Source organism: Talpa europaea (assembly GCF_964194135.1).
Source record: "Talpa europaea genome assembly, chromosome: 12".
Classification (NCBI taxonomy): domain Eukaryota; kingdom Metazoa; phylum Chordata; class Mammalia; order Eulipotyphla; family Talpidae; genus Talpa; species Talpa europaea.
Window position 1 is genome coordinate 53,693,320 of NC_140079.1, and position 576,716 is coordinate 54,270,035.

Sequence of the window (576,716 nt, forward strand, 5' to 3'; positions counted from 1 at the left end):
GAAGGGGGTTCTGTGAGCTGGAGGTGGGGTGGGGGGCAGGTGATGAAAAGTGGTCTGTGAACAGTTCCACATGAACGCAAGCACATGTTGTCTCAGGGAAAAGAAAAAATACCCCAAAGAAGTCAGTTTCAATAAAATCCAAAGTCCCTTTTCATCCCTGCTGGGGACCACTGTCCCTGAGGGAGCCTGCTGGCCTGACCTGGTTGTAGTCAGGTGGCCAGTGCTGTGTCCTCTCTGTTAACCGCACACATACATCCACTTAGATCCAGCCACACTGGGACCTGACCTGGGGTAAAGTGAGGAGTTTGGGGGCGGAAGTTTGCCAAACTTCATGGCGCACAGGAACATGAGTCAGACACTGAACCCCAGTTACTATGATATCCCTCCATCTAGTACCTCTGTACCCAAGTAGAAAATGAGGCTCCTTCCCAGGGCTCCCCCTCTACAAACAGTAACAGGGCTTCTGGGCAGCCGGGAGTTGGGGGAAGGACATGTAAGGGGATGGGGAAGTTTAACTCTACCTGGCTTGATCGTGGGAACCCAGGCTGTAGGACACCCCCAGGAGGCCAGATACCCCCCAGGAGGCCAGCTGGGGTGCAGCAAGCTCTCAGCAGGGGTTACCGGGCACTAGCCTTTGCATGTCAGCAGCCAGCACACAAGGACTTCCACAGAGCAGGCACTGAGAGTCATGGCTCCATTCTTAGGCTATAGGAGAAAGGCCCAGAGGTGCTGACATGCAAACATCCAGCCACCCAAAGACATCTGTCAAATGCATGGACATATCTCAGGGGGAGGAGGTGACACAGTGCCTCCTGCCTTAAAGAGGCACATTGGAGCCAGACCAGGTGCAGAGAAGGCTCCCTTCCTCCCTCTGCGAAGCTGGAAAGAGGAACTTTCCAACAGTAAACACTCAGTGACTCACACCCTTGACCACCCGGGGCAGAGATCTCTGCTGTAGCCTCACAGCTCCCTCGGAGGGCGGTTTGGGTCAACAAGAGCAGGGAGGAGCCCAGGAGTAAGGCTCTACAGCCCAGGCTCCTTGGCCCAGAAAACACAGGGGCTTTGATGCCTGTGGAGAGCAGTGGCTCTTCCCGCAGGGTGCTGTGGCTGCTCCTGGGCAAGGCCCAGACTCCACATGCCTCAGTCTGGAGGCTGCTGTAGAGGTGGCACAGCTCAGGGTTTAACAGAATGGCCTTGAAGTTTAGCAAAACCCCCAGGGCTGCTGCTGTCTAGGAGCTGTGTGAAGGTGGGCAGACGAGTTACCCCTTTCCAGCCTCAGTTTCCCGGTCTACAAAATGGAAGAGTATCATTATAATGGCCTGGTCTGTAATATCTGCTGTGCACTGGGGTTCTCAGAAGGTTCCCACTGGACCACAGCAAACTTAGCCCTCTCATCAGAAATTGCCTTCCTCCTCCGGGAGAGTCCCTCATTCCAGCCACACCTGAGACATAAATCACTCATGCAGATAATCCTTCCCAGTCACCCCCAGCAGGCTTTCACTGTGTCATCAAGCCGAAATAAAATCAGAAAAAACTCAGTGGCTCCCTTGTCTCAGGTCTTTCTGTCAAAACCCTAAGGCCATGCTTCTCAAGTGAGGGTATGCATACCCCTGGGGGCATATGGGGCTTTGCCAGGAATATATGAGACCACATTAAATATTGTGCCTTTGGTGTTGTGGGGGAGGGATGGGGTCTTGGAGGGGAGAGGGTATTAAACAGTTAAACTGAAAGGAATTTCAGACTCTATTTTTATATTAAAACAAACAGGGAATGTGCATTCACGTGAATGTTTATGATGAAGCAATATTTCAAAAACAGATCAAGCTTTCAGTGGGTGTTCCCTTACCCCCAGGAGTTAAGGAAGGACCCTAGCAATTTTAAGGGCTCTTCATTACAAAGGCCTCTTGTGCAAAGACTTAAGCAGTGAGTGGCAGCTGGGAATGTTCTTGGAACATGCTGGGGTCTTTCTGACTTACCCCATTCTCCCAGGAGCAGCATCTTGTCTCTGGAAGAGGTGACCCATACAGCCCAGTGCCGGGGAGGGAATCTGAGCTGACAACATCTCAAGATGGCAGAAGGCCAGGCTGGTTGTCCTGGAAGGAGGATGTAAGAGACCTGGGGGGAACTAGACCTTGCCTCCACCCTCTCACCTCGCTTTCCCCTATGCTGAGAGCATACACCCAGCCAGAAGTTAGGGTTTGAGTCCCCCAACAGAGCAGGGAACAGCTGGCACTCAACTAATGTCCTATTGTTGCCCTCCCTGACAGCGCTGTCCCCTGGGGCTTCTAGCAACCCGAAGGGATTAAGAATGGCAGTGTGGATGTTTCAACAGAGCCCAGCTCCATCCCCTGTAAGGTGCAACAATATGGCCGTTATGCCCTCACACATATCCATGGCAACTGACACAGTGAGAGCCGAGGCCCTGAGGTCATGAAGGTGATTAAGCACACTCTTAGTGATTTCCTCTTCAGTTCCTTTTTTCAGGTATCCTGAGCCCAACAAAGGTCCTATCCAGGAGGTGCAGGAACAGAAGTGCCTGAAACCATGGCCCAGGTGGATCCCCAGAACAGGTTGGGTGCAGTGTCTCTTCTCTGCAGCTTGACTGAGGAGGCTCATGCCCCCCAGATGCTGAGCATCAACTTGGAGAGTGAGGATGAGGATGGTGGGGAGACAGGAGACAGAGGGGGCAGCAGTAACCTTGATCACCAGCTTCCTCCAAGAGGCAGCTCCCAAGTGACAAATGACCATTCCAGTTTGCCATGGCAGCACGCACCTAGCAAGGAGGAAGAGAAATTTTCTGACTCCGTTAGTGCTGAGGGTTTTGGGGGAAACCTAATGCCGATGCCTGGGAAGAAGGCCAGCTGGGGAAGAGATGAGTCAAAGATCCCCCAGACCCAGGCCTTGCCAGGGGCAAATGCGGCTCCAGGTACCCTCCCCAGCAGCCTCTCACACAAGTTAAGTCAGAGGCAACCTCCTAGAGTCATGTTAGCTACTGATGGTGATGATGAAGACTTGAGGGCAAACCCGCACACCACCACAATCGTCCCATCCAGCTTGCCTGGTACCGGAAGGTACTTCTGCGCACAGAAAGGTGTAGGCACATCTCCAGACAATTCCTCTCCCGTGTGTTTCCCCAAGCCTGGGGGCAGCTGGAACCTTTCCACGCTGGAGACGCACACACCAGCCCAGAGATCCGCCACCTCTGCCAATGTGGCAGCGGCTGCGATGCCCAAAACACAGACAAGAGGCTGGAAGGATCAGAACCCCTCAGGCACAGGTCAGGGGGCCCAAGGGGAGGCAATTGCCTACAAGTGCTTGCGGGACGGGAGGGCCTTGCAAAAGCCCAGCAAGCCGCTGAACCCAGCCCAAACTCGGGGCAGCAAGCCTTATGCTTGCGAGCTGTGCGGGAAGGCTTACTCCCACCGCGGCACGCTGCAGCAGCACCGACGCCTGCACACTGGTGAGCGACCCTACCGGTGCCCCTTCTGCGACAAGGCCTACACGTGGTCCTCTGATCACCGCAAGCACCTCCGCACCCACACCGGCGAGAAACCCTACAGGTGCCCGGACTGCGGCAAGGCCTTCGTGCGCTCCTCAGATCTGCGCAAACACCAGCGCAACATGCACAGCAACGACAAGCCTTTTCCGTGCACTCAGTGTGGCCTGACCTTCAACAAGCCACTGTCGCTGCTGCGCCACCAGCGCACGCACCTGGGCGAGAAGCCCTTCCGCTGCCCCGCCTGCGACCGGGAGTTCGCAGTGGCCAGCCGGATGATGGAGCACCAGCGCGTGCACTCCGGGGAGCGGCCCTTCCCCTGCCCCACCTGTGGCAAGTGCTTCACCAAATCCTCCAACCTGCTGGAGCACCAGACGCTGCACACCGGCCAGCGGCCCTTCAAGTGCGCAGATTGCGGGGTGGCCTTCGCACAGCCCTCACGCCTTGTGCGCCACCAGCGCATCCACACTGGCGAGCGGCCCTTTCCCTGTGCGCAGTGTGGCCAGGCCTTTGCCCGCTCCTCCACCCTGAAGCGGCACCAACAGATCCACTCTGGGGAGAAGGGCTTCCTCTGTGCTGAGTGCGGCAGGGCCTTTCGCATTGCTTCTGAGCTGGCGCAGCACATCCGCGTGCACAACGGCGAGAGACCCTATCAGTGTGAAGACTGCGGCCAGGCCTTCACCAGGTCCAATCACCTCCAGCGACACCAAGCCAAGCACAGGTGCAAGAAGGAGCCCATTCTTGTTTGCTCTGACGAGTGAAGGATCCACCAGAAAACTCTCAGGGAAGGTGAAGACACTCTTAACCTCAGTGCCTGGAGCCCTCCTCCGTGAATGAGCTGCTTACACGATGTTGCCAACTAGTCTCTCCTCCTTGGAGGTCACCAACCATGTGGTGGTGCCTTTGATTTGCTACTTGACCTCTCTGGTGCACAACTGGAGGCTTTCTTTCTTTTGCATCTCAGAGGCCGTATTTAATTAGAAAAGTATAAGACAAAGTAGGGAGAGCAGCTCTCGACGCCACCCCCTTGCTTGCAGGATCTCAAATCAATTGGAAATTATAGAATTATAGGATGGATCCTATCTTGGGCACAGGAAGGGAAAAAATGGTCATGTCCTGTCCTTAAAGTCACAAGCTTTAAGACACAGAGCCGTGTTTACAAGCATAAAGAAAACCACAGAACATTCTCTATCATAGATTCTTCCAAAGCTACAAAGCTCCACCCAGAATAACTCAGATTCAGCCAGCTAGCCCATCTTTTTTTCCTTTCCTACGGAAATGACTTTACCCTTGGGGGATGTCTTTATAAGTTTTGGCTTTGAAGTAAAGACCTTTAACATAAAGACAAGGGAGATTTATGACCCATGTTTAGGAGCCAGTTACTCTGATGTCCGGAACAGCCTGAGCACCTGCTGAGGAAGTCCGTTCCTCTTCACAGCGGCTCTGGTAACTGGAGCTAACCTGACTCTCACCCACAAATGCACATGTGCCTCTTCTCTGGACACCTCTTTTCCTGTCCCCACCCGGACAGGAATATTAAGTAATAATATTAAGTAAATATTAAGTAATATTTACCAAGGAATCGTCCCACTTATGTATAAATTTCTCCATTTGGGCTTAATATGGTTCAGGAAAACTTTCAGTTCATTTAAACTTTCCAGGATCACTAACTCTGATTTCAAGTAAATAACACAAAGTAACCCCTTGCTGAACTGCTTGTTTACTTGGCTGTGTTTCAAAGTCCTTAGAACCAGGTTGAAAATCTATGTGACTCACAGTTACGCTCTAGTGAGCTTACTGGAAATTTGTTTTACCAACAAGCATTCTTAATATGTATCGATACATGCATTGATTTTATGCAGTTTCAAGTCAGTGGTTCTTCGCTTACACCTCAACTATGAGGAATCCATGACTTCAGAGGAAGAAATGATAGTCTTTATTGAGGATATCTTTAATATATTCCTAAAATTACCACCAAAGGGTGCCAAATCTAAATTTCTTTTGGATGATACCTGATTCAAATCCAGCATGACTACTAAGTAGCATTCACATATCTGATACAAAGAGAAGTGATATGTGTTGACATGCTTTCTTTGGTAAAGGTAACCTTAGGGTAAGAGGTCTGACTACATGAATGGAGGTTTTCTATGTTAAATCCCTTAAATACAGCTATATGTCCAAATGAGTTAACTTATTGTCACAAGACTGAGAGGCACCCAGGGATCCCTAACTGTCAAGGGGTGCATATTTAAAGGGGCCCAGACATCTACGACACAAAGCAAAGGGAGCAGACTCCTATTGTGAAAGATCTTTAAAAGAATGAGTGTGTACAGGGAGAGAAGAAAGGCTATTAACCCCCCAAATTACCCTTTTCCTCATGGGCAAATGCCCAAACAGTGTTGGCAGGATTGATGGTGCTGGAAAATTTGACACAAGTCTAAGGTTGCTTTTAACAGGGCATCATAAGGAAGGAGTTAGGCAGGTCCCCAAATGTGGGGACTGAGGAGAGATTTAGAATTCAAAATATACCAAATAAATAATCCATCATGAAGTCTGAACAGTCGCTGTCATCATCTCTGCCGAGAACTAGGAGCAGCCCTTCCACCATGTGTGTCTCACGCACATGTCTCTTCCAAGTATTTCTTCCAAATGTCTCTCCTTCATGTGTCTGTTCTTAGCCTCCTCAGAAATATCAGGGTACAAGTCAGAGCTGAAAAACAATGTCCCAACCCACATGTGTTCACTAACTCCACCCCTAGGTCCTAGCAACCCCCCACTCCATTCAGGAAGTCAGATTTATGGCATGCCAAGGTGACTGCATGTAAATGGGGCCAGGAAAAATGTCACCTCCCCTTCATTGAGGTGTATCTGTAACAATCTGGTTCTGGGTCTGGCACAAGAGAAGTGGCTATGTTCTTAGTTCATCCCCATCATCTATCAGGGATAGGAAGTTGGGCTTCAGCTTTAGCTTATGCATTGGCAAAACCAGAATTATAATAATGGGGTAATAGAAGGAGTCATCCTAGCAGAAGAAATTTGATCATTGCAAAGGCATTAAATTGGTAGAGAAGTCATAAGAATCAACCATAACCTTGTGACTATGAACAGAGTAAAAGCTAATATGTTTTTTTCTGGGTAAGCAAGGAAATATTTGAAGACTGGAGTTATGCTCTTTCTTTGTATTCTTTTTTAAATGATGGTTGTTAGTACAGTTTTTAGTAGTTTAAGGTTTTGGTTTGGTTCTATAACTTTTTTGAGACAGTTCTTAGAATGACATAGAAATTATGTGACCTGTTAGCCTTAACACTTGCTGAACTCTAGCCTTGAATATTGACACAGGTATGCAGTGCATCTTGGAACCTAATTTTAGAGCTTATCGTGTGCTCTCATGCACAGCCAGGTTGGGACCAGAGGTGATGATTAAATTCTATCATTAGTAAACAGATGATATAAGGGTAAGAAAAACAGACAATTTGAATGATACCACAATAGATCTACTAGAATACTTTCTGACTTGGATATGGTGGATTCAAATTAACAAGTAGGTCTTGATGAGGTCCTATAATCTCATTTCTACAGATGAAATGTAGACTCTAAGTATAGATTTCAAGTGGGTTTCCCACTGAGTAGAGAGTGAAAATACTTCTTGTTAGTAGGCAGAAAAACTAGATTACCTTTGTGCTGGATTTAGAACTGTACAATATATTTCTGGAATGTAAAGGAATAGAATGTAATTATGACATAACAGTGATACTGCTATTAGATATTTATCCAAATAATATGTAAACTCTAATACAAAAAGATTTATCTTCACCTATGTATAATGCATTACTGTCCATAATTGCTGAGTCGTGGAATCAACCTAAGTGCCCTTCAACAGATTTGGAATACATACTCAACAAAATACTACACAATTGTGAAAAAAGATGAAATAGTGGCATTTGAGATAAAATGGATGGGCCTTGAGTGATTATGTTAGGTGAAATAAGTCAAAAAGTGAGTTTCACTCACCTGTGGAATATAAATAACAAAAAATTATACAGTCAAAATACAGTAGGAATAAATCTTGAACTCAGTGAAAAAATATAGTGCTTAACAGAAGGAATAGGGGAGAGGAAGAAGGGGGTGGGAGAGGGAGGTAGATAGGATATTGGTATGGTGGTTTGTGGTGGGTAAATGGAAATGTGCACATAGGGAAGAACAAAAATGTAACCCCAAAAATTAAAATAAAAATTGAAAAAAGATTTTTAAAAAGAATGAATATACGATCACCTTGCTCTTTAAAAATATTTAAATATTAATGATTGTAACTGAGAGTTTTCGAATAAGCACAGACTATTTTATACCACCAATAAATTTTTTTAAGGTTTATTTATTTATATAAGAACTGGGGTACAGGCCAGCGGTGTGGGAGGTGAGAGGATTCACCAGAGACAGAATAGGGAACAGAACAGGCAGACTGACTGAAGTAAACTGTTGAGGGGAGCAGCGGGCGAGACAGGAGAGGTCTGCTCTGTGTGGGTATCTCCTTGGCCCGCTGGGAATCAAACCCGCGTTGCAGAGGATGTGGACAGCTTCACAGCGCTGCGCTCAACCCATTGCGCCACAGGGGAGGCCCTCACCAAAAAAAAAAAAAAAAAAAAAAAAAAAGCATTACAACATAATACATCGACTATATAATATATATAATGTATTGAACATATAATATAATGAAGAGAAACTCATCAATCCTGCAGTACCTATCACATAATCAAGTTACACTTTCAGGAAAATTGTCTTACTCTTTTCTGCAAATGTCTTGCTGAGTAGATACTAGGGGGAAGCAATCGCCTCACTGTAATCAAAAGTCACTGGACTAGAGCATGGGGCACAAGTGGATGGCAACAATAAGTGTACTGAGCAAGAAAAGCCAGCTGTAAGGTAACTTGGCATAAATTCTACCTGAAAAAGTCTGTCTGTCCAAAGTGGAGACACTTGATTTCTCTTTTTCTAATAGAATCAGTGCTAGAATACAGGTTATCCTGACTCATATTTTTACCCCATATAATACTGAGCTACTTTTCTATAAATACATTGCATATCACAGCAGACAATCTTATGTCCCTGTTATGTAATTAGAAAGCAGAATAGGGGGCCTCCCTGGTGGCGCAAGGAGCTAAGAAACAACCTATGAAGCTATCTGTAGCCACTGTGGCATAAGTTCGATCCCTGGCCAGGGAGTTACCCACATGGTGCAACCGACCTCTCCTGACTTGCCCACTGCTCCCCTCGGCAGTGTATTTCAGTCAGTCTGCCTGTTATGTTTCCCACTCTGTCTCTGGTGAGTCCTCTCACCTCTCACACCTCTGGCCTGTACCCCAGTTCTTGTATGCTAAATAAATAAATCCTTTTTAAAAAAAAAGAAAGCAGAATAAGGTCTTCTTTGTGAGAAAAAATTGAAAATTCCCCCTTGGACTAATGCTGTTTTCATAGTTTAGTTTGCCAAAACTCACTTAGATAGACCCAGTAAAAATGCTCATTTCTAAGTTTCTACTAAATAACAATTATCCTGGTGTATTTACAAGAGACTACAAATATCTGGATCCACATCATTTAGATAATAATGATAACAGTTCACACTACATAGTGTTATTGGATTCTGGAGCTGGAGCTCTCTGAGAAATAGAAATAATGGAGACTTTAGTCCCACAGCTATCAAGCAAGAGTTTATAAAAGCTTACACAATTCAGCATGAGGGGATCAGCATCGGGTACAGGATCTGTATTACTGCTTCTTGAAAAAGAGGTGGAGGCTCTATTTAAGTAGTTTTAACTCAGCATAATTAAAGGTTTGAGGTCCTTTCTTTGTTCTTCTTTCCATGAGGTCTTCCATCTCTTGAGCTTTTAATTTCCTTGTTCCTGGGATCTCTTGTTTTGTCTTGATGAATTCCAACCTAAAGATGTTGTTAGCAAAGAGGGTTTGTTAGTGGTGAGAACTTTATTTCATCTAAAGTGTGCGTTGGAGAGAGCTTCCTTCTTAGAGATAGGGAGTGTCACTATCAGAGTGTGGGTGGATGATCTTGCCTTGCATTTTCAGTGGAGAAAATGCTACTTTCTATTTTATAATAACATGATCAGCCTCAGCCTGAGTTAATGACCAGTATCAGGGAGGATCCCAAAACTCACAAGACCCTATCTCCTGCTTAATACAACAGTACCCATTGTGTTAGAAACTGTTCTATGTGATTTACATATATTGATTTTATTTTTTTAAAGCAAACTTATGGTGATTATTATCCCCATTTTAAATATGAGGAAATCAAGAAACAAAAAAGTACTCAGAGTGTTATAGCTAGAAAAGTAGTGTTACAGGGCATCTCCAGGAGAAATGGCATGACTTGGTTGTGAGTCTTCATCCACACACTTAAAAACTCGGGACAAGACCCAAAAGCAGACACACAGAGGGAAAAATTTTGAAAAGGTTTATTTACAAGGAGAATGGGAAGAGGGAGTAGAGAGAGAGAACGGTTAATTGATCAACATGTCCTACCAGTACCACCATCTGAGCTGAGACACCAGGGTTTTAGTTGACAGCCTGAAAAGCAAGAGAGGCCAAGCCTACATGTATTCAGTATAAACCAAGCAGCACTACCCCCATTCAGGAAGTCAGAGTCACGACATGCTGGGAATTGTAGTCTCTGGCACCTGAGAGCTCTTCAGATGGAGATGGTAATGGAGTCTGTGAAAAACATCAGGGGGTAGAGTTCATTCAGGGTGTCACTCACTGGCTCAGTTTATTCCTTCCTCCAGTAGTATCAAACTAATGATTTAGATTTGCTGCCTTCAGAGACTCTGTTATTTACTACTGAGCTAACCACCTCTGTTCGGTATATAGTAGAATACTTTGCAATACTTGATGACATGCTTTTTAAGAGTCAATGATCATAATTTCAAGAGGACAAAAAGGTTGAAATGCAGCATAGTGGGAAACAGGACATGGCTCGAAAGACCTGTGAATTACTTAATGGGTCTGGGAGAGCCTCGGTTGGCAGCTCTAAACCATTAATTTTATTTGAAAAATAGCAAAATTCACAAATTTAGAGGTCTAATTAGCTTTTTAATGATTCATGCATCAGGTAGCATCTTCAAGAGCTAACACAAAATAGAAGGATTTTATGGACACAAAAATATCCAGAAAGATGTCATTATAAGTGGAATCTAAAATAATCAAACTTATAGAAACAGAATAGAATGGTGGTTACGAAACTGGGGGGGGTGGAGGAACTGGGGAGATGGTGATACGAAAGGGGAGACATTGGCCAGTGGATACAAATTTTTTATTATAAGATGAATAAGGTCTGAAGACCTAATGTAAAACATGGTAAATATAGTTGAAAACAATATTGAATGACTGAAGTATTCTAAGAAAGTGGAACTTAAATGTTTTCATCAAAATAAAAGGTGAATATGTGAGGTGATAGGTGTATAACTAGATGGGTGGAAAATCCCTTCACAATGTTTTTGTATCACCTCATCACCGTGTACAGTTTAAATATCTTACAATTTCATTTCAAACATACCATAACAAAGCTGAATTTTTTAATAAAAACTGTTGAAATAAAAAATATGCCAACAAATTTTTTGACAATCCTCCCATCAAGAGGTGGGGTGGATATCATGAGTAGACTTATAGAAAGGCCCTTGTGGCAAGTTGCTAAAATCAGCCAATAGCCCCATCAGTGAGTTCGTAGGGATCCCTCCCTCCAGATGACTGCAAACCTGGCTGCTGCTCCACTGAAACCTCATGAGAAACCTGAAGCCAGAAACTTCCAGCTAAGCTGCTTCCAAATTCCTGAACCTTGAAAACTGAAATAATAAATGTGTTTAAGCTGCTGAGTTTGGGTTGGTAATCTGTGATGCAACAATAGCTAACTATGATAACAGACAGCGGCTTGCTCCTAATGAGGAAGAGCAGTCACTAGATGTCACCGTGAGCCCTGATTTCTGCCCTAAGGAATTAAAAGAGAATTGGAGCATATCTCTGTTTCCAATTGCTACATCCTCCCACTCCTCACTCCTGCATACCCCAAACCTCCATCTCTACAGCTCCCCAAATCCCCTCTCACCCCCTTGCATGGTCAATATAAGGCTATTTAGGTCGGTTGTCAGACAGCTCTTCTATTCACCTACCCCACTTTCAAGTGAACCATCCTAGCTCTAGTGCCCAGGGAGAGGGTCCCTCTGGGAAGGGGGGGAAGAAGAACTGTGGGAAGTTTCTCTACATTCGTTATACACTGATAATCCTGTTAATTTCTTCTTCTTTTTTTTTCTTTATGGCAATTCCTTCCTCATGGGATAAGGGAATCAATGTGTGGTTTCTCCCAAATCTGAAATGTTCTAGAATTTGGAACATAACTCAATGAAGGAGTATTTTATCCCAATTTTGCATATAAGGAAACAAAGGAGCAGAAAGATTAAGCAACCATCCAACTCAAAATTTCTAGTCACATTTGCAAAGCCCCCTTTTCCTCAGAAGATTAACACTTACAGTTTCCAGAGATTAGGATGTGGTATCTTTAGATGGCTATTTTTCAGCTGACTACAACACAACAAATTGTAACAGGCGGCATCTCACAACTGTGAATATCAAGTGATAATCACTTATTTTCATTCAAGTAGCTGAAGGGACAATAAAAATATAATTTTTCCTGTCACTTATTTTTTTTTAAGATTTATTTATTTATGCATGTAAGAGCTGTGGTGCAGGCCAGAGGTGCAAGGGGTGTATGAGAGGGTTCACCAGAGACAGTGGGGAACAGAACAGGCAGATCTACTGAAATACACTGCTGAGGGGAGCAGCAGGCAAGATAGGAGAGCTCCCTGGCCAGCTGGGTGAGCTCCCTGGTCAGGGATCGAACTCATGCTGCAGTGGTTCCCACAGCTTCATAGTGCTGAGACTTAACCCCTAGCACCACCAGGGAGGCTCGCCTGTCACATTAAAGAAATATTTCCTGTCACTTAATGGAGCTACAGTGCACCTTAGAGATGATGTATATTGCAGCAAACAAACTGCAAATGTCCAAGGAGAAAAGAAAACATCCATGAGAAGTCCAAGAAAATCTAAGCAACTCTACCATATAAAAGGTAACAAAATACACACAACAGCTAAATGCAATCACTGACCTGATCAGAAAAAAAAATTGCTAGAAAGAACTTATTGGGGAAAAGTGATGAAATTTTATAGCTCTATGTCAATGTTACATTCTCTGAATTTGAAATTTGTGCCAGTATTGCATAAGAAAATGACTTTGTTCTTGGGAGCTACATATGGATTTCTTAGGACAGACAAGTCATAATGTCCACAACCTGTTTTGCAAATGTTTCAGGAAAAATATGTTAATAAAATATAAATATATATAAAGGGAATGAGAGGAAGTAGAAAGAAGAGAACTAGGGAAAGAGAGGGAAAACAAATGTTGTGAAGTATTACTCATTGGTGAATCTAAATGAAACTTATGCTACAGGTCATTGTACCATTCCAGTAACTTTTCTGCTGGTTTGAAATTTTTCTCAACATAAAATGTTAAAACTAATTATCATGTAAAAGTTAGGAAGGATGTAGACAAGTGGAAAGTTTTGGACTCTGCTAGGTAGAAAGCAAAATAGTATAGTTATCTGGATAATAATGTAATAATACTAATGTGATATTATACTGTATCTGCATATTAATATAACAATATAAGTAATATAACAGCAATAAAGATATGATAAACAATGAACATGTCTATATCCTATAATCCAGATATTCAAATGGTATTAGAAGCAAAAATAATAGAACTTTGTATTTATTTCACCTGCTAAGAAAAATATTCACATTTTATAATGGATATTAATAGTAGTATGATGGGACATTGATATATTTATAAAGAAAGAAAGAAATATTGGGAATAGACAGTCAAATTTTGTATTGATAGGGCAGCTTAATCAGTAAAGTAGAAAACCACTGCTCTTAAGAAAATCAAACATGCAGGTTTCCCTGCTCTCCACTCTGTCTCTCAACCCCCCACCTCCATACCTCTGGCCTACACCCCATCTCTTGTATGCATAAAATAAATAAATCTTAAAAAAAGAGAATCAAACATCCACAAGGAAATATGTATATATAACTACAACATGATTTGCAATAGCAAAAAATTTGGAACATCCTAAATGTCCATCAGTAAAAGAAAAGATAAACTGTGTTTTATCAGTATGATGGGATATTAAATAGCACATAAAAGGAATGAAAAGAGTTTTTAAGTATCTACATGGTAGATTTAGACAATGTTGAGTGAATACAGCAAATTGCAGTACAATAAAGAAACACTGCTAAACAGTACGCATTCTGTGAGGCACATACATGGGTGCTTGCTCTATTATTCTTTGACATTTTCTGTTACTTTTTTCCCAAGAAGCAAAACAGACATGATGTTTTTTTTATTTCTCTGATAACTTGCAATTCCTATACATAAGCACCTGACAAGTCAGATGTGTTCCTACAAATTGCCACGTGTCTCAGCTTATGCCTACACAAATGCAACTTTAAATCAGAGCTTCCAGGGCCTCCCCGGTGGCGCAGCGGTTGAGCGCTGGGTTGCGAAGCTGCCCGCAGCCTCTGCAGCGCCGGTTCGATTCCCGGCTGCTCCCCGGCCACCGGAGGAGGGTCCCACATGGCGCGCAGATCTCTCCTGCGGCCCGCTGCTCCCCTCAGCAGTGTACTTCGGTCCTTCTGCCTGCTCTGCTCCCCGCTCTGGCTCTGGTGAATTCTCTCACCCTCCCGCGCTTCTGACTGTACCCAGTGCATGTGTAAACAGAACAAACAAACAAACAAATAAATAAATAAATAAACATGCCTCTTTAAAAAAAAAAAAAATGCTTAAAAAAAAAATAAATAAATCAGAGCTTCCAAAAGAAATGCTTATCAACAGAAAATCCATGTGTCTTATTTTCAAAATACATGTTCTTAATTTTATAGAAATGTAAACTTATCACTGCTGAATATCTAATTATCACTTATGGTTCCATATATTCAAGATATTCTGCAATGATAAGTTGTTGGTCATTTAAGCAAGGATTTCCAGGATACTGGAAATTCTCTCCAAGATTAAAAAATAACACCAAAGTTGTATGTTGCTGAGTCATATATATTAAAGTTCATTACAACTTTTATATAAAATTATAAAGGTCTTTTTAATGGCTCACTTGGCTCAATAGTTCAAGTTATGCCTATATATTGAAAGAACTGTCAGTATTCAGGGACTAACTAATTTAGATTTGTGTAATATTTGACTTCCTCATAGCATTTTCGTTTGCACCTGTGCCTATTCTATCTCTATTACAGAGAAAGAGTGGTAAAGCTTAATATTGGCCTATTTAACTATTTTGGGGAAGAATGAATTACGCTTGAGTGATTAAAAAACAACAGACACTATTCATTTAAAGGAGACTCAAGGATTACCCCCAATGTTTCACTGTAGGAACTTCCTTTCACTCTCATTTGCATTAATATTTAGGAGATGCTTCCCATATTATTGCTGCCCAAAAATCTGTAGGACAAAAATTTCCAAGGGCAATCCATGTTCTTTCCAATAGACCTGTCCATTATTTTAAGTGCTGAGCTGGAAAAGCTGGGGAGTGTGAAGATAAGATATCTGTTTGAAGGAGTTTGTTAGGCACTCCTCTTACCATTATTTTTTTTTAATGTGTGCAGGATCCATAGTAGTGTCTCTTTTCTATCCTTACATTAGATATTTGGTTTTCTTTTTCTTTCCCTGAAAAGTCTCATCAAAGGCTTATCAAATTTTATTAGTCCCTTTTTTATTTTTGGAAATCTATTTTTTATGTTTGTTGATTATCTGCTATATCTGTTTTTTTATCTCATTATTTTCTTTTTTCTTTTTTTTTTTAAAGGTTAACAAAAGGTTTATTTACAAGGGAAGGGGAATGAGGAAATGTACAACTCAGGGAGAAAAGAGGGAGAGAAATTCTTTTTTTCTTTTTCTTTTTCAAAGATGTGTTTATACATGCCGGGGTATAGGACAGAGATGTAGGGGGTGAGAGGATTCACTAGAGACAGAGTGGGGGAACAGAACAGGCAGGCTGAGTGAAATACACTGCTGAGGGGAGCAGCGGGTGAGATAGGAGAGGTCTGCTTCGCCATGTGGGTTTCTCCCTGGCCATCCCAGGACTGAACTCTGGCTGCAGAGGCTGCAGATTGCTTCATAGTGTGGTGCTTAACCCCTTGTGCCACCAGGGAGGCCTGGGAGATAAATTCTTAAATGTGTCCTACCTGTTCTGCTGACCTGGAATCCCAAATGACCCACTGTGACCAAACCTTCCTGGCCAAGAGCACAAGCCAAATGTGCCAGATCCCACTAACATGACTGGTTTTTATTTACAAACAGAGAAAATGGCTGCTTAACTCCACCCTTAGGTCCTTGCAACTTCCCTTCCCTTCCCCCCTTTCACTTTTTGCCACCATTTCCAGGGTGTTGAAGATCAAATGTATGGATGCTGGGGAATAGTCTCAGATGAAAATTTTTCTCAGGGTTCCCATTGGAAAGCAAACCAGTCTCTCCAGGTATTGTCCATTGTGGAAAGCAAAAGTCCTCCATTCCTGGGAAATAGTTTATCAGATCAAGCCAAAACAAAAAACAAAAAAATCATACACACACACACACACACACACACACACATCTGGAGGCATTAACCAAAACAAAACAGCAAAGATATCAAATCACAGGAAAAAATATTAAAATTGTTTCAATTTATGCAAAAATAGGTTTTTTCAACTTTGATCCCAAATTGTTTCAACAGCGTAGCAAAAGTTTGCAAACCAAATCTACTTTTAAACCATAGTACCTATTTTTGCATAAAATCACAGGGCATAATAACTAAAACAGCAATTTTAGCTGCTTTGTTGGACTACTCCATAAAGGACCATAGTGAATTCTTGACATCTGGTCCAGGTAGGCTTCAAGAACAAAGTTGGTCTCATCAGACCCCACCTGAGCTTCCTCTTCTCAAGGGTACCAGGGCTTTTTCTTTTTTCAGGTTGTCCTGCCCATGGAGGCAGCTTCCTCACCTCCCTTGGAGGTCTCTGGAACCTACGGACAAAGCAACAGGTTCTCCTCTTCTTCGTTCAGCTCTGTTTCAACTTCCTGGAAGCTTCCATTCAAAGCCACACAATGACACTCATGTCCAATTGTTTTAGTTTAAGCAAACAAAATCCCTATGGAAGTTATGCAAAAATAGACTCTGAGATAAGTAGTAAAAAATACTACCACTATTTTCATGCTGTGTTGGTATCAAGAGGAGAGAAAATGTAAACACAAGTTAGCTTTGCTGGAAAAAATAATACAACATTGCTGCAGATCCTAGTCACTCAAAACAAGAAAACTTTATGAATTCAGAACAAAATGCAAAAAAAAAAAAATACCAGTATTATGTCAAAGAAAACTTAGTCAAAATCAGATGTATTTCCAGGTCTATTCAGTTCTTTGTAGGAAATTTTTCTCTCAACAGTTCCATCAATACGAATCTGTTGAGGCCTTTTCTCCCTATTTTCTCTAGAAACATTTTCTGTACACTATACAATATTTCAAGTCAACAATCACCATTGACAATTTACATACATATCAGGTATTGAGAGTTTGTATACATGTTTTAGAAAATCAAAGTGAACATTTCTGTACATGTCAAAGTGTTGCCCTTTTCCCAAGTGACAATGCTTCCCTTCCAGTTTTACTTTACTAGGTAAGCCAAATAGGATAAATTCATCTAATGCCTTTCCCAAGAGGAAAGGGAGAAATCTTGTGGAGTGTCTCAGGAGCTAAACTGAGGTTCCACAAAATTTCCTTCTATTAACCGAATGACAGGCTACCTAATTTTTACTTGAATTTAGATTTCTGGGAATCTTTGCCATAAATGTCAGAATACAGCGGAAACAATATTCAATCTCCATGAAGGCACCACCTTAGTTCAGTAGTACAATGTTGACAATCAAAACATAACCTTTAATTTTTTTTCTTTTTCTTTTTCTTTTTTCTCTTCTGGCTTTACTTATTTTCTGTTCTTATCTTTACTATTTCATTTCTCCTACTTTCCAGTGATTTTTAACTTCTGTACATGAATAGAATGCTTATTTAAAAATGTTCAGTCTTGGGCCTCCCCTGGTGGCACAGTGGTTGAGTGCTAGGCTGTGAAGCTGCCTGCAGCCTCTGCAGTGCCAGTTCCATCCCCAGCCTCCAGCGAGGGTCACACGTGGTGCGACAGACCTCTCCTGCCGTGCCCACTGCTCCCCTCAGCAGTGTATTTTGTCAGTCTGCCTATTCTGTTCCCTGCTCTGTCTCTGGTGAATTCTCTCACCCTCCCGTACTTCTGAGTGTACCCAGTGCTTGTATAAATAAATAAATCTTTAAAAAAATAAAATAAAATAAAATAAACATGTTTTCTTCATTTCCATTATATACCTTCAAAGGCTATAACTCTTCTCAGAATTTCTTTAGCTAAATTATGCAAATTTTTATATATAATATTTCCATATCACTCAAAATACTTTAAAATTCTGTTATGTTTTCTTTTTTGACCATAGGTTATTAACATGTGCTAATTTCAAAATATATAAGAATTTCTAATATCTTTAATTATTAACTTCTAACTTAACTCCAATAGTCCATAATGTATTTTATTTAGTTGATATGCATTCAATCATTTGAACTTCAATACAACTTGCTGTGTAGTCAAATTTGTAGTCAGTTTCTGTAGACATTTGATGTGTACTTGAAAGAAAATATATTCTGAAGTGCTTGGGTAGAATGTTCCATATTTACCCATTAGGGCAAATTTCTTGACTATGCATTCCTGGTATTATATCCTTTTTAAGATTTTGTCTCTTTACTCTATAAATTACTAAAAAAAATATGTGTTTAAAAGCTCTCACAATGATTCTGTACTGGACTGTTTGTCTCTATTTTTGACCAATTTTACTCTATATATTTTAAGACCATACTACCTTTCCACTGAAGATGTAGAGGGGAAGGGAGAAGGAAAATTGCTTGCAAAGATAACCCCAGCTCCTTCTAACAAATCCAAAGCATTGTTGGGCCAATAACATTGTAGGGCATTTTGATGTACAGTAACATTTAATGACATTTGTTATGGCTACGCCCTCCCAAAGAGATAATATTGGAGTCCTTACCTTTAATACCTCAGAAGGTGATCTTATTTGCAGGTAAGGTCTTTGCAGATTTACTAAAGTGATATCATTAAGGTGAGTCCTACTCTGATATCTTTAGTGTTCTTATAAAAGAAGGACAGAGAGTCCCTCTTATAAAAGAGTCAGATAAACATAGGGAGGATACAGCTTTCTACCGGCTATGGAGAGATTTCCCTTCACAGCTCTCAGAAGAACCAACTCTAGACATCCTTATCTCAGACTTCTAGTCTCTACAATTATGAGACAATAAATTTCTGCTATTTAAGTTGCACAATTTATATTTTCTTGTGGTAGCACTAGAAAACTAATAGAAAATTTATAATAAGATAATTTTATTTTTTTAATTATGAATTCAGCAGAGAATAAAGAAATTTTCTACCCTTAAAAATGTAAAACGAGGCCTTCCTGGTGGCACAAGGGGTTAAGCACTGCACTATGAAGCAGTCCACAGCTTCTGCAGCATTAGTTTGATCCCCGGCCGGCCAGGGAGCAACCCACATGGCACAGCAGACCTCTCCTGACTCGCCCACTGCTCCCCTCATCAGTGTACTTCAGTATATCTGTCTGTTCTGCTCCCCACTCTCTCTCTGGTGAATCCTCTTACCCCCTGCATCTCTGGCCTGTACCCCAGCTCTTATATGCATAAATAAATAAATCTTTTTTAAAAAAAGTAAAATGAGTACCAGAAGTTAAGGAGAAAAGCTAATCCGCTATTTAGTAGAATGAGCTTTTATATTTTAACAGGAAAGTTAAAATGTTTTATTTTATCTGGTATCAAGAGAGATTTTTGTTTAATTTTTTTATGTGGTATCAAGAGAAACTTTTGTTTAATAAACCTGGTAAGTCAGTCTTATTGAGCAAAAGAAAACAATTCCCATGTCCTCAGAATTACTTTTCATGATTTCCTAATTAAGGATGAGAAAGGCAATTCCCAAGTTTCCTTCAGAGAAAATTGGTGCAATAAACATAATTAACTCTAATAGCCTTAATAATAAATTACCAAATCTCATGAGCATAATAAGTACAACCAGGGAATTATTTTAATATGGACATAATGGAATCATCACAAATTCAACTTCTGATCAGTGCGAATTACAAATATAGTGTAGATATATTAAACTTTACTCAAAGTCATATTTTAAAGAAGCTAATTTTCTTAGTGCAGATCTTGAGTCATGCTATTTTTAAGGTCATTTATTATTGGAAAAAGAAGGGTGTGATAAATATACAGCCTTAGCTGTCTGAAGATAATGTCAGCAAGGATAACAATATCCTTATTCAAACTCTTCATAGGGAAAATTGAAGTTGAATAAAGCTCAGAATATGAATACAGCCTGAGAGAACTTCTTTAAGACTATCTTTAGGATTTTGTAAACACACACACAGGTTTTACTTATTAGCAATATGCAGATCTCTCTAATTCCCTGAAGTGTCCTGCTCGGATATTGTGAGCATTTTGAAGCTCTTGTCTCATATATTCAGACCTGTTCCTGGATATGCATCTGACAGATGCCAGCTGATAAATAAGATGAGACAGTTTAATATGTTTCCATCTTTATTGGATTCATAGACCAGGAACAAGTGGCATATTTGCGCATCAGTTGCAAATTCTTGATTCTGACATCTAATCTGACATGACAGATGTATAGAGAGTTGACTAGATCAATGAAAGTCTGATTTAAAGTACTTCAGTTTAAATATCTCCAAGTAAAAATTTTGATAAAAGAACAATTAATTCTTTTTTTAGTTCACAGTTTCTTAGAAATGGGGAAAAAAAGGCTTGGGTATCATCTTCAATCATCAACTTAATGCAGGAAACTCATGCAAATGACCATCTAGCCTCTTCCTAGATACTGCAAGTGACTTGAAAGTTAGAAAGCTCACATATGCATTAGATAGTCCATTCTACAATCTAACTTCTCCTGTTATTAGAAAATTTTCCCTAGAGTGAGCCCCAAATTGGCCTGCATTTAAGTCTACATTTAATTTTGCCTTAGGAAGATATAAGGAGTCCATCTTAGAAATGACAGCTTTTCTCTAGAGAGAGTAACCATGTCTCCACTATTTCTAATTACAAAACAAACACATTTCTCTATTTCAGTAAATACCTGGGATACAGATAATTTTCAATGATGGGATTAGAGATAAGTAGAGGCTGGGGCAAATGATTTAATTGCAGAAACTTCTTCAAAGAGATTTTTGACCCTTGACTCCAAGTTTGTAGAATCTCTCTGGTAACTCATGTCTGAGCTAAGTTTCATATACAGAGAGTCCAAGGGACATCTCCTGAAGGAAACCAGGAAGGCACCTGCAAAGAAGGAAGTGAAAGGAAACTTCAAAGGACATACAGAAAGAAAGGTCTTAGACAATTTTATAGTTTCTTCATGATGTCTGTTGTCTCTTTCCTAATATTAATATTTATATCCTTTTAAATTACAGGCAAAGAAGATCATTATTTTTTAAATAGTTATTTTATTTATGCATACAAGAACTGGGGTCTAAGCCAGAGGTGCGGGGATGGTGAGAGGATTCACCAGAGACACAGTGGGGAGCAGAACAGGCGGATCAACTGAAATACACTGCTGAGGGGAGCAGCACACCAGTGGCTGCGATAGCTTGATAGTGCTGAGATTTTAACCCCCGCGCCACCAAGGAGGCCAAAGGAAGATGATTATTAAATCATTACTAACACTAAAACATGAGATGTTGCCTCAATTCAGCCATGGTTCCTTCCCTCAGTGGTAAACAGGATTTGTGCATTGTCCTGCAAGTCTATTCTTCCCAAACTTAGTTCCAGTAAAGAACTCCAAGAAAGAAAGCGTGCACACTAGTTTCTATTAATTCTTAATTTCTGTAAAATCTTATCTCAATCTTTTAAGGTTTGGAGGCTAATCCTAAAAGGCAAATGTCCTGAGAAAGAGAACTGTAATAGCACATAGGGAAGAATTTAATAAATAGAAATCATCTTTCGTTGTTTTAATTTTTATTAATAGCAATCTCTCCTTATATGTACATAATAATAATTATTCCCTCAAATCTTCAGTTTCGATATGAACATTTTATATCCAGATTGCAAAATAAAGATTAAAACATTACTATTCTATAATGTTATTTTTTTTTTTGTCAAATAGGACCAAATTATATTATGCTTCTAAGAGTCACATAAAGAATGGGAGCAGGAAGCAATAGAAGGAAATTAAGGCCACATTCCTGGTGGCATAAAAATAAGCCCATATTTATTCCTACACCTGCCCTGGTCTTTTCCATGCTGGCTCACCTTACTTCTTGATGCAATTTCTGCTAATGCTTCCAGACTGTCACATGTGCACAGCCATAAAACATACTGCAAACCCTTTTTTCCCCTCTCCTACCTGTGATTATCCTACTTCTTACTAACCAGCCTTGCCCCAGCCTGTCTAAACCAACATAATTGTGATTAGCATGAGAAAAATACATCCCCACAGCAGCCATGTCTTTTGTGAAAGAGATTGCCAAAGTCTCAATTAGGTAGAAACACCAATTATACTGCTTGATGTGATAGAGACACTCTTTCTGATGGTCATTACAGAATCAAAATTATTCAAAAAGTAAAGGCAGAAAAAGAAAAATAAAGACCCAAGAAAAAAAATCTATCAATTACCAGATGGTAAAAGTCTTATATATGAAAACCAAACTCCTATTAAAGAAACCAAATCTCTAAGGTATACACAATACCTACATATACCAGTGAGTTCAAGGAACATATTTGAATATATCTTTAAATATATAAAACTCATATAGTTTGTAATAAATATATACTGGACATTCAGAAGCACAGATACACACAGATCCATTGGTTGAAAATAAACAGTGAAAACTTTGTGGGGTGATGGTGATATGCCATCTTGATAGAGAACAGAGCTCCACTGAAGTGTTTGGCAAGTCTCATTGAATGACACAATTAAGATTTAAATATTTTATACACACACACCCCAGATCTATCTATACACACACATAGGCATGTGTGTGTGCTAAGCAAAATAAGTCAGAAGGAAAAAGACAAAATGGGATGATTTTACTCATATATGGAATATATAAAACAAAGCAAAGGAATAGAGAAAACCAAACCAAAACATATGCTAGATATATGACTGCAGAAATGAGGCTTCCAGAAGGGATTCAATGGACTATGCTGGAGGATTATTGGGCTTTGGAGTGATGGCATATATTTTAGAGCTGTGAATGTGTACCCCTAAGACATATACAGTGCTGTAAACCAATGTTACTTCAGTAAACATAATTTTGAAAAATTTATTCATTTGCTCTGAAAAAACCATGAGTAAACATTGAACTCTAATTAATGTGCATGCTGAAGTATTGGGTGAAGTGCATAGATGGTGGCAACTTACTTTCAAATATTTTAAAAAATAAGATGGATTATTGGAAGGCCAGGTGGTTATGTATGTGAATAAAGGAAGTGTTTTAAAATAGTAAGACACATAACATGCACATATATACTTAAGTCAGGGCGTTTTATTAGGTACCAAGTGCACAATGCTCTCTTGTCAACAAGAAACATGGAGACTTCACTGTTTATTACAGAAGTGACATTTATTTCTAGGTCTTACTTTGATTACCTTTAAATGGTAAATTATCATCTGTATAGTGAAGTTAGAAAGATAATTTTTAAATGTTATTTGATCTAAGAAAAGTGAAGAAAGTATAACTAGTGACTTTTCCAGAAGTCTGGGTGATGTGGCAATAATGAGCTCAAAAATCTTAGCAGCTCACAACAACAGTTTTCTTTCTCACATGTATGTGGGTCACGTTCGACTCAGCATGTTTTTTTTATTCTAGAACCTGGGATGAGATAGAAGTCACTATCTAAAACATTTTTTAAGATTTATTTATTTATTCATACAAGAGCTGGGATGTAGCCAGAAGTGCAAGGATGAGGATTCACCAGAGACAGAATGGGGAGCAAAACAAGTGGATCTACTGAAATACACTGCTGAGGGGAGCAGCCAGCGGGCAAGACAGGAGAGGTCTGCTGCACCATGTGGGTTAGCTCCTTGGCTGCAGTGGCTGATGATAGCTTCACAGTGCTGAGACAACCCTTGTGCCATGAGGGAGGTCCATAAAACATAATTTTTCAATATTGGTTCAGAAGCATGCAGCTTGACTGGAGTTTAGCTGATCTTAAATGTATTCAACTGGGCTAAAGTGAGCTCAACTAGATTCAATTGGCTGCAGGTTAGATTTGATGTACTCTACATGATTCATTCTAGTGGCAACAGCAGAATTTCAAGATTTAGGACTTCTGTTCTTATCATGACCACTAAGCATTCAATATGTCGGAAGGAGAGTAGGTGGGGAATAACCACAAAATAGCTCTCTAAGCTCCAGGTAAGAAGTGGGACTATAATGTCCAGTCATGTTTCAACAACCAAAGCAAATCACATGATCATGCCATCTTCAAGCAGAGACATATCATGCTCCCATAGGCACAGTATGAGCAAAAATATAATCATTATAAAGTGTTATAAGTTTTAAATTTCATTAGACACATATTGAACTTGTGTCACCTCCAGGGGCGGCAGCATTGGGAGCTGCGTGAGATGAGAGATTATTCAACGTCCATGTGGAGCAATGAGGAGCCTAGAAGGGCTGCACCAGTGTAGGGTAAATGATTGTCAGGCTTTTCTGCTCTCCCACCATTAGATTAAATGCATGCCTGATGGTGGACACCTGGAGTAATGTGTGGGCATGCATTGGTGGGCACACCTGAGCCAAGATACTGGGTATATGTAGGATAAATGATGATCAGGCTTTTCTGCCATTCAGCCATTAGGATTGCATGCCTGCTGGCAGGCACCTGCATTTTGTTACATTGTTATAAGTTGTAGTGAGTGTTTTCTTCTGTGGGTCATTGTTGCCATATTGATGTATTCACCAAGAGAAGCAGAGGCAAGAGAGAGAACAGGAGAAAAGGGGAGAATGCCAGAGGGCCCAGTAAAGAGTGAAGGCTCACCAGGGCCTGGGAGGCCTGGCAGCCTCCCCCACAGCCCCACCCCGCACCCCTGCCTGCGGTGTACCTGGTTGCTGCACTGCATGTAAAAGCTCAATAAAAGCCTTAGAAAGCCACTGGGCTCCAGGACTCTCCTTTACCCATCCGCTCAGATCAGAGAGAACCAGCTCTGTGCCTTCCTGGCACTAACAGCATATAAGGCCAGAACACCAGAAGAGAACTACTAGAAGGAGAACACGTGAGAGACTGGAAGAGAACCAGCAGAGAAGCAGAGCCCATGAGAGAACTCCAGAAAGCCCAGAAAGAGAGAAGACTTGCTGGGGTCCAGGAGGCTGGCACCCAGCACCCCTGCCTGCTGTGTACCCGGTAAGCTCAGTAAAAGCCTGAAAAGCCACTGAGGGCTCCAGGATTCTCCTCCTTCACCTGTCTGCATAGGATCATAAAGAACCTTCTCTGTGCCTTCCCGCTAGAACCAGGAATGTGCAGCCCCCATCCAAAGGCAGTCTTGTATTTATTAGCATCAAGTACAAAGGTAAGGTAAGTATTCAGGGGTGGGGGAAACAATTATTGGGAATACAAGCTATTGAGTGACCAGGGGCTATTGCCTGGGGCCTCCATTATTCCTGCCATTCTAAACATTTTGTCTCTATTCTAATATCTGCCTGCTTCTTTCAGCAGCTACTGGTTTCCCAGTATGCACCGTATACCAAGAATTTTGCCCTTGGTGAGAGGCCCCCGTTTGACCCTACACCTAGCTGACAAGCAGGAGCTCTGTGCACCAAGACAATACCCCTGAGAACAAGGAGGGCAGGGGATCCCACAAATTTGTTTATTGGATTTATGTGCTGGTACTTTGTAAAGGCAGGACTGGACACAGTGCAGGTTTTCTGATCCCATGCAGACCAGGTAAAGGAGGAGTCAGAGTCCTCAGTGGCTTTTGCAGGTCTTTTATTGGGGTTTACCCGGTACACAGCAGGCAAGGGTGCTGGGGGTTCGGGAGGCTGGCAGGCCTCCCAGCGCCCAGCAAGTCTTCACTCTATCTGGGCTCTCCGGCCTTCTCTCTCTCTCGGCTTCTGCTGATTCTTTCTCAACTTCTCTTTTGGCTTCTGCTGGCGTCCCGTGATGGCGACCTTAAAAGCACTGTCTTAGCCCAGGTGAATCCCATCTACCTATGCCACACCCTATTCCAGGTGCCCGCCATCAGGCATGCATTCAGGACCACAAGGCCAGCAATCATCTATCCTGATGGCAGGAGGGCAGAAAAGCCTGTCATTTTTCCTTACCCTACATACTTCTATAATTAAGGAAATAGGTATTTAACAAATGTTCATTGAGGAATGAATGTTTCTGTATTGTCTCTCCAAATTTCTAAAGGAATCACAAATTATTCAATAGGATCCAGGAAAAAATGTAAAGAAGTGAAACACCAGGTTTAAGAGAGCTTGGAGTAGACTCCAGGAGTACAAGAGGGAGTACTTGCTCTATTCTTACCATCTTGCTTTGATGTGGTATCTTTATTGTAAGTGGTGAACCAATATTGAACCATTATTAGCAGAAGTTAAGAGTTTGCATGAGGGCCTCCCCTGGTGGCACAGCGGTTGAGTGCTGGGCTGTGAAGCTGCCCCACAGCCTCTGCAGCACTAGTTTGATCCCTGCCGGCCGGCGAGGTTTCCCACATGGCGTGCAGACCTCTCTTGCCACCCTCTGCTCTCCTCAGCAGTGTACTTCGCCAGTCTGCCTGTTCTGTTCCCCGCTCTGGTGAATTCTCTCACCCTCCTGTGCTTCTGACTGTACTCAGTGCTTGTATAAATAAATAAATCAATAAATTTTTTAAAATATATATTTAAAATGTTTAAAAAAAAGAATTTGCATGAGGGTCCATTCTTTGTGTTATACAGTTTTAGTTCGCATTATACAGTTTTAGGTTGCATCACCACAAAATCATACAGAATAATTTAGCTGCCCTGAAAAGACCATGCTCCATGTATTCATCCCTCATCCCACAGCCTGAGTTTCTGGCAAACTCTATAGTTTTGCCTTTTCCAGAATGTCAAAAAGTTGGAATCATACAGAATGTATGTAACCTTTTCAAGTTGACTTCTTCCACTTAGCAAACTGCATTTAAGCTTCCTTCATGTCTTCTGAAGGCTTGATGGATGTAGGGTAAGGAAAAATGTCAGGCTTTTCTGCCCTCCTGCCATCAGGATAGATGATGGATCCTTGCGGTCCTGAATGCATGCCTGATGGCGGGCACCTGGAATAGGGTGTGGGCATAGCTAGATGGGATTCACCTGGGCTAAAACTGGGCTTTTTTTTTTTTTCTTTTTTAAAGTTTTTTTGTTTTTGCTTTTTTTTTTAAAGATTCACCTTTATTCATCTATACAAGCACTGGGTACAGTCAGAAGCGCAGGAGGGCGAGAGAATTCACCAGAGCCAGAGCGGGGAGCAGAGCAGGCAGAAGGACCGAAGTACACTGCTGAGGGGAGCAGCGGGCGGCAGGAGAGGCCTGCGCGCCATGTAGGACCCTCCTCTGGTGGCCGGGGAGCAGCGGGAATTGAACTGGCGCTGCGGAGGCTGCTGGCAGCTTCGCAACCCAGCGCTCAACCGCTGTGCCACCGGAAAGGCCCAAGACTGGGCTTTTAAGGTCGCCATCACGGGGATGCCAGCAGAAGCCAAGAGAGACGCAGAGAACGCCGGAGAGCCCAGATAGAGTGAAGACTTGCTGGGGGCTGGGAGGCCTGCCAGCCTCCCGGCCCCCCAACACCCCTGCCTGCTGTGTACCTGGTAATCCCAATAAAAGACCTGCAAAAAACCACTGAGGACTCTAACTCCTCCTTTACCCGGTCTGCTGGATCCTAGAAAGCCTGCACTGTGTCCATTCCTGCCCTACAATGGCTCATTTCTTGTTATCACTGAATAATATTCCATTGTCTGGATGTGTCAGGATTTGTTAACCCACTCACCTCGTGAAGCACAACTTGGGTCAATTCTGGGTTTTGATAATTATGAATTTAACTGCTCTCATCATTTATGAAGGCATAAGCTTTCAATCACGTGGGTAAATACCTATGAGCATGATTGTTGGATCATATGGTTAGTCTATGTCTGGCTTTAAGTATTTACTTTTCTTGCTCACAAAGTTGCAACTTGACTGGAGTTTAGCTCATCTTAAATGCATTCAACTGGGCAAAGCTGGGCTCAACTAGATTCCATTAGAGTTGGATTTAGGGTTAGAGTTAGGTTTGATGTACTCCACATGATTCATTCTAGTGATCCAGAATATATTCTTCTCATGGCAACTGCAGAATTTCAAGAGGCCAAGCTAATCCATGCAGATTTAAGATTTCTGTTCATGTCATGACCACTAACAATCCATTTGCCAGCAAATACTTGGCCAAGACTAGTATCAGTAGGTCACAAATCAATATTCCAAGTATTCTACTAGACACTATTGCAGCATTGCTTTGCAGCATTTTGGAGGAAGGGCATAATGAACTGGGAAAAATAATTCCATCTACTGTGGTGATTTGTGTGACTACGAGAATACCAAATAGCTCTTTGGGTTTTAGCTTCTTTAGCTGTAAAATGAGAAGAATTTCAAGTAAACTTAAAAATCACTATTACAATCTAATGAAATTGTCTAGACAAAATATTTCCCAGTTTTATAAACACATGTAAGGCATTATTACATAACAAAGCTTGTTGCTATGAAAAGTACTGTTTTCAGGGACCAGAAACACAGAAATCAACTGGCTTAGTCTATACTAACAACACAAAACTTTAGACAATGTTCAAAAATAATCATACTAGTGAGAATTTTCATAATGCATATTATAATCATTATCTTTTTACTATTTGGACTAGGAATTAAGAAAAGTATTGGAGACAGAGAGATGGAAATGTTAGCAATTCCATTAGACACTAAGAATATCAAGCTAGTATTATCTTCTTACAAAGTGGCAATTCTTAACATTAGTTGTTATCAGTTATTTTCCAGTAGGAATAGTGGTTTCACCAAATCATCTTCAACTGTCTCACATCCCTTCCCATCAACCTCCTGGAGATCACATCAAGATCACTCCTAGGTATTTACCCAAAGGACACAGAAACATCAATTCCAAAGAAAACCTGCACCCCTATGTTTATAGCAGCACTATTTACAATAGCTAAGCTTTGGAAACAGCCCAAATGCCCAAAAATAGATGACTGGATCAAGAAGATGTGGTACATATACACCATGGAATATTACTCAGCATTCAAAAAAGATAAACACATGTAATTTGCAGCAACATGGATGGCGCTGGAAGAGATCATGCTCAGCGAAATAAGCCAGAAAGAAAAAGAAAAATACAGGATGGTCTCACTCATAGCAGGAATCTAGAAAACTTAAATAAGGGACCAGGAAAATGAATAACTATAAGAAAGTGAAAATCAAAATCAACAAAAAACTATGAACCAGAGACACTTTTTGGGGGTGAGTAGTGGGAGGGGAGGGATTGGGATCAGAATGGGGGGGTTGCAATTGTATGGGGAATATAAAAATAAAATTAAAAAAAATTAAAAAAAAATCTTTTAAATACAAAAAAAAAATTAAAAAAAATAAAATGATTTAGCTAAAAAAAAAAAAAAAAAGATATTCTGGTGTTTCCCCATCAGAGTGTCCATCAAGACTCACTCTCCAAACAAGTTTTACTTCAATCTACTCATTCATCCATCCCTCTCCTCCCACCAATATTGTCCACCCTTTTAGTTATCTTACTCGCCTGTACATCCATCCATCATCTATCCATCATTAAACATCTTCACCTCTATAAAGTATCTGCTGGCACTGAGCCAAGCAGAGAAATACTGAGACAAAGACATCACCACAACAATTTAGTACAGAAACAAACAGAAAATTACATCACAAGATGAAAAATGTCACCAAAGATAAGCATCACAGTGCACTATGATAGCACAGAGGTAAGGGTTATACCTGGAGAAAAGAGATGGGAACTTTCTAGGGGAGATGATATTAACAGAATTGTGAAGGAAATCTAGGCCTTAAAGTGAAGATGGAACAATATGTAGAAAGGCATAGATATAAGAAAGCAAGGTGAATCTGGTGAAACCGTGGCCTGGCTGGAATGTAAGATGATAATAAGAGATGACTCAAAGAGATGGACACAGACAAGAACAGATTCTTTCCTTCAGTTATGGTTTCTAATCCTATGAAAACAGCTGCTGAATTTCTATCGACCTACATACTTTTAATCACCTTATATGCACCTATTTCATACCTATGTCAAGGGGGAAGGCTCTAGTTGTATTAATGAGGAAATTAAAAATTACTGCACATTTTTAACTGTTAGCTTTAACATCCAGGCTGTGGTTGAACATTCCGTGGCGTCAATGGACTGCTTCTGAGTTGTTTAGGTGGATTCTATCACCTGAAATATATCAAGAAACAGATGATGTGGCCTGCAGCCCCTGTGGAATGAGGGGAAGAGAAAACTTCAGCGCAATCTCTCTCTGCTCAGTTGGAATTATCTTTCCTCATGTTCCCGTATTGACTCCAGAATTCTGCTTTGGTACTGATTAGTTCCCAGCCTATCCACTCTGAGGCTTCCCAGATCTGTTAAGGAACTTGATGAAACTCCATGGACCAGCAAGGAGCAACAGTGCCGGCTCTGAAAATCTGGGTCAGCAGTCCAGAGTTTCAGTGGCTGCTGCCGCAGGCTCTACTCACAGGTGAGGCAACTGACCTACCCCGAGGAGGTGCTACCTGCGCTGTGCTAGGGGTGCTTCTGGCTCCGAATACTCCACCCACCAGCCACTGACTGCCAGCCTGCGGAGAGCTTGGGGCTGGAGAGCGGCTCAGGGGCCACTCATCGCTGCCTGGCAACAATGGCAATTCCTGCCCCGCCCATCCACCCGAAGAAAAAGAATGACGTCCAGTCCCTCCGCGGGACTCCCAGCCTACCAAGATTCAAATGCTCCTCCTCTAGCCCCGACTCCCTGGCCCCACCCACATTGAGGCCCGCCCCCTGCGACAGGCTCCGCCCACAGCAGGCTTTGGCTGAGGACGCAGGAACCCTACAGCTTATTCCTTGAAATGCTTTGAACACCTATTGATGCTAAAGGTTAGGTGTGGAATGAAGGTGGAATATGGGGGCAGAGTGTGGGAAGAGTACAACTTCAGTCCATTGAGAGTGCAGGTTTCCTTTATAATTAGTGTTTTTGTGTTTTTCGGGTAGATGCCTAGGAGTGGAATTGCTGGATCATATGGAAGCTCCTTGTTTAGCAGGTTGAGGAATCTCCACACTGCTTTCCATTGGTGCTAGACCAGTCTGCATTCCCACCAACGGTGTTTAAGAGGATTTTCTGTTTTCTCCATATCCTCACCAGCACTTATTTCTTATCGTTTTGATATGGGCCATTTTCTGGTGTGAGGTGGTTTCTCCTGGCGGTGCTGATTTGCGTTTTCCTGATGATACTTTTCCCTGTTGTGCCTGTTGGCCATCTGTATGTCTCCATTGGTGAAGTGCCTATTGAACACATCTGTCCTTTTTTGATTGAATTATTCGTTTGCCTTTTGCTGAGTTGTATGAGCTCTTTGTAGATCTGGGATATTAGTCCCTTATCAGAAGTATGGTGTGTACATATTTTCTCCCATTTCAGAGGATGTCTCTTTGTTTCAGTTTATGATCTCTTTTGCTGTACAGAAGCTTTTTAGTTTGATGTTGTCCCAGTTATTTATATCCCTTTTTGTTTCCCTTGCTATTGGGGATGAACCACAGACATTTTGCCTATGTTTTCTTGTTTGTATGTTATGTTTTCAGGTCTTGGATCCAAGTCTTTTATGCATTTTGAGGTGATTTTTCTGTATGGTGTGAGATAGCAATCTATTTTCTTTTTTTTTTTTTTTTTTGCATGTGACAGTCCAATTTTCTCAGCAACATTTATTGGAGAGTTTTCCTTGTTCCAGTGTATACTCTTCACTCCTTTGTCATAGATTAACTGTCCATATAGGTGTGGGTTATTTCTGGACTCTCAGTTCTATTCCACTGGTCTGCATATCTGTTTTGAGTACAGACCCATTTTTGGATCATAATTTCTAGGTTTGAGTCTATTGGGAAGAAGGTTTGATTTTGTAGCACAATCCACCTCAGAAAACCACAGTGGTGGTCTCAGGACTCCTCCCATCAATACCCTTGCATCTGGTATAATGCCAAACATATATGCAATGAATGTGGAATCAAAGTCACCCATGAATGCACTATAAAAGAGTGGTAGAGGGCCTCCCTGGTGGCGCAGCAGGTTGAGCGCAGCGCCGTGAAGTCCACTGCAGAGCGGGTTCAATTTCTAGCCAGCCAGGGAGAAACCCACATGGCACTGGCAGACCTCTGCTGTCTCGCCCGCTGCTCCCCTCAACAGTGTTTTCCATCATTCTGCCTGTTCTGCTCCCCACTCTGTCTCTGGTGAAACCTCTCACCCTCCCACGCCTCTGGCATGTATCCCGGTTCTTGTATAAAAAAATAAACCTTTTAAAAAAATTTTTAAAAAAGAGTGGTAGAACCTGAGAAGACCTCTTCACCAAAAGTTCTTGGTATGTAAATCGGCTAGTCAGATAGTGACAACCAAAGTATCATTTTAATGACTGGTTTTTATTTTTCTTCATTTTTCTTATTTACTATGTGTCAAATATTATACTAGATATTTTTTTCATAAGTTCACTCAGGGTTATCATAACAACCTTGCAAAGAATGCACTTTTATTCTCACCTAAGAGATGAAAGAACTGAGTGTTATGTATTGAATTGTATCCTCCTCCCCTTCAAAAAATGACATACTGAAGTCTTAACGCTGAGTACCTCCAAATGTGATCTTTTATTTGGAAATAGGATCACTGCACCTAATAGAATTATTTTAGGCAAGATGAGGTTATACTGAAGTAGGGTGGACTCCTAATCCAGTATGACTGGTATCCTTATAATAAGACAGTCATGTGCAGCCACAAAGACGCAAGGGGAATGCCATGTGGAGACAAAGAATTGTAGAGATACACCGATGCATCTCCAAGTCAAGGATACACAGAAACCAAGAATTATAGAAGGCTTTGAACAGATCCTCCCTTAGAATCTTTGAGAATGTGACCCTGTGGACACCTTGATTTGGGATGTTTAACTTCTAGAATGTTGACACGATGCATTGCTATTTATTACTGTTTTAAGTTACCCAGTGTGGGGTACTTTGTTGTTATAAGAGGTTTTAGGAAACAAATATACTGAGACTCCAGGAATCTGACACTTGTCCTTGATCACCTGGCTAGTTTGGGACAGAGCCAGGATTCAAACCCAAGGCTCTCTGGCTCCTAAATCGATGCTCTTTAGATTACACTTGTGTGAATCAATCTTTGATTCTACTTTACTATGATGAAGTGATGTGAAATCAAATACTGATTCATATCAGAAAAATGATTTGTTCTCTTCTATTCTTGTTCTACAATATTCCCTATGAACAATATTTCTTTGTTTAGAAATCTCTACCAATATTGTCTTTATAAATGTTTCTAATACTGTCCTTTATAGTCACAAGTTGTAAGTTGTACTTTTCACCTTCCTCTTGCCCCACCCTATTCATTTTTTAATGTTTTTTAACTTAAATCAGCTTGACCCATCTATACTTGGCATATTCCTCTTTAAAAACTTGTCTTAAAAAAATACCTGGATGAGGGCTCGCTGGTTGTGCAAGGTGTTAAGAAGCAACCTAAGAGGCTATCCACAGCCACTGCAGCATGAGTTTGATCCCCAGCCAGGGAGCTACCCACATGACATGGCAAACCTCTCCTGATTTGCCTGCTGCTCCCCTTGTAACAGGGTGGTCCCTAGGAAAGGAGGAGGTTCCCTGCCCCACCCATGGGAGGATGGAACTGAGCAGGAAGAGGAGAAGTGGCAGAAGGGACTGAGGAAGGAAGCAGGATGGAGCCAGGAGACCTGGGGGAGGCGCATGGAGCCTAGACACACGTGAAGAAACTGCGCTTGTCTTTTGGTCGTGGACTGGGTGACACAGATGTGGGTGAGACCTGTGGGGAGGTGACAATGGCAGCTTTTATCTTGATTTTGATTTTGCTCTTTTCATTCCGGGCTTGTCTGGTTGTTTCTAACCCTTTTCTGTGGGTCCCCACTGGAAGATGCTTTAGACTTGGGGCAGGCTTTGGGGCCTTGCTCTGGGCCATTCCCATATGAATGGACTTTTACCCATGAGGGGACGGGTAACTGGGTGCTTCATTTAGAAACTAGACTCTTTGCCTTTCCTGTATTGTTTCCTAGTTTTATTAAAGTTCCTTCCCATTAAAGTCTCATATGTTTTGTGTTGATGAGGCAGATGGCAGAACCCATTTAGAATAGGCAGGTTTGCGGGGTTTGGGCTGCCCCTCTCCCTGTCCTATAACACCCTCAGCAGTGTGTTTCAGTCAGTCTGCCAGTTCTGTTCCCCACTCTGTCTCTGGTGAATCCTCTCACCCTCCTGCACATCTGGCATATACCCCAGTACTTGTATAAATAAAAAAATCTTTAAAAAAATACCTGGATAAAATTCTCTTAAATATAGTCAGTAAAGGGGCCTCCCCAGTGGCACAGTGGTTGAGCGCTGGGTTGTGAAGCTACCTGCAGCCTCCGCTGCACCGGCTGGATCCCTGGCCACCAGTGAGGGTCCCACATGGCGCACAGACCTCTCCTGCAGCACTCGTCAGTCTGTCTGTTCTGCTCTCTGCTCTAGCTCTGATGAATTCTCTTACCCTCCCGTGTTTCTGACTGTACCCAGTGCTTGTATAAATAAATAAATAAATAAATAAATATTTAAAAAATATATATAGACAGTAAAAATTTTAAGTGATATTTCCTGGAATTGAAAGACGAAAGGTGAGAAAAAGTAGTAATTGCTCCTTTTAAAATATTTTATTTCCAATTCTCATTCCAAGCCTGTGAGGCAAACATTATTAACCCTAGAAAAGAAACTTAGATTCAGAGAAGATTAAGAAATCTGCTTAAGGTCAAAGTTCATAGATAGTAGAGAAAACGTTTCTCCCAGAACTGTCTTCAAAGGCCATGTTTTCCTCAGATTACCTTAGTCCCATATGTTATTTCCCCTCCTTCCCTTGTCTCCATGGCACTATTTCCAAATTAACAATAGCTTTTTTCATTTCCTTCTCAAGGAGTATCTTGGAGATCTCATTTTCCATAGTCACATACATCACTGAATCCTTGCCTCCTTTTTCCAAAATTGGCCAGAATCCATATTGTGAAGTATGCAGAAATCCCATTAGGCTTCTTTTATCTTTTGGTCATTTGGAAAACATTAACAAGCTCTTATGTAATACATTGGAGATTGACAATCATACCCATTTTTTGGTCTTTTACTATATATTTTAAAGGCTGAGGTGTCCTATGTCATTTATGAGAACTACCCCTCCACCTAGGGCCTCAATCCCATTCCTTTCAGAATCTCCAGGGGTCTTTCTGTTTCAGAGCTATATCTTTCATCACTCCTTCCCCAGCTGCTTCCTCTCAGCTTATTAATATTCCCTTTTAAAAAGAAACCCTTCCTTTACCCCCATTTACTCCTTAAAGACACCATCCAATGGCCCTCTTTCTATTTCTTTCTTCCTAGCCCTTGAAAGCGTAGTCTACAGTTGTCAGCTCCATTTCTTCTTCAACCTACCAAATGCAGTCAGATTTTACCCTTACCCTCCACTAATCCTGTTCTAAGATTACATAAAAGCCTCTTATATATCAAAGTTAATGTATGATATGAGGTCATCATCCTGCTCCATCTCTCAGCTGTTGTTTCCATCTTCCTGTTCTGCTTGAAACTCTTCTCCTTTGGTGTCTGGAATATCGCATCTGTCTATGCCCCTTGTTTTTCCCCCTCTGCCTTATAGTGTGACTCACTAGTTGTCTCTCATTTCGTGCTGTCCTGAGAATTCTTCCACTCTGATAGCTTCAACCAACACCTTTTTTTTTTTTTTAATTTTTTTTTTTAGAGGCATTTTTTTTTTTTATTTACTTGTTTGTTTGTTTGTTTTGTTTATACAAGCACTGGGTACAGTCAGAAGCGCAGGAGGGTGAGAGAATTCACCAGAGCCAGAGCGGGGAGCAGAGCAGGCAGAAGGACCGAAGTACACTGCTGAGGGGAGCAGCGGGCGGCAGGAGAGGTCTGCCCGCCATGTGGGACCCTCCTCGGGTGGCCGGGGAGCAGCCGGGGATCGAACCGGCACCTAAGAGGCTGCGGGCAGCTTCGCAACCCAGCGCTCTACCGCTGCGCCACCGGGGAGGCCCTCAACCAACACCTTTATGCAGTTTTGCACCAGAGGTATATAACTGATCTTGTCCTCACCTGACCTTCTCTTCAATATATTCAAAGAATTTACTTTTTCTTAAAATGAGTTTTGGAGAAAAAGAAATTTGCTATCATACATTGTAGAGAGAGAGCATGTTTCAGATGAGCAGTTACAAAACCATATGCAGAATAAAAAGAGAGGAAAGATCCGGAGAGATTGAGAAGGTTGTAATCAGTTCAGTATTGCTGTTGTGAAGTGAAACTGAGGGGGAAAAGAGGGATGAGAGGTGAGGCTAGGCAGACAGGCAAATGAAGTGCCATGCAGATGGTTTGAGATGTTGCCCTCTGTATGGTGAGCCATTGTGGCATTCTGAGCAGAATACCATGACTGGCTTTGAATTCTAGAAAATTCTTTCTGTTAGGACAGAAAAGAAAGGATGAGATTGGAGGCAGGAGACCAAGGAAGCTGCACTATCATTTAAATAAGAGATAATGATATGATAAGCTAGGACAATGGAAGTGGTTCAGGGAGGAGGGATAATTGGCTTTCCTAAAGTGGAATCAAGGGTATTTGGTGATTAATCCACTAAAATTATATGTAAGAAGATAAACTCTAGGGTGATGGGCTTCCTCATTTGGGTAATGGGGGAAAGGAAAAAATATTGAGCACAATGGATTAAAGAGCTTGAAGTAGACTTATTGGTCAACAATCATTCACTCATTCACCATACAGATATTTACTGAGCATTTTCTGCATGCTGGACACTGTGCTTAGACTTCTAATGATTTACATTTTGGGCATAAGTTTGAGACACTTGGAAACATTCAGGTTTTAGATATCTAAGAAACAGGTAGAGAAAAGCATCTAAAACTCAGGAGACATATGTTCATTGTGTTGCTATTATTAGTAACCATGTGATAGGTGTTCTTGTAGGTACATTTTTCATATAATGCTTAAGTAGCTATTCTCTACTAACATTAGTGATATTGGTGATATCTACAATCCATTCCATATTATTGATATTAGTTTTTAAATAATGTTTATTTGCATTCTTATGATTAATATAATTTTCAAAAAACCACACATGTACACCTGTATGATTGGGCAGTGTTGACTGGTTTCTGCAAAATTGATGTCAAATCAAAGGTTTAAAAAATCCTCTTCAAGGAAATGCAACTGGCCAACAGGCATATGAAAAAATGTTCAACATCACTTGTAATCAGGGAAATGCAAATCAAAACTACCATGAGATACCATCTTACACCAGTGAGAATGGCACATATTAAAAAAACTAGCAACAACAAATGTTGGCGAGGGTGTGGAGAAAAAGGAACTCTTCTGCACTGCTGGTGGGAGTGCAAACTGGTCCAACCACTATGGAGAGCTGTGTGGAGATTTCTGGACCTACTAAACATAGAGCTTCCATATGATCCAGCAATTCCACTCCTAGGTATTTACCCAAAGGACACAGAAACATCAATTCCAAAGAACACCTGCACCCCTATGTTTATAGCAGCACTATTTACAATAGCTAAGCTTTGGAAACAACCCAGATACCCCAAAATAGATGACTGGATCAAGAAGATGTGGTACATATACACCATGGAATATTACTCAGCATTCAAAAATGATAAACACATGCAATTTGCAGCAACATGGATGGCGCTGGAAGAGATCATGCTCAGCGAAATAAGCCAGAAAGAAAAAGAAAAATACAGGATGGTCTCACTCATAGCAGGAATCTAGAAAACTTAAATAAGGGACCAGGAAAATGAATAACTATAAGAAAGTGAAAATCAAAATCAACAAAAAACTATGAACCAGAGACACTTTTTTGGGGGTGGGTGGCAGGAGGTGAGAGATTGGGGTCAGAATGGGGAGGTTGCAATTGTATGGGGAATATAAAAATAAAATTTATTATTAAAAAAAATCCTCTTAATAAGCATTTTTAATCACCCTTGAAAAATTGCTAACTTCACCATCTTTTGGAGTATCCTTTCACTTTACAACATTTTATATATGGTCACTACTTATTTGTTGGTGATAATCTTATGAATAAATGCAATCTTTTTTGAAAAATGGACAAACTTTAGAATGAGTTTAAATGTATATATCTATACCTTTTGAACCCATGATACTACTTTTGGGCAATTCAACTATTCTAAAGAAATAACCCAGGCAATGGAAAAAGCTGTATGCATGATGATGGTTATCATAGCCTTATTTATAATTTTTAAAGAAAAGAAAACAACCTTGGTATCCATAGGAGTAAATTATAGTTCATTTATATGTGCTCATTACAATTATGGTTAGGGAAATTATAGAAACACATGGAAAATGCATATGATTGAATGGTAAGAGAGAAAGGGCAGCAAAAATGTTTAAGTACACTATAATTACAATTATGTAAGAAATATATGGGGAAAATAATGGAAGCAAATTTTCCAAAATACCGATAATAATTATATTTGAATGGGAAATAAAGGGTGATTGTTTTTAAATTCCAAATCATCTGTATATCAGAGATTTATCACTTTTGTTTTCTCAGTGACCACTGTCCTTTTCCCAGTAAAAGTGCCCTGACTCTCTATGGATAATTGTTGGTTCCTTCTCTAAGTTCTTGTGGTTTTGGTGAGGTTGATGCCACCCCTTCCAGACATATAATCTAAGCCCAGATCCTCAGATGCAATTAGACAACACTAGAACTTTTATTGGTGTTTTTGGAAAGGATGCAGGCTCTTTTTCCACTGTGATTGACTAAGAGGATAGGATGTATGTCTGTGGTGAACTCTACTTGCAAAAAAAGCTAGTACAATGGAAACCATGGATATGTGATGAAAACTGGAGACTGAATCCTGGGAAGCCTGTTTGGACCCTCTGGGCTGCTCATAATCTCTTGTGAACAGTCTTTGAAATTACATGAGCCCATAATTTTGCTTTTGCTTAAGGCAGGTTGATTTTTTTCTCTTTTAATTTATAACAGGAAGAACCTTATTAACTGAATAATCACAGTATGTTATTTTATATATTTTTAAAAAGCATATGTAACAATTAGCATTATAGAGCTTTCTACACATTCTAAAGTTGGCATTCACTTCTTGACAATGCTAAAAATGTGAATGAAATATTGATATTAATTTCAGGGGTTCTAGAATTTCCAGAAATCTTGATGCAATTTTGTCACATTGCTCTTGTAAAGTTAGTGAAGGTTTTAATTGGGGTAGGGGGTAAGTAATTTGGAAGATCTTATTATAGATTGGATCAGTGTTTTTACTTTCAGTAATGGACGTCTTTTTGTTTTTTTTCTCTTTAGGGAAACCCCCTTCCCCCTACTGCTATAGCATCTGCTACTTCTTTTTGGGAACTATTTCCCTTTACAACTCTGCCAGCATGGGCAACTTATCTAAATTGGGTGTCTCGGGACCCTTTTGAGTTTTGTTCAAATAGAAGTTAAGGAAAAAGTTTCTCTTTTCTCTGGCGTAGAAGCTGAAAGTTGCTGGTGTCCATGATTCTAGCCTGTTGAAATTCCTGGTCTGAGGGAAGGAAGTGAACTTGCTGAGGAAAGCAGAGGCAAGAAAAAGAGCCCAAAAAGCAGATTTATCAAGTTCTAATCATCCTTAGAACATGGTAGCTACATTCCTCCCCAGCCCACAGTTTGATTAGATAAGCCAATAAATTCTCAGCCCCTCCCCACCACCACTAAGGAATTTCTCTTGGATTTGTGTGGGAGAGCCTGGATTAAACATATCTCTGGTGCAATGCCCCAGTAAATCTAGTTCAGAGCCTGCAACTTGGCCTAAAGGCCAAGGATTTTTATACAAACATAAACCTACACACACACAAACACACACACTTTTAAAGGAGACATGGTTTAAGAAGCTATTCACTATAATACATATGTAAAATATATGTCATATAAGTTTCATTTAAAATTATGAGGGAAAGAATAAAATACATATTTTACAAAAAGTAAAATATCCTGTTAAGGTAATTATTTTACCTAAAGTACAAAATCTTTCTTATAATTTTAAAGATCAATTTATTCAAAAATTTGAAAATTGCTATAGATAAAACAGTTATTTTGTTCCTCCGTATGACAGATGTTGAGAATATTTATGCTTAGTTTCCAAAAACAAAAACCTATGAAAAGTGTCATAGACAGCTAATTTATTTCAGTACATAAGTGAACATGTTTATGAATCTTGCTGGATTATTGCATATTGAAAGAACTAAGAGACAATAAATGTAATGATTTTTGTGTTTTTTTAAACATATTGGTTGAGTTGTAGAAAGTTTTCCTGACCAGAATTCTGGTACTTTAATTCACCTCTAATTTCCAGCTTAGTGGTCTTAACCTAGAATTTATCTCTGAACGCTCATCTGTATATAACCTTCCTGATAATTTGGTTCTACCCTGACTTTTGAGCTTCTTCTATTTCATCTCTTTGGTTCCCAGCATCCTCCTTTGCCTCCTCCAGGAACTGCCCATCCTGGGCTCAGTCCTGAGGAATCTAATCTAGCCACAGCCATTCAGTTGACTGTAGTGGCAGCTGGGAGCAGGGGTGAGAATGTGGACATTTTGTCTAATGTCTGTAGTTATGAGGCACTCTACCTGTTCCTGTGACAAAATTAATTTACCCATTGGCATATCCATTTTCAGTTTAGGAGAAACGCGATGCTCTGGATAGACAGTGTTCCAGAAACAGTTGCTCATGCCTTTGGCTCAATTAGCAGAAATGATGAAGGTGTGTTACCACAGCTTATAAACCTTATGCATTTTTGCCCAGTATGCCATATACCCTCCCTGGGTGTGTCAAACAAATAGCCACTTCTCAGGAAATGTTATTTTTTTCCTGGGCAATGGAAGACTTGCCTCACAGACATACATGACAGAGCTGCTGATTTCATGCTCAGAGTCTTTCTGAAGCTGTGACATTGCCCTTCACCACTATACCACATGAACTTCCACAAAGTTCTTTGGGTCCTTAATTTTCTCCTGAAAAAATAAAAGTATCTTCATAAGAATTAGTGGAGCCATAATAAGTGTATCCCATGTCTCCTCTGCCCTTTGGGGGAGCATTTGGCTTTGATGCTACACATTGTCCTGACTCAAAACTGTGCCTGCCAGCTAGAAACCTGGAAAAATATTATGTTTTACCCTTTCATCTCTGGTTCTGTCTTCTAAATTTGGTCTATCCAAATGTCCGAAGTGAGCACATCTTTTTTTCTCCTGAAATATTTGTGATTTGATATTTTGTTGTGTTCTAAATTTTAACTATCCAAATATCCAAAGTGAGCCCATCTTTCTTTTTCTGAAATATTTGTGATTTGGTATTTTATTGTGAAGTCCCTTATAACAATTCCCAGTGAGTTTAACCAAAGGTATTTTGTTTTTGTTTTGTTTGGTTCTGGGAATTTTATGGGGACTTTTACTTGAAATAAGTGAACCACAATCTAGGGCATGGAAATTTTGTGCCAAATTTGGGTTATATGAAGACTGACCTGGAAAATCTTTAAAAAAAAATAGTTTGTGAAATAAACTGCCCACCTAGTAGAACATGTATTCATTAATTTTAATTTCCAATAGTCGTTATAAATAATTTTTTTAAAAAAGAAAACTTTCTTAACTGGAGTCAGACAGAAAGTCAAAAGAGCACTTACAGTTTCAAAACTCAGAGATCCTTCTGTTCAAGCTCAATTCTAGTCTTCCCTAAGGGACTATTGGAACAATTAGTAATGTAAATATACATGTACCTTATGTAAAAGGGTAAGACTATTAAAGAATTATTAATACCATTAAGAATATATTAAAGGGTAAGACTTGAATCACTGAGAGAAGACAGGAGTAATAGGTCGAAACCATAAGGAATGTAGGTTTAACTCAGTAACAGAATGCACAAGCAATACAAAATTTCACAAAAAGAGGATACTAAAAAAAAGCTAATAAACATATGAAAAACAGTTCAAAATTATTAGTCACCGGAAAATGAAACTTAACACCAAAATGAGATACCATTAGACATCTACTAAATTGAGTACAATGAAAAAAGTCATACAATAGCAAGTGAGAGTGAGGATATGGAACCTTGAAATTCTCATACTCTGCTTGTGGGAGTGGAAACAGGTATCATCACTGACCAGTTGAGTTCTGTTACCCATCCAACACCCACGCAAGCCCAAAAAAAGACATTCTAAACAACGGTTCAAGCAGCAGTTTTTATTCATTTGTCAAGGAATAGACAAGGGAACTAGAATGCTAAAGACCTTCTCCTTGTACTGGAGAGAAGTAAGAACTTACATGGTAGAGTCCAAAAGAGGGTAAAGGCTAGAATCAGAGTCAGCAAGATTTAGGGAAATAGGTGAGCTGTAGTGGGAACTGATTTTATGCCCTTTTTTCTTCCAAGTTTGGTGTTGACCAGATCTGTCTTGGTGCTGGTAGATATGTTTTGTTTTTTTATTGTTTGCTTACCAGGGTAATGAGAGCTTGGATTAACCCTGTTGTACCTCTACCTCCACAGAATGCACAAGCAATACAAAAATGATTATATCCCCACAAAAGTCTCAGTCTCAGTGGGCCTTACTTAGTTTTCTGTGGGTTTGTATGCAAAAAGATAAACAAACAGGGAAGGGAGGAACTTAGAATTACTGGGCAGGTGACACTATAAATACTTTGGAAATGCAATAGTATTCACTAAAATCAAACTAGGCAGCCCTATGTCCAGTTAAGCAACTCCACTGCTCTTTACAGACTATAAGAGGTTTACATATGTAGATGTAGAAATAATACTAGTAGAAATAATACTCACAGCATAATGTTCAATATAGCCCCCAATTGGAAACAACCCCAAATGCCTATCAACATCTAGAGTAAATAAATAAGTAGTATATTCATGACTTAATGCTATAAAAAAAATGACAAAAGAACAGACTATTGCTACATGCAACTACATGAATAAATAGCACGAACAGGATATTTATCCAAAGAAACCATGCAAAAAGAAGACATACCTTAAGAAAAGAGAGAACTAATCTATGAGATAGGATATCAGGATAGTAATTTCATCTGTACAAGAAGGTAGAGATTAGGAAGGGACATGAGGAGAATGCTTGGATATTTATAACTCTCTATTTCTTGATCTGGGAGGTACTTACATGGGTACATGCACTTTGTGAAAAGCCACTAAGTTGTGCACTTAACATAAATGGTTTGTTACACTAAGGAACATTTTTTTTATTATTTTATACATTTTTTACATCATTCTTCATTTTTGTACAATGTATGCTTTCTCATCTCGAGTATAGTCCCCGTGAAGTCTCCACCACCAATTCACCAGTGCACCATCATGGTAAGGAACATTTTTAAATTGATATTTCATCTATAACACATGATAAGATACGTCAAAGGAATGGAATGCTCACAGTTACCCATAACTATTCCTAAAATTTGATTGGCATAGGATTTCTACACTCTCTGAGACTACAGGAATAGGGAAGGTGTTGGCCAAATTCAGAGACAGCAGTCCAAGCAGAGAGAGAAGCAGGAGAAACAGCATAAAGGTGAGAAAGTTCAGGTTATGTTAGTGACTGGTGAGGCCGGGGAAGGGGCCGAGGGGGGATTGGGGTCATGGTGTGGAAAAGTAGGCAGGGTTTGTTCTTAAATCTCATAGGCTATAGAGCACTCATAAGAGTTAAAAGAAGGAAGTAATATTCCCTTTCACAATTCTGTATACTTTTCATAGGATGAGGGGTGGGAAGGGTTTCTGAATTTATTCAAAAATATTTTTTTGTCTTAGACTTTCTCTCTCTCTCTCTCTCTCACACACACACACACACACACACACTTACGTATAAAATGATTATAACCCCACAAAAGTTGAAAGGGGTGGATTACTCTTATTTCACACATCAGTCAACTGATGCCTAGAAAAACTAAATAACTTGTCTGAGGACAACAAAGTGGGCCTTCTGTCCACAGGGGACAATTTTGCTTGCTTGAGTGACCCCGGAAAAAAGAACCTTGATGGATTCAGCAAGGGATTTATTCTCTGGGATCGGAGGTGGCAAGTCGAGAGAGGAAGCTAAGGAAACTCACTGCTGTCTGCACAGGAGGCCACCCTCCAGGGCAAGTGGTTTCCATGGCAATAGATGCCAGCCTAGGAAGCTCAGCCCTTGTAGTCCAGAGAGGCAGTTTTGATGATTTCACTCAAGCTGTGGAGTCAGAGCTACTCAACCCTGTGTCAGCTCAGGGCACTGTCTCTAGAACAATATTTTTTATTTTAGCAGGTCATTATTAATAATTTTTCCTTCTTGTCTCAAAAATGTTCTGCTGCTCAGTGATGTTCTGGGTGAATGAGTGTTTTTTGAAAATTTCCATCCTCTTCATAGCATTTAGATTTGCTTTATGTGAAAAAGAGTTGAAGTGGAAAATTTTCTTTCCGCACAGTAAGATTTACATCACCAAGAGTCTCCATATATGTGAATCTGTGACTGACACCTTCTTGTTAATGTCCAGTAGTAGCTTTAATGTAAGTTGCTAGTTTGGGTTCAATTCTCAGACCATCCTTTCCTACTTCTGTGATTTGAAGCAAGCTAATCGACCCCCCAGCACCTTCATTTTCTTATCTGTCTTATGGAATACTTTGCTAGGACTTGCTTTATGAGAAGAAAGTGAATATAAAGTGTTTAACACAGCCAAAAGCTAAATAAATTAGGATTACCCTCTTGTCTAGACTAGTTTTCTTGCCTTTCCATTACATAATGCAGTATTTAGTACTATTTTTTTTTCCTTTTTTAACAAATTGAAGTAACATTGAATTGCATTATAAAAGTTTCAGGTGTGCATCAGTAAAAATCAATAGTACTAATTTTTAACACTGATTATCCAAAGAAGCTGGGAAATGACATGCTCAACTAATATTACCAATAACTTAGCTGATATGTGAAGGATAGAAAAGGTCTCACACACCCCTGTGAGGAGGACGGTAGCGTTTCTGTGGACAGAGGGCCACTTTTGTTGTCCTCAGACAAGTTACCTAGTCTTTCTAGGTATCAGTTGACTAATTTGTGAAATATGCAAGAGGGGGGGACCATCACTTTGTTTCAAGGACCCAATATGGCCAGGCAGGTCTCGAGGTCTGGGAAGAGTCTTTTACCTACAGTTTCCTATCCCTTGGCAAGAGCGAGGGAAGGTAGTTCCAATGAGTCCGGAAATTGGAAAGAATGATGGGGAGAAAAGCAAGCTGTAGGGCAAATGGAGTTAACAGGCTGTTTTACGGCCCCCTGCTGCAGGCATGGATGCCTGGGGGGGGGGGGAGAATGGAGAGGGGGGTGCTTAAGCATGAGTGCCTGCAATTAGGGCCACCTGGGTCCATTGCGCATGTGTGAGTGTGGGCACTTGTGCCAGGGGCCAAGGATAAACAGGCAGCGTCCCTCTGAGCCAGGACTGCAGCAGGAGGCCAACTCTGAGGGGAGACCTGGGATCAAACAACACTGAGAATGCCAGAGAGAGGCCAGAGAAGAGCGGGGGGAAAAGCACCAAGACTCACAGGGCGTAATTGCCTGCCTCCCTCCCAGCCCTTCTTCCTCCGCCATGCCTGCCGCCTTGCATGCCAGCCCCCTGCCTGCGGTGCCTGCATACCTGGTTCCCTGAGAGCACATTAAAGCCTGTTATCACCATCGAGGGCTCCGGGACTCTATCTGTCTCCGGAATCAACTGTGAACCTCTTCTGTGCCTGCTTGCACAAGACATGCATACCTAATTCGAGGCCCCCTCTCCATCCAGTAAGGAAAAACCTTAAAAATCCTATTGCTTTCCTGATCAGTGCACCTCTCCTGCTTCCTGAGACTACACTCTGTGTCTTAGTGTTCTGTTGCTTCTAATAGACTTTGATGCTGGCTTCATTCTGGTGCTTTATGATATTCTTGGCTCCAGAGACATCAAAGACCCTCGGACGTCGCGGTTCTCACACATCCACGCTGACAACATCATATGAGACTAAGAATGTTTAGAGACTAAGATTCACAATTATTGATATGCAAGAGGCAATATTTTCACAAAACACTTGAAAGTCCAGATGTGAATCCAATTCACTAATTCCAGAGTCATAACGTTTAGGTTTCCAAAGATAGGAGCGTAAATACTTAGGCTGAGGTATTCCTTTTCCTGTACGAGCTTCTTACACCTGGAAACGTGGTCCCTCCTTACGGAACCACGAAAAAGTCATTGCAATGCTCAAGATTAATTTTCCTTTTATGAAAACAATCTTAATACCTTTTATTTGGGGGTGTTTTTAAGTTTAAACGAGACAATGAAACAGCTTAGCAGACCGTGTTTATTTAGTAGATCTAAATGGAACAGATTCTCTTAGCGCCTCTGGATCCTCTATATGGCTGTTTGTGTAGACTGATAACAATCCACAGCTGTCCCCACTTGACAAAGTAGCCCTCAGCCAAATACAAGCCTCCTCGCCTGGGAGGAAAAGTCTCCCAAGGCCCAGGGTTGACCTCAGCCAATGGCAACAGACTTAGTGGTACAAAAGGCCTCCCCGGGCATTAACCTTGCAGCACAACTTCCGGCCTCCTGTGGACTCTCACTGAAGCAGTAGACAGCCAGACCACAGTCCCTCATGCACTTTCTACTCCTGTCTCAGTGGACTTCTTTCATGCCTCTTATGCTGGGAACATGTTCCCCATCTCTTAGAAAAGTCTTCAGCCTAGGCCTGGTTGCTCGTGAACCGCATTTAAGACAACTGGCATCGTAAGTGGTCTTAGGAAGCCGACCCTGAGTATGGGATTCTGGAGTTGACTTGCTGACTGGTCATCTACGAGGATGCCTCAGGTAGGTGGAGAATTGGTTCTCCTGGTTGCGGTGCCCAGGTGTGAATGCTAAGATTTCCATGTACTGTGCTGGCGTGGGTCAGGTGCAAGGAGATGTGCTCATTGGTGCAATGTCTTTGGCATCTAAGAGGCGTAGCGAGAGAGTAACTATAAGGTGTCTGGAACTGGTTGGGTAATTGAGAGAGAGAACAATAGATGCAGATTTATTGGTCAAATATTAAAGTGAAGCTTTAATCGGGAGGCCTGAACTCTTGCAGCTGGGGCAGGATGGGGTGGAAATTGCTGAGGGCCAGGCAGAGCCTAATGGCAATAATGCAAAGCTCAGAGAAGGCTGAGTTCTCAGCTTACACAGGCATCTTATATAAAAGTCTGTTGGGGGAAGTGTGTGCCCCTGAGAAGTGGGTTGAAGATATCTCTGGCTATATCTCTTGCACTTTGAACTTTGATTGCCTTAAAACTTCTAACCCTAAAAAAGTGACCTGCTTATCACTGTTGAATATTTAGCCTATCACCACCTTGCTTGAAGACTATAAAGCGACTTTATAAGTCTTTATAAAACAATACAGGGTCCATTTCAGGATATGTCCTCACTTCCCACCTGGCAGCTCAACCTCCTAACTAGCATCATATCTCAACATTGCTCAATCAGAAAAATACTAGGCCTACCAAGGGGGGATGACACATGTTGAAGGAGCCTCAAGACCTACAGGAAATTGATTTGAAGTAGCTGGGGGAATGGATGTGGGGTGCCTAAGAGTACTTGGCCAAGGGCAACAGAATATTAAGTTAGCAAAGGGAAGGTTGTGGCTATGAGGCATTCCACCACAGCCCAAGCAAGAAGGCACCTAGGAGAGGATCTAAATTATGGTTGTAATAATTCAAAAGATTGGAAAAATCGATGACCTGCACAGAGTGAAGTAAAAGCAGGTGAGTGCTGTAGCAAATGTGGCAGGAAGGACTGACAAAGTGCAGAGAAGTGGCTGTATTGGGTTGGATCTGTTTTATAGACCAGAAAACACACTAGCCAACCAAATGCACAGGGGGCCAGAGGCCACTCCATTCCACCAGGCACTGAGGAAATGAATGCTATGTGGCCTGGGACTTCAGAATTGTTGAGAATCTCAGTAGTAGCTATCATTTGTAGACTAGCACAGGTGGGCACACAATTGAACTCCCATGAGGCAATGGGATGGAGGATTCTGGCAAAGCAGGGACCAGGTGTCGGGTATTTAACAAAGCCAAGGTGGGTATAATTTGATAATAGGCTATAAGGTAAAAATGGCCTAGAGACCTCAGGAGACTTCAAATTTAAGGGCACAAGTAGACTCAGTGGAGGTGTGGAAAAGGATATCCCATGCAAGCAGAGGCAGTTAAGAGCTACTTCCTTCACTGCCTCAACCTATTGTTCCCCCCCTGCTGTTTGTGGCCTGGTAAGTTATGTGCAAAGATGGTGGCATCTTAAAGGGAACATGGATTTCTGAGTAAAGACAAAGAGGAACAGCTTTTGTTTGCTTTGGATTTGGCATCAATGAGAAATAGACCTTAGTTGTCCTAAGTCATTGAAAACTGAATGTTGCTACAACAGAACCTGTTAGATTTTAACTAACACACCACCTTTTTCATAGCACTGTCTTGTTTCATGAAGGTAATATTTCGCTTCTCTTAGAATGTTCTAATAGTTCCTCTGGTCTTTGTTTCTTTACTGACTCATTTTTTTCCATTTGTCTAATCTTCACTTTATAGACTCTCACAAATATCTTATGATTTTTGACTATTTGGTTTTAAAACAAGGTAGTAAAACTTCAGTATTAAGTTTCATGTACATATATAGTTTCTGTGGGCTGTCGGGTTTCCCCATAGTCAATCAGGGTTTAGCTCTTCATTGGGAAATCCACTTGTATCAGTACGTGACCAGCTTTTTAGAGGGTTCTTTGATATCCCAGTAGAGGAATCCTCCAGTATCTTGTCTGAAGGGTAAAAGCACTCATTCTGGGCTCTGTATTCTAGGATTAAGGCAGGGAAAGGAAACTGAGGGTCGCATTGTTGAAAGTGCAAATGTTCGCTCAATTCCCCACCAGTGCCTGGTGTCCTGGAATTCTTTTATTCAATTCAAATGGAGAGTTAACTTCTAATCTTTTGTAGTGGTTGGTCATTTGGTATGTAGTTTTGGAAAAGGTATCTGGGAGGATCCAACTTCTCCTTAGTTTCCAACAAAGCTCCTTATACCCATTCCTGCATCTCTGTAGTACCTGAGTCTGCAATTGCTAAGTCTTTTCAGAAACATACTGGTCAAGTGACCTTTTGCTTGGCAGGCACATGGGCTGCTGCCTCTGTTAGATATTAAACTTGATTGAAATGAGATCTCCCATACTGCCAAACCTTAATGGTTTCCTTCCATTTTCTCTTGTTCCTTGTGGATTTATATATTTTCATTCCTCCACTGAGACTTTGTGTTTAGGGACAGGAGAGATTTATTTTAAAAGTATATGGTAGGGCCTCCCTAGTGGCGCAGCAGGTTGAGCGCAGCACTGTGAAGCTTTCCGCAGCCTCTGCAGCGCTGGTTCAATTCCCGGCCAGCCAGGGAGATTCCTACATGGCACGGCAGACCTCTCCTGCCTAGTCCAGTGCTCCCCTCAGCAGTGTACTTCAGTCCTTCTGCCTGTTCTACTCGCTGCTCTGTTTCTGGTGAATTCTCTCACCTTCCCATGCCTCTGGCCTGTACCCCAATGCTTGTATAAATAAATAACATCTTTTTTAAAAAAAAGTATATGGTAAACCACCTTGTTTACCTGGCAGTAGATTGCCTCTATAATGGAAAAATCTGGAACAAGAATGATAGAGAAATAACACTGCCATGTGTAACAGAATAGGTACAGCAAGAAGGAGCCAGCCTACATGATTTATTTGACCTTCCACTCTTCTCCCACCAATATCAACAAAGTTCTCACAGTGATGTAGGTGCTCATACAGATCTAGGTACTTGGAATATTAAAGTTTGGTGAATTGATTTCATAAATAATGATTGATTGAGAAAATCACATTGAACCCCTTTTCCAGAGTTGTTTTCTGCAGATTGGTACAAATGGTGCAAGTAGAAATTAATATTTTAGTTATTGCTTTGTTCTTTGGTTATTCCTCCAAGTAAAACTGTAAACATGAAAATTGACTATTTTGGAGGAAAAAGGAATGGCTATAAAAGTTATCATTTGGATGTATTGTATTGTAACATATAACCCCAGGCATATTAAGTGTTATTCATGTCTTTATTGTACCTTAGTTCTATTCAAGTTCTTGTTTCATAAGGTTAATTTATTTCTCTTCATATTCAACAGTGAGCCAGAAGCTGCTGATTCCCTGATCTTCCAACCCCCTTGCTTGTATCACCGTATCACCACAAAAATAAAAATAAAATTTGCCTACATCCATCCTAAGGAATCCATCCTAAGGAAAAATTCAAAACACAAGCCATTAGGCATTAAGATAATCACAACAATCTTATTTATAACAGAAAAAACTTAGAAACACATTTTTCTCTTCACCTAGCATGCCTGCATGCACACACTCACACACACTCGCACACACTCCCCCAGTCAGAAATTGTTACCTGCACTGGAATCTGGTTTTAGAGAGGAGCCCGGAGTTCATCTTTCCTAACAGGAGGAAAGGTGTGTGTGCATGTGTGCAGATGGTAGGAGGTGGGTGGGGAGCAAGTGGGAGTTTGTGGAAATGTTCTTGTGATTGTTCCACTTTTGCAGGAAAATAAGAACAAGGTCATCTGCTGAGCATGCGTGGGAGCAGAGATGTTGTATAGGTGACAGAAGGTGCGAGCTAGCCATCTCATGGAATGGGCTCCATTGCACCTGGGGCATAAATTTAAAGGAAATGAGGGCCTCCCCAGTGGCGCAGCGGTTGAGTGCTGGGTTGCGAAGCTGCCCGCAGCCTCTGCAGCACCAGTTCAATCCCTGGCTGCTCCCCGGAGGAGGGTCCCACATGGCGCGCAGACCTCTCCTGTCGCCCACTGCTCCCCTCAGCAGTGTACTTCGGTCCTTCTGCCTGCTCTGCTCCCCGCTCTGGCTCTGGTGAATTCTCTCACCCTCCTGCGCTTCTGACTGTGCCCAGTGCATGTATAAACAAAACAAACAAATAAATAAATAATAAAAAAAAACAAAAAAAATAAAGGAAATGAGCTCATGATTGTGTGTTTCCAACCACTTCCAGTTTCACTGAGCTCATAGGCCAGTGTGGCAGAATTAGAAATAATCAAGTTTGGAGTTTAGCCCAACAAATATGATGAAATGAGATATATGGGAAATGCTTGAACTACACAGAGGTTACTAGGAGTTGGCTGTGAAATCTAAGACAGCTACGGAGGGGTGTAGTGGAGACATAAAGTAGGTGGGAACAGTGAAAAGATGGTAGGATCACTAGATTGTGCATCCAGGTGGGGTTAAGGGAATTTTTGGACCTGGAACTCTAGAGGGAGGTAGAGGAAATTTAGGAGCTAGGGGTCAGGGAGTAGGTATGGCATTTGTGAGACGGAATAGTTGCAACAACTTGTTCCGACAAAATCTAGGGCTTCGCCATGGGAGCGGGGGTGCAGAAAGGATGGTTAAAGTGGGACATTGAGTGAAGTTAGTGGCAAGAATTGATAAAGCTTCATTTTCTGGTCTACTGAAATCAAAAATTAAGACAGAAGTCACACTGGAGGGAATGACAATGAGCCAAATGTCCGTTTGGGTAGTGGGTGACATAGGTCAATGATGTTGATTCAGAGCAGGGGTCACTGGGAAAGAGAGAGGGAAATTGAGCTGAATAAGGAGCAAGGAGGACCAGGACCTCAGCCTGCCTTCCAGAGACACGTCTGAAGGTGTGAAGCAGCCCCTCTGGGATAGAGGTGTGTCCTCAGGGAAGAGCCAGTTTTCATTAGAGCAAGAAAGGAAAGGTCTGTTCAGAGAAGGGGCAGGGACCTAGGGGATTATACCAATGATGGACCATGAAGTCAAGAGAGCACTACCATAGGTGGTTTGGGGAGCCAGAGAGGGATGACATAGGGGAATAGAATTGGGGTTATGCAGAGACCCATGTGGGAATGAAAAATGAGGAGGAAACTATGACTTTGAGGCTCCTTGGGTGACTGACACAAACTGAGGTAAAAGCCATAGTAAGATTGGTTTGGGTGGATGCAAGGCAGATGCTTCATTATTTACTAAGTTGATGTTTAAGCAACTTTGAGATATCTATAAAAAATGTTTGTTTTTAAAAAATAAAAAAATTGTTTATTTAAGACATACGATTGGATGGGCCCCCCAGCTTTATTGAGATATAATTGACATATTACATGCTGTAAGTTTAAGATGTGCAACTTGTTGATACAATTAACAAAGTGACACAGCATAACTAAGTCTGTGGGGACTGTAGCACCAGTTAACATCTCCATCCATGGTGTCATATAATTACCACAATTTTTTTTTTGTGGTGAAAACATTTAAGAGCTACTGTCTTAGACATTCAAAGTATACAATGTAGTATACATAGTATTAATAATAAAGTATATATAGTATTAACACATAGTATTACTAAATCATCCTATCCTACATTCAATGCCCAGAAGTATGTTTTCTAACTGGAACTTTGTACCGTTTGACCAACAACTCTCCATTTCCCTTACCCTTGATGTTTCCATATATATACATATCTCTCTATCTATATATATAGATAGATAGATATCTGTCCATATATATATATATATCTGTCTATATAAAATATAAATTTTATATTTTTGTAGTGATATGGTGATACATGGAAGGGGGTTGGAAGATCGGGGAATCCATATATATATATCTCTGTCTATATACAGAGATATATATATATGCCCATATAGATATATATATGTCTCTATATAGACAGATATATATATATATATGCCCATATAGATATATATATGTCTATATATAGACAGAGGTATATATATATATGGATTCCCCGATCTTCCAACCCCCTTCCATGTATCACCATATCACTACAAAAATATAAAATTTTATATTTCATTTATACATGTATGTTTATATTTATATATACATATATACATATGTATATGTATACCTTTATATTATATATACATATTTATATGTGTGTATATTTATGTGTATATATTTATATATACATATATACATATATAGCACATATATTACACACACATATATATTTATATATACATATATATTTATATATATGTACATTATGAAAAGGTCTCCAAAATAAGATAAATAACTTCTCTAACACCACTACCATTAGTTACCATTGTGTGTGCATATGTTGAAGATTAAAGATCTCTCTTCTTAGCAAATGTCAAGTACACACTACAGTTTTGTTAACTGTTCTCACCACGCTGTGCTTTAGATCTCCATAACTCATTCGTCTTGCCTAACTGAAATTTTCTGCTCTCTGATCAGCATTTCTTCACTCTCCACGCACCCCTAGCAAGCAACATTCTATTCTGTTTCTATAAGTTCAACTGTTTTAGATTCCATACATGTGAAAAAATCAAGTAGTTGTCTTTCTGTGTCTGTTTTATATCATTTAGTACAATATCTCCCAGGTTCATTCATGTTATCACAAATGGCAGGATTTAGTTTTTTTTTTTTTTTAAGGGCTTAGGCTAGATTCAGTTGCACATTTTCTCCATTTATGACATGTGGGCAAATTATTTTCATCAATTTATTTTTTTATATATTTATTACATCATTTTTCATTTTTGCACAATGTATGCATTTTCATCTTGCTTATATTCCCCATACAATTCCCATCACCCTTATTTTGACCCTAATCCCTCCTCCCCCTCCCCATAGTGTATTTCTGGTTTCTAGTTGCGTGTTGATTTTGATTTTTACTTTATTATAATTAGTCTTTTTCCTGGTCTCTTATTTAGGTTTTCTAAATTCCTGCTATGAGTGAGACCATCCAGTATTTTTCTTTTTCTTCCTGGCTTATTTCACTGAGCATGATCCCTTCCAGTTCTATCCATGTTGCTGCAAATTGCATGAGTTTATCTCTTTTGATTGCTGAGTAATATTCCATTGCGTATATGTACCACATCTTCTTGATCCAGTCATCTATTTTTGGGCATTTGGGCTGTTTCCAAAGCTTAGCTATTGTAAATAGTGCTGCTAGAAACATAGGGGTGCAGGTGCCCTTTTGAATTAATGATTCTGTGTCCTCTAGGTAAATACCTAGGAGTGGAATTGCTGGATCATATGGAAGCTTCATCTTTATTTAGCAGGTTGAGGAATCTCCACACAGCTTGCCATAGAGATTGGACCAGTTTGCACTACCACCAGCAGTGCAGGAGAGTTCCTTTTTCTCCACATCCTCACCACATTTGTTGTTGCTAGTTTTTTGTTTGTTTTGTTTTGTTTTAGTTTGTTTTTTTAAAGATTTATTTATTTATGCATACAAGAGCTGGGGCACAGTCCAGAGATGTGGGGGGTGAGAGGATCACCAGAGACAGAGTGGAGAGCAGAACAGGCAGACTGACTGAAATACACTGCTAAGGGGAGCAGCGGACCATACAGGAGAGGTCTGCTTCACCATGTAGGTAGCGCCCTGGCTGGCCAGGGATCGAAATCATGCTGCAGAGGCTTCAGATTGCTTCATAGTGTGGTGCTTAACCCCTTGTGCCACCAGGGAGGCCCTGTTGCTAGTTTTTTTTTTAATATGAGCCATTCTCACTGGTGTAAGATGGTATCTCATTGTAGTTTTGATTTGCATTTCCCTGGTTATAAGTGATGCTGAACATTTTTTCATATGCCTCTTGGCCATTTGCATTTCCTCTTTGGAGAAGTTCCTTTTTAGCTCTTCTGCCCATTTTTTGACTGGATTATTTATTTTGTTTTCGTTGAGACTCTTCAGCTCCTTGTAGATTTTTGTGATCAGTCCTTTATCATTAGTGCAAAAATTTTCTCCCAGTTGGTGGGCTGTCTCTTTGTTTTGGTTACTGTCTCTTTTGCTGTGCAGAAGCTCTTTAATTTGATGTAGTCCCAGCTGTTTATCTTTGCCTTCGCTGTCACTGCTTTGGGTGATGAGTCTTGAAAGATGTTACTGAGGTGTATGTCATGTAGTGTTTCACCTATATTTCCTTCTATATATTTTATGGTTTCAAGTCTTATGTCTAGTTCTTTAACCCATTTTAAGTTGGTTTTTGTGCATGGTGAGAGGTAGTAGTCAAGCTTCATTCTTTTGCATGTAGCAACCCAGTTTTCACAAACCATTTATTGAACAAACTTTCTTTGCTCCATTGCATATTCTGTGCTCCTTTGTCAAAGATTAGTTGACTGTAAATCTGTGGGTTTATTTCTGGATTTTCTATTCAGTTCCCTTGGTCTGTGTGTCTGTTCTTGTTCCAATACCATGTGGGTTTGATTATTATGGCTTTGTAGTATAGTTTGAAATCTTGGAGTGTGATGCCTCCATTCTCTTCTTCTTTTTTTTTTTTTTTTTAGGAGAGCTGTGGCTATTTGGTTTTTTTTTGTAGCTCCATATGAATTTCATCAATATTTGTTCTATTTCTTTGAAGAATATCATTGAAATTTTTATTGGACTAGCATTGAATCTATAGATTGCTTTTGGTAGGATGGCCATTTTGATAATGTTAATTCTTCCAATCCATGAGCAGGGGATGTCTTTCCATTTCTTTGTGTCTTCTGTTTCTTTTAACAGTGTTTTATAGTATTCTTTGTATAGGTCCTTTACCTCTTTTGTTAGGTTTATTCCCAAGTATTTGATTTTTTTTTGTTTCAATAATAAAAGGGATAGTTTTCTTGATTTCTTCTTCTTCAGATTTATTGTTTGTGTATAGGAAGGCTACTGATTTTTGTGTGTTGATTTTGTATCCTGCTACTTTACAAAACTGATTGATTAATTACTTTCTCTGTGGAATTTTTGGGGTTCTCTATGTATATTATCATATCATATGCGAATAGTGATAATTTGACTTCTTCCTTCCCTATTTGGATTCCTTGTATGTCGTTCTCTTGTCTTATTGCTCTGACTAGGACTTCCAGTATTATATTGAAAAGCAGTGGTGAGAATGGACATCCTTGTCTTGTTCCAGATTTTAATGGAAATACTTGCAGCTTTTCACCATTGAGAATGTTGGCTGTGGGCTTGTCATATAGGGCCTTCATGATGTTGAGGTATGTTCCTTGTATCCCGAGAATTTCAAGGGCCTTTGTCATAAATGGGTGTTGTACTTTGTCAAAAGCTTTCTTAGCATCTACTGATATTATCATATGGTTTTTATGTTTCTTTTTGTTGATGTGTTGGATTACAATGATTGATTTTCCAATGTTAAACCATCCTTGTGTCCCTGGAATAAATCCTGCTTGGTCGTGGTGAATTATCTTCTGGATACATTGTTGGATTCTGATAGCTAAAATTTTATTAAGGAATTTTGCATGAGTGTTCATTAGAGAGATTGGCCTGCAGTTTTCTTTTTTTGTGTTGTCCTTGTTTGGTTTTGATATTAGTGTAATGTTGGCTTCATATGTTGGTATTATCCCTTCTCAATTTTTGAAAGAGTTTATGAAGGATAAGCACTAATTCATTTCTGAATGTTTGGCAGAATTCATTTGTAAATCCATCTGGTCCTGGGCTTTTGTTTTTGGGGAGGGTTTTAATTACCATTTCAATTTCACTGCTCATAATTGGTCTTTTTAAGTGTTCTATTTCTTCTTTATCTAGCTTTGGGTGATTGTAGAGTTGTAGGAATTTGCCCATCTCTTCTAGATCGTTGAGTTTGTTTGCATATAACTGTTGGTAGTAGGGCCTCCCTGGTGGCACAGCGGGTTGAGCAGTGTGCTTTGAAGCTGTCTGCAGCCTCTGCAGCACCAGTTCGATTCCGAGTTGGCCAGGGAAAAACCCACATGGCGTGGCAGACCTCTCCTGCCTCGCCCACTACTCCCCTCAGCAGTGTCCCCTCAATGCTGTCCCCATCTGCCTGTTCTGCTCCCTGCTCTGTCTCTGGTGAATTCTCTCACCCTCCCACACCTCTGACCTGTACCCTAGTTCTTGTATAAATAAAAACAAATCTTTTTAAAAAAAAGAATCTATAAAAAAAAACTGCAGTAGTTTCTGATTATTCTTTTTATTTCTGCTGTGTCTGTTGTGTTTTCTCCTTTTTCATTTGTGATCCTATTTATTTGTGCTCTCTCCCATTTTTTCTTTGTGAGTCTGGCTAGAGGGTTGTCTATTTTATTTATTTTTTCAAAGAACCAAATTTTGGTTTCATCTTTTGGATTTTTTTTTTAGTTTCTATTTCATTTATTTCTGCTTTGATTTTTATTATTTCCTTTCTTCTACTGGTTTTAGGGGTTTTTTGTTATTCTTTTTTTAGTTCTTTGAGATGTGTAATTAGGTTATTTGTTTGAGTTCTTTCTTGTTTGTGGATGTGAGCCTGTATTATAATATATTTTCTTCTTATTACTGCTTTTGCTGCATCCCATACATTTAGGAAATTGGTGTCCTCCTTGCCATTCAACTCAAAGTATTTTTTAATTTCTTCTTTGATCTCCTCATTAGTCCAGTGGTCTTCCAGTAGTGTTGGTTTCAATCTACATGAGGTAGGAGGGTTCCTTCCCTTCTTTTTATAATATATTTCTAGTTTGATGCCTTCATGGTCAGGGAAGATGGTTGGTATGATTTCAATCTCGGTGTATCTGTTGATGTTTATCTTGTGTCCCAGTATGTGATCGATCCTGGAGAATGATCCATGTGCGCTTGAGAAAAATGTGTACTCAGATTTTTTTTGGGGGGGGTTTAGTGTTCTATAGATGTCTGTTAAGTCCATGAGCTCTAGATCCTTATTTAGAGCTTTAGTGCCCTTACTTATTTTTTGTCTCATTGAGCTATCCATTGTTGATAGTGGTGTGTTGAAGTCTCCTACTGCATATGTGTTTTCTATGATGTCTGTTTTCAGAGATGATAATAGTTGTCTGATATATTTTGGTGCTCCTTCATTTGGTGAGTATATATGTTAATGAGTGTTATGTCTTCTTGAAGTATTGTCCCCTTGATCATGATATAGTGACCGTTTGGGTCTCCTTTTACCTTTTTGAGTTTGAAATCTGTTTTATATGATGTAAGTATAGCTGTTCCTGCCTTCTTTTTTGGTCCATTTGCTTGTAGGATTGTTTTCCATCCTTTTACTTTCAGTCTATGTTTATCTTTTGTAGTTAACTGTGTTTCCTGGAGACAGCAAAAGGTTGGGATTTGTTTCTTAATGCAGCCTGTGACTGTGTCTTTTTATTGAAGAGTTTAGTCTATTTTCATTTAGAGTTAATGTTGATATGTTAGTGTCTGTATTTGCCATTTTGTTTGTCTTTTCTCTGGTTTCATTTTTTTTTAATTAATTTTTTTTGTCTTGTTTCGTTCTTATTCATCCCTCTTTTGGTTCTGGCTTTAGGACTCCTTGTATTTTTTGGAGTGGGGGTTTAGTCATAATGAAATTCTGGAGTTTCTGTTTGTCTGGGAAGGTCCTTCTTCTTTATTCACAGAGGAAGGAAAGCTTACAGGATAGAGTATTCTTGGTTGGCATTTGTTGTCTTGGAGTTTGTTGAGTACTATGTCCCTCCACTCTCTCCTTGCCCAAAGTGTTTCTTCAGAGAAGTCTGATTTCAGCCTGATTGGTTTTCCTTTGTATGTTATCTGTTTCTTCCCTCTTGTCAGCTTCATTATTTTTTCCTTCTCTTGGATTCTTGGGAGCTTTACTAGTATGTGTCTTACTGTATTTTTCCTTTCATTATGGAAGTTTGGTATTCTTCTTGCTTCTTGTATGTCTATTTTCAGCTCCTTCTTCATGTTTGGGAAGTTCTCTTTAATTATTTCCTTGAATATTTTCTCTGTTCCTATGTCTCTCTCTTCTCCTTCTGGAATTCCTGTAACTCTTATATTTCCTTCCTCATGGAGTCAGATAGTTCCTGAAGTCTTTCTTCATTCCTTTTCCTTCATACTTCTCTTTCCTTTTCTGTTTTGGTTCTTTTTATTTCTGTGTCTTCGAGAGTGCTTATTTGTTCTTCCATTTCAGCTATTCTGTTTTCACTGCTTTTCCCAGAGTTCTTTAGCTCCTCAATTAATCCTTTTATCTCCTGCATTTTTTTCATTTCCCTCTTTAGGGACTCAATTTCATTCTTCTGATCATTGATTATTTTTCCTGTATCATTTTCAACTTTTCAGTTTTTTAATCATGGCGATTTTAAATTCTCTATCGGAAAGGCTTTCTGGTGAATGAGTGATTTTCTTAGTGGTGTGTCTTTTCCTTGAGGAGTTTCTTGGTTGCTTGTATTTTTTCTTCTCCCTACTGCTTGTTTTCTAATTTGTCCTATGCATTGGAACACTGTGTCACTGGTACTGGCTGTCATCTTTTTGGTGTGCTCTTTCTGGGATGTAGGAAACTGGTGGTCCAATCGAGTCAAAAACTGTTATGCCAGAAGTCCAGTAGGGAAGTGGTACTATGAATATGTTAATGGTCGCTGTCACAGAAAATCTCTTCCTTCTGTATTTGTTTAATTCCAGAGGTGGGTCTTGTGGTCCCGCACACTGCCTTGGCTGTGACTGTATTGCCCACTGGGCTCAAAATTGCTGGATCCCCCTCTGGGCTCCTGCTGGCAGCCAGATGGGGCCCGGCTTGTGGGGGATTGCAGCTCACTTCTGGCTGTGGGGGCAGCCCTTTCCCAGTTCCACTCAGTCTAGGTGGTTCTGGATGCAAAGATACCTGGTCTAAAATCAGGATTTTCTTTTATGTAATACTGTATATTATTCCATTTTATACAGACCACATTTTCTGCCATTTTTTCCCACTCATCCATTACTAGACACTTAGGTTGTTTCCATATCTGGCTATTCTGAATAATGCTGAAATGAATATGGGAGTTCATTTAGCTCTTTGAGATTCTGCTTTTTTCCCCTTTGGTTATAAACCCAGAAGTGGGGTTCCTGGGTCATATGGTAGTCCTATTTTTAATATTTTGAGAAAATGCCATATTGTTATCCATAATGGCTGTACTAGTTATATTCTTAACAACAGCATATGGTTCCCTTTTCTCTATATCTCGTCTTCCCCAACAGGAATCCTTGTTTTGTTTTTTAATAATAGATATACCCACTGGAATGAGGTAGTATCACATTGTGGTTTTGATTAGCATTTCTCTGATAATTAATGATATTGAGTGCCTTTTCATGTGCCTGTTGTATATTTGTATGTCATCTTTTTTTTTTCCAGAAAAAAAGATGTAATAATCCTTATCTAAAGTAATTCTCTTAGGTTTTAAATGCAGCATCAGTATCTCCATAAAGATTTCTTGATTAAAGATTTCTTGAGTAAAGTAACACTCATTCTTTTAGGGAAAAAATTATCCAGTATACAAAGACTGAATAGTTCATTTCTTGGAAGATAAAAAGGTACCTCAAGAGGAGATGCCAGCTACACCCAGAGCTGATAGATTTGTAAACCTGTTTTATTTTCTATGCAGAAGCACTTCCAGAGACATACAGGTCTGGTGAAGAAGCAGGCTGCTACCTACACCCACCTCAGACAGGGACCCGTGGGAGTCACTACAGTCCCAGAGGGCAGGGCCTGGATGTAAGGGAAGCTGCCCCACTGTGGTTACTGAAAGTGGGAAACAGTGTCCTGTTTGCTGTTGACAGAGCAACGTTTCTTTGCTAAGCCAATCCTGTTACAGGAAACTTTGCTTAACTCACAATATCAGCTAAAAAGTATTTAAATCTGTACTTCAGCAATAGTACCACTGATAAAGTCATTTTAAATATTATCTATTTAATTTGTTGTATTTCTTATTAAGCAAAAAGGCCCAGAGGCTTTTACAATTTGCTATCAGTTATTTTCAGTATCCTCTTGTAAGTAACAACAACAAAAAAACCAAAAACTGAAACTATATGCTTAACATCAATCCAGAGTGTCAGCCTGTTTACGCCAACAACCTTTGGTAGCAGATTTTCTAAAAGGTGAGCTCTGCCTCTCCCTTCAGGGCTCATGCCCGTAGACAGTGGGATGCACGTGGTTAAAGGAGGCTCTGGAATTCATAGCTATTTTGCAGGTGACTGGAGTGACCAAAATCTTAGCAAAGTTGTCCTAAGGACACACAGTTCAAAATGTTAACATCATCTTTAAGAATACCGAAACCACCCGGCCTCACGAAGGTGACAGCTCCTTCTTACACACGTATGTCATCTTTTAAGAAGCATCTATTAAGGTCCTTTCCCCATTGTTAAAATCAGGTTATTTGTTTTTTTTGTTTGTTTGTTTTTTGTTTTTTGCTATCAGTTGTATGGAATGGAACTCAAATATTTTGGATATTAGCATATTAGCCCCTCCAGAGAGATATTTGGGAGGTTTTGAGTATCAGGCTGTGAACATTTAGGGGTATGGATACCTGGAAGATTCTGTTGACCCCTGCCTGTCATGGCAGGTAGAAAGTCGGGGGTCCTAGTGCTGGGACAGAACTTAGCCTGTCCCCCCTTAAAGAGGGAGGACCCTGATTTGCAAGTTTGGGGCTCCCCTCTTACCCTTGTTAATGGAATTAGGAATGGTTGGAGAAGTTAGGACTTAATTCAAGCATGCAGGATCCCCTTGTGACTCCCAAGATGATGGTTTCCATACCCCTTTATGTTCTTACTAAAGATCCTGGTGCCCAGCAAGTTAATCTGATAAATGCTTACTGATCTGAAGAAACAGACTGTTAGAAAAATGGGCCTAGTGCTAGAAGAATTTTGTCTGGGAGAAATAATTATCTTAAGGTCTTCAGCATAGGGGTGGTGGCTAAAGGGTTGGCAGTAAATAAGCTTTCCCAGGAAAATTATATAAATTATGAATTTTTAAAGGGCAAGGTGGAAATCTGGCTGGGAGAGGTGACCCAGAGGTGACCCCTTAGAGGTCATAAAGAAAGATGGAGAAGGAACAGAGTAGTGATCTAGAAACTGGAGGTGGGACTGGTCCATGTTTCAAAGAGAAGATGAGTCATCTTAGTGGTAAGTATCATTGAAAGGTTGTGTGAGTGCAAGGGGAAATTCCCCTATCCCTCTGGATTCTTCTCAGGCTGGCTGAATAAATTAATGTCAGAGAAATTAGTAGGAGAAGAAAACCACATTTAATTACATACATACTAAGAATTTACATGACTAAATTTTAGAGAAAGTGGGACAAACTGAGGATTTATACCTTGAGCTAAGGAATGGGATAGGGACCTGGGGGGCTCAGAAAAAGAGCATGTTGAGAAGATGACTTCATATGACAAAATCTTGCCTTCAGATGTTTGTCCTGCTTTAAGATAGTTTTAGTTCATAAAAAGTTGTTTCTGGAGATGACCCTAAATCTGGATAATCTTCATTCTTTAAAGTAATGGTACCAGTTTTCTTTTGAGAGCCATAGTGCTTCAGTTGACCCTATTTCCACATACCAAGGTGACCCATCTTAGAAAATGCTTATCTGAACATTTTTTGGTGCTGCTAACCTACAAAATCAAGTAAAATAGGTTGAATGGAGTTCTCTGGATCTGACCATTTTGAAGGTCATTGGTGACCTGAGCAGTGTCAGTGGAGTTATGAAGCAGAGATCATGACTAGGGGATGGAGAACTGATTAGGTGTTGAAGTATGTGTGATTCAGATTGTATTAAGACTTTGACCTTGGAGAAGTGAAAGAGGGTAATAGGAAATACAAATCTTATATGAACAAGTTTTAGACTTATTTATGTAATGAGGAGAATACAAAATATAAAAACAATCAATTGAACAATGGCAAAGTGAATAGGATTGAGGTGATAGTTAGATAGTAGGAAGAACTAATAATTATGGAGTGCCTTGTTTCCAGGGACTGTGATTTTACTTTCATTTGTGTCATGTCATTTTAAACCTAACATCTCCACAAGCATTGTATTTATACCTTATTTTAAAAATGAAAAAGCTAACCTTGGCTCAGAGAAGTTAAGTTACTTTCTCAAAGTCACACAGCAAATGAGTCAAGATTCAAAACCCGGGCCTCCCTGGTGGCCAAGAGGTTAAGTTTCAGTACTATCACCACCATGGCCCGAGTTCAAGGCCCAGCCAAGGAGCTAACCCACATGGTGCAGTAGACCTCTCCTGTCTTGCCCACTACTCCCCTTAGCAGTGTATTTCAGCAGCTCCACCTGTTCTCTCCACTCTGTCTCTGGTGAATCCTCTCACCCCCCTGCACCTCTGACCTACGCCTCAGTTGTTCTACACAAAATAAAAAAAAACAAAGACTCAAAAACCAAGCCTGTTTTATACCCAGATTCCTTATCTTTCTTCTGCATAATACTGCTTTACCTCTTTGCGATAAATGTGATTGAGGTAAAATAGGTAAACCAGGAGATTATATTTTTAGGATGGAGGAAAAGTTGAAATTTACACTTGAAGGCCTATTTGTTTATTTTCTTCCTTTTTAATTCAGATATTCATTTTTTGGGTCCTTTCTGCCTCTCTAAATGAGATATCATTCTAAACTTTGTGAAAGTCTTAAAGCTTCCCCAGATTTTTATCACTTCTCAAGGGTTGGCAGTTTCATGGGCTCCTCTAGGTCCCCATTATGGCGTTCACTAAATGGACTCAGTTGAGGACCTCCTTTCATCCTGTGTATCCTCTGATGTCTATGCCTCAAATTCTACAAAACAGCGTTTTCACGTCATTGTATTTGTGGTAGACTTTAGAGGCCTTTTGTGGGGACTGAGGGAGAGGTATTTATCCTAGCAACACAAACAGCTTTCAGTGGAACATAAAACAGTCTTGTTCTTAAAAGCCTTTTTGTTTTCCCCACTGGGGTTTCCAGTGGCTTCATCACCCAAGCATATCAGGCTACTTTGATCAACTTGTCAACTCCTCCCTTTTCTTCTCTCTCTCCTTTTTATTACCTCTCTCCTGTGTTGTTTTCAGGAGTGCTAATATTTCCTCATTCTAGTATGCCAAGCAACTGTCCCTAGCCCCTCTTCCCTTGGCTGGCCTAAGCCTTCCTTTGCAAATGCAACTTCGTGGAGCTTCTCCAATAATTAAAAGCAGTCTTCACTGGAACAAGATCTGTCTGGTTTTGATTTTATATTGCCGTGTATGATTAAAAGTGAGATTACCTGCTGAAATGAGGAGCTGGGCAGGGGATGAAGGAATAAGAAAGGTCTAGGGAAAGCAGGTGAAATGTAGCCTCTTCAGGGACAGGACTACCAGGGATTACAGAAGCTTCAATTGGAGAGAGATCTTTGGATTTTTCTCCAGCAACCAACTAGCTATCCAAGCAGACAAAAATTGGAAAGATAACTGGACTTGCTTGGGGTTAGATGTTTGCAGAGCCATTACTCGATGACCTTGTGAGGCAAAAGATGCACAGACAGCATTGTGTAAATGTGATGGGATGGTCTGGGGGTGGGGGCCAGTGAGGAAGTGGGTCCTAAAGGGATTGAGGGGGTAAGGGGCAGAAATGAGGTTCAACAAGAGAAAAATGGGTGGTTTGAGGAAGGGCAAGAGGGAGCGAAGGCAGCGCTCAGAAAGGGGATTTATAGTTCCAGCTCAGCAGCTGGAGGACCCTCCTGCCCCTCTTGCAGCCTGGAGGCCGGCGTGCTGGCATGGCATCTGAGGGGCAGGGCTCCTGGCTTCTCCCGTTTTGCCCCTGAAAGATGTTTCACTGCCAAAATGCCAAAACTGAAGAGTCACAAAGACACCGTTCCTCCCTCCCCCTCACTGCAGCAATCTGGGATGAGAAAGGCTCATTAGGGAACCTGAGTCCTTTCAGGTGCATTCAGTGTCTTCAGGGGTCCCCGAGTGGAGGACAAAGTATGGGGCTCAATAGCTGCGATTTCTCCCCCACCACTTCCCTCCCTAACAACCCACTCTTTTTAGGGAACAATGTTCTCTTTTGCCTGCTGTTAGACATACGGGGGTGGGGGAGTGGGCATTTCAGTTTCAGGTCTACTCTTGAGATCCTCTCCAACCTGCACGCGCTTTGGGTTATCATCTTGCGAGCCTGTTGCACATACGTGTCTTCCTCATCTTCCTCCCCACCCATAGTCTCCCCACATCTTTCATTTTTCTTTCGTTTCTATTTTCTTTTTCTTTTTTGCATTTTCATTTACCATCTTCCAATCTTTTGTCATCTGTTAACACAAAAGAGCAGAGCAGGCCAGTCTTTCTGGGTGTCCATGAAAGGTGAGCTTCTGGTTCGGAGCTCTTCCACCTGCCTTGGCGAGCCATCTGTCCTCCACGTGTCCCAGAGCAGCAACTTTTCTGCCAGCTTTTTCTCTCTTTAGCTTCTGCCTTCACGTTGTGTCACTGATAGCCCGATGTCATGTACTGTTGTGCCGATGGCACAGTTAGGGGCCACTTTAAAGCTGTAACAAATGTCCTTAGTCACGGGCCATATGGAGCCCCTGTGGGTGGTACCATTAGCTGTAAAGCCTGAGGCATATTTGCAGTTTCCTTATCCAGGAAAGAGAATTCCAAATTGTAGAAATGTTTTGATAAAATAGACCGGAACAGATTTTAAACCACTCCACTATCAAACAAATGTCTTTCTGTCCTCCATTCAATTTTATTTCCCTCAAATGATTTCAAACATGACAGTCATGGACAGATGCCCCTGATGCTATCAGCATGATTCTTGACGACGTTGCCTTATCCTATAATGCCCCATAATTGGTCATGGTTCTCCCCCTGAACCGGGAGCACACTCTCTCATCCCAGAATATGGAGGATTCTTTGGAAAAACTGTGACAGTTTCACATCAGTATTTTCCCACAAATCCTCATTTCTAATGAATGCACAAGGTAACAATAGAGGATTTAGGACCAGCACCTTGGCAGGCAATGAATTTGACTTTTGAGGCACCTGCTCACCTTTCCAAGTATGACATCAGCTAATTAGGCAGCTTGCTCTTCTGTTACACAGACCAAAACAGACCATGACTTTCAGCAGCTTGCAGGTGGGCCCTTGCCTCTTCTCACTCACCTGGCACATGTTTGGCAAGAAGCAGGCAGAACAGAGCTGAGTCTGGAGCTGGAAGGAGCCTGCAAGGTCATCTAGCACAGGTTTCCAAAGTGGGTTCCTTTGAACATTAGGAAGGGGGTATAGAGGCTTTTTCATGGCTAAAGGAGTTTGGAAAGTGACATGATCAACAAAAGTGCTTTTATTATTATTTTAGAACATACTGAGTCTTTAAAGTGCTTCTGAACCTGGTAAATGACTAAAATAAGTGAGAGAAGTGTTGAGTGTGAATTTCCACTGGAGTCAGTGTCAGCGCAACCCTCTCACTTTATGGATGAGGAAAATGAGGCTGAAAGAGGAAATTACATGCTCAGAAACATAACTTATTAGTAGCACCTCTGGGATTAGAGTCTAGACTGCTTCCTACTGTACATTTTCTATGCGGTATCTCCACATAGCCCCCTGCATCCTGGTTATAGGGAAGAAACAAATGAATTGGTGTGAAACAAGGATCTGATGCCAAGGGCTTGTTTTCAAGTCAACATTTCAAAGATAATGCCTTGGACTATCAAGAATCACCCCAAACCTCCTAGACCCCTAGAGGGGTAACAAATTTCCTTCATGAATCATGCAGTTCCCCCATTTCTGATAAGTGTAAAGGGATATCAGGCCTGCTTATATTTTATTCATGTTAGTCCAAGCCAACACTTAATCTAAAAAAAACAAACAAGCAAGAAAAATAAAACACAGGCAAATGACCCTTGCAGAAAGGACTTTTGGAGACAAATGCAAGGCCCTTAGTTGAAACACGATAGAAAAAAAGAAAATGCCAAGAACAGCTGAACGTGCGGGAACACTAGGCAGAGAGGTGTGCATGTGATGGAGTGGGGGTGTCCTCTGAATCATTTCCCTAAATTTAGCAATGCAGTCTTTAAAAAAAAAAAATGAGCCTTTAAGATCTGCTTCCCAGCAATCCTGTTATTTCTTTGCACATGTCTTATATAAGTCTGTGCCACAGGCCTGCAGAAGAATTTGATGGGGGCGGGGGGCACAGCCCTATTTTGAAAGAACCGCTGAGAGAAATCTAACAGAACTTGAGAGGATAAGAAACTCAGAAACTTTTGCTTTTTCTGTCCAGGCAGCGGTGAGGGTGCCATCTCTGGGAAGTGACGTCTATTAAGTGCTTCCCACCTCAATGTGATGGGTTTCAGATGGATTCATTTCTTTCCTGAAGACAGCTGTCACTGTGGTGGTTAATCATTTCTAAAGTCTTTATCATCACTCTTACTAAATCCCCACAGGAGCCTCTCTGTCACCCACCCTTGCCACTTGCCCCTCCCATTTTCCTTTTAGCAACACCACAAGAATGGTTCTAAAGCATCAGGACCCCAGAATTTTCCAGAATGCAGTCTTTTGATTCCTCTTCCAGCTTGCATTCAGTATTTGCTTACATGGTTCCTGTGAATTTCCTCTTGGCAAGTAGTATGGAGGGATGAGAATCCTGATGGTCAGGAAGGACTGCTCTGTATACCACACAGGTGATGTGATTGAAAGCTCATGTTTAATTTGGAGCCAAGACCCTAGTGTTTCTGGTGCCCCTCTGCCTACCTCTGGGAATTCTGTGTTTGGGGTCAGCTTTGAGTGCACCAGTGCAGAGAGTGAAAGTGGTCATCATGGCCAACTAGCTCCCCTCCAGAGCCATTCAGGCTACCTCACTTGCCTCTACCCACTTTCAGGCAATGTCTTCCCCATGAGGCTCTCTCTTTCCCCTACATCCCCATAACAAAACCTGTACCCATCTGCCATCCTTTTTTAATCATCTTGTTTCCCCCCAGAGCTAGTCATGAATCCCTGCTAGTTGCTACTCTGGAAAGAAACTGCTAAACAAATTCACAACTACCTATTGCTAACTGATAATAACTTCACAATTTCAAGCCTAGGATACTTCCCATTTTAAAAGGTGAGAGCTTGTTAATTCACAAAGTTACTGAAGAGCCTCCCAAGTGCCAGGCCTTGTTCTAGAGGTCCGTTCACACAAGGAAGATTCCTGGTTACACTCCAGTGAGAGAGACAAACTAATAAGAACATTTGTGATAGTAAAAAGTTCTGTGAAGAAAATAAAGCCAGTTAACAGGGTAGTTGTTTGTTGAGCTGGAGTGAGCAGGGCAGGTTTTTGTTGAGAAAATGTAATTTGAATCTTCACCTGCATAAAGAAAAGGAGCAAGATTTGGGGAAGGATGTCCAGGCTAAAGGAAGAGTTCCTGGGTGGGGAACAACTTGTATGGGAACAGGAAGAAGGCCAGTGTGGTAGTGAAAAAGGAGGGAATAGTGATGGGAAGGAAATGAGGGAGCAAGTCACGCGTACTTCCTAACCCATAACGCTAAGTCTGTAGTTGCAATGGGATGCCGTTGGCTTACAGAAGGGCATTGCCAAGATGTTTAAGTCTTGGAAAACTAGGCTCTAAGTTAATGGAAACACTCTGTACTTCAGATCCCTTGAATAATGTCATTTCCTTCAATATAGTTTCCCCATAATGTTGAAAAGAAAAAGAATCCCAACCATATTGTTAGAGGATCTGTTATCATTCTCTGCTGTTTCGTGTAAAGTCATAGTTTCTAAGAATCTATTGATAATGTAATCTATTGATAATGTTTCTAAGAATCTATTGATAATGAGAACTACTACAGTTGAGGAACTTTCTCAGCTATATTTTCTAATTTTCTTCATGAGGAAGAAATAAGGAAGGATGAGTTAAGAGGTGGATTCAGGGCCTCCCCTGGTGGCACAGCAGTTGAGCGCTGGGCTTAAAAGCTGCCCACAGCTTCTGCAGCATCGGTTCAATCCCCTGCTGCTGACGAGGGTCCCACATGGCACGACTGACCTCTCCTGTCTCACCTGCTGCTCCCCTCAGCAGTGTATTTTGTCACTCTATCTGTTCTGTTCCCTGCTCTGATGAATTCTCTCACCCTCCCATGTTTCTGATTGTACCCAGTGCTTGTATAAATAAATAAAGCTTTAAAAAAAAAAGAAGTGGATTTGGGAAGTTCCGACACTGGCCCAAACAACTGGCCAAGCTACTTCACCTCATTTACTTCCAAGGGTTTCACATAGAACATGATTAGGACCAGTTAGCACTCCCAACTCTTTCCACATTGTAAACATAGGAAATCCTATTTGTGAAGCACCCCTGGAAATAAAGGAGGCTCCTCAAGATTTCCTCAAGGGCTGAGGCATGCTTAGATACATGGGGTAGAGATATCTAGACTAGATCTCAAAGGTCCTCTCAGTCCTATTTTAAGACTTCATAACATTTCCTTATGATACCCCTCAATCTGTAATAGAAGGGCAGTACCAATCTAGGTGATCATAATTAGTGTGTCCTTCATTACATTTCCTAAGCATCAAACCCCATCCTAAACGATCAGCTATTGTCAACCAATGTGCTCTCTGCTCCCAACCATGCAAATTTTCCAGACTCAACATGTCTCAATTCCTTCATCTCTGCCATTTTAGTGGCCAGTTCCTTTCTTACATGGCCAGCCCAATTGATAGTTTCAGAATCTTCTAGTCAATTTATATTTCAAGCTATGGGACAAGACAGTCCACTACAATGGCTTATTGAAGTGGGGATATTTATCATTTTTTATCCTCTTTTCCATAGTCCAAAAGAAAGTTCTGATAGAATAATAGCAACATCTGGGCCTCCCCGGTGGCGCAGCGGTTGAGCGCTGGGTTGCGAAGCTGCCCGCGGCCTCTGCGGCGCCAGTTCGATCCCCGGCTGCTCCCAGGCCACCGGAGGAGGGTCCCACATGGCGCGCAGACCTCTCCTGCCGCCCGCTGCTCCCCTCAGCAGTGTACTTCGGTCCTTCTGTCTGCTCTGCTCCCCGCTCTGGCTCTGGTGAATTCTCTCACCCTCCCACGCTTCTGACTGTACCCAGTGCATGTATAAACAAAACAAACAAACAAACCAGCAAACAAATAAAGCATGCCTCTATAAAAAAAAAAAAAATTTAAAAAAAAAAAAGAATAATAGCAACATCTGATGTCATAAATAAAGCATGGAGACTGGAAGATAACTGTACCAGAGGGTCAGAAATCACTATACTGCACTCAAAGGCAAGTGTGCAGAGATAGCATGGCGTGCCTTCTACTTATGCTTCTCATCCCCTCATTTGCTTGACATTAACTAACAGTTATACATTTCTTCCTCTATCCTATCTTTTAACACAAGCTACAATTCTTTGTTTACATGTCTTCTCCCTTTCAGAGCTTGGACTGCTTTCAGCACTAAAAATGTTTCACTTGACTCTCTTCTTACTTGTATGGTTTCTGAAGAGAAGTCTAATTCACACAGCCTCCTTTCTCCACCCTCTCCCAGCTTGTTTCAAGACTTTTTGTTTGATTTTATTTAGTTTGAATATGTATCCCTAGGTATATTTTTTTAAGATTTATTTATTTATGCATACAAGAATGGGGGTGTAGGCAAAAGGTATGGGGGACATGAGAGGATTCACCAGAGACAGAGTGGGGAGCAGAACAGGCAGATCTACTGAAGTACACTGCTGAGGGGCGCAGCGGGCGAGACAGGAGAGGTCTGCTGTGCCATGTGGGTCAGCTCCCTGATCAGGGATCAAACTTGTGCTGCAGTGGCTGGTGATAGCCTGATAGCATGGAGACTTTAACCCCTGCAATAGAGATTTTGGAATTGCCAAACCGATAAAGTTAAAACAAGATTCCTTCATAAGAATTCTAATGTAAAAAGTAGACAACATTTAAGAGCAGGTGGGTAATACAAGAAGAGAGACAAACTCTAAAAAACAGTCAAAAGGAAATGCTAGAAATAAATACTATAGTAGAAAAGAAGAATGTATTTGATTGTCTCATCGGTAGACTGAACACAGCTAAAGGAAGAGTCAGTGAACTTGAAGATATGTCAACAGAAACTTCCCAAACTGAAAAGCAAAGAGAAAAAGTAAAAATAAAAGAACATAATTTCTAACAAGTGTGAGAAAGGCCCCCTCGGTATAATTTTTTTTTTAAATTACTTTGTTGTTTATCCTGCATGGTGTTCTCTGAGCTTCTTGGATCTGTGATTTGTTGTTCATGCTTAATTTTGGAAAATTTTCAGTCATTATTCAAATATTTCTTCTGCTTTCTTTCTCTCCTTCTGATATGCCATTTATCTGTGTGCTGCCCCATTTATAATTTCTCACACTTGTTCGAAATTATGTTCTTTTATTTTCACTTTTTCTCTTTGCTTTTCAGTTTGGGAAGTTTCTGTTGACATATCTTCAAGTTCACTGACTCTTCCTTTAGCTGTGTTCCGTCTACCGATGAGACAATCAAATACATTCTTCTTTTCTACTATAGTATTTATTTCTAGCATTCCTTTTGACTGTTTTTTAGAGTTTGTCTCTCTTCTTATATTACCCACCTGCTCTTAAATGTTGTCTACTTTTTACATTAGAATTCTTATGAAGGAATCTTGTTTTAACTTATCAGTTTGGCAATTCCAAAATCTCTATTGTTTCTGAGTTTGATTTTGATGCTTATTTTATCTCTTTATGGCAGAAGGAGGGGGGATTTTTCCTTCAATCTTTACCCCCAAAACCTGTGATGCTCCTAGAGGTAAAATTTATGAAAATCTGAGGTCTCCTCATAATGCTCAGATCCCAGGAGTTTTTTAGCTTTAAAGTTAGTCCATATTCAGTGTCCAGCAAATCATCAATCACTATTAAATGTTTCTAGCTGGCTTCGGTAGCAACTCCTGTTTTCAGACAAGCCATGGCTCTGTCTTTGCCTGCCTCTCCAGTGCTCAAGAAGGCAGTTTGCCCTGTGACCTCTATTCTCTGATCAATGTAAGAGCAATGGCTAATTTTCAATTTGTTTGTTTTCCTGTGAGTACAGGAGCAATGACTTCCAAGCTCCTTAGAAGCTTAGAGATGGTCAGCTGTAGACTTCTTATTCATCTTGGCAGTTCTCTGTAATGGCATAGTACCTAGAGATAGCAAATATTCAACAAATGTTTCCTAGGTCAAAGTCTAAAAAGAACAAAAGAAGGAAGCACTAGGATTATTATTCAAAAGATATGATTTCTTTGTAGCTGTATTATGAGAAAAGGATCTTCATTTCTTGATTTTGAACTAAGATTATGTTGGAGTTTTGTTTGTTTTTGATAAGCACTAAGTTCTTGCCAAACCTTCTGACCCATAATAAGATCCCAGCTTCTCAACTTACTCATTACTCACCTTAACATCAGTAGGTACCAGATTTTAGGATCTTATTGGCCCTGTAGAATTCCCAAAGAGAATTTGTAATTCTCAGCTTCAAAAGAAGAACTTGTATCTTATTTGTCATCTACCTTGACCTCCCTGAGTTTTACTTTCTCTCAGTCTTAACATTTATTCTTCTCTTCCTTTAACTAGGTAACATTTATTGAGCAGAATAATAACATTAGGTTCTATGCTAAGTGCTTTTCATAGATCTCATTGACTCCTCATAATTATAAGGTGGGTGTAACTTCTACTTCTGAAAGATAAGGAATTCTAGCTTAAAGATACTAAATAAATTGCATATCTCAAATAGTTAATAGGTGGCAGTGCTAGAGGATTTTGAGTGTCCTCTTTGTCCAATCTCAGTGCACCCATCCATTCTACAGCAATTATTGAGCACCTGCATGTTATGGGCACAAAACTAGATGCTTTGCTGTATAAAAAGATAGGTTACATGTTCTTGCTTTTAAGAGTTATGATCCCTACTTGGAAAAGTGGATAGAAGAGGATGAAGAAATAGTGGGAAGAGGAATAGGAAGAGTAGGAAGAAAGGCCGTTCATCCATAGACACCTGTTCAGTGCTTCCAATACAAATGATTATTTCTCTACTCCAGTAATAGACAGGTTTCAGACTTAGCTGTTTGGTTCTTAAGAATTTCAAGCCAGGGCCTCCCCTGGTGGCGCAGAGTTGAGTGCCGCACTGTGAAGCTGTCTGCAGCCTCTGCAGCACCAATTTGATCCAGGCCGGCTGGTGAGGGTCCCACATGGTGAAGCAGACCTCTCCTGCCTCGCCGGCTGCCCCTTCAGCAGTGTATTTTGTCAGTCTGCCTGTTCTGCTCCCTGCTCTGTCTCTGGTGAATCCTCTCACCCTCCCGTGCATCTGGCCTGTACCCCGGTTCTTGTATAAAAACAAATCTTTTTTTAAAAAAAAAAAAGAATTTCAAACCAAGTGAGAATATCAAGAATGTCTTCAAAAGATGCTAATGAAAGTATTCCCCTCTCCAAAACTTATGCTTACTAAACCTAGTCAAAGACAGAAAGGCAAAGTTGGGAGAGAATATCTTAGGCCACCTCCTCCTCCAGCTATGTTTCCAGAAAGAGTCACTAAACTGTGACCAATTCTGGGAAAGTAGCTTCTGAAGCTGCCAGCTTTGTATCCTGCTTGGACTCCTAGCAAACTTGAGATGGAGCAGACCAAGTAAGAGAGTTAAAGAACTTGTTTGTGTGCACAGTCAGGAATTAGCATTTTTATACCCTACTAGCTTTTTAAAGCTTCATATATGTCTAATTCTGAGTTGCAATGATTTATGTTTAGGGAACATCTCTAGCAAAGGATGAATATAAATGATAGAATAGGTAGATGGGTGAGAGAGAGGGGGGTGTGGGAGAAGGAAGAGGGGGTAGGAAGGAGCTATGACATCTTGGGGGAAGAAAGGAACCATAGAGGTCATTGAGAGTCACCTCCCCCACCCCAGCCCCCACCCTCAGCCTCAATTATGAATTATTGAGTGAGCCTAACAAGATCTCAGGAGCTATCCTGTTCTGCTCTGAAAGGATAGGTAGTAGTAGTTGACTTTCTAAGATATTCAATTCCTCCCACCAGATGAGTGGCTGACATACCAAGAACAGCTTTTACCTCTTGTTATCTTATAACCCATCTGCTACTGCTTTAAAAAAAAATAACAAAACTGTGGACAAATATAACACCTGTCTTCTAGCTTAAAAAGAACATTTCTATACAAAAACACCCCTCCCTGAGATTCCTAATGTGTCATTCATTTTATAAGCTACGATGTTTTTATTTTTCTACCACCCATACAGAAATAGCTTCTTGGATTCCTATCTCTGATATTTATTCTCTCTGTGTCTCCTGGGTTCTTTCCCATTTCTTCACCATCTACTTCCCTTTTATCTGAAGGCTTGGGACAGACAGACCTCCCCTGGCATGCCTGGGATGTCTGAAAGTGGACATTTTACTTAAAAATTGTCCTTTTCTGAAAAATAGGTTCCTGTAGTTATTATCAGATTAAATAAGGATAATATAGGTAAGATCTATAGCTCAGTTTCTAGAACATATAAGAACATAACAATCGCTAGCTGTTTTATTTAGCCCTTGCCATTGTTTTGTTTTGTATTCATTCCTATTTCCTAGTCTCCTCATTTCCTCTTTCCTACATTCAGAAAGCCATTTCTTGCTTTCCCCAGACTTCTTCTGTAAGGCTGCCCTTTTGACAAAATCAGAGATGCGCTCATACATTAAAATGTTTTCAACCTATGTTTGGAAGTAGCTATGACGAAGACAGATACCATAATGTTCTGACTGGGAACACTGAGACGTCCTTTGTAATTTCTTCCAGCACAAGATCTATGAACTGTTGACTGACTAAAGAGGCACCTTATTACCTTCTAGCCCAGACTCCATGGGCTTTGACCTCTGCTCTCAGTTATTATTTGACACAGGCAGTCTAGAAGGGCCCCTCATGGGATTCATGTTACCACCTGGGTCCTGACCCAGAGCAGGAACAAGGAGGACTTGGAAACAGTCCTGCCAGACGAGGCTCTCAGATGGTTCCAAGGGTGCCTCTTGAAATATGTATAACCTCAGTCACTTAGAAATACATCTCATTAAATGAGATATTTTTTAAAGAATGGGAAATAATTTATAAAGATAAAAATAACTCAGACTTGCCTCAAAAGTGCAAAAATAAATTCTGTACCTTCTCTGCCTGATTCAGGGATAGAGAAAGGGGAGAGGAGAGAAAGAATATGAGACAGAATATATTGTGATTGAAACTAGTAAGAACAGAAACTTGGTCAACCAACAAGGGTGCTCTGAGGCCCAGGCAACTTGGGCAAGAGAGTGGAGGGGGACTGAATTAAAAAAAATATATATTCCTTAGTTTAGAGCTCAGCAAGTCATTCCCAGCATGGTGCTTTGTTTCTAGATAATGGTACACCACAGGGGTACAGATCCATCCAACTCTGCCCAACACCTTTTAATTATAGGGTTCTGAAAACACATAATAACAGAACTCTCAAAAGGTCCTTTCTTTCAGTTTTTTAAATACACTGTATGGTGCATGTTCTGGTTCTCACATGATCTCGACTGCTGTGAGCCTGTCTCCCTGACCCCCATTATCTGCACTTGCCTCACTGCTCCTCATGTGGCTCCTTAAAAACAGCAGCTATGCTCCTGCCTCAGGGCTTTTGCACTGACGGTTCCATTTGCCCTCAAGCCAAAAAAAAATCTGCCCAGACAAACTTGGGCATCACCTCTGATTACTCCTTAGAATAGTCTGTTCAGAAAAAAAGATTACAGTGAATAACAGTAGCCCCACGTGTACTTTTAGAAACTGAAAATGGAATCACATACATGGAATCCTGAAGCAGTCTTAAAGTGACTTTTCCCCCTCTACTTATTTATGTCCTCTGCCTAAGGCCTAGTCAACTGCAGGCCTGAGGTTATAGGAGGTAGGGGCATTGCTTGAAGATTCTGTGCAAAGCCCCATCATTTCTCAATCTTTGTATTCTGTCCCATACTATCACAAGTTAGTAATTGTAGTTATAGTAATGCATGGTTCTGAGTAATTAATGCACTGTTGGAAATCTATCTTTCAAGTTGTCATCACATGCTGGGAGGCATCCTTCCAAAATCAGAGTGTGCTTGAAGTACACCAGTGAGACAAGCAGGTGACTTTCATGCCTTAGACCCATGTCAGGATATGTGGCTGAAACCCCTGCTTCTTGGTTCTGTAAGATTAAGAGAGTGCTTGAAGGTATGGTCAAGTTCATCTCTGAAATAAGATCACATTACTCACCCTGTATTCCATTGGGTCTTAATAATGGTTAACATTTATTAAGTTCTTACTATATACCAAATGATGCTAAAAGTTGTGTGTCTATTTATACATAAATTATGTTAACATAGTTAACATGGTTATATTAAAATAACAGAGTTATGTTAAAAATCATTGGGCTTTACACTTTAAACTTTTGTACTTCATACACATACAATAAAGTACAAAGTCTTAAGTGTAAAGTCCAGTGATTTTTCCATACAGTTCATAACTGTATATATAGTTCATAACTTGTGAAAGCACTATCCAAATCAAAATACAGAAATTTGTTAACACTCCTGATAACATCCAAAGGCAAGTTCTCTTTGACCTCATGAGAATAGATTAATTATACCTATTCTTGACCTTCATAGGATTCATTGCGGGAGGCATTCTTTTTTTCCTGATTCATTTCATGAAGTGCTATGTCTGTGACATTCATTCATATTCTATGTAGCAGTAATTTGTTTTTACTCCCGGGTACTCTTTCAGTTTATGAATAAATTTTTTGTTGTTCATGGACATTTGCATTATTTCTAGATGTTGTTATTATGCATAAAGACTCTATGAAAGTTCTTGAGCAAGTCTTTTTGGGGACATGTTTTCCTTTCTTTCAGGTATGTCCCCAATATCGAAGGTGCTGTGTCATGAATTTATATTTATCTTTAGTAGAGACTGACAAGTGGTTTCCCTATTTGATTACATCAATTTACCCTCCTACCAATAACATATGAGAATGCCAGTTACTATTTATCCACAGTAACACTTGGTATGGCCAGTAATTTTTTATATATTTTTTTTATATAATTCTTACATCATTTTTGCACAATGTATGAATTTGCATTTTGGTTATGTTCCCCATACAATTGTACCCCCCTTATTTTGACCCTAATCCCTCCTCTCATCCCCCGGCCCCCATAGTGTATCTCTGGTTTATAGTCATTTGTTAATTTTGATTTTTTTCTTTTTTTTTTTTCTTTTTTAAAATTTTTTATATTCACCATACAAGTGCAACCGCCTTATTTTAACCCCAATCCCTCCTCCCCCCCCCCATAGTGTGTCTCTGGTTCATAGTAGTTTGTTGATTTTGATTTTTTCTTTCTTATAGTTATTTTTCCTGGTCCCTTATTTAGGTTTTCTAGATTCCTGCTATGAGTGAGACCATCCGGTATTTTTCTTTTTCTTTCTGGCTTATTTCACTGAGCATGATCCCTTCCAGCTCCATCCATGTTGCTGCAAATTGCATGTGTTTATCTTTTTTGATTGCTGAGTAATATTCCATGGTGTATATTTACCACATCTTGATCCAGTCATCTATTTTTGGGCATTTGGGTTGTTTCCAAAGCTTAGCTATTATAAATAGTGCTGCTAGAAACATAGGGGTGCAGGTGCTCTTTGGAATTGATGTTTCTGTGTACTTTGGGTAAATACCTAGGAGTGGAATTGCTGGATCATATGGAAGTTCTGTCTTTAGTAGGTTGAGGAATCTCCACACAGCTTTCCATAGTAGTTGGACCAGTTTGCACTCCCACCAGCAGTGTAGGAGAGTTCCTTTTTCTCCACATCCTCACCAACATTTGTTGTTGCTAGTTTTTTTAATATGTGCCATTCTCACTGGTGTGAGATGGCATCTCATTGTAGTTTTGATTTGCATTTCCCTGATTGCAAGTGATGTTGAACATTTTTTCATATGCCTGTTGGCCAGTTGTATTTCTTCTTTGGAGAAGTTTCTTCTTAGCTCTTCTGCCCATTTTTTGACTGGATTATTTTCTTTGTTTTTGTTGAGTCTCATCAGCTCTTGGTAGATTTTTGTGATCAGTTCTTGATCATTAGTGTTGTGTGCAAAAATGTTCTCCCAGTCGGTGGGGTTTCTCTTTGTTTTGGTTATTGTCTCTTTTGCCGTGAAAGACATACAAGGAATCCAAATAGGCAAGGAAGAAGTCAAACTATCCCTGTTTGTGGATGATATGATAATATACATAAAGAGCCCCCAAAACTCCACAGAAAAACTAATTAATCAGTCAGTTTAGTAAAGTGGCAGGATACAAAATCAATGCACAAAAATCAGTAAACTTCCAATACACAAACAATAAATCTGAAGAAGAAATCAAGAAAACCATTCCTTTTATTATTGAAACAAAAAAATCAAATACTTGGGAATAAACCTAACAAAAGAAGTAAAGGAACTATACAAAGAAAACTATAAAACACTGTTAAAAGAAATAGAAGTAGATACAAAGAAATGGAAAGACATCCCCTGCTCATGGATCGGAAGAATTAATATTATCAAAATGGCCATCCTACCAAAAGCAATGTACAGATTCACTGCTATTCCAATTAAAATTTCAATGTCATTCTTCAAAGAAATAGAACAAATATTGATGAAATTCATATGGAGCCACCAAAACCCCTAATAGCCAAAACCCTCCTGGAAAAAAAGAAAAAAGAAGGGAATGGAGGCATCTCTCTCCCAGATTTCAAACTATACTGCAAAGCCATAATAATCAAAACTGCATGGTATTGGAACAAGAACAGACACATGGACCAATGGAACTGAATAGAAAACCCAGAAATAAACCCACAGATTTATGGTCAACTAATCTTTGACGAAGGAGCAAAGAATATGCACTGGAGCAAAGAAAATTTGTTCAATAAATGGTGCTGGGAAAACTGGGTTGCTGCATGCAAAAGAATGAAACTTGACTACTACTTCACACCATGCACAAAAACCAACTCAAAATGCATTAAAGAACTAGGCATAAGACTTGAAACCATAAAATATGTAGAAGTAAATATAGGCGAAACACTACATGACATGCAGCTCAAAGACATCTTTACAGACACATCACCCGAAGCAGTGATAGCAGACCTCTCCTGTCTCGCCTGCTGCTCCCCTCAGCAGTGTATTTCATTGATCTGCCTGTTCTGTTGCCTGCTCTGGCTCTGGTGAATTCTCTCACCTTCCCAGGCATCTGACTGTACCAGTGCTTATGTGAATAAATAAATAAATAAATCTTAAAAAAAAAAAGATCACCTAGAAGCAAATTGACATCTTAATAATATCGAATATTTCATTCTATGAATATGGTATATCATTCTATTTAGGTATTCTTTAATTTGTCTTAGAACTTCTGGGTATCTTCTGTTTGGTATCCTGAAGAGGAAAAACTCTGTTGGTATAAGTACTTTGTTTTTCTCATTCCCTAACTGGCATGATGTTTGATCCCTAATTTGTGCAGTAGATACATGCTGAAACAATGGTCCAGTCATAATAATAAATTTTGTTAGCAACAATCATGTCTTCTTAAAATAAGTCCTCCATAAGCAATGATCACCATGGCTCAGCAGAAATTTAGATACCAGTAGCTTAAATCCAAAAGAGAAACTAAACTGCCTATTCCAGAATTTAGAGGGGCGTGAGAGCAAAGAATGTGATCCGGAGAATGAGGCTCTTTTGGAGGATTCCTCTTCTCTGATGTATTTTTGAGTCACTGTGATGCTGTTTCTGTGTTGGCATTCCTGTTTGCTCAGTGGGTGTGCGAGTTAGCCAACACTGGGTCATAGATGAGGAGGAAAATTATTTCAGGTATTTATAAACTAAAGACTTTTTTTCTGTTAAAATGTCCAAAACCTACACTTATGGAAAAGTTTCTTTCAGAAAAAAATATCACAAAACTCAGTGCTAGTAACTCATGGGAAGGACTCTTTGTGTGACTTTTCGAGAGGGTTAAGGGGTTAGGATTCAAAATTTAAAAGAAATATCTACCTAATCACTCTTATAGAACTGAAAGTGCAGTTTCAGTCATAAGATGTTTTAGTGGCCTGTGAAAACTTTTGCCATCAAAGCAAGGAAAGGATACATAATAGTTGTCATGTTCAGTTCACTACCATTCACCCATGGGCCAACAGTGGAGAACCAAAGGAGAGAAACATCCAAGTTTTAAGGAAACAACTCATTTCTCCACTGCTTTTGGATATGGTGCATGTAGTGAATATGGTGGCGAGGGTGCATATATTCACACACGCATATAGCTTCTCACCATAAATTTGACCCATAAACACCACAAACACATGATATAATCCCCTCATTCATTTTTCCTGGCAGTCTCACGCATTAATGCTTTCTAAGATAGAAATAATATCTAAAGGTGGAGCTGAGGGGCCTCCCCAGTGGCACAAGCAGTTGAGCGCAGCACTGTGAAGCTGCCCACAGCCTTTGTAGTGTGGGTTCAATTTCCGGCCAGCCAGGGAGATACCCACATGACACAGCAGACCTCTCCTGTCTCGCCCGCTGCTCCCCTCAGCAGTGTTTTTGGTCTTTCTGCCTGTTCTGCTCCCTGCTCTGTCTCTGGTGAATTCTCTCACCCTCCCGTGTCTCTGGCCTGTACCCAGTTCTTGTGTAAATAAATAAATAAATAAATAAATAAATAAATATTTTTTAAAAATAAAGGTAGGGCTGAGAATCAAAGGAAGAGAGGGAAAACTTTGTAAATTTCGAAAGATTGCAATGGAATAAATGTAAAAATGAATAACAAGGCTCTTTGATTTAGACATGTTATTCCCCAGAAAACTCTAGCTTAAGTATGAAATATCCATTGGCTTTTTCTTCTTGAATTAGGAAAACACCAAGAAGCATAAGGAAAATGTATCTTTTTGTATTTAGTTTATGTTCTGAAGATGGATCAATCTTAATAGATTCCTCTCCGAATTTTTCTCACCAGCCCTCTGAAGTTAATAAACTATTGACCTAAAGAAGCACATAAGAGAATAATAATTAAGGTAAAAATAATAGCATTGATAACCCACCTTGAATTTATTCAAGGGCTTTCTTCTGCTGTCAAATGCAAGATGCTCCTCATACATCTTCACATTATTGCTCACATAAAATTTAAGCAATTTAGGAGCCGAAGCAATTAATGTCTTTACAAATGGGATTAAGTTCAAATAAGTCAACTGATGCACTTAACATTAGTTTCTCCCTATGAAATAGGTCAGATAATTCCCAATTCCTTCCTTAAGCCTCTTTCAAATAGATTATACTTTTCTCCTCTAATATACTTCTGTGCATTAATGTATTTTATACTCTAATGTGATATGAAATTAGGCAACATGTCTTTTCATATTGTGTTCTCTATTATTACTGCAGCAAGTTAGAAAATATCTGGTGAACAAATGATAGAACTTAAAATATACTGCCATCAATTAAGGTAGTTGCAAGTATTGTAAATATTTAAACAAAAATACAGCTTTTGGGTCTATTTAGTTATTGAAACTTCAAGCGTGCAGTGTGATCACTCAATTTTATTCTTATTTTATTAGCTCTAAATTTTCTTATGGTGGCCCTAAGTGCTTATTCCCTGTATATATACCTTTAAAATGATTGCCTCAAGTGGAAGTTACAGTTGTGTAAATGATGAGTCTCTATAAAAGGAGATATCAAATAGCATCTGGGAGGCTCACAGGGTGAACATATATTTGGGGATAATCTCTTCCAGGATTTAGAGACCTCAAGAAACCACTCAACCTCAAAAGGTTGAGCAATGTGAACTCTATGAATTAAGGCAAGAAACTCTTAAAAGGGAGCTAAGCTGAGATGAGACTAGTAAAATAAGGTTAAACATAGATAAAAGAAGATTAGCAAAGAGATTGCAATACAAGGTAAAATTACCTTGCCAGACATAAAGAGTAGAACTGAATTTACAGAGAATTGAATTAGTGGGAAAAATTGGGAAGAGTTTCAGAATTCAGATTAAAGGAACAAACAGAAAAATGCTGACCAAGAAAGTGATATATATGTGTGGTAGGGAATGGAAAGCCCAGTCTAGCATATAATAGGTGTTCTTGGATGATGGACCAGAGTAGATGGAACCAGTGCAACTGGCCAGGAATTAAGAATTTTTATTATCCAAAACAGGGGAAAAAAACCCTGTGCTTGCATTTGGACTTTAGGCAAATTAATAACTTTAAGAGGAAACCCATACCTACGTAGAGCCTAACTAAAACCTTTTTAATTAAAAAAAAAATCCTAAAGGTATCAAAAACAAACTAATAAATTGGAAAACAGAGTAATGGCAAAGACTTTTTTTTTTAAAGTCAGGCCTGGGGTTTAATTTTCAGCAATAATAGGCTGGGCTATTTTCTCTCTTAAGAAGAACGAAAAAATCTACATAATTTATTTGAAAGCACTGGAGAGATTCTAAAGCAGGGAGAATTTGTGAGACTAAGATCCTCAAGGAACAAGGGGAAAGGAAATAGAGGGAAGACCCCAGCATTTCAAGTCCCTTTCAAGGCAACTTTCAGGTTCAAAATCAGCTGCTGAGAGAATAGAACTGAGATTTCTATTTAAACCCATGGGGCTAAGGGGATAAACATCAGAGTCAGGAGCCCAGCCCCCCTGTGGGCTCTGAAGGGTTAGGTGTGAACATGTTACTGTGAATTAGGGATAGATCTGCTCACACAGGGACACAAAGCTAGCGCTGAATCACCTAAACACCTGATGGCAATAAATGATCTGGGATGGAGAGCCTCCCTGGTGGCCTAGGGCTATCACTACTAAGGCCTGAGTTTGACCTCTGGCCAGAGAACTAACCCTTATATGGTGCTGCAGACCTCTCTCACCCCTGCCTTCCTTAGCACCATATTTCAGTGAATCCGCCTGTTCTGCTCCCCACTGTGTTTCTGGTGAATCCTCTCACTGCTCCCTGCCCCCTGCACCTCTGGCCTAGACCCCCCAGCATTTTTACACAAAAATTAAATAAATGATCTGACATTGATAGTAATGCTAGCCTAGCCAGCTGAAGGAGGAAGTTGTCTTCTGGAAACTCAACCATCCATACAAGTTTTACTAACAATGTCCAGCACTCAGACAAATATAACCAGTATGTAAAATCACAAGATGACTGAAAAGCAAAAAAAATAAAACCAGGCAATAGAAAGAGATCCATGGGACATTCAGATAAGGGAAGGAAGTTATTAGGAGCTATAAATGAGTTTTGATTACTACATTGAAGAAATTAAACAAGAGGAGGGATTTTTGGCAGAAAACTAGAAATTATTAAATACATTCTAGTGGATATTCTAAATGGGGAAACACAACTGTAAAGTATGAATGGGTTTAGATACTGGAAGTTTGTAAAGTATGAATGGGTTTAGATACTGATAATGGAAGGTAAGATCGGTAAGAAGAAAACAAGAGTCAATTAAAGGGAAAGTGATAAAATCACAGATGAAAATGAAAAGACATAGGTTATCATGAAAAGGTCTGACTTTGTAATTTTAATGCCAAGAGAGGGGAAATGAGGACAGAAGCGATATTTGAAGAAATAATGACTGATAATTTTCTAAAACTGAAGACCTTCTGCCACACCTACTATAGAATGAACTTCAAGCCCGATGAGCACAGAGAAAATTACACCCAATAACTTCAAAATAAAGTGGCCAAAGCTGATGATACAGAGAACATCTTAAAAGGAAGCAATGTGTGTGTGGAGGAGGCAGGGGTGGGGAATAGGCTCAATCAATCATAGCAAAGGAAAAGAATAGTGCGAAGAGTTGATAGATTTTTGTTACATTAAGACCAAAAAATATTATGTGATCAGAACATCAAGAGTAAATGAGAATGTAAATGGGAAATGAGAATGTTCTTAACATATGATTAAAAGTACTGATTATCTTTACGAGTCAGGTAGTACTTCAAATCAGTAGAAAATAGGGAACTTGTAATAAATGTTTGACTGAGACATAAAAAAATGTGATTGAAAACAATAAGATTTCATGTTCATTTATTGTGTCTTCAGTATAAAAAAATCAATTTGGGGGCCTCCCTGGTGGCGCAGCGGTTGAGCGCTGGGTTGCGAAGCTGCCCGCAGCCTCTGCAGTGCCGGTTCGATCCCCGGCTGCTCCCCGGCCACCGGAGGAGGGTCCCACATGGTGCGCAGACCTCTCCTGCCGCCCGCTGCTCCCCTCAGCAGTGTACTTCGTCAGTCTGCCTGCTCTGCTCTCCCCTCTGGCTCTGGTGAATTCTCTCACCCTCCCGCGCTTCTGACTGTACCCAGTGCTTGTATAAATAAATACATGAAATAAATGAATAAATAAATAAATCTTTAAAAAAATCAATTTTGGCAAGGAGGTAGGAGAATATGTACTCTCATCTCCAGTCAGGGCAGCAAATTCAGACAAATTTTCCAGGTGGCAATTTGGCAATGTGTTGAAAGCTATAAATGTTCCTTTATCTCCTTGCGCAACCATCTTTTAAGGTTTGTTTGTATCTGAAGGAAATATTTAGACAGATATAACAAGGTACATTCAAAATTCTAATTGCAACATTAAAAAAATAGCCAAAATTGTGAACAACACCCATACCCAATTGTCATTTCAGATGTATTTCTCAAATGTTAAGTCTTATTTTTCCGAATGCATGCTGCAGTTGATATTAGAAGACAATCTAAATTGTTCAGTAGCATAGTAAGTTATGATGTAGTTGTCATTGCTTTCATATGTGGGGCTCTGACTCGAGACCATAACTGTGACCCAAGTGTCATTTCACTTGAGATAGTTACCTTCGTGTGACTCTAAGCGTTGCCTTGGGATAAGGCTGTCAAATCCCTGGTATGTTAACGTGCTCAGAACGCCTTTGTATTATGGCAGGGTTGAGGTCTTGCTATTGCCAAATATGGCACATTGACTATTGCAAGATGAAGGAATTTGTGAAATGACAGTTCAGGGAGGCTTTTCTGGCCTTTTTCTGAAATGGATCATAAGATCCTCATGTGAGAAACACTGTGCAGGGAGCATCCCTGTCTCCCAAGACACAGGGACACGCGGGGGGAATCTGAAAACAGGGAGGCCTTGCTGTTTTCCCCAGTTTCCTACCTTCAACTTACACCTTTTTTTGGTCCTATCACATTTCCCCATGATTTAAAAAAAAAATACTTTTTTATATTTTCTTGCATCGGTGTTAATTCTTGGACAGTATTTTGAACAATGTCAGGTGTAGTCCGCATAGTTCTCCCATCACCACAGAACCTGTGATCTGTCACCCTAGTCCCTTGTGCACTTCCCTCCCCTATTTTGACCCCCTCCCTTCACCTTCCTTGCTGTGTGCCTCAGATCTGTGGTCTGCATGCAGGTTTTGTCTTTTTTCCTGACTCTTTGTTCAGTTCCCTTATACTCCACAGATGAGTGAAACCATCCTATTTTTTCTTTTTCCTTCTGACTTGTTTCACTCAGCATTATCCATGCCAGCTCCATCCAGGTTGCCACAAATGGCATGAGTTTATCTCTTTTGATCTGAGTAGTAGTCCATCTCACACACACACACACACACACACACACACACACCACCCCACCCCACCCTACCCCACCTCCACTTCTTGACTTCTACTCTTCATCAGACCTTACATCAGGACTCCAGGTTTCACCACACCTTTGGGTCTTCATTTTTTTTTTTAATGGTTACAAAGACTGGTTTTATTTATTTATTAAAGATTTATTTATAAAAGAATGGAAGTACAGGTCAGAGGCATGGGAGGATGAGAGAATTCACCAGAGAGCAGGGAGCAGAACAGACCGATGGCCCAAAGACACTACTGAGGGGAACAGTGGGTGAGACAGGAGAGGTCTGCCATGCCATGTGGGAATCTCCCTGGAAAGCTGGGAATTGAACCTGCGCTGCTATGGCTGCGGACAGCTTCACAGTGCAGCGCTCAACCCGCTGTGCCACCAGGGAGGCCCTGGGTCTTCATTTCTTTTGGAGGATACTGTATCACATGAAATCTGTTTGCTTTTCTCTTGTTAATAAGAACTTAGAAAGGTTGGTGAAAAAGAGATTTTTTTTCTTCCCTTCATCTGCATAGAATGTCCTAAAAAGTATTTCCATGATGACGGTATTGAAATAAAAAAGTTGTCTCATCAATAAGAGGTTGCATGTTATAACTAGGCTGAGCAATACCAGCAGGTACTGTCAAATTCCCCTGTACTAAGTGAAGTTTTCAAGCCTAGAAGAGTTACGTATGACTAATTCATGTATCTGAAAGAACTACTATCACTCAAGCTCTGTCAAATCATAAGATTTTTAAATGACAAAAATTCCCAAATGGAAAACATAGTCAAATTTCCTGATATTCCTTGATTTGCTTTGAAATTATCTAGTAATCCTACTGGTGCTAAATAGATCAACATTACAAATATAGGTAAAAAAGCATACAATTAAAAAAGCATAAAATTGGGCTGCCCCAGTGGCACAGCAGTTGAGTGTTGGGTTGTGAATTTGCCTGCAGCCTCTGTAGCACCAGTTCGATCCCTGGCCACCGGGCAAGGGTCCCACATGGCATGCAGACCTCTCCTGCCACGCCCGCTGCTCCCCTCAGCAGTGTATTTCGTCGGTCTGCCTGTTCTGTTCCCTGCTCTGGCTGTGGTGAATTCTTTCACCCGCCCGCACTTCTGACTATACCCAGTGCTTGTATAAATAAATAAATAAATCTTAAAAAAAATAAAATAAAAAAGCATAAAATTATTGTACTTTTATGCATGACAGCTAATGAAAATGTTTCATCACAATCTTTAAATCTTAGATTAAAACTTTGATTTTAATGTTAAAAGAAACAAATGTGTCTTTAATGTTAAAAGAAACAATTAAATGTGTCTGTTAGTGAAAATGAAGACAGAAAAACAACTTTTATATCCTTTAGTGTCTCTTTTGCCCCCCCCACCACAAAACGTATTAAATTAATGGCATAAATTACAATCAATGTCATCTTAGAAATGGAAAACAATATCATAGATGTGAGACAACCTAAAATTATTAATGTCAAAGCACTAGATATGTTTATTGTTGGGTAATATTTGTGTACTTAAATTTTGTGTAATAATAACCACTTTCATTGCAAATTCCATAAAACAATGAAATACAGTGTGGAAAATTACATAACCTAAGGACTTTTATATACAGGCAACCTTTCATTCTTTGTATGTGAACAATACATAGATATTCTTAAATGTTTAGGAATTCAGAAAAGTTCCTACTTGTGTATACCTCATTTACTAACTACTTAATGATTTGCTCTAAATGAGGGAGCAAAATCAAAGTTGAGATTAGGAGAGGATGACATAACTGGAACAGTAGTGATTGCTTAATCTAGTTAAAACAGGGATGTCAAAATACTTCCTCTGTATCTGACGATAAAACTTTATGAAAGTGTAAAGCAATTGTAAAAATACAACAAAGAATATAAAATAATAGAACAATAACGATGCAGACATAAATTATTTTAAAGACTTTTTTTTTTTTAATAATGTTTTCTTTTTTTTTTTTTTTTTTAGAGGCAGGTTTTTATTTATTTATTTGTTTGTTTGTTTTTTGTTTTTATACATGCACTGGGTACAGTCAGAAGCGCGGGAGGGTGAGAGAATTCACCAGAGCCAGAGCAGGGAGCAGAGCAGGCAGAAGGACCGAAGTACACTGCTGAGGGGAGCAGCGGGCTGCAGGAGAGGTCTGCACGCCATGTGGGACCCTCCTCCTGTGGCCGGGGAGCAGCCGGGGATCGAACCGGCGCCGCAGAGGCCGCGGGCAGCTTCGCAACCCAGCGCTCTACCGCTGCGCCACTGGGGAGGCCCCATAAATTATTTTAATTAGTGTTATTTACAAAGACCTTGAAGCTGGTGATGACTGGTTTTGAGTAGGAAAAAGTGATGTCAGATGAGGGGGATTCAAAAATATTGTTGAATTCAGCACTTTAATTTTAAGGAAATAGGTTACAGAATACTTTAGAAATCTTTAGGAAACCAACAGTACATTCAATAATTGCTTATACAATATATATATAATTATGAACTACTTATATACCTCCAAACCTACAAATCACAAATGCAGAGAAAATAGTTTATCAGAGGGCTGAAACAATAAATAACAAGAAAATACCTTTTTTTAAAATTATAGAACACCCCCCAAAAGAAAATGATGAAATTTATAATTTACAGAAACATGTAAATTTATAAAGAAAAACTAAAGAAAATGGAAATTAATTCTTCTATTAAAAGAGCAAAACTTCTGTAAAAAAAAATTGCATTAAAAAAACCCTGAACACCTGGCTATATGCTATATATCAGAGACTTATTTAAAGCAGTCATAATAAAATTTATTTCAAACCTGACAAAAGCATTTTGTGCAAATTCAACTAACAAAACCAATGCCAGGGCCTCCCCGGTGGCACAGCGGTTGAGTGCTGGGTTGCGAAGCTGCCCGCGGCCTCTGCGGCGCCGGTTCGATCCCCGGCTGCTCCCCGGCCATCGGAGGAGGGTCCCACACTGCGTGCAGATCTCTCCTGCTGCCCGCTGCTCCCCTCAGCAGTGTGCTTCGGTCCTTCTGCCTGCTCTGCCCCCCCGCTCTGGCTCTGGTGAATTCTCTCACCCTCCTGCGCTTCTGACTGTACCCAGTGCTTGTATAAACAAAACAAACAAACAAACAAACAAACAAAATAAATAAAACATGCCTCTATTAAAAAAAAAAAAAAAAACAATGCCAGCATCAGTGATAGTGAACAGTGTGAATATCACACAGAATTTCTTCTTTACAATCATTTTTGTACAAAGAATTATTTTATTAATAAGAATATAATCTTAGTAGAGTTGAAACTATTATAAAGCTTTCAGTGCCAAATAACACTACCCCAAGTGTCCGGGCCAGCCGGGCAGATCAACATGGTACCCGGGGGAGGAAGCAGGGGCTAGGTAGGACAGGGGTACGCAAGTTGTGGAGACAAAGCCGGGATCATTGCTAGTCTCCTTTATTCAGGAATGTGTACAGTGTTATATAGGTTTAGAAGAGGAGGTCTCTCGTTATCTCGAACAAGGAGAGACCACCAATACAAACGAGCCACAATGAGCAAGCAGGGGGCAGGGTTTAATCGTCATAATAGGAAACTTGAAACTTAACTTGGGCTAACATTCAGTATCTGCTTCAGGCAAGAACCCGGATGTTCAGGTCAGGGCCCCTAAACCCAAGACAGATGTTAGCAATATGAGCAGAAACAAACACAATAGTAGTAAAAGATTTTGACTTATTTTCAGTTTTTAACCAATGAAATAGGTAATTAGTAAGCAAGGCTGTAAGTTAAAATGCATATTAAAATGTGTACATTATGTATCATTCAGTATTCTCCGGAGGAAATTGAGTCTTATGTCATAACTAGCAAACATAGCTTTTTCCCTTCTGTAATTGATAAACTATTTCATTGGTTACATATTAAACTGCAATATAAAACACAGTAAATTCTAAAATAAGACCACTCTCTCTGATTGAAATGCAATGAACTCAGCACCATTAGTCACTAGGAAAATGCTAATCAAAATTATAGTGAAATACTCTTCACGCCCACTGAGATGACTTAAAAAAAAATGTTGGCAAAAATGTAGAGAAATTGTTAGTGACTTTGTAAAATGATGCAGATGCTGTAGAATACACTCCTCAAGCATGTTCAGCAGTTCCTTAAAATGTTAAATCTGGAATTAACCATGCACCCCAGCAATTCTCCTCCGAGGTGCATACCAAAGAGGGTACAACATCTGTCAGTGGAAAAATCTGTGCACAAAAGTTGGTAGTAGCATTCCTAATAATAACCCCAAAGTGGAAACAACCCAAATATCCATCAGCTAGCTAGAGAGAAAATGTGGTATATACATAAAATGGCTTAGTGTTCAGTGATAAAAAGGAATGAAATACTGGTACATGCTACAGTGTAGGTAGGCCTTGAGAAGACTATGCTAAGTGAAATAGAACAGACACAGAAGACCCACATATTCTATGATTCCATTTATTTTTTTAAAGATTTATTATTTTTTATACAAGAACTGGGGTACAGGCCAAAGGTGCAGGAGGGTGAGAGAACTCACCAGAGACAGCGGGGAGCAGGACAGGTAGACGACCGAAAACACTGCTGAGGGAAGCAGTGGTTGAGACAGGAGAGGTCTGCTGCTGCATGTGGGTATCTCCCTGGCCAGCCGGTAATCGAACCCATGTTGCAGAGGCTGCGGACAGTCCCACAACACTGCACTTAACCAGCTGCACCACCGGGGAGGCCCTCTATGATTCTGTTTATATGAAATGCACTCATGGAGAGAGAAATTAGATCAAGTGCTGTTTTTCAAGGTGGTGAAAATGTTCTAAAATAACATTGATGTGATGATTACATAACTGAATATTCTAAAAATCACTGATAGAGCAATAATAATGTAGATATAATTTTTTAAATTAATGTTATTGTATTTGAGTTAAATACATTATAAAGTGAATTTTATGGTATGTACATTACATATCAGCAAAATTGTTATAAAAATGCAGTGGAACTAGAAATTAATAATGAAGTTTTTTTTAATTAGAAGTGAAAAGGTATGTTCTCAAACAAAATTTGATAGAAAATATTAAATGTCAATCATAGATTTAGAATTCTCCTAAAATTAAAACATTACATGTAAAAACTGACAAGATATAAAAGAAATCGGTTTTAAAGCTAGTCCACCACAAGGAAAACAAATTACTGACCTAACAACCAGTGGAATTAATAAATAACTGGCACAATCTGATGTTTGAAAGGTCAATAGAATAGACAAACATTTGGAGAAGCAGGGACTTTTAATTCCAGGCTGGTCTCCTATGGTTACTTCTGGATGCTGATCACATTTTTCATATAAGTCCTTTTATGGACAAGACATGGTATAAATCACACTTCTAAAGGTCATGAAGGATTGCTTTTTTTAACTTTAACGTAATGAAAATGGAGATTTATTGGATTTCTCCATAGTTCTGAAAGGGGCTTTGAATTAAGAGAAATGCTGGAAGGATTTAAAAAAAAAAAAAAAAAAACTACCTCTTCCTTCTCTTAAAGGAAAGGCAGACCAGCATGAGGACCCCAGAAGCCTTATATCCACATTCAAAGACTCCTAATCTGTGTGGGCCAGGCAGTGTCACAGAGATGTTTGAAAACTTGATAAAGTTAAATGACTTCTCCTTGGAAAAAATATACCCCTGTCCTTTGTGTCCTATGTCAGAGAGGTTGTGGTCTCCCCTGTGTGCCCTTCACGACAGATGTGATGGCAGGGACACTGTGACATTTCAGTTAAGTGCGATGGTTCACTCATGTTTTAGTCCTATGCCCCCTTACATTCTTGAAACTACAGAGGACCCCAGAGAACTCTGTTCATGTCAGTAGACAATATTTCTCAATATTTAACATTTTCAAAAATTAAAAAAAAATTAAATGACAATAAACCCTTGATGTGGTAATATAGATAATAACAAAAAAAAAAGTTTACAAAACAACAACAAAAATGAGATGAGTTGTTTTGTGACTTTTGCCAATAGGCAGCTTATATCTGACCATTTTGTCATGGGTGATGTAGCCCCTGGAAAACTCCAGTGTGCAATCAGGAAAGTGGGAGAATAAAAAGGCAAATAATGGCGTAATATTAGAAAAATCACTTTGACCTTGAAGACCCCTCAAAGACTTTTGGGAACCCCCCCCCCATATGGGTACCTAGACCACACTTTGTGAAAATTTTTTCATCATGAAGTTCCATAGAACACTTATCATTCAAAAGGTTAGCATATTAAGAAATCAGGGGAAAATAATAACAATAAAAAATAACAAAACAAAAATAAACAGATAACTATAAATCAGACAGGGGATCTGACAGGGAGAGGGGGAGGGAAAGGGATCAAAGATAGGGTGGGAAGAGCACAAGGGACTATGGTGATGGTGCAAGGGTGAATTTGTAGAAATTCTATGGGGACTACACCTGAGAAAAGAAAACAAACATTGTAAAAAAATGAACAATGATGTAAAATATATATAAAATAATTTTAAAAGGTTAGCATATTAAACAAATAAGGTAGCATATCCAAAGACTTTGGAAAAACACTTCTATATGACAGGATTTCTGAGACTTCAAGTTCAGGATAGTTGGGATTGCACTCCCACAGGAATATGGAGGCTCTTCTGCATTTAACAAGATGACCACTGGGTGGCACTGCCGTTCCACTCGAGATCGCGTAGATGCATGTTGGCATCTGGAAATGGTCCCTAGTTTGAGAAAGCCCAAATTCCCTGGAAAGCCAGAGGTTTACACTGTTCTCTCTCTCCTCTTAAGTATTGATTAAAAGTTGCCACGGATGGCAATATAAAGTCATTTCTTCTCAGCACAAAGGACATTTTTCACTTCACCCCGAGCAGGAGGCTCTTAGCTTGCCGAATCAGCAATGAGGTTTTGGGAGGAACTCCTGAATTCTTGACTTGATTGGGAATATGCCAGGGTCAGAATGTGGAGGTGACACGATCCTGGACCTCAGAACTCACCCAGAATATAACTAAGGGGACAGAGAAACCAGAGTGTTCTCAACCAAGATCCCCAGATCTAGCTCCTGCTCATTTAGTTTTATAGGAGTCCCAAGTCAGCTGGACTGGCTGCGTGTGTCTGCACTGAGAAAGGGCCAGCAGGTGCAACCACATTCCTGAGGGGCCAACAGCTCCATGGAGCGAGGGATCCCTTGAATCCGGTTGATTTGGTCCAGCCGATGTCTAATTTTACCTCCTCATCCTTCCTCATTAATAAAGTGGGAAATTGCCCCAAATCGCTAGTGATAAACCTCAACTGTGTATAATGGGAGCCTGAAGAAGGCGGGAATGTTCCTACAGTGGGAAGGGGACCAGGGAGATGGTGTAATGTAAAAGGTGTTTGTAGGGGTCTTGACCAGCTGAGTTTGTGTTGAAATTATCATGTGGGGCTGGGAGCAGGGGAGCAGAAGGACTTTTCAAACAGAAATAAGACCAGTCTGCAAAGATACCCAGGAGATCTGTGTCAAAACTGCAAGTAGTTCCCTTTGCACAGAATCTAAGGAAATTGTGGCCACAAGTAAAGCTGGACAGATAACAAATGAGCAGGCGAGGATGGGCTGGATGCTCCATGTGGAGAAATGAGGCTTAGATTGTTAGAGTCCGTCCACTTTTCCAACTTGTTCATACCATTTAGACACCTGCCTTCTCCATTCCAACTATTTTGGGGGTGGGGGTTGCAATACTTTATTTTTTATTTTTTTAAATTAGTGACATTTTACATCTTTGTTTTTTTCTCCCAATATAGGATTTCTCCTCCCAAGTGTGGTCACCATAGCTCTCCCACCACCAAAGCACCCACAGTCTCTGGCATCCCATGGACTTCCTCCCCACCTGTTTTTCTCCCCTCCCCCTCCTTCCATTCCAACTATTAATCAAACTTTTCAGTTTGGAAAGCACGGGGATTTGATAAAAATGCTACCATCCAATTCATGGTGAATCACAGTGACTCGGGACAGAAATCACTGAGGGCTGAGGCCTGAGTGACCACAACTGCTGGTGCTCCATTGGGCTTCATGCTGTCCCACATCCACATTTCGCCCATGAGGACAGCAGAAAGATATATATTTAATTGAAATCCCCTGTGTGCATGGCTTTCTCTTGGTCTCTCAATCTCATAACCATGCTGGATAAAGATGAAATATTATTTTGGTGTGACAGCTTCATGAATTTGTTGATTTTCTAATCACCATTCTTTTCTTCTCTAAAACCATCCATTTGAAAGCCCATTCTAGAATTTAACCAACAAGCCCTTATTCTATGGCATGACCACCTCTTTCCTTTCTGGAAACTACATCAACATTCATCCTTTTTAAGGTTCTCAGCTGCTCCTCCATTATCCAGGTACAGCAGTCTAATCTCATGTTTCTACCAACACCCTGGAAGCCGATCTGCCTGAATTCATGGCAAACAAGGGTCCTTCATCACCTGGATTCTGCTTACCTGTCCAGAATCTCCTCTGCATCCCAGGGCAACTTTCAGAATGCCCCACGCTGTGTGTCTCCAAGCTGTTTCTTCTACCTTGATGATATCTTCCTTCTCTGCATCTGGGAGATCTTATTCCTTTTTCCAATTTAAAGCATATGTAACCTATAAAGTCAAATACTTATAAGCCTTATTATGAAAAATTTTGTCCCCTGTACTTCCCCTACTCCCTCCTTCATTCCCACTTTCGAGCAGCAACCATTGCCAATTGTTCTTTGGGGATTTACTGCTAAATCCATGTTGCTAAATGTATTTCTACTACCAACTTTATGATTTTTCAGTCTTGGGAATTGCCTATTGAATTCTCACTAGGGAATATGAAGCTTTTGCTCTCTTTAGTACCTCCTAACCCACCTCCACAATTTCCTGGGTCTCCCAATAGACTTAAATCATCATTTTTAGTTAAATCAGTATTCAGTGTTTACATAATTATGACTATGTTCACAGCATGCCCATGTAGGAAAGCATGATTACATTTCCTTTCTTGTACAACTTTTAATTTTCCCTGGAGTTAGTAATTGTCTTCTTTCTTCATTTGTGTGGGTTTCTCTTCACCTACCACTAATTCTAGTACCTAGACATTCTGCCATGGGTGTAAGTTTCCTCTCAATATATTCCCACACATCAGGTAACCCATCAAGTTCATCTTCCTGGACATATTTTCTCCTCCATCTGTACTCCCTACCCATAAAGAGAATGACAGAAACAGAAACTATCAAATAATTCAAGAAAAGTGTTCGGGTCTGGAAAACATGAACTTCTAGTGTATAAAGGCACATCAGGGACCAACACAATGGGGGTCTCACACCAAGCACATCACTGTAAAATTTCAGAACATCTGAAATTGAGGTCTGCTGAGCAGCTGTCTTCCTGAGTTCTTTTCCTTGTCATCCTAGAATTAATTATTTTTCTCCTGTGCTGCATCCCTTTCTTCCTGGATTCCATATATTCTAGCCTTTATTATTCCTCCCCGTCACTGGCCAGTATTCTGAAATAGATTCTGAAGAAAGCATGTAGAGGAGGTCAATTCTTTTAAGACATGCATGGCTGAGAATATGTTTCTTCCATTTATGTTTGGCTGCTAGTTTGGCCACATATAGAATTCTGGATTGGAAGTTATTTTTACTGAGAACTCTAAAGGCATTGTTTCATGTTTTCTAGCTTCCTGTGCTGTTGCCAGTGGGTTAGTGGTAAGTGCAGAGAAAAAAACCTAAGCAAATTTCATGTCATTTTGGTTCTTGATCCTTTGATTGTGACCTACTGAACATTAAGGTCTTCTCCATCCCTGATGTTCTGAAATTATTTGTGCTATATGTGTATGTACAGATTCCTATACTGGGTATGGTGCCCTTCCTCTCCTCCCTAGCCCCTGTCACAGAGAGATGAATGGTTCAATTGTCCTGTCAGTAGAAAATCCCTAAATAAACATCTTTTCCTCACTCTTATTTCATCACCCTTAGGGAGAAGTAGTAGCGAAATTGCAAATGAAATGTCTCTTAAGGAATTGCCTTCAAAAATGGACCATGCAGAGGGCTTGTCACTTCCCTCAAGAATGGGATGTGGTACACACACACCATGGAATATTACTCAGCATTTGAAAAAGATAAACACATGCAGTTTGCAGCAACATGGATGGAGCTGGAAGGGATCATGCTCAGCGAAATAAGCCAGAAAGAAAAAGAAAAATACCGGATGGTCTCACTCATAGCAGGAATCTAGAAAACTTAAATAAGGAACCAGGAAAAAGAATAACTATAAGAAAGAAAATATCAAAATCAACAAACAACTATGAACCAGAGACACTCTATGGGGGGTGGGGGGGCGGGGAAAGGAGGAAATGGGGTCAAAAAAGGGGGTTGTAATTGTATGGGGAATATAAAAATAAAATTTAAATTAAAAAAATAATGGGATGATAAGGTTTGGAACTAAGGGCAATTTTGGGTCAGGACAAAATGGATTGTTTTGGTTGACAAGTCAGACAGGATAAGCATACCATCTTGGTTCTGGAAGGACTGGTGTTCATGATCACCCTCTCATGGGCAGATGGGGTGTGATTAGCAGTGAGTGTTATAGCCTCAGACTTTCTTGAATGTTCCCTGGCTCCAGAACCCCCTTATCTAGATCATTCTAAAGAAGGCAAAGTCACTAAAACTGGGCTGGATTAAGCCTCTTAACAGCTTATAAGACCTTTAGTGACAAACTAAGGTTTTAGGTTCAGCTCTCCCTTCTGGGAAGGCAACTAACAGTGAAGGAAGGTGTAGGACACCGCATTGTATAATTCAGTCAATAATTCTTCCTTCTCCCCTCTGGGCAGTAAATCGAGAAGCACAACCTGGTGAGTTGTGCTACACAGATTAGCTGGAATGTGATCTTTCAGCTGGAGAATCTACATTGTAGCAAGTCAACCTGGGGCAGCAGCCTTGGCCACTGGGATGTCCACTGAGTTAAAAGGACTTTGGAAGCAAGTGAAAGTGAGGTAGGGATGGAGGGAGGTGCATCTGGAAGCTCAAGCAGGCAGTGCCATTCTGTGTGGCAGAATCAAAGCTGAGAAGGACCAGAATCACAAGTAGGGGCCAATTTTGTGAGTCTGATCTGAGAAATGAGGTGTGGATGGGATGAGATGATGTTTAAAAAAGTTGGCTTGGACCCAACACCTAAGAGTTGGCAGTATTTCTCTCTGATTAGCTACTGTGGCTTCACGAGTGCTGTTTAAGATCCCAGCTCCTGTTAGCAGCTAATGGCCCCTGCGGTTTGACACTTCACTTCGTGACAGCTCACCACTCATTGTGGTGACAGTGTTGAGGCAGCACATCTCTAGGGAAGGAGAAGAAAATGAGAGAACAAGTGAAGGGAGTGGGTGGGATCAAACATCTGTCTGGGGAAATAAACCTGTCAGGAGTATGTTGGCCTATTTGGGTCACTGACATGATGTGAAATGCTGACATGGAATCTGGGCAGCCTTGTGGGCTGATGACTGACTGTATTGACATCATCAGATAGGCGCACGCCAGGAGGAATAGGTTCCCATGGCCACAGCAGCCACATTAGGAGGAAAAAAAAATTGCAGCTCCAAAATGGACAGGCATAATCCTCCTCCCTGTCTCTTCTTCCTTTGCTTATTTTCCTTCTTAGAATGGGTTTCAACAATAAATGAAATTTGGGCATGGATCTGGTAAATACATCAGTTACCCTTAGAAAACCATGAGACTCTCAAAGAAAAGGTCAAATGAGGCCAGAAATTTTCCAGGTGGCCTCTGAGACAATCTGAGTCCTTATACTCCTTTCAGTGAAGAAGACACTTGAGTGTCATGATGAGCACGTGGTGCAGGCGTCAAGCGTACTAGACTCAAGTCCCAATCTCCCTCCCCTTAGCTGTGAGCTGGGACAGGTGAACAGGCCTCTCAAGGCTCTTGTTCCCACACTTAGAAAAATAAGGAAAATGTAAGACTACCTCATTGGCTGGTTATGAGTGTTGCTCAAAAGCCTGTGACCAACAGGTCTCACACAGCCTAGCACAGAAGGACCCCACAGGGTTTATAAACAGAGGGCTGATATTAACTTCTTATTGAGGTAACATCACATTATAATAATAATTTACAAATTTCAGATGTACATCTTTATAATCAACATGCAATAAGTCCACCTCTCAACATCAGATAGCATCCTTCACTTTGTACTTGACCCCTTTTAGCTGATTTACCCACCGCCCCCTGCCACTTCCCTTGTGGGAGTCACTAATTTGGTCTTACAGCCTGAATGTTAGTTCTCTCTTATTTAGTTCATTCATTTATTTTGTGTCTCTACATACTGCATGCAAGTGAGATCACTTTGTATTTGTCTTTTTTCTGTTGACTTGTTTCACGTAGCAGAATTCCCTCTAGATCCATCCGCATTGTTAAAGATGACAGGATTTCATCTCTTTTAAACTGAGTTGTATTTTATCCAATCATCTGTCAATGGGCGCTTGGTTGTTTCCAGCTCTTGTCTATTGTAAGTAACTCTGCAGTGAGCAGAGGAGTGCCAATATCTCTTTGGACTAAAGTTTTTATATTATATGGGTAAATATCCAGAAGTAGATGACAAAATTGTATGAAATTTTTATTTTCACTGATTTTAATTGAGGAATTGTTGGTTTACCTCGTTGTTTGCACTTGGCAAGTAGAGAGTCCCCCCCTTCATGTGGTGTGACCATAGTGTGCCCTCCACAAAGGCTCCTGTGAAGCTTCTCTTCGTAAATTTTTGAGGGGTCTCCACACCGTTCTCCATGATGGTTGCACCACTTTGCATTCCCACCAACAGTGTACAAAGCCCCCTTCTAGAAAGCACTATTTTTATCACCATTGTCATGACTAGAGGGCGATGATGGGCCACCTGGTTTGCACTCTACCTGGGAGCAGGCAGCAGGAACCATTCCTTGGTCACTCTGAGGACATGATCTAAGCTTGGCCAAAAAAATAAGTCTTCCAAAGGGGGTTGAGGCAAGGGCAGCCTCCTAAAGTTCTAAGCATCCCAGCAAGAAATACCTGTGAAAGCATTTCATGAATTCTAATTCTATTTTCTGGGAAGTAATTCACTGGCATAAACAGGACATAGACTTAAGGCTACGGTAGACACGGCTTCCAGTTCCAACTCCCTTCACTTTGGACTTGAGGTACTGCGACGTCTTCACCTGTTGAAATGGTGCCATCAATACTTTCCTTGCAAGATGTGGCTAGGATTAAAGGAGCCATATGTGTGGAAATATCTTGCCTAATGCCTTGTGCTTAGAAGGCATTCTGTGATGAATGCTGGTGTCTTTCTGCCTGTGGTTGCTCTTCTGTTGCCTCTTCAAGAAGCTCTAATGCATAATTCAGAACCCAGATACCAGGGCAGAGAAAAAGATTGAGATGAAAGATGACAGAATCAACATTAAATAATATCTAATAGGTTGGCACTGCTCCGAGGCTAAAAAAAGTAAGCTAAAATGTAACAAGGATAGCTGTGAAAACTGGCATTTTGTTTCCATATCAGCTTAGTGCATGAAGGTATGAGGGATTGGTGTGTATGTGTGTGCACATAAGTGAGTTTGCATGAGCACAGTTCACATCTTAGTCCTTACTGAAATTGCCACACCCCAGTTACTGGAATTTAGGGTTCCATTGTGGCCAGAATGGTCAGACCATCCCTAGGGGATTCTGTCATGTCAGGGGGTTCTCAGATGGAACTCTGATACATCAGAGCCTCTCTGGGGACATGAGTGGTGAGTATCCTGAGGAATGACTGAAGAAAAGATGGAACTTTTGTATGAAATATAAAAGAATAGGGGAAAACATAGCAGCTATGTATTTAGTTAGTTTAGGGACTACTTTATGAAAGAGAGATCAGATATAAGAAACAGCATGAAGGTGGAAATTTCCAGAAGATAATTTTGACTCCTAAAACTTTTATTCACTCCTGTGTTCATTCTCTCACCTGGCAAACATTGATTGAATTGTTTCCTCTGGGCTTTAGACATCATTACCTATGGGCAGGGCTATGCTGGTCAATGTGTAATGATCAACTCTCTAGAAGACAAGGTCCTGATTGATAGCACCTGTCAATATCTGTGGTGTAAACACTCCTGCCAGCACTGGCCTACCGGCCACTAACATTAAAGTGGAATTGGGAAGGGGGTGTGCAGTGGATTCTCTGAAACTGAAGCGGGCTAGATTCAGTACACCCCTTCCTGCAGTTCTGAGGATGGAGATCGAGGCACAGCTTTTGACACCATGGAGGCCTACAGTTTAGTGGGGGAATCCACTTGAATTCAGCTATGATCTGGTGTATACTTGTTTGTAAGAGAAGACCCAAACCTGGTGGGGAGGATGGGGCTAATTGGGATTGGTTGAGAAGAAAAGCAGAGGAAAGGGCGTCTGACAGAGGAGCAGCAGCTGCAACATGCAGACATGTGGGGAGACAGCAAACATGTGGTTTTGCAAGTTGTCTGGTTCAATGAGAGTAGAGAGAATAAGGTTCACCCAAGAAGGCTGACGCTGGAGATCTGCCATGGCCAGAACATGATAATGAATTTTAGATTAATTTCAAAGGCAGCAAGTATGAAAGTTTTTTAACAGATACTGTGATACTTGCATTTTAGAAAGTTTTATTTTAGGAACGGAAAATAGATTGCATTAGGTCAAGATGGGAATAGAGGCGGCAATTAGAAACATACGTAGGTAGCTGGCACAAAATGATGATGATATAAAGGCAGTGCTAATGGCAGATACAAAGGAAGATACATGTGAGAGTGATGTCAAAAATATTAGAATAGATAATAGCTGGGACAGGTGATGAAGAAAACATAGGCATGATTATGATGGATTTGCAAAGCAAGGAAGGAGAATTAGGGAGGATGAGCAAGTGCAGGGATTATTGGTAGTGACATTCATCTGGTTTGGAAATACTTCTTCCAATATCTAACTTGGAGAGCTTTTTTAAATATAATATCTGGACACTCTCCCTAGAGAATCTGACTTAACTTGGAGGAACTGGCTCCATGACTGCATTTTGAAAGCACCGCAGGGGAGTCTATTGGACCTGGCTCTCATTTACCTCCTCAACAGATAGTTGTATTGTGCCAGGCCTCACCCTTTATCTTGGAATGCTGCAGGGAATGAAACAAATTCCCTGCCTTTGCAGACCTTTGAGTGGGAAAGACCAAAAAAAAAAAATTAAATGTATACAATAACATTCAGGAAGCAATGCAGTCAATAAAGGAAACACAGGATAAGCGGATGAGATTTGAGAAAAGGTGGGGCTCAGATTGCTGTTTTAGATAATTGGGGAACTTTCTGAAATGGTAACATTTTAGTAGGGCTTAAAAATAAGTGAAAAAGTTAGAGAAATACTGAGTTATAAAAATAGAGGGAAAGTAACAATATAATGTAAAATGGCAGGGATGAAGGTGGCAAGTTCTATTTTGGACATGAGATAAAGCTCTCTGTAGACAGCTGAGTGGAAATAGCCAATAAACTGAATATGTCACTTTATAGAGTAGATCTGGGTTCAGCATGTAGATTTGGGGGATGGTGCTGGTTGCCATTATGAGAATGTGGGGAATGAGAATGGAACTCAGAACAAGGTCTTTTTGGACAAGTAAAGATCCAGGGAAGGAAAACCAAAGGCAACATTTAGATAGGAGAAAACAGTTTCCAGGAAGGAAGTCCAAATTGGCTCAAGGGCTGCCAAGAGTCCAAGTGAAATAGGAGAGAAATCTGCCATTGCATTTGACAATTGAATGACTTTTTTTTTTTTAACTTAAGACCTTCAGTGGAAAAGAACTTAAATGGAATTAGTGTGCTATAGAGAGAAAGGAATTCATTCCCCAATGGAAAGCCCAAAGATACCCATCCCCTCATGGGTAAATGCTAGTCACACAGGGTTGGCGCAAAGGAGGGCCACTGAGTGCCCAAAACTTACTACAAGTCTAAGGCATCTTCTGGTGAGGACCCATAGGTGAGGGGCAGAGGGGCCGGGCAAGTCTGGAAGGAAAGGAGTAAAATCAAATTATGAGTCAAGATAAAGGCCACCATTTCCAGCATTCCCATGGGCCTCTCACCCACATCTCTTCCAAGTGTCTCCTTCAAGGTCCCCTGAGTCCCTGATGCAAACCCAAGGCTGAGAAGCAAGTGCAGCTTCTTCACATGTGTCTGATCCTTGACTTTTTATCTCGAGAGCAATTTCAGGATAGTTGGGGGGAGGGGTGTAGTGCAAGAAAATTGGAGGCAAAAAGTGGAGATAGTTGAGGCAAAGCCACTCATTAAAAAGGCTGGTGAGAGGAGAAATCCTGGAGCGGGGAAAGAGGACCTAAGCTGAGGGAGATGTTTTAAGACGGAGAGTCTTGGACATTTATGCGTATTAAAGGAAAAGAGAGAGACAGAGAGAATGAGAATGAATTATGCAAACAACACTGTAGAAGGAGAAGGGAGTTAGATTTCTTCCCCTCCAACTAGATGAGTACATGTGCAGGGACCCTTCTGCGCAGGTTGGGGAGACTTCTGTTGCTAGGAAGTGGTAGTTAAAACTGCTTGGGAAGAGTTGGCTGGGCATGTAGTCCAGGCAGAGTTGAGGTACATGGCAAAGGGATGAAATGCTTGTCCTTGTGTTACAGAGCAACCCCGATATAAAAGGGGTGCCTGACTGTGGGTCCTCACCCGCGCACTTAAAAGGAACTTATTAATACTCAACTGCAGGCACACACAAAAGATTAATAAAAGGTTTATTTACAAAAGAAAGGGAAATGAAGAAATGAATAACTCAGGGAGAAAAAGACAGAGATAAACTCATGAATGCGGCCTACCTGTTCCACTGACCTGAAATCCCAATGGCACACTGAGAGCTGGTGAAGAGCCAAGAGTCGTGAGGCCAAAAGAGCAACCCAAGGCCCACATGTCTGGTTTTATACCAAACCTGGCTGCGTAACCCCCACCCTCAAGTTCCAGCAGCCCTCCCTTTGGTGATGATGGGATTTGTTGTTTCCAGTATCTTGATGGCTTTGGTCTGGAGTGGGGGTGGAGTCCACAAAACCTGTCAAAACCTGTATGGAGTTTGCTCAGGACATCCCTTCCCCCTAACACTTGGAAGTTGGTTAGTAAGGAGACAGGGCCACATCACGATGGCTGAATGCAGTTCAGCTGAGTTAGCACTACTGCTTTTGACTTACAGCCGAGTGCCTGGGTTTGTGTGTCTGCGAGTTGAGGTCTGAGGGCACTTGGGGTCCTAAGTAGGGGGGCCAAGAAGGAAGAAATTGGATAAATCTAGTATTGGGGTTCCATCCATGAGTTTGGAGAGAAAATTAGCAGTGCAGTAAAAGGAGGTTCTAGTGCTTCTGGAAGGAAAGCTTGTCATGGGAAGACAGCTTTGGTCTGCTCTCCCTCGAGGAGGGTCTGAGCTGTTCTGAGACCCGCTTGCATCAGCATCCCCACCAAGTCTTGCTGTGCAGTGACTCTGCCCTCTCCGGTCTTAGGGGTTTGCGTTTTCACAAGATTCTCAAGTGATTCCAGAGTGTATAAAAGCTTAAACATTTCCTGAGGCCTAAATTCCTTTAACAAAACCCAGATGAGTCTCTAGCCCCATTAAAATGCCCCCAGATAGCTACTGAGGGAATGTCCACGCCCACTAGGCAAAGCAGACGTCAGAATTTCAACTTCCCCTAGCAACTCTGGCAGCTCCCATGCCAATATCAAAGCAATAGCAAGAGGGCAGCCCCAGCTCTGGCATCCTCCCGCCCGGACCCCCCACCCGCTCTGCCTTGCCCAGGCCTTCCCAGGAGGCCTGCAGAAATGTTGGGACCTGCTCCCTGGAGAGCTGGGAGGGCTCTCACTGCTGCTGCTCTCCCAGGAGCCCTTCTGGGTGAGCTGTCCATCCTCCTGCTGGCTCTGCCACCTTTACCAGCAGCGCCTGGCGGGTCCCACTCCCCCGCAGCTCCCAGATGCCCCTTCACGGACTGAGAGCGGGAATTTAAGAGCCAGAATTAATTAGGCAAATGTCAGGCAGGCATGAGTCACCACAGCCCAGAGTATTTTAGTCGCTTACAAATGGGAACCCGCACAGCTAGGAAGAGCCTGCAGCACTGTCAGCCGCCCCCACAGGCGCTGACTTAGGAGCGGCATTAGGGGGCGCTACTTCACGGGCGGGTTTTAGGTCTCTGCATGGTGTGGGTGTCGGTGTGGGAAGGGGCGATGTAACTCTCTGAGGGAATCCTTGCCGGGGTCTGTTCAGATAGTGGACACTGATTGATGCAAATATGCCAAATTGGAGGCCTGTTTAGGCTATAAATCCAAAGGAAATTCTCAGGGAATTTTAGGAATCAGCAACCTGCCCATCTTGAATGTCTTTTTAAATTTTTTTTTCTCAGACTCAATGAGCCAGCTTTGCACCTTATTATTATCTAAGCTGGGGCACACTAGGAAAGTAGCTGCAGTTTCTTGTAGGATGTCCTAGCTTTTAACAAGGGATGAGTCCTTCTTCCCCACCTAGACCCCAAACCTCCCCTTCCCCCAGACCAGATTGTTAAATAAATGTAAAAACATGTGGGGGGTTACCAGGTGCATTTTCTCCATTTCCTAATGAGTTTCATTCATTTATTCATTTGTTTATTCAAAACTGAAATGGTATTATGTCCCATACTGTTTGGTAGCAGACTCTGCCACAGCTCTTGGTGATTTAATCTATGAAGGGAGTCAGGGACATGACCCCTTAAACTATAACACAAGGAAGAGGGTAATCAAAGTACCATAAGAGATAAAGTAGATTGCATCAAATTGGGAGGCTAGGGAAGGCTTCCTGGAGGAGTTGGCATTTGAAGCATTGGCTGGTAAGCATAAGCATAGAGGCTGGGCCTCTGCTCTGATCTCAGAGGGTTAGTGAGCAGCAGAACAGGGCCCAAGGTGGAGCTGGTGTTTCCCGAATCACTTGTGATGTTTAGCCGTTACCCAGTAGGTTTTCCTCCAATAGGCACTTAACCTAACAAAATTTATGAAGTATTTGTGATATGCAGTATTAAGCTGTGTCTGGTGAGGTGTCTTTCCTCAAAGAACTAACAATAACACCAACAAACTGGGGCCAGTCAAAACTCCTTGGTCTTTCTTGTACTAGTAATGGAGCCGTCTTTTCCCTGCCACACAAGCAAGGCCTTTAGAGTGACTCTAAACTCTTTACCTCCTCACCCCTACTTCTAATTGACTACCAATTCTTGTTGGTTCTGCCTCATTAAAAATCAATCAATACGTATTTATTAGACATCTCTGTTAGGTTCTGGGAAACACAGATGAATACAGTACAGTCTCAGGAAACCCATGATTAATGATGAAAGCAGACTTAGAAACCAAAAATAGGGTTTAATGTATTGCATGAATACTTTTATGTCCAAAGTACTGTGGAGGCACAAAGGAAGACAAGAGCTCAGCATGGTGGGGTTCAGGGCAGGCACCAATAAATGGCATCCACTGCATGCCCAGTGCCACAAGTCCCATCAAACTCTGTAAGCTTAACTGAACAATTGCAAAGGCCTCAGTGTTCCCCTGGTCTCTGAGTTGGCCTTCTACCTATATAGTTTCCATTCTTCTGCCAGATCTATTAAAAGCAAATCCATTGGCATAAATTCTCCCCCCTATTTAAAGGTCCTCAGTAATGTCTTGTGATTTCGGCTAAAACCCAAACTCCAGGTCTAGCATACAAGGCTAGTAATTGATATGGCCCCTTTACCTTCACCATTCCCCAACCCTCCAAAAAGCCCTGTTAACTTACTTGTACTCACCTTTGTACATGTTACTCTCTTGCTCTAGAACCACCTTCTGCACATCTTCCTGAGGAAATACTGCTTTTCTTTTCACACTCCATACGTGCTCACCTCCCGGGCCCTACCCTGTGGTCCTCAGGCAGACTTACTGGCTCCATGTTTGGTCTTGGTACTAGGTGCCTTCTCTCCCATCTCTTCTCTTTGCCTCGGACTGCATGATCTGTTCGATGCCTGTATTCATCACCAGACAGGTAACATTCTGCAGGAAGGAACCACATTACACTCATCTTCCTACCTGTGCTGCCCAGAAGGGTACCTGGCTTGTAATGGGCACTTGATAAATGTTTATCACTTAAATAAAAGTATATATTTGGAAATAGGTGCATTTACAAACAGTACCTTTTTTTTCTTTAAAAATATATTAATTTATGCATACAAGAACTGGGGTACAGGCCAGAGGTATGGGGGTGAGAGGATTCAGAGAGAGTGGGGATCAGAACAGGCAGATCTACTGAAATACACTGGGAGGGGAGCAGTGGGCGAGTCAGGAGAGGTCTGCTGTGCTATGAGAGTTGCTACCTGGCCAGCTAAGCATCAAATTTGTGCTGCAGTGGCTGACAATAGCTGCAGTAGCTGCCAATAGCTTGGTAGCACTGTCTTTAACCCCTGCGCCACCAGGGGAGCCCTGCAAACAGTACCTTTTAAGAAAGCCATGTACAAAGTTGAGAAGAAAATTCTGCTGAAAACAACTCTGCAATTGAAAGTATGTAAAGGTGACTTGGTCTTGAAATTCCCCTAGTTTTCAGACAAAGATGATTCCTTCAATTCAGTTTCCTATAATGACTGGCCACACCTGTGTTGGACTCCCACTTTGAGCTAAAATAAGTAGTTGGGTATCCTCATGCCTCAGAGCATCCCCCTGAAATCTGTCCTCTGTCTTCTGCTCTGGCACATCTTTCAGTGGCTTTGTGATTTCAGTAAATTTACCTCCTGGAGTCTCAATTTCCTCATCTATGTAATAGGAATGTTAACAGGCTATAGTGATGAGTTGAAAAGTGGTCCCCAAAATATATGTCTGTTTGGAACCTCAGATGTGACTTTATTTGGATTAGGGTCTTTGCAGATAAGATAAGGATGAAAGGATGCCAAAGTCACCCTGGATTAAGTTGGGGCCTAAATCTAATGGTGGGTGTCCTATGAAACAAAGAAAAGGAGATGTAGACACAGAGGAGAAACCCAGAGAGAAAAGCCATGTGAAGACAGAGGCGCGCCTGGGAGTGCAGTGTGTGTAAGCCCAGGCACCCCGGGGACTGCCGGCAGCCACCAGAAGCCAGGAGAATGGCACAGAACGGGCTCTCGCTCAAGTCTGTGGAAGGAGCTACCTCTGCTAACACCTTAACTTTGGACTTCTAGCCTCCAACACTGTGAGAAAAGAAATTTCTGTTGTTTAAAGACACTGCTGAGATGTGATCATTTGTTATGACAGCACTAGGAAGCCAGGGCACAGCCTTCCCTAGCCCACTGATGTTTTGAAAGCAAATGAGCACATGTCTAAGGTCCTTCAGTGTTTGGTGACTATCACAGTGCTAGACCACAGGAAGGGGCGTGTGACTCAGACGAGGCTCTTGTCTGACAGGCCCGCTCAGACCTCGAATCTGAAGGCAGCCTATAGCCCAGGTGATCCTGTAGCCTAGGTAACCCTGCCTCTGCAGAGACCACTGGGCCCCTGGTGTTGCCTGGAAAATAACTCTCCTTTTTGAAGGTACTTGAGTTCCTGGCCACAGATGCCATGAAGACAGAGGTCCGTAGGCCCGAATCTATCTGCTTACTTCTCCAGGTTGTTTTCTTATATAGCTAGTTTCTGGCTCCTGGGCCTTGGTTAAATTTATTCAGTTTATACCAATTTTTTCCTGGCTGCTCAGGAAAAAATGTGCCCTTCTGAGTGCTTTGGCCTGAGATGGCGCGGGACCTGGCGGCCTCCATCCCCAGACTGATTGAGTTTGTGTTATTATATATAGCATCCCAGACTCAGGGAGCAGACAGGTCCTCTATAAATCAGCACGATTAGTACACTGCCTCCCTGCACCCCACAGAAGCCTATTCTGGTGCCAGTCTGGGCTTGACCTCCAGGGTCAGACTGAGGAGAAGCATCTGCCTCCCATGGTGCCCAGTCAGGTCAGGCACTGCCCCCACCCCCAGCATGGCTCCTCATCCTCTGAAGAGGATGACAGGTCTGTATCTGGGTCCACTTTGAGTTGAATAAGGAAGACACAGCCCACGACAAAGATTTCCTGTGTCACCTCTACCCCAAATGTGCCAGTTCCCTCAGCAGCAGCAGAGCTGAGAACCTCGTCTCTCCAATTTCAGGTGTGGAAGAAATCTTTGGACTCTTGATGACTGTGCAGCCTGCCCCAGACTGGGGGGCATCTACAAGGTCCTCCAGTGCCCTTAGAGACTTCGATGTAGGATAGGGCCTAACTTTGAGAAACACATTGATGTAAAGACTGTGTCTTTTTTTTTTTTAAGATTTATTTATTTATGCATACAAGAACTGGGGTACAGGCCAGAGGCATGGGGGCGAGAGGATTCACCAGGAACAGGGTGGGGAACAGAACAGACAGACTAAAACACACTGCTGAGGGGAGTAGCGGGCGAGACAGGAGAGGTCTGCTGCGCCAGGTAACTCCCTGGCCAGGGATCGAACTCGTGCTGGAGTGGCTGCGAATAGATTCATAGGTTGCATCTTAACCCCTTGTGCCACCAGGGAGGCCCCTAAAGGCTGGGTCTTAGCATTGACATCGACCAAGGTTTCAGCAACAACTCAGACACATAAGTCCCCGGAGTCTGGGCAAATTCTTTAACTTCCCTTAGCCTGTTTCCTTATTTTAATACAAGGATAATGCTAGTGTCCAATTTATATAGTTGTTTTCAAAGACTAAATGATTTTATAAATATGACCTTAACAGAGGTTCTGAACACATACTAAGTTCTCAAAAATGTTACTGTTCCTTTTGGAGCAGAGGGTGGGCAAGCAGGAGACAAGACAGATACCCCAGTGAGTAGGGGCAGCCTTGATGAATCCTGATTCCTCATCTGAGACATGTTTTTCAGTAATAGGACCTGAGCTGCCACCAGGATAGAGGTTCTGGTCTTAATTCCCTAGAGGGCCTTGCAAGGACATTGCAGGAGGCTCCAAGGGCCAAGAATAGGAAACTGGGGTGGGGGCTGTGCCTGTACAGTTGAGTTGTCATACATTGTACAGGGCTCTGCCTCTGTAAAAACCTTAGCCAGGCCAGGCCCAGCGACATGCCTTTGATATGCAAACTGGCCACACCTCCTCAGAAGGCCTGATAGTCCTGGAGGGAATATGGTTAACAGTGCCATTCACAGCAACAAGAATGGAGCTAGAAGGAATTATGCTCAGTGAAATAAGTCAGAAGGGAAAAGAAAAATGCCGGATAGTTTCACTTATTGGAAGAAAATAGGGGAACCAAATAAGACATCAGAGGAAAAAATAATACAAACAAAACAATAACAAACAGACAATTATAAACCAGAGACATCCTACGGGGGAGGGAGCGTGAGAGGGATTGGAGGGAAGAGAAACTCAGGGGACTGTGGTGATGGTGCATGGGTGAATTGGTGGAGGAAATTCTATGGGGACTACACCTGAGGGGGGAAAAAAGCAAACATTGTTTAAAACTGAACAATGATGTAATATATATGTGTGTGTGTGTATAAATAAAAAGAGGAAGGAAGGACAAAAAAGCAATGCTGTAGAAAATGCTTTCTACATCATAATATGCTTAAGGGATTACTACTGCCACCATTATTTGATGGATTATCAAATATGTATTTTGGTGCTACAATAATTGAGATGACTTACTGATACACAACACATCCTGTATAAGAGAATCTGAAGATAGCCTCTCAGTGACCTTCAGAAAGCTCATTTAATTCCTGCCTGGATACGTCTGTTTCCCCAATGATCATTTCAGAAACTTAATCAAGGCAAGAGAAAACTATAGTTGTAATGAGGGGTTAGCCATAATCAGTCTTTAAAAGTCCTGCCAAAATAAATCTCTGAAAGAGAAGATTCTGAAAGAAACATCTGCTAAGGCACTTCAGCATCCGGGTGTGGTATTCCCTAGAGACCATTACCCCACCCTCCACCCTGCATTTTATGGGCACTTTGAGGGTTCTTTCCTATTACTTGTGGAAACACACCAGGCTTCATCTGACTTGGGAATCACTGTAGTTGCTTATCTCAATAACCTGAGTGCCAAGAGATAGGCCAGCGATCTGGGGCACCTACAAAGTACCTACAAAGTAATGGCCTAAAGTCAGATTCCTCATCTCCTCCTGGCATTGCACTCAAAGGCTCTTAGTAGCTGAGCCCCGGCTGGACAGTAGATCTCTAATTTCCCACCAGAATGTCAATCAGAAGTGACAGCATGCCTCTTGGAATGCATCTACCAGAGCCTCCAACAATCTTTTTTTCTCCGAGTGAAGCGAATAATAAGATATTCTTTCAGTCCAGTCTCATGCATCTATCAAGCCAGCATATCAGAAGAAGACAGACAATTTTGGGTCCTTAGAAGCTGGGAAGCAGGATGTAGCAGACACTGAGTGCTCTGGACCAAACTTCTTTAGGGCAAGAACTGATGTAAAATCAGCATCATTGCAAATTAAAACAAAATCTTAATTTGCATCACCCCTGGGTATTAACTGGCCATTCTGATGACCCACTGTCAGGTTGTTTGATGATTCTGTGAGAAGTAGAACAGTGATTTTCAAGCCTGGCTGAACATTAGCATCACCTAGAGAATTTTTAAAATTATTGCTTCCCAGGCGACATTCTCCAAGACTCTGATTTAATGGTCTAATGCAGGGCTCACATATTGGTGTTTGCATAGCTCCCCTGATGGTTCTGATTTCTAGCTGGGTGGAGAACTTGTGTGAAGAACACATGCCTTTGGCTTCACTGTTGTAACTGTTAGGATGACCGGTGTGACTGGCTGCTGTTGGGTTTGATTGATTTCTCAGCAGCTGACCCACACTGGTTGGCTCAATTAGTTATTCATACATGACCTAATGATCCATAATCCCATCTGCAGTAGTTTACAGAGACTTAAACTTCCTTCTTCGAAAGAGGAAGTTATGTTTGATCCAGAGAAACCAGCTTCACATACAAAGATGTGTGCGTTCCAAGTCCACTGCTGAATTTAGATTTTTAATTCTTAGATGCAACTAAGAGAAAATGGAGTGTTCCAGGATGAGTCAGAGCCCTACAGTCTGGTAGAAGGCACTGAAGGAAGGAACTTGGGAGAGGCAGCAGGGAAGAATCCAGCAGCTCCCTCTGTAAGAAGCATAATTCATAGTTTCTGTACTTCATGCTTTGACATCTTGGGGCCTTGCTGGCCCCAGAGGGACTCTTCCTCCCAGGATCAGCCAGTTCCTAATGATGGGAAGGGACTTGCCCTACAAACCTAACTTTCTATGCAAATCAAGCAATCCAGAGCCCATATCTCCAGCCCTCTCCTTTGTTTCTCTAATCTGGGCCATGATTCCCCTGCCCTAATGGCTCAGGATCAGGTACTAGATCAGTAGAAACAGCCCTTAGTCCCAGAGCTGCCAGAATGCCTCAAACCTGCTTAGCCTCCCATACCACCCGGCCCTGCCATGAGGATCACAATAAAAGCTCTGGCTCATGTTTCCCTGCTGCTCCTGCTTCCCAGTGTGGCATCCATCTTTTTTTTTTTTTTCTTTAAAGATTTATTTATTTATATAAGAACCAGGGTACAGGCCAGATGTGTGGGAGGGTGAGAGGATCCACCAGAGACAGAGCAGGGAACAGAACAGCAAACTGACGAAATACACTGCTGAGGGGAGCAGCGGGCGAGACAAGAGAGGTCTGCCTCGCTGGCTGGCCAGGATCGAACCAGTGCTACAGAGGCTGTGGACAGCTTCACAGTGCAGTGCTCAACCACCTGTGCCACCAAGGGAGGCCCGTGTGGCTTCCATCTTAGCTAAGCTATAGAAGATGACTTCTGAAACCATAGGGGTGAGTTATTCAGTTATGCTGGGTCATTCTTGTTATCCCCATGGTGATTGTAGGGGGCCCACACCCTTTATAAAATGATGATCTTTGTTCAAATTTGTTGCATAACTTTGTGTTCAAATGATAGGTTTCCCACCTTGAAAATTGATTTCTAGAGTTTCTCCTCATTAACATCTGGGATCAAGTTGACATTTCTGTGCCTCATTCTCCACATCTATTAAATGGGGAATATACTTAACTCCTCCCTATTAAATGGCTTTATAGACATAAAGATTAAGAACAGTATTTTGTATTTGGTAAACATTCAGTCAATGTTAGGTCTCATTAATCACTAAGAAAGTTGTTAGGTGATAAGTAATTCATTTGATTTTGTGAAGTTAACTATTCTTGACCCTGTCATGAAAGGCGGAAGTTATCAGGTTCTTGGTCTTAGTTTCAGGGATGCTTAGAACCTGCCCCATATGTCTCAGAAGTTCAGGAGGGAGTTAAAATTGGATCATCAGCACTTATCTTGTCTCCCAGAAGCTTTAGTCTCCTCTCTGACTAGAAGCTTCCCCACTCTTTCAGAGGGAGCCAGGTTCTGAGAGCTCAGAAATCTCCAAGCCTGGAACCCTAATATTTGGTGGATTGGAAAGACATAGGGTTCCCAATCATACAGAGCCAGGCTCAAATCTGTTGAGACATAGTAATTAGCGTGGGGCTGTCTAGAAAAGTGCTTTCTCTCCCTTTGTCTGACTAACACTTCTGCCCTTCAGAACGAGTTTCACAGTCACTTGTTATGTTTCTCCTGTTAACATGTCTGTCCCTTGCACTGAGTTGCTTTGATCAGGAGCTCCTCAAGGTGAGGGACTCTGTTTCATCTTTTTATTCCCAGTGACAATCAGATCAGAGTGCTGATACATGAAAGATGTGATATGTATACACAGTGGAATACTATGCAGCTATAACAAAGAAAATCTTTTGCCATCTGTGACAACATGGATGGAACTGGAGGGGATTATATACTAAGCGAAATAAATCAGAAGGAGAATGACAACTAGGGGATGATTTTGCTCATGCAGAATATAAATAAAATAAAGCAAAGGATCACACAAAACTAAACCAAAACAAACCCTAGAGATCTAACTGTAGAATTGAGGCTACTAGAGGGATGAGCAGCAAAGGGGGAAGGGGCCCAGTGGACTGTGATGGAGATTATGGGTACTTTGGTGATGGGTGTGGTGTGGTAATGTATGTCTGCAGAAGTATGAACCTATGTCTCTAAATCATAGTGTCATAAGCCAACGTTACCTCAATTAAAAAATGTATAAATTTTAAAAATGGGAATAAGAAAAGCAATTATGAAAGAAAATAAAAAGATATAATTCAAATGGTCCTACTACAAAATGGAACTGAAGATTGTGTTAGATGTGCTAGTAGTCATAGGAGTTATAAAATACTGTTTGTTTTGGAAAAAATAAAAGCTAAGGAAATGTGAATGAATGCAGTTAGGAGATTGCATTGGTTTCAAAGTGGAAAAAGTTTGTATTCTTCGCAGCTTCACAGCATTGTTGCTTGGATTCAGGGAGAGACTGCCTGCAATTTATACAGGATAATCAGAGCTCAGATTCATCCTATGTTCTTGGTCTGCCACATGGAAACCTTCCTTCTCCCAGAATTCCCTGTGGCAGTGGTTCCCCATCAGGTCTCCACTCACTCTTCCAGGGCCCCTCTGGGGTCTGTAGCCCAATGACCTGATGGCTGGCAATGCATCATTGCATTGGTCCTCCCACTTTGCAAAGTCTCTCCTTCTGCCACCCTAGGCATCTTTCTTAGACTCCTCAGTCACAGTTGCCCAGAATTATTGTCTGGCACTTCATGTCTTATGGTTCCTTGGTGAGGATATTCTCAGGACTTGCAAAATTATTTTTTCCCCAAAGCTGAATCCCTCCCTCCCCCACCTCAAATTTAATATTAAATATTTTGGTGATGCCTCAAATTAGGCAGACACTTGTCAGCTCTAGCATCACCCCATGTGGCACACCTTTTGGCTCCAAGACTTCTAGGACAGAAAAAATAAGTTAAAGTCCTTTGCTTCCACCAGAGAGCACCCTGCTACTCTGTAGCTATTTTATCCTGTCAGAAACATGGGTCTTATTCTTTTCTCCCTCTCCACCCACCCTCTTCCAATCAGACCAGTTTTTTTTATGATCTATTCAACCTGGTCACCTGTCATTCCTGAAGACAGAAGTGACCAAGCTCCTGCTGAGGGGAATGCATCTCAGTCAGATATCAGTTCACCCAGGAAGGAAAACAGGGCTTGTATCAGGCATGGCGGTCTGTGGAAAAATCTCCATAATGGTGCCCCTGGGTATTTCCGGTCAATCAAGTACACTGCAGATGATTCTGCGCTGGGGTCTATAGTGCATGCTCCTCCTGGCCTTACGGGAAATCTCCAGCCTCAGCAGCTCTGCAGGGAGACCTCCACTGGAGAGCACTCTGCCTGCAGTTTGTTGCAGGCTTCCCAGTGGGCTGCAGATGGTGTTGCTGATTTGCAATCGCACCCACACAGGAAGATGCCACGTGCTGCAAGACGCTGCAAGACGCTGCAAGACGCTGAGTGCGCAAGAGCTTTCGAGTTCGCCTCCAGGCTCCAGAGGAGAGCAGAGTGATTGATTGTAACACAACCAGGCAACCCCAGCGTCTGCCGTGCACCAGTGGGGGCTGCTGCTGGGTGGTCACGTCATCAGGAGTGAGATGGAAACGCCTCCCTAGGATCCCGGGGCACAGTGCAGAACCGGGCTCCCGCACCCTTGCTGTGTTGTTTAACATGTGTGTGGTAACGTATTTCACTTTGGAAGCAGACGGTGCTGGCACCGTCTCACAGATCGATTTTACAAGGGAACCCCCGGCCCCAGAGCCACCCCCCAAAACCAACACATCATGCTCCCAATACTGTCAGCTGTTGTTGAGAATGGCTGTCACAGTCATCAGCCCAGAATTTAAGTCAGTGTTGATTGGAGGCTTTAAGGAATGCCTAAAGAGTCATATTTTGGACCTAAGTGTTCTGAATCCAAACTAACCTTTTGAATATCCGAGCCAAAAAGAAAACAGAAGAGCCAATAAAACAACAAATGATGAAGTCAATTGGTTGTGACAATAGCTGGAAAACACAGTTTGAAAACATTTGGTCTCTTCTGGAAAGTGCTTAAATAGCTCCGTGTGTGTGTGTATGTGTGTGTGTGTCTGTGTCTCTGTGTCTCCCACACAATAAAAACATTGTTATCATCCCTTTAGAACAAGGTTTGCTAGCTACAGCCAAATCGCTGGTTAATTTTAGTAAATCCTTTTTCCTCCCTTAGCTCTTCTTTCTCTCCATTGTCCCCAGTCTCCTGCTTTTAAGTTGCAAAGAGATTTCTAAAGGTTCAAAAATGTCTGGCATCAAAAGCACTACCATAAAATAACAATAAAAAATTGGGCTTCACCAAAAATACTGCTCTTGGAGAGACACTGTTTATGCGGTAAACAAGCTACACGTTGGGGAAAATATGGGCAAGGCACATAGCTGATAAAGGACTTGTAGAATTCTCAAACTCAGTAACAAGAAAATAAAATATTTTTTCTAAATTTTTAATTGAGGTAACATTAGGATCCCTCATGAGAAATCGCCACTGTAGTGCCCCTACCCTCAGATCCCCCAGTCACCACCGTGGTCCTTTGTACTTCCTCCCCTTACCTCCCCCGACTTTGGAAGCAGAGGGTCGACAGTCAGCTTTCAAGGGTTAGTTTTTAAGCTTGTCTTTCTCTGACCCTTAGTTTGACTTTTCTATATTCAACATATTATTGATGCCATTTGGTATTTATCTTCCTTCTTCTGACTTATTTCACTTAGTATTATCCTCTTCAGCTTCATCCATGTTGCTGCAAATGGCATAATTTTATCATTTTTGGATCACTGAGTAATTTTCCAGTTGTGTATGTATTCCACATTTTCTTGATCTCAACTGTTTTGGGGCACTTAGGTTGTTTCCATAATTTGGCTGTTGAAAATAGTGCTACACTGAACATAAGAATATAAGTCTCCTTTAGAATTAGTATTTTTAATTTTGGGGGTATATTCTGAGGAATGGAATTATTGGATCATATGGCAGATGCATTTTTAATCTTTTCAGACACCCCCATCCTGCTTTCCGTAAGGACTGGACCAGTCTGTATTCCCACCAACAGTATAGGAGGGCACCCTATTTCTCCACATCCTCACCAGCACTTAATAAAAACATATTTTGAAAGGACAAAATATTCGTACAGACCCATCACCAGGAAAGATATATAGTTGGCATTTAAGCATGTGAACAGATGTGCTGCACCATTTCATTAGGGAAATGCAAATTAAAACATCAATGAGATCCCACCACATGCCTTTTAGAATGACTAAATTAAAAAGACTGAGCAAGCTAAGTCTCAGCAAAGATGTGGAGAAACTAGAACTCACACTGCTGGTGGAAATGTAAAATGGTGGAATCATTTTGGAAAACAATATAGTAGTTTCTTAGACAATTAAACATAGCCCTACCCTCTGATTCAACTATTCTACTTCTAAAAATTTTCCCCAGAATTAAAAGCATATTTTCATAGGACTTCTTCATTGATCATATGCAGTTAACTTGCAATAGCCCCAAACTGGAAACAACCCAGATGTCCATCCACAGGTGAATGGGTAAACAAATTGTGGTATATCCAAACCACAGAGCACTACTCAGTAATGAAAAGGAATGTGCTATTAATACAGATGGTAACAGGGATAAATCTCAGAATAATTATGTTGAATTATAGAAGCCAGGAAAAAATAGTATGTACTATGTGAATCCATTTGCATTTGTCAATGACTATGTAGTGACAGAAGCAGATTCATACTTTCTTGGAATAAAGATGGGGAGGAGGGTGCAGGGGAAAGATGACAAAGGGGCATGAGGAAACTTTTGGGAATGAAATTTATGTTCACTATCTTGATTGTAGTGATGAGTGTATCATGAGTGTTCAAAATGTTAAAATTTTAATTTATTATATAAATTATGTGAATTGTACCTCAGTGAAACTGCTAAAAATTACCAGGCTCATGGAGCATCACATTGGGACAGCTCCAGAGTATTCTGAGTCTGGGGTTGGGACAGTGTTTGAGCTAAAGGAGTTATCTGTGACATTATTTTTCAATAGCTCATGCATCCAATCTAGTCCTGGAATTAGTGGTCATGGAAGTATGCTTTAAAGTCAAGGCAATTCTAGTCCTCACAGGAACTTACAAGTGTAATGGAAAAAGCAAATCAGTCTCAGCGTATAATATAATGATTCAATATAAAAATTAGATCATATAGTAGATTTAAATCTTAGTTCAACTCCATGACTTGATTTGGAATTATATCATTTATAAAAAGATTTATCATCCGTAAAATGTAATTATCCCATCTTATCCTGTTCATTGTGGAGTTGTTCTAAGCATCAAATTGTTTTAGGAACGTGTGATAGCTACTCATGGCAGATATTATTAAATGCACACAAGGAGAGGCAAGAGGGGAAGCCTGTAGTAATTAAAGATTGGTAGGCTTATCAGGTAGACTCTCCCAAGGTAAGTAGGGGAGTATAGGGGACCAATGGGGTTGCAGAAGGCACTTAGCTTGAGAATTATACCAGTGGAGAACAGAAAACCTGGACCCAACTTATTTTATTTTTTTTTACTTTTACTTTTTTTTTATTTTAAAAGGAAAGGTTTATTAGGAAAAAGTAAAAGGGAAAAAGAGGCACCTATGTAGACACAGGTGGAGAGAGAGCTGCCGCAGGTCCCAGCTTATTAACATTTGAGATCAAGTAAGTGGCAGATGTGTGTCATTTCTGACTGCTCAGAAGCTGCTCTTCCTGAAAGCATTTACATTTCCTTAAGGGGCACGAGAGTTCTCCATGTGGTCGGTATTCTTGGTGGAGAGGCACCCATTTGCCTGCCACTTGAACCCAAAGGGGCTGAGATTATTAACTGTGTGTCCAACATTCCTCCCTTCCTACAAGACCAGCATCTCCGTTTTCCTTGGAATTCAGGTGCTCATGTAGTTGGCAATAGGGAACTTCCTCGTGCTCATATAAGTCACCTCCATGGTGTTTACACTTTAAAGTCATATTTGAAGTGGCTTTAAAAGGAGGTACTGGCCCCAATCAAGACTATCAGGGTCTTTCCCAGTTATGACCCACATAAGCTGGCATTGGTGTAACAGTTGGTCCTCTGCAGGTAGAAGCTATAAAATATGAGGTTTGGGCATTGTCAGCACATGCAGTCATGTGGAGGAAGCCAAACTACAGAAAAGAGGAGAGAGAGGGAGAGAGAAATCCCTGCAGATGCATTCCTGACCCCTGTGTGCTCTGTTCAATTGACTCTTTCATTTACATGAATTATTTGTGTATTAAAAAAAAAAAAACACCCTCACCTTTTTGCCTAACCAGCTTAAGTTGGGTTTATGTCACTTGCAATGAAAATCTCTGCTTAATAAAAACAGAACATGAATTATGAAGAATTTTGAAGTAGGTTCAATTTAATTAACAACTGAGAACCTACTCTAATCCTATATTTGCCTAGTGCTTTCACCTAGAGGTAACTAAAACTGAGAAAGGATAACAGATCCAGCAACAGGGAATAAATCCAATAACAATGAGATTCAATCAAAATTTGTTGATTCCAAAGGCATCCACATACTTTCCTTTATACGTGTTCCCGTCCTGTGAACACAAGCTCTACCAGGACCAAAATCATCTGCCCTAGTTCTCAGGACTATGAAAATTTCTTGTCACCTAATGACTGTCGTATACATGCCTGTTGAGTAAGGGAAGTGTTAAGTTTAAGTAGAATTGTTCTGAATTCATTGAACTAGGATAGGGCTAAGCAAGATTTGATAGTCTCTGCAAATAAGGCATTTTACATAATTGATGTATTACTCAAAATGAGTCTAAAATTAAGTTTCCCTGAACCTAGTCATATTTTAAATACACAGAAGAACTTGTTCCCTAAAGGAAACTATGATAAATCTTTTTGAACAATAATTATGCCTCATTTTTATTTCTGCATAAATCTTGATTTTCCTATAGTAGGTTTATTTAAAGCAGAAGTTGCAGACAAGATACCTCTGGTTTAAATTTGGACAAAGCCAGAGAGATTAATTAGTCAATATGTCTGTCTCAGCTGAGACCCCGGGTGCACTATCAAAGCAGGAAAAGTCCAATGAACATAAATGCCCGTGTTTGGTTTGCTACTCCATAGCTGCTAAACTCCACCCTTAGTTCCAAGCAACCCCAGCCCCTTTCATGAAGACAAAAGTCGTGGCAGATTTGTGGTGTGATGAGAGTTGTAATCCTTGGTGCCCGGGATCTCTTTGGCAAGGAGGCAGTGGTGAGTGGAATGTGAAAAACATATGTGGTTGCAGTTCATTCAGTTCATTCTGTCCCTCCAACATCTCTGGTTGTCTTCCTGGCACAGGGAAGGTACCTTTCTTACTAGAACTGTGTGACCTGCATTTAGCTATAAATAGGGAGGTAACCTAGCTCATCCTATATCTCCTGTTTCTCAATTGCTTATGCTCAAAATAATCAATATGCCAAAGTGGCATATTTTGGGGCTCTATATTCTGATCTCTTCTGAATGATTTTAAATTCCATTTCTTCTAATTGTCTCCAAATTGTCTTTATTATAGTCAAAGCTCAGGGTCCAGAAATGTACACAATGCTTCAGGTATATATAATCATCATAGAGTCTAGAAAAGCTGCTAAATCCATCTCTCAAATACCACGGCTTACGTCATTGCTGCCAAAGTTGAATCAGTTCCTTGATTGTAGTTCATGGAATAGACTCAGCTTCAGTTTCTTGTCACATGAGTCCTAAAGTGTCTGTCCATGTGCTCTTGCTAAGCTCTTTCTCCTTTATCCTCACATATGCTTTTTTGGAGCATAGAGCTAACTCTGGCACTTCGATGGGTGTCCTTAGGTGTGGACTTTTATTAACTTGTTCTTTCATTCAATTTTTATGAACCCTCCTATCCTACAGTCAGTCTTTTGAAAATATAATTTGATGAATATGGTAGACACAGTACTTGTCCTCATGAATATTTCAGTCCAGTAAGGAACAGAACAATTAGTTCAATGGGTACAACTGAGTCAGATAAATGTTCTTGAACAGGAAGTACAGGATACTAACATAGATTTGGAGAAACAAGAAAGGTTTTGTGAAGGAAATTATATATTAACTAATTAGTAGTGGTTTATATAAGTGTTGGTCAAGCAACAAGAGAGGAATAGTGATCTCCCAGAGAAAACAATTTGAGCAAAGAAGACAGACTCTGCATGGAGATTTTGAGGCATTGATCATATTACAGGTACATGATCAAAAAGCAGCAGTAGAGAACAAGACAGTAGAGGTAAGCCATTCAGGAGCTTGAATTTCTACTTAAAAGAAATTGGGAGTTAAGTGATATAAAGAGGGGAGTAGCATCAACTCTTCATTCTAGAAAGAGCACTCTGGCTACAGAGTGAAGAATGAACTGGAAAGAGAGACAGTGTTGAAGGCAGAGAGACCAATTAGCTGTTGCAGTACTCTGATGGGAGATGACTGGTCTCAACGACGGTAGCAGCAGTGGTTATATCGAGGAGTGGATGGTTGCAGGAGATATTTTGAGGTAGAAATGACAGGACCTGTTGGAAGATTAGCCATAAGGGTGTAAGTTAGGGTGGTGGTAAGAATAATACCTAGGGTTTTGACTTCGAATATATGGATATAAACACCTGGCATATTCACTGAGAAAGAGAATCTAGTTGTTCTTATTGTTTATTTGTTTACTTAGGCACAGGGTGAGTGATAAATTCTGCTTTGCATGTGATGAGTTTGGAGATGTCAAAAATGCAGCTAAATACATGAATGTCCCTCTGTAGGGCAGATCCAAGTTTGAGTAGAGATTTGGGAATTATCAGTGTATTGATGATGTCCTAATAGTAACTGTATTGTGAAAGCATACCTTGTCAAATAACTAGTTGAAATCCAAATGCCATATGATTCACGCATTCTCTGATCTCCTGGGGTAGCAATATCTATGAATGATTTTCTACTCCATGTTAGATGAAGTGATTAGAATTAGGTTTAAAACTTCTCAGACATTTCAATTTCAGCCATGCAATTCAATCCACAGGTTATCTGCCTTGCGCTGGCTGTTTCTGGTACTGGAATACCATGATGGTCATAACAGACAAGATCTACGCTACTCACAGAATGTGGGGTGGGGTAGTAATTAAGAATTTAAGATCATGAAGGAACAAACACATCATCGTCCTTCTCTACTTCCACCTGAATAGGGATTGAGGGGAGGAGAAAACATGTAATTATTTTATGGGTTATTGTAGGTTATTTCTGCACAAAAGCCAAAACAGCAGTTTCACCATTCTAAATGTATCCTCATCTGTTGCAGTGGGTATGTGTAGAGGACAGATGATATCCTGATCTGTATCTAGGCAACTCTTCTGTGACAGCACAAAATTGAGGAGCGACAAGTGAGATCATAAGAAACAGAAACATTATGCTAAAAAAAAAATAAATCCTAAGGTCGAGTGGTATTGTCAGTGTCTCCTGGCAAGGAGGCAGGTATTAGAGCTGCCTTGGAGACAAGACTCCACAAGGCTGCTGTTGTGATGTTATTAAGGGAGCTCATCTAAACTCTCTGGGAGAGTCAGCAGCATTCCTTCCCCTAGGTGTCCCCATTTAAGTAGGTAGTGCTCTCCTCTCATTTATGTAACTTTTTTTAAAAAAATGCATCTAATTGGACCCCCATCACAGAGACTCTCTTATTTCAACAAATAAGAGTGATTGATGTTTAATTGACATACAATGAGCTTAAACCTATTTTAAATGCACAGTTTGGTGAGGGTTGACATGTGAACATCCATGAAACTGTCACCCAATCAAGAAAATGAACATTCATTGCAAATAACAATTTTCTCCTGCCCCTTTGTAATTCTGCCCTTACACTACTGGGACTCTCAGGCAACCACTGATACAATTTTTGTTATAATATATTAGTTTGCTTGATCCACTCTTACAGCAAATACTACTCAGTGATCAAAAGAGATAAATTCATGCCACTTGCAGCAACATGAATGAAACTGGAAAGGATTATCCTAAGTGACATAAACCAAAGAGGAGAAAGATAGATACCAGATGGTTCCACTTCTATGTGTAATGTAGAGAAACCAAACAAAGTGTAAGACCATCACAAACTTTAAAACTGACCCTTAAAATCTGACCTTAGATCTAAAGCAATCAGTTGGGGAGGGGGAGAGAGAGAGAGGAGAGTCGGGGAGGAAACAGTCTGTAGCCTCTTTACAGTCTCTTAATAGTATCTTTCAAAGAGAAGCCTTTTATTTTGCTGAAGTCTAACTTTCCATTTATTCCTGGATGGATATTACTTTTGGAGTATATCTAAAAAGGCTTTCCAATGATGCAAAATTGTTGCTCTCCTTTTACTCTAGAAGTTGTATTGGTTTTACATTTGCATGTATAATTCATTTTGATGTAATGTTTGTACACAATGTAAAAATGGATTAAAGTTCACTTTTTCTTGGAATATGGGTATCTAATTGCAAATGATCTGATATAATTTATATAAAAGACTTTCCTTTCTCCATTGAATTGCCTTTGCATCTTTGTAAAACAATCAGTTTTGATAGATGGTAGTAGATGGTGTAGGTCTATTTTTAGACTTGATATTCATTGATCCATTTACCCTTTTTGTTGGATAAATTTATCCTATATTGATACCAGTAAAATATTGTCTCAATGACTATTGTTTTATAATCTTGAAATCTTAGTTTTCTAATTTGTCCTTTTATTTCAGTTAAATTTGTGTTCTAAGTTCCTTTGCATTTCCTTATGAATTTTAAAGTAAGTTTGTCAGTATCTACAAAGAAACTTGCTGAAATTTTCACTTGGATGGCAATTAATCCACAGATAAATTTGGCAAAAATTGGCATCTAGTAAAATTGTTTTCCTATCTATAAGCATGACAAATCTCCATTTAGAGACTTTAGAGATAAAATATTTTGAGTAGTTTTCATGTACAGGGTGAAATGAGGATCCAGTTTCATTCTGCATATGTTATCCAGTTTCCCAACACTAATAATTGAAGAGACAGTCCCTTCCCCATTATGTGGTTTTGACGCCCTTGTTAAAGATTACTGATGGATGCATTTCTTTCTGGACTCTCTGTTCCATTTGTCTTTGTCTGTTTTTATGACAATACCACGCTGATTTGATTACTATAGTTTTATAATATAGCATCAGGAGTGTGATGTGCAATCTCCAACCTAGTTCTCCTTTGTTCTTGCTCAAGATTTCTTTTGTGACTCCCATTGAGTTTTAAGATACTTTTTCTGTATCTGTGAAGAATGCCACTGGAATTTTAAAAAGATTGTATTGAATCTATCACTGTGGGCAGTATGAGCATCTCAATATTAATTCCTGCATCCAGGAACATAGTCTATCTTACCATTTATTAGTGTTTTCTTTAATTCTCTTCATGTTTTAAAATATTCTGTATGTAAGTCTTCTACCTGGCTAGTTGTTTATTCCAAAATTTTTATTATCTTCTTGTTGTTTTCTTCTCAGATCGTTTGTATAAAGTCATGACTGATCTTGTCTGTTGATTGTGCATCCTTTACTGATTTCATTGATTATTTCTAACATATTTTTGTTGTTGAGTTTTTTGGGTATTATATGACCTCATCACCTGCAAGTAGAAATAATTGTATTTCTTCCTTTTCAGTTTATATGCTTTTATTTCTTTTTTAACATAACCTTGCTCTGTTATCTAGTATTATGTTGAAAAGAATTGGTGAAAGTGGGCGTCCTTGCCTGTCACCCAGTCTTAAAGGGGAGGCTCTCAGTTTTCCCCCATTGATTGTGGTGTTAGTTGTAGACTTGTCCTGTATGATCTTTTTTCTTTAAGACAGGTTTTTTTCCTTATGTTCTTTTTTGACAGCATTAATCATGAATGGATGGGTATTCTATTGCTAGTTATATATTCTTTGCTTTTAATATATCCCCTTCATCTTTTCATTGATGTGAGCATGGTATTGTTTTGTCCCCTTCATTCTTATGCTGTCTGTGTCCTTATAGGATATTCCTTGTAGTCAGCATATAATTGTGTCTTGCTTTTTTATCAACCACCACTGAGCTTTGCTTTTTATCCAATCACACAATCTCTGCTATTATTTGTGCTTTTTGATCATTAATAGTTAATATGATGTTGACTCAAATTGGTTATTTCTTTTCTTTTTGTTCCTTATACTCTCCTCATTCTGCCTGTTAAAAATATTTGAATAGTTTTTATATTCCATTTATTAGCTTATTAACCATAAGGTATTTTTTTATTTTGTTGCTTGCTTTAGAGTATATAATATGCTCCTGTACCTTAGCAAGACTAACTTGAAATGATATTTAAGCACTTGATGTGTGCCAAAAGAACTTTACCATAGTATATTATTTTCTGGACTTTATGCTGTTTTGTCAAATATTTTACCATTACATATATACAACTCTAATGAAGTAAATAGTGGTTAGTATTTAAACAGTTGTCTTTTTAAATTAATTAAATAGTAAGAAAAATCATAGCTGTTTAACTGTAGCTATCATTTCCACTGTGCTTCCTACCTTTTTGTAGATCCATCTTTTGCCCTGGTATCATTTGCCTTTTGCCTTAGAGACTTCCTTTAACATTTATGATAGTTCAGATATTCTATTTTTAAAAAGGTTAATAAAAAGGTTTATTTACAAGGGAAAGGGAATTAAGGAAATGTACAACTCAGGGAAAAAATAGGGAAATAAAAAGTGCAGTTTTGAAAAATTATGTACAATCAAAAAAATTTTGCTGGATTTTGTTACTGAAGGGTGTGAACATACTGCCAAACATTCTGGGATCCCCATTGCTCCCTGGTCTGGCAGAAAAGAAGACAAAATCAACTGTATGGACTGAAAGTCAGAACAGGCTCCATTCTGCAGGATGAGCAGGAATCGCTGTCAGATGGGAAAGTAGCCTTAGTCCTGCACTAATGACCAAAGAGCCAGGTGAGATTTTCACAGTGGGTACCTGGCCTTTGCACCTGACAGTGTATTCTTTAGACATCAGGACAGGACAGTGATTCAACTCCCTTGAAACCTTTTGCCTTCCTCTGCCCATTACCATATGAACAGCATTACCATATCTTTACATTTTATTTTATTTTTTTAAATACATTTTATTTTGATATTCCCCATACAATTGCAACCCCCTTATTTTGACCCCAATCCCTCCCCTCCCCACCCCCCACCCCCCATAGAGTGTCTCTGGTTCATAGTTTTTTGTTGATTTTGATTTTCACTTTCTTATAGTTGTTCATTTTCCTGGTCCCTTATTTAAGTTTTCTAGATTCCTGCTATGAGTGAGACCATCCGGTATTTTTCTTTTTCTTTCTGGCTTATTTCGCTGAGCATGATCCCTTCCAGCGCCATCCATGTTGCTGCAAATTGCATGTGTTTATCTTTTTTGAATGCTGAGTAATATTTCATGGTGTATATGTACCACATCTTCTTGATCCAGTCATCTATTTTTGGGCATTTGGGTTGTTTCCAAAGCTTAGCTATTGTAAATAGTGCTGCTATAACATAGGGTTGCAGGTGCTCTTTGGAATTGATGTTGATAGTTCAGATATTCTTGTAAAAATGTCTTTCTAGTTTTTTAATCTGAAAATGTAGTCCATCTTTACTTTGGAAAAATATTTTCTTTGGGTATAAAGTTCTCAATTGATGTTTATTTCTGCAAATTATGATTCCACAGTCTTCTCAATGCATTGTTTCCGGAGACATCTGTTTTATTCCTTAACTTTATTCTCTGCAAATCACTTATATTGTTGCTCCTGATTTTCTCCTGATCACTGGTCCTGAAGTTTTATTATGGTGTGACATTGTGGAATTTTCATATAATTTCTTCTGTAGGATTTTTAAAAATCCTTGGAAATGGTTTTATTATATTCATCAAATTTTAGGACATTTAAGTCATTCTTCAAATATTTATTCTGACACCTTCCTATGCATTGTGTTCTTCAATTATCTATTAGGCTGCTTGAAGGTACCCACAGTTTATTGATGATTTATTCATTTTCCACAATTATTTTTTATGTTTCATTTTTAATACTTTGTATTGCTGCATCATCACTGTTTGATAATCTTTTTATTTTGCTACATTTCTGGTCTATTAATCACAATCAGTTTAAATTTTTGTCTCAGACTTTGTAGTTTTTCTCCCTTCAGTTTGCTTCACATCTTGTTTAATATTTTCCATGTTTTGAGTTTTAGTTATCTGAAATAAAGCATATAAATGTTTCAATGCCCTTTTCCATTAATTCTAGTATCTGTGTTAGTTAGTTCTAAGTTATTTCCAATTATTTGATTTATCTCCTCCATATGGGCTGCTTTTTTCTTTCATTTTTATGCCCAGCAGTTGTTTTATTAGATGATAAACATTATGAATTTTACCTTGTAAAGTGCAGTATGATTTTGTACTCCTATACTTACTCCTGGGCTTGATTCTCGAACATAGTTAAGTTACTTAGAAACATTTAGATTCCTTCCTGTTTGCTTTTAAGATTTCTTCGGGAGAACTGAAGCATTCATCAGTTTAGGACTAATTATTCCCCACCACTGAAGCAAAAACCTTCTGTTTAATCTACCCATTGCCCTTTGAATCTTGAGGTTTTCCATACTGGGTGCTGAGAATAGACACTATTTTTGTCCCTGTGTGAGTGCTGGATGCTTTTATTGCTAATCTCTTCAGATGTTTTCTTTCCTCAAGCCTTAGATAATTTTCTTACATATATATGTGTATGTGTATATATATATATATATATATATATATATATATATATATATATATATGGGCTATTATTCTGAAAAATACTCAAGGGGAACTCTCTGCTGAGATCCAAAGTTCTCTCTCTCTCTCTTTGTAGATTTTTTTCTCTTTGGTACTCCCCCCTGAGCATTCTACCAACTTAATTCCACCAGATTCCCAGTTGAACTTGTTCTCTGGATTCCACATATGGAAAATTTATCCCATGGCTCAGAGACCACCATCCTTTGCTCCCTTATGTTGAGTATCTTGCAAACCATTTTTTCCAACTGCTTTGTCCATTTGGGGGGCCTATTTTCAATGGGAGATTAAACATGGTCCCTGTTTCTCCATTTTCCCAGATTGTTCCAGAGAGTCTCTCTTTATAAGTATGTGATTAGACTCAGTACATAGCTGAAAATCAACCAAGACTGAGAGTAACTGCTCTAGACCAACAAATAACCCCAGCAGAAAATTATATCTGTACTTTCCATGGTCAAATATACAATGCAGTTCATGGAAATCCTGTTTTTCTTTTTCCATAATCAAAAATTGGAAGTGATTTCCTTCCTACTACTATGGCCTTTGTCTAATCAATCTTATGTTATTTTCCTCTACATTGCCCTCTCCTTCCCTAACATAGAGTTACTGGTCAAGCCTACCATCACCCTGTGAGGAAGCTACATTGATTATGTTATTTGTTAACTCTACTTTGTGACTGAACAGTGGAGGCACAAAGGCCTGTGAATGGTAGAGGGTCTCCACCCCAATCAGAGGCAAATGCAACAAGAAATCTTTGGGTTCCCTGCGAGTCCATAGATTTTAACACTAGAAAGAAGGCAACCCTTAGGGGAGCACCCAGTGCTGTCAACCTGCCGCCTGAGACATGGAGACTGATGCCCCTTGTAATTTTTCCCAGACAAGTGCTGCTACAAATGCTATTATTGTCCTCAGGGCTCTAATTTGAGATTAAAACACTTGTCTTCTTGTCTAACTATCTTTCCACTTTAGCTCTCACTGGAATTCCAGTTAGAAGACATCTCTTTTTTTCACCTTCATTAAACTTATGGGAAAAAGGGACACCCCAAAATGGTTTCAACATCTTCTCATGGCCTCAGAATTCCAGAATTAGCGGAATCCACTAGATAAATCACTCACTCAGGCTCCTACGGTAAGTGCAAATGATATATTATCCCATTTTATGAGTGTGGAAATTGAGACCCTGAAGATTTTTATGGCCATGGGTATGTGCTGCATTAAGGAGAACTAAGTGAGTGCTTAGGACCTTGAAGATTCAAAACTTTTGTCTGTGGCTTCACATTAGACTAAAACACAGATAAAATCAAAGCACCCCTACCTGGGCATTTCAGCACTGTCATGTAACTGCCAGGGAAGCTATCAAACTCTGCCCTCTTATGAAAGGGACTCTCTGCTGGTTAAATCAGTTATAGCTCAATCAAGTTACGCGAAACAGAACTCAAGGATACTTAGCATAGCTGCAATCACAGCATTGGGCTGTTGCTGTCATTTTGAAACCACCAGAATTTTTATAACATTGTTTATATCATGCGATATTTAGATTTAAGAAATGTGATGTATCTGTAAGATCACATTTAGTGAAATATCAAACTTAGGTTATCATAAAAAATGACTACAAATAGAAAGGAATGTGCTGAGAACAGAGAATTTGATCATGCTATGCAAAAACACAAAGAAAGAATGGTCTTTAGAAGATGGTTTTCGCTCCTCTGACTTTTGCCTGAGTCCTGACCATGACTTCAAGTTATTTCTAATCATGTCACTAGTAAATATGAATAACAGTGATCAGGGTTCTTGGTATTTAGTTGGGTAGCAGCAAATGCACATTGAATGAATTACTGAAAAAAGAAATGAAGTACCTTAACATGATCTGGCCTCTACAGGGCTCCTGGTCTTCTCACCTTTTGTTCTTAGTCTTGAATACACTATCTTTCAGTCACCCTGATTTTCTTATTCTTTTTGAAGCATGATCTGCCCATTCTTTGGTCTTTATTTTTCCTTTGACTAAAAAAGTCCTTCTCCAGATCTCAAATTGATACTCTTTCTTATTGACCTTTCCTGACATCCTAATATAAAACAGTTCATTAGATATCATATCACTTTCTCCTTCTTATTTTCACTTTCATTTTATCACCACTAGGTGTTTGTGTATTTGTTTTCTATCTACTGCTGCATTAAAATGCAAGCCCTATAGGGCCTCCCCTGGTGGCGCAGCATTTAAGGGCTGGGCTGCGAAGCTGCCTGAAGGCTCTGCAGCACAAGTTTGAACCCCAGTGGCCGGCAAGGGTCCCACATGGCATGCAGACCTCCTCTGCTGTGTCCGCTTCTCCCCTCAGCAGTGTATTGTCATCAGTCTGCCTGTTCTGTTCCCCGCTCTGGCTCTGGTGAATTCTCTCACCCTCCTGCACTTCTGACTGTACCCAGTGCTTGTGTAAATAAATAAATAAATAAATAAATCTTTAAAAAAAAATGCAAGCCCTGTAATAACCAACATTTATATAGCCACATGCCCTTGTACCAGTCTAGGTATTTTGTGTGTAATAACATGCTTTATTCTAATAACAACCCTATAAGGTTTGCTATTTTTACCTTCATTTTATAGGTTATGAAACTGAGGCAAAGTCTAAAATGAAATTGCTAGAAAATGACAGCAGGGCCGCACTCTGAGATGAGCTGACTCCATGCTCTTCACTGCTCCTTTCACCCCTTCCTGCAGAGAGTTGGGGACTGCAGTGGGGCCTCCCAAGAAGCAGACACCAAGATGGAGCTAGACATGCAAGACACTACTTGAGAAACCCCTTCCATTTATCATCATGTATTCAAAGTAAGGGAATAGGGGAAAGACACCAGGAAAAGCTGAAAAAAAGATTAGACCATTGTGGAATTCTGATTGTTGTGAAGGAGACAGATAAGGAGGAAGATAGGAAGAACAGAGGAAGATCTAGATTGCAGAATAATCTTAAGATTGTTTCACAAAGGCCAGTCAGCATCACCCATCGGAGGAACCCTATGTCTTTCAGGGCCTGCCTAACTTAGTACCTTTGCATGTTCACACATTAACTGGGAGCAGCCTGTGGGAAGCACAGCCCCAGCAGGGATATGGTGATGAATTTCTGATACATTTCCGTATCTGACACCTAGACCCCTATCTAACACCCAGCAGGTGCTCAATAAATATTTGTCAATGAAATGAATTACCCCTTGGAACAGCAAACATACTCAGTGATTATTAACTATGAACAAATAAATGAATAAATGATCACACAAAGCTAAGCAGTCACCTAAGTCCTTTATGATTTTTTGTCACCTTTGCTCCTCTGGCGAAAAGGAAGCATGGGGGCACTGGCAGTTAGGGTCACAAGAGACACTTTAGTTCCCCCAGTCCCCTGGCAGTACTGTGCCTAGGCAATAATTTACAAAGACAAGTTCATTCCCCAAAGGAAAAGAATGACTCTTGACTGTAGTTTGGGCAGATGTACTTATGGACACTTCAGACCTACACATTTCAAGCACTTAATCCATATAAAATAATGGCCATTCACCCTCCTGAACCCATTCCAAGCTGGCTAGATGTATGATGCCTATTACAGAAGCTTCAGAGCAGGCTCTCAGGCTACAATTTCTTTTCCCTGTTTACTTTCCTTTTTCCCTTAAAACAACAAAAATGTATTCTTCCTCATAGTTCTGAAGGCCAGAAGTCTGGAATCAAGTCATGTTAGCAGGGCTGTACACCTGCTGAGGGGCCCAGGGGGGGTCCTCACCTGCCCCCTCCTGGCCTCTGCTGGTGACAGGAGCTCCTTGGCTTGTAGCTGCATCTCTCCAGTCTCTGCCTCCAAGAACACCTGGAGCTCTTGCCTGAGGAAATCCAAATTTTCCTCCTCTTTATTTTTATTTTTCATTCTGTAAAAGATATGTCACATACAATTTATCAGCTTAACCATTTTTTAGTCCCCAGTTCAGGGGCATTAATTACATTCACCTTGGCACAACTATCACCACATCCGTTTCTGGAATTCTCTTGGTCTTACATCACTGATATGCCACCCCCATTAAATACTGACTCTCCATCTGCTTCCCCTGAGAAGGCAGCCTCCTTGCTCTCTGACTTGATGAATTTGATGACTTTAGACACCTCAGGCAAGTGGAATCCTACAAAATCTTTTGTGATGGGCTCATCATTGAGGAACATGTCTTCAAGGCCCAACCCTGTGACAGCAGGTGTCAGTATTTTCTTCTTTTTGATGCTAAGTAATATTTGTATTTGTGTTTTAGGGTTGCCATCACAAAATGGAACAGACCGAGTGGCTCAAAGACTAGACATTTATTTTCTCATAGATCTGGAGAAGTCCAAGATCAAGCTGTCAGCAGGTTTGAATTCTTTGAGGCCTCTGCTGGGCTTGCTGATGGCTGCATTCTCCGTGTGTCCTCAGTCCACATTGTGTGCCCCCACCGTCCGCATTGTGTGCCGATCTCTCCTTTGAAGGACACGAGTCACATGGCTCTGGGGCTACCTGCTGAAGACCAGCTCTGGAGAACGGGGTTGAGGAGAGAAATCCGAAAGAACTGAGGAATAAAGATATGAGACACAAAATAGTTTTAAGAGAAACAGGACCCAGGGGACGCAAGACTTCTCCTTTCAAGCTCAACTGTCCCAAGTGCCCAGTGCAATTCATTTTTATTGATACAAACCACACCCCTCCCCTCCTTGTTAGTTACTAGACAATGAATCATTCTCTTAGTATTCAGCCTTGTCTGGGCACACATTCACTGCCAAGGCTCCCTTTATAATTTGGCCTGTTTCCCAGGCTTACCTTTGCGGACACAGAAAAGAACATTGTGGTCTGGACATGGGCCAGTCTTCCAGCCCGCGTTGACCAGTCTTCCAGCCATGACCTGGACATTCTCCCTGTCTCAGCAGCTAGGGGTCCCCAACAGCTACCCATATAACTTCATTTTACCTTACATCTTCCAAGGCCCTCTTTCCAAATAGTCGCTTTGTAAGGACCTGGGGCTGAGAACATCAACATGTGAATTTTGGGGGAACTCAGGTCAACCCATAACACTTGGATGATACAATTGTCCAAATCAGGGAATAAGCTTTGATACAAATCTGTTACATATTCTATGTACTTTATTCAAACAATGCCAATTGTCAGATTTTGAAGTATGTTACTTTCCTGATGTAGGGTATGTCCAGGAGTCACACAGTGCCTTTGGCTGTCTAGTTTCTTTAGTCTGGAATAGTTCCTTGCCTTTTTTTGTTTTTCACAACCCTGGCAATTTGAAGAATATGGTTCAGTTATTTTATGCAGTGCCCCTCAGTTAGAATGGTAAGTCCCCACGATTATATTTATGTTATGCATTTTTTTCTGTCTTATTCAAATAGTAATGTTTTATTTTTTAATTAATATTTTATTTTATATAATTCTTACATCATTTTTCATTTTTGCACAATGTATGCATTATCATTTTGGTTATATTCCCCATACAATTACACCCCCTCCTCATTTTGACCCTAGTCTTTCCTCTCCCCTTCCCTCCCCACCCCCCACCCCCGTGGTGTGTGACTGGTTTATAGTTGCTTGTTGATTTTGATTTTTACTTTGTATTAGTCTTTTTCCTGGTCCCTTATTTAGGTTTTCTAAATTCCTATGAGTGAGACTATCCGAGATTTTTCTTTTTCTTTCTGACTTATTTCACTGACCATGATCCCTTCCAGCGCCATCCATGTTGCTGCAAACTGCATGTGTTTATCTTTTTGATTGCTAAGTAATATTCCATGGTATATATGTAACACATCTTCTTGATCCAGTCATCTATTTTTGGGCATTTGGGTTGTTTCCATAGCTTAGCTATTGTAAATAGTGCTGCTATAAACATAGGGGTGCAGGTGCCCTTTGGAATTAATGTTTCTGTGTCCTTTGGGTAAATACCTAGGAGTGGAATTGCTGGATCATATGGAAGCTCTATGTTTAGTAGGTCCAGAAATCTCCACACAGCTCTCCATAGTGGTTGGACCAGTTTGCACTCCCACCAACAGTGCAGAAGAGTTCCTTTTTCTCCACACCCTCGCCAACATTTGTTGTTGCTAGTTTTTTTAATATGTGCCATTCTCACTGGTGTAAGATGGTATCTCATGTAGTTTTGATTTGCATTTCCCTGATTACAAGTGATGTTGAGCATTTTTTCATTTGCCTGTTGGCCAATTGCATTTCCTCTTCAGAGAAGTTTCTTTTTAGCTCTTCTGCCCATTTTTTGACTGGATTATTTTCTTTGTTTTTGTTGAGTCTCATCAGCTCTTGGTAGATTTTGTGATCAGTCCTTTATCATTAGCGTTGTGTGCAAAAGTGTTCTCCCAGTTGGTGGGGTTTCTCTTTGTTTTGGTTACTGTCTCTTTTGCTGTGCAGAAGCTCTTTAATTTGATATAGTCCCAGCTGTTTATCTTTGCCTTCGCTATCACTGCTTTGGGCGATGTATCTGTGAAGATGTCTTTGAGGTGCATGTCATGTAGTGTTTCGCCTATATTTCCTTCTATGTATTTTATGGTTTCAGGTCTTATGTCTAGTTCTTTAAACTAGACACTTAGAGTTGTTTTTTGTGCATGGTGAGAGGTAGTAGTCAAGCTTCATTCTTTTGTATGTAGTGACCCAGTTTTCCCAGCACCATTTATTGAACAAACTTTCTTTGCTTCAGTGCATATTCTTTGCTCCTTTGTCAGATTTATGGTTATGCATTTTTTTAAGAGAGCCACAGTGATGATAGTCCTCAGTGTATAATTCTCAGAGGCACATATGTTGACTTTTTCCACTACTGGTGATGTTATGGTTGACTAATTGGTCATTTGGTTAGAAATCTTTTGGGCTCCTCCATGTTTTTTTTTTTTTTTTTTGTCATAAGTATCCAATGCGAAGATTTGTTGACACCATGTAAATAATTTGTTTCTTGCCAACTTTTGTCAACCAGTTTAGCTCCTACTGATGACTCTTGCCTGAATCTCTGTCACTAATATTTGCCAAAGGCTGGAGCCTCAAGGAAGAAATTTCACTTATTTGTATGAATTTGGATTTGATTCTGTGAGTTACAACACAACACTGTGGTTACTATTTTGCTGTTCAAATAGTTCTGCATCTGATCACTGGGAGCTCACTGATTAGGTGTCCTTTTGTGAGAATGTGCTAATCTTTGATCTCACAAGATGTTCCAGCTTTAATGTTCCCTGCCCAAGCCTTGAAGTGCTCTTTCTTCAGGGAGTCTGGATTCCCTTTATTGAGAATCACATTTTATTGAATTTGTTCTGTTTGCTAGAGAAAGAGTACTAGGTATGTTCATTGATATGAAGTTTAACTTTATCTAGGTTTTCTCAGAAGGCAGAACTATGAAATATATGTATGAACACATACGCACACATATACATATATATACACACTTCTTACTATTTCTATGTACCTGTAAACCCTCCAGCTTGTACTGATGCCTCCAATTTCAGTACAGTGCCACAGGCCTATTCTAATCCTTTCCCTATGCACAGCTCCTTTCTCTGACAAAGAGTAACCCAGCTCTCATGATCCACAGTATGTTTGCTGATTCATAAAATACACCTGGTTTCAGAATAGCTAACTAATATCCTGGCAGAAACAATCCTACTGGTGAAATTACAATATTTGTGTACAGTTTATTATTCAATTTTCTTTTTCTCAGACTACGTGGTCAAACTGCCACTTTCCAAAGTTACTTTGTCCAGTTTATTTACCATTACCCCCTGCAGTGGTTATGTTGTTGGTAATAGGGTGATGTTACCCCCTTCAGTGTAGTTAGTTACATTATTGGTAAAAGATCATTTTTTTCTGTTTGTATTTCCTTTAGGGTCTTCTTCCCCACCATTCATTTTTATTATATATCTCTGGTTTGACTGTATGAGATATTACAAGTTCTAAGTCACAACTTTATCTTTAACTCAAGAAGTGTCACATTGCCTGCAGTCCCTTCTACCAAATTCTCTGTGTTTACCTAGTCTGCCCTCTGTCTTGGGTAACCAGTCTAACCACAGTCTAGCTCATCTTTTCAAATTCTTTTTTAAAAATATAAATGAGCACATTGTATATATTTTTCTATTTTTGCTTTCTTATACTCAATCAGCTTGCTGTCAGCAGGCTGGTACTTGTTGCTTCTATTCACCTAACATTATACCCTAAAATTATATTTAGTTCATGGATAATTTAATTTTCTCATTCTTTTCTGCAGTTGCATAGTACTGTATTATGAGGCTGTATCATAGTCACTTTGTAATATTTAAGTAGTTCCTAGTATTGTGAAATTACAAACTTGCAGTGAAAAATCTTGTCTGTATATTTTTATATTGCTGAGAATGTATTAGGGTAAATTCCTGAGGCTACTTTAGCAATTACTTTGACCCTTTCGCTAGGTCAATAGGTGAGAGCATGCATATTGTTTGTTATGTAATGCCAAATTCTCCTCCAAAAGAGTTGTTCTAGTTTATATTCGTACCAGCATCATATGAGATCATATGAGAGTAAATTCTTTCTCCATTGTATCACTAACAAAATGTGTTTTCGTCCTTACTACTGCATAAGAAATGGACTCTCTGTAATTTAATTTTCATTTGCATTAATTTTCATAAAATCTAATTGAGTGAGTTTGAACATCTTTTCCCATGTGTGTGTGAGGGTCATTTTTTTTAATGTTTTCATGAATTGACTATTCATAACTTGCCTATCTTTTGATCAGGTGTTTCGACCTCTTTTCTAAGTTTTTCTGAGTATACATATTGGGGGTATGTATACCTTTAATATTTTGTAAAAATTTTCTCCCAGTGTATCAGTTCCATTTTGTTTGTTTCTGGTGGCTTTTTTTTTTTTTTTTAAGATTTATTTATTTATACAAGCACTGGGCACAGTCAGAAGCGCAGAAGGGCGAGAGAACTCATGTTTCTGGTGGCTATTGCTGAGCAATTACTGTTTGATATATTCAAATTTATCAGAAAGATAGGTGATTTGAAAACTATGTCTTATAATGTGGTTAGACATTTCTAGGGAAGAGCTTAAGGCAGATCATTATCAATATTTTTCACATATTTAAATCACTCTTGTTTGGAAGAAGGAGTAGACTACTCTGTTTCTTCCTGGGAAAGAATTAGTTTAAAAGAGTTGACATTAAAGGCAGCAGCTTTAGTTATAATGCAATGAAAACTCTTCCTAGTGATGCATGGACCCTGGTTTCACAAGTGGCTTGTCCTGTATCACTGGGGGAGTTAAATTAAAGGTTCCCGTCATGGTGTGTGTTCTTCCAAAGGTTAGCTATTAGATTTGGTACCAGTTAAACTGGAGAAGTGAACCCAAAATGGATTGTCAAAGACAGGAGTGCATCAGAGAAAATTTAACATTAAGCCACAGAGCCAAACAGATAAGATGGACCAGTCCTGAATATGAGAGTTAGTATTCTTGATTTTTTGAGTTCTTGCTGCATACCCATCAGGTAAATGGAGTCAAAATGAACCATACTAATAGATGTGCTGGTTAATTTACATATTCTATAAATATTTATTGATTCAAGCCCCTGATACTGTTAGATATTCTAAATATAGCAGAAAAGACCATTTCTTGGTTTTGTAAGGCATGCAGTCTTAGCAACTGTTGCTTGCTGTTACATATTTACCATAACATAGTCTCAGGTCAAATTACTTCACCTATCATATACAGATGTCAATAAATGTCATCTCACTGAAATTCAGGTGACTTATCTGGCTATGGATTAAACTGAACCAATTACATACCCATACTTTTCATTCCAGATACTTGAAATATTTTGTATGATTTAGTCATCATGACTCTTCTAGGAAAATTGTGAGTTTCAAAAGATTGAGTAAGGTCTGAGAAACAATCATCCCCAAGTAGGCAAGTCATCTGAAGACCCAAAGCAGGACCAATGAACTCACTCAAAACTGCCACTCAGTGGCTAACTCCCACAGCATGACAATCTGGAAACCTTATACTTTTCTTCCAAAGCAGCATATAGAGAGGTCCATACAATCCATGCATTTGTGAAAAATTGCTTGAGACATCAGGCTAAGTTTTACTCTAAATAGCTATATTTCTCTCAACCTTTGATTTCAAGTTAATGGACCTCAGGGACATGTAATAATTAGATGTCATTGACATCTAAGATTCTTTGCAGTCCATCTGCTCTAACCTCTCCCATACTATGATGACTAGGATTGGTGAAGAAGTCTTCCCAAGAAATTTTATTACTGATTAACATTATTTCAGCATCTCCCACACTGACTTCTGTGTACCCTATCTTCATTTCCTGATATTTCCCCACATTTCTATACTTTTCTGAACATCCTTCCATTACTCACATGTATGATAATGCTCTTTTGCCTCTGAGTCTTGCACATGCTTCCCCACTGTTTTTCTCCACTGTTTCATTCTCCTTTATCTTTTTCTGGCTAATTCTCACTTAATTTTCTGATCTTAGCTTATCCCTTAGACTAAATAAAACTCTCCTCTTTTATATCCTGAGAGTCCCCTTTGTATCCCCCTTGGAATGCTCAACACAACCACAATTCCATATTTAATGTTTATCTTCCCCAGTGCATTTGTAGGATAGTTACATTTTATTCACTGATGTCTGTCTAGATGCTAACCCAACACTTTCACACATAGTGGTTCAAAAAATGCTTGTTAGGTTAAATGGAAACCAGGACACAAATTTAGTTTTTCTGGCTCCCAGTATCACACTATTTACACACTGCAGTCCTGATTGGACATCCCTTTCTATGGAGGTGTCAGGCACATTGACAGAGTTCAAGTATTTACTCTGAGGATCACACGCTTACTTGTGGTACTTAAAAAGTTTACCTGATGAAAGAAAGAGATTTGAGAGATTAAAGTGACTCAAAGTTAGGTGGATGTGACTTCACATGAGATAACAATGTCAGCAAGACAGTTTTCCAGAGTATATGACAAAAAAAATGTATCAGAGTGTCCTGGATTGTCCAGTCAGCAAGGTCAACTATCAGGCCTGGCATTTAAATTTAATGGTGTGATCATTTGCCTGTGTAGCTTTGAGTTCATGTGAGTTCAGGAATCCTTGAGGAAATTTAAGAATAATTAGGGGGGAAGAACAAAGGTTAGTTTGTTTATGGACATGTGTAATGTCAAATAGTCTTGTGTACAACTAATGTCAAATATTCTTTTTTTTTAAATATTTATTTATTTATACAAGCACTGGGTACAGTCAGAAGCGTGGGAGGGTGAGAGAATTCACCAGAGCCAGAGCGGGAAACAGAACAGGCAGACTGACGGAATACACTGCTGAGAGGAGCAGCGGGTGAGACAGGAGAGGTCTGCATGCCGTGTGGGACCCTCGCTGGTGGCTGGGGATTGATCCAGCGCTGCAGATGCTGCAGGCAGCCTCGCAGCCCAGTGCTCAACCACTGCGCCACCAGGGGAGGCCCATGTCAAATATTCTTGCCTACAAATAATAAATGATTAAACTGAACAAAAAAATTTTAAGTAGACTATTTCTTTATGTATTTTCTATTTAGTTTTCCTTTATATGGAAGTCATAAATAATGTAAGTTAATAAGAATGGAGTTCGAGATCATTTTGTTCATGCATGCATTTTAGAGTAGAGTGAAACAAGGTCCTGAAAAATTCAGTAGACTTGGCCTATGGTCACATAAATATTATTAGAGTCCTGCTGATTGTCTCTCTCTTTAAAATGCTGCCATAGTGGTATGTTTGGGAATATGTGTGGATTGAGATACACAATAGGCAAAATCTTTTAAAGAAGGGGGTTTCACATTTAGACATGTATAGACACTTACTTACACATGACAGTCAACTATAAGCACACCTTGTTTTGTTTGATGTTAACCCTTGTACATAAATTGTCACCACAAACCATGCCCATGTGTAAGATGGCAAACTTAGTAAATGATATGTGTTGCTGTTGTTCTTCAAACAGCCATTCCCTCAACCGCTCCCCCTCTCCTCAGGCCCTCCTATTCTCTAAGACAGAGTAATGTTAAGATTAGACTAATTAATAGCCCCACAATGCCCGCCAGGTGTTCGAGTATTTAAGTCAAAAGCTAGAAATGATTAAGTGTAGTGAGAAAAAAGGTCAAAAAGCCAAGATAGGGCAAAAGCTGAGTCTGTTATGCCAAAGCATTAGCCAAGTTGTGTATGCAAAGAAGCAGTCTCTAAGGATATTAAAAGTGCTACTCCAAGGTGAAGGTGAGGAGGGAGGAAGGGTCAAAACAGGGCAGGGAAGATCACAAACGATTGTGGTGGTAGATCACAGGTTGTTATGATTGTGGGAGAACACCAGAGGGGAAAGATCAAATGCTATCCAAAAATTAACATAGTTGTAAGAAAATACCTTTCAAAAATATATATAATTAAAAAAGAAAAAAAGAAAAATAGCTCTACTCCAGAAAGCACATAGACATAGTCACTCCTTATTTGCTAACTTGGAGAGCATGTCAGTGGTCTGCACAGTCAAGCCAACCACAACATTCCCTTAACCCAAAGCCTAAGCCTGAGCAAAGCTCTAACTCACTAAATTCTATGAAGGCTGAGAGAAGAGGAAGTTATTGAAGAAATGTTTGAAGCTAGCAGAGGTTTAAAGAAAGATGTTATTCTCCATAACTAAAATAAAAGGTGAAATTATAAGTGCTGAAGAAGCTACAGAAAATTTTTTAGTTGATCTAGCTAACATAATTGATGAATGTGGCGACACTGGACAACATTTTCAGTATAGATGAAATGATATTAGTGTTCAAGTTTTATTATTGAAGAAGTACATTTCATAAGGCTATGTCTACCACAGATAGTGATTCCCCTTATGGATCTGGGCAAAATCAACTGAAAACATGGACAGGATGGATAATTCTAGATGGATGGGTACTACAATTTTGTAAGAAAAAAAAATAAAATTTTTAAAATAGTTGTGATTCATGAGGCGAAGTCAAAATGTCAACATTAATAGCAGTTTGGATGACTGTGAGGTTTCAGTGGAGGAAGTAACTGCAGAGGTGGTAAAAATAGCAAAAAAAAAAAAATAGTATTAGAAATGGAGCCTGAAGATGTGACTGAATTACTGTGATTTCTTGATAGAACTTTAATGGATGAAGAATTGCTCCTTATGGATGAGCCAAGAGAGTGTTTTCTTGACATTGAAGCTACTTCTGGTGAAGATGCAGTCACAGATAATTATGTGCAACAAAGGATTTAAAATATACCATAAACTTAGTTGATAAAGCAGTGGAAGGGTTTAAGAGGACTTACCTGAATTCTGAAAGAAGTTCTAAAATGCAGTCAGACATCACATGCTCCAGATAAATCTTTTGTGAAAAGAACATCAAACGACATGACAAACTTGATTGTTGTCTAATTTTAAGAAATTGCCAATGCCACCCCCCTGCTAAGTCAGCAGCCATCCACATCAGGACAAGAAACTCAGCTAGCAAAGATTGTGACTTGCTGAAAGCTCAGGTGATGGTTAGCATTTTACAGAATAAAGTATTTTTAATTAAGGTATATGCATTGTTTTTTTAGACACAATGCCATCATATTAAACAGACTACAACATCACATAAAGCATAATTTTCAAAACCATGATATGCCTGTGTATTTGTGATACTCTGTGGCTCTCTGCTAACAGGGACCTTTTAACCTCATCATAATCATCAGTTTATGTTATGGTGCTGGTTATCCAGTGTTCTAGAAATCAAAATCAGGAAAGTGTTCTAGAAATCAAAATCAGGAAAGATAACATGTTCAGGTGGGAAATTATGATGGCTTGTGGTTTCCTTTGGAAGAAATCCACTTCATTTTCTTCTGAGTATTTTCATAGAATACTATGGTTAACTTGATACTCTTAGGTATTAATGGGGAGAACTGTTTATAACTCCAGTGGCAAATCTTTCAACCAAAAAGGTAGTTATTGGCCCTAGGCATGATTTAGGTAATATTCAATATTTCCTAAAGTACTGTTCTGCCATCCCAAAGTTCATCAGTTCTGAAGTTGTTTCAACAAGCCCTGAGGTCTACCTTTGATTTATCAACCCTCCTTTCACAGAGAAAACAATTCAAGTGTGCTAATAAGATTTCTGAGGGGATAATCAGTCTGCGGCTCCTGTTTTCTCTGAGACAACTATGTGTGTTACTTTTCTTAAGCACATCAGAAGTGCTGCTTGAGGGTGGGAGAGAACATGCAGTTTTTAAAGCCTACCATGTTGGTGGAAGTTTTGAGGATTATTTTAAGTTTTGAATAGTCGAGGTATTTTTTTTTTAAGATTGATTTATTTATACAAGCACTGGGTACAGTCAGAAGCGTGGATGGGTGAGAGAATTCACCAGAGCTAGAGCAGGGAACAGAACAGGCAGACTGATGAAATACACTGCTGAGGGGAGCGGCTGGTGTGGCGGGAGAGGTCTGTCGTGCCAGTCAAAGTATTTTAAAAGTAAGAGTCATGTTTTATTTTCTAAGTACCTTTATTTTTTCATAATGGAGGATTCCTCCCCTCAGGTGCAGTCACCATAGTTTTCCTTCCCACCACCAACATGTCAACAGTCCTGCACAATCCATTGCATTCCCCTCCCCTGCATTCTCTACTCTTTCCCTCTCTCTCCTTCTCTCCCTCTCCCTTGTCCTTCCTCTCCCCTCCTGAGCAGCTCAGATCTATGGTCTGCTTTTAAGGATTTTCTTAGGTAATATAAAAATGTAGTATGATTCTAACATTTCCAGAACTGATCCAACCTCTGTTTGGCTCTGTCACTTAAAATTAAGTTTCCTCAAAAGACCGAAGAAAGACTTCGGGAACTATCTGACTCCATGAGGAAAGGAAATATAAGAGTTATAGGAATCCCAGAAGGAGAGGAGAGAGATGTAGGAACAGAGAAAATATTCATGGATATAATTGAAGAGAACTTCCCAAACGCGAAGAAGGATCTGAAAATTGATATACAAGAAGCAAGAAGAACACCAAACTTCCATGACGAAAGGAAAAATACAGCAAGACACATAATAGTAAAGCTCCCAAGAATCCAAGACAAGGAAAAAATAATGAAACTAACAAGAGGGAAGAAACAGATAACATTCAAAGGGAAACCAATCAGACTGACATCAGACTTCTCTGAAGAAACACTACGGGCAAGGAGAGAGTGGAGGGACATAGTCAACAGACTCCAAGAAAACAGATGCCAACCAAGAATACTCTATCCTGCAAAGCTCTCCTTCCTCTTTGAAGAAAGAATAAGGACCTTCCCAGACAAACAGAAACTCTGGAATTTTATTACGACTAAACCCCCACTCCAAAAAATACTACAAGGAGTCCTAAAGCCAGAACCTCAGAGGGATGAATAACAACAAAAGAAGGCCAAAGAAAGTTATTAAAAGAATAAATAAATAAAATCAAAGGAAAGACAAACACAATGGCAAATACAGATGCTAACATATCAATACTAACTCTAAATGTAAATGGACTAAACTCTCCAATAAAAAGACACAGAGTTGCAGGCTGGATTAAGAAACAAAACCCAACCCTTTGCTGTCTCCAGGAAACACATTTAGCTGCAAAAGATAAAAATAGACTCAAAGTTAAAGGATGGAAAACAATTCTACAAGCAAATGGACCAAAAAAGAAGGCAGGAACAGCTATACTCATATCAGATAAAACAGATTTCAAACTTAAAAAGATAAAAAGAGACCCCAGTGGTCATTACATTATGATCAAGGGGACAATACTTCAAGAAGAAATAATACTCATTAACATATATTCACCAAATGAAGGAGCACCAAAATATATCAGACAACTATTGGCATCTCTGAAAACAGACATCAGAGAAAACACATACGTAGTGGGAGACTTCAACACACCACTATCAACAATGGATAGATCAACAAGACAAAAAAATAAGTAAAGACACTAAAGCTCTAAATAAGGATCTAGAGTGCTTGGGCTTAACAGACATACATAGAACACTAAACCCAAAAAAACCTGAGTATACATTTTTCTCAAGCGCACACGGATCATTCTCAAGGATCGATCATATACTGGGGCGCAAGACAAACATCAACAGATACACCAAGATTGAAATCATACCAACCATTTTTTCTGACCATGAAGGCATCAAACTAGAAATAAACCATAAAAAGAAGGCAAGGTACTCTCCTACCTCGTGGAGATTGAAACCCACACTACTGGAAGTCCACTGGACTAACGAGGAGATAAAAGAAGAAATTAAAAAATTCTTTGAATTGAATGACAAGGAGGACACCAATTTCCTAAATGTATGGGATGCAGCAAAAGCAGTAATAAGAGGAAAATATATAGCAATAGATGCTCACATCAAGAAACAAGAAAGAACTCAAAGAAACAAACTAATCTCGAAGCTCAAAGATCTAGAAAAAGAACAACAAAAAAACCCCAAAACCAGTAGAAGAAAAGAAATAATAAAAACCAAAGCAGAAATAAATGAAATCGAAACTAAAAAAACAATCCAAAAGATCAATGAAACCAAGAGCTGGTTCTTCGAAAAAATAAATAAAATTGATAAACCCCTAGCCAGGCTCACAAGGGCAAAAAGGGAGAAAGCACAAATAAATAGGTTAATAAATGAAAGAGGAGAAATCACAACAGACACAGCAGAAATCAAAAGAATAATTAATAACTACTATGAACAGTTATATGGAAACAAGTTCAACAATATAGAGGAGATGGACAAATTCCTACAACTCTACAATCACCCAAAGCTAGATAAAGAAGAAATAGAACACCTAAACAGACCAATTACAATTAGCAAAATTGAAATGGTAATCAAAAACCTCCCCAAAAACAAAAGCCCAGGACCTGATGGATTTACAAATGAATTCTACCAAACATTCAGAGGCGAATTGGTGCCTATCCTTCACAAACTCTTCCAAAAAATTGAGAAGGAAGGTATAATACCTAACACGTTCTATGAAGCCAACATTACACTAATACCAAAACCGAACAAGGACAACACAAAAAAAGAAAACTATAGGCCAATCTCCCTAATGAACACTGATGCAAAAATCCTCAATAAAATTTTAGCTATCAGAATCCAACAGTGTATCCATAAGGTAATTCACCACGACCAAGTAGGATTCATTCCAGGGACACAAGGATGGTTTAACATCCGAAAATCAATCAACGTTATCCAACACATCAACAAAAAGAAATATAAAAACCATATGATAATATCAATAGATGCTGAGAAAGCTTTCGACAAAGTGCAACACCCATTCATGATAAAAGCCCTTGAAATTCTTGGGATACAAGGAACGTACCTCAACATCATAAAGGCCATCTATGACAAGCCAACAGCCAGTATCATTCTCAATGGTGAAAAGCTGAAAGCAATTCCATTAAGATCTGGAACAAGACAAGGATGTCCACTCTCACCACTGCTTTTCAATATAATACTGGAAGTCCTAGCCAGAGCAATAAGACAAGAGAAAGACATCCAAGGAATCCAAATAGGAAAAGAAGAAGTCAAACTATCACTCTTTGCAAATGATATGATAATATACATAGAGAACCCCAAAAACTCCACAGAAAAACTAATTCAACTCATCAATCAGTTCAGTGAAGTGGCAGGATACAAAATCAACACGCAAAAGTCAGTAGACTTCCTATATACAAACAATAAATCTGAAGAAGAAGAAATCAAAAAAACCATCCCTTTTATTATTGAAACAAAAAAAATCAAATATTTGGGAATAAATCTAACAAAAGAGGTAAAGGACCTATACAAAGAAAACTATAAAACACTGTTAAAAGAAATAGAAGAAGACACAAAGAAATGGAAAAACATCCCCTGCTCATGGATTGGGAGAATAAACATTATTAAAATGGCCATCCTACCAAAAGCAATATACAGATTCAATGCTATTCCAATCAAAATTTCAATGTCATTCTTCAAAGAAATAGAACAATTATTGATGAAATTCATATGGAATCACAAAAAACCCCGAATAGCCAAAGCTCTCCTGAAAAAAAAAAGAAGGGAATGGAGGCATCACACTCCCAGACTTCAAACTCTGCTACAAAGCCATAATCATCAAAACTGCATGGTATTGGAACAAGAACAGACATACAGACCAATGGAATCTAATAGAAAATCCAGAAATAAACCCACAGATTTATGGTCAACTAATATTTGACAAAGGAGCAAAGACTATGCATTGGAGCAAAGAAAGTTTGTTCAATAAATGGTGCTGGGAAAACTGGGTCGCTACATGCAAAAGAATGAAGCTTGACCACTACCTCACACCATATGCAAAAATCAACTCAAAATGGATTAAAGAACTAGACATAAGACCTGAAACCATAAAATACATAGAAGGAAATATAGGCGAAACACTACGTGATTTGCATATCAAAGACATCTTTACAGACACATCACCCAAAGCAGTGATAGTGAAGGCAAAGATCAACAGCTGGGACTACATCAAATTAAAGAGCTTCTGTACAGCAAAAGAGACAATAACAAAAACAAAGAGAAACCCCACCAACTGGGAGAAAATTTTTGCACCCAACACTAATGATAAAGGACTGATCACAGTTTTGTTAAGGATGTATTTCTTTATATTTCTTTAGGTAATTCAACCACTTTAACAATGCCAATTCTTATAATCCATGAGCAGGTAATAACTTTCCATCTCTGTATTGTCTTCTATTTCTTTTAACAATGTCTTATAATTTTCAGTGTGCAGGTGTTTCACTTCTTTGTCCCAAGTGTTCCAAGTTATTTAGTATTTTTGATGCAACAATTCTCAATAGAATACTAGCAAACCGAATTCAAAATAAACCAAATTGAAGAGAATCATCCAACATGATCAAATGAGATTAGTCCAGGATACAAGGATGGTTCAACAGCCACAAATCAGTTGTGCCTGTTGTGATGTACTACATCAACATAAGGAAGGACAAAATGTGTATGGTCATCTCAATAGACACAGAAAAAGCATTTGATGAGATTTAACATCCTTTGTTGATAAAAGCCCTCAACAAAATAGGTATAGAAGGTACATACCTCAACATAGTAAAGGTCACATATGACAAATTCACAGTGAAATCATAGTGGTGAAAAACTGATACTTGTCCTCTAAGTTCAGGAATGAAAAAGGATATCTATTCCCACCACTACTATTCAGCATCATGTTAGAAGTTCTAGCAAAAGCAATTAGATAAAAGTATGTAGAAGGTATCTAAACTAGAAAGGAATAAGTATACCCATTATTATTTGCAGACAACATGATAGAACTAGAATTCCAAAGACTCCTCTAAAATATATATTTTAAATAATAAAAACATTGAAGTGTTAGGCTACAAAATTAATAAAATTTTGTTTCATTTCTATACCAAGTAACAAACTAGCAGAAGAGAAATCAAGAAAATATTTACTGTTTTTTTGCATTTATGTTTCATATAAAATAGTTATTTGGGTCTATTAATAGAGTTTTGATCAATTTTAGAAAATGTTCAATTTTTTTCTGTAACCCCCTTTTTAGGGATTCAATTACACTTTTATTAGGCTGCTTGAAATTTCCTCACAGATTACTGTTACTCTATTTATATTGTTAAAAATTCTTCTTTCTCTCTGGTTTTTTGGGGTATGTTCTCTAGTTTACTGTGATTTCTAGTTTACTAATTTTTCCTTTTGTAAAATGCAATCTATTAATCTAATTCAGTTTATTTTTCATTTCACACTTTGAAATTTTTATCCCTAGAATCTTAACTTTGGTCATTTTTACATCATCTGTATAAGGGACCAGGAAAAAGAATAACTATAAGAAAGTTAAAATCAAAATCAACAAACTATGAACCAGAGACACTCTAAGTGGGGTGGGGGGCGGGGAGGGGAGGGATTGGCATCAAAATAAGGGGGTTGCAATTGTATGGGGAATATAAAAATAAAATTTATTAAAAAAAAAGAGATTTTAAATACATGGAACTTATTTTAGTGTAATAATTGTTTTAATGTCTTTGTCAGGTACTTCTAACATCTGTGTCTTTGAGTCACAGTTGATTAGTTTATGTTTTGTATGGTTTTGTTTTACTGGATCTTTGCACCCTGGTATTTTATTGAATGCTACGTACTTTAAATCCCCTTGTGTATGCTGGCCTTGTAACCAAACACATTACCACAAATGCTCTTGAGCTTTGTTCTGGATTGGAGATGCAGTTCCTGAAAGTAGTTTGATCCTTCCAGTTTTTTTTTTTTTTTGAAGATTTATTTATTTATGCATACAAGAACTGGGGTGTAATCCAGGGATGTGGGGTGGGGGAAGAGAATTCACCAGAGAGAGGGGGGAGCAGAACAGGCACATCCACTGAAATACACTGCTGAGCGGAGCAGCTGGTGAAACAGGAAAGGTCTGCTGTGCCATGTGGGTCACCTCCCTGGCGGAGTACCAAACTTGTGCTGCAGTCTCTGTGGATAGCTTCATAGTGCTGATACTTAACCCCTTGCACCACCAGTGAGGCCCCCCTTTTGGGGTTTTGATAGTAAGATTTATAAGGCAGTTATCATTCTGTGGCTAAATTATCCTTTGTTACTGAGATAAGAGCCTTTGGTATACCTTACCCAAGACCTTCTAAATCTGTTTTTTAAGTCTGACTCATGGGAAGAAGCAGTATTCACAGCCCTGTCTGGTCATCAGGCATTTTGGTTTTTCTTCTGTCTTGGATTATTTTCTTATGTGCATTTGCTGATAAGTATTCAGTTTAATACTCAAAGGCAAATCTTATCTTCAGAGATCACTCTCTGTGTAGCTCTGTCCTTTTCTAGTTATCTGTTCTACCAGTGTGAGCTGACTTGGTTTCCTACAAACAATTTCTTTCTTCTCAACTCAGGAGTTCACTAGGCTGTTAGGGTCCCCCACCACCATTACTACCACCCTGCCCCATGACCTAGAAACTTTCTCAAAGCAGTACATGTTGGCAATCACAGTGTTCCAACTCTATAGAGAAAATGGTATTTCATATATCACTTTCCTTTACTGCCTGATATTCAGCATCTTACAAACCATTGTTTCATATATTTGGCCCTTTTTTAAAATTGTTTCAGATAATAGGATACATGGTTAAATATGGTTCCTCTTATATCTCGGAGAAACTGACATTCCTGTAGCCTCATTTTGATAGAATTATTTTACAGTAGTGGGTGGGTAGGGGAGAGGAATGGAATATTAGAAGTCATACTACTTGTCCTAAAGGATTTTACATTCCTCCAGCAAGTCTCAGCATTAGACATTTATCACATCTGTCATTTTCTAGCACATTCTTTAGTGTTGAGACTGGATCCTCCATCTGCCTTTGTGTAGCTGTAGTTTTCAGGAAATCATTCTTCCTGGGTGTGCAAATTAGAGAGAAAAGTGACCCTAATATCGATAGCTGATGATATACCAACACAGTATTTCAGTATAAAACAATCTCTAGAAAAATTTTTAGGAACATCACTTAGAAACATGTTTTTCTGATAATCTGGTCTATACAGATCTAACTCATAGATGAAAAGATCATATTATTGTGTTTTTATACTCCTCAGTCTCTCTCCTTCCACACAGTAGTTTATTCAATGAATCATAGTATTGAAAAAGTATGAACAAGGAAACTTATTTATCATACATTAATCCACTTGAAATTTATTGGGTACCTACTATGTGCTGGTTAGTTGACACTTTGACTATCTTAGGTTGTACACATGTGCCTTTCTTATGCACTTAATATTTTATCACTCTTTGTTATATCTTAGAATTATGTATATAGGGCCTCCCCTGGGGGCACAGGCTGTTGAGCGCTGAGCTGTGAAGCTGTCCGCAGCCTCTGCAGCGTGGGTTTGATCCCGGCCGGCCAGCGAGGGACCCACATGGTGTGCCAGACCTCTCCTGTCGTGCCCGCTGCTCCCCTCAGCAGTGTATTTTGTCAGTCTGCCTGTTCTGTTCCCTGCTTTGTCTCTGATGAATCCTCTCATCCTCCCACGCATCTGGTCTGTACCTGGGTTCTTGTGTAAAATAAATAAATTAATCTTTAAAAAAAAAGAATTATGTATATAATGTCAGTTACCTCACCTGATTTATTAGCTTATTTCAAAGTCTTTATCTTAGTTGACATCTATGTATCTCTCAAGACACTTGACACTTTTTCTAGGATCTAAAAAAGGAATCCATGAATGATTTTCATTTTGAATGAAATTTTTTAAATTTATATATATATATATATATTATTTACAACATTGTTCATTTTTGTACAATGTATGCTTGTGTGCTTTCTCCTTTTAGGTGTATTCCCCATAAGATTCCCACCACCAAAATACCCACGAACCATCACCCATAGTCCCTTGTGTTCTTCTCTCCCCTGTTTTGGTCCGTCTTCCACCCCCTCCCTTGCAGAATGTCTCTGATATATGGATGCCTACTAATTTTTTTTCATTATTATTGTTATATATTTTTTCCTGATCCCTTATTTGGTTCCCCTATATTCCTTCTTTATGTGAAATCATCTGATATTTTTCTTTTTCCTCCTTTTTCATTGAGCATAATCCCTTCTAGCTCTATCCATGTTGCTGCGAATGGCATGGATTTATCTTTTTTGATTGCTGAATAGTATTGAATGAAATTTTAAAGGAATGTGCATTGGTGTATTTGAATATAGAGACAGATACTCTGTGCATTCCCTGCTTATTGCCTTGCAGCTTTCAAACAGAATGCAATTTAAAGAGACAGTATATTTCTTTCTAGAAGTCATTCTTTCTCAGCAGTAAATGTTGCTGCCAACAATTTTGCTCAAGGGGAGAATCCACTCCACCCACAGAAAACCGTGGCTGTTGATTTTAGAAGGAAGAAAAGATTTTTTGAACATGAATACTTATTAGAGGAATATGTTTGGGTATGATGCTGCCAATCATTTGTAGAGATGGGACACACCATCCTGTGGATGCACATTAGCTCTGGGCTCGGATGGCAAGGTAACCCAGACATACACAAAGAGTACCTGCTGTTCCATTGCTTTTGACTCAGACTAAATGGTAATAAATAAGGGCTTTTAAAGGAAAGTTTTTGGCAGAGTTTATTTTCAGCATTATTTAGGAACTATTGACTTATCCATTTAGTTATTTTGTGTATTTTACCAAGACTGGGAATTGGCTTGTGGTTTATCTTTATATACTCATCTGCACACATTTGTGGCTGATTCAGTGGATCTTTGTTGTCCTAATCTCTCAGGTTCACAGGGAAGGCTGATCAGTCTTGAGGATGAAAGGACTTTAGGGAACACCCGGATGGGTTTATTGCTCATAACTAATTCTAAATCTGTGCAGATGTGGGAGCATGTCAAAACTTCCCTCAAGGCAGAGTATCTTTTGCTTACTAGTTCAACCTAATTTTTAGAAATGGCAATATTTACCTAGAGGCCAAAGAGAGGCAATCTCTTAAAATCCAAAGAGTAAAAATTTCCTTTTTATGCTTTCAAAATAATACTAAAGATGCTAAACCACACTTAAGTTAAAAGGATGAGGAACATAAACTCATATTTTGCAAATTCACTCTTTACCTCCTTTTCTTTACCTATTCTTCTTTATTGATATTTTATTTGAACTTTCTATATACATGGATGAGTCAAGATGAAAACTTTAATTAATATATAGCAATGGGTTAAATAAAAAGTTCTAGCTGGACTTCTGCTTAAAATTATGATGAAATAACAAAATTAGAGCAAATCTCCCTTCATAAACCACTGGAAAAGTAGACCAAAAAAAATATGTGTCTTAGTCCATTTGGGTTATTATAATAAATAAGCATAGACCGTGGATTTTTATTTAAATTTTATACATTTTTTACATCATTTTTTATTTTTGCACAATGTACGCATTTTCATCTTGGTTATAGTCCCCATACAATTCCCACCCACCCACCCTTGTTTTGATCCTACTCCCTGTGGATTTTAAACAAAAGGAATTCATTTCTGGGGGCTGGGAAGTCCAAGGTTAAGTAGCACCAGGTTTGGTGGGAGTCTACTTCCAAGTTCACAGATGGCCATCTTTTTGCAGTGTTCTCATTTGATAAGAGGACAAGGGAACTCTGTGGGATCTCTTTTATAAGGGTGCTAATCCCATTCTTGAGGATTCCACCCACCTGAGCTAATCAGCTAATCACCTCCCACTGTCACCTTCACACTGAGCATCAGATTTCAACAAATGAATTGTGGGGGGTGGGGGCATGACTATCTATGGCAATATGAAACAACCATCTTCAGACATTGTACAGTAGTCAACACAAGAGTATGATCTCTATAGCAAAGTGGAAAGAAATAAGTAAAAGCTAAATGAAATAATTACTTTGGATTCTGCATGGAGGCAAATTCTGTACTGTGGCATGAGTAGAAAGTATATGTGAGATCAACCCAAAGAGAGTCTAGTGACCTCAATGAATTCAGGAGATAGTAATTTCAAATTTTCTAATTTCTAAGGTAGCTGGACATTGCAGTATAGAATATCAGAAAAATGTGATCTGAGCAGAAAAAGAACTTCAGAAGACTGAATAGATCTTCATGAGTTGTTGCTGAGTACAAGACTGAATAGATCTTCATGAGTTGTTGCTGAGTACAAGCTACACATTCATAGAGGAGAATTCTACAAAGTGAGGAAAAGAATGCCCAGAAAGCTATAATCAGAATATTGAAGCTAGGAGGAGGTATTCAATCTACGACCAAAGAGCTAGGAGAAAGCCATTGGTGATCACTCCAGGGCATTCAGCAGAGACCCTATGGCTTAGCAGTAGACTGAAGATTATTTTAGGTCTGATCTAGAAAAGCTCAGGATTCAAAGGAATCAAACAGATTTGCAAATTACTTAACTGCCTCTCCCAAACTCTCTACATAAAGAATTTCTGCAGACTTCTCACTGAAAACTATACAACCCAGAAGATAAAAACAGCTGTTTTAAGGGTTATGAAAGGAAAAAAAAAACTGTTAATCTATAATTCCATATTTAGTGGCTGTATCTTTCAAAAATGAAGGTGAAATGCAATTTTTTTTCAGATAAACCTAAGCTGAATTTGTCACCAGCAGGCATGCATGATAGGAAGTAGTAGGAAATTATTCACAAATAAGGAGAATAAAAGGTAGATACAAATTTATACAAAAGAAAAAAAGACCCCACAAGAGTTAAATGAGTAAACTTAGCTTTCCCCCCTCATTTTCAACATTCATTAAAAGATAATTGACAAAAAAATAGTCAACTCTTTAAAAATAGATTATTTCATGGCATTTATAACAGAAGTAGAAATAAATTACATTATAAAAATGGTAGAAGAATGGGACCGGAAAATAGACTTCTATCATATAGGGCTATACACGAAATAATACAATGTAATTAGAAAATGAATTGTGAAAGGTTGAAGGTGCATTTCGCTAACATTAGCACAACCATTAATTTTTTAAAAAAAAAAATATTGCTTTTAAGGCAAGACCGGAAATTAAATAGAGTAGCATAATCTATATACTTAATCTTTAAAAGACAGAAAATAAGACACAAGGGACAAAGAATCAATGAGACAAATAGGAAGATAATAGATTATTTATTACATTGAGTATAATTATATATTCTAACTAAAACACAAATATTGTCGGATTTAATTTTAAAAGAAAAAAGGAGAGTAAGGTTCAACTATGTACTTTTTGTAAGATACTCATTTTACTTTAAGGGAGAGAATATGAATCCTCTATAAACCTTTTCAGAAAATAGTGGAGGTAAGAATACTTCCCATTCATCTTATAAGGCTGGCATTACTCTTATTAGAAAATATTACCAAAAAAAAAACTATAAACCAGTATTTCTCATGAACATAAGTGTAAAAATCCATGTTTTATTAGAAAACTGAAATAAACCCCTGAAATTTATAAAATCATTCCAGCAGTGCATAAAAGGATTTATTGCAATCAAAATCATAATAGACAATTGATAAGGAAAGTGACAAACTGATTCTAATATTTATGTGGAAATACAAAGCACCTAGAATATCCAAAATAATTTTGAACAGAAAAAGTTGGGAATCTCACACTACCTACCATTAAAGTTTATTATAAAACTTTATTCAAAACAGAATGGTAACAAAAAAACCCCAGAATGGTGACAGTATAAATATGGACATACAGAATAATGGAATATTATAAAGACTCCAGAAATAGACCCACATATACATGGTCAACTATTCTTTGCCCTGCTGACATACAGTATAATTTGCAGGAGAGAGTGTAGTCTTTTTTTTTTTTTTTAATGGTCCTGAAAAATCCGAATAGGTATGGGGAAGACAAACTTTGACTCTGAACTCAATGCCATAAAAAAATTAATACAAAAGTTTGTCCTACAAAAAAAAAAAATAGGAGAAAAATCACCATGAGAGGCAGCCTTTGATAGTAGGCAGAATAATGACCCTCCAGGGATGCCCATGTCCTAATCCTCAGAAGCTGTTGATGTGTCAGATTTTAGGCAAAGGGGAATTAAGATTGCTAATCAACTAACCTTTGATTCGGATTATCCTGGTGGGTCCACTGTAATCATAGGACCGTAACTGTGGAAGAGGAGGCACATGAGAAAATCAGACAGATATCGACTTAGAAGATAGACAAGGGGGCCATAAGCCAAAGAATGTGGGAGACTTCTAGAAGCTAGAAAAGACAAGAAATTGCCTCATTTCTATAGCCTCCAGAAAGAAATTCATCATGCTGACATATTGACAGCAGTCTAGTGAGATGCATGTTGAGTTTGTTTTATAGAAGTGTAAGATAAATTTGTGTTGGTCTAAAGCACCACATTTTTCATAGTTTGTGATAGCAGCAGTAGAAAATGAACATGCTCCTCCTGAGGATAAAGTCTCTGGCAGATTCCTACATTGACATGGCCACATGCTGTACCATAAGATGCCTAATCTCAATTTGGCCACAGCTAGGTGGTACATGGAGGACATCTTACATAACAGCAGCCATTCTGTAGTCAAGCTAGTGGCCCATCCAGTGCAGATTGAATTGCATTAATACAACTTTTTTTCTTGAGCCTTAGAACTAGAGATACAGGAGAGTCAGAGTTCAGCAGAAAAAGAAGTGGAAAGACCCAGATGGAATCAGCAAGGGAGAGAAAAGCAGTCATGCTGATGGTGCAGTGTGCTAGGGTTGCCTTGAATGGAGGCCCAGTTCTGAGGGGTCAGGTATTAGTGGTGTATCTGTCAATGCATCAGGACTCTGCAGTACCATGAAGTTCTTCCCAGATTTGCTGGCACCTGGATTTGTAGTCAAGAGCACTGTTATTCTTAGGTCCAGATGTAGTCCTATTACGTTCCCTCTGGTACCAGGACTCCCTTTACTAAATATAGCTCTTCCTAGCAAGAAGTAGAGTTGAGGTAGTCCTAGTGCCAAGAGTTTCAGGAGTTCTGATAATTGTTATCTCCCCCAGAAATGTTTGAATCCTCAGGCTTTGTTTTGTCTTTTATTTTAGTTAAGGCATGACTTAAGTAAAGGTTACAAAGAGGCCCCAAAACAGAGGAAGTGAGCCAAGTTGCATTCCTCTCTTAACAGTCCAAAGTCAGGTAGCCAGTCCAGGTAGGTCAGACAGTTCTATCCCACATCCAGAAAACTAGGTCCCTTTTATCTTGGTGCTGAACCAAGGTGGTTCGCTGTTTCCACATATTTCAGTTTGTCTTATTAGTAACACAAGTACCTTCAAACCCACCCCACACTCCCAAACAGGGAAAATAGATGGATAGCAAGCACTTCTGTCTATGGCAGTATCTCATATCACTTTGCTTGCATTGACTTGGTCACTGGCCACGGCTGGCTGCACAATCAGTTGGGAAATATTTTCTCAGACCTAGTAGTCATCTTAAAAAATATTAGTGTAGGGAGAATACTGTTCTTGAAAGAATAAGGCAGTGGGGGAAGTATACTGGGATGTGATCATCAATGACTGCCCAATTTATAATGTTCATCTGAACATTACTATGTGCATGGCCAAGGTTGTGCTAAGTATAAACTATGTTAAAACATGAGCACAATTTTTTTTTAAAAGATTTATTTATGCACACAAGAGCTGGGGTACAGGCCAGAGATGCGGGGGGGTGAGAGGATCCACCAGAGGCGAACAGACAATGGGGAACAGAACAGGCAAATTGACTGAAGTATACTGCTGAGGGGAGCAGCGTGCAAGTCAGGAAAGGTCTGCTGTGCCATGTGGGTTGCTCCCTGGTGGGCCAGGGATCGAACTCGTGCTGCAGAGGCTGCGGATTGCTTCATAGTTCAGTGCTTAACCCCTTGCACCACAAGGAAGGCCCCATCAACACCATTTTAGCCCCTTGTACTGCTTACATTCTCATAGGGTGGACAAATGATAATTTGGTGTGATTCTCTGCTATGGCAACAATGGGAAAGTGACAGGGTTTTATGGGGATATGTGGTAAAGGCACTGTACCCTTACTCGACTCATTGGGTTATTTCCTGCTGCTTTTCTTCCTGAAGATTAAGTAGGGGAGTAGACAAAACGTAGTTGGGAAAGATTTTCTAAGTAAATAAAAGTGTGCTTATAGACTTAGGCATGCTGCAGTGTGGGAAGCTCAAGAAGGTCAATGATTCTCTTTGGTCACTCTGGTACATTCTAAGTGAATCATTCTTTTTTTTCCATAAAACATTTTTAGTGTAAAATAGTTCCAGTGTTATAATATATTTTAGGTAACTATTGTGTACTAGGTGGCATTTTGGGCTCTGAAAAACTGGAATAAGAGGGACAAGAACTTATTTTTAAGCCAAGAACTGCAAATTCCATAGCTATGTGAACTTGGGTGACTAAGTTATCTCTCCAGGCTTTCCCCCCCTCCCCTTTCTATTCATTATATAAGACTATTTCTCATTTCCTGGGGACTTTATTTACAACCATGACTCTCAATACCTAGTGAGCCACTCAATACCTAGTGAGCCACTCAATACCTAGTGAGCCACTAGAAGATTTGATGCCCAAATATAAAATCTCATGCTCCATATCATCGTGAAGGGTTATCCTGGTGGAAGGAACCTGGTAGAAGTCTTCTGTAAAATAATAAATTACATAAATGATAATAAGATTAACAGGCACTGGTGTGGAACCAAGCTCTGTTCTAAATGCTTTATATGTTAATCCATATGAGGCAGGAGCAATTATTTTTCTCATTTTATAAGTGGAATAGATCCCCTAAGGTCAGTAAGAACCAGGATTTGATCCCAACCAATGCAGTCTTTAGCTACAATATACAACACTGAAATGTGTGGCATATGAATATCATTAAAACAATGGCATTTGCTCTATGAAGTTCATTGTTCCATTTTTTTTTTCTTATTCTTCCATATTGAGTTCCTATAACACCCAATACCTCAAGGGTCTCACCACATAGAATGAATGTTTTGTGAATAAATGACAATAATTTGGAAATGAATTGATTGGAATAATGCTTAAAATTATGTTTTGGGGGTGATGAAGATGTTCTTAAATGGATTATGATAATTGCACAATTCTATGCGTATCCTACAACCATTGAGTCATAACTGTAAGTGGATGCACTACATGATATGTTAAATTTATCTTCCTATAACTGTAAGATAAAAAGTATATGAAAGCTCAGTTCATAAATAGTGTTATTGAAAAAATAGTCTGCATGTGTTTGAATCATGTGCAATCCAGCTTGGAGGAAGTTGGTCATACCAATGTTCAGAGTGGATTATCTTTACATCTTCATGTGACTTGAATTTATTGTCCCCTCTATTAAAACAATATCAGTCTATTCCTCAAAGGAGGAAGGCATAAGTGTTTTCTCCCTCCATCATCTGTATTGTTCCCTTTTCACAAACTCTTTTTAGTCTTAGAAATCTTCAAACCTCCAAGTGAGATATATCACCTCCTTTTTACCTTTCCCACCCTGTTCTAATGATGGATGCTGGTGAGAGGCCGCAGGAGAATACTCAGGAACAGGGTTCATTTTTGCCTGACAGTCTTTAAGAAGACAATAATATTCTGGATCACAGCTAGAGGAGGCATTTGCTAAGAGGACACCTGAATAAATTAGGGATGTTTAATCTGGGTCGGTTGTGATAACTCTCTTCAAATATTTGAGAAATTCAAAAATGTTGAATTTAACTTAGGTAGCTCTGGAATACAGGTCTATGAGCAAGAGATGAAATATACACAGAGGGGCAATAAAATATCATGAAATTGGGTTCATCCCAAATTGCCACTGTCTTAGTCAGAACCAGTTTTAAAAACTGCTCCCTTAAGTTTACCTTTGATATTTAAGGATTGGTTCTACCTGGTGTGGGCAAATCAGAGATGAGGTACACTGACATGAAATGCCCTGGTGCAATGCCATAGAGTGCAAATTTGAAGATTGAATTAAGGGAATTTTTTTTTTTCTGGTGTGTGTGTTTAATCCCAAATGCCTTTGTAATTAATATCCCTTATCTCAGCTGAGTCCTTGTGAGGTCTCAGAAATTCATATAGGAAAGTGGCTCAAAACTGCTGGTGCTTCTAAGACTTTCCTCAAGAAGAAAAACAAAACCTCATGGATTCTTTTTCTTTGAAATTGACCTACGCTACTCTCAAGAAAAAAAAAAAAAAAAAAAGGTCAAACCCTGTAATAAGACTACATCCAGTGAGTCTCAGTTTTCCATTTTTTGTCAAAATTTTTCTCAGATGATACTTTCTGGAAGGACAATGTAATAGACTTTTGCAAAAAGAAAGGGCCTTGTGGCCTCCAAATGCTGTAAGTGAAAGGAACCCAAATATTAACAAAACATGGGCATTCAGAAAGCAGAGGCAGAGCCAGGGAATGTAGAACTGCTGCAGAGAGTCTGTCCTCACCCCTGGGCCATCATGGGATTCCCCTCCTGAAGCCAGAAGTCCCACTCCAGTCTTTGGACCAAAAAGGGTATTTTCCTTATGATAAGATCTTTTATCTCCTAACTTCTTGCATTTTTCACACACACAAATTAACCACCAGGGTCACAAGGTAAGTATGCATATTGCCCTGTCTGAAGATTACCATATGCACCCCCCAAAATGGTGCAGGAAAATGGGTTCTTTGTTTCCACCTTCTGCTTGTCTTAATGAATCCTCCTTTGCTGAGAAAACCCTGCCCTCTCTACCCCCTGTATAAACAGGCCCGACCTGGAGAGTGGAGTGGTGGTGTTGAAGAAGCAGCTACCCTGAGACCTCTTTATACCCAGTCTCTTCTTTCCTGCTTAATCCTCAATTTGACCTCAGAGAATAATTTTCTCCCTCTATACATTGCTGTGTATTATTAACTGTAAAAATAATTTCGGACCAGGAAGAGAGTGTATATTTGAGGTTTTAGTTTAGATGAGGTTGCATTGGCATAGTGTGACCCCAGGAAGCCCAGGGTTCTTATCACTAAGATGAGGGATTGATATTAAATCCCTGTTTCTCAAACATGACTTCTTGGACCACTTGCAAGGTCAAATCCTCCAGAGTGCTTATAGAATGGAAAAATATGGATCCCCCTCCAAGACCTGCTGGATCAAAATTTCTGGAGGCAGAACCCAAGAAACTGCATTTTCAGTAAATAGCAGGGTTGGGGGCAGTCTGATGTGGTGTTAAAGTTTGAGAATGACTAAAAATGATAGTTACTAATATCCCTTTCATTTTGAACATTTTCTCATGCAATAATTTTTCTGTATGTTCACTGTGGAGAGTGGGGAATGCCTTTTAAATACAGATTTGTGAAGCTTACCCTTTATGAAGAAGCTTTGAATGGTAATGATTACTTTGCCCAGGCAAAGGGGATTTCCAGGATGCAGGACTTTCATATTGCAAACCAGGACAGCCCAGGGAGAAGGCAGTGTTACTTATGGGGAAACCTCTAGATGAAATGGGTTGCCTGACTGTGGGGCCTCACCCATGCATCTCAAAGGGACTTATAATAAGACTCAATTGCAGACACACACAAAAAGGTTAATAAAGGGTTTATTTACAAAAGAAGAGGAAATGACAAAATGAATAACTCAGAGAGAAAGAGAGGGAGATAAACTGGTGAAAGCATCCTACCAGTTCCCCTGAGCTAGAATTTCTAATAGCGCACTGAGAATTGGGGGAAAACCAAGAGACCCCTACAGCCCACATGTTTGGTTTTATACCAAAGCTAGCTACTTAACTCCACCCCCAGGTCCTAGCAATCCTCCCTTAGGTGATAATGACATTATGGGATTTGTAGTTCTTTTTTTTTTTTTTTTTAAAGATTTAATTATGCATACAAGAGCTAGGGTGCTGGACAGAGGTATGCGGCAGGGGGTGAGAGGATTCACCAGAGACAGGCAGATCTACTGAAATACATTGCTGAGAAGAGCAGGGGGCGAGACAGGAGAGGTCTGCTGTACCAGGTGGGTCAGGTCCCTGGCCAGCAAGGGATTGAATTCATGCTGCAGTGTTTGGCAATAGCTTGATAGCTCTGTCTTTAACCCCTGTGCCACCAGGAAGGCCCTGGGATTTATAGTTCTTAGTGTTTTGGATATCTTTGGTCTGGAGTGGGGGTGGAGTCCATAAAACCTATTTGTGGAGTTTGTTCAGGATATCATTTCCTCCCAACAGAAACAAGATGGTCCCTTGCTCCAGGGATCCAACTACAGCTGTTATTTTACTGGGGAGACCTCCCCATTCTATAGATATGCCAGGACTTGCCAGCTACAAGTATACAATTAAGAGAATTCCTGGCACAGTCAGGAGAGGGCCAGGGAGCCTTCATACTCCTCTCTGGCATGAGCATCAGCTCAGAATCACCAGTACCCACACTGTGGAACCATTTGCATGGCCCCCAGTAAAGATGGTAGAGGTGGGGCCTTCAGTGTCTAGGGAGTTGGCAGGGAGACTGGATCCGCCGCTCCCAGCCATCTGCACATCTCACAAAATGAGCTACCCACTGTGAGTCATCCCTGCACAGGGCACAAACCACCCGTGGGGAGTCCGACCTCGCCTATTTCTAGAGAGGCATTTAAGGAAGACTGACCTAATTCAAGCAAAAATAGGTCTGGATAAGTGTGTGACTAAACCTGCTGATTTTTCTAATTACAAAAGAACCTTTCTTCCACATTTGCCAACTAGATTGTGATGCTAAGAAATGGTCAATTTGCACTTCAGTTGTGTTAATACTTACTTTTTGTCCTCTTCTTCCTCTTCCTCCCTCTCCTACCTCTCCTTGCTTAACTCCCTGGCCCAAGGAAACTCAAGCTGCTGGTGACTAATCATGACTCCTGAAAACTCTGAGTCCCTCCATCTTGCAGAACTGTGGCCCTAGGAACTCCAGTTATTATTGCCCAAGGTTCAGAACACCCCCTCCACGTTCAAATGTGAGTGGCTGCTGATAGCTGCTTCTGTACCCTGGAGCCCCTCTTGGGATGCAAAGGCTGTGCATGGACTGTCTCACTGGGGAGCCAATCCAGAGGCCCACCCAGTGCCAGGGACCCCTTGTTAGCTCATCCACCATAAGCACCTGACCTGGAAGGCTCCCCAGTGCCCCCAAGTAAGCAGTCAGGTCCATGCAAGACGACTAATTGATTCTAGAAAGTAAGGATATGTTTAAAAATTTACTGAGACTATTCATAATTACGATCTATTTATAAAGACCTTCTCTCCACCTTTACTAACTGTCCTCTAGTCACAAAGCAAAAAAAAAAAGGGATTGGAAAAGAGTCTCTGACAAAGGGTCTCAATATTACAAGTAGAAGGGCCTCCCCGGTGGCGCAGTGGTTGAGCGCTGGGCTGCAAAGCTGCCAGCAGCCTCTGCAGCATTGGTTTGATCCCCGACCACCAGAGCTCTCCTGCAGCACCTGCTGCTCCTCTCAGCAGTGTATTTCATTTGTCTGCTTGTTCTGCTCCCCGCTCTGGCTCTGGTGAATTCTCTTACCCTCCCACACTACTGACTACCCAGTGCTTGAATGAATGAATGAATGAATGAATGAATGAATAAATAAATAAATAAATAAATCTTTTAAAAAATATTACAAGTGGGGATTTCTAGTAGAATTGGTTAACCTCAGCAATTCCTTTGCTTTTCTTGAAACAAACATTTGAGGTATATTTCACTTTATGTTTAAGGTGTGCTCCTCAGAGTTTATGGATCAGTTAATGATGCAAAGAATGCTTTGACAACATCAATCAGACTTCTATAACATAATTTGACCTCTAGTCACCATTCTGACATTGGATTTTCTTACCTGAAAATGAGATTCTTGGTCTGATTTCTTTGGGTTCTTATCTCACCCTGTGAGAAATGTTCTAAAGAAGCTGAACATGTAAGTGATGGAGCTGCGGGTGCCATGAAGTCATCCTGCAGAGGGTCAAGCTCACAGTCTCCCACTGGGAGGTACCAAGATGTGGTGCACATGTTACTCTCGGAAATGAAGAACACCTTCTATGTTTCATTGAAAAATTGCCCCTGCAGAGTGTCCATTCCTAATAGCCAGAAAACATAAATGTTACCTTACATGGGAAAAAAGACTTTGTAGATGTGTAATTTAGAGATGTTGAGATGGAGAGTCTATATCGGATTGCCTGCATGAACTGATGTAATCATGACATTTCTTTTTTTTTTTTTAATAATAAATTTTATTTTTATATTCCCCCATACAATTGCAAACGCCCCATTCTGACCCCAATCCTTCCCCTCCCGCCCCCCACCCCCCAAAAAGTGTCTCTGGTTCATAGTTTTTTGTTGATTTTGATTTTCACTTTCTTATATTCATTTTCCTGGTCCCTTATTTAAGTTTTCTAGATTCCTGCTATGAGTGAGACCATCCGGTATTTTTCTTTTTCTTTTTGGCTTATTTCGCTGAGCATGATCCCTTCCAGCGCCATCCATGTTGCTGCAAATTGCATGTGTTTATCTTTTTTGAATGCTGAGTAATATTCCATGGTATATATGTACCACATCTTCTTGATCCAGTCATCTATTTTTGGGCATTTGGGTTGTTTCCAAAGCTTAGCTATTGTAAAAAGTGCTGCTATAAACATAGGGGTGCAGGTGCCCTTTGGAATTAATGTCTCTGTGTCCTTTGGGTAAATACCTAGGAGTGGAATTGCTGGATCATATGGAAGTTCTATCTTTAGTAGGTCGAGGAATCTCGACACAGCTTTCCATAGTGGTTGGACCAGTTTGCACTCCCACCAACAGTGCAGAAGAGTTCCTTTTTCTCCACACCCTCGCCAACATTTGTTGTTGCTAGTTTTTTTAATATGTGCCATTCTCACTGGTGTGAGATGGTATCTCATGGTAGTTTTGATTTGCATTTCCCTGATTACAAGTGATGTTGAACATTTTTTCATATGCCTGTTGGCCATTTGCATTTCCTCTTCAGAGAAGTTTCTTTTTAGCTCTTCTGCCCATTTTTTGACTGGATTATTTTCTTTGTTGTTGCTGAGTCTCATCAGCTCTTTGCAGAATTTTGTGATCAGTCCTTTATCATTAGTGTTGGGTGCAAAAATGTTCTCCCAGTTGGTGGGGTTTCTCTTTGTTTTTGTTATTGTCTCTTTTGCTGTGCAGAAGCTCTTTAATTTGATGTAGTCCCAGCTGTTTATCTTTGTCTTCACTATCACTGCTTTGGGTGATGTGTCTGTAAAGATGTCTTTGATGTGCAAATCCCGTAGTGTTTCGCCTATATTTCCTTCTATGTATTTTATGGTTTCAGGTCTTATGTCTAGTTCTTTAATCCATTTTGAGTTAATTTTTGTGTATGGTGTGAGGTAGTGGTCAAGCTTCATTCTTTTGCATGTAGCGACCCAGTTTTCCCAGCACCATTTATTGAACAAACTTTCTTTGCTCCAATGCATAGTCTTTGCTCCTTTGTCAAAGATTAGTTGACCATAAATCTGTGGGTTTATTTCTGGATTTTCTATTCGATTCCATTGGTCTGTATGTCTGTTCTTGTTCCAATACCATGCAGTTTTGATGATTATGGCTTTGTAGTATAGTTTGAAGTCTGGGAGTGTGATGCCTCCATTTCCTTCTTTTTTTTTCAGTAGAGCTTTGGCTATTCAGGGTTTTTGGTGATTCCATATGAATTTCATCAATAATTGTTCTATTTCTTTGAAGAATGCCATTGAGATTTTGATTGGAATAGCATTGAATCTGTATATTGCTTTTGGTAGGATGGCCATTTTAATAATGTTTATTCTTCCAATCCATGAGCAGGGGATGTCTTTCCATTTCTTTGTGTCTTCTTCTATTTCTTTTAACAGTGTTTTATAGTTTTCTTTGTATAGGTCCTTTACCTCTTTTGTTAGATTTATTCCCAAATATTTGATTTTTTTGGTTTCGATAATAAAAGGAATGTTTTTTTTTTTATTTCTTCTTCTTCAGATTTATTGTTTGTGTATAGGAAGGCTACTGACTTTTGCGTGTTGATTTTGTATCCTGCCACTTTACTGAATTGATTGATGAGTTGAAATAGTTTTTCTGTGGAGATTTTGGGGTTCTCTATGTATATTATCATATCATTTGCAAAGAGTGATAGTTTGACTTCTTCTTTTCCTATTTGGATTCCTTGGATGTCTTTCTCTTGTCTTATTGCTCTGGCTAGGACTTCCAGTATTATATTGAAAAGCAGTGGTGAGAGTGGACATCCTTGTCTTGTTCCAGATCTTAATGGAATTGCTTTCAGCTTTTCACCATTGAGAATGATACTGGCTGTTGGCTTGTCATAGATGGCCTTTATGATGTTGAGGTACGTTCCTTGTATCCCAAGAATTTCAAGGGCTTTTATCATGAATGGGTGTTGCACTTTGTTGAAAGCTTTCTCAGCATCTATTGATATTATCATATGGTTTTTATATTTCTTTTTGTTGATGTGTTGGATAACGTTGATTGATTTTCGGATGTTAAACCATCCTTGTGTCCCTGGAATGAATCCAACTTGGTCGTGGTGAATTATCTTATGGATACATTGTTGGATTCTGATAGCTAAAATTTTATTGAGGATTTTTGCATCAGTGTTCATTAGGGAGATTGGCCTACAGTTTTCCTTTTTTGTATTGTCCTTATTCGGTTTTGGTATTAGTGTAATATTGGCTTCATAGAACGTGTTTGGTATTGTCCCTTCCTTCTCAATTTTTTGGAAGAGTTTGTGAAGGATAGGCACTTATTCGTCTCTGAATGTTTGGTAGAATTCATTTGTAAATCCATCAGGTCCTGGGCTTTTGTTTTTGGGGAGGTTTTTGATTACCATTTCAATTTTGCTAATTGTAATTGGTCTGTTTAGGTGTTCTATTTCTTCTTTATCTAGCTTTGGGTGATTGTAGAGTTGTAGGAATTTGTCCATCTCCTCTAGATTGTTGAACTTGTTTCCATATAACTGTTCATAATAGTTACTGATTATTCTTTTGATTTCTGCTGTGTCCGTTGTGATTTCTCCTCTTTCATTTATGATCCTGTGTATTTGTGCTTTCTCCCTTTTTTCCTTTGTGAGCCTGGCTAGGGGTTTGTCTATTTTATTTATTTTTTCAAAGAACCAGCTCTTGGTTTCATTGATCTTTTGGATTGTTTTTTTAGTTTCAATTTCATTTATTTCTGCTTTGGTTTTTATTATTTCTTTTCTTCTACTGGTTTTGGGGTTTTTTTGTTGTTCTTTTTCTAGATCTTTGAGCTTCGAGATTAGGTTGTTTCTTTGAGTTCTTTCTTGTTTTTTGATGTGAGCTTCTATTGCTATATATTTTCCTCTTATGTAATCATGACATTTCTTACCTGATTAATGAAGGAGGAGTTTGTCAGAAAATACAGTGTAATGCTGGAGGTAGAGATTGTAGTGATACACTTGGAAGGAGGGGGCTACTAGCCAAGGGATATAGGTGACCTCTACAAGCTAGAAAAGCTGATGCTTTGACTTTAGCCCAGTGACACTTGATTTTGGATTTCTGACATCGGGACTATAAGAGAATATGTGTACATTGTTCTAAGCCATGAAGTGTATAGTTTTATGCAGTAGCAAAAGGAAAATAGGGGGCCTCCCCGGTGGCACAGTGGTTGAGAGATGGGTTAGAAAGCTGCCTGCAACCTCTGCAGCACCAGTTTGATCCCCGGCCCCTGGGCGAGGGTCCCACATGGCGAGACAGACCTCTCCTGCTGCCTGCTGCTCCCCTCAGCAGTGTACTTCATCACTCTGCCTGTTCTTTTTTCCGCTCTGGCTCTGGTGAATTCTCTCACCCTCCCACACATCTGACTGTACCCAGTGCTTATATAAATAAATAAATAAATCTAAAAAAAAAAAAAAAGGAAAATAATAGGCCATCTCAACTAACAAGCTACTTCTTCTAAAACACAAATTCTTATGTCAGTACTACACACTAATCATTCACAAATCCTGCCCATTCCACCCCAAGCTGATCTCCATTCTGTCTACTGCTCCCTTTTCATCTCTGCCGACACTAGCCAGGGCCTTCTCACCTGCTCTTCTACAGTGGATTCTGCCCTTAGATCTCATTGTCCTTCTTTCAGTGTTTTGTCTTGTCTTTACAAATCCAACCTTGTCATTCTTCTGCCTCAAACTCCCTCAGTGGCTGCTTAGTGCCCTCAGGACAAAGTTTGGGCCATAAAGAGTGTCACAGGCCAAAGGACTTCAGGTTCCTTTGCACTAACCCCAGGATTGACTTGAACTGGATGGTGTTGGGCTAGGGAGCCATGGGTGATAGAGGTGGCTGCTGCCCGGGGGGTGGGCCCTGCATAAGTCCCATCACCGAGTGTGACTTCAAGATTGAAGACAGATGTACCTGCTGGGACCTACCCCGTCCTTCTGATCAACCTGCACCAATACAGTTCAGCACCATGTTCATGAGAGAAACCTGGAGGAGATAGTTGACCCTCACAGGATCCCATGTGATCCTTGCTCACTCACATTATCATCGTTAGCTCTGTAACCCAAGTACAGAATTTGGTGACCAGAAGCATCTATTTCTGTCTCTCTTGGAGAATGTATTCTGACTCTACAATCTAAATGGATTATGCTGACTTTCTATTTTATCCTTCAGGTAAACAAACCTGGTTTGGTTTGCCTATTGTGACATCTGTGTCTAGTCTTTTCATGATTTAATACTTTCCTCTTCATTGGCCAGCATAGGGATTGTATGAAGCCTAAACTCTAATCATGGCTGATGAGCTCTCCCAAGGCTAGATGCACCAGCCTTATTCCCTAAGATATCCTCTCAAAGTTCTGCCTTTGACTTACAGCAAGTACTTTCTCCCACACCTCTACCCAGTACTCTTTTCCCCATTCTGTGACCCAGCAAACCCCTATCATTCTTTAGGCCTCAGCTCTAATGCCAATTCTCCCAGATAGCCATCTGTGACTCTCCCAGGTCACTTCTAGGGGCTTCCATGGTACCATGTAGGCACCTCCATCCCCACAAAAATCACACTGGCTTAGGGGTTGGTTTCTTATATGTAGCTTTCATTACACTGTGACAACTCAAGGACACTATTTCACCTGGCATGTTTGATACCATAGTAAGTGATTAATAAATATATTTAATAAATGAGTACACAGTTTCATGATAATGATCTTATTTTATTGATTGACTTTTATATGACCAGTACCATACTGGATTCATTCTCTCTCTCTCTCTCTCTCTCTCTCTCTCTCTCTCTCTCTCTCTGCATGTGTATGAATGTGCATAATCTCTACTCCTGTATATAACTTTGCGAGATTGGTCTTGCTATCCTAACTCTAGTTGAGAAAAATAAGGGCTAGATGACAGGGGGCACTATTCCATGCACAAATCTGGAATTTGGACCCAAGTCTACCTAAGCGTATGTCAGCATAGTTACTGAGCTGTATTTATATGAGACAACCTGTCTGTTCCTCAGCTTTCCCAGCCAGCCTCGCTGTACTCCCATCTAAGTCAGCCCATTCAATCTGGAGGCAGGGCTTCCAATACTCCTGGACCTCAGCCTGGATTCTATCCTTTATTTCCCGACTGGAATAGGTTGATCTGTCTGGCACTTCTTTTGAATTCCTTTCGAGCAAAAAGCTGGGCCTGGTCTTTCCCTACTGTATCCTGAGACTGTTGCAAAGGGTATAGTGTCTGGGGGTGGGGTTAGAGGATGTTTGTGTTTTTTTCAAGGGACATAGCTTCCATTAGGTCTCAAAGGAGTCTTCCACACAGTGAGCAAAAGGACCTCCAATAAATATTTTTGAAAGCTTTATTTACGCATACAAGATCTGGGGTGTAGGCCAGAGCCGCAGGTGGTGAGAGGATTCACCAGAGAGAGAGTGGGGAGCAGAACAGGCAGATCTACTGAAATACACTGCTGAGGGGAGCAGTGGGTGAGACAGGAGAGGTCTGCTGCACCATGTGGGTCAGCTCTCTGGCAGGGATCAAACTCGTGCTGCAGTTGGTAGCACTAGCTTGATAGCCAGAGACTTAACCCCTGCACTACCAGGGAAGCCCCTCCAGTATGTTTGGATTTTTTTCCCTCTCTTCTTGTTTTTGGTAGGCTGTGCTAGGGTTGTTGGGTCTCCTGAAGAGCCTACTTTGTCCAGATTTACAGGAGACCTCCTTGACTTCTGGAAATGCTAAGAGTTTTTCTAAATCTCAAGTCCTTCACATATGAAATTGAGTGGGGTAAAATGGACACCTCATTTTTATCCCTTGCTTTCATATGTTGGGTCCAGTGGTTCCTGTGTGTTACAGAATCATTTAACTGTCAGCACATGGAGGTTACCATTATTTTTACGCACACATGGAGTCTTCCATACAGGAGAGGCCAGAGGTCCAGAGCAGTGCTGAGCCAGGGAGTCCTCTTCCGGGGTATGTTCAGGCCCTGGCTCATGTCCTTAGCCATTGTGGTATCCTGAGCCCCACCCCAATTCCCACATTGCCCTGCAAAGCATCACACCATTTATTTATATTCAGAGATGATGCCTTAGCTCTCCAATGACCACATAGGAATGGCCTTTTTAAAAGGATATTCCCTCCTTTAATAGTGTAACAACTAGGCCATTGATGCTGAATTTACGATTCAGTTACATGTGCCATTAATTTGTGAGTTGCTTGATATTTCAAATTGCCTTGAATATTGCTATGTTTATATGTATACAGTATTTTTAATGTTGCCATTAACTTTATTGCTACTTTTATTATCTCCCACTAATGTTCCTCTCATTTTGTTATTAAATGAATATGGAAATTAAAAGCAAAGAATAAGCAAATTAAGGGCTTGTTTCTTAGACGAGAATGGAGGCATTATTTAAAAATAGATATATAATAATGATTTGCTTGCTTTTTAAAACTAATTTATTCCCTTTTCTTTAGAAATTTGAGGATCAGATTGTCCTTTGTGTTTTCCTAAGAGAAGGGGAACACCTACCCAGCACACTTTTCCAGTCTCAATGTGTCTCTGAAGGATTCATTTCCTCAGCTGTAGGGGTGTGGGGGTGTACTTTTATGTGACCATACTGATGGGGCTAACTTACTTTCACCAATTGCCTATTTAAGGACAGGCCCTGACTGTTTCCTTTAATATCAGTAACTTTGTTCACTCCATACAACCACCCTATGAATTAGTTGGTACTATTTCCATTGTAAAGACATAGAAAATGAGCTTTTGATTACGTGGCCGGCTCAGGGCACACTGTTAATCACTGTTGGTATACAGAGCTGAACTCAATTGTGTCGGACCCAGCACTTGCATTTATGGTTTCTAGTCTCTTCCTTCTCTCAGTTTCCTCTTATGTTTAAGGTGTTCTAGAATTGTAGACTAATCCCAAGACTTTTGTGTTTATTGAAGGAGCTGCAACCTTGCTTGAGAAATTTTCCTAGCTTATTAGCAAAGGAATGTGACATATGAGTAAAGACAAGTTTGTAATATCCTAAAGGTGATATTTAGATTGCGACACATGGTCAGGGTAACCACCACATGCTCAGAGGCATAATACAAACACCAGAGAGAATGTTAGCTTAGTGTCTACTTCCCATTGTATGTATCTCCTAGTGGGAAATAAAGGGGACCTAAGGTTTAGATTAGAAGGAAACTAAAAAAGAAACTCATCAATCCACGGGAAAATTCCTTTGCCCAAGCCAACCATCAAAGTAAAGTCAGGCAGTTGAGCACCGCACTGTGAAGCTGTTCACAGCCTCTGCAACACAGGTTTGATTCCGGCCGGCTGGCTAGCCGGCGAGAATCCCACATGGTACGGCAGATCTCTCCTGTCTCCCCGGCTGCTCCCCTCAGCAGTGTATTTCGTCAGTCTGCCTGTTCTGCTTCCCACTCTGTCTCTGGTGAATCCTCTCACTCTCCCGCACATCTGGTCTGTACCCCGGTTCTTGTATAAATAAATAAATCTTTTTTAAAAAAGTACAAAGTCAGGGAAACAGCTGCTCAAATTCCATCCTTCCTGCCCCAGCGGTGATGGAAACCATTGCAAAGAAATTACAATTTGTGAAATTACACACAATCTGAGAGGTGGAGGCAATTTTAGAGATTTCTGAGTCAGCCTCCAAGGATCTACACCATGTGGCCTCCCACTACAATTTTGGATGGCTTCAATTATCAGCTAACTCTTCCATAATAAAATCATCTATCTTAGGGTTTGTAATGCTATCTTGATTGAATTGCAGAAATGGAGAACTTATCCTAGAATGCTGGCTTCTATTTAATTCATAAAAAATATTCAGATTAAAATAATGAAACCAACACTAGGACTAGAAATGTTTCCAGGAGAATCCATGTCCCAAGCCCCAACTACTTCTTTCCTTCTATTAAGGGTTGAAGGACAAGTGACATGGGCAGAAGGAAAGAATGGACAATGTCTCCTGAAAGTTCTGGGGAGTCTGTTCCTTCCTGAACTTGGAAGCTGATCTGGTGTCCCATAATCCTACCTGTTTAGGAGAGGAAACGGATTATACTTCTAGTCATGAAGCCCAGTGTTCCATAAAGAGATTCTCTGCCTATTTTGAACTTCTCACCTGGAGATACTTTTCTGATTGGAACATCTACTCAACTCTTTTTTTTTCTCTTTTCCTCTAAGACAAAGGACGCTTTGAATAAAATTTTCCAGGGTCAGGATATCTTAGACCTCAGAGAAACTCTGGAACTGCACATAACTAGTTGAGCTGAGCAGACCTCAGCCAACCAGCCACATGGAGGCAGAGTGCTGTCAACATCCCCCAGCTTCTCCGCAGGCTGCGCACCCATGGGCTCTCCTTTTTGGTAGGAGCAAAGAGACATCGCGAGTGAGGGGAACCAGGCTGATTCTTTCTTTACAACAAGTTTTTATTTATTTTCTTTGACCCCCCCAAAAACATTATAGTTCTTTCTTTTGTTTTTAATGGTTTTCCTTTTGGATCCAAACGAGCATTTATATTACAGGGTATCCACCTGGCCAACATGCAGTGCTGAGCGCTGGCTTTAGGAGTGATGCACCGATACTCTGGACGGGCCAGCACTGTGCCATTCAGCAGTGTTACTGGAAGGGGCACCCGGCTGGCTCACGCCATGGATGCTGCCCATATGGAAGTGTCCCATGCGTCGTGACTATCATGTTTTGTAATGCAGGTGGCAGCGTTTTAACATCCAGAAGCAGAGCGCCCAGTATCCCTCTTGACCCCATCTGACAGGCTCATCCTTGAGGAGTAAACCACAGAGCGGATGGCCTGACCTTAGGTCCCAAAGGACATAGGGCAGACCTAGACACCCTGTGGTCCATACCCTCTCGAGGTTATCCTTTGGGGCCAGTACCGGTGCACCCTGTGAAATTTAAAATCGATTCCTGATAAAGCTCGCCCTTAGTCCCACTTACCCCTCTTCCCTCCCAGGATGATTACACCACTAGGAAGACCTGAAATCTCTCCACAATGGCCACTACCCTATTGAAAAGTCAAGATCATAAAGATTGTCTTCCAGATGCTTTAAAGCAAGAACCACCTTTTTCTCCATCTCCCAGATATGGATACATTTTTCAGGGACCTGTTAAACCTCTGAGGCCTTCAATTCTACTATTTTAGGTGAGTTTCATGGAAAGAACCCATTGGAATCCAGTATCGTGCTAACATGATCCTAGTATAAAAGTCAATGCCAGGTGAGGCACCCATGTTGAAGCCCCCCCTTCTTGGGCCTCGCTGTTGTCTTCAACCTCAACCTTGTCTTAGTCCCACAGCTTCTCTTCCCAGCCTTTACCCCAGCTGTCCTTGCTAGGACATTCCAGTCACACTGGTGCATTAGATTTTTCTCCTTAATTTGTTTTTCTGGATGCCTTCCAAATTTTGGACTCAGTTTGAGTGAAGTTGGACTGCTCTCTAATGTCACCAAGAGGGAGGCCCCTCTGCAATTGCAGCACTTAGGGTGGCTTTGTATAAATTTTGGCTTGTTCACAAAACACCAGGATAGAAAAACACTGATTGAAGTTTGGCTTGCAGGCTAAGTATATATCCCCGTTGGTAGCCATGAAAATTCAATACGAATGTTTTTACTAAATCTGCTGGGATCTGCTTAATGTTATACAACTCCGTATCAAATGTAACTAAGACCAGAACTACTATATACTTTGATTGGCAGTTAGAGTACATTGGTTAGCCCTCATTGCCTTTTACCTTTATTTTTAAAAATTGATTAATGGCACTTCAAAATTTTGGAGTGTTTTTCCTGCTCATCCCTTCTAGAGATTTCTAATAGGCCAGCTTTTTGCAGTATAGGCTATCACTATAAGAAATCAAAGTCCTAGAAAGACAACTAAGTGACAAATAAGGTCAAATTTGGATCTGGCAACTTTGATTTACTCTCCTCTTCTTTGGGGGGCCCCTCTCTATGTGAACAGTGGAAGAAGTGGTACCACCTTATACAAATTCTAGAACTTGACTCCAGAATACAGAAATATGTCCATTCTTAGCTCTGACAAGCAGACACAACAAAAAAGAGAAAAGACTCATTCAAATTTCCACACTGGGAGGGAGAAGAGGTCTAAGTGAGGATCCTAAGTGTGTGTTTGTAGTTATTTTGTCTCAGATTGGCTTAAGAGTCCACCTGGAAAAGATACTGAGAAATTCTGAGCATGAAAACTCAACTTCCTTCCTGAATTAAAAAAAGTATTAAAGAGATAAGAAGGAGAGGAAGAGAACTTGGGGAAAGTAGTCTGGAATTCAAGTAAATCCTGGATTCAGGTTCTATTAAATTTGAAATGTCTTCAAAAAAATTAAATGCTTATAGCAAGGCCAAGAATATGATACATTCTAAGTGGGATATAAAGGAGTGGAGGTTATCTAAACTAATTTGTGAAGACTAGGTGCTTTAAATGATGTGTTGCTTACAAACATCTGACATACCCACCAGCTAGCCAAGTGCTAGTATTTCCATCTTCCTAACAAGGGGAAAAAAAGGCAAGCAATGGAATACCCTCTCTGAAGGCACAAGTTAGTACAGGAGGCTGGAATATAACGGATTAATTTTGACTTCCAATAATCTTCATCTACCTTAAAGTTTCTCATTAAGACATACATTTCATAGTCATTGGTTAAAGACATTCTGAAAAGAATCTGCATCCATTCTATTACTTCCTTCACTTTCACTGAAGTCTCCAGGCAGTTTTTTCATTAATCCAGGTTATATTTTAAGTCCCTAGGAGAAGACACCAAGATATGAACTGAGAAACAAGAAACAGAGGCTGACTTAGAAGAAGAAAGAAGACAAAAAAGAAACCAGAGAGAGAAAACAGTACTAGGTAACCTCAGATTTTTTACTCAAATAATGTATCATTAAATGTGATGGAATTTGTTTCCCAAAAGATTGCTGATTCAGAAGGTCCTCAGAGCACAGATTGATCTTTCTTTGCTTTTCTAGGGCAAGTCTGTTCCCAAAACCCTGCACCAAACATAAGACTGCCAATAGAAACATAAATGCTCTTAACTCTTTTTATGTGACCTACACGATTCTTTCATAACCCCAGAAGTAATAATTCAAACCTCAATAATGTATTTACATAGAAGCATGGCTTATTATAAAATCTTTTTGCAATAGAAGATCAAGAGACTAGCCCCCCCCACCCCCATGGAAGCAAGATGACAAAAGTGGAAGGCAGTTTGCTCCTCCCCACCTCACCAGCTCCCATGAAACTGAGGTGAGCCTCACCCATACTTCTCCACCAGCTGGCTGGAGAGAAGCTTCCCAACCCTTCAGTAGTTGGGGACCATCTATGGATGTGGTATCTTTGGTGTGGAGTGATTTCTGGGACGCAAACACCTCTGACAGTCAAAGAGAAAGGGTTCAATGGCAGAGAAAGATGGCCCCTAGAAACCCAAGATAGTTCTTTCTGATCCCAAGCTTTGGTTCCCACAGGTGACATGTCTTTTACATGCATGTGGCAGCACATGGCAGCTGAAGGTCTCCTCAGGAGTCTGTAGCTGGCCTGACCCTGTGAGAAGCCAGCAGTTGTAGCGCTACTGTGGCAGACCTGGCCCAAGGCAGAACAGGGGTGAAACACAAAATTAAAAGACACAACTATGGGCACAGGCAGTTCTTGTTCATGTGGAATCTCTGATCTACCTCACAGACAGGATAGTTCCTGGCTCCTGAGTTACCTTTGTTAGGCTTTTGTTAAGAGTCTCAGAGTGGTGATGTTTAAGTGATTAATGATTGGAACAGGGACCGATTTCCTGTGGAGCACTTGGCTGGGGTTAAGCCATCACGCCTTGCCTGGCCACATATGAGTTGCTGCTTTCCTCGTTTTCTGCATCATAAAGTCCTCTCCTGAACCCCCAGGGCAGAGTGCAACACCCTGGGCCCCAGAGGGAGGGAAGAGGGATAGGACAGATGAAAAGGAGAGAGTCCACCACAAGGTAGGGACAAGCCCCTCCCATCACAACTCTTTGCAGCACCAAACCTTTGAGGGTCTCAAAATGTAAAGCCTTGAAACTGATGAAAACAAAAAACAAAACCATCAGTAGAACTTTCTTAACCTTCAAGTCTCACAAGATCCCTGCAGGGTAGGTGACTATCTGTTCCTTTCCCGCTGTCCTATGTGCCTCTATATACATCCTGGCAAATTTATCATTGAGCAAATCCTTAATTAAAACTCCTGATTTGTCCCTGGCTTGACCCCATAATACTTGGGCCAAAAAATGAATATCCAGAGCAGACTTTAGAAATAGGGTGGAATGAAAGAGAGCTTTTTCTTAGAACCAAATTTTACATAATTTTGGTTTTCTGTTATGCCTGCAGAGAACTTTCTCCTGCAGAGGATTTTTTTATGCAATCTGTGCACATTTCGTCTATAATCCCCCTCTCAGTCCTGTGCCTTTCATTCTTCTTCAGATCATCTTGTGATTATCGCGTTATGAATTCCCAACTTTTTTTCATGAGAAGAAAGTGTACCCCAATAGCAGAGAGCACAGCAGAGGCAGGCAGGTGAGCAACTAAGCTGGGATCTGATGGATTTAACCATCTTGGGAGTTGGGTCAGAGGTACATGCAGCAAAACAAGGGCTGGCGTGGGGACAGAGGGTTTAGCATGTGGGATGTGTAGGGGGGCAAGAGAGGAGGCTGGCTGCGTAGAGGAACATGGAGTTTCTCTTGCCATTGCCAGAAGCAAGGGAGGGCAAAATTTAGAATATCTGAAGTTCAGCCCCAGAGAAATGTTGTGTGTGATCTCGGCACCTGGGGGATGATGAGAGAATAGTTTCTTCAGCTAGAACAGACAGGCCCATACCGGGCAGTTGTGTTTATGGCTCGGGGATACTCAGGGCACTGTCTCTTTCTGGTGGAGATAACTCTTTCCTGACCTTGGCCTAGAGTTGAGGGTGCTGGCCCCCATTGTTGAAGGCCAGCTGGTGCTCTGCCCTCTTGGTGACAGAGAGAGGGACAGGCAGGAATTCCCCACCAGAAGTCTGGGGCCTTAGGTGAAGGGAGAGGTGAATGCAAACCCAGTTGAACACCTGCCTGGGATGGTTGTCTTTCCCTCCTCTTTTTCCACACCCTCCCTCCATTGCTTGTTTAGAAGAGATGCTGAAGATTAACATTAGCAAAGCCAACTGGACACAAAGCTAAAGATTCCTCTGAAGAACCTACTGTACTAAATGTTATGTTGTGTATCTAAGGCTTCTTTTGCTTTGAGGGTCTTAAGATACTGTCATATTTTTGAACCCAAAGAGGGTTATTCTGACATCTAAAGGGACCTCTTTTCCAGAGATGAGACAAGGTGGTTTCTGGTACCTAGAGGGGCTGCCCTAGCCACTGCTGGAGGGGAGGTTGGAATTCATATCTATTCAGAGATGGAAGGAGGTCATTACATTATGAGATCCTTGACTTAATAGAAAATTCTTTTTTACTTTCTGGTCTTCATAGAAGGGTAAGTGCAGGCTAAGGGGTGAGAAACCCAATCCCTTGGGTCAAGGAAACGAGTTCATAACCCAGGTGGTCGGTCAGGGACCATGTCTGTTGCTTTATATCACTTTATTCAGGACTCAAACACTTGTGTCTGTGAGTTTAAGGAGTTCGGGCGTCTAAGGAGGTTTCCTAGCACAGTCAATTTACTGTTCGTAATGTTGTGTGCAGGCAAATTCCACTTCTGGTAATTGCTCTGCCAGCCTAAATTTCTCCCACTATTGAAATGGCATAAGGTATCACTTCAATTCTCTTTCTCAAAACACAATGCAATAGACACGCTGGCTCAGAATGGCCTTCCTGTTGCAGGCCTCTCCCTAGGGAAAGCTGTATTTCCAAGGTGGAAGAAAGCAATTTTGTGCACACAGAGCAGCCCATAGCAGCACTTTGGCAGGAGATGATGCTGAGCAGAGGAAACCTTTCCAACACTACAGGGCCCAGCATCTGAGTCTTACGTAACTATCACGTCTGTTGGGATCGGGGTGCTCATATTCCCAGCTGCCCTCCGGCACACATGTGCTAAGCAGGAGAGGAAAGCAGAAGAGGGCTTGAGAGTGGGAGGCCATTGTCTCTGCCTCGTGAGTCTCCTGCCATGGGACAACTTTGGTTTGGGGGCTGACCGTGGGTCATGAAGCTCCATCACTATCTAGAAGGTGGGGCCATGATGAATGGTGCTACAGCCACATGATTGGATTGGGCTTTTGGAGGCTGATGTAACTGTTTCAACCCAAACAAAAAAACTACAAACCAAAATTTCCTCAGAAAAAAAGAGGTCTTCTAAGATAAATAGCAACCACCGACTGCTCCTACTCCAGGGTCTGTCTGGGCTGGAGGAGGATAAAAAAGGTGCCTAGACACTGTGATCTTTGTCCTGGGCCTCTGAGTCTCCCCAGGGAGGGTCCTGTGAGGCAGGTTCCACTGGTCCTTGTCTGGGAAAGGGTGGCCCTTCCTCACCTCTGGAGAGTGAGGAGGGACTTTCGGGAAAGGTGCCTCTCCACCAGAGAAAGACAGTGCCATGTTCGAGCCAGAGGATAATCTAGACTGAAGGACACTGATTAGCTGAAAGGTCCCACTTTCTGAGTTTTTTTAGGGGGTGAGGAAGGACATAGTGGCCTCAGGCTGTTGTCTGTCCAGCTCTTACTCTGGGGAAGGGTAAAACCCAGTGCTGGCCCAGGACCCCATTACGTCACATTGCGTGATGAGGCCCCATCAGAGCCTGCTTTGCTCGAAGGAGCAGTCCAGGCTGAAGCTGAGGTATATTTACTAATAACCTTAAAAGTATCCTGACAAACTGACCCGCAACCACAAATCAGCTGCAGAAGCTGCCACCATCAGTCCTTCCTTGCAGGAGGTCTTAGGGGAGTGCAGACTGACTTTCATGGAAGCTTCTCTTGTTTCTCTCTCGGCCTTGCCCATTTCTGTAGGAGTCCCTACTAGGCGACGTGTGACCTGCCTCGGGTATGTGTGTGGCCCTCTTGGGGGAGTGGCAGGGAAGGCTGGGCCTCTGGCTGCCCGGTGGAGAGGCCCACTCTCTGGGCCAGAGTGTGGGCTCTGACACTGAGCCATTGTGTGCTGGGGCAACTGCCGCACTGTCCACAAGCAGAATGACTACTGTACGGGCTGGAAATGGACGCTGCCTAAGTCCCCCAACCGCACTTAGCTCACCCTCAGTGTCCCCCCCATGACCGGTAGCTTTGGGTCAAAGGCCTGACCTGGGGCTCCAGCAATAAGGCTGGACTCCACTCTCTTCAGCTGGTGCCCTGGCCATAGAGCTATTAATGCTTTTCCAAAATGACGCTTAGCAGAGTTGTAGGTGCCTCTAGGGCCCCCAAGTACCCTCTTAGCCTCTTCTGGTGCTCACAGCACCTACTGTGTACTAACAGACCTGCTCCCCCCAGGACCACCCTTTCCTCCATGGCGTGGCTGCTGGGCTATGGCTTTGCTCATCCAGACCAGCCCTTGCTGCTGCTGCCACAGCACTCTGACCCCTTCCATGGCAGCTTGTCCTCCCTCCCTGGCTTCTCCCACCTTGGCAGCCGATGCTCCTGAACTTAGCCTGTGCTTCTTGGGGGCAACAAGTCACAGGAGGAAGCATGAGATGCTGCTGTAGCGCCTGGCGGCAGTGGTGCGGTGGAGGGAGGAGGGTGCTCTCCCACAGTCTCCATGGCTCCCCAGTGTAGAGCCAGAAAGTCTTCCAGGCTTCTCGGGGCAGTACGCATAGACACAGGCCGGCTCGATCCCGCCACGGCTTGTAGAAAAGTGGGAAGAGGCCAGGGGAAGCATAGCCATCCTCGTGTCCCTTCTCCTGTGGGAATAACCCTCCATGTTCTTGGAATTTCTTTCCCCAGCAAAGAGGCTGAACTATGGCAGTGCCTATCTTGCAAAGGGGAAATAAAGCAATTTGGTGGGTTTGACTGGTTTGTCTTTTCCTCTCTCTCCTCTGACATTACACGGTGTCCTTGCTTCTTCCTCCTCCCTCTTCCTCCCCCCCGGGCCTCACAGGCTTCCCAATTCGGTCTTGATTTTCTCCATGTGAGAGAAGAGCATGCATCGGAGGGGGGAGCAGCCTCTAGCATTTGTCATCTTCTTCCGTGTCACTTAGGAGGTCGCTGACAGCGCCGCACATCATGCCTGGCCCAGGCCCCCCACGCCTCCGCCGCCGGTAGTGCCCATTGGGCATCTGCCAGCTGTGCCGCAGGGGTGGGGCCGAGCCAATTGTGTTGGAGCGGCCCAGGCTGGTGGCCACCGCTGCTTCGAAGGTGAGTGTCTCCTCCTCACCACAGTCCGAGGTGTGGGAGTCTTCGTGCAGGGCCAGGTAGGGCTCGGAGATGTAGCGCTGTGGGGAGGCATGCTGGCCCTGCTGTGCGTGCCGGGAGCTGGAAGACTCGGTCAGGCCGGCCTCGTTGCTCTCCAGAGCTTGGGAGGCCAGCGGGGAGCCGCCCTCGCTGCCATCAGCGGGGGGAGAGACGCTCCCTGTGTGTCGCATCAAGGAGCTGTAGGAAAGGAGGGGCCGAGGCTTTGGAGGGACCGGTGGGAGCTGCCGACGACTTCGCCTTGGGGTGCTGGTGTCCGAGATGGAGGGAATGGAGCTTTCGCTCAAGGAGCCCGTGCCCTGTGCAGTGCGAGAGACACAGCCGGTTTAAGCTGGGTTTGGCATCATCCCTATTTGGGACCCAATCAAGACCCCTAATGCCTCCGAGAGAGCTCTTGGTTTGAAGCCCAGTGCACTAGGGGACAGAGGTCTGAGCTGGAGACGCCTCTCCTATAACACACATCTACTCAGGGGTGCGGGGATTAGAGACGGAGAGCGGTCAGCGTCATCTAAACTAGGGCATGGCCACTGCCAGTATGCTGATATGTTCAGTTGCAGATGCAGGCCAAGGAGATGTGAGTGAGGCTCAAGATTCTGCATTTCTTTTTTTTTCCTTTTTCCTTTTTTTATTTTAACATTTATCATTTTTTTATCATTTTTTAGACAATATTTGCTTCCCCCCACCCCTCAGATTGATCCCCAGAGAATCTCCTTCCCCAAGGCACCCAGGCACCATCACCACAGTCCCCTGTGCTCCTCCCTCCTTCCCTCTCCCTCCTCCTCCCGTACAGTATGTCTCTGGTTTATAATCATCTGTTTTTGCTTTGTGGTGTTTAGTACTGTTATTATTATTTTATACTGATGTCTTATTTGGTTCCCCTATATTCCTGCTATACGTGAAACCATCTGGTAAGATTCTGCATTTCTAACATAATCCCAGGTGCTGCTGTTCCATGGAGCAAGCTGTAAGTAGCAAGATCTAGAAGCTCTAGCTACCTAACAAGTGGCACACTGAAAGGTAAGTTTTTTGGAGGTACTCTGCTGGGAAACCTTTCTTGGGGAGGGAAATTGTAAATACCTTCCCTCGCCTTCACTTCAGCCTCTGTCTGCAGTGGCTTGCTGAGGTTAACTCAGCTTCTGTACCTCACATGCTCACCTGCTGGTTCAGGTCTTATCTAACCTGCTCACCTATTCCCCAGGGAACCTGAGCCCAGGTATTGATAAATGGACCTTATAAATCATCTGCTCAGAATGTCCCATATACCGATATCTTGGTTTTGCTTATAAGTGGGTCTCACTACGGAAGTAGAATATTCTTGAAGTTCCAAGAACATGTAGTTATCACAAGCCCTAGGTGATTCTGCACTGTGTCCTCCCCTCCCCCTATTGCTGTTGGACACCATATCTGGACTGAGCAGCAGAGGTGGAGGTGCAGGGGAAGACAGGGCCAGAGAATGTTTCCATACAGCTCTAGTATTTCAGTAAAAGGCCAGGCCCCATTTTTTCTTGGGATGGCCAGAAGCTAGGTAATGAGATTGAATTGCTCTGTTGTAGGGATCTTAGATTGAGTTCATCTTGCAGCCCCACTAATACTAAGGCCCATTCAACTGACTAAAGATACTTCTCTGGCTCCAGAACTATTCTTTCCTCCCAAATCTGCCTGAGACATTCTGTGAATTTACTTGTGGTGACTCTGCCTCTGGAGCCTAAGGACTGAGATGGAATGATCTCAGACACCATCATCTTTCTTAGGGGATTTTTTGTGTGTGAATTTGTATCATTTCTGAGTACAGAGCATTAAGGAGTAGAGCTCCATGCAAAATGGACACAGTTTCCTGTGAAACAGTTTGTGTGGGTTCAAATCTTGCTGTGGGGTACCCATAGTGTGCACTTTGGATTGAACAGACCACCCTCTCTCTGCAGAAGGCTCGACTTCCCTGTCCCCGCTCACCTGTCTGTTGGGCGTCTGTGACCTGCCCTCGCTGGGAGACCTTGACTGGCGGCGCTCTGGGGACTCCCAGTCGGCCTGGGTTCCCCGCTCCTCTGAATTGCAGCGGGAGACATCAGGAGAAAGAAGATGCTTACGCTCTTTGGACCGCCCCCGTTCTCTGCCCCCTGAGCGGTGGGTGTCAGACTTGTGGCCTGTGAGACGACAAGAGCAATCATCACAACCCAGCCTGCACCCATTGTGGAGGACAGAGATGTCTCAGAGCCTGGAACCCTCTCCCTAAGGAATCCTGGCTTCTCTGGCATGTCAGTGGGTGGTCTGAAAAGGTGGCAGGAGAGAAAGGCTGAAAATGCCCTTTTGTGAAGAAGTGAGTATGCAAACTGCCATGGAAAAGATGTACATGCCAAAGGATGTGGTTGTTTCTTAATGCTAAGGCATGCCTGAGATGGATTCTTTGCCCAAGAATTCTCTATGTCCTGAACATGGGTGACACTTGGTGGGAGGGAGGGGGGAGATATTCCAGTAAAAGGGAATTAAGAAGTTGCTAAGAACTAAAATAATGACACAGCTGGCATAATGTCAGCGATGAGAACCATGGCATTTGTTATAGTCAAAGAACTTCAGTTCTAGTCCCAATTCTGTCACCTATTGGCCTGAGAATATGGGGCACATCACTGCTTTTGATCTTGGTTTTCTCATCTAGTAACATAAAGAAGTTGAACCAGCTAATGATTTTCTAGCTCTTGACCAATATGACCCTTTTTCTTTAATTCAAGTTTCTGAGCTTTGTTTTTTAGTGGAGCTGGTGGTTAAATCCCAGCTCCTGCTGGGGATCTCTGATACCTAGGGAACTCCAGTGACTTAACAGAAGGCCTCTGAAAAGTCTCAATCCTAATTTCTGTAGCCCTACTCTGGAAGAAGGGAAACGTAGCCGCCTTTACGATGAATAGCAAGGGCTTTGGGGACCTGAGTCAGCTATGGAATCCCCTTTGCTCTTTATCTGAATTCTGTTCCAGTGATTTCCAATGCTTGCTGTTGGGTCAAATAGGGAAGCCGCCTCACCTGAATCTGAGTTCAGGCGATGAGCTGACAGCCGTAGGGAGGAGTGGTAACTCCGGCGGCGAGACTTGTAAGTGTTTTCGCTGCTTCTCTCCATGGAGAACTCCTCCAGCCATGAAGAATTGGAACGCTTATCCCGAATAGTGGAAAATGATCGTCTCATGGAGCTGGGGTCTGTCACCACCTAGAAACATGAGCCCCCAGTGGAATACAGGTATGGATTAATTACCGAAAGGATTTAAAAGTAAAGAAATGGGGCTGAAGTTGTTGAAGAATAAAAACTGTAATCCCTACAAACGTAACACCCCTTGAATCCCTCTTTTTCAGACTGTAGCTGGAGGAGGCTGTGCTAGAAAATGTCTTTATGTCATATTAACATAGTTACTGGGGACTGACCCAGTCTTCTCTTTGTGCTCAGGAGAGGATACCCCTCCACACAGAGCCATGTACAACGGGGGTTCAGCCAGGCCCTGCAGTGACCCTTTAATCTCTCTTAAATATGTGAGGGCAATTGAGAAGGTCCCACCCTATAGGTCCCACCCTATATCACTGGAGAAACAGGAGAACCTATAATTTAACAGCTACTAAGAATGCATTGCTCTGCCTTATCAGTCCCACCTTGCACTGCCTTAAGTCTCCCATTTTGATTTGCTACAACTGTTAATACAGATCCACAAAGTTCTTGTCTCTGTCAAAACTGGATGTAAGACAGACAGACAGAAAATAGAAGCCAGGAAAACAGACAAAGAAATGAGGCGTGGCCCGCACTGGTTAGGACAGACAGTCCTGACACAGAGGTGCATATGTAGGTGACTACATATTTGCTGAAAGAGCCAGGAAAAGGGGAAAGGAAGGAAATAGACCAGGGAAATCTAAGAAAATAGATCTGATATAGCTAGTTGAGTCTTGAAGATGTTGCTCTCAGGGAGGAGGCGCTGTAGAGAGGTCCATGTACCAGATTTTGCTTTCTTTGGGGAAAGGGTGAGAGTAAGTCAAGGGCTCACCTGAAAATATCAGATGTTATTTTATAACCCACCGATTCAATACAGTCTAGGATGCCACTGCGAGTGGTAAGTGGTGGTTGCTTTTTACCTGGGGATCCATAGTCAGACGTGGCATAGAGGCTGCCCTCCCAGATCCCGCATGCTCCTGGGTGTCCGAAGGAATGTAGATGCCATGGTTAGAGGGCTGCACGCTTTTTAATTCACTAACCTCTGGCTCCTGGAAATAAACACACAGCCAAGCTTGTGGGACTTGGTTCCATCTCATTGCTTCTCACTTCCAGTGGATTATTCTGCCTCTTCCATACCAAAAATGGCTTTTCGAAGAGAGACATCTTTCACGTTGGTTGTATGTTTGTGTCTATGTGTGCATATAGGTGATACACGAGATGTCCCAAGCCAAAAGCTCAAACTGGGATTGAGAGGTAAAGATCACCTTTTCTAGTCTTGTATTATCTCACCACCAAACGATACTTCCTATTTTATAGTTCTGTGAAACAAACACTACTGGTCATAAAACTTTTTCCAATATGTGAAGTTTACTTTTGGAGAGTTGGTATTGTTGGGTTTATTTTAATCTGAAGAAGCCATTTATCAACTAAATAGGAATCAGCAGTCTAAGCAAAGCCACCAATTCCAGATGTCATATAGCTTCTTAAACCTTAAGATATGGTTTTATTAACTAAGAGTTTTCTTATAGTTGAAACCATCCCAAAATGGTGATAGGTGGTCATCTCTTGAAAACTATATAGTCTAATAGAAACATAGTGCAAATGATTTATGTAACTTAAAGAAACTCAGGAAATTTATTTAACCCAATATATCCAAATATTCTCGTGCCTACATATAATCAATACCTAAAAATGAATGCCATTTTGCATGTTTTAAATATCAGCTCTCTGACACTGGTTTGTATTTTACACTGACAGCTCATCTCAAATTTTGAGCCATTTTTCAAGTGCTCAATTGGGACATTATATGGAGGCTGTTATTGAACTGGCCAATGCCCCTCTACAGAGTTAGAAGATTGGATTAGAACTCTCTAAGGTCCGGTCCAATTTTGTTGTTTTCCTGATTAAAGAATGTTAATTGCAAATGCACATCCTCTACAGAGCTAGCTAATGTCACTGCATAAAGAGTGGAGCTGACTTAGAAATATATTTAAGTGGGCCACCAAGTAAAGAACATCTTGGAGGTTATAGCAGGGAAGAGGGAAAAGCTATTCTCTGCTATTCTATATTTAGGAAATGATACCCTAAAAACAGTGGTATAGGAGTAGGGCACTGCCAAAGGAAAAGGTGCCCCCCCTAGTCTCCATGACCTTTTGGTTAAATGGTGCTGGTGTAAATGGGGGGCTGCCTTCCCAGGACATGTGACGTGTGCACTGAAGGAAGTCAGTGTTTTGCGAGGACATGCTTTGTAGAGCACACAGGTCTGACTTGAAACACATGTGGTAACACATACCCCATATGCACACACACACATTATGGCCACGCCTCAGGACGTGGAGCAGGGGCCCCGAGGGATGGGCAGGAGCACACAGTGGTGAGTGTGTAGCACAGGCTGACACTCGGATTGAATTACAGACACCAGTACTGACAATGAGATGAACACATATCCAGAGTCCTGGCACTACGGCTCAGCCCTGGGGACCCGAAGAAAGGATCATGGAGTAAAAAAGGCTTCCTGTGAAAGAAAGGACACATTATTGAGCTTTTCCCCCACCAGGCAGACAAGCTGTAAAATGCTGAGAGGCCCTTTTATGAAACAAATGACCTGTGCCAATTAGTCCCTGGGCCTTGGTGAAAGGTTCCTCAGTGGCAAGAAGGCAGAGAATTACGCCAAGGTTGTCTGCCCACCTTACTGAGAACACCCTTGGGCAATCACATGGTGGAGAGGTCCGGTCTAGCTGTCTGCCCAACACAGCACAATTTCCTGTGTCAGCAATCACTGGGGATGGAACCAGCCATTAATGCTTGAATTACTGAAGTAATCTGTCCCTCTGAAGGTGCCCACTCCATCAGACATGCACGCCACAAGCTGGCTGCCCCTGTCACCCATTCAGGATGGCCCTGAGATACCACAGGAGTGGAGAGGGGTTGGAAGATAAATCACAGATGAAATATAATCAAAGCAACGTGGAACTCATTGGGCTTTTGCTTATGTGGGGCTTTGTCTTTTTTCTCTCCAGGCCAGTGTACACCCAGCTTTCATTTTATGCTCAGAGGGGATTTGATCTCATGGCTCCTGAATGAAGAACCACGGTAAAGTTTTTCTGTTCTGAGAATCACATCATCCTTGTGTTAGCAAAATCTAAAGTTCCATCTGCCCTGTTTTCCCCAAGCTCAAATTGGTGCAACTTGTTGTTCAGGAATTTTACCAGTTACACTATTGCCCACCTTTAGGGACTCCTTAGAATGTATTTGACCTTACGGAATTGTGACCAAAAGGGTCAGTTTGCCTGCACCCAAGCACCTGCTACATGAGGTCTCTAGGAGAGCTGGCTTGGGGGCATTCCTGTGTTCCCACAAGTAGCCCAGTTGGTGCCACTTAGTCTATGATTGATCCTAGGCTCCCTACATCAAAGGCAAGATCTTATTTGTGACTTTTGCTTCAACAGTCCATGTTAAAGGGAAGCAACTAAAAAGGCTGGGCTAGAAGCAATATATGTCCCTGCAGCAGGTCAGGGGCCTTGGAACTCTAGTAGTTGTACAAGGGAGCATTTGTCAGAAGCTAATGGGAGCTCAGTTATGAAAGGGGGAGGGAAGGAAAGTCCCAGGGTAATTGGTTGGACTATTAAAAAGGGCCCCTGATCGACCATGGTGATGAAATAAAATTTGAAAATGCCAGCAGGGCGGGATCAGGAAACCCTCTAAGTATTTTTGAGGTCATGTAACTCATTCATTCACCAGAGATTGCTGTTCCTGGAACTGTCCATCATCAGCTGGGTCCATACAAGCCAACTGGAATATTTCCTGGGGGGAGAGTGGACTCATCGACGTGTATCCACTACGGCCACTCCTGAAAAGCAAGGTCAAACTCAGAGGTAATGTGTACATACGAGATAGAGAAATAGTCATGGCAGCAGCCACCGCCAATCCCACCCCAAACTAGACTTCCTTTCCGGCAAGGGCAGCACCCATCAACCTTGACTGGTTTGTAACCCTGGTGCTCCTCTGGAGAATTAACAGGTTGGGGTGGAAATCTATGGTCCTGTGCAACTATTTTTCTGGTTACTGGGATATAGATTAGGTTACTGGTCCTAGAATAGAAAATTAAAAAAGAAAAACAAAAAAAAAGCATTGGAAAAGAGAAACTACTGCTTTCAACCTGCATATGGAACCACTCATTCTGCTGGCGACCAGCATATCTGTGACAAATGACATCATTTGTCACACTGAGCCATATGGAAGACCAATGCTAGATTGTAAACTTGTTTCTGCTCAGTTTCTCCAATTCGGCAGAAAAATGCCATAGTTTAAACAGTGAACAGTTTGTTTAAATATTAAGTAGGCATGGTCTTTCAACAAATTTCCTCCACACTCAGTGAGAACAGGCATTTATTTTAGTGTCACTGTATCTGGCCAAACTGAACACTTAATATCATGGACATTTAATGTCTTTGCCAGACACTGTGTGTTGGTTTGTGACCACCAGAGAGATGGTTTCAGAAGGGTGTCGAGGAGGTAGCAACATCTGGGTGGAGGGCTCTGTGGGAAGATGCTTAAATGGTGATAAGTGGCTAGAAGACTCTGAATGAAAGAGATGGAAAGTGTCGCCTGTTGTTAAACCACTGGCCCTGCCAGACTCATAGTCCAAGGCAGAGGCAGCCAATCTTCACTGAGAGTTTGCTTGCTGTTGCTTCTGGGATAATAAGTTACTCTTGACCTGCTCAGGAGTGCAGAGTGAGTGGTCGGTGCTGAGCAGCAGCTTCCTCTGGGTGGTGTTAGAGTTAGGAGGGAGAGACAGGACACCCTTTCTCCAGTGTCAGACTTCTGTTCCAGGGAAAGCCATTTCCTTGTGGAATCTGGTGTTAATGGAAAACTCAAAGCCTGAGCAAGGATTGCTAGTTACTTAGCAATATCCACAGGTACAGTGGCAGCACCTGGACTGGGTTCACAGGGAGAGACACGAACAACAGAGAATCCCTGAATCTGTGCTGTTGCTGCCAGTGAGCTGAATTTTCACAACTGCTCTAGAGGAATTGACCTTCAAGCAGGTCATTTAAAACCCAGTCATCTACCTCAGTGTGCCTCTCCTGAGAACCACTGGGAATGGGCGAATACTGTGATATACAAAATGGGTAACTGCAGAATTACCTCCTTGGACTCACTGAACAACCACCTAGAGTTGAATAATGGGCACTCAGAGCGACCTCTTGCTTTAAAAAATTTGAAGGGCAACAGGCCAGATGCTGAATGTGGCCTTTCTGAATGGTCCCTGCCTCACCAGCCACCCCTATGTATTGGGTTCGCGAGGCTTCTTTCTGCCTCAGACACAAAAGCCACTTCCTAAGGAATCTCCCCACCACTTTCCCCATCACATGCACTGAGGTCATGCTGCACTTTTTTCTTCTTACCACTTTTCAGAACTGTAATTAGATCATTGAAAATGACAAGTTTCCTCTTTTCAATAACGGGTTCCAGAAACAAACCCTGCTGTTCCACTGGGCCCCTATTTCAGAAAATGTAGCAACAGCCACTTAAAGGCTCAAACCAGAAACCCAAGGGTCATCTTTGACCCTCTTCATGTAGCAAATCCATCACCAAATCCCATCCACTCTAGGTATTAAATATCTACGTCTGAATCTCCCCACTTCTGTGAGTCCAAGTCATTAATAATTTACACAATTGCCATCACCTCTTAAAAGTGTCTTGTCACATGAATTGCTCCCTTCTGATCTACCAAGTCCACACTGGATTCAATGATCTTGGAAAGCCCCAATTTGGTCATGTCGGTCTGATGTATAAAACCCCACATCTCTGGAGGAAACTGAGCAAATGTGTCCTGCTTGTAATACCCCTAAGTTCTGGCACCTGTGTGCCTCTCAAAAGTCATGACCTACCCCCTCGGCTGAGCTCTCACAGGTCCAGCCATCTTGAGAGTTTAGACTTTCACACTTCTTGAGAGCGTACCTGTGAGACCCTCTGCAAACCAGGGGTGCTGCTGCTTTTACATCGCACTGCCATAGCCTGCCCTGGTGAATCTTCAAACCCTCCTGTGCATCTGGCCTGTACCCCAGTTCTTGTATAAATAAATCTTTAAAAAATGTATTAAAAAAAAAAAACATTGACGGGGTAGAGGACCCATGGCCCCTGAGGCTCGCCCCATGAGCTCTCTGGATGGAAAGTTAATGCTAGGAGGTACGGGTGCTACGATGGGTCATTTATAATTAACAACCAGTTTGGGACTCAGAAGAATTTGGTCCTTAGTTAAGTTTTTGCTTCTACTTTCTACGAAGGTTTTTTGGTGTGTTCCTGATCTAAGATTTCTTTTGTTCATTACAGATCCAGTGCCATGGCGAGACTCTAGACTCAGAAGATAACAGACTTGAATTCCAGTTCTGCCTCCTGCCAGCCGTATGGCCTTGGGCAACTTCCTAAGCCTCCATTAACATGCTCCAGCTCCTACATAAAGTGGTGATACTGACAGACTCTATGTCATTTGTCCATTCACACTGCTCCCTGTGCTTTCTCCCCTTATCCACCGAATGACCATCTCTAGATGCAGCCGTGGAGAAAGACTCATTCAGCTCAGAGCTGTAATTTCTTGGGCTCCTCAGGGTGACTGGTTTCTGGGCCTGCACGAGGGACAGGAGGGCTGTAGACACTCTCATACTCACAGGCCTGGGTCCTGCTGGAGATAAGGCAGGGCTTTGGCATTAGCGATGATCTCCTGAGGCAGGGAGGAGGGCTCCATGCGCTGGAACATGGGTGCGTTTTTCTGTGTTAAAAGTGGGAAGGAGAAAAGAGGAAGTCAACTGATTATAAAGGGAAATACAGCTTACTGTTGGGGTACAAGAGGAACATGATCCATACCTGGTAAGATCAGTTTAATCTTTTGACAAGCTGGGATTTTCATCCCATAGATTTTAATCCCCCAATCTAGGAAAGTTCCTGAACCCTGCCCTTCCCCACCTGAGCTCTGCTACAGACACTTCTGGGCACCATCCACCTGGGATGTACAGGCCTGTCTCTTTGGGGCCCTCAGAGCCCACCCACCGTGCTGTTGAGACAGGGCAAGCTAGGGTTATTAGGCAGTTTTAGGGACAGTGCAGGAGGGGACCTCTGAAGAATTTAGGGAGGCTTCAGAGATAAGGAGAACCAAAGAAATATAACCAATTTCATTAGGAAAAACAAACATCCCAGGACCAAGGACAACATTGTTAATGCTGGTCCTGGTTTCCTTCAGGTGGTAAAGGGAGGCGGAGATTGGAGAAATGGAGAGTGGTTTAATTTATGGTCACATTAGAAGGGCAGCTGTTTAACTTCAATGCAGGGATGCCCATCCAGAAGACTGGGCCATAAATTTAAAGATGCAACAAATGGGGAAAGAGAAAGCTGTTAGATAAGGAATGTGAAGATCCCGCACTCAGTAGCAAATTAAGTGAGACAGCCGAGAACTAAACAATCACAAAGAGACTGGTGAAGTTTTAGAATAATGAGGGAAAAAAAGGTATATATTCCCTGAGACACAACTCCACTTTGGCTTCCTTGCCCCTCCCAGGCCTGGTTCCCTGGCCTGGGAGTCCCACTTTATTTCTGCTCTTTTTCTCCTCAATAAACTTTTTCTTCTAAACAAACTGCCTCTTCTTGCTTGCTTGCCTGAGCGTCTGCGAAGTTCCTGCTGCGGCTTCGTGAGACACCAGCCCGTGGGGGTCTAGCGGCTGGGGCTCAGCGCTGCCCTGCAGCCTGGAATCCGATCCCGGCTGGGAGACTAGGCCTGACAATTCCGGTATCACTGTCATCAACCCTCACCTGTTCCTCCAGCTGCTGCCTCTGCTTCTTCACCTTACTCTGCTTGTAGTAGTCCATGATCATCATTGCTGCATAGATTTTGCCCACAGTCAGGTCAGAGGCTAAAATCACAAATGCGGCATAGAAGAGAGAGAGTGAGGCGGCCTCGCAAGCTTCCTTCCCACTCTCTGAAGCAAGATCCCCCCTTCGGCCACTCATCCACCTGAAGGCTCCCTATGTGCCAGGCACAAAGTGAATGGGTCTCCTACTCCCACTGCCCCCCAGTGCTGGGGCTAATGTAAAGTGGTACACTTGTAAGCATCATCTCCCAGTGGCCTAGATTTCTACCTGTACATAACAGCACCCTTTTCCTAACTGTCTGAGGGCTTGCTGAGCAGTATCAGATGGAAGGAAGAGAGCTAAACTTCTTAGGTAAGAAGTTTACCTGCTAGCACAGTGACCGATCTTCAGAAAATGTCTTTCCATTACCAGTATCAAAAGGACTGATCTTGAGAAAATGTTTTTCCATTACCAGTATCAAAAAGGACTTAATGAAGGATTTAAGTTTCTTGAGGACAAAAGAACAATCTCCCCTTATCTCCTTAATCACTGTGTCCTCCCCACCCCAAAGATGCAGCCTTGGGGCATGCGACCTTCAGTGACAAGGATACACAGGAAGAGACCCCACACCTTTGGGCATGGGCACCAGCAGATCTAGCATCTTCTGGGACAGGTGAGGCCAGATGGCCAGGGTCTCCTTTTGGAGCTCTGAGTCTAGCTGCTGCCTGTCCGCACCACCTAAAATAAGAATAGTTTTTAATACACACACAGAACAGACGTAGAAATACCAAGCACTGAGGAGCAGGTCGGGGCAGGAGCTGAGTCGGCAGGGCACCTCATTCTCAGAGGAAATCTTGGCACTTGGTGATGGTGGATCTTGCCATGCCAGGCCTTTCTGCTGAAGCAGCAGAATGCACCTGGCTCCATTTTCGGTGACTCAGCCAAGGCCTCCTGAGACCTGACATCAGCTTTCCCACCAGCTCCCGAAGCCTAGCAGGTGCTTAACATATTAGAGGGGAAAACGAGAGCGGGCAGCAAGCCTCCCCGTCTCACTGTATGAACATCAGTTCTTCTAGAGACTCTGACTCCGTGGTCTGAGTGACCTAATTTTTGAAAGGATTTGGGTCAGGCATGAGCAGGAAGGCTGGAGGTCCATATAGAAGTAGTAAACCTTTTCTCTGCTAAAGCACTGACTTAGAAAGCAAGAGGAGCAAAATACTACCATACCAGGGTTCGCCTCAGAAGCCTCCCAAGACGATGACACAGGAAGAAAACGATGAAATTAAAACTCGTGTGTTCAGGAAACAAATTATTTCCACAGCGCCTGCTAGGTGCCAGGTCCTGACTGTTTAAAGGTGGAAGGAGCTTTAGTGATGGTCAACCCATCCATTTTGTCAGGCAGAATCTCAAAGAAGAAAGCAGGATCCTAGTATTTGATCTCTGGGTCACAGCATTGCTGGACGCTTCACAGCTCATCCATCTCCTCCTGCACCGCCCTGTTTGGATTGCTCCAGAATCTCCCTTCCCTCCCAAGCTTACCTTTGGCAATTTTGATGTCCAGGGCTGTCCGAATCAGAGCCATCAGCGTAGAGGTGAAGTGGACAGTCATGTCCTCAGCTACAGGCATGTTCATCAAGACCAACCTCTGTGTGAAATAGAGAAAAGCAGCAGCGGGAGAAAAAAATATCGAAAGAAACCTTGGTGAGAAGGGAAGAAAAGTGCAGAGGTCAAATGCAGAGACAAAAAAGAAGGGCAAGGATTCCCCACCCCCCTCTCCCAATCCTACTCTTCCCACATCTCACTGAAGGCTCATTTGTTGCTGTTTGGTTCTGTTTGGTTTTTTCCTAAGGGGTGATGCCAAATTGCAAGGGAAGGGGGGGCAATCATTCTGCAGGACTCCGCCATGGTCCTCAGAATGTCTGCAATAGCAAAGGGAAGTGACTTCTAAAAGCAGCGGCTCCGGGGAAGGAGGCAGCTCTGGGAGGTGGCCCCTTCCCTGTTTCAAGGCTGCTTGCTATTAGCACTCGTCCCGCAAACACCCCCAACTCACATGGAAAGACAGTGGGGGCAGAGATTTTTCTCTGCTTTTCTGACTTTAAAGATGCATCCTGATGCCCCCTTTTTGAGTCTTTGAAGATGGAATTTGCCAGCACGTGACTGAACATGCATTAAGTCCAACTTATCCAAAAGGATGAGGTGGAACAGGATGGAAAAGGGGGAGAGTGCAGACAGGGTCTCGGGGAGGAGGGCTAGGGACAGCAGAGAAGAGAGAGGGGTGAGCAAGGCAGGAGCAGAGTGGGCAGGCCCCATTTCCCCACCCAAAGGAAGGGATCGAACTGAAATGGCCAAATCCACTTTCCAGAGAGTATCTTGCTTTTGGAATCCGTGTACTTTTTCCTCTTTACCCCACACCCCTTCAAGCTTCCTCCTAGAAATTCAAAGAACTCAGGGCCACATTCTACCACCTGGCTCTTGGATGTGGCCATCATGAGCAAAAAGGATGCCAGCCCCTGAGCTGTGCATGAGCCGTGTATGGGGGTGAATCAGGGTTCCTGATGGCTCCGTTCCAATGAGATGCTCCCTGTGGCTACACAACTTGGTGGCAGCAGGAGTTGGTCCTCTGGCAGAACCACTGGTCTGGCCAGGAGGGACATGTGTCTTCCCAGGCAGGGTCTCAAATATGCCACTGGGAGAGCTCGCCTGTCGTGAATCTCCAGATCATCTTAGAGTGTAAATTCAGTTTCTCGTTTGTATCTGAGTTCCAGCTCTCTCCTAGTCCTCTGAGCTGTGCTGTATTCCTAGGTGAATGAAGAGCTCCTAAGTTCTCAATAAGTCTAAACACCAATGGGGCACTAAGCAGAGGCACTAATCTGTGGAGACAAATGCAGGCCCCAAAGCCGTGAGCACCCTAACGGTAACTGACCCTCAATGGGCAATGTTGCTCTGAGCAAGCCATGGGGACTCCACTGGTAACTCGGCCACGCCGGCCATGCCAGTAAGACAACTCAAGTGCTGTCTGCAACTTCCGCCCATTGTCACCCTTTGCCCCTAATTTGCAAGAGAAATAGGATGCTGGGATAATGGGCAGGAAGCTGCACCACTCATCAGCATCATGGCATTGAAGTCATGTTCCTCTTTTATCCGATACCCAGAAGGAACTATGCTGTAGTCTTGTCCTACACCATAGAGGAAACTCATTTTTTAAGAGTTTCCCTCCTAAAAATTTCTCCTGGAGCTTTGTTTAGAGGAAATTCTGTATGATCTCTTTTGCTTGTCTGGTTGAAATTGATAGATGTGTGTTTGTATGTGTGTGTGTGTGTGCGTGTATGTATATGTGTGTGTGTATATACACATACACACATATATACATATATACATACACACACATATATATATATATATATACACATATACATACACACACACATATACACGCACGTTCTGGTAGCTGTTTTTCTGTAGGCTTCCTTCTTGCCCATAGATACTATTCCACAGGCCACACACTCCCTCCTCCAAAGGAAATGCACTAAACATTCCCTTGCTAGTGACCCACTCATGAGAAGCCAAACACTTGTAGAAACACAGGATAACACGTGAAAAAAACCACATGGAAGAGCAGAGCAAACCATCCCTGTATCATTTCCTGGCTTACTTCTTCCTGCCACCTCCGTCTCATCAGCTCTCATTGCTTCCCTCCTCCTCCGCCTCCCCAGCCCGGCTTCCTCCCCATGTTCTGGCCTCCCCACAGCTGGACCCCAGTTTCCTGTTGGTCTGTAGCCCGGAACAAAGGAAGGGGTGGTCTACCTTATATGCCACTTTGGAGGGACATCTCTTGCCGAGGCCTAGCGGTGGTGACATGAGAGTCAGCATTTCATACATCTCAGTGTAATGGATGCGGCCACTGCTCATGGAGGGAGGGGACATTGGGATGGGGGCAGGGCGGCGGGGTGGGGGGCGGCAGGGCAGTTGGGAGAAGGATGCAGACAGGTAGGAGGAGATCAGGCATTCCCAGAAAGCCAAAAACAAACAAACAAAATAATACAGAAAAACAAAATGGACAAACAGGAAAAGAATAGGAAACCTGTTAATCAAAGCAAATCATACACGTGACTCCATCCTGGTGCAGATTTATATCACGCCCCACACAGACCCGGGAACACGGTGGCAGCCTTGGCTCCCTCTGTCTGCATTGTGTTGGGGGACTGGTTTTCTCCTCCTCCAGGATTAGCATTCCTGCTTCCCTGTTCACGCCATCTGTCCCCCCATACAACACGAGGAGCTTGTTCACAATTCCCAGGGCTGTGTGTGAGCGGTATAAACCGGATAGACGGTGCCTCAGCCATGGGTTCAAACATCTGGCCCCAGCTAGAAGGGGGTGCTGGCCTGGAAGTAAGGCCTTTGTCCTCTGAACCCACAGGCGGAGCGTCGTGTATCCCCCTGCGGTGTGTGTGCAGCAGGAGGCTTTCACTTGCACTGAAAGTGGGGGGCTGTGGCTGCTGGTGAGTCGGCCCGTTGCTTCCACCTGGCTCTGTGGAGAGAGAGCTCTTTATGCCCCGGCATGCCCCAGGATCTTGGCATGCTGGGGACAGAAGAAACAAAACCAGGAGGAGGAAGAGCCTCTTGCATGCCATGCTGCCCTCCCTGGCTCTCCCCACATGCGGCTGCAGGTTCACCGGGTGGAGTTTAAAGAGTCTGAGCAGAGGCAGCTGTTAGGCCTCCCGAGTACAGAGTCACTGTGTCACCATCCCAAGTCAGTTCCTTCCCATGACCCAGGCTGGCATCTTCCTGGGCCTAAGTCTTCTTCAGCTGCTGGCCTGTGCCAGGCCCCAGGGGCCCCTGCTTCCCTCCTACAGCACCAGGAGAGGGGCCTTATCTAGCAGGCCTGGGATAAGGCTTGGCAGATCCACTGGGATTTAGAATTCCCAGGTCTGGCAAACTTAGAGAGGGAGGTCTTATATGCCCCTGAACCAGGTCCTTGGTCTCTCAAACAAGCAGTTCTTTGGAAATTACCATAGCTCCCTCAGCAATAAACAGTAGGACCCTCAGGCAAGAAGTCTTCCAGGGAGTCCCCGACATCTAGAGGCCTTCCTAGACCTCTGAGCTATTGAATTCTTCCAGACACCACATCAGTCCTCTGACCTGCTCGCTCCTCTCACCTCAAAGCTTTATTGTTTCTCACCTCCTGTCTGTCCTAGACATCATCACTTCTGGCCAAACTCTCCAGGAGCTGGAGGGTAGCAGAGATGGGGAGGACCAGAGTCACATTGTGCGAGGGTCTAGATGGGATGAGAAGGATATTTTGCCAGAGGAAGGCGTCTGTCTCCAGCAAAGGGAAACCAGGACTCTTTGCTAGATTAAAGGGATGTCCGCATTCTCTGGAAGAGGGAAAGTTCCCTCTGATTAAATCTACAGACTCTAAGATGGAATAGAGGGGAGAGTGTGTATACAAGTGAAGGAAAATAGAGAGGTGGGGTTGGCCTTCATTACTAAGTCCTTAGTCCTTAACTCTCATTTTCTGCCTTCCCCACCCCCTCCCGCGCCCTTCTTCCTTGGGGAACAGCTGCTGGTTCTGGGAGGATCTGGACCTCTTTAAACTCAAAGGAAGCAACATGAAGGTCCCCTCATGTGGCATGGTGAGTGGTGGTGGCGCGGAGAGGAGGGGTTCAGAGTTGCATCCCACTGCCGGCGCGGCTGGGGACTGGGAGGCAAACCTTGCAAGCCACCCTGTAGGGGCAGTTCTCTCCCAGGCCCAGAGGCGGCGAGATCACCCGCACTAATTTGTACATATCCTTATACGGGATCCTGCCGCTGTAAAAGAAGCACAGGTGGGTTAATAGGACACTCAGAGGAGGGTGGGAGAGAAATGACAACTTAGCGATGAAGGAGACAGTGGAAGAGGAAGAGCAGCTTCCTTCCTTGGGCCTGGCAATGCCAGGTCAGGAGAGACTAACAGTAGGCATCAGAGAACCATCGCCCTGCCAAACTACACTGCCCTTATTGCCAAAGGAAATCAGAGCCCATCCAGTGCCCTAAGGGACGGCCTACTGAACAGGGACACCCCAAGATACCTATCTGGCTCAAGTTAGATCCCTGGAACAAAGCCTGCTAATTCACAAATGCCTCTGTTGGCGGCTGGGAGGTGGAAGCAGAGCTGCTCACTTCCACAGATACTGAACACACACTCAGACCTGCTGTCAAGGGCAGTGGGGAGGCAGTGTCTTTCTGCAGACTGCAAGAGACAAATTTCCCATTAGGCTAATGAACAAGGAGCACAGTTGGTAGGAGGGAACACAGCAAAAGATTTGTTTCTCTTTGTGGCAGATTTTTCCTAGAGGTTAGCTTGGGCAAATTCTTCTCTGCTTTACAGGTACCTGCTGGGACCCATACAGCCAGGGTGGGAGCCATGGAGGTGAGCTTCCCCCCATCCCAGCCCATCCCATCCCATCCCACCCCAGCTGCATTCCTGCTGCTCAGCCCACAGGCAGCTTGGTTGGATCTAGTCAGAACTGCAGGAACCATGTGACATTCCCATGAACCCACTAGACTTCTGATCACCTGTGTAAAGGGAATAGAATCAATAACTGATTCATTTTTCAGGGGCTTGAATATAGAAGCAGTGGCCAGGGACCAGAAGGTCTGGACACATCTCTGGACCAGAGTTTCCACTGGGAATTATAAACCTGCTTCTGAGCATCCAGTCCTTTTCAGCTGCCATAGGCTTCCTTTGTCCCAGTTCACTCTTTATAGCCTTTTTTTGATTTTGATGTCGATTTGGTGTCAGTTCCTCCTTTTCTTCCAAATAACAGGCCATCCGTACTTCCAAGCCTCTTGACTTGGAAGGAGGCTAACTTAACAATTTGTTTCTTCTTTAGACTGGGATGTGGTACTCTCTATAGCAGGTTCTTGGCAACCTGGACTAGTCATCTTGTTGAAGATAAAGCTTTACTTTGCCTTGGTTAGTTTTTCCCCTCCTGCTCTCAGAGAGAAGGCCCATGAAACTAACCAGAGGGAGTTACAGGGATTTCAGTGCAGACAAGGAGCTTCTCCTTTGTCTTTTCACTCTTTCATAATTCATATGTCTGAATCTCATGATTAGTCTTCATGAAATCATTTCTTCCCAGCAGCAGGAATGAGTGGGGAGGCACATGTTTAATGCACATAGCATATGGTTCCCCAAATAATGTGAAACCACAGGAAGCTGGAGTTTCCAAGAGCCAAGGACACCTGTGTGACACTAGGCGAGCAGTGCTCTGATCTGTTGGCAGTTGGCTTCTCCTCTTTCAGCTGAGTGAAGAGATCCCGCCTTAGGCTCCCAACCCCTTGATACAGATGCTGATTTTACACACTTCTAGTTGCAGTCCCATATGGTCATTGTCAGTTACAACATGGGTATATAATTTAATAAGTCCTCACAATCACCTTGCAATGTGAGTGGGTATAAAACCCCTCTTTTGCAGGTGGAGAAAGCTTAGAGTGGCTAAGCGACTTGCCAAAGCCATGGAGCCAAGAAGGTGCGGGCCTGGAGTGGCCGCGTGGAACACACTGCTTTCTGGGCAGGCTGTCTGCTAGAGGGTAAGCCCAGGGAGTAAAGCCATGGCTCAGTCATTATAACAGGAACAGATTTTGAGAATGCTGGGCCCTAAGTCATTAATGGCTACTGAGGGGAAGAGGAATTCAGATTCACTCTTCCAACTTCTAAAATTGTGACCCAAGTTCAACAGTATCCCAGGGGGACAGATTTTGGGAAGAGTCTCAGATTATGAAGGGTTTCCAGGTGGAAGCAACGTGGTCCATTCCTGTGAAGGATGGCATTTCTTGTAGTATTTTCAGAGGGGGGCAAGAATGGAAGTTGGTGAGGTAAGACCTAAAGCTACAATGGCCTGGACAGGGTGGTTCCTATGGCATACACGTGCACAGAACTCTCACCCTATCCTCAACCACGAGAGCCCAAAGTGTTGCCTTTGTATTAGAAAGCAGGGACCAGCTTTTTCTATAAAGGCTCAAACCTAAGGAACTTACTGTCTTTGCCTTGTAGTGTGAAAACAGCTGCAGATAATACATGAATGAGTGAGTGTGGCTGTGTTCCAATAAAACTCTTTGCAAAATTAGGCAGTGGGCCAGATTTAGCCCATGGGTTACAGTTTGCCAACTCTTACTCTCAAGCCCAGAGGGCACAACGTTACTGGAGAACTAGTGGACAGAGAGAGAGAGACCTGGGCAGGTTATCCCTGCAAATCCCTGGCATTTAACTAAGTTCCATGTAAGAAAAGCCCACTGCTGTTTAAGGGATCAAGTGGGAAGAACAACTTGCTTGATTTTTTTACGTAATGTTAGAGTCAATCTCACACTGTACCTTTTGAGAGGAAGGAGAGAGATGAAACACTAGCGCTCTGCCCATGATGGCCAGCTGACCCGGAGAACCACGTCAACCCCCTTGGTGAATCAGAGTCTACTAACCATTGAAGGGAAAAGAAAGATGATGGGAGGGAACTCTGGGAATTGAACCCAGACACCCTGAGTGAAAACTGTGGGATGAGATTGGCAAAGAAAGGGAAAAGCCTGTCACAGAAGGAGAGAAGAGAGGAAGATAGAGATGCCAGAGCCAACCTGAGCACCTGGCTTCACCCATGAGCCACACCATGAGGAATCCCCTCTCCTTCTGTGACAGGCAAACAATTCCAACCTCTCCCTTGAGAGCTCCAGGGGACCTTAATATGGGTCCTAGAGGGATGGCAGAGAGGCCTACACACCACGCAGCTCTGTCATATTCTGCCCAGACACGGACGAACTCATCCAGGTGATGAGGCCCCAGGATGGACGAGTCCCGAGTCAGGTACTCAAAGTTGTCCATGATGACGGCCACGAACAGGTTGAGCATCTGCAGGACAAAGGGGGAAAAGGATTTAGGGGAGATTGAAGGCACAAAAATAGGCTTCTCAAGGCAAAGAAAGAATCCAAAAGTCTGTAAGGCTGACGCTCTGAACTAAGGCACTGTTGATTGTACTTGAACATGATGCACTTTCATTATTTGTACCACCCATTTTATTCTGTGGGCATTATGATTTCATTTTTCTATGCCAAAGTACTCCACAGTCGCTCTTATTATCTATTCAATTTATTTGTTAGTGCCGCAGCAGGGGCATTATTCATGAAGACCAGAAAAAAATCAAGGCCTGACACCAAGTCTCCCTTCCCAGCCCTCTCCCATCCTCATTCACAAAACAAACCAGCAAGAAAACCAGACAGATGTCTTTGATCTGAGTGCGGGGACACAGAGTATGAGAACCAGACCCTGTCTGTGGCTCTTGTGTGGCTTCCAAAACATGGTCCTCCTGCTTATTCAACAGCATTTCCATGCACCCACCATGTTCCAGGTACTGGGGCTGAGACAAAGAGCTCTTTCCGGAGACAAATCCCCCTAGCACATTGCTTAAAGCACAGCAGGCCACCATTAGATATGGCTTCTTGAATATTCCTAAAGACTTATTTAATAGAATAGAAATTGACTTATAGGAAAGCATGCAAATGCCATTCTTTCTTTCTTCTTTTTTTTAAAGAGCCATGAAAGCAGCATATACAGGTTACAGTGGGGACAGCAAGAATGAAGGCAGTTACTCCTGACCAAAGGTAAAAGTGTCTAAGAGCACTGATGTTTTGAACTGGATCCTCACAGACCAAAAACTGTTCATCAGACAGAGCTGGGCACAGAAGATGGTGGTTTATGGAGAAGAGCCAGCAGGAAGAGCACAGAGATATGCAGGGCCAGGAACACTCAGGCAGCCACAAGGAGATGGTAGGAAACTCTAATAAGAGAGTCTAGAGCTGGGTCGGTGAACTGGTCAGAGAGCAGATATTGTAGACTTTGCCAGTCATACAATCTCTGTTGCAACTATTCAGTTCCACTGGTGTAGTATGAAACCAGCCAGACAATATGTATCAGAATGCATGGCTTTATTTATGGACACTGAGATTTGAATTTCATGTAATTTTCATGTCATGAGGTGTTACTCATCTTTTGATTTTTTTGTAATCATTTGAGAATGTCAAAACCACTGCAAGCTTGTGGGCTAAGAGTAGGTAATAACTGGCCAGTGGGGACAAGGCTAAGGAATGACAGGAGGATGGCCACAGTGAACAGCACCATTCTGCTATTTCTTGGCTTCCCAGTACCCATTTGTTGTACTTTTGGGGACCCATCCCATGTTTAGTCCCAGTTAATAGTGTTCTGTGAGGTATCACCTATGACCCAGGCCTTACCAGGTACTGAACCCCTCTCCCTGAGCCACAGTGATTGATGAGCCTGACATTTTTGAGCAGACTTCTCGTAAGGACTGAGGTCTAGAGATGCTGCCCCAGCTCTCTTGGAGCCACAGGATGGGGGTGTTTGGGAAAAGAGCTCACAGGAAAGAAGATGGCGGAAGTGCTCCATAATTAGAGAAAGAGACCTGGTCCTGTCATCTGAGTACCATAACAAGCTTTGCTTAAGCCTAACCTGCCCCAGACTCTTCATTCATGTGAGCCTATGAAATCCCTTTTTGTTACGGCAAGATTTAGCAGGGCAGACTTTCTGTCATTTGCAAGTGAAGGTATTCTGCCTGATAGAGACGACTGACTGGGGGTGAGGGAGGAGGAGCTCGGTCGCTAATTCCCAGGTCAAGTGGCTGACTGGACAGAGGTGTAGAGAGGATACGGAGAAAGTCTGCAGGAAGGAGCTGGTTGGGGCCCGCCCTGAAACAAACTGCTGACTTCATCCTAATAACCAGGTTCCTTCCTCCCTGCTAGAATGCAAGTAGAAAGAAGCTTCAAGGTCTAGTCATCCTCTTCCCATGATGGTGAGGGGATCTCCCTGGAGGTGATGGAGCAGGAGGAGCCACCATTACAAGCCTGAGCTGCCTGCTTTCAGATGTCACAGACACACGAGGGAAATAAACATCCTTTTTGGTTAAATCACTGTTATTTGGGGAGTTCTGTCACCAGCAGATAAACCTAATTGTAACATGGGCCTTTCTTTCTACAGCTGAGATTGGCACCAAAGTGATTTTACTCAATCACCGCCAGGGTTCCAAAGGGTTTTTCATGTGTCCACACATTTCTTCTACAGCCCTTCCATGGTATCTCTTATTAGTGTTAACAAACACTATTAGTATTCTTGTTGCTTTACACCTGTATAATCTTTCATAGTGTGGTGTGACATTCACACCAATTCTTTTTTTTAATGCTCCTCTGTCCTTGGGAGGCAGGCTTAATTACCATACCATGTGCCCTTCAAGGACACAAGTGCTTCCTATGAGCATCTATATTCATAGTTCCAAGCACCCAGCTGGCTGGCATACCACGGGGTCTCAGTAAATCTTTCTAGAGCCGTTGGTTTGAGTTGAGAAGCTGTGTGACTTGCCCAAGGTCACAAAGACAATCCCATGTAGGGCTGAGATTTAAAAGCAGATCATCTCACACTGAATATAGCCTCTTTAAAAATAACATTAATGTGAATTATGCAGCACTTTCCATCTCAAAATTCTGAAAGTACCTTTAGAATCTCTAATTAATTTTCCAGTTATATCTTTAGTTTCTTTTAAATTATTTATTATTAAACACTTAAACCACGCAGGGTAAAATGGAGATGTCTCCATGCTCATCTCATTTCACCCTAATCAGTAAGCCTTTCTGATACCCTATATGCCTTCCCCCCTTTGCTGCAGGTGACAGAGGGGCTGTACCCAGCTGACAGCTAGATAGCAAGGCCTGTCTTGGCATAAGCCTTTGAATAGTCACTTACTAAGAATGTGCAGAATGCACTGTATGTAACTGAACAAGTTTAAAATGCCAGTTAATATAACCTTAGATTTCCTTTCAGTTATTTCCACTCTACATTATACTTCTATATTTGTAAATAAGATACTGGTCTGTATTCTCTTTTTAACCGAAAAAAAAAAAAAAAACAACAAAAAACACTTCAGGCCTATGAGATGGAGGTACATGAAAACACACGTATCAGCTCACGGTGCAAAGATGCTCATTATCAAGTCATTTCTCTTCTCATTTTACAGAAACCACAAAAGGGAAATGTCCTAGACAAGACAGAAGAGCAACAAAGCCAAAGCCACAGTGCGGGCTACCGAGTCTTCCATGAGTTCACCCCCTACCCTGCTACATTAACCTGTCCCCGACACTTAACAGTCTAACTGAGGGCCCCCTCCCCGCACCGGAGAGCTGCACATGTGGCAGGTGCCCTGGGAACACTTTCAAGAGGCAGAAATGCGAGGATGGAGACAATCGTTTCACCTCTGGAAGCACAGCCATGACAATGGCCACATTTTGGTGGCGTTGCTTTAGCATTCCATTTTTATATAGTCGGTGACTTTAGCCATGAAGCATCACCAGAAAGGCCAGACTGAGCTTTGACTGACCTGGAAGCTGCTGGCACATTATTGTTTTTCACGACTTGTCTGATAGCACAGGATACAGATTTCTGGATGGTGTGTGCGGATTCTCCCAAAGACAGAATGAAGAAGGCACCTAGGGTGTCTCACCATTTTACAAGTGGGTATGTGCCACATATATTACTCAATATTTACTAATGCCCGAAGCAATCACACCCTGTCACGGCTATCAAGCCGGCCAGTTGTCATCAAACATGGTAACATCTCAAGTCAAGAGAGGAGCAGCTCCGCTGCATCCCATATGCACCACCCTCCTCCTAGTCAAGCCTCTGTGGTCAAGGTGCCATCCGCCAAGTGGTTTAAAGGCCTCCAGAAGAGAGAAGATAGCCCTACTTTGAAGATAAGATGCATGAGGTGTGGAAAGAAAGGATCAGTCTGGGGCAGAACAGATCCAACAGGAAGCTCAGTGCTCTGTTCACAGACTTCTCCTCCGTTCATTCATCCCTTCACACAACCACCCTTCCTGGGAAGCGGCAGAGATGGTCTCAGCCCACTGTGAGGAGTCACCCACTCGGGACAAGCATGCCGGCCCTCGGGAGTGCTCCAGGAGGATCAATTTTTTTTTTTTTTTTTTTTTAACGAGAGCAAGAGCAAAAAGGCAGAGGGGGAGAGGAGAGAGAAGGGAGATAAAGCAGAGGGAGTGATACATCTCGTCTCTATCCGCGGCTCAGGGTGGCTGGGCCACATCCCGAGCCAAACACGCAGCGCAGCTCACCAGGAAGGAGCAGAAGAAGATGAAGGAGACAAAGTAAACGTAGGCCAGGTCGGTGCCACAGCGCTCGTTCTCGTTCTGCCCGGACGGCGCCGTGGTGTCCGGCTCGCAGCCCTTCTCTCCGAGGCACGACAGCATGATCTCCTGCCAGGCCTCGCCTGTGGCGCTCCTGAGCCCAAAACACACATCGTAAGCAACAGTGGGTCTGCGTGGCCTGGCCTGTCTATCACCCGTTTTCTCAATTCTCACATCCCTCGCCGTACCTGCAGCCCGGCAGGTCTCCTCCTTCATGCTTTCCACCCAGGGATGAAGACACCAGTGAGATCTGTCTTGGGGTCTGCTAGCTCAGCTGATTCACTGCTGGTAGATGTGGACAGCAGCAGGACCCCTCTAAAACCCCACGTAAATCTGACTAAGGTTTCATCCCTTAAATAGAAGCTGCTCATGAGGAACTGCCCTTGCCTCCTCCCCACCCCCAGCCCTGGACCAGGAGCTAAAGCTGTGACTTGCAAATTAACTCCTGAGTCTAAGATACTGAGGAACTTTTTAACAGCATCAGGGCATCACCCTCCACCCAACCTCCACTGTCTCCCCTGACAGGAGCAGAATGAGCAGGATGAGAGACACAGGGGACCGGAAGGAAAAGGCAGACCAACTCTGTCTCCCCGGGTAGGAAAGTTCCAGCCACGACGGTGGAGCCTCCGGGTACCTGAAAAGAAGCATGAGGGACCCAAAGAAGCTCCGGAAGTTGTTGTGCCGGTTGATGTGACTCTCCTCGTCTAATTTTATGTTTCCAAACACCTTAAGGAGAGAGCAAGAGAAAACCATGAGTGTCACTGAGCAGTGTGACGTGTCCTGCACAGGGATGTTAGGAGCGCTGGCAGGGCTGGTGAGCCCAGGTGCATGGCTCTGCTTGGTGGCCCAGTCCTGGAGCAAAAGCCTGAGGCTCAAAGGCTGTGGCCCCAGGCTTTTGGCCTGCCAGGCAGGAGTCACTGCATATTCCCTGGTCCCGAGCTGCAAAAACGATGGGCGTGAGCAAGGACCATAGAAGGCAAGATCTTCTAAAGTCATTCTGCTTGTATGTGTTTCCTCCCACACCTAATCAGGTCTTTTTATTTCCATGGTACCTGTCACCATGGTACTCGAACAGTTTGTCAAGGACATTATCCCACAATAGGAGTGCAGGGAAGCCTTGACCCTTCTCTTCTATCTCAGGCAGTAGTGATGGGAACATCTGTATTTGCGGCTGTGATTGACAGCTAGGGCAGATGCTGCTCTGGACCCTGGGAGTCAGTCAGGTCCGAAAGAGGCATCTCTATGTTGCTTGGCTGTTCTTATCCCAAGAGTCAAATCTCACCATGTCAGTGCATCTATAATTTGGAGCCACAAAAGGAGGCCCTGGTTAATGGGATGAAGAAAGGCAGGACAACCTGATACTTGGAAAAGGAAGAAGGCAGATTTGGGCAGATCTGGCTATAGAGCGAGGTTTACTTATCTACTATTAGTCACTGGGCTCAGAATGTGGTAACAATGCAAATTCACATGAAAAAAAGAGAAAATTCAGGATCTTTATCTGTAACGGTGAATAATGATGGCCTCTCCAACAGTCAGCCTCAGTGCCCTTAGATGAGAAGGGGGTGCTTGCACATGCCGCTCCTCCCCCAGCAATGCTGGGGACACCAGGATCTCTTCTTACAAGTCAATGTTTGTACAACTGAAAGCTCACAGGTCACTTTCCAACCACTGTAGACAATCGTTTGTCTATATTTAACATCACTTTATCTAATATATGCTAAATGGAACACATTTTCCCCTCTAACAGTTTTTAGAATGTGCAATTGAGGAACAATCTCTGCCCCCAGCTATTTTGCTCAAATAACTCCCACTGACACCTGCTTTGGGAATTTGTTCTCAACGCTGTTTTTTAAAACCCAAATACTACTTGTCTCTCAGGGAGAATGGAGGTGGCAAACCAGGCAGCAGGGAAGAAGGAAGAAGGGAAAGAGGAAGGTAAGAAGGCGGAGGACCCTCAAAACAGACATATAGTAGCACTAAGAAAAATTCCACCTGAAAAAAGCAAATCTAGATCCAGACACTCCAGGGGCAAAGCTTTCTCTTCCTTTCACTGTCTTGGTTCAAAGTCCATGATTTATCCCTGATTCATTGCATAAACACAATCTACAGTGTTGATCCTCCCTGTGGCACTCCTGAAGCCACCATGGCTTGTCCTCATTAAGGTTTCCTCAAACACTCATCCCATTATCCACTGGTGGGAGGGCATGCTATGATGGTGCAGGGGGTATCTGCGTAATAGTTAAAGGAACCAAAGCTATTCTGAATCTACCTTATGATAATTTTTAAGTTCAAATTTTAAATTTATTGTGACATTGATCTTTGAAAGATTTTCACTTTTTAAAAAAAAGCATTCACATAGTCCTTATCACTAATCCAAATCGCCACCATCAGAAGGATATGGGAAAGAAAGTATATCGAGACCCACCAGAAAAGAATAGGCTCAATTCCTGTTGAATTCACAGAATTTAGAACTGGAAGGCACCTGTGAAGTTACCTGCCCAGCTTTCTTGTCCTGGTCAGGGTGGTAAGGCCCAGAGAGGCTCAGTGACTGATCAAGTTCGCACAGCTGGTAAGTGGCAGAGTTGGGGATGAAGGCCTCACCTGCTGTGAGCCTGTAGCCCCAGGTTTCTTTCCCAAACCCAGCCGGTACTCCTTCCTTCCTCAGATTCCCTTACAAAGTTCTGAGCTTCTGAAAGCTGAGAATAGTGGTTGATCTCAAAGACACAGTCTGTTGCTATTTATATCTTCCCAGTGCTGGTCTCCTGCCCTTTTCTCTCCCTGAGTGTATGGATCCCTCTGCTTTGTTGTCACCACACTAGACACTATCTTTGTAGTAACAAGCGCAGGTGTCTGCTTTGTGCACAGTGCAGGGTCCTCTCAGGAGCCAGGATGAGAGAGGCCAGCTAAGGGCAAATCACAGAGGAAATGCCACCTCAGTTGCTCTGGATTGGGAGCAGTGCACTTATTTTTTGGAAAGAATTCTAAGGGCAATTCAGTGTTAACCATGATGATGATCAGAAAGATCACAATTTCATAAATTAACAGCTCCCACTTCCCACTGAAGAGGGCCAAAGAAATACTTGTGTTTGCTCGTTGGTGTGAGGAAAGACAGGCCAGAATTAAGAACATGGGTTGTAGAGTCATCAGAGCTGAGTTTAAATCTCAGCTCTCCCATTTACTATCTGAGATTTTGGGCAGATTTAAACTATTTAATGATGCTAAATATCAGTGCAGACAATGAACCCACATATAAACATTTTCACATCACCCCTGAATTCATTAGTCGTATATTTTGTATATGTGCGTGCACACTTGCAAGGAGGGAGGAGGGAGGCAGGGGAGAGGGAGAAAAGAGAGCAGAGTGGGGGCAGGGTAGTAGCAGGCATGCAGGAATTTCAGTAATGGTAAATAGCATTATCCTCATTATCGAGTGTTACTAACAGGTTAGTTTTGGAGATGGTGTTATTCTAGTTTATTTTGCTTGAAGAAGAGAGTGAGAACTACTTTAAACACAGTCAAAATAAAAAAGCTAAGTTGATGAGGTTTTCATGTAGCTACTCAAAAACATTAAATTCTATAATCAAATATGTGGAAGTTAGAAGGGACTTTGCAGAAATGGGGAGAATGGGGCGAACAAGCGCATCTTAAACTTCGGCAGGGAGCCTGCTTATGACACATCCTGTATGGCCTGAGTGTGTCTGTGCTAAATGCTTCTGCCCTCCTCCCTTTTTCTTTCTCTTTTTCCCTCTCATCATCTCTCTACTGAAATATCCTCAGTGAAGGGGAACTCATTACTTCTCAACCTAGACCCACACTGTTTGACACTTGACATTCTATTGTATTTTGGGAGAACAGTCGTGAGGTTAGAAGATGAATAAAGTTAAGTGCAGGCAAGGGAGAGGAGCAAAGGCAGGAGACATTTCAGTGTGGCTCTGGGAGGGTGGCTGCTGCAGCAGGCCTGGGAGCAGTGTGTGGGGGTCCAGATGGCCCTCACTGTTGAGTGACAGCCGGCAGCAATAGGACAGTCAGCCTGCCTGACTGCAGGGGATGGCCACTTGGCTGACGATCTGCACTGAGGTTCCGTATCAATGTCTCCAAGTCAGAAAGTTAATTTCCCCAAGACAAGCAGAACGCCTCGGCACCTGTGTACATAGTTTCTAGGGATGCCTTGCTGGCTGTTTAAAGTAGGAATCCACCCCCACAAATGAAAGTTGCCTCTCTGCTCAGTGGATCTCTGGTTACCTGCATGTGTGTCCAGGGTGGGAACCTGATCCAGTTCTCGGTTCAAAACCAAAAAACGATGTGGTAATCCAACAGCATGGGCTGGCAGGCTGCATGGGCCTTTGAGAGGAATTAGCTAGAACACAGGTCTCCCTAAGAATGGGCAAGTGGCCAGGAACTCAGTGGTTCACAGCAGAGGATACAAATCACAACTACTAAAGACATAACTCAGACACATTTTGGAGTCACTGCATCCAGGACTTTCTTTTAGGCTCTGTCCAAGTGTGGGAAGTACTGAGAAATGGATCACCAGGAGCCTCACCTCCATTCTCATTCTCATGGGGAGGAAACAAAGGTGTCATCTTTGCTTTAGCCTTGTTGTGCCATAGAAGCCCAGCTGCTTGAAAGTGGGCCTGTCACATGGAAACCTAGGATGAAGCCCATGCAGCAGACCACTCTGATTACCTGGGCAACCCCCCAGTCATGGTGCAACAAGACCTTGGAAGTGTGCTCAAAGCACCCTTAACCATGAATGTTCAGGCTGGTAAGCCGGGGACAAGCTGAACAAGAGTGCCCTACCCGGCCCAGCCCCAGCTCACCTGCATCCCAATGATGGCATAGATGAAGAAGAGCATGGCAATCAGGAGGCAGACATAGGGAAGGGCCTGGAAGGAAAGCAGAGACATGGCCATGAAGTCTAACATCAGTGGGCTTATCAATCTGGCCACCCAGGAACTGCTGCCTGAAAGTTGCCTCACACAGAGGACTAGTACTCTTTAATTCCCTGGTGCTCTTCTGTTTTGGAGTGCCATACTTATGCAGATGTTCATATTCTCCAGCAGATGTGAAAGCTGTTGGTCAACCATTCAGAGGTTTGTAATATTTACCTTCTGTCAAGAATAGGCATTCACCCAGAGTATGACCCCAGTCTCTAAGAAAAGCTGAGAGAATTTCCAGGGCCAGGGCTCCATCCCACTTTGCATGCAGAACATTAATAACCTGGGCAATTGTGATACAAATGACATGGCAAGCATCTAGGTTGGCTCCCAGATCCTTGCATTACCCCCTCCCACTCCCCCTCGCTCAATGTGAAGCCCAAAATCTGGCAGCAGTGTGAAACAGCTGGGGTCTCAGTTGTTTTTCAGTTCCTAGAATGCTCTCATCCTCTGAGGAGACACCTTTTCCCAAAGTTGAAGCCTCCATATGCTTCATTAAGTGATATGCAACATTCCAAAGAGCCTGTTACGTGTTAGCCCTCACAAGACTCCACCGTGAAGCCGGTGGCCTGCAACTCCACACCATGCACGCTTATTGCCACATTGGGTTGACAACATTTCAATTATGGGGGAAGGTTCAAGTGAATTAGACACAGAGCAATTTGGATTTGAGGCCAGGGTGGTTACTGTAATCCTGGGGTGATCCCAGTGCTGGCATGGAAGTTTGTCTTGCATCGACTTCCTGTGAAGTCTGTGGAAGAGGGCCCCCTGGGAGACAGTGCAACTGAGTCTTTGTTCCATCTTGAGTGTGTACCACAGGCATCCCAGGAGCCCACTGCAAGCTTTCAGACTGCCCAAGCAGGGCAAAGTTTATCAACAGAGCTAACTAAATGAAGAGCTGTGGGAAACTTTTACCACATGAATAATGGATAAAATTAAGATGCAAATAAAAGTTGATAGAATCCCCTCTGCAATGAAGTGCTGGTTTCTAAGGTCTATGCTGAGGAAAGGCTGCACATCAAGGGCTGATGTGAAAGCTTCCTCTGCTGAAAGGAGACAGTAAGAAGGCAGGTTTCTTGCCCCCTGGGGAGCTGCTTCCCTCTATCACCTTCTGTGATTTACCTTAGCCCTTATTCTATCTTCTCCTCTCTAGCATTTCTGATTCTGGACCATCTCTCCTACCCCCGCTTTGGAGAGGGGAACAAAGATGCATTCCTCTCTCTTTCTTATCGTGATATAAACTCTAACACAACACAAGAGAAAAGAGGGAGAAGCGGCTTGGGTAGGGGGCAGTGATGGAGAGCTGGGTGGTGCCAGGGCTGGGTGAGAGACAATCAGGCAGTGACAACGCTGTTCACACTGTGGGGCTCTCAGGTGCATGTTTGTAGAGGCAGCCTTGGTTAAATCATCTTTAAGAAAACAACTTCTATATCGTGTTCCAGGTCTGCTGCTAAAAGGATACGTCTGTCCATCAGTGTCATCTGGAGGCAAGTTCACCTGTCTTCACTTTTCTCTCTCTAGTCTGGAATAAGTGAACCATTTGGCCGTCATTTTTTGACATTCTTTTCTTTGTCCTCAATAGTAGAGAGTTTTTCAGAGAATTGGTGATGATGATAATATGACAGGCTGACACATATTCTCAAGAGATTCACAACTGTAACTTGTTGGGCAGGCCTCTAAAAAAATGTGGGGAGGTGAGTTTAAGAGCATTTTGTGTTTCAAATTTTAAATCCAAATTCATCTGAGACTCAGATGGTAAATTCTCGCTCAGGTTTTAGAATTCTCCTCTGTCACTAGGCTGTGGAAAAATAGTTTACAATGAGGTGAGGCCTCTTTAGGAGTTATCATCCCAAACAATGACTCAGGATACATTAAAAGATGTCAAGAGGTTGCTCTTAGGAGTCTGAAAATCCTTATAGCTGGTTTCACATCTCAATCCCCCAGGTCCTCGATGGAGAACTATTAAATGTTAATGACAGTAATGATGGCATGGGGTGAATCCTTTTCAGAAAGAGAAACTGAATTCACAGGCTTGTTGTCTTTAGTTCAATTTGTAATTAAATATATGTAAGGAATCAAAATAAAGACAATTCAATGTATCCACAATTTCTTGTCTTCGAATAAAATTAATTTTTAAAACATTCACTGATACTTTTTTTTACTAAAAGAACAATAGTAAGCATGTGAACAGCGCTTAGGCCCTCCAAACCTTCTGAAAAATGAGTATGAATATATGCTGGAGTCTGAAATTATTTAAGTATGTTTGGAAAGCTTCTTTTACTAGAAGTCTCTGCCATGAAAGTGGGTCTCAGATGTTTTTTGTATGTTTCACTCATATATCTCTCTCTCTCTCACACACACACACTCTCTCTCTCTCTCTCTCTCTCTCTCTCTCTCTCTCTCTTCTGTTCAGCCCCATGAGCCCCTCACTGTATTTACCTTGCCCAGAATTCTATTTGTTTGTAGTACATGGGTGCCATATATTCAGTGCTTCAGCAAACACACAGTGAAGACAACATGGGGGTGGGTAGGGGAGCTAGTGTGAGTCACCTTGCCATAAAACACAGCTTAGGGTGTCCTTTGCAAAGACTGTTATATAAAATAAAGAGACTGTCAAGTCTTTGAGTATGCAGAGGACATGTGACTACAGGAGGCTGGCTGGCTGGACACAGGGGCGGGCTCACTCAGGACGCTTTGGGATGCCTTAGGAGGAAATCACCTCACAAAACAAGCCTCCTGTCTCAGCAGACAGAAGATTACTGACGCCAAGTTGCAGTGTTTTTCAAGAATGAGATTTTATCTTATTAGATATAAGCGGACCACTGCCCAGTCCAGTTATGTGTGACCAAGGGGAGCTGTCTTTGAGACTTCTGACACTGGCTCCTGTGTATGTAATGGCACTGTCACCTGATGCTGCTTGATAGGACAGCCTCAACCCTCAGTTGGGGAGCCAGAGCTCTTACCTTGAAGGACTGCACAAATGTCCAGAGCAAAATACGGATGGTGTAGCCCTGCCGCAAGAGCTTGATGAGGCGGGCAGCACGAAATAGCTTCAGAAAGCTCATGTTAAAGCCACTGGTATTCACCAGCTGGTGGACCAAAAGGAAACATGTAATTAGTGACATTATGGTCATTTTGCATTTTAGTATTTTGCTTTTTCAGATAATAAAAATGGACATGGATTCTGTCTTTCATTCTCAACCCCAACTCCAGCCAATGGGCCAGTGAGGTCCAGCTCTAAGCCTTTCCGGGCCTGCCCTCAATTCCCAGGTAAAAGGTCAGGAAGTCTGGTCTCCCTACTTACTGCACAGGGTCCTCACTCTGCACTGGGAGGCCAAAATTTAATAATCCCTCTAGCACATGATGACCCTGCAATATTCAAGGAGAGTTACAATAAGCTCTCCAAGTCTTCTTCAGGATGAACAATTTTAGGGAAATTATCCAGGTCTATGAATTTGAGAGCAAAGATACTACTCATTCTATTTCCCAAAGAATCTCACAGAACATGGCACATAGTCGGTGCTCTTCTGGAATGTTCTATGCCTTGCACCCCATTATATGCCTGCTATTTGAATCATGCAAATGTAATAAAAACCTTCCATGAAATCCAGTGTCTAATATTAGCATTTTCTGTCTAAAGCTCTAGTGTGAGGAAGTGAACGCCCAACACTTGGAGGACTACACACATGGTTTGAAGAGTTAGAAAAATATATAAAGGATTTTTTAAAAATGCTATTCCAGGGCCAAGCTTAAAGACAAGGATCTAGGAGCCACTTACCTTGCTGTCTGTCAGAATAATTTCTGTGATACTGCCAATGACGGTGATGAAGTCAAATATATTCCAAGTGTCTCTGAAATAGTTCTACCAAGTAAATTCAGACACAGGAGCACCCCAAAAAGGGGGGAGAGAAAAGAAAGAATAAAAATGGAGAAAAGACATCTTTCATTATATAACTTTGCCACTTGGAATTAAAACTTGTCAATTCATGTACAAGTTCATTCTAACTTTGGCTTCATTTTCTTATTTCTAACTAGAAAAGCTCTTCCTCCTTACTAATTTAGGAAGTTCTTGTTTGGGAAGCAGTTCATCATTATTTGGAGACCTTGTTTTTGAAGTTGTCACTAAGAAGCTCCTATGTAAGAAATACACTGATGACCAAGGGACGTAAGTCCAAAAACCAAAGCTCATCAGTCACCCAGAAGACAATATCATTATTTACAATATCACTCTAAGGTTTTATGCCATGAAAATGTTACATTATCTATATCATGTCCCCTATAAATACACAGTTCCAACTTTCAATTATAATAAAAGTCACAGAAATCCCAAGTGACTAGAAATCATGGCTGTGTGAGGAACTGCCTTCAAACGAAGTACATCAAGCCTTTTCAAAACAATGGTTGATTGGCAATAGGTTGAGCAGACATCATCTTTCCTCTTTCTCTGCTGTTATACCTTGTGAGGAGGAGTCACTAGATAAAATACAGGGAAGCAGTAATAAAATGAGTGGGCTTAATAGAAAGTGGGCTATAGTCCCACGTCCAGAGCTCAGGTGAACACAGACCTTGGATCACAGTCCTTCAAAGAAACTGGACACTGGGTCTCCAAATAGTCACCACTTGTTTGGGAGAGCACCGCCCATAAAAGACTCCCAGAGCCAGGAAGAAGTGCTCCCCTGCCCTCCGCACACCAGGCTTTAGTGAATCCTCACTACATGTGCCAGACATGGGACCAGGTTCTGGCATTCTTTCAATTCATTGATTCTTTCCAAGGATCCTCTAGGTAGTGATGCAAACCCTATCTTCATATAAGCGTACTGAGTGGAAGGGCTAGCAAGTGGGGTAGGGAGAGAAGCTGTACTTCCTGAGCATCTACTCAGAACAAGATGGCCCGGATGCCTGGGCACACTACCTACCTGGCTACACACTGCAGAGCATCTAAGGTAGCTGTCATTCTTCTCATTTTATAATTGAGAAAAGTGAGGCTTAGTGGGGTATTTGCTGGGCATATAGTGAGCCCGACAGTCTCACAAACTCACATCTGTTAAGGATAAACACCTCCTCTTTCACGAGTGGGGCCAAGTTGAGTCTGTGAGTTTTTCAATTCTCAGGGGGTCTTCTATTCCCTCCCTGGGGAGAGTTCCTAATTCTTGGTTAGTTCCCACATAGTACTGCGAACACAAATATAGGTCTCAAGAGGATGCTCTAGAATTACATACAGTTTAAAATAGCACAGCACAGAGTATACTAGTAGATTGTAGTGGAGAGAGAGTGGACTTCGAAGGCAGATAGACCAGGATCTGAGCTAGAGCTCTGCCTTTTATAATCCTGGGCAGAGACTAGTAATCCCTGAGCCCTGGCTCATCCATAACAGAAAACAATAATGCCTATCTGATAGAGACGTAAAACATCTGGTACTTAATAAGGATAGCAACATCTATTCTTTTTCTTCTCCCACTTAATTCCCCTCCACTTTCTAATTCTACAGCCTTTTGTCATATAATCTGTAAAATGATAAGTTTTTTTTTTTTTGATTTTCAACTCCCTCATTTAAAATAACAATCATGATTTTATCTACCATGACTATTTTGGTCACTGAAAGAGTTTAACAAAGCAGAGTGTATCAGAGTAGCCTAAAAACCTAGAGTGCTATGTCACTGTTCAGACATTCAGGACTAGCAGTGCCTTTTATAGCTTGAAAATGCCTCCAAACCTTGAATGAAAATGTGCGGGTGAGGGTGGGAAGGAGGCAGGCTTGGGGCCGAGTCATCTAGTTAAGCCTGTAAGTATACAGTCAGCATTCACCATAATTAGACACATAATTGGGGAGTTAAGTCACAGACAATGTCAATACCACATGCAAGTAATCAAGAAGCATAGAAAATCTTTCCCTGTAATGGCACCAGCTTCCCCCTGCCCCTGCTCAGGGTTACACTGCATTTATTATAAAGAATCTTTGCTGATAGTAGTTTCTTCTAACTTTTTTTTTTTTAATTTCCCCACATTTCAAGACATTCAAAAGGGAGTCAAACAAACAATATCTGCAATGGGTTGCCTTCAACTCTCCTCCCTAAACCATTAAATCCAGGACTTTTCGAAGAACCATTAAGAGACCAAAAGCTAGCCTGAAATCCTTGCTCCCAGTTCTCAAGCCCAGCCCAGAGTCCCTGCTAAACCTGCTACCAAACAAACCCTTATTCACATAATAAGCAAAGTTTCTCTTTTTGCAGGAAAAGCTACATACACATATAATTTGAAATGGCAACTCACACATTAAATAAGTGTGAAACAGCTGTCAAGTGGATTTATCTGCATCCCACTGATCTTGCTTGTAAGCAGGGCAGAGAAAGGTTGGTGGCAGAGGAGGGATATTTTGTTTACAGGACACTGGAGCAAAGGGCTAGGTTTATTGAACACTCTTGAGAGCAGATGCAAGAATTTGCCAAACAATTATAATTAGTAGCTGAGAAGTAAAAGGAGGATTCACGCCAGAAAAATACACCCCAACCTCCCCAAATCCAATACCAGAATGCTACCCCTTCCTTCCGCCCCTCCCCATCCCTGCACACACCCTTTGAAGGTCATTAACCTTTGTAAGCTTAATAAATATTTTTTTGCTGTGGGCAGAAATTATTCTTCATGTGGTTTATGGGAAAAGGGTAATTAGGTAACATCTATTATTATGTTTAAGATTATGAGAGACAAGGTATTTTCCCATTTGAGTTGTGAAATTCTTATAAATAAGAATTTAAGTAAATAAGCACTCAAGGTTTGGGAGCCCAATCCTTATTTTGTTCCTTAATGACACAGACACTGCAGATCTTATAAGAACCCCTGACAATCTCCCCTTGACCCTGGCAGCATCTGACAGGACCAGAGCTAATGGCTTACAGGTATGGGCTGGGTCCTCACACATCATCTTGTTCCCATGGCAGGTGTGTGAACCATTTCTGGGATAGTGATAAGCACCCCCCTTCCAACAAAGGCTGGGAAGGTACCCCAAAAGAAGGGAAGGCAGCTTAACACTGGCGTAGGCTCTGTGACGTACCAAGAAGCCGAAGGCGATGACCTTTAGGACACATTCCAGGGAAAACACCATGGTGAAGGCGATATTCAGGTACTTCAAGGCTAGCTCATAGGTGCAGGGAGCAGAGTAGTACTGCCACAAAGAGAAAAGAGGAGAGAAAGAATCACAGGCTTCAGGTGAGAGGGGCGTTCTGTGCCGCCGGGGCAAGCCTTCTCTTACGCCTGCCCTTGGGGACACTCTGGTACGGGGTGTAGAAGGAGAGATGGACGCCAAGCCCTGGAGAGGGGAGCTCCATATTCTATATGGCAAAACAACATTGAGGCAAACACAGACCGTGCTACTTATCAGCAAAACAGCCAGTCTTCCTGGAGATGAAGGTGGGTGGGGCGGGAACAGTTTCTAGAGTTAATTACTATTTAGTATTAATAGGACCAAAGCTCTCGGCACGCGCCTTTAGAACCCTACACTCCTCTTTCTTCCCACTTGTCCACCCTTGACTGACTCTGACTGCCGGCCCCCAACTGTGGTCTTGGCAGCTGCTGGACGGGTACACTGCATTTTGCCCCAAAGACCCAGAGACTGGGCTGTTGAATGAGACAATATCAAAAAGAGATTCCATGACAGGAAAGCAGGTAAGGAGGCAGCAGTGTTTCCAGTGTGTCAGGCGTCCAGGCCATGGTGTGTGAGGGCACAGCCCAGAGAGCCAGCCGCCTGAGCACCTCAGGCCACGGGCTTCTCACCTTCATCATCAGCACCACGGTGTTCAGGGCGATCATGGCCATGATGGTGTACTCGAAGGACGGGGACACCACGAAGTGCCAGACACGGTACTGGAAGGTGTGCCTGTTCTGAGGCATGTAGCGGGTGAGCGGCTTGGCGCTGATGGCGAAGTCGATGCATGCCCTCTGTGGAAAGTCACAGTTGTGAGCTCAGCTCGTGTCCCTCAGCCTTGCACACTAGGGGCTCTCCATGAGATGGTTAGAAAAAGAGAATGGCACATGGGGGAAAAAAAAGGGAGGACTGGACAAGCAGAAGTAGCAATGGCAACAGGGATCATTTGGACAAAAGTATGTGTGAGAAATGCAGAATACACAGCAATGGAGGGGTTCTATCACATGGTCACTCAAGGTGTCCCTTTTACATGGCTGAGATGTACAGGCAGGAAGTCTTACTTGTTGACTCCAGTTAGAAGTGCAAATCTGTCTCCCTGTGCATCCCCATAGCTCTTAGCATTTCTCTTATAATCCCTGAGTTTCTAGTTCATTTCCATTACAAAAATACTGAACACCAGATTGTGCCAGAACTATGCTTGTGGTTAGAAAAATAGTAATAAATCAATCATATTCCCTGCCCTCATAGCAAATACACACTGCTGAGGGACCCAGCCAGGTGAGCAGACATCCTAATATTATAATGTTCTTGCATCGGTACCCCTACTTCCAGACTCTGCACTGAGCAACGGAGTTGATGGCATCATAAATACCTGATGTACTTTCTGGTTCTCTGTGCCTCCGGCCTGGGGGCACAGATCATGCCCCCAAAAATGTTTATTTAATGACTGAATAGTTAATGTTCCCCATCATCTCTTCCTAGTTCTTAATAGGAAAATTCAGGCTTCCTTCCTAACACCACTGGAGGTGGCTGGCCCCACCAACTCATGCTCAAGACCCCTTGTTTTACCTCATTCTTCTCCAGGCTGCACTCTTCCATCATCTTGTCCCCTTGCTCCTGGAAGGTGATGATGATCAAAGCCACAAAGATATTGACAAAGAAGAAGGGGAAGACCACAAAGTAGACCACGTAGAAGATGGACATCTCCATGCGATTGCTGCGGCTGGGCCCTCGGTCTTCCTCTGTCACGTCCACGGAGTGCTGCAGAACTCTGTGGGATGGGGGCCCCCCGGAGGGTGGAGGCAGTGTCAGCAGCTGCTCAGACTTGAGGCTTCATTAGGGGACTGCCACCTAGTCTATTTTCTGATCTGACTTAACTGCAGATCCTCCAGTAATGTGGGGAGGGAGAGTTCACAAGCAAGTTGGTGAAGATGCAGTGAACCAAGGCACTGCTCCTTCTAGCTCCTGTTCCATCAGGCATTCAACTCCAAAGAATCAGAGTGACATTATTATATAGGTCAGGTTGTCACACTTAATACCAAGAGACTCGGGATTTCAACTGGCATTTTATGACCAACTAGAGCATGCTGTTGCCCGAAAGGGGTGCCTTGGTAACTGCCAAGTCTGAAAAATCAAACTTCAGCTACAGGCAGCACAAGAAATTGCATTCTGCTCTCTTCCTCCTAAGCGGTGTGATCACAGAAAGTGTCTCTGTGTTCTGCCAGCTCATTCTTAATCCTCAATCTTCAGGTGCAGGGCCAAGTTGGAGGGAAAACCTATCTAAACAGCTCTAGGGACTCTCCTCAAGGGTGGAGAGTTGTTCAAGATTTATGTGTTCTAGAAGAGTCAGATGGCTCCACTGAAGTTCTCAACAGTTGGCTAAAACATTAAGGGTTTCAAATATTTTACTGACTTTGTTACCTCCCTCTTGATTTTTGCCTTAAGGATTTTCATTCTCCCTCTCTTCTGCCTGTCTCACCCACTCACAGACACTTACTTTCCCTGGTACAATAACAAGAGGTGAGCCTTGTTTAACTTGGCTCAGCTTCTCAAGGCAAACACGTGAGCAGATCCCAGTGTACAGAAAACCATGTCCACCAATCCCAACACTCACTGCGGCCACCCTTCTCCTGTGGAGACCGTGAAGAGAGTCAGCAGGGCCCAGATGATGTTGTCGTAGTGGAACTCATGGCGCTTCCACTCCCGGCCTTTTACTTCCATCTTGTTTTTCTCATGATCAACATAGTTGCCTCTAAAGCCAGAATAGAAATGAAAGAGCATCTTTTCATTACAGCTCTTGGGAGAAAAGTAGACCCTGTGAGCTTCAATAATGTAACGTAGTGGGCCTCCCCTGGTGGCGCAGCAGAGTGCTGGGCTGCGAAGCTGCCCGCAGCCTCTGCAGTGCCGGTTCGATCCCTAGCCACTGACGAGGGTCCCACATGGTGCGACAGACCTCTCCTGTCTCGCCTGCTGCTCCCCTCAGCAGTGTATTTCCTCTCTCTGCCTATTCTGTTCCCCACTCTGACTCTGGTGAATTCTCTCACCCTCCCGCGCTTCTGACTGTACCCAGTGCTTGTATGAATAAATAAATCTTTAAAAAAAATCATTAAAAAATAATGTAATGTAGAAATGGTTGGCGTATAAACACAAGGGAAGAGGAATAAAAATGGGATTTGTTACCCCATAGACATGGAAGACTAAGCCCTAATCCTTTCACAGTTGCCAAGTAACCTTGAGCAGCTGACTTAAATTTTCTGAGCCTCAGTTTCTACATCTATAAAATGCAGATAAAACCTATCTATGAAGGTCATTACAAAGATTTAAAACTGAAAGACTGGGGCACAAGGGATTAAACACCACACTATGAAGCAATCTGCAGCCTCTGCAGCATGAGTTCGATCCCCGGCCAGGGAGGTGACCCACATGGAGCAGCAGACCTCCCCTGTCTCATTCGCTGCTCCCCTCAGCAGTGTATTTCAGTCAGTCTGCCTGTTCTGCTCCCCGCTTTGTCTCTGATGAATCCTCTCACTGCCCCCCTCACCCTGCATCTCTGGCCTGTACCCCAGGTCTTGTATGCATAAATAAATAAATCTTAAAAAAATAAAAATAAAAAATAAAACTGAAAGACTGAGTGTCAGACCAAGTCTGACACACAAAAAGGAGCTCCATAAAAGGTTAGCGATTTCCGATGCAGACCTAGCCACAGAAGATGAGTGGGCCTCCTTGGAGCACACTTTAGCAGAATATCAAATGGTAGGTGCACTTACATGCACTCCTTCTCTGTGTCCTTGGAACTGTCTGTGCAATAGAAGAACTTTCCCTTGAAGAGCTGAACAGCAATGACAGCAAAGATGAACATGAAGAGCTTGTAGACAATGAGTATGTTGAAGACATTCTTCAAGGAAGTCACCACGCAGTCGAAGACAGCCTGTGGGGAGACAACAGACCTGCTGAGCCTGTTGTCCGTGAGGGCCCGGGTGCTTGCCCAGGGCTGAGTCAGGACCACTTCAACATCAAGAAGTTCCCCCTGCATGTTCCACCCCACTAAAAAAGTAACAGTTATAGGATTCAGAGCTGCCTTCCTTACTGGTCATAACTGCAAGGACTTAGCTGCTTGCCATGAATCTGAAAGCAGACTGAAATCAGCAGAGGGCTTCAGGCATAAAGGGAGCTCTTTGTAGGGTCCTGGGAGGTGCACTTAATGTGAAAGCACAACTACTGGCTGCAGAAAGGGATCTTCGAGCTCATTTAGTCCATTTTAGCCAACAAACACCGTGTCCCTGGTCTCCCACGGATCTGGCAACATTCTTCGACATGGTGTGTGTACTGGTTTTCTTGTTACCTTTCTAGGTGGATTAGAGTGATCTGAATGGATCAGAAGGTAATAAGAACCTATTACCTTTGTTCATTTTAATAAAATTTGTAGTGATTTCAGACACATGCTCCAGTTAAGTTCAACACTGCATGTCAACAAACTCCATTTAAATCTGGTTCTCCAAGGGATGACACTTAGCAGGTTTTGTGGGAAGGAGTGAGAGCAGCCCTCCTGTCAAACAGGAAAGACGGCAGAACCAGGGACTTGTACTCCAGGGAGAGGTGACGGGCCTCCCTCTAGGCAAATACATTCTAGATCCTAAGCCATCAGGAGTTACATGGAAACTTGACACATTTCAAGCCATTTTTAGGTTATTTTCTAGGTTTTTAGGTTCAGCTCACTGGAGAGTCTAGACCCATGGTGAAGCTGAATTTGTGCAGTTGCTTCTTCGCAGAGGGCTGAACATTCTGGTTTAATTAGTTCACCACTGCGGGGGAATGTGAGTGACACGCAGCCTTGTGGAATCATCTCAGCCACCTACATTTCCCTCAAGTTACGGAGCTGCAGATAGAGGAGCCAGCCCTTGCTAATTAAATGGAATTAAACAAGATTGCAGGTCGCTTTCTCCAGCCTGTTAACTAATGTCATCAAGCTGCACTGCACTCTTTGGGACCCCAACACAGACCAGAAGAGAGGGGCCCCTGAAGCCTAGAAGAACTGACAACAGTGCTCAGGGTCCCAGGCCTCCGGGCCAATATTTATTAGGAGCTGAGGCAGAAAGGAGTGACCATTTATGGACTGACCCGGGACAGGAGCAGGGCTGGGCCTGTTACTGGGTGGAAGGGTGGGTTGTAATGAGCAAAATGTGAATGGCTTCAGGACAACTGGATAATGCCACCCTCCAGAAGGGCAGGTCAGGCAGTGAGGGAGGAAGTAGCACAAGGTCACCTCCTTTGAAGCCTGAGTGTCTACTCAGGAATCCACTGGGAAGGACTGGGCCCTGGGCTCTGAGAGGAAGCCATGTCTCAGTCAGTTTGGCTCTTTAAGAAGTGAGCTCCTTTCTGTCTCAAGTCTTGGAATAACTTAGTTAAGTCACCTCCTTGCAGAGCCAGCGGGCTTATGGGGAAACAGGATCCTGAAGTTAATGTGGTGGAATGGGGAGGGTTGGTGGAAAATATCAGAGATGACTGGAATCCAGTGGGAAATGGAATTGGGGAGGGTGTGGCGAGGATGTGTGGAGGGGCAGCAGGCAGCATGCTACAGGGGCTGCTGGGTCTTCTTACGGGGACTACTCACACTGCCCATATCGCTAATATGTGAGTTACAATGTATCACCAGTCTCATTTCAAAGAAAGTCAAAGCATAAATTACTAGCTCCAGGCCCCAAAGTCCCCAATTCTCAGAGCTGGGTCTGATGCTCAAATGGCTTCTTTACCATGTGAATAGGGATTCTCAAACTGTACCATAGTACAGGCATCTGGCAAGAGGTATTAAAGGCACATTCCAAGGGCTCTGCTGCTCTGGGCTGGACCCAATAATTTGCATTTGAAGAAGCACTAAGTGGTCCAGATACAGGTGGCTATGACCCACCCTCTAGAAGACTGCACTGGTCCAAGTGTCTCTGCAAAGTGGGAACTCCCCTCGCTGGTGGTGGCTGGCTCTCATTCACAGAATTCAGGGAGGAAAAACTTTTCCCAGGAGGCCTCAGCTTCCATTAATAGCATTGTATGTATAGGGGAGGTGGGTCCAACACACCAGCAAACAATTCAAATGGTAATGCTCACCCTGGCAGCGGGAGGACTCCGGGAATGTCCCAGGGGTGGATGAGCAAGGGGTTGCACAGGGAGGGTGCTGGCCAGGATGGAGAGACCCTAGGTAATAAACCTGTTAAAATGCAGGTCCAGGGGCCTCCCTGAACATAGCAAGGAGTTAAGGGGCTAAGACGCAGCATTATGAAGCAATCTGCAGCCACTGCAGCATGAGTTCTCTCCCTGACCAGGGAGGTGACCCACATGGCACAGCAGACCTCTCCTGACTTGCCTGCTGCTCCCCTCAGCAGTGTATTTCAGTATATCCTCCTGTTCTGTTTCCCACTCTGTCTCTGGTGAATCCTCTCACCCCCCACACCTCTAGTCTGTACCCCAGCTCTTGGATGCATAAATAAATCTTCAAAAAAAAAATAAAATGCAGGTCCAGGCAACTGGAAGAACTTCATTCATCTTAGATCTACTTCTCCCAATGCTCTACTCTTGCCAAAAATCACTCTGTGCTTCAAGAACACGAAGAGTCGGGGTTAGGGAAGTCTTTCTTCCTCTTGAATGATTGAGGAAAGAAAATTCCCCAGGTAACTTGCCCTGACCCAGGGTGCAGACAGAAGACACAGGACTTTGGCAGCTTCCATTCTGGAGCATCAGGGGCAACTAATGGCACAAAGCCTCTGGGACAAAGTCACACAGGTTTTTTCCTGCAGGCAGGCGAGACCAGGGAGTATAAAATTCCATCTGGTGGTCTCAAAGGGCAAAAGCTCCATGACAAATTTCTTGGGATGTTGTTATTTTCCTTTGAAACTAAGACTCTTAGTTCAGACAAATGAAAAGAACCTTAATCCTGTGGGAGAAAGAGGTCCATTCCTAGGATGAATTCTCCAGAAGGAGACATACAGTGATTTAAGAGGAGGATGGGAGAGGGAGGCTCGATGCCAAGAAACTGGCAAGTGTTACCTTGAGCTTGGGCAGACGTTTGATGGTCTTCAGTGGCCTTAGGACCCGCAGCACCCGCAGGGACTTGATGGTCTTGATGTCCCGCCCCTTGTTGGTTCTTCAGGGGAAGGCCCCCAGGGATCAGATGATGGGGGAGAAATAAAAGTGACATTCACAGGGATGCATTAACAGGAGAGTAAGAGGGCAGAGAGGTGGGCAAGTAGCCAGAATGTGGATCAGAGTGACGCCCCCCACTCCCCCAAGTTCACACTCATGTGTGCTCATCCCTATAACACACACATACCCTTGTGCACTCACAGAGGAGGGCACAGGCACCCATGCACACGCAACTGAGGGTCTTCCTGTCCCTAACAGCCTGAGTAAGTCGGCTCAGCGTCACCTGGTGAAATTAAAATGGAAGACAGATCGACAGAGGAGCATGGCCAGCTGTCTACCTTGGATGCAGACCATGCCTAAGCCAGGGCTTCTTTAGTGGTAGCCTCTCAAAAACATTCACTGAGCTGACCAGACACCCATGGTTGAGAGTGTGTCCATCAGGGACTTGACCCTGCCCTTCCTTTACCTCTAGAATTGTCAACTTTGCAGAGTTCATTATAATGTTCAGGGGGGACAGCATTTGGAAGGGAGTGGGGACACAGCCCCATTGCTCTGCTGGGCTGCCTGTTCCGGGAAAACATGCCAGACAGGCTTCTTGCAGGGACCTTGGCTCATACCCCAGTTACCTATGTGGCTGACTCTTCCCAAGGCCCCTCCCCATTTCAGCTGCCGTACTTAGCACAGGCTGCAGAGACCCATACACATAGTTGGAGAAGGTCCAAAATGCAGCCCTGCCCACACTCATCCTTGCTTCACAGCTATGGCTCCCTATCCACTCTTTTGCGAAAGTTTGCCTCTAATAGATAAAACATATTTCACTTTTTATTTTTATGAGAGAGATGAATAAACCAACCTGCATTTCCCTCTCTACTCTGCTCCTCCCCTGAAATCTTTGCATTCAGCTCAAACTATTGCAATTTGTACAACTAACAGATGGTGGGAAATGAGACACAATAGTGAGCTCAGGCTTAGTTCTTCACTCACTGGCCCAGATCAGCATCACACTTACAGTCTGAGGATACGCAACCCAGGACATCAGATAGGAACTCCCAGGGCTTCCCCCCAGCATGTTCCAGCCCTTTCTGCCATTCCCACCTCCCCGGACAGGGGAAGAGATGTCTATCTACCCTTCACAAAAGGCCATGTGGGAAGAAATTTAGTATAGTTCAAAGAATGCTGACTTTGTCCTGAATATGAATTTTAAGATCCTCTTCATGCATATAGGACCAGGAACTTCAAGTTCGTTTTATTCAAAAATAGATCTAAATATAGATAACCAAAAAATATTGCAATGATAAGGTCTTTTAAAACCAGGGGCTGCTATATATTTATATTTTATCAATTCTTTTACTGCATTAGATTTTGATCTCTTGGACATCCAAGAAAACTTCCTTAGGAAGTCACAACCCCTTTCTCAATGGGCCAGTTCCCCTTCCCTCTCAATCACACTTCTCCAAACCACTCCCAATATATTTTACTTCAAAGAAAAATCCAAGAAAATATTTACCCCAAAGCGTTCCTATGGAGCATCCCAGCAGAAAGCAGTAAAAAGGAAAAAAAAGGGGGGATGGGGGGAGAAAAGGGAGGCTGTCAGAAAAATTCAGGAAGGAAAGATATTCTTGTAATGACAGGAAACTGGGGAAGCCCAGACCCAAGGGACCCTACCTAGAGGCACGGACAGACCCACACCTTCTGGGGCAGGAGGGCGAGGCACCATTTGCTCTCTCCACACCTCTCCAATCTGCTAAGACCTTTTGTGAGCACCAGCGAAGCTGCCTCGAGCCAGGTGGCATATGGGTATTGTCCTTTCTTCCTGGAAGCCTTGTTCAATTGAAGTTTTCTAAATATAGGCTTTTACTTTTACTTCCTTGGTAGTCTTCAGACAAGCTCTCTGTTTCCAGTGAATTTATAAGAAACTAGAGGATTCATGCCACTCTGGGGCAGAAATGACCTCTTGGGAAAGGTGTTTCACATCATGGGGACATCTTCCTGCTTGTGCAGAATTTCATCTGAAGAGGGACATGCAACCACTTTGAAAAGTTGTTCTGACATTTCCCTGAAGGGCAGAGGAGCCTTATAAAACTACTTCAAAACATGGGGGAATACATGTGTATTAAGGTCCTGATGTCCCATACGAGGATGCCTTTTGATGAGTTAAATGATCAACTTTCCCATTAGCTATTTACTCTGCAGTGTGAAGCTCTACTGGTGAGGTTTACCGCAGTAACAAAGGGCAAGAGCATATATATTTCGAGACAGAAATAACAAGAGCTAACTTTTTGAGTATTTATTCTTGGCTAAACTAAGCCATTTTAGTACAACTCTTTCTTTAGACCTTCTGAAAACTTTAGAAGACAGGTACTGCCATGCCCATTTCATGGCTGGGATTCACAAAGGCTAAGACCCAGTGCTAGCAGAGCGAGCTGGAACTTGAATCCAAGTGTGCATGGTGCTGAGTTGGGCTATTGAGCCTCTACACTGGCAGGTTTTAGTTCCAGGCTTTGTCAAGTAGTTCACCAGTTCTAGAGCTAGGAAAGAATTCCAAAGTCCACTTAATTGCAAGGGAAACTGAGGCCATGGGAAGATGTGCCCAGGATAAGATCAGTCAGTGAATGAACTGCAGATGATCCCACTGCCCTGAGGAAATTGACAATCTGACTTCCGTTCTTAGTTGTTGGTTGTTGTGAATGTTACTGTTTCTCCCTATCATTCCTTACGTTTCATTAATGTACCAAAACACTATGTTATACCACCATATGCTATATGCAAAGACTTCTAATGACCAATTTACTTAGGAAATGATCCCATACTCAAAATAATATTCATTTCTACTGTAAAGGCTAAATGAGTGGAGAATGAAACCCAAGCCTTTTAAGTCTTAAATCCCTTGTGTGATAATCTCCAAATGTTCAGAGAGCAGATAGAATGTTTCCCCTTGAATTCTAACAGCTTCTTTTCACACATGAGAGTTGGTAGGTCAGCCAAACATAACTTTATCCCAATTAAACAGCATTGATGGAGTCCTTAACAGATGTCAGGTATTCTTCCAGGTGCTCAATACACCACTGTGAACAAATGAGGTCCTAGCCTCTCGGGAGTTACCTAGTCTACTAGGAAGACAGGCCTCAAGTAAACAAACAAGGAGGTATCTGTTCCTTCTAAATGAAAGGAGCATGCCATGCTAGGTGCCACAGGAAAAACAGAATTCATTTGATTGAAAACTTTACCAAAACAACAACACAGATCGCCCTCCACTTCCGAGGCTGCATTCACCTAGAAGAAAAGCTAAGGGACATTCTTGCATATCTCTTCAGATAAGAGGGAGGAGGCTCTACCACCATGAGAAGGAGGTCTAGGATCACACATTCCCACCTTCCATGTGCTGCCAGCCCAGGTCCTTAACACAGACCTTTACCTACAGTAACACTTGAGTGGTTTCTCAGGGGTTCCCATTGACACCCATCTCATACACCTGTTCAATTGTTCTAGTTAAATCACTATGCAAAAGGTAAAAGGGGTAAGCCTTGCTGTTTAAAGGAAGGTACACTATTTGTTGTTCCTCACATATCTGGATAAAGGGCAGGATTTGCAATTAATTTTGTCTCAGAATCCTAGTATACAGAACAAAGGAGTTCTCTGACCTTTGTGTGTGTGCACACATGTGTGTGTGTTGTGTGTGTGTTGTCCCTTGTTTTGGAAAATGGGGTTTCTTGATGGTACACTCTGATCTTAACTGACTGAGGCTGCCAAAGTACAGGGTGGGAGGCTGTCCGTCCCGTTCTGCCTTTCACAAATTTGAGCCAGGAATAGTAATCAGACAGAGACCAAAAGTGATATAGAGATTAATCATTGCTCTGCACATCTTTCAGACAGGTCTACTGCAGAGAGCCCCTGGAAGCTACAATGCTGAGCAGTTGCAGAAGAGCACACTTGTAGTCTGTTTTAACATGTTCAGCACCAATTTGAGAACTGCCATTTGCAATGAAGGGAATACTGGACAGCAAAGCCAGAGAGTCAGAAGTCCCGCTAATTTAAATGTATCATAACTTATACATGGGCTGGGCCAAACTTCCTTGCTCAAATGCATGCATATGTCTTATTTAAGCCATTGTCAAAGGCAATAAGAGCAAGAGAGATGTTTTATCAGACCAAGAGAACAAACTCATTAAGTCACCTTGCTTTAGAAATAATTCATGTGGGCCTCCCTGGTGGCGCAAGGGGTTAAGCACAGCACTATGAAGCTATCTGCAGCCTCTGCAGCACAAGTTGGATCACCGGCCCACCAGGGAGCTACCCACATGGCACAGCAGATCTCTCCTGGCTCTCCCATTGATCCCCTCAGCAGTGTATTTCAGTCAGTCTGCCTGTTCTGTTCCCCACTCAGTCTCTGGTGAATCCATTCACCCCTTGCACCTCTGGTCTATACCCCAGTTCTTGTATGCATAAATAAATCTTTTTTTTTTAAAGAAATAATTCATGCAATCTTTACAAATCATTTAAGTATAATAATTTGGTAACACTTTGCTAGTCTTTGCTGCTAAATATATAATCAGAATTTTTTTTACGCTGCCTAGCTAATTACTGAAATTTTATCAGGTTTAAAAATTGACTCTAATGTTAAAATCTAAGGAAAATTTCACAAGCTCGGGTACACTGGTCCCACTTTAATGGGGAATCAATTGGGCCACCCATTTTCCCATTTATTCCCTACTTATTTGGTAAGTTCCTGGCTACTCTCCAGGAAAAAGTGCCTCATTTCTCTTGTATCTCATCAGTAAAAGATGAGAATTTTCCAGCTCAATTGTCAAGCTTCTTTTCAGCTCTTCCTCTTGTTTCATTCACTGCAATCTTGCACTTCAGCTTTCTAGTTCCACTTTTCTCAAGACATGCTCCCACATTAATTTCTGCTAGGAAAGGACCCTCCTTCCATGGGGAACAGAGCAGGGACAGCAGGTTCTGAAGACTCCTTCCTCCTTGAAATGGAAAGGCCTTCTGCCCTCCCCATGGGCCCCCGAGGAAACAGCACAGAGATCTACAGAAATCCCTTGCACTAGGGGGATGGACACTCTGGTTGCAGTGTAATGGGGGCAGGGGTCATGCTGTGAGGCGTCTCATGCCCCTTGCTAAAGTGCCTGGACTACTACTTGGTAGGCGATAACAACTGTCATTTAATTTGTACTTACTAAGTATTTGGCACTATCCTGGACACTAAACGTATTTTACCATATTCGATTCCCACAATACCAAAATAGAACTATTTTTAATTTTTACTTACAGGTGAGCAAGTGTAGGGCCGGCGAGTTAAGAGAGTTAATGACCAATAGGGCTGGAATTCAGACCTGCGTTTGCTGACTCTGAAATCCATGCTCTTACTTCTGATGTGACTCCACCTTTTCAGATCGGAACCACTGGCGAGTTTTAAGCGAAGAAGGAAACAGCAAAATAATCCAGTATTTCTGAGCTCAGACACTGAGCTATCTACCCTAGAGCCCTTAGCCAGTCTGGGTCTATGAGGGTTCATGGGAAGAAAATGGTGCATCAGGACTGACAAGGTCATGGATTCCCTTCTCTACCACCTCTCCATAGGCCTGGTCTGCCTCCAGTTGGAGAGAGAAGGCTTTGCAGGCTGAGGGGAGAGCTAGACCAAGCCACCACTTTTGAGTAACAGGGAATAATGGAACTAAGTAGAACACTGTAGGTAGAATGCAACTTAATGTAATGAAGAAAGCACTGAATTTGAAATAAAAAAATTTCTGTTGCTTAACAGTGGACTTGGTGACTGGCTAGTCAAATGAGTCAAACCTCAATCAATCCATTTCTCAAGTGCAAAACAGGACTTTGTGATGAATGAAATAGAAATAAAAGAAAGCAAAATTAATATTCTCAAAATTCTCAGTATTCTCAAGACCCATGTAAAAAGGGGAGGAAATTTTCCCTTTGCGTTGAAAAGGGTGATTTGTATAGCTTGTCTTGAGAGAGAGAATTCTCTGGAACTTGGTAAGGCTAGTTCATTTGTTTGTGTGAAGAACCGAATTCCTCACTGTGACTTTGCACTGCTCAGCTGCTGCCACCAAGGATTATTTCTTCCTGACGCATACCTCAGCATCTCTTTGGGTCACTTACGACCCACCACCTTTCTTTGCTCTGAACAATTATAGCCCTAGCACGATGCTATGTGGTAAATAATTAATCCTTTTCTTGAGGCACATGGACCTTCACAAGCTCCCATTACACAATCATCATAACCTTAGCAAATTTTCTCCTTGACAACACATAGCACCATAATGAAGGTATTTTTATCCAGGCACTGGGAAGCAGGAGACAGCAAAGCATCGATCCATCTCCAAGCAGTTTTGTTACTCAATCTGGTGAACAAGTGACCTGATTTGTCTTGTTTCTTAGTTGTCTTCTTGCACACATATCCCCAAACTCCTCATCTGCTGGAACATTCTAAGACTGCTTTGGTGCCGGCTGAAGTCCAGCCAACAGACTCCCCCAGCTGGAGACTAGTCTGTAATGCCAGGCTCTGCCACCATGAGTGTGTATGAAGCAGATGGCAGGCACATCACATGATCTAGACTGATACTTCCTGAGACCCATCATGGACTCTTCTGCCCCGAGTGACTCCAAAACCTTCTTTTAAATCTGGAGGCCATGGTGATGGGTTTTCTACTCACCCTGCAGAACTGGGCTCTTCCTGCAACTGTGAAGGTTCCCCTCCTAAATCGGGCGATTTTTGCATGTGGGCCTGGTGAACAGACTTGTGGGTTGGCATGTGTATGGAGCCATGTTCCCTAACTGGATCACTTCATGTTGCTTGGTTCTGTGGAGATCCCTTTCACATCTGACCACCTTCCAAATGTGCCACTTGTGAATAAAGAGAACCCTGGGGGACTCACATCCATTGTGCCATATGGCTAAGGTCACCAAGTGCACACTCTACAAAGGGCTCCCCAAAAGCAATGTATTTTCCAGTGTTCATGGAAAGACATAGATGCTGGCGCTTAATGCCAAGAGCAGGCAGACTGGAAACATCTCTTTCATATACTCCCTCCATGTGGCTCCCACATTATCCCTCCATTTCCTTCCCAAATCCCATTTTCAAGGCAGTTAGGGGATAGTACTACAGTGGGTACCCCAAGAGTCCATGGCCAATAATGATCTTTAGGGTCTCTGGCTGGACACAGAATCAAGGTGACTTTAAAGCTGGAGTCATGAGGAATCACATCCTTCTATCTGCTCATTGCTGGAAATTTCCAACCCAGTTCAGCCAGCATCCTAAATCCACAGTTAATGGGGTACCTGATGGCTACATTTAATTTTAATCTTCCTTTCTCTGACACAGAGCTGTGGAACAGGATGACTTGTCCAGCTCACAGTAAATGGGTCTTCTTTGCATGAGGCATGACCTTGTCCACTGTTTCTCCCCTCATAAGATTAATGTGCAGTCAGTCGGCTTTGGGAGAGTCCCTTTCAGTTCTAGAAGAACAGGGTCTGTCAAAATAGAAGCCTCAAAGCAAAGCTTGAGGTTTGAAGGACTACCTCGGATACCAGCAGTCAGTACATATACAGGAGAGGCATCAGTACCATAATGAAGGAGACATGTATGTTCTGCTATTGCAAGCAAGGCTCTGCAACTGTGAGCACGTGCTAGCAGGGGGCTCTGAGTCGTTGTTCCGTTCTCACCTGTGCACACTTATACCTTCACATCCAAGCCCCAAGCTCTAAACCAGAGCCAGACTACCACATTCTATGGCTCCTGAGGGTCCGCCTAAATCTAATGTCATCTGTGCCTATGCATTTCACTGAATGGATTCCGAACCAGCTCCACCCCTGAAGCTGTCTGGTTCTGGATGCATTCAAAGCACAGCGTCCATCTCCAAGACACGGGCAGTGTCAAGTGTCAGGAAAGTGACATGCTTCAATAAAAAGAATGTAATAAAAGCTAATGTGAGAATTCCGGTTCCTTCTGGCATCAAGAGGCAGATTGACTCATGTTTCTCTTTCTGGCTAAGGGCTGAATATTGAAAGGCCAAGCACGGCTGTGATCCAGATCCCCCATGTGCCAGGGAGTCCTGACCTTACCTCGTGCCCTGCTACTACAGCAGACAGCCGTGGGGAGCTTCAGCATCAGCTGCAGAGAGCTCACATAATGCTGGATGAGGCACAGGCCTCAGTGGGGGAGGAGGTGAGAACAGAAGAGCCAATTATTTTTCTTTGAAAACTGTTTGTGTTGACAAGCCATTAGAAGTGGTGAATTTACTATTTAGAATCCAGCCCAGAACAGCTCACCTGGTGACTTGATTTGAGCCCATCCAGTTACATGTGGAGCAGTAGGAATGCAGAGGTGAGGGGCCTGGGGAGCAGGGGTGCATGTGTGTGCACACAGACACTCACGCCTGTCCTCTCGTGCATTTCCTCCTGAGCTGCAGTCCCTGCCCACTGGCCACCTTCATCCCTTCACTAAGCAATGCAGATGTGAATCCTGAGAGTCACAGTCACCATACAGCATCCTCTAGAAGGTGCTGAATCTCATAAACTGGCAGTCACGTGACTCCCCTAAGAGACAGCTGGCTCCAGGTGTCCCCCACCCCACATACCCTGCTCCCACAAATGAGGTAATATGCTTGGAGTGCAGAGACCCAGGAATGCCAAAGTTGAAGCCATCTCTGCTTTTTCGTGCAGGAAACCAGGAAACAGGAATAAGTGGTACCAGAGTGTGAAGAAATTAGGAAAAGCAGCTCTGGTCCTCCCATGGAAATAATTATCAGAAGAATCCCTCTTTTCCACAAAGGAAAAGATAATTAAAAGATTTCAGAGATCCAGTGACTCACTAGATTTTTTCTTGAAACCTCAGAGAGGGAAAGGCACAGCTTGAGGCATTCATAGTTGGCAAACACTTGGTGTCTCCATATAGCCTCAAAAGCAGGGGCTATATGGTGAGGACAAGGAATAGGGAAGGCCAGACCTAACCTCTGCCCACTTCCCTACACAGGTATTAGGCTTAAGGAGACCTGAGTGTTCTTATAAATGCTTTATAATGCACACTCAGTGTGGACCTCAGAATCAGAGGATTCTTGGGGTACCCCGCAGAATACCTGATCTGAGAACCAACAGAGAGACTTCAGCTTTGTGGCTGCTAAGGCTTCACCTGCCATCAGCACCAAAACCACCACTGCCATGTTTCATAGGGTACAGAGTAAGAACAAGACAAATGACAGCCCTCCAGCCTGTCACCACTGCTCTACATCTGAGGGGGACCGTGGGACTTGTGGAACGAGGCAGGCACGCAGAGACTGCCTCAAAATGTCCCTCCTCCTGATGGCACCCTGACACCTACCTAGTACCAGCTTAGGGAAAAGACTGATGACACGCCTGCCTCCTGGCTATCCCCGGAGGACTAAGAGAGCCCCTTCCTTGGCTGGATTCAGTATGAAAAATCAGAACGTGGGTGAAAACCTGCTACAGCTGGATCAATATTTGAAAAAATCCCCTAAGTATAATGAACCTGGTTTACTGTTACCTGAATAGGTGAAGGCTATTTTTTCGAAGTCTGTTATCCAGGAAGTTTGGTAACGTCTTTCCTTCTAGAATGAAACATTATCAGTAACGTGCTTATGTCCCTGGAAGAACTCACTCTGAGGGAGAGTCCTGCTCCCGGGCAAAGAACGTCCATGCCCAAATTCTGTGAGCCTCAACTCTCCATCTTCCTTTCAAGCTGATCACTGTTTGACAGAATTGAGAAATGAAAGTGCACACCCCTAGATCCCTCCTGGAGACCACAGTGGCACTGCCCACTCTGGCAAGCACCTACCCGTATGCACTCATGTACAAGAGAGGAGCTCCAGGGCCTCTGAATTCTCCCTAGCTACTATCCCTGCTCCTCCTTCCCTCTGTAAACTGATGTGAGCTGATGCTGCAAGGTTCTTAGGGGTAGGTTTCCAGGCCAACATTTTTAGTTTGACTCTGAGTGAATTACTTTTCAGGCTGGCCCTGGAGGAGGCCTCACATCCGCCAGGATCTCAGGAAGTAGGGAGGGAAGAAAATTGAATATGAAGAGAGAGTTACTTACGCCAAAGCGAAGGCCACCAAGGCACCAACCACCACCACAAAGTCCAGGATGTTCCACAGGTCTCGGAAGTAGGACCCATCCTGCAGGATCAAGCCCTGGTCTATCATCTGTGGGACAGGGATGTGAATAGCCACGGATGAGCCAGGAGGTAGTGGCAGGGCACACCCTGAGCTCCAGGGTGCTTAAGGTGACACCTCCATAGCCAGCGTCATCTCCAGAACCAGCCCTTCCCAGGATGTGTAGTGCAAGAGGACGCAGGTCCCATGGGCTTGCTGCACAAATCTGTGAGCCCGGGGCCTCTTCTCAGAGCACTGGGGTGCAACTAGGTTACCTGGAGGTCACAGAACACTGACACCTTTCAGCAGTGACTCAGAGCTCCAGGCACAACCTCTGTTGCACAGAAGGGCAAAACCCCAGATGGGAGTGAATTAGGGTGGTGGGGAACAGACTGGGGGGTAGATGGGACCAGATGGTGTCCAGGGAGACTCATCCCTATCTAACCCTTGACATGCACCAGGGGGCCCAAGCCAGGGGGCACATGAGGGAGGCAAGCCCCCAAGCCTGACTGCACACTCTTTGCCAGCCCAGCTCCTCCCTGGGCCATCTCCACAGCCCGCTGCCACTCTTCAGAGATTTCAGAGGATCCCCAGACCTGAGGAAGTGGACACCGAGGTTGGCATTAGCCGGCTGGTGACAGCATGGGGGAAGGGCTCTACAGGAGAGGAATGGGTGACCCAGCCGTACCGGAGCCCAGGTTCTCTCTGGGGGATTTTACCTTTATAACCATCTCAAAGGTGAACACGCCAGTGAAGACATAGTCAAAATACCTCAGGACCTGTAAGACACATGTAGTGGGGGGATAGGGGTCACGGGGGTCCTCAGCCTACACACACTTCCACCTGCCACAAATACATGCAGGCTGCAGGCACACCCAACCCTATGCATTTCTGCCTCAGGCTGAATTGTCACGGCTGGTTGGACGCAGGATGCAAAGTAGCCTTAGGTCCTGCTGGAGTCAAGGACCAGGTGGTCAGTTTCTGGCCTTTCTCTCCTTGTACCCCACACTTCTCCCCCTGAACAGTTCTGGCTCAGGACCGGGAATCCTGGTCAGTTTCTACCCTCCTCCCTCCTACGTCTGTGTACAGCCTTGGGCCCTCCAGGTGTCTCAATTCTCCAAGGGCATACACGTCACCCATCAGCTGATGTTAGGCCCCTCAGGCAGCTGTGGCCCTGGGTGACTGTATAAGACCTGCAGCTGAGCTATGAAGCTGTGCAGTGTCAGGGAGAGGGTTTGGGCAAAGGGGGTAGTCTTAAAAAGGTTCACCCTTCACCCTGACAGCCAGAATGGGTGACTTCGCTATCCGTTCTCATTCCCCAGAACCTTCCTCAGTTCACCTCTAATGCTGGAATGGACACCCACTTTGTTGCGCTCCGAGTTGGTCAGGACTGGGTCCTCAGCCGCCAGGGCAATGCTGCTGGCCGCGATGACCAGGAGAATACACATCTCAAAGTAGCGAAGGTTCACGATGTAGTGGCAGGCCCTGCGGATCCTGCGGGCAGTGGGTTGGGGGGGGGGGGTGGTGCACAGAACAGGGGAGAAAGAGATGTTCTGCTGATCTGGCTGAGTCTGCTGAGTTGGCTGCTCCTGCCCTCCCCACCTCCACCTCCATGTACACCAGACTCCTCCAGACAGCCAGGCCCTCACGAGAAGGAGCCTGGGGAGAGCAATTTAATTTCTCAGGCACAACCCTTGATTTAAAGCCCCAGTGGGGGAGGTAATCAGATTGGTTAGAGCTGCAGTACGTAAGCCAAGATCCATTATCTGCAAGCACATCAGACCAGGGGCAGCAGTCAGCACCAGGCCACACACTCAGGGGGGCTACCTGGTCCCTGGTCTCTCCCCCATCCCACCCCACTGCTGTACTCAAGGTCCACTCCCCCACTGTATGGAAACTGGGATATAGCAATGATAAGAACCAAGAAATAGACCTGGATTCTAACATCACTGAGCAAAGCAGCAACAGATTTGCACGAGCCCTGGGCGATCTAGTAAAGTGATGATATCCATAGACAGCATTCTGGCCTCAGGTGGCCTGACACACCTTCACCCAGGTGCCTCCTTTCTGGACTCTGCCCAAACACTGGCCATGCAGCTAAGGAAAGGCTCATCTCTGGAGCCTCAGAAGCTGGCCTACGTGTGCATCATACTCACTTCCAGAGCAGAGGCAGCTTTTCTTTCAAAATATCATCTTTCCTGAATCTAACCTTCCAGACACTTCTCAGCCACTCCCATCTCATATCCTGACCTCTGCTCAAGGGTCCCATTTCAGCATCATTATTTTGTACAGTGGGACCAATACTCTTAACCTCCAGGGAATGCTCTGCTCATTCTGGGTTCCATGCTCTCGACTCTGTCCACCTCTAGAATATTCGGGGACATGTCCTCAAGTGGTCTTCTTTCTTGACCACCCCGCCCCCGCCCCCGTCACCCATATCACCCATTACTAGGTGAAAGATCCTGTACTGGTGCTTTCCTGTGCTGAATGGCTCCCTAGACCATGGGCACAGGATTCAAAGGAAGTTTAAGTTCATGACCCATCTCACCTGCTAGCACCTGGTGCTTCACATGCCTGGCCTTCCCCCACCCAAAGAAGAACCAGGAAGCTGACCAGACCCTCACATCACTCTGTCCTGTGCTCAGACCCTGGTTGTATGCCCAGCACCAAAGGCGGGGGAGGGGATGTCTTACGGGTTGGTGGTGCTGAAGATGAACATGGAGCTGTGGGGCACCATGGCTTTGCCTGTTTCCCGCTTTTCCTTCTTTTGCTTCTTCTTCTCCACCTCCTCCTCATCCTCTTTGATGTCTGCCTCCTTCAAAGGGCTGGCCTCACCATCAGTCTTGTTGCTAACTGCAAGAGGGACATTTTGACACCATCACAAACCTTGCAACATGTGCCCTTCTTTCCCCCCTGGGGACAGGACAGGTGATGGGAGTGTGCCTGCAGAGGCCTGAGAACATCAGAGTTTTGTTAGATGATACTGAGTTAAGCCCTTGCTCTCCTCACCTTGAATTTATGTGGGATAGTTTTGGGGTTTTTTTTAACCACATAAATGACAGTAAACATGTTTCCCCAGGTAACAGAGCGGTAAACAGAATGGTTGTTCCTGTTGTAAAGTTTACCAAGTTTAGATTTTATATCTAAAATCTGGATTTTTTGTATATCTTTACTTCCTGAACTTCCACATCAGCGCACCCTGAGAGGTAGACCAGCATTATTCTGTGTGTGTATGTGTGTGTGTGTGCATGTAAGTTATATATATATGTGTGTGTGTGTGTATATATACATATATATATACACAAATATATATATATATATGTAAGTTATAAGTTATATTGCATATAACTGGTGTTCAGGGAAAACAGGAACACCTCCTAAGGTCACATAGCTACCATGGGCTCCCAATTCAAGATCCTAAATGCTTTCAATAAAATCACATGGCAGAAGATGTAAAGAAACCATTACTCTGTTCGTGGCTGCCTTTCCAGCTGTGCTTTATCCAGCCAGGATTAATGAGTATGCAGTGGTCCACGGAATGCAGATCTGGGACTGGGAGGTGAAGGAGTCGGAGGCTGAGTGGGGCTCTCAGAGAGGATTCTCTGTCTCCATACCCAAGTCAGCATGTGGAAGAAGCTGAGGCCAGCAGAGTGGAGTAAGGGGCCCAGTCAACTCTTCCCACTGCTCTGTCAACACACAACTTCCCTAGACTCTGTGTGAGCAGACCTCTGAGTTTCTGCCCATTCCAGATCCTTCCAAAAGGTAAGTCATGTCAGTAACCAAATGCCCTCTGATAACCTGCTCTGATAACCTGTGACCAGGGCCATAGACCAGCCCCAGTGAGGACAGGGGGACCAAGCTTTCTTACTGCTTTTCAAAAAGAGCATCCAAAACACTTCTTACTTATAGGCATATAAAATTAAGCAGACACCACCCATAAAGCTTGTGAGCCTGAGATCCCGAGACATACCCAAGTCACGACCAGTGCACTGGACATGAGAAATTTCACTGTTTAATGTAGTGTTGGCATTTTCATGTAGAGATGGGATGGGGAGGAGATGGAGCAGAAGACAGGCACACAGGGAGAAAAGATTGCCCGGTGAGAGAGAGACATGGAAAACAGTCAAGGAGGGGGAAAGCAAGGGCGTGATACTGTGGTCAGGATACAGTGGCCTTGGGGCAGCAGGATTAATGCTGGGATGGGGCGTGGGGTCAGGCAGGGATGGGGTTTAGGTTGGAGTGATGGTTGTAGGGTGTGGGTTAGTACGGGGTGGGGTATACAGTTTAGGTTTGGAGTAGGGCCTGTGGGGTGGATTAGTGTAAGATGAGTTGTGGGGTGGAGTGGGGATGGGTGTGGGGTCAGGGTGGGTTAAATGCTTTCTTGTTGAGTTTTCCTTTAAGGTCTGGTAGACTTTCACCATTGCCTGAGAGAAATATGAGAGAAAGTGTGATGAAAAGCTCATAGAAGGAAAAGAACAGAGTAATGGATTCATAAAATGTTAGCACAGGGAAAGACCCAGAGATCATCCAGTTCAAAGCTCTCATGTTACAGAGGACCCACTGAGGCCTCCAGAGAAGGAGAGTTCTTGGAGGCACACACTGAACAGAGGCAGAGCTGGCAAGTCCCCTGATATCCCCTTCCTCTGGGGTTCTGAGGTAGCACAGCACCTGGGAGGTCCCAGAGTAGCCCATTAACATAGTCATGCGTTGTATGTCAAACATAGTCATAAGTCAAACAGCCGAACAGTGAACTGGGTCGAAATCACAGTCATCTTGTTGAAAACTTAAGGGTAGTTAGAGATCGACAGCATAAGGAAATATTCTGGGCAAAGTCTAATATTGAGAACGGTGATATTCTGACTTATTTTTCCTGCATGCTGGCATAAACTGCCACTACTTTTACTTGTGTTACGAGCTTGTGCTGCTGGGTGGTTTGCAGCTTTACTGGGAAGGGTGCAGAGTCCCTGACTCCCCCCAGTCAGGGGTGGCCTGTGAAGTTCAGGGGAGGGAAATAGGGATTGTGTTCTCACTGTGCACCACAGTAGAATCCACCAAGGGGCCCACGTCGGGGATGGCAACGGCGACACTGGTGCTCTCCGTGGTGGCCTTGTCCGTGTTGGCTGTGACGCAGGAGAGGTCAGGCTCACTCTGGCTGATGACTCGGCCCATGTCCAGCTGGACATCTCCCAACAGGGCTTGCTCACTGCTGCCCTCTGGCTCTGGCTCCGTCAGTGCTGCCTCCTTCCCAACTTCCAGCTCTGGCTGGGGCAGGACTAAGGGTGTGTCGGCCTCATCAAGGGCTCCGGCCAGCCCGGAGCCTCTGGACACCATCAGACTGTTGGTCCTGTGAAAAGGGAAGAAACAGCTAGTGTTTAGATCTTAAGAAGCATCTGGTAAGAGGGAAAGGAGAAGGCAGCCTGAGGAGGTCTGCTGTCCCCCCTCTCCTAAGCAGGTAGAAAGGAGCCAAGGTCCTAGGGCAGCGTCCACTCCTTTTTCCCATCCATCTGTCCATGGTCTGCTCCGAATAGAAGACACACCCAAGCAGACCTTGGTTTTCAGGGGCCAATTCCCCTTGTTAATATTATTTAGAGTCACTTCCATCTCACAAAGGTGGCAACTGAGGCTTGCAAAGGCATATATTCCAGATCCCTACCACCAGGCCTGTGAGATGCCTCCAGGGTGATTTACCTTCTTAAGTCTTGGGTTCTTTCTTCTTCCTGGATTGTGGGTTCCTTGCTCCCATGGCTGCTCCTGGATTCAAGCTCTTTCTCCCCCTCGGTGGACACACCTTCATCCAGACTCCGCTCTTGGCTGGCTGACCGGCTCCGGGAGGAGGACGAGGCAGGCTCCTTACCTTCCAGGCGAACACGGCGGTGCCGGCTGCGCCGCTGGCTCTGCCTGTGCCTGGCCCTGTCCTCAAAGGTCACCACAGTCTCCCCTCCTCCAGCCTCCTGCTGGGCTGGGTCACAGTTCCCGTGACAGGGCCTGGCCAGCCATGGAGGCTCCCGTTTGCCCAGGGACAGGGGGCTTCGCTGGTTGTCCAGGGCACTGGACAGGTCCCCTCTGTCCCCTTTGAGGGACCCTCCACGGCTGATGCGTTCTTCCTCACACTTCTCCAGGCCCAGGGAGAGGCCTTCAATGGGCCGGGGTCTCCGGTAAAGGCTGGGGTGGGCGTTGAGGGGGTTGAGGGGGCTCAGTGGGTTGAGAGGGTTGAGGGGGTTCATGGGTGGGGCCTCCTCCTTGTTGAGGGCCTCCTGGCTGGACATCTGCATATGCCTTCTCAGCTGGCTGGTACGCTGCTCCCACACAGACATGTGGTGCCGGCGCCTGCGCTCCCTCCTGGTGAAGGGGAAAGGGCCACAGTCAAAATTATGTGTCTGGAGGCCAGGGAGGGCTGCCACATGAGTGCAGGCCAGCCCTCGTGGCCATGGGCAAAGGGCAGGATGTGAAGGGGAGTGAATGGGTGAGCCCAGCCCAGGACCTGCAGACAGGAAGCACAGAAGACGCAGGCGAGCAAGTGGGCATGTGGGGATGAGTGGTTGGACTAGGGCCCCCAGTCCATGGGGTCTCATGCTCATCCCTGCTCTGCAGCAGCAGAAGGCTGGGCTGGGGAGGGACCAGCCCTGGGGCCTGCAGAGAGTAGAAGACCTTCCAGTCGTCATCCTTGCTCCCCCTGCTCTATCTCAACCCTCTGTGTCCAGCAGTGGCCTATCCAGGTCAGAGAACTTTCTTCCCTTGCGCACGCTCTCCTTCCCCTTGCAGACTGCAGCCTAGGATAGCAAGGGCTGGGGAGTACAATGGTTGGATACTACCGAAGGGTGATGACGATGGCGAACCATGTTATGAAAAGGTTTGGCCTCACCCTCAAAACATGAGTACTGGGTATCTGTCACAACAGCTAATAATAACCACAGGATGGTGTGTGCAGAGCACACCAGCAGCTCATGCTCAAAACTGTTTAGGGGGCCAAAAAGAGCCTTCGCGTGGCAGCAGAACACACAAACGTGACACACACAAGAGCACACCCAGAGCAGACTTGCACGGGAAGGGTGGTCACCTGCTCCTTCACACACATGTGCCTGCGGGCACACACCTGCAGCTGTTCAGGGGATACTCACATGCCCGCACACAACCTTACAGAGGCCCATACATAGCTGCACACTACTGCCTGCACAAAAGGCGTGCTCGCTGGCAAGGACGCCCACTCGCAGGCCACACAGCAGAGGGACGGCACACGGGGTCACGGACCTTAGACACACACTGAGAGAAGCACGTGCTGAAAGGCACAAGGGGCACGTCCACAAACCTTGTGCACAGAACACACACACACACGCACTGGCCCCACACATGCTGACAGCACGCCTAGTGCCACACCGTCCACAACAAGGACAAAGACACTGTGTCCCCACACCCACACATGACCGCGCACACATACAGGTGGCTGCTGCGCGGCTCCCACATCGACATGTGGTGTCTTCTCCTTCTGTCTCTTCTGGGAAAGAAAAACGAACAGGTTCAGTGCATCCTGACCTTTCTGAACCGCAAGCCCCACAGCCACCTGCGACTTCGGGGAGAGGCACAGGGCCCCCCAGGTGCCCATGTGCCTTCTGTTGACTCCTAACCTTCAATTCTCCAAGGGAGTGGATTTTGATTCTTTGATTTGTGCAAACATGGGGGTCTAGTTTTCCAAGTCTCAGGCAGAGACTCAAAGGACAGACCATCTCACACAGTCACACACTCACACTGCATGCTCTCGCACTTTCACCTAGAAACCCGTCAGACGCCTACGTGGAAACCCTGCAACCCTGAATGAAGATGTATTTCCCCAAGTATTTCTAGCATATTCACAATGGTGTATGACTCCGATCTCACAAGTCAGGCAGGGAACACGTGGTTGGTATACATACCACCAAGGCCACAAGACAGTGGCAGGGCCAAAAGCAGGGCCACCACATCCTGCAGAACGTGAATGGCACCCTGTGCTTATGGAGCACAGCAGCCCTGGATAGAGGCCATGGTGGTTTGGCGGCTCAGGTGGGTAAAAACACAGTATTCACCTTCTTGGTCTTGCCCAGGGAAAATTCTCTTCTCTACACATACAGGCTGTGTCATTTTGGACAAAAAGCCAGTGCAAGGTCAGAGTGGCAGGGGTGGGCGTTCCTCACAGGGGTGGACATGATGCCTGGAGTAAAGAAGCTGTGAGCGCAGGGTCAGCCTGCTCCACCAGACTGACAGCCTCATCCCTTGGGCCTTCCTGGACCTGGAAGGGTGGCAGATGCTGTTTCCTCCCCTGACACCCACCAGCTGAGAACACTCCTGGCAGACAGGCTCTGCTCTACCACCGCCTGGAACTACATCCACAAAGGAGCCTGAGACCAGGGTGGAGCCAAGGGAGCAGAGCAGCTGGTCTGAGCCACATTCAGTGTCTGGAAGAGGCGCTCTGTACCTGGCACCCATGGGATGGATGCAGATACCATCATGGGGTTATCTGTGAGCTCCCCAACTGAATGCACCTCTCAGTGTTTGCAGCTACAATGCCAAGTGGTATGTGCGGGGTGGCAGTGCCATGAGGCAAGGGTAGCACAGAGAAATAGAAGCATGCATTCCAGACAGCATGCACACCCACTAGAAAAAAACACTTTATACCATCTATTTGCAAATTCTCAAATATTCAAAAAGTCCCCCAGGAGTATGTGTGTAAGAGTCTAAGTGAATGGAAGAATCAATCTCTTTCTCTCTTTCTCTCTCTCTCTCTCACACCTCTCTCTCTCTCTCTCTCTCTCTCTCTCTCTCTCTCTCTCTCTCTCTCACACACACACACACACATCCAGCAAATGAGAGAACCAATCTCTTCTCACATAAATCAAATACACACCTCAAACTTTCCTTTACCTCACTCACACATGCCAAGATCCAAACTCAAACCTCATCAGAATAACAAACAAGTGTGCAAACCTAAATCACAGAGAAACTAACTGCCTCCTATCTCCAACTCAGGCACATGTGCCCTCACGCACACCCACAGTAACCTTGTGGAGCAGGAAGGGCATTCGGGATTCTTCCCATTTCAAAGTTAGGAAACAGATTCCAAATCCTCCATGGTCCTCTGCAAAGGCCATAGAGCATGAGACAGACTGACTAGCATCAGGCTCTCTATCGGGGACAATGGCGTTTCCGTGTTCTCCCATGGACAGCTGTGTTCTCACTTGGTTACACTGTAGTCCTGAATCAGCGGTCAGGCCTACACCCCTGAGCAGCATGTACCCTGACACAGCTCCCGCCTACAGCATGTGCACCGCAGCCACAGCCTCATGCTGTGAGGATCCTGCAGCCCGATGCCTGCCTACAACATTCCATTCATTCTTTCATTCCACAAATAGCAAGTTCTACTCTGGGCCAAGCATCGACCAGACTCACATCTCCAAACCCACTCCTCCCCCAGGCTTCATCTCAGTAACAGAACCGCTTGCTCCCAGCAGCAGCCAGCCCTCCCCGTTGGCACGTTCGGATACCTGTGTGTATTTTTAACACAAACTTGTGAGTTTAGAAAGGTGGGATAGAAACTACTCAAAGCCCAGAGAATATTTTAGAAAAGGAGTTGTTTTGCCTTTTTCCATCAATCTTTAAGGAATGGGATTTCCTCCCTTACAGAGCAGGGTCCCAGATGCCAGGCCTTTAGTTTTGAAAGGAAAGCTCAAGATAAAGGCTGTGCAGAGCCTTTGTGATTCCAGAACATCCCTACAAGGCGAGGCAGATGGTACCCCAGATACCCACATGGGAGCTCTGGAAAAAGAAGGACTCCTCCCTCACCAGGTTTATTTGGTCAATGACAAGGTCTAGTGCTAGGATAGAGTTCCACCTCCCAGAGCTTGAGACCCTCCCCATAGATACCCCAGGTCACTTACACAGTTAGTTCTGCAGCCCAGAACCAACAACAGGAATTCAGGGATGCTCTTTTATATCATGAAGAGATGAGACCCTCATGCCCTGGTTCTACCTGCAACCCCAGACCCAGGCTGGATCCTGAAGATTCTTTACTTACTACTCTATCACCTGCCCCCATTTTCTCCCCAAATCACTCCAACTGGATGATCTTCCCACCAGGCCACTGAAACCACTTCCCTGAAGATCACTAGAGCTTTCATTTTGCCAATGCTGATGGGTGCATTTCTATCCTCATCTGACTGATGTTTCAGCAGCATCTAGCACCACTCTGACCCTCCACCCTGAAGGGTTTTCCCCACTAGGTCTCCAGGATGACACGCTTCCTGGTTCTTCCTCCCACCTCCTGGCTGCTCCCCGGCAGGTCCTCAGCCACACCATAATCCCTGCTTTTCTCCACCAGACCCTCCCTGGGTCAGCTCACCCATGTGGGCAGCCTAAATACCACTCATATGCAAATAGCTCCTCCCAAATCTTTATTTCTAACCCCGGCTTTTCCTCTAAGCTCCAGACCCATGTAACCAACGGCCTATCAGCATCTTCACCTGGATGTCTTATAAGTACCAAGATTCAATGTGACCAAAACAAACCTTCGGTTTCCATCATCCTCCGAGTTTCAGCATACAGCACCATTTACCCAGTTGCTTGGTCCTCAAACCTTAAAACCTGGGAGAATCATTTGTTTCTTCTCTTTTACAACCCCACCCCATTACATTTAATCCAGTAGCTTATCCCACTGGTTCTCCAGACAAAATAGAAATGGACAGGGATGACTTTCTTCCCCTACAGCCACCACCTGTTCTAAACCAGCCTCATCTCTCACATACCCTACAAGAAGAGTCAATTTTTTCTCCCTGCCTCCATGCTTAGTACCTACAATCCATCCTCCAGAATGCAGAATGACCTTTTAAAAGGGTAAAGTATATCATATCAATCCCTCTACTTCAAACCCTTCCATGATTGCAATTAAAATAAAAGCTAAACAGGCCTTCAGGACATCCCTGAGCTAGTTCCTGCCTCCCTCCCTGGCCATGCCTCCTCCTAGTCCTTTGCTCCCTACATGCCCACCTCACTGGACCTTGTCCTGTTAGGAAGGCCTTTCCTTCCTAAAGTCACATGACCGCCTCCACCTCCTACACATTTAGATCTCTGTGTAAATATCCGCTCTCCAGAGACTCCGTCCTGGATTGCCGTAAATTACTTCACCCCACTGTTCCCCTCTGCCTTACTACCATGTTTTAATTATTTTGCAACAGTTGTCACTGTCATAAACTTATGTTCTCCTTGAGAACAGAGATGGCTTTGCTCAGCCCTGTACTTGCATGGGCCAACAGTCATCCTCTGCTGATACAGTTTTAGTTGGTGAAATGGCTGCTAGCACAGGAGTGCAGGGGGCAGTCAAGGGGGAACAGCCAACTCACTCGAAAGAAGGCAAGTTGGGTGCAGACATCGGGCTGACCTCCTTGGCCTTCTGCAGTGCATGCTTCTGGTTGAAGGCTTCCTCTTCCTCCTGCTCATCCTAGACACAAAGCAGAGATGGTTTTGCCTGTGATCCCCACCAAGGAGAGGAGCTTCCCTTAGCTCTCCCCAAAGAGCTCGGAAGACCAGGTGCAGAGAGGCAAACAGGGAAGAAGTTTGACAAGGCAATGCGAGGTAAGGTCGACTCAGAGACTTCAGACAATCAGGGAGGGCCCCTGGGAGAGAGTGGTGGAATTCTACCCTACCCTCCAGTCCCAGCACAGCTGGCCTTCTGGCCTTGGCTGTGGAGGTCAGCTGTAGGAGCTAACTTCTCACATGTTCTGCGGTGTCTGGAAGTGGGGGACAGGGTCCTTCTTGGCAGAGCTCCCTGGTGTATGGTGTATACCAGGGTGCACCAGTGGCCCCACCAGAGTGCTCAATCAGGGACCTCCATACCGTCACCCACATCCCTGCTTCTGAGTATCTCCATCATGTGAAGACACCCAGGAAATTCAGTTCAGGTAAAAGAATCAGAGTTACTAAGAATAATTTCCTTGGCAATCTCTCACTGTCACAAGTTGTATTTGATTGTTCTGCAAGGTAATCCTGGGAAGTACACAAGGCAGATACATCATTCCCACTTTACAGATGAAGAAACCGATGCTAAAGGAGATCAGAGACCTAGCCTAAGCCGAGGAGCTGAGTCATGGCAGAGGTGGGACTCATGTCCAGTTTTTAGGATAATAAAGCCAATGTTTTCCCTCCCATGCCATGCAGATAAGGAGACCTCAGGGATTAGGAAAGATCAAGGAACAACACAGAACACACAGAAGAAGGTCAAAAACATCACAGGGACATAAGCCTCTCCCAACCAAACTTGCACTATGTGGGGGAAAGTCTTCCCTCATCTCTCTACACCATCTTACTGCAATTAGTATTGCCTTCGCCGTGAGGGAAAAAATCAACCAGAGGAAAGAAGTATCTCTTTGAGAAATACAGTTTCTGCCTTTACTGAAACTTCTCCAAGTTGACCATGGGCACTGGAAGGCCACAGCAGAACTGTGATGCACCGGACCCCTTTCATACCCAGAGCCAGGGGGTAAAGCTACATGGTCAAGGCCATACAGCCATAGTTCACAGGAATACTTAAATCCAGGGTTTTAGTGTTTTCTTTTTCCTCCATGTCATAAATCCACGAAGTGTACCTCTGAGGGTTTGTGGTGATTGAGCTGTGATTTCTATATCACATGAGAGACCCAGGCTGGTTGAAAGCTCACCACTCAATAAAAGTAACCAGGCTGCCTTCATGGATGTGTGGTTCTCCAACTGTCCAGAAGCTCCCAGTGGGGCCTTCCTGGCAGGCCTGAGCTAGACAATGCAGAATTTCTGAGGAAGCCCCAAAGGCACAAAGAACCATCAGGTCCTCAGAGAACAGGGCTTACCTTGGTCAGCTCCTGGGCATTGGCCAGATTGTCCACAGCGATAGCCAAGAACACATTCAGCAGTGTGTCTGGGGTGATGAGTTAAGGGTGAACAAATAAGAAAAGTAAATCAGCAAGGCTGAGAGGGCACTGTCATGACTTGCCTGCCTGGGACACCATCATGAATAAAAGTTACTCCAAAGATTCACTTAAACAGAGGCCATGGGAGGAGGGACAAAAACGATGTGGGAGTCTGTTAGAAAGAGTATGTTTTGGGCCTCCTTGGTGGTGCAGGTGGTTGAGCACCACACTGTGAAGCTGTCCACAGCCTCTGCACCGTGGGATCTGTCCCAGCCGGATGGGGAGAATCCCACATGGCGCAGCAGACCTCTCTTGTCTTGCCCACTGCTCCCCTCAGCAGTGTATTTCATCAGTCTGCCTGTTCTGTTCCCCGCTCTGTCTCTGGTGTATCCTCTTGCCCTCCCTTGCATTTGGCCTGTACCCCGGTTCTTGTATAAATAAATAAATCTTAAAGAAAAAAGAAAGAGTATGTTTTCTCTCCTTTCAAATACCATCTCTTTGCATAGAACAAATAAATACACAAATCAAACCACCAGAGGGTCCAGCTGATATGAGGAAGCCTTTGGACAGCTACAGCCTCTCCTCAAAGCAATATTGAACAAGGCAATTACTGAACAAGATGTGTGGGGGCTTGAGGTAGGAGCCCATTGCTCCTTTTGGGGAGACTGGAAGTGAGGTATACCTAGACACACGAGGTTATTCTGTCCTTGTAGATAAAAAGGAAATGAGATTCCACAGCCCTGTCACCAGCCAGTTCTCAAAAATGTTCACTGGCTTCTCACATTCTCCTGGTCCTGGAAGACTCCGACGTTTCATTGAACAAAATGACACAGAGCACACACCACTGTTATGGAAATCTTTTCTGTTCCACACTCTTACCTCTGAAGTCCCAGTTTTCCAACTGTCTTTGAGGCCTTCCCATGTGGAACAGAGAACTGGTTCTAGTACAACAGCCCAGCTCTGACACTCTCTGCTCAGGGCAAAGGGGTGACCTGGGGTCACTGTCACGAGCTGGCCTTCCCCTTCTGTGACTCACCATACTGCTTTCCTCCTATGGCCTTCTCTGGTTTATAGTTCTGCTCAGGGCCCTGGATGGTTTCAGGAAAGGAGCTTATAGGAGCATCACTTCTCTGTCAAATGATGAAAACTGCAAAACTATGGTTACCTCAGGTGGCTCTTTGTTTTCACTCTACCAGCTCCAACCCAAGCAGGCACTATACTCCCCCTAATTTCTTGTCCATGTTCGCAGCTTAAAAGGTGCATTCAAACAAATCACCTCATTTATTATTCACAGCAACAAAAGGAGATAGAATATCACTGTCCTCCTTTACAGAAATGAAAATTAAAAGCTTAGAGAGATTAAGTGAGTTTCCCAAGGCCACACAGCTGGTAAGCAGAGCTGCTGGCGCAAAAACCTACATCTTCTTGTGCTACATCCTGTGATCAGGCATTGGGTGTCTTGTCAGACAGCTGTGGGTTCCAGTCTTCCTTTTCAATGTAGAATTGTTTGGCTTTGATCAAGTTATTTCTCTTATGTCTTACCAGGTAAGGGACAAATGAAATAGAGCCTATAAACCACTGGTACAGCACAAATACAATCAATAATTAGCTATGCTTCATAGTGTTAGCAATAACCATAATACTAATATTTTTGAAGTCTTACTAAGTGGGTGACTCTGTTCTGTACTGACATGTAATTAATTCATCATAATGATAATATGGCCATGATCTCATTCTACAAGTGATTTCTGGCCTCTCATTTTCTCCAGTTCGTAGTACCTCTAACTAGTCAATATAACAGATTCATAGTCCATTATCTGAATAATACTGTTATGGTGTTTATTTATCTTCTTTACCCAATTAGTGTACAAGTTCCTTAAAATTGGGGTCCTTGTATTCCCTCAGTCTGCTGAGCAGTGTCCATCTGCTCTCCAGCACCCCCCACCACTACCACCACCGCCTCCTCAAATGTTCATCCAGGCAGGCAGGCAGGCAACACAAATAAGAACACACTTAAAAGGATACAGTTGCCAAACAAGGTGAGCACAATGAAATAGATGGCTGACCACATGCCTGAGCTGACCCCGCCCTGGGAACGGATCCCGTTATACATCACCTCGTTCCAGTCCTCACCTGTCAGGATCTACACAAAGCATACAACAACCAAGTCAGAGACAGGGGCTGGCTGCGAAGACAGTGCCAATATAAACGGGTCTGGCCTTTTCCATTCGCCCCCTGCTTGGCCATTCCACCAGTGAGGGGGGAAAAAGTCACTCCCCATGAATAATCCTAAACTTTCTTTTAATATGGAAAAGAATTTTAGGCATTGAAAACATAAGGAAATTATCAAAAGGAAAGATCCTATTCTTCAAACTACCCTTCTTTACCACCAGCGTTGCCAGGCCTACTGGAATCACATAGATCAGGTGGTCTGATGGTACAATGACTGTCCCCAGAGTTGCTAAGATGTAGTTCCTGAGGCAGCAGGATTACTGGAAAGAGCCTTGGGGCTCCAATGCATGAAACCAGAGGTCTGGTTCACCCTCAGGTTCTGGCTAAATGGTACTTTTGTTTAGCTCTAAGACATTATCGATTTTGAATTTCCCCCAGGATTTAAAAAGGTGGTATTTTGGGGGGGAGGGAGGTTGGGGGGCAAAGAATGTAAAAGATACTGCATTAAGTAGAAAAATGGGTTAGAAGACATTCCCAATTTCAGAAAACCAGGAAGGCAATTTGTTACTAAATGCCTTAGCCTTCCAACTCTTGGAAACTCATAAGTTCAGAGAAGGCCAGTGAGGTCATAAAAGTGGAGATCTTTTATTATTGTAAGATCTGAGCTACAGAAATCTGAGGAATTGACGCAGAGGTGGTTACTCAACAAGCAAGAGAGCACAGTTCTCTGGGAGGAGCCTGGAGAGGAGAAGCAGGGTCTCCTAACTATCATTATTTTGCAGTGTGTGGTCCAAAGGATCCAACATATTTTTAAACTGCCAGTTGGCCTCTTACCTGGAATACAGTCATGATGGCTGCAGGGAAGGTGTCAAAGTTTGCCGAAGGAGTACCATCATTAAAGTTAAACCTGAAAGGGGAATTCGGAGAGAAGACTGGAATGGAAACCTCACACACCAAGTTTCCCCTCCCTAAGAATATACATTTTTCATCGCTTCTTTTCCCCTTTCTACATCCTCCTCTTTCTAATTTTCCCATTCCATGGAACTTTCAAAGATGATATTAGTGACTGCTATTGATTTTGAAGGGTATGGGGAATGAAACGGGGTTTAGACTAATCCTGAGTTACAAGGTTCCATGCTATAAATGTCAAGTATTGCTCCAAAGAGGGCGGGGGAGTCCCTGGAACAAAAATCCTGTAAATTGTGAAAAAATTAAAAGCAAAGGTATTTATTCCACATATGCACTTAGCTTCCCATTTAAGCCACGGAAAGATAACATGGTGATCAAATGAATGACCCTGGTGCTCACAGGCGAAAACTGGGTTTTAAATTTCCTTTGGCTGAAAGCCTGTTGGTGCTTACCTGCCTCCAAACAGCTGCATTCCTAGGAGAGCAAACACAACGATGAAGAGGAAGAGGAGGAAGAGCAAACTGATGATAGACTTCATGGAACTCATCAAGGAGACCACCAAATTCCGTAGTGATGCCCAATACCTACAAAACCCAGATGGTGGTAAACACTGAATCCCAAGTTATCCCCAATTCCAGCTGGACAGTGGTATGGTGGTCTGGGAACTAAGGTGCATTTGTAGACTTGTAGGAGGGCGAGATGGCAGTAATATGTGGCCTGGGATCTGGTGTCATAAAAATTCTTCTGGTTGGCTCTTTGGAGGAGGAGGAGAAACTGAAGAATGGATTGGGGGTGGGGCAGGAAAGTGGAAATGTGGTAAGGGGGAATAGGAGACACAAGGAAATATAAAGCGGAAAGAAGTTTTCATTCTCCAGGGTGCTTGGAAAGAGTTCCGATTCTGATCACTTACTTGGTTATCTTAAATATTCTTAGAAGCCGGAGAGCTCTCAAGACACTGATTCCAAAAGATGTTCCTGGTCTGAAGATTGCCCAGACGACTTCAAAGATACTGCCCACTGTGACCTAAGGAGTCAAATCCGGCCATAGTGAGAGGAGGAAAAGAAGGTGTTCAGGGAGCCATAGCTCTCATCAGTCAATTTTAAGTTCTTCTCCCACCCCAGCCCACCTCTAACAGGACTACCTATTTGTGAAGGCTACCAAAGAAAAGTAAGACTCTACCACTTCTCTCCCTACTTCTTTCCACTAACGTTACATCCTGCAGATTGGTTTGCTGACTCTTGTGCTGGTAAAGAGTTTAATAACCAGTCACCAAGTCTGCACAAATTTGGAACAAAAATCCTGTACATTGTGAAAAAATTAAAAGCAAATGAATTTATTCTACTTAGTCATGGAACATCTTACATTCTAGCAAGCAGACAGAGGAGTGAGACCCAGAGCCAGAGAAGTAACTGGAATGAATACAAGTTGTATTCCATCACAAAAATCTCTCAGGGGGTCTGCAACTTGTCATTGTCTGAGAATCTAGGGCTAACAAGGATGCTGCTGCAGTCACCTGTACATTAAATATCTTTCAGTCATGTGGGCCCCAAACCCCTCAGTATGATATCCCAGCCTGGTGGCGTGGATTCTGACTCTAATGGGAAATAGCAATTTCACATTAACAATCCATTTTTTGTTTCAATGACATATTTATTGAATGCTGGCCATGTTCTACAAAAACAACAACAAATAACAAAAATTAATCCTCTCATCAATAATGAAAAATATGTCCATGCGGAAACTAAGGTTAAAATGGTTCACTGGCTGTTATGCCTGAAATTTGCCTCTACCCAAAATCATATGTTCCGAGTTAAAATGGAGACTGGCGAGTACTCAAAACTGTTAGCACCTAACTGCAAATTTGGCAGAAAATGAGGTGGGTTTGGCAAAAAAAGAAGTGGTTCAGGAACCCAAAGTTTTGCGATCTAGTTCTGCTGCTGGTAGACTGTGTGACTTGCATGTGGTATGCTGTTTACTCCTGCATAAGTGGGAGGCTAACCCCTGGTATATGATGAAGTGGACATGACTCTTGCAGCAGCAAAGGTCAAAAATGGATGTGACAGCACCTTGAAATCTTAGCAATGTACATATATTTACATGTTGTTATTGCGTAGAAGAACATGGATGCTGGAGGAGAAATTCTATTTCAGAACTTGTTAATATAAAAGCTTTGGTGTCCGTGTGTGTCCACATGTGCTTGTTTGAGGATATGGCTAGGTAATTTTAACTAATTTTTCACTGCAGTAAAAAGATACATTAGCTTCTCTTTCTATTGAACAACCTCTGGAATTGAGTTATTTACCCTTCTCACCCAGGCTTCCCCCAAGATAGTAAGTGGTTCAAATCCTGGCCCTGACAGATTTGTGAAATTCATTGAGTTATACACTTAAGTATGCACTCTATGGTATATGTGTCATACTTCAACAAAAAGATTTAAAAGAAAGGAGCTTTGGAAAAAAAAAAAAAAAAACCCTTGTATGGATTCATTCCTGAACTCTTTGGCAACCTTATCTATCCTCTGTTAATAAGTGCTGATTTCAGAGCTGCATGCTCAGCAATGGAGCAAGCTGCTTATCTCAAACTGTGGCATATCAACACAGAGCAGAAAGACAGGAGGCTCTGAGCACTTACCCCAAAATCAAAGCAGTTGAATGAAGAGTGAAAATAAAGGCGAGGGCCCATGCCATACATCTTCAGGGACATCTCCAAGAGGAAGAGTCCCAGAAACAAAAATTCTGCATAGTCTGAAAGCAGTAAAAACAAAAGCATTTGTTACACAGTGGGGACTCCTGCGCTCCCCAACCCAACATGTCATCTGCAGAGGAGCCCTCACGCTGGAGTAGGACACCCACACATAGGCACCATCACTAGGCCAGCACCAGGCGAAATCTAACGTGTCTGAATGTGCTCCCACTCAGAGGAGTTCCAGACCCATGTCACAAGACACAAGAGGTGAGGGCCTCCCCTCGTGGCTCAGTGGTTGAGCACTGGGCTGTGAAGCTGCCCGTAGCCTCTGCAGTGCTGGTTCGATCCCCGGTTGCTGGTGAGGGTCCCACATGGCATGACAGACGTCTTCTGCCGCGCCCGCTGCTCCCCTCAGCAGTGTATTTCATCATCTGCCTGTTCTGTTCCCCACTCTAGCTCTGGTGAATTCCCTCACCCTCCCACGCTTCTGACTATGCCCAGTGCTTGTATAAATAAATAAAATCTTTAAAAAAAAAAAAAAGACACAAGTGGCAAGTCACTGCCATTAAAACAGGTGGCACCTCTCAGGAGAGGAAGAAAGGCTTTCCCATGGCTTGCCGACAGCTCAGAATTTCCCTACACCTAGCAAGCCTGGAAACCATAGCACCTGAAGGCTCACTCACACCCAGTGGCAAGCTCACCCAGAGCTGACCTCCAAGTTCATCACCCTAAGAACTTTCTCCTGGGCTTTGGTGATCCAGACTCTCCAACCACTGAATCGTCTTAAGACACAAAGTGTACTACTATCTTCTTGACTCATCAGCAGAGATTTGTACAACTGATTTAATAATGAATGAAAAATTGGTAATGCCATGTGATCATCAGAAACTCTGAGGACAACCCTGGCTTCCTTCCCAATGGGCAGAGGTGGTGTGCTCTGGGCTGGCCCAGCTATGGGCAGGCCCAGCATCTTGTTTTGCTCTCTTGCACTGGCATCCCAATCATGCTGCCCCCATGAGGTCTGGCAGTCACCGCTCACTTACAGAGGAGGTGGGTGAGCCACTGGGGCTGATTGTGATGGACAATGGCAACACAGGCGGTGTTGAGAGCCACAAGGCTCAGCACGATCCAGTAGAACACCTGGGATTTAACCATGTGGCGGATGGAGATGCGCAGAAGCCTTTCCTTGTGCCGGAAATAGGAAGCCCCATCCACCTTTGCACTTTTGATGCTGGCTCGGGCAAGAGGTGTGCCTAAGGGGGGAGAAGTAAGGAGGAAGAATAATAGATACCCCTTCATGGCCAGGGGGCATTCAAAAGACCAGGTTGGCAGCTTCAATGCTAGAATTGGGTGACTGTCATCATGCAGGCACAGGGATCCCCATGTCCTGGGCTAAGTATATACCAGAGCATAGGTCCCTGTTTTTCATCACTGGGCACTCTCAGTCCGAGGAAATAGAAAAATTTCCCAGGCAGACACCCAGTGCAGAGAAGCCTAATAAGATCATGTTTATGTTTGTAACAGATTGGGATCCTCTCTGGGCTTTCCTATCAAATGTGCTTTAAACCCTGGAATCATTCTGCCACGTTTGTAATAAATTCCACCATGGGCAGCCTAAAGCAGCAATGGCTCTATAAGTCTCTTGCTTTTAGGGATGAAGAGCAACGTCCCTCTTTCTGGAGAGGAAAAACCTGCCATCAGTCAGAATTTCTAAAAGAAGCTGGGACTGAGCACCAGTGATGGCAAAGGGATGTCAGCAGGAGCTGAAGTATCAGACACTAGAAGTTGGTGAGCGCCACCATAGTCAAGCCAATGACTTGAGGGTCTTGCATGGAGGTCACCAGAGGCAATAGGTTCTCAGGACCCTTGAACAATTTCTCATTATCCCATCCAGGACAGACAGAGGGCATAGACAAATGGGTATATTTGTCAGACCTGAAGACACTGGGATGGACTTTGGCCCATCTTTCCTCTAATCAGCTTCTACTGGCCCATTTTTTACTCTAGGTCATTGTCATGTGGATTAAATTGGTGCACTTTCCCCTAATTACATCTCCAACTTCTAGATTCTTCAGACTCTTCTTCTTATGGCACTGTTCAAAAGCCTTTTTTTCTGGGAGATTCAGTGAAGAGCTCGGCCCCACTCACCCACAGAGGAGATATCGACACAGTGTTCATCGCTGGAGTCACGCGTCATGGCCTCTGTCCGGCTTCTTTTGATGGTGGCCCTGCGAAGCACTACAAGGGGGCAGGAAGAGCCAGTGAGAGAAGACAACAACAGCCAGGTCATTTGGGTCAAAATTGATGACTGTGGGTAAGAGTTCCCTGCCTTTACGTAAGTGCCTGAGCCAGGGTTCTAGAAATTGCCAGCGTCTACAGAACATGACTGTGGTTAGTAGCACCTGCTGAAATGCAAGGGCTCCTGAATCCTGGAGCTCATCCAAATGCAGTAGGTAAACAGGCACTCTGTATGTAGTTGTCCTGGCTCTTCGTAAACAACGCCACTTCCTGGTAGAGAAGTGGTCCCAAGGGATATTCAAAGAAGATCCCTTAATATGCCATTGGCTGCATCACAGCCAATGCACAATATCAATCACTTGCCCTGGAATACAGCAGCCCAAGGATTTCATTTTCATCACTTTAAAAGCATTTAAATTTGTGACTCCATCCCCTTCATTTTAAAGCATGAGGGATTTTATGACAGAGACACTTAAGTTTCAAATCCCAAGGTGCCCCTTTTTTTTTTCTGTCTCCTCTCTCAATCCAGAGAGGTTGCCACTGCCTATTAGGGTGGGGGAGAGGGAGAAGCTTACCTTCTAAGGCTGATGTTCCAGCATTTTTATTTTCTTCAGCGAGCATGACTTCCTCTAGATGGAAACAAATGGTTTAGTAAACTATCTGTAATGGCAAATCATTCTGCAAAATGAAACCCTCCCAGGGACAGTTCTGGCTCCAGGGCAACAGAGCGAGAGGACGGAGTTCACCGCCTGTGGTGGCACCAACAGCAGAAAGCAGCCAGGGGTCAGGGCGGACACTCCAGAGCTCTGCAGAACAGGAAGGAAGAAGTTGATTGAGGGGGCCAAAGGGATGGTTGGTATAATTCATCTCTGTGTCTGAATGCACCCTATTTTGCAGGAGGAAACCTGATTTTTTTTTTTTTTTAACTACAATCATCTAAATGGGGAGGAATGAACAATTTCCTTATCTGGTTTTCCTTCTACCTAGGTTCCTTAAACCTCCTCCAGTCATGGAATTTCTCTGGGCTACAGCCCCCAGCTCAAAACACTTAACCCTCTCTTAGGAGGAAAGACACTTTGGGGGATCTACAGAACTGGGTGGAAGAAAATGCAAACTGCCCTCAAAGAGCTTCAGGAGCTGGCGAGCTTGTTCCTCCAGGCCTTACCACTCCACCCTCCTGGCTTGAGCAGCATGTCAGCTGAAAAGGATTGGGACATCATGAATTTGTTCCCATGATAAAAGAAAAAATATGTGGCTTTTGGACCTCCCCTGGTGGCACAGAGGTTGAGTGCTGGGTTGCAAGGCTGCCCACAGCCTCTGCAGCACCGGTTCATTGCCCAGCCGCCAGCGAGGGTCCCACAAAAAACAAAACAAAACAAAACAAAAAACAAAAATGTGGCTTTTGTGTACCTTTCTGGCACAGAGCTCCTAAAACCCTTGAAATTTTGTATGCCAGTAGGATGACTCATGGGGGGAGCATCTAAATACCTTAAGGAAGGGGGTTCACAGGATTGGAGGGTTCTAACTTCCAGCCTCACCCTGCTCCCACCTCCTGGGAAGGGAGAGGTACTAGAAATTGCTCAGGCACCCCTGGGAATAATTTAATCAATCCCGTCTTATGGCAGCTCTATGAAAACCCCCAAACTTCAGGGATCAGGGAGCTTGTGTGTTGGTAAGTACAGCCCGGTGTTGGGTGGTGGCATGTGAGTGAGGGCATGGAAACTCTGTGCTTGCGGCCCCTTTCTTCCACATTCACATCTTGCTTACATTTCTCTTACATTTGGCTGTTCCTGAGTTGTAGCCTTTATAATAAATTGGTACTAGTAAATACAATTTCTCCCAAGTTCCACAAGTCATTTGAGCCAAATATCAAATCTGGAGCCCACCTTTCACCCCACCCCCACCCTCAATTTGCAGTTAGTCTAGCAAAAGTGCAGCTCATCTGGGGGCCCACTTGAAGCTGGTGTCTGAAATAGGGACAGGCCTGTAGTTTGAGCCTTCAACATCTTGGGTCTGTGCTAACTTCAGGTGGTATTTAGTGTCAGAATTGAATTGAGATTGTTGGATATCCAACTGGTGTTGGAATGACATATTTGGTTGTCAGTATTTGGAAAAGAAACACATATTCCCTCTGATGCCTCTCTTTGTCTCCCCAGGAATCGTCCCGTGCTCCACAGAAGTGTTACCATCTCTATTAACATCGTTTTCTACTAAGACTTACTAGAATAAGCATGCTTCATCTGGATTCTGAGTTCCCCATTGGGAGTGATGTGGAGCAAAGTCTAACCCTCACTGTCACCTCTGCCTACAGGCCATTGAGTTGGGGACCTGAGCAATCTTTCTCTACAATCCCAGCTGCTGGGGAAAAGCTGGCAGCAGACCTAATTAGACAATGGTTTCATTTAAGCACTTGTCACAAATAAAAGGACAACTTGAGGAGGGGTAAAGTCATTACCATAATTCCACCTGCATATAAAACTGAGAGTATGTCCTGTATTTGTTAGGGAGGGAACACTGAGGCTCAGGAGGTACTACACAGAATGGCCCTTATCCCAAATCATAAATGTTTAGCTTTCCTTTTTAAGTGTAGCTTCTGGCGAAACTAAGAGTGAATAGATTGTGTGTAGGATGTCCCTTTATGCAGACATGTTTCAAAGTTATTTGATAGCCCAGGTTGTTTGGAGGGCATCTCTTAGGTATTTGTGACACTACCTCCTAGCAATATGAACTTCTTCAGCCAGAGAGTTGCTTTTGAGATCTGCAGTGCCTGGGGTCTAGGACAGGCAGATCTGAGGACAGCCCCACCCCCAAGGCAGATGGAGTGGGTGTGGTACTGCTGAGTCTCTCTGGGAATTGCTGGAGGGCTCTGGAAGCAAGGAAGGAACCCCCCTCCCCCAATGCCTCATGCCAAATTCGCTTTCGAACTGGAGTGTGTCTTTCCAGGGAAATGTAACCCATATGTCTCTGATTCACTCATGCTCCATTTGTAAAGGAAAGGGCCAGGAAGCACAATTTGACGTAGCAGTGCGTCTTTTTTCTTAGAAGGAGAGCAGAGCGCTGGCTTTGCCAACTGGAAGAAAGAGGCGCCTGGGAATCCTGCTTGAAAAGCAGAGCCAGGAGAGCTGCATCTGAGACATGGGAGGGGGCATATTGAGGGCAGGGGGTTCTTTTCAGGTTCTACTACTAATAGGCTCACTCAGGGGTCTGTGACATGGCACCTCCCCCGAGAAAGCCAAGGACAGTTGGAACTTCAAGCTGCCTGCCTGGCCTGCAGGCAGGAAGGCTGGGTTACCATTCTGGGAAGAGGGATGCACATGACACCCACAGGAGAGCCTTGGAGGAGAAAGGGCAAAACACAAATACAGCCAACAAGCACTTGGCTCTTGCTCTAGGGGTGGCAAAGAAATGCAGACAGTCCCAAAGGGGGAGCGGTTTTTCTTTCTTTTTTTTTTTTAAGATTTATTTATTTATGTGTACAAGAACTAGAGCACAGGTCAGAGGTGCAGGAGGGTGAAAGGATTCACCAGAGACAGAGTGGGGAACAGAACAGGCAAACTGACTAAAATACACTGCTGAGGGGAGCAGCGGGTGACAAAGGAAAGGTCTGCTGCGCTGTGTGGGTAGCTCCCTGGCCAAGGGGGATCAAACTCATGCTGCAGAGGCTGCAGATAGCTTCACAGCGCTGACACTTAACCCCTTGCACCACCAGGGAGGCCTGGTAGTGGTTTTTCATCTGACTTTGAAATGGCATAGTCACAGGCTCACCCACACCCTTATAGATAATCAAGAGTAGACTCCAGAGCTGACAGTTTTTGTGTGTCAGTGGTACAAATAAGAGGATCACAGTCTCATTACAGAGCTCCTACAGAAGAGTAAGGCCCAGGTGGCTAAGCATCAAATTACTTCCCAGCTTTTTCTAGAGAGACCTCACAGATGTGCTACCAGAAATACAGAAAAGATGCTGACTATCTTGTATTTTTTTTTTATTATTAAAAAATATAACTTTCTCTTCAGGAATAAAATGAAGATCTATAACACCCCAGCTTTCAAATAATAAGGAAAGCAAATGTATCCTTTTTACTGACAGGAATGAGGTGATCAATGTGGCTCATGCGCAGCTGAGCTGCAGGCAAACTTGAATTCCCTGGCTCTGGGTCAATGAAATCATGAGCGGTCTGGACCTATCCCCAGGGATGTGCAAGAACTATTCCTGATGCTGAGCCACAGCGGGGGGGGCATGAGGGCAGCTCAGAGACAGGGGAAGCCAGTTGTCCACCAACTACTACCTGCCTATAGCCACAGCCTCACAACCGGCCCTCCTGATGCTGGCCTGGTCTTCCTGTTATTGATTCTCAGTGTTGTGACCAAGAACTCCTTCAAAACCCTAAATCAGAGCATGTCACTCCTCTGCTCAAAATCCTCCACTAGATCTTGCCTCCCTCACAGTTCAGCCCCAACCCTCATGATAGCCGGGAGGGTCATGAAGGATCTGCCACCTGTCACCCCATAGAATGCCCTCATCCCTTCTACTGCCCCCACCCTATCTACTGCCCCAATCTCACACTAGAATATTCTTAGCCTTGGAAAATTATTCCCATAGATCTTTCCATGGCTGACTCTTTGATGTGAGGGTACCCCCACATCAGTGTACCCTAACTTCCCCATCGAATTTGCAACTTACCCTGTACTTAATAATCCTACTTCGATGGTTTCCATTATACCAACAACACTCTTGTACTTCTTGGCTTATTGCTACCTTCCCCAACTAGTAACAATGAGTTCTTAAGAGAATTTTGGTGACTTACTGATCTGTTTGTCTCACTGCAGTATCCCCGAGTATCTAAAACAGACCCCTACACAAATTAAGTCCATTTAATAAATATCTGTGCACTGAATGTAAAGTGGTCCCCAGGAAAAGAGGGGGTTCCAGGTTCCCTGCCGCACCCAACATCCACACATTTGACCTTCATCACCATAGAAATGGTGACAAAAAGTGAAAGGGGGGATGTTGGGGGGAAAGGAGGTCCTGAACAAATTCCACAAATAGGATTTATGGACCCCACACCCACCCTAGACCAAAGAGATCCAGGACACCAAGGACTACAAATCCCATAATGTCATCACCACCGAAGGGAGGAGTGCTGGGAACTGAGGGTGGAGTTAAGCAGCCAGGCTTGGTATATAACCAGACATGTGGGCTATGGGGGTCCTTGATTTTTTTTGCCAGCTTTCAGTATGCTTTTGGGGTACCAGCTTGGCAGAACTGGTAAGACACATTCACCAATTTCTCTCTCTCTCTTTCTCCCTGAGTTATTCATCTCTTCATTTCTTCATTTCCCCTTTTTTGTAAATAAACCCTTTATTAACCTATTTGTGTGTGCCTGCAACTGAGTCTCATTATAAGTCCCTTCTAAGTGTTCCGGTGAGGACCCACATTCAGGCCAACCCATTTCACATTGGGGTTCCCCTGTAACAGATGTAGGTGTTATGAAGCCTATAGACAGTCGCACTGTCGTGGTCTGTCATGTCACAGGCCAACCTCAGCTCTAGCACTGGGTTACCTCACCTTTTACTCAGTCTACCTTCTAAAAATGCCTGCATCATGACAGATGTTTGGTACAAGGACAGGTTCAATGAAAGCCTAGAGGAAGAAAGAGGAGCCAGCAGGGAACCCCAAAGCTACCAAGGCATCCAGAGCTTCTCTCTGCTCTGGTTTTAGCTTCCCCTTTGAATAGAACTATTGGGAATAAGAAGGACTATGTGGCCGCCCTGCCCTTGCCCCTGCCAGGTTCACCTGCTTTGTCTATCCAGGCTCGGTAGCCATTCAGCTCACGCTCGATCTGCTGCTGGCGCCGAAGTTTCATGAACGCTCTTCGGTTCTCCACTCTCTCCCTCTCTTTGGCAAATTCCCTGTGGACAAGATGGATAAGATTCTTTTAAGTTTGGATGGATATGATGGATAGATTCGGTAGTGCCAGGGCTGAGAAAGAGGGTGAAGCAAGTAAAAAAGAAAGCGGAGGGCTTCGCAGGCACTTCTGGATGCCCTGTGTCCCTGTTCCTTTGTCCCAAGCTGCGACTGATCTCTTTAAACGGCTGCACAGAAGTGCGCTTCATGCAGCCCCAGGCAGGAAACCCTCTTGAGCAGTTTTATTCCAGTCAGTATGAACACCCTCTGCCTGCTCAATTTTGAAGGAACTTTCTTAATCATGTGACAAAGTAGGTTTCAAAATGTTGTGTTCCATTTCCCAGCCGCAGGGGATGCCCTTATGCCTCTAAGGGGCACAGTCGCCCCTCTGGCTTTTAATAACAGTGATTAATGCATATTGAGCAAGTATTATGTGCCAGCTCTGTATGACGTTTTTCAGAACCATTAACTCACTTAATTCTCACAACCACCCTATAAAATAAGTTCTATTAACATTCCTATTTAACAGATGGGGACACCGAGGCTTAGGAGACAGAAGTAGCTTGCTGAACTCTAATCACAGTGCTGGCTTCCCCTGGTGTCCTGCATGCTCTGGTGTAGGGAGTGACACTGACACCTTGAAGGCCTGACATGCTATTTGAACGTGGCAGGTCGAGGTGATGCAGGAAGGGATATGAGAAAGGCACATGTATAGACAATGAGAGAAAGGATGGGAAGGAGGGTAGCAGACAGTAGGGAAGTCAAGGGGCTCAAGATGGGGACAGAGTCCACCGACAGGCCGCTCAGTAGCACAAGATCATAAAAAGACTAAAGGTCTCCCAAAGAAAAGGGAGAGAAGAGGAATGAGGGCTCCTTGAGAGAGAAGGAGAGGATCAAGTTCAGCGGGGAAGCAAAAAAAGAAATAATCATTTTGGTGTATATACACAATGGAATATGAATCAGTGATAAAAAAAGATAAAACTCATGCCATTTGTGGCACCACAGATTGAGCTGGAAGGGATTATGCTAAGCGAAATAAGCCAGAAGGAGAGAGAGAGAGATATCAAGCAGTGTCACATACCTGGAATAGAGAGAAACTAAACCAAGGGGCAAAGACCAACTTTTTTCTAAATTCCTGCTATGAGTGAGACCATCTGGTATTTAATAAAGTAAAAATCAAAATCAACAAGCAATTATAAACCAGAAACACACTACGGGGGGGGGGGGGGGGGCGAGGAGGGAGTAGGATCAAAACAAGGGTGGGGGGTGGGAATTGTATGGGGACCATAACCAAGATGAAAATGCATACAGTGTGCAAAAATGATGTAAAAATACATAAAATTTAAAAAATAATAATTAAAAAAATCAAAATCAAATCAAATCAACCCTTGAAAGCTGACCATAGACCTGAGGCATGGGGGGGAGGGGGGAGAATGGGTGCAGCAAAGGATGTACAGAGGACTATGGGTACTTAGGTGGTGGGAGAGCTACAGTGACCACACCTGAGGCGAGAAATCCTATACTATCAAAACATAAACAAGGATGTAAACCAGAGGTACTTCATTAAAATTTTTTTAAAAATTAAATACTAAAAGAAAGAAAGATTTGCTTGCAAATGGGCCCCTCCAGAAAACCACCTATACACCTTTTGCATCACCAAGCACCCTTTCAACTAGAATTCCCCTTCCAAAATAGTCCCCTACTGCTCTGGAAGCTGTTCTACTTTTTCAAGGTGGTTTTTGCAAATAAAGGGTAGCAGCTAAAAGATGGGGGAGTCCTGCCAGCTACTCCCTCATATCCAAGAAGACAGGAATGAGTCAGGGGCTGAAGAGACACTCCAGCTCCCACACATAGAAAGGAAAGGTGCCAGTCTACCATGATGCAAACAAAAACCAGCGTGGTCCTCCTGCCAAGACAGAGATGGGTTTTCAGGACACCTTACAGTGATCAGAGCCAGGAAGAGGGCATGAGAATGAGAGAGACACAATGAAAGAGACAGTATCCTGGGTTTGTCTTCAGGAGTAGCCAGTTCTAGGATCATAGTGGGGGGGAAATGGAGAGCGAGATAATGAAGAGTGACCAGGGTCAGTTCAAGTCAGGATAACAGAATCCAACCCCCAGGGTACCTGCTTTCCTCAAATCAACATTGTTTTCTAGATTTCAGCAATTAGGAATTAACAAGAGGCCAGAGTGGTTTGTGGCATCATTATCTACCAAAGATCTTACCAGTGGCTTTTTATCATCTTTCCACCCCTCATATCATCTTTCCACCCCTCATATACAACAGAACCGCATATCTGTTAGTTCTCGCTCCAAAAGGCATTTGGATCTACCCTCCCTCTTTGTCCTTGCTGCCCTGATCTGGGACCACCTCCTTTCCTGCCTGGACCATGGCAATAGCACCTACCTGGTCTCTCCATCACCTGTCCCTCTTCCCTTATTTCAGCAATCCCACAGCTATTAGAGCTCTTTTCCTAAAACATGCATTTTACATGTTTCACAAATTTTACATTTGTGGAACACATTCTGATTTCCAAGCACCTCCACTTATTTTGTTCATTTAAACTTTGTGGCCATTCTGAGAAGGGAGAACAGATATTTTCATCCTCAATTTAAAACTTTGAGAAGAAACAGTCATGTTTGTACCTCAAACCCATATGCCCCCAAGCTTGAGCTCCTTGTGGCCCCATAGCTTTTAGCCCAACAGCACATTTATATGCTGCTTCCTTTAGCTTTTCATACATATGAGTCTATTTTTCATCTGTGATCTGGAAGGGTCCAGAAAAGTCTAACAGGCAGTAATATTTCAAGTAAGACCTCGAAAAAGTAACATTCAAACAGGCTATGAATGGAGGAACACAAGAATCCTTTTGCAACAAGGGTGAGCACCATCATCGCCACCTCAATTTTCCAGATCAGAAAACTGAATCAGAAGGGAGCTAAGTGGTTCCTCAAAGGGCAAGTGTCCAAGGACACAGGCACTAAGAGGAACCAGAATTCTTGGATCTTCCAAATTCCATCTACTTTCTATCCTGTGCCCCCTCCCCGCCCCATTACCCCCTGCTCAATGAGGCACAAACACCGCAGAGAGCCTTCAACCAGGATAATCTGTGGAAATATCTTCTCTATGTGAGGAACGCATCTTTATTTGCAGAGCAAACACGAAGTCATCTCCTCAGCCTTCCCCAGCCTGATGCTAACCTTTCTCCCGCAAACCTTGCTTTCCATCATCTTTTTTTTTTTAAATAATAAATTTTATTTTTATATTCCCCCATACACTTGCAAATGCCCCATTCTGACCCCAATCCTTCCCCTCCCGCCCCCCCACCCCCCAAAAAGTGTCTCTGGTTCATAGTTTTTTGTTGATTTTGATTTTCACTTTCTTATATTCATTTTCCTGGTCCCTTATTTAAGTTTTCTAGATTCCTGCTATGAGTGAGACCATCCGGTATTTTTCCTTTTCTTTTTGGCTTATTTCACTGAGCATGATCCCTTCCAGCGCCATCCATGTTGCTGCAAATTGCATGTGTTTATCTTTTTTGAATGCTGAGTAATATTCCATGGTATATATGTACCACATCTTCTTGATCCAGTCATCTATTTTTGGGCATTTGGGCTGTTTCCAAAGCTTAGCTATTGTAAACAGTGCTGCTATAAACATAGGGGTGCAGGTGCTCTTTGGAATTGATGTTTCTGTGTCCTTTGGGTAAATACCTAGGAGTGGAATTGCTGGATCATATGGAAGCTCTATGTTTAGTAGGTCCAGAAATCTCCACACAGCTCTCCATAGTGGTTGGACCAATTTGCACTCCCACCAACAGTGCAGAAGAGTTCCTTTTTCTCCACACCCTCGCCAACATTTGTTGTTGCTAGTTTTTTTAATATGTGCCATTCTCACTGGTGTGAGATGGTATCTCATGGTAGTTTTGATTTGCATTTCCCTGATTACAAGTGATGTTGAACATTTTTTCATATGTCTGTTGGCCATTTGCATTTCCTCTTCAGAGAAGTTTCTTTTTAGCTCTTCTGCCCATTTTTTGACTGGATTATTTTCTTTGTTGTTGCTGAGTCTCATCAGCTCTTTGCAGATTTTTGTGATCAATCCTTTATCATTAGTGTTGGGTGCAAAAATGTTCTCCCAGTTGGTGGGGTTTCTCTTTGTTTTTGTTATTGTCTCTTTTGCTGTGCAGAAGCTCTTTAATTTGATGTAGTCCCAGCTGTTTATCTTTGTCTTCACTATCACTGCTTTGGGTGATGTGTCTGTAAAGATGCCTTTGATGTGCAAATCCCGTAGTGTTTTGCCTATATTTCCTTCTATGTATTTTATGGTTTCAGGTCTTATGTCTAGTTCTTTAATCCATTTTGAGTTGATTTTTGTGTATGGTGTGAGGTAGTGGTCAAGCTTCATTCTTTTGCATGTAGCGACCCAGTTTTCCCAGCACCATTTATTGAACAAACTTTCTTTGCTCCAATGCATAGTCTTTGCTCCTTTGTCAAAGATTAGTTGACCATAAATCTGTGGGTTTATTTCTGGATTTTCTATTTGATTCCATTGGTCTGTATGTCTGTTCTTGTTCCAATACCATGCAGTTTTGATGATTATGGCTTTGTAGTATAGTTTGAAGTCTGGGAGTGTGATGCCTCCATTTCCTTCTTTTTTTTTCAGTAGAGCTTTGGCTATTCGGGGTTTTTGGTGATTCCATATGAATTTCATCAATAATTGTTCTATTTCTTTGAAGAATGCCATTGAGATTTTGATTGGAATAGCATTGAATCTGTATATTGCTTTTGGTAGGATGGCCATTTTAATAATGTTTATTCTTCCAATCCATGAGCAGGGGATGTCTTTCCATTTCTTTGTGTCTTCTTCTATTTCTTTTAACAGTGTTTTATAGTTTTCTTTGTATAGGTCCTTTACCTCTTTTGTTAGATTTATTCCCAAATATTTGATTTTTTTTTGTTTCGATAATAAAAGGAATGTTTTTTTTTTTATTTTTTCTTCTTCAGATTTATTGTTTGTGTATAGGAAGGCTACTGACTTTTGCGTGTTGATTTTGTATCCTGCCACTTTACTGAATTGATTGATGAGTTGAATTAGTTTTTCTGTGGAGATTTTGGGGTTCTCTATGTATATTATCATATCATCTGCAAATAGTGATAGTTTGACTTCTTCTTTTCCTATTTGGATTCCTTGGATGTCTTTCTCTTGTCTTATTGCTCTGGCTAGGACTTCCAGTATTATATTGAAAAGCAGTGGTGAGAGTGGACATCCTTGTCTTGTTCCAGATCTTAATGGAATTGCTTTCAGCTTTTCACCATTGAGAATGATACTGGCTGTTGGCTTGTCATAGATGGCCTTTATGATGTTGAGGTATGTTCCTTGTATCCCAAGAATTTCAAGGGCTTTTATCATGAATGGGTGTTGCACTTTGTCGAAAGCTTTCTCAGCATCTATTGATATTATCATATGGTTTTTATATTTCTTTTTGTTGATGTGTTGGATAACGTTGATTGATTTTCGGATGTTAAACCATCCTTGTGCCCCTGGAATGAATCCAACTTGGTCGTGGTGAATTATCTTATGGATACATTGTTGGATTCTGATAGCTAAAATTTTATTGAGGATTTTGGCATCAGTGTTCATTAGGGAGATTGGCCTATAGTTTTCCTTTTTTGTGCATCATCTCTTACCACTCCACCCCCTGCCCCCTGGTCTCGCTCCACACACAGTGAACTCCCTGTTCTGGAAAGTGCGATGTGGGATTTCAGGGCTCAGTGTCCCCTGCTTCTTACCTGCCTGAGTCTGCAAAATCTTTCTTCCAGACGAGGTTGAATGGTCACCCCTTCTGGCTAGCTTTCCCATCCCCCTCCCCAATCTCCTAGCCTCCCTTCTTCCTTCCTTCTATCTCTTTAGAGCAAACCTCACAGGCAGACTGTTACTGTGGTGAGTTGTACGTGTGACTCTCTCTCCCTTCTGGGAGAAAACATCATGTGACTTAGGGGACTTTGTATCCCCCAGACTGGACTAGCCTGGCACACAGTATGTATGTTCAGATTTTATTTTTTATAGTTTTTTTAAAATATTTATTTATTTATACAAGAACCAGGGCACAGGCCAGATGTGTGGAAGGGTAAGAGGATCCATCAGAGCCAGAGCGGGGAACAGAACAGGCAGACTGACGAAACACACTGCTGAGTGGAGCAGAGGGCAAGGCAGGAGAGGTCTGCTTGCCATGTGGACCCTCGCCAGCCGGCCGGGATCGAACCCACACTGCCGAGGCTGCGGACAGCTTCAGAGCTGTCTGTGCCACCAGGGGAGGCCTCTAGTTGTTTGTTTGTTTTTTTTTAATTAAAATAAGCAGGCTCACTGGTAAGCATACTGACATACTGGTAGCTCTGTCCTGGTTCCCAAAGACTTAAAGGAAGGAATGCTCCATCTCTGTGCTGACCCACAAGCTGGTCCGGTGGATGAGCAAAAGGTAAGAGTTTCCAGTAACTCCCAGACACACTGCCATTATTTCTTAGCTCGGCGCTGCTAAACTCTCTGTAGGATGAGTCTATGAAGATTGTAGTGTGATGGATGGACATCCCCAAGATGTACAGATAGGCTTTTCCCAAGATGTCCCGAGCAGGCTTTTTCCAATATTTGTCATCTTAGCATACAGAGCAAAGGTTAATCAAGGCCCTGTGGGCTTTAAAAGCAGCTTTTACCTGTATCTTAAAGAATGAAGATGGGGGCAAGGGTATCATCCAGGTGTAGGATTATCTATAGAAACATCTCTTTGAGAGACACATCTTTATTTGTGAGCAAACACAGTGTCACCCTCTCCACATCACGTGAGACCCCCTCTTCTCTCCTTGACAATCCAGGCCTTTATCCCATTCCTTAGCTCAAGAGATAAATCCTCAGTCTGCCTCATTTATTCCAGAATGTACAGCCATGTAAGTCCTCCATTTATGCAATTAAATTTGCTCTTTTTCTCCTACTAGTAAGTTCGATATTAATTTGTTCACTGGACCAGCCTGTGATGAACCCAGAGAGGTGGGGGAATTTCTCCCCCTGGGATCCTACCACCGTCAACTCCAACTGGGCCCAGGATGATCTCATAGCATGATTTCCCAGGAAACAGGCCATCGTGCCACAGTTTAACTTTTCCATGTATTTGGAAGTTTCCTGGTGCTGACTCTCACCAGATGGCCTCCTTGTTCTCCTCTGCCATTGTGGGTTCCATTCCCTTCAGCCCCCACCACATGGCATCCTTGCTGGGGTTCACAGGCCCTGAGCCCAACAAATCTGGCCTGTCCCTCTTGACTAAAAGAAGTAAAGCCAATTACATGCAATAGGGGCTAGGCCCTGAGCAGCTCCTGCCACTAAGCAGAGTGGGAGGGCTGTGGAGATGGCTCTCCTGTGTTGCTTACCAAGTAGTCTTTTCAGTTTTTTTTTGCTTCCCCATTGGGAGCTCAGGGCAGAAAGAATGACACCAGTGTTCTTCACGACACATCTTAGCTTCTTCTTCCTTGGTGTCTGTCATAATTGTGTTCATGGCTTATCTCCCTGATTGGACTCCATAAGGTCAAACAGAACCTATATTGGGCCTCCCCCAGAGGCGCAGCGGTTGAGCGCTGGGCTGCAAAGCTGCCCGCAGCCTCTGCAGCACCGGCTCGATCCCCAGTGCTTGTATAAATAAATAAATCTTAAAAAAAAAAAAAAGAACCTATATTGTATCATATTAACAAGGACCCGAGAAATTTAGTCTAAGACCTGGCATGATAATAGATTCCATAGATTATGGAAATCAAATATCAAAATCTAATAGTCCTATAGCACTTTTGGGAAACTTTCAATTTAGAAATAACTTTCAAGTATATGATTTTGCTTTATTTGCAAAAGCCCTGGGAAATTCAAAAACGTTCTAGCCCAAGATCACCCAATTAGCAGGAAACTGAGCCAGAACTCAAACTAATGTCTTCCAATTCCAGGTTAATGCTATTTCCATAGTCTCAGCTGTCTTCTGTGCTCTCTAGAATCAGCATTTCAAAACTAAAAAAGGGACTTAATTTCAGCCCAAGGCTGAATAAAATAAAGACATAAAAACATAGTTTTGTGTTTCCTTTAAAGAAACTTATTTTTTTTGTAATTTTTCAAAAGATTTATTTATTTATAAATATATAACTGGGGTACAGGCCAGATGTGTGGGAGGGTGAAAGGATTCACTAGAGACAGAGTGGAGAACAGAACATGCAGACTGACTGAAATACACTGCTGAGGGGAGCAGTGGGCGAGACAGAAGAGGTCTGCCGTGCCATATGGGTTTCTTCCCGGCCAGCCGGAGTTGAACCCATACTGCAGAGTCTGCGGACAGCTTCACAGTGAGATGCTCAACCACCTGCACCATCAGGGAGGCCCTAAAGGAACTGTTTTTAATTGGACAGCAACAGAAAGTCCATTGCTCTATGTTGGGCTATTAAAAACCTAGAAAATAAAAATCATGGCAATAGACAAGCTAGTGACATGCTGCTTGACTATGTGCATATCAGAGCCACCACTTCATTATATGCGTATTACATTCCAGAGAGAACAGGGACAAATGGGATTCAGCACCAGGACCTGCCAAAAACTAGTGACTATCCTAACCTCACATTCAAAATGTCCTGCTATTTTGTGAATATAGGAGTACATGCTTTGCCAGACCCAGGCAAGGGAAGGAGGCTACTCCCACCACTCCTCTTCCCTTAGCCCTGATATCTCCCCTTTACTAAAGACCCTGGGGGTCCCTCAGAGGTTGAAGCTTTTGCAAAGATAAAGCAAACTATGCTTTCTTTAGTCATCCAGACGACATCTGCCAAGCTTCCCACTGGAAGGTGCCTCAGAGAGCGGCCCGATGAATATCTCAATTTATCTAGTTCTCTTGGATCAAGTAATAGGGTTTAAAAGGAGAAAATTTGGCCTTAGTGAATGAGGACTTATGTCACCACGCCCTCTCAGCATTGGCCTGTGGCTTAAGATGAGAGGATGGGAAGTGAGTTCCTTGCCATTTGCTTCACCCAGTGTTTCGACACCCACCGAGGAAGCAAACTCAAGATGGGCTGCATCCAGATTTCAGAATTCCAAGCAAGAGGGACAAAAATAAACTCCATATGATGTAGCAGAAATACCACCAGGAACACTATTATCTCAGAGGTAGGTAACCTCCGCCGCTCTGTCTCTGGTTCCTTTCTGGTCAGGAGTGATTCAAAAGGACACAAAAGGATTCAAAAGGACCCACTCTGCTCATAACTAGAGAGAGGACTAAATCCGGTTTAGTAAGGAAGGTTCCTGACTGGGTTCTTGTAAGAGGCAGAGTAAAGATAAAAATCTAAGTCATGTTGATTTTGATTTTTTCTTTATTATAATTAGTCTTTTTCCTGGTCCCTTATTTAGGTTTTCTAAATTGCTGCTATGAGTGAGACCATCCGGTATTTTTCTTTTGCTTTTTGGCTTATTTTGCTGAGCATGATCCCTTCCAGCTTAATCCATGTTGCAGCAAATTGCATGAGTTTATCTTTTTTGATTGCTGAGTAATATTCCATTGCATATATGAGACGCACGGGGTGGGGGGAGGAGAGGATGGATTAGGGCCAAAATAAGGGAGGGTGCGAATTGTACGGGGAATATAACCAAAATGAAAACGCATACATTGTGCAAAAATGAAAAATGATGCAAGAATTATATAAAATAAAATATTTAAAAAAAATCTAAGTCATGTTTCGTTATAGATACTTCTCGTTCTGTTACCAAAAAATTGGCTGGGTACTTTTTTTTTTTTTAGTCTGGGAGGATAATCCACATTCGCCTTCCTGACACAGCTCTCACACAGACAGGAGTAAGGTGAGCTGGAAATGAGTATGAATGAGCCTCTATCCAGTTATTCATACGTACATAGTTGACCCATAAACAGCTTCAGACTTAGGGGTGGCAACTCCCTGCACAATCATAAATCCACAGATAACTTTTGATTCCCCCAAACTTAACTACTAATCTCTATTGTACAGAAAGAAGAGTTATCAAAAACAGCCAATTCACATATCTTTTGCATAGTATATGCATTATATACTGTATTCTTATACTAAAGTAAGCTAAGAAAAAGAAATGTTATGAAGCAAATCTTGAAGAGAAAACACACTTATAGTACTGTATTATATTTATTGATACCATAAGTGTACACTGTCTCTATCCAAGAAATCTGTGTAAGTGGGCCCACACAGTTTGAAACCATGTTGAAGTTTTGGGTTTCTAAATTTTAGCTATGGGAAAGGAGAAAGAGGCTGATCTTTATACTGCATGGCTAAGTACAATTTTCTTCTTCCATCATAGTGAATTTGCATTTTACTGCTTTTGTTTCTAGCAGTTTACCCAAGAGGTATAATTTGTAAAAACCAAGTATTCACACACAGTCAACCCTGTATTATTCACAATTGGACAAAGTAGAATTATGTAGATAATCTCAGATGAAGTATAACACTCCAAAAAACATGGGTGATTAGAGGGAGAGGGGAGAAGATAGAGTTCTTTTTCAACTCATATCTATGTTAATAGCGAAATTGATTTATATTCTGTGAACTTCTGGAAACACAAATCCATAGCCACAGAACACTCACAAAGTAGCTGATCTGTATGTTGAAGTTTTAGTCCACAGAGTGAAGGGAAGGACTTTGGTCATTCACAGTTCTAGAATTTACCTTGAGGCTCTAGCTTTTGGGGACTAGAAGTGAGGTCATCTGAAATTCCTGCCCACATTATGTCACCTCAGAGTCTCAGGGCACCTGGACAGTTGTTTCTATGTATCTAGTGAGGAAGATGTTCTCGTAGATTCGCTGTGATGAGAAGCATGCTGCTGGGGGACTGTCTCGCTCCTGTCTCAGCCTGTAACCCCCTCCCCGCAGCACACAGGGAGGTTTGTTTACTGATGTGGAGGCCCTCGCCGCTGTCATGACAACCAAAGGAAGACAAAGCCTGCCAGGATGGGCTGGCCCTGGGTGACTCAAAGATCTGTTTGCCCACACTCCTGTACACACTTGTACGCTTCACCACACACACATTGGCAGGGATACACATGCTCACACTGGCATACAGAAGCATATGTAGACAGACTCTGCCAAGCACACAAGTGGCCACCTGATCATATTACCATTAATCTTCAGAGCCCATAGTGTTTCAATGTCCGCAAAGAAATCTCACCAGGGCCCTATAAGATATTTGCTTTGGAAAGGAACAATTTGAGTTAGTCATCAAGAAAAACCTCTGTGACCTGCAATGTTCTGAAACTGAGAGAAATCAAGGGAGTCAGATAGGCAGATGTGTATTGGCAGTGATTTAATTTTCCAAGTGCCTTAGAAAAATGGGCTGGGGGATGGAGGGAGAGCAGGAAAACAGCTTTTCCGTGTTCTCGGTCACCTGGGGAAACTTTTCTCCCATTTTTCAGAGGAGCAAACACATCCCAAAGAAGATAAACACTTACTGAAGGTCACACAGTTTAGCCTTGTTACAGTTATTTACATCTTACCCCTTGACTTGTTCCAGAAAGGATTTAAGGAGACTCAGGTTGTCAATAAATAAAGGCCAAAACTGCACCTAGTCCTCTAAATGCCATTCAGTGTTGACTGTAATAACAGAATAGCTGGGCATCCGGGAGGGGAGCGGGGCCATAGATGGCACCGCACTGTACTGTGTAGCCCTGACCTCTTTAAAGGTCAGGGCTTGGGGAGGGCTCCTCCCATGAGCAAAAGTCTTTCCCTAAAGAAGCTAAGGCAAATAAACGGTCTTACCCAGAGTGTCATGGTCTCACACCCTAGGGCACTGGGTAGTGAGCACCTCAAAGTGGCCACCTGTCCGAGTCTGGCATTGCACCATGGGGAAACTCAAGCACAGAGAGGTCAGGCTGCTGGCCTGCCGAGAACTGCAGAGAGGGAGGCCGACCAGAAGCATCTCTTTCTCCGAAGTACAAAGCCGGTGTCGTTCCATATCTTCTGCCACCTCAGTTATGCCAACTCCAAGGAGAAGATTCTTTCAGGATCTTGGGGAATGAATGTGTCTTTTAATTTTTTTTTCTCTCTCTCTCTTTGACATTGAAATCTCATCTATTTGTTTGAGTAGATGCAGGGGAAGGCCTGGCAATTCACATAAAGGGGATAACAAAGGAGTTGGAACATATTCCTGTTCGAATATGTTAGCCTTGAATATATTATCCAGACTACTAGAGCATAGGGGTTAAAAGCTCTGAAACTGGACCAGACTGGGTTTTTTTTTTTAAAGATTTATTTATTTATGCATATAAAAGCTGGGGTATAGGCCAGAGGTGTAAGGCGGGGGTGAGAGGATTCACTAGAGACACAGTGGGGAACAGAACAGGCAGATTGACCAAAGTACACTGCTGAGAGGAGCAGTGGGTGAGTCAGGAGAGGTCTGCTGCACCATGTGGGTTCCTCCCTGGCAGGCTGAGGATCAAACTCATGCTGCAGAGGCTGCGGACAGCTTCATAGGTTGCATCTTAACCCCTTGCACTACCAGGGAGGCCCCAGACTGGGTTTAAATCCTGGCTCCATTCCAGTATGAGCTGGTTCAAGGTCTTAACCACAGTCTCAGTTTCCTCATTTGTAAAATAGGCAAATACCATACCTGTCTCACATTGTCATAAGGATTAATTAATAGGTGAAAGCAATCAAGTATTTTATCTAGCACATAGTATCTAGCACCAAATACATGTTCCATGTGGCTATTAGAACTGACACTCCTGAGAATATAACATCTTACAGATATTCTGATATTAGGTGATCTATGTATCTGTCTGTCTGTCTGTCTGTCCATCAATCCATCCATCACTCATTTTCATTCTGCCTCCAAAATATAATTTATGGAGTGCCTACCATGTGGTAGGCATTGTTTTAGAATATGGGGTACAACAGAAAACAAGAGCAAATCTGTGTGCCTCAAGGAGCTTACATTACACACTGATAAAAATGCTAATGGAAAAATAAAATACAGGAAAATATCTGTAAGTACAGGGAGGGAGGCTAGGACCTTGGGTTAGTGGCCAAGAAGACCTCATTGAAAAGACTTGAGAATTAACAGAACATGTGAGGAGTAAGACTGGCAGACACATGAGGGATGGCATTCCAGGAGAGGTGACAGCAATGCAAAGTTGTGGACAGCAGGAACATTTCAGAGGTTGCAGGATAGAAAGGACATCCTGAGGAAATGGAAAGGGGCCAGCGTGGTAAGGGTGAATGGATTAAACAGAAGATGAGTGAGATGAGGTGAGAGTGGGTGCCAGGCCCCACAGAGGTGGAACTAGAGCATGGAGGGTCATCAAACATTACAATGATGTGACCTTCACTGGGAAAAATCTGGAAACTGTTATAGAGCAGCCCGATATTGAACAGGTTGCCTGGCTGTGGGTCCTCACCCGCGCGCTTAAAAGGGACTTATGAATACTCCACTACAGACACACACAAAAGGTTAATAAAAGGTTGATTTACAAGGGAAAAGGAAATAAGGAAAATGTACAACTCGGGGAGAAAATAGGGAAATAAAGTCTTTAATGCGTCCTACCCGATCCGCCAACCTGGAAACCCAAAGTCACTCTCAGAGCTGGCCGAATGCTGCGAGCTGGCGGAGAGCCAAAATGGGGGGATCCCCAAAGCCCACATGTCTGCCTTTTATATCCACCTGGCTGCTTAACCCCACACTCAGGTCCCAGCCACCTTCCCTTTGGTGGTTATGGGATTTGGAGTTCCCAGTGCCTTTGGCTTTGGCCTGGGGTGGGGGTGGAGTCCACAAAACCTGTATGGAATTAGCTTTGGGACATCCTTTTCCCCCTAACAAAACCACTGGTGAGCTTGTAACACAGGAGTCACAGGACTAGATTCAAGTTTTCAAAGAAGGTCTCTTATCACTCTTTTGAGAACAGATCGGCAAGGACTATGGGCAGAAGCAGGGAAACCTTCCAGGCAATAGCCTGACCGCTGCAGCCTTAGCCAGAAGGTAGGGGTGGGATGCTAAGAAATACCAGGGCTCTGGATAGTCTGTGAAGATAGAGCTGAGAGGCCCTAAGGATAAGAGAGGACTCAAGGATGACTCTCAAAGGTTTCTAGCTTGAGCATACAAAAGGAATGAGTTAAATTAACAGAGATGAAAAAGACACTGGGAGGAGCAGTTTTGGGGGAAAAGGTTAGGAGTTTGTGTGCGTGTTTGTCCACTGGGTTCCTTGACACACATTTATATTAAAGATCACTAGGTTCTAACAGGACCAATTCTCTGCGAGCCACATAAGATGCACCAGCTGCTTCAAAGATCACCTGTTGTTTATGCAACAGAGTCACCTGGTCTATGTCTCCACCATCCTACCCACCTCTCCCTGCCAGCAAGTTCTAGAAAGATGTTAACTTGTTTTGTGGCAAGATACAATCAAGAAATTGTTGCTATTGCTGCAAGCAAAATTAAAAGTAAAACACAATTAATCTCCCAGAGATTCTATAACATTGTATAATTTCATGCCACTACATTTCCATCATCAGGGGTGACGGTTAACAGTATGTACTGTTAAAAGTTCTGAGTTCTCAAATGCTTGTCCTTGCAGCCTTTCAAGAAGAGGACAGGGGACACACTTGCATCCCTATTGTGTTGATCTGGAAAAACAGCCCCCAAGAGCCAATGTGAATTGTGGAAACACACAGTTACAGAGTGCATTCTGGTCTCCCTGCTCCATTTCATCCCCCAGCTCGCTGAGCACACAGACACCATCAAGGCTCGAACTCTGGGACACACACGTCGCTTTCTCTCTTGCTCTGCATATAATAGTGTATGTTTCAGTCATAATATTGCAGTGGGTTCAAAGCCCATGGTGTAGGAAGAACGAGCTGCAGGGAAGAACATTTCATATTCTTTTTCTCCATTTCCACCCCCCACAGCACTAATTACAGTATGACAGAGGCATCCTGATGCAGAACAAACGGCTGTTCTCTGGCAAGAGACACTTTTTGCACTCCTCTGAGAAGCTGCCGCAATTGTGCCCTCCTGGAAAGGATTGGAGGCACCAAGGAGTGGGTGCGGCTGTGTTCAAGGTTTATTACCAAGTGCAGCCATTATGTTCTTAACACTGTGTAGGCATTTTTTTTTTTTTTTGTAAAAAGCTTTCAAGTTTCCAGAATCCTTTGTTTGACCTCCCCAGATAATTGAAAAATGAAATATTCTTCTCAGGAAGGTAAAGTCTTCATTGTTCAGTCTCAAAAGATTCTTCCTTAGGAACACTAGCCCTTTCTTCTAAGTTGGGATGAGCAAGTGGATCCAAACTGAAGGCCCGATAATGACAGAATGAGAATGGTGGACAGTGGCGAGAGGAGCAGAAATCTGAAGGCAAGAGAGAAGAATCTGCTAGGCGAAAGAGAAGCTGATGAGGAGACTCCCAAAGGAAAGGGAAGAAAGTGAAAACGTGGTGGAGAAAATGGCACTGAATTTGAACCCCGGACAGAAAGGCTGGTTGGTTGTCCTCTGAACACCCCAATGATGGGCTACAATGGGTGTTTTCACTCACACTTCCATTCAGTCACATCTTCAAGGGTATCAAAAGCCCCTCAAACTCTGCCATTTTTTAAGAAAATCAAGGCTGAGAATAGCTATTAGACTTTCCCAAAACAGCTCATACAAGAAGCAGTTGTACTCCACATGGAACTGTCCACCTACCCATTGGTACTACTTACTATGCTTTCAGCTCTGTAATAACAGGAACTGTGGAGACTACTCAGTTACGTCCAGCAGCAGAGCTTGGCTGCTCAACCACTGTTACAGAGTGGATGGACTGTCTCCACATAAAAGGCACCAGCAGTAAAGGGTGTTTCGGGTTCTAGGGCTAGGGAACAGAAGAAGTCCAGCTCAGTGGGGAAAACTTTTGCTCTGTGCCTCAGTTCTGACTATGTGGGGTCCAGGAAATGCAGGGTCAACAGAAGGTGCAGGAGGGTATGTGAAATGTTTTTATTCTAGCTAATTTTTTCCAGGACAGGCTTCTCCTCCCTTTCTATTGCTTCTCCTCTAAACACTGGAGGGCCCCAAGTCCCAGGCTCAGGTTCTCTTCCTTAGGATCCACCTCCTAGGTGAGCTCACATGGGACCATAGAGTCAACACCATCTTCATGCTACAGATGGCCAAGGTTATATCTCTAGCCCCAAATAACTAGTAAGCTGCAACTCCCTCCAGGCAAGTGCTTACTTGATACCAGCCACTGGCAAGTCAAACAGGAATCTCAAATTTAACAACGCCAAAGCAGGATTTTGGATTTCTCTCGTAAGTACCACCCAAACTAGGCATAATTTTCCATTTTTCCCTTTTTCCCACTGCATCCTCAATCCAATCTAGAAGCAATTCCTGGCAGTGCTACCACTGCCTTCTCCCAAATCAAACCCACTGTGGTCTCTAGTCTGAGGCTTCCTACCTACAGTAGTAGACAAAACTTTCCCAAGTGACTTCGTATTTCCAGTCTTGTCCCAACCCTCTTACTTCACTTGGAGAAGGAGAACAGGGAATGATTTTGTAAATATTTTATTTTTACAAAGTAGGGTTACTCCCTACTTAAGACTCTCCTTTGATATTCCACTGTTAATATCCCACTTGTTGTTTTCTAGTATTTTTTTTTTTTGAAGCAACATTGGTTTACAACACTGTATATGATTCAGAGCTAGATGATCATACCACTTCGTATGTTTGTTATTGCACCACACCCACCAGCAAGGCACCCACGGTTCACCATAGTCCTGTGTTCTTCCATACCCCTACTCTGTACCTTTCCCCTCCCCACTCTGTACAGTCAGACTTCTAGAATTTGTTATTGGTTTAGTTTTGTCTGACCCTTTGGCTTCTCTGTATTCCACATGTAAGCAAAACCATCTGGCATTTGCCTTTATCCTTCTGACTTATTTCACCTAGCATAATCCTTTTCAGTCCCATCCATGTTGTCACAAATGGCATGAGTTCATCCTTTTTTTATAGCTGAGTAGTATTCCATTGTGTACCTATACCACATCTTCCTAAGCCACTCATCTGTCTTAGGACACAAGTTATTTCCCTATATTGGCTGTGTAAATCACTCTGTAGTCTAAAAGACCCTATATGCATCTAACTCATCTATCCTCCCAAATTCAGGGGGCTGTCACTGACCCCAGACACAATCCTTAAAACCCCACTATCTATCACAATTTACTACAAATGTCTTCTTTTTTATAGCATTTGATCTTAAAAGTTTACCTTGTTGAACTACTGGGTTGTCACAAAAGTCATGATATATTTTTTCTATGTTTTCCAAGCAAAAATGTGTCATGACTTTTCCAACAACCCAGTGTTTGATTATTTTTTGTTTATACACAAGAATGTAAGTTATGTTCTTGTGCATGTTCACTACTATACCCTCAGTGCCTTTGTGCTTAAAGTACCTAGTGCTTAAAAGATACTTGACAAATATTGGTTGAATGAATGCATAACAAGATATTCAGATCTATATACTTTTACCTCTATGAGTACTGGCTGACACATATCCAATCTATGAATAATATGGTCAACCCCTCTGCCTCCAAGAATTAATTCTCAACCCAGCCAATCTGAAAACAAGCCATGCACCGTCAATGTGAACTTTCAAAACCACTCCAATGCTATAGTGTCATCTGGGCAGGGCGCTCTTTAGTATATTCAGCTTCAATATTTTCTGCTGCCATTAAGACCTCATCCCTCAGTAGTTTCACTTAAGTTGGTGGCTATCTTTTATTTAGAAGTTGTTCTTAAGTCAAGGCTTTTATTTTAGCCTGTCCTACAGTTAATCTAAGGTCTTTATTAAAATGTGATTACTTATTTTTCATAAGTAACATTATGTAAGTTTCAGGCAGCATCATTAAAGATTAATACACATACTACATTAAGTTCACCACCAAAGGTCCCATTATTATAAACTCACTGAAAATCACAATGTCTGTTAAAGACAAAGCTATAACTGATGTACAAACTCCTTCTGAAGGGCACACATGGAGGAATCCCTTCTTAGGACTGTTGCAGGCTATGTACTATTCACTGAGAACTTTGTAACAATAAATATACAATGAAAGTAATAAGTTGTGGGCCTCCCTGGTGGCGCAAGGGGTTAAGATGCAACCTATGAAGTTATCCATAGCCACTGCAGCAGTACAATCCCTGGCCAGGGAGCTACCCACATGGTGCAGCAGACCTCTCCTGGCTCACCCGCTGCTCCCCTCAGCAGTGTATTTCAGACAGTCTGACTGTTCTGTTCCCCACTCTGTTTCTGGTGAATCCTCTCACACCCCACACCTCTGGCCTGCACCCCAGTTCTTGTATACATAAATAAATCTTAAAAAAAAAACAAAGTAATAAGTTGTAATGAAAGTTAAACTTCTAGTATAGTAAATAAGAACTGTACTGGAACTCAGCAGGCCTAGCTCTGAGTCATCGGCCATGGGCAAGTCATTTAACCACTGTGAGGCTTAATTTCCTAATAAATGGTTTTGATGAAAGAATCATTTTCAGTGAACCGTTCTGTCAATGGGTTCATAAGAGTGAAGAGGATGGAAGTGCCTAGCATGGGAAATCTAAGAGTTGAATTTGAATCTGAAGGCCCAAAGAAGCTGGTTCTCTCAAATTTTGAAGCATGGTGGTTGGCTGACTTCTGCTATTTTTATCACCTTAGAATATTAACTCAAAGCAGACCTTTGGGCATCAAGAACAAATCTATCAAGACCATAAAGAGTAACAGTAAAGTTCAGAGAGGAGGAAAGGACATCTTTTGAGAAGTCTATGTTACCGAACATTTGTGGATGACCACAATAGGTCCAGAGAGGCCAGTTTGAAGTCAGGGGGCCTGTGCCCGATGGCCTTACCATATTGGCAGCACCCTACAATGTCTCTTCACTGTATCTTTTCTTTTTTCCTTTCTGCATGCCCCTTCCTCTGCTTTTTATTGTGTTATTTTTCTTTTCCATCCATAGGTCTTCTGTCCACCCACCTGCCTCTCATCTGCGAGAAAAGACTCAGCCAGAAGGATTGAACCTGAGGTCACACAGCCCCTGCACTCTGCCCTAGTCTACTCAGACCAATGAGGGGATGAAGTCATAGGGAGTCATTCAGTTCACATTCTCATCATGCGCAGGAAATAGGAAATTCACATTTCCCTTTTATTAATGACAGTTAAGAGAAAAGTTCCAATTTTTGATAGCATGGATAATAGCTATATTCTCTTGCAAATAAACATGCTCTGCTAATAAATGCTGATCATTTGTAGATACTCTGCATTCAAATATTACAATAAGTATTGCTTTAAGTATTACTTCTTTCCAAATCTTTCAAATCTGAAAATACATCTTCTTTGAAATATCTGAGCATACATGTGGCTACATTTATAGTCATGAAAAAGTGCGTGCGTGCATGCATACACACACACACCCCACCTATATTGTCCAATTCTCACCATGCCAATGCTTTTCCGCAGCAGAAATTGAACTATTTTTTTTTTTCTTTTGCAGTTTTTACTTCTGAAGGGTAAGTAGACAGGATTTGGCTAAATAATTTTTTTTAGGTATAAAATAAACCAGTCACTGTGGTGGTGTAACCATATTTTCATCTAATCCTGCTGAGAAAATCCTTGCATTTTACAAGAATCTGCAAAGTCAAAGAATTGATTTTTAAATGTGGCAGAATAATGTACTAATATTCTGAAATGCCTTTTATACACAAAAGGTCCAGATTCTTGATAAATCACAATAAGCATGCTAATGAAGACATTTGTAAGTTTATAGGAAAGTAACAGAAATCTCCACAACCAAAAATAAACAAAACCCTCCAGACACATGTTAAATATTTTATCCCAAGTCTGTGGTTTGTTCACATTCATTTTCTTAATGGTGATTTTGATGAACAGAATTTTTTTTTATTTTGAAAGAGTCCAATTTATCCATTTTTTTGCTTGATTTATTGTTTGTACTTTATGCACGTTGTCCAAGGAATATTTACCTACCCTGAGTATGCAAAAATATTCTTGAATTAACTGAATTAATTTGTATGGGATGGGGAACTTAGATTCACTTTGCTAGATACCAATACCCAATACATCTAATATGATTTATTAAAAAGATATTCATTTGCACAGTTGTCGAAAGTCAACCAATCATATAGAGGGGCTCTCTATTCTGTTTCATTGATCTGTCTATCCTTATATCGAGACTATATCGTCTAGATCACAGTAGCATTATAAAATCCTAAAATCAAATAGTGTAATCCCTACCAACCTTATATCCTTTTTCAAAATTCTCATGGCTCCCTACACATAAAATTATTCATACTATACCCATATTATCTAGGGCCTGTTAGATTTGTAGTAATGATCCTCTTTTTGTTCCTGATGCTAATAACTTGTGTTTTCACTCTTTCCTTGAAATTTAAATTTCAAAGGTAAGTTATACAACAGAGCAGGCAGTCTTGAAGAAAATGTCAATGAACTGTGATATTGTTTTTAATGCAGCACAATGAAAGAAAGACATGCAGAAATTGAGGTTAATAAAAGGATATTAATAGAAATGTTAGGCTTGAGGTCTTAAATAAATCAAGCCAGAGCTTCTTAAAATGAGATGAAATACTCAAATATAGAATATAGTAAGCATAATACTATAAAATCAAGACAAATAAAAATGACATCCATAATTAGAACAATCAGAATAAAACTACATTACACCAAAGTCTTTAAAGAAGCCTAACAGATTTTAAAAAATAGTTATCACTTATTAAGGAATGATCGATCTCCTTGACAACGATGGAAGCCAGGTGCCAGGGGCTGTATCTTTAGAAGGCTCAGACAAAATAATGGTCATCTTTGAATTATGAATCATGGCAAATTAGCTTTTGAGAATGAGGTCAAAATAAAGATATTTTCAGATAAATACAAACTGAAGGAATTTGCTAAAGGAATCGTTGAAGGATGTACTTTAGAAAGAAAAAACGAACTAAAATGAAACTCCCAACATGGAAGAATGGTAAGCAAAAAAGTGTAAACATGTAGGTAAATCTAACAAAATATTTGTTTAAAAGAAAAATTATGTTTAGATTATTAGGTTAAAATATAAATTAGAACTGCAAATTGGTCAATAGTAGCCAATAAGCTAGAAACGGCAGTATGAGTCACTGAATTTTTATACTGTGCAGCAATAGCATTAAGACAACAAAAATTTCATTAATTTAAGGATGGCTGGAAAGTTTTAATTAAATCATTGGCAAAATTAAACCAGCACAAATCCTAGAAATTTCACTGCAGAAATTTAGGCTAAGAGAGGGAGAGTCAGAGAGGGTGCAGAGCAAAGGAGGAAGTGCCCAAGGAACCATGGTAGAGGACTCTGGGTGCCTTGGTGGTGGGTGGGGTGTGTTGACATACATCTGAAGAGGTGGGACCCTACATCAGTAAGGCATATACAGTGCTGTGAGCTAATGTTACCACAATAAAAAATACAATTAAAAAGTAAAATAAATTTAGTCACTGAAAGAAGAGAAATAGAACACTAATTCAAATCTGATAAAGGGTGTAAAGAGGATAAGTGGGAGGAAAAGAACAAAAATCCATAATTTACCAACATAAAGACTTCGTATTGAAAAATCCAAAGAATCTATATTTTAAATTTTAAAAGGTACCATTTGTCAAAAGAACAAAAATCATGAGGTATATAGGAATAAATCTAACAAAGATTTCCAGTCTTTCTGGAGTTAGGAAATTATGTTGAAAGACATTAAAGAAGACACACACAGTGAATGCTTCCATCTATAAATGGATAGACTTTCTATTGTAAATGTCAGGTCCTCATAAATTGCATTATAGGATACAAAGCATTCCAATAAAAACCCTAACAGAGGTTTTGTAGAAACCTGATAAGGATGCTAAAACTCATATGGAAGAGAAAAGCACCAAGAAGAGCCAAGCTGTTTTCCTATAAATGGTGAAATGGTGCTGGGCAACTCAATCTATGGAAAATAAATGAAAATGGGCCCCTATCCCAAGCCCCCTGCTGCCCCAGTACATGCAACACATACACACACACACACACACAGAGTAGGCGTGACTTACATGTAAAAAAGGAAAATTCCATAAAATTTTAGGAAGTGAATGTAATATATTTAGAATCTTGGGGTAGAGAAGGATTTTAAACCAGATTTTCAAAACACAAATAATGTGATAAACACAATTAAAACTTCACAAACTGTTGTTCATAGAACACAACAGGGCAAAATGATGGCATGGTACAATTTGAGAGGCATTACTTCAAGACAAAACTAACAACAAAAACTAATGTTTATCTAAAGTATGGGGAGAACTTCTAGAAATCAGTAAGGAAAAGATAAGTAAGCCAAAGAAATGTAGATAAAAGATGGAAACAGGTATTTTAACAGTAAAGGAAATTCAAACAGCCAAGGAACATCTGAAAATATGTCCTACCACATTAGTAAGCAATAAAATACTGCAAATTAAAACTCATAAGTGATGAGGGTGTTATCTTGAATAACTAAAAAAATTCTGAACTGGAAGGAGAAAAGCAAGTTTCTGGTGCCAACAGATACTTTAGCTATATAATTCTAGATAAGTCACCAATTAGTCTCAGTTTCCTATGAATTGAGGATTATAATTTTTCTGAAGTTATGGCAGGAATATAAAGAGAGAGAGAGAGACAGTGTGTGTGTGTGTGTGTGTGTATATATATATATATATATATATATATATATGCATGTATTCTGGAAACTGCAATAAGCCACTGTAGAGTAAGGTAAAAAATCAGGTTTTTCTGCCCTCCCGCCATCAGGATAGATGAGGGAACCCTGTGATCCTGAATGCATGCCTGATGGCGGGCACCTGAAGTGGGTACACCTGTGCTAAGACTGTGCTTTTTAAGGGCGGCGTCAAGGGGACGCCAGCAGCAGCAGCAGAAGCCGAAAGAGAAGCCGAGAAGCAGCAGAACGAACACCAGAGAGCACAGATAGAGTGAAGACTTGCTGGGGGCTGGGAGGCCTGCCAGCTTCCCAGCCCCCCAGCCAGCACCCCTGCCTGCCATATGCCTGGTGAACCCCAATAAAAGACCTGCAAAAAACCACTGAGGACTCTGACTCCTCCTTTACCCGGTCTGCATGGGATCAGAAAACCTGCACTGTGGTCCTTCCTGACCCTACAGCCACCTATTGTCATAGATGAATATAAAGACCTTAGACACAAACAGGAAATTATTTTTATTCCATTTCAAGAAATTGTGACTGTCAGCTGCATTCTCTTACAGTTGCCCAAATGTCCTTCTTTCAAAAACACATAAAAGCCATCGGAAATCATCTTGTTAACCCTAACCAAGTGCATGGGTGAGCCTCCAGGGCGCTCAGGCCTCACTGCCTAGTAGTCACTTGGCTAGAACCCTAGGCAGGTCATCCCTCTCCACACCCCACTGTGCACAGAACCACATGTTCAAAGACCAAGCTCCACAAGCCAGAGGTTAGCATGGTGGGGTAACTCTAGCCATTTAAGTTGGTACACAGCACACCAGACTTTCCAGTTTATCCTACCCTGAGTGAGCTCCAGACCACAGAACACAGAGCCCCAGAATCCAGAGCTCATTACAGGAGCAATACTCATTACAACCCAACACTCTGGATCTTTCTCAAGGCAATTTATGGGAGTGGCAGGTGGCTTTCCCTCTACTTTAAATGTCCATCAGGGCCTATCAAGCCAGCCACTCCATGGCTGTAATGCAAATGAAGCCCAATGTTGTAACATCCAATTGCTCCTGGGGAAAAGAAATTTCGAGAACTAGCATGTAGGGGATGAAGAATATTCAGAAGGTCAAGTCAGATGAAATGCAAAACAATTGCGGTATAAAATTAGTAAGCCTTGAGAAACCAGGAGTAATCTACAGGATACAGGTGAAACGTTCTAAAAATTCTTTTAGATAAAGTGTGAGAGGGTCTCCTAAAAGTCTATTTTGTGCTTTTCCCACAGAACTTAATGTAGTACCTAGCTCTGAGTAGAAACTACAGCTGACCCCTGAACAAAGCAATGATAAGGGGACCTGGCCCCTTACAGTGTAAAATCTCCAGATAAGCAGCCTTCATAGCCAGGGGTTCAGTCAACAGTCAGCCATGGTTTGTTGAGTCTGGAAACAGGAACTTGCAGCTAGAGAAAAGTTCATGGGTGCACACAGTTCAAACTCATGTTGTTGGAGGGCTAACTACGTATTTATTTAATGAATGAGGCCAGGGCTGAACACATCTGAAAGGGGTTTGTTGATATCATTTTCACAAATGTTAACACCTGGTCAAAGCATGGCCATTTCTGACCTCGAGAGAGTCAGAAACAGTGGGGCAGGTCAGTGGAGAGGTCTTAACTGTCTTCCAGGAAAGAAGGTGCAATGAACCTGCAGTTAGTACAAAACAGGCTGCACCAGGTTATCTGCCACAGCGTCAGCGCTGTTGCCCTCGAGACACACACCAGAGCCTCAGAACACAGTCCTGCCAGACTTGAGGGGCACCCGCCTGTGGCTGCAGAGCAGCCTATTGTGAGGACAACATGAACTAATAGATGCAAAGGTAATTTAAGAAGTTAAAAGTGGGCTAAGTGCTACCCAGCTAGGCAAAAGATAATATCCCTCTAAAAAAACCAAGCCAAAAAACCCCCAAAACATGTTCTTTATGAGCACACTCCTGGGGGGGAGAAAGTCTTCATTTGTTCATCAAATTCTCATTTGGCATCTATTCTGCATCAGACAGGGCACTGCACATTCACTAGAACCGTGTGTGTGAAGCATAGTACTTGTAACAGCAAGCAGCTTTGCAGGTTGTGGAACACTTTCAAATAGAAGATCTCAACAGTAACTCCAACTTTGCATATATGAAGCTCCAAAGCCTTATAGACTTAATTCCAAGGCTATCAAATTGCAAACTAATTAACTGGTTTATTCCTATGGCATGACACTAAGCGGGGGTGCTGAATAGGAATATCGTATCATCATCAAAAGAGAAACAAATAAAGCAAATCAGCAAAACCAACAAGGAATAGAGGAAGAAAATCTAGTAAGAAATACGTCTCCTAAGCCCAAGCACAAGACCATGGAGCACAATCCTGTAAGAAACTGAAAAATCACAAGCTGAATAAAATTCGGTAGAAAGTGACTGTCAAGAATCAGTCCTAGCTTTTGGTACCAACTCTGCTGTTTGTGTGGCTAGAGAACTGCCCCCTCCCCTCCAAAAAAAACAGGACCAGTGGATCCAGTGCCATATGATATATCAGAAAATATAAAGAAGTATAAGATACCATTCCAGTACGCCAGTACATCTAAACCTCCAGGAGACAGACAAGTAAACAAAAAATGGCAAATACTTTAAATGGAATCTGGATGAAAGAGTGAAGAGAGAAGCTCTAAGTCTATGGAAAGCAGCAGGAAATATTTCCAGAGAAGAAGACATGGTGTTTGGAGGTTAAGTAGAGAATAAATGCTAACACCAGCCACTGAGAAAAACAGAGGCTGACTGGTGGGATTTGCAAGGAAGGATAATGCACGTGCATGTACCGGGGTTGGGGAGGGGTGAGGTGTGGATGCTGAGTCGAAGATGCCCAGAAACACCAGCTGGGGCTGCCTTGCTCTTCTGGGTCACTGGGTTTCCTTGTCCTTGAAGAATAGAACTAAATGTTTGCACCTCTTTTAGTTAGAGCATCTTTGAGGGTTTATTCTTGGCTTTAAAGTAGTGTGTGTTCTCTTTTGACAAAAAACTGATAACTTGGCAGTTATGGTCACATAAAATCCCTGTGCCAGAGCTCATCAGCCCAGGAGACAATCTGAAGGACACGGCCAGGAGGTACATGCCATGGGGTAATGAGGTAATTATTAATGCCATTCATATATTTTTGACTTAGTCCTGTACCTTCTCAGCCCCTGAGCACACATGACCAATTCTGCCAAATATTTTTGAGGACAAATATCTCACTGTGAGGTAGGAACCTCCAGTGCCCTGCGATGGTGCAAGAGAGTATGGCTGAGGTGGACAGTCCAGGGGACAGGAGGAGGTGCCGAGGTCAGAGAATGGCTACCCAGCAACACAGGTTCTGGAGAAGAACAGTGAAGACCTGGCACAGAGCCACAGACAACTGGGTGATGGGCATGTAACCTGAGCAAAAAGTAAAGCAATTTTGCAGAGCAGGTAACAGCACTTTGTTTTAAAAGATTGGAAAACAGAGTCAAAGATATTAAATAACTTACTTGCAGTTAGTGGACTGTGAACCAAGATTTAAATCTTTGTCTGGATCTGTTCAAATACAAGACCATTACCCCAAGGATTTGATGTGATTTACTTTATTCTTTAGGCTGCAGGAAATTCAAAAAGGTTTTTTACATAAGGGAGCTACATGATTCGGTCTATTTTTTTTAACCAAAAATAGCTATGTTTTTGCCAAAGACTTAACATGGGGTGGATTAACTCTCTGGTAAGCATGGCAGAAACCTGGGTCAGACATGTACTTTACATGTTGAAAGTGTAAAGGACAATGGCCAGATCAACAGACATTTAACAGTATAGGAAGGAATCTGTAGACCAGATAACAAAGAAGAGGCAGGAATCTCAAAAGCCCCTAAGAAGGCTAAGTGGGCGTGTTAGTGCAGAGGAGGTGGGGATTTTGGTACAGGAAATTAATTTGGTTCACAATGTGATGTGCTTGAAGTAATTCATTCAGATCTATCACACAGCTGAAAATACAGCTTTACAGCGCAGGAGAGAAAGGCAACAGTTGGGGATGTGCATCTGAGCATCATAATGACAAAGCCCATAACTATGGAAATGAGACCTTCCAGGAAGAGCAGGGAAGTAACTGGCTCAGAATGGCTCCCTTTGGCAACAAAAGATTCACCAGGATCCAGAGAAAAAGAAATGGGCAAAGACAGTGGGGTAGGCATTACGACACACACTTTTCTCCAGTTCTAGGCACACAGTAGGTTGCTTTTCTCCCCCTGGACATTAGACAAGACTTTGTGACTAGTTCTGACCAATGAAATGTGAGCAGAACTGGCCTGTGGCTCTTCTGTGCTAAGCATGTAACTGTCAGCTTGGTCTCTGAAAGGCCTCAATGACATGCAACTTTGACCTTGCAACTGGAGCAGAAACTTATATTAAGCTACTGAGATTGAAGGGCTGTTTGTTTTGGCAGCATGGACTAATGCATACCAACTCATACAGAAAGAGAGTGGTTAGAAGTGTAGGAAGTGAAACCTAAGGGAAGAGGCAAGGGAGGTCCCAATGAAGTTGTGGATGTTTTCAAGGGCTTCAAAGACCTGAAGCAGCTTCAGTGACAAGAGATGATAAATTTGGTCACGTGGAGACATTAGGGATCAAAGAGACATGGCAAAGTTTGCTGTTGAGTGGACTTATGTGGGAAAGTGTAGAAATCGCTCTCAGGAGGGTTTCTTCAGTTCTGGAGTCAGGGAACACGAGCGCTGGGTTGGTTGGGCTGGTACTGGTTTGCATGTGCAATAGAGAATGTGAGCTGGTGAAACACACAGTTCCTTGACTCTCCCGGCCCCTTTGGTTGGCAGCGTACACATTTCTTACTGTGGCAGTTTCCACTTTTTAAGTCTATTTGGTTGTCACCTCTTTAGCTTGTGTGCTCAGCCCAAGTCAAACATCTTATCCCGATGGCTGGAGGTTAATATCCATCAGAGAGCCATCAGACCTGACTCCTTAAAAAGTGCCCACCACACCTCTACAAGAAAGACACAGAGGGGCCTCCCTTGTAGCTCAGGGGTTAAAGACAGCGCTATCAAGCTATCACCAGCAGCTGCAGCACGAGTTCAATCCCTGGCCAGGGAGCTAACCCACATGCTGCAGCAGACCTCTCTTGTCTCGCCCACTGCTCCCGTCAGCAGTGTATTTCAGTAGATCTGCCTATTCTTATCCCCACTCTCTCTGGTGATTCCTCTCAACCCCCCACACCTCTGTCTTACACCCCAGTTCTTGTGTGCATAAATAATAAATATTAAAAAAAAAAAAGGCACAGGAACCACATGAAAGGCCAACATTTCGCCAAGGGGATATCTCCAGGACTCTCCCCGAGATGTCCATGTTGATCCTCTTCACTCCCTGTCCCCTTCTTACCCATTGATTCCTCCAGCCTATATCCTGACCTATGTTCTCTGTTTAGCTTCAAAGACTAGGATCCAGCTTTAGCACATTTACCCTCAGTCTACATAGATTTGTCGCCCCTGCACACTGCTATGGACTCTCCAAAGCTTCCCAGGCCACTGCCTGGTGAGGCTTGCTCTTCCTACAAAAACCAATAGAAAGAGAATGTTGACAAGACCTTGTAGAATCTGAATCCCCTACAGCACTGTTCTGATGGGTGATGTGTTTTGGATATGGGCAGGGGCTCGGTCTCTGTCTCCACCAAATCAAATTATCCCAAAGGGACAGTGAAGTAGAAAATAAGAGTGTATACCTTCCCTCCACTTCCTCTGCTCCCCATTTCCTAGTTGAACATGATTACATGCTTAGATTGGAATGTCTCTTCCATGCTTACATTGGGATGTCTGCCACTATGACCTTAGCTTCCCCAGGACCCTTGGCCTTGAGCTTCCCTGCCTCCAACAGCCACCAATGCCCTGTGCATTTCCCAAGGTTCAGCAGAATATATGACAAAGTACATGGGTTTTGGATTAAGAGCAACCCAGCTTCAAATCCTCACTAGTTGGAAATGCTTGGATAAGTTACTTAATCTTCCATAGTCCCTACTTTCCATCTATAATATGAGGGGGAACATAACCTATCTTACTGAGTGGTATGGATAATCCATAAAATTGTCCTACTATATGGCAGATACTACTCAATATAAATTAACTTTCCTATTTTTTCCCCCAGATTCTTTCGTCTTTTACAACTCTACTCCCTAGCTATTGAAATGATTCTGTCCTGCCTGAATCCCTCTCTCATGAGGCTCTGTCATTCTAGGTGCTAATAAATGAATCATACAAAGGTGTTAAGGGAGAATAAGGGAGAAAATGTGTAATTTTCAACATATGTCATATTTTTAGTTTCTTAGAAGCTCTTACAAATCCTCAACTCAATGATACAATGAATAATAGAAAAACTATGACTCACAGGAGGCCAGTTAAGGAGACCCCTTAATAATAACAGCTGTACCTTATTACCAGTTACATGCCAAGCACTGTGCTAAGCCCATTCCTTATTTCATGTAATCAACATCATAAAAACCCAACCCCTGAATTATTATGATCCCGTTTTATAGTTTGGAAAACTAAAGCTGATAGAGATTGAGAAATTTTCCCGCAGTCATAAAACTAATTAAATCAAGATAGATTTTAAGTCTGAGCCTTCTGAACTCACAAACCCCTGCCTAGACTGTCTCCTTTCTTCAAATTGGGAGCTCCTATCCCTTACCTGTCTATATATGCCCTGAACATTTAAAAATCCTAATGCTTGTCCTTGTGAGATGCACATGTTAGACATACAGCAAGCACAGTAAGGAAAGCCTTGCTGTGATGGAAACTCTTTAGAAAGTGGAGCAGGGCCCCCCTGGTGGCACAGGGGGTTATGTCTCAGCGCTATGCAGCTATTCGCAGCCACTGTAGCAAGAGTTCAATACCCGGCCAGGGAGCTACCCACATATGCCGCAGCAGACCTCTCCTGTCTTGCCTGCTTTTCCCCTCAGCTGTGTATTTCAGTAGATCTGCCTGTTCTGCTCCCTCCTCTGTCTCTGGTGAATCCTCTCTCACACACACCCTACCCCTGCGTACCTCTGGCCTACACCCCAGCTCTTGTATGCATAAATAAATCTTTAAAAAAAAAAAAAAGAGGGCCTCCCCTGGTGGTGCTGCTATGCTGTGAAGCTGTCCACAGCCTCAGCAGTGCTGGTTCAATCCTGGCTGGCCGGCAAGGGTCCCACATGGGGCAGCAGACCTCTCCTGTCTCACCCGCTGCTCCCCTCAGCAGTATATTTCGTCAGTCAGTCTGTCTGTTCTGTTCCCTGCTCTGTCTCTGGTGAATTCTCTCACCCTCCCATGCATCTGGCCTGTACCCTGGTTCTTATATAAATAAATAAATCTGAAAAAAAAAGAAAGAAAGAAAGAAAGAGGACTGGCTGTTAGTGACATCACTTTACTTCGTAGAGTCCCTGCTACCTCTATCAGAGAGTGGTCTGTTCACAAGTGAAAGGTAAACTGTTTCTGGTTGTTGATTTTTTTTTTTTAATGTCTGTGTTTTGAACTAATGTACATCCTGGTAGCCATTGTGAAATCTCAAAGCAGTGGTTTGGTTGATATAAATACTTTCTCAGTCCTTTCAGATACAACCTAAGGTCTGTGCCAGGCATGTCTGTCCACAGTTCACAGTGGCTGACGATGGATAATGCCATGGTCCTTGTGCAGAGGCAGCACTGAGCTCTTAGAAGATGGAGTTGGGGAGGTGGCATGGGACCAAGATAAGCAGGTGTCCTTGCCCATAGGAAAGGTCTTCAAGTTAATCTTCCTTAAATGTCAAGTCCCGTGGAGCCATTCTCTGTCCTCTCCAGTACCACAATCACTCACCTGCCCTCAGGATCAAGCCTAATCCCCTTTTTGTGAATTGCTCCATCATTGGGCCAGACCCAACTAAAGCAACCTTGTTGGCATCAGTCAAATGCAATGTCCTCTCAATCTGACAAATAAATTAGGGCCTGCATCAAAGCTGGGGCTTATCCTGTACTCCTTCCCTGGCTTATCTAAATTCTAGCCACCCTTCAAAGCCCAGTTCAAGTCCCAAATCCTCCCCCAAAGCTGCCCAGAGTTGAAGCCACAGTGGGATCCCCAAACGTGGAACATCTACTGCAGTGATGGCCAGCAGGGAAGAATGACAGGTTGTAGCTCCCTGTGAGGAACACAAGGCCACCATGAGAAAGAGACAGTACTCATACTTCTGCATTTTCCTGGTCTGGGTGTTCTGAAGGTCACACAAGGTCAAGTATGCTATAAACATAATTTCTGTTCTCAACTGGCCTTTGACACAAATATTTACCCAAGGTCTGTGCCCTGGAATTTCCAGGTTCCTTGGATGTAACAAAAGTCACATCTGATATTATATTGTATCATTTAATGGGAAAATTGACTATTAATCAAGCCTAACAATACCATGGGGATCAATATATTTATTCTCCTCCTGATTATGGAACCAACCGACAGAAACACAATTTTCAGGCATCAGAAAGATGAAGACAAAAATACCAGCTTTGTTTCTGATAAAGCCCATTGGGAACCCTGGCCTTAGTGCTCTTGCTAATGGCAGCCCCGCACTGAGTCATCTCTTCATGGCCCCAACCCTTGAGACATTGTTCCTGTAAGCTAAGGGCAAAAAGGAGCAGGAGATACAACACCTAGAGGGCAAGCCTGTTCTAAACAAGAGGATAGAATGAGAGGAGCTTCTTTTAAGTTCTAAGTTTGGCAATTATGAGTTGGATAAACCAATGAAGATGGGGAGAGGCACCTTGTGTTTTCTGGGGCAAATTCCTCCACATGGAAAAACGAAGGCCGGAAACAGAAGACCCACTAGTAGTTCTAAAACACAGACAGTATTATGTAAATATTCAATGTAACTTGCTATCTAATAATGACTGGAAAGTGAGATTTTTCTTTGCTGACCCAAAGAACTCACTCAACGATTTGCTCACATCAGTCGATCTGCTGCCCTCCTTAAGGATACTGGGTCAACTATTGGTCATCTGTTGAGCTTAATGTAGATTATTGCCAAAAAGCCATTTGTTAGACTCTAGACTGAGCTCATCTGTTAAGGAGAGTCTGACTTTCCCATTGGAATCTAATGGGCATTCATTCATTCAACAAACATATACTAAGCAATTATTGTATGCCAGCCAGCATGCTTGGTGGTAAATAGCACAGTGTGCAAGTCAGACACAGTCTAGTGGGTACCAATTCAAGCAAGCACAAGGTGGCAGCAGGCTCCCCAAATTCACCCAGTTCTAAGAAACAGTATGTTAACTCACAGATTAGTTCACAACACTCTTACGCACTCATTATGTGAGGGAAGGCTATGAATTGCAATGCCTGCAGCTATTCTAATTGAGGAAACAACTAACAATATTTGAACCAGGGCAAGGGAGTACTGAAGGATTTCTTCATTAAAATCCATCTTTTAAGGGTAAACAATTCCAAGACGCTTGAGGTGTCTTTCCAATTTGAGTGTAGTAGACAAACAAAACATTACCTACACATTCTTCTTGGACTCACATCTAATGCTTCTAAATGTTGTCTTCCTTTGCATAAAAGCCCATGAGCTTGGGGGCACTTGGCTGGGGAGAAAAGCCATCGGGGTCCAATAAGGGCCTAGAAATGGGAACCATATTTCTAAACTACTAGTGACAGTACACACTGTCACAGTGAAACCTGCTGAAAAGGAGTGAAGCTGGGCTACCTAAGGGGGTGGGCAGGAGGGAGGAGGAAGAAGCTGAGCAGGCAAGGCTGGCTTCTAGAGGATTTCCACACAATAAGCCTCACACATAATGCACGGTTTCTTTTGTCAGTTTCCTCAACTGTGCATTGTCCAGAGCCCAGGAGGTTGCAAAAAGCATTCTACCCCTGAAAGGCATGCCCACAGTCATGGCCACCGTCAGCCAGGAGCAAGTTGCCGTGACGGTCCAGGACCCCAGGGAGTGATAAGAACTGCAAACAGTCTCTTCAGATGTGTCCTTTGCTTCGTGATCACTGTTTTATTAATTTTTTTTTTCATTTTAATTCTTTCCTTCTGGGCTCCCCTGCCTTCCCAAGCAAAACTAGTTCAGAGATGCCACTTTTGGAGCTCATTATGTTGTCATGGCAACTAGAATTTTCAAAGTTTATTTCTCCTCCTCTTCTCCCCTCCATGAACTCCCTTTCCCTACTCCCATCTCTTGCCATTTATATGTTTTTGCAAAAGAAACGAAACGTGAAAGAAAATAAGACCAATGTAGCCACCAGGTAAATGTTTCTCACATACTCTCTATTTCAGCACGGCATGTCCCTAAAGGATATTAGAAATGGCTCCTGTTCTCCCCATATCAATATTCTTAGACTCAAATTCCCACAATGCTGGGGAGCAAGGTCTTGGTTAAGAGCCACAGCTTCCTTCTTTCTCCTCTCCTTGTCTCTTCTTGCAGAGAGAAGCAGATAAACTCCGTCCTGCTTACATAAACCATGAACATGCTGTGCCTTATTTATCATATGTTAGCCCTTGAAAACAGCATTTAAAACAACAAGGACTGTAGATGAAGGAGAATGAAAACACCTTTGTGTATTTCACAGATGATCTCTGGAGATGAGAGGAGCTACAGTAGCCAAAAGGAAAGGAAATCCCTAGATGAAGAAAATTTGCTAAGTTGATTGTTTAATTAGAATATTAACATTTGCTATCAAAAACTGAATGGAGCCAAAGGGGGAAAGGCACTAAAACAGGAAAGAGAGTGCCTGAACTTGAATATGAACACAAGTGATAGGAGTAAGGCTGACAGCTAGCTCCCACCTCTCCTTCACCCACACGAGGTGGTGCTGGTACCTGGCAGGCCATCTGCGGATGAAACAGCTGTGTGGTCCACATCGCTACTAACAAAGCTGATCCCCCAGGATCTCTGCTCTAGCTCCCTAAGCTGGTGTCCAGGGGTCCAGAGAGGGATGGTCAGAACAAGCACACGCACCATAGCCTGCAGTAGAGTCCTTCCTTCCTCCTCCACGGCCCCCAGTCTCTGCTGCTCTCCCCACTGGAGGGAGTGGGGGTGGGCAGAGTAGATAACAGAGGTCAGAGAAGAAAAGAACTCTGAGCTGAAATAGGTGTGAAACCCACAGCTGGGGCCTGACTCAGATTTTAGGGTCAGTGACCAGAGGCTCTAAGATTGAATGACCGTCTGGCTACAGAGGCCCAACATTTTTAATGTATGAACCCACTGAGTTTGAGATGAGACTGTGATGATCAATGAGTATTTTAAATGAGCCTCTGCTTATTTACGCTGTTCATCCTGGGTAACTTAGGAGATCCCCAACTGCTTAAGTCACAGAAGCTCCAGACTCCAGCATCGCTTACAGTGGCCCTCATAAGGGGACTAAACAATGATAATGGTATGCTGGACTTAGTGGTGAGGAGGAGGGTGAAGGGCAGGAAGACTGAGCAGGACAAGAGCACAGTGGGGATAAAATGAAGCAGCAGATACACTGGGGAGAGGAAATGGTAGAAGAGAGAGATGAGTGATGACTAGAATGGGTGCTGGGGTATGGACTGCTGAGTACAGTTGGAGGGAGAAGTGGGCTATAGGAGGGGGTGCTCAAGTTGGCCTCCACTTTCAGATCTGTCGGCCTTGTGGACATGAAAGGAGTGTCCTGCCTGCCCAGCCATGGCTCTGCCACAGCCTCCCTACCCCAGAGCATTGTCTCTGAGCCACTGGGGGATGCCTGCATTCTGTACAGTGGACCACCAGCTCTCCCAGCCTACCATGTCTCACTGCATGCTGCTTTTAGCTTATGCACACACTAACCTTGGAAAAACTGTTCTTGACACATACTAGGTGTTCAGCAAATGCTGAACAAATGAAATCCTCACTGAATAGACAGTAAGCAGTGCGTCCTCTGCATGCCCCACCTCCTGTCCCCTCAGATCACATCCAAGTTGACCAGACCCCACAGCGGACCTACCCTGGACAGATCCTGTGCCCTCTGTCGGTGGGACAGTGCCCACCTCGAATGCCCACACTTTTGTTCCTCAGCCCAAGGGACTCCTTCAATCCCCCAGGGATCTGCCCAGCCCATCAACTAGGTGGTCCCAAAGTAATCATCACTCTCTTTCATTATATGTAAAACACAGAGAAACCAAACAAAGGGTCAGATCAAGACAAGCTTTAAAGCCAACCCTTGAAAGCTACCAAAGATCTGAGCATCCAGGAGGGCTATCCTCCCTACAGGAGGGGTGAAAACAGGGGGATGGGGGTATAGCACAACAGACTATTGTGGAGGACTAATGGGTGCTTTGGTGGTGGGAGAATAATAGGGACCACACCTCAGGGGAGAAGTCCAATACCATCAAAAAATTACAATGTAAAACAATGGGACTTCATTAAAACAAACAAGCATCATCACTCAAGGTGAAACAGAAACTAGTGGGCCTCTCTGGTGGCGCAAGGGCTTGGGCACCACACCATGAAGAGATCCACAGGGAGAAACCCACATGGCGCAGCAGACCTCTCCTGTCTCGCCTGCTGCTCCCCTCAGCAGTGTATTTCACTCAGTCTGCCTGTTCTGCTCCCCACTCTGTCTCTGGTAGATCCTCTCATCCCCTACATCTCGGGCCTATACCCCAGCTCTTGTGTGCATAAATAAATAAATCTTAAAAAAAAAAAAAAAAAAAGAGGGCCTCCCCAGTGGCGCAGTGGTTGAGCGCTGGGTTGCGAAGCTGCCCGCGGCCTCTGTGGCACCAGTTCGATCCCCGGCTGCTCCCCGGCCACTGGAGGAGGGTCCCACATGGCGCGCAGACCTCTCCTGCCGCCCGCTGCTCCCCTCAGCAGTGTACTTCGGTCCTTCCGCCTGCTCTGCTCCCCACTCTGGCTCTGGCGAATTCTCTCACCCTCCCGCACTTCTGACTGTACCCAGTGCTTGTATAAACAAAACAAACAAACAAATAAATAAATAAAACATGCCTCTAAAAAAAAAAAAGAAGAAAGAAAGAAACAGGAACTAGTGAGATCATATGTAAATATACATCCCAATCCCAGTGATGCAATTCTGACTACGTGCTAATGGTTCCTGAGAAGGTTCCCAATGGCTCAAGCCTCTGCAGTACAGGCTGGTAACTCTCTCAACTGGCAACGTCCTCAGAAAACACATGGGCTGTGACTTCTTCCGCTGCTTTCTCAGTTTCCCCACTCTCCCTTTTGCAGCTGGGGCCTGCCTCCCAAATAAACTTCCTCTATCCACTATTTCTTAGGGTGTGGGAAGCCAGACCAAAACACTGTGAACTAGTAAGTCCATCAAGTCATCTTTATCCTTGACCAAAAGGTGGGCCAAGAATGGAAGGACACTAAGCTGGGGGAGAGCCAAGGTGTGTGACCTTAACTCCAAATGTCACCTACTTTTCAAATCTTGACAGGAGCCAATCTTGACCATGGTTGAAAGATTAAAAGGATAAGCAATTCCTAGAAAGAAAGGATCATTTCTGTTTAACTTACCTGTGCAATGACCAGCACAGCCAAACCTAGACACAACAGCTTGCTACTGTTTTTGAGGATCGTGCTGAGAAAAGGGGCCAGGAATGAGTGACTGAATGAACAGCACGCCTCCTCTCTGGAGGGCAGGCAATCTGGGACACAACTTGGCCTTGAGGTTCCCTCTGACCGTTTTAGAATTTTTTTTCTATTCATAGGTGTGAGCAGAAGGGAAGTAGTGAGTGGAGATATCAATAAAAGCGTAGTCCTTGATTCCAGCTCATTAGCTCTGGAACGGATATTAGAAGTTGCTTAACCCACTAGGGCATCTTTCACCACTAAACACAGAGGCATCCTTTCTAACACCACCAGGTAAAGAGCAAGGAGTGGCCCACACCAGGTAATTAACACATACAAGATACTGTCGTTGGCTAATTTTTGTAGCCCAGTTCGTTGAGAAGTGACATTTTCAGAATAACTGACACTGCCTGATAGAGAAAAACACACAAGGACTTTGTTGTGTGGGCAACAGTGGGGAGCCGGGTGAGTTGCTCTGATGCTTAGGTGAGCAAGAGGATAAAGTAAAAATGTGGAGGCAGGGCTGTGTCTAGCACACAGGAGCGCAAGAAGAGTGGGGAAGGGCCATGTCCCATTTTACTGCCATGTCAGTCATCTCTAGTGTGGGCTAGAGGGGCGCCTCTGGTCTGATCAACTTCAGCTTATGGGTTTGTAACCATGGAACACAGTTTAGTTTAACGTAAGAGTCATGTGCACCTATGACAGGCTTTGGGGTTCCCCTCCTGTTCCCCTAAATGCTCTCAATTCCTGCTCCTTTACTGGGTTTGCTGTGGAACATGGCAGTTCTGTGCTCCTCCTGCTATCAGAGTTTGCTTCTTCAACGGTAAAGAGTAATTTCAATATTTTTGCTAAATGAGGAATATTTTGGGATGCAATGATAATTAAGTGTTGAGAATGTAGTGATGCACTTGACATCAAGGGGAAAATAAAGAACTTTTAATTTGACGACAATTCTTAAAAGCAATGGAACTTAACAGCTAGAAAAGCTGAGCACCCAGGATCTAAGCCAGTTGTAAAGACTGATTATCAACCGTGAGAATGGGGAGGTTCTCAGCCACCTCAGTGTGCCCGTGCACAAGTGCACAGAAAACATGCCTCGTAGGGGCCTGGTTAAGGGCTAAACATTCAGAATGAAGCGAGGCTCTAACATTATTATGGATTTCCACGTGGTGAAATCAATTACTGAGATTCGAGAGACACAGGTTCAAAAAAAAATATTCATAATCTTGAAAGGTCTAAGATTTTGGCATTAAAAAAGGGTAGTGGAATAACTATATCAGATAAATTATGACAGAAAAAAAAATTATCCATTAAAAAAAAAGTCCCTCAAATCGCAAGGATTTGATTACATTGGGTCTGGTCTGTGATAGTGATAATGACAAATTCTCCTCTTTCTCTGCCATGGAGTCTAAGCATAGATCTTAGCACTGTCCCTTGACTCCAGCAAAATAATGGAGTTCTGCCACAGTAATCTGCTCAGCACTTCAGCTAATATGACACTTGGGCCTCAGGGAAATGATAACCATTGAAAGCAATGTCTACACCCTCAGGAAATTTCTGAGGAATACAGATGTCACACAAACAGGAAGATGGTCCTGGATTCACTCATTGCAGGGAATGTACTGAGATCCAACTGTGTATCTGTTAATTATTCTTGCTGCTTAATGCTGGGAAAGGAAGATGAACTCACCATGGTGCCTGCCTTCATAATCCTACAGAAGGAGTAGAGATCTCAACAAAGAACTACAAAATGAGACAAGGGCTCAGCTAGAAGATTACATTTAATGCAAAGGGAGTCCAGATGAGGAAACTTAAGGGAAATTTGACCTCGAAAGGTAAGTCAGAACTCTCCAATCAAACAAGGCAGGTGGTTGGAGGTGATTGTGGGGTTGGTTGCTTCTAGGCCAATGGAATGAGGAAATGGAGCCGTGTATACCTAGGAAATCCAGGAACAGCAAGTATGTGGCAGGGATAAAGGGGAGAGAACTTCCCAGGGAGGTGGAAAAGTAGGTTGGGCTGATCTTTGAGAGATCACAGAAGACAAGGACATTAGTTTGGACTCTAGAATAAACTGATGATGAGTTAGAGTGTTTGTGGTTATTCTGTGTTAAAGTCTGTGTTAAAATTAAAACTTATTAATTCTGTATTCATCTTTCTTTTCTACCCACACAATGCTGAGGGTTTCTTGTTGATGTTGTATTTATGCTCTTTTTCTGATAATTTCCCTGTCTATAGTATTAAAAAATAGGATCTATGTGATAATCATTGGTTCACATTACTTATATTGTTTTAGAATATCAATATAAGTTTGTGGTACTTACTAATGTTAATTGTATGTTATTTCTTTTGAAGCTAGGAGGTGAAGATGTGGAAAGGCCAAAACTTATACACTTCTGGTAGGAAGGTAAAGTAGTACAGTCCCTCAGGAAAATCAACTGGCTATCTCTCATAAAACTAAATACACACACATCACATGACCCAGTAATTACACTTATTCTTGGGCATTTCTCCCAGAGAAAGGAAAATGTCTCACAAAATTCTGGACGTACATGTACACATCAGCTTTATCTGTAATGACTCAAACCAGAAAACCATCCAAATGTCCTTCCAGGGGGACATGGTTAAACAAGCTCTGGTACATCCGTGCCACGGAATACTACTCAGAAATAAAAAGAAATCAACCATGGATAGATGCAACACTCTGGACAGATTCCAAGGAAATTATGACAAGTGAAAAAAAAAAAAAACAGCCAATTTCAAAAGGTTACATACTGTATAATTCCATTTATATAACATTCTTAAAATGACAATCTTAAAGAAATGGAGAACAAATCAGTGGTCACCAGGGATTGTAAAGAGTGGGTAGTAGAAAGTGGGTGCAATTACAAAGGGGGGAGTCTTAGGTGAAGGAACAATTTTGTATCATGATTGTGAGGGTGGTTACACAAATTGACAGCTGGTAAAACTGCATGGAGGGCCTCCCCGGTGGTGCAGCAGTTGAGCGCTGGGTTGCGAAGCTGTCCGCAGCCTCTGCAGTGCCGGTTCGATCCCCGGCTGCTCCCCGGCCACCGGAGACAGGTCCTGCATGGCACGCAGACATCTCCTGCCGCCTGCTGCTCCCCTCAGCAGTGTACCTCGGTCCTCTGCCTGCTCTGCTCCCTGCTCTGGCTCTGGTGAATTCTCTTACCCTCCCAAGCTTCTGACTGTACCCAGTACTTGTATAAATAAATAAATATTAAAAAAAAACTGCATGGAACCACAGTAATATATACACACACATGCATGTGCACATGTAAAACGAATGAAACCTAAGTTAAGTTCTATGGATTGCACCAATATCAATTTTCCTGGTTTGGGTTGTTTTACTAGTTATGCAGGATGCTACCACTGGGGGAAAATCAGATAAAGAGCACACAAGACCTCCCTGCACTTCATTTTTTCATGCAATTTTCTGTGATTCTATATTTAAAAATAAAAAAAAATTTTATAAGAGCTAGCCAGGTCCTCCACATTGCTAATTCAATAGTTATTTTTTTAGTCATCTTTGCCTTGGTTCACTATGACTCATGCAGCATTTGGGGTTTTCTTATTCCTTTTTGAAACCCTATACTTCTTTGTCCTATATGATGTGATGCTTTGGGATATGCTCTTCACCAATCTTGATGTTGTAACACTGTCATGGTTAGTGTTTCTAGAAAATCTCTATCCTTGGCTCCGATTTTCCTCTCAACATATCCTCCATGGACAACATTATCAATGTCTTATTTTCTTGATCGTTTGATAGCATGGCACATCTTTTCTTCCTCTGTTATTCTAACACAAATATTGGCTGATCCTATCTACTTATTTGGTCCTCCTGAACCTTAAACTCAGTCTGAAATTAAAAGCATCTTCCTTTCAGAACAAGAATTTTTTTTTTCTTTTTTTCCTTTTATTCAAAAATGGAGCCTAAGTTCCCCTAAGACATACACAACTGAATCTTGGGATGGACTCTTGATGTTCTTCTCCAGTCAATCTTCTACCATGTCTTGACTATTTTAGCACCTGAGGTCTACATTTGTTTTCCCTTTACATTTCAGCCATCAGGGAGTGAAATTCTCATTGTCTATCTGCTAGAGCTTCTTGAAAACAAACAAACAAAAAAATTCAACTTAATCAACCACCTCTTTTGTTTTAACTACCTCCTCTAATCCTTGAAAATTCAATAAAATTCTAAACTAACTCCAGTTTTGTTTTTTGATGTTATTAATAAAGCACAGTAGTGTATTTTTATTTTTAAACATTGAAATGTATCATTATTTTCTCTAAGGGTTTTTTTTTTAATTTTTTAAAATTTTTTTGCATACAAGAACTAGGGTGTAAGCCACAGGTGTGGGGGGTGAGAGGTGAGAGGATTCACCAGAGACAGAGTGGGGAACAGAACAGGCAGACTGACTGAAATACACTGCTAAGGGGAGCAGTGGGCGAGACAGGAGAGGTCTGCTGCGCCATGTGGGTATCTCCCTGGCCAGGGTTAGAACTCAGGCCCTGGTGGTGATAGCGTGATAGCAATGAGACTTAATCCCTAGGTCATCAGGGAGGCCTTGAGGGTTGGATTGGTTTGTATCATGCTTATAAAAGCTTTCCCTCTTGAAGATTTAAAAATTATGCATAAATTCTTTAAACTCTTTTATGTTTAATTTTTAAAAATATATGCACTTGCTCCATAAGTAATTTATTTTGGTATAAGATAAGTGAGATGGGTATTCAACTTTTTTTCTCTTTCCAAGTGACCAGTTATCAACACTATTCACAGAATAATCTACCTTTGTGTAATTAAAATGACATATATATGTAAACGTCCATAAATATATTTGAATCTCCTTTTGGCCTCACTATTCCTACAACATACCACACTGTTTCAATTATTCTACCTTTAGAATATATTTTATTACTTGTACAAAAAGTCCCTGTTCCTCACTGTTCTAAGAAATGTCCTAGCTATCCTCAGATACTTAGCTTTTCAGATGAAATTCCACTTAGAAAAGTAAAAATCTCATTTGTGTTTATGAATATTATATTAAAGACTAAAGTAATGGATACATCTTTGTAATATTAAACATTCCTTTTCAAGAATTGCTTGCTTTTAATTTACCTGAGAATTTACAACAATTAGGACACTCTATATTGGAAGTTAAACTTCATGGGGGCAAGACTTTTATTTGTCTGCTATCTTCTCAGCATCTAAAACAATACCTAACACATAAAAGCTCAATACCATTTTTGTTGAAAAGTAAATAAATGAACACATAAATAATTATTTAGAAAATAGGAAACCATTATAAATAAAGTACACAGATTGTATAATCAAATCTTTCTTTCAGAAAGACTGCTTTGATGATGGAGAGCAGGCTGGTTCAGAATAGGGAAAGATTTAATGAGGCAATGTAACAGTGAAGGGTAGAGCTCACAGACCTGTTCAAAGGTGCAATCAGTAGGTCTTGATAAGCAATTAGATGCAGAAAATAATGGAAATATTGAGATAACTAAGGTTACCATCTTGGATAGCAAATGTGATTAAAGATAGAGAACATTAAGAGTAATGGGTATGTTTAGTTGGTAGAATAGAAGAATGAGAAAATGAATTCCTTTTGGAGCACCCTAAGTTTGAGACACCTAAGGGAAAGCTAAACAAAAATTTACTCTTTTGAACCTAGTAGTACATGGAAAACTTAAACTCAGATCTGTGTACTAGCAAAGTCACCTTAAACATGACTTCACATTATTTGATCAAATAAAAATTATTCCCTCCTCTGAAAAATGGATAAATTAAAGGAATTTTTAAATGGAATTTTCATGAAATAGATATAAATGCAGTCACCATGCAAGGCAAATTGAGAGAATGACAGTCATCCACTGGAGTTCTTATGTGCTTCCTGGAGGGAACGACATTGAAGCAAAGGATGAACGTGCACCAGAATTCAAGCCCAAATACAAAACCATCACGGCCATGTGCAAAAATGTGTGCAAGTATGGAAGGAAGAGTATATGTGTGCATATGTAGGTGCAAATACACTTAAGTCTTAAGAATATTAGAGGGTAAATCTATCCTAAGTTATACAAAGGTACAGGAGGAGCAAATAGCATTTTTTAAGCTACCTATCAACATGGAAAACCAGAAATCCCATGTGTGAAAAGTCCTTCATTAGAGAATTAAGACATTTTTATTTTTGGCCTTTATCTTCATCACCAAAATGGCACCCAAGTAAGTCCCAGTCTGATTGGGCATATTCCTTCAGAAAAAGGACGAATCCCTAGAAAACAGAATCCTGTTTTGATTATTTATCTTGACTGACCTGTTCACTGATTTCTCTATTCCTTTTCCCTTAACACTTTGATCCTGCCTCTGAGTTCACTTTTCCAGAAATAACTGTCACCTTCTACTGGATCTGCCTCCACTTGTCCTTCCCCATCCTACACCTTCTACAGTGACCCTCCTGCTGTGGTCCAGGCCCCCAGAATCACTACCCCAGTACATCCTCTGCTTCCCACATATATTGAAGATGTTACTAGAGCTTAATTTTTGAAGGGGAACAGAATTTTAAACCATGAAAGCAAATGAGAGCCTTTCCACCACTCTTCCCCACAAAGAAGCAGTGTTACAGTTCACATTCACAATTGTGGCCCATAAAATCATCAACACAGGGCAATTTCAGAATATTAGTACTGATATATTTCTTTCTAGTATATTAGTACATCTTAAATTGGGGAGTTAATATTCTACCAAAAAAAAGGGTTATATGCACAACCCAAACTAAATGTTCTGTGAGGGCATGGATTTGTTAATTCCAGCATCAAAAATGGTGTTTGGCACATGGTAGGTGCTCAGTAAATATTTGTTAAATGAATAAATTCAAAAGAGCACCTTTTTTGTTGTTCTAAAGCATGCATCTCAATCATACCTCTACGTTGGGAGAAGTCAAACGGCAAACACACAGTGAGAAATAACCAGCTTCATAAAAGGGAAATAGTGCTTTGAGTAAGTAGGAGGACAAGACAGAGTCAGAATGCCATGCTTTAAGTTTGATGACTTAGGCATGACACCTGTTCACTCTGAGCTGCAATTTATCTGTAAAATAACAATATACTTCTTAGGATCTCTGTAAGAATCAAACCAATGACTATCTGCAAAATGCTTCTTTCTCTAAATAAAGGCTTCTAAAGGAAAAAAAAAACTCCCAATTGGTTGACAGCTTTATGCTTTATAAATGGTTATTCCCTAAATATTTGCCACATATGCTATAAAAGGGTTAATATCTTTGCTTTACAAGTAGATCTTAAGTTCAGATGAAAAAAGGCAAATATGCCAATAGGAAAATGGGCAAAGGATATGGGCAATTAACTAGAGAAAAACAAATCAATGGTCTTGTGAGAAAATATTCAACACGTGATGATTACTTGTCTATAATGTCTATATGTTGCAAGCAGAGGCCATCATACTGCAGAGTAAAGAGCTTCTGAGGTTTAACCTGGCTCTCCAATACCAGTGACTCTGCTCCTGACATTTAATGTACCGGGCTCTCCCTCAGTTCTCACAGTCCTGTTCTCCAAGGGGGTATGGAATCCCCTAAGAGGCACCTGCTGGTATTGTGTTTGCCTTCAGTTCAGCAATTATTTCTTGAGTACAAGGTAAGGCACTAAGGTGTTAAGGTTATAAAATAGGGTTAATAATAGTACCTGGCTGATGAGGCAATTAAAGAAATCAAAATAGCATATATAAAGTATTCGGCACAATGCCAGCCAACTGATACACTTTCACTAAATGTTACCTCTTGTCTTAGCATTTTTCTTATTAACTTCTACACAGGGTTGTTGGGGAAACTTGATCATGCATGGTAATTGTTTTAGTACCCGAGAGACAGTGAATAAAGTTACTATGATTAATAAGCTGTATGATGGACAGGCACAGAGAAATTTGCTAGCATGTGGAGAGAAAGATTTCAATCCTATCTCCAGAATGGGAGTAGAGTGTGTGTGGATCTGGAAAGATCTCAAGAAAGAGTCAAAGTTGAAATAGGCTGTGAGTGATGAACAGGAATTCAACAAGGAAAATTAAGCAGGGAGGGTGGGCGCTTACTCCCAGCCACAAAAGCAGAGGGGAGGAAGGCCAGGGCATTTCCAAGAACCTGCACAGGGTGGACTGCCCACAGGTATTGGCCACATGTGAGGGAGGCAATGATCCACGGTCACAGTTCCTTGGAAGATGCCAGGAATGGGCAGCTGTACCTGGACAATGAAAAACATCTGAGCTCATGCTAATTAGCTCAATGCGGGTATTTGGTAGGTAGGAAGAATGGCTCCCACTCAGTCCCACTTACTGAGGCATAAACCCAATTCTGGAGAGAAGAAAGCTGCCACTTAACAGTGAACAGTGACCCTCGAATAGCTTGGCTTTGAACCCCAGGCTCACTTATACACAGATTTTCTTGTAAACAGGCTACGCATCTATCAATAAACACATTAGAGTAAATGTATTTTCTCATACTTTTAATAATATTTCCTTTCTTCTATTTTATTGTAAATATGTAAGGCTCCCTGTCAAAAGCAGTTAACATCAAAAGAAGACTATTGGCAGAATCAAAAGTGATACATGGGGGCCTCCCTGGTGGCACAAGGGGTTAAGACATTTGCAGCCACTGCAGCATGAGTTCGATCCCCGGCTAGGGAGCTACCCACATGGCACAGCAGACCTCTCCTGACTTGCCCGCTGCTCCTCTCAGCAGTGTATTTCAGTCAATCCACCTGCTCTGTTCCCCACTGTGTCTCTGGTGAATCCTCTCACCACCCCCCAACACCTCTAGCCTGTACCTCAGTTCTTATATGCATAAATAATAAATAAATCTTTAACAAAAAAAGTTATACATGAATTTTTTAACTGTGTGAGGGGCCACCCAGAGCCCGCACACCATTCAAAGGTAAACTGTGAACTGTGTTCACCCTCTCTCAGGTACTAAAACAGTCATCATGGATGATCAAGTTTCCCCAACAACCCTGTATAGTGGATCAAGGAGCTGGAGGATCTAGGTTCAGGGCAACATCTTGCATGAAATAGCTGCATGTAACCTAAGCAAGTCACTCATCTCATGCTTTTTAGTGTGATAATTTTTATCACACTTAGGGATACAACTGACAAATAAAACAGTATCTTCAGGAAATGCAAACTCAACAAACTCTCATAGCTTTATACATGACCCCTAAGGCCAGACAGATCATCCAGAAATTGTGTCAGACTAGAAACTATAAACAAGCTACTCTGGTCCTGACATGTGTTTAATGTACGGGTGTGACATGCTAACCTGCAATCTCTGCCTACAGTTCTGGAAAGCTCAATATGCTTTGCCTATCCCCAAGGGACCCTACATTTCCATCAAGTTCTGCTCTGCTGGGTGCCAGATCATTTCCTTCCAGAAAGGGCATTTAAACTATATGGAGGATGTGTTTAGGAACATGGGTGTTTGGGCTTGGCAGATCTTGGTAAATATTCTGAACCTGCTGCTTAATAGCTTTGTGAGCAAATTACCAAACCTCCCTGTCACCATTAGCCCATTTATAAAAGAAGACAGGAATACTTCATAGGGTCACTGTGAGAATTAAATGAAACCACGCGTGGCATGATATTGGCATAATGCTTGGTACACAGCACAGACTCAGTAAAATTACAGTTAAAAAAAACAAAAAACAACTAAAAAATAAAACCCTATACTTGCCACCAGGTAAATGAGCTAAAAGATTTTAAAACTCAATAGGTCCAAAGCCTAAATTCTTTCCCTCAAAAGCTCTTCGTCCTTTGTTTTCCCCCAATAGTGGCTCAACGGAGAAATTAAGAAGCAGTCTGAGAGACACTCTGATTTCCACCCCAGTGCACGCTCAGGTCCATCCACAGTCACATCACATAGACCCTACCTGCCAGCACCTCTTAGCCTGCCCACCCTCTCCACCACCTCTCCACTGTGCCCCTGGAGGCTTCACTTCACCTCTCTGCAATTGCTGCCATTTCTCTCTGCTTCTCTTTATAGTGTCTTCAGGGTGCTCATTTTTAAAGGTAAACAGGTCATCTTCCTTTCTTAAAACTGGAGAACCTCCTCAGAGTTTTTGGGATCGGGTTTCAACTCATTAGTTTAGGTCAAAGGAAGAGCTGTTCCTGAAGGGCCCTTCTGTGCCTCAACATTCATTCATTCCCTCTACTCCCCGCAACACACTTCACCCAGTCACGTCAAGTGATCTTATTCGTTGTCTCTACCATGCCAACCTGCCGGAATGTCCTTCTTCCTTTTTCCAGCTAGCTAGTACTCATTCTCCAAAAGTCCACATTAATGTCATCTTCTTTAGTTGACCTTGCCTGGTCCTTTCCTTGTCAAATCTAAACCTCTGCCCTGCTATCTCTCTACCTGGAATATGTAAATTCTCCTTGTGAGAGGCACACTCTGTCCTTGTTTGAACTGGAGTCCCCAGCCCCCAGCAGCAGGTAACAAGTGCTCAGTGACAGTCACCTGAGTGAATGGCTGAACTTTCACTGGTTGAGTCCAGTGTCAGAATCCCGGCAGGAGACGTGCTATGTAGTTCACCCATACACTTTTCTCAGCACTGGACACATGTAAAACTAATACCCACCAACCCTCAGAGATCCCATCCAGACCACTGATGGACATGAAGAGCAACTTTCTTAAGATCATTAGTCATCTTGCTCAAGTCAGGGTTGGATACACTCAGTGCCTCCTTCCTAATATCCAAAGGGAAGACTGAAAGGTGATTCAGGGGATCCATGGTTTAATACTGAAAGTACAGTTATTAAAGTCTGTTCCTTGTAGCCAGCACCTAGATCCTATAACCTTTGTATCTTCAACAATGCCTTGCAAGATAGTGGGTGCCTGACAATATATGACCTGCATGTATGAATCTTAAAACAGTTTTCAATGGGATTAGAATTCTGAATATAGATGAACATATACTCCAGCATATGTATTTGAAATGATGTTTTCAATTAATCTAACAACCTCCTTATTTTATTCATCTTTGTAATCTCAGAGTCTAGCAAGGTGCCCTGTGCATAGCAGATATACAATAAATGTTTGCTCAATTGGAAACCAACTCCACATCTGAATTGGTTGTCAGACAGCTGCAGAGCCACTGCAATCACTGAAGAGACACAACCAGAAGAATCCTCTATAACATGGACAATGTAGTACTCCCCATCAGTTCTCAGGACAAGAGGACCTGGGCAGTGGGTCACAACCTCACCAACCAGGTGCATATCAGTCATGCGTTAACATGCAGACCAGCATGTGTGAATTAGTGTGTGCATCAGTGCGTGTACAGATTAAAACTTGCACTCAAATATGTATGATTAGGCTGCTATTCTAAGCAGCCTTCCTCTAGTGCCAGTGCCCCCGATGGAGGCCACCTGGTATAATAAAGGAAGCAACTAACCACAAGATTAGAAATTGTAATCTCTGGCCCCACTTTTGCCAGTGACCACCTGGAGGCTAGCACCTCTAAACTGTCCTCTTCCCATTGTGAATAGTGTCAAGTAGCACACAGAGCTGCTGCGAAGAACAAGTAAGATCATGGCAGCAAAGGTACTCTGAAAATTATGACACGCTTTCCTTATAGGAGGATTCATAGCGCTCCCCCACATAAGTGGCCTCTGGCACGGTGGTTTCTGTCTGGGTTTGGAGAGAGTACAACCACTCCCCAGGCCCCCCTCCTCTCTCCTCTCTGCAGAAGCCTTGGGAGCAAAGTGTAGAAGCAGGGCAACAGCTCAGGGTCATTTTCTGTTTGTGCGAGCCTTCTGCCCTGTAGCCCTTGCCAGCACTTCAGGCCATGCTTATGCAGCCCTGGTTGGTTTCCATGGAGACAGGAAGCTCTGCTTCTCTTCAAGCTTAAGCTAATGGTTTTCATCAAATCCCATTTCCTCTGAGACAAGTAAAAATGCTACGATGCTTCTAGCCACACTTCCTCTTTAAATACACCAAAGCTGACAAACATATCTCAGAGCCATCCTCCCACCAACACCTGGACCCCTGGAGTGGGGGCCTGTCATTTCCACGCGTGTCCAGACAGCCCTGAGCAGTGGTGTGGATGCTTGCCCCTCTCAGTGGGACTCTTCTCATCCCATGAGGCTCCTCTTTCCATTCCTTCTTTCCTGTTGTAGACAAGCCTTGGTGCATAACATTTAAGCTGCCTGCAGGTCACTGGGAATATGTCCACTGGAGATAAAATCTTAAGAGTTTTTTACCTGGCTTTTGGGTGAAACCAAACCCACACTCTAAGGGTAAAAGTCTATACCCCCCACAGCCCTCCCTGCCTTTCAGAGTCATGTGCAAGCCAGACCAAACAGAAGGGCTCGTGGCTCCCTGTACACAGAACTAGCTGTTGCTGAACATTTGGTGACACCAGTGGAACCCTCTGCCGCCACGGGTGTGAGCCTCAGAAGTTGAAAAAGAAACCAGGACAAAAATACTTCAGCCCTAGCCTGTAAGACCCATATTGTTAACACTCCTTTAAATGTCAAAATGTATTCACACCAGCTGTCCCCAGCTGCTGTTATCACTTCCTAGTTTTCTCCAGAAGCGCTAAGGATGCACATGCCATCCCTCACCCACCCTGAGGAGGCCTTCCCCAGTCAGATAGGGGCTCATGACCTCACAGCTGGTGTGAGCCAACTCACAGGGTACTCCTCAGATGACAGCCACCCAGACCTAACAGTGCAGAAAATGAATTACCATTGGCCCTTGAACAATGCACACCGGAACTGAACAGGTCCACTTATGGGGATTTTTTCCCATAAATACAACTGGTGCTCTGGATCTGCAAGTTGCACATTCAGGATTCAACCAATTGTGAATGCTGGTTGAACTGAGTTCACAGATGTGGACCCTGCAAATGTGGAGGCCCAACTAGAAGCAACTTGAGTATCACAGATTTTGATATCCACTGGGGTCCTGAATCATATTTCCTCTGGATACCAAGTGATAACTGTAGTTAAGTTTTTTGGAAAATCTAGTTATGTGAGGATTTTTCTATGATGTAGGATCAGTAACATAACCCTACTGTTGTTCAAACATGAATGAAGGGTGTAAGCCAGACCCTTACTCTAAGCCAGACCCTGCATTAAGGCTAGGCATTGGCATATGCACGGGATACTGCTATCATTTCAGAGAAGGAAACAGCCTGGAGTGATCTGACCAGGTGGCAGGATCAGGCTTCTCACCCAGTACTGTTAGATGCCAAAACTCAGCCTTCTCCCGATGTGTTGTACTATTCTTTCTCATCTAGAGAAGGATGAGGACAATTCAAGACGCAATTCCAAACTGGATATAGTCCATCAGAGTGGATATGGTCAGACACAAAGAGCTGTCCCATTGGGCAGTGTTCTGTCTGTTAAGACACACCTTGAATCCATACTTAGAGCTGATTCTAAGTCACCAATGACTTGTTAACACAGCATCCACTCTTCTCCCTCTTCAAATAGTAAGAATCTGACTTGAATTTTTTAAATTAAAACATGGACACACTTAAAAATAAGGAGTAAGAATAAAAAACATCAGGCCTCCCCGGTGGCACAGCGGTTGAGCGCTGGGTTGCGAAGCTGCCTGCAGCCTTTGCAGCGCCAGTTCGATCCCCGGCCACTGGATGAGGGTCCCACATGGCTTGCAGACCTCTCCTGCCACCAGCTGCTCCCCTCAGCAGTGCTCCCTCCCTTCATCATTCTGCCTGTTCTGCTCTCTGCTCTGACTCTGGTGAATTCTCTCACCCTCTGGCGCTTCTGACTGTACCCAGTGCTTGTATAAATAAATAAATAAATCTTTAAAAAAAAAAAAGGGAATGCTTTTAAAAAAATAAATAAATAAAAAACATCAGAAAAGCTTACACAAAGGAGATTATCCCTCCAGTAAAAATACAAAAAGGAAGTGTGTGGTCCGGCACTTACAGCCAAGCTCTCTTGAGAGAGTATCTGACTTGTAGGAATAGGCCTTGTGGAGAGATTACCTAGAACAGTGCTTGGGCAGAAAGGATGTCACTAAATGCTCACTAAGTAAATATATGAGAAATCCCATTATGTCTTATAACTCTTCACTCATGCACACTATTAAGGATGCCTCACCATATCTTCTTATTTTCCTTCATAACCATTTCACATATTGTCACTATTTCTTAGCTGTCCACAGTTGGAGGATATGATTGTTTCCTCCTTAATCCCACTGAATCTGGTCTTTCCCCAGGTCAATCCTTCCCCTACTAATTCTAGATAAATGGTCTTATATATTCCTTTCTTACTATATTTTGTGTGTGCAATATTTTTACTTTACTATTTAATGGCTATTTTTCTCAAAGCAATGCAAGTTGAGTTTTAAAGTCAAATATTTTTAAAAGACGTGTAACGAAAATACAGCAGTCCTTTGCCATACCTCCCCACCCTTGAATCTCACTCCCCAGAGGCAAAACTCTTACCTATTTTACTTGTTTCTTTTGCTATTCATTTTCAATTTTCTAAATATTATATTTACACAATGGCTATTTCCTTATCTTTCAATTTTAGATATTGCTTAACAACTTCTTTTCTGTGGAACCTAACATTTTACTCTTTGATAGTCCCTTCCCCTCCCCATACTTATCTACTTATCCTCCTCCAACTTCTCAAGGCAATTATAGCACCATGAAAGGCTATCTCAAGATCCAGCCTTAACAGTGTAAATCTGGTTGACAACTGAGTAGCATAAAGGACTTACTATGCTTATATTTCTTTTTTTTTAAGATTTATTTATTTATGCATACAAGAGATAGGGTATAGGCCAAAGATGTGGGGACTGAGAGGATTCACCGGAGACAGAGCAGGGAACAGAACAGGCAGACTGACTGAAGTACACTGCTGAGGAGAGCAGCGGGTGAGCCAGGAGAGGTCTACTGTGCCATGTGGGTTGCTCCCTGGCTGGCCAGGGATGGAACTTGAGCTGCAGAGGCTGTGGATTGCTTCATAGAGTGGTGCTTAACCCCTTGTGCCACCAGGAGGGCCCCTATGCTTATATTTCTTTAGTGGTAACACTTTTATATTTTGTAGACTGGTTTAGATAGAGTGTGTTTGTGTGTATGCAAATACAAACCAACATTTTTATATCCACATATATATACACATATATATTCACACAAATATATTTACACACACACACACATACACACTCTTGGTCTTTGAACAAAGTAGGAGGCAGGAACAATAACATCCCTGCCACCCATGTGGAGTCAAAAACCAAGTATTACTTTACTGCTACTAGTCTGCTGTTGTTGACCAGAAAACTTACTGATAACATAAACATACATAATTTGTATGCTATTATGTATTATATACTGTATTCTAGCAATAAAAGAAGCTAGAGAAAGGAAAATGTTAAGACTATCCAAAAAGAAAATACATTTATAGTACTGTACTGTATTATTGAAAAAATCTGCATAGAAGTGGATCTGCACGGTTCAAACCCACCGTTGTTCAGTAGTCAACTGTATGTAGTTTTGACAAAACAGTTAAAATCTTCTGAATACAATAATACACATCAGGGAAAATATTAGTTGCACTTTTCTTTCTGAAAGGTATATTGAGAGCCCTTGTAATCATACTCAAATCTGAATTTGCTGTTTTCTAGGCATTCAATCACTGTCATCCTAGACTCCCCTCACCAATCATGCTGGGAATCCTCTTTGCCTCTTCTATTGGATCTAGTTTCCATGAATATCATATTCTTCTCTTTCTTTATTTCTTTGTTAATAACTCGCATCTTCTAGTAACACTCTCAGAAAGTGTCTGAAAATACTCTTTTCCATTGACAAGTAATTGTTATTTTGGCTGGGTATAGAATTCTATCTTGTTCCCTACCCCACCCCCAACTTTGGAAAGTTTTAGGAACTTCTCAACTGGTTTCTAATTTTCAATATTGTCACTGAGATGTCCAGTGTTATTCTAATTCTTGGTTCATTGTAGATCAAATATATGCCCTTCTAAATCACCCAGAAGCTTCTGGAATAGTCTCTTTATTCAGATGCTCTGAAATTTCATGGTGATATGTCCTGGTATGGTCTCTCTTCAGTACAGTTCTGAGTCCTAAGTGGGCATTTTCATTTTTAATTAATTAAATGCATTCATTCCCTTTGATCACAACATTCACCTCCCATCTCACTATAATCTAGTTAATGTGTACTTTTTATTTGAATGTATTTTTATAAACTGTGTACTGTCCTGTGTACATGAATTTTTTGTATATGTGAATGGTATCATACCACTGTTCTCACTAAACTATGCTTCAAAAATACTTTGTTTCCATGGTTACATGGTTTTTATTGTTCCTAATTGCTGGATATATGTCACAGTATGTACCCAACAGTTTACCTGTCTACTCTCCCAGTTGCAGATACCAGCACTGCTTCTGATCACCATCATTATAAAACAGTGCTGGAAAGAACATCCTTGCATGTGAGATCTTCCTATTTGTCAATGTAAGTCTTTTTAGCTTTGGGAACCCATCTAGTATTTTTTTGTTAATTTCTTCCTTTCCATTTCTCTGTTCTTTTTATTCTAATTAGTTGAATGTAGGGCCAGTGCACTGATTTTCTTATTTTTGTTCTATATTCTAAGTGTTTAATAAAATATGTATTCCAACTATTTAATATCTTATTTTAGTTTCACAATATTTTTACATGATTAGAACCTCATTTTTACCTTAATGTATTTTACCTTCACATTCAAGAGCTTTTTAAACTGCTGATTGGTTTATATAAACAGCAATCTGTTGCTCTGTGAGTGAAATCTTTCTCTTCTATCTCTGTTCATAGCAATTACAGTTTTTAAGTTATCTTCTGCTCCCTCAATGTTCACATTCCCTCTAACTTCTTTTCCTACTTAATATTTTGGTTTTGGACTTTTGTGTTGTACATTTTCTTCAGTTGTGATGATCCCTAACTGTGTTCATATTTAAAAAGCAAGGCACGAAAGACTTACTGCAAACTGTGTGCAGAGTTGGGGCTTGTGCAGGGTGTCAGGGTAGTGAGCTGAATGGTGTCTCCCCAGAAGATATGTCTACATCCTATTACCTGGAACATTTGGAAAGCCTTTACAGTTGTATTTAAGTAAAAGATCCTGAGATAAAGAGATCATCCTGGACTAAACAGTTCCAGAGGCAAGTGTCCTTATGAGGGACAAGTAGAAGGGGATTCTAGACATTAGAGGAGGAAGCAATGTAACCAACAGTGGCAGAGGCTGGAATGACAAATCACAGACAAGCAATGCCTAGAATCACCAGATGCTGAGAGAATAAGGAAATTCTCCCTTAGAGAGAGCCCTTAGCACAACAAGGGAGCATTGCCCTGCCATATTTTGGAACTCTTGCCTCCAAAACTGTGACAGTATTAACTTTCCTCACAGTTTAAGCCAACTAGTTTGTGATAATTTTATTGCAGCAACCGCAGGAAAATAATTAAGTGAATCTCATAGATGGTGAAGGGTGGGAACCCATTTCCCTGGCAACTCCCAAGTATCAGTATACATAGGTCTTTTCTCTTAAGATGGATAGTTTCCCCACAGAGGATGAAGTTCTGTCAGACAGCTATATTCTGAGAGTCCTGCGGTATAAGAGGCTGGGAACATGACCTACAGTTTGTGGACTTTCGTTTGTCTGCCACAACATACCAAACTCACTCTCTGGGGAACCTGAATTTACCATGTCAAGCTTCTCTAATTCAACCTCTAATGAGAGTAAATCTTCTAACTTTGGCTGGTCTAGGGTCTGGCTGGCACAGACACCTGTTGGCATTGTTTAGGAGAGGACATCTAAGTTCCTGACAAAAACTTATCACCAAGCCTCTTGTGTTTAGTCCACTCATACTCCAGCTCTCAGACATACCTGGTGCCTCTAATTCCTAAGTTTTTGTAGGAACCTTTAGGGTTCTGAGGGAAATCATTCTGCTCTATAATTGACATTTCTCACTATAGGCAATTAAACCTCAGATTTCCATTACTAGCTCAGTTACCATTTACTGTCTTCAAAACTTTTGGTGATAACTTAGACTTACTGTCTGTCACTTCCTCTCCAGTTTTTTTGGTGTCATGAGGTCCTTTCCTAAATGTATTTCCTGAATTAGTGAGGTGACCAGAGAAAATCAACTTGGTTCAATCAACCACATTTAAACAAAAGCAATACTTTGTAAATTTTCATTTGAAGAATTCAAGTCACTCAGACAAGAAACCAAGCTCAGTTTGGGTTAGAAACGTGACAGACCCTCTAAGATCTACCCATGTAGCCACACTTTATATGGCTAGATTTTCCAAAATGAACTTTTCATTCTAGTTAAGTTAGGTTGCATAACAATCTCTTCGTTACCCACCCTCCACCCCAGGATCTCTCATTTCTTCATCTTTCATTATGTTGCGGGGATTTCCCCTTTCTGCAATGTCCACTCCAATATATTCAATTTTATCCTATGACACATTTTACATTCAAGCAAAATTCCAGTTCTTCATGAAACCATCCCTGATGGCTGCATATATATATATATATATATATATATATATATATATATATATATATATAATTTTCTCCCTTCCCTCAAACCAAATATCTGGATCTTATATTAGTAAAGAACCCCCATTTCCTAACTGTTTCAAGTGTTTGTGCTGTCCCTTCAGCAAAATATAAGTGCAGGAAACATGTGATCCATGCCACACGGACATACTAGGCATTGAGTACTTGCCAACCAGTATGTATTAGAGTCACAAAGATGGGATTTGATGTCCAGTGTGTGATAGATTAGAATCTTTTGAAGATAAAGACTGTATCTTATTCTACTTTATGTCCCTAACAACCAGCACAGTATTTTACATAGCCTTTTACCATTACATGACCAAATAAAGAATGGATGGCTAATGACTCTCACTAGATTCTGTGTTCAATGTTGTACCTGATCCAAAGACTTTTTAATTCTGTAGAATAATTAAGACAATGAGAATAATGGTTCACTACTGCATTCCCAGTATCAAGAACAGCATTTGGCACATAGGGACTGCTCAGCAAATGTCTTCTAAATGGAGGTTGAATAAACGAATCTGCCAAAAGTCAAGGGCATCAGTTTTTAGTTAGAAAAGATTAAGAAGAGAAGAATATCTGGCTTACCCGGAAAGCACTCCTAGGACTAGGTTGAGAACAAAGAAGGATCCAATGATGATGAGGGGGATGAAGTACAGCCAATTCCAGGTGGCTCCTAAGGCATCATTGGTCTGAAAGAAAGAAAAATGGTTCCTTAAGTACTTCACCAAAAACATCAGCTGGGGGCTCCCTGGCGGTGCAAGGGGTTAAGTCTCAGCACTATGTAGCTATCAGTAGGCACTGCAGCACAAGTTTCATTCCCGGACAGGGAGCTACCCACACAGCACAGCAGACCTGTCCTGTCTCGTCTGCTGCTCTCCTCAGCAGTGTATTTCAGTTGATCTGCCTGTTCTGCTCCCAACTCTTGTCTCTGGTGAATCCTCTCAACCCGCCATCCCCCTGCACTTCTGGCCTGTACCCCAGTTCTTGTATGCATAAATAATAAATCTTTTTTAAAAATCAGTTAAGAGGAGGCAGCTCCTACAGCCTCGCAGGTAGGGTGATATAACAAGCACAACACAATACAATTCAAAGTTGTCTCATTCATTCACAATTTGGTTTTAATGTGGGTTAATTCATTATATTCCATGCATACAGTGAAGTACATGCATCTGCCTCATTTAACTTATGACATAGCTGGACCCCCAAAAGACCAAATACATTTCCAATGACATGCAAACTATTTCTGGTTTTATGTTTGGTGATATGGGTTCTATGCCTTTGCACTTTAAATGGGACAAATTCTTAGAAAGACAGCGGCAGGCTGTGTCCATCATTCTGTTCAAAGGATATTGACTGGGTTGCTTGGGAGACATGAGTTTCTTTCACATCTTGTTCAGCCCTTGACCTGAGCTCTGGTTTTCCTTCTTCTATGACAGCTCAAAAGCACATAGCTGGCCCAGGTGTGGCCCCAGTAAAGCTCTGGATAAAACAAGGAATAAATCTAGGTTTGCTTGCTCTGATGCTAACACAGTGAACTGAAAAAATCATGGAAATCCATATTCTGTATTCTAAAACTACAAGTTCGAGTCAAGGCACTTGGATGGTGGAGGTTTGAAAGAGTAATACCACCAGACTTAGCCAAAAGAAGCAACTCTTGGCAGGATGTCTTATTAAGACCTTGGAACAGTTTTACAACATTATGAATAGCCATCTTTACACTTAAGACTTTCAACTGAGTTTACTTTCACTCTCCCTAATCATGAGATCAACCCCAAATCTTTCTAAATGGTCTGCTTGCCTTGCATTTTATGTAGGCAGGGCTTTGAGCCTACTCTAACGCCATCCTCCCTCACTCCAAACTTTAATATCCATTTGTAACTCACTGTTTCTGAAAGATATTTTATTCTCAATTCACTGGAGAAACAAGGCCAAAGTCAAATATAAAACATTTACAATTTTACATTGTCAAAAATTCACAGGCTAAATTAGTAAACATTAGATCTGAACTCAGAATTTCTAAAGGGGTTTCATCCAAAATTAACCTTTCTCTCACTACTAAATTTTGCAAATATATTTTGAGTCACTGTCCTCATGGTTCACCATGGACTTCTGTGGCATTCTGTCTTGTCTGTCTCCCAGATTATCTCATTTTCTTTATGCCTCCCATTCAAATACATCAGTCCACAGAACACTGCCTCTCACTGATGATGGCAGCTATCATTGTACAAATTTGTCCATTAAAAAGAGCTTCTAAGGCAATTTCTTTCACCAAACTTGGCCTTTTGTCTTGCCCCTACATTGTTCAGAGAGAAAAGGTTGCAAATGAAACAGAATGAAATGCACACCTTCTGCATTGAGTGGGACACAGATAGGACCTGCTAATTTCAGTGTGTAAGATCTAGTTGTTTGGTATAAACAGGTCTGGTCAGTTAAACAAAGATGTGAGTCATATCTCAGAAGTAATTCCTCCAGGTTATCAGAAGGAAGAAATAGGAACCAAGGGTTGCTAGGGTTTTTAAATTGGACAGAGGAAGGTGGTTTTTTTTTTTTTTTTTTCCTGAGCTATGGAGGCTGGAGTCTTCCTATGAGTTGAAGGATAAATTGAATGACCCTTGTATAGCTAGCTATAATTTTTCTCATGATTATAAATACCATATTTTGTAAAGACTCAGATGGGGGTGGGTGGGTGGTGGCCTCCAGATCAACAAGCCTCATTCTCTCTAACCAGTATCCACTCCTCCTTGGTAGGTTGTTTGGCAGCAAGGAGTAAGTGTGCTCCCAGAACCCAGATCACTGTTTGGTTGCCAATAAACATTTACAGTTGACTCTCCAACAATGAGGGATGTAGAGATGCCAAGCTTCCATGCAGTTGCAAATGCAAGTACAACTTTTGACTCTAACCAAACTTAATTACTAATAGCCTGCTTTGGACCAAAAGTCTTACCAATAGTATAAACAATTGATAAGCACATATTTTGTAAGTTATATGTATTACATACCATAATTTTATAATAAAGTAAGTTAAGGGAAAGAAAATGTTATTAAGATGATCATCAGGGCACCCACATAAAGGTCTTCATCCTCATCATTGTCTTCACTTTGAGTAGAGGAGGACGAGGAGGTTTGAGAAAATCCACATATAAGTGGACCTGCACAATTCAAAGCCGTGTTATTCAACAGTCAACTGTAGTTGGTATCAGCAATAGTGATGATGAAATTACGACTTTAAAGGTGAACTGCAGTTGGTATAAGCAATAGTGAAAATGAAATTATGACTTTTATGTGTCCCAGGAGGGACTAAGATACAATTTGAAGGAGATTAGAGCAATCTCATTGGGGTAACTATTTGCCAGAGAGGTTGGGACTGAAGAACATTCCCCAAATTATGTTGTTATTGCTGGTGATCTGTACAATGTTAATATGTGGAAAACGAACTTCTCTAACCCAAGACACTTGGGAAACACAGATTATACTTTCCATTAGCCTGTGAGAAGACCCATCAAAAAAGGGGACATTATTAATGTTATTTCATCATTTTATAAACTGTCTTGATTATGAAACCCTCTTTCTAAAAGAAAATCTATTATTTTTTTTTAATTTTCTCTTTCTTTAAGATTTATTTATTTATACAAGTGCTGGGGTACAGGCCAGATGCACAGGAGGGTGAGAGGATTCACCAGAGACAGAGCGGGGAACAGAACAGGCAGACTGACGAAATACACTGCAGAGGGGAGCAGGGGGCGAGACAGGAGAGATCTGCCGCGCCATGTGGGATTCTCGCTGGCCGGCTGGGATCAAACTGATGCTGCAGAGGCTGTGGACAGCTTCACAGCGTGGCACTCAACCGCCTGCACCACCAGGAAGGCCCAAAATCTATTAACATTATTAGGACATACAACCTGGGAAATGCAAAACTCTCTTCAGTGGTCCTGAGACTAGGAAGTAGGTTTTCCAATTCTTCTAGAACATATCGGTGATACTTAGTTTCATTTTATTGGGTGCTTTGTGTGGATGCTTTGGTTTTGCTTTAAACTTAAAGGCAAGAACCTTAATTAACTGTCTGCTCATTTCTGTACCTAGCACCTAACAAAGTCAGCTCTTTCTACATGCTCAACTAATCAAGACCACCGTTTGAGTAAGATGGGTCTCATGTTAAAAATATATACCCAGGGCCTCCCCTGGTGGCGCAGTGGTTGAGCGCTGGGCTGCAAGGCTGCCCGCAGGCTCTGCAGCGCTGGTTCATTCCCCAGCTGCTTGGCGAGGGCCCACAAAAAAAAATATATATCCCCAAAATTCATTTTGATATTCCCCTTTCAATCTGTGCAGCTCTATCTGATTTGCTTTATAAAAAAAAAAGTGAACCATTACAGACAACAATGGGACAAAGAGAAAAATATCTGGGGGATACCAGCACCCCAGCACTGTGCCCTAGGGGCTCTTCTTAAAGAGGACTGACACCTTAAAAGTTTCTTCTGGAGAAAGCCTGATGGCTCCTGGGGATTATTCACAAGGCTTTTATAACAGATTTGCCCCACCCTCCCTCCACCTGTCTCCTCTCCCTCTGGTCTCAGTACCTGCCCTCCCATCCTGCCTCCCGGGTGGCCCCATCCTCACTTCAACTCCCCAATCTGTCAACAGATCTATGGCACCACCAGACGGGCCTGGGGACAGACCTCAGCAGGAAGTGGGCAAGCAGAGGACTTTAGGCTCCCCTCCCCCTAAATGGCAAGGTTCTTTCTGATGCTAATTAGAGCTTCAATCTCCTTCTGATTCATCACTATTAAAGCCTTAAAATTGTCCAGTGTAGGAGAGCCAACTACTAAAGCGTCTCCTGAGATTAAAAAAAGAAGTAATCAACAACTCCAAAGGCAGCCAGTGCCGTGAGGCACGTGCAGTGGGGTTCAGGAACCCCACGTGGGAAGTTGCCAGTTCAGCTTGAGTTGTGGCTGTGTGACTGAGTCCTCCTCCACTGTGCATGTGGCTGCCTCTCAGCAGGAGGTACCTGTGTGAGAGGGAGAATTCCTCCCTTTTCTTCTCTCTCTACCTTACTCGCAGCTTCTGGGACTCTCCCTCAAGTTGCTTGCATGCAGGCTCATAAAACTTGAGGGTCCTTAGGGACTTTTCTTGCAAGAACAGGGGACAGCCAGGCTAAGTACTCCTAGTGCCATCCTGGGGAGGAAAACCCACAGCTTTCCAAACACATCCTGCTGTATTCTGGCCCCAGGACAGTCTCCAGAGGACCTTCCCTGCCCAGACCGGCGGCACGATGGAGCAGCAAAGTGTCAAACAGCTTCTCTCTAAAGGCGGCAGCACCAAGAGTGCCCATCTCTTGGTTCTACTGGGCACGCACACCTACTATGTGTCAGTCATTATAGAGGAGCACTTTTCTTTGGGGCAATGTCCTCTTATTTTGGGTGCCGATTCTCCTTCCACCTGACCCAGTCAAGCCCTCAGGCTGGCAGCTCTCCGTCTTTCTCACCTGCTGATTCCCTGAGTGACACACATGCACATGTGCACATGACGGGGGTGATGACAGACAGAGCGCAGTCGGGGGTGGCGGCCCGCCTGCACAGGGAGTGCTCAGCGGGTACCAGCCCTGACATAGTGGGAATGTGTTCCTTTGGGAACCTGCCTGATTGGGGGTGGTGAGTGCACCCACTCCCTGCGTAAACAGGCACACATGGCAATTATCACATTAATCTCCGGGGGATGGGGGAGATAGTGGGAAGAGCAGGATTGGAGAGAAGATAGAGATGGAGAGAACAAGGAGAGGGGCTCTGTGATTCTCTTGGCTGGAGGTTGCACAGGCAAGGCCGGCCCTCACCCTTGGAAATGGGTTTCTACTAGGGTTCTATGGTGTAGTGGCAGGACAGGGACAGAGCAGATTTTCTGATCTGGCAGACAAGATAAAGGAGGAGTCCTGGAGCCTTCGGTGGCTTTCTCAGGATTTTATTGAGCTTTTACATGTAGTGCAGCAACCAGCTACAAGGCTCAGTAGGCCTCTGAGCCCGGAGCAAGTCTTCACCCTGGGATTCTCTCTCTCTCTTCCGCCTCTCTCCTGTTCTTTCTCCCCTTCTCCCTCCTGCCTCTCTTGGAGAATATTTCAATACTGCTGCCATGGCCCACAGAAATAAACAACACAACTATAACAATGTAACAAATGCAGGTGCCCCATCATGCAGGGCAATCCTAATGGCAGGAGGGCAGAAAAGCATGAAAACTATTTACCCTACACATGGGGTCTGTGGAAAATATGCTGGAGGCTGTCTAGTCTAGAAATGCTTTCCACTGAGCAGCTCTGACCAGCAAGGCTGAATTGCATACAACTAAGCAAGGAAAATGGGCAAGTTGGGACTCTTGAGAATGGAAGGATACTGATTCCAGGGTTCATTTGGAGAAAAGGATCTCTAGGGCACATCTGCTTCCCAGGCTGGAGGTAGCATCAGCAAGCAAGCCTTGGGCTGGCACAGAGCAGAGTTTCTTAGCCAGCGCACTAGCAGCTGAATAATTCTTTATTGTGGGAAGTTGTCTGATGCAGCCATTAGCAGCATCCTTGTCCTCTACCCACCCGATACCAGTAGCACTCCCCGAGTTGTGACAAACAAAAATGTTTCCAGAACACTGGATGATCTGGGGCATCAAATTGAGGGCTGCTGTCTTAGGGGCTCCAGTCTCAAGGAGGGAGCTTTGGAATTACTAACTAAGCACAGGTCAGGGGCTGGATGTAGAGACTACCCAAAAGGGCAAGAAGTCCAGGCCATTCATTTTAGTCAAAGGCTCTGTCCAAGGCCTCTCTTGGGAGAGGAAATTCAGAGAGGGTAAGAGTGCGGAAGGAGAGGGACAGAGGCTAAAGGCCGATTCAACTGCTTCTCACTGTCCCTAAAGGCAGTACAGGGCACAGGGCACTTAACCAACTGCCCAGCTGAACTTAACTCTCTTTGGGCCCCAATTCATGCCAGTGCCACAAGTACACCTCAAGGAACTCATAGAGCATGCAATGCTATAATCTGAAGAGCTGAAATGCCATAATTTGTTCTTCAAAGGTGTGGACTATGTAGCACATGACTACCTAGATACTCTTCCAGGTGTTAGGGAATACATGTTGAGCAAAACAATCTCGGGCCTTGGCCTTGTGAAATATAAGGCATAATGGGGTGACCCACAGTAAATCCATGAGCATACAAATATTGTACAACTTCAACTGAAGTGGGCTCTGCGGGAACCACACAGGTCACTGATGGGTGGAGGCAGGGGGAAGGGGTTCTGATTTGGCCCAGAAGGTCAGGGAAGGATCTTCTGAGGCTTTCAGAGCAAAGAACCACATTTCTCCTAAGAAATTACCTGGGCTCAGACAGCAGAGGCCAGAAAGGCAGAGAAAAGGTTTATGATGAAGAGAAAGACAAGGAAAAGATTAAGACGCAACAAGAGGTGGGGGGAACATTTCACAAGAAAAAGGAGGGTGGAAAATGCCCTCTTGGAATGAACCCTCCCACTCTGCAATAGCAGTGCTCTCCCCCCAGCTCCGGTGTGGATGTTACATTGACGAGTACATGGATCGCCAAGGGCAGCCCTGTTCGATCATGCTCAGTATGTTTTGTCCAGCATAACCAGACTCGAGATAACCTAGTGCTTCCATCCTGCCCCTTCCCAGGCACCATCTCACTCCCCAAAGGTAACACTGCCCCGACTTCTATGACCATCGGTCGGTCGTGTTGGCCTAATTGGGAAATCACATTGAGCATTCCCTGCATATGCCCACCTCACCTCTGCCACATACATCCCCTTTCAGTTCAGGATATTTGCTAAGAAACTTACGCTCAGAGGGGCCTCCCTGGTGATGCAATGGGATAATATGCCACACAATGAAGCTATCCTCAGCAGCTGCAGCACAAGTTCAATCCCCAGCCAGGGAACTACCCACATGGTGCAGCACACCTCTCCTATCTCACCCGCTGCTCCCCTCACAGTGTGTTTCAGTTAGTCTGCCTGTTCTGCTCCCATCTCTGTCTCTGGTGAATCCTCTCACACCCCCTGCATTTCTGGCCTGCACCCCAGCTCTTGTATGCATAAATAAATCTTTAAAAAAAAAAAACTTATGCTGGGCCTCTCTGGTGGCGCAGTGGTTGAGCGCTGGGCTGTGAAGCTGCCTGCAGCCTCTGCAGTGCCGGTTCGATCCCCAGCCACAGGCGAGGGTCCCTCATGGTGCACAGACCTCTCCTGCCATGCCCGCTGCTCCCCTCAGCAGTGTACTTCGTCAGTCTGCCTGTTTTGCTCCCCACTCTGGCTCTGGTGAATTCTCTCACCCTCCTGTGCTTCTGACTGCACCCAGTGCTTGTATAAATAAATAAATAAATCTTTAAAAAAAAAAAAAAACTTTTGCTCAGAATATTAAGTATCCCCCAACTCTATCCCACCACCCCAAATCAGAGTCCAGAGCTCATGGATCTGGTAGGTTCTGTGCTGCCTTTACCAGGTCCGCTTTACTGGTAGGAACCCCCAAATCCCAGCATCTATGCTCGGTGACTGCCAATCCACCCATCCCTAGTCAGCATTCTTGTCTCAACTGGTAGTTGATTTAAGTTTTCCTACCCCTTCCACTGAACCACTGCTCCTGGTATATGCTGTAGTCTGTGATCATCTTTCAGGAGTTACTGACATTGTTCTGCTGCAATCTAGTTACAGATGGCGGAGGGGAGTTTGGGATGCTCATTCTGCCACCCTCTTGCTTGTCTGTAGTCTGTACTCAGCTAGTAGTCTGTCCACGGGGCAGAGGGTGGCAGGATGACCCATAGTCAGTAACTAGCTCATGCAGGAATATCATAGGCCCTTGCTTCCAGGGGACATCCTGCAGTGCAATCCACAGTGTGGAGTTGCCTGTGGGAACAGGCTGAGTCTAAATCTTTTGAGATCAGAGGATTTCCCTCTGACTTAGTCTGCTCCTTCCTATCATTACAGAGCAGCCCCTCAATAAACCATTGCCAGAAGCATCTCTGTTCCAGAGTCAGCTTGTAGGGACTCTCACATTAAGGCATCATATTACTTCTCATTAGGGTACTGACCAATGTTGAGAAGCTGATCATATCTCCCCATGCCCGAGTCCAGACAGTTAGATGGTGTTTCTAAGGAGGCAGCCACCCATACCCCTTTGCTGGTAACCAAAAGTGTATCCCACAAGCCACTGGGCAATAAATGGCCCACAAGTTCCATCCTACCTGGTTTCCCACATACCAGGAGTCGCAGTCACAGTCAAAGAAGATTATGAGAATATGTCCTCCAATCATCATTTGATAGAAGAAACTGAGTCCCAGACACGCAAAGTGATCCAGGCCAGACCTGGGGCCACAATCTAGGACCATGACTGGTCAACAATTTGAGGACTTTTCCCCACACCTTGCTCTGTCCCAGATCTCCTAAAAGCAATCCCACCCATACTACTACCACCTTTGAGGGGAGAATAAAAGACAAATAGATGAGTCAACATGAGGCCATGACAGCCAGAAATGTGAGCTGTCTTCCAAGACCCCTGGGTAAGAAAGAAAGATGGGGAGAGTGAGGCTGAGAGCTCTCAGAAAAATACAACCACCCGCCGCAAGCACCCAGCAAGGAGGCTGAGCCTGCGGTACTCAAGCACCCAGCACACAGTCTTCTATTATGTCTCGGATCCCTGAGCATATTTAGAAAACATGTTCCCCACACAAACAAGCCCCAAAAGCAGCATTTGGTTTAGCCAGTGGCTTAGGATAAGTGATCAAGGCTCCCTAGTCATTGTAATTGATCCAATCGCCCCATACTTAAGGGCCAGCAGCCGCTTTCTCCAGCTGCCTGGATTGTCAGTGATGAGCACTGAGGATGCCATGGTACCTCGGTCCAGATGCAAACACATCTCCAGGAATAACTTCTCTTTTTTTGTTTTATGCCACTTCATTTATTTTTACATTCTTTTTCCTAAATATTCTTTGGCATTTTATTTGTGAAATAAATACTTGATTTTCCTTCTTATACCAGTGGGAAAACTGCAGAACCAGTTTGGCAAATCAGAGTCCCAGAGAAAACAGCACCCCTACCCTCATCCACAGGCAGCTGTGTGAGGTCAGTGAGACAAGGATCACGGGTCCCCTGCGCTGCCCTGTCCCGGGGGCAGGTGATGATCACCACCTGTCTGAAAAGACAGATGTTGATGTGTTGTGCAAATCCACACCCACGCCTGGAGAGACACCTCAGTGAATAGCAAACTCTCACCAGGGCAATGCACGTGTGAGCAGGGAGTCTGCCGTGACCCTGCCCACATAAGCCAGCACCTTAAAATCCACATGGCTCTGGGCCCTGCGGGGCTTAAAGTCTCTCTGGTGAAATCTTAATAACCCAGTGTCATTTCTGTGTGATAGTTACCCTACCACATGCTTGTTTGAGATGTGGTCCAGAAGCCAAACATGGGGATAAGAGATGCTTTAGAGTTTAGAGGTCTTCTTGCAGCTGCTGAAACAGCATTGGGGTGATATGGGATTCAATATTCTATTTTTTCTGTTCTTGTATATATTTGAAAATTTCTTTAATAAAAGATTTAAAATCTTCCCCATATAAAATTGACTATTTTTATTAAATATATCAGGGTCATATGTAAATTTTAAAGAAAGTCTTTTTTTAGTCAAAACAGTGGAAAATGCTAACTGAGATGACAGCGGGGGGTAGAAATGAATGTTTTTAAGAAACCTTTTATACTTTTCTATATCTTTGCAAGTTAGTCTGCAGTAACTAAATAGTTTCATTTTTTTTTATGATAAGAAAAAATAGACTCTGGGGGGGAAATATCAAAGCTCAGCCAAATCCTGGTGGGGACAGGTAGTCCTGGGGTAACTGGGGCCAAAACAGAGGCAGCTGGCTCTTCATTGAGCTGGCTGGGCACTGCTGTGCTCTGGAAAAAGGCAAGTGTGTTGCTCTGACACCACCATAATCAGGTTGGCCAAAGAAGGTGAGGAAAGAGGGAATTAAAGAGCATGCTGGCAATGCACTTGACGTATTCTTTCAAGAAAGTCAAGCACCAGAAAGAGCTCAGAGAATAAGAGATGAGTCTCAAAGACCCTTTCTTTGTGACCTTGGTACAAAAGATATAGTAGACCCTCTATATGGTGAGAGTTTTGTGCAGGAGTCATTGCATTCTAGAAAGACTGGGTTGATGATACCAGGGTAACAGATTCATGCTCTTTAAGGATCAAACCCTCTATCATTATTTATTGCATTTCCAATGGTCTCCTGTCCTCTCACCAGGTAACCAATCACTGTTTTCCATTTGGCCTAATGTGAGGCCTACTGTGAATACTCTAACCATCTTCTTGCAGATTAAAGAGCTATTAAGAATCACAGCATTTTACATAAACCCTTCACTGTGTGGATGAAGAACTGATGGTCAAAAGCTAAATGACTGCTGAAAGTAAGTAGAGCCAGAATGTCGGACTCTAACCACTCTGCACAGTCCTTCTATTCTAGCCCACCCAGCTTAGTATTCAAGTATGCATAATGGCCCTGTTCCCTCTAGTTATTCTATATAAAATTAGTCCTTCTTCATAATCCCTTTTGGAAACTGCCTGAAGTTGAAGACCATGATGATGTTGCTCACTTGAAAGCATGGGAATCAGACCTGTGTGCAATGCTGTGCAATTTAATTAAGAAAAGATTGAGGCGGGCCTCCCCGGTGGCGCAGCAGTTGAGCACTGGGTTGCAAAGCGGCCCGCAGCCTCTGCAGCGCCAGTTCGATCCCCGGCTGCTCCCCAGCCATCGGAGGAGTATCCCACATGGCGCACAGACCTCTCCTGCCGCCCACTGCTCCCCTCAGCAGTGTACTTCGGTCCTTCTGCCTGCTCTGCTCCCCGCTCTGGCTCTGGTGAATTCTCTCACCCTCCCCTCTCTTCACATTAAAGAAAAGATTGAGGCTAGAGAGGTCATGGAAGCCTTTCTAAGGAAGGCTGTCCCTTCATCTGCACTTGTATAGGAGGAGGATTTGGAAATAGGAAGTTTGATCAACAGAAGCAGAGTCCAAGGGGGAGTAAAATGGAAGGCAGAGACCACAAAGAGGTAGTATTGACAATAGCGAGAGAGAGACAAGGAAAAGCAGGTCATGGGGAACCCTGAATGGGGCCTAAATTATTTGGACTGGCTCATTCCCTGTCAGCCCTTCCTCCCTTCTTTCCTTAACCGCCCTTTTTTATCCTCTTACTCTACCAAATCCAGAGTTTGTTCATGCTCAAAAAACACTGTTCAGCATCTCTAAGGCTTCCCTTTAGCATATCACTCTAGAATCCCCTAGCATTTACACACACCTCACTGTAGTACACAAATTCATTGAACACTTGTGAAAGTGTTCCCTGCACAAGATGAATAAGAAAGCAAAACAGTCCTCAAGGGCCTTGGTAATCCATAAGAAGGCTAAGTCACAAGGACAAATACCTATAATAGAAAACAGAACATTAAGTGCTGCACTTAGGTTTTTATTTGCACTTATTTACAGACCTTATTTATATGTGCTGTATCTTTCATATATCGGTCCTCCCTCCCTTCTCAAAGATGGAACTGCATCTTTTATTTCTGTTCACTCTACTAAGGTATAGAATATTATTCTACTAACAAGAGATTCTCAATAACGTTGTTGACTAACAGATTAAAAAGCCACTAGCATTCTTCTTTGAAGGCCTATATGAGTTTCCATCTCTAGAAATAAATAGATCACCTGTAAAATGGCATCTCTGTTGACACACAGCAAGTGCACTTGGCTAAATCAAATATTCAGTACAGCATATAAGAGTAGACACTCAAGGAAAAAAGCTTCAGATAATCATTTTTCTTGGCTCTCATTCTTCCCTGTGCAATGGTTTCTGAGCAGGTGAATTAATTTATCATTGAACATCCCTGTTGTAATTAATAATTGTGTGTCAAACACAATGTAAGGCTAGTAAGCCCAGTTGGTTCCCTGAAGAAGCCCCAGGCAAGTTAGTTTCATTTCTTTCTCGGCCACAGAAAGCTCTCTTGCTCCTTAATAAGAATGGTTTAAAAGCAAGCAACCATGACTTCCAAGTCTTTGCATCTTCAGAATCCAAGACAGGTCTCTGAACAACATGTTCAGTAAAAGTGCATTGGCTTTGATGATGGTGATACTGAACTATGCACTGTCCCCCAGTACCTAATGTCTCACCTGAGGGTCTGAGAGTACACAATGAGCCCCACCCCCCTCCTGCTGGATCAGAGAGTCCCACAACACACTGGGCTACAGGTGTACCCAGGACATCTCTCTACTTGCCTCTTATGGCTGCCTACAGAGCCTGGCACAGCCAGAGTCCCCAGGCTGGTCAGCAGCACTTTGAGTGGCCTAGTCCATTTACCTCAGGGCTGTTTCAATATTATTTTCTGTGTGCTCCATGGTGTAAAAAACAATGGGAATTACTGTGCCAGAAGACCATCTGTCAGGGACAGAGAGGAGGGAATTCTTACTTGAGTAGGTGCCTACATCAGACAACAGATGTGGGGTCCCTTCCCACTCAGGCCCATATTCCTCCCTTCGCTTCTTTCTTCAGCAACTAACTCTCAGGTTGCAATTCTACCATTTCCTCCAAGCCCTTTCCTCCAAGCCCTTCTCTCATCTTTTGATTTCTACTATTTATTTGGCTATTTCCCTCCTAGAAATTCATCTTGGTTTTCTCTTTCCTCTAAGTCATTTATTCCAGTGGAGGATCCCCAGTGGTTTGTAGGTTATGACAAAGTTGATGGAGAAAATAATAGCGTTTGGCAAATCAAAACTACAATGAGATACCATCTTACACCAGTGAAAATGGCACATATTAAAAAAAAAACTAGCAACAACAAATGTTGGCGAGGATGTGGAGAAAAAGGAACTCTCCTACACTGCTGGTGGGAGTGCAAACTGGTCCAACCACTATGGAGAGCTGTGTGGAGATTCCTCAACCTGCTAAAGATGGAGCTTCCATATGATCCAGCAATTCCACCCCTAGCTATTTACCCAAAGGACACAGAAACATTAATTCCAAAGAGCACCTGCACCCCTATGTTTATAGCGGCACTATTTACAATAGCTAAGCTTTGGAAACAACCCAAATGCCCAAAAATAGATGACTGTATCAAGAAGATGTGGTCCATATATACAATGGAATATTACTCAGCAATCAGAAAAGATAAACTCATGCAATTTGCAGCACTGAAGGGATCATGCTCAGTGAAATAGCCAGAAAGAAAAAGAAAAATACCAGATGGTTTCACTCATAGCAGGAATTTAGAAAACCTAAATAAGGGACCAGGAAAAAGAATAATTATAAGAAAGAAAAAAATCAACAAACAACTATGAACCAGAGACACACTATGGGGGGGGGGGGAGAAAGGTGGGATTGTGGTCAAAATAAGGGGGCTGCAATGGAGAATATAAAAATAAAATAAAAATAAAGAAAATAATAGCATTTGTTGTCTTCCCAATGAACATAAGGGTACTAAAATCAAAGCTAATGGAGAACCAACATAAGAATGCATATAAGTAGCTCCAACTTGGACCTAGGAAGACCTGTCCTGGGAACACTGAGACCTCTTTAAAATATCTTTATCCAAACATTTTTCTGTGACTTAAACCCTAAAGCTCCAGTATAAATATGAGGAGAGAAAAACCACCATGGCTTCCACCTGGCTTCACTGCATAAATAGATCCATGTATTTCATTGTATAAATTGAGTCCATGCTGGTCACAGAGCCAGGTATGGAATAAGCATTCACTCTAATCTTCACACCATGCACAAGAGAGGCATGGTGAGGACTGACATGCTAAAATCAAATAAACAACAAATAAACAATCAAACAACAAAACCAGTTTCAGACAGGCCAGGGGCCCCACAGCCAGAATACTATAAAACTAAACCCAGCTTTGACCTCTTTGCAAGACACTATATTATGTTGCCTCTGCTGTAGGGGCAAAATAGAACAATGCTGTTTTAACCTGGAACATATTTGAGAACAGAGCTATGGATGCAGGTATTTACAACAGCAGTGCCATCAGAGGAATGTGTTTAACCAATCCTACCCCGATGTTAAATTGTTTTGACTCTTTGAAGTCTGTACCTTAACTCTAGCCCTTTTCTGCCCTGGAGGTCTGAGAATACAGGAACTTCCTTGGTCAGGAGTGCAACAGTCAGTTCTACAGGGAGGTCTTGGAAAGCAGTTTCCAGCCACAAGCAATTCCCAGCCATAGTTCACTTCAGCCTTGAGAGCAGAGGCAAATTGTCGTTTCTAACCAATGTATCTTGCCCAGTCTCTTCCCTGCTTAAAACCCTCCAGTGTCGGGCCTCCCCTGTGGCGCAGGGGTTGAGCGCTGGGTTGCGAAGCTGCCCGCAGTGCAGCCTCTGCAGTGCCAGTTCGATCCCTGGCCACCTGTGGGGGTCCCACATGGCGTGCAGACCTCTCCTGCTGCCCGCTGCTCCCCTCAGCAGTGTACTTCGTCAGTCTACCTGTTCTGTTCCCCGCTCTGGCTCTGGTGAATTCTCTCACCCTCCCGTGCTTCTGTCTATACCCAGTGCTTGTATAAATAAATCAATCTTTTAAAAAAAAACCAAAACCCTCCAATATCTGCCTTTTCCCAGTCTGCCAAGACCAACTCCAGGCTAACCTTTCTAGCTCATCCACAGTCCCTGCCTCCCAGTATTCCAAGTCACATGGCAGTTCCCTCCTGTGCCCTGTCCTTTAATGTCTCTGCTTTTGCTCGTTGTCCCTGCTACGTAGAACAACTTCTCTGCCTCTTCCACTTCGAAAACCTCAATGTACACCCGATTAAATAGTGCATCTGCTGAGAAATCACCTCAGAAACATCATGCCATTACTCCGTACCCTTAAGTCTAGCACACTACTCTACCTCTCACTGTACTCACACTGCTGGTTTGTCTATCGTCCTCTACAAGGCTCAACGAATTCCTCACGACAAGGAGCAGCTCTTATTTGTCTATGCATCCACTCCAGAACCCAACTTAGTGCTCAGTAGGAGTGCAACAAGTCATCACCAAATTAATAAACCAGTTAATAAGCTAAATGTATGGCTCTGATTAAATCTAAGGTGAGGAAGGAGGAAAGGTGATGAGAAAGAGGATTTATCAGAGTTAAATGCCTAGAGGTTTTGTCTGCCTGAGAATTAGTGATGATAATTGGGGGTGGTGGGGGTGTTATCAGGGATTATTACTTAATATGCCCTTCCCAGGTGTTGTTTTTTTTTTAGCCAGAAAGTACTTCACGCTTTAGAAGAAGCCCTCTATCACACTCATCACTGATGAACTCAGGAAGGGACTAAAACAAAACTTTTCCACTCTGCCTTCTCAGCCAGCAATTAGCTTCAGCTGACAAGCTGGGTCTGAAGCAGAAAAAAAAAAAATACAGACAGACTTAGCACTTAGTGTGAATATGGACTATAGTTCCTGTAGAGCCCCAGACAATGATTAAGGAACATGCTCTGAACTCAGAATAAGTTGAGAAAACCACATCTTCTGGGGACTGGGGGTCTCTAAGAGGGGAGAAGGCAGTTTCTTTGGGGAAGCAGGAGGGAACACAGCCTCTCTGCCCACTGGGCTTTGCTGGGAAATATCCAGTTAATGTTCACATCATCAGCCACAAGGCTTTTGGGTGTGAAGGTGATGGCAAGACGGCAACTCTCAGGGAGGATGATCCTGGCTGGTTCTCCAGATGGCAAGGCTGGGTAAGGCTCAACCTGAAACTCTTTAGATCCTAGATTGAGGGTTCTGTCCTCTTAAGTGTTGTGAGAATGCTTTTGAACCTCGATCCTGACAATTTCCATTCACCTTCTCCATTAAAAAATGAGCTGTCCTGACCATGCTCCTAGGCTCTTTTTTTTTTTAATTATAAATTTTATTTTTATATTCCCCATACAATTGTGACCCCCTTATTTTGACCCCAATCCCTCCCCTCCCCGCCCCCCACCCCCCAGAGACTGTCTCTGGTTCATAGTTGTTTGCTGATTTTGATTTTTACTTTCTTATAGTTATTCATTTTCCTGGTCCCTTATTTAGGTTTTCTAGATTCCTGCTATGAGTGAGACCATCCGGTATTTTCCTTTTTCTTTCTGGCTTATTTCGCTGAGCATGATCCCTTCCAGCGCCATCCATGTTGCTGCAAATTGCATGTGTTTATCTTTTTTGAATGCTGAGTAATATTCCATGGTGTATCACTATGGAGAGCTGTGTGGAGATTTCTTGACCTACTAAACATAGAGCTTCTATATGATCCAGCAATTCCTAGGCTCTTCTTATACCCCATCTGCATGAACTCCTGCCCTGACAGCCGGCATGGGCTGTTTCCTCTAACTGGTAGCCCCAGGGTTTCAGGATTGCTCTGAGATCCTTTTCTCCCCAATACAGCCCCAACTCCCAACCATTTACTTACCTTGTGCAAGGAGACCGGGTGCCTATTTCTAAACCCCTTTATTATTTGCGGTTATTATAGTATTATACCGCATAGTAGTCATTTACTAGTTCAAATTGGGCAATCTAGTCTGGAACACTGGTTCTCAAATGGTGGCCCCTGGGATCTGCAGCAACAGTACTACTTGGGACCTTGCTAGAAATGCACATTCTTGGGCACCAAGGCAGACCTGATCAGAACTCCAGGGAAGCAGCTCAGCAGTCTGCTTAACAGGTGATACCTGCTACAGTTTGAGAACCATTGGTCGAGGGGGAGAAAACAAGTCAGCCATGGGTTCCTTAGTTGTTAGGCTGATCTATCAGAAAGAGAAAGAGAGAGGCGGGGAGGTGGGGGGCAGGGAGAGGAGAGAGATTGAGGATGTAGAAAGCCTGAGGTTGAGTGGGGAGGAGGAAAATAACAGAAGAATGTGGGGGGAAATGGAGAGGGGAGTGGGTGAGATTGATTCACCTGGGAATTAAACAGGTTCATGATCACAGCTGGGTGCTGCCATGGCAACAGATGCAGGCTCACCTCCACCCCCCACCCCCTCCCCAGGATGACCAAGCATTAGCTATACCTACCCTAAGTCCGGCGCCCTGTGAAAGGATTTAAGCTTCACTGAGCTAGGAAAACACAATGAGAAGCAAGCTGAAGGGAGAATCTCCCTGCAGGGGCTCTGGTCTCCAGTGGGGTCTCTAGAAAGACAGCTCCTTCCTAATGGCTAAAGGGAGTCATTTAGTTCTCATAGGCAGTGAAGACACGCTTGGCTGATGTAGCCAATGTAGAAGCACCTGGGCTTGTCCCTCTCGCCCCAGGTGCAGCCTGGCCAGGAAGGCACAGATGTGGTAGGACTCACGGTGAGAGTGGCAGGCTTATCTGTTCTGCTCCCCACTCTGTCTCTGGTAAATCCTCTCACTGCCCAATCCCTCTGCCCTGTACCTTTGGCCTACACCCCAGTTCTTGTATGCATAAAAAAATAAATCTTAAAAAAAAAAAAAAAAAAGAGGGAAGAGAACAAGCCCTGGAGCTGCAGAGTGAGAAGCAGAGGCTGCACAATACCACAGGGCTCACAGCCCAGGGCACCAGGGCAAGATCCCTCCAGAAGCTGAGGAAGGAGACATACTTGGAAGGGAAATACGAGCAACTCACATAAAGATTTAAGACCCAAGACTCTGGTGGGAGAACCAAACCTTAACAGAGCTGTAGGCTCCCAAGACTGTCAACAGCCCTTTGCAGAGAGTGGTCGAAGCCTGCAGGGCATCACAGGGGAAACCCACATGGAAACGGCCTCCTCAAGAGAGGCAAGGTGGAGGCTGCAGGGACGCGAAAAAAGCAAGACACACAATACTCTATACACTTTTACTTCGTAAAAGCAAGTTTACAGCCAATTAGACATTAAAAGTTAAGATATAATTTCTGTTGCTATGTTTGTTTCCAAGAAGAACTGTGTTATGATTAGACTAACAGCCTAGTGTTAGAATTCTAAGCAAACTACATGGGAGACTTTAGTCTCATTTTCTTTCTGAGAGAAGAAAGCTGAATTCACGTACCACGACTCGCTTTCTAGTAGCTGCCCACAAAAAAATCCTTGTGCAGTCCTGACACCTCTTTTGGTGGGTGGCAGGAATGGGGGAGAATGTGCTGAGAAATACATGATTTCTTTGAATCCTCATACTGACCCAATCAAGTCATCCTTGTTACCCCCATTTTATGGAGGAGGAAACTGAGTTCAGAGAAGTCAAGTAGCATGCAAGTAGCAAAATAAAGAACTAGGACTTAAATTCATATTTACCTGACATCACAGACCATGCTCTTTTAGCCATAATGAATGTCCACAATGATGGGGAAGGGAGTGAGCTGACGTACCATGCACCATAAATTACCCAAAGCTATCAGGCCTGTTCCAACCAGAACTGGGTGTCCCTCACTGGACAGGCTATCTCATGAGACACTATTGTCTAAGGGAAAGTCCTGAACTCACCTCTTATTAGTTCTATGACATGGGGTAAATCACTGAATCTTTTGGGGTCTCTGTTTCTCAATCATTATAATGGGTATAATAACCCTGTCATGGAGCATGGAGCAGTACTGTGAAGCTTGAGTAGTCTCTCTCAGTCCTACACACACGTGCACACACACATGCACACACTCCCATCAGCCTGCTATGTGTTAGTTGTACAATCCTAGATAAAATGCTTAGGTTTTCTACCCCTCAATTCTCGTCTCTAAAATGTACAGATTAGAAATAAGATAAAGCTCAGCTCAAGGTCTGGCTCCAGCAGACAGAAAGCATCTGACACAGGGGTACTGTTTGTTCTAATCTGTCCCAATTAAGGAAGGGTGCTCCCAGTGGCCCCAACTGCTGGGAATAACCACTTCTGACAGTCCTACCCCTCAGGGGGAGCTGCCTTTGCACTTCAGAAGGGGCACACAGCTCTGGTGGTGTGAATCAGCCTCTCTTCTGTCCACCTTTTGCTTCCCCACTTCTTTAAGAGTGTCTCTGGACAGCACACACCAATAAAATAACTGCATGCAGTTCTCGGTGGAAAGTCCACTTTCAGAGACCCCAATCTAAAAGAGTGTATCTTAGAGAGTGCTCAATAAAGAGAAACTGAAAACAGCAGCCCCATAAGTCTTCCAAGTGAAAAAAAATGAAATATATACAACTCTCGGACACTTTATAAAATCATTGGCCTGACCGTACATTCTCTGTGGAGCGGGCCTATGTCTTGAATGTCTTTGTTTCCTCCAAGTTTTTTGAAGATGGCAGGGTCTCCAGAAACCTATTTAACTTGTATAGGCTGTATTTCTATTCAGCCCAGAATCGAATGAACCTGCATAGGTCCAGGGGGTACAAATTTCATTTCCACAATGTTAACACGTACAGCTCATAACCGGGGCACAGGCTCAGTAGTCAGGAATTTTCTAAGTGAAATCCCTCTGACAGAATAACTTTATAAAAATGGGCCACACAAATCAAACCAGGGAAGTAGGTTAGATGGGCTATTATTGTTATTAGTTCTTTAAAAATTAAATATTCAACATTAAACACAGCTCCCATCTGTAAAGACAGGTGTTGTGACCTGCTGCTCCAGCATCCCAGGGAGGGAGGCATAGGCTCCATGAGGGCCGGCTGGCCTTTACCTCACCTTTTTGGGAGGTGACACAGAAAGGTGGTGATGGCACTTGGAATAGATTCTAGTTCCCTTATTCCCAATCCTGTATTCTTGGGTTACACTATACCCTCTCTGACTGACACCTGTGGAAACTTGGGATACAAGGAAAATTGGACCACTGTTGCTCTTTCCGTGCCATGAAACAGGTTAGCTCGGCCCTGCAGTCACACCCTCAGTGATGCCCCCTTGTTGGCTACAGGGTGGAGAAGAGGTTGAGAATAGATGTTTCCTGTGGAGGAGAGGTTGTGGCCAACATTGCCTTAGCTCATTCAAGGTGAGTCTGGTTCTGTCCTAAGTCCTTGCAGGCCGAACTGGGAGGAACACGTGCCTCAGGACTCCAGACAGACTTAGTGCTGTTTACAAGTCTGCTGAGCTTCCTGCACTGACCCTGAAATCCCTTGAAATTCTGAGTTCTAGTGGGGCCTAAAATCCCTGAGTAGCGCTCCTACCTCCAGTGGACACCCGAGCTATGTCTGATTTCCTTGGGCTAGTACAGCCAGTCAAAGGGCTTCAGGAAAGGTCATGGGTCAGGTATCTCCCTGCCCTTCCCCACCACCCAAGGTCCAGGCACAACCACCAATCAGGAAAAGGGGTCAAAACCAGAGTTCTTCAAATTTCTCCCTTCAGCTTGCAATGAGAGGGAATAAAAATGGGCATTTTAAGAGGTAAGCTTTCAGTGTGGCCCCAGATCCAGCTTCTCCTCCACCTCCTCTCCTCAGCTACTCCTCAGATGAGGAGTTCATCCCCACAGGCCAGCCCACTGTGATAGGGACCAGCTCCAGGCACTCCCGGGAAGCCTCCTTACTCCAGCCTCCTCTGTACTTTCTGCGCCACCCAAGGCCAGAGAGCACTGTTCTGGGGAAACAAAGTGTTAGAGGAATGCTCTGACAGCAGGCAGCTTAGGAGTCCACTGGGGAGCAAGGCACAATGATACCCCCCCCCCCAAATCAGACCAGGGCTTCAGTGGGCCTGCAAGACTTTCTCAAAACTCATCCTGGTATTACAGATCCTTCCAGAAGCTGTCCATTCTCGGCCAAAGTTCTCCAATGACAGGCCAAGCTCATTAGCACCCAGCCTGAGGCTGTGGGGCCACATGTCATCCTCTAATTAACTGAGGATCATGCACCTGGCTGGCAGCTCGGCCTCCCTGGGCACAGGGCCCATGAAAGGTCCCCTATTATGCAGTGTCAGGCCAGTTTGGTTTGTTTGTTCTTGGAGAGCAGGACTCCATGGAGCACTGCAGAGGGTGACAAAGCGGGTTCCTTGCGATTAGGCCTTCTGGCCATCTAAAGAAAACTCCAGAAGGTGTTGGTCCTCCTGGACTGTCAGGAATTAGGTCAGCATTAGCAAAAACAACACTGACATGCAGGAAGAAGGTGCAAAGCCAGGACACATGCAAAGGCTGGCATGTGGTATGAGATCGATTTAGCTTTAAAATATTTAAAATTATATCTAAGGAAGTTGATGAATGAATGGTTAGGTCCAACAAGTGGGGAGGCTAAGACAGGTTGTGTGGGCAGTACCAATTATACCACTTTGGGGCCTCCCCTGGTGGCGCAGCGGTTGAGCGCTGGGCTATGAAGCTGCCCGCAGCCTCTGCAGCAATTCGATCCCCGGCGAGGGTCCCACAGGGTGCGCAGACCTCTCTTGCCGCGCCCGCTGCTCCCCTCAGCAGTGTATTTCGTCAGTCTGCCTGTTCTATTTCCTTGCTCTGGCTCTGCTGAATTCTCTCACCCTCCCACACTTCTGACTGTACACAGTGCTCATATAAATAAATAAATAAATCTTAAAAAATAAAAAATTATACCACTTTGTTCGATGTGCTAGAATTCACCCCACCAGGCATATCTGTTTTACAGCTGGTTTGAACAACATTAAGGCCAGACAGTAGCAGAAAACGTATCCTAATGAGTTCTTAATTTTGAAGCACTTAGTTTGATTTGTAAAATTTTAAATTACAAAAACAGTATGTATTAGGAAGAAGTAATATTCAAACAATACAAAGATATAGAAAGAAAAAGTGGTGTTTCCCCTCACCTGCCCTCCATTCCCATCCTGCTGTGTTTAGTTTGCTATTTTAAATAAACTATTAAATCATATACACATTAGTATGTGAATACTAATGAAGAGTATACTATAGACTAGCGAATCATAGTATACACATTACTCTGCAACTCGCTTTATTTTTAAAGATTTATTTATTTATGCATACAACAGCTGGGGTACAAGCCAGAGATATGGGGGTGAGAGGATCCACCAGAGACAGAGTAGGGAACAGAACAGGCAGACTGACTGAAATACACTGCTGAGAGGAGCAGCGGGCAAGACAGGAGAGGTCTGTTGCACCATGTGGGTTGCTCCCTGGCCGGCCAGGGATCGAACTTGTGCTGCAGAGGCTGCAGATTGCTGCATAGTGTGGTGCTTAACCCCTTGCATCACCAGGGAGGCCCCTGCAACTCGCTTTTTTAAAAGCACATTAGCAATGTCCCTTCAGGACAAACACTTGATCAAATGTATTATAATCCACACAGATGTCAACACACAGGTATGTACAGCCAGCCATAGGTACACAACATACCCCCTGGTTCTCTAATAAAGCTTGTTTGCTTTTGTTCTGAGTGTTGTAAAATGGAGCTGAAATATACCAACTGGTCTTTTTATTACACCAAACAGGTTTTTCCACAATGGGTTTACAGGGTCAAAGGAAATATCTATTTTCAGCATGAAGTCCCCCCATAGGTTGTAGCAATGCACCAAAATTTGTGGCCATCTTTTCCCCCACATCCTAACAGGTACTGGATGTTATGACCCTTAAATATTGATCTGAGGGAATATGGGATCTATTTATTGCTTTAATATACCTTATTCTGAATATTAGCCACTTGGATTTCCCTTACTTTGAATTGCTTACTCATTCTCTGTTCTTTTTTCTATGTGTTGTCTTTTCTTTATGAATTTGCAAAGGCTTTTTTTGTGGATCAGTTATGACTTTGTTTGACCTGTCATTTTTCTCAGTCTATCAAACTGTCTCTGAAATTATTTACAAAATCCTTTACCATAGAGAAATGTGTAATTATATAATCATTTCTTAAAGTTATTAAGTCAATTGTTAAGAGTCTCCAGTGGAAATTAAAATATTCAAGTTCTTTTCCCTCTCGGTCTTATATGGGGTTGTCTGCTTCATGAATATTAAGATTTCAATCTTATAAACTGAACTTACAGATTAAAGACAATTCATAGTACAGGAAATCCACAAATTCATTTGATAGAAAAGTTGGGTGAAAAACAATGGTAACATAAGCCCTCCCAAGTATTAGGGAAGCAAAAGTCAGACAACTTTTCACCAGTACTCCTCCACATAGAAGGCTAACCAAAGGCCTCAAAGGCCTGCTACTTGTCTGACATTGGAATTACACAACACCAGCAGTTGATTCCAACCATGCCTCGGATTCTGGGCATCTCTGAGTGAACATCACTTTAGCAAGTGCATCCTCACATCTCTGTATCCTTCAACACTCAGTAACAGCAATACCTACCACAACTTTTCTGCCTGTACAAAGTGACCCCTGCCATCATGGATCTCCTACACGCATCTGTATTACACTTACCATCTCATTTGGTAATTATTTACCTGTCATTCTTATAGTCCCAACACCTAAAACTGCACCTGACACATAGTATTTTCCCCTTGTGTAGTTGTTGAAAGAAAGCAAGCAAGAGAAAGAACAAGAAATAGAGAAACACTAAAATCCAAAGCCAAATATTCACAAGCTGCCAACTCAAGATCAATCGGGAATGAATGTTAAATGCTGCTGAAATTACAGGGTAAGTTAATGAAAAATTAAAAAAAAAAAGATTCCATTTACTAAAAGCTGATTGACATGCAGAATTTTAAGAACAGGCCTAGTTCATAAAGAAAGGCCCACCTACATTCCAGGGTTGCTGTGCTGCCACTCCCCGGTTACCATGCTTTCCTCTGAGACAAATGGGTTTTGGTCAAGGATAAAGACTAAATATCCATTTTTCAGACTCTTAATGAGTTTTGGAATGATCACTACCATTCAGCCCTAACTTCAGTCAATTTCCTCTGAGTTAATTTTGACATCAATGCCCCACCTAGAAGACTTTTCCATGATGATAAAAAAAAAAAAAAATGCTTCATATGATAGCATTCACACTTCAAGCTCACATCTTCCAGAAGTGACATATTTTTGAAATAACTATAAGATTATAAAGAAGGCCATTGGCAATGAGCTCCTGGGAGCAAGGATTTCAATTTTTTAATAGAAGAAAGACAATCTGGTTCTACAGAGTTGTGTAGAAATCGAGACCGTGCTTCCACTCTGTAAGAGGAATTCCCAAGTGCACCCCCACTTTGGCCTCATGTATTCCCCAAGAGTGACTGTATCCATTCTCAGGGGGTGCTGAAGAATTCAAGAAGACGAAATGTTTCTGAGACACCCCCAGTGATCAGAGTTAGTCCTATATGCAGTATGTCAGCTGAAATTTTTATCTAGGACAGAATCACAGGTTACTGACATCAACCAGAGGGACACACAGCCCCTCTCAACATCTCATCACTCCATCTAGCTTTTCAATGATGTTTCTCCTTTTAAAAAACATATGACTTCATCAGACCCATGATTCTGGCTTGCAGCATTACAGAATATTTCTAATAATCTCAAATGTGAATTTCATAATACAGGAAAAATTTAGTTCACTTTAGTACTAAAAGGAATATGAGCTAAATGTCAATGATGGTGAAGGAGAAGGCTAGACACAGAAAGCAGAGGTGGGTTGGCACAACAATGACACTACAACAATTATTGTATCAATGTTCCAAAAACTTTAGCAACCTTTAACTTCACACACTGAATAAGCATGTTAATAACATAATCTAAGCCTTGCTCTTCCTAATGTGTATTAGTTAAGAACGTTAGGGAGAAATCGGGTGCTCAAGGAGGTATCTACTATCTTTTTTTAAAAAATATTTACTTATGCATACAAGAGCTGGGGTACAGACCAGAGATGTGGGGGTGAAAGGATTCACCAGAGACAGCGTGGGGAACAGAACAGGCAGATCCACTGAAATACACTGCTGAGGGGAGCAGCAGGTGAGTCAGGAGAGGTCTGCTGTGCCATATGGGTAGCTCCCTGGCCAGCCGGGGATTGAACTCGTGCTGCAGAGGCTGCAGATTGCTTCATAGTGTGGTGGTGCTGAACCCCTTGTGCCACCAGGGAGGCCCGGCATCTACCATCTTAAAAGAACATTTTTTTTCTAGAAAAATTCCAGAACACCTAGACAACATACCCTTATTCCTAAACTATAGTTGACCCTTGAACAGCATGAGTTTGAGCTGTGCAGGTCAACTTATACACATATTTTTTTGAATAAATATATAGTTGGCACTTGAAGACTGCAGTTGAAAAATACTGTAAATGTTTATTTTCCTCTTTAGGATTTCTTCATAACTATTTTTTCTAGCTTACTTTACTGTAAGAATATACTATATAATACATATGACCTAAAAAATATTTGTTAGTTGACTATGTCATCAGTAAGGTTTCCAGTGAACAGGAGGCTCTTAGTTCAGTTTTTGGGAAACCAAAGTCATACATGGATTTTTGACTGTATGGGGGGGGGGGTGAGGAATGGTTGAGACCCCCAAGTCTGTGTTTTTCAAAAGTCAACTGTACTGTGCTAACCTGATGTGCCCCTCCAACCCACCCTACAGTTACTGTCAGTCTTGACAACACAGGGCTGCATTTGATCTTCCTCTCCTTAGAACTCTGCAGGGGCTGGGGCTGAACTCTGCTCACCAATGAGAGGCCATGAACTGGACAACCTGGACCCGATCCATCTGCTAAATCATACCTACCTCTACTCCTACATGGGATCGTGCCTATTAAGTGGACCCCTTCCATATACGATCCCTTTCACAAATACTGATGGCACTTATATTTCCAGGTACAGGGGCTGTTTCCTCTGAGATGTGCACCTTTCACACTATCAATTACTAACTCTCCCTACAAGGTCTCGTTCAACAACTTTCTCTTATGTGAGACTTCCTGCAAACATCCCTTCATCTTGAGTCATACATCACCTTCACAGTACTTGTGACATTGTAAATGCTAAATAAATATTTAGTGAATCATATGGATAAATATATGTTGAACTAAACTGAATCTTGAAATTTTTCACTGTTCATTTATCCTAAGATGTTACTCTTTAAGACTTTTTTCTTCTAATTATAAAAGCCATAGGCGAACATTTAAAAAGTTCAGAGAAGTATAAAAGGAAAATAAAAATCACTCACAATCACCACCTAGAGAGAACCACTCTCATTACCCTCTTAATTGCACATTTTACATCAATGCAATTAAACAAATTAACGTATGGAAGGCCTACACCCTGTGCATGTTTTCCTGAATTTAGATCAAGTCACACACTATGTACTCACCCAGCATTTGGTTGACCAGAAAGCTCTACTAATGAGCACTCCTACAGAACAACAGTACAGTGCAAGCAAATGTTCTTGGTGATGATCATGGAGCCCTGCAACATTCTGAAGAGCTTTCTCTGAATCATAAATTCATAGAACTTTATTCCTTGCAGTGACCTCAGGGGACATCTCCATTTATGTTACCTCCCCTCCCTCCCATGCATTTGTTGGATATAACTCATCATTTAAGACTTTCTAAGATGGGTTTCAACATGGTTTCAAATCCATGTCTATCAACTGAAAATTACACTCAAGGGTTGTAAACTGAAACCTGCGTGTCATGTGAGATCCTTCATTTTGAAGATGGTGAAAGGTCCTGAGAGAAGATCACTTTCTAAGTCCCATAAGCCCATGAAGGGCAGAAGAGGAAGGAGAATTCTCTAACTTTAATCTAACATTCCCAGCTTTATGTCATACATCCAAGAAAGATGAGATTAGTGCTACAGGGTTCAAATTTGAAAGGTATTTTATTGGCGTGTGATTTTTCTCTCAAATTCAGAACCTATAAAATCTATACAATATTCTATTACATAAAATATTTAATTAAACAGGTATTTCTAAATTTGTGAATTTAAAGAAATACCCCTACTTCATAAGCCAAGGAAAGAAGCTTCAGGAGAAACCAGATCTGGGGGCCTCCCTGGTGGCACAAGGGGTTAAGTGTCAGCATTATGAAACTATCTACAGCTACTGCAGCACAAGTTTCATCTCCAGCCAGGGAGGCGACCCACATGGTACAGCAGACCTCTCCTGATTCACCCACTGCTCCCCTCAGCAGTGTATTTCAGTCAATCCGCCTGTTCTGTTTACCCACTCTGTCTCTGGTGAATCCTTTCAAACCGCCCTACCTCTGGCCTATATTCATCTCTTATAAACATAAATAAATCTTAAAAAAAAAGAAAAAAAAGATCTGCTAACACACCTCAATCTTGGAATTCTAGCCTCCAGAACTATAAGAAAATAAATTTCTGGGCCTCCCTGGTGGCGCAGCAGTTGAGCGCTGGGCTGCGAAGCTGCCCGCAGCCTCTGCAGTGCCGGTTCTATCCCCAACCACAGGCAAGGGTCCCACGTGGGGTGCAGACCTCTCCTGCCACATCCGCTGCTCCCATCAGCGGTGTACTTCCTCAGTCTGCCTGTTTTGTTCCCCGCTCTGGTGAATTCTCTCACCCTCCCGCACTTCTGACTGTACCCAGTGCTTGTACAAATAAATAAATAAATCTTAAAAAAAAGAAAAGAAATTCCTGGTGTTTTAAGCCACCCCATCTGCTGTATTGTTTGGCTTTCCAAGCAAGTTATATACCCACCAACTACTCTAACATTATCTTCATAATCTGAAGAGGCTGAATAGGGAAAGAGCCTTGGCTCCTTGAAAGAGAACAGTCCTTGACTAAGCCAAGAGTTAGTTTTCCAAGAGTTCCAAGTGATTGTGAAAGACACTCAGAGAGAAGGAAGTGGCGGATCTCACCTAGGCTATGCCAAGCACAACCTGGAAATAGAACTGGGCATGGCATAAAATGGAAATTGGCATGAGGCAGCTCTGATGGATAAGTGCCAAGGAGAGCTGGTGGAGAGACTGTTGATCCAACTTATCTAGGAGAAGGGAGTGAGGACCCTGCTACTTAAGAACACTGTGATTAGGGCCAGGGGAATTCTGGGCAATGAGAGAGGTCTATACTGGATATCTTATCTCAGCAGGACCTTTTATACCCTTTGAGGAAGGGATATACATATGGTGGGACTAGAGATGACACACTCTGTAGCTGCCAAATCTGGCTCTGTGAGTGCCCTTACCTGTGCATTGTAGAGAGACTGAACAGGAGACTGAATAGGACACAGGCCAGAACTTGAGCAAGGTTCTGGGCCCACTCCATGAAAAACTGAGCTAAGAGTGGAGATTGTCCCCCACTCCTCACACACATACAATCTTACCTACACATTCTGCAGGGTCTCCCTCTGAGACAGAGGAGGTGCACAAAATGCAGCACAAGGTAACATGGGAGTACAGAAAGCACTGGGTACAGAAAGCATTTCTGGGTCAGGGGTCAAGGATCTTAGACATGTCTTGCCACTTCCAGACTGCGTGGCATAATAAATCATTCAGGCTCTTGGTTTTATTGTAAGATGGAGATAATAATACCAACCTCCTAGGGTCATATCTCCTATGTCAATCATATATCTCACAGGGTTGAGTGAAAATCAAGTATGATAACATATCATGTTTTAAGTCATTACGGAACTCCATAAATGCTAGTTGTCTTGCAAATTATTAAACTTACTTACCAAGTCTCCTATTTATTTAACTTCTGTCCTTTCTCATCATACATTCACTAGCAATGTGGACATGTATTTTATATCCAATAAGATTTTAAACAACTAGGGGAGAGAGTTTTGTGTTCAATATCTATTTATGCATACAAGAACTGGGGTACAGGCCAGAGGTGTTGGGGGTGAGAAGATTCACCAGAAACAGAGTGGGGAATAGAACAGTCAGATTGACTGAAACACACTGCTAAGGGGAGCAGCGGGCGAGTCAGTAGAGGTCTGCTGCACCATGTGGGTAGTTCCCTGGCTGGCCTGGGATCGAACTCGTGCTGCAGTGGCTGCAGATAGCTTCATAGGTTGCACCTTAACCCTTGCGCCACCAGGAAGCCCCTGTGTTCAATATTTTAATTATTTTCTGTCTACCCTTTATATGCACTAGAGAACTATGGACACAGTGACCACTTCATAAGCTCCTGTTGGGCTAATGTGCCATCCACTCTATGCTTCTTTGCTTTGAAATGGTTCCATACCTCTCCATTAATCCTAACTGCATTATTTTAACACTGCCAAATCTTCTCCTGGCCTATGGTCTTCTTCACTTTACCACCACCAGTCATTTCATAACCAAGCCAGCCTGCACACTGTTGCCACTTAATCTTTCCAAATCACCATTGAAAGTCATTCAACCTCTTATTCAAAAACTTCTAGTCAGCTACTGATTGTAAAGTTATATTCTTTCACTTGACATTCAAGCCTTCATATGTGGCACCAATCATACATGGTAGTCACCACTTTCCTCCATGACTCTTCCACCCTGGTCAGTGTGGCCTGCTCAGTGATACTGGACAACAGCTACTTGCTGAGTAAGCAGATGACTGTTTGACTAGCATCAAACAAATGCCCACCCCATGCCAAATACTTCCTTGTTTTGGTGCAAGCTGTTCTCTCCTCCTGGAGTGTGTCTCCATCTTGGGGGCACTGATTATACATGTGGATAGACTATAAATGATGCTGTTTAGAGTTATGTATATACCATTTACCACATAGGGGAGCCTTCCTTCTCTTCTTTACTTATTTAAGTCCCTCCATTCCTCAATAGCCAGCTCAAGCTTCATCTCCTGGGTGAGTCTTTTCTGACTCCATGGCACACAGAAGTCTTTCTTCTCTGCATTCTCTAAGACACATATGGTCTATCCCATTCCCCTGTCTTGCAGTACCCTCCATTTTTCATTATTGTTTGATCTTTCCAGTAAGTCTAGCAGCTATTAAGTCCCTTAAATGGACAGCATACTGCTATATGACTGTAGTGCAACCACTTTGGTTCTCCTAGGAGGAGGACGTTTCTGACAAGTTGGAGCAGCTGTGTTGTCAAGGGCAGTTTCATGGACAGTCAAATGCTGACCAGTCCCAAGCATGCTTGGATCTGCATCATATCCACCCATGTGTCGACTGTGTCTCAAAACCTCACCTTGGGATGAATGAACTCTAAGAAAAACAAGAAGTGAACTTAACTGCACATGTCAGCCCATGTCTCAACATGTGAATGAGGGTGTCAGCATGGGGAGATGACATTATCCAAGTGAGTTGTATCTGCATATCTGTCACAGCATCAGGATGTGTTCCCCTTCCAAGCGAAGATAATGACACGGCTGACTCACTACATGAGGCTGCTTCCCCATTAGGGAGGCTAGATGATGCTGATCCATCCCCCTTCCCTCACCAGGCTCACCTGTAGACTTAATGCTCTACAGAGCCAGCTTGGGGGAGTAGCCCTGAAGCTAATCAAAGCCCCCGCCCAGGAAAATCTATCTGGGCGATATAATGTAACCCATGACACATCAGCTTTGTTCCCATCTTATTTTCATAACCATCTTGAAGCTATGATAATAATAAAAAATAAGTATAAAGTATATATAAATGAACAAAATCACAAAGTATAAAAAATAATACCAATAATAAGCCATTATTGCTATAGAAATCCAGGAATGTGTATTTTCACCAGCAATGTCGCCTCTAATTTCTGAGTTATGTCAGGTTACCTATTCAAAATTCTCTATGGATTTCCAACAGCCATATCAAACTTCCTACATCTAAAATAGACTTCCTTATATGCCCTTCACAAGTCCATTCCTCCCACAATTCCTCCCATATGAGTTAATTACAATGCTATTCCACTAGTCATTCAGGCCAAAACTCTTCAAATTCTCACATCGAGTTTCTGGTCCATCAATAAATCTCTTGATCTTTCCTTCAAAATCATTCCTCTCATTACCATGCTACTTCCCTCAGGATGAAGCCACCACCATTTTTTCTGGGCTTATCATCACTGAAGCCTCCTAATTTGGTTCCCTTTTTTATTTTTTTGCCTTTACCTTTACCTCTTTCAGTACATTCTCAACACAGCAGCTAGCCAAATCACATAAGCCAAATTACATCATTGTCTCCTGCAAGAGCTCTCAGAAGTCTTCCCATCTCATCACAAGCAAATTCAAAGCCTCATCATGACCTGCAGGACCCACATGATGTGGTTCCCCATGAGCAACCTCACCTCCTCCTGCTGCCTCTTGTTGATATGCTCCATCCACGTTACCTTCTCCACCTCTCTAGATCTACTTCCACTTCAGGACCTTCACACATGCTGTTCCTTCTTAAAGCCTGTTCCCCTAGATGTCTGCATATCCCAGGCCCTAGTTTTCATCAAGTCTGTATTCAAAGCCAACTCCCTTTGAGGTATTTCCTAATGATCCTGTATGAAAGGACACCATCAGGCTCTCCTCCCAAAACTTCCCAGGCCCTCTGATTGTACCTTTTTCTGTTACACTATGTATATTATTTATTTTGCTTTTTACATTGTTTAGAATGTAAATTCCATGAAGAGAGGGGTTTAGATTGCTTTACTTCCCTCTGTACCCTCATTATCTAGGCCAGTGCCTGGTGTATATAATAGATGCTCAATAATTTTTTTTTTTTTTTTACAAATGAACTCTAATTTAATAAACTGAAAGCCACTTTTTTACCTTTTTCTATTGACTTGAAGTACATATTTTAGAGCCAGGTTCACCAGGTATTGTGAAGAATATCTCTGAAGGAATTTTTACTAGCAACAGGCATGTATTTGGGTTTCATACAACAAACATTTATTGAACAGTTACCATGTGTGAGGCACTGAAATAGCTCCTGGGGCTACAACAGTGATTGAGGCAAATATAGACTTTGACCTTTGAAATTTATAGTCCAGCAGAATCAAATTTTAATTTCTCTACCAAGTTACAAAATGTCTCTGGATATCAATTATGTCATCCATAAAATATGAATGAGGACACTTCACCTACCCTAGGATAGAGAACTCAGCCAGATGATTTCTGATGTCCCTTCTGCCACTCTGAATCTCATCGGCCATGCTCACCATTATCCTTCCCTGGGATCTTCCTACTCTTCTCAAGAAACGGTTCTCCCTGGTTCATCTAATCCCCTTGCTCATTATCCCCATAAATACAGACACACAGCCAATTCATAGCTGGTTCATCTGTAACATTCAAAACACCACTGTAGGCAAATGAAATGTCATGCAGAGACTCATTGTCTGCAGCTCGGAGCCTCTGGAGCAAGGCAGGGGGGAAAGTCATATCAAGTTTGGAGTCTTCAAAAAAAAGCGGGGTGAGCTGCCATGCAGATTCAAGAAGCTTTTCTTCCCACACTGAAAATAAACTCCCTCAGCTCTGGGGCTCACCCAGCTAAATGTGGACAAAGCAGCAGTCACCCAGGTGACATGAAAAGCCCTAATGGCACCTCCAATGGAGCTATTGTGCTAATACCACATCACTCTGTCACTGTCACAACGTTGTGCCCCTTAAAATACCCAAAGTCATTTGGGTTCTTTTGTAATGGAGAGAGGTGTGGGAGGCAATCTTTCCTTGGAGAACGTTGAAAAGGAGGGGCCTTTGGGAATGTTGGCAAAGAATATGCTATATACTTAAGGCTGCAGCACCTCCTGCTGCTATAATTGTGGGGGGGGGGGAGCAGAAGTCCTGCATGAGAGGACGGGTATGAAACAGAGAAGCATGTGAGCTAGCTAAACAGAGAACAGGTGCCTGAGGGAGCTGCATCAAGTCACTGTGACTGGACAAACTCAGATCCCCATCTATCTCAGCGCTAATCTTCTGCTCTAGACAAAGACCTGGGTGTTTGTCCTCATCCATTCAGTATTTTCTGGCAAAACACTTAGGCTGTACCTGTATTATTCCAGCTACAACTTACCATGATAACAAAATAGATCCTTAAGATATCAGTAAAAAGACCCAAAAAAAAAAAAAAGGCTTAAATACCACAGATTAAAGATGCACTGAGAGGTTGGTACAGAATAGTGTACTGAACCCATTAGAACTAGAAGGCATTAAGAACAGGAATTAAATTTACAATACAGAAAATCAGTAAAAACCAAAATTAATTATTTGAGAAGACTAATAAAGTTGGTAAACCTCTAGCAAGACTGATAAAAATGAAGAAAAGACAGACTATCAATATTAGGAATGAAACAAGAGGATACCACTACAGATCCCATGAATACCAAATACCCAACTACATTTGAAAATTAAGATGCAATGGATAAATTATTTTAAAAAAACAACTTAAAATTGACAAAAGTAGTAGAAAAGGTTAAAAGTCTGATGTCTAGCAAAGAAATTAAATCTGTAACTTAAAAATCACAAAATAAGACACAACAAAGAAAACAAAACTTGTACTTGATTAAATCCTTTTCTATGTTGATCAAGTTTGTACTAATTTTCCCTTACTTGCTTTTATTATAGTGAATTACATTGATTTTCTACTGTTAAACAAACTTGTAACTTGGATAAAGCCAAAATAAAGCTAGGCTTTGATGCCTTCATGGATGAATTCTAGTGAAAAGAAATAATTTCAACTCTTCAATCTTAACAAATTATCCCAAAGACTAGAAAAAGAGGACTATATCTTATTTCATAAGAGAAGCCAAACTTTCATATCAAAACCTGATTAGAACATTTCCAGAAAGGAAATTAACAGTCAATCTCTACTATGAATATACACCATGAAATCCTAACCTAGAATATAAGAAGTCAAACCCAGTGACACAAAAACCATTGCACAACAAAGTTGGTTAGCCCAGGGTCGAACATTTGATTAACATTGGAAAATCAGTGTAATTCACTATTAATAGAATTTAGGAGAAAAATCATATAACCAACACAATAAGAGGAAAAGAATTTAATGAACTACAGTATCAGCTCATGATTTAAAAAACAAAACATAAAACTAGCAACTTAGAAATAGAAGGCAACTTTCCTAATCTTCAAAAGGGTATATATGAAAAGTCTGCAGCAAATATCAAAAATCTAATGAGGAAACATTGACAGATTGTCCACTGAGATTATGAAAAGAACACCCACTTTTAATATTTCTATTTCATTTGTACTAGAGCTTCTAGTCAGTGCAATAAGACAAGGAAGAAAGGTATAAAGATTAAAAAAGAAAAAACAGAATTATTATTAGTTGCAAATGGCATGACTACATGTGAAGAAAATCTAAAAAGATCTTCAGATATGCTAAAAAATAAATGTGTGAATTTAGCATGACAGCTGGATAAAACAAGTTCAACCTACAAAATTCCATTTGCATGTTAATATACTTGCAACAAAAATACTAGAAAACATGCTTTAAATACCAATTACAACAGCATCAAAAACATTATTTAATAAAAAATGGATCAGACCACTACACATAATACTATATAGCATTACTGAGAAAAACTAAAGTAGATATAAGAAATGGAGGACTACACTACGTTCATTAATAGAATGGCTCAGTATTGTCAAAATGTCAACTCTCCAAATAATCTAAAGATTCACGCAGCCCCAATCAAAATCTCAGCAGGAATTTTTGAGTGAAAACTGACAAATTCATGTGTATATATGAATTAACTTTTCAATTTTCATATATTACCTTGTCTCATGTGTGTGGATATTTTAAGAAAAAAAATAGCCAAGACAAACTTTTTGAAAAAGGAAAATACATTTGGAAGAATTATATTATCACATATCAAAATTATCATCAAGCTACAATATAAAGAAAATGTGATTCTTGGTGCAGAGACAAAGAGAAACGATGGAAAAGAATAGAGAGTCCAGAAACAGGCTGACACACATATGGCCACTTGATTTATGATAAAGTGACAGAGTAAAACAGAAGAGATATTTTTTGATAAACTGTACTAGGATAGCCTATTTTTTAAACCATATTGGATATCCATATTTTTTATCCATTAAAAAATGGATCTTAACTCCTCACAACAAGGATAAAAATCAATTCCAGGTAGACTGAAGAATAAACCAATAAATGAAAATAAACCAATAAATATGAAAAATAAACCAATAAAACTTCTAGAAAGTAAGACAAGAGAATATCTTCATGACTTTGGGGTAGATTACTCAGTCAGTTAGATAGCTGTGTGCATACTCAAACCCCAAAGAGGATGTCTTACCGTAATTGCTGTAGTGTGCAGAAAAGAGCAGTTACAAATGAGATCTGTGTTTCCAGAATCCATGGCGGGTCCCAGTTGAATGCACCAGATCATCAAAAAAAAGATAGAGCTTCTGCAGGAGGATCCAAATCATGTTTGAACACCTCCATCTACCTCAATTGATCTTATTCTAGAGAAAAGGTAGCTGGCTGAATTCACAGCACAGGTACACCTGCCCAGAACACCTCACCTGCTGGTAATTGACAAGGTCTTCTATTCTTATTAGAAGCAAATCCTTAGCATGAATTGTTTTCCAAGAGAAAACACTGACTTAAAAATGAAGTGAAAGCGTAAGCCACCAAAATTAGCACCTTCCCTTAAAGCCGTGCCCACATGGTGCCTGGCACAGAGTGAACATGCTGTAAGTAACAGTTGAAGGAATGAATGAATGTGGAAGAGAATTTGACAGGAGAGTCATTGAGAGAGAAAAGTGTGTTGATAGTAGTCATGGGGTTAGGGAATTATACAAAAGGCTTTTATGGGAAGGGAAAGGAGGGCTGGCAGCTAGAAAATACACCTCACCATTTTGCTAATGTCTGGCTCTGATGCTTACGCTCATGGAAACATGAGCAGGTGAACTATTCCCCGTAGCGACTTCAATGCAGCAGGAAGCAAGTCTTTCATAACTGGGTAGAGGTTGAGAACATGATATATAACAGTAGTTCTTATAAAAGTTGGAAAAAACAAAAGTCCTCAACATGTCACCTAACCTGGCATATACTAAAGGTTCATGAAAATTCCATTGTTTTAATTATTACCACAGGAGAGTTGCACACTGCTTTGCATGGAGCTGGCCATGAAGAGCCTTACTAGAATGAGTCACAATGCCCCTGGGGCTGGGGAGTTCACTACGATGTGAACAGAACTTTCTGAGCTTCAAAATACCAGCATTGACATAAGCTACTTGCAAATTAGACTTCAGATGATCAAGTTCACAAGATCTACTTTCAAGTTTTTCAGTGATTTCAGTACAAGAAACAAAATCAGAACTTTTTGTTCAATTGCAAAGAATGATTAAGAATATGTGATCTGTCAAATTTCAAAACCAAAGGCATTGCACTCCATGGCTGGCTGTCTTGTACAAAACAGGTAAGAAAGAAGGTGCTGTGGAAAAGATCTACTCTTGGGCATCTCCAACAACTCTTCAAACACATCTCATCAATCCCCCAATTACCAAAAGGCATGTTTGAAAGAGGATTTCTTTTCAATCTTATAAGCTTGTGTTACTGATCTATGATTTGGGAATTGGGATGAGGGGAAAAGGGTGGATAAACTCTCCAGTTGGTACTTATGTGCAGGGCTGTTATAACAGGAACAGTGAGAAGCATACTGAGCCACTGGGTGGGGCTCATAGCCAACCACATGGTAGAAAGTGGAGCTTGGGCCTCCCTGGTGGTGCAAGGGGTTAAGCACAGCACTATGAAGCAATCGGCAGCCTCTGCAGCACGAGTTTGATCCCCTGGCCAGCCAGGGAGCAACCCACAGGGCGCAGCAGACCTCTCCTGTCTCACCTACTGCTCCCCTCAGCAGTGTATTTTCAGTAGGTCTGCCTGTTCTGCTTCCCACTCTGTCTCTGGTGAATCCTCTCACCACCCGCACCTTTGGCCTGTACCTCAGTTCTTGTATGCATAAATAAATCAATCTTAAAAACAAAAACAAAAAAAAAGAAAGTGGAACTTTCCAGACTCTATCCTGAGTAGGTGCTAATGGGGAAAGGAGGAGGAGTTGGGGGTTGGGGCAAGTAAGCTGCTGTGGCTTGAGCAGTTAAATCACAAGCGAGGAGGGGTGTCTGTGGAGAAGCTGCTAGCCTGCAACGTGTGGCTTCAGCTTGAACCCCTGTTCTCTGCTCAGCAGAGCAGATGCTCTCTGGGGTAGGACACACAGCACCTGACCGCATGCCAGCAGCCTACAAATATTCCCTCAGCTCTCCCTTTTCCTGCTTTCTGTGTAAATAAACCCTATTATTGTTTCTCACCATGTGTCTGCTTTTGGGTCCTGTCCTATACTTATAAACACATGTCTGAGGACGCATCAGTTGGGTGAAGCCTCGTCCCCTGGGTTTGCCCTATTTCACAGTGAGAGGGTAGGACTGGAAGTAGAAGGTCTGCCCCCTGCAGGGGAGCAAAAATCGGCCACCCCCAAAACATGTCTTTGGGGAAAGGTTGAGTTCATGGAAGGTGCTCTGAAGGCTGGGTAGAGGCAGCTTGTGATATTTATAGCTAAACTTCTCTCTGAAAGAGCTATTCCAGAAAGACCTAAATCTCTTATTTTTTTTCCATTGTAGAAGGCAGAGGACCTTTGTTTTCCCCTGTAAGCACCCTAACTCCCCCTTTCTTTCCCCAAACTAAACTATTTAAAATGGTATCTGAAGTAACATAAGGGAGTTAGTCATGCTGGTCCCTCCTAGGTATACAGGAGGGAAAGATTTTATTATTAAACTTTTATATGGCTTTTTTCCGCTTATTGGTATGTCTGATGATTATTTGCCAGTCTAGAAGAACCCAGTGGGGCACAGGATGACTTCCTTTGCAGTCCTACACCCCTATTCTTGCACAATGTGGGGAGAAAACCAGCATGACTTTTTGAGTAAGAGGACCTGCTCCAGGGCAGAAGATGCTGAGACACCAAACGGACAGGGCTCTGCCCAGCCCTTCCTGACCATCCAGCTGGTGATCAGTGTTGGCAGCTGTGGGGGAGGGGCGCTGGCCTCAGGACTCTTCTCTAATTCTACCCAATCAGTCCTTGCCAAGGAGCTATGTCCAGATAAAATAATCCCTCCACAGTCCTGGTTTTGCCCACTTGAATCTGAGATCCACCTTTGTCACATGGCAGCAGGGTCCTACGGCAAACTGCTCACCCTTGGCCTTGGTTTTGTGATCTATTAAAATGAAACTAACTGTAGTTCTAGCTCATAAAACTGTTGAGAATTCAACAAGGTAACGCATAAAAAAGCCTAACACAGTGTTTAATGATAGAATAGATGATTATGATTGTATCAGCTCATTAGCAATTTTCTTTACAACTTGCACCCTGACTAAGCCCACCAGCTCCCACCCTGCCCTGAGCTCCTTCGGCCACACCGAACCTGGTGGATTCTGCGTGCCCATTCTGCTCTGCTCTTCCAACTCCCAGGCCACCATTATTTCTAGCCCTCCCCAATATCCCTGGCAAACCGCTTTTCTGTTTGACATCTCGATTCGAAATTCATCCTTTCCAAATATCTTGCCTCCATTCTCTACTATAGACCCCCCCCCAAAAAAAAATTTAAAAGAATAACAAAACATCCACATCTCATAAAAGGTTTTAAAGGAAGGAAGAAAAGGAGGGAGCAAGAGAGCCAGCAAGCAAGCCAGCCCCATTGCTTTTCTCTCTCAGGGACCTTGTCTCCTGGGGGTGTGTTGTATCGTCCTCTTTGTCTTCGCCAGGACTCAGCCCAGAGAGCACTGCCAGCATTTCCTTTTGTTTCCACAGGGCCTGATGCACCTTTTGTGCTTGGCAGATTGTGAAATAAGACTTGGCTTTAAAATAAAGAATAGCATGGGATAGATGGGCAGGAGGTGGCCACACCAGGAAGGGAGTATGAAGGGACAGTCAAGGAAGAAAATGCTCCCTCTTCATTTCTCCCCAACTTAAGGTCCTTTGGGATGCTAGGGGCCACCTCTGGTATGTCTGTCTCTTCTGAGTCTAAAGTGACCTGGCTGGTCCAGGCTACAACAGAAGGGTCAAAACAATCAGGAGACATCACTGCTCCCTCCTCTCCCCCCCCCCCCAGGACAAAAACCTGGAGTCCTCATTCATGAGTCTCACAGAAGATGCAATCTGTAACTGGGCGTGTGGAAAAGGTCTCCTCAAATAGGAGGTGGCTGCAATAGAAATGTCCAAAAGGAGAGAAAAGCCCTGGTCATAGAGGGACTTGAATGGGACTAGGACAGAGGGAAGGCTGGTGGAGAGGTAAGCAAAGGGAAATCACCCGGAAATGCCAGGACTGGGCGCCTCTCGGTACCCCTAGGTCTCTTATGGACGAAGCAGTAGCCGACAACCTCCACATGCAAATCTAATCCATCCCCAAGGGTCTCCTGCTCCTCCAGTGTTTCCCAATCTCATATGGCTGCCGTTCACTCCACCACCCCCACCCCCACCCACATCAGGCCCCGTTACAACAACTTCCCTATGGTTCCTTGCTTCCCTCGGCCCACATACCTCTCTGCCTCAAACGTTTCTCCAAACACAGTTTTTATACTGGTTTGTCTCTGTTGAAATGTTGTTCTGCAACCATCCCAAGTCAGGTAGGTTCACTGTCGGTTCAGGCAGCTTAAAAGAGAATCTTGGAGCTCTTGGCATCAGCCCACAGGCGAGGGGAAACAACCAGCAGGGAGACAGCAATTTGGTCCCCCCTATGAAGCCCTATCTGTGCTTTCCTTGCCCTCTCCACTGCACCCCGCTGCTGCCGCCCTAATAGGCTCAGTCTCTGGCTCAGGTGTGTCCACTTACGTATGCCCACGCCACACTCACGGTGTCTACCAGGCACACGTGTAAGACCACAGGTGTCGATCATAGAAGCCAATGGCGGGAGGGCGGAAAAAACCTGATCACTTCTATTTACCCTACAAACCTCTTCTACAAGTCCCTTTGTGTGCTGGACAAAACCGAATCTGAGAGACTAAGTTTGGTTGAGGCTATCATCTCTCTCTTAAATTTTATTTCTCACTGATTTTGCCCCCTGCTCACTAAATATTTCCAGCCTTCCGGCTGCTTCTCCTGCCACCATCCCCACCTGCACATCCTCACTGCTCTTTGCTCCGTCTCTCTTCTCAAATGATCGCTATCTGTGTTGGTTAGTCTCCATTTGCCTGTCCTCCCCCATCTCTTTTCTGCCTTTCTCCGTGTCCTGAGAGGTCACCCCTTCAAACTGCACCATCTAGCCACCCATTTTCTCAGTTTCTCGCAGGAGGCACCAGTAGTGGGCGACAGTGAGAGGCATGTCCTTCCCAAGGCCCGACAGACTTCAGTGCAGCAATGCTGCCAGTATAGAAGCTTCTATAACCAAAGACCACAGACCCGCCCCTTACCCCACAAACCTCTTCCCTGCTCCCAGCTTTTACTGGAGTCTGATAACCTCATTTCCTGACCTTGAAACTTTAGGCCAGGAGTGGAAATGACATCCCGCTGAAGCTGACCCCTGACAACTACAGCTCACTAGCCGGCCTTGTCCACATCACGTAAACACTCCCTTCACCAAATCCTCTTCAGAACCCCAGGCAAAGGTGCTTTCTGTTTCCTGCCAGATCCTGGCTGAAATGCCACTTCCCTAGCCTCATTCCAAATCCCACCCTCCTGGGAAACTTTCTTTTTCACGGTATCTCAAGAGTGATTGCTCATCTCTCCTCACTCCCCAACGCCCTTACTTAATTCCAGCACGCATAAGGGGCTTTGTGGTTTTCAAAGTATTTGACATAATTGAACTCATCTTTTTCTCACAACAACCCTGAAAGATAGACAAGGTATTATTACCATTAATAATCTCATTCGCATTTTGCAGAGAGCTAGAGCTTCTAGAGAATAAGAGCTCTGGCCGAGAACACACAGCTATTAGGTTGTCATAATGCAGGCAGTTTGGGCACAGGACAAGCTGGGATCCCTCAGACACAGGGCAGTGGGGAGGGGGGAGGAAGACACATCTGGCAGGGTGGGCAGGGGCTGGGAGGTATCTATGCATACACAGAATCTAAGAAATTAAAGCCCAGTGACTGTGACGCCACGACCTTTTTTCCAGTGTATGCACATATGCATACAAGCCGAAAATATAACACAAAACAGAACAGAGGCAGGTGCAAAATGTCCTTAAGGACAAAAATTCTGTTGTACCTTTTTGAACATCCTGCCCACCCTGCACCCAAATCAAAGCCTCCAATACAGAGGTGTTCGAGACAGGCTGATTCAGATGTTCAGCCTCTACATTGAGTCCGGCAGGGTGCCAGCCATATCCTGGAAACACCACAGAATAGGACGGTGGCAGCCTTGTCCCCTGGAGCTTATGCTAAGTACAAGGACTGGCATCGCAAACAACTGCATGCTGGTAACTGGGCCAGCAGAATGGCGGCAAATGCTCCAAGGAAAAGTAAAAAGTCTTGAGTGTGATTTCTGGGGAGAGCTGACTTTGCCTGGGCTTGAAAGTCATGGAAGATTTTCCTTTGGGTAGGTCCTTTAAACCGGCATTTTAAGACAAACGGGAGTTAAGCCAGAAAAAGGAGGAGGAAAGAAACTCCCATGTTTGCAGAACAAATGTGTCCAAAGGTTCCAAGGGTGCTGGAGCTGAAGGGCCAGCAAGGTTGTGGTAGAAAAAACAAAGGTTGGTGCAGTTAGAAAGCCTGGCAGAGGCCACATACCTTGTATGGATGTTAAGGATGTTGCTTTGTATTTCAGATGCAACAGAAATCTGTGAAGCATTTTTCAAAGTGAAGTGCACTGGGTTTTCAAATGGGAGAAGTGCACCATTCACAGATCATTCTGTCTGCACAGCAGAAAATGGCCTGAAGGGGACGAGAGCAAAGGCTGGGTAGACAGAAGACAGCCAGGAGCCTGTGACCTGGGAAAGACAGACGGTGGCTGGTCAGGGTGGTTGCAGGGGAGATGGATAATGGAGACAAACTAGGGTGTATTTTGAATGTAGCATCCTCTAGACTTGGCGTTTGAGGGAGAGACAGAGGGCAAAATAGGGAGGCGACAAGGATGACAGCTCTGGGCTTGAGCAAGTACAGGCAGTGGGGGAGATTTTACAGAAATGGGGGAGACTAGAAAAAGAGGACAGTAGGGAGAAGCAAGACTTCAGTTAATCTGAGGTATTTAGGAAGGGTGCTAAGAGTAGGTAATTAACTATAGAAGCCTGGAGCTCAGAAAAGTGTTCTGGGCTAGAAATATAAATTTGAGTCATCAGTGTATACTCAAGGGACTTTTAACAGCAGCCCCTGGAGAAAGAATATGTGAGACAAAATGAGGGCCCAAAAGAGAAGCAACCCGAAAGACAGAAGGGCACAGGACAGACTGACAGCACAGAAGCCGTCACTCTCTGAAGGAGAGAAGGAAAGGGCTGAAGGTCACTGAGAGAGAAAGTAGGGTAAACTGATGCATATTCATCAACCAAAGGTAACATGCCTGAGTTTCAAAAATTACAATTTTTACCTCAGGTTTACATCCAGACTGTCAGTTAACAGTCTACACTAAAATCCCCAGCTGGCTCAACATCTACTAGGTAAAGCCTAAAGCCCCTGGACATGAAAGCGCCCCAAGATCACCTGCTGACTGCCCCCTCACAACAGAGCTCAGGACAGTGGAGTCCCTGACGACCCTTCCAGACTCTGGGCAACAGTGGGTGCTGCTTCCAGGGCGCCTGGAGGTGACAGAAATAGCCTCATAGATAATAAGATCTGTGCTCGCTCCCGAACTGCTAAGAACACTGGGTGTTGATTAAATTTTCATAGCCCCATGACAGATTATTTTGCCCTATCTCATTTTCCCCCTGTGATTCTTTTCTGGTGGATATGACTCCTGTTTCAAAATCAGAGAGAAAACACAATAAAAGGGATTCTTTTTTGCATGTGTTTTGGCTTCAGGTTTCAGGGCCATCCTGGGCATCACTGGGGCTTACAGGATAGTGGGGATCAAAACACCCACACACACGCCCCTCCTGTCCCCCATCTGCTTCCTGCTTCTGTTCTCACTCCTCGCCCCACTTCTCTCTCTCCCCTCCTAACAAATGCTCTGCCACGGCCTCCTCAGGCCATCTTTAGTTCTTCCTTTAATCCATGTTATGCCTGCTTCTCCCCCACCCCTTGTGCTCCCTGCTTGCTCTAATTTCTCTCTCTGTTTCCTCCCCAATCACTTCCTAAGTTAAATAAGAGAATGGACAGGCATGCATGCACTCACTCAAAATGACTTTCTTTGCCCTCCCTTTACTTCATGGCTCACTCAATCTCCGGACAGGCCTCATTTCCATTCTCAGGGGAGAGCTATCAGCTAGAGAGGGTGGCTTTATGAGAAGACAAGTAATTGCCCAGGCCTTCCTCCACACTCAGAATGACAAACGGAGCCTTTGTCATCCCTCCCACATTAGGAGGGTTGCAGGGGCACTGCCCCCCTCTTGGTTTACAAATTGGACTTAGAAAGGGATCTAAGATTCACTCTGACCCACTGCCAGGAAACTCCATGCAAGTCAGGGTCGCCATTCCTGGGTCACACCCCCTCCCCCGCATCAGTGGTCCTGACGGGTCCCGCTTCTCCCTCCAGCTACACTACCGAAGCAAAGGCGGCCAGAGGCCAAAGTAGGGCAAGGTGTGTCGCAAGCATATTTCCACCTCAGTCCCACAGGAATCATGACAGGCGACCCAATTTCATCTCAAATGACTTGAAAGCAGCCTCATCCTTGTCAACTGAAAGTGGCACTTAGGAGTCTAATTACATGCATGTGAGGCCTGGCACTGTGCAAAGAGAACCCAAGGGCCTGAGGTCAACACTGCCTCCAGCGGCCATCCCCACTCCTCGTCTTCTCACTTCCCAATCTCACCCAAGCATGGACAACCTCGGCTCTAGTCCCAAAAGCCCCCCAAGAAAAGCATTTTACTTCAAGCCTGCCTGGAAGAAGTGCCATTTGTTGTGTTGAACTCAGATATTTGAATGAATTGTTGTCTGAGGGTCCTGATTATAGCCCAAAAGGCTGACAGAGATGGGGAGATTCCCCAAAAGCCCACACTCTGGTGAAGGATAGACCCAGTCTGAGATGAGGTCATGGGCACAGCCACTCACTTGCTACAGGTCTCAGAAGACAACGGGACTTGAAGACTGGACATGTGCATTCACTCGCAGCTATGATCCTCGACAGGGGCCTTCCTTCCAAAGGAGAAGAGCAGGCTCACACACAAGAAGCCTGGCCCCTCTCATAAAATCAGTGTTTCCAGAAGCGAGGAGCTAGCCAGTTCTGTCGCCCATAGCCAAGGGCCACGTGTGGCAGGGACTGGGTCCAAAGGTCACTGCCAACCTCAACAGCTCAGTGTTACAAATCTTCCAACACCTCTCCCTGCCTGAAGAGGCCCACAGGTGGGCTGCTGCAAACCTGAACTTGAACTCCCCCTTGCTCTGGACACCTGGTGGTAAGCCCACACCTCAGCAAAGACGGAAAGATAGGCAGGCAGAAGCCAAGTAATGGGCTCCACTAATAACCATAGACTCTTTGCTGGCTCATCAAGAATTCCTTAGCACAGTGGATCAAAGGCGAAAACTACTTAATAGCATGTGACTGGTCTTGAAGCACCCAAACCTTCCAAAACATTCATCGAAAAACAAAAAATAAAGTGTTATGAGCAAAGCCTCCAGCTAAGCACAGTGGGGGCCTACAAAACTGTTCTCTCTTGGATAAATTAATCAGTATTCATACATGCAGGTGTTATAAAAAAGTCAACTTCTATCCACAGTTACTCCCTACAATATCACAAATCAAAATATAGCATATGAGATATTCAACAACTTCTCTCTTCTAAAAGGGCAACCCTTATTCTGAGTATTGTAACATGCTGTTCAAGAGTACAGACTCTAGGGACAGACTGCCTTGGTCTTCCCAACTGGAAAATGGGGATACAATGGTGCCAGCTAAAAGGGCTGCTGGGGAAATTGAGTTTCGACATCTAAAACACTTGGAACAGTGTGTGGCATGTAATATGGACTATGTAAGTCCTTGCCCTGGCCATTTTGAAACACTCAATATCTCCAAGGATATAAATAAGAGGTCTCCCAATTCTTAAGGTCAATAGGTTTTCTTTCCTAATTTTAAAGATCACTTATCTCCAAATCAGTCACAGATTCAAATTTACCAAGTGGTATTTGGCGGTTGCTGTGGTACCAGCTCTGAGGCTGGATGAAAGCATTAGTAGGACCCCCATGGGACCACCTCCTTGTCCATCAGTCAGAGGACATATAGTTATACTCATGCACAAATATGGTTTTTGAGGACCCCCCACTGCACAGCTGCTGCTTTTGTTAATACGACCTCAAAGACTCACTTTGTGGATTCATTTAACTCCAAAGTCTGGATAGTCACTTTGCCTAATAATACTAGGATGCCCAGGTCAATGGTTCAGCTCTGCAGAGGCCAGCGACTTCTCAAGGTGGGATACTGGTCTGAGAACACAGAGCAGACTGATCCCTAATGGCTGCCAACCAGCTCCCAAATGTACTCTCCAGTCACCAAAGGGCCTGATACCAGGGTTGAAGGAGTAGTGTCTATAACAGATGAAGGACATTGACACACACCCCCACGAATTCACACTGTCACTCACAAATATTTATTAAACATGTTTATTTTGCTAAGTATTGATCTGAGTAGCAACTGTTCATAGCGATGTGTGAGTCACAACTCCTGCCCTCAGGAGGCCTATTCTCTACGGGGATGAGTTAGCCTATAGACACAATAACTGGATAAGGCTGATACTGTGACAAATGGTGACACATTCTCTCGAAAGAAAGGACCCTGTACAATAGGCCCTGGAATAATGTTCTTTTGTCCAAAGTCCTTTTGTTATAATGTTGATAAGAAAACAAAATGTTGGCTAAATGTTGATGAAATGATGGGATCTGAGGACCTGGTATCCTTCTACCTTGTTTTGCTTGAAGTTACCAGTTTGTAAGGACCTATTAAAGTGTTAAGTGACATTCCATTTACAACACATGGTGGTCATAAAGAAACTCCTTGAATAAAGACAGGAGGGGAAAGAGGAAACTCACACTGAACACTGAGCACAACCACAAGGCCCAGAGGCCAGAGGAGACTGATGAGTCCACAGCTGGAAGATCCCTGTGCCCAAAACAAATAATGGATGGGAAGAGTAGGAGATGAGCAGAGGTGGGGAGAGGGGAGCATGTAGCACGGGGTCCTGGAGACACTTGCCAAAGCTTTGGCTTTTAATCAGCAAGAAAGGAGAGCCACTGAAGGGTTTCCCATAGGAGACATGCTGATTGACAGTAAGCTCCTAAGCGTGGGGCCTAGCAATTAGTAGGCACCCTAAAGTTTACTGTGTAAATTAAGTTAAACTGAATGGCACAATCACCTACCATCTTTTCTCCCACTCGGCTCTGACTGATGGCAGCAGGTGTAATGGAAAGAGCCTGAACTTTCCTAGCAAGGCAATGCTAGGTTCCAATCCAGGCTTTTTACCTTAGCAACTGTGTGACCTTTGACTTGTCACTTCACCCCTCTGTGCCTCTTAACTTCTCTGTCCTTGGACTGCTCATTTGTAAAATGAGGAACAATCAGAGTCAACCTCAGGGCTACTGTAAGAATTAAAGGTCACACATGTCAAGAGCCTACAGTGCCTGACACACAGTAGGCTTAAGATAAATAGTAGCTGGAATTATCATCCACATGTTTCCTGTCCATCTTTTTTCAGTATTATGCAATGTTCAAAGGGATCCCCACAGAGCAGGTGGCCCAAAGAGAAAGACATAAAGATAATATGGACAAGGAAAGAGAGGCTTCTCCCTCTTCCCCTAGGTCTTATGAGGTGAGGAAGCAGACCAGAGGCTGGAGAAACAAGAGGATTTAGAAAACAGGGAGATGTTCCCTTTCTCCTATCAAAACCACCTCTGCTCACTACTGAGCTGACCCTGGCGATGCCTGCAGTAGGCACAGAGGATCCAAGTTCCCAAAGAGGTCAGGGTCCCTCTGAGTACCAGGGTGGGTACCATAAAAAAGTCTGGTCACCACAGCAGGAAAGGACATGCAAGTTCTTCCAAATGAGAATAGGAATTTAATTAAGCCAAGAAAGAAATGAGATGAGAGATGATTAAAGCCCCAGGATATTTCCTTCCTCTGAGGCGAGGGGAGGAGGCAGGGCAGAGCTAGAATTCACCCCCACTCACAATCTGCCCCTTTCCTCCTGCCCCTCACCCATCTCCTCCACACCCCTACTTCTGACTCCTCCCAGGCATCTTTCTTCCTCCTTTTTTGGACACCTAGGCCCCTACCCCAAAACCAGCCTCAGCAAAGCTCCCCCTCAAGACATATGTGCGGCTGACTCATTCTCCCAGCTTGTAACAAAGCTTAAAACTTTTAATTCCCCAGTTATTATCTTTTCTCTCTCTTTCTACTTCATTTTGTTTCATGTTATGAATTATGTACCGTACTTTTGGTACTCGAGAAGGACCCTTTATCAAATCTGCACAAAAGAGAATTCAGAGCAATTCTGATCCAGCAAGAGTCTCTTGAAATGACAAAGAGCTACCAGGGCTAGCAGGGAGTTGGGACATGAAGAGGCACCCAGATGCACCCGACACGTCTGAGCCGGGGCAGGAACACACTCTGGTGGAGATGAGACCCCCTGAAACCTGCCTTTGGGCCAGGGAGGTAATATGGTCTGTGGACAGTCTCCCTTACGTGCCTGCCTCTGCTCAGCTGCACAAGACCAGGGCATGCAGGAGAGCAAAGTAATCCTAAGAGGAAGCAGAGGCGGGAAGCCATTGCAAATTTGGTGCACTCCGCAGCTAGGCCTGGCCTTTGCTTGTTTATTGACAGCTTGTAAATCCAGATGTGTCCACAGGAGGTGCTTTGCTAGAAAGAAGTCTGAGACAGAAAGCTCTTCAAGATCAGCCAGCAAAGGGGCTCCATTTAAACAAGTCGCAGCATACCATGTGTCAGGTACTGAAGGGAGGGGAAGCCACGTTTCGTGTCTCTTTCACCCCTTCCTCTGAATCTCCTTTGCCCCTTCTCCCATCTTTCTCCCTCCTCACCACCCACAACCCCACTTAACAAAAGACATCCAAGATCCCAATGAATCTACTTTGCAGTTTATTTAGCTGTAAATGGAAATCGTAAGCCAAATGCAATAAATAACTCGGGTACAAAAGAGAGGTGTGTGCCCCCCTGCTCTGTCACACACATGCTCGCACAGACTAAACATGGCAATTACTCTCCACAGTAACCTTTGCCAGGCACGGCGTGCTGGCACTGCAGCTGTTCCTAGTATCGTGGGATGGCAGGCATGGTTCCCGGGTAGACTAAGGTCCTACGGGGTAGACCGAGATCCCTGGCTCCAAGACGCCATGGAGTGTGCAGTCCAGGAGGATGGGAGTCCAGAGCACCCACTTGTGTGGGGAGCATGATCCCCTCTCCGCTACTTTCTCCCCACTTCCTCAGGTGGCATGCTCCCCAAGGGCTGTGTTACACTACTCTGAGGTAATCTGCCAAGGGAGTACTGGTCACAGAAAGCGGGAGACATGGGGAAGGTGAGGCAGGGAGAGAGCAAGGCTAATCTGGAGACCCCAGAAGGGCTGGCAGCTTGTCACAGAAGTGTCTTCTCACCACCGCCCAGCCCCACCTGTATTTGGGGGATCTGTGCCGCTAAGAACTCAAATATGCCCATCACTGTCAGGAGGGAGGTGTCATCACCTGGGGTGCTGTGTCCGTAGCTCTTAGGGCTTTTCCTTCCAAATCAGTAAGGGCAGCGTTTCTGACTCAGCAAGACAACTGTAACCACCAGCACCCTCCAAAGCAAGTGGGCGCCTCCTCCATCACTCAGATCAAGGTGGAGTTCCTTGGGAAAAAACTCAATCTGCCACCCTCCTTTTTTTTATGTCTAGAAATCTAGAAATCTGCTGTTTTTATACAAATTACTCCAACAGAGATGGCTGTTTTATAACACCAAGGAAACGGTTGGAAAGGGTTATGGTATTATGACGCTTTGTGCATGAAAGAATGAGAAGGAGCCTAACAATACTGTGAATATGTAGTCTCCCTTTCTTCCGAGATACCCCACTGACCATACCTGTCAAAACACATTTAAAGAGAATCTGTGAAAAATCTACATTATAATGCTCAATAATACAAATCCTCCTAACATAACTGCTCATAACCTTACAGAATTTTAATAATACGCTAAATTTATAAAGCATATCTGGGGGCACAAAGCACTTTCACACATATGTTCATATTTAATTCTTACAACCACAATATGAACTGAGCGCTGAATTAATATTCCAGTGGAACAGAAGAGGGAAATGAGTCTCATGAGGTCATGTGACTTGTCTAAGCTCATCGTGGGGTACAGATGGGGGCAGGGAGGAGAGAAGTAGATATAAAACCTGGACTTATACCAAGTCTTCTAAGTACAATCCAATGCCTAATACTTGATTCCTTATGGTATTTGCTATACCAGCCTAGTTGGTTTTCTAAACTTTGTGGTACATCATATAAGCAACTACTGATTCCTCTCAGAATTAATGTAAAAAGCTCACTGTCACTAGAGTAGAAAAGAAAAAACTCAAGCACCAAGCAGCTAATAGCAATAGCACATTAGCAAATTATTTATATCAATATAATTTTGTGAACAGATTAATCTATTATATAGATAATATCTATATTAGCACAGATTTTTTTTTTAACTTTCCAGATAAGTTTTCACAAAACACAAACAAAAGAATGTCAGTTCACAAGAGAGTGATTAACTTTTCATTTTGCCATGACAGGCCATCAATATTTTATATATCTAAATGCAATTTCAAGTTGTACAAATTTACTTTCATGCAAAACTACATCACCATTGTTTTCTCATTATGCCAAACTGGTGAAACCTTTATTGAGGACTCGGTCCCAGTCTGTTCAGGATCACTGCTGTGGAGAAATGTCAGGATTGCCCTACCACTGACAAAGAGGAAGAATCCGCACACATGTTAGAATTAAATAACAGCTGCCACATCAGCATTTCCCCATTTATAATAGGTCACACAAGTTCTCAAGGATGGGTACAAACAAACTGTATCCAAAAGCCATTTTTGTACTAATCATGGGAATGTTTTTCAATATATATAATACAAACAACATCACATTTCTAAGCAAAAACACAGGACATGCGAACACCTAGTACAAAGAAGAGAGACTTCCAGAAAACAGATGCTAAAGAATAGCAAACACCTTGGGAGAATTTGCTTTACATACCCCTGAAACAGCCAGACATTCTCTTTGAATTTAAAAAAAAAAAAAAGTATATTTTTCAAAGCACTTTCGTATGTTTTATCTCATCTAATTGCTCTATGACTCTCTGGAGGTAGGAACAACAGGCAGGATTACCTCCATATTACTAATGAGAAGACTAATGCACATTTTCTTATTCGTTGACTCAACACTTAAAAAGTAGGTAAGTGTTTGTCTGCAATCGTGGGGCTCGTGGCCAGAAGGGGATCCAGTGGCTGCTCCCCTGTCCTCAGTTCAAGTATCGAGTTCCAGGCAGATGTTGACAAAGGTAAAACATGGAACTTGTGAAAGGTTCAAATCAAAGGTGGATTCAACAACAGAATGTGGTTCAAGAAACAAAAATGAGTGTGTGTGTGTGTGTGTGGTGTGTGTGTTTAGTCTTCAATTTCAGGAGTTCGTCTTGGTCACATTTCATCACAAAAAACAGGACGTGCTTTTCCTACCTTTCATTGCAAGAATCTAACCATCTCACAGATTGCCTAAGTGTGGGTCTCTCTTAGAGCTTTTCACAGCCAGGTAACAAGTCAGGGATGTCAACTGTGTCACTGAAATAAACTGCTAATTATACATACACTTTCTTTAAACACACAAATGAATTACCCTTACTTTTCACTAGTGCTGTTTGGTTTAGTCTGGTTTTGGTTTTGCCTCTATCTGTCACAGGAGAAGGAAACAGCAGAGATAGCAGTGACGGAGGGGACAGCCCTCGGTCAGCACTGGCATGTCCCTCCCAGCACTGCTCATTCATTCGAACACAGAATCTGCGTTGCACATGCCCACAGCCTGGTAAATGGCTTTGGTTCACAGACTCACTCTGTAATCAACTCATCACTGAGTATTTTCTCCCTGCTAGCCATGTCTCGGGAAGTGTGGTTGATGCCAGCAGACAAAATGACATTCCAAAGGAGAAAAGGGACATGCTAAGATGGAGAAACAACAAGTATCTACTGATAGCTGACTGGATAAAGATGTGGTATACATCTACAATGGACTACTACTCAGCTATAAAAAATGAAATTTTGCCATTTGCAACAAAATGGAAGGAACTCAAGGAAATTATGTATGATAAGTAAAAAGGAAAAAGACAAATATTGGATGATTTCACCTATATGTTGAATACAAAGAATCAAAAAAAAAAAATGAACAGACAAAGCAAAATAAAAGTAAACTGGTAAACACTGACATGGCAACAGAACTGCAGTTACCAGAGGAGAAGGGGAAGAGAGTGTGAGGAAGGGTGAGTGGGGTTCTAATGGAGTGTGGTGGGTGAAAAAAATTAAAAATAAAATAAAATAAAATAATCAACTGAAAGGAAAAAAAAAAGAAGAAACATAGATACCTAAAAGTCAACTGATAAAAGGAGAATCTTATGCTGCTGATATCTAGGTCTGGGGAGAAAGCTCAGAGAAAGATCTCTCCTCTGAATTTCTCAGGCGGGAGTCAGAGCAAGCCCGGGAACTAGCAACAATGTTTTAGAGGAAAACTGGAGTTCATGTCACTCAAAGAATATGATTAAAATAGGCAAAGATGCAAGGGAAGGGGCCAGTCTGAACAGATCTGGACAGTGGGCAGCGGCAGAAGATGCTCTGCTTATCTACTCTAGCTACATAACAATATAACCAGGGAGCACCCTATGTGCCAGGCATGTACCAAAGATTATATACAAGTTCTCTCAATCCTCACAACTCTAGGAGGTAAGTATCATAATTCTCCTTACTTTACAGACCAGTAAACTAAGCCATGGAGGTTAAGTTACCCATGACCCACAGACAGTAAAGGCAGAACCAAGCTTCCTAGACATACAACTAGATGATTCAGAACTCATCCGTTCAAGCATAATCTTCATCTCACAAAGATCTTCATCAAACAAGAATATCAACTGAATGAAGATGTGGTATATAAATCCAAAGGAATACTACTCAACTATTGAAAAAACAAAACAAAACCTTGCCTCTGGGGACACGATGGATGGACCTGGAGGTGATTATGCTAAGTGGAATAAGTAAAAATGAAAAAAAATCACATTAAAGTTTCATTCATTTGTGGAATATAAGTAACCAAATAACTGACAAAATAACTGACAAAACACAACAAAGGGAACTCTTAGAATCTGTGAAAAAGTGCCTGCCTAGTGGCACAAGGGATTGAGATGCAATCTATGAAGCTGTCCACAGCCTCTGCACCACGAGTTCAATCCCCGGCCAGCCAGGGAGCAACCCACATGACGCAGCAGACTCTCCAGACTCGCCCGCTGCTCCCCTCAGCAGTGTATTTCAGTCAATCTGCCTGTTCTGTTCCCCGCTCTGTCTCTGGTGAATCCCCTCACCCCTCACACCTCTGGTGTGTACCCCAGCTCTTTTTCTTTTTTTTTTAAAAAAAAAGAATCTGTGAAAAAGATGGTGGTTATAAGAGGGAAAGGAAAAAGAAAGGCAGAGGGGTCAACGCATGGAGAGAGAGCACTAGACCTCAGTGGTGGTGAATGAAGCTGACTTCGAAACTAGGGTTCTAAAAATAAATGGTAAATCAAAAATATCTGATTTAAAAAACAAGAACATCATGCCCAAAACTTACCAAAAAAGGGACACCTTTGGGTAAAAATAATTTTTACCTATTTAACATAAATATATTTATAAGAAAATGCATTATTGAATAGAGGATCATTCCCCAAATGAGGCTGTTTTTAGGAAGGTAAGAATCTGAAGCAGGGTTACAGATGACTGTCGCAGTCCTGAATCAGCTTTGGCATCCAGTTTATTTCTGTATTTTGCTTTCATTTCACAGTATGGAGGAAATCCTGAATCATACACAAAAGAAATTGTGCGCTCACTTATATCACCGTCTGTGAGCAAACAAACTCAGGCCTGGATTTTTAAAAAAGACTAACACAGAAACACAAGCTTTCTAATCAATAGCACACGTAACGCAGAAATCAAATGAACACAGAGAAGAGAACAGGAATTTTATTCCAAGGTCTGCAAAGAAAAGAATTCAGCCAGTGTGACCACGGGTGATCCCCAAGTGTGAAAATTTGGTCTATAACACACTGATTATGTGTGACTTCTTTAATTACTTTTTCTTCCATAATTTTCTACTTCTTTGATTCTAAGATATACCCTTGCTTCACAGTTAAAGGCTTTGGAAGTCAGAATATTTAAATATGTAGCATGCAGAATGGAATAGTTTTCCCCCTTGAAATGATGCTATTAAATTTCTAGCAGATCTTATCAGGACGGAAAGGCAGTGGTTATGGGGTCTTGACCCTCCCCCACCATCACAGGCTGCAGAGACCTGCCTGCTCCCTGGGGCACTGGGCCCAGTGATGTGCTACTGCTTTTCAAGAAGAGGAAAGTAGGAGAAGTTGGTGAGGATAAAAATCAAAAGGCATCTCAGGTCCTCTGAGCTGGTCTCTTCACTGTGGCTTCTTTATTTTAAGTGTTGTGATTTCCCAGAATATCAGCTGCATTCATATGCATGATAAACCCAAAACGAGCTCACCAGTCATATACAAGCTATTTCTTGTGACCAGCTCCACTACCCTGCCTTTCCATGGAGAGAAATCCTTTGTTTCCTTCTGTGGATAGACAGTGGGGGAGGGGGAAGGAGGCGGAGAGTAGTGGTTCAGGAGCCTCTTGTGCAGCACTTCCCACCTAAGGGAGGACACTGAGCAGTCATTGAGGACATGTGTGTACACTGACAGAAAAAAAATAAACAAAAACAGTGGGAATGTCAACACTGAGAAAAGCTGAGATCAGACTGCAAAATATAAGACTTAAGGACAGCACTGCTATGTAAATCTATGCATATAGTTTTTAATAGACATGACATGGGAAGGGCCAAGGAGAGGGTCCTCAAGGGGAAGTCAGCAACCCCAACTGCCTGAGATATTTAGTCCATTTCTGAGCATTCCCTGAAAGAAAGTAAAAATAGCACCTAAGCACCCAGGAGGCAAATGATGCCTCTTTTACAAAAGATGGATCTCTTGTAGGTAGCGCTGACGTCCTGTCCACCAGCCCCTCCAATAGGCTGCAATTCGGAATCACAGACTCCCATTGGGTTTCTCTGCACCTCATTGAAATGGGCCCAGGGTCTAAGCATTCCAGAAGCTCTCTGTCAACAAACCACTCGCTGCTCAGTCCTGCCAAAGATCTGCTTAGCTATGTCCCACCATTTAGTCTGCCTCGTGTTAGATGAACACATGTCGCCCCATCACACGACCAATCAATAGTTCCTTCCAGACTCACATCATAAGTTAAGTCGTTCTTGAGCGCCCACTGTGTCAATCACTGTTAGACAAACATGGTATAAAGCACGATTTCACGTAAAGGCATCTGGCGGGGGAGACAGACTGAAGGCAGGGTGTGTCTTTTACTTCAGTGTTCTCCCACTCCATGCCACACCTCACCTTTCCAGGCCTAGCAATTACGGTATTGTGGAGCAGAGCTTTTCAAATGTCAGCACACACTCTAGATCAAGAGGGAGCTTGCTGGAAATGAAGATTCCTTCCTTCTCCCCTTGGGGTGGCTGAGTGGTTAGATCAGAGTGGGGCCCAGAAATCTGATGGCAAGATAAACTACTCTCGGAAAGAAAGTCTCCATCCATCTTTGCTAGAGAATGATAAATTAGGAGGAAATGAATAAAGACCTTGTGGCTTGTCCAGTGTGCCAGAGACTGGCACTGCCGATCTCTGCCTGGCTGATATTCTGGAAGGATTTGGGCTCCAGAGTGACTCCATGGAATGAGCCATTGAGTCACCAAAGCATCAATTTCTGTCTCTTAGTCCTAAGACCTGGGGTTGCCTCAGAACAGAGAGCTCACAGTCTAAGGTTGTGTGGCACGCAGATACCTGAGGCCTCTGGCCATGGACCAGAAATTAAACTGTGTATTAAAGAAAAAAGGGAAATCAGAGACAGACTAATTGCTCTGTTCAGCAAAAGATCTAGATACTGACTCCGGTGCAGGGTATTAAATTCAGACACTGATCAGGAGGCAAACTTAGCATACTTGGAATAAACCCCAAACACGATGGCATCTCTGATTTGACAAATAATTAAGAACCCAAGATGGCTATGAAAGAGTAGGAATAATTTCAGGGTGGAGCAGCAAGCGGTGGTAATTTCTGAGAGTGAGGAGGGAAAAAAAAGGAAGCCACAGTTTCTTTCCACATGGAGCTGCAGCTGACCTTGCAGAACCTGCGTCCTGGGTCCAGCAGGCAGGGCACACGGAGGCGCTGAGTTGAGAGAGAGGACAAGTAATTAACATGGGAAACAGGCTGCCAAAGGCAGCAGCAGAAGCTGCGAAAGAAAATGTGTTTAAAAAAAGAGTTAGACAGACACTCCAAGGAAGAAAATAAGATTGCAGAGTACAATGCTAGTGAGGAAGGTGGGCGGCCCTGGTGGGTTTCAATCCCCAAATGTTCACTAAGTCAGTGTTCTGAATTGGGCTGAGGCCGGGCCACGTGCTCACCAGTGAAGGCTTAAAGGGCCCAGGGGACGTGTGCACCTTCCACACACGTGGGCACACTCTTCACAGATACACATACACACACACACATACTCCGACTTTCCCTTGCTCACTCACACTCTCACACTCACATACTCATTCACTCATTCACGTACTCACACATATTCAAAAACACACACACACTTTACTCACACATACTCATTCACACATAGACACACACACACTTTCCCTCATTCACTCATACTTTTACACTCACACACACACACTCATGCACATACATACACTTTCACTCACCTGCTTAGACATTCACACACACATTCATACTCATAATGCTCACTCAGACTCACACACACACACACTTTCACTCACACACACATATACTTTTATTCACTCACACACAATCACACTCCCATAACTCAGACACACACACTCACATCCATTCTCCCTTTGCTGGGGTAGTCAGCACTAAATTAGAATCAGAACATTTGGTTTCAAAACTAACTTCCTACTTCCTGTATGCAATGAGATGGGTTTCTCCACTTAGTCCACAGACTGAATTTGTCCCACAGATTCGAGAGTAGCATTTCAAAAAGAGCCTAGAATCCATTTATTCTACTCCCTTTGCACAGTGTTTCCCCCACCACCTTCCTTTCAGATTCCACTGTCTTGACCCTCTCTCAAAATAATGTTCTGGTAAAAGCCAGCTCTACACCTACACCCTGCCTGAACCTCAGCAGCAGTGAATGTGACTGGAGGAAAACACACCTCATTCCCCGATCTCACTTTAACCTCATCACCTCTAACCCCAAGTGAATCCTGAAAGCTGCCCACTCCACTCACCCCCTCATTCTATTAATAAACTATTCTCCTAACAACGATTCTGCTCAAACTTTCAACATTTTCCTCCTCCCACTCTCTGCTAATGACCTTTCTTCCTATTTCATTGAGAAAACAGAAGCAGTAAGAAGAGAATTTCTACAAGCTTCTGTCATCATGTCTACCCACGAGCCAGTTTCTTCAGCCTCCCTCTTGAAACGATGGATGAACCGTGGAGTGCAGAGCCAAGCCTCCAACTGTGCTCCTCAGGCCTGTTCCTCACCTGCTCAAGGGAGTCACCCCACCAACTGTCCTCCCTCTTCTTCATCAGCCATGGTTCTATTTATTTATTTATTCATTCATTCATTCATTCATTCATTCATTCATTCAAGCACTGGGTACAGTCAGAAGCGCGGGAGGGTGAGAGAATTCACCAGAGCCAGAGCGGGGAACAGAACAGGCAGACTGAGGAAGTACACTGCTGAGGGGAGCAGCAGGCATGGCAGGAGAGGTCTGTTGCACCATGTGGTACCCTTGCCAGAGGTCGGGGATCGAACCGGCACTGCAGAGGCTGCGGGCAGCTTTGCAGCTCAGCTCTCAACTGCTGCGCCACCAGGGCAGGCCCAGCCATGTTTTTTTTTTAAAGGTTTATTTTATTTATTTATGCATACAAGAGCTGGGGTACAGGCCAAAGGTGTGGAGAGGTGAGAGGATTCACTTGACATGAGTGGGGAGCAGAACAAGTGGATCTACTGACACTGCTGAGGGGGAGCAGTGGGCAAGACAGGAGAGGTCTGCTGTGCCATGTGGGTCACCTCCTTACCCGGAGATCAAACTCATGCTGCGATGGCTGGTGACAGCCTCATAGAGCTGAGACTTAACCCCTTGCACCACCAGGGAGACCCCCATGGTTTTCATCTCAAATGGATACTTCTCATGGGCAGATGAATGGTATTTCTTCCACCTGCTCCATTTTCTCTGTTTCTCTTTCAAAGACAGCTCAAAACGATGATCTATACTCACTGTGTCTAACCCTCTTCCAATCCACCCTTCCTCTTGACTCACTCTGCTCCCAGCTGCCTATGGTTAGTTCTCTGCCCTCATCTTCCTTGACCCATCAACAGTATTTGACTTAGTGGGTCACCTTCTCTTCCTCTTCCTTGAACCATGATCCTCACTTGGCCTCCTGGAGACTGCACTTCCAGAGCCCATCTTTCCTCCCTACTACTTCTCCTCCATCTTTCCAATAACCTCTTATTTCCCTAACTTCTTAATACTGGCACTCAGTTCTGGAATCTCATCTCTTCTCTAACCATATTCATTTCCTTGGTACTTTGTCTAGTCTTACGACATCAAATATCATCTATCCACTGAAAAATCCCAAATTTATATCCCCAGCCCAGGCTTCTACCCTGAACTCATTTATCAACTCCCTCCTTACACCACCCTATCCAAGAAGCACTGCAAATTCTTAATTCACATCCAAACTCAATGTTGAGTCAATGGCAACTCCAACCAATGAAGTTAATAGTTGCTCCATCTTCCTGGTTGTCTTTTTTCATATTCACATCCAGCCTGTTGGAGAATCCCATGGGCTCAACCTTACAAACTGATTCAGAATTCAACTACGTCTCACCTCTTCCACCGCTACCTGCCCAGTCCAACCGTCCACCACTCCTGTCTGAGATCATCGCAGTAGCCTCTTAATTTGACTTCTCCCTTCTAACCTCATTCCTTTCTTGTTTTTTTCTCAGCACAACAGCTAGTATGGAATCATCCTTTAAAAACATAACTCAGGTCATGACACTCCTTCAAAACCCCCTAAAATTGCTCCCATACCACTCTGCATACAACCCAGCACACAAAGTCCACAACATTGGGGTTGCTTTTCTGCCTTCTCCTGACTCAGTGACTCCTAGGGACTCCTCCCCCACTGCATTCCAACCCACTGGCCTCTTTGTTTCCCTGAGGACAGGGACTTTCCTAAGTTTTAACCTCTGCTGGATCCAAGCATCTAGAATAGTGTCTGGCACAAAATGAGCACTTAATCAATATTTGTTGAATAAATTATGAGTTAATGAATTAAGCTATAATGACCTATGAATGTAAGAAGAGGGAAAAACATATGATGGTTCAAAAGCCTTTAGTTTGAGCTCAGGAAATAATTTTCACTCCCCTCCACTCTCTCTACTCCTAAAACCCAGGCAGGCAAGGTGACCTGCCAACCACTGGGGAGGAATTAGGAGGAAGTTATCCCAGTTCCTATATACACAGACACCCTGCCTCTCAGCCTTCATGAGAAAGGCCACAGATTAACACCAAGATCCATTTGTCAACCCTCCTGTGGATGAGACATGTCACCAGTGACAGACACTGGCATTGGATTCTAAGTGGCATCTGTATTACAGAGTCCCAAACACCTACAAAGACACAGGATCAGGCCAGTGCATCACAGATTTGGAGGGGGGCGGCCGTGGGGAGGGGTTTGGGGAGAGGATTAGTCTATTCCAGAGCATGACTGATCCTGGAAACAAAAGTCTACCAATTTTACCGACTACACACCTGATGGTCAGCTGGTACACCCTATCACTCTAGCACTATAAGATGATGGTAGGCTCCTACCCCCTATTTGTCAAATGAATTTTCAGTATGTTCTGTTCCAGGGTATGTGGAGGAGGTGGTAGGGGAAGATTGAAGCAAAGATGAGTAGACACATTCCCGAGTCTCACGGACCTCAGATCCAAAAACGTTCTCGGCAGATACCATCAAATCAGAGAAATTTTAGGAAATTGGAAAATGGCAGTTTTTCATCAACCCTTGGATATGGTGTTATTCTTTCAATCTGCTTGGGCAGCACACCCAAAAGTCAAATCTCAAGGAGGCAAAAACAGCTCTTAACCATTCAGCAAATATTGACTATGTACAGTTGGGAGACAGCAACTTAAAAGAGAGCCATAGGCATTGTTATAGACCAAAGGATCTCCACGGAGTCAAGAAGTCAGACTCTCAAAAGGCATCCAGACTACAAGTTGCCTCTTGCTGCCAAAAACCAGTAAAGTCTAGAAAAATCTCTCCCACTACAGTAACACAGAGCATCCTGGGCAGCCATACCACACACAGCAGGCATACCTGCAAAAAGAAACAGCACACCTACAGGAAACTTTCATATTTGTATAAGTTCACAACACCCAGAGCAGAGAGAAACAGCTTGAGTGACAGAAATACAGGTGAAAAGTACTCTACTTTAAGAGCAAAGAGTTGAGTACCAGCAGACAGAAACTGGGGACTTCTGCAATCTGTATGTGAGTCCAGTTAATATAAAACCAGAATGATGGAAGAGAAATAAGCCAGATACAAGAGAAAGCAGTTCTCAGAGTCACATCCAGCCTGGGTGAGGAAGGCTGTGAGTTAACACAGGATCAAAGCAACACTGGAGAGTGAAGAGTGTACACAGGAGAGGTGTGTACACTGGAGCAGGACTGGGAGGTTAGGAGAAACAAAATGAATTAAATTAGTAGGTACAGTGGAAAGCTTGAAAGTTGAAGAGATCTTAGGAAAGACGGTCAAAACAGGAAGCAGCAGTCGAGACTTTGCTTCTATTCTACCATAAGAGGGAGGGACACCCAGGAGCCAGCGGGAGCTTGGTGAGCAGAGCTGAGGCTTGGGTGGATACTAAATCGAGCTTACCCAGACCTTGGGGCCCCTTCCCCCCACTTTACAATATTATTCACTATCATGAGAAAAACCACATGCAAATAAAGTTGTTTCAGGGGCATTTAGGAAGAGTCTGTGCAGCAGGGGTGGGATAATAACACAAGGAAGAGTTAAGTTGTGTATTAAATGGTTAAACTGAGTTTGCATGCATGAGAGTTTCCATGTGCTATACAAGCCTCAAGGTTCTCCCACTGGTTTGGGTGTAACTTATGCCCCAAAATCGTACATATCTGTTGCCACCAATGAATTAAAGAGGCATTGGACTAGGAAACAGAACTCTTTTCCTTATGCTTTGTGTGAGGAAATGTAGCGGCTGAATGACTGGGCCTTTCCAGAATGAGTGGCAGAAGGGAAATCAAGGCAGCCATATTTGCATCTTACTGGTAGTTAGGTGACAGTGGCACGGTGAGTCATTTTCTGTATGCAGAAATACGCAGATGCACACATGTATTTATAACACTAAGTTTACTAGCTGTTCATGGTTAATTCCATAGTGTGCAATGAGTTCTAATATATGCATAAAATTTTGTCCATGACAAAGTCCTGAGTTAAAATAAAAAGAAAAAATGAAAATGACTCAGGTATTGTTGATAAGGGATATGGGAATCTACAATGTTTCAGTCAAGATTCCAGACAGCAGGAGCCTTCCTGGTGGCCTTGGGGTTAAGGTTCAGTGTCATCACCTCTATAACCTGAGTTCAATCCCTGCCAGGGAGCTAACCCACAGATGGTGAGACCTCTCCTCTCTCACCTGCTGCTCCCCTCAGCAGTGTATTTCAGTCTGCCTGTTCTGCTCCCCACTCTGCTTCTGGTGAATCCTCTCACCCCCCACACCTCTAGCCTATACCTCAATTCTTCTATACAAAAATAAATAAAAATTAAGAAAAAAAAAAAGGTTTCCAGACATCTCTCATTTCAATGGGCATAAGCACATGGAGTGGGATGGGAGGCCAACCAAACTATACTATTTTAATTATTATTTTCATCCATCTCCTTGACCCCTTGCCTTCCAGCTATATGACTGATTAGGGGAATGAAAAGCTTATATGAGTGACTGCATCATGTACTACAAGCCCAAAGCCCAGCAGCGTGAAGAGGTCACTGCTCTGAACTTGCACCTCCAGCAGCAGACCACTAGCTTGCAGGGGGGATGTTTGCTCTTACAACAGCTCTGCCTGGGTCATGCCTCACACCCCAGTTTCCACTCAATTCAAGCCCAAATTTTGCTGGCTTTTTCTTTTCCTGGGAGCCAGGCTTTGTCCTTGTTCCCCGGGTTTCTTTTTCATTCAACTACTTCTGAATCAAGGTGTACTAACCTACCTCACTGACATCACCTCTGCCTGGAGATTCCTGGCTCCACGCTCAGTCCAATGCCCAATGCCCAATGCCCAAAGTGCAATGCCTTGGAAAGGGACGTCATTTCAGAGTGAACATTTAGTTCATTCTGCCCCATGAGCAGCCTGTCACCTTTGGGAAACCAACCCTACAACCCAGCTAATTCCCTTGAACCTGGATCCAACCAGAGGGATAGCCGGAAGCCTTCAGTTTCTGCTGAAGTTTAGGGATAGATGGACTGGAGTCAGGAGACTGTGAGTCTGTGGCCTTGAAAGCTCAAATCATGAAAGGCCTCAGAGGATCTGCGGCTTGACCTCTTCCTCCTGCTTCCCCAGTGGAGCAAACCTAGAGTGCAGCATGAGACCACTGTTCTTTGTGGAACCCTCATGCCTACATTGATAGGTAATCAAAGAGAGATGGGGATTTGAAGACAGTACCAGGAGAGCAGGGATCATGGTACTTCTGTTCTCCCCTTTTCCCTAGTGCCCAGCATAGTGCCTGGCATATAGTACATGCTCATTTAATGTATGTCAAAAAAATGGTTGATTGAATGGAGAGAGGAGCTAATACAAGTGGTGGGTGATTCTTCAGCAGTGCTCCAGCTTGTCCCCGTGCCACATGCGCCTGGACTTAGGAGGACCAACGAATCACGCCTGTATCCTCAAATACAACACTTGCCTTTCAGACTTTCAATGCATTTATCACATCACTTAGGTGAGTCTACACATACAATTGAAGTGCATCACTTCCAAGACCCACAGATGACACCCGCCATGGTGCGGTCAATGCTGTAATTTTCAGAGGTGTCTGGCACACTGAGTGACATGGCCTCGAGATATCCTTCTCACCTCAAACGAGGAGCCACTGCCTTCATCCATCCTGCCTCCCTGCTAGTCCCCACAACTGGTGAGAATCCCAGAGTGTTCTCCAGGTTTTTCTAGGTCAGTCGCTCACTGGGCTTGCTGGGTATAAGCTGGTTCTTGAGCTGTGGCAGAACACCTGTCCTTTTCTGCAAAGCTCAGTCCTGCCTTGTTCAACCTGAATGGGAGTGGAACCAGGTTAGTGGCCATTTACCAAATACCTACATGGACAGGACTTACACAAATCCCTGCTCTTGGGTGTGATGGTCTGGTTGAGTCTCTCCTAAGACAGAGCATTCCCTTTCCCTCCAGTAGATTATATTCAGAGCTCCCTTGAAAGGGAGCTTTGTATAAGGCAGCCTGTGTCCTACCCAGTACATTTTATACAGTAGAGTCAGGTTAAAAGGAAAAAGAGATTAAGTAAGGGTAAAGGCAAGTAAGAGGGATGATCTTTCCATAGGTATCTGCCTTGGGGTGGGCTGACTGAATGCATGTGACGGGATGGACTTTTATGGATAGACCTGAGTAAATACCCATCCATGGAGTAACCCACCCACACTGCTCTGCCTATTTAGGCCCCTGGGCTCCAGCCTACCCCTCCCCACTCCGCTCAATTTAGAGCATGGACTCAGCACCATGTCTTTCCAAACTTATTAAAGTCAGACTCCAGGAAGCAGAAAAGACCTCAGTGGTAACACCGTTTAGCCCCTGTCTCCATGCAGGGACCCCCTTAACCTCCCTGACAGGCAGCCCCATCTCATGCACCAACCAGGAACCTTCCACATAAGCCGGAGAGTGAGACACCAGAGCCCTTTGTACAAAGCACAGTTCACCAACTACTCAAAGCTATCCAAAAGCACACTCTCTGGAAGAAGGGCTGGAGAATCTCAATTTCGAACAAAAATCCACCCGGTGAGTCTTTCAATACGGCATGTATCATCTGTGTGTGTCATGTGGTAGTTCTTTTTTCTCTCAAGATTTATTAATCTTCCCATCATTTATATCTCTGTATAACTCTAAGGAAACATCTTCACACTTCCAGAAGTCCATGGGCTTCCCTCACCCTGATCGACTGGTTCCTGACAGTGGCCACGTATCAGAATCAGCTAGGAAGCTCTAAAAAAATAAAATCAATGACAGAGTTTGCCCCCAGCTATTCCTACTTAATGTTTCTCAGGTGGTGTAAAATTTAAAGACCCCAGCTGATTCTAGTGTGCAACGGGGGCTGAGAACTACTGTAAGCTCTCCCCCGAGCTTAGGTAATACCTCTTTGAAGGGAGCAACAGGCAAGAAGCCTATACCTCTTATATAGTCCCCATCACCATGCCGAACTTGCAGCAGAACACACTCTGTCGCTACCAACTTGATTGAACTAGCTTGGCTTACCCAGTCAATATGGGATTCTATTTTCTACGTTAGGAGCTGTGCATTTCCACTTAGGAAGAGGCCAGACATTGGAGAGATGTGAACTCTTCTTTCCATGGTTGAGGCCCCACAACCCCTAGAACTCCCTTTCACCACACTGATCAGCCCAAACGTTGCCAAAAGCCTGACCCAGGCTTCCACCCTCACGCCCCTGCCCCTCACCAGCCCCACTCACATTGTACAGCACGGTGGTCCACCCTTCCATGGTGATGCACTGGAAGACGGTCAGCACAGCAAAGAGGATGTTATCAAACTGGGTGATCCCGTCATTGGGGCCGATCCAGTCCCTGCACTCATAACCAGCTGGGCAGCCCTGCACGCCACATGGGTGAGGGGGGTCAAATCCTTCTAGAATACCTGCAGACAGATTTGGAAGGTGAAGAGAAACACACAGTGGTTAGCATGAGCTGAAGATGACCCAGGTAACCATAGGCACAAAGTTCTACTTCCCACAGAAAGTGTGTTCTCTGTGTCTCTGCCTCCTTTCTCTTCTCTCTGGCCCTTCTGTACCTCATAGCTCACATACCAAATGTTCAACCCAATGTTTCCTAATCTTCTCTGAAATGGAGCCTCTCATCCACATGGCCCCCCACTTTCTGCAGGATATATATTCCATCTCACCTGAGTACCTCAAGACTGAGGACCACAGAATTTACAGGACTAGAGAGAGAAAGGCATGAGGTAAAGTATAATTGTACTGATTTTCCTAACTCTAGACTCCAGGATAAACTCAGTTCTTTTGGATTTCTTGGGGATAATTATAAACTATAGTCTCTTCAGTGGGTCCTAACTCCTTGTTCTCTGACCTAAATTTCTGGTCTTGAATAAAAGACAAAAATAAAAATCCCAGGTGAAAGGTGCCCTTTGAAAATTATTTTCACAAAACAACATGGTACCTAACTGGGTTTTATCAACCTCTTCCCAGCTCCTTCCCTCCTAGGGCACGCTACCCAACTTGAAAAGAGCAAATAAGATGCAAAGAAACAAGAGCTGGAGGTCTGTGTACCCCGTTAATCGCCCAAGCCCCTGTCAAGCCCTGCTCAGATTTCCCACCCTATGTCTGGGTCACAGTAAGAGGAGAGAGGTCGTGAGATATGGCAGAGTGACCATGTCTCCACAGATTGGCAGGGCTCCCAACAACACTGGATCAAGGGTCTCAGCACGTGGGTCAAAAAGGCCACTGTATAAAAATATTTCTTCAGACATGAGAGCTGATAGCCTCATGTCCAATAGACAGACCTGTTTGAAATCCTCTGACTGCAAACCTAAGAGCTTATTTGCTTTGCTGTATCAGTGCCCAGCGGGGATCTCACCTTGGCTGGTTGTGCCTAAAAAGGTTGCTGATTAGGAAGTTTCTGATTCCAATTCTAGGGTATGAGTAGGATGTACTTTTCCAACCAGTCTCCAAATGCCCTGAAATTACCCCAATGACCTGGGGAGAGAGGATGGCAAGAAGCAGAAGACAGAGTAGTCCGCATACCTGAATTGTTCATGAAGCAAGCTCGGTGCAACTTCCCACTGTAGAACTCCAGGCCAATGATAGCAAACATCAGAATGGCAAAGAAGAGGAGGAGGCCAATCTGCAGGAGAGGCACCATGGCCTTCATGATGGACTTCAGCACAATCTGCAGGCCTAGAAGGAAGGGAAGAGATTGCACCATCTGATAAATCAGGCTCCATTTCCCACCTCCTAGGAAGGAAAGGGCAAGTCTTTGGGGACAGAAGAACTGTTGGTCCTGAGATAACAAAGACATTTTGTTAAGGGGTTACAGGACAATTCAGGCCAAAGGATGCCAATAGGCCTTCCCTAGGGATCATCTCCCCTCTCCTCCCTGCTAATTTAGAGGTGTACTGCTCTTCCCATGTGGTTCCCCCATGTCCTCTTCTAGATTCTGCTTATAGAGTATGTGCTGCTCTCCAAAAGGGAATCAGGCCCATCCCTGCTTAGCTCCAGGAGCTGGAGATCAAGGACAAGTTGGTCTTCCCTACACTCCATCTCAGACCCAGCCTCCAGTACACCCACCATTCAGAAAATACCATATCCTGTCACCCAGAAATTGTACTTGCAGAATTCTAGTCTATGAAAATAATCAGAGATTTAAATAAGACTTCAATTAGAGGTGTTTATTATCATAGCACTTTCCCTAGCTGGGAAAAACCTAAATGCCCAGCAAAATAGAAATGGCTTTGTAAGGCCTGACACATAGGAGACAGACTATAATACAGATTTTAAAATCCTATTTTTGAAGAACTTTAAATGTTAGGAAAATCAAATGCTATGTCAGGACTCAATACAATGATCCCCATCATTGTTAAAATGCAGAGAAACAATAAATGAAAAAAGATATTAAAATATAAATAAAAGTTATATCTAAGTGATAGGAGAAAGTGTTGTTTTCTTTACTTTTCAAGTTTTCTATAAATATCTTTCATTGTTAAATCTAAAGCAAAAAAAGAAAGCTGGGAAACTATAAAATGAAATGTTATGTCAGTTTGCGACACCCCAGTATTTATTACTATCAGCACTTCCTCCCAAACGAATCAGTGTGGCTTATCCCATATTTTCTCAAATGCTATGTCCAGTTGAGAAGATGTGAGTGAAGCTATTAGCAAAGAAGAAAATGAGAAAAGCTGGAGCTCACTGGGTATCCCTGACACGAGCTTCAGGGGTCTCAGGACACGCACAGCCCGGAGGGTCCTCAAGTCCACATGTGTGTTGAAGTGGGTTCCCGCCGTGGCCAGGATGCTGCAAATGGAGACACAGAGGTCAAGGCTCCCACAGACCACTCTCTTGCCCTGTTCCATGGGGGATGCTGGCTTGAGGAGAACCAGCCTAGAAAGCACACAGAGCTGATGCCAGCTGTGTGTGGGCGCACCTGAGCTGGGTTGGTGACTCACCAGTGGTTCCCGAGGAATTAAATTTAGCCACATCTGGGTTTCACTTTGCAAAGAAGAAAAACTTGTCATCAAATTGGAACCCTAGTTCCAGATCACGAGCACAACACCAGGTCTAGGCACCTGCCCTATCCATGTCCCCAAGCCTTGTTCGCTGTTCTCTGTTGCACCCCTTGCCAGCCTCCCTCCCTCTTTCCAACCCAGTCTCAAGGCCCTCACATTTTTTTATTTCAGCATTTTCTTAGACTCCCCTAAGTCCTATCTCCTTCAGGAAAATTCTCTGGATTCACTGCAGTAAAAAAATAATTCATTCTTCTCTATCGTGGAACTTGGGATTTCTACCAAAAAAATAAATCTGTTATTTATTACTAGGCAATTACTTCACGGGTTCACATACAGTATTTTTCTAATTGTCCCACATCACTGTGTGACCTGGATTTGGTTTCTTTACTTCCATTTTCCACTTTCACAGCCATTTCTAGACACACACACACACACACACACAAATCCACACCAATCCTATTAGATTATATACACCAAGTACCTTGCCTTGAGTAGATAATCCATTTTGTGTAATTCCATGACATTGTAGGTACTTTGGAGAGAAAAATATGCTTAGGTATTTATGAAAGACACAGCTTTAAGACCAAGAGTCAAAAGAACTGGGTTTAAGGCCTGATTCATGTACTGAAGAATGGGGGACCTTGAGGAAAGTCATTACATCAATGAACCTCAACACACCCCTCTACAAAATGGGGGACATACCAGAGCACAGCTATAAATACATACCAGAGCATAGCTAGAAAAACAAAATGACATATTGAAAATTAAGAGTGTTCTATAAACTATAAAGATATAAACATTTAACACAAATATTAATAATACTGGCTTTGCAACATTGTCTTATTTTAGTCTTATTCCTATAGCTAGTACCTTTTCTCCCTTTGAAACCTCTCCAGGACAATTTCCATTGGGGAATGAGTGATTCAGAAAATTGAGTTCTCTATACAGTCAAAGGGTGGCCAGAATGATTTTTTTTATGTAGTTATTTTGGGTGGAACTTCTCTGAAATGTTTTAAATACTGAAGACGATACTCAAGTTGTCTTTATTACTTGAAAGTGAACTGTACGAAAGGTTTGTGCTGTGTGACTCTAGAAAGCAGACAGAGGGAATAGGTTCAAATTACATAGATCCAGCACACTGTCATGATGAGCAATAACTTGAAAACAAGTGGTGCTGGCCAACAACAAAATGGGCTGCTTGAGCATAGTATGTTCCCCAACATGCAAGGACTGGAGCTCAGGTCACAGAATCATCTAGTCAGGGAGCAAAAAGATTCAGACATTGGGTCAAAGGTGACTAAAATGGCCAATAGAGCTTTCTTTCCACTTTAAGATTCTGTAATTCTATGTTAATACAACCTCAAAATAAGAACTAGCGAGAAACTTTACTATTTATCATAGTCTCAGGAGAGAGGCAAGTTTCCCCAGTCTTCTCCAAACTTCCAGCCTGCATCTAACAAGGAGGGAATTAGGGTGGCCTTGCCTCTGACTCTATTCCAAGGCCAAAGACAGAGAAATTGGGGTGGGGAATAATATATACAATGTCTAACAAGCGGGGGGAGGGGAAATGAAGGAAAAGGAAAGCAAGAAGAACCATGGAAACCAGGACTAGAAACGAGGATAGAAACAGAAAGAAAATAAAGGAAAGAGAAAAGAGAGAGAAACTTCAAAGAAAGTTACAGTGATAGAGAACCAGAACTCCGGGAAGATGGGGCCACTGTTGCGCTGATTCTGCCAACAGAGGCAGGTGCACTGTACCCTGAGTCCTCTGAGGGGCTCAGGGGGGATTTACTTTCCCTCTGTCTTACAAACACAGTGGATAGAATCTGCCCCACTCAGCAAACAAATTTCTCTTACCCAGGACACCAGACACTTACCAGGACACCAGATGTTCCTGAACATACATGAGATGTTCTTTCCTATCATAAAAACATTTGTTGCATTTATATTTTCCCTAAGATTGTGTTGAATCTGTATATTGCTTTGGGTAGAATGACCACTTTGACAATATTGATTCATCCAATCTATGAACAGGAATATTTTTCTATTTCTCTATTTCCTCTATTTCTTTCAACAATGTCTTATGGCTTTCTTTGTATTGATCATTTATTTCCTTTGTTAGTTTACTTCTAGGTATTTAAATTTGGGGGGATGTAATTGCAAATGGGATCATTTTCTTAATCTCTCCCCCTTCCATCTCACTGTGTACAGGGAGGCAACTGATTTATGTATGTTGAGTTTACACTCTGTCATTTTAATGAAAATTTCCTCTCCACTCTTGAGTTGAACAAGGCATATTTCAGAACAAGGAGGAAGAGGCAGAAAGTCAAACTTAAAAGGCAACAAGGCACAAGTGTAGAAAGGAAGGAAAACTGGTTAGGCAAAAGAGAGGGGAGTGAGTAGTGAAAGAAAAAATGGTGATAAAGACAATAAGAAAAATGAGAGCAAATAAAAGCTGCGGACAGAGAAAATGTCCAAGAATCAAGAATGCTTATATGGGAAAGACAACAAAAATCAAAGCTGATCTGACAGAGAGAAACAAAACAATAGTATGTGTTGCCAGGGCCTTGTGTGGCCAGCCAGGAGATACACCTACACTCTTCTCACCAAGTACAGCCATTTGCTGAACTCATCTGCACCCTAATCTTCCAAGCTCCCACAAACATCAGCCAGAGTCACACAAACTGTGGTCCCCTGTTCCCATGACCTCCAGATTTCTTTTTTCTTTCATCCTGTGCAAGACTGATGTGAACTAGGCCTTCAGCTGATGCACAGTGGCCGTCACCTCCTTCCTAATGCCCAGTGTTCAATTCTTCCTCAAGAACAAGAATTGCAATTTGACTACCTTATCTACCTGTTAGATACCAAGGTAAAGGGACTCTTAGGGGAAAATTATTTGAGGAAAAGGACCTGCTCTTTGTTCCCACAAAATTCAGTGCCCACCACCATCACTCTCCACTTTCCAGAGTGATGGCCCTTACCACTTTTTAGAGAAATTCTGTTGTCACATCTGTCTCTCCCACAAAATCAGGAAACACCTCAGAGTTCTACCTTCCTCATCTCTACATCCCTCACACCTAGCCCAGGGTGTGAACAAAGAGCCTCAATAATTGCTTGATGGTTCAAACTAAACTGGTAAAGGTAAAAAGTATTTTGAGGTATAGATCAAACTGAAATAGCACAGAAACCCTGAGACATCCAGTAAAAGGGGCAGGGCAGCACAGTTGGAAGTCTTCTAAATCCAAATGTGAGCACCGCGAAACATTCTAGGACTCTGTCCTCAAATATTTCAGAGTCTAGTGAGTGTCTTTCGGTGTGCTTCCAGACTCTTGCTCTCACAGATCCCACAGGTCAGGATGTGCCCAGTGTCCAATGGGAGAGAGAAAGTGGGAGGAGAGGGGGGAATAAGGAGGAGGGATGACTCAAAATTTAAAAGGAGAAAAGACCCAAAATTTAAAAACCTGCCTCCCAGCAAAACCTAAACAGCGAAGTAGATACAGCTCAGCAAAACTCTGGCCCTCCTATGGGGCAGGTCCCACGCAGCAGGCGAGGGGAAAGGCAAAGGCAGGAAGAGGCCCTGGCCCTCAGCCTATTAGAAGTAGTAATTATAATCCACCATGAAGAGTGTCCAAACAGAGGTGTTTACAAAGTGCAGGATGTGAGGAACACTGTGGGACCAAGCAGAGTGCTTACTATGTGCTGGCATGACCAGATATATTCCAAACAATGCATTAAATCCTCCGAAATATTCTGATATTACTATTGTCTCCATTGCATACGAGTTGAACCTGAGGCTCAGAAAATATTAAGTTGCTAATAAATGGCAAGACCAGAAATTACAGTCAGTTCTCTTCTGGTATCAAAGCCAATCCTTTTCCTACTCTGAAAAGGGCCCTGTGATGTCGCCTCAACTCCACTGTTCTTTAATCCAGATCGTTGCTAAAAATACCAAGATCACAGTGCTCAGTCCCCAAACAAGGCAGTGAACTTGATGCCATTCCTTCCAAGGCTACAAACCACAGACTCCCTGTGACCACTCCCAAGCCCATCAGGGAATACGGATACTGAATAATGACAGAGAGAGAGAGAGAGAGAGAGAGAGAGAGAGAGAGAGAGAGAGGAGACAGACTGACTGAGAATGAACCACAATTCAGAGTTAGGCCACTGAGGGTAACTTCAATTCTGAGTTAATAAAAGTCTAAGCTCTCCACCATCCCAAAAGGCACATGCACGCATGTCAGGAGCAGAAAATTGTGTTTTCTATTTCTTTGGCCACCACGAGCACAGCACCTGGTGGGGAGCTCTGAACACAGAGGGTGCTTAATTACTATTCTACCTCAAAGTGGAGAATGATCGAAGAGTGAGCACCAATCTCTGAGCACCCCCGCATAGATAGTGTTCAGCACACTGTGGATGTTCAAACACTATTTTCTGACTGATAGCAAGGCTCAGCCCTGCCTCTGATGGTTTTTCTTGCAGTTGTCAGCAGGTAAGAAGAGGAGGCAGGGCGACAGGATCCTAAGGAAGGAACAGAGGACTGAAGAGTGATACCCTGGACAATTACAACCGAATAGTCTCTCCCCAAACCAGTCACCCAAGACCAGTTTCCTTTACCCCTTGGGGTTCTTTGCCAATCAGGTCTAACCTCTTCTCACAAGTATATTACACTTCCAGGGCTGAAAATACCCTGACATGCTAACTAAAACACTCTGTTGCTTATCTGAAATTCCAACTTAACTGGGCATCCTCCATTTTTGTTTGCTAAATCCAGCGACTATTCGAATGGTAACAGGAAATGACCAGGTGAAGAGCTAGGCCTCAGTTGTTGCCTTGGCCCCAAATAAAGGCAAATTCTCTTCTGAGAGATGGAATCCAGGGTTCTGCTTAGCATGAGGCACAGGAGCCCACCTGAATGCTGGGAATAACTTCTACCCAGGCCCAAATAAATCCCGAGAGAGAACTCAGTAGCATTAAAAAGGTGAGTTCTTTATTAGCATCCAGGCAAAAGGGCTGATTATCACTAGGTATTTCACCAGCCCATATTATAAGGACACCATGAGGAGGAAAGAAGGGATGTAATTTAGGTTGGATTACCAACACAGGTGAGTACGGATATCACAGGAGGGCAACATACGTTCCTGTGGCCCCTCAGAAGCATTCCCGAGGGGATTGGTTCCTCCATCTCTTGACACTTTACTTCCAAAGAGTCTCCAATTTCTGTCCCATGCTTCCTTTAACACATCTCTTGGAGTCATCTTTCTCCCCACTCTCCCTCCTGCCTAGAAAGCCTCTCCCTGGCCTCCTCTCTTCTGCCCAAATAATAGGATCCAACACCAGGGCCTTGGAAAATATCTATAATCCAAAGAGATTTGAGTTAGGATCCTGAGACTGTGATGAAGCACAGGCTCTCGAGTCGTGCGGGCTGGTTTCAATCCTAGCTCCATCACTATACTCACAAAATTGCCTCTCTGGGCTCTAGCCCTCCTATTTGTAAAGTGGGGACAGTGCCTTCCTTAAAGGGTTCATGTAAAGATTCAAAGAGACAGTACTCGTGTTCTTCACCTGGTGCTGACTCACCATGCAGGATTCCTGGGTATAAGCAATAAAAACTGGTTTTCGCTTTCATAAACAAAAACAGAAGTGAAAAGAAAGTATATTGAGAAGATACCAGGAGCTCAGAGAGTGGCTAGGCTATTCAAAAACCAAGCTGGAAAAACAGGAAAGCAAAATTCTTAGGTTAAATAATGGGCCCCAAAGATATCCAGGTTCTAATGGACTGGAATCTGTGACTGATATGACACATACCTGATATGACAAAGGGGACTTTGCAGATGTGATGAAGGATTTTAACATGGGAGATTATTCTGTATTACCGAGATGGGTCTTCCATGCTACAAGTGCCCTTCTAAGGAGGAGACAGGAAGATTTGACTATAAGGGAGCAGTGTGAAGATGCAAGTGTGATGCTACGCTGTTGGCTCTGGAGACAGAGGAAGGGTCCAGGAGCCAAAGCACCCATGGGATGCAGCTCCAGAAGCTGGGAAAGGCAAGAAAAGAATTTTCTCCTAAAGTATCTTGTGGGAGCATAGCCCTGCTTGTACTTTGATTTTAGCCAGTGAAACTATTTTTGCATTTCTAACCTCAGAACTGTTAGAGAATAAATTTGCTTTAAGCCACTATATTTGTGGTAATTTGTTAGTGTAGCAACAGGAAATTCATACACTCTTGAGCCACTGGGGATATTGTGAGACATACAGCTGCCAACTGCTCTAATGTACAGTGTCACCTGCAAAAGACTGAAAGTCATGGGGGCTAGGAGGAGCACGTGGTCTAGTTTAAGTCAATGATGCCCAACACCCCACTTGGCTGCCTGGGACAGCCCTCTACTGATTCTAAGGAGGACACAGCCCCACTAAGAGGACACAGAAAAGGGAGGTCAGAGGCCATTGGGAAGGTTAAGCAGGGAAAAGCCCCCCAAAAAATTATAATAATAATAATAATGGCTACTACAGCTCAAGTCCTAGAAAGTACTTAAATATGTGAGATGGAGGAAGTTGGGAAAGAACATATCCTTCTATTCCTAAAACCGAGATGTACAAAAGCTGCCCTCCTGCCCACCTGTGCCTATGCAGGTGTGTCTCTTTGCCAACCTTCTCCCTTTGCAAAGCAACAGAGGTAGCTCTCCCCCAACAGCTGCCCACCTGTGACCACACAGGCCTCTCTTTTAGCAAACCAGCTCCTTTCAGGGGCAGCTCTTTCTGCCTGCTTGTGTCTTTGCAAGTGTCCTTTACTCTTTTCTTCCTTTTTATAATTAACCTGACCTTTTGGGGTATATAAAAAAAATGAGGTGGTCAGACAGGGGATCTTCTTGGAACCTCCTGGCTGTAAGGCTCTGTGGGCTAAAGAGGGCCAGCCGGGGCTCTATCCTGCAGCTCACAACCACTTCCCCTTACATGCACAACATTTATCAGCCGATTTCCTGCTGTTTTATATCTTAAAAGTCTGCCAGTTTATGATAATTAGTTGGATCACCACAACTCAATTCAAAACCAGTTCCCTGAAGGCAGACACTGCCTTTCCCATCGATCACAGCAATGCCAATATGCAACAGTGGCACCCAAGAAATTCCTTGACTCAGGCATGCGTGGGTGTTAATGCATGCCCTTTGGGGCAGATTTGCTGGAATCATCTGTAGCGCTGTGACTGTGTCCACAGACAATTCCAAACTGAAAAGTAAGCAAATCATGATCATCTATCAAAAATTTACTGAATTATACATAATGATTAGCTCTTCATTTCTTTTAAATAAATTACTGAAAGTGTAATTTGATTTGAGAATCAATTTTTAAAGACTTTACTTCATTATTTTATGTGTATGAACTTGTTCATAGAGAAACAGTTCAAGGTGACTAAAATATATTTGCAAGAGGGACACAAGAAAAAGTACAACAGGGTGTAAGGGTGGGCCCAGTGCCCAGCTTCTGTACCCTGCCTCCTCTACCCCCAACCCTATACTTAGGGCCCTGGATCCTGACCATTCAAGCCCCTCGCACCTCCGAGCCCAAAACCCATCTACATTCCACATTCATACTGAGTGTATGTATGCAGCAGCCATGGCATTACAATGCAGAACAAGGCGGAGATGGCCTCATGAAACTTAATGAAGGGGATAAGACATTAAATAGATCACAATTACAGTAAGTAGAAGGTCAGGGGAGGAAGGCTTCCCTGCGGAAATGGCACATGACATGAAAGTTGAAGTATGAGTCGGTCAGAGGAAGCAGTGAAGGGAAAATATCCAGGATACCGGCGAAGACATGCACTGACCGCTCAGGGGCAGACAGAGATTATTAGCAGGCCTGAAAAATTGAAAAGGGGCTGGTGTGATCCAGGAGAGAGTGGAGTTTGGAAAGACTGGACAATGTCAAATAAAGACAACTTTATAGGACACTTTGGAGGTTTGGAGGTTTGACCAAGCCAGTCGTGGTCAAAAGCTGCAGGCTCACCTATGTAATGGAGCCTCAGCTTCCCCAAACTGCTGTTCTGAGCAACAAAGAATGCATCTGATTTAATCAGGTGTCTCTCTTCTTCTCCAACCCCAGTCCTGGGTGTCAATCTTGATCTCTGTACCTGAATTAACTCCACTTCCCCTTGCCTCCCATCCCGTCATCTTCTCTGATAAGACAGATGCTCTATGGTCATGACATTCTGGTGCCCTCTCCATGACCAGAGGGTGACTCTATTAATCTAAGCAAATCATCCACTGTCCTGAGCAGTGACCGGTTGAGGGCTGGGCTGGTGATGGAAGTGGGCCTTAAGGTTAAGGGAAAAGATGCTGCAGGACTTCAGTGGAGCCATAGTCTTAGAACAGAAATATAGGCATATACAACAGTGATTTCCAAACTTTTTTTGACCAACCATAAAAAATGGTCAGTAAGAAATCTATTTTGCCAAGGTGTATATACAAGTATAATTACACAATGCTCCATAAAATAGTGCCTGGCAATGGAAGAATAAAGAAGATATGGTATGTGTGTACACACACACACACACACACACACACACACACACACACTATGGAATACTACTCAGCCATAAAAAATGAAATCTTAACCATCTGCAGCAACATGGATGGACCTTGACAGGATTATGCTAAGTGAAAGAATCAGAAAGAGAAAGACAAATACCAAATGATTTCATTCATTTGTGGAATATAAATAAAGAAAGAAAATAAAAACCCTACACTCTGACAATAGAATGGTGGTTACCAGAATGGAGAAAGAGGGAGAGAAAGGCTAGAAAAGGCCCATTGGTTCATGTTGGACAGTGACTGGACATTTGGTGGTGGGTGTGTGTGGTGTGATGTATCGGTTGCTGAGGTGAGAAACCATACCTGAAACCAATCCAGTGTTGTAAATAAATGCTACCTCAATAAAAAAAAAAAAGTACTTATTCTTTCTATGTGAGATACACTCATATTTTTTCTTCAGTTCTTCCTGCCTTTTGTTTAATATGTCGTGACCAACTGACTTAATTTCATGACCTCTATCTGGGTTCATCAGCAGTTTGGAAATCCCAAGGGCAGGACACGCCAAGATACCCATGCTTTCTTTCTAGGGACACTGTTACAAAGGAGACAAGATGGATGCTGTGAATTGCGGCTAAAGAGCACCATGTGGCTTTAGGGTATTCTTTTCCTGATGAAATTGCTTTCCTTGAAAGGTTTTGCTGCACTTCTCCAAGAACTGCAGACATAGCATTCTAAGCGAGATCCTGTTCCCCCCTATATTCCTGAAGTAGCAACACCATCACGCCGTCCTTGAGAAAGGGCGGTCTCAAAGAGAGATCACATACACACCCACCAGCTTCAAGACTGCCATGCAGAAGCTATCTCCTCTGGTTAGGCTTTTTGTTTTGTTTTGTTCTGGATTTTGTTTGTCCTGTTGGTTTGGACCTGAGTTAATTTATGGTGAAACTGAGGGTCTCACCCACTGCTCCCCTCAGCGGTATATTTAAGTAGATTGCCTGTTCTGCTCCCCACTCTGTCTCTGGTGAGTCCTCTCAACCCCACACCTGTTGCCTGTACCCCAGTTCTTGTATGCATAAATAAATAAAATCTTTAAAAAAATTTATGGTGAAACTGGAGCAGAGACTTTCTTCTAAGCCCACAGACAATAAATGATAACCAAGAAGTCTTAATCTTTCTAGGGAGGATGAGAAGGAGAGTAGGGTCAAGATGCCCCTTTCCAGTAGAGAATATCTGGGCCATATCCAGGAGGGAACAAGAGGTTCTGTATTTAACAAAGAAAAGGCAACCTTTTTTGGAATTGAAAATGTGCCTCCTAACTAAGTTTCATAAGAATCTTAGTGGAAATGAAGTGGTCCCAGAATATTTCTTTTGATGAGCAGAACAATCGTGACCTAAAAATCATCTTTCTGTTCTGATCAAAAGAAACTCTAACAATCAAACTACCTGTCACATGTCACACCCAGGCAAAGAAGTTGGACTGACACGTGAGACCAGACCATTCTTTTTCATCAGACGCTGTCCTGTGAGTTATAAAGGATGCTTGGCAGTACCTCCGATCTCGACCCACCAATGGCAATAGCAACCCTTCCTCTTCAACACTCCTCCCCAAATTATGATAACTAAAACTTTCCCTAGCCATTGTCAAATGTCCTCTGGGGATACCCCTGATGGAGAACCACTCCTGTGGGAGAACCTCTCAGATGGCAATTCCAGAAAATCGAGCAAGAGACCAAGAGAAGGCATTGCCCATGTTTCACCACCAGTCCCTATCCACACTGGAAGAATTTGCACAGCCCCTCTCAGGAAAAATGATGAGGTTAGGGGCCTCCCTGGTGGTGCAGGTGGTTGAGCACAGTGCTGTGAAGCTGTCTGCAGCCTCTGCAGTGCAGGTTCGATCCCGGCTGGCTGGGAAGACACCCACACGGCTCAGCAGACCTTTCCTGTCTAGTCCGCTGCTCCCCTCAGCAGTGTATTTCAGTTAGTCTACCTGTTATGTTCCCTGTTCTGTCTCTGGTGAATCTTCTCACCCTCCCACATATCTGGCCTATACCCCAGTTCTTGTATGAATAAATAAATCTTTAAAAAAAATGACGAGGTTGTCAGGATGAGCCCCGACATAGGTCATATTATTTTTATGATTTTTTTAATTAATGTAACTGGTTTACAAAACTGTATATGATTCAGAAATACAGGATCCTACCTCGTCAGGTATGGCACCACATCATACACAACATCAAGGCACCCCAATTATGCCATCGTTGATGACAATGGCCTCTGTCTTCATCTTCAAATACTGCTTCGAGGTTACATAAACCTTAACCCCAGTGTGGCTCCAAAGAAAGTCTTCAACCAAAAGAAGAGTTTCCCCAGGTGATGCAAGATGAAGAACACACAGAGTACAATGGGAGGTTTTATTTTATTAACCTCTGCAAGGGAAATAAAGGTCCTACTAATAACGGTCTGGGGTTTCTGACTTTTTCACGAGGAAGTTCCTGATTATTGACTCAGACACAGCAAACAGAAGTGCCAAGCAATAGATAGAAAGTCTATGATTGTCATTTAAGACCAGGTAACGATGAGGATGATGTGCAAAAGAAAAGTACCTCATTGTTGTTTCAGTTTGCGTAACCCTGTTCCATCCAGACCCCATATCCCCCATTTTCTAAGTCTGAGAATTAAGGCTCAGAAATTGGTTGGCCTAAGGTCACTGAGATAGTAAATGGCCAAACTGGGACTCAACACCAAAAATGTAGGTTCTAAATAGGGAGTGCTTGCAGTAGCTACAAAAGATATGGCTAATAGCTGGAAATAGATCCCAAAGGCACATATATTTGACAGATAGCTTCTCTAGGACGACCACAGAGCTGCCGCTCTACAGAGTCTTACCGTGTCCTGTGATTGCAACATCATATGAATGTTACCAAAACTGCGCTTCAGAGAGTTGGCAAAAGAAGGGAAATTGCTGAAGAGGGAAATCCCACATTGTAAGAACTTGCTAACATAAATACATGTTCCCTGAGCTGTTTTTCTAGCAGTGGTGAGGGATTTCTGTTGATCCACCACCCACACGTTTCTCTCACCAGGTCTCTCATCAGGACCAGGAATAAGCATTTTTAATATGGCTAACCAGGGATGGAATCCAATTAGAGAACAGCACTAATTATCCATGAGGGGGCCAAGCCCCTAACATTGACCTTGTTAGATGAATGCACTGGTGAACCACAGTATCAGATCACAGAGACCAGCTGTATAATCCAACCTGGCCCTTACAAGTGTGGCCACCTATTTGTACTGCCAGAACCTCCAACATCTCTACTTCATCCCTATACTTCTTTTCAAGAACTGCCATCTGCAATGTGTTTATGTAACATCACTCGTCATAGTCAACAGGTTCAGGAACAGGAATTTTCCTTCCTGGGGATTTCTGCACCTTGGACCAATAGAGTTTGGCCAATCACTTCTGAAGCAGTTAAAGCCATAAAATAAAAGGTTCTGGACCTGTAATTGTCCATGTTTTTGCTCAAAGAACAAAACTGGCTGCAATGAGAGAAAACAACAAAGCTGACCCTACACAGGTGAGAGAAATGAGAGAATTATTACACTAGAGTCAGCCCCTTGATCCTGCAGTTCCTGAGGCCTGCTTCCTTCTGATATTCCTGCAAGCTGATAGTTCTGGAAAACACACATTCCTTAAAAAACCTCTCTCACTTAAGTTAGCCCGAACTATCTCTCTTTTACAGTGACCCACTCATTAGTCTGTCCAGATAATACCGAAGTGAAAGTTTATATAACTGGCATGGACAGACCCATAAGAGCTAAATGAGATATATGAAAAACAAGAGACAACTCAAAACCATGTACCTGGCTTAGAGTCGAAACACCAATTAGAGAATATACAGCTTTTTTCTTAGTGTCCCCTTAGCAAGTGGCTTAATTACCAAGATTGTAAAATACTGTATTTCTTCAGAAAGACTGAAAATTTATACACATGCATGATGCTGAAGAGAGAGAGCCAGAGACTTCTCAAGACAGCAAACATGGATGGTTCACACCTTCACACTAAATGAAGGACTGAACAGAGAGCTTCAAAATAGAAGGAAAATAACCTCCTAAGTAATAGAACACTATTTTTCATAGGGTATGGAGCAGGGGCTTTTGGGGGGATGGCTTGTAAGTATCTGGCAAAGAATCTGCTTGAATTTATACAGTCTTTCTAAATCAATGGTCCTTTCAGAAAAATCATGGCTCGATTGACTCCAGAAAATATACATTTGTCCATGGTTCTACCCCCCTACTTCTGTCTATGATGCCTGGCACACTGATTTGCATGACAGGTTTTTGACATCAGTCTTTTAGATTGACAAGGATTAGGGGGGAAAGCACGCAGATGATTTCCCATATGTGCTTAGAAAGCAAACCTACAATTACAATGCAGGACAAAGAGGCAGTCATAAAGTTGTTATAAAATATCAACTGTATTGAGCCCGCAAATGAACCAGAGCTTTTTGTCAGAGAAAACAAAATGCTTTTTACTTTCCAGACTCATTAAAATCAAAATTCATTCCAGTACTTCTGAATCCTATCACATCCCATATCACCCATTTGGAATACAATGAGTACAAGTCATTTTAATAATCAAAAAGAACTGTCCTTATATACAAGAACTCTTTTATTGTTACCCAAATTTATTTGATAGAGACATGTCAGTGCAAACAAAGCAATTGCTTTTAATTGTACTATCATTATGAAAAAGTAAAAGGCTAAGTTGCTGGAAGAATCAAGAAGCTAGTCTCCCGGAAGAAGAATTAAGCAGCATGGTCATTTGCTCAGAAAGGAATTTAAAAAGAGCATCTTTTTTGTATCTGTAAGGAACAATGGCATGTGTTCATTAATAATGGAATCCAGAGAAAGAACTACTGCCCTCTGCAGAAGCTCTGGTCCCTGAGATCCAAGTTTAACTCGATGGCAATGATCTTTCTTTTCCAGCTCTGAAGTTATTTTTACCTTGCCAGCTATGCAAATGAGCGCATGGCCTCTGAGCATGAAAGAAACCAGGCTGAGACCAGGTTAATATTTTATGAAAATACTGTAAGTCACCCATCCTGGCACTGAGCTTCGCAAACTCTATAACTGACACAGTAAAAATAGCCATGGCCAATTTCTATGTCAATTAGCATCAAACAAGGTAACTGTAGCCAATTCACAGAAGAAGAAATGTCTATGATTCTATATGATTCTATAAAAAGTTTCATAGCATTATATGCAAAGAAATTCAAATGAAAATAACACAAGAGCCTGTTCTGCTTATTAAATTGCCACCACTAGAAAGACAGAAAATTGATGGAACCATTTTGAAAAGCTCTCAGACAATGTGTATCATATATAAGGACGTTGAAGATGCTCATTTTCTTTGATTCAGTAGTTTTAGGAAAGTATTCGGTGCACAACTCCAGAATGGGGACAAAGTTTGACATACAATATCATTCACTGACACATTTTTATGACAGCAAGAAATTAAACACCCACCACTAAATAAGACAAAAAATACATAGCTACAAATGGTCAAAATAAGTCAACAGACACTTCACCAAAGAGAGATATAGATGGTAAATAAGCACATACGAATGTTATTATTCATGAAGGAAATGAAAATTAAAACCATAATAGTTATTACTACACATTTTAGAAGGCAGAATGAAAAATCAAACAGTGATAAAAAACCTAATAATAGCAAATAGTATAAGAACATGGAGGGCCACCCCGGTAGCGCAGCGGTTGAGCAGTGGGTTGCGAAGCTGCCTGCAGCCTCAGCAGCGCTGGTTCGATCCCCGGCTGCTCCCCGGCCACTGGAGGAGGGTCCCACACGGTGCACAGACCTCTCCTGCCGCCCGCTGCTCCCCTCAGCAGTGTACTTTGGTCCTTCTGCCTGCTCTGCTTCCCGCTCTGGCTCTGGTGAATTCTCTCACCCTCCTGAGCTTCTGACTGTACCCAGTGCTTATATAAATAAATAAAATAAATCTTTAAAAAAAAAAAAAAGAACATGGAGCAACTGGAACTTTTCTATACCACTGAGGGAATACAAAATAGTCCAGTCATTTCAAAAAACAATTTGGCAGCTGCAGAGAGTTAAACATAACACTTGTCATATGACCCAGCAACAGGTTCTCATTTATCACAGCTAGATTCATAATTGTCCCAAGCTAGAAACAATCCAACTGTCCACCAAATGGTGAATAAACAAATCATGGTTCATCCATACAACTGAATACTAGGCAGCAGTTAAGAGGAATGAACTATTGCTTTATGCAACAAGAAGGATGAATTTCAAATACATTATGCTAAATGCAAAAAGCCAAAACCACAAAGCTACATACCATCTGATTCCATTCATATGAACTTCTGGAAAAGGCAAAATTATAAGGGTAAAACTGACCAGTAGTTGTTAGGGGCTGGTAAGGAGAGGGATTCACCAGAAAGAGGTCTGAGGGAACTTTCTGAGTGAAAGAAATACTCTAAATTAGTATTCCTACTATAGTACTTTATAACTCCAGTATTAACTCCCCTCTCTTTTAAATCCCTCCCACCTTCTGAGTTACTTTTTTGCCTCAGGCTTCTCAGCTGCCTCTACTCCCCTTTCAAAGCAATGTTTCCTAAGGTTTCATGCTCACACACCTCCCTCCACCTTTGTCCAGTTGCCACATCTCCCTAGGTGGCCTCACCTAGAGTGCAGATGCAGACAACTGCCCAGCCAAATCCCTGGGCAGCTCTGTCCACATGCATTCCCAGCACCAGTGCCCTGCTGGGCATGTCACGATGCAGTCCAGCTGCCTCCTTCCAGCCTGCATGTGTCCACTACTGTCCATTCCTCAAGCAGCAGAGGGAACTTCCTTGTCAAATCAGACCTACGGGCTTAACACGCTCTAGACCATCTCTTCATTTACAACATTGCCAGTCATTCCATGAGCTGCACAATGCAGCCCTCTCTCACCTCATCTTCTTCCACCATCTCCACCATTCCCTGTGACCCAGCCACCCCAGTCTCCTCTCTGCTTCTGGAACATTCAACATTCATTTCTGTTCCAAGGATTTCATTGGCCCTGTGGTTTGGAAGGCTCCTCATCTCAATCTTCATGTGGCTGTTATCTTCTTATCATTCAGCTCTCAATTCCAACGTTTCCTCTCCTGTCTTGAGAGATTGTCTCACAGTAACTCCTACAGCCTGGTCTCTATTAACATCTATTTCTATTCCCACTGCTAAGGTCCTCCTCATTTTTCTCATGAACAGCTATTGATATCTCTTTTTTTATGAATTATTTTATTTTATATAATTCTCACATCATTTTTCATTTTTGCATAACGTATGCATTTTCATTTTGGTTATATTCCCCATACAATTCCCACCCCCTTTTTCTGACCCTAATCCCTCTTCTCTCCCCCCGCCCCCCACTGTAGTGTGTCTCTGGTCTATAGTTGTTTGTTGATTTTGATTTTTACTTTATTGCAATTAGTCTTTTTCCTAAAGCTGTGTGTGGAGATTTCTTGACCTACTAAAGACAGAGCTTCCATATGATCCAGCAATTCCACTCCTAGGTATTTACCCAAAGGACACAGTATCATTAATTTAAAAGGGCACCTGCACCCCTTTGTTTATAGCAGCACTATTTACAATAGCTAAGCTATGGAAACAACCAAATGCCCACAAATAGATGACTGGATGAAGAAAATGTAGTACGTAAACACAATGGAATATTACTCAGCAATCAAAAAAGATAAACTCATGCAATTTGCAGCAACATGGATGGAGCCGGAAGGGATCATGCTCAGCGAAATAAGCCAGAAAGAAAAAGAAAAATACCGGATGGTCTCACTCATAGCAAGAATTTAGATAATCTAAATAAGCTATTGATATATCTTTGTCTCCCTTCCCCTTTTTCCAGCAATGTTATCTCGAGATCATTGCTAGAGCCAGCTTTCTTTAAAATTCAAGTCTGACACACAGCCTCCCATTTCAAATCTTCCAGTGCCTCCTCAAGCACTTTAGAATACAGCTGACCTGGCTGCATCTAGTCTTCCAGCCTCTTACCATGCCTCCCCTACCCCTATCCTACCATCCTCTGGTCCCCTCAATTAGTTATGGCTGCCTATATTGCCAGGCTACCGCATCTCAGTGCACTTGCCTAACTGGGTGTAACATGCTCCTAAACATGCCCCTCAAAACTCTGCTCAGTGTGCTCTTCCTCAGGAAGCCTTCCCATGTTACCCTCCCCCCAAACTTCTACCTTATAACTCACATCCCTTACCTGTCTTCCCTACAGGACTGGATTCTCTGAGGGCAAGGCTCTTGCCATGTTTCTAGGACAGTGTTAGAATAAGGAACATCTCAGTCCATTTGCACTGTTGTAATAAAATACCACAGACTGGGAGGCTGGGGGGCCCAAGATCAAGGTGCAAGTATCTCCTGTGTATCCACAGAGAGGAAGGAGTGAAGGAGCTCTCTTTAGCCTACTCTCAGAAGGGTACCATTCCAATGAATTAATCACCTCCCAAAAGGCAACCTCCAAATACCATCACCTTGGGGGTTAGGTTTCAACATGTGAATATGGGAGGGAGGAGGTACACAGATACTCAGTGCATGGCAAGGTACCCAGCACATAGTAAGTTCACAATAAAAACATAGTGGGAAAAGTTGAATAAATCAACTTCAATTTGAAAATGATCTTGGAAAACTTCAACCCCAAAGATTATTCCAGTCTCTGGAACTCTGCAGGCATGGGAGTTCATGTGGCTTCTTCTTAACACAGCTGCAAGATTGTCCCTCAAGTGTGCAAAGATAAGTATCCTATTATTTTCTTTTCTAGATTTATATCCTTATTTCTTCTTTCATGTCCCCATAAATCATGGTTTAGACCAAACCCTAGTTACTCTGCACAGTTTGATCTGGAACCACTCCTTTTCGCCCCTTCAAAGGTATTATCCATTTCAAAAACCAGGATTGAAGTGAAATGTAGGTCCCATTTGGGTTGGAGGGGGCGGTGCTAAACTCTGGGGTAGCAGCTATTTCATCCTATTAGCATACCACAGTCCTTTCTCCACAAAATGCTGCGAGCCAGCTCCCTCCCCGACTCCTGGACTACTGGAAAGCATGGAAGGTCCTCCAGCAGAGACCACAAAGTGCAGAGCCATGCTTCCAGAAGGCACCCAGGGTTGGCTGTGAGGGTGGGCAGAAAGAGCAGAGAGGCAGGGCTGAGGCACCACAGAAGGCTGGGCCATAGTGGAGCTGCCAATGAAGTTCTGTAATGAGGTTCTGAACTTGGAGGCAGTTAGCGGGATGAAAGCTGGAAGCTCATTATCTCCATCTTCCCAGAATGCTAGCATGTTCCACATGCTGTCAGCAGAGGACTATTAAAATGTCTGAAGCTGTCAAAGAGACTGAAGAAGTGATTGTGTGGCCGAGGGTGACCGTGGTAAGGTTAGAGTTGCTATCACTATTTCCCACAGGGAAAAGAGCTATAGAAAAGCCAGGAGGGACTCCTGAGCAGAGCACAGCGACCTTGTGGGCAGCCCCTCCTCCAGATGCCACCCACCTCTTCTTTTCTCCTCTCTGCGTCTCTCTAGGCAAACTCATCGGTGCAGTGACCTGTGTGCCCCTGTCAGAAAAGTCCCGCTGAAGGCCAGGAGGTGGGAACTCCCAAGAGCCAGGCCCCAGGATGCCGGCGGCGAGGGCAGCTGTGGAAACGTGAGCACAGGCTCCCCGAGCTGACATGCAAGCCCTGGCCCCACCCAGTCCCTTCCCGGGGGCTGAGCAGGGGCGTGCTGCCACTCCCTGGCACCCCGCGTGATGCTCCCTGCCCACTGAGCTCACCATCTCTGACATATTTAAAAGAAAAGGAATGGAGGGTGGGGGCTATAAAAATTCTCTGTGAACTCCAAGAAAGGCTGTGAACTAGCAAATTATCTTGCTTCTCCCCCTGCACTAGTTTCACACCTCTCTATGGCGCCAGCAGCAGTGGTGCTGCACACATTTTGGTCTCAAGTCTAGTTATTAGGAAGTCAAACCCCCCCAGAACTGGAAGCTTCAGCAAGCATTACCTCAAGATGACCACAATGTGCCCCCCCTCTTCCACTGGCTCCTTCCCACCAGTACTAAATGTGGCTTGAGGCCACACATTCTCCAAGCAAATGCATGTAGGAAATGGATCTGCCATTCGGGTGACCCCTCTTTGGGGACAAGGTCTTGGTAGTATTACGGGAAGGAATGCAATCAAAAGACCAGTGCCTACAGGGCTCCTCCAGGGGTGAGCTGTGCAGGGGACATGGTTCACCCCTACCTAGACCACCCCCATATGTGCCCCCCCTTTCTGCATCTTCCATCATTTAACATCTGCTGGGATCCTAAAGAACGTCTGAATTTTTGCTTCTAATTTATATTCCAGTTTTAGGGGTGGCTATTATGGAACATGAGGAGGCAAAAGTAACTTGCAGTGTGCTGGGATCAGCAGTGTTTGGTGTAAATCCTGCATGAAGGTAGACTGCACCCCTTGTACCCCAAAAGGATAGAGGAGCTGATGCCTCCAGTAAGAAGACCGCTGGGCTACTCTAGCAGAACATATTTGCAGCAGAAAACCCATCTTGGATCCTTACCAGAGCAGCGTCCTTCACTGGAAACAGAGGCCAGATACCCAAGCACACCCACATCACTCCAAAATCGCTGGTTAATCTAGGCACATGTTTCCAGAAACCCCAGAATACTTCTGCTCTTTTTGACAGGGTTTACAGAGCAAAGCTTGGTAGAGTTTTTCTGATGATCTTCTTTCTGGGCTTCCTCTTCACAAAACTTAAGAAGGGCTGCGCCAGTGGTAGGCCACCACACCCATGTGAAGAGCAGCCCCCTCATTTATTCATTACTTTATGCCCACAAGTGCATCTGCTTACAGGTCATATGTATCAGAAGCTATGTTGCAGCAGCAAACAAGATGGCCCCAGTCCTGCTAACTCAGATATCACAATCTACTGGACCACAGCTTCCAAGAGGTAAAATCAGTCCTGGACCAGGGCAGCTCCTGATCTGCTGGGACTGTGACACCCTGTAAGTCCTTGTCCATTCTTTTGTGCCTTAGTTTTCCCAACAAGAAAATGGGCTGCTGGCACCATGAGGGTAAAAAGTCAGTTGCTGTCTGTCTGCAGTTCTTCCTTCCACCATAGCACCAGAGGAAATTTCATGGGCACTGGGTCATCCTACTCACACCAGGGGAAGGGGAAAGGGAAAGGAAAAAGACAATGAAAATCAATGCACATGGTCCTCTCCTTCCAGGATCAACGTGGCTTGCTCCACTCAGGGCGTCTGCTGATTCAGGCAGGCAGAGGTGTTCACTCTAAATGAGAGAATTCTGAAAGGATGGCCTCTCCTTCCTTGAGTCGGCAATGTGACTTCTCCCACCTCAACCACAAATCAATGAGGAGTATGGCTGAGACACCTCTATCTGCGTCTGGCAACCAATACTCAGTCATACCGTTAGTGTCTTATAAAAAAGTAACTTTTGAAAAGTATAGAGAAAATTCTGTTAAAAGTAAAACCAGAGAGGAGACAATACATTTTCAATGTAACAATGGCTCAAAAAAAATGTGAGAAACACTTTGACACAAACATTCTCCCACACAAGCACCTCAGCATCCCTGGAAATACTCCATGTAGGATTAAGTCTTCCATTTAATAACAAAAGACCAAATCTCAAGAAGGATGAGTGATTCACTGTGAGTACCATAGATTATAAAGCTGTTGTAGAACTAGACTTCAACCCAGTGTCGAGCTTCTGAGTTTAATTCTCCTCTAAGCTTGGCACTGAGAAAACATCCACACTGGAAGTTTGTGAGAAACTGGGACAAAAATTGAGACCTTAGAAACATGAGAAAATGTCTTGATTTCCAAACGAACATTTTAGAATGATAACCTGTCAGCCCATTGTCAATTTAAGACTTCATTGGTAAATAGTTTGTGAGCAATGAAAAAGCAAGAGGATCAGACAATCCTAAGAAATCTCATCTCAGGGCCTGGCTGAGGTGAGGAAGCCTCGGGCAACGTAAGGGTGTGTTGTCACTGTGATCATCACCTCTCCTATCAGCAACTAGCAAGGGACTAGAAACAAACTGAGCCAGGCTAAGCTTGTTTCTGTCTTTAATAGGGCTGTATTGGATGAATAGATTAGGAAAATGTTATAGATTCAGTATCAATGTGTTTCAGCAAGTCCTTTGACAAAATCTCTCATGCCATCACAATGGTGGAAACTCACTGAGTTCCTGACATTTAAAAAAATCTTGCCCCAATTATAATATCAGTGAATAAAAGATGGAGTTCAAATACTGAATTTAGAGCCTGTGAGAGCTTGGGAAACTTACTGATCCTCTCTGCCTCTTCACCTCCTCATCAGAAATATAATTATACTAATAGCATCTATTTCAGTAAGTGTTGAATGAATGGATGGATAATTGATAGACACAGATAGACAAGTGGATGGATGGATGGATGGATGGATGGATGACAAACAGATAATATATAGGTAGCTAAATAGATATGTAGCAAAAGAATGAGCCTCAACTGTTCACAGACATGAGGTGTCATCCTCGAGAACTCCATGTGAGTCAGACCATTCAGAGTACTACATTTAGTTCTGGTGTCATATTAAGATCAATACTGAGCCACCTGGGAAATGGAGGAGGCAAAGGAGTAGGAATGTCTTGAAATGATATCAGGTGAGAAGTAGTTTAGAAAAATATGCATATTTTGCTTGGAAGCACATGGCTAGCACTAGGATGAAGACTCACATTGCTGTTTTATTGGCCTAAGATGAGCCAGTGGATCAAATTAGAAGGAATGGGATTTTGCCAAGATAGACTAATGGCGGGGTGGGGGCAGAGGCAGAGAGGGGAAAGAAGGAGAAACAAAAATTAAAATAAAAAAATAAGGAAAACCTAGAAGCTACCCGACAACGTGAGGGTGTGCCCTGCCCAGCAGTGAACGCTCCATCATGGGGAGGGTGCCTAGGGCTTGGCAATCTGCTGTCACGGATGTTGTTGAATAGACTGATGAACTTCTCAGGTGTATAATCCCAACCCCTTTGCTCTGCTCAGAGCTTTCCGTCTATACAACTTCCCATCAAGGTCACTGAGGAGCTCCTAATTCCACGAACCCAAATTTGGCCTATCAGAGGCATACGTAACAATGAAGGTTTCAGCTGGCTGAGCTGGCTGGCCTGGTCTGAAGATGGAAAGTGACCCCCTGGAATCCTAAACGAACTATAGAGAGTACCACACAGCAGCCCGTGTTGGGGACCTCAGTCACACAGGCCAAACACTGCATCACCACCTCCCTCCCACCACCCACCATCACCATAGCAACAGTAGAGCTGACTGCCTCGCCAGGCATTTCAATTCAGACAGAGAAGGCCCAGTTTTCCTGCAATTTCCCAAAGAAGTGAGGCCTTAGGGGATGCAGGTAGGAGGATGGAGAAGTGCTTCTCCTGTCCTTCCCAACAGGCTGCCCTGAGCCACCTCAAAGACACAGCCTGTCATCCATCACTTGACCTTGGCATCCTCTTACTCCAACCAAAAAAAAAAAAAAAAACACAGGAGGGAGAGACACTGGGGAATTTCATTATTTTTAGCAGCACAATCACTTAGCAACCTAAATGTCCCGTTTCTTCCCCACCCCTCCAAAAGCCCAGAGAAATAAATACAGTATTGAGGATTCCAGTGTTTGGCACTGATACAGCATGAGGATGTAATAATAATAATACTTTCTATTTGTGTAGAAATAAAGCCTGCCTTCCAAGGCTCAGAGAATCCTGCTAAAATGAGGGAATGAATCCCTTGCACCCAACCCCCTGTTCCCCAGAGCGACTAGCCTTTGCTCTCTGACTAAAGCCTGAAAACAGAATGGACTTAACTTACAGAGTCTAACACACGGACCAATCCCTTTTCATGGGGACAGCCTGCTGCAAAGAAAAGAAATTTAATTCTAGTAAGGGAGCAGGAAAAACAGGGTTTCTTGAATGCCAGAGGTGAGCTCCTTCTTCACATTTGACCCTGATAACCATTCTTGGCTTCTGGAAACTTCTCCTTCATTTCCCTTCTAATGGTCTCCACTGGTCTGTTTCTCCCTCTCTGCCTGCTGCCTCTCAGTCCCCATGCCAGGTGGCCCATATTCCCCATACCTGTTAAATGCAGCGACCGCTTAACCTCTTCTCTGTCCTGGGGCCATGTGATCCATGCTGATGGTTTCAACCACACTGATGAGCCATAGCCTCTACAAACTGCCTTGTCCTGAGTTCTAGTCTTCTTATCAGAGCTCTAGAACCAACAGTTCAAAGACACAGGCAACCCAGCAAAGATAGACTCAGCCTCATCTGACTCCCAGCCCACTCCTCATCCACTGTATCCTCTCAGGAAAGGAGTCCCAGCCTTTCACCAAAAAATAGGAGGCCTCATTGGTCAATCCCAACAACTGAAAGATCCCTAAATGCTCTTATGTCTGCCCCCTCCTTCTCTGGTCTCATTGATACTGTCTAGGTTCATACATTCAGTTTTCCTCGGACAGTTAATATGTAAAGGAGAGCCCCCTAACTAGCACTTCCTCTCCATTCATCACTCGCCCACATGCACCATGACAAGAATCCAAGCCTCAGAGACTTGGAAGGTCTGTCTGACTAAGGATTCTATCACTCTCTCACCTTAAATACTTTGATGATGCTTTATTGCCTTTGTAATAAAACCCAAAAGTGTCACTGTGCTAAACAAGATTCTACTGCCTGCCTGCTCAGTTGCAGTTGGAACCCCGCTCTCACTCTCCAGGCCCTGCGCACTCCATACTACGTGCTTGCTCTTGCCTCTATGCCTCTAGCATGTTCCCTTTCCCTCACTTCCTACCTCAGCCTCACTACAAGTCCCTTCTGAATCAGTCTGTACTCAAGCAACAACTCCTGTGTGCAGTCTCTTACCCTGACTCCTCCAAGCAGATCTAGATGATTCCTCCCTCACACTCCCTGAGCACTCTGTACCTGCTTCTCTTAGAACCTCATCACTCTATCGTAATGGTTGCATTCTAGGTCTCATTTTCCAAGATGGTGAGAATCCTGCAAGAAGGGTTAGTGTCCTCTGTCATTGTGTCCCTGAACTCATCACAGCATTTGTATTGACTCACATTTCCAAATACCTGTCCAAAAGGTGCCTTGGTGTTCTGAACTCCACACTGTGCTGAGGGAGTTCTAGATGGTCAGGATCTCCTATCCAGCATGGGACCCTAAATTAGCACATCATTTATATGAGGAATGAAGTCAAGAGAACACACAAGCCATCACTGCCTTTTCTCTGGACTTGGTACTTCTTCCAAAGCAAACTAAGATGACATTTATTAAATTACAAGACACCAGGAAAGTCATACTCTGCGATCTGGTTCTTAAGTTACTTGGTGATGAAACCCTATTCAGGACTTTACAATGCTCTGTACCCATTTTATTATTTACTTTGGATTATGAATCTATTAATTGGGGATTTGGGGAAATTTAATCATGATTGTCTACTTCCTTCCCCCACCAGAAGAGACATGTTCACCCCGAAAGGGTCCACTTAACAGCTCCTCTGCCCACAGTGCTTGCTCCAGCAAATATGACAGGAAACTTGCCCTCCTCTTTCTTCCCCCTTTGGACAGATTCACTCCTCAGAAGTTTCCAGAAAATTCTAAAATCCAGGCAATATCATTACAAGGGAAGAAATAAATGAATCAGGAAGCAGCCTAGAGTGTTCTTTTATCCACACCTAACCACTCCTGATGATTTGTGGCATGGTTTTGATCTTCTCTTGTTCTATTATTTATTCCTGTTTCCAGATAAAAAAATATCCTGAGTCAGAAGCAATGCCACTCACCCCTCTCTCACCAGACCCTCTTCCCCAACTCTCCCGTGACCATTCCCTGTACTATTCTCAACTGTTCACCTGTTGCTCTCAGTGTCCTCAAAGGATGGCTTGACAATCCAGGTATGTGTCATTTCTCCTGATGACTTCATGGAGCTGTGACATGATACCCAGAGCAAGGCTAGGGCACTGAGCTCTCCCTGATAGTCCTGACCCAGCACCTGGGCCACCCCTGTGACTTGGGGCTGTGCTCCTTCTTGGGCCTCCATTTCTTTCCTTTTCAAATGAGATCAGACCTTCCAGTTCAAAGAGTTGGAATCAATGAAGATCAGTGCCTCCTTCTGACTGGCTTGTCCTTTCTGTTCCCCCAGACACACCTACCCTCCATACCAGCTTTGGGTGCCCTGGAAAATGCTGCCTATGCCCTATTACCTGGGAACTTGCTTCATTCTCTGTCACAGACCAAACAATAAAAATGCCACCTTCATTATCTGGACTGATAGAGGGGAAAAGAGCCAAACCAACTAACCATAAGGGACAAAACCAAGTAATTTATTGTATATTTGACTTGGAGAGGTGGTTAGACACACACAAATACCTGTGCCCAGCTGGAAACCATCCCAAACCCTCCTAGCCTGGCCTTCATCCCAGCCTGGGGTTTGGCTGCAGTGTGTAAGGAGGCCCTGGGCTGTGTAGCTAGACCACGTATGGATAAGAATGTGCTATTGGTGTCATTATTCATAACATTCAACAATCACATATGGAAAACAAGAAATTGTGAGGCCGAGGTGGCCAGTGGGCTGCACAGAGAAAGACGTTTTAGTGTGCCTGAAAACTCAAAACCCAGGAAGAGGCAGGGTCGGCTCCTACTTATGCAGTTGGTGAGCAACAACCTAGGTGCTGGCACTAATAAAGAACAGAGAGGAAGGTCTATCTTACTCAATCAGGAGGCTGCAGGAAGCTTCAGATCAAGAATTAAGACAGTCTCACTGGTGGGGGTGGGCAGGTCTGCATTACAAGGACTAGCTCAAAGGGAGCCTTGCCTGAAACTGTCCTTGAAACTCAGGGTGTTGATAAGTGGTGAGTTGTACTCCATGCCTGGAACTGTGCAAGATGTTATGGGTGACAGAGGATGTTTAAGACAGTTTTGACTTCCATGCATAAAGTCATTAGCGAACAAAGCAGTGTTATATTCTGAGATAATAAAGGGCTCAATGTGAGGAAGTGACAGTAAGAATGAGATCAGGCTATAATAAAGCGCTAATTGCATGGCAAAAGCAATGAATAAAAAATCCTACACAAACACTGGCACTTACTTCCACTGCATCTCAGTTGTTAGTGACAACATTGCAGGCAGCTGTGGGCAAAGGCACTTCTCACATTCTCAGGGGGCACACGGCACAAGGGGCAGTGGGATAGAGAGGAGAAGCCTCGAGGGGAGCCCCTGGTGTTACCCACAGGCAGGTTATCACCTCCCATCTCCAGGCCTATGGGGAGAAACCTGATTCATGGGTCCCGAAGGTCCCTTCCAATTCGGAAAAAAAAGTGTGCTTCTGAATGAAAGGGACTTGCTGATGTCATGGAAGCCTCTGCGAGGAGAAGACACTGGAAGGAAGCACAGATGATTAAGGAGAGACGACAGAAGGGATTTCAGATGAGGGCAGATCAGGAGCTGTGAGCGGGGGCATGGAGGAGAGAGGGGGGTGTGCGGAAGACAACAGAGCTGTGCGGGCAGCTGCAGGTAGGGACAGCGCACCTGAGAAGCCTCCAAGGCCTGTTGGAAGAGGTCAGACCGGAGGTAGCAGGAAACAGGATGCCATTCCAGGCTCCTATTCAGGGTTGGGCCACGGAAGGGCTTGTAGGAAGATTCTCACGACAGTCAACAGGCTGAATCCAGGGAGGAAATGAAGACAAGAAGCCAGCTGAAGGGCCATTAAATCATCTAAGTTATTGAGATGATGAGGATGTGGGCTGGTGGCCAAGAAATGACACTGAAAGGAAGATGGCTTATTTTAAAAGGACAGACAGGATCTGGGAAATTCAGGTCTGAAGAATGAAGAGAAGGGACAAGCCCAGTGCCCAGCTGAGCACCCCCATCCCACGCTAACACCTTACCTCAAAGCCCTGAGTTCAGAATAGCCCCACACCTATGCCCAGGGCCTCTCAGGCACTGAGACAGGCAACTGCATGAAGACACAGAACAGAAATTCTCAAAGGAGAGGGTCTATTCCCGTTGCATCTCCCATAACAGCACAGTGCTCTAGACAGAATGGATGATGGACAATTAATCTATTAATTAAGAGGCCCCCTTTTACTCTGAACCCAAAATAATCCCTCATTTAACTTGAGAAACCTTGAATGGGAACAAACATGGATGAGGGAAGGTCTGGGAGGGAAAATAGAACTATTTGAGATAGATAACAGGAAGTTGAGGCCCTGGCAGATGCTTATGTGGGAAGACCACAGGCCCTAGGAAGATGGGGGGCAAGTGGAGGAGAGTTGGTAGAGATAGACCCAGTGGCAGCAGCTAGAGGATTACAAAGCAGCAGTCTACCGGCCCTGTTAGGCCAGCAGTGCTGACTTTCCTTTAATCAGCAATCTTCCTGAGTCCGTGAGGCAGTCAGAGGGCACTGTCTACTTTCAGACAAGAGGGCAGGGGTTCAGGGAAAGAAAAACTGGCAAGAGCCCAAGTCAGAGCTTGCTGCCAGGGCTCCCGCCTCCTCAGGGATGGCACACCACAAGCTGCCCAACGGGCCCCAGACTGCTTTCAAAACTTGATGTCCTGGCACACATCCATTTCAAACCACGCCTCATGTGGGATGTGTTCACCACACCAAAGTGCTGAAGGCCACCTGCATGTCTCCATCACCTGCAGGCTCACTCAGATCCCCAGTGTCCCTCCACAGAGACTGCCAACTCTCCTGCAGCTGCTCCCAACTAGCTCCCTGCACCTCAAAATGTTGATTTGAAGAGCCTCCAGTTCATCCCCACCCCGCCCACAGCAGTGACACCCAGGAGTGTTATCCAGTGACTTCATCTGCACAACCCCGCATGGCCATGTGCACGGAACCAAGGAGAATGTATACCAACAGAAGACAGTGGAGAAAGAGTGGCAGTCTTTAACCAAGAATCAAAACTTCCTTTCTCCAAGAGACAGAGAGGGAAAGCAGAGGTCTTAAGCCTCTGAGGGAAAAGGAAGGTAAATGACAATTACTGTATTTCTGTAATGGAAATAAAGAATCTTTCCAAGATCCCTGCACAGCCATCTCCCAGGATGAAGCTCGCTGTGGCTCCCTTGTTCCTCCCTCTTCCTTGTTCTATTATTAGAAAGCCTATTCTAAGGTTGCTTGAGCCCCTGTGTCCTGCCTGAGACCAGGAGTCAGCTCCAGGGACCCTCACTGTAGAAGGTACAGGGAGGGGGCGACAGGAGCACTCATCACCTACGGAACATGGAGCCCAATGTGGGAAGACCAGAAAGGACTGGAAAAACTGAAAAATGCCAAAGATCATAAAATACTTTGATGTAGTCTTTATTATGAAATATTTCAGGTATTCAGAAAATAATGAGACACAATGTACACAGTCACACGCAGTATCTAATTTAAGAGGGGCTAACATTTTCTGATTTTGACTCATATCACTTTTCAAAAGATAAGCGTATTTGAGATACAGTGAGGCTCTCCTCTCGCCTGCTTTCTCCCCCACCTTCCCAGAGGCTCCACCATATTGGAGTGGGTCACACCAGCCCCATGAAGAGTGAAGCACTTTCCCTACGGGATGGGGTATTTTTCTAGCTCACACATTTTCAGCAGGGCCCATGAACCATCTGCATCAGAATTGTCTGGATATTCGCTAAACACACAAATTCCTGACCCCCAGGGGGAATGCTGTAATTCTTTTTTAAGAATCCCTGATGATTTTGATGTAAACTAAAGCTTTGAAGCCTTAAGCTATAAGCTGTCAAACCTTCTTCAAATGCAAAACAAGCAACAATGACCAAAATCAACCAATTAACCCTGGAAAAGGTCACCCTTTACATCATTGTTTCACATGCTCTCCCATGTGATGACAGATGGCAAGCAGGAGTCATACCTTCTCCAAACTGGCTGGATCTGCTGGGTACTTCCCCATCACTTCCACAGCTCACTTAGAGCCACAACACAAGAGACATTTATGATCTATACAGTTGGGAAAGAGGGAGAGAAGAGAGCTTAAGGGTGATTCACAGCTAAAGGTGCTGTCTGCATTAGCCCACCACTGCCACTTTTGTAGATTCTTCTCAGGCACAGCATAGATTATAACAGAGCTACAATGTATGCTATAATCGAATGTCTGTATTTTTCTTGCTATCCTAATTTAGCAGCAATACTCATTCCTTTTTATAGCATATTTATTGAGTTATAGTTTACAATCACAAAATACTGCACTTTCCAGTGGAAAACTAAGCACTTTTTAGTATATTCACAGAGTTGTCCAACCATCACTATGATCAGACTCCAGGACATTTTCATCACCTTGAAAAGAAACCCCATACCCTTATCAGTGACTCTTCACCCACTCTCCCCCAATCTTAGGAATCATTCTTTTTTCTTTCTCCTTCTTAAATTTACGTATTCTGAACATTTCATATAAATGGAATCATACAACATGGGGGCTTTTGGAAGGACTTCTTCCACTAAGCAGAATGCTCTCAAGGTTCATCCATATTGTAGTATGAATCAGTACCGTCATGCACTTAATGACATTTCAGTCAACAACAGACCACATATACGATGGTGGTCCCCATAGGCTGCACCATCTGGTCTAGGTATGGAGTAGGTTACATATAAGTACACTCCATGACATACACTCAAAAACAGTATCACCTAACAACACATTTCTCAGAACATATCCCATCGCTAAATGACACCATGACTATACTCCATTCCTTTACATTGTCAAATAGTATTCCACTCTACAATAAATCACAAGACGCTTATCCATTCGTTGGATGATGGACCCCTGGTGGTTACCATTTTGGAGCTATCATGAATAACATTGCTTTGGGCATTCAAGTACATGTTTTTGTATGGGTACATGTTTTCATTTCTATTAAGAATATACTGAAAAATAAAACTACTGGGTCAAACTCTATGCTTATTTTTTTTCCTTTTTAATTAAATTTCTATTTTATTTTCTTACATTATTGTTAATTTTTGGACAGTGTTTAATTTCTCCCCTCAGGTTTAGTCCCCACGGTTCTCCCACCACCATAGCACCAGAGTTCCAAAACACTAAAAATGGATCTTACCATATAATCCAATGATTCCACTCCTAGGAATCAACCCAGTAAACACAAAAACACTATTCAAATGGAAACCCGCACTCCTTTGTTTATTGCAGCACTATTTACAATAGCCAAGATATGGTAACAATCTAAATATCCCAAAACAAATGAATGGATCAAGATGTGGTATATATGCACATAGAATACTACTCAGTGATCAAAAAAGATAAATTCATGTCATCTGTGGCAACATTCATGAAGCTTGAAGGGATTATGCTTAGCAAAATAAGTCAGAAGGAAAAAGATAAATGTCAGATGGTTTCACTTATACGTGGAATATGTTCAACATTCTGAGGAAATGACAAACTGTTTTTACGAAGCGGCTGCACCATTTTACATCCCCATCAGCTATGTCTATGGATGCCAATTTCTCCATATTCCTACCAGATACTCATTATTGTCTGTCCTTGTTATAATAACCATCCAAGTGGCTGTTAAGAATTATCTCATTGTGTTTTTCATTTGCAGTTCCTTAATGACTAATGATGTTGTACACCCTTTTCCTGTACTTACTGGCCATTTGCATACTCATTCTTTAAACGAGTATGAAGCCCTATTAAAAAACAGTTCTCAGGCCTCCCTGGTGGCCTAGGGGTTAGGTCTCAGCACTACCACCTGGATGGCCCTCCCCAGCAAAGTGGCCTGAGTTTGATCCCAAAGCAGGGAGCTAACCCACATGGTATAGCAGACCTCTCCTGTCTCACCTGTTGCTCCCCTTAGCAATGTACTTCAATAGATCCACCTGTTCTGTTCCCCACTCTGTTTCAGGTGAATCCTCTCATCCCGGCACCTCTGGCCTATACCTCAGTTCTTCTATGCAAAAACAAATTTTAGGGCCTCCCCAGTGGCGCAGTGGTTGAGCGCTGGGTTGTGAAGCTGCCCGCAGCCTCTGCAGCACCGGTTAGATCCCCGGTCGCTGGGCAAGGGTCTCACATGGCGCACAGACCTCTCCTGCCACCCGCTGCTCCCCTCAGCAGTGTACTTTGTCCGTCTGCCTGTTCTGCTCTCTCTTCTGGCTCTGGTGAATTCTCTTACCCTCCTGCGCTTCTGACTGTACCCAGTGCTTGTATAAATAAATAAAATCTTTAAAAAAAAATTTAAAAAAAAATTTTTAAAAATCTTTAAAAAAAAAAAACCAGTTCTCAAAGTGTGGTCCCCTCAACCACATACTCCCCAACAACATCTTTATGAGCAGAGATCTCATCAGAAATACGGTGCTCAGACCCTACCCCAGATTACCTGAATCAGAAATTCTGGGAGAGGCTCGGTAATCTATGTTTTAACAATCTGTCCAAGTAGGGGGGAAGGGAGATCTAGCTGCAACATCTAGAGCCTCCAAACAAGCTCTCAAGGTTCATAAACTGTCCAAATGCATCTTACATATAGGCTTAAATCTGGGATCAGTGCTACTGAAGTCTGTTGCCTATAGAATGCCCCACAACATTTTACCAAATGATATTTGGTAAAGAAATTTTTTTGTAATGTATTTTTATGAAACACTGGTTAAGCAAACAACCAAAAAAAAATCCTTTACTTGGGACTTCTCAGATTCTTTAATACATTTACAAGTATTGCGAATTGCCAAAAAGGAAGTCTGGTCTTCTGAATTTTCCCAACTTATACAAGAATCAGACCGCTATTACATGGAGCATGTTGCAAGACTAATTTTCCCTAGAGGTTACATTGGGAACCATTATTTTAAAAGTGTTCTCTGTAAGAAATTAAAAGGGTCTATGCCATTATTTTTTCATTAGATCAAATCTGTTGTTAACAATGTCCTTTAAGCTGGTTTTTACATGTCTTAAGCTTCAGTTATCTGTTGCTGCAGAGCAATGCTCAGTGGCTCAAAACAATCAGTCCTGATCGTCTCACACAGTGAGTGAGCAAACTGAGAGTGGCTTAGCTCTGTGGTTCTGGCTTAGGGTCTCTCATGATGCTATAGTCAGGTTGACAAGCAGTCAGTTGACGGCTTGGCTATTCTTTCTCCAACATGCTGTGCCCAATTCCTAACCATATGACATTCCATAAGTTTCCTAAGTTTCTTCTTGACATGACACTGGCTTTCCCCAGAGCAAGTATTCCAAGATAGCAAGGCAGAAGTGGCAAAGTCAAAAGTGACACCTGCTCACTTCTGTTGTTCCCTTGGCTACGCAATTCGAGAGAGGACCATGCAAGGGCATGAGGACCAGGATGCATGGCTTACTCTGCTAGCAGGTGACAAGGCAGCAACTTGATCCCAGGTGGTCTGGCTCTACAGCCCAGGTGCTGCCTCTCTGTTATTCCTGCTGAACACATTCTCTAAGGTTCCTTTAAGAATGGGCAACTCGAAAAGCCCAGCCTTCGCAGGTCAGAGCGCAGCGTGGATTCCTCTGCTTGGCGGCAGCTGTCCACATGCTGTTGCAGCTGCCGCTAAGCATTGCAGCTTGCCCAGAAACCCAGCTATTCAGAACACGGGACTGGAACTGTTCATTAGCTAATTAGGCTGTTCTTAACTAATCTGGGAGATGAGCATCAATTTACTTCTGTTTGTGCTCTCAACAATCTCGCTACTACTAAGCTATAAATCATGCCCTTCTCTTTTTCTTTGTTCATTGTCCATCTTATAATTGGAAAATTCATAACTCCTAGCACCCCTTGTGACTACTACCTTATTCATTAGAAATTCTTCCCACCTTTTTTTAGGTGTACTTTTACCTTTTTTTAATTAATCTATTTTTTTCTTACAATGTTTGCTTTCTTTTCTCAGGTGTAGTCCCCAAAGAATTTCCATCACTAATTCACCCATGCACCATCCTCATAGTCCCTTGTTGCTCTTCCCACCCTCATTTTGATCCCTTTCCCTCCCCCTCCCCTTCAGAATGTCTCTGATTTATAGTTGTCTGTTTATTTTTGTTCTGTTGTATTGTGTTTTTTGTTGTTGTTGTTTTCAACAAAGTACAACATCCATTTATGCTAAAGGCCCTCGAAATTCTCGGGATACAAGGAACATACCTTGACATCATAAAGGCCATATATGACAAGCCCATAGCCAATATCATTCTCAACGGTGAAAAGTTGAAAGCATTCGCATTAAGATCTGGAACAAGACAAGGATGTCCACTCTCACCACTGCTTTTCAATATAATACTGGAAGTCCCAGCCAGAGCAATAAGACAGGAGAAAGACATACAATGAGTCCAAATAGGGAAGGAAGAAGTCAAACTATCACCATTCACAGATGATATATGATAATATACATGGAGAACCCCAAAAACTCCACAGAAAAACTAATTAAACTAATCAATCAGTTTAGTAAAGTAGCAGGATACAAAATCAACAGGCAAATCTCAGTAGCCTTCCTATACAAAAACAATAAATCTGAAGAAGAAATGGAGAAAATTATCCCTTTTATTACTGAAACAAACAAACAAACAAAAAAAAACCACAAATACTTGGGAATAAACCCAACAAAAGTGGTAAAGGACCTATACAAAGAAAACTATAAAACACTGTTAAAAGAAACAGAAGAAGACACAAAGAAATGGAAAGACCTCCCCTGCTCATGGATTGAAAGAATTAACATTACCAAATGGCCATCCTACCAAAAGCAATCTATAGATTCAATGCTATTCCAATAAAAATTTCAATGACATTCTTCAAAGAAATAAAATAAATATTGATGAAATTCATATGGAGCCACCAAAAACCCTGAATAGCCAAAACTCTCCTGAAAAAAAAAAGAGAAGAGAATGGAGGTATCACACCCCCAGACTTCAAAATATACTACAAAGCCATAATAATCAAAACTGCATGGTATTGGAACAAGAACAGATACACAGACCAATGGAAAGGAATAGAAAATCCAGAAATAAACCCACAGATTTATGGTCAACTAATTTTTGACAAAGGAGCAAAGAATACGCAATGGAGCAAAGAAAGTTTGTGCAATAAATGGTTTGGGAAAACTGGGTCACTATATGCAAAAGACTACTACCTCTCACCATGCACAAAAACCAACTCAAAATGGATTAAAGAACAGACATAAGACCTGAATCCATAAAATATATAGAAGGAAACATAGGCGAAACACTACATGACATACACCTCAGTAACATCTTTAAAGACACATCACCCAAAGCAGTGATAGTAAAGGCAAAGATAAACAGATGGGACTACATCAAAATAAAGAGTTTCTGTACAGCAAAAGAGACAGAAACCAAAACTAAGAGATACCCCACAGACAGGGAGAAAATTTTTGCACACAACACTAATGATAAAGGACTGATCACAAAAATCTACAAAGAGCTGACAAGACTCAACAAAAACCAAGTAAATAATCCAGTCAAAAAATGGGCAGAAGAGCTAAAAAGAAACTTCTCTGAAGAGGAAATGCAAATGGCCAACAGGCATATGAAAAAATGTTCAACATCACTTGTATTCAGGGAAATGCAAATCAAAACTACAATGAGATACCATCTTACATCAGTGAGAATGGCACATATTAAAAAAACTAGGAACAACAAATGTTGGCAAGGATGTGGAGAAAAAGGAACTCTCCTGCACTGCTGGTTGGAGTGCAAACTGGTCCAACCACTATGGAGAGCTGTGTGGAGGTTCTTCAGTCTGCTAAAGATGGAGCTTCCATATGATCCAGCAATTCCACTCCTAGGTATTTACCCAAAGGACACAGAAACATTAATTCAAAAGGGCACCTGCACCCCTATGTTTATTGCAGCACTATTACAATAGGTAAGCTATGGAAACAACTCAAATGCCCAAAAACAGATGACTAGATCAAGAAGATATGGTACATATACACTATGGAATATTACTCAGCAATCAAAAAAGATAAACTCATGCAATTTGCAGCAACATTGATTGAGTTGGAAGGGATTATGCTCAGTGAAATAAGCCAGAAATAAAAAAGAAAAATACCGGATGGTCTTACTCATAGCAGGAATTGAGAAAACCTAAATAAGGGACCAGGAAAAAGACTAATTACAATAAAGTAAAAATCAAAATCAACAAGCAACCATAAACCAGGGACACACTACAGGGGGGAGAGAAGAGAGTAGGATCAAAACAAGGGTGGTGGGAACTGTATGGGGACTATAACCAAGATGAAAATGCATATATTGTGCAAAAATGAAAAATGATGTAAGAAATAAAATTTAAAAAATGATTTAAAAATAAAAATAAATAAAATTATTATCTGTGCATATTCATTGACATGGAAAGATATTCATGATATATTGCTTTATGAAAAATAAAACAGATTTATATTACTATTAAAAAATGGAAGCGAGATTTTTTTGCCTGAACCCATGTTAAATATTAGGAGCCTAAGGACCTTAGAAACAGTCTTGATAAATCTGCCTGCCTGCCATTCATTCATTAGTTTGTTCAATATTCATCAAGTATTGTGCAATAACTAAGTACTAGGCACACAAGGAATAAAATCTATCATATACCAAGTTACATAATCCACCATTTGCCATAAAGTAAGGAGTCTGTGAGAGTGAATATGGGACAAATCAGAGGAAGATACAGGAAAGCCCTGCTAATGGGACACTTAATCAAAGAGCTGTGATGTTTATTGTTTATGTGCATATAATTGCAATTAAAACCACAAATATGTAGGAAATGTGTACATGAATGTGGATTCTGTAAAAATCCTCCATCTCCCTCATCATAAACTGGCTTCAACTGTGTATTGAATCACCAGCATCCAACAGGACATCAGACCCAAGTAGTAGGTGTTTTAGTATCTATAGACGTCGATGCTAAGGATAGAGAGAAAACAGGGACCAAACAAGAAGCATTTGGGGCCCTTGGTTTCCCATTCCACCTGTCCTATTTAAACTTAAGACCTCAGGTCAAAGAAAAGAGCTTACTAAAAAGATCACTTCTTATATTTAGCTAGTGAGAGAAAAATCTAGATTCTCATTCTGTCATCTACAGAGAAAAGGTGAATTTGATCAGGGGTTTTATCCATTAAGTAATGTAATGGTTTTATAGGTAATATTAAGAGGTTATTGCTGTAAGGAATAAAATCCTTCTATTAACTAAGAAAAAATGCTTATCAGTTTTTTCAGGTTGCTTTTACTCAGCTCAAGGAAGGGTTTAGTGGGAATCAGACATTGTACGTTGCAGGGGATTAAAAGGCTCATATATAACATCGTGATGCTAAAAGGATCACTAGGGAAATTGGAAGAAGAAGGAGATTGGGAACATGCAGTTTTCCTTCCATGAAGGTAATCCTTGGACAAAGTGTGGATCAACCTATCATTTCTTCTTTTTATAGAATCCAGGATGTATTTTGCCTGCCTTCTGCAATTTTTCCCCTTTCCATATCTGCCATCCATTCACTCACTCATTGAGTCATTTACTTCTTCAGGCATTCATTTGCTTTTCAGCATAATTTGCTAAATTACTAAGTGCCAGACACACAGGAGTTCAAATGAAAATAAGATAGAACCCCTCACTTGAGGCCCTCAATGAGCATCCCAGTTAATGGAGAAAACACTAATGTCAGCCATGATAGTAAAACTCAAGAGTCTGGTCAGGAAGGAAGGAAGGGAAGGTGGAGGGAATTGAGAAGCATAGTCAAGGAACAGTCTCTTAAATGGACTATGAAGCTATCTGCAGCTAGAGTTTCATCCCAGGCCAGGGAGCTATTCACATGGCACGCAGATCTCTCCTATCTTGCCTGCTGCGCCCCTCAGCAGTGTATTTCAGTCAATCTGCCTGTTCTGCTCCCCATTCTGTCTCTAGTGAATTCTCTCACCCCTCCTCCCTGTACCTCTAGTCTACACTCCAGCTCTTGTATGTATAAATAAATAAATCTTTAAAAAAAATGGACAGATAATAGCCAAAGGACAAGAATGCTGTGACAGCAGCCAAAAGGTCATGTTCACAAGGAAGGAGGCAGGAAATGCCCAAAACTCAAGGAACATCAAGTAGTCCAGGAGAGCTGGAGGGCAGGCTGCAGTGAGAGATGTGGAAGGTCCTTGAAGCGCTCCTGTAATCTGCCACAGCACTGAAGCACTTCCAAGCAAAGAACCACATGATCATGTTGCCTTTTGTAAACTATGGTTTTCATATTCCGTGAGATCTTTTTTCAAAATTCAACAGAAGTGTTTTCAGATTGACACAATATCATTGAACAGATTTAACTTTGTAGAGTCTCAGGGTTTTGCAATTCCATTTGCTTTATATTGAGTGACAACCTCCCTGTTTCCCGACTGAATGTCCTTCCTCACATTCTCCATGGCAACTCCTTACCCATCTTCAACACCCAGCTAAATAAATATCACCTCCCCTGTGTTTTTTCCCCCATCGTCACCATCTCCTACCTCCATATTCCCAGAACACAATCTATGGAGCATTAAGTGCTGTGATACATTCCAATTCCTTCTTAACAGTGTCTCTCTTCCACTAGACTATAGGTCCTGTGAAGGTAGAAACATATATTCTAATTTACACCTATGATTGACCTTGAACAACACAGGGGTTAGGGACATGGGCCCCAGGCAATCATAGTTCACCCTCGTATCCACAGGCTCTATCTTTACAGATTCAAACAACCAACATCCATGGTTGGTTGACCTCATGAATGCAGAGCCCATGGATAGAAAAATCCACATGTAAGTGGACCCATGCAGTTCACCCATGTTGTTCAAAGATCAACTACACAGCATACTTTTTTTCATAGTACTTTACCTAATACCTGCTTGGTACCAGACACGGTACTGGACGCTAATTTTCAACACAGAACTTCCATAAAAGATGTTCTCTTCATGCAGGTTCATGTAGATGTGTGTGCAATGTATATTTATAAGGAAATTAGAATTCCCTTAAGCCAAACTCACTTTTTCTGTACTCTGAACATGATAAATTAAAAAGAACTAATTTTTTAAAAAACTTACTAAGTTGTTTGAGGTCATATACATAATAAAACAGAAAAAGCCACCATGGTTTCAGCACAAAGAACTCAAAATCTAAAATTATAAAATGTTGAGCTGGTCGGGCAGGAACCAAATGGCCAATGTCTAGAAACCCATGGCTGTTTTTTATTTATTACATAAGAAAACACTAAACCCAAGTTTCCTGTCCAACAACTTCTATATGACCTACTGCAACCATTTAGAATAGAATGATTATGAGTCTTTTCATTCATTCATCATATAGCTATTAGTGCCTGTTATCAATCAGCTCTTTTTCTCCTCTGAGAAAATAACAGCTGCCTTTTTGTGGTTTTAATGTGTTTCAAGTGCCTTGTTAAGTGCTTTAAATGTATTAATTCCATAATCCTCACATTAATCTTATGAAGTACAGTTTCACTTACTCGGGTAAATTACTTAACTTCTCTCTGCTTCAGTGACTTCATCTATAAAGTGGCAATAATAAGATATATATTTCATGTGACTGTTGAGGAATTAGATGAGTTCATAGATGTAAAGTGTCTAGAACAGTGCCTGACATATACTTTCAAATATTAACTATCAGCACCACCAATACAATGGCCACCAGCACCAACATCACCAAAACCAGCATCAACATCATCACTACCAACAATAACACCATCACCAACACCATCACTACAAATACCAAATCCATAAGCATCATCACTCATATCACTAAAACCATCACCATCACCAACAGTACCAATACCAACTACACTGCCACTGCCAGAACCATCAGCCCCTGCAGAACCACCTCCACCTTTACCATCGCCATCACTTCTGCCATCATAATCACCAGCAACACCATCATCATCATCTTGTTTTGAAATTAGAAAACTGAGCTTCCAAAAAAATCATCCAAATTTCTCTCTCAGAAAGGCAGCTTGAGAAATAACTTTATAAGTACATATAACAATCACCCCGGAAAACAAGAAGGGAAACAAACCATTGTAGACTAGAGATTGTGATAAATGACTTCAGGGCAGAATGTAGGGGAAAGATGTAGGTGTAAAGTATCTACATTTTTCATCTGATTTTTCAATGGAAACCCCAATTCTGACTGCCATCAATGGGGACTGGCCCCACAAGTGCTCCTTTCTGCAGACGGCAGACACTGCAGGCTGGAGAGATAGAGGGGTGCCCAAGGGGGTGACAGTTTGCAGAAAGACCAAGCAAGCACTTTCCTCTCTCCTCATCTCTTGGGAACAGGGAGAAATAAAGGGATTTCTACCTATTAGCTGGGAAGTGGGCATTAGCTGGGTAAGAAGGCGGGCAGTGCCTGAGGGCAACAGGCAACTGATCTGGCCATCAGAACAAAACATCAGCAACAGGACTTAGTCATCTTGTACTCTCACCAGTCTGCAGCCTCGGAGCCTGCCATGCCTTTAAGCAGTCCACACAAAGAGCGGTGACAGATGATACTCTAAGTAGGACCCACCAAACACTGGAGAAAATCCAATACCACAAAGAATGAAAACAAACTCAAATCAAAGAACTTATAATAACTATCAACAACAAATGTTGGCGAGGATGTGGAGAAAAACTCTCCTACACTGCTGGTGGCAATGCAAACTCGTCCAACCACAATGGAAACCTGTGTGGTGGTCCCTCAAACTACTAAAAATGGCTCTTCTATATGATTCAGCAATTCCACTCTCAGGGAACTACCCAAAGCACACAAAAACATTAATTCAAAAGGATGCCGGCATCCCTATGTTTATTGTAGCACTATTTACAATATGTAAGCTATGGAAACAACCCAAATGCCCAAAAACAGATGACTAGATCAAGAAGATGTGATATATATACACCGTGGAATATTACTCAGCAATCAAAAAGATAAACAAATGCCATTTGCAACAACATGGATGGAGCTGGAAGGGATTATGCTCAGTGAAATAACCCAGAAAGAAAGAAAAATACTGGATGGTTTCACTTACAGGAGGAATACAGGGGAACCAAATAAGGGATCAGGAAAAAATAATTATAATAAATTAAAAATCAAAATCAACAGGCAACTATAAATCAGAGACATTCTGCAGGGGAAGAGGAGGAAGTAGAATCAAAATGGGAGTGAAGAGCACAAGGGACTATGGTGATGGTATACAGGTGAATTGGTGGTGGGAATTTCATGGGGACTACACTTAAGAGGAGAAAACATACTTTGTACAAAAATGAAGAATGATTTTAAAATATTTATAAAGTAAAACAAATAAACAAAAAAGAATGAATACATATAATTATTAGCTTAGGTTAAAGTGTGAGAATACAAGCATTTTTTAAAAATCAACTGGAGATAGCACAAATGAAAGTTTCAGTCACTGAAAATTTTAAAGATGACTAAACAGAGTGAATGGCAAAACAGAGCTTGGAAACCTGCAAAGTGAAACTGAGCCATGCCTCCAGAAATCAACACCAAGTGCTAAAAAGATGAAAAGTCTAAAGAAAAAAGACAAAGAGAATATATAGAGAAATGCCAACATCATCTATAATAAATGCCAGAGATAAAGAATGAAGTGGAGAGAGTGCAATATTTTTAAAAAGAAGGGAGCAATTGGGAAGTAAGAAAATTACAAACAATTCAAAAGAACTTCCAGATGGAGTAAAGATATGAATCGTTGGATTGCAAGGATCCCCCAAACTGGAATGAAAAAAGAAAAAAAAAGTAAAGCCCATCATATAAAACACCAGTGAAATTTTAAGAAAACCCAAAATTAAGGAAAAATACTAATTTTCTGAAAAGACACAAGCAGGTTAATATTGGAATTATCACTCACAAAGGATGAAAGAAAATGTAGGATGGTTTCAATTTTTTAAGATGTGTGTTTGCGTGTGTGTGTGTGTGTGTGTGTAATGGTACTGAACTTTTTGTAAAGATTTAGTTGTATTTTGTTCAATCCAATTGGAAATCTCTCTATGGAGTAGAATACTTGCCAGATACTTATTCTGGTGATACATAAAGATTCATCACTTTTACATCTTCTGAAAAGATCTTTTATTAGAATGATATAGTCATCATGTTCCCTTTATCACCTTAATGTTTTTTAAAAATGTTTATTAATGTTTGAATGCTTTTAAAAAATGTTATTTTCACTTTCTTTTCATTTGTCTAACATATCTTTTATCAGCCTTCTTAGTTTTAATCTTCATTATTATCTTTATTTAGCTAAATGTTTTAAACATAGGATTATAAAATTAAATAAAATCACTGGGACTCCATCTTTTAAAAAGTAAGTTTAATCTACTTACAGTTACTCTGAGCACTATTAAGTTAGGACTTACTTCTATGTTTATATTTTCTATTTGCCTTGCTTTCTCAGTATTCCTTTCTCTTCTTTCTTTGATGGACCTTCTGAACTTTCTTTGCTGCCCACTGTTTTATTGGTTCTACTATTCTACAGCTTTGATTGCAACTTGTAGAACACTAATCCTTAGTGACTGTGAATATGAATTATGTCCATCATAAATCCATTGATTTCCATTCCACAGATTTCTTAATTCAGTAAAAACATTTTAATTAAGTTTCCAATAGCATTCATAATAATTTCAATGTTTCATCTCCTATATGGAACTTCCAAAACTTTGCATATGAAAATATTGAACTATTGGTTGAATTAATTTAACTATTACTCTTTGCTTTATAAAGTATATGCATCGTAACACTACAACAAACATATGCCTTAATGGTGAAGCTTTAAAAACGTTCTCTTTCATATCTGAAAGCCTTCATTATAAGATATATGAAAACCTTCTACTATTACCATTATTCAACAGTTTTCTACATTTTCTAGCTACTGTAGTATGAAAAATACATATATACATAAACAAATGGAAAGATCTATTAATGGTTATTTAATGTTGATATGATTTTCTACGTGGATAATCTAAGAAAATCTATGAATAAATGACTTCAATTAACTTGATTAGAGAAAGCAATATTAAAAAAGGAGGAGGGAGAAATTTGAAGGAAATGGGGAGAAACAATTCAAATTGAATGTAAGGGTTGCAATGATTGCTGGATATAATGTCAATTAAAAACAGTTAAACTCCAGGGCCTCCCCGGTAGCGCAGCGTTTCAGCGCTGGGCTGCGAAGCTTCCCACAGCCTCTGCAGCACCAGCTCGATCCCCAGCCACCAGCGAGGGTCCCACATGGCACGCCAACCTCTCCTGCCATGCCCGCTGCTCCCCTCAGCAGTGTACTTCATCAGTCTGCCTGTTCTGCTCCCCGCTCTGGCTCTGGTGAATTCTCTCACCCTCCTGTGCTTCTGACTGTACCCAGTGCTTGTATAAATAAATAAATAAATCTTTTTAAAAAATCTTTAAAAACAGTTAAATTCCATTAAAATTACAACCAACATAGAAATAACACTAATAAAAGATGTTCAAGTCCTACATGGATAAATCTGCAAAATTCTTATAGGACTTAAAATACATCCCAAATAAATGAAGAGGTATTGGTAAGATGGAATATTGAAATATTAAATCTCCCCAAATTTGCTAGTAAATCCAAATACATTTCCAAAAAAAATCTTAAGATTCTGACAATTCTAAATTCATATGAAACCAAAATGCCCAAGATTACCCAATTTTAAAGACAAATGGAGAGGGGGGTGATTAACACTACCAGATGTCAGAAATCATTATCAAAAGTAAAGTCATTTAAAGAAGAGACAGCGACTAGCTGCCAGGACCGAACAGAGAACCCCAAAGTCATAGCTCACATAATACAAATAAATACAAGATAGATTAAGGACTTAAGTACAATAAGCATAAATTTTAATTGGTACTAGTGGAAAATCTTTAAGACCTTCCTAAAAAAAGAACGAAACAAATAGTAAACATACAGCTGTATCTTCAGTCTTGTGATATACTCTGCCTCTGTGTGAACTCCCAACAATAAAATGTGGAGTCTACTGCCTAAGAGACACTGAACTGTGTTCAGATAATGAACTTAACTTTTTCTTAACTGTCTTCGAATGACTGAGGCATATACTGGGGCTCCAATTTTCCCTTACAAAATTGGAAGGTTTTACATAGGGAATGTCACTGGTCTAAAAATGAGGCATGAATTTCATCATCCCAGCCACCTAAGTGTTAAGTAACAGTTTTCAAGGACAACGAAGATTACAAAATAAATGGCAACCAGGTGTTCTCCATCTCCTGTGAAGGAGATATACAAAGAAACAGAATTAGTGTAGTAGTGTAGTAGCAGGGAGTATCAGGTAAGTAAAGAGAAAACTGTCCCCTAACAGGGAAGTTTTAAACTACCGTAATGCAAAAGCAGACAGGTTAAGATTTCTCCAATCCTCGAAGATCTTGAAAATTAAATTAAATTAAATTAAATTAAGTGTCAGCAGATGGAGAAGGCAGGTAAGTGCTCAGGATCTGTAGGAAGTGGGGATCTTCCTGCAGGCGTGGAAGAGGGCAGTGGTCCTGCAGTCAGAATATCGTGGCATGGGGGGAAAGGCAGGCGGGATAGAAGCAAGGCCAGTGACAAGGTAGTCATCTACCTTGAGAACGGTGGACACCTCGTTTAAAGGGGATAAACTACAATCCACTGGTTAACTGGACCAAAAACAGAACCAGTGAGCTGGAAGGATGGAAATGCTTACACCCATTGAGAACCTAGCCTTCCCGGGAGAAGCTCCAACCCTCTCCCCTTCCATCAAATAAAGACTGAAAGACCATGTGCAAACACTCTGTCCCTCAGTGCTGGACACACACACACACACATATCCTGGGCCCCACCATATGGGTCATGAATCATTCACAAAGCTTCTGAATCAATTATTCATCCAAACCAAAGACCAAACACTTTGCTAATTGTCCAGGAAGGCAGTGGCAGGGGAAGGAGGGAGAGGGTTGGGAGAGGAATAAAGGGGAAGAGAGATAGATTGAAGGAAAAGGAATCTGTGCCAATCTGACAATGGACACTATTAAAACTTCATTTATTTTAAATGAAAACAACAACAAACACAAAGAGGGAAAAAAATGCCTCTTCTAATTTAATAGGGTAATTGATATGGCATCTGGCTGCCTCTAAAATGGGAGCAGAAACACCATGACCTTCCCCAGAGCCTTAATCAAAGACTTCACCACCTTTCGCCCCATCTCCACCTTCAGGCTCACCATCATCATGCGGATGGGGAACTGGTACCCACACCTGCCACTACTGTGCCTAAGTTTCAATCACAGCCTGTATTTGGATTCCTTCTACATAGGCTCAGAACTGGGGCACACTCAGGCAGAGCATGGGTGAAAAGGGCTAACAAAGCTTAAGCTGAGTGCCTCCGTCCCCCCAGTCCACAGGCCCCTGCTTTTCACCCCTCACTCATCCTGCGTCAGCTGGGCATCTAATACGGGTCAGCAAAACCCAAGTCACCCCAGAAAATAGAGAAAGAAGAACAGAACCCTGTACTCAATCTCAATGTAAGAACAAGAGGGCCACGCAAAGAACGAAGGACAAACATAAGTGTCAGCAGATGGAGAAGGCAGGTAAGTGCTCAGGATCTGTAGGAAGTGGGGATCTTCCTGCGGGGGTGGTAGAGGGCAGTGGTCCTACAGTCAGAACATCGTGGCATGGGGGGAAAGGCAGGCGGGATAGAAACAAGGCCAGTGACAACAAGGAACACAGGCAGTAAGGTGCTTTGAGATGAGAAAGGTGCCACCGATGCAGTGAGGAGCCCATGTGTCAGTGAGGAGGCAAGAGGAGGAGCTCTTGGGGACAGTGATGTTAAGGAGACATTCAGGCAGCAGAGAAGAGTCAGCTGATGGGAATGTGGAGAGTCCTACAAAAGAGCCTCTCTTACCAATCAAATAAAGAGAAACATTAATCAAAAGTCCTAGTTGGCAGAAAGAGGAGGAAGCACTGTTCACTGGTATGTGTGATGACAACCTGGGGTGAGGCAAACCTGAGGCTGGAGGTCCAGTGATGAGGCCCCTGCAGAAAGTGGATTCACCCACCACAATTCCAAGGAGGGAAAAGATGGTGGAAAACAGGCAGGAAGGAAATGAAGGTCTTGGGTTGATGAAGACATCAAATGTAAGAGTCTACGTGACAGGCAAGGTAATAAATTACAAATAAATTCTCAAGCTTGTAGGTTCCTTAAAAGCATTTAATAAAATGGCCCTACAATGTGGGTCACAGGTTCCTTTGATAAAAGCTTCGAACCTTTTCCCTGGGGAGAAATGTTCACATGTGCTAATTTTTTAATACCATTCTGAGCAGTTCAAGATTCCCTGAAGCCCATCTAGCTGAGCCTTCCAGGCTGTGCATGAATAGATTATCCCAAGAAGGGACTGGCAGTGCCCAGAGCAGATCCTCACAATCCTGACACACTCCAGAGCCTTTTCTTTCTCACAACAGGGACCACTACCACTGCTGTCAAAGTATTACCTAGTCAAAGAAAAAAATCAAGGCCAGGGCCTCCCCGGTGGCGCAGCGGTTGAGCGCTGGGTTGCGAACCTGCCCGCAGCCTCTGCAGCGCTGGTTCGATCCCCGGCTGCTCCCCGGCCACCGGAGGAGGGTCCCACATGGCGCGCAGACCTCTCCTGCCGCCCGCTGCTCCCCTCAGCGGTGTACTTCAGTCCTTCTGCCTGCTCTGCTCCCCGCTCTGGCTCTGGTGAATTCTCTCACCCTCCTGCGCTTCTGACTACCCAGTGCATGTATAAACAAACAAACACACAAACAAACAAAATAAATAAATAACATGCCTCTATTTAAAAAAAAAAAAATCAAGGCCATAGAAAAAGATTAAATAAAAATTGTAATGTTAGAAATGAGCATGTCTGGAAAGTTTCTTTGTGCTTACTCAAAAAAAAAATTCTTTTTTTTAATTCCTTGACTTTGGGGGTATGGGGGGGGGGGGTCCTTGCCTTTGTTTTAAATATAGAATTAAATTTGGGGAGGAGCTTCCAGAAAATCATCATAAAGGCTTTACTTCCTCCCTCCCTTAACATAAAAACAGTGACAACAATCTCAGTTTGTCCTGTTGAGAAATGGGTCTACCTTCCAAGAGCAAGTCAGAATCATAAAGACAATAAGGGCTGAGTCATTGTCCTTGACTCAGCCAATTCATTTTCGAGATTTGCACTGCAGAACTGATGGCCTGGGGAAATTAATCCCCAGTCAATGCTCAAGGGTGGGTTCACCTGGCAAAGAAGCCCAACCTGGTGAGGGTAAGGGCTGGGGATGCTACTGAAGTGGGAAGAAGAAAAAGACCCCCTTGGAACAATTTACAGAAAAATAGGGAATCCAGCATTTCATTGAAATTGGACTTTAAATAGTAAACTTAATGAAGTAGATACAGATGCTGCCTTTCAATGATACACACCTGAAAGTTATATATTATAATGCAATGTTACTTCAATAAAAAAATATTAAAAGGAAAGAACAAGTTATGGTCTCCCCAAAAGAAAAGCCATTTAAGTACTTCTAATGAAATCACTGATAAACAAAAGCTGCTAAGGGAACATAACCATCATGCAGTTGGCATTCAAGAGATCTGCTAAGGACAAGGTGTGGTAGGTGGATATGGATGAAAGAGCAGATGTACTTGATGCACCTCGGGCGGGAATATACACAAGCCATCAGCAGGCACATATGCAAATGGAGAGAGCATAAACTATAAGCCTGGGACCATCTGCTTCAAGAGCGACACATTTCTTATTCTCATTTCTTATTCTCATTTCTTATTCTTTCTCTTCCACCTCACCTCTCCAGCCTCACAGTTCCCAGGAACACCATCAAATTTTAATGGACTCCCTTCTCCAAAGCTCCACAGCCTGAATATAGAAAGGACATAAGGGGCCTCCGTGACACCTTCTGCTGATGAATGGAAGGCACAGGGTTGGTGGGGGTGGGGGGAGGCAGATAGGCATAAGGACCAGACACTGGCTCTCTCATAGATGCAGAACAAAAACTGAAGCCTCAGGAAGATGAAGCAACTAGCCTACAGTTATGCCATCAAAAAGGACCAGTACCAGGATTTGTCCATTTTGGTTCCGGATGGGCTTTCACTATGACACACAATTTCTCACTGGAATGAACTGAGTTTAATTTTCAAACTGTCATATTTACACAATAAGTATTAAAATTTTACTCTAAACTCATTATCAACCTTAAGTCTCTATATGCTGCATCCTTACAAAGCTTGCAAAGGAGCAGAGGAGGAAATGGAGATTTTAATGACTTGATTATTCTAAGAAAGTGATTTAAAAGAGTCTGATCAACACAAAAATAAGGAAAAGAAAAATGAAAAGACAACAAGATCTAATGAAGAACACATATTATATAAATAAGAGGAAAGAAAGCAGACAAATTATTTATTACAATAAATATTAATGTATTGTGTTCTCACAAAGAAGGAAGATTCAGATGTGTCATCAGGAAGGAACACACATACAAAAAAAAAAACAACAGAAATATCATGGATTTTTGATTACCTACATAGGAAAAAAGGAGACTGAGGAACTAGAGAGTAAACAAAATAGATTGTTTTCTTGGAGTAGGTAAATTTAAAATGAGAATTGTAAACAGAATTTAAAAAAAGGTTAAGGAGAGAAAAAGAACATTGTTATTATTCACTGCCAATCAATATAATGCCTTATTAGGTACAGACTTGTTTTATTATCATTAGGTGAAAATAGTTATTCAACTATAACTTGAAATCTAGCTAAGAGTTATGAAGGTATATCAAATACCATTTGATTCTGAGACCCTGAAAAGCACCCAAAATATAGAATATTCTAGAAGCTTTTAAGGTCCAGTGCAAGTAACAAGCAGCCTGAAAATCCAGGAACATCAGTTTCATCCTAGCAATATCAAGAAGTCCTACACAGCTAAAAGTGACTTAAAGAATATTCTGCTTATTTTGTGCCTCCCTTTCCTCATCAATAAATTAGGAAATAGTTTATTGAAATATTAAACAATAAATTCCTTCTTTAATTTATTGAATATCTACATATTTATTGAAAATCTTCATCTATACGATGGAAACTACTTTGCTATAACGAAACGATGAATCCCTGCCATTCTCTACAACATGGATGAAACTTGAAGGGATTATGCTAAGGGGAAATAAGAAACACACAAATAGTGGATGGTGTCACACATGTGGAATACAGAGAAATAAAACCAGACAAAACCAAACCAGAAGTCAACCCTAGAAATCTGACAGTAAAATTGAGGATACCAGAGGGAGAGGGGGAGGGTGGGAGGAAAGGAAGAAGGAGCACACTGGATAATGGTGGAGGACCGTGGTGCCTTGGTGGTGGGCGTGGTGTGGTAACATACATCTGAAGAGGTGTGAATCTATACCTCTGAATCATTTACAGTGTTGTAAACTAATGTTACCTCCATAAAAAGAGAGAGAAATCTACCATGTGCAAAGCACTTGCCAAATGCTTTATATATGTCACATGATTTGATCCTCATAAAACATACTCTGAATCCTTAATTTCCCAATGAAGAACTGAGGCTAAGGGGGTAAATAATTTGCCTAAGGTCACAGAGCCAGACTTCAAATGCAGAATTCTATATTTCATGGCCTTTATTCTTTCCATCCTGCCCTGCATTCCTTTGTTGTAACACTAACCTATTTTAAAGGAATAAATGGATAATATGTTTAAAATGATTTCAAGATCGAAGTGATCAGAAAATTCAATAACCTGTGTTCTTTTAATCCTCTTTAATAAAAGATGTTTTTCCCAGTAACTAAAACCAAGTAGTGAGTTTTCTACTCTCCTGGGACGAGTTTGGCATACCAACAGATAACATCAATTTACCTCTGTCAGCTAAGATATATCAGGAATAAAAAAATCCAGGACAGCCGCAATCCTGGGTCTACCAACTATTAGCAGTGTGACATGGGCAAAATTGTTGAACCAGTCAAGCCCTGGGTTCCACATTGAGTGGTGATAATAACAGTATCTATCCCATAGGATTGTTCTGCAAATTAAAGGAGCAAACTCTTTGAAATGCTTAATGCACTGCCAGCACTGGCCATCAGCTATGAACTAAGTCAGAAATCCTAATAACTAGGTAGCTCCAGCTTCCAATCCAGCCCTCCCCTTTCTAACTCCTGATCTCATGTCACCGTGACAAGAGTTGACTGCTGAATAAAGGAACCCTTTTTCAGATGACCATAGAAATTCCCAATGAAGCTAAACAGCTTGGGCAACTCCTTTCTGAAATGCCTTTCCTTAGAGCAATGAACTTGTGACTAGTCTGGCCTCTATCCTCAGAAAAAAAATTGGTCTAAGGTTCAATTACAGAGCTCCTTATAGAAGGCATGCCATCAGCCGCATCAAGGAGCAACAGAACCGCCATCCCTCAGGACCCTCCCAGTACTCTCATCACCATAATAAATCCTTCTTCAAAGACCACTGATTTCCACTTACTTGTTACTGACTGCAATTTATATTATAGCTATCCATAGTTCTCGACTAAACTTCTGACTCCTCAAATTTCTCTGTGCAATCCATGGATAGAAAGACGTTAAGCAACTATAAAGCTGGTTTTCCCTCTGAAAATTGGCCCCTGATCCTGAGTCCAACTGGTCACAGAGCATAGAGTTTGACAGATAGTAACCAGTGGCAAAAACCAGACCCATATAGATAGTTACAAATAGCCTCAGCTGGTTAACTCCTTCCTTGTGGCTTTGGTATCTTGAAGAAATAAAGTGAAATAAACTAATTGTTTCTCATTCTCATCTTCAGAGTCTGATCAAACAAAGTGGCAAAGACAATCTAACAGCTGCTGAGACCAGCATCTAGCACAAGTATCAACAACTCGTGCATCAGAGCAAAATGAAATCAGATCCCAGTGACCTCCCATCTCCATGTTTAGCTCTGCTACTGTCCTCTTACAACTCACAATTAGGCTTTGCACATGCTTAGCACTAAATAAAACATGGATGGGGGTAGATAGAAAAACTAAATGAACAAAACAAATTTATTTGCAGTCTTAGTCCTGACCAAGTGGTGTTGAGCTCAAATTAAAAGGACTTGTATGCATATAACTATCTCTATATTAGCCTGAAAGCTAGTTCAAGTTCAGGTCTACCTGACACTAAAAAGTCTTTAGTGTTTCCACTAGGATACATTACCAAGATGAGCCACTACTTCCCCAAACTATCAAATGCAAACCAGGCAACATCAGACTAATCTTTCTTAGCCTGGATTGATAGTAAACTCCATGTGGGCAGGGACCATAACAGTTATACTACTGATAGAGTTAGCAATAGAGACTTTGGCACTCCACCGGCACTCAATAAATAATGCATGATGGTTTGCTAGATGGATGGGTAGATTAATAGATAAATGGATGGGTGGGTAGTGGGTGGGTAGATGGAAAAGATGTGCCACTAGAAGGAATGTGATGAAATGTAATAGACCATCTCTTCTCCATCCCACAGCCTCCTGTAACAAGGACCAGGGCTACTGACAGTCTTCATTGATGCTATTATGCCTCTTTGTCTTGTTCAGTTCCCCCTGCAAAGTCTCCCAGCTTTGCTATGAATCTGGAAATTTCTATTTGTGAATTTCAGGGAATAGAGGTACCATTGAAAGATTTAATATTGATCTCTTCTCTCAAGCAGCAATCAAATCAAGATCTATATTCAAGCTGTGAAAGTTAAAGAAAAAGACAGGTTTTCCTTTAAGACAGTCTTAAAGGTCTTCCTTCACCTTGCTTCACCTATCTGACCTTCAGGGTCAAGAAAAGATAGGCAAGCAACCACTGGACAAGAACCACATGAGAAGCCATTTCTAATGACTGATGGAAGATAAAGAAGACAATGACAGACCACTGCATACCTAACCTGAAACAGAGATCTGGGTGTCACCAGCCCAAATGGCATACTTCCCTTTGCGTCACTCCCCAGAGACTAAAGCACCCACATCCACGCTGAAGTCAGGCTGTGTGCTGGTTGTATTGTCCATAAGAGCTAGATACTCCCACGCCAAACACACCTCAAACACATCTCACACATTCACACACCACTCATGCATGCATGTGCACGTGTGTGCACACACACATCAGACTGTTCCATTCAGGCCTGCAAGCACCTTGTCTAACTTCAACCACTTCTCCCATTACCCCTCCACCAGGCTGAATACCAGAAATACTCACAAGATTAATTAAAACCTTTAATTCAGGCTTTAGCCACAGGCAAGTGAACTTGCACCTGGAGACAAGAGTACCAGGCAGATGCTAGAGCTCACGTTCACCTGGACTTCAAGCCCTTCATCTGAAACATGGTCACGTTGACTGAGCAGTTCTTATCCTTTGGATGGATCCCTTACTGAGGACCAAAGCTCCAGAACCACAAATACAACCCCATAACAACTCTGCTAAGTGGATGTTATTGTCTACCACCACCATTCATTATTTACAGAGAAAGGACACTGAGGCGCACAGATGCTGGGGCCCTTGTCTGTAACCATTAAGCTAATCAGCAGAGCAGAAATATGAATTCGGGTTGCTTGTCCACAAAGACCAAATTGTCAACCACTATGCTGTACTGACTAAATGAAGAAAAAAAAGCTACTATTTATTCAACAAAGCTTTTAGGTATGTTTATAACTTATAAATCACAACGGTACCCACACAAGAAAAGCGATAATGTGGTAAATACCTGTGGGAAACATTACTCAGGGAACAGCAAGTGCAGGGATGACCAGGGACCTGCATGCCCACTGCAATAATTCTGGGGTCACCAGAGTCTCAGGGCTTACAGGCTGGAAACCACTAGAACAGCTAGGTGATTATTTTAGCTTTCTGCGTTCCTAGAATTTAAATTCCTGGGTGACTTGTTACTGAGCTTCGATTTGGTTTCAAATCAGTCACAGCTGAGGGAGCTGAAGTCCTGGAAGTTCCTCCTCCAGGATGTTCTGCAGCAGCAGCAGATAAAACTATCCTACAAGATTAGAGGGATCAGATTCCTAACAGAGCGAACCCACTCCAAATCTGGACTTGGTTGTTGGGGTTCACGGCTGAATGTCAGAGTCACTGCAACAGACAGGGCCTGGAAGGAACCAGTCAGAACTAGCATGACTTGTCTCACACACCACATCCCCCACAGAAGGCAACACCCACACGTGAAAAGCCCACACAACACACAACCACACCGACACAACTCAGCACCCACACACAGCACTTACAAACCAAACAACCAGCATACTGCACACTCACGCACCACTGCACCACTACACACCAAACACATACCACACACTCACATACCGCACCACCACACACACACACAACTAACACTCACACATAGCACTCACAGCAAACACATACCATGCACTCACACATCACAACACCCACACACAGTACTCCCACACCAAACTCACGCAAAACACATACCACACATTCACACACCACTCATACACTACACCACCACACTCACACACCAAACACCATAACACAACACTCACACACTGTCCTCTAGGGCATCTGTCTGCTCCTCCCAGTCTTGTGTTAAACCAAAGTGGAAAATGAACAGAGAGAAGGGTTAGGGAGGACAGGGAGAGGACAAGAGTGAGCAGGAGGAGGGAGCTGCACTGAGGAGCAGAGTGGCACCCCCACCTGGAGAGGATGTGCAATTGTGTTGGAGGGAAAGAGCAGGATAAGCACCTAACACTTCCCTCTCTCTGGTGCCAGAGACCAGAGGTGAAGGATCTTCAGGGCGACCTGCTTCTCCAACAGAGAACAAACACAACACTTAGTCAGAGAGGGAAGGAGATGTCCGTTTCCTATTTCCAAATGAGTAGGGAAAGGAAGAACCACAGAGGACTAGGAGTTCCCACCAGAAGAGCCCCACAAAGCATTATATTTATGATGGTTATTAACCAGAGTTCAACGAGGATCCAGATTCAGCATCATGATGTGTCATGGGCTTAGCAAGCAAGAAAGAGAAATATCCCATAAACAAGCATGTGGGTTGGCTTGATCTTTTGACTATTGTTCTATCAGAAAAATAAAAATCATAATAATCATATAGCAATGTTCTCAGCAAAGCATTTTTTAAATAATTTCTCTGCTGAACATCAAAAATAAAAACCCACACACTCCCCAACTCTTACCCATTCTTTGAATCAGTAGGAGATGCTCAGAGGGGAACCCAGAAGGCAGGGCCATGTCTCTGCTCCGGGTGGGGATCACAGATCGTTAGCATAGCATGGGCTGGATTATAATGTCCTTAGAATGGGTTTGGTCCAGTTCCAATAAGTTAAGCGAAATTATAGTTCAGGCCCAGTTTTGGAAGGAGGCAAGAAAAGAAGAGGAACACTTTGAAAACATTAATTCTATGCACCTAATTCTGAGCTGACTTGGAGTCATTCAGGGCAGTGGCATAGGTCCTTCTAAGCAAAATTGCCCCTCCCCAATATTTTCTGCAAATATATTCACTCCCCTGCTTCAAACCACTCACAGGCCTCCCACTGAACACCCATGGTGATGCCAATGAGGCCCTGAAGGATGCGGCCCCTGCCTCCCTCCCAAAGCTGCCCTCTTACTGTCACCTTGGGGCCCACTGGTCTTTGTTTCCTACACCTGCTGTAGCCTGCCACCTCCAGGCCTTCATAGCTGTCCAACCCTCTGCCTGAATGCTCCTCATCCAGTCTCCTTCCCTTTTCTCTAGACAAATGCTATTCAGTCTCAGGTCACAAAACAGATTTCTTAAACCTTCTCCTTCCATACTGGGTGAGGACCCAATTGAAAATTGTTCTAGCCCTCCAACAGATCTCCTCAGCAGCACATTGTACACCATTAAATTTAAATTTAATCGGTGACCTTTCTTCTCTGTTAGCAAATTTTCAGACTCTAGAAATTCTCTCTCTGTCCATAGCTCTATTCCCAGCTATGGACACCTGCAGTGCTTAATTAATACTGGTTGTCTCTATCCTTCCTTCCCTCCTATCTTCCCTGGCCCTGCCTCATGTCTCTGTCTTTCCCCAAACCATAATGCAAACTTCCAGATAGGGCGTTACGCAGGCACAACCCTGATACCTCAGGAGCTACATCATTCTGGTTATGCCCCCTCACCCAGAGTTTTGATTAAGACTCAGCAGCAAAAAAACCCCAACCCAACTCCATGGGAGTTTCAGCACCCCCATACCAGGCATGTAGTCCGGAATGAAGGACCAGCCTGGCCCCACAGAGGTGAGAAGGAGGAGGTGCGATAGCTGGGACCTCACCGTGGTGTGAATGTTGGGACGTCACTATAAATGTGATCTGAAAGGCGAAGTAGCCATACTCGTCACTCTGCCTTCCAGTCACTGTCCCAGAGTTTGAGGCCAAGGAGAAAGGCCAGGGCCTTGAGCCCCTGTCCTGGCCATTCTGTCACCAAGGCCCAGGCTCCTGACAGAAGAGTGGCAACCGAGACAGAAGGAGTGAAAGACAAGGAAGAAGACACAATAGCTCAGCCTTCCTGTCCGCTCTCCTCAGTTCCATGCAGGAATATTCCTCCTGAGGACAAAGAGCATTCTGCTCAGCCTGCTTTGTAATATATAGATGTAGGAGAAAAGGAGCAACCCCCAGACCTGTGTACGTTTGTGTGAAATGGGGAGGGTGACCAGAAGAGGGAAAAAAAAATGGAAATGGAATATTTTCATTGTTGCTAAGGTGAAAAATAAAGAACTTTGTTTCAATATTTTTACTCTTGGAATTTCTTTATTGTTAATAACTGTCCAGAAGGATTGGATTCAGCCTGGCAAAATCCTAGTTTTGATAAAATTTAGTTACACCTCTAAGAGGAAAAAATGATATTTTATGTGAAATTTATAGCAAACTTCTGCTTTCAACCTCAAAGAGAACTTAATGGAAAAACTGTAACATTTTCTGACTGAGGTCTACAGAACCATAGTATCTTGAATACTTTTCATTTTTACACATTGTTTTCTGATGGCACCCAGGGTGCTTTATGTATATTTTAACATTTACCTTCCTGGCATCACCACATCATTCCCAGGCAGGTATCACCATTCACCGACTTCCCATTGGCTTCATTGTCTTTCAAAACCTGTCACTGAGGTAACATTGGTTTATAACACCATCTATGATTCAGAGGTACAGGATCACACCTCTTCAGGTGCCTGTTACCACAGCACACCCACCAGCAAGGCCCCCGGCACCCACCACAGTTGACTGACTTTAGAACTGTTGCTAATAGATTTAAAATACCAATGCCGGACCTCCCTGGTGGCACAAGGGTTTAAGAGGCAGCACTATGAAGCAATCCATAATCACTGCAGCACAAGTTCGATCCCCAGCCAGGGAGGTGACCTACATGGCACAGCAGACCTCTCCTGTCTCACCCGCTGCTCCCTTCAGTAGCATATTTCAGTCAGTCTGCCTGTTCCGTACCCCACTCTGTCTCTGGTGAATCCTCCCCCCGCATCTCTGGCCTGTACCCCAGCTCTTATATGCATAAATAAGTAAATCTTTAAAAATAAATAAATAATAAAATAAAGCACCAATCCCTCCTCCCCTTAGATGAGACAACAACTTTGCCTTGTTAGTTTTGGTTTTCTCATCTGTAAAATGGAAATGACATCTGCCTTGGTTTTTTGTTTCTCTATAGTCTATGTTTCTATATTTTACATAATATATGCCAGTGCTGAGGTATGTAAAGGCTTCTACATTTCAGATCAGTCATGCAAGCTCCTGAAAAATGGGAGCCACCAGCATCAGCATCGACATTATTTTAATTGCTGTTTGAAGCCCTGGTGAGGTAGCTACTGTGGGTGCTACCTTCATTTCATAAATGAGGTTTCACACACAAAGGAAACTGAAGCTGAAATGGTAACATATCATTTAGTGTTACAAAGAGAATGTGTATTAGAGGGACAGGACCAGGACGCAGGGCCCCCCAGAGCTTTAAGTCCATTAGATTATTTTGTTTTCATATAAATTGTATATACATATGGATGTAGGTAGGTATTCCAGCCAACTAGTACAAAATTTTAGTTACTTCTTAACACCCCCGGCTTACTGGCCTGTAGATAATGAGGAAGCAGCAGCTTCTCACTGGCAGGGATGGGGGCGTATAACTGCTACCGTATCCTGTGTCCTGGATTAAAAGTAACTACAGTGTCCCTGGCCCCCCACCACCACACTGCAGCTGTAGGACCCTGGACAAGTTACTTGGCCAGTTGGGCCTCAGTTTTCTGTGAAAAATAAAGAAACGATGTTTCAAAATAAAAAAGGGAAAGCTAGACAAATTGGTCATTCTCTCAAATCTAAAATTCCATGATTGAGTTTGAGAAACCTTTGTATGTTCTCTTTTAGCCCAACACTTTCCTTTGTATGTTCACTTTCCTTTGTATGTTCTGTTTTAGCCCAACACACCACCACCCCCCTTTCCTTTCAATATCTGCGCTGCTCCACATCATTCCTTTCCCATGGTAACCTCTCAGCACCCATCACATCTGCTATTTCTTGATGCCAGTGCGACATACATTCAACAGTACCATTGCATTTCACATTTCACACTGATGCATCCATACTTAACTGTCAGTATATTTATAATGCAGACACAAGAGCACAAATCTCTACCCAAGTGAGGAGACATATATCATCCACAGAATGGAAATGTAAACACTCCCTTAAATCCTCAAGTCTCTCGTGTAAATCTACAGAATGAACACTTATGCTCTATCCATCTCTGTTTTGCAAATGTGCTTGGGAGTCTGCTCCCTGCCGCCCTCTCCCACACACACATGCCCAAGAGTGCATGCATTTCACTGCCTTAAAATGTTCCAGACCCAGGATGGAGGTCTGATTTAGAAAGCTCCCTGCCATCCTTTTATCCCTATATCATTTTGAATGAACAGAAAGTCAGGAAAACAGTCCCAGACCAAAGCACCCTGGGATTTGGAAGCTTCCTCCATTCCCTCTGGCTCTCCCTCCTTGTGGGCACCAAGGCCAGTTCAGGCCACACTGTTGTCTCCAGGCAGAGTGTCTGCCATCAGCAAGGATGACAAAAGCAGCCTGTCAGGAAAGAGAAGCCATCGCAACACCAATGTCTGACACCTGGAATACAGGAGGGGCTCAGTAAATGTCTGTTGAGTGAATCCATGATGAATCCATGATAGAAAACACAAAGCACATAGATGAGAAAAAAAATCTGTACTCTCCCAGGAGTAACCCAACTCAACTGCTTTCAACTACTAACTGGAACTCTCGGCGGGGGTCCCTGAAGGAAATGGGTTTATTATCAGCACGGAGCTAAAACGAGACCTGGAAGCTTCACATTTTGTCTTTTGTCTCTTGTCTACCTCTCCTGCTGAATCAAAACTCCACATTTTAACTCTCTCTTTCCCATCCCATCTTGGGGGATATGCAATTATAAGAGAAATAACGTCATTCTGGTAGAAGAAATGCTGCAAATAGCAGTTGTGTGCCTCCAGGGTGGGGCCAGACATGAACAAGGAGCTGGCGAGGAGGTGGCACCCAGGGAAGCAGCCAGAGTCTGCTGGATAAAGAACCTGACAAGGCGCCTGATGAGGACTCATCAGCACTGGACACCAGTATGAAGGCCCGAGAACACTCATCTCTTCCTACTAATATGGCTTCTCTGAGTAGCTCTAAGCCCCTCACCTTGTCCCACTCAGCCTCAGTTTCCCCATCTCCCAGATGACAAGCTCTCACACCTCCCCTTTACCCATCCTCACCTCACTCCCCACCACCCTGCTTCGCCCACATAGAAGAAAGAGAATGAGTAAAAGACAGGTCTGTAACATCTTACCAGGCTCACTGGCATGGAGATGCTATATAAATCCCAAGTGTTATCATACTATTAGCACAGGTTTATATTGGGCTGGGGGCCCCAGAAATGCGTTTGCAACACCTCCCCCACATTCTCAGCACTGGAGAGACAGGGCTTCGAGAGGAAAATTGTGCTTTCCTCGATCTTTAGCTGCTCAGGAAACTCGTGTATTAGGGAGGCCTCCTTACAGAAGCCCTCTAAAAATACCTATCAATGTATATTTAGCTCTAGATAGCATTCTCCCGACAGGCTTCAGGCTAAAACACCCTGCGTGTGCTACCAGGAGAAGCGGGGGCTGCAGCAGTGGCTGTCCCAGCCCTCCTGCATATTTCCTTGGACTTTTCTCTGCCCAGTGCCCTTCCCCTTCCCCCTCCCTCTCTGCTGGGCTACGCATAGCCTTCCAGGTTGCAAGAGGATTCTACAACAGGCCTGTTCTCGGTCCCATGTCCTCTTCTCAGAGGTGGTTCCAGGGTTCAAAAGACCCGTGACACAAGCAGAGTGGTTAGACCTCATCTTCCTCCCACTGCACAAAGCCTTTGGTGGCTCCCCACTACCTCTGGCTAGCCTCCTCAGCATGGCCCTTGCCAGCCCTGCCAGGACCACCTGCCACTATTCTAGACACCAAGTTTCCAGAAGTGTCCTGTTTCACACTCTCATTTTTTTGTACATAGCATTCTTTCCCCCATAAAAGTTCTCTCCTTCCTTATCTAGCTGCCCATACAAATGGGCAACATAAAAGTTATTCCCCAGCTCTCCAAAGCTAGGCTGGATGCCCTTTTTGTTGTACGTGGTCTTAAGCTCCCTGGTGGAGGATACTTAGCCACACCCAGCAAGGTGCCTGGCTCATTGTGGGTGCTCAATAATGTTTCTTGAAGGAACTGGAGAGAGTTAATGGGCTGGGGACTAGTCCTGGGCCCTGGGGTAATATCCTTGGTAGAGGAAGAAGGAAAAGCCCCAGGTTTACATATACCTGCCCACACCGCTGAGTTTGCACTCAGGCACTCAAGATTAAGGGAAGAGTCACAACAGGCCATTTCCCACAGCAAAGCTGTCAAAGCACCTTCAAAGCTGATTCGGGATTTTGACGGGAAAATAAATAATATCGCCAGCATTCAAGAGTAGCTCAGTGATATCACCACTGCTTAAACACACAACTGAAAAGAAAGATTTCCTAGATGAAAAGGGCAGCACACTTCTCGCCACTGCCTGAATCTGATGATATACAAAGGAAATATGAAAAGACCACATTGCTAAAGTGACAAAGATACAGCTGGTACCATCTTGTATCTGAGAAGCAGTGTGGATGAGGAAGGCACCCAGATACAAAGGCAAACACACCTGGTTTTACAGGTTCAGAGTCTGGTTTTACAATATGCCAACCACTTAACTTTGGGAAATTTCCTTAAATGGAGGAAGCCTCAGCTTCCTCATCTGTAAAATGGGTATAAGTAATAATCAAGACTAACAATTCTTATTATGCAGTACCATTTTAGCATAGCAATAACACATACATACACACACATAACTGCATAAATATGTGGTAACAGATAAGTAGATAGGTAGGTAGGTAGATAAAGAGATAAGTCTTTGGCATACAGCTCAACAAATGGCAGTTTTCGGACCTCCCTGGTGGTGCGAGGGGTTAAGACACAGCCTATGAAGCTATCCTCAGCCACTGCAGCAAGAGTTCGATCCTCGGCCAAGGAGCTACCCACATGGCACAGCAGACCTCTCCTGTCTCGCCCGCTGCTCCCCTCAGCAGTGTATTTCAGTCAATCCACCTGTTCTGTTCCCTACTCTGTCTCTGGTGAATCCTCTCACACACCCCCACACACACCTCTGGCCTGTATCCCAGTTCTTGTATGCATAAATAAATCTTTTAAAAATAAATAAATAAATGGCAGTTTTCATTATATAACAAATGCCCCCTCCCCATTGCTAGCTGGAGACAGGCTCTTCAATATTCAGTCCTTGAACCGCTCTCACCCACATCATCCCATAACAATCCTGAGGAAGAAACACTGAGAACCTGGTAAATAGGCCCAAATGGATGGACACTCAATACATCTTAAGCCCAGAAATTGTGTTCCTACTTTTCATGTCCCTAACAGAGTGATAAGAACATGGTCAAGCTGGCCAAATCACAGCTACTTGAGTGGGATGTTGGCTGGCTCAGTCAAACTAAGGCCAGCCTTTCCTACGCCCAGCCCCAGCACCCTCTTTGATATCCTATGGGTGGCAAGAGAATCTGGGATAGAAAGTGATTTAATCCAGGGCCTCCCCTGGTGGCGCAGCGGTTGAGCGCTGGGCTGTGAAGCTGCCCACAGCCTCTGAGTACCGGTTCAATCCTCAGCCACCGGCAAGGGTCCCACATGTTGCGATAGACCTCTCCTGCCACACCCACTGCTCACCTCAGCAGTGAATTTTGTCAGTCTGCCTGTTCTGTTCCCGGCTCTGGCTCTGGTGAATTCTCTCACCCTCCCATGCTTCTGACTGTACCCAGTGCTTGTATAAATAAATAAATAAATCTTTAAGGAAAAGAAAGAAAAAAAAAAAAGAAAGTGATTCAATCCAAATAGCATTTATTAAGTACCTACTGTAATCCAGGCACTGGGCTACCGAGATGAGTAGGGTTCAAAAACACAGTCTGCCCTCTTTCCCTATTCTTACCCATGGTTTGGAGTGCCTTGGAATTCTCAACTTCCTCTATCATTTACCCATCTGTTCTAGTTACTATGACTTATTAAGACTAATATATAATAATGACTTCAAATGATTTAGAATTCTCCAGGTGGTCTGACAAATGTTTAGAAATAGCATCTCCTGCTTTGTTACCAATACAAGAGAGATTCAGGTTACATGAGGTGAAAATTTGTTAAAGAAATGGCAAATTCCACTAATTGCCATTGAGAAGAAATAAAAATACATTAACATGTATCAGTATTCAACAATACAAGTGTAATTGAATAAATGGATCAATGAATGAATGAATGAATTAGTCAATTAATACTGAAATCAACTGGAACTTCTGATTTTTTTGGTATTAAAATAATACATGAGAGTAAAATAATGTGCCTTCTTAACCACAGAACAGGGCTTTTATCCAAGTTCGCAGAGAGATGTCCCAGGATGTACACATGGGGCTCAGTCCTCTTCAAGTTGTACCTGAAGCCTCATCTTTGGGTCAGGAACATTTGCCTGATTATGTTCCTCCCAGAGTACACCCTACCCAGCTTCTCAGGGACTAAAGGAACACGCAAACACAGAGGTATGAGACCACAGAAGCCATGAGTTGTGAGTTGACAGCATGGAAAATGCTATGGGGCTACTATCACAGACCCACTTCGAAGCTCAGTTTCTTTTTCTATAAAATGAGGCTAGCAAGATCCCATTTATGGGACAATGAGGACTAGATGACTAAGGTACATAAATTGTCTTTCGGAACCATGAACTACGTCAACTTACAGACCTAGGAATGCAAAGCATTAGGTCAGTGGTACAGGCTGAATGGGGTGGCACAGGTCCCCAAATCCATTGCTTAGCAAAGGTCAGTGATAGAAGGTCTTTCACCCAGCCAGCTGTCTGACACCTCAGCACCCACCTCACTCCTCCCTCCATTCACACATCAGAGCTGAGAAGTTGTGCAGCCGCAGCCTGAGGTGCTGTACTGCTCAACACCTGTCACTCTTGTGCACAGGGGTTAATGTGAGGTGACACCTGGACATGAGGTGAGGAGCTGGAGCCTCCAGCAGGGGCTCTGTGGGGGCGGTGTCAGGAAGCCTAGAGAGGGCTGTTCCAACTCCTGGATCTCTGGGAAGAGGGGTTCTCTGGCTGAGTTGTAACCTCACTGAGGATTTAGGGACTCCTCTCCCAAGCCTGCCCGTCTGCATTGGCGTTACATGCTATTTCACTGCTTTTAAGACCCCAACATTTGTAAGATGACCCATGATGTTACCTCCCGCAAAGAAAGAAAACAGCTGTCAATTAAACTATACCATGCCATTACTGGAAGACACAGGCTGATTTTAGAGATGGCTAGGCCATAGAAATGTGCACCTAAGAAGCAACACAATGTGATAGAGAAAAGCACCCCATGAATGTAAGGCTAAATCTGACTATCCATTTCTGTGAGACAGAACCAAGGTCCTCAACAGGGAGCTCAAGAGCCCAGCCCTTTCCCTGGACGTTTCAAGTGTATTAGGAGAGAGAGAGCGAGATGAGTAAGTGCTGACAAGAGCAGGAGCAACATCCTATGGGTACAGATGGACAGCGGGGGGTTCGGAGACAATGCCAGAGCCAGCAAAGTATGAAGAGCCACTGAGAATGGGAGAAGCCAGGGCTGGGCGGTGAAGGAACAGAGAGGGCAGCTGCCCTGCCCCAAGTGCTCCCTGTCCATGCAGACTCTCATGCAGAGGGCCTCTGTGGCTAACAGCAGGACCCAGCCAGGCCCTACCAACCTGCTCCTTCTCCCAGGGTGGTTACAGCTCCTGTCTGTCCCCCATCCAGTGGAAATTCCTCCACCTTCCCTCACACACTCCAGAATGGCGGATTCCCCTTACACACACTTCAACCTGTCAAAATGCCTCTTAAAAGGTGACATCAAAAATAGGTACAATGGAACATCTTTAATAATGACATATAACATATAATGTCAAAATCAGAGAGCAATCAAGTGTTAAAAACTACAAAAACAGAGACATAAGCTGTGTATATCTATTTAACAAACTGCTATCACTCATTACAGATTTCTACCAAAATATGAAGTAATATATAATAAGCTCATGTAATATTAAAAAAGGCAGCAACATTATAAGCATCAAAGAGTGTGCTGAGCATTAAGGGGTTGGAAGGAAATATCACAAAATAATGAGGAAATTCAAAATAATCAGAGAACTATTTTTTCTTCCATTGACTTTTATTTTCCTTATGTTCTTTAATAAAAATTAAATATTAATAACTAAATTATTCAATAACTAAGTGTTAAATAGAAATTTAAAGTTTAAGATAAAAATAAAGGCACTAAATGAGACATTTCAAATGACTTCTGATGCAGGATCAAGGATTCATACAATCTTAACATAGAATACATATATGTCATAGTACTGTTCTTCTAGACAGAGCATAACATTTCTAAATGACTGATTCTCATTTAGGCTTTTCATAAGAGAGGATATATTATTTATTTCAGGGACATTTAAAATGTCACCCAGCTATTATCAAAAAGCCAAAAAATAACCACTGGCAAGGAGAAGGGATGGGAATCCCTAATACATTGTTGGTGGGAATGTAAATTGGAAAACAGTATGGAGGTTCCTCAAAGAATTAAAAATAGAACTCCCATATGATCTAACAATGCTGCTTCTGGGTATCTATCCAAAGGAAATAAAATCACTGTCTCAGAGACATCTGCCCCTCATGTTCACTGCAGCATTACTCACAGTAATCAAGACACAGAAACAGCCTAAGTGTCCATAGACAGATGAATGGATAAAGAAAATACGGCATATCTGTATACACACAATGGGATATTACTCAGCCTTCAAAAGGAGGAAGCCCTGCTATTACAACAACATGAATGAACATACAAGACATTATACTAAGCGAGAAAAAGACACAGAAAGACAAACACTGTGTGATCTCACTCATATGTGGACTCTATTTTTAAAGAAGGTTAAATTCATAGTAACAGAGAAAAGAATGGTAGTGAGTTTGGGGGGGATGGAGGAGGGGGAGAAAACAAGGGAGATATTATTAATCAAAAGGCAAACTTTCAGCTATAGATGCCCAAGTTCTGCAGATCGACTGTAAGCTCACAGTCTGTAGTTAATGATAACGTATTATATACTTGAAATTTGCTAACAGAGCTCAAGTGTTCTTATCATGCAAAAAGAAAAATGATGATGATATGAGATGAATATATTAATTAGTTTGATTGTGGGAATCATTTCACAATGTATATCAAACCATCACATTGTACACACTAACTATACAGGTTTTTCCAATATTGTAGGTAGAGCTTTCGTATTTGGCATGATTTGTTATTTTTTGGGTCTGGAAACACATACTATTAATTAATAAGGAAAAAATGTTTAGCATTCCCAGATACCCAAAATAATCTACTAATTCCTATCAAAGAGGAATGTTCTACTTTCAGGTAGTGCAGTAAATCTGGATGCAACCTATGTCGATCACAGCTCAGTAAAGGAGGGGTGGGGGGAAATAAAAAGCATCATCCAGGTGTGCTGTATTTTCTATGACAAAGTACTTCTGAAACACTATGTGTTAATTATAGTTTTACACACTAAATCATATTTAAAATGCAGCAGTAGAATGTTTTTATAGAAAAATAATCTTCAGAAAATCCTTTTGGTAAAGCAACAGATACTTTTAAAATTAATGATTATCTCTTTATCTGTTCCCTAGAGCTAGGGGTTGGCTGCTGGAGCTTCTACTCCTACACTCCAGACCATTACAAACTTTTCAACTTTTCCTTTCACGTAATCCCAGTTGATGTGAAGGTTAAATATCAGAGGACTATGGGGACCTCCCCGGTGGTGCAGTGGTTGAGCGCTGGGCTGCGAAGCTGCCCGCAGCCTCTGCAGCGCCGGTTCGATCCCCGGCCGCAGGGCGAGGGCCCCACATGGCACGCAGCCCTCCTCTGCCTCCCGCTGCTCCCCTCAGCAGTGTACCTCCATCATTCTGCCTGTTCTGTTCCCCGCTCTGGTTCTGGTGAATTCTCTCACCCTCCCACGCTTCTGACTGTACCCAGTGCTTGTATAAATAAATAAATAAAAATTTAAAGAAAAAGAAAATTCCACAGCCTGGAGTGAGCTTTAAAAAAAAAAAAAAAAAATCAGAGGACTATGCCATTCCACAGACAATGAATAAACAAATGCTCCCAAACTTTTCTCTGATCACACCTCTGGTCATTCCCAGGATAAATGTCTTTTCTTAGCCCCTCTCCCTTTGATTAGTCCTCACAACACTACAAATTCTCCCTACTCCCCTTTCCACACTCTTCTTCTCATCACAGGTTTGAACTACTAGTTGACAGGTAGCCAGTAGAGAAATCCCAGGCCACACCCCCCAACACCACACCTGCACGCACCTGGACCCACCTGAGACAAAGACCAACCAGAAGCCCAGAAAGAGCAATGAGGCATGCCCATCACAGCAGCCCAAGGCCTATCACATCAGCTGCCGGTGGCACTGGTTCAACCTCAATACAGGCATGCTATGTCTGTTTCCAAAACAATGATTTATCATCCATTTAAATACATCCTATATGCTTCCTGTGATGCCTGGCCAGCCACACTGTAGTACTGCTGTATTCACCGCAAAAGGAATGATTTTTCAAACATCTTAATGTGATTCAATTTCATACCTCCTCCATTTTAATACATCTGCAAATTGTACAAAATTCTGTTTTCAGAACATTCAGAACGTGAGTCTCAGTTATCAGCAGAATGTTCTGTTTTCAAAACAGAAATTCTGTTTTCAGAATGACTTTTAGTTATCAGTTTAGAAAATATGGCCAGGGTCTTCCCCAAGCTCCGAAGGAAAAGAGTAGCGATGGCATCTTTTGACCCATCTTTTGGGGGCGCCCCTCAGGTAAGCACCAGCTGCTTGGCTCAATGAAAAGACACAGCACTAGCGAAGCTGAGAATGGGAACCCAGAAGACACAGCGTCTCTCCATGAGAACTCCCTGCACCTGCCAAACCCTTGCATCTCCTCAGAGCACTACATCCCCTGAGGGGCACAGGCCCCATGTAGAATCTTACCCTTGAATTTTTTCCTCTGTCCCTACTCCACAGACTGCTTCCCCCCCACCTGCCCCAGGCTCAGTCACCTCATGACACCACAGGCACTGCCATATATACAAAGAAGGAGCCAGGAAGACTCACCCACTGAGGACCACAATGAAATCCATGACGTTCCAGCCATTGCGTAGATATGAGCCCTTGTGGAAGATAAAGCCCAGGGCCACAATCTTGATGCCGGCTTCAAAGCAAAAGATCCCAATGAAATATGGTTCTGTCTTCTCCTGTGGGATAAACAACAGTGGAGCCCATCAGGGGTGGATTGTGCTTCATGAGACGTAGGAAATGCACACTCGGGACACCACCTCCACTCTGGGCTTTCCCCTCTCATACAGGACGCTGGATGTCTGTGCTTGGACAGTCCCTATTGCAGGTGAGATGTGAGGGTGCTAAAGGGTTTGTAGGGTATACAAGAGCAAGGGAAGCCCCAGAGGAGTCAGCTGGAGAAATGGATGTGGGTTCACCTAGGACCGGACTTCCATGCTAACCCCTGATGGTGTGACCAGGCTGTGAAGGAGTTGACGTTCTTGCTGGCCTACATGCACACTGGGTGCTTCAAGGTTCTCATCCACCAGGAATCAAGCGGGGCTGTTCTCTTCATGAGGAACACATTGGGTATGGCAATTTCTTAGGGAGAATGTGAATAAAACTCTTTGCAAGCTCATTGCTGGAGATGCCCCAGGTTTTGAGCATCCTTCCTCCTCTCTCCTTTGTCCTCCCTTTTTCTCTTACCTCAAAAGTCCCTTGAAAAAGGGAGTAAAGCAAACAGACCCCATGCAGGTCCTGGCTGTGGGGCACTGTATACAAGTGTTTGCTCTCAGAACTTCCTGGGGGCAGGATTTCTTTTCAAAAGGTCAGTCCTCTCATCCCTGTGAATCCCAATATGGTTTGTCACCAACTTGTCCCTTGGCAAAGATCATGCTCCTCACAGAACTATAGGGTGGGGAGGTGGCTGGGGGCAAGATGCTGAAGCAAAGGAAAAGAGAACTGAGGGAGGGTAAGGAGGGAGGAAGGCGAGTGGGCACATACCAGTCTGCGGGACATCGGGGTCTTGTCGTCCTCAGGAAGGTGCTGCTCCAGGGCCAGGACGATACAGTTGGCAATGATGGTAGCCAGGATCATGTACTCAAAAGGCGTGGGAAAGGAGTTAAGGAACAGCTTTGCCAAAGCAGGAGGGACGCAGTCTCCAAGACGGCCATGCACGTAAATACACAGACTTTATCAGCCCACGTATGTCTGTGCGGGACAGTGGATGGCCCTTAGTATGTGCAACTACAACCATCTCTGACTCGGTTCTGAGCACAAAGCATCATCTCCAATGAAAGGAAGAATGTAGCCAATAAATAATATTCTTCCTTTTCCTGGAGATGATTTTGTGTTCAAGCCCAATCAGAAGCAGTTATTGTGTCACCTGCTAAGGGCCAGCCATGCTCCTACACAGACACACGTGGTTGGTACTCAATTCCACAATATAGCAGGAAATTAACTGGGACTAAAAATGGAAGTTGAATGAAGGGGGAAAGAATTGCAGTTGATACCACTGTGGGCCCCCTGCTCTTCCCACACCACGGGACTATACACAGTGCTCTCACCAGGAGCCAGCTGTGGTTGTCTGCTAGTGCCTCTGGGAATCACATCTGGAGTTCCTGCCCTAGAACCTCTGCACCAGGTACAAGCAGAGCCCAGGGAAAAGGAACAATTCTCTCCACGTGAGCTCCCTTTTATTTTAACATCCAACTCAGAAAAATATTTCACAGGGTCAGCAGATGCGTGCTCTGAGCCACCTTATTTTCTCTTAAGCTTCTGCACCTACAGGAAGCAGATTCATTGTGTGTCCACATCCAGGACACAAAGGCCAGAACCTTTAGCAACAAAACTACAAGAACAATGGATAATGAATCCAAGCTGTTTTTGTTGCAGGTGAGGGGGCTCTTTGTGCCTTTCTGGAAAGCAAGACTGTCACTCAAGTGCCAGCAGGAAGGCTGTATAGAGTCCTGAAGGTGGCAAGAGGGGGATCCCCAGTTAATGGAGTGGACTCATTCTGCAGGTCAGACTTCATACTGCAGCTGTTGCTGTGATGATACACGTGAGCTGTTGCCACTGGTCTTGCCAAGCAACCTAGGCCCTGGCACGTTCTAGAACCCAGAAAAGAGAGAAGAGAGATCTGGCAGAGGGGAGGGATTGATCTCCCCATGTACCCACAGAGCCAGGCTGGGTGTGTAGGATGTAAGGTCAAGAGCCTTCTCCCAGGAGTAGAGATGCCTCCCCATTTCTGCCATGAGATTTGTGTCCATGACATAAATGGTGAATGGGCACCTGGGCCATCTCAAAGGACAGGTAGGGCATATGTCTCCCATACACAGAAGTGCATGTGCCAGAAGTATGACATCCCCCGGCCCCAGTTCCCCAGTCCTGGCACCAGAATAGAGGGGGGCGGGGGTGAAATGGCACTGCATCTGAGCTGGAGGCCCCTCCACTCACATTCAGCCATGTCTTCTCATCACCATGCAGCCCTGAGTCACATTCCCAGCAGCTGGCCCCCCTTCCGTCCCATACATCCCCAACACACATAGGCCCCTACCCGATGGTGATATGTGGGACTCTGATGCCATGCAGCTTGGGCACTGGATCTGAAAGATGGAGGGGCCCAGGGGACCAGTCCCCTGTCTCCGTACCCCACTATGCCCACAAAAATCCTGTAGTCACACAGGAGCCTCACCCAGCCATTCCTCCCTCCCCAATCTTTCTAGCGTCAAAATTAGGCCCCTGAGAGCTGAATGTGCCACAGACATGCTCCAGAGGCCCAACTAGCTCTGTGCCCACTTTCTCAGGACATCTCCCCACACATGCTCTACCCAAGACCACCAATACCCGGAGGGGAGATGTCTCCCTCCCATCACAGGCTCTAGCCCAGAGTTCTGAATAAAGTGTAGAGGGACAGGGAACACAGCTAGACCCTGTGCCCCATAAACTCTGCACAGGCTAGCATGTCAGGCCTGGTACAGACCCAGAATTCTCCAGACCTGAATGGTAAAATGAAAATGGGAATGTGACAAAGGGGTAGCCCAGAAATCATGCCCTTTCCTGAGAACATCCCTCAGATCCCTAACAAAGGACAGCAGAAATTGAGAACATTTAGGACATCGCCCCTAAAATGCAGGCTCTGGAGCATTCACAACCAAATATGTTCACGTACCTTCCCAAAGGGAATGCAACAGTACATGGCATGCCCACAAGTGCTCCACCATATAACTCTTCGGTCAGAGCACCTATCCTGGGAATGGAGCCCACAAGAACACTCTCGGGGAGCTCTGAAACACAGGGCAGAGCCCACTGCCAATATCCTGAAGTGGGAGAGGAGGCGGTGGTGGTGTGAACCTTGTGTCTCTTCCACTTCATGCCCTGCCAATCCTTGTTGCTAAGAAAAATGCTCACAAAGTGCGGGGTTCAGCTGGCCAGCCCTGCAGCTAGAAATGTTTCATGCAAGCTCAGAAAGTCACTGGGCAGATTCAAGCTGCAGACATCACAAGGGTTCTTTTCCAGCTTGGCGGGGGGGGGGGGGGGGGGGGCGAGAGCAGGGGGGAGAGCTTCACTCTTTATTCCCTGAAAACCTGAAAGTAATAACTACAGACATAAAAGCAAATGAACCCTTAGGGACTGACCTGCAGGAAGGACTGGCTGGCTGTGCACCAATGAGGCCTTTCTATGCAGCAATACTCACGTGAGCCATCGTAGCTGCTCTGGGGTCCCCACTTCAACACCTCCCCACCCGCATTTCCCAGCCAGATACACAAAGCACATAGCTCCCTGCTAGACGCTCTAAGCTCCTCTGGCCCTAAGTGTCCAGGGACAACTAATTGAGGTGTGTTGGGGAATGCAGGGCCACCCTTGGGTAGTGTGGTCATCACTGCAGTGTCCCCAGGGTAAGAGAAAGGCCTTGGGTGCTGATGAGCCAGACTTCCTGTGCCTGCCCAGGTGTCTGAGTGGCTGAGAATTCATGAGGTCTTGTGGAGTAACTTAAGGCCAGAAACTAAAGGTGAGAGTTTGTAAATTTATAACTTCTGAAGAGTCCATTCCTACCTCCATCCCATCCAAATCCTTTGTTAATGGTGTGATAGCTAAGGACCCATTCAGAGCAATGAACATTGGGCTTAAAATTCTGAAAACTGTTCACATGTACATATCCTGGAGTGGGAATGTCCCCTGAGGCCCCACAGATCATCTCAACCTCGGATGAACTTATGTCACAGGCAACTAAGAATCACAATGAGAAGAAAAGGTGAGACGTGGAAATTCCATGTACCCGTGGAAAAGGTGATCGGAAGATGGAGACAGGAAGTCTTTGGAAAGGAAAGCACAAGGGACATCCAATTCTGTCCAAGTCCCAGCAACTCTCCCGCTACTTGTTTCTTTAACCTCTGGGCTACTTCTCTCTATTTGAGAAACAGCCACTTGCATCTCAGAGCTTTTGCTTCCCCTAGCAAGAGCCAGTCTCTTCCTTATCAAGATCAAGCTGAAATGTCACCTCGACTGTGATGGTTTCTCCCAGTGCTTTTTGCACAGTGCATTTTTCCTTGTATTACCTCCCCCAAGAAACTACACCTTGTAAGCTGGAGTGGTGTTCTGTCTTTCTTTCCACCAACAATGCTTAACACTGCTCTTGCACACAGAGCAGGTCACAGACAGAGCTGTAGCCACTCACTCCTGCTCCCCCCACCCTTGGGAGCTGACTCAAGGGCCTGCCCCTATCTCTTCCCGCAGCAGAACTTGAAACCCACCAGCAGTGGTCATGCTCCATCGGCAAAGGGAAGGGCATCTCTAAAAATGATGCCCTGTACAACAGCCAGACAAAAACACAACTTGGAAAGGACAAGGGATACCCCAAATTGTCAGGGCCTCCAACAACAATGCCCTTTGTGACACAGGACAGGGATCTGCTCAGGGATCTGCTCAGGGGTCTGCCCAGGAATTCAGAGACTCCATTACATCTGTGCCAGACCCTGACACATTTTGGAGAACAATGCCTCTCCCTGAGGTCCAGACTATTCGTGGTTTGAGATCTTGAAGAAATGGAGCTAACAGAGCCAGAGGCAGACGAGCCTGAGTCAGGATCTCTGCTGTCTCATTCACATCCATACCCCTTTCCAGCATGAAGTGGGCACCTAACAACTGATTTTCAATTAATAAATTAATCAATGGAGGGCCTCCCCTGGTGGCGCAGGTGGTTGAGCACAGTGCTGTGAAGCTGTCTGCAGCCTCTGCAGTGCGGGTTCAATCCCAGCCGGCCAGCGAGAATCCCACATGGCATGGCAGACCTCTCCTGTCTCACCCGCTGCTCCCCTCAGCAGTGTATTTCGTCAGTCTGCCTGTTCTGTTCCCCACTCTGACTCTGGTGAATCTTCTCACCCTCCCGCGCATCTGGCCTGTACCCCAGTTCTTGTATGCATGAATAAATAAATCTTTTTAAAAAATTAATTAATTAATCAATGGATAAGTGAGTAGCATAAGAAAACCAGAGCCAGATGTACCCCTACAGAAGGTACCATACTCCTTCTCTACACTGAACACCCATTTGGAATTTCTGTATTGTGTACACAAAAGAAAAAAAAGAAACGTGCATGCATAGAAGATCCCTTTAAGATAAAAAAAAAATATTTAAAGGAGCTAAAGAAAAAAAATTGCCTTGCTGGAAGGATAATGAGCTTTCTCAGGGTAGTGGGGTTATTTTTTACTTTCTCCTTATTGCTGTATGTATTGTCTGAGTGTTATAATGAGCATGTGTTAATTTAAAATTATAAAATCAATTAAAGCTATATTTATTCTGAAAAAGCAAAAGAACCAACACAAAGTCCCAACTGAAACTGAAGGTCATGGACACCAGCACGAGACGTCTGAGAAGACCAAGTGCAGGGAACAAAGGGAAGGGACCAGACAGGAAACGGCCATGAATGGGCTGTGAAACCTGCCAGGATGCCACCCTTACTGACTCTGTCTGTGCACTCGGGGCCTCATTTCACTAACTTTCCTGGCAGTCTCCCCAAACATCCCTCCACTCTTCTGTCCCTCTGAGCCCGTTAATGAGGACCTGTGTCGCTCCAACTCTCCTTTCCCGTCTAGCAGCTTCAAGACAATCATTAGGGAAATGATAAAAATAGGTTCGCTTATTGATTTATCTCCTTTACCCAAAGTTCCTTCCTTCCAATGGTTGACTTGTTTCCTTAGCAACACGGCTAATTTGAGCAGCACTTTTGGCCTGCACACCTGACATTTGTTCACTTCCTTGTTAAAGCACAGAGAGCTGGGGTGAGGGAGAGGGCTGCCCTCTGGGGTGAGGAGGTGCAGCTCCACTTGTCAACAAAGCCCTGAAGGCCAGGTCAGGGAGGCGAACCCCAATTCTGCCAAGACCAGAGGGCATCCCTATCTCCAGCCCTCAGGGATTCATCTGGAGGGACAGGATTGGGAGGACACAGGCCATGAGCAACAAACCACAAACAGTCTGGACCTCAGGGAGAGGCACTGGTCTCCAAAATGTGTCAGGGTCTGGCACAGATGTAATGGAGTCTCTGAATTCCTGGGCAGACCCCTGGACAGAGCCCTGTCCTGTGTCATAAAGGGCATTGTTCTTGGAGGCCCTGACAATTTGGGGTATCCCTTGTCCTTTCCAAGTTGTGTCTTTGTCTGGGATGCTGATCCCAGACCCCTCTGCGCTCACAGGCTTCCTCAGAGCCTGTGACATCAGAACACTTAAGAAGGCTGAATGCTTGGCGCTGGGTCGGGGGAGGGGAGAGAGAGGGGATCAAAAGGGACAGCCGGCAGACAGGAGATGGGCTTTCCAACTCCAGGCCTAATGGATGATGCACCTTTGCGGGGAGCAGTCTGTGGCCACTCAGGCACTTCCTATAAACCCCCAAGGGAGTCTAGAACAGCCCACAGTCCCTGGGGAGGAATGAGATAGGCCTCCTTTACCCATTTCTGCCTTTCCCCCAGGCCCAGAGCAATCTCCCTACAATAAAGTCTGTCTCCATTCCCTTGTACCATCCCAGCCCCCACGTCTAATTCTAGGCAGCTTGGGCATCGGGATGGTGTTTTATCAGCCCTCTGTCACCTGCACATAAATGTAATTCTAACAAGGAGGTATTGACTCAAAGTAAGTCACAGGGAAGGGGCCTTGCCGAGTCTGTGATTTGCTCAAGCACTGTGCCAAAGACATCCTAGCTAGGAAGGATAGTGACATGCAGCGATCCAAAGCTCTCATGCTGCATTTTTAACATGAGAAGAATCAGGACTTTCCCCAGACTTGTCATGCCATGGAAAAATGTAGCGTGGTGATGCAAAACCAGAGCGAGGGATCTCCCTGCCAAAGTTGCCTCAACATGTTATTCGAGAGTTAGGCAAAACCATGGCTGCCCAGACCCACTGATCCAAACACACAGAAAAGGATCAAAGTCCAAAGTGACACATGGGTATGAAAATCCATGAAAAGTAAGCTGCCGCACAAATGCACAATCGTGTTTATCATCATATTAACTCAATCCTTTAGCATCTGCTGTGGCTCAAAGTTTCAAGAAAGCACCTGTTTGTGGTCACAGGTTCCAGGCATGGACGGGCTGCCTGCAGCCATGGGCTGACACTGAAGAGACCCACCACAATAAAGGATCTGAAAGAAAATTATTGCAATGGGCCTCCGGGAAGAGAGCAAAGACATTTGGCCCAGAACCTCTGAGGAATATGGAAAACACATCCAAACACCAGTCCCCCAAGGAGGATTTATGAAGCTGATGGCTCTGATGCAATCGCTCCCAGTGATTAGAAGAGACATTAATCACACCCGAGGCCACAGCTAAGAGCAGGAGGGGTTGAACTCGCACAGCAGTCCGGCTCCAGCTCCTGATGGAAACTCAGTGAGATCACATGTGGGTGACATCATATCCCCCACCCTGAGCTGCTGAGAACCATACATCTGTCCTGCAGGGACCAGTAATATTGAAAAGCCAGGACCTTGTAGCTTAAACCCAAACATGGCTAGGACCACCTCCTTTGTTTCAGCAGTGTCTGCACACTCCCGATCTTATTCCTCTCCCTAGGGCCTGAGATTCTCCCGGGCTACCAGCCTCCCAGCCTGCCTGCCAGAGCCACCAGTTCTTCAACAAGTCATGCTGAAGAGAAAATCAAAACCAGGCCTGTTCGGACAGGCTTGAGGCCAGTCTCTTCCCTAGAAGGATGTTACTTTCACCTCTTCTGCAGATGGTGGCATGAAGTGAGAGTAAATACCAGATGTAAAGATGGAGATTCAAAAGGGCTCCTTAGTGTTTCTCTGCAAACCTTCTCCGCCCACCAACCAGATAAGAGGCAGGTTAGGAGGTAAGGTTGGTCCAAGGGGCAGCTGGTCCATCTGCCAGATGCCAAGGTGCTTCCGGAATAGCTTCTTTCGACTTTGCACTGACTCCGGCCGATCCAGCAGGCCAGGGACTCCAAGGAGGCTAATCCAGAACAGGGAATAAACAAAGAAGGTGTTCCCTAGGGCTTAAAGGGGCTACAGATGACTTTTTCAATTTCCTGAAAAACAATGATAATCATCTCAACTTAGCCCAGTATGGACCACCCTCATCCCTGAGGCAATCCGAGCCTCTGTGACTCCAGGGCCATCTGTGTTCTCAGGCCTTAATTGTAAGTTTCCAGTCTCTGCACTGAGCTGATCAACCCAGGGCAGACCAGACGCCACCATCAAACGGGAGGAGGGCTAAGCCCCATGTTTCTCTGTGTGACAGGTATCAGGTATCAACAACAAATCTGGAAATAGACACTGTACTCCCCCCTCTTTTCCTAACCCCATGGCAGGAGTAATGCACCAACAGCAGAAAAATGAAGCCGAGCCACTGTGTACTTCATGCAGTCGGGTGCCATCATCCCTTTGCTTTCCTTTTTGCACTGTCTCTCATCCCCCAACCTCACACTAAAAAAAAAAAAAAAAAAAAAAATCAGATCAAAAAACCAAACCCCCTTTTCTTTTTTTAAAACAAAACAAAACAAAATGTATCATGTGACTTCCAGCCTTAACATCAGTTTTTTAACTTTGGTTTCCATGGTGGTGGGATGCAACCTGCTATCACCATGACAACAGCTGCCTCTGTTCAAATTCACCATCTGACAGGCAGTCCTGAACACATACAGACACCCCTCTCTCTCCCCCTCCCTTTTTCTCTCCCTCTGGCTGTCAAGGAGATAGAAATGCCAGTACACCTACTCCTAAAGAGGAAAACCTAATGAATGAAAGACAAAGAAAGCAATATTGAGAACACAGCGAGGAGGCAAGTCCCCAAAAGGCTTTCTGTTTGCTGGTACAGTCCCACTGCCTCTCTTCAGGAGGTCAATGGACTCAGTTACTCAAAAGAAAAGATCCCTAGCATGACCCTTTTAATGTTGGCGATGAAGCACATTCAACCTTTCATTGCCTTTAAACCAAAGAACCCCCCTCAGACTGCCATGTCCCTGTCCTCCATATAAAATGACAGGAAGGAAGAGCCTATGATCGCTACTCTAGCTAATCTGTACTGAGATCAGGTCCAGACTCAACCACACATTGAATCCAAAAGGATGAGGGGCGATAGTTCCGAGAAATTAACACAGGGCTGCCTTCACCCCTCTTTTGCTGCTTGAGCCCCTTTCAGTTACAGTCAGCTGGATAAGTCTTAACAAATTCACTTCTTATGTGTCTCACTGAATCCTGGACTCAAAACGCTGTCAGCGACACATCGTTTTGGTGATCAGGCGACAAATGATTGAACGCTAGAGAAAAGAGAAGAAAGAAAAGGGGAATATTAAAAGCCTCTGAAAGAAAACAAAACAGCGGTGGGAAAATTACCTGTTTCAGAAACCAGAATCTGTGTTTTGATGACACTCTGATGAATTCAAGCCCATCAAGAGTTCTGGCAGCAACATGCATTTTAGAGAAAGAAGAACTTGAGGGCGGCAATCAGCAACCGCACCCAAGACTGAACCCCCACCTTGTGTCAACACTCCCTTCACAGGGCATCAGACAGGACTCAGAACACAGAGAGAAAATGAAAAGCTTTTTGTGAAAGAGTCCACAGATCATCTCTAGGAGAATTTTTGTTTCCCTTTGAAAGCCCTGCAAGAGTTCCCCTGTGTTCAAAGACACCTACAGAGCCTCCCATCACATGAGAAAATATTGAAAGCACTAAGAATAATCAACTTGGAAAGGAGACACTTGAGCATGACATCAGAACTGTTTTCAAATATCTGAAGGGTTAACTTGTAATCAGGGGCTTAGATGTTTTCTAAGTTATTCCAGAGGGTACGAATTGGACCAGAGTGAAAAGCCCACTCACAGGCAGAAGTGGGGCAGCAGAGATAGGTTCCAATGTTCCAGAGGTGAGTGGAAGATTTGGTTAAATAGTAATGTAAGAGGTGTATTCACAAATACAACAACTAGATTTCCCAAAGGGAAAAAAGCCCTGCTGTGTGGCCTCTGCCAATTTCTGGAGTGTAAACACTCTCAACATGGCCAATTCAAGCTACCATCTAGACATCAAAGAAACTAAAGTTGTGAAGAGACACACACAGATACACACAGTGAAGAGATACACACAAGAGCAGGTGCTAGCCAGTTCCAGACACCACTTAGGTATGTTCAGTATCTCTGGGAGACCACCAAGGAGACCAGGGAGAGATTTCTGTATTTGATAACAGTGGAACTGGAGGAACCGCCTATGAGCAAGAGATTAACAAGTGAGTAGAAGCAAGGTCAACGGGTCTTCCTGGGTCAGCATGACCCACTGTCCTCCAGCCTCTAGCTGTCCACTTAGTTAGACCTGTGAGACATTGTGACTTAGAAGCAAAATAAATGATCAAAACATATTCTTACATAGTATTTCTTACATATATTTGGTCTCTAAAAGTCTTGGAATTTCCTAAGTGTTATGAGTTATAAAGGAGTCTCCTCTTATGTTAATGGAATGGCTTTTGAGGAAGCACCTAAGGGTGGGGGATGGTTGTCAGACAACCACATGATTAAAGGATTAGAACTGCCAGTCCCACCCCTGACCTCCAGGAAAGGTGGTAGATGTTGAGTTCAATTGCTAACAGCTAATGATGTCATCTATCAAGTCTATGCTGTGATGCCTCCATAAAAGGAAAGCTTCTGGACCAGCTTTTGGATTCAAGAACGTACAGAGATTTGGTGAGATGGCATGCCTAGAGAGGGCATGTCTTTCCCCCCACTTCTCTTCCAACTGGCTGCTCCTAAATAATATCCTTTGTAGTGTATCTGTGATCTAGTGAGTAAATGGGTTTCCTGAGTTCTGTGAGGCACTCTAGCAACTTAGCCAAACAGTGCAATTCCCATAGAGAATGGAGGTTTCAGGTTCCCTGCCCCACCCAGCAAGGGTGGAGCTGAGCAGCAAGGGGAAGCTAAAAAGGACTTGGGGAAAAAAGACTTGGAAGACCTGGACTAGGCACATGGAGCAGACATGTGAAGAAGAAGCTGTGCATGTTCTTGGCCTTGGACTTGCACCAGGGACTTGGGGACATGGAAGAAGACACTTGGAAGAGACAGAGACATGGGTGAGAGCCTGGTGGGGAGGTTGACAATGGCAGCCTTCATCTTGATTTGTATTTTGATTTTGCTCTTTTCCTTACTTGCCTGACCCCTTGTCCCTTTGTTAGGGGGAAAGGATGTCCTGAACTAATTCCATGCAGGCTTTGTGGACCCCACCCCCACTCCCAACCAAAGCCATCAGGACATTGGGAAAAACAAATCCTGTCACCACCAAAGGGAAGGTGGCTGGGACCTGAGGGTGGAGTTAAGCAGCCAGGTTTGGTATAAAAACCAGACACGTGGGCCTTGGGGTCTCTCTCTCTCTCTCTCTCTCTCTCTCTCTCTCTCTCTCTCTCTCTCTCTCTCTCTCTCTCTCTCTCTCTCTCTCTCTTTCTCTCACACCTCTGGGCTTCATGGCTTTTGGCTCTCAGCCAGCTCTCAGCGTGCCTTTGGGTTTCCAGGCTGGTGGAACGGTAGGACGCATTTAAGACTTTATCTCCCTTTTCTCCCTGAGTTGTACATTTCCTCATTTCCCCTTTCCTTGTAAATAAACCTTTTATTAACCTTATGTGTGTGCCTGCAGTGGAGTATTAATAAGTCCCTTTTAACCATGCAGGTGAGGAACCACAGTCAGGCAACCCGTTTTATATTGGGGCTTCCCTGTAACACCTTTCCTATGGATCCCACCAGAGGCGCCTTAGACTTGTGGCAAGCTTTCAGGTCTTCGTGGCCCTACTTTGGGCCAACAGTGTGTGGCTGGGCACTTATCCACAAGGGAATGGGTAACTCTGGGTGTTTATTTGGAAATTATTATCTTCTCTTCTCGCTATTGCACACTAATTCTATTAAAGTTCATTTCTATTTAAGGTCTTATACACTAAGAATATGTTTTGTCTTTGTGAGGTAGGTGACAGAACCCATTTAGAGCAGGCAGGTTTGGGGGTCCTGGAGTACCCCCTGTCTGCCTGCTAACAAAACCTGAGGGGGGGAGTAACGGGACCTCTGATTTATTACAAAAGGGTCAGAAGTACAGACTTGTGACTAGAATCTAAAGTCAAGAGAGACCTTCAGAGACTGAGCACTTAATCTGTGGAATCTGACAGTATCTCAGGGGAAACAGTATCAGAACCAAACTGAATTTGCTGATATCCTGCTAGTGCCTGAGAATTGCTTGCTAGTGTATGGAAACACACACACACACACACGCAGAGTATGCACACACTGGAACTGGGTCCAAGAACCTTAAGTGACCTAAATTCACAAAGACCAGAGCATCCCGGTTACAGAATCCAAAATGTGTGCCAAACACAGTCACAGGCGAAAGGTTTGCCAGTGTCATGACACAAACATTAATCATCCCATTCTCTCAGGCTGAATTCCAAGATAACACCAGGGCTCCTGTTCTTACACCATGACCTGCAAGAGAACTGAGAGAAATCAGGCAAGACACTTGACTATAGCACACTCCAAAGAGACAGAAACAAAGCAGGTAAAAGGCTCACTTCTCCTTCATAGAAGATAGTGGCTCTCAGCCTTGGCTGCAAGTAGATTCACCTAAGAAGCTAAAAATTATGAACATAGATATCCTATCTCCAGAAATTTTGTCTCCCTATTGAGTGTGGGCATCAGCATTTCTGGAAGTTTTTAGGATAATTCTAATGTACAGTCAGGGAAAAGAGCAATGCTTTAGATGCTGGATGCCATATAAGCTGCTACTGTCCTCAACTAGATGAGGTAAACTGAGGAAACTAGAGTGCAAGAGGCAGAAACCTAAAAACCATAGAGTTCTGTCATCTATCCCCACAAAACCATTTCATTTCACAAATGTAGATGCTGAGACCAGCAAAGAAAGGAGACTTCCAGAGAAACCTCTCTGGATTCTTCCTGAAAAGTTTAGGAACCTATTATCAGAACAATCAAAACTCCCTGGCTTCTTGGCTTGCATTGAGGGTTCTTACAGAAAGGCATCTTTTTAAGATTTAGTTATTTATACAAGCACTGGGCACAGTCAGAAGCGCGGGAGGGTGGGAGAATTCACCAGAGCCAGAGCAGGGAACAGAACAGGCAGACTGGCAAAATACACTGCCGAGGGGAGCAGCGGGCATGACAGGAGAGGTCTGTGTGCCATATGGGACTCTCGCTGGCGGCCAGGGATCGAACTGGTGCTGCAGAGGCTACGGGCAGCTTCGCAGCCCAGTGCTCAACTGCTGCCCCACCAGGAGAGGTCCAGAAAAGCATCTTTTTATTTGAGGTTACTCCTTCCACCCCAGGGCTCCCCAGTTTTTCTCAAGAGCATCTCTCTTAAGATAGGAATTGGTTGGCTTACCTATCCTAGGGCTATGGAAGAGCCCAGAAAACATTCCAAGACAAGTGTGATTGCAGCATCCAGGAAGGAGCACCCATTCTCCCACTGGCTGTCACCCTCAGCTCATGGAGCTCTCCTGCAACTCAGCAGGGATACCCTCCACCACACTCTGGGAATGGAGAGCTCTGGGCTCCGTCATGAATCACTGGTTCCCATGCTCACTGGACCTGTGCTTCTGTTGGCTTCTCTTGAGTTCTCCCTCTCTTGTCCATTCCTACTTTTTGCCTCATTAAGTCTTTCTTACTGGATATGATCTCCATATCCAGCCTTCTCTGCCTACCCCAAGAGATACACTAAAGACCCACAAATATTAATAAAAGAATAAAATACATAGTTGCTAATAAAAGAAGGAGAAATCTCCAGAGGAGGAAGAAGGGGCTAGAAGGAAGATGAATAAGCCAGGAAAGGGTATCAAGGAAAGATTTCTTGGTATATGAACATGGCCAAATGGCAAATCACCTCACCTCTCAAGCTCCCAGCTTTCTTAAGATAAACAAGGATCTGACTAGAGTTCCTCTTAGGTCCCCGCACCTCTAACCTCTATCATTCTGTAATGCTAACAGGTTAACATGGTGGGAAGGGAAGCCAGAGAGAGGGGAGGGGCATCCATCATCACACCTGACAGACACCATTTCTGGTGAAGCTACCAGTGAGGACATCAACCAGAAGCATTCAAACTGGAAGTCCCATCACACCTAGGAATACTTTGAACATATCTGAAGTCAACAGAAATATTTCTAACTTTTCCAAAGTAAAAGCTCCATGACAAGCTGAGCTGGCCAGAAACTCCCTAAGAGACAGCTGATGGAAACTAAGAATCCTCATAATAGTGACCTGGGGGTGAACAGAGACTGCTTTCCATAAAGTTATCAGAATCCTTTTCTACAATCTGTTGGGAAAGTAAATGTCTTTTCTTCAGTCTTGTTACCCCCCCCCAACCCCTATTTCTTTAACATTGCAAAGGCAGAAGCACTCGGTCAGGTGAAAAGTTCAAGAAAAAAGTTATGACAGTCGCCTCCTCCACACTACAACTCACACTCTGGGTGTCCCAGGAAAAAAGACACTGAAAGCAGACTTCTTTGAGGGCTAGAAAAAGAAAATGGACTTTACATGGTAATACTGAAAGGAGGAGGAGGACGGGCATTTCTAAACCAAAGGCCCTTTGCAGAGGGATGAAGTGTGGTAGTGGAGCTTCTGGAGGAGAGTAGCAACGAGCCTCTATTCCCACCCGAGCGCACATTCCAACCACAGAAGATGAGAGGTTTCAGGTCCATTTCGTGATGACCATAATGATGGGGAAAAGATCTTTTTTCTTCCCTCTCCGTCAATCCTTTGATCTTTTGCTCCTATGTGGGAGTGGCCTCACATGCAGCAGGTGCTCAGGAACAGGCAGGCAGGATACAGCAGCATCGTAAAAAGATGCTGTGAGAGGGGAGAGGTGTGGCTGGCCTGCTATGTGAGCTGAGGAGGTGGAAGGACTACAATGGGGAGGGGGCCGGGGGGGCAGCCAACAGTCAGCCAGGCCACACCTCCCTCTAACCGGGGCTAATCATCTGTAAAATGAGAATAATATTCACTTCACTCAGGGTTCGGTTAAATGATAGATGTCAAAAGCACACCATAGAGTGTCTGTCACACAATCAACATTTATTAAAAGGATAATTTCCTCTGTCCACTTCCAGGCATGCATTCTGAGGAACAGATGACCTTCCAGACCTGGATCGTGGTCCCTACAGAATGCTGGTCAAACTATATGATGAAAATAAATGAAGCAAGAGCGAAACAGAGGGGATGACACTTATGATCGCCCAGTGTGGTTCCAACACAACTTCTTTCTCACGTCCCGGAATCTATCCCTTTGTTTGCATCTTTTGAGTCTACCTATTGATTGTAATGACAGAAATGAGCTCCAGCTTCCTGGGCCTATACATTTAGGGGTGGACATTTGCTTCTCTGTAATCATCATCAGGAAAAGAGATTACCCAGAGAAGACATTGCATTCTTATCCATGAAACACTGGGGGAGCAGGGGCAGATGGTGATCTAAAAAATACGTAAATACAAGCATACAGAACAATGTATGAGGAGGGAGCATTATCTCACCAAAGTGCCCAGATTCTCTGAATTTACATAGGCCCATATTCCCCAGAACTGCCCCTGCTCACGTTACCATGTCCACCCACCCACCCCACCTCCAGATAAACCCACACCCTTCAACTGCTCCTCATATCCACAGACCTGGGTAACACATGCACCCTTGCACATCCATATGGCTCAATTATTTCATAAATACAAATTTCCATGCAAACACAATCCAAAGTTAGCAGAAAGAAGAGGCAGTTCCTTTAATTTTTTAGGCCCACTCCCTAATTTCTTTTGCTGAGTCTTCTACCGATTTTCCAAGAGCCAAATGGCACTTCATGCCCACATCAGTACTCAGTTCCCTCAGAGAAAAGACCCCCAGGTACTCAGGTCAGATGACCTTCACTGAGCTCATCAGGCAAATATCACAGGGCCCCAAGCCATGGAGTTTCCCCTTCCTGCCCATCCCTCTAACCTTTTCAGAGTTCCTGCACAACTCAGAGTCCTGCTCTAACCCCCTTCTCAAAGATGGAAAGATAGAAACTCTTAACAGCCAGAAACCCAAAGAGACAAGAACAGTGATCTAGAAGATGAGTCTTCTAGGTTAGCCTGAGTGGAAACGAGAACTTTAGAAGAGACATTTCCATACGCACCCATCAGGCCACTGAATAACTGACTATCATTTCTGTACAAACAGAAACAAGATCTAGTGAACTTGTTTAAGGTTGGTGGATCTGAAGGGCTGGTCTGCTTTTATCAAAAGGTTACTAGGAAAACTTAGCATCATTATTTCTCCTGAAGGCATTTTTTCCTAGGTTGTAAATCCGTATATGTTCTCAGGGACAATATAGATACATAAAGACAGAAATTTATCTTCAAAAATTGTAAACCCAGGGCCTCCCTGGTGGCGCAGCGGTTGAACGCTGGGCTGTGAAGCTGCCCGCAGCCTCTGCAGTGCTGGTTCAATCCCCGGCCGCGGGTGAGGGTCCCACATGGTGCGACAGACCTCTCCTGCCGCCCGCTGCTCCCCTCAGCAGTGTACTTCTTCATCAGTCTGCCTGTTCTGCTCCCCGCTCTGGCTCTGGTGAATCCTTTCACCCTCCCGTGACTCTAGCCTGCACCCCAGCTCTTGTATAAATAAAAAAAAAAAAAAGAAAATCCCAAAGGTGGGCCTCCCTGGTGGCACAAGGGGTTAAGCACCGCACTATGAAGCAATCTGCAGCCTCTGCAGAAAGAGTTGGATCCCCAACTGGCCAGGGAGAACCCATATGGTGCAGCAGACCTCTCCTGCCGCGCCCGCTGCTCCCCTCAGCAGTGTACTCCGTCAGTCTGCCTGTTCTGCTCCCCGCTCTGGCTCTGGTGAATTCTCTCACCCTCCCGCGCTTCTGACTGTACCCAGTGCTTGTATTAATAAATAAATAAATCTTAAAAAAAAAAATGTAAACCCAATAGCTGAGAATAAAGAGGGGGGAAAAGCCCAGGGCTGTGCTGTGGCTACAACACAGGCTCCAGCGCCTGTGCACTGTGTGATCTCGGGCAAATGAGCTAACCTCTCCAGGCTTTCATTTCCATAATGGTGAGATACGAGAGAAAAAAAAAAATGTCCATCTCCTTAGAATTGCCATGAGGAAAACAATGTAATAATCCATGGGGCACACTTTGTACAGTAATCTGGTGTATGTAAATGCTCAATAAATATTAGATATTTATGGACGCTACCATAATACTAATATCCACCATGTTTCCAAAGGGTGGTCTTACCCACTAGCTGTTTCTGGCAGGAAGCTGGAGAGCAGACTGGTTAAAAGCATGACATGTGGATTTAGATCTCAATTCCATCTCTGCCACTCCCTAGCTGTGAGCCTTAGAGAAGCTAGGGAGTCGGGAAAGGTGGGCAAAGCAGGGAGTCATCTCCACCTCCCAGTGGAAACTCAGAGGGGCTCAAAGGAACAAAGCGAGGTCACATAAATATTATCTGGGTAGCTCAGGTTAGATACCTGGCAAGAGCCAAGAGAAAATGGAAGGTATTGGCAGAAGGAGAAAACTGAGCTGCAACAGCTTAAGTTCATCCAGAATTAACCAGATACTAACAGCTAAGACTTATTCATGGCTTACTATGTACCAGACACCGTTCTTCCATTTGACATGCATTAGCTCATTTGATCTTCACCAAAATCCTCTTGGATACACACTATACGTAAAATTCCTATTTCCACATTTTGTTTGAGGAAACTGAGGCACATCTAGGTTAAACAGTGCCACCAAGGCACACAGCCAGGGAGAGCCAGAGATGGAACTAAGATCTGAATCCACGGGCTATGTTGTTTTTGTTCATTTTTAAGACTTACTTTTTTTTTTTATTTATGCATACAAGAACTAGGGTGTAGGCCAGAGGTGAGGGGGTGAGAAGATTCACCAGAGACAGAATGGGGAGCAGAGCAGGTGGATCTACTGAAATACACTGCTGAGGGGAGCAGCTGGTGAGACAGGAGAGGTCTGCTGCGCCATGTGGGTCAGCTCCCTGCCTGGGGATCAAAATCATGCCTCATGCTGCAGTGGCTGAAGATAGCTTCATAGACTTTAACCCTGCACCACCAGGGAGGTTTCACAGGCTCTGTTTTTAACCAGAATACTCTAAAGTTTCCAAGAAAGAAGTGGTGAATCCTGTGCTTTAAGGCACAGCTTTCATCACCTGGGCACTGGACGACAGAACATCTAACATCCCTTCAACTGCTGTGATTCCAGGGCTGGCCACTATGATGATCTAGTAGAGAAATAAAATACTGACCTATAATCAATAATATTCAGAGTGATACCGAGAAAAGAAGTGATACCTCTGAAAAGGATACCTAGAGTGGACATTGGAGAAAGCTAGTAGCTGCCCCCTGGCCTAAAATAGACATGAACAGTCTTTGAAGTGTGCATTGATTTCAGTAAGGCACATGACAAAGATACCTCCCACAATATTCTCACAGACAAAATTGAGAAATGTCAGCTGGTTAAAGCACAGCTCAGAAGATTTAAGATAAGCTGAACAGTTGATGAGAATGGACAAATGCACTTAGGAACAGAGGGAGCTACTTGATACTAACCAATTTTTAACCATTATTTGAATGGAAGCATAAAGCACATACTTATGCAGATTGTAGGTGACAGAGAACCCAGGAGGGGCACTCACTCTTTAAACAAAATAGACTAGAGACAATATATAATGGAGACCACTTAAACTTTGGAGTTGGACCAGCAGGGTTTCAAGTTCACTGGTGGTAACCTGGGGCAAGTGACTTCATCTTCCTTAGCCTCAAGTTCCCTATATTTAAATTATGGATTTCTTTTTGGTTTGGAAGTAGAGAATCTGACATACTCAGTACATGTCCATTCACTGTTCCCACTAGCAAAGGATCTCTACAGGGTAGATGGTGAGGCCCAAGCAAGGAGATGTTATGTAATTGACATAAACAGAGTCTTGAATTTAGATTCAAAAATTCAATTGTATGAGAATAGAGTGAGTTACAGCTTTAAACTGGCTGTAACCTCAAGTCAAGTCAGAAGAGAACCCCATTTCTTTAACAAAAAACAAAAAACACAAACAACCTATGACCATAATTTAAACAAAAACCAAATTATCTTAATTTAAATAAATGTGTTAAACATCAATGTTAGTAAGCACTGGTCTATGTTCTGGTAATTAAAAAACTAATTGATAAAGCCAACTCCTTGCTAGTATTTTAAACCAATACTAAGCTACGCAATGTTACAATAAAGTAATAAATTGGGTGCCTAATGGGAGCCCAGGGGAGGGCAGAGGTCTTACTCAGCTGAGAGAAATCAAGGAAGGCTTCACAGAGGAAGTGGCCTTTGCGTACAGTGCAAAAAAAGAAGACATTCCAGGCAGAGGGAGCCACTGACAGTGGCAGTGGCAGAGGGAGCCACTGAAGCCTAGACAGGATGATGCCTGCAGGTATGAGTGATTCCTTGGAAAACTAGAGAAAAACCCAGGTCAGGTTGGGGTGGTGTGCAGAATGGATCACAAGAATTTTAATACACCAAGCTAAGGAAACCTTGCCCAGTCATAAAGCTCACAAATGACTGATCAGACAGGAACTTAGTTCTTCCTGCCTCATTTTCTAACTGTTCTATCCCTGTTGTTCTATACTATAGTCACTAGGCACATGTGGTTATTTAAACTTAATTAAAATGCAAATAAAATCTAAATTGCAGTTCTTGGTCACAACAGCTACACATCAAGTGCCCAACAGCACTTGTAGCTAGTGGCTACTGAATTGGACAACACCAACAAAAATAAATCCATCATCACAGAAAGTTCTAACCAAACAGAACTATTCAGTGTCTAAGACTGGTAAGTGAGCAAGAAGTAGATTACTGCTTTACAAAACAGAAACAGGAAAGAAGCAAACAGGGGAAGCTGTAGTGAAGAACATCTCAATTCCCTACACCTGAGGCTTCTAGCAATGGAAGATCATTCTGTAGCTTGATGGCCACCTATCAGGGTGATGTAGAAAAGAATCCCAGTATTGACTTAAGGCTCTCTGGCTAGTATGCTTGTGTGGTGTCAAGGCAGCCTGCCTGCACAGGGAGCTCCTGTCTTCTTGTATCTAAAGGGGACGAGGTTGTGCTGGGAGCCACTATTTCTGACAGCCCAGCATCTCAACATCCCAGAGTGTGGGAATTTTTGAACATCTCTATACAAAGATTCCCAGCATCCTTCCTTTATCACAGATTTGACTTCACATGAAACATTCTTTTGTGCTTTTGATACCAGGCAGGAAGGGGCACTAAAACTGACCAGGGACAGGGGCCTCCCTGGTGGTACAAGGAGTTAAGACACAACCGCAGCCACTGCAGCATGAGTTTGATCTCCGGCCAGGAAGCTACCCACATGACGCAGCAGACCTCTCCTGACTCACTCACTGCTCCCCTCAGCAGTGTATTTCTGTAGATCTGCCTGTTCTGTTCCCCACTCTGTCTCTGGTGAATCCTCTCACCCACGCCCCACGCCTCTGGCTGTACCCCAGTTCTTGTATGCATAAATAAATAAATCTTAAAAAAAATACTGACCAAGGACAGTGCCCAAATAGTTTACTGGTCACTATCTAAGTTCTTCACCTGCACACACAATTGCAAGACTACTCAATGTTTTTAAAATGGGCCCTAAAACTAAATGCAAAAATAGCAGGTATAATTTTCAGGAAATAAGGGTTCATCACCTCAATCAAATTTCAATACAACTTGTGATCCCAACTAGGGACCTAGCAGTCCCAACACGCAAAAAATAAATGAATAAATAAATAAATAAATAAAAAATAAACCAAGTAGATGGCCACTCAGGTCATTGCAACTCTAAAGTCCCACTGCCTTCAAGATCTAAAGACCACCACTCTGCAAGTGAATCATGACCTTGACCGAGGAGTATAAAAGAACATGAGAACAATCCAATGCACAAAACTGAGCAACTCAGTCAACTGGAGGAAACATTTCACTGAGATACCTATTGGAAGCTCTCTCAGATATCTTGGTGGTTGATTTTCTTCGTTAACCTACAGAAACAAGCACACCCAGTTAGATATAATACCAGCTCCCCAGCTAGAGAAATTACCCAGTAAATCAAAACCTGCTGAGCTGTCAATCTATTTAAAAAACAATGACTTTGTTCTTATCACATTCTGACCACATGACAATCATACCAGGATTCATCTGCAGGTCCAACAGCGTTCTAGACCTGAAAGGACTGATTTCCAGAACAATATAGCAATCTCTCCGTTAGCTGAAGAACACTTTGGTGATTTTAACAAAGAGAAGTAAGTGATAAAGAGCTACTTCATAGAATCAATATCGATGGAAATTTGCAAAAGTTTCAAATACATTACACTGCAGCCACCATCCACACTGTGTTGAACATTATGTAACGAATGCTTTGTCAGCGAGATTAGGAAAGCACTGCATCTTGTGAGGTCCAAGGGCCATCGTTACAAATCTCAACTATCCTTTTTCCGCAGATCTCTGGATGCCAATCAATGCAATTTTCTGTACAACAAAATGCCAGGTAACAGCAATACTCTGCTTTGTTCACGGCCTGTGTTGGGTGGTTCAGAAGCTGGTACCATTCTGTGCAAGACTGTGAAGTAGATAAAACTTGTCTTTTACAACCTCCAATCCCGATGTAGCGATCCTTTCCTCTCCTCCCTGCCATCCAGTGCCCTTGCCACCTCCTCTTTCCACACAAGAGGTCCTATGGGTCACGATCAGCGCAGCCCCAGGCACATGACAGGCACTGCATTAATGTTTGTTGTAATCAATAGTAACCAACTAATGAAATCATTCAGCAAAAGCTTACTGAATGCTCACCACGTGTGCGAGCATGACGTTAGGCACTGGAATTAAATGGAGCGTGTCCCGTGCCAATTCTCAGGGGAGGCTGCTCTCAGTTATAAGCCCAGAAAGGGAAGACAAGCTAATAAGAGGACTAGCATATGAGAGTGCTCTTCTTCCCGCTCTCAAGATCACGTGCATTTTGACAGGGATGTCTCCAAGCCTCACTCTCTGCACCCAATAAACAAGCTTTTGTGAGCAGCAGGATGTGAAGCTGGTGTATGAAAGGGAGATTTTGGATGGGGACTCTCCTCGGCAATCGGTAAGCCTGGCCTCCTTTTAAGGCATGACCAAGGGGGTAACAAAACTACGTCCAGCAGTGGTTCTCAAAGTCAGGTTCCAAGTCTCGGAGCATCAGCATCTCCCAGGAACTAGCGACAAAGGCAAAGTCTCAGGCCCTGTTTCAGATCACTGAGTCAGAAACTCTGTATATTCACAAGCCCTTCAGGAGGTGCCAAGACATGCTAGGGTTTGACAAGAGATGAAATAGGCAGCATGAAGATGTGTGACTTCAATACAGAGAGGATGAAAAATGAGCCTTGATGCAGATGAAGATCACCCCTCTCCAACCACCACCCCCCCCCAAAAAAAAACCCTGGTCTAACTGAACAGTAGCAAGAGTCGCAACAGCAGACAGCTGGAAGTCACCATAGCGTTTCTGAAGGACTGTGGAAAATCAAATTTCATGCTTTTTCACTCTAACCAGACCCAGGAGACAAAGGTGTGGAAATCGGGAAAGAGGCACATAGAGTCTGAAGAACTTCAAACCTACAGCTACACTAGAGGCGGGGAGGAATTGTGACATCTCATGTCCTCCTGGTGCTGGTTTTCAAAGCCACTTCACTGGGTCCAGGAAGTCACTCAAAGCTCCCTGCAACTCTGCCACAGAAAAGATTTCGGAGTCAGATCACTGCGAGCCTCAGATCTGGGCAATGACCAGAGTATTTCTTTCCTTCTCCCTCTGCCCTGCTCCCCACCACACGTTCTCATCCTTTGCACCCCCTCCACTGAAGGAAACACAGAAATAGAGACGCCCTCCCCACCAACGCCACCACCAACTTTAATGACACAAGCCTTTGGAAAGCTAAGGCCTCCATCTGAAACAGGCTTTTCGATTCTCCAGAAATGAGGAGAGAGACGCAGCCCAAATGCAGCAGGACCGGTGCAGCAACAAATCCAGCCTCAAAATTATGCAGAGTTGCAGCCATGATTCAAATCAACCACCCACAGGCATGAAGGCCACACTTGGCGTGGGTGCCAGGCTGGGCCTGTCCCTGTGGACCCTCACGTGTCCCGACCACCAGAGCCCAGTCTGCACCAGCTCCCAAGCCTTGCCCCTGCCTGATGCACTGCAGCTCTGAAAATGGGCCTTTTTTTCCTGTTCAAGTGGGCTAAGAGTAAACCCTTTCATCCTACAAGCTTGGAACTCAAAATGCAATTAGCAGATACACTCTTAGGAAGCAGCCACTGCTCTGCCAGGGGTGGTAAGAGGATGCTTGGGATAACTGACAGGCTTTGAAGTCATCCTATATTGTGCCCCTTAGTCTGGTCCTTTTTCCCCTCTGAACGACAGACCTCTGGCGGTCCTTGCTGTCCAGAGATGGGGACATGAGGCTGACAGGCAGGGTTAAGGGCTTACAGCCAAATACTGGCCAAGGTGCGACATTCAGTAAGCAAAATGAGACCATAGATGTACATGTGAGAGACCACACCCTTAGAGAAGCTTAAAAACCTTTGTGCTATACATTTTGCTGTCAATTTAGAGTGACATTGGACACAGGATCGGTGACCCACACAAGTTCTCTTGTGCAGATTTAGGATGACTGGGGAGAGAAGCACTGAAATAGGTCCCAGACATGTTTATCCCTCTTTGAAAGAATTGCTTTAGAAGTCATATGTCATGATGGGGTGGGAGGTGTTATGTACTAATTTAGAGGCCATCTCCCAGCCCCCTCAATTCCTATGTGAATTCTATACTGGAGAAACACTCACTGATCTCTTTTTAATTCAGTGACTCTGCATGTCTCAGTGTGAAGACCCAGGATGGTAAGAGGATCAAGAGGGACTACTTAGGGGCATAAGCACCTTCTGGTTAAACATATTCTCTGAACAGAGGAGGGAGATAGCTGCATCGGAGTCCCTGAATGTAACAGGACCGGAGAAGAGGCAGGCATCATAAAACAGTGTGAAAACTGGAAAATCCACATTACAAGAGATTTTCCAGAACCACTGCAGAAAACAGCAGGCTTAGAGGGAAAAAAAGTTAGTATGTGAAACTACCCTCTGCAAGAGACCTTGCTCATATCCAAGAGGAAGACAAATAACCTTCCTTTTCTGAAAAATCCTAGGAAAAACCCACACAGATAATGAATTATTCACAAAGGCTAAACCTAAAAATGAGAGAGCGAGAAATATAGAAAGACGAAAAGGGGCGGAGGACTGGGCAGAAAGAGAAAGTGAAGAAAAGGACCGGGTCTCTCTCTCCTGGAATAAAAAGGTATTAATTACAGTCATGTTAGGTTCCCTCTTTCTAGTCTTCGTGGTCAGTGATGAGTAAGAACTGGAGAGTGGCCTCTGCAGGGCTGGGCTTCGGGAGCTGCAGCTTTCCTGGCAGCACTGAGCAAAAAGGAGAGGGATCTGCTGAGGGAACATGGAGCCCAAGGGTCTGCAAGAGTTCTGGAAGCTTAGCAAATCTTGACTCAGTTTTATTTTAACTAAGGAATATGATGATGGAATGAAACCAGATGTTCCTATAAAAGGGGGAAAAGCGCAGAGTTTGGGGGGGCACACCTACATTTTATACAGCAACAGCTAAAAAGAGATAAGCAATTTTGGATGGAGCTAATAATTCCAGTCTGGAGATTTCAGGAGGAGAAAACATGAAGGACTGTTCTGTTTTTTCCTCTTCTCCACCTCTCCCTCCTCCTCCGCACCTCCTCCTGATCCTCCTTTAATTCACAGTGTGCACTGAACCTATTACAGAGAAAGGAAGCGGAGGGAAGTAGGGCTACCATAACATGCAAACCAATAGCCGTAACTATCACATCCCAGGTATTTTTGTCTCTATCCTCAAGTCATTTCAGTTTGGTCAACCGCCTTCACTCCAACCTGCTTTCTAGGCTGCCTCCCAATTACAACTGGTTCCCCAACAGGACCCACCCCTTATTTCAAGGATAAAGTCAAAGAGCAATAAGGAGATGATCTTGGGGGCCTCAGAAACCAAAGACCTTCACCCTGCAGCCCCAGTGCCAGATCCAGCCACTGTCTCACTATCTGCACCTGTGCCCAGGTATACAGGAGATGGGAAGCCTCTCTGCAGTATCTGATCCTAGAATATAATTACATACTTCACCTTTGAGAACTGTCACCCTCTGCCCTAATCAAGGCACTCTGACTCATGATCAATTAGAGTGACATCAAACCTAAAATTCTCACCAGGATTACAGTCTACTATCTTGCAAGGTGCTATATATACCTTTACAGGCAACCAAAGCAGGAAAATATGAGCCAAAATAGGAGACTTAGGAACTAAAGCTTTCGATTATCCTCATCAAAATTCTCTAAAACAAATGGACAATTTCCACTGGGAAATTCACCATAGTAGAACATACAACTTCTTACCCCTAGTCAGAGTGCCTGGGGGGTTACCATGAAATTCTCTGCAATGAATAGCCACAGGTTTGTTATAATGAGATTCATCTTAGTGGCTGCAAACACATTTGCTCTTCCTACCTTAAATCAAGTTATTTCCAAATGAACCACTGGGCCCTCCGCACAGAAGACCTGTAAGGCATGGAATGGGTGGCGGGGGGAGGGGTACGGGGATCTCCCACTGCCTTTCTATGGCACAGCACCTCCAAGTCAGACATACCATTCCTGCCCTTCATCAGCTGACCTGGTGAACACAGACAAGTGTGGACATCTCAAAAAGCATGAGCGAAGACCCTGTACATCCGCTGGATCTGGTACAGAGGGTATGACCTGGGAAGCATACGACACAGTGGACAGGGGATGACACTCCAAGCAGCCAGTTCCCTGAGAGGAAGAGAACCCATTTGTTAGCTCTATTAGATCAGCAAGAAGGAAAAGGCGGAATCATATAAAATGTAACATCACATTTTAAATCAGATTAGCATTTTCAAAAAAGGTTATGGTATCCACTGCAGAAGAGAGTGCCATAAGAAAATAAAATTATCTCCCTATGCAGATGTAGCTTCCAAGAAAAATAAAACACATTCAGAGTGGGCTGGTGACTCGCCACCATCTTTTACACCGAATCTGGGTTATCTAAGGCATTTCTTCCCTAAGACCTCCATCTACCCTATTAATAACTGGATAAGGTTATCCCACCCCCACTGAGTCAGAGGGTCCTACAAATGTAAATAAAATCATTCTTTTTACTTAACTGATCTTCTCAAGCCCATCTCATTAAAGACCAATAAGAAGCAGTGTTCAGAGACCAGTGATGTTGTATATAGAAGTGCTTACTGTGACTTTCTGCAGCCGATAAAAAAATGTGTAAGTCTCAAAAAGCATAATGCACTAATAATGCAAATCGACATTGAATGTGCGTGTGTCAGCTCCAAGCAGGTCCCGTCTGTTTTCTGAACAATCTTCCTTTTTCCCCCCAAATCTGGCTCTTACAGAGAGCAGAGACATACCCCCTAAACTTTAATGTGTATACTAATCACTGGAGGACCTAGTTTAAATGTTGATTCTGATTCAGTTAGTTTAAAATGAGGTTCATGATGCTGAATTTTTTAAAAAGTTCCCAGGGTGATGTTGATGTTGCTTCTGGCTCTTTTGGAAGGACAGAAGTCTACAGGACTAAGTTCATCTGGCCTGGAACTAAGACTCCTCCCTTGAGGAGTGCTGACATTTCTATGAACAACAATAGCTAAGAGTTTACTGGGTAATTAGACAAACTTCTAGGAACCTGACATGTGTTAACTCATTTAACTTTCCCAGTAACTCATTATGATCATCCTTGTTTTACAGAGAAGGAAACTGAGTCGTGGAGTAATGAAACAGTATTTCATTGAATTCTGAAACAGTATTTCAGAACTGGTGAAGGAACTAGGATGTGAACGCAGAAGGCATCATTCCCAAGCTGCCCAGGAACCTACTACTTACACTGAGCCCCAGTAAGAAAAAGCAAAATATTTTAGGAAGTTGGATATTTAGAAAGGAAGAGGAGTGAGATTAGGAACTTCGATGTGGTATGAAAGGTAACTCAGACCCTACAGAAGCCAGTGTTCCCCTATGGCCCCCACCAGAGAGAATATAAAGTAGTGAGTTATATGTCCAGCAATCTAACATGGTGTATATTAAATTTTCCAGCCGGGTTTCTCTAAACACCTTAGCAAATGCTCTCTGAACACTGCCGCCACAGCCTGCATGCCGTAAACCACTGCAAAACTTCCAACGACAGGGTCACAAAGAGACCATTGGGATCGGGCTCACTGCCAAGACATTGAATATGAGGCTGAAATCAACTCTCTGGGCATTCCTTTGATGCACTTTGGTCCATTTTGGCCACAGACAGGGAAAGGGAGGAGTAAAATCTAGTCACACCTTGCACTCTCACTGCCTGGCAGAAAGGCGGTGTCTTTGCAGCGCAAGAGAAAAACGTGAGCAGAGGCGACCACGTGGTGTAGAAAACGTGCTTCATCTCCCAGTCCCAGGAGCCTGGGCCCAGCCAGAAGTGCCCCGAGGTGCAGAACCCTGGGGGATGGGGAACCGAGCCTCAGGGAGTTTTGTGGCACTGCCCCAGGTGCCAGCGATAGCAGCCAGAACACTTTGCTACCCGCAGAGGGTGGAGGGGAGGCTTTGTCTACCGCCTAGAAACCTGAGGGCGCCAGTCAGAATAAACACGCCCCAAAGAGAGGGGTGCTGAGAAGCAGCACCTGGTGGGTGGGGCAATTTTGAGAATTGTAGAAGGTGGGTGAGGGAGGGGCTGGGCTGGGGAAATCAGGAGGGACTTGGCAGAAGAGCGTTTGCAGCCGCATTAGACAACACAATGAGATCTTTCTGCTTTGTGCAGCAGGACTGCAGGAATCAGACCCTTCAGCCTCCTCAGTACCCCACCCAGGAGACATTTAATTTGGTACTGTAAGGCCCCCATCACCCCGTGGGGGTGGGAGGGGAACACGGGGAGAAAGAGCAAACCCAGCCTAGGGTGGCTGTGGGCGGCCGCCAGCAGCAGCAGGAAGAATATCTGCTTAGAGATGCTCCTTCGCTTCTAATGATGGGTGCTGCCTAGAAGCTCATGGGCCAGCCAATCGCTGGGCTGCTGAGGCAGGGGACTAGAGAGGAAGGCGGGGGACCAGAGCCTGGGGTGGGGGCAGCAGGGACAAGCCCAGGAGCTGGAGGAAGAGGGCTGCCAAGTACCTCCCTGATACTAGAGACCAAAGTGGCTCCAGCTGTCTCCCTGCTGCTGCACACCTGGGGGATTGGGGGTTGGGAAGGGGGAGACAGGGAAGAAGAGGGGCCTCCTTTGCAGGTGCATCCTTCCCAAGAAATCTCTCTCCATAGAAGCATCAGAGTCCCCTGTCTCCATGCCTGACCCCAATTTAACACCACCCTGCTGGCTTGCTTCCTACTAATCCCCCCTCACCACCCCGCAACCTCCAATTCCTAAAGATTTTGCCAGACACCCAAATCCTTCGTGAAGAACAAGGCAGCGAGATGCCTAATCAGCAGCTTGCATTTGGTGCACTTGATTAAGCCTGCAAAGAAGCTCCTTCCATGCCCGTTCACCCTGACACCGCACCATCAGAGCCGCCCCCATCAGCTTTTTGTAGAGAGCAGTTCCTTCAGAGCAGGGGAGACTGCTCGCACACCTCTGGGCTCAGCTGATGCAGCTCTCAGCTGATGAATTCATACCCAGCAGATCCACCTGGCTCCTGAGCATTGGGCTCAGCTGGGTCAGGGACCGGAGAGGACCCAACCCAGGACTGAGGAAAGCATGGGCCCGAAAGAAAACTGCAACTCTGAGCTGTTTGGGCCGTGTCATTAGATTTTGTCTCCTCTGACATGCCCATTCACTCCACTTTCAGTGAAACTTAAACTCAGTCCCTGGAGTTAGCTGGATGCCCAGGCAAAAGCCTGCTTCCTGTATCCATTTCTCTATGTCTGCATGGCTTTGGCCCAGCGCTCTTGAGTGTTCTGAGCTGATCCATCCCCTCCTAGAGCTTCAACTTCCCCACAGGCAGATATTGAAGGTGTACCCCCAGCTGGGGGAGGGAGGAGGTGATGGCTTAAAGGGAGGTAAAGGGAGAATTGGCTAAGAAAGCCAACCCAGAGGTTAGGGGCAACCCATTCGGTGTAGAGTGCAGCTTGTCTTGTGGAAAGCCTGGGGGGCCTGGAAATCAGACAAAGCCTCGCCCAGAAAGGGGCAGACACTGCACCACCACACACCCAGGGACTCCAGCGATTTCCACATAGGAAAAACCAAAAACCAAATGTCTTACCTTGAAAAACACTTTAGTGCCCATACCAGTTTCTATAGCACAGACTTGCCCCTTAGATGCACCAAAGTAAAGAGTGCACTTCAGCAAAGGGGCAAACCGGCACCAGGAAGGGGATGGGTGATAAATTCCATGCTAGGTTTCCCCCCTCACCCCCAAGAAATGCAAAGGGGCAGAAGGGAGTTACGGTGGGCAAGAAAGGATATGGCCAATCGATGAGCTTCTTGGCGTATTTCCTGACAATGTTATCTTCTCCGAAGATGAACAGGGATCTGTTGACGGTGAAACAGTTCTGCCGGACAGGAATGGGATTGTACAAAGCCATAGTCCGCGCCCTCTGCGCTTTCGACTGCTTGTAGGCGGCCGCGGGCCCTGAGGCCGGCACCGGAGTTCCTTGCCGGTTCCGGCTCTGGTCTGAGTCTCCATCGCCCGACCCCGGCCTGGCGACCACCGCCTCCCCGAAGCGAGCCATCCTGAAGTTTAAACAGACAGAAGACACACAGAGGTGATCGCGGCCGAACACCCGCGCACAGCGACAAGCAGAAAGACACACGGAGGCTCAGAGGCGCATCCAGACCGGCCCCAAGACCACCGCCTCCGGGGAGCCCCGCGAGCTCTTCGGAGCCGAGGCGACAGCAAGCCCCGCCGCTCTGAACTGTTGACTCTACATACACCCTCTGCGAAGCTCCATTTCTCAAGGAGGAAAGAAAGGAGAGGGAGGGAGGGCTTGGGGGTGCTCAGTTTCTGGAGGCAATTTTTTTTTTTTTTTTCAAAATGTCAGTGTGTGGTGGCGTTCAGGGACTGAAGAGGGGTGGGGTAGGCTGCTGCTCAAACATAGCTCCTCTTCTGGCAGACGCACCACCTAGTTCTGGGAGAGAGGCAAGCACCGGCCCGCTAGGTAACAGTTGGGTGATTTATTGGTGGGGGGAGGGGAGCAACGAAAACAAAAGAACTTAAAAAAAAAAAAAAAACCCGCAAGGACAGGGTTACGATGACATGCTTTACAACGCCAGCCCCTGCAAGTCCATTTAAGAAATTCCACCGTCAAGATGTGAGTCTTTAAATCTGCCAGCACAGATGCATCCAAAAGGGGGGTGGGGGGAGCGGTATGGAGGTTCCTGCGTAAACCGCAACGCCCAAAATCTCAAAATAAGAATTCGATCCAACCGGAGAGGGACAAATGACTTCAAAGCTCCAGCGCTTGGGATAGAAGTTGAGCAGCATCCAGAGAGCAGCGAAGCCGGCGCGGCAGCATCTTCCCGGAGCGCTCGCCGCCGCCTCCCGGGTTCAGCCGGCAACGGGGATCCGCGGCTGCGCCGGCCACAGGGCGGGAGCCGGCGGGCGACCCGCGGGCTCGCGGGCGCGGGAGGAACAGGTTGCAGCGGAGCCTCGCGGTGGCCTGGCACCGGAGTTGTCCAAAGACCGAACTTGCCCACTAACGACTCGGTCCTCCTCGCGCACCCGACAGCCCGGCTCCAGGGAGCAGGGAGAGGCCGGAAAGGAGAGGCGGGGAGCGAGCAGGGGCAGAGCGAGCGGAGCGCAGAAGCGCAGCCGGGCGCTCACTGGAGCGCCGGAGAAGCGGGGGCGGGGCCGGCGGGGCCGGGAGGGGCGGGGATGGAGCAGGAAGGACCCTGGCCAACCTTGGCTGGAGGTGCCGGGAGGCGATGCTAGGCTGGCTGACCGGGGTCTGTAACCGGAGCGGGTAACCGGCCACCTCTGCAAAGGTCCGCCAGTCACGCCGAGAGGCGCGCGGTAGCCACAGCTGGTGGCGCCGCGGAGTCTCTGCAAGAGGACGGGCCCGGCGGGGGCGCGCGCGCTCGCACTCGCGCCTGCCGTCCCTGCCGAAGGGCGCCCACCCGAGCTGTGCTCCGCGGGGTGCGAGGTTCGCTGCCCAGCCCGCCGCCGCCCCGGAACGAAGTAGAGGCCTTGGCGCTCAGCGCACCAGGTCTGGATAGCCACTCCCCCACACCTCCCAGGCTCCATGAATGCTGTCCATGGGTTCCTGCAGACAGCAGCACCTTCTCCCCACTTAGCAGTCAGGAGGCCTAGGGAAGATGCCAAGGACTTCTGGGGGCTCCATACTCTGCTTTTGGTGCCAGCTCCAGGCAGGCATCTACCTCCCTATCCAAATGGGGAGACCTGGGGCAGCCTCTTGGGTTTGCTTTCAGCAGAACCCCCCGTACATCCACTCTTTGAAAGGTGAGCTACTCCTGGGTGTCCTAGACACTGGGGCTCTAGATGAAGTTCTGGCTTAAACTACTCTTTCACAAAATCCTAACAGAGGGGTCCTCCAACCTCTTTTACCCCCAAATCGGCTCCACTGACTTAGGCAAACCCAAACCCTTAATGAAGAAAAACAATTAGTACCTGAGCTACAGAGATGGGGCAGGTGGACTTCAAGCCAGAGCCGCTAGGTTTCAGGGACCAAGCCCTTGCAGAGGTTTGAACTGAGGACAGGTGCCGCTGTCCCCTTCCAAGTCCACACCATCCTCTGCTCTCTCCTGTGTTGGCCACAACACACTGTCCTTTCTAAATCCCTTCACCTGAGCAATGGAGGAGATGGGTAGTGAGTGGGACTAGGAAAGGAAACAGAGATTGCCCAAGTGTTGGAAATCATGGTTGAGTGTGGCTTCCGGGGCTTGAAAGTCAGTGTCTCTGTATGTGAGATTAACTGGTGAGAAAGGTGGTGATGTCTAAGCAGCAGGTATGCTCCTACCTATACGTGTCCCGGTGGTCAAGGTCACGTGCTTTCTTACATGGCTTTCTGGCATGAGAAAGCATGTGAGCATATGTGTATGTGTGAAGGAATCAGTGCTCTGAGTACTGGAAAGCCAAGAGTCAGCCTAGCCACCCCTAGCAGGCTCTGCTGCCCTGGAGGATGGCATATTGACCTTCTGATTCGGGGGAACCCGTTCAGGTCTAATTCTATTCAAGGTGAGTAGCTCTAACTCGCATTTTGATTTCACCTTATTGTCCTTTCACCTGCCTTCATCAGCAGGTCCTTTTCTGTCTGCATACCTAGTCAGAAGTGGATAAAAAGGTGGTACTATAAACCATGAAGTCCATTAGCCTGTTAGCATTTGGAGCTAGTTACAACTTGCTATCTCAGGAACCCTGTGAATTACAGAGGATTAGAAAGAACTTTTGAAACAATCAAGTCCATGTCATTGCTTTTAGGACCACAGCCATAGCACAGAATTCATTCAAATCACTGATTCGTCCACCAGGTACTGTATTAGGCACTCGGGATATAATAAACAAAACAGATGATGACAAAAATAAGATACTCCCTTCTTAGATTAAATTACATTCTATAACCTTACTGGCTAGAATGTTGAATGGACCACATTCTCTGACTGCTACTTCACCCCTTCACCTTGTGTCCTAACCTCTGCAGCCTAGAGGGTAGAGTCGATGTGTTAACGCCCAGGACAAGCAGGGCACACCAGCCTTTTACCTTCCAAGAAAAGGTTCTTGGAAGGTCAGGAACTCTGACTTGTGCCTTCAATCTCAACCTCTCAGGAAAGCTAGTCCTAATTCCCTGTGCTCTCTCCGCAGGGTCCTATAGTCTCTGTGGCTGTTGTCCCTCTTTAAAGACCTAGAATCCCTAAGACAGGACACTGCATGTGGAAGTGTGAGGACTCACTGAGTGGAGGCTGGCCTTCCTGCCTTCTGAAGAGACAGGAATCACAGATGCCTGGGTTGGGGAGATGTATGCTGGAGGACAGGACCTCCATAGGGGAGTTAAACTGGGCATTCTTGGAGGGTGCCACCCAAAGGGACAAGGCCAACATGATGATCCAAGTGGCTCTGGATGGCCTTGGCCCAAGGCAGCAACCCTGGGGGGAAAGGCCCACACCCTGCCTGGCTGACACAGCTCTGAGATCTTTAAGATGTAAGAATTTCCTCCCTGCTCTCCAGTACCCCCATTCTCCCAGTTTCTAAAGAGCTACAATTTTAATGGCTGAATAGTGTCTTATGTGTGCTTTAGTAGTTTTCAGGTTACATAAACCTCACTCTAAACCCCTGGAGTCTCCCTGGTAACACATTATCAATGATCCTGATTTGGTGGACAAAGCAGCAATTTTCATAAATGTTAAGTAGTTTGTCCACATTTGATTAAAGGTAGAGTGTGGACCACTTGCAGAGCTGATTTTCATTTTAGGATCTTTCTAATATCCAGGCTAATCTCTTCAGGGCAGGAATAGTGTAATTCTAAATGGTTCCTCATCAACAGAAGAAACTGTACAATCACACTAAGCCTATGGGGAGGCTATGCTGACACTCTCAGACTGAATTTGATCTGTGGCCAGATGTTCTGGGACCATGCTGGGAAGGCCCTTAGCCTGGACATTTCACTGCCCTCAAGATCCAGGAGGATCCTTAGAAAAAAAAAACAAGATCAGCTCACTGCCCTATGCTCTTCTTAAGGAACATTGGTCAGCATTGTCCTTCCAGTGTTCCTAATTCCGCTGTGCTCTTAAAGACCCACAAATGGAAATGTGGAAAATCAGCAGTTGATCGTAACTCTAGAAAAAGGTTTCGGGAAATTCTTACCAGCACAGAAGGAAGTTTTATTTTCCTGTTGTTAGAGCGCCATCTACTGGTCACTTGTGAGCACGTGGCTGTGAGCGCAGGTAGTTGGCACCAGTGTTACAGAACCAGACCTCAGTGCCCACATATACACTGCTACAGAGGTGGCCTCTCATCACTAGCCCTCTACTTCCTTGTAAGACTGATATTGTTGAAACCCCAAATTTCACCACAATGCCACCAGCCATCTCAGAGATTTGGAAAGTAGAGCCCTACACGCAGAGGACAAAGTTAGCACACCACGTGCCACACAACATACACACACACACACACGCATGCACGCACACATGTGCATGTTAATGCAGCTAAATGCTTCATATAAACCCAAACTAGAAGTCCAAAGGGATCTGAGATAAAGTAGGAGAAAAATTCCCTATAATGTTTGTCCCATACAGAGTCCATTTCAAAGCTCTCACCCTCTGTTACAATGTAAGCAGAAGGGTAGGTGGCCAGTTGGGGAACTCTCCTGCTACTTCTAGAAAAGGAAATAAACAGGGTAGCCTCACTCCCCTAGGCCAGGGAGATGAAGGGTATTTGTGTCAAGATGGATAGACATGAGTGGCAAGAGGGGAGAAGCCCTTCCCCTATGCCCCTCACTCATAAAACTCTTCCCAAATGCCTAGCCCTGGGCCATCTTCATACAAGATTTCAGCCCATCACTACAATCTATGCCTCTCCCAAAAGACCTGTGTCCCTCCCACAAGCCCTGCTCCCTCCCCCATTTCCCCATACCCTGCCAGTTCCACTCAGATAGCCTGTGCTTCAGTTATCAGAGCCCCTTTTGTTCTATTTTTCCCCTGTTGAGCTTTTCCAAGAAATAGACTCTTATGCAAAACAGTGCTGTAAGGAACATAACGAAAAGAGGATTTGGGAGGGGTTCTTAAGACAAAAGTTGGCAGGAGACCATGTGCAAATTCATAGCAGAACAGAGGAGCATTATGGTAACGCAGGCATCTTGGGAGTCTGGTGGCTTCCACCATCACCATGCCTTACAGCCCTACTCGGGTGAACATGTAATTTCACACCCTTACGTAATGTCCATCACTAGAACCAGCATTTCTCAGACCTGTGTCTGAGAAACCCCACAGTTCCAATACCCTTTCAGCTAACTGAAGACTACAAATTTTGCTAAGAAATGTGTTTTTAACCCTTCATTTATGACAACTCGATATCTCACTGGATCATCACTCTAGGACTGTGAGGCATATTCTATGATCTGAGGCCCAGAGAGTCAGGGGCTTGTCCCAGTGCACAGAGCTAGGACATAGCAGAGGAGGCTTCCCTGGTATATAAGGTCAGGATTCATTATACTGTGCGGCCACTATTAACCTACTGCATGCCAAGTCATGGTTTCCTTGCTTAAGTGTCCAGTCATCAGCATGATCTTGAACCCGGAAGAGGTAAGCCTTGACCTTGAGCCAGAGGTCACCCAGATGATTAAATTTCTAAGAATGCACAGAAGCTGTGGCACGGGGCTCTTATGAAGATAGATTGAATATGTGTTGAATGCATAGATAAGTAGTTGGCACACAATAGGCACTACGTGTTTGTCCAATACATTTCTGCCGTGGCAGCTTACAGCAAGCACTGCACAGTTGACCACTTTGTGTTCCTGAAGCCTTCCTCCAGAAGTGCAGCAGGCATGACTTTAGTGTTTCTGCATGGGGTGGATGGAGAAACATAGAAGTCTAAGGACCTGGGGCTGGGTGAGAAGAGACAAATGGAGCAGAAGACAAAAGAAAGAAAAATATCAGAGACCATGTCTTAAGAGCCCAAAAGCTTGTTTGCTTAAGCACTAATTCACAAACCCTTTTGATAAATGTTCATTAAACCCCTTTAATGTGGCAGGCATTGTTCTCAGGGATTCTGAGGCCCAAAGATAAATTCGACACAGTCACAGCTTCTAAGAGCTGACAGCTGTAGCGAGGGGAAGGAGGCACGTACCCACAAAGGCTGTCACACAAGTCAGAAGGCAGGTGCTTTGCAGAGCACTGAGGAGCTGAGATAGAAGACTTCCCTCGGGCTGGAGGAGCCAGGAGAAGTGAAGAATCAGCAAGAGCCCTTTCAGAGAGCTGCTGCGGTGGTGTGGAAAAGCCACTTGGAACATGAGCAACTAGACTGGGGGGGTACCCAGGATGTGTGAGACTGGACCACTCAGCAACTTTGTTTTCTTTCATTATATCCAGGATCCCACAATCCTAGTATTACTGAATGAGGAAATTAGGAACTGGGTAGAATCAGGGGGCACTCCAAGACCAGGTGCCCCAAGCCATTTATCAAACTGAATGAGAAACTCAGTTTGGGGTCAGGGAGCCCCCAACCCAGTAAAAATGGAATGATCAGACACCAACACAATAACATGATGCCTAAGCAGTGAACCAAAGTTTGTTTGGGGAAAGGAGACCTGCAGTGGGTCTCAGTAACCTAGGAGATGCCACACGCCTCAACCAATCAGCAAGAGACGCAACACCAAGAATGAACGGCCTTGCCTGCTATACCCATACAAACTCCTGCTTCTTGCCCCCTCAGAGGCAACCCACTCAGGACTCCTCTCTGCTCAGAGACCTTTCCTGTCCTGCTTATCTGTCAATATATCTCCTTTTCTGCCTAACTCTTGTCTCAACACTAAATTCTTTCCTCCAGGAGACAAGAACTGAGAGCCCCTCGGGGTCTTCAGACCCCACAAGGCCAGATTCATTACTTCAATCCTTTCTTTTCCATCAAACAAGGTCACTTTTTGGCCTGGACCAAAGTCAAAAATGTCTAACCTCCTAAGATTAATGTTTATTATATGCAAGATCCCAGTATATCTTAGGAAAATCAGAGAAAAGCGAACAACTGACAGACGGAGACGCACGCCAATCCATCCACCCCCTTGGCCTCTTGACTCAGAAAACAAAATCCAGCCCACACACTGCAAAGCTTGCTCAGCCTGGGTGGGCTCTGGCTGATTCATTCATTCAGCAAACACAACACGAGCGCCTTCCAGTGTCAGGCAGGGTGTCAGGGGCTACAGCAAAGGCCTGAGCTAGCAAAGGAGGCCTGAGCTCGCTGGTCTTGTTCCCGTCCCACATTTCACTCTTGAAGACATGCCCCATAGCAGGAAAAGCAGCTCACCACTGAAACAGAGCCTATAGTAACCCCAGAGGGAACTCAACTGCACCGCACCCACAATCTCGCCTCTTCTAGGACTCTTTGGGTTGGACTCGTCAGCAGATGAAGCCACCACCTGTCCATCACCACACCCTTTCTCTCCCACTCTCTCCCACACTGAGCAGCTGGTTCCACCCACCTGGTATAAAATAATCAGCGTGAATAAGGCATTCCCATATGATATGGACTTAAGGCCAGTTTTGAAATGTGCACCTGGGAGGCCACTCGCTGGCTCCATTCCTCCCACTCCCCAGAAATTGCATCTCAGAACACCCCCTGCCCCCACTGACCTCCTGTGGTTCTGTATCCCCCCCATTTCTCATGATCACTAGGCAGCATTTGGCACCACCAACCTCCCCTCCCTCACAGGGTTCGCCCCCTTAGTGTCCCAACCACCACAGATCAGTTTGCGTTTCCCCATATTCCGCTTCTTCCTCTCGCATCATTGTGGCAGTGATCACCCATCACCCACAGCTCTTCCTCCCGCCTTTGCCTTCTCTCTCTGACTTCCCCTTCCACAGTCACATCCCTCTTCATATCCCTCGTCTATCAACTATATCTCTTCTTCTAGCCCCCAACCCTTACTGTTCACCTCATTCCCAGCTCCAGGGCCCTTTCGGTATTGGGTACCTCCATGCAAACTGCCCATCATCTCAAACTCTGCGTGATGAAGGTGAATTCACTGTAATTCCTTCAAAGCAAAGTCCTGAACATGTCATGCCCACCCCTACCTCGATGCTCTTACTCACAGCACCTGCTTCAGACTGACCCAGAACACCCTTCCTCTGTGCTGCTTCTCTAACTCCTACGTCTCCTTCAAGATGTGATTCATTTCTTTCTGCTGCTTCCATGCAGCCTTCCATAACCTCTCCTACTCTGTGATCTCTGCCTCCTGTAAACGTACAGAACTTGTGTTTCAGTCCTGTAGTGCTATGGATATAACGTCACCAGTGCATTCCTATTTATATGCTTCAAGTACGTATTTCTCATTTTCTCAATTATGGTGCAAGCTCTCCAGAGCAGAGGACCTAGCTCTCCCTTCATTTTATTCCCTAAAGTGCCGGCATCATGGTATCCTCATAGCAGACCTTTATCAGTGAATGAATGAAACTTCCTGGTGAAAGAGTTTATGCTCCACCAGAGAGCTGCATCCCATCCAAGGGGCTGCCCTTCCCCTATATGCTCAGCTCTGCTCTTACTCTATCTCCACTCCGCTCTCAGTGTGTACATGTATCCTGTCTCGGTTGTGTTCATCCCCCACTTCCCACCCAGACACATCCCACCCTCTTATATTAAGAAAGGATGCTTACCTTCAGAGATCAGGTAACCAACTCAGCACAGAAACAGCCTCACTCTGATTTTATCAATCATTAAATTATAGGGTTCTTTCTCTTATGAAGAGTACCACTTGCTCTTTAAATATGTGGTTGAAGTAAGATTTGGGGAATCAGTTATTAAATAGAGACATTTAGACCCCACATAAAGAGTATTTTCATATGCCTTTCTACAGAAAATGAAGCACAGAAGAATAAAATTCTGCTTCAAAAGAAATTGATTCTATCTCTTCTCTCTACAAAAAGGCAAATGTCATCATCAGACTTCCTTCCCTTATGAAGAATTATATGTTAAAGAGACATAAGCACTTTTGCTTATATGCAAAGACACACACCAGATTCTGAGCTAATCTCAAGTTCTGCCAAGTGTACAAACACGTGCAAGTTATCTTCCATGCTTTTGGAAGCATTCAGACAGGCTTAATACAATGCATTCAGATGCAAAGAATCGCAAGTACTTTTGAAGGTTGCTAACTATTCTTAACGTACCACTTAAAATTCAGATAGGTAGAAGTATAATCTCAAGCAAAAGAGAGCATTTTTGAAATACCCGTCTTCTGACACCTTTAAGAAGCCAACCCTTCACGTGTGCTCCTGCACACACACTCACACTCACAATACAGCCCTTTCCCTAAAGATCTGTTTTGATTTTCACATCATCATACCATCGAGAGTCAGATTCTTCAAAACAATTCAGCCAGATGTAAAGTGGCCAAATATTAAAATAATAACTCAAAACTTCCTATTATGTCACTTGTCCTTGTTAAGATCATCTCTATAATTTGATGTTGCAAATTCCAGCACTATACAAAGAGAAAACTGGACATGCAGCAAATAAGTATACAATAATTACCAAGAAAAGTATAAGCAACTGGGTCAATAGCATTAATTGTAATAGGTATTAAATATTATGTGCAAGGCACTGTACTATGTCCTCTTGCTTTCCTTATTTCTCAGAATAGGCCTTACATAAGGACTATTATAATCTCCATTTTAATCTCGTAGAGATACTGTTATAATCTCTATTTTACAGGTCAGAAAAGCAAGCCTGAAAAAGACTAAATCTTTTCCCTTAAGGTCAAACAGGTGATGAATGACATGGCAGAGAGTCTACCCTCTATCTAGAGACTCCAAGACTTACCATCTTCACCAGCACATTGTGCGACCTTTTACTGAAAGTCATGAAAAGAGATTTGGACTAGACATTTTATTTCATGATGATCCTACAATTCCGAGAGGCAAGAATATGGCAGGTATTTCAGCAATTACTGAAAGGCCTCAGAATAGGGAAGCCATTAGAACGTGGGACAGACTAACAGGGACCTGCTCCTCAGTCTGGCTGCGTCTGCAACACATATTCCCCCCACCCCCACACTCTGCAAAAACACCTGCTTTCTGAGACTATAAGACCAACTGCAATTATGGAGTTTCAAGTACATCCATATTCCAACACCTGCTGGTCTTAGTCACCTGAGCTGTAGTTCTGCATTGTAACATCCCTGGCAACAAGAGACACGCGACAGAGAACTGAGTGCCGCTTCAAAACCTGTTCAAACTCATTGAGACATCTCAACATCTAGAAGATGTGTTATTCTGTGCACTTAGCTCGTGATGGACATTTTACAAAGAATGTTTTTCATTGTTTTTCAATGAATGATCCAAACTCCCCCAAATACCCCAACACCTGAACTCCCTATGGGGTTGGTGGGGGGGTGGGGTCTGTCACAGGTAGCTATCTGGAAAAGGCATCCTCCAAATTCTGGAGAGAATGGAGGAAGGGAGAGAAGATGGTGTTCAGCAGCAGAAAAGGTCTGTCCACTGCTTTGCAGAACTATCCAGGGTTCTGTGTTCAGCCAATACAAGGGCAGCAATTCCTACCGTTCAGGAATATCGATCTTGATCATTAGGTATGACTTGAATTGTTTTTTCATGAATACTTCTGCCAACGCATGCCACTAAAGGATTCGGCAAATTTTAATCCTCCTGCCTCTCAACTTGCTGTTTCTCTGCCTGCACTCTCCAGCAGGTAAGACACCCACAGACTCACAGTCCTCCGGGCTGTAGAATTCACAGGAGTCTATAATGTTCAGGTTATTTTTAAACTTTCAGGCCACTTTCCCTCCCCACGAACAGCAGGCCTGCCATTTAGAACAGTGTTTAACCCACACCCCACCTGCTTTGAAACTTTAGCTTTTTGTGTTAAAAGAAAAGAAGCAATCCTTCAAACTCGCGTGTATGTACACTCGCACGAACACGCAGGCACACACACAACTAGAAACTGAAGCCCGAAAGCAGCTCCCCAGGGTGAAAGACCCAGTCCCAAAACAATGTGGAGCTTGTTGAGATGATGTGTGTGAAAATGCTTTGTCACCTTAGCCCGTCCCACCCCTGAGGGTGGCATCTTTGTTGCATTTGCAGGGACAGACATCAGCCATTATAGGTGATGTCAAAAGACAGCGCTCTCTTTGCAAAAAGGAATTACACCAGAACAAAGAAAGTATTCAAGACCCTTCACTGGCCTAGAGAGCCAGACAAGAGCCAGCTAAGGAGTGCTAGGTTATAATTTTCTTCAAATTAATTAGTTTTTGAAAAGTGGAAAACATTGGGGACAAAGGGAAAGAAATTCTGAAAACAATTCAACAAAAGAGAAGCAGAAGGGTGAAAGAAAAGTTTCAAAGCCATACAGAAACTACCATTTGTGGAAGGTCTGACCAGGGCTGTGTGTGTTACCTCATTTGATCCGCATGAGAATCTACGAGAACTGATGTTTAGTTTCTACCATTATTCAGGAGAGACAGCTGAGATCAGAGAAACTAAAGCCCTCGGGAAGATCACACAGCTAGGAAGTGGCAGAGCTCGGCCTGGCACCTGCTGCCATGCCAAGGGTTGCACCTTAGCATGACCCCTACCACAAGAGCCTGAAGACTGAAGGGGTAGGTGCGGCCTAAACCCTGAGGCTGGCTGACAATGGGCCCAACCCACAGTAAAAGAGCTTTGGGTCCCTCTGCAGTCAGTGAGGATCAAGCAGTGGGCACAGAGCCTCCATTACAAGAGCTCCTCCACCGGCGACAGCAGGCTCTGCCTGAGTTACAAGGCCCCACGCAGCCACCCCACCATGCAGGCTTTGGAGAACAGGATGGCACAGATGAACCCAGTCATGGACGGTCCCCCAAAGCCTTCCCTTTGGAATACCTCTCAGGCTGTTGCTCCCAGAGTCCTAGTGTTGCCACAGTGTTCCAGAAAGCTATGACAAAATAAACCAAGCAGCTTTCTCTCGCAGCAAACTGTTTCACCAAACTCCTAAGACACAGCAGGGATGACTCACTAAGAGCCTCCTTCTCTGTCTCCCCCCTCACCCTCTGACTGAGGCACCAAGACGTGATAAAATGATCAGGTGCCTCAACACTTTCACAGCTAAATACATTTGGAGGAATTTTAAAACCAGAATCTGTTTCCCCGGAGGCTATTAGGGTGTGTTCCCCTTCTGCTGCCTTGGGAATAGGCTTCCCCCTCAGGAGCTTGTCCAATCTTCTGTTGTCCTCCCACCTCTCCTACTGCCCCTTCTTGTCTTCTCCCACCCTTTCGGCTTCCCCCTCCTAATTGTACATATCTCCCAGAGCCTGTTTCCCACCTTCTTGTCCATGTGTACACTCTTCCTTGATGATCTCATTCATCTGGATGGCTTCAACTGAAGCTACGATCTGGAGGATTCTCACATCTTTCTCTCTGGCTGTGGTCTGTTTAAAGTCAGGTGCCACATTCACAATTGCTCAAGCGGGCTCTTCTCCATGGCTGGCCTGACACTACTGTGACTCGGCTGGCTTAAGAACAACTCATGATCTTTCCTCAAAAGCCACAACTTCCCATTCTGTCTGCGGCATCTCAACCTCCCCCTAACTCAGACACAAGCCTTTAAATATATCTTTGGATTCTCCCTCCCGCCCACCCCTGACACTAATCATGCCTGAAATCCTGTCACCTTTGGACTCTATGCCACTTTCACAGTCTTCTTGTCATCTCTATTTGTATCTCGACCCCTCAAGTTCAGAATGCTGTACCTCCTTCTTAGAAGTTGGGAAGGGTCCCCAACCGCCCCCCACCACCAACAACCTTCATCTTCCAGATTTCCCACAAGAATGCACTGCCCTTCCTAACTCACCTTCCCCACCTGTCAATGGTATAAAATTCAAGACCTGGGGCCTCCCTGGTGGTGCAAGGCGTTAAGCACAGTACTGTGAAGCTATCCACAGCCTCTGCAGCATGAGTTCAATCCCTGGCCAGGGAACTACCCACATGGTGCAGCAGACCTCTCCTGTCTCACCCGCTGCTCCCAGCAGTGTATTTCTGTCAGTCTGCCTGTTCTGTTCCCCACTCTGTCTCTGGTGAATCCTCTCACCACCCCCACACCTCTGGCCTGTTCTTGTATGCATAAATAAATAAACCTTTAAATAAATAAAAAATAAAAATAAAATTCAAGACCTTCTTCAATGTTGCATCCCCTGTGCCTAGCACAATTTTCTGGTTATAAAAGAAGTTATTAAACAAATTTATTTATTAAATGAATAAATGAATGTTGTAGTATCTATAGGACTATAGAATCATGTGATCATATCATCTTAGAGTTGAAAACAAACTTAACAGTCATCCAATCTAAGGCCTCCCTGGTGGCACAAGGGGTTAAGACGCAACCTATGAAGCTATCCACAGCCACTGCAGCACAAGTTCGATCCCCGGCCAGGGAGCAACCCACATGGTGCAACAGACCTCTCCAGTCTCACCCGCCGCTTCCCTTAGCAGTGTATTTTCAGTCAATCTACCTGTTCTTCTCCCTACTCTGTCTCTGGTAAATCCTCTCACCCCCCACACCTCTGGCCTGTATCCCAGCTCTTGTATGCATAAATAAATAAATCTTTTAAAAAAAAGGTCATCCAATCTAAGTTCTTATTTTAAGGGCTAGCACTGAACAAGCACCTCAATTCCACCACAACTGTGCTCTCAGCACTGTGCCTGACTTCTCTGTAGCACTCACTGTCTGACAGCTCACCATTCCCCAAACACAAACACACTTTGAAGTATTCTTCCTGTGCGCCATTCCCCCTTCCTTCCTGCTTCTTCCCTATCCACCTGTCAAATAGCTAGACTTAAAAGACCAGTTCACGTGAAACCCTTCTATGAAGCATTTTGTGATTATACAAAAGTCATCTTTATCTCTCCTTTTGAGTATTTCTGGCACTTTCTGTCACCCTGCCTCTGATGTTGTGGAATATATTTCTCTTCTCCACAACCACACTGCAAAGAGCTTGACTTATTCATCCTCGCATTCTCCACAACTAGTGCTTCACTTAATGCATTATGGGTACTAAAGACACATTTATTGAATAGATGAATGAATGGTAACCATATGTGAAGTGAAGTGGACACAGACAGAACATGGACTTCTTAGGATCTATGAGAAAGCTCTAAATGGTAAAGCTGTTATGAAGATAATCACTTCAGCTCAAGGAAGATCATCTACAACCTTCCCTTTACAGCTATAGGTGTAATTTGCAGGCAGAACCTGACAAGATGAATGGCCAGTATGGAGGCCAACAAAATGGTCACTGTGAATCTGCAAATCTCACAACATTTTCAGTAAAACATTTTGTTCTTATATAGAAAAGGGGGAAGCGATTAGCTCATTTCATTTGATTTGTGTTTCTATGAATGTGATGTGAGTAGAAGTGGTCTATGTAAGATAAATAGGTAATTTGAATGCTTACCTAATCCAGCCACACACATATCAACCTTCTTTTCTAACCCTCCCATTTTATAGATGAAAAAGACAGAGAGAGCAGAGATCTCAACCTCAGCACTATTGATATTTCTGGGTGAGGTAATTGTCATGGCGGCTGTCATGTACATTATAGGATGTTTTGCAGAACTCCTAGCCTCTAACATTACAGTTAGCTGCACCCCAGTCGTGACAATCAAAAATGTATACAGACATTGCCATGTGTTCTTCGGGGACAAAAACTGGCCCAGTTGAGATCCCTATTGTGCAATAACTCAATGAGTTACTCAAGATCCTATAATACAACTTGTTGACATAATAGCCAGTAAAGCAGTAACTCTCTATGGAATGCCATGGCTATGCCAAGCACTCACTACCTATACTTTTTCCTCTCTTATATGTGGCAAGTCAGTGTTTGGAAGCTGGAGGGAACTCAGAACTGTACCTCTGCTTTTTAACAGTCTCAGAGCCAGACACAAGATTCCACACCTCAACATAAAGGAAGCAGATTCTTAGCAGCGACTGAAGGGCTGGACATGAGTGTGACCACAGTGCAGCATCACCTGCTTAAGTCTTCACACAGGGATCTCAGAGAAGTAGCATTTCTTCCTGAGTCTTTGTAGACAAAGAAATGTGATCACAAGGCTCTATGGAGAAGAGGTTTTCCTAAATCAGCTTTGTCTTCAGTGAAAACTCCTACACTCATATTTCCAAGTCAATCCTTTACACCCTCATCCCCCGCGTCGTCTTCTGTTTGCTTCCCCTTGTAATTTTCAAAGCAAGCGAGAGCTTGAGTCCTTCTGTTTTTCCTTTCACCAACACCTTTAGTGGTCCCCACCTTGCTTCTTAAATTCTTCACCAAAACTTGAAAACCATCCCCCTGCCTCCAGATTCTCATTTTTCATATGCTGAAAGACTCAATCACTTCAGGCAAGATATTTTTAGGAGCTGCTGGTAAGGACTTATCAATGATCGCTTTTCTAAGTGAAATGTCATTAGCCAAGCACTCACACACCATCTGAAGGAGCAGAAAGCAATTGCCCACTGGTGCCCTCTTGTTTCTCCCCTGCTTCCATCCTCAGGTCTTCCTCTATGCTCAGTCCGGCACTCTGAATAAACTCTCTACTAAGAGCATCATCCTTATTAAGTCTTGGAAGACTCTGTGTATCTCCCTGGAAATATCTTATGCTTTCCTATTTTAATCTCTTTGTAAAAGTCATTCAAGGATACAGTGCTAGCAAGAGGGCAGAATAAGAAAACCTGCTTACTCCAAATTTCTAGAAAACTAAATTAAGTACAGGAATGTATTTTCAAACATTTTAAAAGCTATATTGCTGAACTAGCAAAATATAAAAGGAAAGTTTTTTGGTTTCCAGAATGAAATGAACATCATAGGACTGAGCATGAGAACTGAAACTGTGCTGTTCCCGGGCAATGGCTAGTCCTGGAAACCTAGAGGATTTGACAGGTGGGTTTTCACACCATTTGAAAGGTAGAGCTAGGTCTTAAGAGCACACATGAACCAAAGTTGAAACTGAGATTCTGCATGAGGCTAGAATACTTGAGGGCCTATAGCCTCAGTCAAACAATACACTGCACAAAAATCAACTCTACAGCAAAAGGAGAAAATGAGGAAGCTATTGTCCTTGAGTGAGAAAAGCAAAAGGGGGGTCCAGGAAACCTGCAGCCAATAAAAAAACAAAACCCAAGTAAAGCAAATACGTAGTCCTTGTAACATTTCTGAGTTAAGCAAGACTGAACAAAACCACTCTGTGAGGCTCTCTCAGAACCTTGGCTACACTGTTTTCATAGAAAAAAACAAGCGTCACTACATGAGCTTGCAGTCAATTTCTTAATCACACAACAAAAGCCCACCAAAAGGAAAGTTAGAATACGCACAATAAACGAGAGAGCTTGTTTATTTTGCTTAAAAGAACAAAAACTAAAGCTGAAAATAAAGGAAAAAAATAGGATAGAATAAAAATCTGTTACAACAAAATGTATGGTTATCTAAAATGTCATTTTATGTGACAAACAAAATTTCTTGAATTGAAAAATGTCAACATTGAAATTAAAGCCCGTGGATAAGTGAACTATTAAGATACAATTAAAGGGAGTATGAATGAAGAGGTAGACTCACCGAAGGAAAGAGCCCACTATTCAGCACAGAGAGACAGATAGGGAAAAGAGGATTGAAATTAAGAGATCCGGAAGACAGACTAAAAAGTTACAAAATACATTTAATGAGATTTCTAGAAAGAGATAATGGAGAAACTGAAGAGAGACAGTATTTGTAGAGCCTCAGGATAAAGTTTCCAGTACTAGTGAGAGACATAAATCCTGACTCAAGAGTTTTGATGAGTTCTAAGAAAGAGAAACAAAAATAAATCCGTCTATACATATTCCAGTGAAATATCAAAAGATCTGAAATTATGAAATGAGAATCTTAAATATATCCTAAAAGACATATTACCTAAAAGAAACAACAATTATCAGCTATAGTAAGAGGCCAAAAAATAATGAAATATCTTCAAGTGTTAAATACACCCATAGAGATGGTATCATTTAATTTGTGTGAGCACACACACACACGTCTGATAGAGCTATCACTAGAAAACAATACCACGTAAAGCAAGAGAGCCTAGGTAGTGTTCAAAAGGATGACATAACTTGAAGTCAAGTCATATCTTTAAAGTGAGGGTTGTGTCTGGACCCACCCACTGAAACTGTTTCTATTCAATACTGTACTTGAAGCACTAGTCGATACAATAAGAAAGAGAAAGAAAGGGTGTATGGGCTATAAAGGGAAAAAACAAGCTGTCATTCATAGTTGATGATGTCTACATATAAAATATGAGAGCCTACCAAAAAATACCATTCAAAGTAGCAAGAGTTCTGCAAAGATGCTGGATATGAAATGAGTGTTCAAAATCACAAGTTCTGATACAGCTACAATGAGGAACCAGAAAAGAACAATGATTAAAAGATACTATGTAATAGCATGGAAAAGATAAGACATCCAAAACTAAACCTAATCAAAGATGTGCAATGAAAGATGTAGAGAAAATATTAAGCTCTCATAAGCTCTCATTATGGAAAAGGTAAGCATAGGAGAAAATATGTCATGTTCAAAGGTGGGAAAACTAATAGCTTAAAGATTGCAGTCCTCATCCAAATAATCCTATAAATTCAGTTCAAATCAAAATTTCATTTTTGAAATGAAATGTGACAAGCTTATCCTAAAAGTCATGTGTGAATAAAGGAACAATATCCAAAATAACTTAGCAGGGGTGTGGGGAGAATTTATCATAATATATCAGAACTGTAGAACTATAAAAACTAAATCAGTGAGACATGGGTGGAAGGTTCAATTAGACCACTGCCCACAAACAGTGGAAGTGAATTGACTACTCACTAAATGGTGTTGGGACAAAGAACAAATCATAGGGGGATAAAAGATAAAATTAGAGCATACCTCCCACAATATACAAAATTTAATTCCAGTGGGTTGAAAGAGCCAAATGTGATCAACAAAACTGTATAAATTTAAGTTTAAACCAATACAAATGACTTGTTTTTTATTTCAGCATATGCAAGGAACTTTTGAACAAGACAAAATGAACAGAAATCATGAAGAAAAAGCAGATACAATTTACCACATCAAAATTAATAACTCTATGGCAAAAAGCACCATAAACAAAGAGAAAAAGACAAGTCATGTGAGGGGTAAGGTATTTACAAACCACAAATTATATCTAGATAGATATAAAAACTCTCATAAATCATAAGCAAAACACAAATCATCTGCTAGAAACATGGAAAAGGGATAAGAACCTACAATTCACATAAAAATCCAAATGAATAATGAACATATGTTAAATGCACAACTGTATCAGTCATCAGGGGAAATGCAATTAAATTAATAATTGGGTTACATATCAGATTATCAAACTTTAATAATTCTGGCCATCTCACAGATTGCTGAAGATTTATAGAAATGGGAACTCTACATATGGTGGGAGTGTGGATGGCAGAGTTACTCTAGAAAGCAGTTGGAATTGTGCATTCCCTAACTCACCAGTTCACTTTACATATACACCCTAGAGAAATCCCACACATGTATTCAAGGGTACATGGACAAGAATGATCATTTTAACATGGTTTATAAGAGCAAAGAAATTGGAGTGATCCGTTGTTCCCTTCAGGAGGGAATTAAGAAGCCACAATTTATTCATACAATGGGGCTCTATGCAGAAAGTGAAATAATGAACTAAGTGTGCATGTAATAACACTGGTAAATCTGCAAAACAAATGTTTCCTTTGCTGCCGAAGGACACATTCCATATATCACATATAAAACTTTAAAAAACTCACCAAAAAATCCTATGCATACTTGATTAATACATGTAATTTTAATGTAGTAAAATTACAAATATGCATATGGTAATGAAACATCTATTTCAGAGGAGTGGTGACTTCCAGATCAAGGGATGAAGATGCATATATATCTTAACATTTTAGTTCTTTAAATCTGGAGAGAGATGAAGCAAAAAATGGCAAGTATTATGACCTACTTAATCCTAATGATTGTCTTTTAATTATTTTCTATACTAAATGTTTGTGATATAATTCAAATAAATGTTTAAAAGAATTTCAGGAGATATTCTTACAATTAAAATGCACAGAGTTGGCATAGAGTTAGGCATTCTCAGCCACTAAAGCATGGATGTTATTTGCACAAACCCTCCTGAGGGAGTTTGGGCAATACTTCCCACAAGTCCATAAATATACACATAGCTTATGCCCCAATAATTCCAATACTAAGCATTTGTCCTCATGAAATCACTGAACTTGCACACAAATAAGCATTTACAAAACTGTCCATTGTATTGTTAATTACATAAAAACTACAATCAAATAAACAAAATAAGGAACTGGCTAACATGTAATACAGTCATATAATGGGATATTTTACAATTATTAAAAGTAAAATGCTAAAATATTTTAATGATATAGGAAGTTACAGTATATTACTAATCAGCAAATCAGTTTAGAAATGCAATATGTGCACACAATAACCCCAATTTTATATAATTAGTGTATGTGGGATATGTCTGTACATGTATATATATGTATATGGGAGGAGGGAATAGACCCTAGAGGAAAAATTTCACCAATGTTTGTTATTCTTTGTGCATGATGCAGCTGTAGATAACTTAAACTTTTCTTCTGTGTACTTTTCCATATTTTCTAAAATAATATAAGATGCTTTTATAATTTCAAAAATAATGCACATTAATATGACTAAGGTGGGCTCAACGTTTGTATGAGTCAGTTACCCTTAGCAATTGATGATTTATTCTATAAGAGCCAGTATTTTTTTTAGTTGGGCAAGTAAAGATGCATTAGGGGGAAAAGCCTTAGATTCTGAGTGCAAAGTGGAAGGCATGGCTGCCTGAAGTATTAGAATCATCCATCTGTAACTTGAATTGATCAACACTATCTGAAACTATATCATACCCGGGTGCTATCATGGTAATCCACAGACAGATGCTGCTTTGAGCCTCTCAAACAAAAGGGCTCGACTCCAACCTCCTAATAACTCCAAAGGGATGTTTGGGAAGGATCTATGACCCTTCCCCTTAATGGTACAAACTGTTGAATCCCCAGGCTAACCCTGGAAGGAGGTTTGCCAGATCGGAGTTAAGGCTGAACCCAGTTTAATTCAATCCCACTGAACTTCACCTTCCACAGGATTTATTTATTCTGGGTGCAATAAGAGGATAGAAAGAGCATGTAACAGGCACTTTAGACACTAAATCAGTTTATTCCCATGACAGCTCTGGGCAGCTGGTGTTATAAATCTCCAAATCGTAGGTGAGTAACTTAGAGGCCACATAACTAGGAACTGGTAAAGTCAGAATTGAAACCCAGGGCAGTCAAAATCCAAGACTCAATCTGACCTTACGAAATTAATTTACTTTTCATTACTGCAAGCAGTATTTCCTTACATTTTAGCCATGCACCCCTTTCTGCAAAAGAAATACTACTGTAAAATGAGTTAAACAGACGAAGGCAGATGGTTACTCTGATTCAACTAAGAGTGAAAACCTGAGTTCCTTCCCTGAGCAGGGAGCAGTTTAAATCATGCATCCTGAGGTTGCTGTAAAGGTTTGCCTTCCTCCCCAACAGTGTTCCCCAAGGGGAAAGCCTCTCTATGTTCAATAGGTAATGAAGGATATAATTTGTCAACTTGGGGAACCACATATCTGAATTCAAACAAAAAGGCTGCTGTGCGAGGTGAGTACTGATAGCAACCTTGTCCACCTCTCAGCCCCCATCTCCATGTCCCCTGGTCTTACAACAAGCCTGCTCATGTCTTCCAGGACTCCCACTTTTATTTGGGTTATTATCCATCTTTCACCTGAACTGTTGTAATAGCCTCTCCATTGCCCATCCAGCCTCCTTTCAGTCTATTTGCCAGACAGCAATCATTGTCATCTGTTTAAAATGTTTCTGTAAGAGCCAGTATTCTTTTTAGTTCAGCAAGTAAAGAGGCATCAGTCCCCTGTTCAATACATTAAGTGCATTCCCTAATTCTCAGAATGAATGAAAACTCACCATGTCCTACAAAGTCCTCCATCAGCTAATGTCTGCCTCTCTGTCTTAACTCAGCTTCTTCAGAAAGCAGAGCCTGAGGCAAGTATTTGGATACCCTTATTAAGGAATGGAAGCCAGGGTGAGAGGCAAGGGAAATAAGGCAGGGGAAAAGGAGAGTCAGCCCAAAGGGTGCATTACTAAACTGGGTGTGTCCCATAAAAGCCCAGATAACTACATCTTGGGATGGTAGTCAGAGGAAAGAAATGTCATCTGCTGCATCTCCCACTGGTCAAAAGTTTATCACTTTTGGGTGATGGAGAGGGGGGTGGGAGTTAATTTCCTTCTCTATCTTACAATTGTCCAGGAGTCCTGAGTATCTCTTGGGTCAGCTTCAATGGTAAAACTTCAGTGGATGAGGTGGGAGGTACTAAGCACTGAGCAAGGAGCACAAACCAAGTGACAACTTGTGAAAGAAGCAAAGTTCCCAAGTATAGGTAAGGTCAAGAGGCTCTGATGTTGCCCAGATATCTGACACAATGGGTCCCTGATCTGATCATTTTCTCTACTTCTCCTTCACTCATTCCATTACGCTGAGCTTTCAATTTCTCAAACACACAGGCTTGTGTTTGAGAGGTGTTCTCAAACACCTTAGGGCACCTAAGCTAGGTATTTCCTATACTGGGCAGAATGTTCTTCTCTCATCTTCCCATGAATGGTTTCTTCCTGGGGTTCTGAATTCAGCTCACACGTTACCTTCACAGAAAGAAACTTTTTGGTCCACTTGCATAGACATCCTCTATATATCACACTATGTTAATCTTCCACTTTTTACTATTTGGTATTTTCTTATTTATGTATTGTTGATCTGTCTAGAAAGAATGGGGACTGCTTTAGAGCAGAGACTATCAATCTTGGTTACTGCTCTCCCTAATTGGAACAGTACATGTTGTAGTAGGTACTCAATAACTATTTCCTGAACATTTGTTGGATGGATGGAAGGATGGATGGATGGATGGATGGATGGATGGATGGATGGATGGATGGATGGATGTATGATGGATGTATAAGTATTGGTGGATGAATAAATATATAGGTGGGTGGGTGGGTGGGTGGATGAGTAAGTAAATGCATTGAAATCATGAAAACCAGGAAGTGTAACAGAAATAGCAGTTTGAAGAACAGAAACAGACTTTCTGATAAATGGCTAGAAAGGCAGGAAAACGTGGCTGGCAGTTGAGTGGAGAGGGGACATGTGGGCCCACCATGAGGAGTCAGCTTACAGATGCAGATGGACCTACACCCCATGCAGAATCTACATGGGTGAAAGACAGCCCCATCCACACCCAACCTTGAGGTTTCTTTCCTCACTGTCACCAACCTCCCCTGCCTGTCCCCTCCTCCAGGATCCCTGAGAAACCACCTTTTTCGTGGCAGAAATGCATCAAGGTCTTTAACCAGTTATTCATCTTCCTGTCATTTATAAATCATGTTGAACTGAGATATTTTTCCTTTTGGGGCCTCAGACATTTGGTCAACTCAGGATAGGTGCGCAGGTGAACACACAGGCTGAGAGAGCACCAGGCAGTGGGCTTGGAGGGCACCTGTTCTTTATGCATCTTCCCCAGGGGGGAAGCAGCAGTCATGTAGCCAGAAGTCTGAGATCTACAAGGCCTTCTCTGCCCATACTGACCAGCACCAATTGAGACCAGCCAATAATGCCTGGGACTGTGTCACACATGCTCGGCAGCCCCCAACCCTCAGTCACTCCCTCTGTAAGGAAGACCCCTTGGAAGGTAGCTCTTCCCCTTCCCAGGCTACCCAGTGGTTGACCCCACCTCCAGGGCATCTCCCACCAAACCCATCTTCCGTCTTTGACTTTTACTAGAAAACCACAGACCCCCTGACACTCCCCAGCAATGTCTGAAATCTCCACTAGGCAGCCTTAAAGGTTACAGTTATAATTTTTTCTCTCTTTTCAAACCTCAAGGGAAAGACAGGTGGAGGAGGAAGGGAGAAAAAAAGTCCTCTCCTCCTCCAGCTGTCACATCCCACGGCCCGCAGCTAATGCTGCAGGTAAATATTAGCTCCCCTTGGAGTTGAAGAATACCGGAGAGAGTGAGTGAGAGAGAGAGGAGAGGGTGAATATGCATTTCTGCTTCTTAGCACCTTCCTGGCAGCGTGGGAAGCTGGTTGAATAAGCAAAACATGGGCGCTCAACTCCAGCACATGCATACACTCAGACAGACCCACTGCTTTTAGCAGCCTCAAGGGAGGCTGAGAGGGATGCCCCCTTGGTCCCTACCCTCTTCCTGCCCTAGAGCCACTGGGTTCCTGGAGCGAGAACTTCTTCCCCCAGAGGAGGAGGAGGAGGCAGGGAAAGGTGCAGACACCAGGCAAAGGAGCGGAGGTTTGTGCCAAGGGAATACCTCTGATCACACAGTGACTGGCAGAACAAGATTCTCCCCCTCCCTCCAGCTGCTCATCTATGGTGAAACGTGACTGCTGGTCCACAAAGCACAGGTCCTTCCTGAGACCCAAATGTATGACCTCTAGCTTGATAGTTTATCTTCTCTTGTCCCCTGTGGCCTTCACACCCTCTGCTCATCTGCCAGTCCCTTCTGCACTCATTTCCAGCCTTTGGCGAGGCTGTGCTCACTTTGGTTTCCTTCCCCCGCCCCTCATGCTCACTTGAACTTGCTGCAACGATGAAGTCTCTTTCCACTTCTTGACCATGTATCCTTGCTGGTTCTACATGGACTTGGTCCTTCTCATCCAGCCCCATTACCTGCCTTCCATACCTGGGCTCAACAGCTTTGAAACCAGATCCTTTTCCTCTTCTAAGTAAGTTCTTCTACTATTTTAGTCAATGGGGACCATTCCAGCCTGAGGTCCCCAGCTGAGACCACCAGTCTCCACACAGTCACATGCACCGATGTGCCTTCTAGTATTATCTTTGTCGCCCATAAGGCGTCCTGCATACCACGACCTGGCCTCATGGGGCCTGGGATTAGTTCAGCATGGGTGAAGCCTTCAAAGTTATGGCTAGGGTGTATAGCTCAGGGAAAGGCCAGAATGAGCGAGGTTAGTCTACCCTCAGAATGAATCCCAATTGTATTCAAGGATGGAGACAAGAGCTGGAAATCAGTTACTGCTCACCAGTCGTGAAAGGCAAGGCAAGGTCAAACACCAGCATGTGAGAGGGAAGGCCAGAACTGGAATACAATGTGGACTGTGTCCTTGATTTAGAGACTGGGGGCAGGTGTTTGAAAACTGTATAATTTAAGGGAATTAGAGATCTGTTTTGACTGGACTAGCAGAGGGGTGATTGGCCACAGAAGGTAAATAGACAAGGCTTCTAAACTTTTATCCTTACTCGTCTAAATAAACCCTCCAGTTTTCTCCCCCAAGCCCTTCTCACATTATTCCCTCAAGGAGAAGTTTCCTCACACCTCTCCACTTTCTCAAAACCTTCCATCATGCAAAATCCTAGTGGATGTTTGCGATCATCTTGGATCTTACCCCAGACACTACACTGCTCAATCATACCACACTTGCCTCTGGACATTTGTGAACCAGCAGTTCCCTCGCTCTTGAATTTTCAGGATGAGAACAATTTCAAAGGGAACCAATACACCTTTTATTTTTTTAAGTAGGAGCTTTCAAAAACAACCACCTCTATTTATACCCCATCATTTCATTAAAGATAAGGCATTTTAGCACTAAAATTTTAGAAGAATATAATCTCAGAAAACTATATATCAAATAAATTTAGCCTTATGCAATAATCACCACTTGCCCTATTTTTCTCATTTCACAGCAAACTGATGAAAATGTTGTCATCAACAGGCACCAACCCATAAATTAGCATTTGAAACCATAAATATAGATTTCTCATTTGACATTTAATCACAGAGTGCCTTGCATTTTTGTTTAGTTTTGTTTTCTTTCCGACTGTTTATCCAACTTTTCAACTGTGCATATCTTCTCAATGTGCCAGATAGTAAGCTCCTTCAGTGAAGTTCTGTCTTCGATCCCTCCCCTCCCAATACACAAAGCCTTGTACACAAGAATAAATACCAAGTGAGTAGATGTGATGTCAGAACAAGGAAATACTAAAGGAACCAAAGCAAAGGAAGGAACTAAGCAATAAAAACAGAGAGGGAAAGACACACATTTCCACCACCAATTTTGCTGCCTTTTTGCTCTGAATCTTAGAATGATGCTGATAAAAACAGATTTGTCTATTACAAGGGTGGACCAGCCAAAGGGACTTCAGATCTATGTGTTCATGAATCCTCCCAAACTCCCAAGCTGTCAACAGTTTTGGGAGCAACTGTGTAGAGGAAGAGTATTATAGTGAGAGTCTGGACAAGGTTCTGTTTCCAGCTCTGCCTTCAGGGTGTCATTTTACTCTCTAGATCTCAATTGTCTCTCCTGCTAAATACCCATATGTTAGATTGTATTGGGAGTACACTTCTAGCTCAGAATGTTGTGGTTTATTGTTTTTTACTCCTATTTTCATCAGTGTCTGAACAGGAGATAAGAAACATATCCAAATTCCCTTAGAGGCTCTGGGAGGAGCCTGATCCTAGATTCTCAATCTACCCTGTAATAAGGCTATCCTGATCACCTGTGAGAGTCCACTAGCCCATTGTGCTAGCCTCCCACTACATGTGGGCCTGGATCCCACTATGAAGCCTTTGAACTCATAGTAAAAGTAACAAGGCACCACTTATTGAGTACCTGCTATATACATTGTCCTTGTCTCCTACCCTCTCCACAATCTAGCAGGGTAGGTATTGTTTCCCCTTTGACTGCTAAGGAAACTGAGTCAAGAGAAGTTAAGTAACCAACACGAGATAAAAGAGCAGAGACTTGAACCTGGGGCTCTGATTCCAGAGTCTGTGTTCTCCCAGCAGTGGGTGTGTGGGCAGACTATTCCAGAGCATGGTCTCCCACAGCTCCACTCTGTCAGGGGCCAAGAAACCAAGAGCTATTGGTGACTAAGTAGGTTTCAAAACACAAAAAAGTGAACTCTCTTGAGTTTGTCCCATCATAGAATTCCACTTGAGTCCATAACTCAATTCATCAACCACACCAGTAGTTGGAAGTTGATTTAATGGTGTCATCTCTCCTCTAGTGGGATTATCTTACTTTCTGCTTCTAGTGGAACTCTGCCACCAACCCCATACTTCTGGAATTGAATATATAAAGGGTGACCTGTCATAACAGCAATGTTCTCATCTAGAACCTTGAAATAGACTAATTACTTCCATTTTCAGACCACCCTCAGCACTTTCTCCAACCCCCACCCCCATCTCCTTGTAATATGTAAGTCTGTGCTGGGACTAAAACTTCCCCAAAGGCGGAAACTACTTGCTTCAAAATCATTGTATCCAGAGTCAAGTACTAAGCTTTTCATCTATACTGTAGGTATTTGAGAAGAGGGAGGCTTGAGACTGTGTCTCATGAATTATGAGTCAGGAAGTTGCCACTACATTCTAGGCAATTCTCAGAAATGGAAACCACAGAAATATGAATTCTTAATCTTTCTGTATAATTAGGAAGTAAACTGATTATTTATTTATTTATTTATTTTGCCTCTGGGGCCTTTCTCTTTACCCACTAGCTCATTCTTACTGGTACAGCAAGGCAATAGATTTTCAAGAAGTATTTTAAGAGCCTCCCTGGTGGCGCAGTGGTTGAGCGCTGGGTTGCGAAGCTGCCCGCAGCCTCTGCAGCGCCGGTTCGATCCCCTGCTGCTCCCCGGCCACCGGAGGAGGGTCCCACATGGCGCGCAGACCTCTCCTGCCGCCCGCTGCTCCCCTCAGCAGTGTACTTCGGTCCTTCTGCCTGCTCTGCTCCCCACTCTGGCTCGGGTGAATTCTCTCACCCTCCTGCGCTTCTGACTGTACCCAGTGCTTGTATAAATAAATAAAAAATAAATCTTAAAAAAAAGAAGTATTTTAAGAGAAAAGGGATTTTGAGAAAATGAACAATTTCTGAGGACACAGAAATTGGTAGATTGAAAAGTTGAGATGCAACAGCCTCAGGAAAAACTGAAACTAAGTGTCCAAGTCCGAGTACATCAGGATATAGATACTAAAACTGCTCCAGTGATGGCCAAGGTCAGAAACAATGTGTATCTGGGAAAGAATCCAAGCTGGTAAATGTTCATATTCACATTCCTGGGTCTGGAGTGCCAGGAATCTACAGGAGGGGCTGGGGGGTTAGAAAAAAGAAGGGTCTGACTGACTTTTGTGTGTGGTAAAGTAAAGGCACCAGCACCCACTTTAGAGGATGGTTCATGGCACGGTTGCTAGAGAGGGTCTAGAAGATAGGAGAGTGTAGGCTGCCCAAGCTGGGAAATGCTTCTTTGAGGGAAACTTGAAGAAAGGCTGATATGGAAAACTGACTAATGCCTGCCAGCCCGGGCTGTGGTAGCCTGGGAGCTGAGCCCACTTCCTGGTTGCTTCCCACCACCTCCCCATCACCTGCCTCCCAACACAGTCCCTGAATCAGGGCTCCAAGGACACCATTTACAAATCAGTGGAGCAGAGTGGAAAAGCCAACTCTTGGATGCAAAGACCTAGACATGGGCGCCTCCCTGGTGGCACGAGGGGTTAAGATGCAACCTATGAGGCTGTCCGCAGCCACTACAGCACGAGTTCAATCCCCAGCCAGGGAGCTACCCACAGGGCACAGCAGACCTCTCCTGACTTGCCTGCTGCTCCCCTCAGCACTGTATTTCAGTAGATACACCTGTTCACCCCACTCTGTCTCTGGTGAATCCTCTCACCCCCTCACACCTCTGGCCTGTACCCCACCTCTTGTATGCATAAATAAAAAAACCTTTAAAAAAATAAAATAAAATAAATGACTTAGACTTGAAGTCTGACTCCAGCTTATTAGTTGATTCAAACTGGTCTGAGCCTCAGTTCCTCCTCTCTGCAATATCCCAATTTACCTGTTTTGTAAACTACAAAATGCCATACAAAAATATTCGACATTATTAAGAACCTACGCTTTCAAGAACTTAGGCTTTGAAAGGAACCTCAGAAATCATTTAGACATCTTCTCAGCCAAGGAGCTCTCTTTTCTGTTGAGGATTTCAATAAAGACAGATGGATGAATGAAGTCTTCCTCTGACCTGTATCCACAGATTGAAGAAGATCCTTCCCAGTGGGGCTTGCAGCTCTGTTTGGGATAGAACCACTTACTGTGGCACAATGTTTCTCAAGTGCCACTTACCCTTTCTGGTGAGCCGGTTCCTTTCCAAGAGACAGGATTTATTTTCTCCACCCCAATTAGATCATAAGTTCCTTGAGAACAGCAACCTTGTCAGACTTCTTGGGCACTCTTCTTAGTCCCATGGTTTCCACTAGTGGCTTCATGCCCCTGCTTAAAATACTTTCTTGGCTCCTCAATTTCCTTAGAGGCAAGTTCAAGTTCCTTAACCCTAGCCCTTCTGTCTTATTCTGTGCACTCTTCTTGGAGACCTTCATTTACTCTAAGGCTTCAACTTTTCAGCTGATGAACTCAAATAGAGTATTCCTAACCATGACCTCTCTCTCTTCCAAACTCCTGACATTTTACACCAGCAGTCTGCATTGTCTCCAAGGGGAAACATTGTAAAATATTGAACTGGTATGAACAAGTCAGCATAGAAGGCCTCCTGCTGGGTCTCACACTATCCACACAATCCCTTTAGTTCTAAGCTTTGGGAAGGTCTTAGTGACTGGGTAAATTCAGGTAAGCAAGGCAGTGGAGGGACAACATGAATGAGGGCTGTAGTTCTTTATCAATAGTAGAGAAGTATTTCAATAATTTTATAACCACCCAGCCACAGAAGTTCATACTGACTAAAATTCAATCATAGCTATTTCCCTTTCCCTTACAGTCAATCTGTCAAGACTATGCTCCTTTTTTCCATTCCAGCCTCCCACACCTGCTCGACCTTTTCTGTCCTCTTAGCTCAATGGCTCTATTATCTATCCGGTTACCTAAGGCAGAAACCTGGGCATGCTTACTGACACTTCTTCAGCTGATTGACTCAATTACCAAGTCCTATCCTTTGCAATGCCTCAGTACTCCTCAAATTCACTGACCAAGATTTTTCAGAATTTAACTCAGATTTTTTCACCTAAAACCACTGCAATGAGTCTCCCTGAATAGGGTTGCCCCCTTCAGCCAATCTCCACATCACAGCCAAAAATCATCATCTTTAAATCCATTGTATGCTATAATTATTCAGTAGTTCTCTATTTCCCAAGACTGAAGCACAAATTTCATCACTTGGTCTCTACGTCATAACCTAGCTTTTATTTCCCACTAATCTCTCTCCACCTCCCAGTGATAAACTCACTGCAATTCAAAATCCCACCAGAAAATCTCTGCTTCTCTCCCATGCCAAATTCTCTTTGGCCTCTGGCATTGGTCCACGACATTTATTCTTCCAACAACTCTCATTTCTTGAAAACCTTACCCACTCACGCATCTACCTCACCTAAAGATCTTTAAGCTATTTTGAGGTTTAACTCGGATGTCAATTCCTTCAGGAAGTCTTTCCCGACCTCCCATTGCCAAGACTGGTTTGAACACCTTCCCACGAGCCCTTATAAAACCCTGTATTTCTCTGCCTCCAAGAGCATTTATAACACTACATAGTATTTGCCTTTTTTAACTAGGGAGAGGCTTGTCATTTTTTGTCTCTGAATATCCCCAGTAGATGTTTAATCGGTGTCTGTTGGCACCGTCACATACAGGTAGCTTGTGGGCAGGAACTGGTCATCTACAGAAAGGTCACCCAGGCTTCTCCTTGGAGCTTCCCACCCTCCAGAATGCAAACAGAAAGATGCTGCCACCACTTCCTACCACACTCCTGACTCCTGATCAAGAAGCTAAGAGGGAGGTGAACTTAGGATAGACATTATGAATTCCTCAGCAGCCAGAGCCCGAAAGCAAGTTAGCAACTTGCAATCCTGATCTGTCGGAATCGCTTTAATCAAGTTGCAAAGACAGAATCATGGTGCCCTGCCAGCCTGTCAGAGCAGCACCAAAATTGGAAGAAAAAAAATACAAGAATACTGAAGCAGGACATAAGCTGATCACATTATTTAAAGTGTGTACGTGAGTGTACATATGTGTGTGATGGCACCAAAATAGCAGCAGCCTCCCTGAGTTATTACTGCAGTGGCATCTCTGGGCTGGGACTCCATGTCTCTGAGGCGCTTTCTAATTGGGGCACAAACCTAGTATCTCTGGTTGGAACCCTGAGCTTCCAGAGTCGCAGCATTGAGTCCACCAGACGCAAACCAACTGCCTCTGCAGGATGTCTGTGACCCCTCAATGGGGTGTTTGCAGGACCAGAGGCTTCCAGATGTGGCCCTACCAACACCTGCACCAGACCTGGTATGCCCATCTACCCCACCTGTGTCCCCAAAATTCCTGGAAGGATTTTTCCCTGCAAAGCTCCTCCACAGGCGACTGCCACCAGACCTGAGCTCCACTCATTGGAAGAGCAGGCACCTCAGGCCAGCCTTCGATGTAGCCCCCAGCAGCAGGAAGAAGAGATAGAGGGGGCTAAACCAAGCTCTCCAATATCCAGGGACGGTCATTAAAGGGGCAAGATTCCTGGTGCCATTTCAAGCCATTCTTGAGTGACTTAGCGCTCACCCAGCCAGAGGGGCTGAGACAGAGTTTCTTCCCCTCCTCCATTGTCTTTCCTGCCCAGATTTGAGTTGGGTAAAATTGGTCCTGCTGCTTATCAGAGACAGAAGTGAAGGAAACAGGCAGTCTACACTTCACCTCAAGTTCAGACCTCGCGCAGACTATAGTGGGCCCAGAGAAAGCATTTATATTTAAATTAAATATCAAAAGTCTAGGTTTGAAGTCTCAGCCTCTTGGGCTCAAATTTTGGCTCTGTCATTTACTAGCTTTGGACTCTTAGACAAGTGACTTAATTTCTCCAAATCTCAGATAAGTCATTGGCAAGATAAAGATCATACTGCATGTGCATAATGCATGTGCAAAGCAAGCATGTGGTAGGTGCTCAATAAATGTTCATTTCTCTCCTCCTCATTTGTAACCTCTAGAATTAAAATACACGCATCATGGGCTTTGTGAAATACATGCATCATGGGCTACATGTGCATGGAAAACCATCCCCCACCCCAGCAAAAGGCTCCCAACCTACTCCCCAGAAGCTGTAAAATAAGAGGTTGAAGGTTTCTAATCAGCTGACTTCAAAATGGAGAGATTCTCCTGGATTAATACAACCTGTGCTTTCCTAATCACATGAGCTCTTTAAAACAGGAGATTGGGTCAGAGAAATGTGATATGAGAAAGACTCAACCCACCATCTCTAGCTCTGAGCATGGAAGAAAGAGTCAAAGAACAGAGCAGCCTTTAGAGCAGACGATGGACTTCAGCTCCAACTAGCAAGAGCATGGAGACCGCATTCCCCCAGTGGCAGAGAAAGAACTCTGCCAATGACCAGAATGATCAGGAAGCGGAGCCTCCCTTGGGGCCTCCAGAAGGGAACATTCTGGTCTCACCCGGTGTTAGCTCTGTGAGACCCATACTAGGCTTCTGCTGCATGAAACTGAAAGGAAATACATTTGTGGGTTTTAAGGTGCTGAATTTGTGACGGTGTGTTATAGCATCAATAGAAAAACCAATGCACTATATTAGATCTATCTTGATTTCACTTTCTAATAGAGTTCTGTTTTGATAGGGAAAAACTCCCCAAATGGAATAACAATCAGGTTTTCTTTTACTTGGTTAACTGCTCCTAAGAGAACCCTGAATAGTCTGCATATGTAAACCAGGAGACACCCATCCATCCCGTTCCTCACGGTGCCCATTTGTAAAATGAGGCACAGCAGTTGGGAAGAACTGAAGGGCCTCCAGAGAATACCTTTCCAAATCGCTCTGTAACACAGGATAACATCACAAACTTAAATCTTCTGGAGTTAAGAAAGTTTCCAACAGACGCAGTTCTGAAGAGTGCTTTCAAGATTAGTGCCACTTGGAGAGAAGAAACAAATGAGATAGCACTTACACCTAACACAGTGTCTGGAAACGACCTTGATCCAGCTGGGGCTGAGCCCCACCAGTCACCAGAAGAGCTTTCCAATGATACATACGGCACATGGATGGTGTCTTCCATCACACTAGAACCTGCTAGAATCTGCAGCCCAGTGCCAGAGTGCAAGAGCCTGCAAAGGCGTGTGCTGAGGAGCAGAATGGGGCTGCGCAGAAAGCGTGTAGGCCAAGGCAAGTTTTCAGCTTCGGTCCCAAGTGCTCTAGATTTAGAGTGCCCAAGCCAAGAAGCTGTAAACATTAATTCAGCATGGCATTTGATCATCTTATTAAATGCCTCTGAATCTTCATACAGTGCATTAGCCACCGAACACCAGGAACCAGAAGAAGCTGACGGCAGTAATTCCAAGCAGTGTGTGCCGACGGGAGCCCCAGCCCCTGGAATGAAACAGCGGTCTGCTCTATTAATTAGATCAACCATAATAGCTTTATCCATTAGGCCCCGTGTATTCTGACATGCTCAGAATGCAGTACTTGCCATCAAGCAAACCCGGGCCCTTTGCCTGAGATTCACTTCAGCCTCTACTACCGACAGAGGAGAGATCAGAGCTGGGCAGCATGGCCAGATGGCCTATTCTAGGAGACCCCACATAGGCCCAGGGTCCAGTGACCCCTGCCACATTCCTCTCTCAATCCTGGAATCCCCCCTAAAGAACACCACAATTTAGCAAGGTAAGTAAGACTGGTCCAGACTCTGAGGTCTGCTTTTTGATGAGCATCTGAAGAACCAGTCTAAAGAAAGGATGCGGTCTAGCCTGGAGGGCAAGCAGCCAGGTGAGCTCCAAGATGGCTCGTGCCAGTCACTGGCAGAAAGAAGGACATGCAAGTGTTCTTCTATCTCTCATCCCCCCAATGAACACATGGGTGCCCAAGTGGTGGGCTGTGAAAGCAATTGTCTCCTCAAAATAGGGTTCTTGGGATTCTTCTTGAACCAAAGGAAATTCAGAAGCCTGAAGATGCAAAGATGCTCTGTGAACATGAATGGTTCTGCTGCATGGACCACGAGCTTAGCAAGTGAGCTGAGGCAGGGACAGATCTGCCAAACACCACCACCTTTAACTCCCACAGCTGGGTGTTCCCCGCTGCTGCTGTGTGTTGGGCTTACCCCTCTAGATCCCTGACAGCAGGGCCCCAGTGTCGCATGTGACCCCCAGCCCCGGTGTATGCCGAGCACAGTGCACGTGTGAAGAGTCATGTGGGTGGTCTGCTCAGATGCCACGTGGGAAGCTTTCTCCAGTCAGAGACCCCCTCCCACCCGCCACTCCCCATCCTCACCTCCCGTCCTCCATCCCCATCCAGCCCTGAAATCTAGAGTCAAGAGCTGGGGACATAAGTCCAAGACTTTAGGCTTCTGGTGTGTTTCTATTTTCCTCGTGTTTGATTAAATTTAGGCTAAACACGTAAGAGGCACTTTTGAAATTAAAATATAGGAAAAGCAAATTTTGATTTGGAAGGTTATGTACTGTATTTTTTTCTTAAATTTACAAAAGAGGTAAACATACAACCCTTTAAATAATAAGTTCCTTGGTATTGTAAAAGAAGAACTGGTTAGTGCTGAGTAACAAAGGGATGAATATGTCACTTTTCCTGCCCTCAAGGAATTCAGTCATAAAGGGAATGAGACAAGAAAGAAATTATAAGAAAGTTCATCGAGAGAAAATACATGGCTCCATTCCTTTCCCTCCATTTTGTGTTAAGATAACATCTAGAGGCCTCCCTGGTGGCACAAGGGGTTAAGCACAGCACTGTGAAGCAATCCACAGTCACTGCAGCATGAGTTCAAGCCACATGGTGCAGCAGACCTCTCCTGACTTGCCCACTGCTCCCCTCAGCAGTGTATTTCAGTAGATCCACCTGTTCTGCTCCTCTCTCTGTCTCTGGCGAATCCTCTCACCCCTGCACCTATGGTCTGCACCCCAGCTCTTGCATACATAAATAAATAAATCTTAAAAAAAAAAAAGATAACATCTATAGCTAGCACTGATGCTATCAGAGAACTCAGAGTATGAGAATTTCTAAAGGACAACAGGCACAAATTGACAGAGAGCAACTGGAGGAATCATATGCCAGAAGAAATGAAAGACCCAAGAGGAGGAAGAAAATCCAGGGGTGTAGAATGTCGATGGTCCAAGGACCCATGGGAGGAGCTGGGGATTCCAGCTCTTGAGTGGCTGCTCCCACCTCCCACACTGGTGCTGAGAGCCATCAGATGCCCCAAGACCCAGGCAAGGCTCACATGGGAGGACAGTGTTGCAAAAAGATGACATGAAGCCCTAAGTTCAGAAAATATAATTTTATCTTCCCTAAACTCTTCTTCCTCCTACCCCATCTCAAATCTGTTTCTCTCCCAGAATCCTCCACTTCATTCTTCCTGTCGCTGTAGCCAAAAACCTAGGAAGCATCCTTCCCTTTCCTTCCCCATCTCTCCAGACAATCACCACAAACTGTAAATGGGCCTTTCGGTGTCTCCTGCCAACCCCTCCTCTCTGCCCCAACGGTATTCCCTCAGCTAAGTGCTCTCTTAACTCTTCCTCGTGCTCTCCCACATGAAACAGTATAGAAACAAATCTCATTTGTTTAATAGTGTGCCTTGGAGGACACCAGCTCTGTTGGGTGAATGTTTGGATAAGGCCCTTGGGTCGAGCTAGAATAACCCAGGTGCTCCCTTGATTGCCATCAAAGGGAGTCGACTCAACCACTGCAGAGATTTTGCTGGGCTGCCTGTGTGTGCTGGCGAGGACCGGCGATGAACTGCACACTGGACCATAGAGGGGGTACCGAGGGACCAAAGAAAAGATGAAAACAGATGCGTCAATCCTGAAAGTGGAACGGAGAGAGAAAGCATTAGGGAGCAGAACAGAAATGTCAAAAACGAACTCCAGAAAGTTTTTTGAGATGCTGTACAATGCAGAATGGCTGCCTCATCTGGCCCCAGAAAATCTAGGTTTCTTACTGATGTGCTGTGAAGCTAAATTTACTTTGCAGATTCGTCAGTGCTAAGTCCTGCACAGAGCTGGGTAAAGGTTAATGCTGCCAGATGTAGATCCTATGCACAATGCAATGCATTCTGCTGTAGCAGGAAGAGAATGGATTCTGGAATTTGACAGTCCTGAGCTCAAATCCTGGCCTCGCCCCTTACATCAGAATGAGCTCAGTCTGCTCACGAAGCCTCCGTTTCCTACTCCGTGAAAGAGGGATGAAAATCCCCGCCTACACCATTGTTGAGGACACCCCATCTCAGAACAGCTGTCCCGAGGAGTTGGCAGTAGGACCATGAGACTGGAGTCCTGCCTACAATGGACTCTGGGACTCACTTCCTGCCTTCCCTCCGTTTCTCTCCTCTTTCTCCCCTCTCCCTCTCTCTTTCCTCTCTCTCTGCCTCTCTCTATGTCACTCTGTCACTTTGTCTCTCACTCTGTCACTGTCTCTCTCTGTCACTCTGTCTCTCTCTGTCTCTCTCACCCTGTCACTCTTTCTGTCACACATTCTCTCTGTGTCACACTCTGTCACTCTGTGTGTGTGTGTCACTCTGTCTCTCTCTGTCACTCTGTCTCTCTGTCACTCTGTCTCTCTGTCTCTCTGTCTCTCTCTCTCTCTGTCTCTCTCTGTCTCTCTCTCTCTGCCCCTCTTCACTCTTACCATTTTTTATTGAAGTGCCACTCCACCATTGCTAGTATTTTAGAGATACAGAATCTTCCCCTTCAGATGCCATCGCCGCAACACAACCTCCCCCACCAAAGTACCCATAGACCTCCACCATAGTCCATTGTGTTCTCCCCACACCCTCTTCTTGCCTGTAAGCCTTATTAAACCTGCAATACCTCTTGCACTTTTCCTCAGCAACTGTCGTAAAGGACCAGGATTCAAAATATGCTTAGGGCACTTTAGAGTTACTTCCGCTTCTTTGAGACAAGGGCACATTTTCTGATCTCCCGTCCATGGGGGCAATCCGGGGAAGAGACAGACCATAAAGTGCAAGGCTGAGATTGGGGCAGTGGGAAACCAATGCCAGGTGTCTACCTGGAGGCCGAACAGTCCTGTCCAGGTTCTTACTTTTGGCAAAGAGTTTTTGCAAGTTTTAGATATTAGTTCTGTAAGGCAGGGAAAGTAGAGGTGTTTTCAGAGGAGGAAACTGAGTCTAAAAAAGTGAAGTGACTCATGTAACCTACATAGGCCATAAAGCCAGGGCCCAACTTTGTGCCAAGCCATGTGTCTCACATGATATTAGGCTGCTTCTTTGTACTTGGCCGGCTCATCCCTGTTTGTGTTACTTCTCCTTGGTTTATGCGCATTCTGCTCTGCCCCTCTGTGCTGAGGGAAGGAGAAATGTTACTATGAGCCAGAGGAGCTAGGGGACACTCAGGGGTGGGGCAGGTCTGCAGAAAATCTCTTGCTGAGGAAAAGACCCACCGTGGGAAAGCTGGGTGTGCGCGTGCTCTCGTGTGGGGTGAACCATCACTAGTTGAGCCCATCACCAATCTCATCCACCACCTTCCGGGAGGGTAGGAAAAAGAGAGGGAAGAATTGAGTGTATCCAAAGAGAGAACCAGGACATGATCATGTTCTCAGTCTCAGTCTGGGATATTACAGAGCCAGGACCTTCTGAAGCTGAAAGACACTTTTTGGGTCCCCACCACCTGGGAGACAGACACCTGGCTCACTCACGACAGAGACAGTGGGGAGGTGGGCCACTGCACAGCTCTTCGGAGGCTGCTGGCAAGAGCAAAATGGGAAGCAAAGGTGAAGCCCTGTGCCCTTCACTGCCAAGCCCAGCCCCCTCTGCCGTGTCATCCCGTGAAATGGGATTCAGGGCTGCAGCTTCCTAAGGCCAATCACAGCGCCTGCCAGAGTTCAAGGTCTCCGCAAGCTCTAGCTGCTGTGATAACTTTGGTGACTCAGCCTGCAACAGAGCAGAAGAGCAGACACAGCAGCTTCCACTTCCGAAATGAGCTAAGGCTTCCCTAACTCTCGGCCCCCCTCTTTTCTTCCATCACCCACTCCCAGGCTGCTTCTCATTTGCAACACAGAGGCCCTCCTACAGCCCATCACTGTCTGGGGCCCCTTTCCTGCTGTGCTGTGTAGACACAGGCAGCGAACATACAGAAGTCTGCCCCCAGTCAAAACACACTTGCAACTGCCCACAAATCCTACTTCCCATGCAAATCCACCCAGACAGGTGTCCCACAGAAGCAGAGCAGACAGCACTGAGTAAATTCTATGGAGGCCCAGTCGACAATGAGTTCCCCACTTCCCATGCAAAGCCTTTGAGTTCTGAGCACCGGAACACAGGGTGAGCCATGTGTCTGCATTAACCAGATGCTACATAAGAGCAAACCCGGCATTTCTAGTTGGGTGGGGAAGGAAAAGCATGACCACTGAGCAGCCATCCACTAGCATGCTGGTCGGTATCAACCAACACACGGTAAAAGCATCAAATCAGTAACCTAGCCCTTTAAAAAAAAATCATGGAATAATGCCCCACTACCCATTGTAGAATAGAGGGGACATACTCCCTGGGGGTCAGGAAGCCTGCTCTTCCAGATCCTGGGAAGAGCAAGTCATCTATCGAGAGTACAGAGACATCCCATCACCCCACAAGTTATTTCAACTTTCTCAGTAGCCAACACCACCCCCTGTTGCCACTGCCTCCCCTACAGGTGTGAACACAGACCAATCACTCCCCAAATTCGGGGGAGTTTAAGCTCCCTATCGTTCTTTCGCTGGTTGACAGTTTCTTTCACAGACATACAACTTCCAGTCCACCTCCTCTGGTCCACCCCTGCCCAGAAGCATTGTGCTACCCAGCATCTATGTGTATTTTAAAAATTGAAGTGAATTACAATTAATTTCCTTTGAAGAATTTCAAGACACCCTGGGGAATCAATGTGCTGGATTGGGAGTCGCTGATGTAAGGTTTCATTCCCAGGGATGGGAAACTTTGCAGCCTTGAACCTTCCCCTCCTTCTCTGGACATGCACAATTGTTTCTTTCCCCCGCACACTCACGCAAGTCCAAAAAAGTAGGTAGCCCAATGCTGGAGACCATTTCCAAAGAAAACATCTACCTGATCACAGGTACAGCCTGAGATTGTGGTCGCCAAACCATGCTGAGATAATTGACACCAAAGTACTTCTGAACGGTATAAAGCATTCTATAAATATAAGTTCTTTTATTTCCTATAATTTCTATTACTGTATAAAAGGTTGTACTTGATGTACCACATCCTCTTTAGTGGGCTCTGGTCATCTTGCTGGAACTGAGCTGGTGGCCTCTGCCCCCCAGCACTGAGTAGGCATTTGGCATCTATTTGTGTGATTAGTACACTTGAACAGAAGTCCACAAATGTGTTTCCAAAGAGATGCGGTCACCTTGTGGGAACGGATTAGGCCATCATTCAGGAAAGTCCCTCTGTGTGCTCTTCCCCTGTGACCAGTGACACACTATTCTCTTGGTAGTTCACACCAAATTGCCCCTTTGCGTGGGGGAAACACCTGATGAGCCTCCTGCCAGGACAAGTCTAATATGAAATGCTGGGAGATGTTTTAAGCTCACCAGTGTTCAGAATCTCATGGTTATACATTTCATGCCATTTCTAATTTTTTCCCTAACTCTTTAAAACCTCCCGCATTGCTGTGTGCCCGTGTGGTGTGGCCACTTGCCTCTCACAGCGGCCTCCCTGCACTTTGCTCCTCGAGGCCTGGGTGATGGGCATCCAGGTCACCACGCATTCTCTGTTATGGCAAGTTGCCAACTAGGGGGGCAAATATCAAGAGGTCCCTCACTGTCAATCATGGAGTGAGGTGTTGGGGACATCCAGGTGCATGGGTTGCTATCCCCATCCCTAAATGGTCATTCTCCAGTCAACGGGTGACTGATGGTACGGACTGGTTTCACGCCAAACCTGGAGCGGGGTGGGGGGCAGAAAGGAGAAGTCCAGTCCCACCTGCAATGGACAAGGCGTAGCCTACTAACACTAGTCATGGGTCTGAGATTTAAAGGTGCTTCTTCCCAAAGACACTGCATTTGGAAAATACAAATCCAGCCTTCAGAAATTCATGGAAGAAGTGTTTCAGATCTAAACTCTTTGTCTTTGATTTTTTACCTCTCTCTCCCTGAAATGACTCAGGAGACAACAGAACTTTTCCTTCTTCATCCCTAATGGCCACTTTCAAATCCCGTTCCCCTGGTATGGCCATTTGCTTCTGGCACATTTAACATAGAACCTTAAAGGTTCACGAAACTTTGTAAACATGAAATGCTGGGACATGTTTTAAGCTCACCAGAGTTCAGAATCTCATGATTATACATTTCATGCCATTTCTAATTTTTTCCCTAACTCTTTAAAACTGCCTGCAATGCTATGTGCCCGTGTGGCCTCTTGCCTCTCACAGCGGCCTCCCTGCACTTTGCTCATTGAGGCCTGGGTGATGGGCATCCAGGTCCCCACTCATTCTCTGCTTTGACAAGTGATACTTTGCACACGGCCTTTCAGACTCATGCAAAGAACTTCTCCAGGACATATATACCCAAGCAAGACTTCTGAATCACAGGTAAACCCACATTTCATTTTAGTAGATTCTGCCAAATCACTTTCCAGAATTGTCACGCCAGTGTGCTGCCACCAGCAAGCAGCCCATATCTGTGTCCATCTCCCCACATCAGTGTCAACAGAGATATTATCCACCATTCTGAGTTTTGTCATTCCAATGGCCAAAAAGATGTTTCTCATTATTGTTCATATTTGCATTTCTCTGGGGATTTTTAGCATCAAATACCATCTGATTGACAGCCTTTGATTTAGATTCTTCCACTCCCCACCAAAATACCCATGATGATAAAAAGACAAAAATAAATAGGATTTTTTTAAAGCTAAGAATGGAATTCGAGCAGAACAAACCTACTGGACTGAAAGAATTTCCAAAATTCACCATCCCTCACTCACAATCCCTGCTTCACATCAAGAAACCCAGGGGTCAACTGCCTAGAAAATCAGGAAGCCAACTGCTCCTGCAAGGGTATAGCTTCTGAGTAGACAGGACACCGCTGCCCATTCTCGCCTTCAGTGCCTCTGCTTCCGCAGCCATTACAAGTCAAAACTCCTGAGAGGAAGAGGCAGGAAGAGGGAGTGGTGGGCTGGAAGAACTGGCTTGCACACACTGTGTTCTGAGACACCTGCTACAAAACAAGGAGGGCCAGACTGGAGAGAGGACTCCCCCGTAACCAACCCTTTGGAGAGTGTAGCTATTACCCCGGCCATCACCTTCCTTCAACTCTTTAGCATAAGCTGGGTGGGAGCCACACTACAGATGGCGCATTCACCGATGGAGCAGGGATGACACGGGGAAGGAACAGATTGAAGGATAAGCAAAAAGTACTGCTTTGGACATGTTATGTTGAAGGTGCTCACTAGACATCTGTGTTAACACGTCAAGGATACCATTGGATTTAAGCCTCGGGAGCGCAGAGGAGAGATGAAAGCTGGATCTATAAATATGGTAGACACCTGTTTGTGGGTTACATAACCCCTTAAGAATGGATGCACTCCTAGTCCTGCCCTGGAGGAGAGGATAGGACGGGACAGGAGAGAGGAGGTAGGAGGGGTGTAGCTGAGGGTACTTGCATTGGAGGAAGACCCAGCCACAGAGATGGGCTAGGAAGGGAGTCGGGAGAGCATGCTCTCAAAAAAGGTAGGCAAAATCTCTGTTCCAAGAAGGAGAAAGTGGTCAACTGTACCAGATACTCTGAGGAGTTAAGTAAAATAAAGGCAGAAAAGCAACTTGGGACACATTAGGGACCTTTACAAGAGAAGTTTTGGCAAACTAAAGACTTAGAATGGGTTGAGGAAGGAACAAGAGATAAGAATGTGGAGACAAGTATTGACAACTTTTCCTGCACGTTTTTGTAAAGAGTAGAGAAATAGGACAGAGAATAAATAGGAGTGAGAGATCAAGGAGGGTTGTTTTCTTTTTTAATGCAGGGTTCTACAGCATGTATTTACAGTGGTGGGAATGATCTGGTGGCAAGAGAAACGGGAGCATAGGAAAAGGGATGAGATCAGTGTGGGGAATTTGAGAATCGAAAACAAAAACTTTGAGAAGTTAGACTACAGACACCAGCCCTGCGGTGAGAGGGGAAGGAAGCCTGTGGCCATGAGGCTACATACAGCATGTGGGATGGGAGTTTCTGGGTGTTGGAACACCTGTCAGACAGGTGTTGGTGAGCACCCTGGATCCTGCCTATCTCACGCAAATCACACAACTAGGGAAAAATTCTTAATGAATATGAGAAGTTTAGTTGCATTTTCTTGCTTAATATTTTACCAATCACTAAAATAGTTTTGGACTTGAGAAACCAGAAATATAAGCTAGAGTAAGGCAATGCTGGACATTCCAAGTAAAAGAACTTAACAGTATTAGAATTAATTTGAGAGTTCACAAAGGTAATCCGATGCAGTCATTCATTCCAAGAACATATATTGTGAACCTCCTAGGTGACAGCTATTATTCTAGATCATGGGAATAACTTGAGAAATAAGTAATTACAGATTAATGAAATAGGAAGAGAAGATATATGAGCCCAGGAACCTGAAGGAAACAGGAATCAGTTGCATAGAGAAGGGAATGTGAAGTTTCAGATCAAAGAAATAGACCATGCAAAGTGGTCAAACAAAGAACTTAAGGAACTGGAAGAAGTTCAAGAAAGCCAGCAGGTCTAGAGGGGAGAGAACAGAGAAGATACAGGCACAGGAGCTGGACGGCAGGCGGTGCAGGGTCAGGCAGAGCTTACAGACTCTGAAAATTCAGATTTCAGTGGGGCACCATTATAAACACTTACCATACATGAGCCAAAAATGACAGCTCGCCTGGATGCCAAAATCAACATGTCCAAAATGTATCTTGTTCACAATGACAGTAAAATACTATTTCTAGGGGGGAAAATTTATTAATTCTGGTTTTTTGCATTTTAAAAGGACACGTTGATTAGGAAAAAGAAAAAAGAAAGAGGCACCTACATAGATACAGGTGGGCAAAGCTGCTTTTGGAAGGGGCAGGTTTGTTGAAAAAGATGCCTGCATGGACACAGCGGACAGTCTTGGGACAAGAACTGTGGGGGAGAAATTACTAAGAAGACATGCAGAAACAGGATTTGTGTAAAAGAAGGAAATTCTAATATTTTATTGCAAAAGGTAAGTGAAACTTTGAATAAAAACCATGTTCCAAGATGAAAGAAGTAAATATTATAAATGTCCTTCTAATCAAACTAGTTAAATGTTGTTGCAATTCCCAATAAACTCCTAACTTTTTTTGAACTATTGCACAATGAGTCTCAAGTGTATCTTAACAGATAGTCTAATATATTACAAAGCTAAAAATTAAACAGCATGATAATGATAAATTATAATAAATAATATATCAATGGAACTAAATACAGACAAAAATGACTCTACCACACATAAAGATGTAGATGATGATACAGATAACATTAAAATTCAGGAGAGGGAAATGCTATTCGATAAATGGTGCTAAGAAAGTTGACTAACCATTTCAAATAAAATGAAATGAAATTGTTATGTAAGCTTTTCAACCAAAATAAATTCCAGATGGATTAAAGATATACATATTTTTAAAAACCTCAGTAAAACATAAATGAATATCCCTCTGAGCTCAAGATGGAGAAAAGTTTTTTGTTTTCTTTTGTTTCAATACCCTGCTTGTGTTAGTCTCAGTGTTAGCTTGGATGCCAGTTGGATAGAAATGTTTTTCTACCTAAGCAGCAACCTAGCACAACTATTCCAGAATGTTCTCTGGCTCCCACTTTGAACAGCTTAGAAAAAATTCTTTTAAACATGAAAGCACTAGAAGAAACAATATAAATCTTATTCCATACAAATGCAATATTTCTATATATTAAAATTTTTTTAAAGTAAAGAACTAAACCATGAAAAATATTTGCAAAGTAGATGACAAAGAATTGATACTTCTAATTTACAGAGTTCTAACAAATCAGTAAGAAAAATACAAGCACCAATTTAAAAGAGTATAGGATAGTAATAAATAATATAACAAAGGAAATTTACAAATGATTGATAAACATCAAATCACCAATAATCAGATAAGCTTCTGTTTTTCATCTAACAAATTTAGCTTTTTCCTTTTTTTATGCTAATGATCAGTATAAGGAAGGGGACAGGAAAATAGTTTCTCATGGAAAGAATGTAAACTAGTGAAAATTTTCAGTGGGGATCAATAAGATCATTTCACGGAGATATTTCACTTCTAAGAATTTCTCCTAAGGAAATACTCAGCCGAATACACAGCCGAAACAAAGTGTTCAAGAATGCTCGCTGCAGTATCACTTCCCTGTAATTCAGTCTCCACAGGACAGCTAAAGAACTGTTTTTAAAACCTAGGTCAGCTTATTCAGTCTGTGCTGGAACAGTTTAACAACTGGCTCTCTGAGGAACAAAAGCCCAAAGCATCTGCTACAAATTTCCATGGTGCAAATATTCTCGTGGTGACCATTTCCAATCACAGTCACGATGTCACCAAACAATTACTTAGGAAGAAATGGGCACAATCCGATCTGACAAGGCCAAGCCAAGTCCAACACATACCAAATGTGGGTCACTTCCAGGCACCAGACTCCTCAGAATCACCCTTTGCACTTGGTAATGAGGTCCACACCTCCAAAGCTCTCCAGAAGAGGTAGCCCTGCCCATTTTGCAGACTCCCCCTCTCGCTCCCTCTTTGCTCATTTGCTGCTACTGTATTTGATTAAACTCCCAAGTTCACCCCCACTTCAGTGACTCAATCTGCCCTTCTCCAGACCGTGTCCTTGTCATAGGGTTTCTGCCCCAGTGTCACCCATTCAAAAAATCCTCCCTGACCACCCTACCTGACATCTGCTACCTGTTAGTTTGGTACATCATGTTTTAGTTTATTTCTAGATCTCTCACCACCTGAACTTGCTTATTCCTCATGTATTGCCACTGAAACTTGAACTCCAAGAGATCAGACACCTGTCTAATCCTGGTCACCCTGTAACTCCAAGCATTTAGAAAAACATTTGACACATATTATGTACTTAGTCAAAGTTAGTGAAATATCAATAATTTGATTAATTTATAAAGAAAAAAAATCAAGCTACCTAAATGTCCAGTGGTAGGAAATGATAAAACAAACATTTATGGATCATTAACTATCTACCAAGCACTGAGATAAGCATGTTATATGTTCAGCTCATTTGATCTGTACCAGGGGGTGAGCACTCTTATTGTTCCCCATTTAATAGATGAGGAGATACCCAGAGAGGTTAAGTAACTTAACCAAAGTCACACAGTGTCAAGTAAGTTGAGTCCAAATCAGTTTCTCAGGCCCATCTAGATCATCTAAAACTCCAGTGTAGAGATGAAGACTCTTCCCTTAGGCCAGTCTGAGCACAGAAATGGGAAGTGCTGGGTTTTGGTGCTCACCAATCACCCAGCTGGCTGTTGATCTTTATATCTGTAATTTCCTTGGTCAAGAGTTCGTTGGCGTTATGGAGGAAGAACAAGCAGCAGGACAGGAACTAAATTTACCTGAGCCCCTAGCACCAAAACTTCTCCCTGAACCTCAAACACTAGCCATTACAAATCAGGTTTTCAAAATAATATCTAATGGGCCTCCCTGGTGGTGCAAGGGGTTAAGATGTAACCTATGAAGCTATCCGCAGCCACTGCAGCACGAGTTTGATCCCAGGGAGCTACCCACATGGCGCAGCAGACCTCTCCTGGCTTGCCCGCTGCTCCCCTCAGCAGTGTATTTCAGTAGGTCTGCCTGTTCTGCTCCCCATTCTGTCTCTGGTGAGTTCTCTCACCCTCACACCTCTGGCCTGTACCCCAGTTCTTGTATGCATAATAAATCTTTTTTAAAAAAACACCTAATGATATTATTATTATGTTCACAATACAATGAAAAGTGAAAGAAGCACAATAGAAAAGTATATGTTCTGCAAGAGCTCAATTTGGAGGGAAAAAAGAAAGTAAAAACATATGTATGTGCCTGCAGAGCTTAGAAAAAGACCAAGAGGGGAAACATGGCACAAGTGTTAGCAGTATTTAGATTGTAATTGGATTATGAGTGATTTTGATATTATTCTTTACATGCTTCTATATTTTCTAATTGTTTCTCAAAATACATTTCTTTTGGGGGCCTCCCTGGTGGCACAGGCAGTTGAGCGCAGCACTGTGAAGCTGTCTGCAGCCTCTGCAGCGTGGGTTCGATCCCAGCTGGCCGGCGAGAATCCCACATGGTGCAGCAGACCTCTCCTGTCTCACCCGCTGCTCCCCTCAGCAGTGTACTTACTCAGTCTACCTGTTCTGTTCCCCGCTTTGTCTCTGGTGAATCTTCTCACCCTCCCGCACATCTGACCTGTACCCCATTCTTGTATAAATAAATCTAAAAAAAAATACATTTCTTTTGTATGAGAAAAAAAAAATGTGTCTTTATTTTTTTTTAAATGATTGTAGATGTTAAAGGCAATGGGATGCAAATTTGGGACTCTCTTAAATAGTCCAGATAAAGGAGGATTGGGTGGCCGCAAATAGTTTCTCCCAGGCCAGCCTAAGACAGGACATGGAAGAAGAGTTGCCTTTTCTTTTCTGCCTGTATTTCCCACAGTGCTGGGCAGAGATATACCTCTTGGGACTTGAGGCAACATGCCCACACTAAGGATGGCTAGCAAGAGTCCTCAGTGCCATCCTGGGACTGCCTCCCCAGTCCCAGGCTACCCACTCCAGATATCTTGTACTGAAAAAAAACAAACCCCAATTTGTTCTTCGGGTCACTGCACTCAAAGTCAAAGACAATATCTAAACCAGGAGGCCACAAATGCATCTTTTATCTGTCCACTATATGGTACGATATGGGTCTATAAAAAGACTGTTTTCAAAGGCAGGGATTTTCTCAAATCTCAGGTATCCTAGAGCAAACACCTGTTCTGAAAAATCCTAGAGATTACCAAGCAAAAGAGAGCAAAGCCACTGCAGACACCTTCCCAAGGCCGTGTGACCAGAAAATGATTGAGCTGCTTTGTGGCTTGGTTCAGAGGAGGGAGATGGAAGAGACGCCTCTGTCAGGTGATGTCAAGAATGTAGGGTCTGCAGTATTTCTATGAGTATCCTGAAGCAAGTCACCAAAAAATTAGCAGCTATACCATGTTTCCTCAACTTACAACTATGTGAACTCCAGGTCTACCCATCCAGTTTAAATTCCTGGTTTTCATTGGTTTGGAATATGCCAAAGGCATTTCAAAGAGTTCCATCTTGGGTTTCCCTTTTGGAAAGTTCAAAAGCCATGATATCTTCAAAATAATGAAGTTGCATACCCCCGAGTTTCAGAATCAGTAATCTGCCACCATCAAAACCAAGTAGAAGCATCCAGAGAGCAAAGATGACACATACAAAAGCCACATCCAGATCACTCCATGATTTCAGTCCCTTATTCAAGGAATAAAATAATCTGCTATTGAAATTTATGTTTAAGCAGCGCTTAATTTTCATTTTCTTTTACTTGTACAATTTGCACTGATTATTTGTTTTAGCAAGTGGCCATTCATTTCAACAGACCAAAAAAAAAAAATGAACGAGAAGTATAGTTTTTGTAATGACATTTTTCTAATTCATGTGTGTGAAATACAGAATTACTCAAGACAGTGTGTGAGTGTGTATGTGTGTTCCTGAGGTGAAGAGAGTTCCATAGCTTCCTGGGATTCTTGGAGGAGAGCATAACCTAAAAGGTCACAAGATGGCCAGAATAACAATTGCTGAATCTACAGAAAGATCAGAGTAAGTGGTTGGATGCCTTTCTAACAGTATCTTAGTCCCCGAGTCATCTGTGGGCCTTAATTACTTGCAGTAATAGAGAATTGTAAAGTCCATCTTAGGCTAGTAGGGAGGTACATGCTCTAGCTGTGTGATTTAGGTAAGACATTTAATTCTTCTGACTTTTCATTTATCCATAACAACTCATCAGGTCATTACAAGTTCAAATTAGATGAGGTAGTGAATGTGCTTTGTCAACTATATAATGTTCCAGAAATGTAATGTTATTATTGTAAAGCACCTATGGTCCAAAGATGAAGAAAAAGTGCAACATGGAAAAACTGTAATTTGCCCAAGATCAGACAACTAAGAATTACTGGGCTCAAACTGGATTCAAATCCAGTTAAGCCTTTGGTAGGACTCAGTCACTGAGCTGTGTTCCATGATCATTCATGTGCAGAGATCCAGAAGCTCTCAGAAATGTTCTGATTGCCTTCTGAAAGACCAGAAAGAGCAGCCTACCTCCTGAAAAGAATATGTGGAGGTCAGGAAATGGCCTCAGATAATCCACTGTGACCCCAAAAGATGAGAGAGGAACTCACTCCTGAAGAAAGGTGCGCCAGATACCTGCCCATCTTATAGCCACAGGGTGAGATCAATACCTCTCAATCCTGGTTCCACCTTATAATCACCTAAGGAACTATAAAAATTATCTATCCATCTATCTATCTATCTATCTATCTATCTATCTATCTATCTATCTATCTATCTATCTATTTTCTATCATTTAACCACCAACCTATCATCCATCCACATATGTTTCTGCATACCTGTGTATCTACACTAAAATTCCACCTTACAGTAACTAAATCTGAATCTTTCAGAATTGGAGTTTAGACACCTGTGTTTTTTCAAGCAAACTGGGAATGGAGAAGGCAGACCCTCTGGGTAGCTTGCTGTGTACCTGACTGTTCTCCTTCTCTGTCAAACCTGGGGGAAACAGGACAGAGAAAGATGCAATGATCTGAATGTTTCTGCTCCTCTACCTAGTCATGCTTCCTTGCCTTTTCCCAGATGTCGATCCCAGGACATCTCCCTCCTAAACCCCAATAAAGATCCTGCACAGGAACCCCTGCCCCTGTCCCAGCGCACACATCTCGGAACGAGCCCACCACAAGCCACCTCCCCTGGCCTGCAGCAGCATGGGGCAGGGGCCCCAGGGAGGGTGGGAGAAAGGATGGGTGTCCTGGTGAGGGGAGAACAGTGGGTGGGCTTCTCAGAGTCAAGCTTCTGCGTCCGAGCCCAGAGGATGTGGCTTTTTCTTAGGGTACTGTCGGCTCATAGCCCACTGGGAAGATGGGGTTAAGGGAGGGTGTTGGGGAGGAAGAGGGCCAAGTCCCAGCCAGTCGATTTAAAGATTTCATCTGCAGTGCATATGCGAAACAGCTTACGAACATGGGGGAAAAGCATTTTTAGTTCACTGATATATCAAACTAGGATAGCTATAAGTAATCTTGTCTTGTATAGTGATGAGGAAGCAGAGACCAAGAGGTGAGATGATTTGCCGAAAGTCACACAGCTTCCAGGTGCTAGAGGCAAAACCAAAAACGGCAATCTGACCTAACAGTTTGTGCTCTTAGCCATCTGGCCACGCCGCCTCAGCCATCAGGATATGGCCACCTGGAAACCACATTACAAATGGAGCCCAGATTGGCAACAGGGCTTGGCCAGGGTCACACAGCTTCTCAGTGGCCATCGCTTTTACAGAAGCATTTCCTGAGCCACTATGCAGGATGTGACACTATGCCACCCCTCTAGGGAGTAACACTGTGACGAGAACAATGTGAAGAAAGCAGTGTTTATGTCAAGGCAATCTTCCTGGGTCACCTGCCTTGTGCTGGGCGAGCCTGTGGTGTGAAGACAGGCCTCCTCCCAGAGCCCCACACAGCCCAGCAAGTGTCACCTGTGCTGAGCCAGAAACATACACCTGCCACCTAGGCCCAAGAACAGCAGACACTGGTCAGCCTTCCCTAGACATCCCATCTCTATCCCCTCCCCCTCCCCCAGGCAAACAGGTCCCTGAAGGAACTCTGAATTCTGTAGGCAGCCCCCACCGCACCCAGGAAGGCATCCGGGGTCCCCCCTCTGCTCCGGATGCCACAAGCTGAGCCACCGTGTCCCTGAAGCCTGCTCTGGCTCCAGATAAAACTGAAGCTGTCAGCGTGCTAATTAGCGCCCAGGAGAGGTGGAGACACTGACTGACAATTAATGGCTCCATCGCTCTGATTCCTGCGGGCTCATTATTAATTCATCGGGTCTCTTCAATGTGGCCAAAGGGAAAACACAGCCGGCGAAAGTTCACATATCAATTGAGGCTGAGATGAGAGGAGGGGTGTTGGGGAGCAGCATGGGCCCTCAGGGGCGAGGGTTCAGTGTGGGGAAGGCCCCTCCATGGGCACCTCTGGGTCCTAGCCCACAATGAAAGCCTATAAACCTGGAGGGTGGCTTTAGCTACTTGCTCAGAATTGCAAAGCCACTGGAAACCCCTGTTGAGAAAGGCGGTGGAAATAAACAGAATACTATGCAGCATGAGAGAGATTTTAGGGACATCTTTCTAGAAACTGCCAAGGAAGATACCCAGGATGGATAACAGTGTTAATTTTTAAAAAGCAAAAGGATAAAAGCAACATGCAGTCCCCTACGTGTGCTGTGCTCTACTGTCAGGACAGGGAGAGAGGAAGGAGAGAGGGACAAGTTCTTCCTGACTCAGGCAGAAAAATAAGAGGAAGGGAGCCAGCAGGGCAGACGGGAGCTGCAAGAAAGGGGGGTCGGGAGGAGGGGGGCACATGGGGTAGAGGGACTGGCCCCAGCACAGCTGCGCCAGGTATGTCAGGCCACACCAGAGAGCTGTCCCCAAGCAAGCGCGTCTGTCCTCTAAGAACAGAAAGGGGGTTTACCTCACTGCTCCTGTCCTCGCCAGCACTGGGTAGGAAGTGGGTGTCCCACCACTGAGCTCTGGGGCAGGAGGCCGCACTCTGACAGGAGCAGGAAGACAGCGGTGGAGCTGCAGCCTCCTCCACGGAGCCTCCCGGTAAGAAGGGGAGAGAAGGAAAAGAGGCAAAAACAGCCCCAACCTTACATGTGCTCGTTCATACCTCCTCCTCTCTAGGCTTCGGAGAGCCTGTGAGAAAGATGGTGAGAGGGGCGCACAGCAGACAGAGACGACGGTCCTCAGACAGGCTGGGCTGCCACTGAAAACAGCAGCGTCTCTGGGTCACAGCACACGGCCTGTGGGGCCCCGGGCAGTGCACCTCTGTCTCTCTGCCTCCACTCTCTCACCCAAACATGGAAGAAGGCATTATGTAAGATGATGTTTTTAAAGGTCTTGTTTATCCCCATGCCTGGAAAGCTGCAGAGGGTGGGGTGTGTGTGTGTGTGTGTGTGCATGCGTGTGTGCTCTTCAGCACTGAGCATTTCCTCATCTTCATGCATCACTTTGAATCACCCTTGACTCATCTGTAGCTACACATGCAGGTGAGCTCTCTGAGGGTGAAGACGCAGCACAGGGCAGAGGAGATGGGAAACCCTGAATTGAGACCAGAATCCCCAGCACTCCACTTGCCCTACAAGTCTCTCTGCCTTCTGGCTTCAGTGTCTTTATCTGCGACAGGCTCTTGCGCTGAGTTGCTACCATCTATCCATCTATTCCAAGAGACTTTGTTTGCAGTACACAGGAAAGACCACATGGGGGAACCATAAAACAGTGAAAAAAAAAAAAATAAGGAGAAAAAAGAGGGAAAGTAACAACTTGTACAGCTGGCACTAGAGGGCACTGCCTTCCCCTTGTCTTAAGGTAGCAGAGAGCAGAATCTCTTCATACCTTGACAAGCTCAGCAGACCGAACAGTCTCCTGAAGATATCCAGACATGGCTGATGCTGGCAGAGCAGAGCGGTGGGAGAGGAGAGACTGGCTTGCCTGACCCTCAAAATAGGGACGACTCTGATGGTGCTGGAGATGAATCAGAGCGTGATACTGGGCACAGAAGCACATTAGCATTGAGAGTGACAACTTCTTCCCCTGCCTCCTCCTTCCTGATTGATTTTGTCTTGATGTGAAGAACCAGAACAAAGGAGAAAATTGTAGCCCCACTAAGCCCTAGCTGTGTGCTCTGAGGTGCAAACAAATCTGTTTTCTCAGAGCCCCCCGCGGCTTCCTCTAAGCAGGGGAGTTATGTGATCATTCATTGAGAGGAGTCGCCAGGCAGGGAGCCAGGGTCCTGTACCTATACAGGACCAACCCCACTGCTCACACTCCCCGCCTGCTATCCCCACAACCTGGTCTCTAGGGGCAGCTCTCACAGAACAGCTGGAAAAGCTGGAGGGGAAAATGTAGAGAAAGAAAAGCTACTACAGGCTAGACCTGCCAGGAGACCCTTTTTCAAACCTCAGGGGAGAGGTACAGAAAATTCAAGGATGGGTGAGGAGGTTCCCCCAGAGAGCCCATCATAAGCAGATTTCTAGGGGTCACCTGAATTGTGGCAGTGCCCAGGGACACCCAGTTCTCTGGACGTCACCCCTGGGCTAGTGAGAGCACAGTGTGTGGACACCTCATAAGTGCTGTGTTCTGCTGGCACGTGTTGTGGTTACACTACAGCCCAGAGCGCCTGCAAGGGGGTTGGATCCACAGGGCTGCAAACCAAGTGCCTGCAGAGCCAACAGTACCTTCTAAAGGAGTGAGTTAGCTCTCCGCTATATGGAGTAGTGGGGACTGTGGTGACCTTGAGACTTGTTGTCCTTCCTTAAAGATACAAAATGAAATGGTGTGAAAACCAGTCCGTTCAGCAAAGCACTTCTAATCAGCTGAACAAATTCTACCCAGGCATCCTTCCGCCAGTGACATTTCTATAGATCCTAGTATTCTAGGAACTAAACCAAATGATGCCTGATGTTGCCAGCAGGAGGTAGCATGTGGAAAGACGTTCCCACTCAGTCTCACTCCATCTGCATGGGGTTAGCCTTCCAAGAGGTCAGAAAAAATTGGCCTGATAGTTCTGAAAATCCAACTGGAATGTTTGCAAGGGGAGACGTTTGCTTCCTTACAGATTTGTGGCTGATGCTGAGTCTGATGAGGATGCTGGTTGGACGCCTGAGTTGTCATCTCTCATAATCTGGTGAGCCCTCCCCCAACAATCCTCTGGTCAGTTCGACTTTGGGGTATGAGATGAAGGGGTGGTGCTTACAGGGCTGTGTCCTCCTTTCACTTCCCTCGTCCACCAACCTTTCAAAGAGAAGAACACAAGCACTGGTGCTCAAGGCCCAGCTTCCGCATCTATAAATGAGGTCGCTGGATCAGATGGTGACGATGATAAAAACAATAATGAAAACAACAGTTGATATGCACTGAGTATCACTGTGTACTGAGCACTGCATTTCCTCAGTCACCCAAAAGCTGCTGCCACTTACTGACATGCACAGCCGATTGCACCCCTGACTGCCCCCCTGTGCCAGGGGCTTCAACAAATCTCTGACACCCTGCTCTAGAAGCAGTGGAAGGTGCTGGGCTCCTGAACTCAAGGAGCCAGGCTGTAGGGGAAGGCGCACAAACAATGTACTAAGGCCATGCTGTTCACAATTCAAAAAGATCATTATCTTCATACACAGCCTAACAAAGGAGTAAAATGAGTCACAGAAAAGTTGGATATTTTTCTCAACCATGGTTCAGTGGTGAGCAAACAAAGATGCATAGAAGGATGCAGTCCAAACAGCCTGCAACTTAACCCACTAGGGTTTTCACAGTCCATGAGTCTCCAAATCCAGCTCTGACCCCACCTCTACCTGCAGTCCCCGATGTCCCCAGCTCCCTAGGCCAGACCTGGTAATATGCCAGGGGCTGTCAAGGCTGAGTGAGCCTCTTTATCATAATTATAACCAACCCAGCAGCTCCCCGAGTCTTCATGCAATCATTCATTCATTCATTCACAAATATTCACTGAAAACTAAAGGGTTGGGCCTTGCTCTCAGCTGTGGACAACAGAGTGAACAGGGCAGTGTGGTACTTCTAATTTTGTGGTTTAGGTGGGCATCTGCACTGGGTGATGAGACCCAGAGTTCCCAGGCAATATTTTTGACTATGTGGCAAAAGGCAACCACTCTGAGGAAGTCTCACTTCAGCCAAGGTCTAAATGACAAGAATGGACAACCTTGTTATGATCTGGAGAAAGAATATTCCAGGCAGAGGGGGGAGGCAGACACACAGCAGGCATAGGCCTGGCTTTCAAAGCAGGCCAGGGGGCAGGAGTGTGGGGAGCAAGGAGCAAGTTGTAGGGATGAAGTCAAAGGTCACTCAGGACCAGGTGGTACAGCCTGGGAGGGAGCTCAGAGTGTACCCCAAGTGCAAAGAGGAGGTCTGTCACAGAGTCCTGAGCTGATTGACATCCTTTTTAAGTGTTTCTATTATGGGAATACACATTCCTAATTACAAGGAAACAAAGCTATAAGGAGAGAGGGTCATTTGAAGGTCAGTGCAATGGCCCCCAGAGGTGGCTGAGAAGAGACTGGAGAGGTGGGGATGGAGAAGTGTTCAAAGTTGGGAAATGTTTGGCAGATCTGCTGCCTGCTGACTGGAAGTGAGGGAGGGAAAGAGTGAAATGAAAGCTAACAAAAGCCACTAGCCTGAGCTACTAGAGAGATATTGGCATCTGCCGCTTCCTGAGGTAGGGAAGGCTCAGGGGCCAGGTTGGGTCAGAAGGGGGTCTCAAGTTTTGCTGTCATCATGTCACATTTCATTTTTTTTAATATTTATTTATTTAATGCATACAAGAACTGGGGTATAGGCCAGAGGTGCGGGAGGATTCACCAGAGACAGTACAGGGAGCAGAACAGGCAGAAGGACAGAAAACACTGCTGAGGGGAGCAGCGGGTGAGACAGGAGAGGTCTGCCGCACGATGTGGGTAGTTCTCTGGATGGCCTGGGGTCAAACCTGCTCTGCAGAGGCTGGGGCAACTTCACAGCACTGTGCTCAACCCCCTGAGCCACCAGGGAGGCCCCATCATGTTACATTTCAGATGCTTGTTAGGCCCGTCTGGAGATGCCAGGCTAGCATCTGGCTACAAGAGTGAAGGGTTTTTAGGAAATCTACATTTAAGAGTCATCTGAAGATACATGGGCTTGGGTGAGGTCCCTCAGGGAGACTAAGCAGAGAGATGAGAGACCCAGAATAGCCCTGGGCTCATCAACACTTTGAGGACCACATACTGATATGATCTAATAAATGTGGTCAAAATTTACAGCAGACCAACAAGGTAAGTAAGGATTATTACCCACTGCTACTCTAAAACTCCTGGATATTTAACCGAAAAACACAAAACACCAATTCAAAGGCATAAACACTCTTCTGTGCTGCTTGCAGCACTATTTGCAATAGTCAAATCATAGAAATAATCTAAGTGACCAAAGACAGATGAGTGGATTAAGAAGATACAGTATAGATACATGATGGAATACTATCCAGCCACAGCAAGATGAATGCCTGCCATTTGCGGCAACATGGATGGAAATAGAGGGGATTGTGCTAAGTAAAGTAAGTCAGAATGAAAAAGACAAGTTCTCGATGATTTCACTCATATGTGAAATATAAAGGAACAAAGGAACAGACAAAACTCAATCTAAACAAACCCTAGAAATCTGACTGCAGAATTGAAGCTACCACAGTGGGGAGGGCAAAAAAGGGAGGGAGCCCAGAGGACTATGACAGAGGATTATGGGTACTCTGGTGAGGGTATGGTAACATACATCTCAAGAGGGGTGAACTCATACCCCTAAATCATTATAGTATTATAAACAGTTACCTTGATAAAAAAGATTACATTTTTTTCAAAAGCTGCAGAGACAAACTGCCCCAGGTCCCATAGTTGGCACTTGGAGTCAACACCTACTAGTAGGAATTGGGTGCCTGAGGTCTGTCCTGCTCCGTGTAGTCATGGCAGAGGACAAAACACGGGCTGTATGTCTCAGTGGAAGGAGACAGACACAGAAATTGGGGAGCCCAGGGTGAATCCTCGCTGGCTCCCTGATACTGAGCACCTGACATACCCTGATCAAGCCTGATTAGTTCCTGGTGTGTTAAATCATGTCATTTTTTTTTTTCATTTTGCAAATATCTATTAAGAGTTGATTATGTGCCAGGCTCTATGCTAAGTGATGGAGACACAATGGGGAGCAGACAATTTCTCTGCTTTGCAATCTAGTGGGGGCAAGACATGTAAACAGGCAATTACAATACAGTGTGATAAGTACTATGATTATGGAAATACCACGTCCCCCTTTACAGAGTAAGTTGTACCAACCTACACAGACTTTAAAGTTACACATAATTTCCTTTCTTCTGAATCCATATGCAATAATAGTCCCATATGAAATGTTTCTATCCTTTACAATAGTACCTATGATTTCCATTGGAATAAATAATACAGGCCAAACACAAAGCACAATGACAAGACTCAATAAATGGTGGCTGTCGGTGCTTTCCTTGGGTACTAACTCTAACTTCTGAGCTGGTTTATCTCTTCTGTAAATTAGGAATAATAATACCTTGTCCATAGGGTTATTGTGAAGGTTAGACGAGATAGTAACTATGAAAACATTTGTAGGCTGGAAGGAATTATATCAAATGTAGGTAAAATGTGGTTTCAAGCCCACTCACTAACGCCACAAAACTTGGTACACAAGGACTGCTTAGTGTTCCCCCCAGGTCTCTGGGAAATTATATTCTGCACCTGAAAATCTGCTTTATCTGATTTACCTACGGTGTGTCGGCAGGAAAATGAAGCCCCTTTCCTTGAGATCCTCCTACATCCCCACTGCTCACCCTCCCAGCATGAGGCTCACTCAGCCAAAGGCACAAGATGCTGGAAACCCCCCTGGTTTCTAGTCTTCTTCATGTGTCACCAGAGATCTCAGTCAGTGCCAAGGAGGCAGGAGTTGTAAAGCTGGCGTATGCGCCTTGGGCTGTCAGCTGAGTGGGCATTGGGACAAGAGTTGAGGGGGGAGTATGAAGCTGCAAGGCTGCTGACAGAGCATTCTTCCTGATTTCCCGCTCTAGCAAATGCATGCCTGGAGACTAGAACAGGCTGCCCTGCCCTGGTGTCAGGAGAATAGCGTCCCAAAAAATGTAAATTAGAAAAGACAGAAGGCAAGACAAGAAGCCATAAGATTTGGTATCTCCAAGATGCACAGTAGAGAACAGGTCCAGCATATCCCTGCAGGAGGGAGAACAGATTCCCCTCTACCTCTGCTGACTGTTCAACGGAAGGGACTTGTGCAGTCAGCAGCCTGTGCAATCACACAGTTGGCCCAGGGAACTCAGAAGCTTCCTTCCCCAGAAGTTACCTGATTGGAATGGGCACCATTTTCCCAGAGCATGCATTTCATCATTATTCAACAAATATTTATTTTGCCAACTATATACAAGACATTGTTCTATATTTTGGGAATAAGACAAAGTTCCTTATAGAAAGCTTATACTTCAGTGTGGGAAGACACACACACATACACACACACAATACATATGTGTATGTCTTTGTCTTTGTATTTGTATGTTTATGTGTGTGTATATGTGTTGGGGAAATAATAGTAAAAATAAAAAGAGTGACAAGGTGGGGGAACATTATTCTGTGTAGGGTGATGGAAATGGTTTCTCTAAGCAGAGACCTAAAGAAGGCAAGGAAGGGCCTGAGGATTTATGGGGAAGGAACACTTCTGCAGAGCAACAGCAAAGGAAATAGCCCTGAGGCAGGAAGTGATCTGAACATATTCAAGAAATGGTATGGGCTTCTGTGGCTGGAACCGAATAAGTAGGAGAAAGATTATAAAATAAAATGAAGGATGCTTCAGCATCTTTGGAGAGGTGAGGGGAGGTCTCAGGGGTATAGGAGGGAGATCATGCAGGGTCTTGTAGGGTGAGGTAAGGACTTGGCCTTTTCTGTGTGAGATGGGAAGGAAGCTTCTAGAAGGTTCTGAGCACAAAACTTATGTGATATACTTCTGAAGACACTGAAGGAAACGCTATGTACTGTCTTTCTAACTCCTTTCTAAATCATAAAAAAAAGGAAAAATGGGATCCTTAGCAGCAGTGGGAAAAACAGACTCTAACAGTCAGGCTATTAGTCAAGAGGAGGTTGCAGTGATTCTTTTGACAGAGCAGAGCAAGTTATTCCAACTCTCCACGCAAATATAGGGTTAATCATACCAATCTCAACAGTTACAAGGGTTAAATGAATTAAATAAAGTATTTAGAACAGTGCTGGGCACCTGGTAAATACCATATAAGTGTTTGTAGAATAAAATTTTATTTTTCAAAGTGGCGTGGACCAGGGAGGTAGAGGCAGAAGTGGGAAAATGTGATCTGATACATTTTGAAGGAAGAATCAGTGCAGATTGGGAAGACTGGGGTCAAGTGTGAGAGGAGAAAAATAATCAAAGTGAATCCAATATTTCTGCTCCAAGCAACAAAAGAATATAAGCTCCATGTAAGGGAGACTATAGAAGGACAAACAGACTTGGGTAAGAACTGCTATTTTGCTACTGGATATAATGTGTTAGAGTTGATTATAGACACACAAGTGAAGATGCTGATTATGTGGGTGGCATCCACAATTCAGGGAAGAGGTCTTGGCTGGAGGTACAAATTTGGGAGTCACTCATCTATGGTGGTAACTGACAGCCTGGGACTGGATGAGATCTACAGGAAGTAGTATGGGTAAGGAGAAAACAGGTGGAGGACTTAGCCCTGTGGCTGCCAATGTTTGGGGAGTGGGAAAAGGAAGAAGAACTAGCAAAAGATCAAGGGGCAGTAAGCCTCAGTCTTCCTGGACAGATGGGCAATTACTGCACCCAGGAGTCGCAGTGGTTGCAGCTGGCATCAGCGGCACTGCCTGAGGACATGAGCTCAGAGATGGCGATTTTAGGACAGGCAGAGGAGTAATGCTCTGGGAACAAGGAGGAGTAAGTAGACACCTACCCTATCTGCAGGTTCAAAGAGCATGGAGCAATGTGGGAGAGAAGGCAGTCACCAGGGAAGGCACCTGCAGGCCAAGCAGTGTTCTTGGGATGGAGATGGGTTCTAGTCAGAACACGGAGGTGACAAGAATGTCCTGAGAAGGGAGAAGGAGGTAGAGGATCTTGTTGCTGACAGAAAATGAGTTTGAGGCATTTTCCTATCAGGATTCAAGGAGTTGGGGAGGAGTGGGAAGTAGATCCAATTAAGGAATGCACAGAGCCCTATGGGGAGAGAGTTTGGAGTGGTAAGGATAAAAGACTAGGGGTACTAAATATGGAGATGTCTGAAGGGACTGCAGTAATGAGGCTGTGGGTGCTGGGAGCAGGGAAGTTAAGGCCACATCACCACCTCTCTCACTTTCCATTTCTCTACAACCCATTCCAACTGCGCCCTGGTCCCATCACCTCATCAAAATGGTTCCCATGTTGCCACAACCAGAGTCCTTCTTCTTCACTTTACTTGAGCTCTGAGCAACACCCCTCATGGATAATTATTCCTTCCGTCAAAACACACTCTTCTCTTTGCTTCTTTGTCCCTGAGCTCTCTGACTTTCTACCTCCTTAGTCACCCTTTCTCTCCTCCTTTTGTGTTTTCCTCCACTACTACACTCAAGAAGGTCAACATTGTCTCAAGGTCATGGGTATGTTTGTCCTGTTTCACCTCCTCAGGGAGCTGTCCAGGTGAAAGCACAGTCCCCAACCAGCCCCACTATCACCCAAACAGGTGGCTGGTACTACTTCTTTATATCCTCCAATTGTTAACTGAGAAAAAGACCTAAGAGTCACTTCACATTGCTGGTTATGGCAAGTATGGTTGGGATTCTTGAGGTCATGAAACAGGCATTGAGTGATATAAAGAATATGCAAGACAATCTCTGTGCTCAAGTGGCTCTGGATTTCTTAGGAAGACAAGATGGAGGTACACAAAAATATATGCACTTTCATTAAGAAATACCAACTATCAAAGCTGCATTGTATTCAAATATCCATCTCCTTCCTTTCTACTCATTTTCAAAGGCATGATGAGGTGACTTACTAGAGGTTGTACGACTAGAGAGCTCACCCTGGGGATGAGACCCAAGTTCTTTAACAACCCTCCCCCCAAGCCAGTGCTTCTGCCATGGCATCTCAATGAGTGAGGAAAGTTGACTACTGTGATAACTGGATTGGAAGGCATCGTTCCATGTAGTTAAAAGATTAGAACCAGCCTGACACGTTCAAATCACTAATCAGTATCAGATCACAGTAACCATGCAGTTATTATTGAGGTGACCTTGAGAAAGTCACTGAACTTTTCTGTGCCTCTCTGATTAAATGTGGAAAATAGCTGTACTTAACTACATAGTGGTGGCGAGAATTCTCATGAGTCACACATTAGGATATGGCCGGCACTTAGAACTACTGGAGGTGACTAGCACAGGGAGATGAGTAGCAGGAGACGTTTGTTAAGTGTTGGGAGCCCAACTCCTTTCTGAACCCCAGGACCCCTGCAAAAATCAGCGTTACACTTGCTGAATCAAAGAATGAACTAACAATAAAATTAACATTTATAGGAAAACATCCCCATTTGCACCATCCAGAATATCCACCCAGTCAGGTAAATAAATTCATCCATGACCACAATCATCATCAACATCTATTGATAGTTTCTTTGAACTTGATGACATCCAACAGGTCTCTATTTGTCTAAAACAAAAGGAGAGAAAGACTAACAGACCACATGCCATGCAAACAGACAGACTAAACTCCGACATTCAATGGGAAAAACATCCTTATGTGGATGATTGAGAATTCGATGAAATATTATCTTTTTTAAATTTTTGACTCCTGGCAATAAAAACCCAAGGTCTCGACACATATGTATTAGGTAAAAGACAACAGAAATGCTTTCACACTACACAAAAGATCAGAGACAAAGTCATGGGGTGGGGATGGGGATTAACACTCTTGGCAAAACTCCTTCATCCACTGAAGTCTTGCCCCCAGAGGTAGCAGGGGCAGGGACAATTAGGGAAAGAATGACATATTTGATTCCCATGTTAGCGGCCTCTCCATTTTTCATAGAGCTCTCTTCAGGGGAAGTCAGAGTGTGAGACAGACCCCACTTCTTTCTCCACTGGCTGTTAGTAAACTGGGTGTGTTTGGGGTGCAAGCTGGATCCACCCTCTATTTGACAGCTGTAGAGGCAGTGAGGTTTGGTGCAGTCTCCGCACAGCTGATGAGAAACTGGCCGCAGGGACGGCGCTTAGAGGGTCCGAACCCTCATCAGTAGCAGAAGTGACAAATGCCTGTGTCTCCTGGACCCCAACCTTTTCTGCAGGACCCCCGGGAGGGCTTGCTGCCCCTCCCTGCCCATGCACCCCGGCTCCCCGCACCCAAGTTCCCTTGCACCCCAGCTCCCAGTGCGCCCTCCTCGGTACTCACTCCCACTCTTTGCGCCGGGCCTGCGGGGTGCTCTGCATCTTGTGAGCCTCGTGGGCCTTGATGATGTCGCGCTGTTCGATGAGGCCCCCACGCCGCCGCTTCATCACCTCGGGGCTCACCGGGATAAAGGGGCTGGAGCCCTCCCAGCCAGAGCCCTCGCCCTCCTGCACCGGGAAGAAGTTGTCGAAGCCGGAGGCCGCAGTGCGCGGGGAGGCCGGCAGCATGCCCACCTCCTCGGAGGCGTCGGCCTCGAGCAGGGCGCACTGCTGGGGCCGCCATGCCTCCTCCTCAGGCAGCGCCAGCACGTGGCGGCGGCTGTAGCCGGTGGCCCCGGGCTCAGGGCTCCCCGCGGCCGGGCAGGGGGCTGGCTCGGGCAGCCTGCGGCCGGGACTCAGTCCACGCATCTCGGGCACCATCACAGAACATTGCTCTGCGAGGGGGGCGGGCGAGAGATAAGGGGTGGAGGGGTTGGGTAAGGGGTGGGCATGAGGGAAATAGAAAAGAGAAAGAGGTTAATGACAGATGTGGACTCCAGAGCAGGCTGGGATGCGAGCTTACACATTCCAAGCCCAGCCCAGAAACGCGCACACAGTAGGAACTCAATAAATCATAGTTAACTCAGAAGCTTCCACTGTGGACCACAGACTGGGAGCCAAGTGTGGGGTAGCCAGAGTAGACTCCATTTGGGGCTTCACTGTCTAATGCAGAAGACCAAGGTTAAAGAAATAACATATGCACCCCTTATAAATGTCTCAGGGTGCCAGGATAAGGACTGAAGAATGCTAAAGGCTGTATTTCCCAGTCCTGTCTGGGACAGGTAGCTAACTCTTCTCTCCTACTTGTGCTAAAGGAATTCCTCTGGGGGAGGGGGGGTCTCTACTTTTCTATGCAAGTCCCATTTGCTACCCTAACGCTGACGCCCAGCCCCAGCCCCATGAGAGAGATTCTTGAGAGCTGGTTCCCCTTTGGGGTCTCTCCCCTTACTTGACGCAGGCATCATGGGGAGGGCAGGGCAGGTTGGGAATCAGGGGTCTCTACTGGCTCCCTTGAGCCTCCTATTTCTTTTCTGTGCCAAAGAGAACATGACCCAATTTGTCTCTGAAAGCCATGTTCTTTCAGTGAACAGTGAGGGTTTACCATATGCCAGGCACCGGGTGCACCAACTTGGGCAACCTCCTTGTGGGAGAGACAGGAAGAACACTAGTTTTGACCACAGATATGATGTGTGGTGATGGAGGTGGGCCTGCTCCCTATTTGAGCTCATAAGCAAGGGCACCTGCCCCTAGTGGTGGTGCTGGACAGAGCTTTGTGGAGGAAATGACTCTAAGCTGTATTTAAACTGAGCTTGCAGGGTGGGAACAGGAGAGGTGCACAGAAGACCATGTCCACAGAGAACATTCTGGTTTTAGGGAACTTGAACTTACCACCTTTCACAGATCTCTGTCTCACCCTCAGTCAAAAGCCCAACACCTGAATCCCCAGCCCCTTCCCCACCCATATTCCAAACCACATCCCAGGTGGCACGAGGGACACAAGCATGAGGCCTTGGCTCTAAATGCCAGTGATGTACATATACAGAGGAGCCCTGGCGTCCACTTCCGGCAGTCAGTGCTCAGTGAGCCCTCACTGCTGTGGGGGCTGTGCTGGGCTCCTAGAGGGTATCTTCCAGGGTGCTGCCCTCCAGACCCTGCCCTGTCTTCCCTGGCCTGCATTGCTATTCAAACAGAAAAGCACAAAAACAAAGTATTAAAATGGACATTTTATAGGTGAGGGATCTTAGGGTCACAATGCCCAGGGTCACAATGCCAATAAAAGTCGGTGCTGGGAGAGAACCCTGCTCCCAAATCCCCGCTCAAAGTTCTTTCCACTATCTTGATCACACTGCTTCTATACACCAAGCTGAATCCATAGATGCCAACATCTACTCTAAGGAAGCAGAAAGAGATTAGGGTGATCCTGGTGTTGATGTGATAACACTGATGTGACTTTCAATACACCCCAACTTCCTTGGAGAGTGGGCCCAAATGTATGGGCCTCATTTGTCTCCTCTTGCATTTCTAACATCTAAACTGGTCTTCCCAGCTCTGCCAACACCATACCCCAAAGACTCAGTTAGGCTGGAGTGAAGCTGCTGAGGATGCACTGATTACCACCAGATATTCAGCCACCAAGGCTGGGTCAAGGTTGCAGGAAGAGGGAAGGCAGAGGATCCAGGATGGATGTCCAGGTAGGAAGGAGAAATGAAGGAGAAAAATATATTTCTAACTGTTGGGTGGGTCCCTAGAAAGAGTGATTCATGTTCCTCACGTTGTCATTCTGTCTCAACTCTGCTTGATGGATTTTAAATTTATCCTTCATTCCTACGATGTTTAAATGTCTCTCCCTCCCCACACACACGCACGCTCCCCTCCCCAGGCACTTCCACCCCCTCCCCAGCTTTGGCACTCGAGCACTCCCAGCCTCTGCACCTGCAGCCCGCTCTCCCTCCTGTCCTTCCACAGGCCACAGGCCAGTCTCCTGGACCACCACCGACCTCTCTCAGGGTCACCACAACCTGGTTCCTGGCCTCTGCTTCCTGGCCAGCCCACCTTCTCACTCCTGAATGGATTTCCCCTTCCCAGACACTTTGCCAATTTGAATCACATCTTTGCCAAAATTATAGCAGCAATAATATGCACTGCAGAGCTTTTGCTTCCACGGAATCAATTTTATGAATATCAAAACATGAAATTATCTCATCTTTCCTTTAAGAATTCCTGTTAAACAACCCTTCTATTATTGATATAAATGTTCATCAGGGGAATCTGTCACCCCCACTACTACCTGCCAAGCCCGTCCAGTCCCCAGGTCTGGCTACCATCAAGCTGAGGGAACAGCTTCCATCTCAGATAATTTAGACGAGATGGAGTCTACACATTTCAGGGAAGGACACTTGAATCTACTCTATATTTAGCTTGCCCTCAACCCCCAAATTCTGGCATTCCATGAGTTCCTTGAGGTCAGAGATTTTGTCCTATCTTTTTATATCTAGCACCTAGCACTGAGAGCAAAACATAGGTGGTTGCATTCACAGCACTAATTGCCAAATATTCTGGTTCTCTCCCTGGTTGCACTTTCAGGCCCCTAGTGGTTGAGTGAACATTCTCAAGTGAAGTGTGTCACTTCAAGGTTAAGCACTGATATGCCCATGTGAGAGTTCTAGAGATCTAGATCTAGGAGGGCTGGCAAAATAGCCAGATAGATAGGAAGTATTTTAGGCTTTAAAGGCCACACTATCTCTGTTGAAGTTACTCAAAATCTGCTGTTGTAGCATGAAAGCAACCAGAAAATATGTAAGTGAAAATGTATGACTATGTTCTGACAAAACTCTAAACTTTTGTAAACTTTGGCCTTTCAACTTTGTCTCCTGGGCCCCATCACTGTCACTCAATCTTTGCCCACAGGGGTACCACAGTACCAGGCAAAAAGAGGGAGCCTACAAAATAGAATCAAAGATGAGCACACCACATAAGAAACTCCCTGAGGACAAAGTACCATCTGTAACCACCCCCACACACACACTCCCTCGTGGAAGGCCTTGTTGACCCAAGAATAAGCTGATGAAAGTCCCAGGCACCTGCATCACACCTTTCTTTACCCCTTATTTTCTCTCACCTCTCTCCTTACTCTTTATTGCTATGTTTGGTCAATGATCAGGGAGTGTGGTTTTAAATTATGGGGTCCCTGAGGAGGAAGAGGGCTTAGGGACACATTTGCAACCCAGAAACCCCATGAAAACTCTTCTCTTGCTTGTTAGGGCACTTGGGGTGGCAGAATAAGTGGCTACACCACACCCAAGGAATGTACCCTGCATTGCCAAAGATGTCTGAGCCAAGAATTTCCTGCTGCTGCCTTTGAAATGTCTCTAAATTCACTCCCAGAGTCCACGTCAAAGAGATCTTCCTCCACTAAGGAATATCATGTCCTATGCACCATTTTCCCTTTGTATCCTATTAAGAGTTTTCCTTTTTATTCATCTACTTTTGATTACCTTAGAAATAATGGCCTTGCATCTCCATAGTGTGTTTTCCGCTCAGACTCAGCTGATGAGTCTGCCATGTAGAGACCCGCACCCTCCTCTCAGGGGGTTAATGCCCCATCCCACCTCAACATGTGCTTCCTCCAGATCCTTCCTGAGAAATGAATGTACCAAGGAGTTGACAGAGCTTAAGTTCTTGGGAATGTACTGCCTTCATACACTGAAAGCTTTGGGTTTGACAAGGAGGACGAAGTCTCCACTGCAAACATCAGAAGGAGCCTGGACTGGGAGATGGTGGACCAAAGTGAGCACTAAAAGTTGACTGATGGGCACACAAATGTCCCCAGGCTGGCCCGAGCTCTCCTGGTCCTGTTCCCTCTGTCTGTCCCAGGCAGGAAGAGAGCAGAAGAGTTCCAATTCTCAACGATTACTAATGAAAACTTATAAGAAGGAAATCACTTTAACGAGGTGATATTACACAGCAGAGACCCCATGCTGAGTACCTTTCTAAAAGTTATTCTCTAGAGAAAGGAACTGAGAGTTAATGGATTCCCTTCCCAGCAAAAGGGAAGGCAGGAAACGACCCTACTCATTGTCCACACCCACCTGATCAGAGAGGATATATTCCTGGCACAGAAATAAATGTTCAGCTAAGGATTTTCTTAAGTGAGCCAGCCTGCTACTTTGCCACAAAAGAAGTAAAAACTGGAAGTTATTTTCATTCGCTGTGAACTTCTAAGATGGCAGTTCTCAAGCTCTAGTACATACCATAATTATCTACACTGCTGGTTTGACAATGCAGATTCCCAAGACTAGTCTCCAGAGATTCTCACGCAAGAGCACTTGGGTGGACCAAGGAATCTGCATTTTAATCAGTACCCTTCCACAAAATCATATCTTGAGAAACACTGTCCTAAAAACAACATATGGTCCTGAAAAGTTGTGCTAAGTTGGAAAGAGGGGTTGTCTGGATGAATTAGGATGTTAAAGGCCCTGGGACAGTGTCTTTCTCCCCCACTTTCAGTCTATATCATGAAATGAACTTAACCAAAACACACCCAGGAGGCATTCCTTGATCCACCCCCACTCCCTACAAAATTCTATCCTCCCCAAGACTGGCACTGATTTTGCCCATCCCACATTCCTCTTCTTATGTCTATGTTGTTATGGTGACCAAGGATGGGCTAATGTCCAATAGCGATTTGACAGGCTGGTACATTTTGAATGTAAAGCAAGACCCAAGGAAAACACTGCATCAAATATGGAGCCATCACCAAGTCCCCTGCTGTCCCCATGGAGGAGTCTAAAGAGTCAGGGATCTGATGCCAGAAGCTCTGGGTTTGGATAGAATTCTGTAATTTGTTACTCGCATTACTGTGTCAAGTAACCTCCTCGAGACCAGCTTCCTAGCCTGAACACTGAGGTCAGTACTACCACCTGTCCTACAGGAGTCTGTGGTGAGAACTAATTCAGATAGCACCTTGGAAAGAACCTAGAGACTGGAAGTGATGTAAATATGGAGGAGAGAGTGGCGGTTAGGAGCTTGCAGGCTGGAGCCAGGATGCCTGGGTAAGAATCCCCCTTCCCTCTCCATAACCAAATCCCTGGGTAGATGAGACTTTCATTCCCACATCTATGAAATGGTCATAAAAAGCATAAAGTTCATAATGCTGTCGTGAGAATGGAATATCGAAGCACCTAGAATAGTACCTGATAAAAATGCCTAATAAATGTTAGCCGTCATTTTTATTACGTTAAATGACTTATTCTTTTAAAAGTACAGTTATGCATTGCTTAACAACATTTCAGTCAATGATGGGCCTCATATATAATGAGGTCCTGAGAGGCTGTACCATGTAGCCTTGGGGTGGCAGTAGGCTGTATCATCTAGGTTTGTGTAATTATACTCTATAGCATTTGCACAACTGAAATCACCTAAGGACACATTTCTTAGAACACACTCCCATTATTAAGTGGCACATGACTGTAAATAATGCTAGCAAATATCCCCATGGTCTCTGTGACTTAACACAGAAAAGGCTTATTTTCTCTCATGTCACAGTCTAAGAAGACAAATTGTCCTGGAAGATGGGAAGAGAGGCTCGGCTCCATACAGCCATTCAGGAACTTCAGTTCCTTATATTCAGTGTCCCTGTCACCTCCTAAGAAATGACAATTATTTTTTTCATAAAAGATCAGGTAATAAATAGTTAAGGCTTTATAGGCCATGAGGTCTCAGTTGCAACTGCTCAACTCTGTCTTTGTAGCATGAAAGCAGCCATTAACAACACATAGACAAATGCATATGGCTGCGTTGCAATAAAACTTTATTTATAAAACCAAGCAGCTAACACCTAAGTTGGGCCTTCAAGTTCTCCTCCAAACTTTCCTTCTCCAGCCTAGACATAAAGGGAAAAAGTGCTTGTAACATCTTGCAAGAGGACTGAGACCCAGCCTAGAAATGTTGTGTATCAATTTTTCTATATCCTATGAACAGGAACTCAGTCCCCTGGCCTGCTTAATTGCAACATGGCAGAAATGTCATTTCTCTGCATGCCAAGGAAGAAACAGTGAAAATCAACATCAGTAATATAAGCACAGCAGTTTCCATTACACTACTACCAGTTATAGCATGATTTAAGTGCAAAAGTAAATACAAATGCAAATTCTCATAAATATGTCAACTACACTGAATACTGGGATATTAATCAATTGCTGAAAATTAGCCACATCATAATGTATACAGAGGTATATAGACCAATATATTTTATGTAAAAGAAAAAGGAGGAATCCCAAATGTGACACTCAAGTTGCCAAAGAATCCTGATAATTTGAAAAACAAGACTTCAAAAATATAAAATATTGGTGGGTCCCAATCAATAATGTAGCTGGCTCACATCGTAGAAAGATCTGTCTCCACAGGCCATTGATTAATGACTGACCCTTAACACACACCAGTCTTTCAACTACATGAAGGCAGAGAATACATCTGTTATATTTACCACCATATCCCTCATACCTGGTCCTCATAGGCACTCTGTAAATATTTATAGATGGAAGGAATGTGAGAGAAGGGGAGGGGTGGAAAGCAAAGAAATAGGTGATGATCTGCCATTTCCCATGCCATTATTTTGCTGTTGTAAATTAATCCTCTTTAAGAGCTAGCTTCTGCAGAAATCCTTACAACTACACTGAGTGGGCAGGAGTGGTACTGAGAGCCTTTTGTTTGCAATGTTCCAATTTGCTTAAATATTCACCTATGCTAGTTGGTTTAAGATACTGCTCCGAACCTCCACAGGAAGCAAGGCTCTTTTTAACAGGAGGGGAGCCTTAATACACCCCTGTGCAGAATCACCACAGCAAAGGACAACAGATTCATTCAACATTTGTTGAGCACCTACTCTGTGCTGGGGACTGAGACAGGCACTGAAAACAGTCTCTGGTACCACAGGAGTCCAGAAAGAAACCCAAGGGCACAGACGCAGCACGCATGCTTCATAAGTCAAAACATTGCACACTTTTTTTTTAAAGATTTATTTATTTGTTTGTTTGTTTGTTTGTTTGTTTATTTATACAAGCACTGGGTACAGTCAGAAGCACGGGAGGGCGAGAGAATTCACCAGAGTCAGAGCGGAGAGCAGAGCAGGCAGACTGACAAAGTACACTGCTGAGGGGAGCAGCGGGTGGCAGGAGAGGTCTGCGCACCATGTGGGACCCTCACCCGGTGGCCGGGGATTGAACCAGTGCTGCAGAGGCTACAGGTAGCTTCGCAGCCCAGCGATTAACCGCTGCCACGGGGGAGGCCCTGCACACTTTTTAATACAGACAAAATCACTCCTATAGGACTACCTGAAGATGTCTTGAGTATTTGTAACTTTTCCAGGATTTGTTACTTTTAGTACTCCTACTCTCTAAAGCACCCAGACATAGACAAAGATAAAAAGGGACATGTCTTTTATCTAAGGACTTGAAGGGACTAGAAAACTGCACAAGTACTCTTCAGCTTGTTTCTGGAAGGGAGAGTCACCAGGAGTCGATATTGCTATAGTTCAGGAAAAAAAAAAAAAATTCCACAACCACTTGAACTTGCAGAAACAAAATTGAGGTGCCACATTTGCCAGGCCTGGGCTAGAGAAGAGCTGTGGGCTGATGTCCAGGGGGCCACATTCCCTGAAAGGTAATTGTCCACTGACCACAGTACCAAGCTCAGCAACAGAGCCCACAGTGCTGCAAAACCTTCTTCAATAGCCTCCTTTCTATCAAAACATTTCTCAAATGTCAATTAAGAGACAGTGGGCATCTCCAACTCGTGCCTGATAATGTCCCTCCTGCCCACGCAGACCAAGATGACTTGAACCAAATTCCTGTAAGTTACTGCTACAGTGAAGTGATAGGTGGGAGATGGCACAGTCTGTGCAGCCAGACTGAGTCTCCTCTGTGAGCAGGATGCTAATACCAGCGCAGGCTTTTGAAGCACTAGTCTGGGAGCCACCCTCCCTCTGTAGCTCCAAGCGGGGAGCATGGTTTGCACTGGCAGGGCGGGTCTGAACTGTCACCTAGAGAAATGAGCGCAAAGCCCTGAGCCTGGCTTTCAAGGCTCCACAATGTGGTTCCAAGAAGGGCAAGCCCACAGCCCCCATGGGGCTTGCATTTTGGCCAGCCATGAGTCCTTGTTGGGGTGGCCGGCCCTTTCAGAGGCTGAGTTCTGCCCTGACTGTCTGTCAGTGCTGTCGTTCCTGGTGGTCCTGTCCCTTTGTCAGGCCTGTTTCAGATCCCAGCTTTTGCCCAGCCTCCTTCTCAGACATGATCAAAGACACAGAAAGTTCCAGAGAAGCCGACCAGCAGGCAGAAAGGCCACAGGTTAGGCTCTGGATACTCCAAGCAGATGGAAAGGACAGACAGATGCCTCCAAAGCACTTTCTGATCTCACAAAGTTCTGTCTCCTCCCTCCACCCCACCGCCTTCCTCTCTGTGCTCTCTAACTGCCTGTTTTTTTGTTTTGTTTTAAGATTTATTTATTTATTTATACAAGCACTGGGTACAATCAGAAGCGCGGGAGGGTGAGAGAATTCACCAGAGCCAGAGCAGGGAGCAGAACAGGCAGATGGGCCGAAATACACTGCTGAGGGGAGCAGCGGGCGGCAGGAGAGGTCTGCACACCATGTGGGATCCTCACCAGCGGCCAGGGATTGAACCAGCGCTGCAGAGGCTGCGGGCAGCTTCACAGCCCAGCGCTCTACCGCTGCGCCACCAGAGGAGGCCCTCTAACTGCCTGTTTTTATGCTTTTTCTTCCTGGTCATTTGTTATATAATTTTATCATATAATGACTCATAATGATATAATAATTGACCTGTCTTTTAAGCTAGAGAATTTGTTGAGAACAAAATTTGCATTTCCAGGGATAATATGACCTGAAGGATTTTTTTGCTCCACAAATACACACACTGCACCATGTAGACAAGTCCAGGGGTGTGACTCGCACTAGCACTAGCACTGCTGGAGCTGTGCTGGTCAGATGAGCCCAACCAAGACAGCAAAGCTGAACGTGCCTGCAGACCTCCAAGGAGCCAACAGGAAAACTCGTAGTAAAATTAAAGCTACTTCTTCGAGATCCTCCCATTCTGGCGCTTGTTTACAATCTATACAGTTTGGGGGATGGCGCCAGTTCCAGGGGATTTCTAGGTAGACTAAGTCAGACAAGATAGCCCCATTTGCCAGTGATTATTTAAGGAAAGGACACACGGCTCAGGGAAGGCCAATGATGTAGGAGGGTAAAGCTTAAAGGGACTTCCAGGAAAATTCTCCCATGTTTTTTGTTTTCTGGGTTGTTAAAAAAATTCTCCCATGTTTTTTGTTTTTTAGGTTGTTAAAAAATTCTCCCATGTTTTTTATTTATTTGTTTGTTTGTTTATTTAATTCTCCCGTGTTTTAAGGAAGACCAGAGAGAGCGCTACCCCCTCTCTGCCTGTGTCACTGTCCTGTACACTGTCCTATACACATATACCACATATGTGAACTGTGAAACGACAGCTATTACCTCACTGCCAAGTGCCAGTGAAAGACAGCAGGGCCATGAGAATCGCAGCCTGGGGAAGCAGCCACCAGGCTTGGTCAGCCTGGACACGCCCCACCCCTAGACCACTCACCAGTGGAGCCAGTTTAACTCCCCATGGCTGAGGTTCACTTATTTGAGTTAGATTTTTCATTGTTTTTACCCCAAAGCATGCTAAACAAAGGCGCTCTCATATTCATCAGCACAATGATAAGATTTAATTACTCCACGAGTCTATAAATACATTGAATTGTTTTGGCATAGCACAAGGAAATTTCCCTTGCACACCTCAAATCAAAAATATATATATGTATGTATATTTATATACTTGGTTGCAGTTCAATTTTTATACATACATTTCAGTCTATAAAATTCTTGAGACTAAGATTCTAAGAATCCTTGTTGTAATGGAAAAATGACTCAACCCAAACTGAATAAAGTTAAATTCAATTGAACAGCAGGAAGCTCAGGGTGGGGAAGTGAACACTGTAATTGGGTTTTATGGAAAAGGATTTGTCGCAATTAAGTACAAAAAGATTTAGTGGTCAAAGTAGACACCATCACCATCATTATCCTTATCATTAAATATAAAGGTATTTATTGAATTTTTTATGCCAGATACTGCTTTAAGGGATTTTCATGCCATATATCCTTTAAGGTTTCTTTTAATAATTGGAAAAATATTAGGAAGCAATTAGTATTTTTAACTCAGTTTTACAAATGAGGAAAATGAGGCATAAAAGTGTTAGTAAGCCCCCCCCCCCATCATGCAGTGGTAGAGCCTCTAATCTAGTTTTTTCTGACTCCAAATGCCACGCTGTCCTCTGCTGCATGGCACAAGGCTGTAATAATGGAAATAATATATCAATAATAGTGGTTATAATAACTTTCACTTGTTGAACACTTACTTGACTCAGCAGGTGTGGAACCTGAGCAGACGCAGAGGGCTGACTACAAGGAAGCTGAGCACCCTCTGGTTTTAGTATCTATGGGGATCCTGAAACCAGCATACAGAGGATGCCAAAAACAAGTGAAGTTTAAAGAAATCAAAAGTAACACATGGATTTACAACTGGGGGGAGCGGGCTGTGATCAGTCCCCTCGCCCCCTCATCACTCAATGATCCATTGCATTACTTTTCTCATTTAATAATGGAGTCTTAGCCCAGATCACAGAGCTAGTAAACACTGTGTGGACTTTGATATCTAATTCCTCACCCAGTCTCTCTTTGAAGGTAGCTGGAGACTCCCATAGTCCTATCCCTTGGGTGCAAGCCCACCGGTGAATTGGTGACTGTAGATACAGGTATGTGGGGTGGAGGGGAATGAGCTCATGCACACTTGTGTCAGATTCAACCTTCACCCCCCTCCAGCCTCCAGCCTGGCTCCGTCTTCACACAGGTCAGCAGAGGAGAAGTTTTGTGGTCAAGGGTCCTTTCTAACTAAGCACAGCCTTGCTGGGTATGGAGCAAGAACTCTGTAGGGTAAGGTAAAAAGTATCAGGCTTTTCTGCCCTCCCGCCATTAGGATAGATGATGGAACCCTGTGGTCCTGAATGCATGCCTGATGGAGGGCACCTGGAGTAGGGTGCATGCATATGTAGATGGAATTCACCTGGACTAAGACTGGGCTTACAAGGGCAGCGTCATGGAGACGCCAGGAGAGAGCGGAACCACGAGAGCAGCAGAGACCACCAGAGAATGCTAGAGAGCCCAGACAGAGTGAAGACTTGCTGGGGACCTAGGAGGCCTGCCAGCCTCCCGGGCCCCCAGCAACCCTGCCTGCTGTGTACCTGGTAAATCCCAATAAAAGCCTGAAAAGCCACTGAGGGCTCCAGGACTCTCCTTCACACATTTGCTTGGATCATAGAGACCCTGCACTGTACCCTTCCTGCCATTACAAGCTCCACCAGGATGGAGAGCAAGTTCAGGGACTTCCCAGAGGAATGAAAAGGGGGAAATGTGCTGTCACTCATATCGTCACCTGATAGAAATCGAGTAACACTCTGCTCTGGCATCAAACAAGGGAAAGTAGACATAATGAGGCATGGGATTGGTCCCACCTCCTTTTCTGGTCCCTGGATGCCCTTTTCCCACCTCAACACCCAACCTCTAGCTGCCAGGGTCCTTACACCTCCTGATAACTGTGACCAAATTCATGACTATCTTCACCACAACCTTCTATAAAAAACCCATGATTATGGCAAGCTTACTTTCCAACCCAGAAATTGACACCATTTGTTTCTGATTTGCAAAATTATGTATAAGCAGGTGTCATGTATTTACCAATTTTGAAAAAATATAATTATACAAAAGTGGGGAGCATCAGAAAGCATCAGATGACTGGCCCACCCAGTTATCACACACATGCTCCAAGATAATCCATCTGCTGTTCTTCTGCCTCTGTTTCCACCCCAAATCTGAGTTCCCATAGCGCCAAGCTCTTAGCTAGAGGTGAAATGAAAATCAACTGTATATACAAGCACATTCTAAGGTGCCAGTATTCCAGGGCCTGGGGCTCACAACCAGGCAGCCACATCTGCAGGTAGGGCAGGAGAGGGGCCTCTGTTAGTCATGGATAATAAAGACTGGCTGCTGTAAAGACCAGGATGGCCTTTTCCTTCCTCCACACATTTCCAGGCAATTTAGTCTGAGTCTCCTATATAAAAACCAGCCATTTTCACAGGGACTGGTTGAATTGTCAACAATATGGAGAGCTCTGTGGCAAAAAGCCCTCTGCATCATATAAATTATAAATATAAACACCGTCTCTTTGAGCCAAGCACCATATGGGAGGCTTTACAAGCCTCTATCTTATCTTCTCAACAATTTTTACATGTTTTTGCATGAACTGCATCATTCATTCAATCATTTATTTATTTGATACATTTATGCTGAGCACCTACTACATGCCAAGCATTCTGCTAGGTCTCAGGGCTCAAAACAGATCAGTAAACAGATTGTGACATGACACCACAATCAGGAAAAATAGAGTAAGCTGCTTGGGGCTGCTAGAAGTCACTGGGTTGTTGGGAAGGCTGCCAGGGGACAGGGTATTTAGGCTGAGAACTGTAGTTATGTAAGAGTGAGCCAGGCACAGGGTGGGAGCTGAGGTGGGCTGCAATTTAAAAAGCAATGGTCAGGGTAGGTCTTTGCTGAAAAGGTGACATTTGAATAAAATTGAAGGGAGGGAAGGAGTGAGCAATTCAGATATCTAGAAGACAGCAAGGGCGGAGCACAGGTCCTAGTGAGAGAGCAGTCTGGCACATTACAGGAGCAATCAAGGGGCCACTGTGGCTAGAACAGGAATAGCAGGAGCTCGAGTAGGAGCTGCTATGTGGAGGGTCCATCATGGTGGACTTGGCCTTTGGCTCTGAGTGAAATGCAGTGTCTTGGAGAGTTTTGAGCAGAGTATCCTATTTGACTGTAATTGAGAATAAACAGTGGGGAGTTGGGGATGCTGGGGGAGAAGCTGGGAGACCAGTTAGAAGTTATTACAGCAATAATAAGAGAGGTATGCCTGCTGCATCTCTGGAACCCTGGGAAGAGACAGCCATGCAATGTGCCCTAAACACTAAGAGCTCAATGTGCCACAAGCAAAGATGGAGGCATGGCAGAGCTGAGTAGAAGTGGAGAGAGCCTGAGATAGGCACAGCCTGCCCCTAAGCTCCTGTAATACCCTGAGTAGTGCAGGACAATCTCTAAAGATTTCCTGTCTTCACACACAAAGAGGAGTGAGAGGGCCTCAACACTGTCCTGAAGGACCTCAAATATGGGACAAGAGAAAGAGACGAGACCAGGGGTATGGCAGGAGGCAGAATAGTTAACAGTATATTTCATCAAAAGAATGATAAATCACAAGTTATCCAGAAAGTACCTGGCTAGAACCAAGGAAAAACATGAATTTGCAAAGATTGTTCTCCATTAAAGTGTCTGGGGACTCAGACATCAAACAAGATGCTGGAAATAACAAAAGGTACATTTTTATAACCCTCATAAATATTAACCATTGTGTTTATTGATGAGTGTTGTGGTTGTGAAAATTCAAGTCTGTTTCAAAATGTATACTGAAAAGAAAGGGGGCGGAGCAACATGGCGGCGAGGAGACGCTGCGAGTAAGATCTCCCATTAAAAAAAGTTAATAGGGAGGAAAAGCGGCAGGTCCCAGTGAGAACTGGGACACGGAAGATAAACAGACGACTCCAGCAAACTGCCCGAAGAAGAAAGTTGCCATAAAAGAGGACGAGAAGGGAGGGAAGCGCAGAACCCTGCTCCCCTCCCCCGCCCACAAAGTCGGCACTCTCCGACCGACCGGCAGAAAGGAGGGAAACAACAAACCAAAACGGCCAACAAGAAAAACGGACGCAGCAAGTGGGACTGTGAGTGGAAAGGAACTATTGCAGCCACCACACCCTGTGAACGGGAGAGGCGAACCCTGCAGGATCCGCCGCGGAGGTGAGCTCCAGGCGCCATTAAAGAGAGCCACGCCCCCCAGGAGGAGACCAGCACCAGCACACAGCCCCGGCCGCCCGGTAAGGTTGCGTGCGGAAAGCGGCGCGGATCCGGACCGGATCGCAGCTGCCCAGGTCCCCGCGCCTGCGACCTAGGCTTGCGGGGAGACGGCGGAGGCCCTCCCTGAGTGAGCAGGAACAAGGCGCCCAGGCAGGGGAGCGGGATTCAAAAGGCGCCATTCCCGCGCCACTGATCTGGGCTACAGCCCGCGTCCTGGAACTGAGGGCTTTGGAACTGAGACCCGGGGCACGAAATTAGGGGGAGACTGCGGAGGCCCTCCCTGAGTGAGCAGGAACAAGGCGCCCAGGCAAGGGAGCTGTATTCAAAAGGCGCCATTCCCGCGCCACTGATCTGGGCTACAGCCTGCGTCCTGGAACTGAGGGCTTTGGAACTGAGACCCGGGGCACGAAATTAGGGGAAGACTGCGGAGGCCCTCCCTGAGTGAGCAGGAACAAGGCGCCCAGGCAAGGGAGCTGGACTCAAAAGGCGCCATTCCCGCGCCACTGATCTGGGCTACAGCCCGCATCCTGGAACTGAGGGCTTTGGAACTGAGACCCGGGCACGAAATTAGGGGGAGACGGCGGAGGCCCATCCTGAGTGAGCAGGAACAAGGCGCCCAGGCAGGGGAGCAGGATTCAAAAGGCGCCACTCCCGCCCCACTGATCTGGGCTACAGCCCGTGTCCTGGAACTGAGGGCTTTGGAACAGAGACCCGGGGCACGAAATTAGGGGCGTGGGTTCCCCACGACGGTGGGGCACAAGGCAGACACAGCACCCCAAAGCCGTTGAGGTGTACCCTACCATCCCCGCTCTGCTCCCTGTCCCACGGGGTGGAAAATCAGCTCCCCAAGGGCTCTAGGAGAGATCTCTGGCACCACCTAGCGACTTGAAGCCAGCAGAGGCTCCTGAAGGAGCTAGTGGCCAGCTGGGGAGTTTGCCCACACCGGGCCCCTTCCGAACAAGTAGTCTGAGCCCACAGGGAGAGCGAGCACCCACAGCCGGGGCAGACCAGGTGCGCAGAAGAGTGTGCCTGAGACCAGACACGCAGGGAGTGTGTCCCACATCACCATTTTAGAACAGGGACATTTCTTCAGTAAAGACTACCTGCAGAAGGCTTCCTCAGGAGCCAGAGGTGAGCGGGGGAAGTTCGCCCACGCCAGACCCCCTCTGGCCTGCAGTCCAAGCCCAGAGGGGAGCAGGAACCCACCGCCGGGGCAGACCAGGCGCACAGGGGAGTGTGTCCCTACATCGGCATTTTAGAACAGGGACCTTTCTCCAGTAAAGACTGCTTGAAACTGACAGATGACTCCTGGAAGAACCAGAGGGGAACAGAGAAGCCCACCCAAGATGCCGGCCAGTCCCAACAACACACTGTCCCAACGCATACGGCAAATTAGAAAACAGACAGTAGGGAAGAGAAGAACCACACGCAACCTAGCAACTCTCCAGAGAAAAAGCACACCACAAAAAGAAAGCCAGCCCCCAGATTGCAAAGACAATAACTTGGAAGAATTTCTGAGCCTTCCAGAAAGAGAATTTAAAATTGCCGTGATTAAAAAACTAACAGAAGTCATAAAGGAAAACAATGATAAGGGAAAAATAATCAACGATCAGAAGAATGCAATTGAGTCCCTAGAGAGGGAAAACAATGGTCAGAAGAAAGAAATTGAGTCCCTAAAGAGGGAAGTAAAAGAAATGCAGGAGATCAAAGAATTAATGGAAGAACTAAAGAATTCTGGGAAAAGCAATGAAAGCAGAATAGATGAAATGGAAGAACGAATAAGTAATCTTGAAGACATAGAAATAAAAAGAACCAAAACAGAAAAGGAAAGAGAAGTACAAAGGAAAAAGAACGAAGAAAGACTTCGGGAACTATCTGACTCCATGAGGAAAGGAAATATAAGAGTTATAGGAATACCAGAAGGAGAGGAGAGAGATGTAGGAACAGAGAAAATATTCAAAGAGATAATTGAAGAGAACTTCCCAAATGTGAAGAAGGAGCTGAAAATTGATATACAAGAAGCAAGAAGAACACCAAACTTCCACGACGAAAGGAAAAATACAGCAAGACACATAATAGTAAAGCTCCCAAGAATCCAGGACAAGGAAAAAATAATGAAGCTGGCAAGAGGGAAGAAACAGATAACATTCAAAGGAAAACCAATCAGGCTGACATCAGACTTCTCCGAAGAAACACTACGGGCAAGGAGAGAGTGGAGGGACATAGTCAACAGACTCCAAGAAAACAGATGCCAACCAAGAATACTCTATCCCGCAAAGCTCTCCTTCCTCTTTGAAGAAAGAATATGGACCTTTCCAGACAAACAGAAACTCCGGAATTTCATTGCAACTAAACCCCCACTCCAAAAAATACTACAAGGAGTCCTAAAGCCAGAACCTCAGAGGGACGAATAACAATGAAAGAAGGCCAAAAAAAAAAAGTTATTAAAAGAATAAATAAATAAAATCAAAGGAAAGACAAACACAATGGCAAATACAGATGTTAACATATCAATAATAACTCTGAATGTAAATGGACTAAACTCTTCAATAAAAAGACACAGAGTTGCAGCCTGGATTAAGAAACAAAACCCAACCTTTTGCTGTCTCCAGGAAACACATTTAGCTACAAAAGATAAACATAGGATCAAAGTTAAAGGATGGAAAACAATCCTACAAGCAAATGGACCAAAAAAGAAAGCAGGAACAGCTATACTTATATCAGATAAAACAGATTTCAAACTCAAAAAGATAAAAAGAGACCCCAAGGGTCACTACATTATGATCAAGGGGACAATACTTCAAGAAGAAATAACACTCATTAACATATACTCACCAAACGAAGGAGCACCAAAATATATCAGACAACTGTTGTCCTCTCTGAAAACAGACATCAGAGAAAACACATACGTAGTGGGAGACTTCAACACACCACTATCAACAATGGATAGATCAACAAGACAAAAAATAAGTAAAGAAACTAAAGCTCTAAATAAGGACCTAGAGCAATTGGGCTTAACAGACATCTATAGAACACTAAACCCCAAAAAAACGGAGTACACATTTTTCTCAAGCGCACACGGATCATTCTCCAGGATCGATCACATACTGGGGCACAAGACAAACATCAACAGATACACCAAGATTGAAATCATATCAACCATCTTTTCTGACCATGAAGGCATCAAACTAGAAATAAACCATAAAAAGAAGGCAAGGAACTTTCCTACCTCATGGAGATTAAAAACCACACTACTGGAAGACCATTGGACTAATGAGGAGATCAAAGAAGAAATTAAAAAATTTTTTGAATTGAACGACAAGGAGGACACCAATATCCTAAATGTATGGGATGCAGCAAAAGCAGTAATAAGAGGAAAATATATAGCAATAGAAGCTCACATCAAGAAACAAGAAAGAACGCAAAGAAACAACCTAATCTCAAAGCTCAAAGATCTAGAAAAAGAACAACAAAAAAACCCCAAAACCAGTAGAAGAAAAGAAATAATAAAAACCAAAGCAGAAATAAATGAAATTGAAACTAAAAAAACAATCCAAAAGATCAATGAAACCAAGAGCTGGTTCTTTGAAAAAATCAATAAAATAGACAAACCCCTAGCCAGGCTCACAAAGGAAAAAAGGGAGAAAGCACAAATAAACAGGATCATCAATGAAAGAGGAGAAATCACAACGGACACAGCAGAAATCAAAAGAATAATCAGTAACTACTATGAACAGTTATATGGAAACAAGTTCAACAATCTAGAGGAGATGGACAAATTCCTACAACTCTACAATCACCCAAAGCTAGATAAAGAAGAAATAGAACACCTAAACAGACCAATTACAATTAGCGAAATTGAAATGGTAATAAAACACCTCCCCAAAAACAAAAGCCCAGGACCTGATGGATTTACAAATGAATTCTACCAAACATTCAGAGACGAATTAGTGCCTATCCTTCACAAACTCTTCCAAAAAATTGAGAAGGAAGGGACAATACCAAACACGTTTTATGAAGCCAACATTACACTAATACCAAAACCGAACAAGGACAACACAAAAAAGGAAAACTACAGGCCAATCTCCCTAATGAACACTGATGCAAAAATCCTCAATAAAATTTTAGCTATCAGAATCCAACAATGTATCCATAAGATAATTCACCACGACCAAGTTGGATTCATTCCAGGGGCACAAGGATGGTTTAACATCCGAAAATCAATCAACGTTATCCAACACATCAACAAAAAGAAATATAAAAACCATATGATAATATCAATAGATGCTGAGAAAGCTTTCGACAAAGTGCAACACCCATTCATGATAAAAGCCCTTGAAATTCTTGGGATACAAGGAACATACCTCAACATCATAAAGGCCATCTATGACAAGCCAACAGCCAGTATCATTCTCAATGGTGAAAAGCTGAAAGCAATTCCATTAAGATCTGGAACAAGACAAGGATGTCCACTCTCACCATTGCTTTTCAATATAATACTGGAAGTCCTAGCCAGGGCAATAAGACAAGAGAAAGACGTCCAAGGAATCCAAATAGGAAAAGAAGAAGTCAAACTATCACTATTTGCAGACGATATGATATTATATATAGAGAACCCCAAAAACTCCACAGAAAAGCTAATTCAACTCATCAATCAGTTCAGTAAAGTGGCAGGATACAAAATCAACACGCAAAAGTCAGTAGCCTTCCTATACACAAACAATAAATCTGAAGAAGAAGAAATCAAAAAGACCATCCCTTTTGTTATTGAAACAAAAAAAATCAAATATTTGGGAATAAATCTAACAAAAGAGGTAAAGGACCTATACAAAGAAAACTATAAAACACTGTTAAAAGAAATAGAAGAAGACACAAAGAAATGGAGAGACATCCCCTGCTCATGGATTGGAAGAATAAACATTATTAAAATGGCCATCCTTCCAAAAGCAATATACAGATTCAATGCTATTCCAATCAAAATTTCAATGTCATTCTTCAAAGAAATAGAACAATTATTGATGAAATTCATATGGAATCACAAAAAACCCCGAATAGCCAAAGCTCTCCTGAAAAAAAAAGAAGGGAATGGAGGCATCAGACTCCCAGACTTCAAACTATACTACAAAGCCATAATCATCAAAACTGCATGGTATTGGAACAAGAACAGACATACAGACCAATGGAATCGAATAGAAAATCCAGAAATAAACCCACAGATTTATGGTCAACTAATCTTTGACAAAGGAGCAAAGAATATGCATTGGAGCAAAGAAAGTTTGTTCAATAAATGGTGCTGGGAAAACTGGGTCGCTACATGCAAAAGAATGAAGCTTGACCACCACCTCACACCATACACAAAAATCAACTCAAAATGGATTAAAGAACTAGACATAAGACCTGAAACCATAAAATATATAGAAGGAAATATAGGCGAAACACTACGTGATTTGCACATCAAAGACATCTTTACAGACACATCACCCAAAGCAGTGATAGTGAAGGCAAAGATAAACAGCTGGGACTACATCAAATTAAAGAGCTTTTGCACAGCAAAAGAGACAATAACAAAAACAAAGAGAAACCCCACCAACTGGGAGAACATTTTTGCACCCAACACTAATGATAAAGGACTGATCACAAAAATCTGCAAAGAGCTGATGAGACTCAACAACAACAAAGAAAATAATCCAGTCAAAAAATGGGCAGAAGAGCTTAAAAGAAACTTCTCTGAAGAGGAAATGCAAATGGCCAACAGGCATATGAAAAAATGTTCAACATCACTTGTCATCAGGGAAATGCAAATCAAAACTACCATGAGATACCATCTCACACCAGTGAGAATGGCACATATTAAAAAAACTAGCAACAACAAATGTTGGCGAGGGTGTGGAGAAAAAGGAACTCTTCTGCACTGTTGGTGGGAGTGCAAACTGGTCCAACCACTGTGGAGAGCTGTGTGGAGATTTCTGGACCTACTAAACATAGAGCTTCCATATGATCCAGCAATTCCACTCCTAGGTATTTACCCAAAGGACACAGAAACATCAATTCCAAAGAACACCTGCACCCCTATGTTTATAGCAGCACTGTTTACAATAGCTAAGCTTTGGAAACAACCCAAATGCCCAAAAATAGATGACTGGATCAAGAAGATGTGGTACATATATACCATGGAATATTACTCAGCATTCAAAAAAGATAAACACATGCAATTTGCAGCAACATGGATGGCGCTGGAAGGGATCATGCTCAGCGAAATAAGCCAAAAAGAAAAAGAAAAATACCGGATGGTCTCACTCATAGCAGGAATCTAGAAAACTTAAATAAGGGACCAGGAAAATGAATAACTATAAGATAGTGAAAATCAAAATCAACAAAAAACTATGAACCAGAGACACTTTTAGGGGGGCGGGAGGGGAGGGATTGGGGTCAGAATGGGGGGGCTGCAATTGTATGGGGAATATAACAATAAAATTTATTTAAAAAAAAAAAAAAAAAAAAAAAAAAAAAAAAAAAAAAAACAAAATGTATACTGAAAAGAGCACAGAGAAGAGAGAACAGCATAGAAATATGGTAGATAAGATTCCATGTTATTTACCAGAATCATCTGTGCTATTCATTCTTTGGGACAGAAGGGGCTGAAATTCAACAACAAAGCTTTTAAATATTTGAGGTCATGTCTTAGGAACCCACCTGCAATTTGTGAATCTTAATGTGGATTACCATAGCTGGGATTGTTTCTGCTTCATGCCAGGCAGTGATAGAGCCACAAAATATGATTTGGTGGATTTGGTATGCTAATTATATTTGTATTATTTTTTTGAACAGTTTTAGAGTCAAAGCAAAATCGAGGGAAAGGCACAAGATTTCCTATATACCTCCCACCCCTACACATGCACAGTTTCCCCCATTCTCAACACCCCCCACCAGAGTGGTAGACCTGTTGCTGCTGATGAACCTACACGGACACATCTTTATCACCCTATGTTCAGGCTTTGCATTAGGATTTATTCTAGGTGCGTTCTATGGGTTTGGACAAATGTCTAATGATATGTACCCACCATCACCGTGCCAGAGTATTTTTCACTGCACTAAAAATCCTTGGTCTCCACCAATTCATCCCTTTCTCTAACCAGTGACAACCATTGATGTTTTACTGTCTCTATGATTTTGTCTTTACCAGAATGTTATATTGTTGGAATCATATAATATACAGCCTTTTTGAATTGGTTTCTTTCACTTAGTAATATGCACCCAAGATTTCCCATGTCTTTAAATGGCTTTATAATTCATTTCTTTTTAGCACTGAATAACATTCCACTGTCTGGATGCCCCAACAATGTATTTATCTATTCACTTACTGAAAGGCACTTGCTTTCAAGTTTTGCAAGCTGCTAGAAATTTCCGCATTCAAGGATATGTTTTCAACTCCTTGGGTAAATACCAGCGAATGAAACTGATGGATCATAGGGTAATAATATGTTTAATTTTATAAGAAACTGCCAAACTGCCTTCCAATGTGGTGTGTCATATTGCGTTTCTACCAGAATGAATGAGAGTTCCTGTTGCCCACATCATTACTGGATTTGGTGCTGGATTTTAACCATTCTAATAGCCAGTAGCACTAGTTCATCATTGTTTTATATTTTTCCTATTTTTGAATAGTAAATTCCTCACCAATGAAAATCATCTAGCCCCCACATGAGAAGCATTGCCCTGGTGGGCACGCAGACTCTACTCAATATGAATAAGTCATCCCAGGGCTTTAATGCTGAACGTGACATGCAGGACAATAAAGAAACCTAAGCAGTCTTCCCGGTCACTGCTCAAGTCACCCCTAAATATTCCTGGCACAGTCAGTGGGTCTGTTTGAAGCCCTCCGGTGACAGGGACCTAACAACCCCCAAGGCAACCATTTCAAGTTTAGATAACTCTGTTAGGATGCCTTGTCTTACTCTGAGCTGAAATCTACGTGTGGCAACAGAGAAATCAATGGATGGTTAGGAAAAGTAATTCATTTTCTTCTGCCCCTGCTGGTGACAATCTAACCAAAGAGAATGTAATCAGCAATGAAAACAACCAAGAGAAGCCAAAAATCAATGTGTCTCCTGCCAGAAGAGGTCTCCACTGAAATAACTCAGTGTTTTTTTTCCCAATTGACTCAGGAGACCATGAGTTTTTCAGTTGCTTCTTTTTCTTCTTCTCCCTCTTTTCCTTAAAAAAAAAAATCACATCTTTTTGAGCTTTCTTCCTGGTGAAAAGCTAATTGTAACTGTACCACAAGCCATTACTTTTTGACTCAGGTTATTTCTGGAAGAGTCAACTCCCACAACTTCAGGGGAAGGGCAGGAAGGTCACAATACTATGGAAAATCTGTAAGAGGGTTAGGTGGAGTTGGGGGACTCACTGAAGGATCAAGGTTCACCTAGAATGTGTACAGGAGATTCCCCCCTATATTTGCGTCCTGATAGACAGTGTTTCTATAGCTTGGGGTGGGGGGAAGAAAGGCTCTTCATTGCTTTTTGCCCCTGACCCAGTGGAAAGACTGATTTTTAGGGATGGGGTGAAAGATTTCACAGAAGTGCTTGGTTTTGCTGAGAAGTAAAAACTCTTAGAAAGTAACATTAGAGGAGACCCAGCAGTGTTCAGTGAAAGGAGGCAGGTGAGGCATTGGCCACAGCAAAGGTGATGCAGGCAGGTGTAGGGAAGACAAAGGATGTAGGTGTTGGCCCACCCAGGAAGCCAGTCTCCAGAGAACACTCTGAGTGCTGCCCACCTCAGGAGGATTTTCCTCCAGGGCCCCCTTTGCTTGGAATCATCCTCTCGGACCCTCTGCCCCTTCCTCTATCCCTAGCTTCATCAATCCCCACTTAATGTCCTGAGACAAGTCAGGAGGCACTCTGGGCCTCAGTCCTCTCATCTGTAAGGTGGAAACAACTGTTCTTGCCTCTAAAAGATTTATAATGAAGAATAAGTAAGACAAAGTGCAAGAAAGCACTTTCTAAGCTATAAAGCTTATGGGACAAAGCGTTCTCATTATCATCACCTAATTTAAAGTCTAATCACATTTTTACTATTTTTCAGGAAATGGGGTAGGAAAAAATAGTCATTCCTCACACTCTGGAGACTTCACATGAGGAAAGGTATTATGCTGCTCCCAATCCCCTACCCTCCCAGCCTCAGCACTTGCCAGAAGGAGCCCATGGCCTTCCTGGGTATAGAGATGGCAGCAGTTCCATTTTACAGCTGATCTTAGAGTAGACAGGAGTGAAGGGTCAGCCTACTGCAGGATTCCATGGCCTGTGGAGTCCCCAGAAGTACAAGGTTGAAGCAGTGATAGAAAATTGAGTGCCAGGGCTGGGCCAAGAGGACATGGTCTCTCCCCTGAGCCGGGGACCAGCTTGATAAGGTCACTTTAGTGCATACGCATCAGTCAGGCTGGCTAAGTGATTTGTTACATGCTCATCTGCCTCTCCAAAAACAAGGTCGCCACAAGCCCTGGCGTGGTTGGTAGGAGAGAGTTCAGGATCCAAACTTACTTTCTGCCCCAGTCTGTGGGTAGAAAGCAGTGGCCATGAGCGTGGCCATGGGGAGCTACCTGCAGCACAGAGGACCAGGGCTGACCCACACCAAGACAATGTGGCAGTGAAGAGTCAGAGAAGAGGGGAGGACAAGACCAAGGTGGAGGGAGGGACGCCAGATCCTGAAGCTGGATTCTAAGCATCACACATGTGACCCACATGAAAGCTTCTCTCACTGATCCCCTCCTTTCTGGAGTCTTCCTAGGGGCTCATGAGGAAACAAAGTCCTCATGACAACAAAGACAAGAAGCTGGGCTCCTTAGAGACCCAGGACAGAGTCCTCTCTGAGATTTATTTAAAGCAGTAAAAGCTGGTTAGAGGAGAGGGTTTCACAATGTCTTGGGAGGGATCTTGGAGGCACTGCATGGAGCTGACTGGAGATGATGTTCCCAACTCTTCCAGAAACATTCCGAGTGCTCCCAGGGGCCCCTGTGGTTCTTCACTGTTTGGTCAGTTCTATAATCTCATCTGAGACAGAAAATCTGACTCTCTTTAGGGCCCCGAACTACCCTAAAAGACAGATACTGCAGTTTTCAAGTTAGTGCCAGCGGTTCCATTTGCCAGGTTAACTACAGAGATTTTCAAGCCAGGCCCCTTGTGAGAGCTGAAGAGACATGTTGTGTTCCTGAAATGAAAAGTCTCCCATTTTTCCCAATCCCCATAAGAAAATTACTTAATGAAAAGAACTTTCTCAACACTAAGACTTCTCTCATATAATTGTTTTCCTGAGGACATGAGATCTGTTACCTCTTAGCTGTATAAGAATGTGTTATGTGACTTTTATCTGTTTTAGCATAAACTAATTCTTTTGAGTGAAATAAATCTATGTTGGATGTTTTTCCACAAAGACTATCTTTGCAGATGCCTCATCTTCAAGACACGTATGAGAATAAAAGTTTGTCTTCTTACTAAAAGCAGAAGGAATCACGGGCAAGGTGGCTTAACTGTGGTCACAGCTACACGTTACACCACCGCCACCATCGAAATCATTAAAGATATGAAAGCTGTGATTTTTCAAAATATAAACCATCAGTGAGGACATGTGATGACCTCATTTTCCCCTTTTCTGAAAAAAATGGAGCTTTCAGAAGATAAGTTCACAAACCCCCCACAGCCATCCCTGACCACCTCCCACACAGCTGTCTTTCCAAATCCTGGGAATGAACCAGCAGGCTTCCACCCAAAGTCAGCCCCTCCTGCTGAGGCCTTTCCTTTCTCCAACTCAAGGACAATTCTCCAGCAAATTTCTTTATCTTCTACATCATCAATTTTTTCCCTTTGCTCCCCTCTGCAACAAACTCTTTAAAAGAGGTGTCTCTACTCATCTCTGTCCCCTTCCTCCCATTCCTTCCTGCACCAACATTAATCAAACTTCTCTCCCCACATTTTTGTTTTGGTCACCAATGATCTCCACAGGCCTGAGCCAATGATCAGTCCTTCCTGTCATACTTGATGTAGGAGCCAAGTGCCAAAACGACCTCCTGGTATTCACAACCTGTGCCGTCCCCACCACACAGCACCAGGGTTAGTCTATATGACCAAGAGCATCCAGAGGTAGGACACTTCCAAAATCTGGTTGTAAAAGATTGTGACTTCCATCTTGGGTGCTCGCTTGTACGCTCTCTGTTGGATCGCTTGCTCTGGAAAAAGCTACTGCCATGTCATATGGCCACTCAGCCAATAGAAAAGCCCACATGGGTTTTTTTGGTGGCACAAGGGGTTAGGACACAACCTGTGAAGCTATCCGCGCCACTGCAACATGACCCACATGGCACAGCAGACCTCTCCTGACTTGCCCGCTACTCCCCTCAGCAGTGTGTTTCAGTCGATCTGCCTGTTCTGTTCCCCACTCTGTCTCTGGTGGGTCCTCTCATCCCCCACACCTATGGCCCCAGTTCTTGCATGCATAAATAAATATATCTTAAAAAAAAATAGAAAAGCCCACATGGTGAAGAACTGAGGTGTCAGCCAATGAGGAACAGAGGGCAGCCAGGAACTGCAAGAATGAGTTTGGAGTATGATTCTCCAGCCCCAGTTGAGCCTTGAGGTAACTGCAGCCTCCAATAACAGCTTGACCACAACCTTGCAAGAGACCTTGAGTCAGAGCCACCCTCCTTAGCCATTCTCACATCCCTGGTCCGCGGATACTCTATAAGAGCATAAATATTTGTTTTTTTTTAAGCCATTAAGTTTTGGATTGACTTGTTACACCATGAAGAAGTAATACACTGGCCTGTCACAGTATTTGGCATAGCCAGTAAGTCGTTCCTCCTTGAAATACTTTATCTGCCTGCCATTATACCACACTCTCTTGGTTTTTCTTCTATCTCATGGATCACTTTCTCGCATCTTCTTTTGTTGGTTCTACTTCTGCACAACTTCTTTAAGTTTCACACTCCAAGACTTGGCCCTTGGGGCTCTTTTCTTCTCCAGCTACACTCACTCCCTTGGTGACCTTTAATCCCATAAACTTTTAATACCCATGGCTTTAATCCCATGAACATGTTGTCAACTCCCAAATTTGCATCTCAGCCCAGATCTCTCTCCTAAACTTCTGACTCATATAACCTGCTGTCTACATGACTTCCCCACTTGGATATTAAATAAATATGCAGCTCAAATTCAACAAGATCAAAAGTGAACTCCAAATTTTCCCAAGCCTGCTCCACATTCTCCCTCTAAATGGATGGCAGATCTATCCTAGCTGCTCAGGCAATTCTTCATTCTTATCTTTCTCTGATACCCATATCCAGTCATCAATGAATCCTATTGACTCTACCTTCAAGAAAAATATGAAGATTTACTTACTCCTTACCACCCACCTACTACCATCTTGGATTGAGCCACCATTACCACTCACCTGCACACAGCACTAACCTTCTAACTGGTTCCCCTGCTCCCACCTTGTCTACATCAGTTTTGAACAAAGTAGCCGATGTACAGTGTGATTTTCATAAATGGGCAGCTCCCATAATTCCTTTCTTTTTTTTAAAGATTTATTTATTTATACAAGATCTGGGGTACAGTCAGAGGCGCGGGAGGGTGAGAGAATTCACCAGAGACAGAGCAGGGAACAGAACAGGCAGACAGACCAAAGACACTGCTGAGGAGAGCAGTGGGCAAGACAGGAGAGGTCTGCCGCGCCATGTGGGTTTCTCCCTGGCTGGCTGGTAATCAAACCTGTGCTGCAAGAGGCTTCAGACAGCCTCATAGCGTGGCACTCAACCCACTGTGCCACCGGGGAGGTCCCCATAATTCCTTTCTGCTCAACATCCTGCAATAAAAGTCAAAGCCTTCCCAATGGCCAACAAGGATCTACCCTCATCTGGCTCCCCTTTTACCTTCCTGGATTCATCTCCTTCTATTCTCCTTTATTCTGTTCCAGCCATATGGACCCCATGCTCTTCCTAGAACATGCCAGGCACATGAGAGATCTGAGCACAGATCTCTCTTCTAAACTTCTGAATCATATACCCACAGCATTTGCACTTGCTATTTATTCTGCATGGAGGGCCCTTCCCCTAAATACCATTGACTATGTCCCTCCTCTTCTCTGAGTCTTTGCTTAAATACCACCTCACCAATGAAGTTTGTCTAGGCCATCTTCTTTCATAATACCACATGCACACTCCACCCTGGCACCTCTAAGCCTCCCCAGACTACCTTTGTGCTTCTTATTTTCATAGCATCTAACATTTTTTAACCACACTAGAAATTTTATTCATCTATGTTTATTATCCAACTTCCCTCACTCAAGTGTAAACTACAAAGGAATAAATATATTTGTTTTATTCATTGATAAGACTTAAGTCCTTAAGACAGTGTCTGGCATATAGTCAACACACAAAAAAAATTTGAGTCGATGAATGAATAATTAGTATCTATATTATAAAAGTCTCACAAGATGTTTATCATCACCCACATTTTACAGATGAAGAAACCAAGGAAAAGGGAATTAACATTTCTCACTCTTAAACTACGTGCCAGACATGGTATGCACGTTTTCTATTCCTCTCACATTCAAGGCTTAGGTAAGGTAAGTTGCCTCCTTGAATCCTGTAAATGGTGGGGAGTCACCCGATAAATGGTGAGGAGTCAAAGTCGTGTTGGAATCCAGGTCTGGCTGGCATGAAAAGTGCCCTGGATCTGTCCGCCACACATTCCACCTCCAAACATCCACTTCATACCTGGACTGCTCAAGGTCCAATGATCCCCTGTGTCTGGCCCAGAAACCCCCCCATATTGCATCCTTGTGGTGTCCCTATCTGATTCCCAGCAGCCCATCCCCACCTTTCCTCCTGTGCCCAGGGGCAGACACCTGGTCCCACCTGTGACACACAGTGACTGAAGTCACACAAACAGCCCAAACCCTTCAAACCTAGGAAGAACTTTTTGGCACTCACTTTTCAAAGTTTCAAACATTTTTACAAACATTTGAGATGTCTGGACTTTCAAAGCCTTTGCAGCTGGCGAGCACACAGTGACCTACGACTCCTCACTGCCTCTGTCAGAACAGACCACCGGCCCTCCTTCAGTGCCATCCTAAAAGCCTTGAAGACAGCGTAAATGACCCTGATGCCCAGCTGATGGTGACAATAACCAGCATTACACAGCAGTAGGGCCTCAAATAAGGCCATTGTGCTTATAGCACTGATGAGAATAAACAATCTCTGATGTTAATTAGGGACCTGCTTCCATGGCACGTCATTTCACTTAAAGTCACAATTTCCAAGAACCCATGGCACTCCCTGTATTAGCTCTTCCGGCGTGCCAGACACTCCCTATGCTTGATATATACTGATGTCATTTAGTCCTTACAAAAAAACTAGAAGGAAGTTACTATTACAAACCCCGTTTTACAGATGGCAAGACTGGAGCACAGAGAGGTTCCATAACTTTCCCCAGGGACCATTTCTGGTAAGTAATAGAATCAGGATTTGAACCCAGGTAGCCCATCACACAGCCTGCGTTTGACTGATGCCCCACACTTCAACAAGAAAGCACTGGGAACACTGAACCAACACCTGCAACTGTGTAAGTTCCAGCTTTCCACAGAGCACAGTCGTTCAGACTCACAGACAACATCTAGATGGGTAAACAGACTGACATTCTCTCTTCCAATAGAGCGACCCACTTCAACTTCCATTTCATTTCACCGACCCTGTTCTTCCTTTCCCAAAGAAGCAGCCCTCCATTTCCCACCAGATCAGTCATCTATTATTTATTGCTAAACATAACATTTCAAAATTGCCAACATCACACAATATCTTCATGCTAAACTTTCTATTTTTTTTAAAGATTTATTTATGTATGCATACAAGAACTGGGGTACAGGCCAGAGGTGTGTGTGGGGTGGGTGAGAGGATTCACCAGAGGCAGAGTGGGGAATAGAACAGGCAGACTGACAGAAACACACTGCTGAGGGGAGCAGCAGGCGAGTCAGGAGAGGTCTGCTGCACCATGTGGGTTGCTCCCTGGCCGGGGATCAAACTCGTGCTTCAGTGGCTGCAGATAGATTCATAGGTTGCGCCTCAACCCCTTGCACCACCAAGGAGGCCCCCCTGCTAAGCTTTCTCAGCCTACTCCCCAATTCAGCCTCTTTCACCACTGTCTTTTTTTTTTCCCCAGCCACCCATTAATTGAGGGGCAGCCACCCTCTCTGCAAGAGCCACCGTTTCATATTTGCTTCCAGTGATTGTATTGCTCTGTCTTATTTCTAAAGCACTCTCTTTGGGGGCTCGTTAATCATTGATCACACACATTTCTACCTGCCTGCTTTTACTTCTCTTTTTCACACTGACTGCTTGATCTTTAGGACTGCATAAATTCCCAACCGCCAGATGTTAGTCAGGCATCCACTGTGTGCCAGCGCATAGCAGCAGCATCTCTGAAATCTGTCTCTTTGGAAAGCCTCTGCTTTAACCAAATAGTGAAAACAGTTTTAAATCTTTTGGAAATCTTGAGGGCTGGAGGAATCTAGGAAGGCTTCATGGAGGAGGTGAGGTTTGAGTTGTTCTTAGAGAATGGATAAGATTTGGCAGAAGGGAATCTTCCATACAAAGGCAAAGAGGCTGATGTTAGTAAGGCTTAGTCAAGTATCAGGTGAAAGATTCCAGTTGGAAAAACATGGGAGATAGCATTAGAGGCAATCCTAATGGACTGTGATGTCAAATGAAAAGATATGGAGATTACATTTTGAGGGTACCAAATTGTCCGGATTTCACACTCTCTGTGCTGATCTTTCATAGAATTCTCTTACAAAGAGTGAGCTGTCTTAATTATGCCCCGGTCAGTAAGAGACCCAGGAGATGCTGGCCTTCATTTGCTCAACCCCCTGACCCTGGAGAGGTCTTTCAGAGAGAAAGAAAGAGACAGAGAACTGGAACTGCTGACCAGATTCCTGAGCTGCGGCACTTTCTAACAGACAAATTCAGCAGCTTTCTGCTCTACCCAGAAGTCAAACTCAGTCAGCCCGTGCCTGAAGCTATTCCATAAGGCACAGTTTACCTGTCCCCTCCCACTCTGCAGGATACAGCTAATCTCCAGATCCACTTGCTTTGCCCCCAGTCTCAGTTCACATCCAGCCACTGAAGGGTGTTTCTGAATACCCCTAAAAGGTGGCCCATCTATGAATCAGTGCCCCAGAGTCAGGGGCTCCAGGTCTAAGGACTCCACACAGTGGTTCCTAAGCATAGCTAGTCCCCATGGCTGCAGCCCACTGCAGGGTAGGACTCCCAGTCTACAGAGGGGTATCGGATCCAAGGCTACTGGGGCTCACAGCACCCATCTCCAGAGTGGCTTCCTGGGGCTCTTGTCATGGCTCCTGCAATGGGCTGAATTTGCCCACTTGACTCTATACTCCCAATATGACAGCATGTGGAGACAAGGCTTTGAGAAGGAGATTAAGGTTAGGTGAGGTCTTAAAGGTGGAGCCCTGACTGGAAAAGATTAGCAGCCTCATGAGGAGAGATACCAGAGAGCTAGTGAGCACCCTACCCCACTCTCCTTTTCTCTCCCTCCCTCTCCCCACCCACCCCCCACATGTGACACAGCAAGAAGTTGGCCTCTGCAAGCCGGGAAGAGGGCTCTCACCAGATACCAAATCTGCCAGCATCTTGAACTGTGAGAAATACACGTCTGCTGTTAGAGCCACACGCTCTAAGGTATTTTCTCACAGCGGCCCAAGTCAACTAAGACAACTCCTATTGCCAGAGTCAATGGCACAGAACTGGGCTGTAAATACTGAGTTATATATAGTAATGTCAGAAAGAAGTGGCCAAGCACCAACCCCAAAGCACCAGCAAGTTCCCTTCGGCCTACCCTCATAGAGGAGTTCCCATGCCCCAGACTTTTCTGGATTTCCCTCTCCACCACCCCATCTCTAGCCCTAGAAATACAACCATCCTCCTCACCCCATGCCCTGGTGATCCTGTGACTGTCAAGGCTGATGCACTCATCCATGCTAATGCAACAGCATGACACCACCCCCCCCCACCACTACACACACACACACACACACACACACACACACACAGTAACATGTGTACTTAGGAATCTGACCAAAGCAACACTGTCCCAAAGGAAACATGTCTTGGTAGAAATTTCAGGTGTTTCACAAGCTAGTGGGTCCTTAGGAAACCTCCAAATCACAGCCAGCAGTACCTGGGGCTTCGAGTATCTCAGGTTAACCATCTCAACAGGGGCACAAGCAATCAGATCATCAGCTACTTATTTGCTTTTCTACCTTCTCCCAACCCCCATGGGGCCTCTGAGCCCTTCCCACCTGGGGTCCTTCCCCCACCTTAGAAAGAGAAAGACTGGAGTTTGCAATCAGCAACTGAAATCCCTCAGATAGTCCCAGATGCCTGTGGCAACAGGGGGTCAGCAAGAAAGAGGTCACAGTTATGTGATGTCAACAGAGCCACAAATGACTTGCCATTACAGCTCCCAGCTAGCTGAGCCCCAGTGTAGGCAGTCTGTGTCCTAACCCCGTGTGCATTGCACCCAGGACTCCAGGTAAGGTTAGAATAAGTCCCTGCTGATCAGTTACCACAACCTTGCCTTCCTCCACTTCTCCCTAAAAACAGACAGACTGCCCTTGGAAGCAGGTTTATGCCCCAGCCATACACATCCACCTCACCCAAGCCCAGTGCCTAACCCCCAGCCTGCCACAAACAGAGGGAGCCCATGGAAGAAGGTGGTTGCAGAAGAGAATAGGATAAGAAAGCTGTAGAAGCTGTCATTCCTGGTGACATTTGTGCGTGTGTGTATATTTTTTTCATTGGGTGAAAACATGACACAACCTAAAATTTACCAGGTTAAAGTACACAATTCAATAGCATTAGGTATCTCCACAATGTTGTGTAACCATCACCACTATCTAGTTCTAAAACTTTATCACTTCAGATGAAACTGTACCCATTAAGTAGTCTCTCACCATTCTCCCTTTCAGCCCCTGGCAACCACTAATTTGCTTTCTGTCTCTATGGATTTGCCTCTTCTGAATTTTTCATATAAATAGAATTGTACAATATGTGTCCTTTTGTATTTGGCTTCCCTGATAATGTTTTGAATCCATCCTAAGGCACACTAAGGCTGCTGAGGGTCTAGCTCTAAACACAAAGAGAACAGGGTGCTGCCCAAGGGACCCCAAACACCAGCCACACAGAGCCTTGGAAGACATGACCCACCTGCCTCTAGAAAGAGAATGTGGACCCTTCACCCAAGAAGTGCCAGGTCCAATCCCCAATCAGGTCCTGTGAGCCCCTGAGAGGTCCAAGCCAAAGTAGCACTGATTTCCCCAAGTGAAAGGCTTCAGCTTAAAAGACATGGCAGGGAGGTGTGAGAAAGGTCTGGGACAGGGGAAGAAGGCTTCTTGGAAGAGGCAGCCTTGACTCTTGTCCGGAAATGACAGTCAGGACTCACAACGAGGCACTAGGCTGCCATCGGTGCACAGAAACTGCCAATGGTCTACTGCTACCTTTGACCTCACCCCTGAACTCCAGATGTGCATCTAGCAGCTCCACCTGCATGTCTGATAGACTTTTCTGAATTAACACTCCTGATTTCCCACCACGCACTGTGCCTTTACAAATCTGATGTTTTGTCAGTCATCTTAGAAAATGGCACCACCATCCACCCAGGTGCTCAAGTCAAAAACACTGGGAATCATCAATGACATCTCCTTCCCCTATCACCCCACATTCAGCCCATCAGCAAACTGTATTTGTTGCACCTGCAAAATATGTCTAGCATCTGACCTTTTCTCACATCAGCACTGCTATTACACTGCACCGAGGTGCCACCATCTTTCGCCTCAGTCTGCAACAGCCCCCTAACTCATCGTTATGCATCCGCCCTGCCCTGTTCAAGTGAATCTCTCAGAAGCAGTCAGACTGATTCTTTACAACATGGGTCACATTGCATCCATGCTCAGCTCAAACCACCTGACAACTTCACATCATGTTTAGAATAAAATCTATAACCTTGCCTGTAGCCCTCAAGTCGCCCCTGACTGGCCCTGACTTCTTCCATTTCTCTCCCTCTTCATGGCCTTCCTGACCATCTCCTGCCTCAGGGCCTTTGCATTTGCTGTTCTCCTGCCTAAAACTCCCTGCCAAGCACTATCAAGATATTCCCAGGGTTTTCTTCTCACTTCAGATTTTTTTCAAATGTCACCTCCACAGAAAAGAAAGGCTCTCCATGACCTCCCAAATTCACGAGCACCCCCTCTCATGATTTTCATTCCCTTCAGTTTTATTTTCACAGAAATCATTAACTTGGCAAAAAATGTGTGTACATGAAATTTGCCCATAATACTGCTCATTAACTGGCCAAAATAATGCACACAGTACATATGTATATGTGTGTCATATGTGACTTAGTGACATTTTGGGCACAATTAATCACATATAAAACAGTGGTTCCAACAGGCTGTACCACACAGCCCAGGTGTGCGGTGAGCTATACCATCGAGGTCTGTGTAATTGCGGTCTACATGACTTCATGCATATGAAATCACTCTATATGAGGACACAGTACTTAGGAGGAATCTAAGTCTGGAGATAGGGTTAGAGCTGGAGATGGAGACAGAAATAGAGACAGAGACAGAGGGATACACAGGGAAAGAGATATGCATGTGTATTCCCCCACTAGACTATAAACTCCACAAGGGCATGTTTACCTTACTCATGACCCTATCACCAATGCCTGCAACAGTGTGTGACATGTAATAGAAACATACTAAATATTTTGGGGTATAAAATTAACACATTCATACTGACTGGGTGTTCCAGGACCATAAAAAGACCGTTTCTACAAAGAGCAGAAGTCAGGGAGTGGTAGGAAATAGTTCTCCCCTTCAAACTCCTTACTAGTCAGTAGAGAGGTCTTCGACATGGGCCCCTCCTACCCTCTGGCTTCATGTTTCCTGTGCCCTTGGTCCCCAACCCTGCATACTCCACCCACAGCGTGGTCTGACAGCCCTGGCTCTTACACAAGCCTCTGCTTTCATTTCCCTTCATCCTTTCATCCACCTGCCACAGACCACTCACCTTCCGAGCCTGGCCTCCGGGGTGCCCGTGGGAAGTGCTGGCTGTGCCACTGCTCTGGCCCCAGCCCCTTGCACACCGATCTGTTAGCAGGCAGCACGCCGCATTGTAATCATCTGCTTATAGGCTTGTCTCTTTTATTCGCCAATGAGCTGAGGGAAGGGACCCTGTTTTTACTTCCACACTAACAGCCTGTTTTACATTTAAATCTCTCCCCTTACACTGGCAGAACCTGGTTCTTACCAAGCACTCCAATCGTTGATGAATAAATGATTCCATCAATTAACCAAATGAGAATTCCTTTTAAGTTTCCAATCTTTGCTAATGCCATTCCTCTATTTAAACCCATTATGACTCTAGAATGGCTACAAAATTTTCACTGGGGTTAACACTGATCCAAATCTTGGGATACTTCCTATGTATCTTTGGAAGTATAGTTCTGCATGTGTCACGTCGCTGCTCAAAAAGTTTCCAGGTCTCCCTGCTACTTAATTGAATAAACTCATTTTATAGTCCTAATATCCTCCATCATCTGGCCTCAACCTGCTTCCCCTGGACTTGCCTCCTACTTCCTACCCACTGTGGTCTTACACTCTCATCTTTCCCAAAATGTACACTTTCTAATAGCTCTGCTTTAGTTGTTAAAAAATCCCCATTGTTTGGGGATTTTTCTTCTTCTCCCCTGTCACTCTTCTTGAGATTCTACTCAACTTCAAAGCTATTTATTTATTCATGCCACAATAGTGACTAAGTGTGTGCTGTGTCTGGCATCATCTTAAGTTTTGGGCTGTTCACAACAGCTCATTCTGCTGAATGGGACACCCATCCCTGCCCTACTGGAGTGAGAGGAGCTAGATAATGAACCACAAAGAAATCAACCAAATAACTTCAATTTTCCTAAGTGCCAAATAAGAAATGTCAGGCTGGTATCACAGAGCAGCTGTCAGCAAGGTGAGGGAGCTACTTTAAGTCAGGTGATTAGGGAAGGGCCCGCTGGAGAGGAGCCATGTGCACCAAGAGTCAGTCATGAGGGTGGCCAAGGGATACATATTCAGGGAGTCCACTGTTTGAAGGAGTGGGGGAGGAACAGACTGGTGGCCAGAACTAGAAAGGGTCTACTAGGAGGAAAAGCAGCTTGATACAAAGCAAGGATGGTCAGGTGGCCAGGTGCCCATGGACAGATCATGAGAGGCCCTGTAGGTATGAGAAGAACAAGAGTGCACCAGTCACTGCCTGTATGTTTCCACCCTTCAGCATTCTCCAAACTCCATTGACAACCAGCTGCTCACAATGTTCAGACATCGGGAAGCCCTGGCGGGAGACTGGGAGATAAGAGGAAGGTATAAGCCCTTAGTTCTTACTGGCATTTTATGTCAACATCTCTGTCTCTTTTGTCACTACAGCTTTCCATCAGACAGTGCCCCCTTCGAAGGACCCAGAGCCCATTGGGCAGGGCCCACTGTGATTGAGTAGCCACTGGGCTTGGTGTCCTCCAGAGGTGTCCTCTAGAGGTGGTAGTGACTTCCTGCTCTGGTTGCCTTCAGCCTCTGTTTGCAGCTATGGAACAACATCCTTGTATGAATAATCCTTGTTGGCAATACCTTAATTAGTTTTACTGACTAATACCAGAAGCCACAAAGGTTTCTGAACAGAGGAGTAGTAGGATCTCCATGTAGCTTCTGGAAAGATGACTATGGCTGCTTCAAAACCTATCTATAGTAGGGGAAGATGAGTAGAATTTTGAACAACCTGGGAGTCTCTTTCAACAATCCCCATGACGGGTGGCTGTGCTGCGGACCTCAGTGGACGATGAATAAACAGTGATAGGAACGAATTGAGCTCTATCCTGAAGATAGAAGCTAAGGGATGCACATTCTTGTGAAAGCTGGATGTGAGAGATGCAGAAAAGGGAAGAATCAGTGATGGCCACTCTAGATCCTTGGCTGGAGCAACTGGGTGGAAAGTATGCGATGGGAATCACAGCAGGGGTAGCTTGGAAGTCAAAGAGCATGGCCAGGGGCCTCCTTCCTGAAGCCTCCAGCAAATCTTCTAATAAGCACCTTTTCCTTCCTTTGTAATCACACGACAGTGCAAATTTATTATAATTATATAGTTTCATGTCCATCCAACTTACTCCCCTGCTAGACTAATTTGCAGGCTCACCATATCTTGTTCAGTTTTGTGACCTGACCAGCGCGTAGTGCTCTGAGATGTGGAGGGCAAAGCCCGAGCTGGCAGCCTAACAGAATAAAGTTTCCTATAGGCACCACAAGTTTCTGACCGTGCAAAAGTGTATGGCTTTCAGCCAGCATGCTGCACCTTTCTAATAGTCCTTGGTGCCCTTTCCTGACTCACAGATTAAACCCACTCCCCTGTCTCTGGGCAGCTGTCACTGAACTAGAGGCCCAGGTTCTCTGCCCAGACCCATCGCCATTCTTTCCAGCAGGAAGGACACACAGAGGCTTCACCAATTTCAACCAAACTGCATCAACTGACACCACCAAACAGCATGAACAGTGTGTCTTCTTTTACAACTCTCTACTTCTTCCACTTCCCTAAACTCTCATTTAAAAAAAAACAAAGGAAGGGAGGGGAATGGTGTCTCACTTCTGGCCTTCACTAAATTCAAATGAAGCTACTTCCCACGGTCAGGTTAATGATGGTGGGGAGCCCTGGTCAAGCCCCAGTCCTGGTCCCTTGAGAAAGTGACTTAGATTCACAAAGCCCTTTGCTCAACTGCACAGTGGACCTAACAGCCCTGCTCCATCTCGGGGGGAGCTCCCATCCTTGAAGTGGAGGGGGGGGGGCAGGGTCTGATATTCTCCAGGAGGAAGGTTGTCCTGGGGAAATAGCAAATCAGCCTCTGCTTCTCTCCAGTCCCCTCCCAATACCTGCCTGTCTCTCCTAACATCTTTCTTGTGGCTGCCACCACTGCATTCTCCTGCAGGTCTCTCTGCAGCCTCTTCATTTATTTTTTGAATTAAGCCTAAGCAATGTGTCCTTATTTTAATTACTCCTCAGATCCTCTGTGCATCCCTCATTTTATTTCATTCCCTCCCTTGGTTCTGAACCAGCACTGATATCACCCCCATGGCCCCCTTAGCAAACATTCACCAACTGCCCACTCTGGCTGAGACTCTGCACTGGAGTGTCGATACAGATGGGAACGAGAGGTATGTCCTCCCCAGAGCTGAGTCCATCTGAGGACACAGGACAAAAAGTAAGCCTCTCTCACTCTGCAGGCAGCCTGCAGTATGCTTGGACCACTGTGGGATGCACGGTTGCCTGGGGTTTCACACAATTCCTGCCCCAGGCACTCTCCGCATCACTGCATAAAACTGATCTCTCACACTCCCGATACAATCAAACCTCAATATCCCCAGACTCCATATTCACGAAGTCGCCTATTCACTGAAATGTTTTTGTAACCCCCAAATCAATACCTTCACGATCATTCATGAACATGTGCAGAGTGGCAACAAATTTGAGTAACCCAACCCACATTTCCGGGCCATAGGGCCTTCTCCTTTCAGCTCTGACTATAAACACGAGTCCTCCTCATGATCAGTGTAGTGCCATGCAGTGCCATGGCTTTTGCATTTTTGTGCTTCCTGTCAGTGACATCACTGCTTAAAATGCCCACCAAGCCTAGCGCCAAAGTGCTGTCTGATGTTCCCAAGTGCAAGAAGGCTGTGATGTGTCTTTCAAAGAACATGCATATGTTATTTAAGTTTCATTCAGGCATGAGTTACAGCACTGTTGGCTGTGAATTCAATGCTGGTGCATTAGCAGCAGATATTAAATAAACAGAAACACATGTAAAACAAGGTTAGTTATAAATCAATGAAAACTGATCACTGGCCAGTGATTCATAGGAACCTAACCCTGTATTTCTCCTAGGAGTAGTGGCTTAATACTGAAATTGGCTAAGTCATTGTACATACTTTATAGAACATAACTAATACAAATAACAAGCACCAATTGCACTTGCAGTTCCACAACCTCCCTAGGTTCTCCTAGGCTGCATTAAGGAAGGAAAGCATCTAGAATAAAGGAGCAGATGACATTGTGCTACATGCCCTGCTGAGGTCCCCAGTGGACAAGGAGGTTTTAGCTCTGGCGCTTCACCCTGGGGAGAAACTAAAGATGGCCTCCACTTTACCTTACTAACAGTGTCCATGTGAGACACTCCCCGAGGGCTCTCAGAGGCCATGTAGTTCAGCTTTTCTAGGGAGATTTCCTTTGTGCACCCCCAGGAGCCTGAGAAACCAGATCTCATAGGGCTGCCTTACCCACGCTGGTAGCCATATCCTTTCCACCCATCACCCACAAAGGAAAACAAGCACTCATCAATGAAACAAAAGTTTTTCAATGAACAGAGGCCATGTGGCCTGCCAAGGGATGAAAATAAAGGCCCCAGTCTCCATCAGGTAAAAAATCAGGTAAAAAATGTCTACCCAATTGACATTTAACTGGGAGATTCAATTGGCACAAGAGGCTCAGTGGTTGGGGAAGCAGAAGGGCCAGTGTGGGAGTGCCTACAGCAGAAATTTCTAGATAGCAATATTCACGGATATGATGAACACACAATACAGATTTACACCGTAAAATATGGGAACTTCTGGGCAAAGTGGTCATTTAAATGTAAATAAAATGAAACAAAGTTGAAAAGCCCAGTTTTCAGTCATAGTGGTCACATTTCAATATACACTTGTTACCATGACTACCATATTGGCCAGGGCAGAGTATCATCACAGAAAGTTCTATGGGACAGCTCTGTTCCAAACTGCCCTTATTCTCATCCATGGCTTTCAAACGCCCTAGAATGAACCCCACATTCACCACTAATGCTGAGGTGCCCCTTAGAGATGGGCCCCTGCCTGGATCCCAGGACTCATTTTTGCCACTCTGACCACATACACCACCTGCTCCAGCCGCAATGAGCAGGTATCGTTCTGTCCTTCTCAAAAGCTGATACCTCTATCAGCCAGTTGAACCACTTCCCCTGACCCTTTGCCAACCTGGTTACTTTGTACCCTGCAGGCTTCAATTAAAGCATCTCTCCACTGGGGACCCTCCTAACCCCTTATATGGAGGAGGCCTCCTTCTTTGCAATCAGAATCTCACTATCAGTTGTTCATTGATGTATCCCAAGTGCTTAGAACACTGCCTGCCTTACAATAAGCTCTCCAAAATGATTTTTTGAATGAACAAATGAATAACTCTGTACGAATTCCTATATCACTGTCAACTATCATAGTTTGCATTTATATGAGGGCTGGGGTCTTATTAACATCTTACTTTCAATCTATTCACTATAGTAGATGATCAAAATTATTGACATATGGGCCTCCCTGGTGGCACAGAGGGTTAAGACACAGCCTATGGGCTATCCGCAGCCACTGCAGCACGAGTTCGATCCCTGGCCAGGGAGATACTCACATGGCGCAGCAGACCTCCCCTGTCTCTGTCTCGCCTGCTATTCCCGTCAGCAGTGTATTTCAGTTCTGTTCCCCACTCTCTCTGTTGAAACCTCTCACCGCCCTCCTCCTCTGGCCTGCACCCCAGTTTTTGTGTGCATCGATGAATAAATCTTTTGAAAAAAATTATTGATATATGATGGTAAAATAAATGAAAGGGGAAGTGAAGGGGTACTGGAGATGAAAAGGAGGAGGAGGGAGAGAGAGAGGTAAAAAGAAGAAAAATGAAAGAAAGAAGTAGTGAGTGAATGATGGCTTCAAAGTTTCTGCCTTAGGAGACAGGGGAAAAGATGGTGTTTTTGAGTAACAGAATATCTGGGGA

The 576,716-nt window shown here is 43.4% G+C and overlaps 1 protein-coding gene across 3 annotated transcripts; it reads right to left on the bottom strand.

Moving 5' to 3' along the window:
* Window positions 1–177,053: 177,053 nt before the first annotated feature.
* CACNA1E (calcium voltage-gated channel subunit alpha1 E) lies at window positions 177,054–475,843 on the bottom strand (the record flags this gene model as incomplete). 3 transcript variants are annotated; one of them, XM_084250600.1, is made up of 48 exons in its annotated part: window positions 177,054–177,672; window positions 179,324–179,514; window positions 180,383–180,563; window positions 181,472–181,600; window positions 184,290–184,401; window positions 187,223–187,323; window positions 188,358–188,458; window positions 189,027–189,134; window positions 189,936–190,041; window positions 192,201–192,297; window positions 197,147–197,274; window positions 201,552–201,717; window positions 202,258–202,349; window positions 206,444–206,509; window positions 209,524–209,649; window positions 210,339–210,422; window positions 213,609–213,719; window positions 214,328–214,492; window positions 215,268–215,469; window positions 216,313–216,450; window positions 217,466–217,626; window positions 220,734–220,830; window positions 222,337–222,348; window positions 230,902–231,008; window positions 231,677–231,736; window positions 232,322–232,451; window positions 233,651–233,810; window positions 235,988–236,301; window positions 236,646–237,296; window positions 238,393–238,449; window positions 242,321–242,418; window positions 243,800–243,867; window positions 245,885–246,002; window positions 246,866–246,938; window positions 247,393–247,524; window positions 247,851–247,963; window positions 249,572–249,684; window positions 250,669–250,878; window positions 251,774–251,863; window positions 252,439–252,492; window positions 257,658–257,773; window positions 313,279–313,382; window positions 377,431–377,612; window positions 378,736–378,888; window positions 379,898–380,001; window positions 445,593–445,732; window positions 446,538–446,633; window positions 475,558–475,843. In XM_084250600.1, the coding sequence occupies 48 exons, from the start codon at window positions 475,840–475,842 to the stop codon at window positions 177,130–177,132; spliced, it is 6,945 nt and encodes a 2,314-aa protein (XP_084106726.1). In that variant the 3' UTR covers window positions 177,054–177,129. The 3 variants fall into 3 exon arrangements, with proteins under 3 accessions (XP_084106726.1, XP_084106727.1, XP_084106728.1); XM_084250601.1 differs by lacking the exon at window positions 181,472–181,600 and having other exon boundaries at window positions 475,558–475,842; XM_084250602.1 differs by lacking the exons at window positions 181,472–181,600; window positions 238,393–238,449 and having other exon boundaries at window positions 475,558–475,842.
* Between the last annotated feature and the right edge of the window lie 100,873 nt (window positions 475,844–576,716).